The sequence below is a fragment of the Perognathus longimembris genome, chromosome 2 (assembly GCF_023159225.1).
Source record: "Perognathus longimembris pacificus isolate PPM17 chromosome 2, ASM2315922v1, whole genome shotgun sequence".
Taxonomy (NCBI): domain Eukaryota; kingdom Metazoa; phylum Chordata; class Mammalia; order Rodentia; family Heteromyidae; genus Perognathus; species Perognathus longimembris.
The window spans coordinates 46,785,256-47,294,976 of record NC_063162.1 but is presented as its reverse complement, the minus strand read 5'-3'; the positions used below and the strand labels follow the sequence as shown (position 1 = coordinate 47,294,976).

Here is a 509,721-nt window from a genome sequence, read left to right as displayed (position 1 = left end):
AAACCCACATCTTGCCAAGCCCTGGGACTGCCCTTACTGGCGGCCCCAGGCCTCCTTGGTCCCATGGGTGCTGGGAGAGAGAGATGCAAGTTAGGGTAGGTTGGCTTGGAGAAAAATCATTGTGCCTGAGAGACCACTCAGAGGGTTGGAGGAGGATGGAGAAGGGGTGTGGCCTGGGGAGCTCTGGGAAGAGGGATCGGGGACACCAACCGCCCCCTAGTGGCCTGATGGGGCTGTGCAAACCTGTGGCAGGTGGTCACACATCCTTGCTCACTGGTGCCCCTGGTTTTAGTGTGCAGGCTCCACATTGGGTCTTTCATGAGTGAGCTCCATCCCATTCAACTTCACTCAAGTAGATGGGTGGGGCCCGCCCGTACAAACGCAGGTACCCTCATTTCTCCAAAGTGTTCCCTGCACCCCTTGCAGAGAACAAATGGCTGACCTCTGACACCCAGGTGATTGTGGGGCTGGAGGGGGGTGGGTCCCATGAAAGAAACTGGGGGTGCAGAAGACGACTGGACACATCCCAAGGAAGCCCACGCAGAGCACACTGCTTCGTCCCTGCGGCCTCAAGTGCGTGATGCGCAGTAACTGAGCTTTAGAGTTAAGAATCGTGTTCAAGTGCTTGGATTTCCGTCCGTAGTTTTAAGTGCTGAAATCGTATCTCTCAGTCATTTTAGATGTTGTTTAAAAAATTTCAAAAAAAACAAAGTGTTAGACCTGTGTGTGCATTGATGGGCACTCAAGTGTCCCCTGGATCACCCCGCCCTCCCTCCCACACCCCACCCCCTCACTCCTCACCTCCCTCCTCTCCCCTCCACCCTACTTCCACTTGGGGACCCTGCCTCGTCTTGTCTTTATCTGCCTATTACTCAGCCTAAGGAAGCAAGTACACTCTACACATGCATAAAGGAAATCAAATGTTATTTTTAAGAAAATGGAAAATAAAAAAACTTTATAAACACCACCTGCTAGCAAATCTCTGATTCTTGCTTCTCCTGGTGTTTTCATTGAAATGAAGTTTACAAAGGAGTCCTCAAGGTGCTCTTCTTCAGTGTCATATCTGAGACCTTAGAGAAGGTGGGTGGAGTGGACAGGCCAGATTCCCTCAGGATGGCCCGGGAACTTGAAAATCTGTTTGATATTATCCCATATATATGCATACTATTCCACAACACTGGTGCACTCCAATGAATTCAATCATGTCCTATTTCTTTAAAAATTTAGGATGTTTCCAATTTCTTGATATAAATAGTGAGGTAGCTGGCTGCCAGTGACTCACACCTGTAATCTGTAAGTAGCCTGTAGCTACTCCAGAGGCTGGGATCTGAGGACTGTGCTTTGAAGCTCACCAGGCCAGACAATGCTGTGACCAGCAAAAAGCTGGAGTGAAGGTAGAATGAAGGCTCATGTGGTAGAATGCCAACCTTGAGGGAAACAGCTAAGCAGGAGCATGAGGCCCTGATCTCAAGCCCCAGGGTCACCCCATGACCCACCCCCCAAATCCCACAATCTATCTAGGTAATGTTAAGTAAGGGTTAAAGAGGCTGCAGACTTTTATGGGCTGTGCTGTAGGCAGAGAGCGGACTTAGAGGCAGGGGAAGTCACCACAGGGGACTAAGTAAGTTCTGCAATGGAGCAGGTGCAGAGCTGTTGCAAGCACAGAGCTGTCCAATGCAGTTCTGGGAGCAGCCATTTTCAGTGTCAGTTAAAAGTGACCAGCTGGAGCTGGGTCTGGGGACAGAGGCATAGGTCTGAAGAGCTCCCCAGGTGAAGCCAGGCAGGGCAAACAGAAGTTGGGAGGGAACAGGCTGTGCAGGAGGCCGGGGCAGGACAGAGCCTGCGCTGAGGGAGGCGTGGCCGTCACCTCTAGGTGGGCAACTCCTGCCACGGTCAGGTGGGGTGCTTCCGCTCTGCCATAGCCTCGGCCTCTTGTCTCTCACCAGCCCAGGGGCGGCCTGCTGGCTGCACATGGTTTTCTGGCCAGCTCGAAGGAGGGGGCGCCCATCCACCCAGGGGATCCCTCGGCACCAGCAGGCCCCAACACTCAAGACATTCAGCTTTGGCATGAGGCAGATCCACATTTGCTTGGGTGACACAAAGAACAAGAGGCAGGCAGGGAGGGCCCTGGCGTCTGGACAGCACATCCATTCTCGCCATAGACCAACAACCTGCTTTCCCAGCGTCCCTTGGACTAGCAGCAAACAGCGTGTTGCTGGGGACCAGCCAAGTGATGACAAAGACAGGGCTGCGGACATTTATAAAGCCATCTGCAGGGACCCAGCTGCCCGGGCACCACTGCTGGCCCTTCCTGACATGGCCCCCTTTCAGCCAGCCTCCCACCCCAACGTCCCCCTCCTCCCCAGCATCTTGCTCTCCCCTAGTATTTACCCTTCTGGGAACAGAGACTACAGACTGATCCCTCTCAGGTTCGTGACAGAGATTCAAGAACAAAGTTAACAATGAAGGCACAAATCCTCATATTAGCCTTCCCTGCCACCTGCCACCAGAGCCCAGCACCCAGGTTTGTATTCCACACACCTTTGGGGACCCCAAGAAGGGTGTGCTTGATTAATCTGAGCAAACCCCTAACTATGAGACAGAACATTTCATGGGTGGGTGATCATCCTTGTGCAGGTTGTGTTAATCTTCTCTGTACCCTAAGTTAGTCTGTACTATAGCAGCCAGCACACACACACACACACACACACACACACTCCCTTCTTCCTTCCTTTCATCTTTCTCTCCCTCTTTTCCTCTTTCTTTCTTTCCTCCCTTCCTTCCTTCTTTCTTCTTCCTTCCTCCCATCTTCCTTCCTTCCTTCCTTCCTTCCTTCCTTCCTTCCTTCCTCTCTTTCTCTCTCTTTCTTTCTTTCTTTTTTCTCTTTCTTTCTTTCCCTTTTACATTTTGAGCTTCAGAGGAGTAAAGGAGGGAAAATGCATGCTTGTGGGCTGCGTCTGTAGCTCAGTTGTAAAGTACTTGCCTAGATTGTGCAAGTCTCAAATTCGATCCTCAGCACCTCAGCAAATGTCTCCACAGTCCCTCCAACATCCTGCATCCTCTGCCCAGCTCCAGACAGCAGGTGTTGCTAGTCAGCCCATCTTTGCCATAACCGCTATGGCTCCGAGGTGATTGTTTTCCTTTACATAAAATAATAATTCCCTATTACCCAGAGGTTTAATATTCACCAGGCCTGCTGGGCACTGGGGGCTCACACTATAATCCTAATTATTCAGGAGGCTGAGATCTGAGGATCACAGTTCCTGCCCAGGCAGGAAAGCCCACGAGATAATTATCTGTAATCAACTACCAGAAAACTGCAGTGGACTGTGGCTCAACAGCAGCGCTACCCTTGAGCAAAAGAGCTTAAGTACAGCTCCCAGGCCCTGAATTCAAGCCCCTATTATATACATATATGTATATATACACATATTATATATGTATATATAGTATATATATATGTATACACACACACGACTTTTAAAAGCCTGATGATTGGCTTCTCAACTTTCTCACTAGCCTCATCTTCATCCTCATTCCCATTTTGTCAAGGCTTTTCATAGGCTGTGCTCCTTGCTTGAAAATACTCACCATTTCCTTCCTTTATTTGGTAAACTCCTACATATCCTTCAAAGCCTAGCTCAAGTGTCATGTCTCTCCTCCAGTGTATGCTTCCTAAGGTGGAGAGGACCAAGCTGCTTCCATTGCTCTCTGGCCTTATACAGGCCTCTTTTTGTTCTGAGAACCACTGAGCACAAAAGCTCAGTCAGGGACAGTGCCCAGGACTGGCACAAAATAAAATCAAATCTGTGATCTCTTCTCTCCTAGTGCTGCTATCACCATCAGAGATTTGTAAACAATCACAAAAATTTCAGCATTTCATATGAGTTACTGAAAATGTTAAACAAAGCTTGGTAATTTTGTGCATCCACTTAAGTGTAGATACTTGGGTGAATTCGCCAGTTTTCTTATTCTTGAATTCCTAGCTTATATTTCCAAAAGAACTTTAACTCAAAGAAATGTCTCTCTTTGAGAATGCATGTGACCAAAGTATCTCAGAGAAGTTGTTTGTCGTTGTTGTTGTGTATGTTCTGGTACTAGGGTATGAACTTAAGGCATGGGCATTGCCCCTAGCCTTTTCTGCTCAAAGCTGGCACTCTACCAGTTGATCCACACATCCACTTCTGATGTTTTGCTAGTTAATTGGAGATAAGGATCTCACAGGCTTCCAACCACGATCCTCAGATCTCAGCCTCCTGAGTAGCTAGGATTACAGGTGTGAATTATTACTATGTGGCCATCAAAGAGTTTTTTTATTTGTTATCTTCTCTGCACCATGGGCTTTAACTTGGAGTCACTCTCCTGTGTTTCCAGCATCACCTAAGGGCACCCAGGGGCTCACCAGGAAGCCCACAGAGGTGACCACCAGAGCAGGAAGCAGATCTACTGGCATGGGCTTCCTGTTTGGCAAGGCTGGGGTTTAGAAGCACATAACCAGCCAGGATCTCATTCTCTCTGTTCCCAGTGGGCCGCTCCAGCACTTTACCAGCAGAGGGCATTACTGCACCCAAAGTCCACCCATCAATCACTGGGAAGGTCTCTGGGCCCTTTCTGCAGCCCTGTGGATGAGATGCTGTGATTGCTCAGGCCTGGATTTTGTTCCCACCCTGCAGCCCAGGGGAAGAGATGGGGAAGCTTTTTTGAAAAGAGGTGATCAAGTGTGGAGTAGTTTGGCTTGAAGAGCCACCCTCTCATTCTGCAAGGTCAGGAGTAACTTAGGAACCCAAAGGTTTTACAAGAGTTGGCTATTTCACAGTTGAACTCCAACCTGCTGACACCACCCAGACTTCAGAGCAGAGGACTTTTTTCGGGAAGTAGAAAGAGTAGGAATTCTTAGGGACTATATATTAGATCTGATGGCTACCTTAAAATATAACCATAGACCAGGCAGATGTTTAAACAACAGATATGCCAAGTGCTGGTGGCTCATACCTGTAATCCTATTCAGGAGGCTGAGAGCAAGAGAATTGTAGTTACATAAGTTCATGAGACCCCATCGCAACAGGAGAGCTGGGGATAGTAGTGCATGCCTATTATCACAGCTACTGGGAGATATAAATGGGACTGTAGTCTAGATCAGACTGGGTAAAAAGCTAGACCCCATTTCAAAAATAACGAGAGCAAAAAGGATTGGATGTGTGGCTCAAGAGGGTAGATAACCTTCAGAGCAAGTGCAAAGCCCTGGATTCAAGCCCCACTACTGAAAACAAGGCAAAACATCTATCTTCTTTCAGCTCTGGAGGCAGACAGTCTGAAATCCAGGTGTTAGCCACTTCTGGAGGCTGGCAGGGAGAGGCCACCCCTGCTTCTGTCCGGGCTTTGGGGCTGTAGCTGTCCCTGCTGTCCCTTGGCTTGGGTACATTCTAGTCTGTCACTGTTTTCATACAGCATTATCCTCTGTGCCTTTCCATGTCCCGCCTCTACGAAGAGCACAGCAGTCATTGGAGTTTGGTCCACTTGACATCCAGGATGACTACCTTGAGATTCTTAACTAATTACATCTGCAAAGCTCCTGTTTCCAGACAAGGAATCTCAAGGGTCCAAGAAGAAGCATATACTTGCAGAAGGACACATATGACCTCTGAAATGTGTGAGGCTCTGTGCAGGACAAATTGCACACCAACCAAGGGCTCCAGGAGTAGCCTGACTGGTGACTCAACAGCATTGGCTTCAGCCCTGGCTGTGAGAAGATCTCTTTCCAAAGAAGCCAGAAACCTGGATAGTCAGGTAAAATATCCAGATTTTGTTGTTGTTGGCAGTGGTGGTTGTGGGGCTTGAACTCAGGGCCTGTGCACTGTCCCTGAGCTCTTTTGCTCAAGGCCAGTGTTCTATCGCTTGGAGCCACAGGACTACTTCAGATTTCTTGGTGGCTAATTGGAGATCAGAGTCTCATGGATTTTCCTTTCTGGGCAGGCATTGAACTGCTATTCTCAGATCTCAGCTTCCTTAGTAGCTAGGATTACAGGTGTGAGCCACCAGCGCGCGGCATATATCCAGATATTTAAACTATTGGCAGCACATTAAAAACATTTTACAGCCTGTATACACATTTATAGAAAATGTATAGAAATGTTATATCATATTTGGTCCACGGAGCTACAATTTGAGATCTGTAGTGGAAATTTAACACGACTTCTGTGAGCCCAGGGAAGAGCACAGGCTTATGCAGATCTGCTAGAGGCCACCAGAGGGCGCGTGCCAGTCATTGCAATAAGCCCAGCTTCTGGCAGCCAGGTCTGGAAGGTACCTGCATGCTGAGATCTAGCTGGTTAGGGGTGAGGGATTTATAACTCTATAGGTAGAGGTAGGGCAGGATTAAACCAATGGCCACATTTTGTTTTGAATGTACTTGGGGAAGGGGTGCTGGGTTTCTAACCCAGGGCCTTGCACATGTCAGATTAGCAGAACCACTCAGCCCTTGAATTTTCTTTTAATCTTTCCTGTCTGGTATCTAAGCTACTGAGTAGCTAAGGAGTACATGCCCCCTTTGCAGACAAAACACATTCAAAAGGAGCCAAGAGAGTCAGGCATGATGGCTCATGTCTGTAATCTCAGCTACTTTGGAGGCAGAGATTGGGAGGATTGTGGTTATTAAGACTTCATCTCAACCAAAAAAGGCCAGCATGGTGCTATGTGCCTGCCATCCAGCTATGTGAGAGGACAAAAGTTGAAGGATTGTGGTCTGAGGCCAGTCCCAGACAAAAGCATGAGACTGGGCTGGGGATATGGCCTAGTGGCAAAGAGTGCTTGCCTCGTATACATGAAGCCCTGGGTTCGATTCCCCAGCACTACATATATAGAAAATGGTCAGAAGTGGCGCTGTGGCTCAAGTGGCAGAGTGCTAGCCTTGAGCAAAAAGAAGCCAAGGACACTGCTCAGGCCTGAGTCCAAGCCCCAAGACTTGCAAAAAAAAAAAAAGCATGAGACTCTACCAGAAAAATAACGAGGTTAAAAAAGGAGGGGCTATAACGTTTTAGGGGGCTGGGGATATAGCCTAGTGGCAAGAGTGCCTGCCTCGGATACATGAGGCCCTAGGTTCGATTCCCCAGTACCACATATACAGAAAACGGCCAGAAGCGGTGCTGTGGCTCAAGTGGCAGAGTGCTAGCCTTGAGCGGGAAGAAGCCAGGGACAGTGCTCAGGCCCTGAGTCCAAGGCCCAGGACTGGCCAAAAAAAAAAATAGGAGGGGCTGGGGCTGGGGATATAGCCTTGTGGCAAGAGTGCCTGCCTCGGATACGCAAGGCCCTAGGTTCGATTCCCCAGCACCACATACACAGAAAACGGCCAGAAGCGGCACTGTGGCTCAAGTGGCAGAGTGCTAGCCTTGAGTGGGAAGAAGCCAGGGACAGTGCTCAGGCCCTGAGTCCAAGGCCCAGGACTGGCCAAAAAAAAAAAAAAAAAAGGAGGGGCTGGAGGTGTGGCTCAAGTGGTCTAGCAAGCATTACTGTTCCCTGCAGGCCATGTGTTTTCCAACACCTCATTGCTCCTGAAACCAGGCATCGATCGAGATTACTTTCTGTAGTTGCATGTGTTTATTAGAATATGTGTTTGTGTGTGTGTGTGTGCATACCTGCGTGTGTCGATACTGGGGCTTGAACTCAGAACCTTATGCTCTTGCTTAACTTTTTCACTTAAGGTTGGCACTCTACCACTTGGGCCACATGACCAAGTCCAACTTTGTTTTGTTTTTTGCCAGTTGTGGGGCTTGAACTCTGGACCTAGGTACTGTCCCTGGACTCCTTTTTGCTCAAGACTAGCAGTTGACCATCTTCTGGTCCAGGGGCTTGAACTTAGGGCCCAGGTGCTGTCCCTAAGCCTTTGTGCTCAAGGAGAACGCTCTACCACTTGAGCCACAGCTCCACTTCTGGCTTTTTGTAGTGAATTGGAGATAAGGGTCTCACAGACTTTTCTGCCTGAGCTGGCTTAAAACCAAGATCCTCTGATCTCAGCCTCTGAAGTAGCTAGGATTACAGCTGTGAACCACCAGTGCCAGGCTTGACTCTTTCTTTCTTTCTTTCTTTCTTTCTTTCTTTCTTTCTTTCTTTCTTTCTTTCTTTCTTTCTTTCTTTCTTTCTTTCTTTTTTTTTTGTTGGACATGGGACTTGAACTCTGGGCCTGGATGCTGTCCCTGAACTCTTCAGCTCAAGGCCAGTGCTCTACCACTTGAACTACAGAGCACTTCTGGTTTTCTGGTGGTTTATTGGAGATAAGAGACTTTCCTGCCCTGGCTGGCTTTGAACCATGATCCTCAGATCTCAGTCTTCTGAGTAACTAGGATTACAGGTGTGAGCCACCAGTGTCAGGCTGGACTCTTAATAAGACCTATAAAAACACAATTACAAAAATGTGAAAGGAAAATAAGAACCTCTCCGTTAGACCTGACCCCAGCCATGGCTCGGAGAGGGCCAGGGACCACCTCACCACAGTAAGGGTTATTTAGGAACAAGGGCTGACGGCAGCTTCCAGGCAGTGGCCAGGATGTCAATGGCGCCTGTAATACAGGCTGCGGCAACCCGGCTGTGGCTGCCAGTCAGAGGAGGAGCAGTGATTTATGTTGTGGGCAGAGCAATAACAGGCACTGTGTGTTCAGTCCTAGAGCCAGGACCAGGCGGGGCTGAGGAGGGCAGCGATGGTGGGAGAGGCAGGGTCCCGACGGCCTCCCGGACAAGCAGGCGGCTGGACACAGCTGGCTTTGGGGTCTGTGCACTGGCTGCAGGCTTCCGGTCTACAAAGTGAGCCCTTTAGCTGCGGGCTGAGGCCTGGCCGGCAGAGACTCCAGGCTGCCATGGAGGTGGGCAGGTCCAGACACAAACAGTCAGGAGAGAAAGGGGCCTTTATGGACAGTGGAGGACGGCTGTGGACCGACTCACAAGAGGTGCCAGGGCTGTGTGGCTGGGAAGGAGCTGGCAGGTGCTTCTCGAAGCCTCCCTGGCACGGCCTGAGGAGGGGCTTGGGGATGGCTGCTAAGCGTGTTCCAACTGGGGCTGGGGTCGCAGAGCATTTCCTTCCTTCTTCCTTCCCCCTGCCCTCTCTCCCTTCCCTTGCCTGCCTTCATTCTTCCCTTCCTTCATTCCCCTTCCCTTCCTTCATCTCCCTTTTTCCTCCTTTCGCTTGCCTCTCTCCCTTTTTCCTTCTTCCCTCTCTTTTTCCTTCCTTCCCCTCTTCTTCCTTTCTTTCCTCTTCTTCCTTCTTTCCTTTCGTCTTTCTTTCTCCTTCCTTCCTCCCTCCCTCCTTTCCTTCTTTCTTTCTCCCTCCCTCCTTTCCTTCTTTCTTTCTCCCTCCCTCCTTTCCTCCTCCCTTCCTCCCTCCCTCCTTTCCTTCTTCCTTCCTTCCTGTCTGTCTGTATTTCCTCCTTCTTAGCTTCTCTTCCTTCCTTGCCTTCTTTCCCCTTTCTTTTCTTCCCACCTTCCCCCTCCCACCCTGTCAGCCTACCACTTTTTTCATTCTTATATTATTTTTCTTTTAAGAAATATTCCTTCTTTCTTTACTCCCCAACTCTACTCCTGAGACAGTCTCACCATGTAGCTCAGACTGTCCTCAAACTCACCACCCTCCTGCCTCAGCCTCCCTATAGTGCCGGGACTGCGGTTATGTGCCACCACACCCAGCTTCCATTATTAACCTTGCTGTTTCCCTGGTACATCCACAGTTAGAGAACTGCAGAGGGCCTTCCCTCCCTCCCCTCCCTCTACACAAACAGCCTGGGGCACTCCCTCCACTGCCCCCCACGTATGCAGTCCCCAAGCAAGACAGGCACCTGTCACATGGGGGAGGGGCTGCTCTTTCCTAAGGAGCTGATTCTCAACTTTGGCTGATGGGAGAAGGACAGGAGAGGACTGTCACTCATCACCACCAGGAGTGCGACACACACCTCTAGGGTTGTCTCTGCCCTGTACCCAGTGTTGCTTAGAAGGCTTTTGTCCCCACAGGGCCCAGCCCTCTCCAGGGCCTCCTGGCACAGCTGGTGTGGAGTCTGCCCCGCAGTCCAGCCATCCAGGGACAGGAAAAGTGTGCTTGCAGCCAGCCCTGCCCTGCGTGCTTCTGTGGGTCCTCTCCACTCATCAGTTTCACCGTCTGCCTGCAGGGGGCGCTTGTCTGAGAGTCTGCTGCCTTGTCACCAGCCTGCCTGCCACCATCTGTCTCTTCCCTGAAGAGGCCTGGGCGGCTGAGCTGTGTGTATGACAGAGCCTGGCCTCCGGTGAAGGACCTCAGAACTGCCCTGGCCCTGCTGTGACTCATGGGCAGGCCTTTGGCCCTCTCTGGACCTTTCTAGACTAATAGCAGAATTCTCTACAAGGGAGCTGAGAATTCTGGGGATCAGACAACACAGAGGCTGATAGTGGCCCATGCTGTGAAGGGGAAACAGAGCAAGTCCGCATGAATGCCACCAGAGATGGCCTCAGGTGCCAGCTGTCTATCTGCTGTCCTCGCTCTGAACAGATAAATGTCTTATTTCTGGAGGTCCTGGGGTTTGAACTCAGGGTCTGGAGCTTGTGAGGCAGGCAGCCTACTACTTCAACAAACAAACTGGGGCAAAGTGAGGGGGGGGGGGGTCTCTCCAATAGCAGCCAGCGCTAAATGGAGAGACGCTAGGGGATACAGACAGACCTTCAAAGGCATCTGTGTGACTTTGGCCAGCTTCACAGATTCCCGCTGTGTGTACCTACAAATATAGGCACACACCTGGGCAATTCCCATGTGAGAAGCTCTTCAAACTCAATACCAACCTTACCCCCTGTCTGCAGATATAGGGGAGACAGAAGTGGGGGTGAGGGAGCCTGAAAGCCAGGCAGCCTCCAACTCTGAAAAACCCAACCAGGTCACTGAGGAGAAAAACAAACAAACAAACACAAAAAAACAAGCCCAGGCCATTTCCTGACCGGGTACTGAATACTGACACCAACTCTTTTGCTCTGTAAATAAATTTCATATTTAAATAAATATGGAACAAGGTACCATTTTCTCCCCCTTCTTCTGGAAGAGAAAAATAAAGCATTTATCCATCTCCAAAGCCCCATTCCTCCTTTCCAGCTTCCTTGTGATGCAGCCCCGAGGAGCACGGGAGGAATTTTCCCTTCTGAAATGGTTCTGTGCTGTCCCTGCATGGCTGGGCAGCCACGGGTGGGCCTTGGGCCTCACCTCTCCCCATGGTCACTGCTGAGAACTCAGCACTGAGAACTCGGAAGCCATAGGTTCCCAGGCTAGACCAGCAGCCCATGGTCAAGGCTGGAGGGAAAGGGAGGGGCTTTAGAATCTGCTTTTGTCCCAGTTGGGTGGGAGGTAACCCGTTGTCCGCTTCTGGAGGCCACTCTCCCAGGGCTGGCACCTCTGCTCATCCTGGGGTATCTTTTTCAAGGATATTTGAATCGTAGCACATGGCCTTGGAAGATACAGAGAGCTCTCTTCCTCCAGGGAAGAGAGCAGAACTGCTTGGGGATAATAAAGGCACTGTCCCTCCAGAGTAAGGGGACAAGGTGGCCAAAAGCCTTCTGCCAGTGCCCATCCAGGTGACATGAGTGGCCTAGACGTAAACAAGGCACCTTCCCAGTTCTCTGGTGGCTGGACTGTCAAGTCTAGCCTTGGAACTTGTACCTTGTGTCAGTGAGGATGAGCTGCTAAGGCGAGCTACCTCCTGTGGGAGTTAATAAATGAGGCAACCACTTTATAATTGGAGGCTCATACCTGTAATCCTAGCTACTCAGGAGGCTGAGACATGAGGTCACAGGTCAAAGCCAGCCTAGGCCAAAAAGTCTGTGAGACTCTTATTTCAGATTAGCCACCAAACGAGCCAGAAGTGGAGCTGTGGCTTAGGTGGTAGAGCTCCAGCCTTGAGCTCAGAAAGCTCAAGGGGATTTGACCCAGGTCTCATGTGTATAAGACAGGCTTGGGACTCAAACTCAGGCCTGCCACCAGGAGTTTCTGGATCAATCAAGAATTATGGACCTGGGGCTGAGAATGTGACTCAGTGGTAGAGTGCTTGCCTAGCATGCATGAAGGCCCTGGGTTCAATTCCTCAGCACCACATAAACGGAAAAAGCCAGAAGTGATGCTGTGGCTCAAGTGGTAGAGTGCTAGCCTTAAGTAAAAAGAAGCCTGGGGACAGTGACGACTAGGCCCTGAGTTCAAGCCCCAGGACTGGAAAACAAAAACAAAAACAATTAAGGACCTCCTTAGAGATTCTAACAAAATTCGAGAGCCTTCTAACTAGAAAAGGGCTCATACACTATGCAGCTGGCCCCACGTGTCTATGCTTTATACAATACCATGCACGCACCCACGTGCACTACAATTTTGCAAATAACTTAAGTGTCTAGGAATCCACGAGGCTATACACAGACTCCCTTTTTGCTCATGACAGATGTTCTATAACTTGAGTCATTCCTCCAGTCCAGCTTTTTGCTAATTAATTGGAGATAAGAGTCTCCCCACCTGACCAGCCAGCCCAGCCCAGCCTCCCTATTTCAATAAATGCCAGCACACAGGGATGCAGGAGAGAAAGCCAGAGGGAGAAACCAAGTGCATCCAGGGTAGACAAGCATTGGGGAGGTTTTAGAAGGCTTTCTGGTGGTTGTTTTCCAAGAAGTGAGGGAAAGAATATTGACTTTAGTGTTTTCTTCAGTCACTGACAGACTGCCCAACAAAGCCCAGACTGAGGAGGGCTGTGGCCAGCTGCTACACACTTGAGAGCAGTCAGGACTGCACCTCTGGTCCATGAGCACCCCTGGCTGTCTCCTCTCCTACCACCCTGCCTCCAGGAGAGGCCTTGGCCCCCCACTGATATAGGCCTCACGCAGCTGTGTCTTACACACTGGGCCAGCTGGGGCCCCCAGCCCAGCTCAGCTCCATCCACACCCTTTCACACCCTCCCTCCCTGCACGCATAAAGCCTTTTGGTTTGGAGGGGTGGTAAGGGGGCTTGGCGCCTCCTTCCCAATTCTAATTCTGGAGGAATGATTGCTCATTTGGCTTAATAGAATAGTTGTGGGAAGTGGGTGGAGTGGGAATTCAGGCAGCAGCTTCCTTCTCATTCACTTCTTTCTAAGCTTTGCAGTCTAAGGCTCCCCTCCACCCTTCCTGGGGTCCCCCTGGCCAGCACCAGCTCCTCTTCTTTGTCTGGGGTCACCAGAACCCAACACCCGTCTGGGCGTTCCCAAGTCTGGGAGTTCCCAAGCAGAGGCGCTGCAACATCTCTAGATCAAACAGAGGATGAAGACTGGCCTGTATTCTGCTACCCTGCCGCTGCCGCCGTGCGTGTGTGTGTGTGTGTGTGTGTGTGTGTGTGTGTGTGTGCAGCCTGCATTTGTCCAGTGACACAATCTTTTATTTGTTTTTGGTTGTAGGGCATAAATGCAGGGCCTGGGCACTGTCCCTGTCTTTTGCTCAAGGCTAGTGCTCTGCAACTTGGAGCCATGGTGAGCCACTTCTGGTTTTCTGATGCTTAGAGCCTCACAGATTTTCCTGCCTAGGCTGGCTTTGAACTGTGGTCCTCAGATCTCAGCCTCCTGAGCTAGGATTACAGACATGAGCCACCAGAGCCCAGCAATGTCCCTCAAGAGAACTTCTCTCATGTCTAGAAAATCACTAGTCCACACAACCCTTGTGTAGAGAGGGCCCTGGGAAGGACAGAATCAAAGAGCAGGTGGGCACACGCAGGGGCTGCTGGCAACATCACAAGGTGTCCCCTCTGGGGGCGTTCACTGCCACCCCTGGACACATATGTCTCTCCCCACCTCCCACCCCCCTTTGTGCCCTGATCTTCCCTTGGGAATGAGCTCCTCTCCCCTTTCCCTTCTGGCTCTTAGCTGTCCGTGTTCCTACTGGCCGTGCCACCCGCTTCCTTTCCCCTTGGCTTTTCCAAAGTCTGTTGGTCTCAGGCGGTGTCTTGAATTGATGAAAATCAGCCAGCCCTGCTTTGGAAGCCGATGCTCCCCAGCATATGAGGTGGTCAGGACTGAAGAGAAGAAACCAAGTCACAGTTTCTTCTTAGGCTTCCCAGCAAATGCTCTTGGGACAATCTCTGCTCTGCCTCTCTCCTCAAATCAAACATTTGCTTACGCGTTTTTGTACACTCCGTCGTCTCATTCTGGGGCCAGCAGACCTGTTTTGCTGGGCTGTTTCTCCCAAGCCTCTGCAGATTGAGGGGAGGACCATGCCCATGGGGCCTGGGCAAGTATGGGCTGAGGCATTGTGGGAAGTGGGAGGGCAATGCCCACTTTGTGGAGCAGAGCTGGCCTGCACTGCTCTCTGCGTGAGCAGTGGAGGTGGGCAAGGATGCAGGCCTTTCTCCTTTCTTATTGAAATGTTAAACTAATGGTCACAATAATTAGAGCAATAAAAAGATCAACTATGGTGTGAGGCATTATGCCAGCAAATTGGTGTATACAGTTGCATGAGGAGGCTTTGGCTCAACCAAAGATGGGACTGGGCTTTGAACCCAGGTAGCCTGGCTCAGGAAGCTACGCTCTGAACTACTATGAGGTGGAAACTTATTATTTATTGGATATTTGTTATTTATTATTATTGTTGTTATTTTTATTATAATATTATTTTTTGGTACCAGTACTGGGGCTTGAACTCAGGGCTTGTGTACTGTCCCTTAGCTTTTTTGCCCAAGGCTGGTACTCTACCACTTGAGCCACATCTCCAATTCCAGCTTTTTGGTGGTGAATTAGAGATTAGAGTCTCTTGGACTGTCCTGCCAGAACAGAGATCCTCAGATCTCAGCCTCCTGAGTAACAAGGATCGCAGGCTTGTGGCATTGATGCCCAGCAATGTGGAGAGAGTTGGAGACTAGTATACTGGGGCGGGGGGGGTGGGAAGGCATAGTACCAATGGCCGCTTGTTTGGAATGTCCATGCATTCACGCTAATTTGTACTTCTGGGGAGAAAAGCCATGAGCGCCCCTCATCCTCCCTTCTGATCTACCTCAGGCTGGTACACATCATAGCACTAGCATATGTCAGCCCTTACTGTGTGCTTGACCATTTCCATGTTGTCTGTACCCTATCCTTACAGTGACCCCAGGAAGTAGATATCATCCTTGCCCCCATTTTGCAGGTGAGGAAACTGTGGCAAAGACAGGCTGTGGCACATGGCCCAAGGCCATGCCGCGAGGAACTGGGCAGGCTCAGGACCTGGGAGCAGGCGGGGGCTGCAGGCCTCTCCTGCATCTTCCATTCACCATAAATGCAGCATTGGGAAAGATGCTGGCTTGTCCCTGCTATATAGGAAAAATATCCACTGTCACTTCCATTTTGCCCCCATTTGCCTTCTGGGAGGGCACACATGGCACTGTCCCACATGCACAAGCAGCTTCATGGCTTCCATGCCTGAGATAAAAGTCACTGTGTGGCTTTCCTGGGCCTCTTCAAGGTGACCCTCAAGGAGCTGTTGCTGAAGTAGGGATGGAGTGACTATGAAGCCAAGGACAGGATGGAGCTGGTTAGTGCACTTGACCTAGCAAGATACATCCCACTTCACACCTCATAGCCTGTCAGTCGTGCAAGGGAAGGGACCTGCAGAAACCAGTCTGGGGTCTGACAGGGAGCTTTGTTCCTCCCTGTGTGGGAATCTATTTGTACAGATGATGATAAACTAAGTTATGTTGACACTGCAGATGAATTTTCCTTACTGGGAAGTGTGAAAGTATGTCATCCTGAGTCGGCCTGAAGCTGACGTGGGTGGCCTGCCACCAGGCAGAGGCCCGCTGGGAGCCTCAGGAGCCAGGGACCATGTCCCTTCCATCTCTCTCCTTTCAACCAACATCTGTGGAGCTACTTGATGCTTCTATCTTAGTACCAGGGGATGGAACAGTTCTGGAACCAGAAAGAGCGAATGATTGTACATTGTGAGTGGATTAAACATCATTAAAGTATTATTTCATGTCATGTGTCTTATATCATAATAAAAAATATGAGAGACTGAGAATGTGACTTAGTGGTAGAGTGCTTGCCTGGAAAGCATGAAGCCCTGGGTTTGATTCCTCAGCACCACATAAACAGAAAAGGCCAGAAGGGGTGCTGTGGTTCAAGTGGTAGAGTGGTAGCCTTGAGCAAAAGGAACCTCAGGGACAGTGCCCAGGCCCCAAGTTCAAGCACTAGTACTGGCAACAAAGAAAAGAAAAGAAAATGACCAGGTAACAGTGGTTCATACCAGCAATCCTAGCTACTCAGGGGGCTGAGATCAAAGGATTGCAGTTCCAAGCCAGCTGAGGCAAGAAAGCCCATGAGACTCTCATCTACAATAAACTACCTTCAAAAACCCCAAAGAAGAGCTCTGGCTCAAGTGGTAGAGAAAAAAAGTCTCAGGGACAGTGCCCAGGCCCTGAAATCAAACCCAGGCCTAGCATGCACACACACACACAATGACCTGAGCTCGTGTTCCACCACAGCAGCAGAGGAGGGAAAGACATTCGCTGCTTTTCCTGATACCCATTTCAGTGTCAGGAGAAATCCAGGACTTAATAGACAGTGGCTCACACCTGTAACCCTAGCTATCCAGAAGGCTGAGAGCTGAGGATCCTGTTTTGAAGCCAACTGGAACACATCTGAGAGATTCTTATCTCTCACAAACAGCAAGAAGCCAGAAGTGGAGGTGTGGCTCAAGTGGTAGAGTTCTAGCCTTGAGCAAAAAAAAAAAAGCCAAGTGAGAGTGTGAGGAGTTGAGTTCAAATCCCAGTACCAGTACACACACACACACACACACACACACACACACACACACACACACACACACAAAGAGAAATCCAAGTGTCTGTTGAGGGACAGCAGTGGGCAGCTTAAGTTCTTTGGTGTTGGGAAAAGCCAGTCAGGTGGCATGAGTAGGCTCCAGATGGATCAACTCCATCTGAGGCAAACATTAAGAATCTGTGGGCATTGTCAGAAAAGCAGTCCACACCTGAGCCCCCCACCAGGACTCCAAGCCAGTGGTACCACAAATGGTGAGGCAGCTGTGGCTTTCCACATTGGACAGCCCTGAACTCACGCCCTCCTCTTGTTACACGGGCTATGAGCATTGATCCAGCCATGTCACCACAGTACAGTTACTGTCAGGCCCTGCCCCATCCCTGTGCTCTGGAAGCTTCCATGGCTTGTATCCTTGCTCCTGGGTTGGATGGCAATTTCCAAAATTCTGGAATACTGTTCTGCTGGAAGCGGTGCTGGGGAATGTACACTCCCTACCTGCCACCTCCGGCCAAGTCTGCCAGCTTGGTGGTTGGCAATGCTGTAGGCTCCCTTGCTCTACCCCTTGGGTGGGGTCATCCTAGGACGTGAGCTTCAGCTCCCTTCTGGAGAATTCACCATTTCCCCATCTGGCTTAGCAGCACACACTTCCTTCCCTGTCTCCTTTTTCTTCCCTGGTCTGAAGCTCCCAAATAAACCATCTCCTCCAGTCCTGGGTGTTGCTTGTGGTACAACTCAAATAAGGATGCCCCATGTCCACTTTGAAGCAGAAACCAGATTTTTATATAAAAACCTCTTAATTTTTAAGAGTTGGTTTCTAATGCCGATGGTTGAAAACAAAAACAAACAGTGTGGCTCATACATCTAGGAGGTGGATGTGGCTTTGTGATCAGTGGTAGTGGTATGCAAGAGTGTGTGTGTGCCTGGATGTGGGAGCGCCCTAAATTCTTCGGCCCAAAGTCAAAATGCATACTGGCTGTGGCTGTCCTCACGGGTGCGCCTCACAGCAACTTGGCCATCTTTCTTGTCTGCTTTGGCATAGGAGTAAACACACTGCACCCTTTAAATTCTCCCTTCTTCCCTCCCTCTCTCCCTCTTCCTCCCCCACTCCTTCCTTCCTTCCTTCCTTCCTTCCTTCCTTCCTTCCTTCCTTCCTTCCTTCCTTCCTTCCTTCCTTCCGTTCCTTCCTTTTCCCCCTCCTGCCTTTCTTGGGCAGGCCTCTCCTGCTGACTATTACCTGCTTATTCATTTTTCCCATGAATCCCACTGCAGCAGGCAGCACAGGGGGCAGCTCAAGGACCTCACCCCTGCTGGGGACCTATTAGCTGTTGGTGTGCAGCTGCTGTAGAAGGCTCTTTGGGGATGCTCTTCTGTTCTAGTTTCCCTGAAAAATAGTACCCTGTGTATTGGGTGTTTATGCTAGCCTGGTTCACAGAGTTCCCCCTCTGGATCAGTCCCCACAATACGTGTTGAGGTGACGAGCCAAGAAGGAAGGTTTCAAGAGGTTGAAATGGCGGTATGGATTTAGGGGCCTGAACTGACCCAAAGTTGCTACAATGGGTCACAGCCTCCTCTTGCCTCCTGGCCTGTCGCTGGGGAAGAATGGCATGAAGGTGAATGGCAACCCTTAAATTCACCAGGTTTTTTTTCTCCCCTGCCACCTCATCTACTTTCTGGTCTGCTTATTGCAGCCCGCAGAATTAAATGCTTCTATTCGCAAGCTTTCAGTAGCTATAGACTGTTCTGTAGAATGCCAGAGTCTTGAAAATACTGCTACAGGGATTCCACCCATAAAAATGATTGTTTCTGTGAAGGAATCTTGAATGCAGTCAAAGGGAAGGTGGGCCTTCTCCGAGCCTTTGACAAGTGATGAGCACAGTGACTTCCTAAGAACACTGATGACCTCTGCATCTCTGACATACACGGGAATACTTGACAGCTGGCTCCAGGCTGGACCCAGGCTGTCCCTCCAGGCCCCAGGCCATGACTGCTCAAGCTGCTTCCTCTATGGGTACAGAGAGTCTGTCTCCATTTCCCATGGTGCACTTGGCTTTGGTGAGGGTGGGATTAAGTTCGAGTATAGAGAGGAAAAGCCAGGAGCCCTCAGGGGTATGGGAGGAGGAAGCAGGTGTCCAGGCCTCTCTTCTCTGTGATTAGACCCATTTGCAGCAGGAAACCCAGCCTAGAGGTTAAGCTATGACCCAGTTCTCAGGTCAGGGGAGACAAAAGACAGACATTGACTGGGACGGGAGGCTCAGGCTGGATGATACTGTGTAGACTCAAATGTGGAGGGTTTGACTTTCCAGGACAGGGACTGTTGAGATGGCAGATTCATGATTGAGCTCTGAGAGGGGCAAGCCCATCCCTCCTACATATGTCACTATGCCCTCCCTCCTCTCTTGGGGCGCCACTGCATCCAGGGCTCAGTTCTCTGCCTCTCCATGGTGCTGCCACTGGGCAGCCTCCAGACTCACAAGGCTCTACCAGGTGTTTTCCTGTATTTCAAAATGCACTTTTTTGTTTCTTCTTGGGGAAATGCCCATTCCCTCCATGTAGTTCTATATGGTTTGGACCTAGATGGTCCACAGAGGCCCATGCATTGAAGGCTTATTCCCCAAAGTGGTGCCATTTGTAGAACCTTAAGGAGGGAGGGCTTAGTGGGAGGTCTTTAGATCACTGGGAGAATGCCCTTGAAGGAGGACCATGGGACCACAGCCCCTGCCTCTACCCTATATCCTAGCCATGTTGCCACATACTCCTAAGAGGATGTGCTATTCCCTCCACCACACCCCCTACCACTATAGTACTAAAAGTTCTGTCCAATCATGACCTGAAACTTCTAAAACTCAGCCAAAAGAAATGCTTTATCTTTTTGTTTTGTGCTACATGAGACTTGAACTCCAGGGCCTCATGCTCTCACTTGGCTTTTCCCACTTATAGCTGGCACCCTACCACTTGAGCCACACCTCTAGTTCCAGCTTTTTGCTAGTTAATTGGAGAGAAGAATCTCATGGATTTCCCTACCCAGCGGCTTTGAACTTCAATTGTCATATCTCAGCCTCGTGAATAGCTAAGACTATTGGCTCCTGGATAAATCCTTTAGAAGCTAGTATTTGTTACAACAGAAAGCTAACACAGGGCTGCAATCTTAATTCACACTTTAGTTATGTCTGATAGAGCACCATAATTGTTTTCTTAGCTGAAAGGGTGCTTGTAGCAATCTTCATAGGTGGTTTCTGAGCATCTGCTGAAGGCCGAGGGAATCTCAAGCAGTATTTCATCATGAGAAGATCAGCACACACATAGGCGTTGTTTGACAGAGGGTTGCTTACTCTTTCATCTGAGTCTTGAATCCCTAAAGGGCCTTTGTGAGATAGCGGTTATCAACTACTTAGGATTCCACTGGAAAGTGAGGCCCAGATAAGAGAAGTGACTTCCCCAAAGTTGCATGACCAGATAGTGGTAGAGCTGGGACTTGCCCCCAGGACCCAGGAGGCCTAGCCTAATGCCTCTGTCCTTGCCCCAAGATACCTGGTGTGTCTCCCTCACATTTCTTTCTTATAGCTGGCTCCTCCAAGCAAAGTCACTGCCAGCTCTGCCATCCTGGATCATAAAGAACATTCTCCATGTTCCCAACACTTACCCACACTCCCCCATGTCCATCTCCTTCTGGAAAGGGCAAGGAAGCCTTCCTGCTGGAAGTCCCATCTTTCCTAAAAGGACGAATGCTTTTCCCTGTCATCTAGCTAGCTTGTTTTTTGTGTTTTTTTTTTTTTTTTTTGCCAGTCCTGGGCCTTAGACTCAGGGCCTGAGCACTGTCCCTGGCTTCTTTTTGCTCAAGGCTAGCACTCTGCCACTTGAGCCACAGCGCCACTTCTGGCCGTTTTCCATATATGTGGTACTGGGGAATTGAACCCAGGGCTTCATGTATACGAGGCAGGCTCTCTTGCCACTAGGCTATATTCCCAGCCCAGCTTGTTTTTTTTTTTGTCTTGTTACATAGTCCAGGTTGGACTTGAACTCAGGATGCTCCTACCTTCACCTCTGGCCTGTTAAGTTTTTATGATTCAACTGCTGTCGAAAACAAATACAAAAGACACCGAATTTGCTCACTGCATATTTTAATTTTTAATTAAATAAGTCAAGTAAGGCCACTAGACATGGGGTTCACATTCTATTCCACAAAGCAGACTCTGAGAGCTGGGCCGGGGGGGCGGGCTTCAGCTCTCTGCGAGGGCAGCCCTGGCATTGCTAGGAGATGGACGGAAGATTGTCTGTGGCTGTGGTAAGGACATGTAGGACAAGAAGCTGCAAAGGACAAGGAGGGGTGTGGGGCAGCACCAGAGGCAGAGCGGGGTGCCCCCCCCCCAGTGAGGACGCGGACATGTACATGCAGTATGACCACAGAGGGCATGTCCCACACCTGTGGCCATGAGGCATGATATATGAACCAGGTATGGCACAAAAGCATTTGTAGGAGCCAGGAGGGAGCAAGGCCAGGCTCAACGGGCCTAGACTATACATCACAGAGTGTCCAGTTCACGTCCAAGCTAGAGGGAAGTGGGCTACACCGGTCTTTCTGTACCCTACAAGCTCTAACAGATGGGGGAGCGTCTTTCTGCCAAAGGCCATTTGGATACTCATAATGTCACTCATGGGTCCTATAAAATTAGCAGTATAGGCACAGGGCTGCCAGCAGCCAATAAGAAGCATTTGGGAAGCCTATTTGTCCTTTCAGGTACCAAATGATCTCTTGGACCTTATATGGCCCACAGATCCAATGTTCCCCAACCTAGGCAGTGAGGATGGCACCATGTTTGTGTTATGAAAAACACATAAGGTAATGGGTGCTAAAGAACACCAGATCATTGGACCTGGAACTCTTGGGACATCGGAAGTTCTGCTTTGAGCTTTTGAGCAATTGCAGTCAGGGAGGCTGCATCCAGGAGACCCTGGACTCTTCCCTCCTATCCAGCTGGGCCATGGTCCCCTGACCATCACAAACCCAACAGCTCAGGGTCTTGATTTTAAGCCATATTTCTTCCCATGGTTTTAGTGGTCAGCAAGACCCATTTAACTTATACCTCTTCTCCTTTGACACCTGCCATCATTGTTATCCTTTGAGGTGGGGTGAGGGTGGGGGGAGACAGGCCTTGGGGACACAGTCTCTTAGGCTTCTGCTCCTCCTTCAAAGTCTAGGGCCTCTAAGGGACAGGTTCCATAGGTTCTCCCATGAGAGGACTGAATTGGGACCAGGTCCTTCCCCTAGGACAAGGAGCCTAGAACATTCTACTGGGGCTCCTTCCACTGCTGGACAGACAGTAGTGATGGTAGGAGAGAATGTATTGTGATGGACTGCCTGGCCACTCTGGACTCTTTGGGGTTCAGTCAGCAGCCACTCCATTCCAGCAACTGGGACCATCTTTATCCCATCTCCATGCAGAAAACCAGAAATGCATGATTTGAGCCACACCCACGAAGTGGAAAGCCAGCCGTTACCACCACACTGTCCTTCCCCAAACCCATGGGTGGCTGAGGCACCGCCCAGTGCCAAGCAGATACAGTTCAAAGTCACCCACTGAATCTGCCCTGTAGCAGACACTGGTGTAAAGGTGACCCAGAGCAAGTGCCTTGTAGCATCTTCAGATCAACAAGAGAAGACCCTCTTTACACAGAACCACCCGGGGGCTGCCGTGGGCTGGGACTGTTTGTCCCCTTCTTGCCTTGGGACTAGTCTTCTTCTGGTGTCTGGTACAGAAGGCATATGAATGGTTCCCTAGTTTTATTTTGAATCAACTTGCTTGATTTAGGTACAGTTTGAGTCCTGGCAAATAATACTCTCTATCTCTTCTCACAAAATAAATAAATAAAATCAATTTGCAGTGTACACATTGTCCTGAGAAATCACAAAGGCCCATGCTCGGTAGTGTCCTTAGAGAGCAGAGAGATGAAGGCCACCATCCCAGGGGCAGGGAGGAAGGAAAAAGTGCTGTCTGCCCAGGAGGGTCCCTAAGAAGTGCCCCCATGGAATGCCTTGAAGGTGGGTGTCCCCAACAAGCCCCTCTTCACCCCACATGGGGAAGAGAGCAGGGGGCAGGATGGGGGCTGAGAAGGGGGCCAGCACTCCTGGGCCTGCTGGAAACATTCAGAAGGAAGACTGCTGGCTAGCATCGTCATCTTTCCACACAGCACCTTCCTGCAGGGACCCACCGCCCCCCTCCACAACACCACTGCCCTCCCAGGCAAACACACTGCTGATGGCTGAGATTGCAAGGAAGCCTTGCAGCACCAACAGTGACTGCGAGAGCACAGGATGTCCTAGAAAACAGAAATGAGGTGGGGCCAGCCTGGCCATCCACCCTAGCTTCCAGCAAGCTCTAAGGCTGGAGCAAGTTCTATTGCTGGGCTTGGGGGTGGGAGTGGGAAAGGGCTTCTACTCGGGGCTTACTTGCTGCCTAGTCACAAGGCCCCTGGCTCCCCAGATCATATGCTCTGGCCTCTTCTTTGGGACTGGTGTGGGCTACTCAGCAAGAACAGTGATGGTCTCTGGGAGCTGTTACACACGATTTCACACTGGACAGAAAATAAAGCCCAATGGCATGGCCACCGAGGTCTCCGTCCTCTTGAGGAAGGCTCCCTGCTGGCCTCCCCAGCCCTTACTCCAGGCCCTCAAGCCCTGGTTTTTCTGAGGAGAGCTCCTGCAGTCATTATACCTAAAACTTAGCCACCAAACAACAGCATAACCAGGGCATAAATAACTTCAAAACCCCTAAATAAAACAGCCTGCCCATTCTGGGTTAAGCAATACTCTTTCTAGAACCCTAAATTAGGAGTTCCTTCAGATCCTAGTAGTCATGGTGACCACACTGGCTGACCTCTGTCCATCAGCAGGAAGGAGGCAAGGCTGCTGGGGAAGGGGTATGTCCTGACGTGCTCTCTCTCCCCAGAGCACATGAACCTCTTGACCCTGTCCTATGAGGCCTGGCTGGAAATGGTAGTGCTTGTCCCTTTTGCCTCTTGCGACTAGGGCCCAAAGCTGCCCAAGGCAGCTTTTAAATACAGACGTGCTCCCTGGGAGGCTGAGTGGGGGACTAAACTAGATTGTAGCTCCCTTTGGGCTGTAGATATGTGACAGTTGGCCACATCATCTTAAAATATCCTGCCTACCAGCCCTGGGATGTAGATGGGTCACAGGAGGTAGCCATGAGAATCCCAGATGGACAGAAGATGAGACTTGGCAGTTTGTAACCTCAACTCTGGCCAGGGAAGACACTGTTCTAGAATGTTTCCCTCCAAGCTCCTCTGAAGAACCCTGAAAATGCAAATAAAGGCTCCCCTTTTTAGATGTGTGATACGGAAAAGCCCATGGGCATGCAGTCATGGTGAGCTATTCTGTGGAAATGAGCAAGAATTTGTGATTTATATTCTCAAGGTGCTTTTCTGTCTCTGTTGTGCCATGAATGTTTTTTTGTTTGTTTGTTGTCAGTTTTGCTTTGTGCAGGTACTGGGGCTTGAACCCAGGGCCTGGGCACTGTCTCTTAGCTTTCTCACTCAAGGCTAGCTAGCACTCTACCACTTGAGCCACAGTTCCACTTCGGGTTTTTTGGTGGTTAGTTGGAGATACGTCTCTCAGACTTTTCTGCCCAAGGTGTGATCCTCAGATCTCAGCCTCCCAAGTAACTAGGGTTATGGATAAGAGCCACTGACATCTAGAACAGATAGGTTTTGTTTTGTGGTGCTGGGGGTTAAAAACCAGGGTCTTAAGCATGCTGGGAAAGACCTCTACTACTGAGCCACGCCCAGCCACATCTGTATGTTATTCTACACTGGCAATATTCATCAGCACCAGTGCAACATCAGTTTATTAAAACATGGGTCATTTTGTGCTGGTTGGAAAACAGCCATTGTCACCTACCCACTGGGTATCAAATGCTACCTCCTTACTCTGGGCTGCCCTATTCTCTTCCCCAAGGACCTGTTCAGATCGCAGGGGTCTCTGTATTACAGAGAGGGAAAGAAAAGGTTAACATTGAGTCTGGCAGGTCTGAGTGTCTGGTGCCTCCACCCCTTCAGGCTGTTAAATACTTGGACTCTGGCCCACTTAGCCTTCAGCCTTTCTTCCTGTGTATTTCATGTGAGAGAGGGGAGGAAGAGAGTATGAAAGAGGGAGAGAGAGAGATAGAGAAAAAGGGAGAGAAGAAGATGGAGGGAGGGCGAGAGAGGGAGAAAAAGGGAGAGAGAAGGAGAGATAGAGATGGCGGGAGTCCTTGGCTTGCTGGGGCCAGTCCCTCAAGGTGACTGGGCACCATCCTGATCTCAAAGGAACCTCAGGGCCAGAGCGGTGCTAGGGAAGCTAGCTGGCTGGCTAGAGGCCTAGGACTACAGGCAGTGCACAGCTTCCCATTGCTCTCTGCCAAAGCTGCATCACACCAGCAGCCTGTGTGTGAGAAAGGCAGGGTGGGCCTTTCATCAGGAAGGGAGGGGACGGAATCCATGGTGACCCGGGGCCCTCTATGTGACCCAGAAGGTGCCGCGCTCCTCCAGCAGGCTGATGGAGCGGTTGGTGAGAGAGGCAGCATCCTTGGCCAGTTTGTAGCCAAAGAGGTGCATGGCGGGGCCGCAGGCGGCCTGCACCACCTGGGCCAGCTTGAAGGGTATGCTGAAGCGCCACTTCTCGAACTGCTCCGAGGAGTTCTTCTGCGTGGAATAGATGCCGCTGCCGTCGCGGGCCGCCTGGGTGTTCTTCTGAATCCAGTCCTCCACCTGCGGCGTCAGCGGGATGCCTGCGAAGCGGTACATCTCTCGCGCCTTCTGCAGGGGCCTGCGCGCCACATCCTCATAGCGCACCAGCATGTAGCGGCCGCGCAGCCAGGCAGGCTGCTGCAGCCCCAGCTCGGCCGACAGCCGGATGCTCTCACAGTTGCCCCGCAGCCGTTGCACCTCGTCTTCTTGCAGCTGGTCGTCCTGCCCCTCCGTGAGCCACTTCTTCCAGGTCTCATACTTGCCTGCAAAGGCCACCATGCGCGAGGCCAGCACGGCCCGGGGGTCCCGCACCAGCTGGATGACGCGCAGGTCCAGCCGGGGGTCCTCAGCCAGCGGCTGCAGGAACTCCAGCTGCCGGATGCGCACGGCCTTGAGGGCCATGTGCTCCTTGCGGCGGCAGGCCTCGGCGGCCAGCGTGACGTTCAGGGGCCCGCAGCGCCGGTTCTTGCAGTGATACTTCTCGAAGACCTTCTTGACGAAGGGCGTGCACACGGGGTCCTCGCACAGGGAGCGGCTGGAGCCGCGGCGGAACATGAACTGGGTCAGGTGGTCCTCGGGCAGGGGGCTGATGAAGTGCTCCAGCACGTACAGGTCGCACAGGAACAGCTGCTTGAGCACATCGCGGTACACCAGTGCCGAGCCCGCCGCGCTGGCGCCGCCCGGCTCGAAGGACACCGTGCGCTCGATGTGCCACAGCGGCTCGAAGAGGTAGAAGATGTTGCCCTGCTGATTGAAGAACTCGCCCACGAAGGAGGAGCCCGTGCGCGTGGTGGCCATGAGGAGCACATGGCGCCGGTTCCCAGCCCTGGCAAGCCGGGCCCGCCCCTCCTCCTCCTCTTCCTCCTCCTCTTCTTCCTCTTCCTCCTCCCCTGCCGCCTTCTCTGCGGCTGGCTCCACGCCCAGCTGCAGGCTGAGGTTGTGCAGGCGGCTCCGCAGCTGCGCGAAGGCTGAATCAAGCTCGCTCAGCGACAGCAGGGACGCATTCTCCACCAGGATCAGGGCTGGGTCGGTGCTGTTGGCATCTGCCAGTGTTTGGGGGATCTGCTTCAGCTTGTCCGCCACTCTGTGGAGGAACAAAAGGAGACCAGGATTGGTGATTTGAGGACCATCAAAGCAAAGCCTTCCAGGCTGATCACGCAGAGTGTGCCCTCGCTGGTTCTCCCCAGAGGCTGACAGTGGCTGGGGTGTGAGTGCTAGCAGTTGATGTGGGGCCCTGATGGCAGGAAGGTCGGGGTAGGGAGGGAGGGAGGCAAGGGAGGAAAAGCAGTCCATAAGGGCAGCTGTAAAGGAGTGGATCACCTCTGTGGGCACAAGAGGCTCAGAGACACATGCTCCCAGGTATGTCTGGCTTGCTAGTATGCAGGTGCGACAAGAGCCTTTGTAGTAGATATGAAATACCAACAGGGCCTGCTCCTCAGCTGGGGCCTTAACCTACCAACCTTGGTTGAGACTTTCAGGCAGGGTTTGGGCCTAGGAAGACAAGTCTAAGAAAACATTCTGTGTCAGGTGCCAGTGGCTCACACCTGTAATCCTAGCTACTCGGGGAGGCTGTGATCTGAGGATCACAATTTGAAGCCAGCCTGGGCAGGAAAGTCCATAAGACTCTTACCTTCAGTTAACCACCCAAAAACCAAAAGTAGAGCTGTGGCCCCAAATGGTAAGGTGCTATCCTTGAGTGAAAAGGCTCAGGGACAGCGCCCAGGCCCTGAATTCAAGCCCCACGATCAGAAACAACAACAACAACAAAGGCCAACCTGGGCAGCTAAGTCCAAGAGACTCTGATCTTCAGTTAACCAGCAAAAAGCTGGAAGTAGAGGTGTGGCTCAAGTAATAGAGAGCCAGACTTGAGGGAAATAAAGAAGCAAAAGTGGGAGACTCTGAGAATAAAAAGGTAAGAATGAAACAGAACAAATCACTGAGTCTAGCAGGCTCACTGCACACAGTACTATGTTGCCAACTCAAAAGGCCTGTGGATATTCCCAGAATAGCCTGAGGGATATTCCCTAGAGCTGAGCATGACACGCCTGGGGAACTGCACCTAGCAGCCTTGCTCACCAGAGACTCTCTTCCATGGCCTTGCCTTCCCTGGGGCTCCCCCTCACTCATGACATCCAGATGTGTACAGGGGATGTGCTGCCGATGGGAGCTGCCACTCTAAGCCAGGAAGTAAGAAAATGATTCGCAGTCATGGGCAGCAAACACCAGGCATCGACTATGGGCCAGGCTCTGGGCTAAATGCCCCCTCTCCCTTTTCTTTTCTTTATTTTTATTTTTATTGTCAAACTGATATACAGAGTGGTTACAGTTTCATACGTTAGGCATTGGATACATTTCTTGTACTGTTTGTTACCTCTTCCCTCATTCCCCCCTCCCCCCTCCTCCTCCCTTTTCTTTTCTTAACATTTTCTCATTTAATCATCCCAACAATGCCAGTTCTAGACACTTGTCACATTTTACAGAAGAGGAACCTAAGACCCAGAAAAGTTATGACTCTTGCCTAGGTTTTCCTAGCAGGGGTGTGCCAGTGTAGGATGCCTGGGGCTGGAACTAGAGTCTCACCACTGGAGACAGGAGAGGTGTACAGGAACTTTAGCCTGACACAGGAGGGACATGGCACCTAAGTGTTGAAGGGATGTACTTGCTGCTCTACAGAGATGTCTGCAGTCACTTTTCTTTTCCTTTTGCCAATTCCAGGGCTTGAACTTAGGGCCTAAGCGCTGTTCCTGAGCTTCTTTTGCTCAAGGCTAGCACTCTACTACTTGAGCCACAGAGACACTTCTGGATTTTTCTGTGTATGTGGTGCTGAGGAATTGAACCCAGGGCTTCATTCATGCTAGGCAAGCACTCTACCACTAAGCCACATTCCCAGCCACCGTTTTTGGTCTATCATGGGGCTTGAACTCAGGGCCCAGGTGCTGTCCCTGAGTTCTTTTGCTTATTAAGGCTAGCACTCTACCACTTTGAGCCACAGCACCACTTCTGGTTTTCTGGTTAACTGGAGATAAGAGTCTCATGGACTTTCCAGCCTGGGCTGGCTTTGAACCATGATCCTCAGATTTCAGCCTCCTGAGTAGCTAGGATTACAGGCATGAGCCAACAGTGCCCAGCTTGCAGTCACTTCTGTTCCCCCAAGCAAAGGGACACTTGTGCTTGAGTCTCTCACCTCGATATGATTTTATTTTCCTTTTCAATGAAGACAAAAACTACCACCACAAATGCCAAAAACAGAGCATATTTGCTTTTCATCCTCAGACTATGCAGGAAGTCCCGGCAGTCCTGGGGCAAAGTGAAACTTTTCTCCATGGAGAAGGAGGGAGCCATGGGGCACTTTGGGAGGTAGGCCCTCAGCTCAGGGGCATCGCTCAGAATCTTGCTTGTTGTCTTCAGGTGAGTGACACCCTTGTCCTGTGGAGAGACAGGAAGTCAGGATGGAGAACACTAAGATGCCCCCCGACTTCTGAAGATCCACGCCCATGCTAACAGTCAGGTTCACAGACAGACTGTGCCTCCTGAGACTTGAGGTCAGGCAGTCGGTCTAATCTCTCTCTAGTACTAAGGTTTGCTTAGAACTAAGCAGCTGCCAGCCCCGGAACTCTCCTTAATGAGTCATTTTCAATGCTAATAACCCTGTTCATCTTTTCACTTCCCTGTCCTCATAGGTCCAAGACCTATACAGTCATGTACCACACAGGATATTTAAGTGACAGATTGACTATAAATCATGGTCACATTATACTGGAGCTGGGGGCATGGCTGCTACATACCCCAGCATGCACAAGGTCCTGGGTTCAATTCCCACTACTGCTAAAGAGGGAAAAAAATAAAAGGAGCCAAGTAAAGTAACTGATACATATCATCCAGGCTTGTGTAAGAACACGCTCAATAACAAACTTGCTTTACGGCTGCTCAGAATATATTCTTAAGTGACACATGAATGCACATGGGAAAGAATGTTCCTTGAAGCACTTGTTTATAAATAACAAAAGACTACAAATGCTGGGCTGGGAATGTGGCTTAGCGGTAGAGTGCTTGTCTCGTATGCATGAAGTCCTGGGCTCGATTCCTCAGTACCACATAAACAGAATACGCTGGAAGTGGCACCATGGCTCAAGTGGTTGAGTGCTAGTCTTGAGCAAAAGAAGCTCAGGGACAGTGCCCAGGCCCGGAGTTCAAGCCCCAGTACTAGCACCAAAAAAAAAAAAGGAAAAAAATTGATGGGATCAGGAGGCTGAAATCTGAAGATCATGGTTCAAAGCCAGCCTGAACAGGAAAGTCCATGAGACTCTTATCTCCAATTAACTACAAAAAAACCTGGGAAGTAGAGTTATAGAGTGCTAGTTTAAAGTGAAAATGCTAAGAGACAGCACTTAGGCCCTAATTTTGTAAGGGCTAACCTGAGAACTTGAGTGACTAAATGTAGGTTTTAGTGTTAAAATTATAACAGCTTCGAAACCCTGGTGATGACTCTAGGCTAGAGGGCTGCACCCCCACCCGTGAGACTAGTTTTTTTGTAGTTTGACATTTAAAAATATAGGAAGCCCTTGTTCTCCTCTGTACCTAGGTAGCAACCATGGTAATGGATAGTAAAAAATGATCATAGTCATAGACTATAGAAATAACCATAATAATAGTAGAAATGCCATGGTACTGTTGGGTTGGTTTACTTATGATTGAGTACTGGATTGTTTTAGCCCGTTCAAGCTTGCTTAGTGGTAATGGGAAAACAGGGTACGAATTGTTAAAATAAAGTTGGTACTAGGTCAGCCTGACTGCAGAATTCTGTTTCTGTAAACAGCTTGCTTAACCCATTTGTGACTTGCTCTACCCCCTGCCTTAACCCCCTGCATCAGTGCTATGTGACCACCTGCTCTCAGTTCCTAATACCAAGGCCAGTTCCCATTATCAAAGCCAAAATAGATAACTGAAAGGGTAGGTAGCCAATAGAAACAGGACAAGACTTGCTTGCTAACTGCCATCCAATCAAGTATCTGCCAAGTTGGAAATAACCTGCCCCTGTTGTAATCACAATAAAAACCTTGCCTATCTGAGGGTCTGGGTTCTCAATCCAGATCCGCTGCGTCGGTGACGGTTGAGAGTCCAGGCTCGAGCTTGCAATAAAGACTCTCGTGAGTTTGCATCGGAATTGGCTCCTTGATGGTCATTGCGGACCCGAAATCTGGGCATAACAAATTCAAGCCCTGGTACTGGCACCAAAACATACATAGATAAAATAAAATTTAAAAAGCATCTTGGGTTCTAGTCCTTCCTTGAGTCTCTACCATGCTGTGTCATCCTTATGTGAGTGAGTTCACCTGTTTGGACCTCAGTTTCTTCCCTTGCAACATAAAACGGGCAACCCCCTACTGGATAAGGTTGTTGTGAGGAACTCACTTGGTGCTTAATAAGTGCTCATTAGGTAGCAGAATGGAGACAAGCTGTAGTGGAGTTGGGGGAGTGGCCCAGCTCCCTTTTCCCTCCTGAGTCAAGCATCTCAGGAAGGTCTGAAAGCTGCATTGCTTCAGTGACTAGCTCTGGAACCCCCTTTCCCCTCTCTTCTAGAGGGTACTTCTATTTTTGAGTAGTGATCGCAGCCCCCCTCACCCTAGAACAATGCAGGTTGCCTAAGATCCTTCCCAGCGTTGCCCTAAAAGGCAGGGAAGCCATGCGGAGAGCTTTGGCGGACAGGCTGGCCGGCTGGCTGTTTCACCTGGGGAGCACATGGGGCAGGTAGCCATGGGGCAGAGGGAAGTGTGGCAGTTCTAGGAAGAGGCATGAAAACCCCAGAGCCAGAAGGTGGGAAAGGCACACAGTGCTGAGTTCTTCCACGGGGCCATGAGGGAGGCTTGGCCACACTGGAGGTGCAGGCCTGCAGGAGGCCTTCTACCTCTGTGCCCACTCCCTGATGCCCAGCTAGCTCTGCCTCTCTTCCCTAGCTTGAAAAGACCAAGGCCCCTCTCCGTCCCTCATACTTGATGGCCCTCATCCCCTCGTGTTCTCAGAAATGACACCACAGTCCTTCTGCCTGCTGCCAGTGGAGGCCACACTTGCAGGGTGCCTAGGCCAGTGGGGAAGACAGCCAGACTTGGTGCCTGCCCGGTGCAGCTACACAGTGAGGCAGCTCCCCTGGCCCAGCTGGGCCAGCGGCGTGCTTGATGGGGGTAAACACCAGCGATGGGAGAGAAGGCAAGTGCTGACTTCTTCCATAGCAGCCGCTATCGGGAATGTGTGCACTGTGCGCCAGGCCCTGGCAGATGTGGGCAGTCACTCCAGGGAGCAGTGCCCAGCCCAGCCCTCCGGGAGCCAGCAAGGCTCAGACACGTTCTCACTCACCACCCATAACTCTCCTATGGTTTCCTTTCCCCCTTCTTATGCTGGTATTGGGGCTTAAACACAGTGCCTGGGCACTGTCCCTGAGCTTTTTCACTGAAGGCTGACGTTCTACCACTTCAGCCACAGCTCCACTTGTACCTTTTTGCTGGTTAATGGGAGAAAAGAGTCTCATAGACTTTTCTTCCACAGGTTGGCTTTAAACTGTGATTCTCAGAGACTGAGGCCCCTGAGTATCTAGGATGATAGAGATGAGGCACTGGAGCCAGGCTTCTCCTAGGACTCTCAAAGGCATTGTCCTCCCTCAGTTCTCTATTACCTCTTGCCTGGCCTGGCTCTACATCTGGCTTGGCCCTCCCTCTCCTGTGCAACGCCCTCATTTGGGGCTGTACTGCCCACGGGCTCCCTTCCCTTTGGGATCTTGTGTGAGTCCATCTTCTGTCAGTCCGTTCCCTCTCGGTAGGCAAGTGGCAGTCCTTGCTCCACCCCTCCCTAACCACCTGGCCCATCTTTCCTTGTCCTTTGTCAGCGCAGCTTTATCTTTCCACTTACCTTTCTGTCCCAATGCTTCCTACCTCAACACACATCCCCCACAAGCACCTGACTGCAGCTTGCTGGCAGCCAGCTCCTCAGCCAGGTGGAAGTTTCTCAAATGCACACCCTGTATCTATAGCGCGGCTCCTGCTGCTGAAACCCCCCAGAGCATGACTCAGAGCAGAACACAAATCCTGCAAGGCCCTCAGGACTGGAGCCTACTACCTCTCCCTCCTCTTCTTCACCCCAGCCCCTGTTCTTTTATTATATCTTGGCCCGACCCTTCCAGCTACTCTCCACCTGGAGTTTCTGCATAGCTGGTCCCTTGACAGCAGCCTCTAAACCTTCTATGGCTCACTCCTAACACATAGATCTCAGCTCACGCCCCTTCCTTCCAGATTCTTCCCTGACCATGGGCCTCATGTTGATCCCACCCATCATATTCCCTCTCTCTCCCTCCTGCTTTATTCCTGGACAGAAACATTGTTGCAGCCCTCTTCATTCAATGATCCCTCTGTATCCAGAGAGCATGGCTGCCTGCCCTTCCCATTCCCAGTGACCAGTACTGGATGTCGGGTCACTCTAGGTGGTTAAAACAGTCATTCCCATAGGTGAGTGAATTATGTGTACACATGGTGAGCTACATGCTGGTTGGTGTATGCTGTAGGCATGGATTAAAAGCACTGCTGCCAGGTGCTGGTGGTTTATGCCTGTAATCCTAGCTACTCAAGAGGCTAAGATCTGAGGATCGCAGTTCAAAGCCAGCTTGGGCAGAAAAGTCCATGAGACTCTTATCTCCAATAAATTACTCAGAAAAAGCTGGAAGTGGTGCTGTGGCTCAAGTGGTAAAGTGCTAGCCTTGAGCACAAAGAGGCTCAGGGACAGTACCCAGGCCCTGAGTTCAAGCCCCAGAACTGGCAAAAAACAAAGCAAAGAAAAACAACAACAAAAAAACCCACTGCTGTGGATGTATTCAGTGAGTGTATACTATGGGCAAAACTTCACATACTTCAGTGTCTGGAATTCACACATTAATCTGGTGACTTGCAGCTCAAACTTCACAGCTGCTCACATAGAAGGGAGGATGGAAAATCGCCCGAGGCAGAGACAGTGGGAAGGGGGTCCACCGGGGAGCTCCAGTGGGCAGGACTCAGCTTCCCTTCCTCCCCTCTCTCCCTCCCTGCAGGGGCCTTTCTGCTCGGGCCTCCCTCCATGACTTGGCAAGGGACTGCAGTTGAGAAGGTTTTCCACTTGGATGAGCTCCAGCCAGGCCCTTCCACTGAGGCCCCAAATGGACTGCAGCCAGGCCCTGCCTTCCCCTTGGGAAGGTGGGGTCCCAGCAAGGCAGCTGGGAAGGGACCTCTGATAAGAGACTGCACCTTGCCAAACATTGCATCAGGCAACAAAACTCCAATTCCCTCTGCAGGGGCCGGGAGGGCAGAGGGTCTGCGGTGCAGCTGTTGCAGGTCAGTGCACACTGCCTTTCCCAGGCAGGGGAAGGGCCGGAGGGCAAGAGTAGCAGAAGAGAAGGGTCTGTGGACAGAGGTGGTAACACTAAGCCCACCACAGAGAGCTTTAAGCCCATCCATGGAGGCTGGAGGCCATGTCCAGCACCTGGGAGGTGTGTGTGTGTGTGTGTGTGTGTGTGTGTGTGTGTGTGTGTGTGTGTGTGTGTGTGAGAATTCCTCCCTCAATTGTGGACCAGGAAGGAGAAGTGGAGTCAGGAAAGTTCCCAGGCCACCAGCAGATCTGAGAATGAGTGGCCTGTTTCATATGAGAAGGGCCTGTCCATCCGGTGACCTGGTCAGGTTGGGCATTGTTTCCCAAGAGATATGGGAGATGTTGGGGAAGGACACACCCCTCCCCACTCCACCCCTCACTTCTGATAGGAGGATTAGGGAGTAGCGGTAACCTAGCCAGGACTGGCTTACGAGAGTACTTGGTAGCATGACAAGCCAGTTGCGCCCCACCAGGCTGTCCTTCAGTCCCATTATCCATTTGTGGCTCTGGACCTTACCCCCCATGAGTCTGTGGACATCCACTCAGGTGACACATACCTTTTGCTTCCGCTGCTTCTGTCTTGGCTTAGGCTATACAGTGGCCCATTGAGTAACAGGAAGAAGAGAAGGAATGAAGGAAAAGGAAGTAAAGGGAGGCCTGGCTGGTGCTGCTCCAACATCTCAGCATCCTGGCATCTTGGGGTTCCCATTTTCTCCCCCAAGAGCGAACAGATCTCTAACTTCTTCATGGCCATCCTCATTGAAGACAGACACAAGTAGAAGCAGCCAAGGGCTGAGGGACAGTTGTCATTCATTTTCCTATGAGGATAGAGAACCAGAACCACAAAGTGGATGGTGGGGCTGACAGCCAGCAGGAAGGGGACAGAGTGATGATACAGATGCTCCACCCTGGCCAGGATGTTCTGTGGCTATCCCTCAGGGCCACAGAGGACAGAAGGCACTTCCTGTACCTCTCACACTCCACCTGAGGCCCAGCTTCCTGTCCTTGCCCAGCCGGGGCTGCGCGAAGGTGATGTCCAGGATTCATCTCCATGCAACAGGCGGCCCAGTGAGGAGTCTGCTGTCTATAAGAATTGATGGTGGGCTGGGAATGTGACTTAATGGGAGAGTGCTTGCCTCATGTACATGAAGCTCTGGGTTCGATTGCTCAATACCATATAAACCGGAAAAGCCAGAAGTGGCTCTGTGGCTCAAGTGGTAGAGCATTAGCCTTGAACACAGTGAGGCTCAGGGACAATGCCCAGGCCCTGAGTTCAAGCCCCAGGACTGGCAAAAAAGAAAAAAAAAGGGAGGAGGAGGAGGAGGAAGAGAAGGAGGTGAAAATGGTAAGTTGGGTGCTGGTGGGTCAGGCCTGTAATCCTAGCTACTCAGGAGGCTGAAATCTGAGGATTGCGGTTCAGAGCCAGCCAGGGCAGGAAAGTCTGTGAGACTCTTTTTTTTTTTTTTTTGGCCCAGTCCTGGGCCTTGGACTCAGGACCTGAGCACTGTCCCTGGCTTCCTGTTTGCTCAAGGCTAGCACTCTGCCACTAGAGCCACAGCGCCACTTCTGGCCATTTTCTGTATATGTGGTGCTGGGGAATCGAACCCAGGGCCTCATGTATACGAGGCAAGCTCTCTCGCCACTAGGCCATATCCCCAGCCCTGTGAGACTCTTATCTCCAATTAACCACCAGAAAATTAGACATGGTGCTGTGGCTCAAAGTGGTAGAGTACAAAAGATCAGCCCTGAGTTTAAGCCCTATGACCAACACCTTCCCCTCTCCAAAAAAAGATGATATAACTGAGTGTAGTGATGCACACCTGTTGTCCCAGCTACTCAGGAGGCTGAGTCTCAGTTTGGGGAGATGAAAGGAGTTCTAGAAATGGAAGGTGGTAATGATTCTACAACCACATGAATGTATTTAATACCACTGAACTGAGCATTACTTACAATGCTTCTTTTAAAGTGGTAGAGCGCTAGCCTTGAGCACAAAGAGGTTCAGGGACAGTGCCTAGGCCCTGAGTCCAAGCTCTAGAATCAGCAAAAGGCTTTTTTGTTTGTTTTGTTTTGTTTTTTTTGCTAGTCCTGGGGCTTGGACTCAGGGCCTGAATCCAAGCTCAGTCCAAGCACTGTCCTTGGCTTCTTTTTTCTCAAAGCTAGCACTCTACCACTTGAGCCACAGCACCACTTCTGGCTTTTTCTATATATGTGGTGCTGAGGAATCGAACCCAGGGCTTCATGTATGCGAGGCAAGCATTCTACCACTATGCCACATTCCCAGCCTCGCTTTTTGTTTTGTTTTGCTTTTTGACAGTATCAGGGCCTTGATACCTCAGGGCTCGTGCTTGCTAAACAAGCATTCCACCACTGAGCCATGCCTCCAACCCTCTTCTGCAATGATTATTTTGAAATAGGATCCTCCTTCCTGCCCACGTCCATGCCTGGATCACAAGACCTGCCTATTTTAAGCTTCTCACCTTAACTAGGATAACAGGTATATGCCACTATGCCAAGCTCTTAGTAGAGTAGGAGGTTTTGCAAACTTTTCTGTCCAGGCTGGTTCTGAACGCTGATCCTCACAGTCTCAGCTTCCCAAGTAGCTAGGATTATGGGTGTGAACCACCAGTGCTCCACTTAAAATGGAAGGGTCTTTGATTCTTGCCTCAAATGGTGGTTTTATTCTCTGCCCCCACAGCACTTGGCATAGGAGTGGCACATGGCAGGGTTCAATAGGTAGCTGGGAAGTGAATAAATGGATTTATGCGCTGTCCTGAAGGGCTAGTGGTTTTTGTAGGTTGGTCGATGCTATTGGGCACAGGTAGGTTGCTGACAGGAGAATGTCGACATGATGTCACTGCCCAGAAAAACACTCATTCTAAGATGCTACCCAACAACTACAGTGAACAGGACAGAATAGTAGCTATAGTGCAGTCCTTGAGTGTGGGAAGTGGTCCCTCAGTAGGAGCTCCTGACCCCAGTGTGTGTGTGTGTGTGTGTGTGTGTGTATGCGCATGCATCATACTCTTGCTTAGCTTTTTTCACTCAAGGCTGGCATTCTATTACTTGAGTTATACCTCTACTTCTGGCCGTTTGCTGGTTCGTGGGAAATAAGAGTCACATTTGTCTGCCAGTTACATTAGCCTGGCTTTGACCTGGGATCCTCAGATCTCAGCCTCCTGAATAGCTAGGTTTACAGACATGAGCCACGAGTACCTGGCACGGCCCCTGCTTTTACAGAAGCAGTGAACAGTGGTGTGCACAGTGATAGTGAGTGTCGGATGGGGGTAAAACAAAGTGCAAATGATAGAACCTGACCTGGCCTCCAGCTGCAAATATCCCTCAGGCAGAGCTCCCACCCGGTCATCTGCTAGATGGCACAGGCCTATAGACGTCTCATCCTGCCTCTCAACTTGATACTGCAGTGCAGTGGCCCCGAACTGTTCCAAATGGTAGCCTGTGGGTCCTGACTCAGTGGGCCTCTGAGCTGTCAAGCTGAGAACAAACTGAATGCTAGGGCTCTGGTCCCCAGGACAGAATCATGGTGTTAATGGTGACTCAGGCCTCAACCAGCACAGCTCAGCTGTCCCAGGGCGAGCGGCTCTCAGATGAATGCTTGAGACCAGAAGTGTTTTGGAATGTTTGCATGTACATCATGAGAGATCTTGGAGATGGGACCCACATTTAAAAATAGGAAGTGCTCACTCAACTATAGTCCTAGTGCAATATGCAATATATTTTTTTAACAACTCTGTGTGTGGAACCAAGTTTCATGCTGTGGAATTTTCCACTTGTGTCACAAAAGTTTCAAATTGTGTCCAAAAGTTTCAGATTTTTGGAGCATTTCAGATTTCAGGTTTGGGGATCAGGGATGAATCACTTGTATTTCTCTACAATATACAATCTGGAGAGAGGAATGTTTCTTTCCAGAGGGTTCAAGAAAAACCTGTTCTATATGCCATCCCATCAATCATGAGAAAACTGGCTCTTATCCTAAGGCTGCAGAATGTCAGGACTAGGAAGGGCTTGGGAGTTTTTCCTGTCTACTCTCCTTCATTTTTCATTTCTACAAACTCAGGTTCAGAGGAGAAGTGCTTCCACCACTGAGCATTCCTGTGCCTGGAGCAGACATGACTAATCAATCTCCATCCTCCTTTCAGCTGAGACTGGATCAGACCACACATGCCTTCTGGATTCAGGTCACTCCATTAGAGCTGGCATGGGAAACAAAACCCATTTGCCCTTTCTGCCATAAAAGATCCCCTCTGTAGACAATAAAACACCTCACCATCTTTTTTTTTTAGAGTTACACCCTGTGACATTCCACAATGCCAGCCCAAATTCCAGCTTCCCTTACTTCCTTCCATAAACTGCCCATCCAATCACACATACCTTAAAAGTACAAGCATCGAACCTTCAAGTCCTTAGCCAATACGACCTTTTTACAGAAACAAACACCATGATCACATTAACATTAAAGGGAGTTAAGGCTTCCTAGTTTGCAAACATTTTGCTTTTTGAAAAGAATAGCGATGGACATCAGGCTTTCCTCACCTCTTCTCCACCTTGGTCTCTCGCTTGCCTTGTGCTTTTCTGAGCAGGAGAGGAGGTGGAGAGCAGTGAGCCTAGGAACTGGCAGAGAAAACTTCTACCAATCCATTCTACACCACAGCTGGCAAAGATCTTCACACAGCTAATTTTATATTATTACTCACGTGCCTTTATATGTTATCGTGAATAACAGCCAAGATTTTAAGTGTGTGGGCTTCCCCACAAAAGGTTTTGGGGTTTGGGGGAAAGTTTGGGCGAGGCCACTGGGGTGTGCCTTGAGTGTGAACAAAACCTGCTACGGGTATTACAGCAGAGAACAGTGGGCAGCCATTACTGAGGACAGCACAGGCATGCAGATGGGAGCTGGACATGAGGCCACTTATACACAGATTCAATTGGCAAAGAGCAAGATATTTTAGAAAAATATTGTTGTCGGTGAAGTTCTGGGGGACCAAGTGGCAGAGCTCATCAGTTGCCCATGTGTTCTTCCAACATGGCCCAGCCTCTTTTGTGGTCAAGTTGAGGCCATGTGACTAGCTCTGGTCAGTGGGATGTGGGTGAAAGTGATGGATATAAGCCACTTCAAAGTCTAGCCCTTAAAATGATTGCAGACATTCTTCTGGGGCTCTCTTCCTTGCCAAACACATGCTCCAACTGCTGAGTTCAATATGGGATCAGCTGAATACAGGACGTTGCTTGGAGAGCCACCCAAACGACACCAGATGTTATGCAAGAGAAGCATTAGGCTTGGCTATAAGCATTAAGTCATTGAGATTTGGGGTCTAATTGTCTCTGCAGCAGAGCCTGTCCTGTCCTGAGTAGTACATAAGAAAGACTCCTATAAACTAATGGAGGGTTTCCTTTTTTGAAGGCCATTTGGCATCATGATTTTATGATGACAATGACCGTAACTGCTATTTTAGTTTCTTGAGTCAAGGTCTCACTTTGTAACTCAGGCTTGTCTCAAACTCCATACTTCTTTTAAAATTGGGTTTAAATTACTATATATATTTCACAGTACACATTTTAACCTTCCCAACAATGAAAATGATCATCCTACTCTACATAGCTTACAAAGTCTATGAACTTTCACATTAAAATGATTTCCTCCATTTCAGGTAATATATACATTACTTTCCTTTTGTTTAGTAACATCTGTTCCCTCTTTCACTCATTCCCTCCCTCCCATCCTCACCCATGAGTAGCTTAGTTCACTCTCATCAATGTCTGATGTAGCTGATGGTCTCCTCTGCTGTATTATTATTATTGTTGTTATCAGTTTCACCCACCTTCCACTCATTCTGTGCCCTCCTCCCAGCTTCCCTAGGGTGTGCTCCCATATGTGAGGTAGGGAATATAGAGTCATCTAAAACTCATAGGACGTTTTCAGATGAAGACCTTTCTTTCCTTATCTTTGGGGTTCTAAAAGGTGCTTGGTCTTGCTATTTGGCGCTTTTTCTCCCACACTTGTCCATTTTTGCTCTCACTGTATTTTGGTATCTTGAGTCCTGTTTACTTTGTTGTATCTCACTGCGTTTTAAATCTAACACCTGCATATCAGGGAGACCATACACTGTTTGTCTCTCTGCCCTTGGCTTATCTCGCTCAACATGATTTGTTCTAGTTCCATCCATTTTCCAGTGAATGCCATTATTTTATCCTTTCTAATGGCAGTGTAAAATTCCATTGTATATAGGTACTACGTTTTTAAAATCCATTCATCTGTAGTGGGGCATCTGGATTGTCAAACTCCATACTTTTAAACATGCATACTTTACAATAGTCTGAAGTTTGTGTCCCTTCAAAATCTCAAATCCTCAATGAGCTGGTGCTAGGAGGCAGGGCCTAAGTGGGTAGAGAGACACATGCCTATGATCACAGCTACTTGGCAGGCAGAAGCAAGAGGATCACAAGTTCAAGGTCAGCCTGAGCAAAGTTAGTGAGGCCTTAGCTTCAAAATAGAAGGGCTGGAGGTATAGCTCAAGTGACACAGAACTTCCATAACAAGTATGAGACCCTGGCTTTAATGCCTAGCACTAAAGAGAAAAAAAAAGGCAAAGAAAAAGTCCTGGAAAAGTGATTAGATTGTGAGTGTGGAGCCCTTGTGAATGAGATTATTTGTTGAGGAGGCCCAGGGCAGCTCATTGTGCCTTTCATCTTGTGAAGAGGTGGCAAGGAGGCATCCTCAACCTAGACTGGCCTTCCCCACCACTGAATCTGCTGGTGCCTTGATTTGGGACTTTGCAGCCACCAGAACAGTGCACAAGAAGGGCCTGTCATTTCTAAATTTCCCAGCCTATAGTAGTTTGTGACAATGGCCCCAACAAACTAAGATACCCTTTCTCCAGCAATGCCACATGTCTAGGTATTAATCTTGCAGGTGTACTTGCACAGATAATAGTCAAGACACACAACAGGAAACTGTATATAATTAAAAGACTGACCATGACCTTGATACATGTAAATAGGCCCACCAAAAAAATTGATAAATGGTAGATTTTTTTTTATCATTACAATACTTTGTAATAATTAAAAAGAAAGAGGCCGGTCTGTATGGGTGACAGGAGATGTCCTTCAAGATACCAGCGGTGAACTCCAGGTCTGAGCCGTGGTGGCTCCCCACCAACTGTGTGAAAAATGAGTGACACACTGATGTTGGCTCTGGCTTACAGTATCCAGACAAGGGAAACAAGTTGGCAAAGTTGAGTGAACTGGGCGGTGGGGCTAAGAACTGGAACCCATTCAAATTTTGCACCTTGTGTTGCTTGAATGTACTGGCATGTTTGCTTATTACCTTTTTCAACATAAAAGGAAGGGGCCATAAAACAAAGTAAATTTTAATCATGCATAGAGTTATTTCGCCATCTGCTAACCCGCACACCCTCGAGCGCCCTCGCATGTCTGTTTGGGTCATGCTCATGACTGCAAAATGTACTCCTTTGTGGATTTTGGAGCTCTTGTTAATTTTATTGATTAGCGAACTTTCAATCAGAAAGGGGTTCATGAATGTATCCATGCAGGGGGTGCCTGGCAAAAGGAAGCCCTGGAAACTGGAGCGGACCATGAGCTGGCTTTCAGTATGGGTCCATGTACAGCTTTTTGTTGTTCTCCTTTGTGATATCCTCTGTGAAAAGTAACTCCATTACAGGATTTCTGAGGAGACTAGGTAGGAAAGAAAACTCCTAACACCTTAGGCCAGCATTCCTACTTAATTACCGGCCTTTGTACAAAGACTTGGGGCCTTTGGAATACCAAGTAAACCAGGATAGAGGGGAATTTCCTGTGCTCCTTGTTTTCTCTCAACTCTGCTTTTGAGTGTTTTCCCCTGACTTCAATGCTGAGGACATAACTGTACCTTTTGGAGAGGCCTGCATCCCACGACTTCCCCGGAAGCCCCAGGTAAGAGTCAGGCTGACAAACAGAGTATAACTAACTGCTGTTATACAAAGAGGAATCCCATTCCAGCCTCTCTTCCTTCTCACTCAAGTTCTACCCACCATCCTATCCCCCACCCAGGATCTGTGGAAGAGAAGAAGGAGGGGCTTGCTGTCAGTCATTGGACCTGATCAATGGCCACACAGTGATTCATCTATACCCAGCCAGAGAGATTGTGTCTTGAGGGTAGAGGTGGGGGTCCTGGTGGTCACATGTCTAACTGCTGTCAATACTGGACAGAGGACCTTGGACTTGGAATCAAACTTGAATTGGGTCCTCCAGACCTTCCCCTTATTCTCTGGTGACACTGAACAAGGCATGAAACTTCTTTGAGGCTTGGTTGGCCACACAGGGTTACCAAGATCATGACCAAAGTATTTGAGGCTCTGAGAAAAGGGAAGACTGCAAACCAGTGAGTCATTGCTGGTTTGAACAAATGCCAGCCAAGGCCTATTCATGCCACGGACACCGTTAGGCATCTCTCCCTGATGGCCCGCAAGCTGTTTCAGAGAATAGACACTAGCTGCCTCCTGATTTTCTACAGACTAGTCAACCTTGACTGCTCTGGAACTGCTTCTGGTCAAAGATAACTTTTCTAGCCCTAGAACACATCACCCAACATGCAAGGTCTTAAGCTCGGACAGAACTAGACACATGCACAGCCCTAGCCAAGCAACTGAGAGCTTCTACTGTAGGAGGGCAAGTCAATTTCAACTCCTCACCAAGACTGATAGATTGGAAGGCCTGAAGTGTGTATTTGGTGGATCCCACCAGGAAAAGGCGCTCAGATTGTTTAATAATGTCTGCCCCAGGTAGGAAGGAGAGTAGCACTGCAGTTGTGTACCTAGTTGCTGGGTCTGCTTTGGAGCCCCAGTTTTCAATCCTGATAGCATGTGAGAATTAACCAGGGAACTTTAAACATCTCTGAGGCCCAGATCCTCCCTCCCAAGATGATGACTATATTAATCTGGGATTAGTCAAGGCATCAGGATTGTTTAAAGCTCACCTAGATAGTATAGGTTGAGAGCTGCTATTTGAAGCACTCAACCTCATTACCCCAGGGCATCTCAGGAGTTGGCACACTGTTGGTGTGGCAGAGGGTGCCAGGTCTCATGCTGTCCAGGCATGGACGCCAGGAAAAGGGTCTGTGGCCCTTGCTTGACTCAGGACACAAGTGTTCAATGTGATTCTGGGACTACATGTGAGAAATCCACTTAAAACCAGCTCCCTGGGCTGGGAATATGGCCTAGTTGTAAAGTGCTTGCCTTGTGAAGCCCTGGGTTCTAGTTCTCAGCACAATATATATAGAAAAAGCTCGAAGTGGCGCTGTAGCTCAAGTGGTAGAGTGCTATCCTTGAGCAAAAAGAAACCAGGGACAGTGCATAGGCCCTGAGTTCAAGCCCCAGGACTGGCAAAAACAAAACCAAACAAAAAAGCCAGCTCCCTAGCTGAGCACAGTGGTGCATGCCTGTAGTTCCAGCTAACCAGAAAAACTGAGGCAGAAAGATCACCAGAACCCAGGAGCTGGAAGCCAGCATTAGCAACCTCCTGACACATTGCCTCAAAACTAATATAAATAAAGAACAATAAATAAAATAAGCTATCCTATACCAGGAACTACTCAGCAACATAGAAGAAACTTTAGTGCTGGTGGGCATGGTCATCTCTGCTACCTAGGAGACTGAGATCAGGAGGCTTATAGTTGGAAGCCCACCTGGGCAAAGGTTATCGAGAACCATCTCAACCAAGAAGCTGAATGTGGTGGTGCTCAGATACTCAGGAGGCTGTAGGGAGGAGGATTAAGGTCTGAGACTGGCCCTGGGCAAAAAGTCCAGATCCTATGAAAGGAAATAAAAAGACTGTGACTCAAAAATGGTAGAGCACCCATCTAGCAGGTCCAAGGTCCTGAGTCCAAACCCTAGTACAAAAAGGAGAACAAGAAGAGGAGGAAGAGCAAGAGGAGGGAGCGTGGAAAGATTGATACAACAATTGATGGATATTACTTGGGTCTTGGATGAGTTTTGAAGGTGTTATATTGAGAAATAAAAGCCAATTTCAACCAGCGATTTCAGGTGCAACTGGAGTCAATTGCAGCCACCGGTTTCTAGCAACCTTTTTTGTTTGTTTGTTTGTTTCCAGAATGGTTTTATTAAAGTTCCATGCTGTATATAAACATACATGTGATGAGAAAACAGTAACTTGAAACATGCACTTATCTGGCATTCTCTAAAATACCATTATACAAGTTTTCATTGACTTAGAAAAATACCCACTAAAACAATCACAGTTATTTTGAAATATTTTTTTAAAAATGTATTGGCCAGAAGAAAGTTCAGGAGAATAAACAAGATTGATTCTAAATTATATGTCAAAAAACTGTACAAGATTGCACATAAAACTATAGTTTACAAAAACCTTGGGTATAGTAAGAATACTGAAGTAAGATTTCCAAGTTCTATTATCAATATCTATTAAAAAAATCCTTATGAGGGCTGGGGATATGGCCTAGTGGCAAGAGTGCCTGCCTCGGATACATGAGGCCCTAGGTTCGATTCCCCAGCACCACATATACAGAAAATGGCCAGAAGCGGCGCTGTGGCTCAAGTGGCAGAGTGCTAGCCTTGAGCGGGAAGAAGCCAGGGACAGTGCTCAGGCCCTGAGTCCAAGGCCCAGGACTGGCCAAAAACAAACAAACAAAAAAAAATCCTTATGAAATAATTGACTTAGAAAAAGTGAGATGGTCATGATTTCCATGAGTATAGAAAATAGTAAATATCACTAAATACCACTTTCTGAAATAAAGTGTACTCAAAACAGTACAATGTATAGTCTCAAATCAAACGTTCTGTCATTCATTTAAACTTTGCTTCTATTTCTAGCAACCTTTATTTACAGTTTTAAGAATTGGCTGGGAATGTGGCTTAGTGATAGAGTGCATGCCTAGCATGCATGAAGCCCTGGGTTCGATTCCTTAGTACCACATAAACAGAAAAGGCCAGAAGTGGTGCTGTGGCTCAAGTGGTAGAGTGCTAGCCTTGAGCACAGGACTGGCAAAAACAAAAACAAAAAGAATCATTGAGGGCCTTCAGAAAAGAAGGAGCCAGGCACTGATGGCCCATGTCTGTGATCCTAGCTACTCAGGAGGCTCAGATCCAAAGGATTAGAGTTCTAAGCCAGCCTAGGTAGAAAGTCTTGAGACTCATCTCCAAAATACGTAGCAAAAAGCCAATCTGGATTCATGGCTTAATTGGTAGAACACCAGCTAATCAAGCAAGCCAAGCAAGTGTAAGACCTATAGTTCAAATTTTTTTTTGCCAGTCCTGAACTCAGGGCCTGAGCACTGTCCCTGGCTTCTTTGTGCTCAAGGCTAGCACTCTACCACTTGAGCCACAGTGCCACTTCTGGCTTTTTCTATATATATGATGCTGAGGAATCGAACCCAAGGCTTCGTGTATATGAGGCGAGCACGCTACCACTAGGCTATATTCCTGCCCTAGAGTTCAAATTTTATACCACAAAAAAATTTGCAGGGCTGGGAATGTGGCTTAGCAGTGGAATGCTTGTCTGGCAAATACAAAGCCCTGAGTTCGATTCCTCAGCACCACATACACACAAAAAGCCAGAAGTGGTGATGTGGCTAAAAAGGTAGAGTGCTAGCCTTGAGCAAAATGAAGTCAGGGACAGTGCTCAGGCCTTGAGTCCAAGCCCCAGGTCTGCCAAAAAAAATTGCAAAAGGTTACATGCTATAAATAATTCCATTTACAGAGTTTGTGAAATGAGAAACACATAGGAAGAGAGAACAAATTAGAATCATCAAGAGTTAAGGAGGGATGGGAAGTGAAGCTAAAAAAGGGCAATATCAGGATCAATATATCTAGACTGGTCAAGGTCAAGATCTTGGTTGCAATATTGAATTTGGGTCCCGCAAGAGGTTACTGCTGGGTGAAATTAACAAGTTCCTGATTAGATCTTAAAATTGTATGCGCATCTATCATTAGATTCCTTCTGTATTAGTTCTTAAAATTTCCTGTGAATGTACTATTGCTTCAAAAATTTTAAAGTATAATTAAAAGACTGAAGGTATAGCTCAGAAGTAAGAGTGTGTGTTAGTAGGCACAGGTCCTGGGTTAGATCCCCTGCATCTTCCCATGATGCGTTATTCTGACATGCCTCTTTTTTTTTTTTTTGCCAGTCCTGGTGCTTGGACTCAGGGCCTGAGCACTGTCCCTGGCTTCTTCTTGCTCAAGGCTAGCACTCTGCCACTTGAGCCACAGCACCACTTCTGGCCATTTTCTGTATATGTGGTGCTGGGGAATCGAACCTAGGGCCTCATGTATATGAGGCAAGCACTCTAGCCACTAGGCCATATCCCCAGCCCCTCTGACATGCCTCTATGGTAGTCACATTGCCTTCTCCTCCATCTTATAAATAAATAACACTTGTGATTGTATTTATGGTCACCCAGACAATCAGGAATAGTCCCTCATCTCAAAATCCTTGATTACATCTGCAAATTCCCCTATAACATGTAAGGTGACGTGTGCCTGGGATCCATGGACATAACATATGGACATCTTTGGGGGCTACAACTCAGCCTCCCACAAACTCTTGCCTCATTACATGGGGGTGTAAATGAAAAGTTAGCACAGTACTGTTAGGTGGTCAGGGGCATGTATTTAATCCCAGCTCGTGGTGAGATTCACTTTGTGTCCTAGAGAGTCATTCTGCAGAGAGGCCCACCCATGGGGACTTTTCTCTGGGAATGCTGAGCAGTAGGGTTTGTGGCGTGTTGTGTTAAAGAAAAGCACTGAATTCATGTTTGCAGCTACTCTCGTTATACCACATAGCTCTTTAGCTACAAGCCTCATGCCCAAGCGTTGCTCAATGCACGCTTGTTGGGTTGGACTGAACCAGAGCTCTGCAGGGCCCCTGGGATAGGTGGAAGGGCTGGGGGGAGTGGAGGGTGCAGCATCAGCACCTCAAGAATGAGGAAGAAAGAGGTTCTGTGGACTGACAGAGGCTGAGGCCTCCAAGTGAACCTCACACCCAGAAACCAGAAACGGCTGCAGGGGGCTGAAATCCTTTCTCCTCCTCACAGTCCAATAGAGGGGCCCAGAATCTAACTCATCAAGGGGCCATTGTTACTGGAACAGAGGGGCTCTGTGCCCATCAACACCCTCCTCCCTGCTCCCAGCTGAGCAGGCTTCTGGAGGGCTGCAGGCTAGTGAGGGGCCAAGGAGGACCAGAGGTGGGGGGGGGGCGGTGAGAGCCCCCAAGATGGGGAGGCAGAGGCAGTTGTTATAGGCCAGTCTCTGAGATCTGCAGGCGGCAATGCCAGGAAAGGGGGCAGCTGGGAACCAGCGACAGCCAGTGAACCCTAGCGGACCCCAGCCAGAGCCAGAGGGAATGTCTTCCCCATGGGGCAGGCACGCCTGACCTCCCTTCTCCCCCTTAGAAAAACAGTAAGGTGAAATCGCTTGGTAAATGGCGCCTTTCATTGCTGTTAGAACAGGGTTTGCAGTGGGCTGGGAGAGTTTTATGTTCTGTGGGTTTGGGATTTGAGAGGCAGGTAATTCAACCAGGGCTAGGCATAAATGTCCCTCTGCTTAGCTGGCCTTTTCTGCATTCAGTACTTTGCATGAATACTGTGAGCCAGATTGTAGGAGAGTGGTGTTAAAGGTCTCAGAACAGTTCTTGGCCAGCAGCCTCCAAATTCTCTGAGATGTCCCATTCTTGTGCTAGCTGTCACCCATTGTCATCTGTTTGGCAAAGCAAATGCCCTGATAGACTTTGCAAGGAGAGCTTGCTGCCTTACAAACAAGCTGAAGCATTGGTAGCTCATGCCTGTAATACTAGCTATGTTGGGGACTGAGATCTGAGATCTGCAGTTTGAAGTCAGCTCAGATAGGAAAGTCAGAGACTTTTTTTTGCCAGTCCTGGGGCTTGGACTCGGGGCCTGAGCACTGTCCCTGGCTTCTTTTTGCTCAAGGCCAGCACTCTGCCACTGGGCCACAGCCCCACTTCTGGCCGTTTTCTGTATATGTGGTACTGGGGAGTTGAACCCAGGGCTTCATGTATACGAGGCAAGCACTCATGCCACTAGGTCATATTCCCAGCCCTCAGAGACTTTTATTTCCAATTAACCAGTAAAAATAAAAGCCCGAAGCAGAGATGTAGCTCAAGTGGTAGAGTGCTAGCTTCAAGTAAAAAAGCCAAGTTAGGAGTGCCAAGCCCTGAGTTCAAGCTCCAGTATCAGCACAAAACAAAACACCCACAATCCCTAAGTGGGGTCCTCAGGCTGCCAGCAACACCAGCTTTCACCTGGGAACTTGGTAGAAATATAAATATTCAGGCCACCCCAGATCCAGCATGTACATTCTCAGGCCACCTGTAGGGCAGAGACCCAGCAAGCTGCTTCAGCGAGCTCTGTTGTCCGAGGAGTGCCAAAGATTGGAAACCACGTGATCAAGAGATTTCCTCCCGACCCCCTCTCCTGAACTGAAACGCTGTGCAACCAATTTGGTAGGTCAGGCAATAGAACAGCATTGTGTAGAATTGAAAATGTTACAGTGCCTCATGTGTAATGAGGACAAAAGTGGGGGTTCATACAAGTTGTTTCAGTTGTGTGTGTCTATCTGTAGTTCTGGTCAAAAATGTTTCAAAATCAGTGTTTTTGAGCTCAATGTACTCATTGAGACTGGGTCTCTGAATGGCTCTGCACAGTGCTCTGGCACCAAGCATCCTCACGGGCAGCAGTAAATGCTAGAGAAGGCTGGCTTTCAGGACGCACAGCTCCTTACCATGCTGGCCTGCAGTTAAATGCTGTGTGTTCAGCCAAGCGTAGTAGCACTTGGGAAGCTGAGGCAAGAGGATGGTGATTTTGAGACCAGCATGGACTATGTAGCAAGTTCCAGGACAGTCACAGTTCCACAGCAAGACTCTGTCTTCCAAAACTTAAAAAATGAAACCAACAAACAAAACACCCCTGCACTTTCCCCACATGTACAAAACTTTCATGTCTATAATCCTAGCTACTTAAATAAAGCCAGTTCAGGCAGAAAAGTTGGTGAGACTCCTATCTCCAATTAACCAACAAAAAGCTGGAAATGAAAGTGTGGCTCAAGTGGTAGAGCACCAGCCTGATGTTAAAAAGCTAAGGGTGAGGCAACTTTCTTTCTATCCACTGTCCACCCCCTGCCCTGTGTATACGTGTCCAGTAAGGTGTTCACAAGGAGGCAAACCAAATAAAAATCCAGTTCCATCTAGAAGGGTACTGGGGGGAATCTGTTGTTTTCTTCTCTAACCATTGTATTTGAATTTTGTAGCTATCTATTATTTTTGTTGTTGTTGGTGGTGGTGGTTATGGGTTGTGGTGCTTGAACTCTGGGTCTGGGTTCTGTCACTGAGCTTATCAGTTCAAGGCTGGCACCTGAGCCACCTGAGCCACAGCACCACTTCTGGTTTTCTGGTGGTTAATCAGAGATAAGAGTCTCATGGACTTTCCTGCCAGGGCTGGCTTTGAACCATGATCCTCAGATCTCAGCCTCCTGAGTAGCTAGGATTACAGGTGTGAGCCACCAGCACCCAGCTTCTATTGTTATTTTGAAACAATAAAGTCATTGCTTTAACAACATTCAAAGTTGAGGGTCTGTGTGGGCAAAGCTGCAGATGAAGGAAGGCTGTTCCCCCAAAACAGGGCAGGTGGCCATTAGCCCAGGGTGGGTGCTACCCAAATTCCACCAGCCCTTAAGGTTGAGCCCAAACCTCACACATCCATCCTTTATCCTGCCCCCCACCCCACTGCCATAGTCCACCCCCGGGGGATTAATGCTAATTCCTCCCTGGCCCATACCCCATCACCTGGTGAGACAGCCCCTTCTGCGTCTCTCAATTCCACAGCCCTCCCCTGGATTATGTGATGAGAAACAGGCTCAGAAAGGTAAGTGACCTGCCCAAGGTCACCCAGCTGGAGATTCCAGTTCAGGCCACAAAGGACAGAGCCTCCCAACCACACATGCCTTTCTAGACGTGGGTCACCCCTATGTCACACCATTCGTATCATTTTCACCTTGTGTTAGATGGAACTTCAAGTCACTACTAAGTAAGGAAGGGTGAAAAGGAAGAAGAAGGATGTATAGAGGCTAGGAGGCAAAGGATGGCAGTGAGTATGTGCCTTGACACTGGGCCCCAAGATCAGGCATGGAAAGGCAGCTTGCAGAGGGTCTACGCATCACTCTATGCCTTGATTTGGGCCCGAGCTGTGCTAGGCAGTTGGCCCTCTGATATCGGAAGAGCTCTATGGACTGTCCTATGCTGGTAATCCTAGCTACTAAGGAGGCTGAGATACAGAGGTTCAAGGTTCAAAGTCAGCTTGGGTCGGGGGGGGGGGGGGAGGGGAACCTATGAAACTCCAGTTCCAATGAACTAGCAAAAAGCCAGGCTGAAGGTTGGAGGCATGGCTTAAGTGGTAGAGTGCCAATCAAGCAAGCAAAGCCAAGTGAGACTGCAAGGCCCTGAGTTCAAACCTAGTGTGTGGGGTAGGGAGGTATTAGGCAAGCCTTCCACCCAGGACTAATGATGGCTCTGTGTGTGTGTGTGTGTGTGTGTGTGTGTGTGTGTGTGTGTGTGTGTGTGATAAAAGGTGTGGCCGCTCTGTGTATCAGTCTTGTGATTAGAGGAGCTATGGGCACAGCGTGATCACGCTGAGGAGGAAGTGAGCTAACCAGGCTGAGCCCCAGGCACCCTGCAGGGAAACTCTCGGCAGTTCTGGGCTCCCATCCTGTGGTTGAAGCTGAGGTGTGTGGAATTTCCCTCTGGCTGGGCCACTTTCTACCCCATGGCTGCACGCCTGTGGACTTCCCTGCTTCCCTTCTCCTTTACCAAGTGGGGACAGCTGCGCAGGGACAGCATTCATAGGGAGGAGAGGTGTGTGGATTTCCCTTTTCAATAAGTGCCTTAGAACCAGTCCATGGATAAGGACTTGGATTTACTTTAATCAACCTTAGAGAACTCAGGCCCCTGCCCTGCTTGACAGAGAAGAGGCAGCTGGGAGCACAGGGCTGACCAGGAGCCTGGACAGTTCCAGCTCGGCTTAGCACAGCTATCACTAGCACGCACGGCTCTGATTGGAGGTGGAATGACAGGTTACAGTTGGCTCCCAGGAGCTTCAGGAAAAGGGGTGGGAGATGGTGCCTCCATTTGCCTGTGCAGGTGGAGTCAAAGGAGATTTCTGAGGGCCCTGGGAAGCCCACTTAGCGAGATCATGGGCAATTATCATAATCACAGTCCTGGACAGTGCTGGACTTTAAAGGTCCCTGGCTCCCTCTCCCTGGCTATTTCCAGACCTGCTGTTTTTCAGGTGGTGTCTCAGTTTCCCTAACAGTAGAACAAGAAGCCCAACAGAGCAGGATTTTAATTGCCTCCTGATGGACAAGGCTGAAGACTTAGCTCAGTGGTAGAGGGCTTGCCTAACATGCATTAATAAGGTCCTGGATTTGACCCCCCACCACCCCACCCCAACACTGCAAAAAATGAAATAAATGTACAATAAAAATATAGCTGAACAATCTAAGAGCATAAAGTTTTAGGCCAATGATATAAATGTTTTATTAACACTATAAAACAAAAATAGATCATAAACCTATCAAATATACAACTATTAGCAATCAAGGAAATGAAACATAAAGATGGAACTATTCATCTGCAGAATGGAAAATTTGGAATTTCAGTGTTTTGAAGATAATGTCCAACATTACCTATCATAAGCGGGTAGTGATGGAAACAGGTGTAACTTGACCACATCATTTAAAGACATGAATATACATTTGTTTTATTTATTTATTTGGCCAGTCCTGAGGTTTGAACTCAGGGCCTGGGCACTATCCCTGAGCTTTTGCTCAAGGTTAACACTCTACAACTTGAGCCACAGTGCCACTTCCGGCTTTTTCTGTTACTGAGGAATTGAACCCAGGGCTTCATGCACGCAAGGCCAGCACTCTACCACTAAGCCACATCCCCAACCCTGAGAACATACAATTTTAACACACATAACATTGGCATTGCTAGTTGCTTGTGTGGAAGGTTCTGAGTGAGCCAGGCATTGGAGAGAGGCTTCCCTGTGTGTTTTGGGGGTACCTTTTTAACTTTGTTCCTTGAACATGTGTTATTTATTGTTAAGACTTAATCAAATGAAGAATAAGACAAAAGCAGGTAGTAGTTTCTACCTGTCCAGAAAGTGACAAAGTTCTTTTGAGAACTATGTTAGGAAAAGTCAATTGCATAGGCCTTTGAATTTAAGCAAAGGGAAAAATCCTCAACCAGACCTGCAGACCTCTGGGCGAGCAAACATCTATTCATAGGTGCAAGGGCAGGTGCTGCACGCTGAGTCATCAACCACCAGGCTGTTTGTTACCAGGTCCCACTGCAGAAGTTTGGCATGGCAAGGGAGGTGCTCCATGGACAGTGTGGGGCGGGGGGGGGGGGGGACTGCCCCTTGAAGCCTGGAGAGGGCCCCTAGGGTTTCAAAGTGTGCCAGGAAAAATTGGTGACTCATGGCTCAAGGGAAATGAGAGGTGTTTCTCTTTCCCCAGAAGGTCATTTGCCTCAAATACAGGCACCCAATAACTGCAGAATGAATCAGAAATACAAGGGCCTGGCACCTTGCCTTTCCCCAGAAAGAAATGCTCTCCATCACTCAGTCTATAATCCTAGCCACTCAGGAGGCTGCGATAGGAGGTTTGCATTCAAAGTCAGCCTGGGCAGGAAAGTCCTTGAGACTCTTATCTCCAGTAGAAGCCAGAAAGGGAGATGTGGCTCAAGTGGTAAAGCACCAGCCTTGAGCAGAAAAGGTGAAGGCAGGGGGCCCTGACCTTGACTTCAAGCCTTAGTACTGACAGAAAAGGGAGGGAGGGAGAGAAGAAACTTGGGAAGGGAGGGAGGGAGGACTCTCTGGCCCTCTCTCTGTAGAAAGAGGACTTCCTTCAGGTCCCTCTTCCTCTGTTCAGCTGAGGTAATTCAGGCCTCCCTTGGTGTCATCTGGAAAGTGGGGTGAGCTGGAGTGGAGGGTGTGAGGGCGGTCATGGGCCCCCGCCTCCCTGCTGCTGGCTAGGGGTAGCAGGAGCTGAGAGTTGTGAGTGGTGGCAGCAGCTGCAGCAGCCTGGCATCCTGTGCCTGTAAACTGGGCCGAGGAAATTGGCATTTGGCCCCTGCTTGACTCACACTCCTTTTCTAAGTCTGTCCTACCAATTCCAGGGACAAACGTCTCCTCTGAGTCCTCAAGATCCTTCCAGAAAGGAGGGTCAGCAGGGGTTTAAAAAAACTTCTCAGCCCACACAGCCACATCCGCAGAGTTTATATGGCCAAGAAAGCCAGGAGCTCAGTGCCACCACCTACACAGATCCACAGTCTCCAGGAAGCTCTGGGTAGGGACCCACCCAAGCTAGAAACTGTGGTGGCACTTTCTGTCTGCAATGCCCCATGTACTGGTGGCTTCATTTGGGGCTCGACGGGAGATAAGGGAGATCTGAAGCTAGAGGGTGGTGGGTTTGAATTCTGGCCATGGAATTATGAACATCATTACTGAGATCTGCAAAATAGGACTCATTTATATGTCGGATTGATGCAAATAGAGCACTTGACCCAAGGATGCTTAATCCAAAAAGCTCTCAAACAGGAGAGGGAGGCCTGAACCTCCTCTAGGACATGCAAAGTGCTGGGCACATATCTCAACTGGCTTCCTTCCTTCCCTCCCCTCCTTCTTTTATGCTAGTCCTGGGGCTTGAACTCAGGGTCTAGATGCTGCCCCTGAGCTTTTGTGTCCATTCCAGCCACACCTCCACTTCTGGCCTTTTGGTAGTTACTTAGAAAAAAGAATCTCATCAACTTCCCTGCCTTGGCTGGCTTTGAACTTTGACTTTCAGCTCCCAGCCTCCTGGGAAGCTAAAAGTACAGGCATGAACCCCTTTGTCCACGTCCACCCCCACCCCCATGCACTCTAGACTCACCTTATAAAAATCCATTCCAACATGAACACAGGCAGTATTCTCAAAGGAAAAGTAATGCCACAATCTCGACCAGGCCCTGAGCTTCCCCATCTGGGCCCAGAATTCCAATCCAGGGCCTGACACAGAGATCTTTTCTGGCAGCCTGTCCGCCTATGACTGCTTCCAGCTGTTTCTGCTCCAGCCGTGGGAGCAACACTGAGAAGAATGGTGGGAAGGTGGGAGACAGCAGCTGGGGAGGGGAACCCAGGGCAAGAAGTGAGCACTGAGGTCACCAGGAGACCAGAGTTCAGACTGGCAGGTGGGTGGCAGACAGAGAGACTCCGTTAGTTCATATTTTTCCAAAATGACTCAATGGCTCACCCTGGCTATGAATGGCAAGCTGTGTGCTATGGCCTCCAGGCTGTCTTGCCCTTCAGGATGGCCTGGCATCTCTCCTGTGTCACCTCTCATCCTCCCTGCCCCAGGAACCTACTGCTACAACATCTATGCCCTGTTCCTGGCAGTGGCCCCAATCCTAGGCATAACCTCATGTTGCCTCCACTACTGCTCCAATGGCCACTGTGAGGGAAGACCCAAGTGCAGACATCCAAGTGCAGACAGACCTGGGTGTCATGTCGCCTGAGTGCCCCTGGTGAGGGGTCTTCGGCAGCCTATTCTGCCTCTCTAGGTTTCAGTTCCCAGATACAGTGTGGGGCACCAGTGAGTGGCTCACGCCTGTAATCCCAGTGACTCAGGAGGCTGTGATCTGAGGATCTGAGGTTTGAAGCCGGGCAGGCAGGAAGGTCTGGGAGATTCTTATCTCCAATTAGCCACCAAAAATCTGGAAGTAGAGCTGTGGCTCAACACACACACACACACACACACACACACACACACACACACACACACACACGGTCTTACACATATATACATAATCAAACTGAACAAAGTACGGTATATGCAGGTGGTGGGTTCCTATGGTGTAACTCCTTTGATTGACAATTAACTGGCCAGGTGTAGTGGTGCACATCTATAATCCCAGCTGTGCCAGAAGGGGACGTGAGAGAATCACTACCAAAAGCTAGGACCAGGCAAAAGCCCTTCCTGAAAAAAAATAAAGCAAAAAGGATGGAGCCATGGCTCAAGTGCTAGAGCACATGTCTAGCAAGCTCAAAGTCCTGAGCTCAAGCCTCAGTACCACCAAATGTATCTATACTGACTTTCATCCCCAGTTCTAAAAAGAGCATACCCTTCTTGTTACAGTGTCTAGGCACTGCTCCATGCACTCACACACAGAAACATTTTATTCTCATATCACCTTTATCATCTCACATGCCAGTAGGGAGAACACGGGCACAGAGAGGTGTAACAACTTGGCCATGGTAACCTAGCCAGTGAGGGGAAGTAGAGTTTCCCATGCAGGCAGAGCAACTCCAGAGGCTTCAGGTGTAACTACAACTCCATCATGCTGCATTTCTCCCTTTTTCACACACCCAACAAAGACTACAATTCTATCCATCTGGACTAACCCATCTCTGTGCCTCGGGCCAGCCTTCCCCATCTTCACCTCTGTGCATCAGCACAGCTGGATTTAAGGCTAGTCACTGGAGCCCATCTCCTTTCCAGCAGAAAAGGACCCTCTGTTATCCCCAGCCAACTTTGTACAGTGTTGGGTGGGCATATAGTACCTTTCCCAGGAGCTGCCTAGGAATCCAGCCCATAGAGTCCACACCTCCGGGAAGACAGACTGAGGCCTGCTGCTGGAATTGGAGCAGCTCTTCCCACCATGGGGTGATAGCTGCAGGGGAACTTCCTCCCTCCTCCCTGCTCAGGGAAACACCTCACCTGAGGAGGCCAGTATTGCCTGAGCACCAGGACTGGACCTGTGGGTGTCCCTGGGACCATTTCTCTTCTGGGCAAAGCCTTAGCAGGACACACACACACACGCACGCACGCGCGCGCGTGCGCACTTGTGTACACACAAGAAGGAAAGAAAAAGAGAGGGAAGAAGGAAGGAAGGAAGGAAGGAAGAAAGGAAGGAAGGAAGGAAAAGAAAAGAGAACCCGTATCTCTTAGAATAAAAACAAGCCAGGGCGCTGGGAAGGTGGCTTAGTGGTAGAGTGCTTGCCTAGCATGTATGAAGCCCTGGGTTCAATTCCTCAGCACACCACATAAACAGAAAAGGCCAGAAGTGGCATTGTGGCTCAAGTTGTAAAGTGCAAAAAGAAGCCAGGGATGGTACTCAGGCCATGAATTCAAGCCCCAGGACTGGCAAAAACAAAACAAAATAAAACAAAAACAAGCCAGGCTTTCTTACCTTGTGGACAGGGGAGTTTCTATTCTGTCCTAGGAGGAGGGGTGGGGGGAAGAGGAGGAGGGGGAAGAGGAGGGGGAGGAGGAGAAGGAGTCTTCTAACACACAGGTTCTAGGTTCTGATCTAGGGCCCCTAAGGACGGTTGCATCTGTCCTTAACCCTGAAGGCCAGGTGCTTGGGCATTTCCATTGCCCTGACCAGCCCCTAGCTGTCCCCAGAGGATAGTGAGACACCCACAACGCCGCCCAACCACCAGCCACTCGTGTGATCAGAGTTGGGAAATTCCTTGGAGAAACAGTGAAGTGATAGCCAGGGAACAACCTCGTTTGTTTTCAAAATATTTCTTCAGATAGCACTGCTTTGGTTCCAACACGTTAGCACTTTCCAGAATCCTGCAGATGGTGAGGCAGCTGGAGAAGAAGGGAGATGACAGGGAGTGGGGAGGACATGAGGGGCCTCACCCCTTGCAGGTAGGGAGTGGGCTAGCACATGCACCATCGGTGTAGCATGTGTGAACAGGAGTGAGCACAAGGAGGACAGAAGCCCATTGACCTGCAGGTTTTCCCAGTAAACATCTACGCTCTGGGGTTCTTATAAGCCAGACCTCCTCTCAGAAGCCAAACAGATACATGGGAAGGGGCCTACAGTCTCCCTGGTCTCGCCTCAGAGAGTTCCTCCAGCTTTGAAAACCCCGCTGCTGCTGCTGAAGTTCTTGTAACTCTTAGGAGGGTACCAAACTGTTTCAAAATAATGAGCTTCCTGAGGAAAAGATGAGGTTGTGTTCAGAAATACCTAATTAGGGTCCAGCATCAGGAGTGCTACGCCATGTCACAGGTTCTGGAAACCTGGAGCTCAAAAAGTATAGTGAAGCCAGGTGCTGGGGGCTCATGCCTGTAATCTTAGCTACTCAGGAGGCTGAGATCTGAGGATTGTGGTTTGAAGCCAGCCCCGGCAGGACAGTCTGTCAGAATCTTATCTCCACTAAACTAACAAAAAAGCCAGAAGTAGAGATGTGGCTCAAGTGGAAGAGCGGCGGCAGCCTTGAGTGAAGAGATGGCCCTGAGTTCAGGGCCTAGTACACACACACACACACACACACACACACACACACACACACACACACACACACACACCTGTGGAGTAACTAGTCTCATTCTCAAACATACTGCTGGGTGGTCCCCAGATGCCTTGCACACTCAGAACTGCAAACAGCTAGGGTGGAGGGTGTATAATCACACACACATTCTCCCACTATGTATACTACTAAACTCCTTTCCTGTTTAAACTCACCATAGGGAGCTACTGTCCCCATGGCTCTTACAGGCTGGGAAGCTAAGGCCTAGAGAGGCTAAGCAGCTCACCAGAGGCCACGAGCCCCTAAGTAGGTATTCTGGTTTTTGAATCTGTGCTTTAACCTCTGCATTTGCCCCTTACATGAATGTGTCCTTATGTTTGTGAATCTAGATATGTGTGTAAATGCTTGTGTCCATGCCTGGGAATGTTTCAGTGTATGTCTGGCTGTTTAATATTTTGTGTGGAGAGGACTATATGATTGTGCGTGTGTGTGCACCTGTGTGTGTGCGTGTGTGTGTTTGCCCAGGATGGAAGGCCAAAGATGCAGGATGGGGCTGGGGATGTGGGATACTCAGCCACTCACAGCATGGGAAGTGGGGGAAGATGTGGGAAGCTCCCCCACAATTCCCTTTTCTGGCAGCCTGGTAGCAGCAGGACAACGTGACAAGGCCTCAGAGCCCTTGAGCAGTGACCTCTCCCAGCCCCAGCCCAGGAGAACCACACAGAAGAGGACCCCTGGGCCACTCGCTTGCTGTGAAGTGGGATTCCTGAGATGCTGACCCCACTAGGGAGCTGTCTTCCCTTTTTCATCATGAGCTTAAGTTTCCGCCAGCAAGCAAATTGCAGTTACAAAGTGATAGAATTTGTTTCAAAGACAAACAGTGCTGGAATTCATGGTGGACTCCATGGGTGTGACCTCACACCTACCACCCCAGCCAGGCCTAGGTGGCTAAGACTCCAGCCCAAAGAAAGAAGCTTAATGCTTTGTTAGTCTGGGAAGCTACAACAGAGCTGAGGTCCTGAGGGTTTCTTCACAGGGGGCCCCATTTCAGAGGGAAATGACCAGATTAACATTGGTCCATGGATTCTAAAGCAATGCTTAAGGTGTCATGAGCTGGAGAGAAGCCCCACCAAGCTCCACCATCCAAGTCAAACTCACCAACCAACGGCCTTCCCAGAGCGAGGACTCACCCAGTTGCAGCTGGGCAGGGAGCCCTGGGGTCCTGTTTTCTCCACATGTTCTCCCAAACTCAGGACACCAGCTTGACCAGTGGAGGATGTCCTCCCTGACTTTTGAGTCTCCCGGAGTCAAAGAGGTGGAGCCTGGGAGGGAGGGGCAGGGCCTGGGCGTGGGGAGGGTGTAACCATCCAGGCCAAATAAGACAGTCCTCCCAGACTGGCTGGGAAAGGTAGATGTTTACTTGAGGCATTCAGGAGAGTCTGAGTTGGGAATTGGCTTGTTGATTTTCCACATTTCCTTCAAAATTTTTTTTTCATGAAGTCCTCTCTGGCCCCAGTGATAAATTTCCCAAGGCCCAAAGAAAGCCCAGATCCCCCAGTACACAGGCATCTTTGTGAGGAGATGGGGGTGGGGAGGGGAGATACAGGAGAGGAAGCAGGAACTAGACACAAGAAGTTACCTGGCTCTGGGGCTTCTATGACCTGCCCCCTCCTTTCACATTGGCCAGAGATCAGGAGCAAGCAGTCAGATTTGAGATGATGGAGACAGAAAGTGGAACATCAAACTGTCTGGGCCTGCCAGGAGCTACCCCACACCCAGCTGTGGAATTCACGTGCTTAGAGCCCCACAGGCAGCTCCCATCATCCCTTTAGACCATAAGGGGAAAAAAAGTGATAAACATCATTTCTGTCTAAGGAATGAAGAGGCACACTGCTTCCTTTTCCTGCTGTATGACTTCATGAAGCCAGAAACCTCTGTCTCTGGATCTGTCAGCCAAGTCGGTCCCTAGCTTCTCCACCATGTGACTTCTCAGCAATGGTCCTCACAGCCCCTCCTGGGCTTCACTGTGCACCTGACAACATTCCCAAGCCCCTCTCAGGTGCCCTTCGCTCCAGTGGGGCAGCTTCTCCCTGCACCCAATCTCCCAAAGTTATCCAGGAAACCCCACTAGGGCCCTGGGATCCCTGTAGCTTTACACTGAGGAACTCACCCCAGAGGGCCTATTCAAGTTCCTCACTTCCTTGTGTGTGTGTGTGTGTGTGTGCACGCGCATGTGTGACTGTGTGTGTGCTTGTGCATGTGCATGTGTATGTGCTTGTGTGTATGTTGGTATGGGGGCTTGAATTCAGGACCAGGTCACTTTTCCTTAGCTTTCTTGTGCAAGACTAGTGCTCTGCTGCTTGAGCTACAGTTCCATTGCCAGCTTTTTGCTGGTTAATTGGAGATAAGACCGTCCCGACTGGCTTTGAACTGCTATCCTCAGGTCTCAGCCTCCTGAGTAGCTGGGATTACACGTGTGGACCCGGCATCTTGTGCAAGCTTGTCTTGTACTACAGACACATCAGAGGCTCTGCAGCAGATGAGGTGGACTGGGATGGGCCAGGAGGACCTGCCCCAGCAGGGGTAACAAACAGTTCACAGCCCTTGGAGGTTAGAATACCAGCAAGAATGAAAGCATGGACCCTCAAGAGGGAGCTCCCAGCTTTGTGATCTGGACACCGATTGCCACTATGGAGCCTCGTTCTCTCCTGGGTACTGCATGGCTAATGAATGACAGGCCCTCTGAGGTGTATGTGCACAAGCACACTGGGAACCAGGCGAGCTGCAGTTTCCTCCCTGGGCTACCCTGGCTACGGCCAAGGAGTCCAGCTCTGTAGGAGACACAGTGGGGTAGAGAACAGCTGTAATAGGTCTCCTTCTATTCACCAAGGAAGTGACAACCATGGCAAGTAAAGGCTGATTTCCCACATGACAGATTACACAGTGAGTGCCAAAAGGCATCCTGACCCACTGGAGGATTTTGTCATCTCCTATGTCCATCCTCCCTGCCTAAAGTATGGCTACAAGTGGAAGCTCTGTCTCTGCTTCTCACTGGAATCCTCGTGACATCTCTCTGCATGCACCCCCAAATTTCATCTGTTCCCTAACTTCAGGTCCACATGGAATGCTCCAGAAGCCTGGCAGCACCCAGGCCTTGATACCCATGGCTGACAGGATAACTGGGCAGACTATGTGGAAAAAAGAGAGATATGCAGCCGGAACCCTCAGCACCTGGCTAGAAAATAGTACTAGGTGTTGTTTCCTTGTTGCCATGAAGACCTACTAGGGCACTTAACAGACAGCCTGGATGGTAGAGAAAGTAGGATTCTAGAGTCAGACTTTCCAGGTACCAATAGTGGCTATGTGATTCTAAAAAAGTTACTGCTGATCTGTAAAAGAAGATGAAATAAAAATAAACCTTACAGGAATATAATTGTTTCGTGAGATTGTCTAAAAAACCTGATTCCCAGAAAAGTATAATAAAGGGGAAAGGTGATGCTAGAAGGACTGGCTGCTGTGTTCCACCTGAAAATCAGATTGATTGCCAAGCCCAGACTACCCACCCTTTCTGCTGGGGCCATAGTCCTAGGCATTGCCCAATTCTCTGCTAATTCCAATATTTAAAAGTTTGGGGGCTGAGAATGTGGCTTAGTGGTAGAGTGCTTGGCTAGCATGCATGAAGCCCTGGGTTCGATTCCTCAGCATCACATAAACAGAAAAGGCCAGAAGTGGTGCTGTGGCTCAAGCCTTAAGCAAAAGGAAGCCCTAGGACTAGCAAAAGAAAATAAAAAAATAGGAAAAGTTTGGGTAGCCTGGTGTCAGTGGCTCACGCCTGTAATCCTAGCTACTCAGGAGGCTGAGATCTGAAGATCAACGTTCATAGCCAGCCTGGACAGGAAAGTCCATGAGACTCTTACCTCCAATTAACCACCAGAAAACCAGAAGTGGCTCTGTGGCCCAATTGGTAGAGCTCAGGGACAAGGCGGGGCCAGGCCCAGAGTTCAACCCCCAAGACCAACAGTAAAAATTAAAAAAGTTTGGGTGGGGCCAAGAGCCAATGTCTCATGCTTGTAATCCTAGTTACTAAGGAGGCTAAGATCTGAGAATCATAGTTCAAAGCCAGTCTGTGAGCCTCTTATCTCTAATAAACTAAGGAAAAGATGGAAGTGGTGCAGTGGCTCAAAGTGGTAGAACATTAGCCTTGAGCACAAATAGGCTCAGGGATAGGACCCACGCCCCAGGACTGGCACACCCACAAAAAAGTTTGAGTGGATTATGTACTACTGTTCCTAGTCAGAGTTCATCAGGAACAAGAGTGGAGACTGACACATTTTTTCCCCTATGCCATGTCCTGGCCGCCCCCACATCTTTGCACTTGTTCACACCCTCCCTCCCAAATGCCAACAATCTCAGTTCCAAGAACATAGAATGTTTCTGCTCCTTTGGGAATCCCACTAGTTGACACAGAAAAACTGACACTAATACTTGTAAAAGACTGCCCCTCCACTTGCCGCCCACCAAGAAGCTAAGCCTATGTTGCAGGACACATCTCCTAGACCCTCTGTGTGAACCATCACTCCTAGCCAGGCCAGCAGGAGCCAATGGAAAGAATAGATTGCTCTCTCTCTCTCTCTCTCTCTCGCTCGCTCTCGCTCTCTCTCTCTCTCTCTCTCTCTCTCTCTCTCTCTCTCTCTCTTTCTCTCTCTTTCCACAGTCTCTACCCCAGCACATGTCCAGAGCCAGGCCAGTGGCTTTCTCCTCCCATACCCTCTCTCCCCTACAGCAGGGGAAGGCTGATGCGACCCACTCATACTCTGCTGATCTGGTTATTCTGAGACCAAACGTTACATAGTGCATCATGGTTACATAGTGCATCATCTTCATCCCCAGCCTAACCAGAAGCAGAAACATTTACCCTGAGGGGAAGGATGGGGCAAGGAGAAGGTTCAAGGCCCCAGTACCAGCCAAGGGCAAAGCAACACGTGTTTGCTATGTTTTGCTTGGGCTGCTTGCTTCCCCAAACACAGGTCTTCCTCTTCAGGAAGACCAATTCCAAGCCAGCTGGGGCCCAGTGGCCTGAGCTCCCTGAGGTCCAGCTACATCTCAATGGCTACATCTCTACCACTAAGTAACACCCACTGAGTATGCATTATAAGGGGACCCAGAGAAATTCAGGAACATTCTTGGATCATCCTCAAGCCCAGGAAACCACATGCCAGAAACCAAACAGAACTTCAGGTGCAAGGAAAATAAGTCCTTCTGACAGTTCTGGCTTCTCCCAACCTTAAGAGTCTTAAATAATCCACCACCCCAACTAGATCCAGCTAGACACATATACAAGAGGGCTTGGCTCTCTGTCCCCTCTGAAGTCCCACTGAGGAAACACATCCGCTGTGGGGGTGGGGGTGGTCTCTGCTTCCTCTCCCCCCCCCCCAGCTGTTCAGTGCAGTACCTGCCCAGAGCCTCTCCCGGCATGCCAAAAGTCCAAGCAAGGCAGTTTGAGGGGTTTATGAATCACTCTCCATCTCCAGGCCTCGCCTCAGGAAGATTTGCACACAACCAGACAACGAGTTTCCACAGCAAATCCGCTCCTCCCGGGCCCGGAGAACCCACTGCATGCCGGCTTGCTTTCCCACTCCCGGGCCTCGGTATGTCTGTCACCACTTTCCCAAGTCCGGGCAGCTTGTTCCCTGTCCTGGAGCTTTGGTGTCTTCCTTTCGGGGACTGCAGACAAAGACGTGGGTTTAATCGAACTGCACGAAGACCAGCCTGGTTTTAAAGCCCAAAGTCCCGCGCTCCCGGGAAGGCGCGTTGGGTTTGTGGCTGGTGCCCGGGGTGGCGCGGTGACTCCGGGGCGCGCAGTCGGTGGCTGGCGCGGCGAGGAGGTGTGTGCGTACCTGGCACGTGCGCATCGGGGCGTATGGGGTTCCCTCTCCCGCCCTCGGCTCACTCCCTTCTACTTCCAAAAGTTTGGCGCGTGCCTGGACGTGGAAAGCGGGAGAGGGGGCGCACGCAGCCCGACCCGGCCCAGCCCGGGAGGCGGTTCCGGGACGCCAGCCGGCGCCCCACTTACCCAGGCCACCGAGGCTCCTCCAGCGCCGGCGGATGCGACTCGCCCCGCCTGAGGTCCAGCCTGAGCAGCATCTGCTCGCTACTTCGCCCTCCTCCCGGCAGATCCCGGTGGAAGCTGCCCGGCGACCCCAGACTCCGCGCCCCTCCGCGAGCGGCGCGGCGCGGCGCGGCGGGAGCAAGGAAGGGGGGCGCGGCCCCGCCGTCCGCTCCCCGGGCAGGAAGCGGCGCCAGGCGGGCGCCGAGCGGCGCAGCGGGCGGGCGATCCAGCGGTCCTGCCGGCCCGCTCCCTCCCCGATCCCGCCGAGCCGGCGAGCGGCCGCGGCGGCAGCGGATTCCTGAACCGCAGCCAAGGCGCCCGGGGAGCCCTGGTCTCCACCACCAATTCTTCTTCTTCTCCCCCCTCCTCCTCCTCTCTCCCCTCCTCCCCCCTCCCTCTTTCTCCTCTCCCTCACCCCACCCAGATCCCACCCCTGCGCGCCCGGCAACTTGGGAACCGTAGGCGAAGTTGCGCTTCGGCCCGGCCTCTGGGGGGGGGGGGGGAGGACGGAGACGAGAGGAGGAGCTGCGGAGCGGGAGGAGGGAGCCCGCCCCCTGGGAGCCGCGCTCTCCGGGACCCCTCTGTGGGCCTTTGTTCCGGGGACTGCACCCCGGTTGCGCGTCCCTGGGTACCTGGATACCCACTGAGCCTGGAAAGTTCTCCAGCCAATGAATGCAGTGGGGGCGGGTGGAGGGGGGGGGAGGCTGCGTGGAGACCCCCGATCCTCCACCCCACCACTATGTCGTTTACCCCCTCCCCCAGATCCTTATGGGATTTCTGCCTGTGGGTGCGTCCCCCCCCCCCCGGGGTAAGGGAGAGTTAAGTGGCCAGTTTCTAAAGACCACCGCACCCGCTTACTGGACTCAACTCGTCGTCACCCACCCACCCTTCTGCCGTTATTGCAGCTGGCAGCCAATCCAGGGTCCCTCCTCCCCGCCCCCCCCCCCAACTCCAGGCCCTGAGGAACATCCTCTCTGGACTCTTGGCATTATCTCTGGACCCTCCGGGACAGCAGGGAACCCTCCCTGGCCTGACCCCAGTGGCCTTCTGAACACGGCGACAGTGACTAGATCTTGGGTAGTGACAGGTCTTGGACACAAAGATCAGTTTGATGAGCCACATGGTATAAAGTTGGACAGCAACGCGCGCGGAACCTCTGGTGCTTGTTGGAATGCTGGTGAATCCCATTTAGGGCTTCTAGTTGGTGGGGCTTTCCTCCTGCACATTTAGCATTTAGCCTGCCTGAGCCAATTCAGGTCTCCCTGACACTAGTCCTGACATTGAATGACATCTACAGGGGTTAGACATTAAAAGTTCTTTCCCTTTAAAGGGGAAATGAGAAAATCACAAAAGGGTGAAATCTAGACATTTGTACTTGGGCTTCTTCTGCCTTTTTTTGTGCCAGTCCTGAGACTTGAACTTAGATCCTGGGCACTGTCTTGGAGCTTTCTTTTTTCTTTTTTCTTTTTCTTTTTAATTTTTTGCTCAAGGCTAATGCTCTACCACTTGAGTCATAGCTCCACTTCTGGCTTCACTTTCCTTTTTGGTGATCAATTAAAACATCTCAGGGACTTTCCTGCCCCAGCTGGCTTCATATTTGATCCTCAGATCTCAGCCTCCTGAGTAGCTGGGATTACAGGTGTGAGCCACTGGCACCTGCTCCTCTGTCATTTTCAACATTTATAAAGAGAAAAGAGTCCACTGACACGTTCAGGCAGGAGATGCAGAACCAGGATGTAGGTTTGGTAAAACTGACCAAACCTCATCCAGTGTTTCGTGGCATTGTTACAGTGCTGGGGCCTGTTCTAGGGGCCAGACCATTAGTAAAAATTCCAACTACCCATCATCAGCTTGGACACCACCCCTAGAGTCTCTTTTGAGCTCTGACTTCATCCTTCTTCCTGGGACTCCCATCTGTCAGCTCTCCAGCAAGTGTGGAGCAAGCACAGCATGGCACAGTGGTTCTTCTAGATTCCACTATTTCTTCTTCAATAGAAGATTGCCCTGTCAGCTCACAGATCTGCCCCCACTGAACTGCACCTGCTGGCCTCAGCCAGGAGTCTTTCCCACAAGGGACATGAGTAGTCTTGGGTTCTGTCACCAGAAGTTTGTGATGTATTGCAGGGAAGACAGACAAGCTAGAATGGCCTCATCAATAGATCTTAGGTCTCTGCTGCTATTGAGGATAGAGAGTAAGAGTTGTGCTGAGAAATCCCTTGTGAGCACATATTGGAAGCTGGGGCCCAGAAAAGTAAGTAGCCAAGTCTTAGTTCTACCTTCTGTTTGGAGAAGATAGCTATCTATCTAGACAAATACTCATGACATAGTGTGAGGTGTAAAGTGGGGCTGGGAAGGGTTTCTCATAGATGTGCTCAGTCCAGGGGGTATCAGACATAGGGGATTTGATGTGATTTTAGAACTGCGCAATGCTGCAGCCCTGTTCTTGGAGCTGAAGCCTCCAGCCTGGGCTTGGCAGTAGAGCTGGTGTCTGTAGATGGACAGGAAGCAGAGGCCTGAGAGGACGTTCATATCTGGGCTGTGGATCGTCAGATAGTCTGTCCTTGGGCCTGTGGTAAGGGCATTTTGTGTGCCATTGAGAGGTAGATGGTAAAGGTTTAAGCCAGGACATTGAAAATGTTCATCCTAAAAGAGCCTTCAGGTTCAATTTTTACCACAATGCTCAGCCAAAGGGAACTGGGCGGATCTTTTTTGTTGTTGATTTTAACTTTGAAAAACAAAAAGAAGCACCAGTGGTTCACATCTGTAATCCTAGCTACTCAGGAGGCTGAGATCTGAGGATTGCAGTGCTAAGCCAGCCCGAGTAAGAAAGTTTGTGAGAGTCTTACCTCCAATTAACCAATAAAAAAACAGAAGTAGAGCTGTGGCTCAAATGGTAGAGTGCTAGCCTTGAGCACAAAAGCTCTGGGACAGCACACAGGCCCTGAGTTCAAGCCCCAGGACTGGCACAAAAAAAATTAAAATAGAGATTAAAAAATTTACAATACAATGCCTCTTAAGTTTCCTTTCTTTTTCCTCAGTCTTTTTTAATGCCAGTCCTGGGGCTTGAACTCAGGGTCTGGGCACTGTCTCAGCTTCTTTTTCTCAAGGCTAGCATTCTACCACTTGAGCCACAGAGCCACTTCTGGCTTTTTCTGTTGATGTGGTACTGAGGAATTGAATTCAGGGCTTTATGCATGCTAGGCAAGTACTCTTCCACTAAGCCACATTCCCAACCTTTCCTCGATATTTTAAAAATCTATATTTTTTGGTTCTCTTCTTTTGTTTTCTTTGTAATTTTTATATAGTTGATTGACATTGAAAATGTTTCCTCTTTTGCCTGTAGATTTTCCCATAGTCTGGATTATGTCCTAGGGTGTCATTTAACTATGTATCTGATTTCCCCTTCTCTTTCTCTTCTCCTCCTCCTCCTTCTCCTCCCTTTCCAGCTCAATGAGTCACACCTGGATCAGACTCAGCCACCCATCTGTATGTACCAGTTAAATAGTTAAGCAGGTTGTACTGGTGATGGTGGAGAGGTTCAGGAAGGCCAGGAAGTCAGGCAAAGGGATCCAGTGAGGCCAAGAGGCTCTTGGGTTTATGTAGGAAAGAAGTTGGGGACAGGGCCAAAGGCCTACATGGCTATGTGATAAACGCATGATCCAGTTGTTCTTGATCCCAAGAAGGTTACACCCTTTATCACAAAAACTATTCACTGATCTGTCTTTCCTGGAGTTTCAAGGTGACTGTGTATGTGTGTGCAGGGGGAGGGGTGACTCAGTTCAAAAGAGTTAAAGCAGCAGGAAGACAAAATGGAGTTAGACCAGTCACACCTAGGTTAGAATGACTCTTAAGACCACACAAAAGCCTGGCACTGATGGCTTATGTTTGTAAGCGTAGCTACTCAGGAGGCTGAGAGCTGAGGATCACAGTTCAAAGACCAGGCAGGAAAGTCCATGAGACTCCTATCTCCAATTAACCAGCAAAAAACTTCAAGTGTTTTGATAGGCACATATGCTTTAAAAACGCAATTAGCATGTATTAGTTATATGGGGGGTTTCATTGTGGTATTTCCATGTATACATAAAATATATGATCAAACTCACCCCTTCAATCACAATTGTTCTTCCACTTCTTAAAACAATTAGTTGGGTGCAATTATGTCCTTAATGGGACAGTTGGATATGTGGGATCTGAGACTCAGAACAGAGCTGGACTTTTTGGTTTGTTTGGCCACCCTTACAAGTTAGAAATGGGGGCTGGGGATATGGCCTAGTGGTAGAGTGCTCGCTTCATATACATGAAGCTCTCTCTGGGTTCTATTCCCCAGCACCACATATATAGAAAATGGCCAGAAGTGGCGCTGTAGCTCAAGGGTAGAAGTGCTAGCCTTGAGCAAAAAGAAGCCAGGGACAGTGCTCAGGCCCTGAGTCCAAGCCCCAGGACTGGCAAAAAAAAAAAGTTAGAAATGGGTGGTCACTGAGGAATGAGTTCCTGTCCTGGATGCATTTCCTGGTGATTTTTGCCAGCCACCAGTAAAAGCATTCCGGAGGTAGTATGAGAGTGATCTCCAACAATCCTCAACCTGAGGAGGAAAAAGGAACTATTTGCTGTCTTGGTCCATTGTCACCCTTATAAGTGAATGTTTGAGACTAGGTACTTGGTGATGAGTACAGATGGATTAGCTCACAGTACTGAAGGCTAAGACGGCTACAGTGGAGGACCTGACATCTGGTGAGGCCTTCTTTTTTTTTTTTTTTTTTTTTTTTGGCCAGTCCTGGGCCTTGGACTCAGGGCCTGAGCACTGTCCCTGGCTTCTTTTTGCTCAAGGCTAGCACTCTGCTACTTGAGCCACAGCGCCACTTCTGGCCATTTTCTGTATATGTGGTGCTGGGGAATCGAACCCAGGGCCTCATGTATATGAAGCAGGCACTCTTGCCACTAGGCCATATCCCCAACCCCTGGTGAGGCCTTCTTGATGTGCCATCTCATGGCAGACACAAATAGAGAGCGAGAAAGAGACTCAACTCAAACTCAAGCAAGTTGTCTTTCAGTAGGTGAATGGATAAAATGGGAGCACATCCAGATAATGGAATATTACATGGTGCTCAAAACAAATGAGCTCCAGAGCCATGAAAAGACATGGAACAAAATGAAATGCATACTATTAAGAATTAGAAGCCCATCTGAAAAGTCTGCACCCAACTATTCAAACTGTGATTTCCACCCTAGGATAGTCTATACAAGACAAGACATGGAGACAGTGAAAACGTAAGTGGATGCCTGGGCTAGTGGCATAGGAAAGATAAGTAGGAAGAAGTGGACACTATTTTGTGTGACACTATGGACATATTATTGCACAAATGATCAACATCAGCAGTGAACTAACTATTGCAGATGATGGAGTGACAAAAGTAGGTTCCTCAGTTGTAGCATGTATTATTTCGTGGGGTGTTGGTAATGGGGAAGGCTGTGTACATGAGGGGTGAGGTGTGTGTGTGTGTGTGTGTGTGTGTGTGTTAGTGTGTGTGTGTAATAGATAGCAAATCTTTGTTTCTTTCTATCTACTGTGACTAAAGTGCTCTAAACAGTTTTTCACTAACATTTTTATTGTCATACATTAGTTGTGCAAAAAGGACTTCATTGTGATATTTCTGTACTTGCATGTTAATGTACCCCATTGAGTCCCCTTCTCATTCAATCTTCCTTATCCCTCTTCCATTTTGATTAAATAATTTCAACATGTTTTATTGTTGTTTTCAAATATGAATATAAAGTACATTGATCACACACAAAAACAAGAAGTGGAGGTATGGCTCAAGTGGGAGAATATCAGTTTTGAGCCCAGGCCCCGAGATCAGTGGGGAAAAACCAGGAATGATGAGTTCCCCAGGCTGGGACAAAAATTTTACTTCCTTGGAGAAAAGAAGTCAAATGTTATACTGGATAGCATGGAGGTGTGTGTGTGTGGGGGGGAAATGAGACTCTATAGCTAATATTAAAGAGCCTGTGGGAGGCATGGTAGCTGTGAAGGAGTGAATCAGCTGATTTATGGTCACACCTTAGGTCCAGGTAGACCACATCTTTCTTCAGGCCAGGAGAGAAGAGGAAAGCACAAGAGATGAGAGGTCTGTGTGAAATGAAGTTTTAGACCCCAGGCCCCATGTCTAGGCATCCCAACTTAGGTCTGGCACTTGCCTCCCACTGCCAAATACAGAAGTGCAGTGAAGGGAGAGAAAGGAGATTTATTACACAGCAGCCACATGAAGACAGCATTTCAGTATATCTTCAGCTATTGTCAGAGGTACACAGGTGAAGTAGGTGTGTATGGGTGGCAGAGGGTGATTAAAGAATGAATAGTTAAAATAATCCCAAATCACAGGCGTGGTCTGTTTGAGCATTAGCTCAGTCTTTGTCCCAGGAGGAATTCTGGAAAGGTTATCACGTTATTCCTGGAACAGAACAAGAACAGGTGGTCTCCTGAATATGGTGCTGTTTGTTTCCAGATAATAAGAAGACCTTGCTTATATGAGGGGAAGTTTGCCTCCCACACAAGATTGCCTATCTGAGGGTCTTTTTTTTTTTTTTTTTGAGCCCAAGGTGATTGCAAAACTGACTACTATAGAGAAGAACTAAGATCAAAGGGTTCAGATTTCAAAGTTGGGGAATTTTAGCTAATTTACAGGAGCCAAAGCATCTCTTAAATTGCCTCTTACATGAGGACACCCAAAGAAATCCTCCTTAGCTAGGCACTAGTGGCTCATACCTATAATCCTAGCTACTCAGGAGACTGAGATCCGAGGGTCATAGTTCGAAGACAGCCTGGGCAGAAATGTCTGTGAGACTCTAATTTCCATTGAACTACCAAAAATCCAGAAGTGGTACTGTGGCTCAAATGGTAGAGTGCTAGCCTTGAGTGATAAAAACGAAGGGACAGAGCCTAGGCTCTGAGTTCAAGCAGCAGTACTGGCACAAACATATCAAAGAAACCCTTTCTTATGGGATTCGAGGGAGGGGAGTCTCCATCCCTCCAAACGCCCACCACTCAGAGACAGTCTGAAGCAAAAAGATAGGTTTATTGGGGAAGCATATAAAGCGACTGACCAGCCAGGGACACAGCACAGACTCAGGAGCTGAACTGCGACAGTGAAAAGTAGGCTGACCGGCCAGGGACACAGTACAGACTTGGGAGCTGCCACCGTGACCCGAGCAGTCCTCAAATTGGGGTTTATAAAGGTAAAAGCGTACCACAGATGTAGGGGCTTGACACAGGGGGTAGAGCAAGCAACAAACAAGTTAAGCAAGCCATTTACAGAAGCAGAATTTTGGGGTCAGGTGGACCTGATAATCAAGATGGAGTCAGCTCTACTCCCCCCAACATTTCCTACCATGTTTCCCTAGTCAAGATAAAGTCAGCTGTACTCCCTACAACACCTTCTTGTCTGTTTTTGTTTTGTTTTGTTTTGTTTGCCAGTCCTGATGCTTGAACTCAGGGCCTGGGCACTGTCCCTTAGCTGTTTTTGCTTAAGGCTAGCACTCTACCACTTCAGCCACAGCACCACTTCTGGCCTTTTCTGTTTATGTGGTACTAAGGAATTGAACCCAGGGTATTGTGCATGCTAGGCAAGCGCTCTACCACCAAGCCACATTCCCAGTCCCCCTACCCCCTTCCTTACTTCCTTGTCTTAAAGATGGTGAATATACTCTGGGTGATGTCACTTGACAACCTAGTCCCTTAAAAAGAAAATGTTGATACTTTTCTGTACTTAAGCATGGCTAGAGTACTAACTCAGATGGAGAGTGGAGGGTATCAGAGAGGGGAGAATCAACTACATGGTCAGAGGTATTAAATACACAAGCCCTCTTGTCTTGACCTCCTTGCCTCCCCAACAGGATCCTAAACCTTGGTGTTCTTCCCTCCTCCCACTAAGACAGCAAAGCCTGAGTGATGGGGGGAATTCAATTAGAGTGAACCATGAGTTCTCCTTACAAGATTTGAAGTAGATTAAGATTCACTGAGGGAGAGTTCAAAGGTCAATTTAATATGCTAATATAAATCTGAGTTCCCTGTTAAAGTGTTTTTGTTTTTGTTTTCTGTTAGTGTGTCTTGAACTCTAGGCCTGGGTGCTGTCCCTGAGATCTTCAGCTCAAGGCTAGTACTGTACCACTTGAGCCACAGCGCCACTTCTGGTTTTCTAAGTGGTTTATTGGAGATAAGAGTCTCATGGACTTTTCTGCCCAGGCTAGCTTTGAACTGCGATCCTCAGATCTCAGCCTCCTGAGTAGCTAGGATTACAAGTGTGAGCCACCAGGGCTGGCTCAAGGTTGTTTAAAAAATATTTTGCTCCTGGATGACCTGTGTTTGTTTAAAAATAGAGCTTCTAGCCAGGGCTGGTGGCTCATTCCTGTAATACTTAGCTACTCTGGAGGCTGAGATCTAAGGATTGAGTTTTGTAGCCAGCCCCAGCAAGAAAATCCATGAGACTCTTATCTCCAATTAACCACCCAAATAAATACATAAATAAATAAATTCGGAAGTGAAGCTGTGGTACAAGTTGTAAAGTGCTAGCCTTGAGAACAAAAGCTCAGGGACAGTGCTCAGGCCCCAAGTTCATGCCCCAGGACCAACACAAAAATAACTAACTAACCAAATAAATAAATAAATAAATAAATAAATAAATAAATAGGTTCTGTTTGTCCTTTATATTCTTATGTATGTTTAGCCTGATCAGGACATTCTAGATGATGCCCAGTCCTTTTCTGATCTACTCTGCCACTTCAGAAAGCCATGTGGTTTCTTTCATCCATCTTTATAGGACTAGCCTGTTGGTTGCTAGACAAAAAGTAGCTCATGATCTGTTTCTAGGGAGATCTTCTCCATGTTTGAGATTTAAAAAAAATAGTTTTTTTCCCAGTGGATCCTCTCCTTGTCTTATTGCTGTAACTCTCTGGACAGACTTTACTGTTTCCCTCTCTGCCCAGAGGAGAAAAGTGTTCAGTTGGTCTTTGTGCTGCTGATGAAAGCCCAGGCAGATATGTCTTATCTTATTCTTCAAAAAAAAAACACCTAGCTCTCCCTAGATTGGGAGAGCCCCTTATCTCCATTCCATCCTGAGGGCCCACACAAAAGACGGGAAATTCCAGTGTGTCAGTTCGGAGTGTGCTGTGCTCCCTGCTGACCCCACTCTCCCCAGGCCTGCCCACACATCTGTGCCTTCACCGGGGCCTCTGACCTTGGCTGCATAAGATGTGAAGACGGGAGGAAGCATAGGCACAAAGACACAGAAGCATTCCTTTATTCATTTGCCATTTGGGGCTGGCAGCATAATTTAGTATGGCTGCGTAAAAATAATAAGAATATGAGTATGCTTACTCACAAATGATTAAGAACTGCAAGACAACAGCAGAATGTAAAAACTGAGAGCAGGGTTCTTCTCGCGCCAGGGCCTATACGGTCACACAGGTTGCATGCTTACAAAGCTAATAGCAGATGGCTTTCTCCCTATGCCAAGCCCAGGACACAGGAAGCTGTTAAAGTGTGAAACTAGGAGCAGAGGGGCAGGAGGAGCCTGGATTGGAGATGGCAGGGAGGATGACCAGGGAGACTTTCTGGAGAGACTCAGGCTAGAGCCTGGGCAAGGCCAGGCAGATAAGAGGAGAGGACACCTGTTGTTTAAGTTGACAAATGGCCAGCCAGGATTAGAGACCAAAAGGAAGGGTGGCCGCATGAAACTCTGCAGACCTGACTCTGGTTCGCCCTCTGATCTGTGGAAGCCTTGGGTGATCATTAATCCGCTAGGCCTCAGTTTCTCTTTCCACAGGTCAACAAGTGCGTACCACAGCCCAGACCTGGAGCCAAGCTGCCTGCTCCTGGCTCCAGTGCTGCTCCAGCATCCTCGTGACATCTCACACGTGCTGGTGGCTGCATTTGGAGGAAGCCTACATCTTCCCAGGCTCTCCAGGCATTTCTGGAACCATCCCAGCAGCATTCCTCATGAGCTGGCTGTCCAGCAGATGGAGCTGGGCAGGTAGCTGAGACTTTCTCCCACTTTGCTGATTGGGTGCCTTATTCCTGCAGCGTCAGGGCCTGGAGGTCATGTCCTTCTTCAGCAGCAGCTGCAGCTTGTGTGGGGTATGTGACATCTCCAGCACCCTGGGGTTGGGCCAGCTCTGAGCTGGGACTTGCTGGATCTAGCACCAAGCTCTTCACAAAGCCCCAGCCCCTCCTCCACCCAGGGAGGGAGTAAGTAATCCTGATCCAGTCTACACTTAACTCCAGACCTTTTCAGTCCTGCCATGCCTGGGCAGTAGCTTTCTGTCTAGGCCTCAGTTCCCCCAATCTGGACAGCAAAGACATTAGACCACCCAATGTCCCAGGTCTCCTGTGTCCAGCCCTGAGCTCTCTCACTGGTCCCAACCTGACATTTGCTTCTTGCCTGGGTCCTGACCAGAAACTAGGTCAACTCCACCACCCTGGAGACCCCAGAGTGCTCTGAGCCTGACTCAAAGGCCAGCTGGGCAGTAGGAGCTTTGGGACAATGGATGCTAGCTACAATGTCACCAGAGGAAAGATGCATGGAAAGCTGGTTTCCATGGTGACCAGAATGCTGCCAAGCTTGGTGAGAAAGATGTGGGTCCATCTTTCTGGGATTATAGGCCTGACAAGCGATGTCTGCCTTTCTCCAGGCAGGTGGCACTTCCTTCCTTGGCAGTGAAGGGGGATTCCTCAAGGGGTGGCCATGCTAGTGAACCCCCACCCTACTGGAGGTCTTTGATTGACATGCTCAGAAATACCCCATGTGTCCTCCATTCTCTAATTGCTTTGCTTAAACTTCCCAGACAAGAAGTGGGAGACAGCCAGGTACCAGTGGCTCATGTCTATAATCCTAGTCTCTCAGGAGGCTGAGATCTGAGGATCTTGTTTCAAAGCCAGCCCAGGAAGAAAAATCCAGGAGACTCATCTCCAATACACACACACACACACACACACACACACACACACACACACAGACACATACATAGACAGACACATACACACAGACACAGACAGACAGACAGACAGACACACACACACACACACACACACACACACACACACTGCAGAAGGAGGAGGAAGAGGAGGAGAAGAGAGAGCAGAGAGGAGGAGGAGGAGGCAGGAACATGAATGGCCAGTAGGCCCCTTCACAGGTCCTCTACTATGGACCACACCAGGACAGCCTAGAAGTGAGAGCCTGGGTTCAAGTCCCTGAGCTCAGGAGCCTCCATCATGGACCTCTTAGTGTCTGCTAGGGAGTTATAGTATGGGGGTGTCCAGGCTCCCAAATTACAGGTCTCTGTCAGTCTAAACAGTTATTAAAATGGATAAAAGTAATCTGTAGCTGAAGCTAGGAGTTGAGAGGCGGCATCTCCATTTGAAGAACCAGGGCAGTTATAGACTTCCTGCAGACATGGCCTTCACAAGACATGGGTGGCAGGGCCACCCTTCCTGGGTGGCCAGGCTGGACAGGCTGCTGCAAGGCCACGCCTGTTCCTCACATTGTCATCTGAGAGCTACTTGTAGCAGGGACAAGCTGGACAAAAAGATAGAAAATCAAAACTAACTGTCAGAGCTGGGTGCCTGTGGCTCCTACCTGTCATTCTAGATACTCAGGAGGCTAAGATCTGAGGATCACAGTCCAAGGCCAGCTTAGGCAGGAAAGTCTGTGAGACTCTGATCTCCAATTAACCATAAATAAATAAATGCTGGAAGTGGAGGTATGACTCAAGTGTGAGCGCTCTCACCTTGAGTGATACAGCTAGGTAGCTTTTTCAAGCCCAGTACTGAAGTAGGAGGATGGCAGGCTCAGTGTCAGTTTGGACTACCATGGCAAGCAATTACATTAACTCCTAAATGTTGCCAAGCACTGTATTCTATCCAGTGGCAAACATTTTTATCACCCCCAGAAAAAACAAAAGCTCCCCAGCCCTAGCAAGCAATGGTACACATCTGGCCCATGGATTTGCTTATTCTGGATACTTTACATAAACACTGGCACACCATGTGTCACCTTTAGTGTCTGGCTTCTTTCACTAAGCATCATGATCCCTCCTCATTGTACTGAGTACTAGTACTTCACCCTTTTTAATGACTGCATAATGCTACAACTATATTGGCCTCCTTCAGTTTTAGAGGACACCAAAGCTTTTCCCACCTCCACACCTTGCACATATTACCTAAAACTCTCCTTCCAGATGAGCATGGTCATGCATGCCTGTAATTCCAGCACTCAGGAGGTGGAGGCAAGAGGATTGTAAGTTTCAGGCTAGCCTAAGCTACATAGCAAGGTGCTGTTTTCATTTACTCCTTCTGGATTCCCATCCTAAGTGAGACTCCATTATGGGGTGCCCTTGGAGCATGGGATGCCCTTGGAGCACCAGGTACCCCCTCATCACAGCCTCTAACTAGGCCATTCTCCACCTTAGATTAGAAGTGCTGCATGGGCAGGACCTGGCCCCTCTTGCCCAGTGTACCTCGTAGGATTAGAGCTACAACTGACACTTTGCAGGTATACAAGCCACTTCCTTTCATTTGATTCATGTGTATTAGTGATGAAAAGTTTTATATTTGGGGGGGGAATTGGGGAGAAAAATGAGGGAGGAGGTAACAAGTTTTACAAGAAAGGTACTCAATGCCTTACATATGTAACTGTAACCCCTCTGTATATCACCTGGACAATAAAATTTATTTATTTATATTTTGGCCAGTCCTGGAGATTGGACTCAGGGCCTGAGCATGGTCTTTGGATTCTTTTTGCACAAGGCTAGCACTCTGCCACTTGAGCCACAGCGCCACTTCTAGCTTTTTCTATATATGTGGTGCTGGGGGATTGAACCCAGGGCTTCATGTATATGAGGCAAGCACTCTTGCCACTAGGCCATATTCCCAGCCCCACAATAAAAAATTTTTATATAAAGGTTTTATATTTGTTAAGCGTTCCTGAGCCAAACACAGAGACGACATTCAATAACTTGCTGCCCTCTGCGTCCTCCTCAGTCTCTGTGGGGTCAGAGGCCAGGGCTCCTTAGGGCTGGGGTCACCTCTAAGCCTGTGAGCGGGGCCACTTAGTGTGATTTCTCCTGTTCAAAGTAAATCTCCCTTGGCCCCCGCCCCAGTCCTGGGCACCAGGCTGGTCCAGGCTGTCTGAGAGCCAGCATGGAGACTAGGACCTGGGTCCATATGCACACAGTAACTGTTATGTTCTTCTGTCATCTTGTGGTCAGTCTCAGGATAGCAAGTGACCACATCTGCACCTCCCTGCTGTTATTCTCAAGGTGGCCGCCAGGGGGAAATCTCAACACTCCCCAATCCATTCCCTGCAAGGTTTTAAAAAGTAGATTAGGAACCATGAGCCTGTGGTTTATGCCTATAATCCTACTCAGAAGGCTAAAATTTAAGAATAATGATTCAAAGGCAGCTTGGGCAGGGAAATCTGTGAATTTTTTTCTCAAGCAACTACCAAAAAGCTGGAAGTGGAGGTATGGCTCAAGTGGTAGAGTGCTAGTCTTGAGTGAAAAAGGCTAAAGGACAGTGCCCAGGCCTTGAGTTCAAGCACTAATATTGGCACACAAAAAAGTAGTTTGTGGCCACAGATGTACGTGGCTCCTTTGTGGGAGAACGTCTGTCTGAGAAATACCCAAATCTCCGTACTCTAATGTGTGTGTGTTGTCCTTTCTTGCAGCAAGAGCATGGCTCCCGGGACAGAGGCCAGTTTGGCTCTGACACTAACCACAGTGTTCATGGACGACTTCTGACTTGTGACTCATGTGCGACTTGTCACCCAGAACATCCATGAATATCCCAGAATATCTGGCTCTGCTTCAAAGAAAGTTATTGTTCATACTGCTTTACTGAAGACACTGGCTTGGGTGTTTGGTTTTGGTTTTTTTTTTTTTTTTTGGCCAGTCCTGGGGCTTGGACTCAGGGCCTGAGCACTGTCCCTGGCTTCTTCCCGCTCAAGGCTAGCACTCCGCCACTTGAGCCACAGCGCCGCTTCTGGCCGTTTTCTGTATATGTGGTGCTGGGGAATCGAACCTAGGGCCTCTTGTATCCGAGGCAGGCACTCTTGCCACTAGGCTATATCCCCAGCCCCTGGTTTTGGTTTTTTAAAAATCATTTTTAGTTAAAAAAAAAGTTGTTGGCCTGGGAATATGGCCTAGTGGCAAGAGTGCTTGCCTCCCATACATGAAGCCCTGGGTTCAATTCCCCAGCACCGCATATATAGAAAATGGCCAGAAGTGGTGCTGTGGCTCAGTGACTGAGTGCTACCCTTAGCAAAAAGAAGCCAGGGACAGTGCTCAGGCCCTGAGTCCAAGGCCCAGGACTGGCAAAAACAAACAAACAACAAAACAAAACAAAAAAATCTGTTATCATGTATTAGTAATACTGAGGGGAATTTCATTGTGACATAACTTCCCACGCCTGTTTACAATATATTCTGATCAAGTTCTCCTCTATACCACTCTCCCTGATTCTTTCCCTCCTTCCTAAAACATTTCAAAGGGTTTTGTAACTATATTTGTGTGTATGCGCAGTTATGGGGCTTGAACTCGGAGCTTCTCTCTCTTACTTGGCTTCCCCCCCCCCAAGGCTAGAGCTCTATCAGTTGAGCCACAGGAGCACTTTTGGCTTTATTGGTAGTTAATTGGAGATAAGAGTCTCATGAGTCTCATAGACTTTACTGCCTAGGCTGGCTTTGGACCACAATCTTCAGAGCTCAGCCTCCTGAGTAGCTAGGATTATAGACATAAGCCACTGGTGCCTGGCAGGGTGGTAGTTCCTGATTGGCCTCACATGGAGTACATTCTTGTGGCTGCTGGTCCCCCTGGCATCTGGCCTGCCCCAAGTCCTGTCTGACTCCTGAGCCCTCTTCCCTCCTGCCTTCCCGGACCTGACCATCCCTGTGGCTGCTACTCGTTCTTTCTATAGGCAGCTCTTTCTCTGACCTTGGACTCCCTGCTTCCCATTCCTAGGAACCCCACTTCTTCTAGATTCTCAGGATGGGGTACTTCACCCACTGAGGTGGGCCAGGGGAGCTAGTAACACCGTGTGTGTGTGTGTGTGTGTGTGTGTGTGTGTACTTAAACTCAGGGCCAGCATGCTATCCCTTGGCTTTTTCACTCAAGGCTGGTGTTCCATTATTGGAGCCACAGTTATACTTCAAAATTTTTGGTGTTTACTTAGAGATAACAGTCTCCCACATTTTCCTACATGGTCTGGCTTCAAATCATGGTCCTCAGTTCTCAGCCTCCTGAGTAGCTAGGATTGCAGACCTGAGTCACCGCAGTGCCTGGCATAGTGCCATTTCTTCCTATATGTGGTGCCAAGGTTGGAACCCAGGGCCTCACACATCCTGGGCAAGTGTTCTGCCACTTGCCTTGCCCAAAGCTGCTTACTTAAAATTTTTTTAAATTGTTATCATAAAGGTGATCTACAGAGGGGTTACAGTTGCATAAGTCAAGTAAGGAATACATTTCTTTTTGGACAGTGTCACTCCCTTCTTTCACTCTCCCTGCTTGCTTTTAATGTTTTTTTTTTTGTGTGTGTGTGTGTGTGTGTGGCCAGTCCTGGGCCTTGAACTCAGGACCTGGGCACTGTCCCTGGCTTCCTTTTGCTCAAGGCTAGCACTCTGCCACTTGAGCCACAGTGCCACTTCTGGCCATTTTCTATATATGTGGTGCTGGGGAATTGAACCCAGGGCTTCATGTATACGAGGCAAACGCTCTTGCCACTAGGCCATATTCCCAGCCCCTTGCTTTTAATGTTGTCATGTACAGTATTAATATTCAACCTCTGAGCATCTTGGCCCCTTCACTTTGAGGCAACAGGAAGGACGACCCAGTCTGTAGTAGCAAGGACTACTAAGAGCTGGGAGGGGCAGAACTCAGTCCTCCAGACTTCTTCTTGTCTCAGGAGCAGGTGACAGGAGAGTGGCTGTGCTGTTCTCCGCTGTCTATTGTGGCCTCAGTTTACCAACAAAAGGACCAGAGCAGCTGGAAGAGAGGTAACTTGGAAGAGCCAGCAGGAAGCAGCTGGCTTGGACCATAGAGGCAAACCAGGAGAAGCTCTGGAGAAGGCTGCGGGGGTGAGCTGAAGCAGGTGGCCTACAAAGGGGTGGGAGATCCCAGAACAGGAGGACAAGGGTGCAACCTTATAATCAGTCACCTTGGAAGGGGACAGAGTGATGGCTAAGCCTTCCAGCTGCCTTTTGCTAATTGGACTGCCAGTGTCCCCTGTCCCCAGGGACCACACGGTGCTTCTAGGAGTCCCTAGGTGGTCTGGTAGGTGTGGACATACACATGGGGTCCTGGGGTCCGGCTCTAGCCCTATAGCTGCTGCTCCCCAGTCCCTCCTCCCCCAGAACAGGCTCCCTGACCCCGGTTTCCCATCCTCTTTCATTTCCCTTTCCCCAGAAGTCTGAAACTTGCATAAAAAGCATTTCAAAAGCAGATGAGGCCTGCACAGTGTGCCCAGGAGTCAGAGGGGCCCAGAGAGCCTTGTGCAACGGAGGTGGGGTGGGGTGAGGGGGCTGTCTGCAGAGGCTGGACAGTCCTAGATGCTTCCCCAAGCCTGCACCACTCAAGCTCAGCTGACTCACAGTTAAAAATGCAATCAGCAGGGTGCCAGTGGTTCAAGCTTTCCTGAAATCCCAGCTACTCAGGAGGCTGAGATCTAAGGATAATGAGTCAAAGTTAGCCTGGGCAGACAAGTCCATGAGACTCTTGTCTCCAATTAGTGACCAAAAAGCTGAAAATGGAGATGTTGCCCAAGTGGTAGAGTGCCAACCTTGAGTGAAAAAGCTAAGAGACGGTGCTCAGGTACTGGGTCCAAGCCCTAGTACCAAGTACCTAGTGCTAGCATACACTTATACATGCACACGCACATGTGCGTGCACATACACAGTTTAAAAATATAACAACAAGCTGGGCACTGATGGCTCACACCTGTAATCCTAGCTACCCAGGAGACTGCGATCTGAGGATTGAGGTTCAAAGCCAGCCCGGGCAGGAAAGTCCTTGAGACTCTTATCTCTAATTAACCACCGGAAAACTGGAAGAGGAGCTGTGGCTCAAAGTGGTAGAGTGGTAGCCTTGAGCTGAAGAGCTCAGGGACAGTGTTCAGGCCCAGAGTTCAAGCACCACAAATGACAAACAACAACAACAATATGAGAGCCAGAAAGAGGAAAAGGGAGGAGGAAGAAGAGGCAAGAGGAGGAGGAGGAGGAAGAAAGCAGCAGTAGCAGCAGCAACACATAAAAGAACACATTCCAACTGGCAAGATACACAACTAAATAGTTTGACTTTTTTTTTTTTTTTGGCCAGTCCTGGGGCTTGGACTCAGGGCCTGAGCACTGTCCCTGGCTTCTTCTTGCTCAAGGCTGGCACTCTGCCACTTGAGGTACAGCGCCACATCTGGCCATTTTCTGTATATGTGGTGCTGGGGAATCGAACCCAGGGCCTCATGTATACGAGGCAAGCACTCTTGCCACTAGGCCATATCCCCAGCCCCATTATAGTTTGACATTTTTAAACAAAGGTGAAGGGTTGTTTCTGTGTCCTGGAGGGAGCTTGGGGTTTGGTGCTCAGTGTATGGTACATGGCAGGTGCTCAAGGTGTTTACTGAACCAGTACCAGTGGTGGGGGAGCCATTTGTCCATGAAGTGTTCATTGAAGAGCTACCCTGTGCCTGGAGCTCGGAAGCAGGGATGAAGGGGCTCCCGGGCTGGCAGGAAGGAGGCAGGCACAGGCACTGGCCAGATGATGCTGCTGGGACCCCCTGCCGGCCTGTCCCGCAGCCTGAAGGCCACACTCATTCGTGGGATGCAGGGGCATGATGCTGGGGAAGAAGGATGTGCAAGAGCCCTTTGCTGGGGTTCAGGAGCCTGCTGGAAAACGCTAGCCCAGCCTGGTTTGGCTCTCAGGGATGTGCAGACAGAGCTCAGGTGGGGGAAAGGTCAATGTGCTGGCCTGAGAGACTCCACTGGCCATGCCAGGCCAGACTCAGACTCACACTATGTGGTGTCTTGCAGAACTCAGGGTTCAGGGGGCTTGAGGGGCTGAGGATCATAGACTCAGAGACAGTGTTGTCAGCAGATTGGATCTCAGCCTCCTGAGTAGCTAGGATTATAGGTGTGAGCAATCAGCACCTGGCTTCAGTCTCCAATTCTTTTTAAAATTTTTTGTGCCAGTACTGGGGCTTGGACTCCAGGACTTGTGAACACTCTCATTTAGTTTGAACTCAGGGCTTCGTACACACTCTTACTTTGTTTTTCTTGCTCTAGCTAGAGCTCTACTATTTGAGTTCCACTTCTAGCTTTTTGCTAGTTAATAAGAGTCTTTGATTTGTTTGCCCAGGCTGGCATCAAACGTTGAACCTCAGATCTCATCCTCCTGAATAGCTATGATTACTTGTTTGACCACTGGTGCTTGACTTGGTCTACAATTAGTATGTGTGTGTGTGATACACCAGAACTGAGGCTGAGGCACAGTCCTTTAGCTTTTTTTGCTTAAGGCTAGCACTACTTGAGCGACAGCTCTACTTCCGGCTTTTTGGAAGTTAGTCTCACAAATTTCCCTGCCTAGGCTGGCTTCCAATCATTATTCAGATCTTAGCCTCCTGTCAGTCTTCTGTTCTGGTAAAACCTGTGAGCTGGAGCCATGTGAGCTGCAGGTGACGTCCCAGGACTGGGACTTGGTGCCTTTTCTCATCAGGGATGACACCCTGAGTGCCATGGGTCCTTCAGCTTCCTAATTTCCACCCAGAACATAGTCCTTGGGGTCGGGAATATGGCCTAGTGGTAGAATGCTTGCCTCGTATACATGAAGCTCTGGGTTCGATTCCTTAGCACCACATAAATAGAAAATGGCCAGAAGTGGCGCTGTGGCTCAAATGGCAGAGTGCTAGCCTTGAGCAAAAAAAGAAGCCAAGGACGGGGCTGGGGATATAGCCTAGTGGCAAGAGTGCCTGCCTCGGATACACGAGGCCCTAGGTTCGATTCCCCAGCACCACATATACAGAAAAAACGGCCAGAAGCGGCGCTGTGGCTCACGTGGCAGAGTGCTAGCCTTGAGCGGGAAGAAGCCAGGGACAGTGCTCAGGCCCTGAGTCCAAACAAACAAAAAACTACAGTCCTCGCAATCCACGACAAAAAAGTATTTCTAAGAGTTTTACAACAAGGAAAATATCACACGGTGGAAGTTTAATAAGGATTTATTTAGCGAAACAGAGTAGAGTAGGAAGAAATAGGGAAGCAGAGAGACATTTCCTGTTTGTTAATGTAGAGGTTAGGACAGAATAGCTCAAAAAGGTGGTCACACAGGAGTCTGGTGGCTTACACTTGTACTGCTAGCTACTCAGAAGGCAGAGACCTGAGGATCAAGTTTGGAGGCCACCCTGGGGAAGGAAAGTCTGAGACTATTTTTTAGTTTTGCTTTGTCAGTCACAGGGCTTGAACTCAGGGCCTGGGCACTGTCCCTGAGCTTTTTCATTAAAGGCTAGCACTCTACCACTTTGAACTACAGTACCATTTCCAGTTTTCTGGTGGTTAATTGGAAATAAGAGTCTCACAGACCTTCCTGCCCAGGCTGGCTTTAAACTGCAATCCTAAAATCTCAGCCTCCTGAATAGAGCTAGGATTACAGGTCTGAGACTGTTACCTCCAAGTAACCACCAAGAAAGCTGGAAGTGAAGTCGGGTACTGGTGGCTCCTAGTGCACATGCACAGACACAGACACACATGTTTTTTGTTTGTTTGTTTTTGTCAGTGGTGGGGTTTGAACTCAAAGTCTGGGCGCAGTCCATGAGCCTCTTTTGCTCAAGGCTAGCAATCAACCACTTGAGCCACAGCGCCACTTCTGCCTTTTTCTGTTTATGTGGTAGAACCTAGGGCTTCATGCATGCTAAGCAAGCACTCTACCACTAAGCCACAGTCCCAGCCCCACACATACTTTTTGAGAAAATACCAGGTTGTAGTCCTGAGTCCCCCGAAAAGTGCGTGCTGGGCCCTCGCATGTCTGTCAAAATGAAACCTCCAGAAACACAAGCCACTACTTGCCCGGAACCAGGGTGCAAGGTTTGAATTTCCAGTCCTGCAGTATCAAGGTATCTAAAATCCCCACAACAAAGTTTCACATTCTTTCCTCCTCTTTCCTGGGGCAAAGCTCCTTAGACCTCTGAAATTAAGTGAAATTCCAAATTCACTTTTAAGCAGATTATCTCCAGTACAAAAGATCAGGGCAGAAAACCTGAAGCCACTTCCAGTTCTGGCCTTATGCCGGATGACCTTGGATAAGTCTCCTGCCTCCTCTGAGCCTGGAGTTTCCTTTTTGCTGAAAGAAAGCCATTGGAGCAGGGGTGGTGGTGGTGGTGCAGTACTCTGGGTCTGTAATCCCTTCTGAGGCAGGAGGATGGCGGGTAAGGCTATTGGTATATGAGAAATGCAATGAGACCCTGTCCCATCCCCCAAACCCACCCTGCAGAGACCACCAGCTCTGAGGGACTGAAACTGCTGCTTTCGCTGTATTTCTACATGAGGGCCAGGCTCTCCACAGCCCTACCTGGTCTATCACCCCAGGCCCACAGCCACTTGCCCCCCCCCCCCCCCGCCTTTTTTTGTGTGCTGCTAATAGGGCTTGTCCTCATAGCCACTGCTTTTTTGGCTTTTTAATTTTATTTTTGCCAGTCCTGGGGCTTGAACTCAGAGCCTGGGCATTGTCCTTGAACTTTACTCAAGGCTAGCCCTCTACCACTTGAACCACAGTGGCATGTCCAGCTTTTCCCTGAGTAGTTTATTGGAGATGAGTCTCATATGGACTTTCTGCCCAGCTGACTTCCAACAGTGATCTGCAGATCTCAGTCTCTGAAGTAGCTAGGATTATGAGTGTGAGGCACAGGCACCCCTCTTTTTCTGGCTTTTTTGCTCAAGGCTGGTGCTCTATCGCTTGAGCCACACTTGTACTTGTAGCTGTTTGCTGCTTATTTGAGGATAAAGAGTCTCACAGATTTCTGCCCTGGCTGGCGTTGGGCTGTGCTGCAGTCCTGAGATTTTAGCCTCCTGCGTAGATGGGATTATAAGTGTAAGCCACCAGTGCTCAGCTCTCTTCCCTATTTTCTGAGTCATGTGGAGGTTGAGCATGTGATCCTGCTGATTCACATAGCTTCCAGGAGCCTCAGCAGGCCAGAGGTTTTGCAGACATCCCCACAGGCCTATGACAGACAGCTTGAGGCTGTGGCTTCCTCAAGGCTGAGCCCCCAGGCTGGGCTCTGGGCTCTGGGCTCTGGGTGGCAGGGAAAGAAGCTGTGGATGGTAGGGAGGGAGTGGCAGTATCTGCTTTGGGGCTTCTCTTGCTGAGAGCCAAGGAAGGCCTTGCTTTTTCTACTGTTACCTTTTAGTGGTCCAGTGGTCAGAAGATGACATATTGAATCCACAAGTTCCCAGCCAATATCCTGAATATGTTACCAGAAATGTAGGGCAGCTCAGCTGACCACTGTCTTTGCATGTGATAGGAGAAGAATTTAGACAAGATGAGAACATAAGTAAAGGCAATTAGAAAGTATATTAGAAAAGAAATATGGAGCCGGGAGTCAGAGGTTTACTCCTGTAATCCTAGCTACTCAGGAGGCTGAGATCTGAGGATCACAGTTTGAAGTCAGCCCAGGCAGGAAAGTATGTGAGACTCTTATTTCCAATAAAACAACTAAAAAAAAAAAAGTGGCGGAAGTAGCACTGTGGCTCAAGTGGTAGAGCACTAGCCTTGGGCAAAGGAAACTCAGGGATAGTGCCCAGGCCCAGAGTTTAAGCCCCAGGATTGACCAAAAGAAAAAATACAATAGAAAAGAAAAAGAAATATGGCCTAGAATGAGCTCACATGACAGTGAAGCCATGGGAGACAGCCCTCAGCCCATTTCAGCCAAGAAAAGAACTGAAGTTCTTGAAAAAAAATTACTGTCCTTTTTTTTTTTCCTTCCAGCTCTAATACTGGGGGCTTGAACTCAGGGCCTGGGTACTCTTTTATCGCTTAATGCTGGTACTCTACCACTTGAGCCACAACTCCACTTCTAGCACTATGCTGGTTGGTTGGAGAGAAGTGTCTCTACGGACTTCTCTGTCCTGGCTGGCTTTGGATTGTGATTGGCCTATCTCTGCCTCCAGAGTAGCTAGGATTATAGGCATGAGCCACTGACTTTGATCTTGTCCCTTCCTTATTTCCTTGTTCTTCTGACTTCTACTTCCTCATTCTTTTATCTCCTGGTCTGGCTGGTGTGAGTTCCTCAGCTCCTCAAGCTAGCTCTCTGGAAGCTGTCTAGGCCACAAGATCCTGACTGCTCTTCTGCTAACTTGCATCACTCCAAGACTACAAGGCCATGGGAAGGAGGGTTTGTAAAGCTTTCTTCCTTTCCCTTTCTTCCTCTTGCTTTCCCATACTTTCTTGATTAGAGAAAAAAAAAATCAGTGAGCAGTCCTCAAATTGGGGTTTATAAAGGTAAAAGTGTAGCACAGATGCAGGGGCTTTACGTAGGGGCTTGATGCAGAGGGTAGAGCAAGCAACAAACAAGTTAAACAAGCATGACACAGATGTAGGAGCTTGATGCAGGGGGTAGAGCAAGCAAAAAACAAGTTAAGCAAGCCATTTACAGAAGCAGAATTTTTGGGGTCAAGTTGACCTAATAATCAAGATGGAGTCAGCTCTACTCCCCTCAACATTTCCTACCATGTTTCCCTAGTCAAGATGGAATCAGCTCTACAACAAAAACAACCATGTGGTTACTTGTTGTCAACCCTGTTCCTGAGAGCATTAAGAACCCTTAGGTTCAGGCGAGGAGTCTGAGAAAGAGCCCAGTTCTGGCTGAGTCACAGCTGGTCCAGCCCATCATTTACTGTGTTCTTGGGCTGTGTGTCTCTCAGACTTTCCTACCTGGCTGGCTTCAAACCGTGATCCTCAGTCCCCTCTGAGCCCCAGGTTCAGTTAACCCTGCTGTGTATCTCATACCAGACAGGTACTGTTCTAATTACTTCCCATGGATTAATTCAATCACTCAAAATAACTACATAAGGAAAGTAATATTACCTGGATATGGTGACCCATGCCTGTAAACCCAGCATTCTGGAGACTGAGGCCTGGAGGTTGCAAACTTGAAGCAAAGCCTGGGCTATATCATGACTTATAGGCTATCCTGAGGATTAGGGAGACCTTGCCTGAGAAAGGAGGAGGAAAAGAAAAGGGGAGGGAGAAGAAAGGTAACTATTCTTGGCCTTTTCAGATGAGAAAACAGGTCTTATAGATGAGCCAGGCTATCTGTCCTGGGAGGTCCTACCTATCACTGTCTGGAGCTCAGGCTCATCAGCTTGCAAAGTTTGAATGCCATGAAGTTTGGAGAAGGCCCAAAGCCCAGCCTTCTCTCCTGCCTGCCCGGGTCAGCACCACCTGAGTAACTGCAACATCAAAGACACCCACTAGTTGGTGGCTCATGCCTGTAATCCTAGTTACTCAAGAGGCTAACCTCTGAGGATCATGGCTCAAAGGCAGCGTAAGCAAGAATGGGTGTGAAACACTTCTCTACAATTAACCACCAAACAACAAAAAAACAAACTAGAAATGGACCTGTGGCTCCAAGTGGTAGAGCACCTATCTTGAGTGCAAAGGCTAACGGACAGAGCCCAGGCCCTGAGTTCAAGTCCATGTTGGCACACACACACACACACACATACACACACACACACACACACACACACGCACATACACACTACCCACTACTCAGGAACATCGGACTCCAGGGCCATCATGTCGCATAGGGGTCAGAGCTGTGTGGGACCTGCCCTTCTCCCCGGCTCATCGGTGAGGAGCTGGTGAGGTGTGGTGCTGAGCCCAGGTTGTTCAGTTCAGAGATGACCAGGGGTCAGGAGCCAGGTGGGAGTCCTGTCAGAACCTAGCCATGGACTCCTAGCTAGGAAGAGCCTCCTTGGGGACCTGGGAATGGGCTCTGCCATCTTATGTGTTGATGTCATGGGTCCTGGGCAGGCTGTGGGGTGGGAGAGGGAGGGGCTGGAAGACCTTCTAAAACCCCTGGGACTTGTGGCAGAACAGAGGAAGCAAGAGCCCAGCTGGCAGGGCTCAGGGCTGGCTCCTTAGCAGCTGGAGTGGGCGGTCGGTGGCTGGGGCTGGGGCTGGGGCTGGGGCTGGGGCCTCTCCCCTTCCTTGAGTACTGCGTGAGGGTGTTGTAACTGCACACTGCGGCTGCAGGGTGGTTATGTCCGCAAGGCAGACAGGTGAAGTGGTGACTCTACATTGTCTGGGGGGTAGTGGAGAATGTGTCAGCTGTCATCTGAGTTAAACTCTGGGCCAGTTTCCTGCTTTTTGTCTCCACTTCCCACCCTATCATGGTGTGTGTGTGTGTGTGTGTGTGTGTGTGTGTGTGTGTGTGTGTGTATGTGTGTGTAGTACTATAAAAGACAACTTAAAAGACATTTTGGCTGGGTCTTGTGAATTAACTAAAAGTCCCCAAACTTCGAATCTGTGCCCTTTGTTTTTTTGTTCCTATCCTGGGGCTTGAACTCAAGGCCTGGGCACTGTCCCTAAGTTTTGTGCTCAAGGCTGGCACTCTACTACTTGAGCCACAGCTCCACTTCTAACATTTTGTTTTTTTTTTTTTTTTGGCCAGTCCTGGGCCTTGGACTCAGGGCCTGAGCACTGTCCCTGGCTTCTTCCCGCTCAAGGCTAGCACTCTGCCACTTGAGCCACAGCGCCCCTTCTGGCCGTTTTCTGTATATGTGGTGCTGGGGAATCAAACCTAGGGCCTCGTGTATCCGAGGCAGGCACTCTTGCCACTAGGCTATATCCCCAGCCCCCACTTCTAACATTTTGGTAGTTCATTGGAGATCAGAGTTTCGTGGACTTTCCTGTCTGGGCTGGTTTCAAACCATGATCTTTGCCTCCTGTGTAGCTAGGATTACAAGTGTCCTTTGTTGTTCTGAGTTATTCTATGTGATGGTCAACTTTGCAATCACTTTGGGTTTCTAGAAAGACAGGGTTCACTAAGCAAAATGAACTCCAAGAGATGGAAACAGGATTTTATTGTTGTTGTTATGTTTATTGTACTAGGTAAGTTTCCTTTGGCGTACCCCCTGTGGTCACTGTATATGATTTTGGTACACTGGATATTGTATATATGCTTATCTGAACTAGGGAAGGGAAAGAAAAATGAGGGAGGGTGTAACAAATAAGACAAGAAATGTACTCGCTACCTTATTATGTAACTGTACCCTCTCTGTACATCACCTTGTCAATAAACTTTAATTAAAAAAAAAGAAAAAGAAAGACAGAGTTCATGAATCACCAATTGTGTATGGAAGACAAAATGCTCCTCAAACAAGCAATGCCTTCTTCTTTTTATCTTAATGCAAACAGACCACAAAAAAAACTTCAGGTGACCATTATGTTCTTGATTCTAGTAATAAAGTGATGACAACTTCTCCAAAATGCCTCCAGAGACAAACAGTTAAATGGTTAACCAGGCTACACCTGTGGATGGGAACTGTTGTAACCATATATACCTTAACACTCCTTGTCCCCCAATTCTCCCTATTTAACTTGAAGCCACTGTCTATGCCTTACAAAATGGCTGATGTACTTTAGTGCTGTCTTCCCATGGCTGTAATGTAATAAATCTCCTTTCTCTTCCCTTCACCATATCTTCTTATTTGGCTTTTGGAGGTGAGTGGCCAGACCTAACTTGGGATGCCTAAACTTTGGGCCTGGGGCTTAAAATCCAAGTTTCAGTGCTGGGGCTTGACTCAAGGCCTTGTGCTTGCTAGGCAGATGCTATGCCACTTGAGCCATACCTTCAGTACTGTTTGCCCTTTTACTTTGCTTTTTGTAAGGTTTATTAAAGTAGGTAACGGATGAAGGAAAAAACTATGCAGAATTCAGGCAGGAGAGAAAAGTTTATTCCTGAACTGCTGGCCTGTAACTAAGATGATGCATAGCCAGAGAGAAGGGCTGAACCACTGCCAGGCCCTGCCTTATATAGGGTAGGGTGGGAGGTATGGCCAGGTGGATTGGATGTGACCTCAGAGAAGGGGGAGGTAACTGCCTCCAGGTGTGCCAGTTACCTAGGTAACACAGGCACTGGGCAGAGACTTAAACAGGTGGGGGTATCTGCATGGAGCCCTCCTGGGGGTGGACCTTACCCTTTTCAGATATTGTTTTGCTAACTTTGCCTGGTGGCTTCAAGCCACATTCTTCCTATCTGTGGTTCCCAGTAGCTGGGATTATAGGTGTTCGCCACCATTCTCAGCTCCATTTATTCTTTTTTTTTTTTTTTTTTTTTTTTTTTTTTGCCAGTCCTGGGGCGTGGACTCAGGGCCTGAGCACTATCCCTGGCTTCTTTTTGCTCAAAGCTAGCACTCTACCACTGAGCCATAGCGATACTTCTGGCTTTTTCTACATATGTGGTGCTGAGGAATCAAACCCAGGGCTTCAAGTATACGAGGCAAGCGTTCTACCACTAGACCATATTCCCAGCCCCATTTATTCTCTTTATATACATATATATTTTTTTTCTGGAGGTACTGGAGTTTCCATCTAGAGATTCTTACTGTTAGGTTTTTAGAGGACCTAACACTTACATGCTAGGCAAGTTCTCTACCAAAAGTGCATTTGTAATGTATAAAAGAGAAGCAAAAGCCCCATTCCACAGTGGCCTATGACCTCTTTGATCCTGTGACCTCCTGGTTCCTGTTTACCAAGTGCTGACTTCAGTGTAGCAGGCCCTGAGGAGGGCATAGGTAGCTCCCTGCAGTAGCCAGTTGAATAGCAGTTGAAGCCATCCTAGGAAAAAGCAATTATTCTGGTTTTTGGAGGATACTGAGGCTGGATCACATGCCAGAACCTCACAGTTCCAACAGCAAGGGACAGAGCTGGGACTGGAATCCTTACACGTCTTCCTCTGAACACTGTTTAAAGAAAATAATGTCTTGTATCTATTAATCTTTTTATTTTTTGCGGTTCTTGGGGCTTGAACTCTGGGCATGGGCATTGTCCCTGAGCTTTTTGCTCAATAATAACACTCTACCACTTGAGCTCCACTTCTGGCTTTTTCTGTGATGAATTGGAGATAAGAGTCTCATGGACTTTCCTACCCAGGCAGCTTTGAACCTCCATCTTCAGATCTCAGCCTCCTGAGTAGCTTGGATTATAAGCACGAGCCCTTGGTGCCTGGCTCTTGTATCTTTTTTTCTTTCTTTCTTTCTTTTTTTTTTAACCAGTCCTGGGGCTTGAACTCAGGGCATGAGCACTGTCCCTGGCTTCTTTTTGCTCAAAGCTAGCACTTGAGCCACAGCGCCACTTCCAGCTTTTTCTGTTTATGTGGTACTGAGGAATTGTAGGGCCTATTATTTCCTGTGTAGTTCCCTTTCACCCTCCAGCTTCCCGCAGGCGGCAAAGCTGGAGTGAGGGCTATGTGCAAGCCTTGGGCGAGTGTGGCCGTGAGACGCCCCTCCCCCCCTCACTCGCTAAGAATAAGGAGGCAGGACATGCAGACTGTCTAGGGGAAAACTTCTGGGAAATCCACCGGTTTACTCAGGGGAGGGGTTTATATGACAGTAAGGATTCCAATCCCAGCTCTGTCCCTTGCTGTTGGAACTGTGAGGTTCTGGCATGTGATCCAGCCTCAGTATCCTCCAAAAACCAGAATAATTGCTTTTTCCTAGGATGGCTTCAACTGCTATTCAACTGGCTACTGCAGGGAGCTACCTATGCCCTCCTCAGGGCCTGCTACACTGAAGTCAGCACTTGGTAAACAGGAACCAGGAGGTCACAGGATCAAAGAGGTCATAGGCCACTGTGGAATGGGGCTTTTGCTTCTCTTTTATACATTACAAATGCACTTTTGGTAGAGAACTTGCCTAGCATGTAAGAATCTCTAGATGGAAACTCCAGTACATACATATGCCAGTACTGGAGCTTGAACGCAGCACCTTGCATCCTCACTTGGCTTTTTCTCTCCAGGTTGGTGGGTAGTCTATCACTTGAACCACAATTCCTCTTCCAGATTTTTGCTGGCTAAATTTGGAGATAAGTTGGGTGTTGGTGGCTTAATACCTAAAATCCTAGCTACTCAGGAAGCTGAGATCTGAAGATTGAGTTTCAAAGCAGAGGGCCATGTTTTCTGTGCTGATGGAGACACAGGAAGGAGGTGAAGGGCCCTAGAGGTTCCACAGCCAGCCAGAGGCAGGCCTAGCAGGAGGCTGGATCACTGACCTCAAAGCTGGTCTTGAGGAGCCTGAGCAGCCGGTGCACCTCTATATCATAGCTGAAGCTTCCTGGAATAACTGCAGAGCATGTCAGTATGAATCCTGAACAAAATGCATTCTAAAATAATCAAGGTAGCCAGAGAGACATCATTTGATCAGAAGTGTTAAAGTTAGGATGCTTTAGCCATTGTTTGAAAGACACTTCATTGCCTTGATAATTGTGCTGTGTACTGGAATATCAGCAGATAAATATTTGAAGTGCCAGGTGCTCCATCAGGCAATCAAACCCCTGACAAGTTACTGCCCCAATAAATAACTAATGTATACATAGCAGGAGGAGACTGGTGCCGAAAGTCCCTTGCAGCACCCCCTCCACTAACAGTCCCAAGGTAGATAATAGGTGAAGGCTGACCCCAGATGACTTTTGCAAACTTTGACTGAATAGATAACAAACTAAAGGTTAACCAATTGCATGTCTTTTTAACTGGGAATCCCCTAGACTTGTTTACTATAAAAAACCCAGTGTAATCTGTGCTTGCGGCCTTCGTCCATCTTGGCTATGTCCTTGTGGGTGTAAGTCTGAGCTCGAAGCTCGAGCTTGCTAAGAAATGACTCTTTGCTTTTGCATCGGAATTGGCTTCTCAGTGGTCTTTGAGGGGGTCTCGAATTTTGGGCATTTCAGTCTGTCTTTCAAAGCCAGGCTTCCTGGTTTGAGGTCTGGTGACCTTTCTGGGTTAGGTCGTCTGAACTCAGGAGGTCTCAAACTCCCAACAGAATAAAGAAATTCTGGAAACAGAAAACACATTATGATGAAAATCCCCAGATTTCTAGAAGCCCTTGTTCCCACCTCAGTTGTTTCCAAGAATATTTAAGGCACACACTTCCTGTCCCAGCTGAGCAATATTTACTGCTCACTGCCCTGAACATGGAGATAGGTAACATTACATAGATGGCTGGAGCCCTGTGGTCATTCATGTTCAAAGTCACCACCTTGGTAAAATTACTGCCATTTAGAGTCAGGTCTACCTAGCAGGGTGAGAAGTTTACTATTTCCAGGGTCCAGAGTTGATGAGACTCATTTGCAAACTTACAAGAATCTAATACAAGCCAGGTGTGGTCGTACATACCTGTAATCCCAGCATTCAGGAAGATCAAGAATTGGAGGCTAGTTTAGATTGCATAATGAGATTCTATCCTCTGTTTCCCCCAAAAGGAATCTTACATCAACCAGATGAATAGCCCTTTATCACAAGGAACAGCCCTGTCACCTGAACAGACTTACCTGGTTAGATGATGGCACTTTCTCCCGGTGGTAACCAGTATCAGCCAGCATAGCTCTAGGGGAGACCCCTGACACACAGAGGCAGCTTAATGGCGTGAAAACACAGAGGCCCTCTGTCTCTGATGTCTGCCTTCCCTGGGCATTAAAGTTAGTCTCCCAGCCAAATCACTCCCTGAGCTATTCTCAATGGAAAGCAGGGTAGTACACACATCAGCCTCAACCTACTGGGGCTGGAATCCTGTTTGTGCTAGAATCTGGGATATTCCAGGCAAGACGGCCTATGGAGACTCAGTTATCTATAATTTCCTCCTCCTCCTTTTCTCTTCTTCCTCTTCTCTTTCTCCTTCTTCTTCTATTGGTTTGAACTCAGGGCCTTGAAATTGCTAGGCAGGTGCTCTACCATGAATCATGCCTCTATCTCCTTATGTGTAAAATAGTGACAATCAAACTTTGCTTTAAAGACTGATGATCCTATACAAGAAGTGCTTGGCATATTAGTAGTCAATGCCAGTCATTATTGATAATATAAAATCAAAGGACAAGATTATAGTAATTTTGCTGAAGATCTTAATTGGCTGTGTGTGTGTGTGTGTGTGTGTGTGTGTGTGTGTGTGTGTGTTCTGGTCCTGAGGCTTGAACTCTGGGGTTGGCACTGTCTGAGCTTCTTTTGCTCAAGGTGAGTGCTCTAGCAGTTGAACCACCACCATACCACTTCCAGCTTTTTTTTTTTTTTTCTTTTTGAGTAGTTTATTGGAGATAAGAGTCTCACAGTTTCCTGCCTGGGCTGGCTTCGAATCATGATCCTTAGATCTCAGCCTCCTGAACAGCTAGGATTACTGGTGTGAGCCACTGGCACCTGGCTTGGCTTTCCGCCCCCCCCCCCCCCCAATTAATTGAAGATAAGAGTCTCATACACTTTCCTGCCTAGGCTGGCTTTGAATCACAATCCTCAGATCTCAGCCTCCTGAGTAGCTAGAGTAACAGATGTGAGTCACTGGCACCTGGCTTGTAACTGACTTCTTTAGCCCCCAGTGTCTTTGTAAGTAGAATTAAAAATCATGCTTATTCCTTTTTGTTGTAGTTGTTGTCATAATGGTGGGTTATAGTAATACAAATCAGGTAAAGAGTTTATTTCTTTTTGGACAACGTTACCCTTTCTCTTGTTCCTTCTGTTTTTCCCTCTTTTATTCCTTAAAAAAATAAAGTAAAAAGAAATTCCTGACAAATGAAAAAAAACAAAACAAAACCAGAATGAAACAATCACAACAAAAAAGCAACCCAAAGAAGTGAAAGATCCCTGTGGTGGGAGGTGGGCTGGGTTTAGTAGGGAGAGGAGAGGAAGGTGAGGATGTAGGTGGAGGGGAGGTGAAGCTTTGTGGTAAGTGTAGATGAGAGGGAAGGAGAGCCTGGGGCATTTACGTTCTGAGGGAAAAGTCAATGATTAGAGGAGCCTGAGGTAGAAAGGAGGTAAGACAATGGACAGAGCCTGCGTGGAGGGAATGCTACCTACCCTTGGGTCTGTGGGTGATGGGGCAACTACCACCACATAGATAGAGGACCTTTTCTGCCCTAGAGGCCCCCAGAGCTGTTAGCAAGGCCACGGGAGGGCTGGGGGCTGTACTCCTGGGAAGAGCCCAGAGTCTCACAGAGGAAGAGGGGCACTCCTCAGAAGGGAGGGCAGGTGTTTAAGAAAGCGGCTTCATAGCCAGGCCTCTGAGGGTTGTAGAAAGGAGCTGGATAGGAACAGAAAACTGAAGAGAAGAAAAACTGAGTCTGTTTACATAATGAAAGCAGCTGGCAACTTAGAGCTATTAGAATCATCAGAATCCAGGCTGCTTTTTCTCCAATTTATACTTTCTGAGACTACTTTTTGTGGGGGGCAGAATTGGGGGTTGAACTTGCAAGGCACTCTCTCTACCACTTGAGCCCCAGTTCTTTGGCTTTGGATTCTCTCTCTCTCTCTCTCCCCTCTCTCTCTCTCTCTCTCTCTCTCTCTCTCTCTCTCTCTCTCTGTTGGTACTGGGGCTTGAACTCAGGGCCTTGTGCCCTTGTTTGGTTTTATTTCTTCCTCCACAAAGCTAGCATTCTACCACTTGAGCCATAGCTTCACATCTGGTTTTTTGGTGATTAATTGTAGATAACAATCTCATGGATTTTTCTGCCCTGGATGGCTTCAAACCGCAGTCCTCAGATCTCAGCCTCTGGAGGTAGGTAGGGTTACAAGTATAGGCCACTAGCACCTGGTTTAGTTTGTTTCTCAGGTAGGGTCTCATGCTTTTGCTCAAGGCCTGGTTTCAGTCCCTTTCAATCCCGAGTATCTGAGATTCCAAGTGTGTTTCATTATGTCTGGCTAACTTCAGCCTCTTGGCTTCAGCAGTCTTCCTGCCTGCAGAGCAGCAGGGACAGGTTTCTGTTTTCTTGCTTTGTCATACTCAACCAGGCCCCTACTCTATCTCCTGCTCCCGAAAGGATATTTGAGCTCCTGCCATTATGTCTGTAATGTAGCCTGTATGAAAAGGAAATGAGATGGTAGCCAGGATTGATATTGAGCTGTCCCCATCAGCTAGCAAATAGCTTCTGGCTCCCTGGTGCCCACTCTCCCCAAGCTGGCTCATGCCCTAGAGGCACTTACCCTTCAAGTCAGCAACGTGGCTCGCTGAAGCGTTCTAGCCATTTCCCCATCACTTTGGCCTGTGTACTGGCTAGAACAATTGTTAAATATTTGAATATTTGCATTGGGTATATCCCTTTCTATTAAGAACAATACCTAGAAGTCACAAAATAGGAAATTTGTTCCTTGATGTTGCCTGAATGTGGTTGTATGGCTCTGAGGGACAGTAGAAAATGCTTTTTTTGTGTGAGCGCTCACATGAGCGTGTGCTGGTACTGAGGCTTGAGCTCAGGGCCTGGGTGCTGTCCCTTAAGGCCTTTACTGTTCTAAGATGGCATTCTACCACCTGAACCACAGTTCCACTTCCAGCCTTTTTTTTTTAATATATTAACATATATTATCTTTTATTTCCACATATTGCTGTTTTCTTAACTCTTTTCTGAATATGTGGTGCTGGGGAATTGAACCCAGGGCTTCATGTATTGGAGGCAAGCATTCTTGCCACTAGGCCCCTCCAGCTTTTTTTTTTTTTATGGTTAGTTGAAGATTACAGTCTCAGGGACTTTCCTGCCTCAACTGGCTTGGAACTGCCAACCATCAGATCTCAGCTTCCTGTGTAGCTAGGTGGTTAAAGCCATCTCATTCCCCAAGAATTTTGAGGCCAGCTGGGAGTAGGGATGGATTACTGTCAAGGTCAAGGAGCGGGGATGAAAGACATTAGACGAGTGTGGCAGTCCTGCCATAGGGAGGCTAGAGGTGCAGAGGGGTCAAAGGCTGGTGAGCCTGGCTGCACTGTTGGTGCCCCATCAACCTAGGTGGGTGAAGGTATGGGAGAAGTCAGGAGGGGGCTTCCCAAAGTTTGACGGGGGGCTGGGAATATGGCCTAGTGGTAAAGTGCTTGCCTCGTATACATGAAGCCCTGGGTTTGATTCCTCAGCACCACATATATAGAAAAAAAGCCAGAAGTGGAGCTGTGGCTCAAGTGGTTGAGTGCTTACCTTGAGCAAAAAGCCAGGGATAGTGCTCAGGCCCTGAGTTCAAGCCCCAGGACTGGCAAAAAATAAAACCAAAAACATAAAACAAAACAACCCCAAAGTTTGATGGGGAGAGGTGTCCTTAAGAGAGGTGAGGTCTCCAGACTATACACAGAGGCAATCACATCAGGAGAGGCCCAGGACAGGGGATCCGTGAACAGCATGCAGGAGGAACAGAGTCTGTCATTGTTGGAGATACAGTGAGGGAGACCTTTCAACACGATTGGGTTCCTGGTGGCTTTTTGGGGGAGCTCAACAGGAACTCTGGGGGTCATTGTGTGCCACTGTGGCCCAGGATCATCCTGGAACGTGTAAAGCAGTTCTGTAGGCCTTGAGGGAGGGGTGAGGGGGTCTATAGGGAGGTCCTGCAGGTAGGGGTCAGGTGCTAAGCTTGGCCCTTGGATCTGAAAAAATCACTGGATCTGCGCCTGCCGGAGAGAACCCCATATCTAAGGTAAAAAAAAAAGTCGTCGCACTTTCCTAAGCCACTTGAGTTCACAGTGGCTGTGGGGATGGGGAAGTAGAGGGAATTTTCTTTTCTTTCCATTTCCCTATACATATTAACATTTTCTTTAATCATCATAAGGTAATGTGGACAATTTTGTGTGTATGTGTACTGGTTTGGGGCTTGAACTCAGAGTCTGGGCATTGTCTCTGAGCTTTTTTTATTATTGCTGTTATTGGTCGTGGGGCTTGAACTCTAGGCCTGGGTGCTGTCCCTGAGCTCTTCAGCTCAAGGATAGTGTTTTACCACTTGAGCCACAGGCCACTTCTGGTTTTTTGAATGGTTTGTTGGAGATAAAGAGTCTCATGAACTTTTCTGCCTGGTCTGGCTTTGAACTGTGATCCTCAGATCTCAGCCTCCTAAGTAGCTAGGATTACAGGCATGAGCCACCAACTCCTGAGCATTTCTTACTCAAGGCTAACACTCTACCACTTGAGCCACTTCTGGCTCTTTTGGTAGTTAATTGAAGAGTCTCAGGGACTTACCTGCCTGGGCCAGCTTTGAACTTGATCCTCAGATTTTAGCCTCCTGAGTACCTAGGGTAACAGGTGTGGGCTATGAGCACCTGGCTAATAATGTGGATATTTTAGTGAATAAGACATTAAAAAGTAAGTTAACAGATAGGCATTGGTGGCTCATGCATGTAATCCTAGCTACTCAGGAGGCTGTGCTCTGAGGATCACGGTTCAAAGCCAACCAGGACAGGAAAGTCTGTGATTTTCTTATCTCTAATAAACCACCAGAAAACTGAGAATGGTGTTGTAGCTCAAGGTGGTAGAGCACTAGTTTTGAGTGAAAAAGCTCATGGATGGTGTCCAGGTTCAAAGTTCAAGCCCTATGACCCTCCCTACCCCCCAAAGAAGTAAGTTAGAACAATGTCAGCAGACTCTCTGCCTCTACTTCTCTTTTCCTCTTCAGAGGAAAGGACAGGAGCACATCCTGGCTCCAGTCCTGCCTTACTGCAGGACTGGGGGTCCTGACCATCTACCCCCACCAACTCTGCTGTCGCTCTGGGAAGTCTGGGGCAGGGCTTTGGCCGGGGAGATGGGCCTCTGACACTCCAGGAAGCTGAGGCAGAAGGATCAAGACTTCAAGGCCAGTCTGGGCTACATAGTGTCACTCTGCTAAAAAAAAAAAAAAAAAGGCTTTGAGCCTGCTTGGCCTGCATTTCTGGGAACCCACATCTCTGCTGGGCTGGTACACATTGGCCTCACTGGTTCTGCCTCTTGCTTCAGGACAGCCTGGTTTCCTTTGCCAGCCCAGCATTATCTGCCATTTGGGATCCTTCCAGGTTCCATCAGTGGTTATAAAGGGCCTTTCTGTGAGCACTCAAGACAAAATATACCCCTCCCTAGGCAAGACCAGAAAGCTTCCCAAGTGCTTTTTGCCTGCACATGATCCAAGAGGGCATTTGATGGGGATTAAGCATCTATTGAGTTATTGAAAAATTGTAGTAATCTGCTTGCTGGTAATTCACTCATATATGAGCCCTACACCTTGAGTTCAAGCCCCAGTATTGGTATGGAAGCTCTCCCTTAGTTTTTTTGCTCAAGGCTGGCACTCTACTACTTGAGCCACAACTCCACTTCTGGCTTTTGCTGGTTAAAATTGGAGATAACAGGCTTAGGGCCTTTCCTGGCCTGCATGGCTTCAAACCTCGATCCCCAGATCTCAGCCTCCAGAGTAGTTTAAAACATTGTCCTCATTGGTTCAGTGGGAGAAAGTAGATGTGACACCAGAGTGACTGGTGGGGCATGAAGGGGCTCAAAAGTTGACCTCAGGGCTGGGAATGTGGTCTAGTGGTAGAGTGCTTGTCTAGTATACATGAAGTCTTGGGTTTGATTCCTTAGCACCACATATACAGAAAAAGCCAGAAGTGGTGCTGTGGCTTAAAGTGGTAGAGTGCTAGCTTTGAGCAAAAAGAAGCCAGGGACAGTGCTCAGGCCCTGATTTCAAGCCCCAGGACTGGCAAAAAAAAGAAAGAAAGAAAGAAAGAAAAGAAAAAAAGAAAAGTTCACCTTAAAGCACTGAGTGTTCCCCTAGCTATAAAGGAAGCACTGGCCCTGTTCTCCCTGCTCCACCGAACTTGGTGTGTCAGTCTTTTCACTTTCAAAGGATTCAAATTCACTACCATGACTTCTGAAGAAGGAAAACTCTTTGTGGGAGGACTGAACTTTAACACCGATGAGCAGGCACTTGAAGACCACTTCAGTAGCTTCTGGCCTATTTCTGAAGTGGTTGTCAAGGATAGGGAGACTCAATGGTCCCGAGGTTTTGGCTTCATCACCTTCACCAACCCAGAACATGCCTCAGATGCCATGAGAGCCATGAATGGAGAGTCCCTGGATGGTCGCCAGATCTAAGTGGACCATGCAGACAAGTGTGCCCGGGGCACCAGAGGGGGTGCTTTTGGGGGCCATGGACGTGGTCGCAGCTACTCTAGAGGTGGCGGGGACCAGGGATATGGGAGTGGCAGATATGACAGTCGGCCTGGAGGATATGGATATGGATATGGACGCTCCAGAGATTACAGTGGCAGAAGCCACTCGGGAAGAAATTACAGAGACAATTATGACAACTGATGAGACATGCGCACATATGTAGATACACAAGGAATAACACTTCTGATCCAGGATCGTCCTTCCAAATTGCTGTATTTATAAAGATTTTTGGAGCTGCGTTGAAACATCTGTTTTAGTACATCAAGTTATATTTTTTAATTGAGCTCCCAAGGTAGCCTGTTAAATACCTTTCAGAAAGTTCCATATGTTTTTTTCCCATTTAGAATCCAGGTATTTTTTTTTTTTTTTTTTTTTTTTTTTGCCAGTCCTGGGCCTTGGACTCAGGGCCTGAGCACTGTCCCTGGCTCCCTTTTGCTCAAGGCTAGCACTCTGCCACTTGAGCCACAGCGCCACTTCTGGCCGTTTTCTATATATGTGGTGCTGGGGAATTGAACCCAGGGCTTCATGTATGGGAGGCAAGCACTCTTGCCACTAGGCCATATCCCCAGCCCGAATCCAGGTATTTTTATCTTTTTTTTTTTTTTTGGCCAGTCCTGGGCCTTGAACTCAGGGCCTGAGCACTGTCCCTGGCTTCTTTTTTGCTCAAGGCTAGCACTCTGCCACTTGAGCCACAGCGCCAATTCTGGCCATTTTCTGTATATGTGTTGCTGAGGAATCAAACCCAGGGCCTCATGTATACGAGGCAAGCACTCTTGCCACCAGGCAATATTCCCAGCCCCCAGGTATTTTTACCTTTTTATCAGGTTTTTTGTTAGAGCTCTCAGGATTATTCCTTCTGACCAAAAAGATTGGCCAGACTGATTTTTAAAACTAAAAATGATGTGTATTTAGGGACGTTTTTAAAATCTGTATACAATGTTTACCATGGCCAGAAAGTGATTTCTAAATGTATCTATAAGCAGTCTGCATCAAGAACGTAATTAGCTTACAGATTTTTTAAATTCAAGATCACCACCTTGATTATATAGGAAAGCTCCTTAAAAATGTTTGTGAATGTCATTTTTTAATACTGGAAGAAAAAGATATTCTGTTGTGTCTCATGTAGTGCTTCATGATGTCCTTCATGGAGTTGATTAAAAGATGAAACCTGAATACAAAAAAATAAATAAATAAAAAGGGAAGCACTGGGAAAGAGGCCTGGCTGACTTAGGCCCTTTGACTCCAACCCTGAGATCTCAAAAACTATCCCCAAGTGAGGGGCTGATCCTGAGATCTCTAAGCTTTTGGATCCCAGTTTTGCAGCCTTTACACCAATGCCTAGATGCTTTGTTCCTCTGACAGAATGAGCCCAGCATTTACCACTGGTGCCCAGTGTTTGGAAACTGTTCCCGAGATGGGTCAGCCATGATGTGTCTCTCTCTCTCTCTCTACTCTGGCCCCATCAGGCATATAGTTTGCCTCTTGCTCTTGTCCTAACTCTACTGGGTCACTTGATGTGCTCTCCTAGCATGCATTATTCACTAGGCTCCCCAAAGGAAGTGGGAGCTGTAGTGGCTTTGTGGCAGAGGATGAAGGGAGGGCTCCAAGGCCAGTATCTGTTCCTCAATTGGACATCATATTGTAGGGCCAAGGCAGGGAGTGTGGGTTTTTCCCTTTGAAGTCAGGAGACCTGGTTCCAGATGACTGTCCCCATCTGCTGCTAAGTGAGCTTCTAAGAAAGTCTTTCTCTCCTGGCCTTAGTTCCCCTCTCTCCAAACAATAGAATGAAGCCGAATGACCTCCTCTCCTGCCCCCACTCACTATGGACATGTTCCAGTGGGCTCAGATTTCCCTCCTTCCCTGAGATGGGTAGATACTAGTACGTGTGTGTGTGTGTGTGTGTGTGTGTGTGTGTGTTGGTATGTGTGGCATTCCTCTGCTCAGGAACCCAGAATTAGCCAGGAGACAAGACCATGGTTTGTTGGACCCCTCAGGCTTTTCTTTCTCACACTGTAATTGGGTGAGGAGTGAGAGTTGGGCAGGGTGGAGTTGCTTCCTTCTCTAGATAAGTTTGAAATTTTTCTAGCTTCCTATTCTCCAGTGATTGTGTTACTTCCTGTTTTCTCTCCCCTCCCTCCCTCCCTCTCTCCCTCCCTCCCGCTCTCTCCCTCTCTTTCTCTGCCAGTCCTGGGGCTTGAACTCGGCCTGAGTACTGGTCCCTGGCTTCTTTTTGCTCAAGGCTAGCACTCTACCACTTGGGCAACAGCGCCACTTGTGGCCTTTTCTGTTTATGTAGTGCTGAGGGATTGAACCCAGGGCTTCATGCATGCTAGGCAAGCACTCTATCCCTAAGCCACATTCATAGCCCCATCATGCTATTTCTTATGGACAGTTTTATTAAACATATACATTCTTGTCTTTATCTTCTGTCACTCATGCTTCCCTGTTATACTGCATCTGTCTTCTCCATTCAGTAGAAGTTCCCTGCAAAGAAATGTTTTACTTTTGATTGATTACGTTTTTTTTTTTAAATTTTTGTTTTTGCTGGTACTAGAGGGCTTGAAGTTGGCCTCATGTTCTCACATGTTTTTTTCACTCAAGGTTGACTCACTACGATTTGAGCCACTGCTCTACTTCTGGCTGGTTGGTGATTAATCAGAGATAAGAGTCTCATGGACTTTAATGCTTAGGTTGACATCAGAGATTCTCATATTTCAGCCTTCTGAATAGCTAGGATTAAAAGTATGAGCCACCTGCACCCTGCTTAGAATTGTGTGTGTGAGTGAGTATTGGGGTTTGAAGTCAGGGCCTCATGCTCTCATTTGTCTTTTTGCTCTATCACTGAGCTACTTCCCTGATTACAGTTTTAAATTCCCACTTCCCTGCCTTCTTTGGAACACTGCAGAGGTCTGAGACTCTATCTTCCAAATTGCAATTCCCAAAGTCCTTTCTTTGCCAGTTTCTGAGTTTGGATGAATGGACAGAGTATTTATAGGCAGTGATTTGGAATCCTGACTGTAATAACTTGGATAATGGAGAAAAAGCAATAGAAGAGGTTTAATCTGACTAAATTATAATAAATGCATGTGTGAATTACAATAAAATAAAACAAACATTTAGAGGAGGGAAAGAGAACTTGGATAAATCCTTAACTGGTTTGTTATTAATTCTTTTCTCACCTGCAAAATGAGACATATTAAATCGACTTCAGGTGAAAATGTGAGCCAGGACATCATCTTCTGGGTCCAAAGTCCAAATTCCCACTGCCAAGCGGCTAAAGAACTCCACACTAAAACCAGGTTAAATGTACACTGTTGGGTTTGCTGCACATAAATATAATAAGGCTGCGGATATAACTCATTGGCAGAGCACAAGGAATGGCAAGGCCCTGGGTTCAATGTCTAGACCTCAAAAAAATTCCTTCAGGAGGCCGTGACAGGAATAAAGTGAGTTCTAGGCCAGTTCCCTGTCAAAATAACAAGATGTTGGCCAGTGAATTCATAGCAAGACCCTGTCTCAAAAACCCCAAAAAAGTCCTTCAACTTCGACAATAAAGAAAAGGTGAGCCTTATAAAAGGTAGAACAGGGCCAGGGGAAACAGCTGAGGGGCAGATCATTTGCCTAGTATTTGAGAGGCCTGGGCCAGAATTTTCACCACTGCATACAATAAACAAACAAGTAAACAAACAAATAGAAATGTTACCTACGTCTCTGATTTGGCCGATTGAAAGGATCTTTCTCTTAGAGTTTACCCCCTTCCTTCCAAGCCCAGGGTTCCTCCTCACTCCTAGAGGCCCCTCTCTCAAGCCCCTCCCCCACTGCTCCTCCCGTGGACTCCTCCCTTTTCCTCTCTCCCGCTGGCGCTCTGCTCAGCGCTGAGTCAGGCCGCGCCCGGTTAGGGCGTGGCCGGCGCATGCGCACAGACGTTTGCGTCAGGGTGGGGGGTAGGTTTATATGCGCCGGGGTCAGCTGACACTCTGCATTGCAGACAGTCGAGTCTAGCGGCGCCATGTACGCTCTCCTTCTCCTTGCCGGCCTCCTAGGCACTGGTGAGACTGGGACCCTCGCTCTGGGGAAGGGGTACCCCACAGCGTCCACCTGTCCCCGCCTGGGCTGTGCTGGGTCTTGCGAGCCTCGCCCCGCTTCTCCAGTCGCCCACTCGGGCGAGGGGCACACGCACTGCGCAGGCGCCGACTGGGGCCTGTACCTGCGGCCGCGGCCCGGGAGGCTGTGGAGAGCCGAGGCGAGGGCGAGGAGGGCGCGGGGTGAGGCGGGTGGGACCCGGTCCGTGGTCCCTGCGCGGACTGGGAGGCCAAGCCTCCCCGGAGGCCTTCCTTAAGGCCGCCCTTCCCGCTGTGGGGGGGTGGGCCCCACGGGGTGGCCCCTCCCTCGGCCGTGTTGTGACTCTGCGGGGCGCACGTGATCCGCGTGGCCCTGAGCCTAGGGGACCAGGACAGAATCGGGCTGTCCCAGTTTGTACTGGGGTGCCATCCACCTTGATGTTTCCCTTTTCAGTTATACCCCACCCGCCACGGGAATTGTGGCCCTCATTGTATTGCAGTGAGCTCTGCCTCACCTGCGTTCCAGGCCCTTCCCTGGCGACTGTACTTATTATTTGAGCTGGTTGTATAGGTTTGTGAGGGCTGTGCACAGAGCGTCGCACCTATTGTTTTAAAAATAGTCCCAAGGATTGTTAGAAATCATTGTAGGGCCACCTGATATTAGGCTAAGCTCCTCCCCTACCCCCAATGTCTCGTGACTTTTCTTTTCCCCTTAACTCTTGGCATTCACATCTTATTTAAAACGTCATGATTAAGAGAAAAGGAGTGAGGTTAAGTATCAAGCTTCTACCAGATTTTAATCCCTGTAGTGAAGATCCAGGTGTACCCAAAGACAATAAGCTAACTTCTGTGCCCATTTCTTAGTACCTGTGCCATTTAGGGGCTTTTTGTTTTGTTGTTTTTAATGTGCTGGTTCTGGGGCTTTGACTCAGAGCCAGGGCATTTTCCCTGAGCTTTTAATTTTTTTTCCCTTCAAGGCTAATGCTCTACCACTTTTCGCCATAGCTCCACTTCTGGCTTTTTGGTGATTTCGGCTTTGTTTGAATCACTTTTCAGCCTTCTTCACAGCTAAGCATGAGGCACAGGCCTTCTGTTTCTTTTGAGATGGGATCTCACTACATAGCCCAGTCTGGCTTGAACTGTTGATTTTTCTGTCTCAGCTTCCTGAGTGCTGGTATTCCAAGTGTGCACTAGACTAGCTCTAAACACCATTCTGCCACTGTATTTCCCCCCCCCCCCTTGGTCCTGGGGTTTGAACTCAGGGCCTGGGTGCTGTTCCTGAGCCTCTTTTATGCTCAAGGCTAGCACTCTGCCACTTGAGCCACAGCGCCACTTCTGGCTGTTTTCTGTATATTTGGTGCTGGGGAATTGAACCCAGGGCCTCATGTATACGAGGCAAGCACTCTTGCCACTAGGCCATATCCCCAGCCCAGAGTCTCATGCACTTTTGCTGGGGCTGGCTTCAAACCATAATCCTCATATCTCAGCTTCCTGTGTAGCCAGGATTATAGGCATGAGCCACTGGAGCCCCACCTGCCACTCTAATTTTAATAAATGGTAACAAAGTTACTGTTGCTGGTAATCAAATAGTTTATAGATTAATATATTATTTTCTCATGATAGCTTTTAGCATCTCAAAAATGTGTCTAGGCCTACTCAGAGCTCTCAAATTTATTTTTAATATTTGTAGACTGTGAAAGTTGATTTTGCTTAGATAGAATTGGCTGGGCATGGTGGTGCTTGCCTGATAATCTTCACACTTGGAGGCTGACTGGGGCAGGAGAATTAAAAGGTCAAGGCCATTTTGGGCTGCACAGTGAGATCTTGATGCAAAAACAACCAAAAGAATTAGTTTCATTGACATTGAGTTGGTACTTGTGAGACCCTATGGGTACAGATTCACTGAGATCAGAAATAAAGGGACTTGTTTATTTATTTTGCCAGTCCTGGGGCTTGAACTCAGGGCCTGGGTACTGTCCCTGAGCTTCTTTTGCTCAAGGTCAGCACTGTACTTGAGCCATAGCTCCACTTATTTTCTTCCTGGGCTGACTTGGAACTTCGGGTAGCTAGGGTTACAGGCATGAGCCATGAGTGCCCAACCTTGTGCAGGAGATTGAAGTTGGAACATAGAGTCTGAATCACACCCCCCACCCCCAGTCTTTAATTGCTCCTTTGGGAATGTGAAACCCATTTCTAGTATTGATGGCTATGTGTTTAATCAGATTCTGGCTGTGAAGTGCCCCTCTTCCCTGAGCACTTTGATAAGTGGACTGTGTTAACATGAATGACCTTGGTTTAAGTGTGCTGCCAGGCCCTTAGATTATGCCAAGGTCACTCTGATAAGCTATATGAATGGTAGTTTGTCTTTTTGTTTTGTTTCTTTGCCAGTCCTGGGGCTTGAACTCAGAGCCCGGGCACTGTTACTTGAGCCTCTATTTGCTCAAGGCTAGCACTCTACCACTTGAGCCACAGGGTCACTTCCAGCTTTTTCTGTTTATGTTGTGCGGAGGAATTGAACCCAGGGCTTCATGCATGCAAGGCAAGCACTCCACTGCTAAGCTATAGTCCCAGCCTCCTGACTGTAGTTCTTTATGTCGATTGAGATGTAGAAGTTTGACATAGAATTACTGACACTTAACTGTATGACCTTGAGCAATTTACTTAACCTCTTGATTTCCTCATGTGTAAAATGGCATTAATTGTTACTGACATACTGAGTTGCTGTGAGGCTTTAATAAAATAGTGCATGAGATGGCTTAGTAAAATGCCATGTTTGTTGCCGTGAACTAATAAATAGAAGTTGCCAGTGCCCTTGTGCCACCAGCCTTGTGATCCTCCTCTGCCCCTGACTTTGGGATTTCCCTGGCACCTTTCATTTTAAAGGATGCTGTGAGTTAACAGCAAATCAAGAATGTATGTGCTAGCTGGGTGTTGGTGGCTCACTCTGGAGGCTAAAATCTGAGGATCAAGTTTCAAAGTCAGCCAGGGCAGGAACATCCACAAGACTTATCTCTAACCATTAGGAAATTGGTAGTTCTCTGGCTCGAAGTGGTAGATTGCTAACCTTGAGCAAAAAGAGCTCAAGGACAGAGTTCAGGCTCAGAGTTCAAGCTCCCGGACTGATGACAAAAAAAAAAAAAAGCATGTGCTTATATAGGTGGCCCTAGCCTGTAATCCTAGCTACACTTGGAGGCTGAGATCTGCACATTGATTTTCAAAGCCAGCCAAGTTTAAAGCTGGAAGTAGGTCAAGTGGTAGAGTGCTAGTTGGGAGTGAAAAAGCCAAGTAAGAGTTTGAGACCTTAGGTTCAAGCCCTGCTACTGGCACGCATGCAAGCACACAAAAAACAAAGGAAAACAAGCCTATATTTTGGACATAATTACTGAGTCAGGAAAACAACCAGCTTAGGAGTGAGCTGAGAGTTCATGCTCTAGGGAGCTGAGTTAAGCTTAGCTATTGGCTTGGCCTTGATATGCCAACAGCCTAAGGGGATCCCGGCTGGTTCTTGGTAAACAGTCACTAACTCTTGAGACTTGGTTGGGTTTAAGCCCCAGCCTGTTTTCCCCATCCATAAGTGGATTCGTGCACTAGCCTCCTCTCATAGATAGTCACCTTTCTGACTTAGGTGTTGCTACTCCGCTGCAGGCCTCTACATTTGATATTTCCTCACCCTGCAGAATATTGTCTTGGATGTTTTCACTGTTTTCCAGATGTTGTTTATGTTCTTAGGTTTACCCCGTCACAGGTATCTGGGCCTATTTCATTCAGTGTCACTGTGATATTCAACTGTGTCATTCTTTTATCCTATCAATAGACATTCAGGTTGTTTGGAATATATATATATATATATATATATATTCCAAACAATATATATATATATTGCCAGTCCTAGAGCTTGAACTCAGGGCCTGAGCACTGTCCCTGGCTTCTTTTTGCTCAAGGCTAGCACTCTGCTACTTGAGCCACAGCACCACTTCTGGCCTTTTTAATATATGTGGTGCTGAGGAATTGAACCCAGGGCTTCATGTATATGAGGCAAGCACTCTTACCACTAGGCCATATTCCCAGCCTGGAATATTTTGTGTTCAAACTTTTTATAGACATCAAGTGCACACATCTTGTGCATATGGATTATTATTGAGTCTTGTTGATACCTTGATATCTTGAGTCTATACATACCTAAGAACAGAGTTGCAGAAATTACAGAATTGTTCTCCAAGTGAGTTTGGTAGCTTGTACTCTGGTGTGTTCAATCTCAAATTATTGTATATCTGCTTTCATATTTGTTGATGTTAAAACCTAAAGTCTTTTTCCTCTCACTATATATAATATATAAATGTTTTACCATGGTAATTCATATGCATGCTATATATGTGCATATATACACATATATGCATGTATATATACATATGTGTGTATATATATATATGGAGAGAGAGAGAGAGAGAGAGAGAGAGAGAGAGAGAGAAAGAGAGAGAGAGAGAGAAAGTCTGGGCCACAGAATCTGAATCCAGGGTTTTGCCCATGCCAGGCAAGCAGTTTTCTTCTTAAGCCTGTACCCAGTTTCTCTTGCTTTTAGTTTACATTTATGTTTTGAAATAAAAAATACAAACTAACATTTGTGTGTGTGTGTGTGTGTGTGCGCGCGTGCGCGCGCGCGCATGCGTGTGTGTGCGCATGTGCCAGTCCTGGGGCTTGAACTCAGGGCCTGGTCATTGTCCCTAAGGTTTTTTGCTCTACCACTTGAACCACAGTTCTGCTTTTGACTTTTTGGTTAATTGGAGATAAGAGACTCATGGGCTTTCTTGCCTGGGCTATCCTTGAACTGTGATCCATAGATTTCAACCTCCTGAGTAGCCAGGATTATAGGTGAGGGCTGCCTGCACCAGATCTCAGCACATACATCCCTTTATTTCTTTTCTGGTCAGTTTTGGGGCTCAGAAGCTGGGGAGCCTGGCTAAAATAACATTTCTTAAAATAGACACTTTAAAACACCATTACATACTATTTTTACTTAGGAAAGGTGGATAGATCTAGTCAAAACAAATTAATAGTTATAAATGTGAGTTCCTTTCTTTGAGCAAGAAGCTCCTATAACTTGTCAAATTGAGAGCCAGAGAGATAGGAAGTCAGAAATGTACAACATGTAGGTGAAGGAGGAAGTTTGCTTGGACTTATTCCTTTTTATTTTTATTTTTTTTTGCCAGTCCTGGGCTTGGCCTCAGGGCCTGAGCACTGTCCCTGGCTTCTTTTTGCTCAAGGCTAGCACTCTTCCACTTGAGCCACAGTGCCACTTCTGGCCGTTTTCTATATATGTGGTGCTGGGGAATCGAACCCAGGGCTTCGTGTATATGAGGCAAGCACTCTTGCCACTAGGCCATATTCCCAGCCCTACTTATTCCTTTTTAAAGTTAAAACAAAAACCTTTGAGATAGTCTCATTGCTATCTTTGCCCAGGTGCTGCATCTCTAGTGGCAGGCAGTACAGTCATGTATTACTACATCTGGCTGAACTTACCATATTGATAGTAAAACTGCGTTTCTTCTTTTTTTCCTTTGGTTGGTCTTGGGCACTGTACCTGAGCTTTTTGCTCAAGACAAGTAAGTACTTTATCACTTGAGCCCCAGCATCACTTCTGGCTTTTTCTGTTTATGTGGTACTGAGGAATCAAACCCAGGGCTTCATGCATTCTAGGCAAGCACTCTTACCACTAAGCCACATTCCCAGCCCTAGTTAGTCAAATCTTTTCTTCTTCTGTGTGTGTGTGTGTGTGTGTGTGTGTGTGTGTGTGTGTGAGAGAGAGAGAGAGAGAGAGACAGAGACAGAGACAGAGACAGAGAGAGAGACAGAGAGACATGGGGCTTGAACTCTGGGCCTGGCTACTTACTGCCCCTGAGCTCTTCAGCAGAAGGTTAGCACTCTCACTTGAGCCACAGCACCACTTCCAGTTTTCTGGTGGTTAATAGGAGATGAGAGTTGTATGGACTTTCATGCCCTGGCTGGCAGGCTGGCTTTGCACTGCAGTCCTCAGATTTCAGCCTCCTCAGTAGCTAGGATTATAGCAGTGAGCCACCCTGACACCTGACAAATCTTTTGAACTTTTTTTTTTGCCAGTCCTGGAGCTTGAACTCAGGGCCTGAGCACTGTCCCTGGCGTCTTTTTGCTCAAGGCTAGCACTCTACCACTTTAGCCATAGTACCACTTCTGACTTTTTCTATATATGTGGTGCTGAGGAATCCATCCCAGGGCTTCATTGAAGTATGTGAGGCAAGCATTCTACCAGTAGGCCATATTCCTAGCCCCCTTATTAGCACATATTAGTAGCACAAAGGGAGGATTCATTGTGATATTTGGATAAAATGTACCAAATCAAACTCCACTTCCATCTCTTATTCCACTTCTCTGCTTCTTAAAACAATTTCAACAGGTTTCTTTGTTCTATTTTCATACACGTATATAAAGAGATTAGGTTATGTTCACCTTCATTAACCTTTGCTGTTGGTTCTCCCCATCCACTAGTACCCATCTCCCAATATAGGCAATTTTGCTTTCCTGTCATTTTTTTTCATTTTGTGTTGTTTTTTAATGTTTTACTACGGTAATTCACACATGTATATGTTACAATTAAGTCAGATTAAGCTCTTCTATTACCCTTTTTTTCCCTTGAGATAGAACTATTTAAGAAATACTTTAATTCTGGTAATTCTACATTTACAAAAAAAGTTACAAAGTACAGTGTTTGAGGTTTTTTCTTTCCTCAGTCCTGGGACTTGAACTCTGGTCCTAGTCACTGTTCCTGAGCTACTTTTGTTCAAGATTAGCATTCTATCACTCCTTGAGCCACAGCACCACTTCCAGCTTTTTCTGTGATTAATGGAGATAAGAGTCTCATGAACTTTCTTAAAGCCTGGGCTGACTTCAAACTGCCATCCTCACATCTTAGTAACTCACATCCTGAGTAACTAGGATTACATGGGCCACTGGCACCCAGCTTTTAATTTTTTATTATAAAGGTAGTGTATAGAGGGGTTACAGTTACATAAACTGAGTAATGAGTACTTTTTTGTGGTTTATTTTTTTGGCTAATGTTACCCTTTCCTTTGCTCTCTCCCAGTTTTTCCCTCCTGTCCCCACTCACAAGTTGCATAGTTCATTTTTAATAGTGTCTAGTGAGTTCTACTGCTGCATTTGTTCACCTTTTGTCCCTCCAGTGGGTTTTTATAATACCTTCAGTCACCCAGTTTTCATCACTGTTTCTGTTTTGTTTTTGAAGTACTGAGGTTTGAATTAAGGGCCTTTACTTGCTAGACAGGTACTATGCCCTCTTAAGCCTCCCAAATAGCTGGGATTACATGTCAACATGCCCTGCTTTTTTTTTCTTCCACTTTTCTGAAGTTAACATTAAGAAATTGTTTCTAGGCATTGACAGATTTGACTTTGGGCTCACATGTAATGTTGACCTATAGTTTGTGTCCAGGGGAAAGGGCTATTGCTCTCACCAGCTTGTTGTAGTTTATGTAGGCAGCAGGACATGGGAGCTACCATACCTTCGATGGTCCTGGTGCCTTGATTAAGTCTGAAAAGGGAACCAGCTTTAATATGAGGAAGTGATTTCCTTTGTGGGTCCAGCAGTGGGATGTTCTCTAAATGCTAAAAGATCCCTATATTCTCCCTAGTAGGGGTTGGCATGTAATATTTTCTACAGGTGTGCAGAGACCAACACAGCCTGTGAGCCCAGATGCAAGGGGAAAGACAGTGCCCACTTGTATGGCTGAGTGTCCATTTCTGTGCAGTCCACTGGGTCTGCAACAGGATGTCGTCAGGGAGGATGTAAGACCATTGTCCACTGGGGACCACTGCCTGTGTCTGCTGTCTACTCACCTGACTGGAACCTGCCTCCTGGCAGTGGCTCTGCCTCCTGACTAGGAATTGCAGCACTGTGGTTACCATCTCCTGATGAAGAGCCTTTTGTTTTGAAGACTTCTGTTGGCAAGAGTTTTGTTTTTTTTAATTGGAGTGCAATACTCGAGAGTTTGTCCCTGAGGTTGTGTCACTCTTTAGCTTTGTATACTTGTCCCCCAATATCTAAATCATCACTGCACAAGGTAATTTACCTGAGGGTCCTTGCCTTATTCATGTAGATTTCTCCCCCTTCCCCCCAACAATACTGGTGTTTTAATTCAGAGCCTAATGATTTTATTAGGCAGGCCTCTATCACTTGAGCCACATCCCCTAAACCTTCTGCCTTTGTTACTTTTATCAAATAGTCTTGCTTTTTGCCCAGGCTGTTCTGGACTACAATCCTCCAACTTACATTTTCTTTGTAGCTTGGCAGGCATGTATGTACCACTATACTTAGCAAACATATGTATTTGTTTATTTGAACTCATGGCCTGGGTGGTGCTGTCCCTGAGCTTTTTTTTCTTTCTTTTTTTTTCCTGGTACTGGGCCTTGAACTCAGAGCCTGGGCTCTGTCCCTGAGCTCTTTTGCTCAAGATTAGAACTCTACCACCTGAGCCACAGCTCCATGTCCAGTTTTTTGGTAGTTAATTAGAGATGTGAGTCTCTGCACTTTCCTGTCCAGACTGGCTTTTGAATTATTATCCTCAGATCTTATCCTCCTGAATAGCTAAGATTACAGGTGTGAACCATCAATGCCTAAATCTGTCTCTCTTTTTTGCCACTACCAGTGCTTGAACTCAAAGTCTTATGTTCTCCCATGGCTTTTTGATTATGGCTTTACCATTTGAGTTCCACTTCTGGCTTTTTGGTGATTGGAAATAAGAGTCTCACAGACTTTCCTGTCCCAACTGACTTGAAAATACGACCTAGGATCTCAGCCTCTTGAGTAGCTAGGATTACAGGCATCAGTAACTGGTGCTCAGCCTTATACTTAGCTTTTTATTGGTTGAAATTGGGAATGGGGATGTTTTGCGAGCTTTTTTCCCAGGCTGGTCTCAGCTGCAGTCCTCCTGATTTCTGCCTCCCAAGTAGCTAGGATTACAGGTGCCAGCCATCATTCTGGGCTGCTTTCTTTACTATGCCATTCTGAGGACTCAGTCCAGGGCCTCAGATGCATTAGGCCAACACTTTATTCTTATCTCAATCTCCTCAAGCCTAGCATTGTAGGTGGTAGAATGATTTGGCTTGTGTGTAAAGTCAATGAAGCAGTGGTAGGGAGGGGAGAAGAATGAAGAAAGAACCTTTGTCTTAAGTAGCCATTAGTGTGTCTGATCTGGGCCAGAGGGCATGGGACATCAGCCAAACCAGTATATAGGCTTACTTGCTACTGATTTTTTTACGTGACCTAAGGAACTTTAGGCATTACTTTCTCAAGATCAAGGTAGGTTATGTCCAAGTACACATTATTCTAAAAGGTTAATGGGAAATATTTTTTACAGTTTTGTGCAGAATGTTTTGTAAAAGTAGGATCTAGAAAGAAGAGATAAGTACTAATGTACCTTTATCTGGTGTAGTCAGTGTTGAGAGCATTGTATAACTTAAGTTCCAAATCTAAGTGCATGGATTCTCTAAATGTGAAGCCAGAGGACCTGAGGTAGATGCTGTCTCTTTTGGGAATTATTCTCTCGTTTCCCAGCAACCTGCTTGTTGTCATGGGGACACATCACCGAGGTAGCAGATGCAGTAAGCTTTGGAATGTATGCTTTGCTTGTGAGTGCTGGGAGGCTCCATGTATTTTCTTTATCTTTTGGTAGCTATAAATCTTAACTGTATTTAACACATTGTCTGATAGATGATTTCTCAAGTGGATCATGGGTTCACATTTTAGGAAAGCCTGTCCCTCTCTGTGAGACCATTTGTAAGAATTGCTGGTAACTGCATCATATATGTGGCTCTTCAATACCCTCCATGGTAGTAAGCCTTTATAAAATGACTTGACATTTGGAGAGTATTCCGCTGAACTGCAAACAACAGGCCTGGTGTAGTAATGGCTTAAATCTGATAGTTTAAGTGCCATAGAACAGTTGCTATCACAGAAAACTGAGCCAGGTAGTTCAGGAGGGGCTACTCCAGACTGCTCCCAGACACAGGCTTTTCTAGCTCTGTTCTTCATCCTTCATGCCTTAATCTAAAGGAAAGTGTGATGACTTCTGCTGACATTCTGTCAGCCGGGGTGTAATTGTATGGTCAGACCTTGTGCTCCTTGGCACATTTGTTTGGCATCCTTGTGTTTACTGGAATCTAGTTTTATTCCTGTGAAGGAAGAGAGAATGGATATAGGGGAGTGGCTTTCAGTCACTGTCATTGGGCAGTAACTGTTTGCCCTAACAGATCATAAGGTTTAATTCTATTCTTAAAGGTTACATGAGAAAAAAATTAATGCTGAGATGAAAATTAGAATGTCACCTTTTATCCTCTTGAACCGGCATTTAGCAATTAGTTGCACTGTTCACCAAGAAGTTACCAGGCATCAGGGGCTCTCCTAAGTGCATTCTCTTCACACTGTTCCTGAGAAAGTTTTGTATTTTTCATGGATTATTGGTATGAGCAAGTTGTCTGTCTGAGGCCAGTAACATGTTGATACCTGTCTCCTCACCATACCAGAAAGGGAGAGGTACTGGAGTTTACATTCAGGGCCTTGCACTTGTGCAGGTTGTTTGCTCCATTGGTGCTCTACCACTTGAGCCATGCCTCTAGTCCCCCCCTCTCCTTTTTACTTTGAAACATTTTTTTTTCATTTCTTTTCTTTTTGGTGGTACTGGGCCTTGAATGTAGGCAGGCTCTTGAGCTTGCTATACAAGTTCTGTGCCACTGGCCCACACTTCAAGCTGAGACTTTTTTTTTTGTTTTGTTTGTGTTGTTTTGTTTTTTTCCTGTATGAGGGCAATTAAAACTTAAGGCCCAGATGCTGGGAATGTGGCTTAGTAGTAGAGTGCTTGCCTAGCATGCATGAAGCTCTGGGTTTAGTTCCTCAGCGCCATGTAAATAGAGAAAGTCAGAAGTGGCTCAAGAGGTAGAGTGCTAGCCTTGAGCAAAAAGAAGTCAGGAACAGTGCTCAGGCCCTGAGTCCCAAGCCCCAGGACTGACAAAACAAAACACAAACTTAAAGGATTACATTCTTGCTGCTTTTTTTTTTTTTTTCCTACTCAAAGCCAGTGCTCTACCACTCAAACCACACCCCTCTTTCCAGCTTTTTTTTCTGGTTAATTGGAGGCAAGACTCTTAGACTTTTCTGCCTCTGCTGTCATCAAACAAGATTCTCAGATCTCAACCTTCTTAGTAGCTAGGATTTTAGATGTTAGCCACCTGTGCCAGGCTTTGAGACTGAGGTATTTATTTATTTATTTATTTATTTATTTTGTTGGTCATGGGGCTTGAACTCTGGCTGGGCCTGGGCACTTACCCTGAGCTCTTCAGCTGTACCACTTTGAGCCACTTCTGGTTTTCTGGTGGTTACTTGGAGATAAGAGTCTCACAGACTTTCCAGCCCGGGCTGGCTTTGAATCTCCATCCTCAGACCTCAGCCTCCTGAGTGGCTAGGATTACAGGCATGAGACATGATTGCCCAGCTTGAGACAGTTTTAATCCCTGGCCCAGTCTGATCTTAATCTTCTTGAACATTATAATCATGTACCACCATGCTCAGCTTTGATGGGTTCCAGATATACTTTGCACAATGATAGCTTGGATTGACGGTCCCTGGAGGGTAACCATTGGTGTGTCACTATGGCTTATTTCATGAGTCACTGAAGGCACTGTGGTATTTGTGCCTTGCTGAGTTATCTCTTTCTCACCAATGCCAACCTTTTTTTTTTTTTTGCCAGTCATGGGGCTTGGACTCCAGGCCTGAGCACTGTCCTTGGCTTCTTTTTGCTCAAGGCTAGCACTTTACCGCTTGAGCCACAGCGCCGCTTCTGGATTTTCCTATATATGTGGTGCCGAGGAATTGAACCCAGGGCTTCATGTATGCAAGACAAGCACTCTACCATATTCCCAGCCCCCCCAGACTTCTTGTTTAGCCTTTAGAGACCCAAGATCACTGTTTTGGCTCTTGGCAATATGGCTTGGGGTCAGTAGTTGCTGGCCTCTGAGGTTGTTGGAGTGCAACTTTACAGGTTTTTGAGCTAGCAGGTAATTATTACCTGATAAAAGTTGAATGAGCAGAGCCAGGCCCTGACCCAGCTGTTGGGATATCCTTGTTCAGGGCAGGGGCATAGGTCACTAGGAGGTCCCCTACTGTTAAAACTACAGACAACACTGGCACTGTGTGCACTGTTTTGGTGCCGGCACCATATCATATATTTTTCAAACATGAATTCTGTGACAGGCCTTTGGAGCAAATACTAGTAATAAGCCCAACTTCCAGACATGAAGACTGAGGTTTCCAGGACACATGACTGGAAGTGGAGGAACTGGCATCTGAGTGAGCTCAGTCCAGGTTGGTAGGAGAGAGGAGGAGCAAATTATAATCCCAGAGAGGGTGAAGGGTGGGGAGGTTATGTGTGTGTGTAGCCAGTTGAAGTGTTTTATGTGTGATTAAATCATCTTCAGTCCACTGATATAAATAAGTGGCTCCCTCTTCAATTTACAGATAAAAAAAAACAAGCTCAGAAGGACAGTGACTTGCCAAAGCTATTTGGACAGGGAGTGGCAGAGGCAGTTTGTGTGCTCTGTCCTATGCTATGTCTAATTCACCTTTTTGCAAGGAAAACAGATTTCAAACTGTGCCTTTAAAAAAGGCATGTCTGTTGGAAGTGTTGCTTTGGCACAAGTGGTAGAGGGCTAGCCTTGAGCTGAAGAGCTCAGGGATAGCACCCAGTCCCAGAGTTCAAGCCCCAAGACTGGGGGGGCGGGGAGGGGAAGGCATGTCTCCATCAGGTTCTTGGGGCTTATGCCTGTAATCCTAGCTGCTCAGGAGACTGAGATCAGAAGATTGCAGTTCAAAGTCAGCCCAGGTAGCCAAATCTGGGAGACTCTTATGTAAGAATTGAGTTCAAGCCCCAGTATCTACACACAAATTTTAAAAAAGATATGACTCTGGCTTCTGTTTGTGCCAGGTCCTTGAGTTAAGAAGTGCAGGGCTTGACTGGGCCCAAAGTGCTGTTCATGTCTGTATTGAAACATCCAATCTGAAATCTGCAGAGACCCAGGCAAAAATACTCTTTAAGAAATTTCTTAGAGGTCAGCATACTGCCTCAGAGAGAGAAGTTGGTATGTGAGGTCAGGGGATGGGATATGAGGATGAGAATAGAGGTTAAAGCTTGGCTGGGAACATTTTGAGAACTCACCAGAAAGGGGTTTGGGGTGGTTTTTATACTGGGTATCTATAAATAGAAACACCAGCATCAGCCTTGTTGTGAGTGAGGTGTCTCGTCCTTGAGAGATCTTTCTGTCCAACTCCACACTCACAGGGCCCTTCTTCCTGGAGCCCACAGGTAGAGGGCTTTGTTTTCTTGGTTGTCCCCACTGTTGAGAGGTCCTCACCTGACCTCCCCTCTTCTTGAATCAATTTTAACAGGTTTTGTTCTGTTTTCATAATGTATACTTCACCACATTCATCTTCATTTACCTTCTCCATTTATCTTCCCTGCCTCCCTCTCAGCTAGGCCTCAACAGAGCCTGAATAGGTTGTCATTCGTGTGTGTGTGTGTGTGTGTGTGTGTACGTGTGTACGTGTACACAGTACCGGGCTCAGGTCGCCTCCCCTGGCGCGGGGATTCAGGCTCAGCTATGCTTCTAACAGCTCCCTTTCTCACCCTCTCCCCTGGTCACCCGACCCGCAGGTAAGGCCAGGGTGGGTGGGGGGCCCAGGAAAGACCTCAGATGCACGCGGTCGTACGAGATCGCTTTACCTCCCTCCTTACCCGTGAAGAAAGCCAGGCGAACGGGGACCTCGGAGACGCTTCATGAGCAATCTGATTTATTAGGGCGGGGGCAAGGGCTAATGGTAGGAATGGACGAGAGAGGGCGGATTGGCCAGGGCGCTGATAGGCTACGAGCTTGCCATATGACCCCCTCATGAGCTAACGTCACTCGGAAAGCGCCAGGCCAGGGGGAGACTGGGGGCGCATGGGCTGGGGAGAAAGTTTGGGGGCTGTTCGCAAAGCCAGTTCTTCTGGTCCCGGACCCAGAGAATTGTGGCCTGCTTCCGCGTTCCCCAGGGCTGGGGGAAGGGCGGCGTCTGGGACGCGCTCCCAATGCCCACCCCCCGTCAAGTCCAAAGGCTGGGCCCCAACACACAGTGTGACAGTCCTGGGGTTTGAACTCAGGGCCTGAGCACTGTCCCTGAGTTCTTCAACTCAAGGCTAGTGCTCTACCACTTTGAGCCACAGAGCCACTTCTGGTTTTCTGGTTGTTAGTTGGGGATAAGAGTCTCACAAACTTTTCTGCCTGGGCTGGCTTTGACCTGTAATCCTCAGATCTCATCTTCCTAAGTAGCTAGGATTACAGGTGTGAGCCACAGGCTTAGCTGTTGTACCTCTTGAGCCAAAGTCTACTTCCAGTTTTTTGTTGGTTAACTGGAGATAAGAGTCTCACAGTCTTTCCTACCTGGGCTGGTTTTGAACTGTGGTCCTGAGATCTCAGCCTCCTGAGTAGCTAGGATTACAGGCCTGAGCCACCAGCACTCTTTTCTTTTCCTTCCTTTTCTTTCCCCTTTCCCTCCCCCCTTTCCCTCCCTCCCTTTCCCTCCTTCCCTCCCTTGGACTAGTGCTCTACCACTTAGCCTCTGCTTCACTTCTGGCTTTTTACTAACTAGCAGAAAGCAAACTTTCCCGTTGTAATTTTCTTGGTTGGGATGGCTTCAAACAGTGATTCTAGATCTCAGTCTCCTGAGTAGGATTACAAGTGTGGGCCACCAGTACTGGCTTCCTTCTATTTTAAAGTAGTTGAAGAGAATAGAATGAAGCGGACCAATGACCCCACTAGTCCTTTGACTTAACAGCCAGCCAAGCAGTGATGTAGTTTCTGCTTCATAGGCTGGAGAGAGCCAAGTGTCTAGCATCAGGCTGGAGCTGTCCTTGACCCTAGGGAAGTAATGTAGGCCATTTTGTGGGAAAATGGGCCACCTCCTCACATTGGTTTTCCTTTTATAGCTCTTACTGGCCCTATCCCCGACCCGAGAACATGCTCTGGGGGCTCAGCAGTGCTGTGCCAGGACTTGAAGACTGCGGTGGACTGTGGGGCTGTGAAGCACTGCCAGCAGATGGTCTGGAGCAAGCCCACTGTGGTGAGCACCCCTCCCGGGCCCTCCAAGCCCCTCCCTGGCTTCCCTAGACTTCTCTAGGTTCCCGTTACTCCTATTTCATGAAGCTCATCTCTTGCTTGCTGGTCTTTGTCCCCCTTGGTGACCTTGTATGAAAAGCAAGGTCTGCCATTGGATGTGCTCAATTCACCACAAAGTAAATGAAGAGAGAAGGCAAGAACCCTTTCCCTTAGGCTGTTGGTCTCTTGGTGGCAGATAGGATGAGGACCTCTGTATTTGCTGCTATGTATGGCTCACACTGCTTCCCCAACCTTCATCTGGATCCCCTTCCTACCTAGATGTAGGCCAGTGGGTCTGCACTGTGGGCACCTGGGCACAGCCCAGCCTTTGTCACTCAGTGCACAAAGTAGTATATGCTAAACTTTTTAAGTCTTAATATTTATTGTTTTTCCTCACCCCTCTCAACAGGCAAATCCTGAGCTTAATAGCTATAAGCACCCTGAGAAAGATACCACTGGTTTTCATCTAAAAGATGATAAATACAGCATGTTAATTTGTGAACCTGGGAAACAGTATGAGAGGATAACCTTGCATGCATTCTTTGTGCATCTTGACTTCCATGGAGACCCATCTTTGCTGCCTGCACCAGCAGAAAGCACAAGCCTATTCCTAGCTCACCCTGGGATATGCTGGCTGTCATATGGGACAGGCTGTTTTTGACAGGTTGGGGTTTTATTCTAAGCTTGTTGGTGACCTCTAGCATACCTTTAGTAAGAGAAAAGTTGGTTAAATAGTACTACTTTTAGAAATAGATTCTGAATTACTCACTGGGAAAATGGTTCGGTGGCCAAATCAACTTTGAAATTTAGGTTTTAATTTTCTTTTGGAATACTGCTTCCCTTTTCCAAGTTCAGTGTGTGCTGAGTGAGGACTTAGGGCTTCATTGATTTGGCGGTCTCAGGGCTGCCTGGGTCTCTTAAGTCAGTTCCCATGCATAGGATTACCTTGACATGGTCTAAGGGCTTGAATGGCTTTCTTGGAGTTCATTTGTGGATTCACAGCTGCCCCTACTCTCATCCAGACATATTAGCTCTTATCCATAGATCAAGAAGGGAGCCTAGGTGCATCTCCCAAAGAACTTTGAGAATCGACTAGAATTCCTGTGGTTTCTGACCCAAGTTTGTGTGCATTCACAGGGCATGGTTGGGAGCAGAGTGCCAGTGGGCGCTGTTGGAGCCCACTTACTGTTTGCTCATGGCTGCAGAGGCACTCACCTGGAATTGATTGCTACCATAGGCGCTGAGCACGTACCCCTTGCTCACCACCCCTGTCCTTCCTTGTGTTGTCTGCTAATGAGGCACCAGACTGTGACAGTGACCTCCTCCCTTCAGAGCAGGGAAAGGGCTTTTGGGGTTTGTAGCTATGTGGGGTGTGAATTGGATCCTTCGAATCCAGTTCTGTACCTGTCATGTCTTTTCCTTCTAGAAATCTCTTCCATGCAGCATATGCATTCAGGTCATCACCGCAGCTGACAATATGTTGAAAGAAAATACCACTGAGGTGAGCTTCTGGGGGCTGGTCGGGGCAGCCCAGGCTTTGCTTCCACAGAACTGTGGCCCTGGAGGGTCCACATAGGGCTAGCTTATCCTCAGGGGGTGGCAAATTTCTGAAAAGGGCCAAGTGGGAAGTATTTCAGGCCACTTACCATCTTCCACAGCTGTTTGTTTGAATTTGAGAAAAGATCTCATTGTGCAGCCGAGGCTGGCCTCAAGTTCACAGTCCTCCTTATTCAGCCTCCTGAGTGTTGATACTATAGGTGTGCACCACTGTGCCTGGCCACAGTCATTTTTATTTAAGAACACTTAAAAATGTAAAAGTTATTCTCATTCCAGGCTGTATAAGAAATAGCCTGGAGGCCCTAGTTTCCTTACCTCTGGACTAAATATTAAATACAGCTGAGATTTCATCTACTTTAGTGTGTGGCTATCAGTTTGGAAATTTCAGAATTCTGTGTGCCTTAGACTGGGTGAAAGGAGAATCTGCTTTTACTTGTTGAGCTGGTGGAGCCATAGGGAAGTGCTGGGTCCCTCCCATCCTTTTCCCCAAGGGTTAGCTGTTTTCAGGCTTCCCTATTCTGGAGTTACTAAGGGCTTCTTGCCTCTAATTCTGAACTTTGCTTTTTACTCTCTCACAGGAGGATATCCTTGGTTACCTGGAGAAGATGTGTGACTGGCTTCGCAACCCCAACTTCTCATCTAAGTGCAAGGAGACAGTTGACTCTTACCTCCCTGTCATCTTGGACATGATTAAACAGGAAATAGTAAGGATGGATCAGGGGAAACAGGCTCTTCCCTCTCAGTGCCTCCACCCCAAAGCAGGATGAGTGAAATGCAAAGTGTGTTCATGGCGGATGACGCTTGTCAAATCTTTAACTGATGCTTTGAGCACGCATAGAGTTTGATTTCTGTGTTGAATTAAGGAGTAACTCAGGGAATGTATTGAGGGATCCTTTTATAAAAAGCTCATTTTTTATTCACTAAATATGTATTATACCCAATCTATGTGCTAAAGTGTTTTCAGCAGTGAATGAAGAGCCAACTTGAAAGGCCCCCGAGGAAGGGGAGTGTTTGAGAAACTGTCCCAAGACAGGACCAAGGTTTGGTGAGGAAAGCCTGTCATACAAGTCCTCCTGGGCCAGGCTGAAGGGTTGTAAGTGCAGCTGGAGCCCTTAGAACACATGGCAAAGAGCAGAATGTCATGCTCAGAGGTGCTTTTCTACAGGGAGCTGTGGTGGAGACATAGCGGGTGGCCCAGAAGGTTGTGAAGTTGTTTGAAGGTATGGTGGGTGTGGTGGACATGGAGGGTGAATGCACTGACCTTGCTTGTAGAGAGGAGGTAGAGAATTTTGGAAATGTCTTCCAGGTCTCTGGGAAGATGGTGGTGGAATCATTTGTGCAAGTTGAAATGGAGGGTGGGTGGAGTAGCATTAGGATGAAGTTGGAGATGTCTGTGAGTCACTGTACAGTGTGACACCTTGTGCACCTCATGGAAGGTCCCTGGCACCAGTGGACAGCATTAACTTGTTGGGTGATTTGGCTGTGGCTCAGAACCCTTGGCCCTTCTCCACCCCCACCTTGAAGGAAGCGCTCATGATGAGCAGAGGTGACATTCAGGGGGCTGCTGTGTGTTGTGGCTGGGCACAGGGATTAGTGTTTTTTATACTGTTCTAGGTATATTGAGCAGTTTGAAGTTAGACAGCAAAGTTGCACTTTGTTTTGGTCAGTCATGGGGCTTGAACTCTGGGCCTGGGCGCTGTCCCTGAGCTCTTCAGCTCAAAGATAGCCCTCTACCACTTGGAGCTACTGCATCACTTCAGATTTTCTGGTGATTAATTGGAGATAAGAGTTTCATGGACTTGCCTGCCCGGGCTGGCTGTGAACCTCATTCCTCAGATCTCAGCCTCCTGAGTAGCTAGGATTACAGGTGTCAGCCACTGGCGTGGCGCCTGGCGAAGTTGCACAGTTCTTTTTAAGGGATTTCAGGACAGGGATTGCTCAGAAGCACCTTGTGGTCTCTTTTGTCACCTGTGAAGAGGGGAGTCTCAGCTGGCTTTTTTCCTTCACCAGGACAATCCTGGGACGGTGTGCTCTGCGCTCAACTTCTGCCAGTCTCTGCAGAAGCACCTGGCAGAACTGAACCACCAGAAGCAACTTGAGGCCAACAAGATTCCAGAAGTAGATTTGGCTGGAATGGTGCCTCCCTTCATGGCCAACATCCCACTCCTTCTGTACCCTCAGGATGGTGCCCACAGCCAGCCCCAGCCAAAGGTGAGTGAGTGAATGAGAGGGATGTGTGCATGACTGGAGGAGGAAAGGCAGTATACACTTCTGAACAGAAAAATTGAAATTAGTCAGTTCCCAGACTTAGCAGTTTATGAGCTAGCCCCCCTCCCCCCATCACCCCCAAGTGCTAAACACAAACTCTACCATAGGGCTAAAATCCATCCTCCCTCTGTCCATATTACCATAATGAATTCTTAGGAGACTGGAAGCCTAGCCTGGAGAGCTGCGGCCCTAGTGGGTAGGTGCCTTCTCAGGAGCCCAAGCCCTGGTCTTGGCACAGCTGCATCCTAACTGCCTTCTCCATAGTCTAGCGGAGATGTCTGCCAGGACTGCGTGCATATGGTGACTGACATCCAGACGGCTGTGAGGACCAACTCCACCTTTGTCCAGGGCTTGGTGGAGCATGCCAGGGAGCAGTGTGACCGCCTAGGGCCTGGCATGGCTGACATGGTGAGTGGAGTGGGCTTTGAAGATAGCAGGGGTAGGGGAGCCAAGAAAGAATGACCTTTTATTCCTGTGGTGCATGTGAAGCTCTAGCCAGCAGCTCAGAGGAAGGATTCATTCAGAGATTCCTTTCCAGGCTGCTCTAAGTGGGGACTTGGAAGTACTTTGTCAGTTGAATCTGGATGTCACAAAACTCTTGGGACAAAATAGTAGCAGACAATTGTCACCATATGTGTTAGAAGCATACTAGAACCACTTACAAGCTATCTCTTTAAAAGTGCGGCTGAAGCTGGGTGCTAGTGGCTCACGCCTGTAATCCTAGCTACTCAGGAGGCTGAGATCTGAGGATTGCAGTTCAAAGCCAGCCTGGGCAGGAAAGTCCATGAGACGCTTACCTTCAATTAACAACCAGAAAACCAAAAGTGGCACTGTGGCTCAAAGTGGTAGAGCACTAACTAGCCTTGGGATAAAGAGCTCAGGGACAGTGCCCAGGCCTAGAGTTCAAGCCCCATGACCGACAAAATAGAGGAGGATGAGATCTGAGAATCATGGTTCAAGCCAGCCTGTGCTGATAAATCTTTTTTCTCCAGTTATCCAGCAAAAAGCTGGAAGTAGAGGTCTGGCTTAAGTGGTAAGAGTACCAACCATAAGTGAGAAAGCCTGGTGAGAGCATGAGGCCTGGAGTTCAGTTCCCAGTACCAGTACAAAAACAAAACAAAACAAGTTGGCCGGGTGCTGGTGGCCCATGCCCATAATCCTAGCTACTCAGAAGGCTGAGATATGAGGACCACTCTTTGAACCCTGCTGGGGCAGGAAAGTCCCTGAGACTCCTATCTCCACTTAGCCAAAAGCTGAAAATGGAGCTATGGCTCAAGAGGTAGCGCACTAGGCTTGAGAGAAAAAAGCTAAGGTAAAGTGCCCAAGTCTGAGTTCAAGCATGGCTGATGTTGTCTATGTGTCTCACAATTCTAAGTGTGCTTCCACAAGAAAGGGGTTTCCAGGAGAGCTGGGTTGCACAATATTTACTGGGAAGCCTCCCTCAGTTGTATGGGCTCAGAAGCCCACTTTGTTAGCCCCTTACGTGGTTTCACTTTAAACCTTGTTCTCAGTACTAACCATGCTCATGAAAGGGATTTACTAAGCTGAAATGACAGTGCCTGGCCATGTGAAAAACCTGCCTGACTAGCATGCCAGGAAGACAGTTGAAATAAGCCTGTATTGTGGGCTGGGCAGCCTTCCTGGGTGGGAAGGGCTGGCCCTGGGGGAGAAACCCTGAGGGTTTCTCTCTATATCCACTTACTTTCTTTAGGGCTGGCAGTTGGTCACCAGTCATTTATCTTATACCAAGAAAGTTTGGGAAACTTGTAGCTCATTGAAGTATATTTGCTGTTGCTATTTTAATTATTTCATCAGACCTCTTGATTTTTCTCTTCAAGGAAGCATCAATTAGTGACAGGTGCAGTTCCTTGAGGGTTTACTGGAAATACCTAACTTAATTCAAACTTAATTCTACTGGACTTAAGTTTTATAACTCTCTCTGAGAATGAATAACTGGGCTTGAAATTAATCTAGGATTCCTAAGCAGCCTATCTTGTAGCTATATTCTCTAAATTGCTATAGAGGGAATTGCTGAATGACGTTGGGGCAAGTATAGGCCATAAATTGAGACAGAAAATCTAACATCCTTGTGTTTTCAAACACTTTCTTCACACAGTTCTTGTGGATGATAGGATAACCAAATCACTATTTTATCTTATTAAAACACATACCCATTCTACCCTAGGGCATTTGCTTGACAGTCACTGACTGGTCTTGTTGAAAATGGCTGGTTTAGGGGCTGGGAATATGGCCTAGTGGCAAGAGTGCTTGCCTTGTATACACGAAGCCTTAGGCTCGATTCCCTAGCACCACATATATAGAAAATGGCCAGAAGTGGCGCTGTGGCTCAAGTGGCCGACTGCTGTCCTTGAGCAAAAAGAAGCCAGGGACCTTGCTCAGGCCCTGAGTTCAGGGCCCAGGACTGGTGAAAAAAGAAAGAAAGAAAATGGCTGGTTTAGAGCTTGGTTGTAATAATGAGCTTAACTAAAACTGTTTCTGTCCTTCCAGTGCAAGAACTATGTCAATCAGTACTCTGAAATTGCTATCCAGATGATGATGCATATGGTAGGTGGTGGGGAAGAACCTTGCTAGCATTTGGGTTTGAAATGTTTCTAGGTGTTTACAAATTTATACATTTTAGCTTCCCCTTTTTACTTTAAGAGCATTTAATTGGGCCAAACTCTCTGGTTAGGAGACTTGGTTAGGAGACTACCTTGTGGTCTCAGTCTCCACACACACCCCCTCCCAGCTGATCCTAGGACTGCCCTGTGGTGGCCTGGAGTCTGTTTGCCTGTGCACGTGCCATCCATCAGATCGCTAGTGTCTGGCTATAATGCTAGGACCTGTAGAAGTAGTGTGCCCTGTCACCATGCCAGGCGGGGAATTGCTGTGGGGCAGCCTGTGTTTGGGATGGGGAGAGAAGGATCCAGCCTGACAAAGCTGGCCCTGTGCCCTGTTAGCAGGGTCAGCTGTAGTTGCTGTTTCAGCTCCAGGTCATGACATCTGATTGGGAGTATGGGTCCCAGGAGATGGAACTAGCTGGTCAGCAGGCACTGGCCTCCTCAGATCTAGTCTACAGGACCAGAGCTGGTCTCAGGTGCTGACTAGCTGCACTGACATTGATGGGTCGTGCTTGAGTCAGTCTTTCATACAGGGGTTTGCAAAGCCTACTACCTACATGCTTTGTAGATAGTTTTGTTGGAACCCACTGACCCTCACTTTGTGCTTCATCAGCAACCTAGACCTGATGGCTTGCAGAGCCTGGCAGAGTTACCTCTGCCTGCTCTACTAGCCTTTCCAGGAATAGTGGTTTATTTGGGACTATTGCTCATGCTCTGCCTTGTAAAAACATGTAAAGTCTGTTAACAAAGACATGTACCTGAAGCAGGTAGAAGGAGGCCTTTGGTGTGAAGTGACCTAGTGAAGTGCTTCCTCTAACTTAAACATTTTTCCTCTAAATTAAAACTTTCTCATGGGCTGGGAATATGGCCTAGTGGCAAGAGTGCTTGACCAGTATACATGAAGCCCTGGGTTCAATTCCCCAGCACCACATAAATAGAAAATGGCCAGAAGTGGCGCTGTGGCTCAAGTGGCAGAATGCTAGCCTTGAGCAAAGAGAAGCCAGGGACAGTGCTAAGGCCCTGAGTCCAAGGCCCAGGACTGGCAAAAAAAACAAAAAACAAAAAAAACCTTTCTCATGATAAATACTGTATGGCAGTTTTTTGATAACTACTGATAATATGTCCTACTTCAAAAATCATTTGAATTTCAAAAGCCCATCACTGGGGACCTTTATTGATATGAGTTTGTACTTTAATTGCCTATTCCCTTAAAGTTCTTTTGTCCACAAGTATGGAATGCGATCAGTCCCCTGTGTCTTAGTGTTGGTGTTGTTTCCAGGTTTGCCCTTGGAGTGACGAATGTCCTCATAGCCACTTACCTAGATCTGTGCCCATCCCCGACTTCCCTTAGTGATGCTCACTGAAGTTGCAGTTCCTAATAGAAACACAAGATGGAGGGCAGTGCTGCGGCAGCCCCACTATTGTGCTTTGGGAAGGCCGGGTAGGATTAGGCTTCGAGGCTGGTGTCGTCTGGGCCCTCACTGCAGTTTTTGATCATGGTTTAGTACCGGATTTAGAGATAGTGCACACACTAGATGGGCAGTGGGGTCTACCTACCCCTTGAGGACCCAAGTGGCTTTTGGGGTACTGCAGGGTGGTAGGAGCAAGGTAGGTTGCTGCCAGCAAACTGCCAGGGTGTCCCTTAGACGTTGTGACATCTGTGCACCTGGTTAACTGCCTGTTTTTAATTTTTCTTAACTGTTGTGTCCTTTCCTTTCTCTTATTTTCACCTCCGATTTCCTGTTTTTTTGTTGAACAGCAGGATCAGGTATGTGACAGAGAATTTGCTTGTAGTGATTTGCTGCTTCTAGTTACCTGCTTCTTTTTTTTTTGGCATGGCATGGTCAGCTCTGACAGATACAAGGAATGGTTGTGAAAGGCAAGGGTTGGTCTAGGCATCCTTCCCTTGAGATCTAGCACTTGAGGTATTGGGGGCCCATTTCCTCTTTTGAGGGCTGCAAAAAGAAGCCAGTGGAGTCTTGTACTCCGCTCACATGGCAAGCCTGTCTGTGGGCACCGTGAGAATGGGGAACTCAGTGGCCCTGAGGCAGCTCAGCTTCCTCCAGTGGAAGCCTGGCTCTCAGTGTGACACCTTGTGTCTGTCATAATGTGTATGGGCAGTGCATGACTTCATTGCTGGGTTTGTAACTCCAGAAATGCTTCTGCTGCATGAGCAAACTGGATGCAGACAGCCTGCAGATTGTGACTGCTGATCCAGAGAATTGGAAACAGTCTCTTGATTGGAGCTTCCGCTGTCTGGGTGGTGGCTCCTTTGGGATCTGGCACTCTGTGGACTGCACCTCAGTCCATACTGGCGGAGCCAGCAGAGTTGTCTTGAGCTCCTTTTGGGTTAGCATCTATCTCTGGGTTTACAGTTATAGATGTTTGAAGGCATTTTGAGGTCTCATGGGAGAAGACTTGAAATGTCTGATTTTTTTTTTTTAAACCTAGGCCACTTCAGGGAGTCAGAATAAAGCCTCCTGAATCCTTGGCATCTTTTTCTAAGAATCTTGCTGTATCTTCAGCCTCATTCTAATTCTCCATATCTTAAAGTGTGCCAAAGACAGAATGTCCCTTTCCCAGCACCCCAGTCTTAACTAGTCTAGCCTTCTTGGATGGTACAGGTGGACACTGCCACTGTCTAGCTTGCCTGCCTCCACAGGCCTGCCATAGTCCTGTTTCTGCCCCTGGCAAGCACAGTGGATGGAGGCAGACTGCCAGGCTTGCATTCATACTATGCACATGTCCCAACTATCATCCTCTATGATGGGCTGCCTGGACAGCAGAAGGCGTTAGTCTGAAGACCTTGTGAATTGAGATGATTCATGAGTTGGGGGTTGGATTTGCATGTGTATACTTGTGAACACTGAACTATGGCTTATAGAAAAAAAAGCCAGCATTTTATTTTCTCTTTAATGCATCATTTTAAATGGTTTTGCCACCGAAAGATCTGATTTGGTTTTATTTCTAATGCCTTGGGCTTTCTGTTTGTGTACATTGTAGTTCCCCTTAAGAGTTTACTTTTACTGAGAATGAGTTGAGCATTCAGGGGTGGGGAGGCGGCAGGGGGATTAAAGGGTGCTGGGAGACTGTTCTTGGTTACAGCAGCCAAGGCCATGCTTGGCTCTGACTGAAGGCTACCTCCAGATGGAACTGGCACATGTGATCTGCTTTTAGACATGGGCCCTTTGAAGTTGAATCTAGAGTCCCTGCCAGTGGGTGGGAGGAGACAGCTTTGGCACTGGTCAGGGAGCTCTGTACCCTGATTTTGATGTCTAGCCAGAGGTCTGAGGCGGTGGGAGCAAGCTGTGTGTCTGATGATGGTTCTGTGCTCTCTTCAGCAACCCAAGGAGATTTGTGTACTGGTTGGCTTCTGTGATGAGGTCAAGGCAGTGCCCATGCAGACTTTGATCCCCGCCAAAGTGGCTCCTGAGAATGTCCTTCCTGCCCTGGAACTGGTGGAGCCTGTTGAGGTACGTGTGCCACTGTGTGCTGGCCGGGACTGTGTGACCCTCTGCTTGCCACTCTTTGTTGAACCATATCCTGGGCTCACAAATTTGAGTTTGAGATTACTCTAGGTATGGAATGTATCTCTCATGGTAATGATGCAGCCCCTCCCCCAGCTGTTTTACAGTTAGAAATCCTAGTACTGAGGGGAGCAAGCTTCTGGTTGTTCAGCCGTTCACATTTCAGTGCCTGGCTCCAACCTCACCTTTTCCCTTTCTGGAGTCCTTCAGCTTCTCTAGCTACAGGACAGACCCCCGATTCTCTCCCAGGGCTGAAGTCTCATTGGGCATGTGGATTTGTTTTCTAAGCACCTTTTGGGAAAGATCTACCTCATCCTGCAATGGACCTGTGTTCTGTCCAGCACCTCTTTGGGCTGACACTGTCTAGGGTTGTGGGGAGTAAATGGTGGCCTGTGTTCATGGATTGGCATTCTGCCTTCTCAGGGCCCTGGCTACCTGACACTACACATGAAACTCACATGCTTGATGTTCAAGAATGTCCTTTCCATCTGGCTACCAGTTGTCTCCCTGTGGTTGCTCCTCTGCTTAGTATATGAGCATATGTGGCCACAGGAAGGGTTGGGTGCCTAGAGTCAGGAAGCAGGCCTCCTCCCCACAGGAGGTGCCACCCCACTCATCCAATTCATGGCTCTACTTCTTAGTCATGTGTGACTGCGTCAGTTAAAGTTAAGCAGTATTAAAACTTGAGATCTTTGTTGACACAGCCATATTTCAAGTGCTTGTTGGGCACATGGTGCTGGACCTGTTGTGCTGGTTAGTGGAGGTTGAGAATACTTGGCTTCTCACAGAAAGTCTTCTCCAACACTGTTGCTTTTATTTTTTATTTTTTAATTTTTTTTTCAAATTTTTATTATCAAAACACTGTTGCTTTTATTAAGGGAGCAGCAATCTCAGATGTTAATGAGACTTTAGAAAGTCAAGAGCAAACCTCTGACTTAAAAAAGTAGGTACTGAGCTGGAGATGTGGCTCAAGTGGTAGAATACCAGCCTAGCAAGCTCCAGGCACTGAGTTCAAGCAAACAAAAAAGAATAGAAGTAAAAAAGTAGGTAGATACTTAATTTCTCATTTTGGTTCTGGTCCTGCTCCACTGCCTACCTTCCCAATTCCAACATAGAGTGGAATGACCAAATGATTACATTGAATGCATATGATCAGCCTTTCATGGTAGGGAGGGCCTGAGGGTAGGAATCCCCCCCCCCCCAATTTGGGTGGGAGGGGCAAGAGATAGAAGTGGTGGTAATGGAGGACTGGAAAAAGGGATGGACCCTCCATTGTATAATGAAGTTGGAAATCACACCTGGAGGAAGCTGCACATGGTTGTGAATTCAGTGGGCAGTGGCCCTTAGCCCATGAGGACACCCAGTCCCAGTATTAAAGTGCCCCACCCCACTCTTCACAGGAGGAGCTGATCCAGGCCCAGGCTGGTGTTTTCTGCAAGGCTTGTGAATTCATTGTGAAGCAGATGGACAAGTTGGTTGATAACAACCATACTGAGGTATGTGGTCCTCAGAGGAAAGCCTGCCATCCCCCTCCCCTCTCCAACACTCAGATCCCAGCAGGGGAATACTGTGGAGGTGGGAGGGCTGGCATGGCCCTTGCTGCTTTTTCTTTTTGGGTAAGTTGGGGATTGAAACCATGTGCTAGGCAAGTGCTCTACCACCTAGCAATGTCCCAGACCTCCCCTGATTTTCAGCTATGTGTAGAGTGAGTGGATGGTTTCCTGCTCTTTTCAGAGTCCCCATCCCTGCTTACCCTCCCAGCTTACATGTTCTTTTGTCTTGTGTTTCAGGAGGAGATCCTCAACAGTTTGAATGTTGTGTGCTCCCTGTTGCCTGCTACTGTGTCCAGTATGTGCCATGAGATAGTGGACACGTATGGTCCTGCTGCCTTGTCAATCCTTGAACATGAGATAGAACCTGAGGTGGTGTGCCAGGAACTCAGCCTCTGTTCCTCCGACAAGGAGCAGATGGGGAAGATTGGTCGGCTTGGGCTGCGCCAGCCTCCCGTACTGCCCAAACTGTCTGCATTGCCTGGTGAGCCCAGGGCATAATAAGGGGCAGCCTTCTTGGGCCCCTGCCAGTACTGAGCCCTGTGCCCTCTTTTATAGCGCGTGTGACTCCACTGAAGAAAGGTGGCTTCTGTGAGGTGTGCAAGAAGCTGGTCAGCTATTTGGAGCACAACCTGGAGAAAAACAGCACCAAGGAGGAGATCCTGGCCGCACTGGAGAAGGGCTGCAGCTTCCTGCCTGACCCCTACAAGAACCAGGTATGGGTTGGAGTTGCCACACTGCTGTGCCCAGTGCGACACAGGGAGGACCAATGGCTGCTTCTGCCCCGGAGTCAGCGTTTGCCTTGAGGTGATGTGGCTCACAGGGAGCCACGGAAGGAAAAGAACCTGGGCTAGTGGGGCCATGTGGGTGGGAGGATATCTGGGAGTGCAGCCAGGGCTCCCTGGTGGGGAAGAGGAGTATGCTGGGCACCTGCTGGCCTTGTGTGGCTGTGCCCATGTCCTGACCTGTGTCCCATGTTCACTCGCAGTGTGATGAGTTCGTGACCGAGTATGAACCTGTGCTGGTGGAGATCCTTGTGGAGGTCATGGATCCATCCTTCGTGTGCACAGTAAGCCTTTCTGGGCGGCCTGGCTCCCCCAGGCAGCAGTAACCTGGGGGGTCTGCATGGACCAGAAGGTTCTTCCCACACTTGGCAGAGTTGGGACAGAGTAGCAGGCCTCTGAGTGCCATTGTTTGAACCCTAGTGGTCAGGGCACTGATTGCCACCTGCTTCTGGAAGCCCTCACTGTCCTCACAGGGACTGGCTGGGCAGCCCTACTTGACTCCTTCATTAATCTGTATTCTCTTCCATACAGAAAGTCGGAGCCTGCCCCTCTGCCCGGAAACTTCTCTTAGGGACTGAGAAATGTGTCTGGGGCCCTGGCTACTGGTGCCAGAACATGGAGACGGCGGCCCAGTGCAATGTAAGTAACTGTGCACCGGCTGCAGCCCGCCCTCAGCAGGGAGCTTGCTCAGGGCCCTGTCTTGTAGAGACCTCAGTGGTCAGCTCTCTGCCTGCTTACATGGGATAAAAACCTAGAGAGGCAGGTGGGTCCTCAGGGTTGCTCAGACAGGGCTATGTTCTGTGTGTGCATGTGCATGCCAGATCTGAGGTGTGAACTTTGCACCTTGGCACACTGTCTCTGAGTTTTTTGTGCTCATGGCTAACACTATGCTACTTTGAGCCACAGTTCTATTTCTGGCTTCTTGTTAGTTGGAGATAAGCATCTTACTGGCTGGCTTTAAACTGCAATCCTGAGAGTTCAGCCTCCTGAGTAGGTAAAATTACAGGTGTGAGCCACTGGCATGCTCTGGTCTCAGTACTTTGTTGTTGTTACGAGTCATGGGACTTGAACTCTGGGCCTGGGCACTGTCCCTGAGCTCTTTTTCTCAAGGCTAGCACTCTACCACATTGAGCCACTGCGCAATTTCCTCCATTTTTTTTTTTTTAAACTGAGGATTGAACTCAGGGCCAGGCAAAGGACCCCCTCATCTGGAGAGAGGAGGTGAAGGGTATTCTTCAATGTGAAGCTTTTCTGCTCTTGTCCTATTATGATGGTGAGGTATAGACAAGGCGCCTGTGGGACTTACTGCCCAGACCGTTGCTGTTTCTTATGCCCTAGCGACACGTTTGCCCTGTGGCCTAGAAATTGGAGTAGTCCTGGCCCAGCTGTCCCAGGCAGGGGCTATGGCTCTGTCCTTGGTGGCAGCTGCCAGTAGGCTAGCCATGCTGCTTCACTGAATGGGGGTGCTGGGCCTGACCTCATTGCTCAGTGCTCCTTTGTGCAGTTTTCTCTTCCTCCCTGGAGCTCTTGTGACCATGTTGGATGTTAATTGGCCATCGTGGGCCACTTGCAGGGAGGGGGAGAGGGAGGTCCCCACTCTGGCCTGGCTCCTTCCGCCAGCCTAACCTCATTACCCCCATCCTGCAGTGGGCCAGCACTGGAACTGGTTGCTGCTGCTGAGTAAATGTGCTCATGGAGCGAAGCTTTTGTAGGCCCATGCTCGAGCCAGGGCATGGGCCCGAGCCCTACTGCAGCATTCATCTGCCAGAGGGTAAAGGGCTTTTACCTGTGCTGCTTTGGGCTCTTTAAGAGGCCTCAAAGATGTAATGGTCACAGGTTCTTTTTTGGTAATACTGGAGATTGATCCTACGACTCACATGCTGGGCAAGTACTCTATGAAGCAAGCACTCTTGCCACTAGACCATATTCCCGGCCCCTGGGAAAGTACTCTAGATCCCACTTGAGGTAGGCTTTCTGCCCTCCTCTCCTGCCCCATCCTCCCCCCTCTTTTTGGAGAGTTTCACCATATAGCCTGGCTGGCTTTGAGCTCTCATCTGATCCTCTTGCCTCCCAAGTGCTAGGGTTATGGTATGTACTTCTACACCCTACCCCTAAGTGGGATATTGTCTTGGGTACTCAAGAAGATACTGGGTCCCACTTTAGGTGCTAATGGGCCAGGAATAGAGCTTGTGTGGAGCCTAACCACTTTTCTCTCTCCTCTCAGGCTGTGGACCATTGCAAACGCCATGTGTGGAACTAAGATTTTTCCATCTCACAGAAACCGTAACCTTTTCTACATGTGTGTGTTGGGGGGCGGGGGTAGTGAACGCACAGATATCTATTTGACTTTGTTACAAAAAAAAAAGCCCTACCCCCACCCCATCCTCCCTTGTAGCATTGCTGTCACGTGGGAAGTGCCGGTTGCCCACCAGCAGCCGCTTCGTGTCCCTGCCTGCCAGAAGGATGGGATCCTGGGTCCTAAGCCCTCTCACTGCCCTTGCATGCACCTGCTGGGAGGAGGGAGGGGTGTTGCCAGTGCTGGTGAGAGCCAGCAGAGCAGGCAGTCTTTAAGACAATAGCATTGATCCCAACTGTATTCTGGAAGCACCCTTGAGCCTGCTTTTTCCTGCCCATGCCTTGTTTGGGGTTCTGTGAGAAGTGTCCCTGAATGTAATCTGGCTGTCATGTGGGAGGCCAATCCCTGGTGGCTGCCGCCTGCGTGCCTGTCCAGATGCTGCTGTCCTGCTTGTTTTTTTGGCCCTTTCCAGCCAGTGTGGCCAACACGCAGAGGGTCACTGCAGGGTGTGTGGAGTGGCACTGTTGGGCTTCTTGCCTGCCACCACTGATTGCCAGGAGACTGCAAGCTGAGCCACAAAGATGGCCATTTGCTGTTAAGTAGACTTAGTGATTTTCATTTGTCTTGCACTACTAAAGTTTCTGTGATTTAACAATAAAGTTCTGTTAACAGATTTGGGTCTTAGGTTTCTGTGTTCTCAGGAATCAGTGTGGGCTCTGAGCCCCAAAGCAGGAAGTCCAGTGGGTAAAAAGCCCACCTAACTCTTCCCTCACAGGAGAGTGGGTTGGGAGCACCTGCCTATCCTCACCCTCAGTGGTCCCTGTGTCACCCCAGTATATACATGGAAATTCTCCAGAGCCAGTGTATTTCCGGTTCCTTGTGAGTTCTTTTTTTAAACAGACCATTCCAGAAACTTCCAGTGAGAACCAGTTAAACAAAACCAGGGGAAACCATGAGGGAATAACTTAATTTGGAAAAGGAGCACACAAAAACACTCTACATTCAAAACCTGTGACGTTTCCATCAGTCATGTATCTCAGTTGGGCACATGGGGGAAGCCAGTGAAATGGAATGTTGACATTGACCTTGTCTGTGGAGGGCAGGGGTCAGTGCCTCCACCTGGGTGTTCGGACAGGTGACAACATAGCAGGCCTCAGGTAAAGTCATTGGTTGGCCATCAGGGATGCCAGCCTGGGCCCTGCTCCTGTGCTGGGGTCCTGCCTGGTGGTGGTTGGGACTTGCTGGGTAGGGCGGAGTGGGAGGAGGAACAAGGGCCTGCTTGCCCTCTAGTCCAGCAGCTGGTCCTCAGCCTCCTGAGCCCCAGTGGACCCTCCTTACCTCATCCTTAGATGCTTAGTATTTTGTTTGGTTTTCTTAAAAAAATAACAAATCTTATGAAGGTAGAGATCAGATGCTGAATGAGCGTCTGGCAAAAGTAGAATCTCAACAGCTATGCAGGCTGCCAGGGCTGACTCAAGGTGGTCTGTGCAGAGCTGGCTTGTCCTGGCTCCCGCCCTGGGTTCAAGCTCCCCCAGCCAGTGCGGCACCCATGGGTCACAGCTCCGTGATCTCCAGGGGGCTCTCCATGATCACGTCTCGGAGCTTGTGCAGAGGTGTGGATTTGGCAGACTCTGTGCGGGCATTGCGCTCGAAGGCAGTGGCCTCGGCAGCCGTCAGTGTCTCCAGCGAACGGCCCAGGCCCTTCTGGTCATCCTCGGGTAGGCTGTTGAGGTCAGTAGCCAGCAGTGTGCCGGTGCTGCCGTGTACCACATGAATGCCGTCTGGCCCCTTGAGCTCCATGGGTGGCTTGTGGCGGAAGCGCAGGCTGCCCTGGCCTGGGCTGCGGTCCCCAGGCTCCTCCTCCAGGTCAGTCTGAATCAGCTGCAAGAGGCCAGGAACCCCTATGGCCCAGGACATCCCCTGTCCCCCAGCTCAGGCCATGCCCCAGGTATGAGCAGATGGATGGCCCAAGAGTCCCAGCGGTTAGGTGCCCATTATTGACACATAAGGAACCTGCTCGGCAGACAGCCTTTTAAGGTTCTGAAGAGGGATTTGAGGGGCCATGGACATTTAAGGTGCTATTGTGACCTCAGGAACATGCATATCCGTGAAGAAAGGGCTGTCACCAAGTTGACTTAAGTTTGGGGTTTGAGCTCATGCCCCAGCCCTATGAATAACTTAGTTCCAGCCAGGTGGAGATAAATAGGGTGTGGAAATGACTTGTGCCCTATTGGGCAGTTCCAGTTGGCATTGTGTATCCAGAGGGTATTAAGGTTTTGGTGGGATTTTTTTGTCAGTTGTGGGACTTGAACTCAGGCCCTGGGCCCTTTTCTGCTCAAGGCTAGTGCTCTATCATTTTGAGCCACAGCACCACTTCTGCTATTTTTGGTGGTTAACTGGAAATAAGAGTCTCCTGGCTTTCTGGCCTGGGCTGGCTTTGAACTACAGTCCTTACGTCTCAGCTTCCTGAGTAGCTAGGATTATAGGTGTGAGCCACAGGCGCCCAGCTCAGGAAATCAGTTTTTAAGTCACTGTGTAAATGTTGACACAACTGCCTTGGGTACACATATAGGCCCGATTCTTTACCACTTCCTTAAAAGTGAAGAATTCCTCAAAGATATCTTGGAGTTGGTGGGCTCTGAGCAGCACTGCCTTGGGGCCCACTCATCCCTGGGGAAGACCCTGATCAGGGCCAGCAGTCAGACCTGCCCCCTCATGTTGGCTTTAGCCTTTAGCTCCAGAGACAAAGAAGGGTGGCAGAGTAACAGCACCCCCAGGAGTGGGGCACGGCACACAGCTCCCGCCCACCCCCGGCTACCTCGCTACCTCGGAGATGGAAGAGTGGCAGGAGGAGGCTTTTTGCACCATCCGCTGTGCAAAGAGCTTTTTGAGCCGCAGGTAATCCTCCAGGACCACCTTCAGCAGCGATCCCTGGAGGAGGGAGAGGGTTAGCCCCCCCGAGGCTGCCCCTGGCCCACCCTCACTCTCTGTGGGAGTCAGGTGCAGTGTCTAGTCCTACTGCAGAGTCTGGGAGCCGAAACCCATGTGGGCTCATTCCCGAACTGATGGCAGGCCACCTCAGGTTAAAATCCTTCACCCTGGTGCTCTCCCCCCATGGAGGGCGGATCTAACAGCCTGGAGCTTGTACCTCGCTGCATATACAAGTAGGGTCCAGCTCCAGCCAGGGTCTGGGTGTAGGAGACTGGGAAGGGCTTACCTTGATGGGTCCTTCTCGAATGATCTGGCCCAGCTTGGCAATGTTGTCATACTCTTGGATGGCTGCCCGCAGGTACCTGTCATCGTCAGGCTTGACTGCTGCTGGCTCACGCCCAAAGGTTCCCTGGGGAAAGGGACATAAACGGAAACAGTGCTACACATGATGTATTCAGCACAGGGTAGGAGACAACAGAGAACCCAGCTCTTTAGCCACAGGGGCGCTTACACCTCCGTCCCTCAGTTTACCCACTGCCCTGGGCTCACATGGGTGCGGGTGGGGCTGTTCCACAAGTCTGCGATCTCGCTCAGGTTCTCGGGCAGGTCATCCTCGTGTTCAGCCTGGGCGGCCAACTCCAGGTTCCGGCAGAAGGGGTCCAGCCACACAGGGTTGGCTCTGCAGTTGGGAAGGTGAACAGGTGAGAGATCCCAGCTCAGCAACGCAGTTTCCAAGGGGTGGTGGTGGTAGATAACCCACCAGGGGGCGCTCACACCCCAGGCTACAAGGAGTTCTCTCCTAGGTGGATCCACTAATGAGATGAGCAGGGCCCCACTCACCCATCAAAGGAGTACTTATTGGTGTTGGGCATATCCATAATATCAATGAAGCCACGGTTCCCTGCAGGGAGAGTGTAAAGGTGGGGTGGGAGGAGCCCCTGCCCTCTGCTTTCCTGGTCCACCCTTACCCTCACTCACCTGCTGAGCCAGCCACAATGGCCTTCAGCTTCCTTTTATGTCTGCAGAGAAAAAGAGACCTCCATGAGGGAGGCTGGGCTTGAATCATAGGCCTTTAGCCCTAAAATCTCCCCCTCCCCCCAAGCATCCAGGAGTAGGGTGGTCAGCCAGCTCCCAGCAAGAGTGGGCATACTCACACGGTCCTGTAATACCAGTTCATGAGGATGAAGAGCATGGCTGCCAGGAAGAGGAGGATGGCCAGGATGATGATCGCCATCTGCAAGGAAAAGAGGCCAGGCCTAAGCAGATGGGCTCTGCGCCTGCCTGGGCTATGGGGGTAGGTGGTTGGGGGCACTGCTGATACCTGCAGGGCAGACATGTCATCTGGCAGCCGCACTGAGATGGCGGGCTGCACATCCAGGACGTTGTAGTTCCGGAAAAGGTTCCGCAGCTGTTCTTTGTTCTCATCAATCATCTGGATCACTCTGGGAGTGGTGGTGGGGGAATGGGGGCTTGGCTCTCTGGCTCAGCCACAGCCACCCCCCTAAGAGCGGCCCCCAACATAGCCTGCTGTGTTCTAGTCTCCAGCCCCTAGGTTCGCCGTCTGTCCTAAGGCCTTGCAAGAGGAAAGCCTGCCTGGCTAGGAGAGCATAGCACCTCACCTGGCCCCAGGCCTGCACCAGGGGCCTGGGCTAGCTCACAACAGGTGGCAAATACCATTTTAGAGACCAGAGAGCAAGGTCCAGAGTACCCAACATGGCCCCCACCAAGTTCTCTTCCCCAGCCCTGCCTGCCTTTTAAGGGGAGCTCCCACACAGTGGGCCTCATGTTGCTCCTTATGCCTCTGGATCCCAGGATAGGTGGGGAGGGAGACAAGATGGGGCACCGAGCCCCCACCTACCGGTCCACATCCAGGATACGGTTCGTGTCACGGTTCACCACGTGAATGAGCAGCTCTGTCTGGGCAAAGTTTACCCGGCCCTTCTGGTCCACGTGGAACTAGATGAGAGGAGGCTTTGTGGGGTGTGGTCACTACAGCAGGGGTGGGGAGGGGAGGAGCAGCTTCTTCCAGGAGCCCTTCTGCCCTACCTTGAAATGGACCTATCACCACCAGATATCACTAAGGCCCACGCATAGTGCCAATCGCATCGCCCAACAGGGGCAGGTGTGACCATTATTAGTCCCATTTTATTTAAGGGGAGACAGGCCCAGAGATCTGGAGGAACTTTCCTCAAGGCCATGCTGCTAGGACAGAATGGCCCAGGAGGCACACAGCCCCTTTTCAAGGGCTTGTTCCATCAGGCTTTTACTCCCTCTGTCCCTAGCCCAAGGTGGGTCCCCGGGCACCTGCACATCGTCTGTGTTGACGATGGCTCCTGTGATATTGGAGAGCAGGCGGATGAACTCCTCCTCGAAGCCACGCACACGGTCAGGGATTTCATTGATGACGATCTTGACGCGCTGGTCATCCCTCAGGATGTAGATGCCAATGATGGCTGTATCATTGTGGCCTGCCAGGTCTCGGGCCACAATGTCTACCACGAAGTAGCCTGGACTGTAAGCCATGAAGAGGTCGAAGGTACGCAAGATCCCATCCACACTCCCTATGGGAAGAGCCAAGGTTGAGGCCCAGCCCGGACACTGCTCAGCACTCCTGAGCCCCCCCTCCCCTGCCCCCAGGAGGGGGAGTAGGGCCTGGGGCCACCAGAGGAGGCCACACAGATGCCCCACAGGGAGCAAAGGTAAGAGTTGGGTGCACTTGTCCATTTGAAGGGAAGCCATGCAGGTCTTGGCTGCTAACTTGTCCCCCTCCACAACCTGCTTTTCCTAGAGAAGCAGGGTGTTTCTATTCTTAGGAGAATCCTTTAAAAAAAAAAACCACCAAAAAACAAAAAAAAAAGACTCCAAATTGAAACAATCTGCTTATTAAATAAAACTGTGGGTTGAACTGGCTCAGAGATGCTAAGTATGCCACTCGAACATCCTACGCTGGTGCCACAGATGTATCTGAGCTCCCTTAGTGTCCTGCTCATGTACTGGATACAAGTAGTTCGGATTCCTACAAATATAGTAGAGACATGACTGGAGGCACACAGCAGACATCTCTAAAAAGACAGCAGACCTGGATTCCAGATGTGATGCTTTTAGCCATGGGTGGCTTTCAGCCAAGCTACTCAGCCTCTGGACTTTGGTTTATTGGTGTAAGTGCAGACTGGAGGAGGCAGCACATGGACTAGGCCTTGAAGGATGGAGAGGGAGGGCAGATGAAGACAGAGAGGGGAGATCTGGGAAGGGAGGGGTCAGAGGCCCAGGGATGAGTGGGAGACATCTGGCCCAGCATATAGAAGGCTGTTCAGACCGGCTGGACATGGGACCTTAAGAGGAGCAGGGGGAAGGTGGGCACTGTTGGCTCACACCTGTAATTCCAGCTACTCAGGAGGCTGAGATCTGAGGATCACAGTTCCAAGCCAGCTTGTGCAGGAAAGTCCATGAGACACTCATCTCCATGAGAAAACCAGAAGTGGAGCTATGCCTTTGAGCTTTGAGTGAAAATGCTCAGGGACAGCCCTATGACCAATTGGGAAAAAAGAAAAAAAAAGGGGCAGGAGGCTGAGGAGCTGGCTCAGAACTACAAGATCCGAGAGGCCAGTGAGTCCCTCTGCCATTCTAGCCTGGCACACAGGAGATGGTAGAGAGAGAAGGAGGAGATGGTAGAGAGAGAAGAAGGAGATGATAATGGGACAGAGGAGCCTTCTAGATCCTGCCCCTGAGGCTCAGTGAGGCACATGGCAAATGGTTGAGCAAAAGTACATATGCCTAAGTGTAAGTGCTCCTTGAATTCCAGCTCACAGTGCCTAGCACCATGCCTGACACATAGGCATCAGAAATATGGAGAGGACAGTAGAAAGTGGAGAAGATAGGTGGATGAATGAATCCTGATTACTCAGGAGGACTGAAGTTCAAAGCCAGCCTGAGTGGAAATATCTCCAGCCCAGGTACCATATCTTCGATTAACTAGCTAAAAAGCTGGGCTGAGCCAGGTGCTGGTGGTTCATTCATTGCCTGTAATCCTAGCTACTCAGGAGGCTGATATCTGAGGATTGTGGTTCAAAGGCAGACAGGGCAGGAAAGTCTGTGAGACTCTTATCTCCAATTAACCACCACAAAACAGGAAGTGGAGCTATGTGTGGCTCCAATTAGTAGAGCACTAGCCCAGGCCCTGAGTTCAGCTCTCACGACAAAAAAAGCCGGACTAGAGGCATGGCTCAGATGGCACAGCACCAGCTGAAAAGGCTGAGTGAGAACTAAATAAAGTAAATAAGTTAGCAGGTGGGTAGATGTAGAATTTGGGGAATGGAAGATGGATCAGTGGGTGAGCAGGAGGGCTCACACCAGCCCTGGGACTCCCATATCCTCAGACAACAGTCCCTACAGTGCAGAGGTCTTGGCAGGAAGCCACCTGTGTGTGGCCAGGTTCCTACCCATGGTGAAGACTTGGCCCACATCCTCAGAGTCATTGGCGAGGGCCTGGAAGTAGTGGATGGCCAGAATACCATAGAAGACCAGGCTGTTGTTGCCGATGTCTGCGTCCAGGGCCAGCACCTGGATCAACTCTGAGCCCACCTTGGCATCTGTGGCCACCCCTGTGGGAGCAAGGGAGGTTGTAGGAGCAAGGCGGGGAAGGGGCGGCTCACACCCCAAGCCCGGGCCCCTGGCCCGCACCTGCGGTGTACTCAGCTTTGGTGAAGCGGGGCGGTTGGTCGTTGATATCCTCCAGCACCACGCGCACCTCCTGCAGCGTGAGGTCGGTCGCCAGGTCGAGGGCCGCGGAGGGGCCTCGTGGCGGCGTCCAGCTGCGGTTGCTGGAGGCCTTGACAATGAAGGAGAAAACGGCTTCCCGCTCCCGGTCCAGGTCCCGCAGGACCAGCAGGCGCCCGTCAGGCTGCAGATGGAAGTTCTTCTCCTCGTTACCAGCTGTGGGACCGGGCACAGGGTGAGAGGCAGGGCAGGTGGGGCCCATGTGGGCCCTCTCCGGCCCCTGGGCTGGGAAGGGGAGCTGGCTGTGTCAGGCCCCACCTGCTATGAAGTAGTACACAATAGCGTTGGAGCCCTCGTCTGCATCCACGGCCCCGGTCACGTTGCCCACGAGGGTGCCACGGGGCGAGTGCTCAGGCACAGTCAGCAGCTGGTACTGGGGGCTGCCTTTCTGCAGAGGGAGCAGATTGTGACAGGAGGCGGGGCTTCCAACCTAGCCAAGGGGACCCCTTGGGATGTCCTTGTGGGTGCAGAGGATCTTATTGTCAATTCCTCATAGGCAGCGTGTGTGTGTGTGTGTGTGTGTGTGTGTGTGTGTGTGTGTGTGTGTGTGCAGGTACTGAGGCTAGAACTCACAGCCTGGCTGCTGTCTCTTAGCTTTTTTGCTCACTGGTCCATTTCCAGCTTTTGGGGGGTTAAATTGAAGAGTCTCAGTGACTTTCCTGCTTGGCTGGCTTCAAACTGTGACCCTCAGATCTCAGCCTCCTGAGTAGCTAGGATTTAGGGCATGAGCTCCCCGCTAAGTAGAATGTCTTAATTGAGCTCCATGCCTGGGGAAATGTCACCCGGGGATGCCCTCCATGAACACAGGACAGCTTGGTGTTGGTTCAGAACACATGGATATTTCACTGAGGGAAAGTCTGAATGAGTGTGTTTCTAGGATCATCTCTAGGGGACATCCCACCCCTGGGTGAATGCCACAGGGTCCACCCAGTGACCCTCAGCCTTGTCATTTCTGTCTCTATTCCAATTCGATCACAGTTAATTTTCATTTTTTATGTGTGTGTCGACATGCATGTCCACACGGATGCAAGAATACTGGGTGTTTTGTCTGCTTTTATGATCACTGGGTGGTACCTGGAAATAGTGCTCAGTACTGTGTACCATAGCTGTTCCTGTGTGAAGATGTGGTGTGTGTATGTGGGGTGTGTGTGTGTGTGTGTGTGTACTTAAAACTCAGGGCCTTGTGCTCAAGGCTGGATTCCACCACTTGAGCCACCCCTTCTCTTGGGCATTTTGCTGGTTTGTTGGAGATAAGAGTCTCTTGGACTTGTCTTCCCAGGTTGCTTTTGAACCAAGAGTCTCAGATCTCAGCCTCCTGTATGGCCAGGATTACAGGTGTGAGCCGTTGGCACCTGCTCTGACAGATGTTTTCCACACAGTAACCAGATGTGGGTCAGGGCACAGATGCATGGAGCGCGCCCGGGTAAGCTGGCAGGCAATGATGCCTGTGTGGGTGTGATGGGTGCAGGGGGTGGAGAGCTCACCTGAGGCCTCACGAAGAGGGGCTCGTTGTCATCAATGTCCTCCAAGGCCACCTGCAGGGGCTGCATGGTCTCATATGGCACGGGCTGGCCCAGGTCACTGGCCACCAAGATGAGCTGGAGGCAGAAGGGGTCAGGGGAAAGGTTGGGGAGGTATTCAGGACCCACGACATGCTTTCCTCACAGTCCTCCAGGGGTGGTCCTGGAGCCGAGCCCAGTGGCCTCTCCAGGCATCCCGGTGCTTACACTGTACACCGCCTGCTTCTCGCGGTCGAGGCGCTGTGCGGTCTGGATGAGGCCGCTGACCGGGTCGATGGTGAAGTACTCCCAGTCCCGGTTGCCGGCTGTCTTCAGGAAGCTGTAGCGCACTGCCCCGTTCAGGCCTTCGTCCTTGTCTGTGGCGTAGACCTCATACACATTGGAGCGCAGTGGGATCTCCTAGGGAGGCCGAGGGGAGGAGGTGTCCATCCGGACCCCTGAGGGAATCCAGGCTCTCATAGAGCTCTTGCCCTCTCTCCTGCCGTCGTGGGACGTGCCCCCTTCTGGGCCATGAGGGACGGCCTGCCTGTGTGGCTGGACCCTGAGTGCCTGATGTTTTCTCCCCTTCTCCCCAAACCAAGTAATAGTGCTCCCACCACCCTTTAGGGCCACTGCATGTGGGGGCTTAGGGAACCTCAAAACTCCCCCCCCCCACACACACACTTGGTCCCATGTCTTCCTTGTTCTCTCTGCTATTACTACCCAATCCTAGCCACTCTGACCATGTCCACCCAGCACCATGGAGCCAACAGGGCTCCAAGATGGGGGACACAGGCCTTGCCTGGGTCCACCTGGCTCCAGTTATCAATTCACTGTGGAACTTGGACGTGCCACTTGACTGCCATGAGCCCCAACCTCTCCCCTTCCTCTGACTTAAGTCTAAAGATACAAAAACCTAAGTGAGTCAGCCAGCAGCTCACGCAAAGGCTGCCTAGGACGAGGGAACTCCAGCATGCTTCTTCCCTTCTACAAGAAAAATCCCTGGCTCAGCATGGCTCCATTGTTTATCTCATTGATCATGACACTCGGGAGCGCCAAAGAGCAGGTACATCCAATTAATAAAAAGTGAGATGACAAATAGATAATTACTTTGAAAATGCAGGCTGTTCCAGAGACATGAATCTTCCTGGATACAGAGCCCTTGAAGGGAAAACTTAGTAAACGGGGCCTTTGGTGTGGAAAGGAACTAGATGATTATTAATTTATACTGTCCCCTTCCATAGAAAAGATCCGAAGCAGCTGACAAACATTATGAATTACAATAAGATTGAGCAAGCTAGATTTAAGGTAAAGGATAAGAGGTGGTTGGCAGGCATATAGGAGTTGAAGGCAGAGCACACATCCTGTGTTCTGCAGGGCTGGTCAAGGGGGCTGAGTACCTAGCTCTGTAGCAAGCAGAGGCCCACTCAGACACCACTGACACCTCACCAGGGACAAGGTTTTTGAAGCCAGGTGCAAATGGTTAATGCCTGTAACTCTAGTTACCCAGGAGGCTGAGACAGGAGGATCAAGGTTTGAAACCAGTCAGGGCAAGGAAATCCTTGAGACTCTTATCACTAATTAACCACCAAAACAAGCCCAAAGTAGAGCTGTAGATCAAGTGGTAGAGTGCTAGACTTGAGTAAAAAAGATCAGTGACTGCCCAGGCCTTGAGTTCAAGCCCCAATATTGGTATGTGTGTGCATGCATGCATGCATACACACACACACACACACACACACACACACACACACACATGAGTCAGTCCTGGGAGAATTCTCTTCAGATTGGAGCATTGACATTCTGAGAAGGGGAGACTTGCTGAAGTTTGGGGGAGGCAAAGAACAAGTCAGATACCCCAAGTGCACCACCAAGGAACATTTGCACCCTGGGGGCTTAGGAGAAAGAGAATTAGAGGAAGGAACACTTCCTCTGTCTTTAAACAGCCACTCAGGCCAAGGAAGGGAAGACTTGGAGCGACTCCAGTGCTTTGGCCCATCCTCGGCTGTCTAGATGCTTATCCCCAGCCTGGGCTGCCCACATTTCAGCATCAGCAGGAACACCAGCCAGACAGAAGGACCTGGGTTTATTCTGAGATCAGCGTGGAGGAAGTAGGTAATGGGGAGACGGGTCCTTGGTAGACATCTAGGAGCAAGAGATTACTTGTCCCATGTGTAGCTGGGAGACATACTCAGGGAAGTCGCTTGCTCAAGATCACTGCAGTGATACACTTGAACTCCAGAGCAGTTGCCCCCTCTGCTAACCATCATGTGGTTCTGCTCTGTGCGGTCCCAGGGTAGTTTGTTCCTCTGCCTGGCCTCCGTATCCACTCCTGACAATGGGTCCTCTTCCCCCACTCTCCTGGGCCATGACTGCAGAAGGCGGGTTGGTCACAGAGGGTGGATGCTGGGGGGCAGAAGTACCTCTCGTACGTGGAGAATTGTTCCATTGGGTGGCCGCACGAAGACCGGACGGTTGTCATTGACATCGATGACCTCCACCAGGAGCATGGTTGTGCCCCAGAGCGGGGGCTGTCCACCGTCCGTGGCCACCACGGTCAGGTTGAACCTCTCGTAGGATTGCAGGGGGCGCTGTGTGCTCACGAGGCCGGAATCCATGTCCACGTGGAAGGCCTCTGGCAGGGGCAGAGGAGGGCGGGAGGTCAGGCTCTGGCTGAGCCATCCTTCCTGTCCATCCTTCCTTCCCCTTCCTCCTGGCCTGAGGTGGGGGTGGGGTGGGGGATAAGAGGTGTTGGGGGGTACTGCAGGCATGACAACCTGCCACTACTTTTAAGCCATTGCGGCATCGAGGACAGGCTACATACCCATGCCAGGACCCTCGAGGGAGTAGGTGAGCTGGCCATTGGAGCCCTCATCCTGGTCAGTGGCCATCATGGTGATGACTGAGGTGCCGGCTGGCTCGTTCTCATATACACTTGTACTGAACTGGGGCTTGGAGAACTGTGGTCGGCAGTCATTGACATCGAGCACTTGGATCACCACCTGGGGGTGTGTGTGTCAAGGTCAAGGGTCAGGACCATGATGGAGGTTGTCTCTGGGGAGGGTTCAGGGACCACCCTGGGAGGGAGGTCTTCAAACACACTGGCGTCTGGACTCAGGGAATTTATTCAATCTCCGAGCCTCCAGTTTCCATAAGTGTGCCAATGGGACAGAAATAGCTTTTCTCAGAGTCCTTGTGAGGCTGGCGCATGACGTCACCAGCTAGATCTCACTAGTGTTGTTCAAGCAAACGCCTACAATGAGGAGTTTCGGGTACCAGACCCAGAAGAGGAGGCTTGGCTTTTCTCCTCCTCCCGTGTTACCTTCACAGGGGCTCTGGAAGTCTGGCTTTACTTTCCAGAACTTCATGCTGGAGCGGGGTTCCTCCACTCCCTAAAACCCTTTTTTTTTTTTTTTTTTTGTCAGTCATGGGGCTTGAACTCTGGGCCTGGGCTCTGTTCCTGAGCTCTTCAGCTCAAGCCTAGCATTCTACCACTTGAGCCACAGCTCCGCTTCTGGTTTTCTGGTGATTAATTGGAGGTGAGAGTCTCGGGGACTTTCCTACCAGGGCTGGCTTTGAACTGCGATCATCAGATCTCAGCCTTCTGAGTAGCTAGGTTTACAGGTGTAAGCCCTCAGCACCCGGCTTATTACTATTTTTGAGAGAGGATCTTGCTCTGTAGCCCAGGTCAGCCTCGAACTCACCTCCTCCTGCCTCTGCACTTCCAAGTGCTGGGATTACAGTTTTGTGCTGCCACACTCAGCCCTCGCGCCCCTGTTGATTGGGATTTGTGCTGTGTCCAGGGACCAGGTTCCTCTGCCGACCCCCACGAAGCCTCCCTTTAGCAGCTGAAGCCATGCTGAGTGCACCAGAGCCCAGCATAGCAAAGCAGGCTCAGGCCTTCTCACCGCCCTGTTTCCTAGGGCCACATCCACAGACAGATGATTGTGGCCAGAGAGGCCCACCAACAAATGCACAGGGCTCAGTTCCAGAACCTTAGTCTTCCACCCCATGGGCCATGCTTTTCCCAGCCTGGTGTATGCATGTGAAATAGTGTATGTGTGAGTGCTCCCAGAAATGTCCCTCTCCCTGAAAAAGAGAACCTGGAGTCAGTTGCTGGTGGCTCAGACCTATAATCCTAGCTACTCAGGAGGCTGAAATCAGGATCCTAGTTCGAAGCCAACGCCAAGTCTGTGAGGCTCTTATCGCTGATGAACCAGCAAAGAAAGGTGAAAGTGGAGGCTTGACTCAAGTGTTGCAGTGCCAGCCTTGAGTGAGAAAGCCAAGTAGGAGCCAGAGGCTCTGTTCAAGCCACACTACTGGCATGCATATGTGTGTGTGTGTGTGTGTGTGTGTGTGTGTGTGTGTGTATGTATGCGTGCACGAATCTAGGCCTCTTTGGCTTCTCATCCTCCATTCATTCAGCAGTTTCCTTTGTGTAATCATGGGGAACAGAAGCAGCAAAATATTGGGACTTGGGATAGAAAAAGAGACAAAGAGCTAAGAAGGGTATAGTTGTGAACCATGCGCTGGCACAAGCCTATAATCCCAGCTATTTGAGAGGTGGAGACAAGAGCATCATGAGTTCCAGGTCAGCCTGGCAACGTTAGCCAGGATCTTATTTCAAAAACAACATACAAACAAAAGGGCTGCAGTTTGTGGCGATCATCGAGGCCCTGGGTTTAAGCTTCAGTGTGGGAGGGAAAGTGTAAGAGATAAAGCCTCAGAATAACACCAGAGCCCAGAGGGGAAGGATGCTGCACATCTGATCACTCAACAGTTAAGAGTCATACTCAGAAATGGAGGGACAACGGGTGAAAAAATGTAGCAATGGTACTCACTAGACCCTGTGTTAAAAATGAACTATATAATTTGCAGGTGGAGGATGGGAGGGAAAAACAGAGAGTGCCAGGGGAAGAGGGAGGTGGGGGAACATTGTTCAAAAAGAAGTGTACTCTTTACCTGACTTATGTAACTGTAACCCTCCTGTACATTACCTTTATAATAAATTAGTGTTTTTTAAAAAGTCATAAACAGGTTTGGCATGACAATACAGGTCTGTCATCCCTGAATGTGAAACGTAAGGATCACAAGTTGAAATGGGCCACATAGTAAGATTTTTGTCTCAAACAAAAGGGGGTGGGGTGGGAGGGTGGGGGAGGAGGTCATAAATAAGATGATTAGTTCCTCCTTAGGCTGGGTTGCTGGCCTGCTTGGCATGGCCACACCCAGGTGTGCCCAGCTGTCCCAGGAGCAGTGTGACACAGGAGATGTCCCCAGCCATTGGAAGTCAGGAGGCAACCTCTTGCCTTTTCCTGTCTGCAACCATGTTTGAAGGGACTAGGGGCCCTGTCTCCCTGCTTTCAGACTTCATTTACTGACCTCATTGGCCCACCCCCACCCTCACATCTGCTGTCCCCTGCTCAGGTTGGTCCTCTTACCTGCACCGAGTTTTCTCGACGGTTGCTGGCTATATCCCCAGGGTTGTCCTTGGCCAAGGCAGTCAGGATATAGTGATCCTTCTTCTCCCGGTCCAGCGTGCTCAGGATGTAGATGTCCCCCTAGTCAGGGGAAAGGCCTTTCAAGTCCTTCATTCAACAGGCATGGATGGGGCATCTGGAGGTATGGCACTGAACAAAAGCCTGGTCCCTGAGATCCTAGTGACTATTTGTGCTCTCCCTACCCCTGAGAACACCAGCCCAGACTGACCCGAGCCTGACAGAGATTCTAGCTGCATCCAGGCCAGGAGCTATGTCTAGCTATCAGATGGAACAAGAGTGAGCCCCACTGATGGGCAAAGAGCTGGGGGACCGGCAGAGAGGGGCAGTGGGAGGCAAAGTCCTGTGCCAGCTCTAGTAACAGGAAAGGTTCTGCTCACCAAATACTTCCTGGCCATTTGACTCTCTCACATATTGAAAATAGCAGCTCTGAACCAATGAGCCGACATGTGAATTCATGACCTATGTTTTCTTCCAAAGTTTTAGTCTCCCACAGGTCTGAGATGGCTGGGAACATGGACATCTGACCCTTAAGGTTTTTTCCTTCCATCCACACTGAACATAAAGCCATGCATACAGTAGGTACTCAAACACTGTGCCTACTTTCCGTGTGTGTGTATGTGTGTGTGTACTGGGGCTTGAACTCAGGGCCTGGTCACTGTCCTTGAACTTTTGTACTCAAGGCTAGTGCTCTACCACTTTGAGCCACAGTGCCACTTCCAGTTTTTTGGAAGTTAGATAAGAGTCTCACAGACTTTCCTGCCTGGGCTGGCTTTGAACCTTGATCATTATACCTCAGCCTTCTGAGTAGCTAGGATTACAGGTGTGAGCCATTGTTGCCTGGTTTTTGGTAGTCCTCAAAAGCAGTCCCATGGACCTTCACATCTAAGAAGTTCCTGTTCCACAAAGGGTCACTTCCTAAGGACTGTAGTTACTTCCTTCTGCACAAGCTGGGCATAGGTCGTAGGCAGTGCATGCGCGCGCGCGTGTGTGTGTGTGTGTGTGTGTGTGTGTGTAACTGAGTTTTCCAACTGCATTAAAAGACCTCAGAGGTTGCTGATGTCCAAGCGGCAGGGCCCAGAAACAACAGAACAAATGTAAATCTGGGTGGCTTTCCAGCTTGGAATCCTGGGACTTCCCACTTCCAGCCCTAGCCCACTGTGGCCCGCTTACCGTGGTGGGGTTGATGGCAAACTTGCCCTCCCCATCACCCAGGCTGTACTCAATAACAGCAAAATTTCCCGAGTCTGCATCAGTAGCAGTGACGGTCAGGATGACAGTGCCCACAGGTACATCCTCCAAGACGGCCTCCTGCAGAGAGTGGACCAAGCTCTGGAGTTCATACCTTGTCCAAAATACTCACAGTCTCTGCACTGGCATATGGGACAAAAGCTATACCAACCCTGTTGGGGCATCGGCTTGGCAGGTCCTGAGAGACCGCCCCTTTCTCCCGCCCTGGGGCTGCGTGGCTGTTATCCACTCCTACCCACTTCCGGGTTGGAACCGGAAGAGGCCCAAACCAGCCCTGCCTCTCGTCTTGGAGCACGCACGTGTGTGTGTCAAAATGGCGCTGGCTGGAGCCCAGGGGGCGGTCCTGTGGGCTGTGATCTCCGCCTCTGGGGGAAGTTCCGTGACATCACTGTGATGGATAGCTCATCAACCTATTGCTAGTTGTGGGGCTCAAATTCCCCGTCCCTCCTCTTTTCCCGAGGAGATGCCAAATCCCAAATTATGAAAGACACTCGGCTCTGCTTCTCCCGCCAGCAGGAGGGGCAGAGCGTGTCTTTATCGGGCTGAGCTGAGGTAGGATGCTGAAACCTCCCCCCCCCCCCGTTCCCCTCACGTATCAGGAGCAGATGCAGGACAGAGATTTTTGGGGAGCCAGTTCGATGGTCCACCAGTCACAAAGAACTTTAATCAGGGAGGGGTTTATATAACAGTAATGGCAGGCAGGAAGAGGAGGGACTAACTGAATATTAACGATTGGCTAATGGGCTGTCCATCAGGTGATGTCACGGAACTTCCTCTATAGGCGGAGACCCCCCCCCCCCAGGACCAGGTCTCCGCCATTACACACGTGGCCGAGCCGAGAGGCGGGGGCTGCTTTGCTTCTCTTCCGGTTGAGCCCGGAAGGTGGGAAGGGCCACCTTCCACACCTTCCACACTGCCCCAGGGCTGGGGGAAGGGCAGCGTCTCGGGAGCTCTAGTTGCCCTTCCCCCTTTAAGGCCAAGCTGAATCCCCAACAGCTAGAATCCAGTTAGTCCCTCCCCTTCCTGCCGCCATTACTGTCATATAAACACCTCCCCTGAGTAAAAGGATGGACTTCCCAGAAGTTTTCCCCGAGACAGCCTGCATGTCCTGCCTCCTTATTCTTAGCGAGTGGGGGGGCGCCCCATCTTGCGGCCACACATGCCAAGGCTTGCATGTAACCCTCACTCCAGCTTTGCCGTCTGCGGGACTGGCGGCTTACTTTTGAGGGTGAAAGGGGACTACACAGGAGGTAATAAGGCCCGACAAACCCTGGGCACAGGTCTTGCCTAATCTGTCGGCCTGACCACCAACCTGGTAGGAGGGCTGGTCGAAGATGGGGTTGTTGTCGTTGATGTCCACGATCTCCAGGTAGACGGGGATCTCAGCTGCCCGGGGTGGGGACCCGTTGTCCGAGGCCCTCACTGTGAAGTTGAGCCAGTGTACCTCCTCGTAGTCTACTGTCCGGTTGGCAATGACCTTCCCTGAGACACAGAGACACCCATGGGTCAGGGCCACTCCTCACTTGTAGCAGCTCTCTGGACCTGAGATGGGCCTGGGGCTCTGAGGGGCAGGCGTGCCCCTTGAAGGAGGGTAGGCAGGCAACACTGCTCTTTGAAAAGGCCAGAGGGCTAAGAAGACTTGACATTGGGCTGTCCTTCCTGGAGCACTGATAAGGACCTTGAGGAACCCAGGCCCTCCTTGGAGAGCCCTCCCCCTGGGCAACACTAATTGTTACAGGAAGGTGGATGATGAAGATAGATTCCAGCAGACAACTGGGGCTCCCATCCCAACCAGGACCAGGTACCTCTGTCTTTTTCTCTACTCCAAGCATCCAGAAGTGAATAATAGGATGTCTGCCATACTGGATCTGGCCCAGCCCATTGCAGGGCTGAGGTGGCCCTCCCCTGCTCCACCCAGCCCTCCACCAGTGGGTGAGAAGCCGTCCATGGTCCTGCTTGGAGGCTGGTGGGTGTAACACCTCTGTCCCCGTCATCTCCAGATTTCCCACCTACCAGCTGAGGAGTCTTCCAGCTGGACATAGCCTGGGGGTGTGAGGTGGAGCAGAGTGTAGGTGATTAGCCCATTGAGACCCTTGTCAGGATCCACAGCTGCCACAGCAATGAGTGTAGTGCCTGGGGTGGCCCCCTCAAGGATCCGCTCTGTGTAGTAGGTGATCCCAAAGGGCTTGAACTGTGGTGTATTGTCATTGACGTCCAGGATGTTGACTGTCAGCTTGGCTAGAGTAGAGGTAGGGTTTGCAGAAAGGAAAAAAGGAAGAAAGGAGGAGAGGAGGAGGAGAGGAGGGGAGGCATAAAGATGGTTAGCCAGGCCTTCAGAAGCCTCATCCAAGCCCAAAGGATGGCAGCCTGTCACAGCCTTCCTGGGACTTCTCGCATCATATCCTCTGGCCTGGTCATTGCCCTTCTGCCAGGGGAAGGACTTGGGTTGTACACAGTGGCTAAGTGGCCTTGGTAGAGTCCCTGGCTCTTCCTGAACCTAAGCTGGCCAGTGAGATAGGATGATCTATCTCTGAGACCTTCCCTAATAAATTTTCTCTTTGAGTCCATTCTCTAATCTCAGAACTTGTGCCCTTACTTTGGAAAAACTTAAGAAGCAGTCAGTGCCTATCAGGCCCCACTCCTCACCCCAGCCATTGTCCTCACCCCAGTGCTCCACTCTGTCCCTGCCTACTCCATCCAACATCCAGCAGCCCCCACCTCGTAGCCCAGGCTGCGGACAAATGGCAGCAGCTGGCCCTCCTCTTCCATCATCATGCTCAGTGTGGTGTCTGTGGCCTTGAGTCACCTCCTTTTCCTCTGTGCAAATGCCATGGCTTCCACAGGCAGCCCTGTGGCTAAGTCCTGAGGCTCACTCCCTCTTTGGGTCAGGCTTGTACCTGCTGCTGGTTCTCTGCCCGAACCTGGCCCCACCCACACTGGCTCTGAGGGACCAATAAGAGAAACTGGCAAGGGAAAGCTTACCATTTGGCACGCTGACAGAACGCTCTGGTAGGTCGCTGGCATTGTCAGTCACTGACAGAGTGACCTCATAGGTGGCAACCAGCTCCCGGTTCAGTGGAGACTTCACCATTACAGACCCTGTGGACCAGACCAGGTCAGGTTCAGCTCCGGGGGAGGGAATCTACAATCTGGGCCTCCCAGGGGGAGCTCCTGGCCTACCTCCCAGTCCCTGCAGGGGGCAGTCATATGTCTCATGGCTGTGCAGCTCACACAGCCACTTGCATAGATGGAGGCACACCAGCCAGTGTTTACTGGCTGTGTGTGCCTTGCGCAAGTTGTCTAACCTCTCTGTGCTTCTGTTTGCTCATTTATTAAAGTGTGTGTGGGGAGAGTGGGGGGGGGGATATTACAGTACCTATTGCACAGGACTCTTCTGATTAGAAAAATTAAATGTGATTCCATTTTCCAAGTACTTAGAACATTTGCCAGGCACATAGGGAGGGTGGTGTGATTTTGTTTAAAAACTGCTTGTATTCTATAACCAAGTGGATGTGTTTAAATTGATACATCATTGTAAAAAATATCACAATTTTGAAAATGCTATATTCTAAGGAGATCAAGAATAAAGGAAGGTCATACAACTGGGTACTATGGGGGGCTACTGTGCTTAAGGGACCAGCTGGGAGTCCCAGGTGTCATGTACTGTCTTGTGGGGCACGGTTCCGGGTTCCCTGCAGGAGGGACTGGGAATGTGTACCTATGGCCCCCGCAGTCTCTGTGTGTTCCCTGAGTCAGAAAGGAATGCTTCAGAAGCTTGGGTCAGGTTGGACAGACCTACTGGCTGATTGTAGAATTGACTGTGCTGGGGTCTTTTCTTCCTCCTGCTTGCCCTAGGCCTGGCGGCTCCAAATCACAACTCCTCCTTTACCCTACAAGGAGACCTCCTGTCCCTCTCAGGCACTTGGGATCTCAGGATGTGTTTCCCCTCAACAGACCCCCTGCTGGGCTGCTGTCCTCCACGGGTCCCCAGGCATGGGCAGTCACTTACCCTGGGCCTCTGCCTCCTCCTCCTCCTCCTCTTCCTACTCTCGCTCCCCGTCCCCCAGGCTGGGGAGCGAGGATGGGGAGAGGGCAGCTGCGTTCAGTCTGCAAAGGCTGGGCACGGCCTGGACCGGCCCCACAGGGCAGGAAGGGTGGGGGGGGTGTGGGCATGGAGGAAGGCAATGGGGTGAAGCAGAGAGGAGATGAGGTGGGAGGTGACAGAAACAGAGCTCAAACCTGCGGGCCTGCCAGCCATGAGGAAGAGAGAAGAGGATTAACTTTGGTTAGTTCACGGTGCAGCAGGGAAGAACAGAGCAGGGTGTGGGGTCAGAGGTGGCCAGGGCAGGAGGGGTGAGGAGGGGGAGGGGAACAGGCAAAGGGAGAGGATGTGGGATCAGCAAGTGGGAGCCCAGTTTATAGAGTGGAAAGCTCAGGGGCTGAGGCTCTGGCAAGAAAAGGGAGGGAAGGTAAGAAGGGTAGGAGAGAACGAGGGAGAGGAAGAAAAAAGACACTGGAAAGAAAAAAAAAGAGAAGAGAGTCAGTAGGAAGCTAAAAGAACAGAAAAGAAAAATTAAGTGATGAAGGTTTGGGCGCCACTTCCTGGCCAGGTAGCAGGGTGCAGAGCAGCTCTCCATGGTCCTGACCAACCAGCACGGCCAGGAACTGTAACCCAAGAGGGGCCGATTCTACCCCAACCTCTCCAAAGCTCAGGGATTTTGTTTCCTCAGGCTCTGAATGCAGACAGAGTTAATGTGACTTTGTTTTATTGCATGTTGTGGTAATTGATGTTTTGCCTTTTATTCCCTTCTATTTCCTTATTCCTCCCCTTTACTTCTCTCAGGCAATCAGTTAACATTTCCTTATTCTTCCCCCTTATTTCCCTCAGGCATTAAAGAGCATTTTTTTGAGGGGGGGAAGCAGTCCTTAGGTTTGAGCTCCAGTCTTTTTTTTTTTTTTTGCCAGTCCTGGGGCTTGAACTCAGGGCCTGAGCACTGTCCCTGAGCTTCTTTTTGCTCAAGGCTAGTACTCTGCCACTTGAGCCACAGCACCACTTCTGGCTTTTTCTATATATGTGGTGCTGAGGAATCGAACCCAGGGCTTCATGTATACGAGGCAAGCACTTTTGCCACTAGGCCATATTCCCAGCCCTGAACTCACGGCTTGACTTGCTACACAGGTGCATGTATTGCTGGGACACACATTCGGCCCTGATTTATCCTCCTCAATTTTGAGATACAGTCTCGACTCCTGCCTGGGCACAATTCACTGAGGCCAGGCTTCTGTGAAGCTAGGATAATGGCCATGTATCACTGCCTCTGGTTCCTCCTTGAGCATCTCATAAACTATTTTTTGACCAGGCTGTCCTGGAGCTGTGACCCTAATAATCTCAATCTCCTAAATAGCTGGGATCCCAGGCATGTACCACTTGTATCTACCTTAAAGAATATTTTGTGTATGTGCTGGTACCAGAGCTTGAACTTGGGGTTCTGTTCTTGATTGGGTTTCTCACTCATAGTTGATTCTCTGCCTCTTGAGCCACGCCTCCAGCTCTGGCTTTTGGTTAACTGGAGATAAGTGTCTTTTGGCTTTGTCTGCCCAGGCTGGCTTTGAACCACAATTCTTAAGATCCCAGCCTTGTGAGTAGCTAGGATTACATGTATAACTTGCTGGCATTCAGTTCTGCAAATAGTATTGTGGTATCCATTTCTTGTACTTTTCAGTAAGTCCTTTATTGTAAGGTTGACCTACCTTGTTGTCTGTGTCTCCTCTATGGCTTTCAATTGCTGCCTTGTGTACACCTTGTACGTGTGTGTGTGTGTGTGTGTGTGTGTGTGTGTGTGTGCTGGCCCCAGGGCTTGAATTCAGGGCCTGGTACTGTCACTGAGCTTTTTTTGGCTCAAGGTTAGTGCCCTACTACTGGAGCCACAGCTCTACTTCATTTCTGGTAGTTAACTGGAGATAAATCTCACAGAATTTCTGGTGCCAGCTGGCTTTGAACCTTGATCCTCATACCTCAGCCTCCATGGTAACTAGGATTAGAGGCACAAGCCACTACTTTTTTTGGGGGGGGCAGTCCTGGGGCTTGGACTCAGGGTCTGAGTGCTGTCCCTGGCTTCTCTTTGCTCAAGGCTAGCACTCTGCCACTTGAGCCACACCGCCACTTCTGGCCATTTTCTGTATATGTGGTGCTGGGGAATTGAACCCAGGGCCTCATGTATACGAGGCAAGCACTCTTGCCACTAGGCCATATCCCCAGCCCCAAGCCACTACTTTTTAATGTCTAATCTTGTGGGTGTGCACTGTCACAGGAAGTGCTGAGGCAGCCCCATCTCATGCTGGGAAGTGCTTTGGGACATGTAGGAAAAAGAACTGTGGGGCCATGAGGCCTGAGTGTAATGTATGCTGGGCTGCTGGCTGATGACAGAATGATCTTAACTCCTACATGTAGTGCTTGAGAGACCCAGTGCTCGCATGGTGCCACCAGTGCCAACATCGTCCAGCACTCTGTCAGACACATACAGAAAGCTCATGTACTTTTCTCTAACAATGGTTTGGTGGTAGATGGTGTGTGTCTATAATCTCAGCACTCAGGTGATGGGGTGACAGAGGCAGAATAGAGTTCAAAGCTAGCCTGGGCTACATAGGGAGGCCTTATCAAACAAAACAAAACTGATCAATGATTGTTTAGCACTTTTGCCAGAGCGATGGTAATTCTTGTCATCCCCTGGGCTTTCCATGGCTTTTCCCTAAATCAAAACACTGAACTTTTGGGGGAAAAATAGAACATCAAAATACAATCAACAGCATAAATTGTGAAAGACAAGCCATGGACTGCTCCCTTTGTGTTATGAAAATCATAGTTACAAAAAAATTAAGGGTATGATAAAAGTAAACAATTTAAATGGGTGGTATAGTCATGAAGGAAGTGTTTGGTTGACTGTAGTTATTAAAGCAATGCATTATTAAAACAAGGTGTTATTTTGCTTTATTTACTATTATAAACATGAAAACTATAATACAGAATGCTGGCCTGGGTGTGGCAAGATGGGCACTTGTGCAATCTGTAGAGCAGAAGAGCCAGAAAACTCAGAGGCACTGGTCAAGGGAGGAGGAAGAGAGAGGAAAGAGGGAGGAAGCAGGGGAGAGAAGGAAAAGGGGGGTGGATGTTGTTAGAAGGGAGTACCAAAGGAGCAGGAGAGAAGGGAGAGGGAAGGAAGGGAGAGGGAAGGGGAAAAAGAGGAAGGAAAGGAGAGAGAGAGGGAAGGAGGAAAGGAGAGAGAAGGAGGAAAGGAAAGGGAGGGAGGAAAGGAGAGGGAGGGAGGGGTGTTGGGCAGCAGCAGGCCCTTGTACCTGTGTTAATATTCACAGCAAAGGCATCCTCCTGGTTAGGCACCAGACGGTCAGTGTCGTCTTTGGCCACGATGCTGATAATGTGATACTCCAGCTTTGGGTTGAGGTCGAGGTCGATGGCGGTGACATTGGCAATGACAGTGCCCGGCTCTGCAGATTCTAGCACGCTTACCGTCTGGATGGGGTTGAGGAACTCAGGGCGAGAGTCATTGATGTCATCAATCAATATGGTGACTATCGCTGTGCCTGAGAGGGGCACAGTGCCCCGGTCGGTGGCCACCACTGTCAGCCTGTAGGACTCTTGTTCCTCCCGGTCAATGGTCACATCGCCAACACTGATGACGCCGGTGACTGGATGGATGAGGAAGCGGTCCTGAGCCCCAGCTTCTATTCGGTAGGTCAGCTCCCCATTGAGACCACTGTCCTCATCGGTGGCTGTGACTTGAAGAACCGAGAATCCTGTGGGGCAGGGGTGGGGAACAGCTGAGTACCCAGGCTTTGTCCAGAAAGCCCATACCAAGAAAGGTCTCTTCCTACTGTAGTCTCAATGGCATTTATCTTTTGAGAATTTATGTAGCTGAATGCTGGTGGCTCATGCCTATAATCCTAGCTACTCAGGAGGCTGAGAGCCGAGGATCTAGGTTTGAAGGCAGTCTTGGCAGATAAACCTAGGAGACTCTTATTCTCCAAGTAACTACCTTAGAAATGGAGGTGTGGCTCAAGTGGTAGAGCTCCAGCCTTGAACAAAAAGAGCCAAGCAAGAGAGAGGCCCCAATTTCAAGCCCTGGTGCCAGGAAAAGTAAGTCTGCAACTTAACAGGAAAAATTTAAAAAGTTCTTTGATTAAATAATGTTCTGTAATTTAATGGCAAGTTATTGCTTGTTTTGCCTACTTTCCTATCAATTTATACAATTTACTGTATAATTATGACCAGTATGGTTTGGGTAAAGGCCCAGTTATTAAAGACTTGGTCCACAATGCTTTTTGTAGGTCCTGGTTGAAAGACACCATAGGATATAGGGTAGCTTGTCTTTCAAGGAGGCACTGGGATCTTGCCCTCCCCCTTCTTTCTTTCCAGCCCCTTATAAGGTGAGCAGTTTGCTCCACTCTGAGTTCCCACCAGGAAATTCTGCCTCACCACAGCCCAAAGCATTTCAACATGGACTGAAACCTCCACAGGTAAGAGCCAGGAGAACCCTTTCCTCTTAAACTTGATTATCTCAGGTATTTTGGCAAGAGATCTTTTCCTCAGTTTGTGGTTTGATCTTTCAGTATTAGTTTTAATTCTTTTGAGGGGTTGGGGATGAATGCTAAACTTATGCTCTACCACTGAGATAAAACAACATGTGTGTGCTTACTGGGGCTCATGCTTTTGCTTGCCTTTTTTGCTCATGGCTGGTGCTCTACTGTTTGAACTATGCCTCCAGTTCTGACTTTTTGCTGATAAACTAGAAATAAGTGGTTTTTCAGATTTGTCTTATTGGGCTAGTATTGATTTTAGCCTCTTGAGTAGGATTACAGGTGTGAACCAATGTCCCAGCTAGAAGTTCTAATTTTTATGTACTAAAACTTGGCTTTTTTTTTTGCCAGTCCTGGGGCTTGAACTCAGGGCCTGAGCACTGTCCCTGGCTTCCTTTTGCTCAAGGCTAGTACTCTACCACTTGAGCCACAGCATCACTTCTGGCTTTTTCTATATATGTGGTGCTGAGGAATCGAACCCAGGGCTTCATGTATTTGAGGCAAGCACTCTACCACTAGGCCATATTCCTAGCCCCTGAAATTTAGCATTTTATGAGTTATTCTTCTTATGTATAGAACCTTCTTATTCAGAATTAAATATTCTCCTCATATTATTCTTTTATTTTCCAGTATTTTCTGTTCTTACATTTTCTTTTTTTTTTTCTTTTGGCCAGTCCTGGGCTGTGAACTCAGGGCCTGAGCACTGTCCCTGACTTCTTTTGTGCTCAAGGCTAGCACTCTGCCACTTGAGCCACAGTGCCACTTCTGGCCATTTTCTGTATATGTGGTGCTGAGGAATCGAACCCAGGGCCTCATGTATACGAGGCAAGCACTCTTGACACTAGGCCATATTCCCAGCCCAAAATATCTATTTTTGTTTTTGGCCAGTCCTGGGGCTTGGACTCAGGGCCTGAGCACTGTCCCTGGCTTCTTTTTACTCAAGGCTAGCACTCTGCCACTTGAGCCACAGCACCACTTCTGGCCATTTTCTGTATATGTGGTGCTGGGGAATTGAACCGAGGGCCTCATGTGTACGAGGCAAGCACTCTTGCCACTAGGCCATATCCCAAGCCCTTACATTTTCTTTAGATGTCCCCAAATTTTATTTTGGTGTCTGACATGGGCTGAGAATCTATACCAAGTATTTATTTGATCTGTATGTAATCTACTTATATAACCTAACATAATAGATACCAGGAATTTTTTTATACTTTTGCTTAATGTTTTTGTAGAATTTTTGCTTTCCATATTCTTTGATTTGCCAGTATAGGTTTCCAGACTACTTGTGTTCATACTGTATCACTTGTTTTAAATACCTAGCTTTGTAGTGTGCTTCTATTACTTACAACAAGGAATCCAGGTTTGTTTCAATTATTGTTCCAATAATTGTTTGAGACAGGGTCTTCCTGTGTATCCCAGGCTGACCTCAAAACTTATGATCCTCCTGCTCCAGCCTTCCAAGTGCTGGGATTATAAGCATGTACTACCATACCTGGCTTTATTTTGTCCAAAAAAATTTTTTTTTCTGGTTAGCCTTTTGAGCTACCCCTACCCCTAAATTTTGATTAGGTTGGGAATCACAGTGGTCTTATTTTGATTAAAACAGACAGTCTTTGCATCCAGGGACCTGGATAGAAGGTGCTTGCTCATCTTCTTTTGCACACAGTACAAGGGTGAGAGAAAGAAGCAGGCAGGAGGGGCACGAAGTGCTCCAGTGCTCTCCCCAGTCATAGAACTACCTAATTGTCCCTGGTAGAGAATCCACTAATTCTCAGTGGGTGTGGAGGGCATGGCCTAGAGCCTGGCGCTTCCTACCTGGTGGACAATTCTCCAGCAAGTGGGCGGTGAGGACGGCAGGGCTGAAGGTGGGCCAGTTGTCATTGTCATCCAAGATGGTGACAAGCAGTTGGGCGGTGCCATTGAGCAGCCCGATGTCCTCGGCCAGCAGCAGCAGCTCCAGGATGGGGGGCGAGAAGGCCTCCCGGTCAATGATGATACCCGACCTCACGGTCACCATGCCTGGTACCCCACGCCACCGGACAGGGAGATAGCAGGGGAAGAAGGTGGACAAGCCAGTGAGGATCAACAGGTTGGAGACAGAAGAGGGGGAGGGATGGAAACGGAACACAAAGGTGCACCAGGAGTATCACAATGACTTTCTTCCCCAAAGGCCTGACCACCCACGGGTCTTGGTGGCCCCTCCACAAAGTGTCCAGTCCTGCCTGTGAAGAGTGACCTGCTCCATGGGATGGACATTTCTGTCGGTACTTGTCACCAGATCCGCCCTCTGTCTAGAACCAGACTGATGTGACATGGCTCCCAGGGCGGACAAGGACCTGACAGTGTGGCCTGAGCTTGGGAGATGATAGGAGTCGGCTGGGACTCGCAGCTGAAGAGGAGAGTCTGGGTATCAACAGGTGATTGGATTATCTCCAAGCTACTTCCTGGGGCCCCTGTCTGCCCTAATCCAGCTGCAGTGTGGGAATGGGGACTCTGAGAACTGAGGTTCCCATGAAAGCCTGGACCCCAGACTGAGGAGGAACCTTTGACAAGACAGTGGGGCCCCGGCCTGCCCCAGAGCCAGGCTAGAGTAGAGGCCTTACCCGTGCTGTTGTGGATGTCAAAGAGGCCACTGTGGGTACCCAGCAGTTGGTAGGTGACCACGGCATACACATCCTCGTCTGCATCCAGAGCCAGGATGGGCCCATTGAGTACCGTGAGGGGAGTCCCTGGGCCAGGGGGAGAGGAGTCACCACAGGCCAACCTGGCCCCTGCCCTCCCCCCTCCCTGTCCCTGTCCCAGTGAGCCATGGCTGAGGATGGATGAGAGGGAAAGGAGGTGAGGTGGGTGGGTGGGCAGGAGAGGGAGGCCCCGGGGCGGGCCTGCGGCAGCCTTGGCAGACTGAACGCAGATGCCTGGGAGCGGCCTCAAAGCCCTGCTGGGGAGAAAACACAAGAGTGGTGAACAAGCCCTGATGGCCCGCCTGGAGCCACACCTGCTTCCCAGCAGCCTTTGAGGCTGGCCACTCCTCAGGAGGGTCTGGGGGCTCCTTGGTATCCCTGCCCCCCCATGTTGGCCCATCTGTCCACATGTGTGTAATGCAATGTACTATCTTCGGTCTGACCACACATGGCTAGGAACCATGCGTGGGCTTGTGTGTGTCCATCCTCCTGTACATGAGGGAATACACACAATCCAGTAGTTCTCCTTGTCATGTTTGTCTGCCTCTGCAGGAAGTAGGCCACAAGTGCTAAGAGAGCACCAAGTGGGTACACAGGGCCCATTGTACCTAGGCACAAGCATAATCCCACACTGTGGACATGCACAGGTATGGGCATAGGCAAGTAGGGGAGGGGCTGCCCTGCCAGTGAGCCATGGTCTTAGCTCATTCTTTTGTACTTAGAATCTGAGCTTGGGGCTGGGGAGGTTGGGGATCAGGGCATGGAAGGACTGAATTGAAGGGCAGGTACCATCCCTTTGAAGAGAGACAAAGCTGATCAGTACATAATAGCTACCCAGAAACCCCACTTCCTTCTCTGATTACAGAGGCTCCAAGAGCTCCCACCCAATGGGTTGGGTGAACATGGAGGGAGGAGTGGGCTGTCCCTCCTGGGTAGTCCTTTTGCCTTGAATGACCTATTTATTCATTTATTTATGCCAATACTGGGGCTTGAACTCAGGGCCTGGGCACTGTCCTTGAGCCTCTTTGTGCTAATGTTCTACCACTTGAGCAACAGCACCACTTCTGGCCTTTTCTGTTTATGTGGTACTGAGGAATCGAACCTAGGGCTTCATGCAGACTAGGCAAGCACTCTACCACTAAGCCACATTCCCAGTCCTGTGTTCCTTAGCTTTTTATTTATTTTTTTGTTCAAGGCTGGTGCTCTATCACTTGAGCCACAATTCTACTTCTAGCTTTTTGGTGGTTAGAGATGTAAAAGTCTCACAGACTTCCCTGCCCAGGCTGGCTTTGAACCAGCCTGAGCCTTCTGAGCAGCTAGGATTACAGGCATGAGCTACTGATGCTTGGCTTGAATACCCTCTTGAGGGCATTGGGTTGCTCTCTCCTCCCTGGGGACCGGTGACCATAATGATCTCATCCAGACCTGCCACCTTGTTAGTGGTCCCTCAGGTGCCACAGCACACCCACTGGGGGCTATGCTTCCAGGTTCACAGGCCATCCTGATGCCCAAGGCTCCAGCAGGGCCTGGCCATAGCAGGAGCCCCTTGGTGGGCACAGTACCTACCTGCGGGAGAATTCTCCATCACCTCTGCCTGGTAGGTGCCCTCTGTGAAGAGGGGATGGTTGTCATTCTCATCCGAGAGAGAGACCCACAGCAAGTCAAAGTCCTATGAGGGGCAGGGAGAGACAGGTTGTAAGCAGAGCTCTAGCCAAGGACCCCAATAGGAGGGATGAAAAGTGGGACTCAGAGAACAGGCAGATGATTTAAACAAAAGGGGGGGGGTGGAAATCCAGAGATGTGGATTCAAATCCCTCTGGTAGCAGCTCACTGGGTGACCTTAGGCAATAACCCCATCTGGGTCTCGATTTTCCAGTCTGAAAAATGGCTTTCTTTACAGTGGTGTGGATGAAGCTCATGGCTTTGTGCATGCTAGGCAAGAATTCTACCATGGCATGGCATAAGCCAGGAACAAATGGGGACTTTCAATTCCTTCAGGAGGTGTGTAAAGATAACAGAGGCGGTGTTTCACTTGCTGCACCTTCTGGTAAGGTATTCAGGAGTGTGTGTGAATTCAGGAAGGCAAGTTCGTGTGTGTGTGTGTGTGTGTGTGTGTGTGTGTGTGTGTCTAGGATTGCATTCATGGTCTGGGTGCTGTCCCTGAGCTTAAAGCTGGTGCTCTATCACTTGAACCACAGCTCAAGCTTCCAGCATTTTGATGGTTATTTGAAGATGAGAGTCTCATGTGTTGGGCTCGTTAGCCTCTCCCAGCTCGGGTACTTACTTCTTTCTTTCCACACTCCCTTTCGCGCCCTCTCCCCTAGTCATCCGACCCGCAGATAAGCTAGGGTGAAGCGGGGAAGTCAGCACCGACCTGTCACGCACGAGGCCTGGCCGAGAATGTATGCCCGTCTCCTTACCCATAGACGAAAGTCTGATGTACACATGCCTCGGGGTTAGCTTCTTAGAGCGAACTAACTTTATTGAGACAAAGACAACGGGAGATGATTCCAAGGGGAGGGGTTTGGCCAGGATGCCAATAGGCTGAGAGGTATCACCTGGTCCCCGTGAGCTATCGTCACTCGAGAGCGCCGAGCCAGGGCGGGGTGGGTAGGCGCTGGGCTGGCTAGGCTGGGTTGGGGGCTGGGTGCAAGGGCGGACCCAGAGAGGGCAGCTTGCAACCGCATTCCCCAGGGCTGGGGGAGGGGCATCAAGCCCCTTCCATCAAGGTGAAAGACCAATTCCAACACTCATGGATGAACTTTGCTGCACAGGTTGGTTTTGGACTTGGATCCTCAGATCTCAACCTCCTGAGGAGCTAGGATCACGGGTATGGGCCACTGAGGCGCCACCTAAATTATCTTTTTTTTTTTTTGTCTGTGGTCAGTACTGATGTTTGAACTCAGAGCCTTGCACTTTGTGAAGCAGGTGCTATAATGCTTGAGCCACACACTCAGCCTACAGATCCTGCCTGACACCCATCAGAGTCCACCCAAACACACAGCGCTTTCCTTCTCACTGCCTGTGGCTCCTGGATGAGAGGAGCCCCATTTCACAGATGCGGGAATGAAGTGTGGGGAGCAGGAGTGACCAGAGTTCTCAGCCATGGGGCAAGTCAGTTCCCAGCCTCCTTGTTCCTACCACTCAGTGCTGCCTCCTTCCAGGGTGACCTAGCTCCCCAAAGCATTGGCCTGGGGAAGGTGTGTGTGGGGGGGTGACAGGGAGGAGGGAGGAAGCTGAGGAGCACTGAGTGAGGGAGGCCACAGCATGACACCTGTAGTCTGAAGGAGGCTATCGATGAGGAAACAGAGGCCCCGAGAGAGCAGTGTTTGGACTGAGCCACTTATGTAGCGTTGAGGGGAGCAGGCCCAGGGACTCCTGGGCAGGGCTTTGCACCGTGACCTCATGCCTACCCTAGCCAGGAAGGGAATTTTGCCAGATAACACCTATTGCCTTTCAGTTAAGCTCTCTTGGCTGGTCTTTCCAGGACAATGCAGTCCTTATAGGACCTGCCAGTGCAGTGTGGTTGTAAAGCAGGCACCGCTGGGCACATGTCCAGGTGCCCACGATTTCGGGAGAAAAGAAAGCAATAGCTGTTTTCATGGAGCACTTGCCACAGGCCAGGCACTGGGCCAAGGATGGTACATATATGGCTTCTATGTGCTTCACAAGTCTGCGTGGGTGCAGTCATTTTGCAGAAGAGAAAAATGGAAGCTTACTTTGCCAAAGCCACACACCTAAAAGACAGTTAGAACTGGGATTTGAACCCAGCACTTGCTGGGTGCAAAGCCTGTGCATGTAAGCCCTGGGCTTGCTGCCCTGGGGAGGGGTGGCATCCACAGGACCCTCTGGGCTTACCCTCCTGGCTATGCGGGGGTTCTCCGGGTTGTCCTTCACAGAAATGGTCAGCTTGTAGTCTGGGATCCGCTCGCGGTCCAGGGGCCGGTTCACCCTGACCACCCCTGTCTGGGATGAGCAGGGCTAGTGAGCCAAGCGGCAGCTGTTCCCCACTTTGGGCCCTGGCCCCATGCTCAGCCTGCAGCTCCAGAGTAGCTGTGGGTTCCCTCCCCAAATCACCTGAGAGATGAGGGTTACGGGGGGGTGGGGAGTAGCAAAGTCTTGCCAGGGGAGGGTGGTTGATGCCAGCTCTGGCTGTCCCAAAGGATGGGGCAAACCAACACGGACACTTCAAGAGGCCAGAGGAGGGCTTTGATGCAACCCAAATGACCCCAGAGGCTCTGGACTCATCTCTGCCCATAAAACCTCAAGTGGGGTGGTGCAGGGACCTCTGTGTGGATATGTTTAAGCTACCATGGATTTGGGCTACGTGTAGACCAACACACCTCTCTTTCAACCACTGTAATCAACTGTAGGAGGTCCTGTTGACAGTTAACTAATTAAGCTATAATCAGCTGACTGATTGACTAAGCTGTAGTCAATTAAGTTGTTTTTCTGTCTCATTTGTTTAATTACTGCTCATGAGTCAAGTTGATGGTAGGCCTCTAGAGCCCGCCCAGTTTGTGATTTCTCTCTCTTTTTTTTTTTAAGGCAAGGTCTGGTTTTATAACCCACTCAGGCCTGGAGCTCAAGTTCCTCTTGTTCTTCAAGAGATGCTTTACTATGTCCGGCTGTTTGGCACTTGTTACATTTTTCTTCAAACTCTACTTGTGATTATTAGTCTAAGGAATTCTCTAACCTAGCTCACTGGGGGAAACTCCAAGATTTCATGCCTAGCACTGAGGATTTCCTCATCCCAATCAAGGAACTAGACCTAGGAATTTCAAACCACAGGAGTTGAAAACCTTCCAGGGAAGCTGGGTGTGGTTGTACAGGCCTATAATCCTGGTTCCTGGGAGGCTGAGGCCAGCCTGAGCTACAGAACAAGGGTCCTCTCCTTGTAGGGAGAGAGCCTGGGGTCGGCCGGGCACGGCCTACCGTGGCGTTGATGGAGAAGGCCCGCTCCCGGTTGCCTGCGGTGATGTTGAAGGTGAGGAGCGCATTGCAGCCACTGTCAGCGTCGCTGGCTAGGACGTGAGCAACGAAACTGGAGACTGGGCTGTTCTCGCTGATGGTGACGTTCAGGGGCAGGTTCAGCAGCACCGGGTCGTTGTCATTGATGTCCAGTACCCGAATTCCCACCAGCATCTGGGGTTAGCCAGAGGAGGTAGGGGAGAAACAGGAGGGGGAACAGAGAGGAAGAGGAAGAGCCACAGGGGAGATAGAAAAGGGCAGAAAAGGCATGGAAGGAGGGAAGGCCGAGGTGGTTGTGGAAAAATAGGCAAGGAAAAACATCAAAGGAAGGAAAGCAGAAGAGAAAACATGGAGGACGGAGCGTGGCACTGGTAGGGGTGGAAGGAGAGGGCTGGGGCTGGCGCAGAGGCCTGGTGGGAAGGGCTTATGTGGAGGGTGCTGTTGGGGGAGTGCTTTGAGGAGCCATGGCTGCCAGGCCCATGTCCAGCCTTCATCAAGGAGTCTGAGAGGCAGCCGGTGGCCTCTCCGGGCTGGGGGGTGGGGACAGTGTTTCCAGGACTCACCGTGGAGCTGAGTGGGGGCACCCCCCTGTCTCGAGCACAGATGGTCAGGTTGTAGAAGGCAGTGGTCTCCCGGTCCAGCTCCACATCTCTGCGGACCCGCAGCACCCCCTCCACGGGTGAGATCACGAACTCCCCTGGGAGCCATCAGGACATAGGACAGTCAGGAATGGAGGAGACTGGTGAAACCAGCCTCCCCATTCCTCCAGCCAGTGAGGTGACCTCACTGGGGCTGGGGATAACTGAGATATGAGCCTTCCGTGCCCCCAGCTACTCTCTCCAAGGGCAATACCAGAGTGCAGGCATGCCCCCATGTGCCTGCAATGTTGCTCCCCAGGCCACGGGGCAGGCCTAGGTCTGACACCTGGTACATCCTTGTATTGAAAGTGCCCCACCCCCGCCATGAGTACATGCTTTTAATCACTGGGAACCAGAACTTAACAGTGGCGGCAGATGCTTCATGTAAGGTGCCAACTCTCCTACATGTTGTTTCCCTAATGCCAGGTGCCAGTGGCTCACACCTATAATCCTAGCTACTCAGGAGGCTGGGGTCTGAGGATGATGTTCAAAGCCAGCCCAGGCAGGAAAGTCTGTGAGACTCTTTATCTCCAATAAACAACCAAAAAAGCTGGAGGTGGAGGCGTGGCTCAAGCGGTAGCCTTGCGTTCAAGCCCTAGGATCAATACACACAAACACAAAGCCTAATGCAGAGGAATGGCACTCTATAGTGAGCTACAGGCCCCAGGTGACGACGGGTGCTTGTTCAGCCCACCCCAGTATGGAACTGTCCTTCCTCTGAGCTTGCCCTTCCTTCCTTCCTTCCTTCCTCCCTTCCTTCCTTCCTTCCTTCCTTCCTTCCTTCCTTCCTTCCTTCCTTCCTTCCTTCCTTCCTTCCTTCCTTCCTTCCTTCGTCTGTCTTCTCTCTCTTTCTGCCAATAGTAGGGCTTGAACTCAGGACCTCATGTTCTTTGTTTTTTTAAGAAAAAAAAAAAAACCTCGAGGCTGGCCTTCCACCACTTGAGTCACATCTCCACTTTCCCTGCTCTTTGGCTGGTTAATTGGAGATAAGAGACTCATGGATTTGTCTGCCTGGGCTGGCTTAGTAACTTCAGATTTCAGCCTCCTAAATAGCTAGGATTATAGGTATGAGCCCTCAGTACCCAGCTTCTCTGAGGTTTCTGAGTGTTCCTACCTTGTTTCTGGGCTCAGCCCTCATCTGCACCTGACTAAGAGGTTGGATTACAGTGTCTTCAGCTGAAGCTGTCTGTCCTTTAGAATAGAAGACAGAGCCAGATGCAGAGGAAGATGACTGCTTGCCCACACTTCCTTAGCAAGTTTAACAATAAAACTGAGATTTGGGCCCTGGGCCTCACCCAGTGCATCTCACAGGACTGGAGTTTTTCCTAGACATCACTTCTCTTATGGGGTACAAATAAGGAGTGAAATAAACCGGGGTGGCGGGGAGGGGAGGTGAGAGCCCAGCTGGAGCAGGGAGGATGGGGCTGGGGATGAGTGAAGGTATAAAAGGGAGAACAAGTTCCCTCTGTGAACCCCCAGGAACTGAACTGGGGAGAAAGTTACTTCTTTCTCTTTTCCTTTTGTCATTCAGAGGACAGTCCCAGAGCGTGGCATTAACTTGCTCGTGGACACACAGCCCATAGACTGAGCAAGGACAACCCAACAATCTTCTCTGCCTGGCACTTCCCCTGCACCACTCTCTGCCTCCAGAGCCTACAGCTCCCTGACCACACCAAAACAGCCCCTCCATTCTCTATCCACAGCTGGGCTTTCCCACCCACTTTTCCGCTCCCAGCCTGCTTCCAGCCTGGAGGGGCGGAAGCTGCCCTGCGCAGGATTTCCTGAGCCCCTAACCCTGCTGCTCCAAGTTCTCCAAAGATCTGGGGATTCCCTTTCTAGACATTTCCCAGCCTAGTGCAGGCCCTCTGGGGGCCAGTAGGTGGCCTTCCATCCTCCCAGGCCAGGGGAGATGCAATCACCTCCCTTGGGAGGTTTAGGGAAGCAGGCCACAGGGGCAGGAGGGTGTGTGTGTGGTGGTGGTGGTGGTGGGGGAACGCAGCTGGCTCAAGCTGGACCGCTGCAAGGTCAGCTGGGGGATTGGGAGTAGGTGGCCAGAGGCCCACACAGTGCAAACCAGCCTTCCATCCAGTCTTGCCCAAGTCTGTGGGCAGATTGGGCATCGGCCGTGCCTTGTTCCCATCGGGAAAATGGGCCCCTGTGGCAAGGCTGCTGGACAAGGCCTTGTTCACCACTCTTACTATGGCAGGGGTTCCTAGAGAACCTGACAGCTCTGTAGGGGAGCCTGGAGAGTTGAGGGAGGAGGGGAGGGTACAGGAAAGGGGCCCAGAAGTGAGCTGGGACAGATGGGGCAGCTGAACTCCTGAGGAGGGCAGACAGCAGAGGCTCAGTGTGTGTGGCCATGGGTGCTTGCAAGAGCCCATCTGGAAGTGGGGTGTTTTCAGTTTTTTTTTTTTCCTTTCAGGTCCTTAATTGTTGGCTAGCCCAGGTTTTATGCTTGGTTCTGGGCCTTCCGTATTTCCCCTGGGGGCTCTTATGACTTTCACTCTCTCTATGCTGACCTCTGCCCCTGTTTCCAGTCTAGACCTATCTCTGGCACTCCACGCTTTCTAAACAACCCCCTACCTCCGTCTCCACCTGAGCTCTCACACCTGCTCTGGATGCCCTCTCCAGCGTAAAGCCATCTTCACCCTGCTCAGGCCCAACCCTGATTTCCTCTCTCATACAATCAGCCAGCACATCCCATTGCACCCACCTTTGAAATATGCCAGAGTTGTCCCCTTCTTTCTTATCACCTTCACTGCCTCCAAGCTGGTCCCAGCTTCCCATTCCCAGCCGGAATGTTTGCACCAGACTCCTAGATAGCACTGCTCCCCACTTCCCCACTCCTGTTCCTTTCTCCCCATGGTCTGCTCCAAGCCCAGGAACCAGAGGGGTAAAACCATGTCCCTTCCCTGTGGTGTCCCCTCGCTGAGTAAAAGTCAAATCTTCCCAAAGAAGCCTCAATACTGGACACTAATCCACCCACTTCATCTCTTCCTCCTCATCCTCTTTCTCAGTTTAATTCTAGATACAGGGTGGTTTTGTTTATTTAAGAGCTTACAGGCCCACTCTGATCTCGGGGCCTTTGCACTTGCAGTTGCCTCTGTCTGGGATACTCTTCCTCTGATGTCCAGGTCTTTGTTCACCTATCACCTCATTGGACAGGGCACCTTATCTGAAATCCCTAATCACTCTGGCACTCCATATCCCACTCCTTGGTTTGATTTTACCCGTCTCCACAGCACCTAGTATCTCCCTGCATACAAAACCGTCTACTTAATCAGTTAGCTCCCTGACATTCTACATAGTGGGATGGGTGTCTGTTCTGTGTCCCCTGGCCAGCACAGGTAGCTGTTGAAGGATCAATCAAACATCAGGATGGTACCCAAAAGATTCCCTTTGTTTTGTTTGGGATCTGCATGATGTGAGCTGTGGTTGTCACAGTCCCCACTATGCCCTCCTGTCATTCCAGTTGCTGGCCCCTTGCCCCTGACTCTCCAGGCCTTCGGGATGTCCACTCCATGGGGAAGGGCAAGAGTGACCTGGGAAAGCCTAGTCCAGGCCAGGCACATGCACTCCGCCCTCTGACTGAGATGCGCCCAGCACATGTGCACTGGGGGCCAAGGACGAGTCATTTCCTCTGCCCTGGGCCTTTCCTCCTGCTTCCCACAGGGCTCCATAACTCTCTAAGACTACCAGTCTCAGCCCCACACCTCACAGTGTGCTCTTTACTTCCTGTGAAAAAAGAGGTGGGAGATTCTCCCCAGTAATTCAGTATGGACCGAGACGGAGGCCTAGAGAAGGCTAGATCAGACAACCTCGGGACCCACTACCTGGAGCCCTGCTCCCCTGCTTCTGGGTGGGGGAGAGAGGCCCTTCAGTGGCCAGTCCCTGCCTGCCAGCCCCCCCCCCCCCAGTGCAGATCACACTCACCCAGAGGGTCGCCATTCACGATGCTGTATTCCACCTGCCCATTGGGGCCTGAGTCCCGGTCATGGGCCAGGAAGGTCCACACTCTGGGCCCTGGCTGGCCCTCGGTGACGTCAAATGGCCCCTCATAATCCCGGGGAAACGTGGGCACGTTGTCATTGATGTCATTCACGTTTACAAGCACCTGAGATGATGGACAGGCTTAGCAGGGGCATCCCTAGGCCGGGCCCAGTCACTAGGCCTGATAACATTGTTCCATGGGGCTCATATAAGAATTAAATGGGAGTCACAGATGTAGGAGGGCAGTGTGTGGTGTGTGTGTGTGTGCGTGTGTGCACACACCTGCAGCAGCAGCAGCAGTACTGGGCTTTAACTCAGGGCCTCTCAATTTCATTTGGCTTTTGTTTTCTTTAAAAATTATCTTTAAGGGGCTGGGGATATGGCCTAGTGGTAGAGTGCTTGCCCTGCATACATGAAGCGCTGGGTTCGATTCCTCAGCACCACATATATAGAAAAAGCCAGACGTGGTGCTGTGGCTCAAGTGGTAGAGTGCTAGCCTTGAGAAAAAAAAAGCCAGGGACAGTGCTCAGGCCCTGAGTCCAAGCGCCAGGACTGGCAAAAAATAATAATAATAATAAGTAATTGTACAAAGGGGTCACCTTTCTCTCACTTGGCTTTTTCACCCAAGGCTGGCACTCTACAGTTGAGCCACGACTCCACTTCTAGCTTTTTTTCTGGTTAAGTGGAGCTAAGAGTCTCCTAAGACTTTGCTGCCGAGGCTGGCTTTGAACATCTATCCTCAAATCTCAGCTTCCTGAGTAGCTAGGATTATAGTTGTAAGTCACCAGTGCCCATCCAGGAGGACCCACCCACATACATGCCTACCCACACGCGTATAACAGCACACATATAATAGCACACGCATAACAGAGGCTTGAATTCAGGGCCCTAAACTAACTTATTTTTTTTGTTGGTCATGGGTCTTGAACTCTGGGCCTGGGCGCTGTCATTGAGCTCTTCAGCTCAAGGCTAGCACTCTACCACTTGAGCTACAGCACCACTTCCTAAACTCATATTTTTAATTCACAGCTGGCATTCTACCATTTGAGTCAGGCCTCCAATCTGTTTTTGTTGGCCAATTGGAAAGTCTTGAGGACTTTCCTGCCTGGGCTGGCTTTGAACCTCAATCCTCAGAACTCAGCATCCTGAATAGCTAGGATTACAGATATGTCACTGGTGCTAGGTCAGGAGGCCATTTTAAGAATGCATGTGGGCCGGGTGCTGGTGGCTCACACCTATAATCCTAGCTACTTAGGAGGCTGAGATCTGAGGATGGTGGTTCAAAGCCAGCTGGGGCTGGAAAGTTGATGAGACTCTTATCTCCAATTAACTAACAGAAAACTGGAAGTGTAGCTGTGGCTCAAAGTGGTAGAGCACTAGCCTTGAGCAAAAAAGCCCATGGTCAGCACCCAGGCCCTGCGTTCAAGCCCCACGGCCAACAAAGAATACCTATGGAGGAGTTACTGCTAAAAAATCTTCCATGAACATAAGTTTGATAATACACTGAACCACTTCTTGTTATCCCCTCAAAGCCACACTGCCACTCCAGGTGAGCTGCTGAGATCACAGACCTTCTGCATTAATCATTTCCCTCCTCTCTCCCACTGGGACCTTCTGAGTCTTCCACACTGAGGTTGAGTCCCACCTACCGTGGTGGTAGAGGTGAGGCGGTGGGACAAGATGGGGCACTGGTCGGTGGCAGTCACGATCAGGGTGTAGCGGCCATGGCTGATCTCATAGTCTAGCTCCTTGACAGCCCTAATGACACCCTGGGGAGGTGGGGGAACAGAGGATAAACGAAGGTGTTGATAGGTGAGAGGTCTGGGGTACCCCATAGCCTGCCTGGGGGGCAACCCCTGACATCCTTGGGACCTCACACACATCAGAGGAGGCCCTGCCCACATAAGCTGTTCACTCCTTAGGTTCCTCCCAGGCTCCATCTTTGCTCCTCACCAACCCCTCACAGAAGCGTCACCCTCCTCCTGGACCCTCCTGCCAGCTGCTGACCGTGTGCCTGTTGATCTGGAAGGTGTTGATGATGTTGCCCGCAATAATGGCATAGCTGATGGTGCCATTGGGACCCTCGTCCAAGTCCAAAGCCTGGATGGTGATGAGACTGGCGTTGACAGTAGCGGGGCCCTCATCTAGCACCACCTCATAATGAGGCTGCTGGAACACGGGAGCATTGTCGTTCTCATCCACGATGGTCACATACACATGAGTGGTCGCCTGGAGAGAAAAGCATGGTTAATACCTTGGTCAAGGGGCTAGAGGGAGGGGGTCCCCAGATAGCTGTTCTCTTGGGCTGAATTCACTCAGTGTGAGCTAACACAGGGTGGCAAAGGGAGAATTCATGGGGGATGGAAAGTCACAGGCTGGCTGAGGAAGAAAGCACAGAGACTTCATCAAAACCAAAGTAGGTAACTGCTTCTACCACCACTGCTCTTGTCTATACCCATGACAGATATCACTAATCAACCATGGCACTGCTGAGACCAGATACAAGCTTGGAATTCTTGACTGTATAGTGATTTAGTGACTAAAACTGGCATATGAGATGAACTTCAATGGTCACCCTAACCCAGAGCTTTTCTGGCCCAGGGAACTTAGTGAATTTTTGGGTCTCCTAGATTGTAAGATGCAAGAATAGGAGGCACTCAGTCTGACACAGTATTTAAAATTCATCCATTGTTTATGTAAATGAAAATAGAATATTTCCAGCTTTTTAAAGAGGCAGGACATTGGGTTTGAGCCATTTCATGGGCAGTTTGTTGAGCTGTGAAAAAAAAAAACCTACTGAAAATGACCTTCCTTATAAGAAGTTTTTGTAAGCCTGTAATTGGCCACCTCTAGAGATGCTTGAGCCAACTGGAGGGTAAGTAACATTCAGCCAATCAGAACTCAGCAATCAACACTTAAGAACCAACTAGAGAAGGATGATATGGCTCTCTGTAAACTAAGTTGGCCACATGCTGGCTTTCCTGGTCCCTTGCTCTACCTTCCTCTCCATCCTTTCCTACAGATCACCTTGCATGGGCTGCCTTGCTTTCTGCTTCGGGGTGGGGGAGGAGCAGCGACTGGCCAATGGGAGAAAATGGCAAAGATCAGGAGTAGGAGAGGACACTTCCCTCTGATTCTCACTGAAGTTCAGCTGGGGTTGCATTTTTTCTGCCACTTTCTACAGCTCTCCCTGGGCTCTGGTCACCTTACCGCCTCTTCTTTCCCATTGGACATGTGGTGGTAATAGTGTGGCTATTGTGTGTGTGTGTGTGTGTGTGTGTGTGTGTGTCCTGAACTCAGTGCCTGGGCACTCTTAACTTTTTGGCTCAAGGCTAGCACTCTACCACTTGAGCTCTACGTCTAGCTTTTTGGGGGTTAACTGGATATAAAAGTGTCAGGGACTTTCCTGCCAAAGCTGGTTTTGAACTGTGATCCTCAGACCTCAGCTTCCTGAATAGGATTATGGGCATGTGCCACTGGCACCTAGCTCTTACTGTGGTTACTCATCTCTGGGTGTTCAACCAGCCCTCTCTAAACAGTCCCCTCTACGAAACCCATTTCAGTCAAGTCATTAATGAGCCTTGGGAGCAAACTACTTGCTATGGTTGGAACATAAACTGTTCCCAACAGGTTGATGTGATGATAACTTGGTCCACAGCTGGTAGAACTAGTTTGGCAGGTGGTGGAAACTTTGGGAGGGGTGTTTAGCTGGAGGAAGTGGTTACACCTTGGTCCCTGGACACTTCTTTTCTCCTCCTGTCCACCATGAAGAGAGGAGCCCCTCTCCCCTACCACCATGTAGTTCTCTGCTCAAGTGCATGGAACCAAGTGATCCTGGAAAGACCATGAACCAAAATAAGTCTTTCCTCCATTCATTTGTTCCCTGAGGTGTTTTGGTCACAGCTCTGCAAAAGTAACCAATGCATTGCCATTATTAGTGAACAATTTGAACTAGGTTATACACGTTGCAGAACTTTAGATGGAAAACAGGGGTGTAAAGAGCAGAATCCAGACAACATGCATATGACATTTTCTTTGGCTTTGTCTGTTTCTGGGACCATCAAGGGAGGGATGGACAGATGGGCAGCAAGAAGGCTGTACTGACCCTGAGTGTATGGTGATTCCTGGAATCTACATGTAGCTCTGTCTCAGTCTTCAGGAACCAGTGTTGGATGCCTGTTTCCAAAGTAGGCAGGATTGGCAGCCTTGAAATGGAGCTGTGTGGCCTTAGACACATTACAAACCCTCTTTGGACTATTTCTGTCTGTTAATAAAGGGTCTGCTATGACCTCTAAAGTCTCTGCTAATTTAGACATTCTGGGGTTGTGGTCTGCTGTCTGTATCACCCAGACTGACTCACCATTAGGAATACAGTCCTTTGGATCTTACAGTTTCTAGGAATCTCTCTTAAAATAGTAAGCATACCAGGAGGGAAAATGAATTATTTCAATATTTCTCAAACTTTCTCACCCAGTATAGAGAGGTAACTAAGTCTGAGGATCTGTTTGAAATATTTTATTTTTATTTTTTAGTGCTAGTCATGGGGCTTGAATTCAAGGCCTGGGCACTGTCCCTTAGTTTTATTGCTCAAGACTCTCTACCACTTGAGCCACAGCTCCACTTCCAGCTTTTTGGTGGTTAAGTGGAAATAAGACATTCTTACTCTGGCTAACTTTGAACTATGATCCTCAGATCTCAACCTCCTGTGTGGCTAGGATTATAAGGCGTGAGTTGCTAGCACCCAGCTCAGCCTGAACTTTCGTCGCAAGGATGAAATATCCTGGAAATCTGTCATGTGTTCTGTCAATTGATGTGACTTCCCATCATTCCCTATAATGGATTTATTTCTGAGTGATGGATGTCAAACACAGCCACCATATTCCACTTGTCCTTTGCATAGTTCTGGCTGCAACTGTGAGCACTCAGTACCTAGAAGGAACCCAGACTGAATCCTGCTGTGCCTGGTGTCACCGGAGGGACATACCTGCAGTGCCATACCTGCAGGCTTCCTCATGGCCCACCATCTCAGATAACAAAGACTCTCTCAAAGTGAGTCGAGGTGTCATGCAAACTGCCAGGGCTTGGAGTAGGGATTCCAACAGAGTTGCCCCTTGCATCCTTCCTGCCAGGAGATCAGGCCTGGGCATGGGTGGGGACAGTGGTCTGACCTCCTCTGATCTGGTCTTTGAGCCAGGAGGAAGTCAGGCTTAATGATCTTTTTCCTGCCCTAATCTCTTCCTGCTTTGCCCCAAGTTGGGGAAAGAGGCCCTGAGGTTGCTACTTCAGGACCACAGCTTGGGCAATGTCCGTGTCTCACCCTGATGCAACCCCAGGAGGCTCAGTGTTGGGCAGTGCGGCAGGAGGAAGGAAGTGAAAGGGATGGGGGAGGTGTTTAGAGTCTCGGGCTGGAGGGAGTCCATTTCACTTCTGTGGAGGACGGCGGGGGTGGGCTTGTGTATGCCTGATCTTTTTGGCTTGGCCCCTTTCCTAGTTAGAAGAGATCACACGCTATCCCGTGGTTGGACTCTGTCCGCTGTTCTTCAGCTGGAAGTCACCTGTAGATCCCTGAGGTGCCACAGACATCCCGGGCAGCTTCAGCTGGAGGACAACAGGCATAGCGGTGATACCTCCCTCTCCTGCCACCTGAGTCCCTACTCTAGTCATGGCCCTTGCTCCACTCAGGAGCCCATGCTCTCGCTCTCTCTGACTTGTCACACAGATGAGTACAGTGGTTAGTCTTTCCACACTTGGTCTGCATCAGTGACTCAGAATCATGGCAAGAGGAGGCCACTCTCCTACAAAACAAGCCTGGGAGGGCAGAAGATCCTCCAGGCAATGAACCAATTGTTGATACCTCAGACTTGGTATGATGGCCAAGTGGGGGGGGGGTGTGTGTGACAGAAAGAACTGGACGGGCCTCTAGGGAGGCCAGGCATGCTGTAAGAGAAGACTGGAATGGAGCCCTGAGGAATGACAAGAATTCAGATGAGAGCAGAGGAGAGAGCCCTAGTGGAGCCACCATGCTGATGGAAAGGCCTTAGAAGTGGGTGGGTGGAAGGGTGGGTGCTGTAGTTCAGTGGCAGAGGGTTCCATCCCCAGTCCTACCACCCCTCCCACCCCACAGGAGGGGATGGAAGAGAAGGAGGAGGAGGAAAGGGGAGAGGAGGAGGTGGAAGAGGAGGAGGGGGAGAAGAGTTTGCAAATATTCAGGCACCAGGGAGGCAGAGTGGGCAGAACTGTGTATGTCCTGGTGTGGGGATGTGTCCAGCCTGTTGTGTGTCACGCACATGTGCATGTGTGCACTTGTTTAGCTCGTTACCACTCTTGGAATTCATTACTGGATCCGTGCATTTGTTCATTACACAGCCTGAGCTAAGCCATGCAAGGCTGCAGGATATAGGGTAAAAATTCTCACTCACTGACTACTCAAAGGCAAGTGGGTGGGGGCTGACACAAGCTACGATAATGACACAACAGGCTAAGTTAGCTGTAGATGGGACTCCTTGGGTCATGCAACCACAGCAATCTCCAAAAAAGCAGAGATGGTTTTACACCAGCCCTGGAGGGCAGCTGACCCTGGACTAGGGAGGGCATGCTCCCTGGTTTGCACGGAGAGGGCCGTAGAGATGCAGTACCGCCCCCGACCCCCCGAGGGCGCTGCGGGGGTCCCCTGGAGCCGCCGCCCGCCCGCCCACAGCGCTGGCGCCCGGCTCCGCACTCGCTCCTGGTGGCCAAGTCCAGCTGGCTCACTGCGCTCCTGCTCCGGGGTCCCCCAGCGCTCTGGGTCTCCTCCACCTCACCGTGCCAGACAGCGCGGGGCCCGACGGCGACATGAACGTCCCGATCTCCGTCCTGGAGGCCCGAGGCCGGCGCTGGGGACCTCTGCTCCTCACCTTTTTCCTGGCGGCGTCCCGAGGTAAGTTCCGGAGAAAGTGGATGAAGGTGGATGGGCGAGGGGCGCAGGGAGAGCGCAAGGAGAGCGCAAGGAGGGCAGGGCGGGATGGGGACCCCGGACACACCAGGGAGGGAACATCCTGATCATCCCTCGGTCTGCCCCCATCTCTCTCCCACCCCTGGGATCGCGGGGCAGTGAGGGGGGAGGGGGGTGTTAAGAGGCTCATTTGCCAGGTGTACTTAAGCTATTGGGCACAGCTGACAGCTGCTCAGCAGTAGGCACAACTGGCCCCTGGGGCTCTGCCTGTTGGACCCTTCCCAGCCCAGGGCACAAGTTGCCCCTGTAAGGCAGGAGAGGGACAGGCTGTAGCAGGCAGCTATCTCAACTTGATGTGAAAGTGTCAGTCATGGAAGGAGTCAGAGGGTGGCAGGACCAAGGTTGGAAGGCTTAGCCCAGGCAGGGGTCCAGCAGCCAGGTCAGAAAGAACAGGAGGGGGAAAGTGAGGTAAGAGGGAGGCAGGGAGTCTGTAAGCAGTGTGTTATCTCTGCACTGAAGGTGGGCCTGGAACTCTGATAAGGAGGAGGGGTCCACACCCTGTTCATGGAGCCCTGGCTTGGATGTCCCTAAGATGACACCCAAAGGGAGGAAGAGCAGAAGAGGAGGGTGGCGGTCCCTGTGCCGAGAGGATGACTTTTGGCAGGGCATGGCTTCCAGGAACTGGGGACAGCAGCAGGCAGGAAGGCCCGTGTCCCATCCATCTCAGGCCACCTGCTGTCCTCTTCCAGGTGACCCCACGAGGCCCTTTCTGGTTTCTTGCTCCTTTTCTGACCTCACTTAGGCAAGGCTACTCTCTGTTCAGCAGTCTCAGTTTGGGAAATGGAGTCCTGGAGACCCATGGCACAGGGACCTAGCTCATGGAGCATCCCGAAACAAACCGTCTTCAGTACCCTTACCCTAGCTGTCTATGTAGCCAAGAGCATCTATTCGCAGATTCGACTGCTCATACTCCTTGCTTGGTTTGCTAAAGGGCTGCCTTCTAGTCCAGCTCAGGGAACCAATTAGGGCTTGCTGCAACTTTCACCAAAGGAGTCAGGAGAATCCTTCGCCTGGAGCTGTTTTGGCCCCACTCCTGTCACCTAGGTGCCCTTGCTAATGGACACTCCTTCTATTTGGTGCACTGAGTCACCGAGTCTGGAAGCTGAGAATGCTCACCAGTTTGCTGAGGTTCTGGACCACTTGTCCCTGGGCAGGAGTGCCAAGGAGAGAGGCTGGGGTGGCCCTAAAGAGAATGGCATTGATACGTCAAGGTGTTGGGAGCCTAAGGCATTTGAAAGACACCATTTTCCTTACACAGGCTGGGGATAGAGGAGGGTGCCAGGACACAGTAGATCCAAGGGACTGTGGGAGTTACTGCCCTTTCCTGTTCTAAGCTGACTTCAGGAGTATTAAACCTGGGGCATCACACTTGAACTTACAAAGGTGCACTGGGGGTGGGGGAGGTGTGACACCCTCCCCCCCATCTTCCCATTCATAGTAAACAAGACTGCAAAGGCTTGTTGAGTAACGCAGGGCCCCAAGCTTCCCCAGTGGTGGTCAGCTCTTGGGAAATCTATAACCTCTGCCTGATGGCCAGAGGAGAGAGAGGAACAGCCCGGGGCCAGGCTCCCATGGCACTGTGTCCACTGCACCAGCACACTGACACCACTTTACTGATACGAGAGGCCTATGCTCAGGGGCCTGAGATGCCGGGGAGTTCCTGGTCCAGCTGGTTACTCCTGTTTGTCCTGAGCAGGGCAGAGGTCCCCTGTGCCTGACAGAAGACAGCCTAGTCAGGGGTGCTCAGCTGGGAAGCTCAGGCCCCACCTCTTTAATTGCAGGATATGAGATCTTAGTCCTGAGCAGAAGAGAGGGAAGGATGATCCTGAGGTCCCATCTGCCCTGGCAGTCATCACTGAGGCCTGTCCACTGAACTTGATGCCCCAGATTCTAGGGTGACCATTGTCCTAGGATCAGTCAGATAGTACCAGAGATCACCACTGACTTCCAATGCCTACAAATCATGGCCAGAAAAGCAAGGGGCTTGGGGTGCCCTGTGTGTAGCATTTTTTTTTTTTACAAGTTTGGTTTTGAGAGGTGGAAAACCTATCTATGCTTGAGTTCCAAACTGGTCTTCTATTGCTCTGTGACATGGGTGGGATCCACAGCATACCTGAGCAAGTCCCCCATTTCTTAGTTGGGAGTGACTGCCCCTCCCTCAAGGCAGCTGTGCAGAGCCAATCAGGGCCTGGTCCTCAAGAATGCTGTGCACTAGGGCTGGGGATGTCGCCTATTGGTAGAGTGCTTGCCTCACATGCATGAAGCCCAGGGCTCGATTCGTCAGCACCACATATACAGAAAAGGCCAGAAGTGGCACTGGGGCTCAAGTGGTAGAGTGCTAGCCTTGAGCAAAAAGAAGCCAGGGACAGTGCTCAGGCCCTGAGTTCAAGCCCCATGACAGGCAAAAAAAAACCCACAAAAACAAAAACAAAAAGAATGCTGTGTACTATATGATTTCCTGTCTACTTCCCCCTCTCCCCAGGGTCCACTTGTCAATGGCCCTCCATCTAAGCTCCTTGCTGCTACTGGGACTTGTGGCATACCCAGGGCATGGGATGGTGTGACTTCTGTCACTGGGACTGGCCTCTCCAGACTCCTAGAGTCTGCAGGTTGGGTTCAGCTCCACCCCTGCTCCCATCCTGGTACTCTAGGTATGTAGAGTACCATGAAGGGTCCTGCAGGTTGTCCTCCTAAATCCCTCCAGAAATGGGTCATTACAGCTTCAAGACCAGCCTGGCCCAGGGGGTCCTGTGTCTGTGGGTTCTTTTCCTGAATGTGATCTCCACGCTCAGCATATTTGCTTTGGCTGACCATCTCCAAAGAGAAAGTTGATGGCCACTAGCTTGCCCACTGGTAATGATGTTACTTTGCTACTGGCCAAGCCCAGTTCCTTTATCCTTTTTCTATAGGCTCTCATCTTCCATGGGCCTGCCTGGGTCTATTTCTGCCTTTGTTGCTCATTCATTATGGGGTCCCAAACACATACACACTTCTCCTGTGTGGTGTGTAAGCTGTGTGGTGTGTATCTCTGTGAGATAGATTGCTCTTGGAAGGGTAATTTCAGGATGGTGTTTTCTGGGCTCCTTCACTAGTCACCTTTATGTAGTATCTGCCTGATAGCCATTTAAGTGTGTGTGTGTGTGTGTGTGTGTGTGTGTGTGTGTGTGTATGTGTGTGTGCTGGGGTAGACACTCAGGGCCTAGGTTTGTCCCTGAGATTTTTTGGCTCAGGGCTGGCACTCTACCACTTGAGCCACACCACAACCACTTTTTTTTTTGGTGGTTAATTGAAGACAAGAGTCTCACAGACTTTGCTGCCTGGACTGGCTTTGAACTGCGATCCTCAGATCTCAGCCTCCCAAGTAACCAGAATTATAGACTTACTTTTTCTTTAATGTCCTCATTATTTTGTTTAAGTAGGTTTTAAAAGGAAATTTTATACTGCTGTCATAAGTGGAAAACCAGAATCGCCTGCCATAAATAGAACAGAACCATAAAAGCACAGCATAGGAAAACCAAATAAGGGCATTAAATTCTAGTTGGAAACTTTAGCTTGGAGGAAGACTCTAAGTCTTGGGTATGCTGCTGGGTCTTGCTGAAATAAGTAAGGTAAATAAAAAGAAAAGATTAGCAAGTAGCAGAAAGATGTTTTGGAGACAGAGTACTATCAAATATGACATTCTCTTTGATGTAATCAGGACTGGGAGAAAACTGAAAAGAGAATAACCTCTCTAGATGATTCAATGTTATTTATTATTGTAAAACCAAAAGTAAAACTACCTAAATTATCAATGCTACCAGGCACACCAGGCCCTCATTAGTCAGGGCAGCTGTCCATCTGTGGGAAGGAGGTGGTGCTTCCAGTCAGTTCCTGACTGTGTCTAGTTTCTAGAGAGTAGTCAGCAGGTATCAGGCTCTTGGAAGACTGGGTTCAAATCCCAACTTGCTATTTACTCTCTGTAAGGCTCTGAATGGGCTCTTGAAGCTCTCTGCACTATGAGTCCACATCTGTGAGACAATCTACTAACCTCCCAGGGTAGGAGATTTACCAGCTAATCTATATACAAGGACTTAGAACCACACTCATCACAAAGTAGCTACTGTTGTCACCACTGAGGCCCTGTGTGTCAGCCTGGTGGAGAACAGGAGATGGGACTTGAAATGAGTATCCTGCTGCCATCCTCTCTGGCAGGCCTGGGTCCAGGCAGGAGTCCTACAGAGAAGCCCCCCCCCCCCCTGCCAGGGTCCTGGCCTGCTGCCCAGGCCCTCCCCGCGAGGCACGCTGGCTGGAGTCTTGAGCCCTGGACACAGGGACACTTTCCCAAAGAGCTGGAAGTGCAGCTTCCTCCCATAGAGGCCAGCTTCCCTTTCCCGGACTGTGAATGGACACTTCCTGCTGGTGCAGGTATCAATAAACACTTCAGATGCCTTTTGTCCTAGCTGGTCAGAGAGCCCCAGGGGCAAACTTGCTGGCCATAGCCCTCAGGCTTTACCCTGGGGTACTTCCTTTTGCTGGAGCTTGAGCCCTGGCTCTGTTTCCCTCTGTGTTCTGCATCCAGATGAAGACAGAGCCCAGCCTTTTCCTCTGGTCCCCATGGGCCATGTTGGGGGACAGGGCCTGGCAAGGAGCTGGGGTCAGTTCCCATGTCGGTGAGGCCAGAGATCCGTGTCGGTGAGGCCAGGGATGAGGTCTCTTCCATCTAGCATGCAGCCAGCAAGAACAGACAGCTAATAACTGTTTACTTGGCAAGCCTAGTGGCTGGATAGAGTTCAGAATTTGGGTGGGGCCTCCTGAGCCTGACTAATCAAGCTGGGGAGCCACCTCCAAAGGCCAAGGCATTGCCTTGGCAACTGTGAGTAAAGCTCATGCCTGTCAGGGAAAATACAAAAGCTGGTCCACACCCACCCCCTTCCCCATCCCTTGCGCCCCTACAGGGGCTCACCTGGGGCCTGGTGGGTGGAAAGAGGTGGCTGTCACCAAAAGTAGCTCACTGTGCCTAGTTACTCTGATCTCAGGATCACAGTTCAAAGCCAGCTGGGGCAGGAAAGTCCATGAGATTCTTATTTCCAATTAACTACCAGAGAAGCTGAAAGTGGAGCTGTGCCTCCAGTGGTAGAGTGCCAGCATTGAGTAAAGAAACTCAGGGGCAGCATTGAGGTCCTGAGTGCAAGCCCTAGGACCAGCATACACACACACACACACATACACACACACACACACACACACACACACACACACACACACGGCATACTGAATGTGTGGAGACAGAGTCACCTTCCCCTGTAGCATGCATGGATGGAAACTCAGCCCCCTCAACCCCCCTCAATCCCCCCGTGCCCCCACCACCTGGTGCCCCCCCAGCCAGAAAGTTCAAAAGCTGGAGGAATTCCAATCCCGGAGCTCCTCAGCCTGTGTACGGGTCTGGCTCATGTGAGGTCCTTACTATGTGTGGAATGAAGGAATGTTTTCAGCTGGAGTCAGTGGCAGAGTAAGGACAGGGCAAGCACACAGGGGTCGAAGTGGGGTCAGTTCCTTCCCTTTGAATAGATGGAAGATGATATAGGGGACCCACCCACCCGAAGGTGGGGGACTCTTCCTGCCAGCGGGGCTGGTATAGCCAAGGTGTGGATCTCAGCCACATAGGAACAAGTCACTTGACTTCTCTTGAAAACAGAGATGGTAAAACCCACATCAGGAGGTGTAGGGAGAATTAAATGAGACAAGTGTAAGTTGTCAGCAAGTCCATAATATATAATCAGACATAAGACAGCTCCTCCACCCCCGGCCATTGCTCCCAGGATTTCAGAGCTTGAGAGAGAAAGATGGGATCTGACAAAGGCCCTACAGCCAGGCCCCAGTTACATGGGCACCGGGGGCCAGGGCTCTTGCTGCCCAAGCTAGAGTTGTAATTCTGATGCCTGGGTTTTCCCTACTTTTTTCCATCACCCTTCCTCTGGATGCTCCTGTGTGGTCTTGCTCAGTGGCAGGGAGGGGCGGCCAGGCCCTAAGCCCAATGCAGAGTCTGAATGTCCCCTTCTGGCGCATGCACAGCCCCTTCCTAGGGCACTTTCCTGTCCCACAAGCTCCTGGCCACCCTGGAGCCAGGGCCCTTCCTCCCCACCCACTTTCCCCGGTCTCTGACAATGACCCAGGTGTCTGAAAGAATCTGCGGCTGACAATAAACAACATCCTCCTGCATGTGATTATAATTGCAGCCGTGCTGCGTGTCTCCACCGCCCCAACCCCCCGCCCCCCCCCAGCTCCCTGTGGGTGCTGCACAGGCGCAGAGCCCAAGCTCGTGCAGGCCTCCACACTTGTCTACTACATGGTCCCTGCCCTGTATCCTGGATGACAGCCTAGGGACAGGCTACTCTGGGCCTCAGGCACAACAAACTGGTGACCTTTGATCCACTCCTCTCAGGTCTTTTGCCTTAAAACTGAGCACCCTTCCTTGTCCCTAGGCCCCAATCCCGGGCAGCTTCTTGTTTTGTTTTGTCTTAAATAAAAGGGGAAGCGGTCCTGTGGGAACTGATGGGGTAGGTGGCATGTAAGGGGCAGGGTGAGCATTGAGCAATTCCCTCTTCTGTTGTTTTCATGTCCTGCTGTCTCTGTGGGCTTTCACGGAAGAGGCCTCAGCCAGAAACCCTTCCCTCTGCTGAGTGCAGTCCTGAGTCATGAACATCACTGGTTGGTCTCCAAGGCTCTCTGCCTGGGAACTGGCCAGACTGTGCCTCAAGCTCACACCTAGACCCCACCCTATCGTGCCTCTGTCCGCATAGTGCCCTCTTCCCTGCTGTCCCCTTCCTCCCAGGCCTGCAAGCTCCAGCCTCTGTGGTGCCCAGCCTCCTGACAGCTGCCAGGGCAGTGATGTGCACAAGTCAGACACCAGTGCTGGATCTGAATTTGGTTCCAAGCCCCAAGGTGGCTCTGGGTTTGGAGATGATCTTTGGCAATGGGAAGTGGACCAGTGGCCACATGGCTGCTGGAAAAGGGGCAGCATAGGGTAGAGACACCAGGGTCCACTTGGGTGGGTTTGATTCTTTCTAGTAGCCCTGGCACAAGCCTTTTCACTAGGCATGGCTCTCCTCCTGTTTCTGGCCTGGTCATAGTTTGGCAGTCAGATCCGGTCCACACAGGCCTGTGAGAAGATGGCCACACTGGCATGGAGAAGACCACTGGCACTGCTGACTGTCTGGGACTCCTTTTGCCCCATACAGGGGGTCAGGGCAGTGGGTTGGCTAATGCCTGCTCTGCAAGCCTTCCACTGAGGTTGCTGAGAGGATCATCTCTGAGCCTGAGGACTTCATTTGTCCTAAGAACGATGGATGGACTTGGGCAGTGGAGTCCCCATCGTGGCTGGTCCAAGGCCCTACACCCCGTTTCACAAGTCAAAGGTTCACAGAGGCTAGCAAGTGGGATGAGAGCATGAAGCCAGGGAAGGCATTAGGGAGCTGTGAAGACAGGGAGGGGTACGCTGGTATGCTGGAAGCCTTAGGGGATACTGGCTATTATTTAGATCCAGCCTCCAGTTGCCTTGTGGGAGAGCTAGATGGGTGTTACTCCTGATCTTCAAAGAGAAACTAGGAGCCTGAATGTTCATACCTAATCCTTAGCAACCTAAGGGGGGAAAAAGAAAAAGCATGTGGGGCAAATAAAAGGCTTGAAGTTGAATGTGGCTGAGGGCTCCCAGCTTCTGAACTTTCTCTCCCAGCATGACCACCAAGTGCCCACGTTTTATTCTGGCTCTAGTGCTCGATTATGGGCTATGTGACGGTCAGTAGTTACTGAGGGTCCACAAGCACTTTGGTTTTCTCATCAGCAAAACGGGATTAAAGGTGGCAGCTACTGCACAGGGTGGCTGGGTATGTATACATCCCTTAGCTTAGCACACAGCTGATGCTAGTTCTCACTGGATCCTGCTTTACTTGAAGCCCTTCCCAGCCCTCCCCTGCCCCAGCAACTTGAGGCACCCAGAACTGCAGGAAAATGCTTCTCTACTTCCTGGGCTGCTACACAGCCATTCAAAAAGGAGCCCAGTATCTTTCCAAAGAAGTTCTGAAGTCTCTGCCCATCTTGGCAATGCCCTTACAAAAACCTGGGATTCCCAGATAGGACTTCATCTCCTCTATGGACAGGGCAAGTGTGGGCTTAGAGTGTGTCTGCCTGCCTTGCCTCATTCACTCTTCCAGTCAGTGCTGAAGCTAATTCTCTTCCATTGCACAGATGAGGAAACTGAGGCTCACACAGCTAAAGAGGAGAGCAGAGACCACCTGTTTTGTTCTCAGAAGTCAGTGCTTTGGACTGGGAAAAAGAGAACCAGGGATTGCACCGTCTGTTCATTGCAAACAAACCAAAGAGAACTAGAAGGGGATTGTTTGGTTGGGAGGGAGGCAGCACATGGAAGGAGCCGACACCCTCCCACAGTCCCCGTCCCTATCCTTCGGGGGCCTCAGGCCTCCACTTCTCCACCACGGTGCCTAGGGCACTCTCCACTTCCTCCATCCTATGTGTCCAAACCTATCTAGTCCAAAGGTCCTTTTGCCTCCTGGAAGGTCCCCGGCCATGTCTGGAAGGCTGTCTCCTTTCTTCCCTAAGTCCCAAAGCAAAATGACTCTACTCAGGAGTTCTGACATCGTGAACAGTCTTGTCTATCTAGCTGGATCATCAGTACCCCCTCTCCTACCTGGGGGCTCCCAGCACTGGCCTGCATCTGAGGAGAGGACGAGAGGAAGGGAAGAGGGTGTTGATGGCTCCTCAAAGGGTGGCCAAAGACAAAAGGGCTGCTGCTCAAACAGCTGTTCTGCTCTGTACTCTGCCTGCTACTCTGGAAGCCACTGTGCAGGTCATCAATGGACCTGCAGGAAAGGTCACAGGGGGAGTTGGAGCCAGGATGCACACCAGACCCACGACAGGCCCACTCTGGCAAGCCAGTTTTCTGTCTGCCTCAGAGGCTCAGAGAGCAGCTGACCTTCCCAGGGCCTGCGGCTGGGGAGCAGCTGAGGCCACCCGATCTCAGGTGTGAGGGGGCAACCATCACCCAGACAGGTGACAGGGACTTCCTTTCTCTCTCTGAGCAGGTCTGGTGGCAGCCTTCAAGGTGGCTACGCCATACTCCCTGTACGTGTGTCCCGAGGGGGAGACCATCACTCTGGCCTGCCAGCTCCTGGGCCCCATGCCCAAAGGGCATGAGATGAACTTCTACAAGACGTGGTTCCGCAGTTCACGGGGCGAGGTGCAGGTGTGCTCAGAGCACTGGCCTATCCGCAATGTCAACTTCCGGAAACTTCACCCCTACCATGGAGGCCACCAGGTCTCCAACACCAGCCAGAATCTGCTCCTGAGTCATGGGCTGGAGACGGCCTCTGACCACCATGGCAACTTCTCCATCACCATGCGGAACCTGACCGTGCAAGATGGCGGCCTTTATTGCTGCCTGGTAATGGAGATGAGGCATCACCACCCAGAACATCAGGTCCACGCGGCCATGGAGCTGCAGGTGAAGAAAGGTGAGGCCTCCTGTCCAAAGGCTGCAGCATGGGACTATGCGACACCCACTACATGGGGCATGGGAGACATGGCCTCTAGTGTGTCTGCAGTGTCCATGGTGTGTGTGTGTGTGTGTGTGTGTGTGTGTGTGTGTGTGTGTGTGTGAGAGAGAGAGAGAGAGAGAGAGAGAGAGAGAGAGAGAGAGAGAAGGAAAGATCCTGAGTGGGGTGTGGGCATGTGGCTAGCTGGAGTGATGGAAGGGTTGTATGAATGTGGCTATTTGTGACAGTGGGATTCTTTCTTCCTTCCTGATTTTTTCTGGCTGTTTCATTAATTTGTGCCAGTTCCAGGGTTTGAGCACAAGGCCTGGGCATTTGCCTTGAGTTTTTGTGCTCAGAGCTAGCGTTCTGTTTTCAGCTTTTTGGTGGTTAACTGGAGATACGAGTCTCAGACTTTACTGCCCAGCCAGGCTTTGAACCATGATCCTCAGATCTTAGCCTTCTGAGTAGCTAGGATTACAGGGTGGCTGGGATTACAGCAGTGCTCACCTGGGACTTTTTTCCTTTCGTGTGAGAGAAAGGGAGTGTGGGTGCTCATGGGAACACCAAAGCTGTGAGTGTGTAGACAACAGTGTGACTGGAATGTGCCTGGCTGTGAGTTGGTGGATGTCTGGTTAGCTATGTGGAGGTGTGTGTGTGTGTGTGTGTGTGTGTGTGTGTCTGTGTGTGTGTGTGTCTGTGTGTGTGTGTGTGTGTGTGTGTCCTTTCTGTCTTGCTGAAAACAGAGGGACAGAGGGGAAGACATTGCAGGTAGCCATTTGCCCATGGGGATGATGTAAGAATGAGCAGAGTGAGAACATGTGTATGGTGCAGGTACATGTGTGTGGTGCACGTGTGTGTGTGGTGCACGTGTGTGTGTGTGTGTGTCCATGTATTCAGTCTCCAGCTGGGCCAGGCTAAGCAGGCACTACTGTGTGCTCCTGTGACAGGAGGAGGTAGCAGCCTCCTGGGTCTGACACCCTCCTAATGGCCCTGTCTTTCCTCCCACAGGCAAAGACGCTCCTTCCAAATGCATCACATACCCATCCTCCCCAGAGGAGAGTGACAGTAAGGCCACCCTCGGTGACTTCTGAGGGCTCTGTTCCATCCTCATCTTCCTCTTGAGGCCTGTTCTGAACTCTCACCTCATCCCCCCTGTCCTGGGCCTCCCCTGTCTCCTCTGTTGCTCTGTTCTTTTGCTTCCTCTATGGTTGCAGTGGTATGGGATCCCCAAGGAGCGGAGTACTCTGGGAGGTGGGCACCACCATCTTCACTATGTTAACTGGGAAATGGGCCCAGAGGGGTGGTGTACTCTGCCCAAACTCACACAGCCCAGGGACAGCTGGACACTCAGAGGTTGGGTAAGGATGCCCAGTGGCCTGGAAACAGTAGGCTCAGGTCACATGTCTTGGAGGTGCCCTACTCTCCTAAGGGGCCCAGTATTTATCAGACACTCAGTGTGGACCAGCCCTGGCCTCAAAGACACAGAGGGAAACTGTGTTTTTGGCTTTTAGCAGAACATGCATGAGGGCTTAAGCCAGAATAGCTCAACTACAGCACAAAGCCAAACCCCAACTCAAAGGCCATGTGGCTTTTGCAAAATATCCCCACCCCCTTTTTTTTTTTTTGGCCAGTCCTGGGCCTTGGGCCTGAGCACTGTCCCTGGCTTCTTCCCGCTCAAGGCTAGCACTCTGCCTCTTGAGCCACAGCGCCGCTTCTGGCCGTTTTCTGTATATGTGGTGCTGGGGAATAGAACCTAGGGCCTCGTGTATCCGAGGCAGGCACTCTTGCCACTAGGCTATATCCCCAGCCCCACCCCCCTTTTTTTTTTTTTTTGCCAGTCCTAAGGCATGAACTCAGGGTCTGGGCACTGTTCCTGGCTCAAGGCTAGCACTCCACCACTTGAGCCACAGTGCCACAGTGCCAGTTCCGGCTTTTTACTGTTTATATAGTACTGAAGAACCCAGGGCTTCATGCATGGTAGGTAAGCACTCTGCCACTAAGCTCCATTCCCAGCCCTCCTATTTGTTTTTAAACAAATGTGCATTTTAAACAAAATGTGCATTTTGGTCTGAGTTGGATCTTTGTGGAACTCAGAGGCTGTTGGCCCAAGCCCCTGTGTGGGCACCGGAGTTCCAATGTCGCTTCAGTGCCAAGCCCCTGCCATTGTCCTGACTTTCCCAGCATTGCCCCTTCTTGCCCATGCAGCAGCTCTGTGTGCACACGCATGCGTGGGTCCAGGCAGCCCACCTGATGGGGAATGAAGGACATTCACTTCCCCACTGCAACTCCACTCTGAGTAAAACCCCAGCCCTGCTTCTTCCTTTGAAAACTCTTACAGAGCTGCTGAGATACTGCACGCTGTGCCCTCCACTTCTGCTCCAAGTCACCAAAGTTCAGGCAGGTGGCCTCTCAGAACCAGCAACAAGAGAGGCGTCGGAGCCCTGTGACTCCCTGAGCGCACACCTGCCTAAGAGGGCCAGCCTGCCCCCATCAACTTTCTGAAAATGAGCCATGGGCACATGGTGGGGCACTCCTATAATCCCAGCATGTGGGAGGCTGAAGCAGGAGGATCTTGAGTTCAAGGTCAGCCTCTGTCTCAATAACAAAACAAAATGGTGGCAACTAAGTAAAAAAAACCAAAACCAAAACAAAGATGCTGCAGGCTATGACTGCAACATTAGTAGTGAAAAGCAGTGTGGCAGAGTGGTTGGGAGCTCAGACTCAGAAATCAGCCAAGATGTTTGACTTCTCCGTGCATGAGAACAGTGCTTCCTTTTCAGAGTTGTCACATGGGTAAGGGGAGGCACCGGATGTGAAGTGCTAAGAACCATGCTCACTGTCACTTGTAGACCCAACTTTCCAGTTCAACTCATGCATCCTATGTGCTGAGACAGGATGGCAGGCAGACAGTAGTAGATACTGGACCTGAGCCTGTTTCCTAACAGCTTCTAGAGCCATTTGTTGGTGACCTGTGTCACCATCCCAACCCCTGCTCCTTGTCAGACTAGAGACCCAGCACCTGGTCCGTTCAGGATGCTTCCAGCCAAGCTCTTTATGCTTTCCTGTTCTAACTACATCTCAAGTACCTACATGTTACCCTTGGGATGTGAGAGAGGCTCTGGACTAAGAACTAAGTGAAAGTCTAAATCAGCCTCCAGAGGGAAAGGCAGGTAAGGTGGAGCAAAAACACATCCCTTTCCTGGTGTGGCACTGCCTGAGGGGCTGTGAATTCTCCCTGATCCTCGAGTCTGGGAATGGAGTGGCAGTCTGTTTGTTCTCCTCACTCCAACACATCAGGGTGTGTTATCTGCTTTCCTCCAGCCTCCACCCTCTTTCCTCAGCACATACCCACAGGCACCTGGCAGGTACCCTAAGCATTCAGGCTAAGCAGGCAGCACCCTCCCATCTCATGTGCTGTGCAAGGGGCCTGGCGCACACCCTAGTGTGATGTTGGCAACTGCCTCTGCCAGCACCTAATCACCTTCCCAGAAGGATCCTGGCTTTGGGTGTGAACATGATCACCACTCCTCCCCAGAGGGCAGTAGCCCAGGCCCTGCGCACATTCAGGATGGTGAACTGTGTCCAGGTTGAATCTAGAGAGACATATCCACAGCCTCCAAGGGCAGCTGGGCCCACAGGTCTGTCCACATTCCAGCCTCAACTTGCAATCCAGCTTCTAAGACAACCTCGGGCTCTGCAAGAGAAATCCTGATCCTTTAGAGGGGCCACTGAAGAAGAACCGCCACTGTGGTCAAGAGGCAGGCAGGGAGATCAAGCCAAGCTGCTCAGACAGACCAAATTACTGAACACCTGGCAAACCATATCAAGATGAAGCGTTGCTTAGTAACAGCCAGAGGAGGTGTGCTTTCAGGACCAGCAAAGAGTACTCTGCAGCCAGCCTCTCCGATTCGGCCCACTGGGAAGTCCTTTGAGGGGGCTTAGAAATACCCAACTGCCTGAGTTACTGGATGCTTTCACGTCCAATATTCTGCGTTACCATGCGGCCACACTAAAAATCTGCGGGGAACCTGCTTTAATGAGCAGCTGAACTTGCTTTGTAATTAGTCCAGCAACTGTTCCCTGTACCGATGGGTACTTCTAAAGTACCTGAAAACCATTTGTTCTCTTTTTACAGTGCAAACAACTCCTCCATCCCCCACCACCAGCTTATTTACCCCACCCTGTTGTTTATAGCCATTCGGTAAGATAAAAGTGGCCTTTATTCCCACACAAAGTGCGAAGGCAACATTTCCACTACAGCACTTCCTCCTGCCCAAAGCTCTCAGTGACAAGGGATCCCAGCCATCTTTTAGCCGAGGGAAGGGCTCGAATTGGGAAGGAAATGGGCTTACGCTGGTTGCGGTTCCAACTGGCTCGTCTGTTCCCAGCTAAACTCCCGGAGTCAGCAGATGGACTAAAATGAATCAAACCAACCCATGCTGTCAGGATGGCAAAGCAGCACAGTCTTTCCGGAGGGCAATTTAACAAGAGGCTAAGAGCTAACTTGAAGACTGGGCTCTTCAGTTCAGTGTTTGGAGTCTACGAATTTACATCCAGATGTTACATGCCCAAGTGAGCAGAGCCCCAACCACAAGAGCCTCCCTGGCTACAGAACAAGCTATGTTGAAAACAGAAGCATACACAGGGTCTACCAGGAGGGAGAGGGCTCAAAGAATTTGGGGTGACCTGTGTGACAGAGTCAAAGAAGAATGAGGTGGGCCTCTGGGGGAGCACAGAGATGTGCAGGTTTCACTCAGCAACTGTCCTCTGAGTCCACATGACAAGAAAATCTAGGTGGATAGTCCAAGCACAGGGATGGTGGCAGGCTCCTTGGAGGGGCCCTGGTCAAGGAGAAGGAGGATTGGGGGGGGGCCGGTTGTAGGGAACTCTGGGCCTGGGCACTGTCCCTGAGCTCTTCAGCTCAAGGCTAGCGCTCTACCATTTGAGCCACAGCACCACTTCTGGTTTTCTGGGGGTTAATTGGAGATAAGAGTCTCACAGACTTTCCTGCCCGGGGCTGGCCTTGAACCACAATCTTCAGATCTCAGCCTCCTGAGAAGCTAAGATTACAGGTGTGAGCCACCTGTGCCCGGATGAGAATGTTTTTAAGAATTTTCTTAACTTGTAATTTTGTACTTTAAAAGTTAAAATTCGAAAATGTTAGACAAGGATGAACTTCTCTCTTTCTCTCTATTCAGGACCATGCTAAGAAAGCATCCCTTCACTTGAACCACATCCCCAGTCCTTTTGTTTATACTTTATTATTTGTTTCTTTCTGTTAGTGTGACTTTATTTTATTATTTTTACTTTTTTTTTTGTGCTAGTCCTGGGGCTTGAACTCAGGGCCTGGGCACTGTCCCTGAACTTCTTTTGCTCAATACTAGTGCTCTACTACTTGAGTCACACAGCTCCACTTCTGGCTTTGTTGTGATTAGAGATAAGCGTCTCATAGACTTCTCTGCCTTGGTTGGCTTAGAACCTCTACCCCCAGATCTCAAACTCCTAAGTAGTCAGAATTACAGGCATGAATCATTGGTGCCAGCTGTATTTTATTTAATTTTTGCCAGTCCTGGGGCTTGGACTCAGGGCCTGAGCACTGTCCCTGGCTTCTTTTTGCTCAAGGCTAACACTCTACCACTTGAGCCACAGCACCACTTCCAGCTTTTTTTCTGTATATGTGGTTCTGAGGAGTTGAACCCAGGCCTTCATGTATACTAGGTAAGCACTCTACCACTAGGGCATATTCCCAAGCCCCTGTATTTTATTTTTGAGATAGGATCTCTCTAGCTTTGCCAGTCTGACCTTGAATGTGCAATCTTTTTCTGCCTCTCAAATTGCTGGCTACTCGGTTTGACTTTTCTAGTTCTTATCCCAAGATTCTTCCCCCAGGTGTGGGACTAAGAGGTAGAAGACTGCTCTAGAGCCTAAGGGATCCCTCCTAGAGTAGATGGACACTAGTGTTCCACCTTTAAGTGTGTGATCCCATGACATGCATCTGGATAACACTGAGAATTCGTCCAGAGTGCCAGTGTTGTTACGTGGCATTACCACCATCTATTTGTAGAATTTTCTTCTCACTTAGGTTCCCTTTGATCTTGAACTCTGTGGCATGGGGGTCTGGGAGGGGGTCAGCTTCCCTTTTATGGGTAACCTGGGGCCCAGGATGGTCCAGCTGTTCTTGGTGGGTAGATGTTCTCTCTCCCTGGAGCTGTGTCCACTGTGGGTTTCAGGTCTTATTTCTCTGGGCCCTGCTGGGAGAGCATGGAGCTGACTTTGAAAGGGGATTGCCAGACTTACCATGCCTCTGCAGGGTACGGAAGGTCTGACTGTGGGGTTCTGCTGCTCAGCCTCCTTTTCCTGGGCCTCAATTTCCCCTTGAGAGCAGCAGTGGGAATAGGGCCTCAAGCTGGCTGCCTCTTGCCCTAACAGACATCACAGCCGCAGCCCTGGCCACGGGCGCCTGCATCGTGGGCATCCTCTGCCTCCCGCTCATCTTGCTGCTGGTCTACAAGCAGAGGCAGGTGGCCTCGCACCGCCGTGAGTACCTGCTTCTGGGTGCGGGCGCTCGGGTCAGTGATGGCATGAGACATGCACTAAGAGTGTTCTCTCCACTCCTTGCTAGAACCCCTGAAGGGAGACAGAGGTGGGGGGGGGCAGGGAGGCATCCAGGAACACCTTTTCTGGGGCCTTAGTGCCTGCCAGCTGCTTTGGTTCTGGGTTGGCACTGAACAAAAATGATCTGTTGAGTGAGTGAGTAATCACATAGAGTTGTAGGAATAGCTCACATTGGTTTATAAGAATTTCACCACTCGGAGATCTTTGGGAAGCTGCTTTAGCTGACATAGGGAAGGTGTGCTTTGTAATTAGTTGTGATACTAGGGTAGAAATGACTTCTGGGTATGGGAAGAGGGAGGGGGCCTTAGAGATTACTTAGTTTGGCCCTTTTATGGATGAGAAGCCCTGGATCCAGGAGTTAAATGGCTATATTACTAAATGTTAGCTGGGCAGCTCACACTTGTAATCCTAGGTACTCAAGAGGCTGAGCTCTGAATAGCAAAGGTCGAAGCCAGCCTGGACAGGAAAATTCTATCTCTAATGAATCAACAACAACAACAACAACAAAAAGAAAGTAGAGCTATGGCTCAAGGGGTAGAAGGCCAGCCTTGAGTGAAAAAGCTAAGTCTAGGCCCTGAATTCAAGTCCCAGTACTGGCACGAAAAACAAAAAGCAAAATGTTGCAACAATAAAACACAAATATTAGGTAACAGCCCAGATCTGGGAGTCAACAAGAGCTTTTCACCTTTATTCTACCCTGGGAGTATAATTCTACCATATAACAAAAATGCTCATTTGCATGTGCACCACACCCTACAGTCCCTAATGGATAGGGCACAGTGCCAAGCTTGTCAAACACTCCCTCACTTAGTCCTTGTAACAACCCCAAGAACTCTGTATGATCTTGGTTCCTGTCTTGCAGAAGGGCGGGCCGAGGCTCAGAGAGATTCTTGTCTTGCCTAAGAAACCACACAACAAATAAGTGGCCAAACCAGGCTTCACGTTCATGGCCACAAACACCTGTCACACCCCTTTGCTGAGCCTTGCCCTTGAGTCTTGAATCTGTGAGTGCAGGAGGGAGCATCCTTTGCTCCTGGCAGCCCTTTCCAGCCTCTTCCCTGGACTGAAGAAGGTAACTGAAGGGAAGAGGATGCTGTCATGAGCTCCCACTTGATTTCCTGCATCCCTATCAATGTAAGCTCCTCCCTGCCCTCACTCCCAGAGGCCCAGCCTGGGGCTCCACCATAAGACCACCTCACCCTTCCACTGAGCACTGCCCTGTTCTTTCAGAACCCCACCACAGCCTGCCAGTAGGACTCCTCAAGGTAGGCAGGGAGGCTGGTAACAGGATTAGAGCAGAAGAAGAACCAGGGGCTCAGCTTGGGAGAGACAATGAGTGAAGGTTCCTGTAGGCAGGGAGGGGATAGGGTAGGTGCCACTTGTCCCCTTCATCCCTGACTGCAGTGCTTCTTTGTCATGTGGTCAGAAGTGGGAACAGGAACTAGAGAACAAAGAAGTTTGGGGTGGAAGAGTGGAGGATGCTGTGTGAGCCGTGAGGTGGGGTGGAGTGGGGGGCTATTCGCCTGCTTTGGTTGGGCCCAGCCTTTTTGACAGAGATCCTGCTGTGCCCATGGGATGGAAATGGCCTCCGGAGTGAAAATTAGAGAGGGGGTCGCATAAGGCCAGAATGCTGTGGGTGTCCTGAGGACCTGGGCCTGGGAGCCTCTTGCCTCACATACCATGACACCCTCAGTCTTAGTGCTGACGCTGGAGCTTCCTAGGAGGGTCCCAAGCTGTCCCAGGATGGCCCAGGTGAACTGGACTGGGAGAGGGGTGTGTGAGGACAGAGGGCCTGCTAGGGGCGCCCTGTCCCATGCTGAGTAGCTCCCCGGAGGCTGTAAATGAGCCCTCTTCTGTGGCAGACAGCCTTCTACCACAGCTTACTCTAGACACACCATGTTTAATCACAAAAGGGGAACAAGAATTCATCTCCGGACAAAACCACACCAGAGGCCCGACCCTTCTCACCCTTCAAAAAAAAAGAGAAAAAAAAAAGTCATATGACTTTAGAGGACATGGCAGAAGACATGGTGCTTGGGAGACCGAGAGGGAGCAGATGTTGTGTGGGGGGGTGGTCATTGCCCTTGGATGTGGACTGCTCTGTGGGGGGGTACAGATGGAAGTTCCAGGATGCAGGCCTTTGCCTGGCCACGCTGGCCAGCGTGGGCAGCAGGTGTGTGTATGGAGGGGGGGGGACAGGAAGCTCCAGAACCCCAGCTTGGAGGAGGTGCTCATGAATGGGCCACACTCAGCATAAAAGATAAAAGGGCTGGTGCGAGTGGCAGAAGGCAGTTTGCTGGGTATGGATACAGCTCCAGCTTTTAGACTGTGACTCTGTTTCCCCAGTTCCAACATGGGACTGGCATCCTTTCCTTGGTGGGCAAGGAAGTGGGTGGGCTGAGGGAGGAACACACTCCTGCACACCCCTGTGAGGCCTTCCAGTGTCTCCCCTTGTGCAGGAGCCAGGAACTTTCATGTAACTTCCTCCTGTTGGTTCTGTGGTGGCACCCCTCCCCCAATCTGGCCAGTTTCCCCATGTCAGCAGCAGCAGCAGCCAAGATCCTTAATTGGAGAAGGATCTGTGGGAGGGGGTGGGGAGTTGCAGAAAGAGGGAAGTTGGGGGCCCTGTATCTGGTTGGTAGCCAATTTACAGGGTAGGGAACCCCAACAATGGGACAAGGCCGCAGCTGCTTGGATGAGGAGCAGAAAATGGTGTGGAAAGCTGGGAAGTGATGGCTTGGTCAGATCTAGGGCTCTCTATTAGGTAATGAGGAGGATGGGCCCTGTGATTGGGAACCAACCTCAAACACGCCTCCCAGGAAGTCATGCCTGAAGACTAGAATGGGGCAAATGGCCAAGCCCGCAGCCACAGCTAGCAAATGCAGCAGTCAGCCCTTTGGTTGACACCTCAGTCCTGAAGGAGTGACACTGTGGCAAGCCAGGTCTAGGGGGAAAGTTTCCTGGTGGCAAATGTCCTAGGAAAATAATTTCACTTATCAACAGTTACGAATGGGTGGCTCCTAGGGGCCCACTTGCTGGACACACCTCTACAGCATCCCCTGGGGCCTCCGGAAGGAACAGAATGGATTCCAGGGCTGGACAGAGTCCTGAGGGTCCCTGAGGGGAGCTGCCAGCTGGGGAATAAGGGTTGTTGTACTAGAAAGCCTTCCTGACTATCACCGGCTTCTCTCTCTGTCCCTAGGTGCCCAGGAGTTGGTGCGAATGGACAGGTAAGGCCCACAGAGACCTAGAGAAAGCTTCCTTGGGCCAGCTCATAAGGAAGGGACATTTCTGTGTAGTTGGCCTCTGTTTATACAGGCCCGTTGTTTAGAAAAACTCCTTCCTCTTGCTGTTAGATCCCACTCATCTGTGCTTATTGGCTGGTCTCCCTGCTGCCCCTCGCCCAGCAAGCACTACCCTACCCACCCAACTTTGGGTCTTAGTGGTCAGCCTGACCTAGGGTGGGCAGGGGGAAACAGTTGACTGAGGTTAGAAGCTGAAAATGTAGAGCTCACATCTGGAGTGGGGTGGGACTCTGCCCTGCAAGGGATTCCCAGGAGAAAGCTGTTAGGCTGCAAGGGTGGGAGGTGGCTACAGAGAGGCGTCAGGGTGGACAGCAGGTGAAGGAAGGTGAGTTGGCGACTGGGCATTTGAGTTTGGGGCAGGGAGCTTGTATTCAGCATGGCCCCCAGACTAGGCCCAGGAAGGAGCCTCACTCGGAAGCTTGGCCTCTGTCCTGCAACACTAAATCCAGAGCTCCATTCCAAGACAGATACAGGACCTCAGAGGTAGAGGGGCCTCCCTAGATGATCCCTTTCCCAAGGGAGAAGAGAGAGCCCCTCCCCTCAGCTTAAACAGGCTTGGGAGACAGTCAATCCTTGTCCCCAAACTCTAGAGGCCAGTATTTTATGATTAATATCAACTGTCCTGATGGTCAGGCTGCAGGCTGTGTGGCCATTGTGGTGGCTGCCTGTGCCCTTGGCTCATGGAAGGTGAGATAAGTTCAGTCCAGCCTTGACCTCTCATTGGGCTGGGGCTCCTCCTCCCTGTTGCAGAGGCCTTGTGAGGAGAGGGAGGCAGGCAGGACAGCAGCTTCACTCCAGAGAAGCTTCACTCCAGAGAGCATTGCTGACCTTCTGGTCTGTTTCTCCAGCAGCAACCCCCAAGGAATTGAAAACCCTGGCTTTGAGGCCCCTCCACCCTCCCAGGGGATGTCTGAGGCCAAGGTCAGGCCCCCACTGTCCTACGTGGCCCAGCGACAGCCTTCAGAGTCTGGGCGGCACCTCCTCTCAGAGCCCAACACTCCTCTGTCTCCTCCAGGCCCCGGGGACGTCTTCTTTCCATCCCTAGGTGAGTACTCCCTGGCCTTCATAGCACCTTGACCTGCCAAGGTCAAGCAGGCCCCCCTCCCTCAGTTCTCACTGCCTCAGGTGTGGAGTGGGGGTGAAGAACGAGGAGCTCCCCATTCACTTTCTCTCTCTTCTCCTTTGCAGATCCAGTTCCTGATTCCCCAAACTCTGAGTTCAACTAGACCAGCTGAAGGACAGTGTGGGCAGGGATATGCTAGGTCTGGGGCAGGTGCATTTGAGCCAAGGCTGGCCTCCTTGGTCCCTTCCTTCCTGCTCTGAGCCTATATTCTGCCTTCCCCCTCTGAGGCCCAGGCAGGCCTCTCATCCTTCTAAATGATGAGGATGGGAGAAGATGCTGGGTCACTCATACTGTTCTCAAGGATACTGGGATGCTGGATCCTCCCTAGAGACTTGAAACTCACCAGCTACAGATGCCAAATGACCTACAACCTAAGAAGTCCCAGAATTCCCAGCCCTGCAGTAGCCTCCCTACCTGGGATAAGAGTCTTGGGCCCTAGCAGCACTGATGAAGTGACATAGGCACTGGGCAGGACTCCCCAGTGCCACCTCACAGACAAGAGACACAAGACAAAATGGAGAGGGACTTCTGCCTGCTGTTGGCTGACCTGGATCCACTGTTTGGCCCGAGGCTGCTCTTCTGTTAGCCTCACTGCAAACCTGAGCTCCCCAGCAGGGGTCTGTCTGTCTCCCACCACAGGGCTTCCCCACTGTTTTCTATCATCAATCTGAGGATTTATTAATGGGCTAAGCAAATTTGGGGTTCCTATCACCTGTATTCTGTTTTCCAGGGTTCAGCGGCCAGAGGCATAGGAAGTGCCTATTGGGGCCCCGTGGTCACTGTGAGCCAACAGATGTCTTGAGCAATCTGAGGCCAGGCTTGAGGCAAGAGGTTGTGCCACCTGTTATGGATGGCAGAGGAGGGTGGAGGGCAGAGAGCCCCTTCCTGCCCTCTCACCCCACGACTCCACTGCCTAGGGTGGGTAACAATATGTGGAACTGCCATTCAAGGATTTTAAAAGCATGGGAGAAGAGGGGGTGGCCACTGTGAAGAAGAAACAGGACCAGTGGGGAATGGCACTTGAGAGTGTAGAGGGCAAGGCTGGACACAATGGCCTCTAGCTTCCAGCAGGACAGGAGCCTGGCACACAGAGGTCAGAGTTTCCATGAGGACATCGAGTTTCCTGGCACTGCTAAACTGACCTTATGTGTTGGAAACAGCACTGTATCTTGGACTGTAGCAGGCCAGAGTCCACCAGTACCTGGAGATGGGATGGGGGAGGGCAGGGAAAGGGTCTGGGCACTGTGGCCTCCTGCTGTGTCTGGGGTGGCAGATGGAGCCTTCTAGAATTAATACCCACTTCTCCATAGGAATGATACCTCCAAGTGGCCAGGACACCCACACCCTGGCTCCTGCTTTGTCTCTAGGGGCCCCCTCTTCTAAGCCACCTGCTGCCATGGCCACTCCAGTGGTTCTCCCAGCCTGAGGAGGGCCCCTGGGCAGGAGTAGAGGGGTGGAGTAGGGGGGTGGCAGCTGTTGTGTGGCAGGATTGTACCACCCCCAGGGTTGAACAACAAACCCCACATGCTAGACCCAGGAAGTAGTGTGGCTTGTCCCCTGGGAGACGACCCTGAGCCCAGCCCTCAGCTTTGGACTTTGATGCAGAGACAACTTCTAAGAATGTGGCTACCAGCACTGTCCCCCACCTTCCCCCCAAAGCCTCTCTGCTGCTGCGGGGAGAGGGGAGGAGGCCCTAGCGGAACAGCCACCCCACTTCCTGCCGGGCTTCCTGGTGCACTGCGTGTCATGGCTTTCCTCTTCTGTGGACCCTGCAAGTAAGCGAGGCTCATTTCGTGGTTTCCTGTTTTCAGTGAAATTTACTGTGAGCTCCCGCCTCCATCTATCCTGGTCTGCTTGAAGCAGCCCCACAGATGTCCCTGCTGCTACCGCCATGGAGGGGCAGAGTTCTGGAACAGCCCCTGAGGCTGCCTGGGATGGTGTTGTCCCTGGGGGCTGTGACAAGCTGGGGACAGGCATGAATAGGGAGCAGCAGGTGCCCAGAGCCTTGAAGCAGCAGCTTGCTCCTGGCACTGGTGGAGGCCCAGGAGGGAAGTCTCTACTTTCATCTGTCTCCAGATTTTCACATTTTGAAAAGCTTTCCAAGGGAAAGCTAGGATCGAAGCTCCACAAGGAGAAGTTTCTGACATCAGGGCTGGTCTGACAGGCCAGGAGGCCACTGGTGGCTGCTGTTGGTCACCCTAGATGCTGTGGTGACAGGCGCTCTGATGGGCTTGCAAAGTTCCCTGAACTTCCTTCTTAAAAAAACAAACAAACAAAAAAACAAAATGGCCCTGAGACTGCTCTTACTCCTGTCTACCCACGGCTTCCCTGCCTGCCACAGCGCAGGGCTGGGGCATAGGGAAGTACGCTGCGGAGATGGGACTCCAAGGAGGCAGTGAGGCTAGGGGCTGCAGGACCGATCAACCCCACCGTCTGTCTCTGAGAAATGTGCTTCCTACAGGTGCCAGCGGAGCCACCTCTGGGCTGGCCTGGATGGGCTGAGGGCTGAGATTTGCTCAGGGGACCGCAATACGTGAAAAGAGGAACCAGGATGGCCAGCCAGGATGCGGGGGGCAAAGCTCTACTTGAAAAAACTCAGACCAGCTGAGTGCCTGTCCCAGTCTAGAGAGCACTGGCTCTCTGGCCTCTCCACCGAGCAGTCCCTACTTTGCATTGTCTCTTCTCTTTCCCCAGGACCATGGTGCCTCCTTAACTATTCTGTGAGTCCCGAGGGCAGGGTGTACGTGTGTGTGTGGCAGAGCTGACTAGCTGATACACAGCCATTGGTAAAGGCTTGAACAGGATGTCATGTTTTCTGGGCCACTCCACCAGCTTCTGGGTCTTTGACAGCAATCATGCCTGAGTGTGTGCAGACCAGGGGGACTGACTTCACAACTCTCATTCTACTGGTATGGCTTCCTGGAACAGATGATGAGAAGGATCCTGGTATATTAACTAGCTCAGTGAGAAAGTGCTAGCAGTGCCTGCCCTGGGTAGACAAAAGGATGTGGCAGTATATGTGTTGTATCTGTACTTTTTCTGTGAACATATTTTTTTAAATTTCAAAAGCACTTCTACCTGTGTCACTGTTTATTTGAGTCCCTCCTCACCCCATCCTGAGAAGCTGTTCTGTTCCCATTTGATGCACAGGGAAACTGAGGTTCTGAAAGACTTGTATTTTGAGACAAGTGAATGGTGGGAATCACGCGTGGGTCCCCTGCTGCTTCCCAGACCTGTGTTCCTCCCTCCACTGAACGGAATGGCATGAGACACCTGGGCCTGGTGGGACCCTCAAGTTGAACTTGCCTGTTCCATATAGTAGGGTACTGAAGGAAACTTCACAGATTAGTCCATGGTTCTACCTCCTACCACACCAAAAATGTTCCTATCTGTGCTCAACCTGCCTTAGCCTTCTCATGGGTTTAGAGCTCCTGCAGCTACTGTGAAGGTTCCTTCTACCCCCGGTTCCTGTGATTCCTTCCTGCCTGGTAACCATGAAACTGCAGGACTCCTGGGAAGTGCAGCAGCCCATGTACACCCTCACTTGTGTTAGGGGTCAGAGGAGGGACGTACTCTCTGTTGGTCACTGAGCCCCAAGGTCTCTGGAAGTACTTAGCCAGTGGCATGCTCAGCATCTGAGCAGCTCTAGAAGGTTCTTTAGGAGGAAAAGGGAAGGGAGGGGCTTGGAGTAGTCCTGCTGGGCTGGTATGGGTACAGGGGTAGGACCTGGCTGCGGTCCTGAGCCCAGCCACAGAGGTCAGGAGTGAAAAACAGGAGGAGTCCTCCACCCTAAAAATGTGGCAAGCGACCCAGGCCTCATATGTCACTGTAGGGTCACAGCTGGGGCCTTGTAAGCCAGAAGTAGACGTTAGAAATTTAGTTTCCTATTCCAGCTGGTCCTCTGCATCTCCTCAGCAGCCTGAGAAGTCAGGGTTTGTTATCTGGAACTATTTCCTGCTGGCTGCAATTCATGTGGCAGGCCTTCTGTCCCAGCTTCTTCACCTCCTGCCAAGGGTACTTCTGGGGCTTGGCCAGGGCTCAGCTCCTGACCTCCACTTGCCTTCCATCCTTCTTCCCTGGGCCCATCCCTTCCTCTTGCAGGCCCGACCCTTCCTGATGGCCATTAAGGCCTTTCCCCAGTCCAGGGCTCCCTATCTGTGTCCTGGAGCTCACACAAGGCTGACTGTGCAATGACTTCCTTTGGTGTGGTGGCACACCATTGTGTGGCAGGCCTGGGGCTGGCCCAGAGGCCTCTTGCAGCCCAGCTGTTCCTAGCCTGGGAGGTGCAGGCTAAAGTCTGGGAGGAGATGGCCTCTGCCGTCTGTAGGAAGGCACAGCTCTGGGGAACTGGCCAGGGAGAAAAGTAGGAAGGAGGGAGCTCTGGTATAAAATGTCTCCGAGATTTGGGAAAGTTCTTGGCAGCTGACTCCCAGGATCTGGGCCTAGAGACTCTGGCTCTTTACAGGGATGTGAATGAAAGCCTTCTGGCTTTTAGAGTACCTTTCTCTGATCATTTCCTTTTCAGGTCTGTCTTTGGGGACCCCTATCACCCTGAGGATGCATCAGCCCAGAGATTTGGTCAGAGGATGCAAACCTAGGAATCTAGTGTTCCTTAGAAGCAAATGCCAGTCACAGCAGGCATGGTGGCTTCAGGGCCTTAGTTTGCCAGCTCTGCTCCTTCTCACTTTCAACTAGGACAGACAGAGCAAAGGGCTCTTGGGAAGGCAGTGGGACCAGCCCGTGGTCTACAGATGGTGCAGTGCTGCTGAATGCTACCCCAGCTGACCCTTCTATAGCTCCCACACCAGGACTATCGTTCATCCTTAGCCTGCGTCCCCCTGGGCTGGAATGTATTTCCTATTTCCCCCTCAGCTGTGTCACCATGCCTGACAGATGGAGAATATACACTGGTGCTACTTCCTCCAGGAACCTTCTCTAAGCTCTTTCCAGTGTATAATCCACCTGGTGGCCCCTAATACTCCTTGCTTCCCTTATTCAACTATCCTTCAGGCTGGGACTCCAGTGTCTTTCTCTCTATTGACAGTGCCTGACACTGGGCCTTCAAGGATCATTAGCTGTTCACTGGCTGAGTGAGTGAATGGATGGATGGATGGATGAATGGATGGATGAATGGTGTTACTTTTTTTTTTTTTTAATTTTTTGGTCAATTGTGGGGCTTGAACTCTGGGCCTGAGCGCTGTCCCTGAGCTCTTCAGCTCAAGGCTAGTGCTCTACCACTTGAGCCACAGCGCCACTTTCGGTTTTCTGGTGATTAATTGGAGATGAGTCTCAGGGACTTCCCTGCCCGGGCTGGCTTTGAACCGTGATCCTCAGATCTCAGCCTGCTGAGTAGCTAGGATTACAGGCATGTGCCTCCGGTGCCCAGCTCAATGTTACTTTTTAAGACTGTGTCCATGAGCCACTTCAGTGTCTGCTCCAAAGCTCAAGTAACAGAGGCCTTTCCAAACCGGAGGAAGTAGGGGAAGCCTCAAAATGCCATCCCTGATCCTGGTCACCTGAGGCTACTTTATGGGGTCTTGGGAAATAGAACTGGTGGTGGTCAGGGTGGGGAACATAACTGCTGCCCAACTTTCCACACCCACACCAGGGAGCGGATGGGCTGAGCCTTGCTTCAAGGGCACTGAGTGGGTGAAGAGGGTGTTTTATGGCTCCTATAGGGTGGGGCTGAGTCTCTGAAGAAGCTGTGGCCAACACCTAGAAACGCTGGCTATGGGGACCAATCCAAAGTTTTGCAAGAACTGTTTGGGTTGTGGCTACCATCCTGAGTGGCTAATTGTATCTCAAATGATTTCCCATTTCTTTAAGTCTTGTTTTGCTAGGAACCAAAAGGAAGCCTGACTTGGTCTCTGAACCTCAGGGTCTTAGAATGCTTCTAATGTCTGCACCCTCCCCTGCAAACTGTGTGTGTGTGTGTGTGTGTGTGTGTGTGTGTGTGTGTGTGTGTGTGTGTGTTGGGGACAGCTGTGCCTTTAAGAGGGACAGCTGGCTTTAGCCCGTCCTCTTCTGCCTTCGACAGGAAAAGAAGCCCCCATCCCTGGACACAAGCACGTGTCTGATGGCCAGGGACCCCAGAACCCAGTCCTTAGGGGCCTGTGGTCTCTGCCCATAAAGGAAGTCCCCTGACATCACTTGAGGGACAGCCCTTGTGGCCAACCAGTGGCCCCTCTCCTGTGCCCACCTTTGGGGGTATATCTGTTGGCTCCTCATTTGAATAAATCAGAACGCCCCAGAGGCTTTCTCCAGGACTCCCACGCGCCTGTGTCTTTCCTTGGGCTGGCGGGCATGGGGTCTCGCAACCACACGCGAACCGAGGCTGCCTTGGGACCCCGCTTCAACAATTAATCTCTACTGGCCAGGAGACGTGAGAGAGCGAGAATGGATCCCACACGGAAGAGGCAGACAAGCCCAGGACCGCCCCCCCCACATGGATGGGGGGGGGTAGGGTGAAGCCCGGCATGTGTGTACAGACTTGCCTACATCAGAATGGGAACGGGCAGTGTGGGAAATGCTGGCACTCTAAATCTATCCTCTATCCTCTATCTCTTTCTCACCAATAGAGCTCTGTTTTGGTTTAGGGCAATGACATACCTGGACCCCCAGAAATAAGCCAGTCATGACAATCTTTTCTCTCATGTCTTCCAACCTGCCTTGTTGCTAGTTGTGTTCATGTGACCAGCTTCTGGCCAAAATATAGCAGAGCTCCAGAGGCCACTTCAAAGAAACCTTTTTCCAGATAAAGGATCAGAGTGGCTGGCACAGCAACTGGTCTTTTGGTCACCTATCTGCCTTGAATGCTGACATGATGGCTCTAGCTATAGCAGCTGACATAACCACGAGAGAAAGTCCAAGAAACATGACCTCTGACATGATTAAGGGTGAAGTCAACATTTGTAATTCTCCCCAGAGATTTGATATGAGGAAATACCCTCTGACTTACGAACTCATCGTTAAGGGTCTTCTGCGGATAGCCAGATACACCTCTAAATGGTTTGGTAAGGACAATCATGATGGCTCATCCTGATCCCAAAGAGAGGTCCAGTGGGGGAAAGGGTTATGTCAAAACTGAGTTCTTCTACATCACTATAATAACTGATATCTGCTTCGCTCCAGCCTCCAGTAAGTTCCATGTGTCTCTGTTTAGCCCCCTGTGTGTGAACAGCTGAATCAGTGGTGACATGGGCCTCCAGTGGGACTGAAGGAGCCTGAGTACCCAGAGCAAGCCCTGCTTCCTGGGCTCCTCACAATATGGGTAAAAAACCCCACTTGAACCACACCTCCATGTCTGGCTTTTGCTGGTTAATTGGAAACATGGACTTTTCTTTCTTAGCTGGCTTTGAGCCTCAATCCTCACATCTCAGCCTTCTGAGTTGCTAGGAGTGCCTGGCCCCTCATAGTGTGGTGTGTGTGTTGGGGGGGATGCTGGGAGAATTCCTACCTGCTCCCCAGAGACCCCAGTCAATCCTGCTCTGGCCCCTCCTCCACAAGGCCATTGCCAAGAGGAGCACCTAACGTCACTTGTGGGCAGATGGACTGCCACAAAGGGTCAAACTTTGGTCCGTCACTGCACCCACATTGTGGCCCTTGCAATTTATTACCTCAAACTTTTGGGTTTGTTTTTCTGTATCTTGATTCTTCACTGGCCTTTGACTTGCTTTGACCAAGAGAATGTTGCAGAAGGGACCCTGTGCCAGCGTGCAGCCTGGTTCTCAAGAGGCCTTGCCCATTTCTGGCACTTAAGCTTCTTGTGCTCTGTGAACAGTGGGAGGATTTGCCCCCATCACCCCCCATGGATGGCCAGCCAGCCCCCAGAAGCCCAGGCACCGTCTGACACTCAGCAGCCGGTGCAGGGTGAAGGGAGCCTGGATAAGCCAGTGGGACACAGAGGTTGAGCCTGGTCTAAATGCCCAGCCTGCAGTATCAGCCGAATAAAAGAATGTCCTTCCATATTGCATGCAGCAGTGTCACTCTGTAGTTACGTGGTATGCTCCATTGTAATTGTAGCAACAGATCACTGATGCGATCCTCTTCCTCTTTCTCATGGTTTACCAAGTACTTCCACAGACATGAGCTAATTTGGTGTCCCCAAAACAACTCTGCAATAGATCTTGTCTGCCTTCTGAACAGTTCTGATCAGCTCCTTAGCACACAGCCAGCATACAATGTTCTAACTCCCTGCTTGCAAATCACAGATGTTCCACTGACCACAGCCCAGGGTGGATGGTCACGGCCAGCCTGAGGCCCAATGCCTCCTCCCCTAGCTGTGGGATATGTCTGTGGGCAGTTGCTCTGCTCATCCAAGCATTAGACTGAACCATAGACACCAGTACTTCCACTCTGACGCTTAGCAATGTCACCCTACCCCAGTGCAAGCAGACGGCTGCCTGTCTATAAGGTACCATGTACAGGTCAGTGTGGCCCTGTGGCATGTAGCGTGGCTCAACCAATACCACAGCACAGACACCATGAACATGGCATGGAGGCCAGGAGTGGCTGGGGACTCGAGTGGATCAGCTTTCCTCACACATAGCTCCCAGCAATACTCCAAGAAGACCCTCCGCTGTGGCCTAAAGGTGCACTGGAGGGTTTATTCTGGGGTTCACCCACTGTGTGGATTCCACCCCACCCACCTGGCTGCCTTCACAGGAGGCAGAGAGCTTGGGCCATGCTCACCGACAGCGTGGGGGTGCCCTCGTCCTCCACAGTGACCACCAGGTGGTAGAAGCTCTGGCGCTCGCGGTCAGGCGGGGCGGGCCGTGTGGCGATCTCACCGCTGATGCGGTCCATGCGGAATGTCATGTCCTCGTTGCCCTCCGTGATGTAATAGGACAGGATGCTGTTGATCCCTATGTCACGGTCTGTGGCTCTCACCTGCACCACGGCGGTGCCCCCACCCACGTTCTAGGAGGAGAGGAGGAAGTGGTCAGTCCAGGCAGGAAGTCTGTTCCCTGCTCTCCCAGGTGTCTCCCCTGGAGGAGGAGGATGACAAGGATACTGCTGGAGAATGTTCTGTGGGCACCTACGACATGCTGAGAATGTCAAGTTCATTTACAGATGAGCAAACATAGTTAAATTAAATAATATTATTTATTTTGTACCAATATTGGGGCTTGAACTTAGGGCCTGGGTGCTATCCCTTAGCATTTCCTCTTAAGATTAGCACCTGACCACTTGAGCAACAGCTCCACTTCTGGCTTTATCTATGTGCGTATGTATGTGTAGTTTATTGAAGATAAGAGTCTCATGGGCTTTCCTGCCTGTGTTTCAAACTGTAATCTTTAGACCCCAGCTGTCTGAGTAGCTGGGATTACAGGCATGTGCCACTGGTGCCCAGCTAATATGGAAGCCTGTGCACACGTGTGTGTATGTGCGCGCACATGCACGCATGCACATGTGTGCATGTATGGGGCTTGAACTCAGGGCCTGGGTGCTGACCCTTAGCTTTTTTGCTCAAGGCTTGCACTTCACCATTTGATCTACAACTCTACTTCTGGCTTTTTGCTGGTTAATTAGAGACAAGAGACTCTTGGAGTTTCCTGTTGAGCTGGTTTCAAACTGTGATCCTCACAGATCTCAGCCTCCAGAGTAGCTAGGGTTACAGATGCCTGGCTAAAATGCAGTTTTTAAATAGGTACCTCTCCTTGAGTAAACCTCAGCATCTTGTAGGGCACAAGGACACTATCTTTTATCTATCTATCTATCTATCTATCTATCTATCTATCTATCTATCTATCTAGTGATGGTCCTCGGGCTTGAACTCAGGGCTTTTATGCTCAAGGCTAGTACTCTACCATTGAGCCACAGTTCCATTTCTGGCTTTTGGTGGTTAACTAGAGATAAGAGTCTCATGGACTTTCCTGCCTGGGCTGGCTTTGAACCATAATCCTTAGATCTCAGCCTCTTGAATGGCCAGGATTACAGGAATGAGCCACTAACATCCAACACTTTCTTCTTTCTCTCTTCTCTCCTCTCCTTTCCTGATCCAAACAGATACCCAGGCTAGGTGTTAGGGGTAGAATTATGGAAAAGCCAGTCCCAGATGAGGTCTGAGAGGGCAGTGGTCCAGGAAGATGTTTAAACAAACACTTGGTGGTCAGTTCTTGCTCACAGTCCACCCTAAATAGCCAGCAATACATGCCGTGAAGCTGCCCTTACCTCGTTCACGCTGACATTGTATCCGAAGGGGCTCTCGATCACTGGAGGGTTGTCATTGACGTCCAGGATGGTCACCTGCAGGATGTGGTCCTTCTTCCGTGGAGGAGTGCCACGGTCTGAGGCTACAACCTGAGAGAAAGAGGAGGAGGCAGAGGAGGCATGGGGTCAGGACTAAAGGGTAAGGATCACAAAGCCTGTGATCCCACAATTCTGAAATAGAACTGTCCTCCTGGTGAGAAAAGCTGGCAGAGGGATTTGATGGCATTCCTGACCCCCAACATGACCTGGCCATGTCTGGACCCTATAGCTTTCCCCTTCTGCCTCACACTACAGACACTTCTTGCTCGTCTGCCAAGACTCATTTAGAACTGGATTCCAGTGTGTCCAAGCCATCCCCTCCCCCGCTCCACTCGTGCCTGTGCTCCCCAACCAGCCAGCCCTTGACCATGACCCCTGGGCCTGTGGTTAGACTCAAGGTGGGCCTTTTGCTTCTAAAGCCTCAGCCCTGTGCACTGTGATCTGGTCCCTGGCAAATGGGGATGGAGCCTGGAATACGCCTTTCCAATGAGCCGGATTCCTGATCATGGGCTGAGCCGGACCCTGGGGGTCTTGGTACTGCTCTGATGATTACCAGGCAGCTGTCAGTGCTCCGGAGCTTAGGCTCGCCAGAGGCACAGCAGGGGGCTACGCAGACAGTCCTCAGTGCATGGCCAATTGGCACCTCAGTGGATATCCAGGCCATCATGGCTCCTTACACCTGTACTTGAATGGCATCCCAGCAGAACAGGCCAGGTGAGGGCTCCTTTGCTCTTTGCACAGGGGAGAAACTGAGGCCCAGAAGAACAAAAAAACCTGCCCCAGGGGCTGGGGATATGGCCTAGTGGCAAGCGTGCCTGCCTCATATACATGAGGCCCTGGGTTCAATTCCCCAGCACCACATATACAGAAAATGGCCAGAAGTGGCGCTGTGGCTCAAGTGGCAGAGTGCTAGACTTGAGCAAAAGAAGCCAGGGACAGTGCTCAGGCCCTGAGTCGAAGCCCCAGGACTGGCCAAAAAAAAAAAAAACAACAAAAAAAAAACCAAACCTGCCCCAGGTCATGCTGTGTGTCTGGCAGAGTCAGGGGTCTACCTGATCTAGCAGGCTCTCTCTCCTGCTGGCTCTGATGGTGGGGACAAACCCCTCAGCTGCTTGGGCCCAGAACTGGGGACAGCTCCACGTCCACCTCCCCTGCGCTCCCTTGGCCCTGAGAGGCCTGCCACAGGTCACTGGGTGACAGCAGGGGAAGAGATCACCAGAGCCTAGTGCCTTCGGGGGCAGTCAGGAGGGACTCGAAGCCCTCAGGGCCAGTCCCTACCTTAAGGATGTAGTGGTCCAGTTCTTCTCGGTCCAGTGGCCTCGCCACAAACACTTCACCGATGGAGTCGTTGGTGGTAACGATCTCAAAGGCCCCAGCAATGTTGCCAGAAGCCAGGGAGAAGACCACCTGTTGGAGAGAGCCAGTGAGGGGTAAGGAGTGGTAAGGAGAGGTCCCAGGCTGGGCCAAGGAGGACTGCCTGGCCTCCTCTAACACACGTGGGCTTCTGTCCAGCAAGGTCACAAGTATTGTGGGACCTCAAAAGCAGGGATGGTAGGCCAGCTGGGGAGGTATGCACCTGGAATCCTAGTTATTCAGGAAGTAGAGGTCAGAGGGATTGTAATTTGAGGTCCATCTGAAGTTAAGAGACTCAACCAATAAGTAGGATGAGGTGGCCCATGTTAGTCACCTCAGATATTGAGAGGTAAATAGGAGGATGATAGTTCAGGCTGGTTCCAGAAAAAAAAAAATGTGAGGCTGAGCTGGGCACCGGTGGCTCATGCCTGCAATCCTAGCTACTCAAGAAGTGGAGATCTGAGGATCAGCCCAGATAGGAAAGTCCATGTGACTCTTACCTCCAGTTAACCATCAAAAAGTCAGAAGTGGAGCTATGGCTAATGTGGTAGCCTTAAAAAAAAAAAAAAAGCTAAGGCCCTGAGTTCAAGCCTCAGTACTGGTATGAGTGCACATGTATACACACATACACACACACACACACACACACACACACAGACAAAGTGAGATCCTATATGAAATATGAAACAGAATTACAGCAAAAGAGCTAAAGCTGGAGGTGTGGCTCAACTATTAGAGCACTTGCCTGGCAAGTTCAAGACCCTGAGTTCAAGACTCAGTACTAAAAAAACAAGGGTGTCTGTGGCTCCAGTGATAGAACTCAATCCCCAGTGTTGTAAAAAGTGGGAGGAAGGGAGGGAGAGGAAGGAAGAGGAGGCAGGCCTGTTGAAGCAGTGTGGGCTTGGACAGATTCTTGACCCCGGGTGCCAGCACAGCGGCCTGAGGGATGAAGAGCAGTGTAAGCCTGGCCCTTGAGCTGCTTGGTGATGGGAATGGCTTAGATAATCACTGAGGGATGAAAGCGCCCCTGCTGGTAGAGCAGACTCTGGCTATATAATTTAGTGCCCACCTGCCCATTGCTGCCGGCATCAGGGTCCCGGGCTTTGACGGTCGCTACACGCTGGCCTACAGGGCAGTCCTCGGGCACGCTGACCATGGAGTCAGAGGTGAAGTCGAAGCGGGGGCTGTTGTCATTCTCATCCAGCACAGTGATGTAAACCTGGGGTGGGGAGGTGGACATGGTCAGACGCCTATAGCGTTCTTCTCTGTCCTAGCCATGAACAGGGGGTCCCGCTGTACATGAAGCCCAGGCTAGGCCTCTGATCAGTCCTGGACTCCCAGGACCGGTCCTAGTGGGCCCAGAACTCGCCTGTTCTCCATGTGGGGATCGGGAAAGGAGGGGAGGGCTCCCAGATGGTGGGGACTCTAAAGTGGTGGGGACAGAGGCAGCTGGAAAGTCAGGTGGCCCTGGCTACACAGGGCCAAGATGGCACTGGTATAGCCTTCTGTTCTTTCAAGAAAACAGGAATCCAAGTTTTTAAGTGGGTTTAGGTGATGAGTCACATGCATGCGCAAGAGGGAAGTCATAGGAGGGCTGGTCAGGACTCATCTGCTGGCCAGGCTCTTTACAGCAGCCTCTGGATTGAAGGGGGAAGGGAGATGGGGCCCAGGAGCAGCGCCTGCCCGGGTGGGGGTGGGGCGGAGCACGGGGCCCCAGTGGAGTGGCAGCAGGCAGGCAAGGGAGGCGAATTTCTTAACTGTCAGATAAAAACCAGCCACGTGTAAATTGCCAAGACCACATTTTTCTTCGCCTGTACATTCCAGGTTTCTTGTGGAATGCCGGATGTGGGTTGGGCCCAGCGTGGGAGTGATGTCTGCTCCCCAAAAGATTGCATATGACAGAGGGCAGGCAGGGTTAGCTGTGGTCCCTGTGTTCTGTGCTGAGGGGCGGGCGAGGAGGCAACTGCAGTTTTAGGACTCTGAGCCAGGCCTCTTCCTGTTGCTCTGCCCCAGACAGAGCTGTCCAGGCCCCAGGCCTGCCCTATGTGCACTGAATCTGCCGACACTCCACTGAGCCCTTCCACAACACCCCACCCTCCAGAGCAGGCCCTGATTCTTGCTTCCAGCCTGGCTCTAGTCTCTGGTTAGCAGTGAGGCCCACAGGGAGCCCAGGCTTTACAGCTGCATCACTCCTACTGTTAACTAACTGTGGGACTTTGGAAATAGTTACTCAACCTCTCTGATTTTTTTAATTTCTCAGAACACTAGCCAGCTGGGAGGTTGGGAGAGATAAGTGAGCAGATGAAAACATGAAGGGAGTGGACCTGATGTAACAGGCCCTTTGCCTTCTTCCTGTCTAGTAAACTACAAAATCGTCCCAAATCATAAACTATAGCTATAGTATTTTATTCCCTGAAGTCTTTGAGCCCCAGTCTGATGATTTGAGAAATGGGAATAACAACTGGACTCCCTCCCTACGCCTTCACTGGAGTTAAGGTCTTATTCAAACTTGTCATGCTTCCTCATGCCAAGGGGCCTTTGCACACGCTGTTCCCTCTGCCTGAGCTGCCATTTCATCTTGGCGGTGTTAACTCCTGTGTGTTCATCAGAGCTCATTTGAGCCCCTCCTGGATCTCTCTGACACCCCACGGGGCACACATCTGTTGGTAGGATGGCCTGACCCATGGGCTTTCCTGAACGCCATCTTCCACGTGTGCAGACAAGGAGTGTGTCTATATTTGGTCTCCTAACTGAACCTCGAGTCCAGGGAGACCTCTGCCCTGCCTGCTACACTGATCATGGTGGAGGCGGAGTGGGGTGGCAGGCTGCTGAAGGATGACAGGGGCCTCTGAGCTCAGCCTCCCTGCCCATCCCCCAGGCTGTGGATTGCAGCTTCTATGGCAGAGCCCCCGCCCCCTTCCTGTGGGTTCTTCCTGGGGCTGGGGGCAGGGAGGAGTCAGGTGGAGGTGAGCTGTGGTTTGGCTTCTGGCCTGGGGAGGAAATGGTGCCATCTTTAAAGGGCCCCTCCTGTGCCCCCGCCCGGCTGCCTGAGCAGTGTTTGGAGTAGCTCAGTGAGTATCTAGGGCATCAGTGGGATGCCCTTAGAGGAAGCCAGCAGAGGGGGCGTAGGGGCTGGGCCCTGCTTCCCACAGGGGGTCCTGGCCATGACAGGAAGGCAGCAGAAGGCTTATTGGAAGCTCTCATCTGCCAGGGGACAGGATAGAGGTCAGTGCCGCCCCTGGGCCCGGTCACTAGGTCACTCTTGCAGCCTCAATTCCCTGACTTATTATGGCCACGGAGGACTGGGGTCCAGCTGGGCCTCCATGTGGGTAAAGATGCAAATTCAGAAGGCCCTGTTTTCTCTCCATACACCTCAGACCCTCTCCCTCGGAGCTGGAGGACATGTGGTACATACCCACTGCCACCCCGAGAACCACGATCTCTGGCTGCTCTCTGAGACTTTGCCAGGGTGGCTGCAGCTGGGCACCATGGTGACCAAGCCTCCCTGCCCCCTGCCCCGCAGCCATGCATGGCTCTTAGCCAGGTCACTGGATGCGCTCTGTCCCTCAAGCCACATCAAAGTAACTCTGTGGGGCAACAGTGTGGTTGTCACCAAGGTTGGTGAGGTGCTGGGTGCTCGCAGGGCCTCCTAAGGGTCAGACCTGCTCAGGGATGAGTTCTGTCATTCCTGGGGTGCCTGCCACCCTGGGGCTCCTCAGGTGGCCTCCCCTCCTCAGCCTGGGCGGCTGAGCTCCCTGCTGGCTTGCTCCAGCCAGCCAAGGGCCTGTGTGTCCCCTCTACCTCAGTGCCCTCCTCCCCGTTGCCCAGCACAGGCCTAGCCGTCCCTCCCTCCAGTCGAGGGTAGGAGCTCGCCCATGGCCACCGCTGCTGTCCTGGTGCTCCCAGGCCTGGCCCTCTGTACCCTATTTCACATTCTCCTTAGTATCACACCAACCCCTAATGGGATGAGGGGGTCCCCTCTACGGGGGCTCTAGGTGGGGCATAACACCTCCTCTGGGACAGACATCAAAGGGCTTCCTCCATGAGATGTCCAGCCAGCTTGTGCCCCCTCTGCGGAGGGCAGGGCTGCTGCTGCAAACTCACTTGGACTCACAGGAGGGAAGCACAGAGGGGTTAAGCAGTCTGTCTGGGCCACACAGCCAATTAGGAGCATGGCTGGGGCAAGACCTCACAATCCCTTCTGATGCCTGTCCCAGTGACTCCTTTCCTAATTAGTGTGCTCCATCCCAGGACCCCACAGGGTCTGGGAGAATGTGGAGGGCAGAGCTCAGAAGAGGGCACCTGGCTTCTGAGTGCAAGAGTGGAGAGACTAGGGAGGCCGTGGAGGGTCTGAGAGGAAGGTCAGCGACAGGTCCATCCATATTCTCTCTCCAGGGGAGGCAGGGAGGTTTGGGGCCATGAGGGGTGCTAGGAAGGAGGAGCCAGTAACCATGCTACTCACCTTCTGTAGTCAGCACAGGCGGGGGACGCAGGAGAGAAAGGCAGATGTAGATGGTTAGTGGCTGGGTCTGTGGGTCCTGATGCCCCACCCCCCCCGGCCTGGGCCTGTCTGCAGCCTCAGCCCTGATGCCCCCTACCTGTCTGCAGTCTCAGCCCTGATGCCCCCCACACCTGTCTGCAGTCTCAGCCCTGATGCCTCCCACACCTGTCTGCAGTCTCCACCCTGATTACGCACTCTGTTCCCCCCCCCCCCCCCGCCTGTCTGCAGTCTCTGCCCGGATGCCCCCTACCTGTCTGCAGTCTTCGCCCTGATGCCCCCGCCTATCTGCAATCTCAGCCCTGATGCCCCCCAACCTGTCTGCAGTCTCCGCCCTGATTACCCGCCCCCCCCACCTGTCTGCAATCTCTGCCCTGATGCCCCCCCGTCTGTCTGCAGCCTCAGCCCTGATGCCCCCCCCCGTCTGTCTGCAGTCCCTGCCCTGATTACCACCCCCTCCCCCGCCTGTCTGCAATCTCAGCCCTGATGTCCCCACACCTGTCTGCAGTCTCAGTGCTGATGCCCCCTGCCTGTCTGCAATCTCAACCCTGATGCCCCCCCGCCTGTCTGCAATCTCAGCCCTGATGCCCCCCCAACACCTATTTGCAGTCTCAGCGCTGGCCCAGGTGCCCACCTACCCCAATGCGGTCTTGCAGAGTGGTCCCATGGCTCTTGTGACCTGGCCCTTGCCCCCCTGGCCCAACCTGTGTGTTGGGGGCACTGGGAAAGGCTAGGGTTGGGAAGGCTGCTGCCATGGGGGACTCTCTGGGACACTCACCACAGTGGAGTCCACCTTGGGGCCACCATCATCGGCCACCACTGTCAGAGTGTAGAAATCACCCTTCTCCCGGTCCACCAGACCCTTGACTGTAATCACACCCTAGAGGGGGGAGGCCAGAGGGCAAGTGACAACCTCACACCACCAGCCAGAGCCCACCCTGCCCACCCCCAAGAGTCTGGGCTCCAGCCAGACCAGGCTGTGCCACCTCCCACCTGCATGCCACTCCCCTGCCTGGCCTAAGTGCCCCACACGAGAGGCCGGCCACTGCCGGGCTTCCACTGCCCTGAGACTCCCACAAAGCCTGTCCCATGTAGGCTCCCTGCTCCCCGGCCAAGTGGGACAGCTCCCTCAGTGGGCCCCAGATGTGGGCCCCTCCACCTCTATTAGAGTTCTTCTCCCATCTCCCTAGCGGTATCTGCCTCACTGATTATTCTCACGCCTACTCCAAGCCTGGAAACTCTTTGAGAGGCTTGGTAATCTGGTAAGTGGAATAATTTGCACTTTGCTTATTTTCAAAGAAGGGATTCTGATTTTTTTAAAAAAAGATACACTAAGGCAAAGATGAAGTTGTAGGAGGCAGACAATAGATGGGAGGTAACTCTAGCCAAGAATTCACTTGTAATAAAATATAAAATTTATATCTGAGCTTCCTAACAGCCAATGTCAAAACGGAGACATGATAGTTTGCATAGCTTTCTGTGATATCCTGTGAAATATATGTGTGGTCTTTTCCCTAGCCCCACCGAGCTTCAAAAACTCTTGTAGTTTACTAAGCAACAGGAATGTCAGAGAATTTCCTATTCTAGTAGTTGGTTTTAGGCACCCAGACAGAGTTCTGAATACTTGGAATTTCCTGGATCATATAAGAACATGGGACAGACCTGGACACTGGGTTTTAACTATGACCCAAGCAAGGTGGCTCACACCTGTAATCTGTAGCTCCTCAGGAAGACTGGGTAAAATTAGCCTGTCTGGGCAAAAGTGTGAGACCCTTTCTGAAAAACAACTCAAGTGAACGGGCTAGGGGAGTGGCTCAATTGGTAGTATGCCTGCCTAACAAGCAAAAGCCCTGAGTTCAAACCCTAGTCCTGTAAAACAAAACAAAACAACTTATCAGGTGCTACCCAGAAAGCTGATATCTGAGGGTCGTGGTTCGAAGCCAGTGCAGCCAGACTCTTATTTCCAATTAACCATTAAAACACTGGAAATGGAGCTATGGCTCAAGTGGTAGCATGGTAGTCTTGAACAAACATGATGTTAAGGGACAGTGGCCTGGGCCCTGAGTTCAAGTCCCAGTATTGGCATCCAGCACAAAAGTAAAACAAAATAATCTACTCTGAAATACTAGAAGAAAATGACTGCAGAGACTTATCTCAAGTACGTTTTTAAGGAGACCAGTGTTGTGCACACTGAAGGAGCTCAGTAAGTGGTCATGTGGGAAGAGCCTTTCCATGGCCGTCCCAGTGCCTCACCGTGTTGGTGTCTATCTTGAAGAGGGCTTTGGCCTGGGTGCTGGTATAGGCATCGAAGCGGTAGGTGATCTGGTTGAGGTTGTCAATGGAGTAGGCCTGGACCCGCACGATCTCTGTGCCCAGAGCCAGATTCTCCATGATGGTCACCTCGTAGGAGGCATTAGAGAACTGCACGGCCTCGTCTAGCTCATTGAGCAGGGTGACATAGACGCTGCAGAAGCCTTGGTTGTAGGGGGGCGCCTGGTCAGTGGCGGACACATTCATCAGGTAGCTGGTCTTGGTTTCGTAGTCCAGGTAGTCCACAGTGATGATAAGCCCGGTGCTCTCGTCGACCTCAAACTTCCCCTCTGCACCCGACAGGATGCGGTAGTTCACCAGGCCACCGTCCCCTGAGGAGGACACAGGCTGTGCAGTTGCAGACAGGGGTGGGGCTGCTTGGTGGCTTCTGAAATTGCCCATGCCAGGGGCTGTTCCCTGGGGCACAAGGCTAAGGCCTTGGCTGGCCCACCCAGCACATGCTGCCCCCAAGAGATATAGCAAAGGAGCCTCGGAATTCAAGTTCAAGACCCTGCCTTGGCTGTCTGTGCAGTCTCTTGGCTTTGATCTAGAAACCGTGAGGTGGCCAGATTTCTGCTTGGTTATTCAGATGGAAGGTTCTAAGTGGCAAGGACACAGTCCCTGTTCCCTGTGGGGGAGAGGGGGTTGGGCCTGCCTTCAGGGCAGATCAAAGCCATGCATGCAGACCAGAGGAAGGAATGGCACTGGCAAAGCCTGAGTACCAGGCCCTGAGCTAGGAGAGCAGGCCCTAGCCAGTTTTCTGGCAAAGCCCCTTTATTTTTCCAAGTCCTATGCAAGTCCATGACCAAAGGCTAACAGGGAGCTGTCAGGCCCCAGCATGGACAATCTGGACTTTGTAAGTTCATGGCCTCTCCTCTGTCTACCTAGGGGTGGGGACAAGTCCTCTGGCTTCATCTGCTCAGGCCTCAGCATCTGTAGGGAGTAGCTACGACCATCGTAGGAGTGCCTCCCTGACCCGGAGGAGGCTCAATTGTGGGGAGCCTGAGGGTGACAGGGCCTGCCGGGAGTGGGCCAGGTGAGCCAGAAGGGTCACTCTGAACAGTTGGGCTTCCTGTGCACCCCCCCCCCCCCGCCTGCCTCACCAGTGTCCCGGTCTGTAGCTTGAACGACAATGACGGATGTGCCAATGCCTGCGGTCTCTCTTAGCCCCAGGCGGCTGTACTGTTGCTGTGTGAACACCGGGGCCTCGTCATTCACGTCCTCCACGTACACAATCACCTGTGGGGGCCAGGCCAGGGGTGCAATGTTAGGGTGGGGCAGAGACTGGGAGCACCCTCTAGCGGGCCTGGCCACTGTGCCCACCTCCTCATGGCCTCAAGACCCATCTAGCACATGGCTGGTGCTCAGCTTCCATCCTACCCTGGGTTCTGCTTCCAACCCGGGGGGTGGACCTGTGAGTAACTAATGACTTTTTCCTTTTGTGCTGGTCCTGGGTCTTAAACTCAGCGCCTGGGCACTGTCCCTGAGCTTTTTGCTCAAGGCTAGTTTCTACCACTTGAGATACAGCTCTACTTCTGATGTTTTTTCTTTTCTTTTCTTTTTTTTTCTTTTTAGTAGTTTATTGGAGATAAGAGTTTTACAGACTTTTCTGACAGGCCTGGCTTCCAACTGTGATCCTCCAATCACAATCTCCTGAGTAGATCCTCCTGGTGTCAACCTCCTGGTGTGAGCCACCAGCTCACACCTTGCTGTAACTAGTGGCTTTTTTGTGTGCATGTATACCAGTACTGGGGTTTGAACTTAGGGCCTGGGTGTTGTCCAATAGTTTTATTTGCTGAAGGCTGATACTCTACCATTGGAGTCATACCTCCCCTATTCCTGCCTCTTTGGTGGCTAAATGGAAATCAGAGTCTCATGGACTTTGCTGTCCAGTTTGGATTTTAACTGTGGTCCTCAGATCTCAGCCTTCTGAGCAGCTAGGGTGGCAGGCGTGACTCTGGGACTGTCAACTTTCTCCACAAGGAAAGGGTAAGAGTATCATTGCATTGCAATCTCCATGCTGCTCCTAAGGCATGAGCAAGACAGAATGAGCCAGGGCTGCCCAACATGCTGGACATGGAGTCCTTTTTCAAGTATCAAAATGCTTGTCGGAAGGCAGTGCTGGTGGCCAGAGTGGAGGATGCTGGTAATGGAATCCATTTATGATTTTCAAGCGCCTCTGCCAGCCAGTAGTGAGCACTGCGGAGGATGGAGGGCAGAGGATCAGCCCTACATTGGGCAACTGGATGGCTGGGAACCAACACCCACAGGACAGAATGGCTGAGGACTTGCTGCCTAGATACAAACCCCTGACTTCCTGAGCCCTGTTTGGGGCAGTGAGGTGGTTCTCAGTGGAGCCATCATTGGCATGCCATCCCATTGGGATGGCCAACCTGGACTTTGCAAGCTTGTGGCTGCTCCTCTGTCCACCCAGAGGTCGAGACAAGTTCCCTGACTTCAGTCTGCCTACAGCAGTCCACTTCTCTGGTTTCTTCCTTCCTGGTGCCCTAAGCCCTCCCACTTTCCCCAGGGAGAAGTTTCTGACTCATGACTTCATCTCAGAGTTGCTTCTGGGGAGCCCACACAAGACAGCGGTCATTGCTAAATTATGGAATGAGGTCTAATTCCCCTCATTGCTCATCTGTATGTGCTAAGTTCTCTTTAATGAATGCCTATGACATGAGTGGAAAAATAACTGTTTAGAGGATGTCATGGGACAGCGGTATTATGGTAGAGATCACGGCAGCCCTGTGCTTCTCTCTGCCATCCCTTCCCATCCCCTGGGGCACCAGTGGGGAAGAAAGTAGAATATACAGAGGTGCCTTGGGAGCTGGAGGGAGGCAAGGGCTTCTCACCCCTTTCAGAGATGGTGGGGACAGGCCAGGGGAGCGGAAGCGGCTTGCCTGAGATCTCACAGGAATAAGGGGACTTGGGAGAAGACAGGAATCTCCAGGTTCTCAACCACCAGTTCTTCGGCTCCTTGATCTGTTCTGGGGTGAGCCAGTTCCAGGAAGAGGGAGACCCCAGCCTTGCAGCCCACCAGGGCCAAGGCAACAAGATTCTGTGAGGTGGGTACTGTTGGCTCACGCCTATAAGCCTAGCTACTCAGGAGCCGGCGATCTGAGGACCATGGTTCAAAGGCAGCCATGTAGGAAAGTCTGTGAGACTCTTATCTCCAATGAACTACCAAAAAGCTGAATGTGGAGCTGTGGCTCAAGTGGTAGAGCTCTAGCCTTGAGCATAAAAGCTCTGGGACAGCGTCCATGCCCAGAGCGCAAGCCCTAGTACTGGCCTGAAAAAGAGGAGAAAGTAGACAGAAGAGAAGAAAGAGGAGAGACTGAGAGAGGAAAGAGAGACTCCATGAAGCTGTGATGTGACTGGCAGCAGGATGGTGGGGTCGAAGCTGTATATCCTCATATATTTGGCTCCTGATTGATCACTGCCTCTAGGATTGGCTCTGGCCTTACCTGGAAGTTTGCTTTTCTGGTTGTTGTGAGCAGAACAGGTCATCCTGACTAGCGTTGGGGTCTGGGAAGGGGTAGGGTACAGGGCAAAGGGAGGAGAGGCCCCACGCAGCACAAAGGGAGCTCTCCACATTGCTGATATCATGGACATTGGGTGAACTTAGTTTTCACATCCAGATACTGAGAAACCACTTATGCAAACTAAAGCACTCAGTCCTCAGCACAGCTGTTTGCAGGCTGGAATCTTCTAGATTTGGCTTTGCTTAGAAGTTGGCCAGAGAGATCCTGGGTGGGGTGGGTGTGGGGGAATTTGCATGGATGAATTTCGGGAACTCTCTTTCTGTAAACAAAAACCAACTATCCATCTTTCCAGAACTGTGAGCCTTCCCTTTCCGGAGTCCTAACAATTATATAAGCAACAGCCTAAGGGGAAGAAGCAGAGCAAGAGGAAGAGAAGGGAGGTGGTGGGGAGCCTGGCTGCACACACCCTGCTGTTAATGGTTTCAGCCTTGTGTGGAGCAGCAGTGACAAGGCAAGGTGGTGTGTGGTTTGCAAACCTGAGAGATGCAGCTGTACAGGAAACAGGCTTGCTGAGGTCTGACAGCATGGCAGAGAACTATCCAGAGTCTCTCAGAACCATCAGCTTTCTCTCCAGGACTGCACCCTCCAATGGGGACAGGACAGTAGAGGGGTCAGTCCCTATCGGCACCCTCCATGCTGCCTGGCCCTTGCCAGAGTAGTCTCTAGTCCTTAAAGTAGGATCTGGGGTGTGTTCACAGTCCCTGTAGCAACTCAGATGCATCTGGGAAACTGACCCAGGGCAAAGCTGCAGCCCTGGTAGTCACCAGGAAGGCGCCCTTCCCCCCATTTTCCTGTGGCTCATTGGACCATCAGCGGCCACCAAGCCCCCATCCTAGGAGTCAGTCCCCAAATTCTCATCCTTAATTTACTTTCTGGGGACTAGGGAGCAGGTTCTGACTGCTCTGGAATGCCTTCTGTGGCAGGGTGGTGCTGGGGTTAGCCCAGTGTAGCCATTAAGAGAACAGATCTGAGGATTGCAGTTCAAAGCTGACCCCAGGCAGAAAAAAATCTGTGAGACTTTTATAACCAGCAAAAAGCTGGAAATGGAGCTATGTCTCTAGTGGTAGAGCACCAGCCTTGAGCGGAAAACGTGCTAGGCCCTGAGTTCATGCCACAAATCTGATGGGGAGGGAGAGGGGGAGGGAGGGCAGAAGGGAGGGAGAGATGGGTGAGGAAAGGGAGGGAGCTGGGGTTCCATGTTTCCCTCCCCCAAGGCAAAGTGGTTGGACATTTAAGGAGCCAGCCAGGCCCAGGTTGAGTCACCTACCCTAGCTGTCCCCCAGAGTGAAGAGTGAGGAGTGACAAGTGGGCCAGGTGGTTTCTGCTCATTGTTTCCAGCCTGGGGAAACAGCCCTGGAGATGGACTGATAAGAGTAGCTGATTCTGCTCCACTCCGCCCCTTTCCCCATCCTCTCCCACTCATGAGTGGCAGTGATGTCTGACTCACTTCCCACTGCTCAGTGGGGGAAGGGCTGTGGGCTGCTGAGTGTGCTGTGGGGTAGGGGTGGGGAAGAGTAGCTTTCAGGTATTATTGTTGTTGGTGGTGGTGGTGGTGATGGTGGTGGTGGTGGTGTGTGTGTGTGTGTGTGTGTGTGTGTGTGTGTGTGTGTTATGGGGTTTGAGCTCTGTACTTGCTTGGTGGGTGCCCTATCACTTGAGCCACAGCCCCCAGCTTTCTCCCCAGTCCTCTCTCTGCTGGCAGGAATGTGCATACATCAATCACCCTAGCAAGAGCTCATCTCTGAATACATGTAGCCACTCAGGAAGGCCAAAGTAGTTTTAGGTGCAGAATGAGAGAAGGAAAAAGTTCTGATCATTGCACTTTGGGTACATGTGTTAAAATGTCACATGGCATCCCATAAATATGTATAATTATTGTGCATTAATTAAAAATTAAAATATAAGCTGAGCACCTGTGGCTTACACCTATGATCCTAGTTACTCAGGAGGCTGAAAGGCAGAAGATATGAGTTTGAGGCCATCCCAGGAAGAAAAGTCCTAGACACTACATCTCCAAAATAACCAGAAAGGATGAATGAAGAAAGGAGGGGGAGAGAGAATACAGTCATAAAGCTCAATGCATATCCTACAGAATTCAAAGTTGTGGAGAGGAGCAGGGTTAGGAGGGATGGGGGAGAATGTTGAAAGAAGTGACATTGATCAAGACACATTGCAGAGCTGGGTGCCGGTGGCTCACGCCTGTAATCCTAGTTACTCAGGAGGCTGAGATCTGAGGATAAGGGTTTAAAGCCAGCCTGGGCAGGAATGAGCATGAGACTCTTATCTGCAGCTAACTACCAGAGAACTGGAAGTGGCACTGTGGCTCAAAGTGATAAAGCATTACTTGAGTGAAAAATTTCAGGGTCCAAGACACCCCCCCCCCCAAAAAAAACCCCTAGATGCATTGTATTCATAAATTGCTTTGTTGAATGGTAACTCCTTTGTTCAACTACATAAAATAAAATATAATTAAAACACACTAGAACACAATAAGTTAGTTATATAGGACTCTAGGCATTCACACACAGTGAGACCTCTTAGGAGAGGAACACAAAGGTGCAATACCTATGTGCCTCTGATCATATAAAATAATATTTATCAAATGAACTCCAGGAAATAAAAACAAGAAGGTTTTTTTCTTTGTTGCTGTTTTTGTTTTCTTTTCTTTTTGTCTTGTTTGTTCATTTATCTGTCTTTGAGAGGCACAGAAATAGAGGGACAAAAAAATAAACAAATGCAGCGGTGGTACTCACTAGACATGATGTTGAAAATGAACTATACACCTTGTGGATGGAACAGAAGGGAAAAACTGAGAAAGAGCGAGGAAAGGGTATCATTATCCAAAGAGAAATGCACTCTTTACTTATATAACTGTAACCCCTCTGCACATCATCTTTATAGTAACAATGAAAAATATAAATAAAAAACTCAGAAATAAACAGGTTTTGAGGCATGGCTCTGTTGTAACAGAGTGACAATCTAGTTAAGTGTAAGGCTCCCAGTTCAAACCCTAGTGCCACTAAATCCAAACCAAGCCAAAACAATAACAAAACCCAAAACTGTTCATGCAGCTTTGGGGAATGCAATATATCAGAAATAATTTTAGAAGAAAAAGCATTGAGCTTGGACCCAAAAGGACATGGGCTCAAGTCCTGATGCTATCACTAGAGATTTTTCAGTTTCCCTATATGTAAAGCAAAGTTGGCATCTATACTGCCAAAGCCATCTCTGGAGAAACTGAGGCTCACAGCAAAAGAAAAAAAAAGTTCCTATTTTGGGAGATTCCCAGCTGAGTTGGCCCTGTCCTCCCACCAATTCCTATCCTCAGATATCAGTCAGCATCAAAACCAGTAATAGCCCTGCCCCCCCCCCCCACTCAGGCCCTAACTGCTGGCCACCTCTGGTCCAGCTGTGGCCTCAGCCCAGCCTGCCTCTGGCCTCACCCTCACGGAGCTCCTCATGGGGCCCAGGTCATGGTTGTAGGCCTCCACCATCAGCACGTGGGATGAGTTCCGCTCTCGATCCAGGGGTCGGGGACCTCGCATGAGGAGCCCATTGCTGACGTGGATTCGGAAGTTGTTGCCATGGTTGCCTGTGTGGAAGGATGCACAAGACTTAGCCTGGGGCCAGATACTTGGGGGGGGGGGCAAGGGTTCAGACCTCCCTGGAATGTTAATCCTGTCCAAAGATCTCAGGAACTTGGTGAAACCCACTATGACAAGAAGGCCTCTGTGTCATAATGTCCTGACCTGGCAGGTCTGGCCATGGTGGGGTGGGGGACGGGGCGGGGGGGGGGGGGCAGAAGTCTACCGGCATCTTTTTTTTTTTTTTGGCAGTCCTGGGGCTTGAACTCAGGGCCTGAGCACTGTCCCTGGCTTCTTTTTGCTCAAGGCTAGCACTCTGCCACTTGAGCCACAGCGCCCCTGCTGGCTGTTTTCTATATATGTGGTGCTGAGGAATCAAACCCTGGGCTTGATGTATATGAGCCACTAGGCCATATTCCCAGCCCCCTTTCCCCCTCCCCCCACATCCTTCTTATAGGAAGCCTAGGAGTGTCTCTTGACCCACACAGCTATAGGTGTGGGTGGTGTGAGGCCTTCTAAAATTTTCAGAAGAACTATAATGAGCAGGGGGCTCTGTGGGTGGTTGAATGCAGGCTTTGGCAGGCATCTCTGAGCTGGGCTGGTGTGCTGCCGCTGATTTTCTTTTGGGGCTCGTTCTCCTCAGCCATTGTAGTTTATATAAGGTGACTTTATCCTGGGTTCCAGAAGTGGGCTGATCAGCAGATTCCTCTCTGTGGCCAAAGTGACTGGCAGGGAACCTGATTTTTTGCTGGAACATGAGAGTATACCCCTGAATCCCTGTGGAGCTTCCTTGGACTCCAAGATCTTCTGTGTTGGGGTGTCAGCTTTGGAAAGCACTGTGGTACATGGGGGACTTTGGGTGCAAAACCATCAAATGTAGCACCCCTTCTGGGAAATCAGAGAATTCCCCTTTCCTCCTTCAGGCCCCAGTGGTGTGTACAAGCACTAGGCATTTCCTTAGCTTTATCTCTGGATTCCAAGCAGCTAGAGAAGCAGTGCTCCCCCCACCCCATCCCCAGGGCAGTAGGCCAGGATCACCCCATCCTAAGGGAGCCCACTCACCATGGAGGATCCGGTACCACACACGCCCGAACTCGCCCTCATCTGCATCTGTGGCTTTCAACTGAGAGGAGAGACGCTGGAATTATTCCCAACCCTCCCCCCGCAGCTTGCCCAAACCTGTGCTTTTCTATAGAGACTGGCTGGGAAGCGAGCTGGAAGTGGCTCGTGCTGCCCTGTCCAGGGACAATTTTGCCCCTGCCCCTGCCCCACCTCCAGGTTCTTAGGGGAGCAGGAAATGGGGAGCAGGTGAATGATGGCACCCTAACTTTCTGGATCCAGGCTGGAAGAGATCATTTCACACTTCTGTGATTTCCTACCCATGATCCTTTGGAGATCATGGGAGACTTATTTTCTCTTAAGCCCCTTGTACCACATTGGATTTATTTCAGGTGTGTGTGTGTGTGTGTGTGTGTGTGTGTGTTTGTGTTGGCCCTGAGGCTTGAACTCGGGGCCTGGGTATTGTCCCTGAGCTTCTTTTGCTCAAAGCCAGTGTTCCACCATTTGCACCACAGCTCCAGTAGCTCAGATTACAGGGGTGAGTCACCAGCTGGCTAGTTCAGGTTCTTAGAAACTGCTTTTGCTAAAAAAAACAAAATATAAAACAAAAAAAAACAATACTCCCTCCCCCCCAAAAAACACCAACTCCTCAAATGAGCCCACACTAATAGCAAGACAAAAGCCTAGTATCTCTTCCTTCATTTGGTATCTATTTCCTTGGTTTTACAATGTTGGGCAAGACTCTTGCTTACCTCTAATTTTAAAGCCAATCTAAAAACTATCTAAAAACCAGTGGTACCTAACCTACCTCATTCCTTCCAAAGATTAAAAAGAGAGCCAGGTGTGCCGGTGGTACATGCCTGTAATCCTACTCAGGAAGCTGAGATCTGAGGATCATGGTTTCAAGCCAGCTTGGACAGGTAAGTCACTGAGACTCTTATCTTCAACATCCACCAAAAAGCCAGAAGTTGAACTGTGGCTCAAGTAGTAAAGCACTAGCCTTGAGCACAAAAGCTCAGAGACAACACATAGGCACCGTGTTCAAGGCCCAGGATTAGTATGCACACACACACACACACACACACACACACACAGAGCAGGAGGGAAATGCACATGCACACACACACACACACACACACACACACACACAGCAGGAGGGAAGAGCCAAAATCTAATCACTGGATCTTTAAAAGTTGGAGTGGCACCAGAACAGGTCTCAGACACAGCCATGACTCCTCCCATGCTGTTTCCTGGGAGCCAGGAGGCCCCTGGTGGGGAGAGGCCTAAGCAAGCTTCGGGTTGCCAGGGAAGTTTTGGCTTCTGGGAAGAGAGGAGGTTGGGGAGGTGGGACAGGGGTGGGGGTGTGGGGCAGGGGTGGGGGTGGGGACAGAAGAGCACGCACATGTGTGTGTGTGTGTGTGTGTGTGTGTGTGTGTGTGTGTGTACCACTCAACCTGTAAGCAGCATGGCCCTGGCTGTCCCTCAGTCCTCAGCTTTTGTAGGGAAAACACTCTTCTAAGCCTGGAAGGTCAGGGCACAGGGAGGGGGCCTTGGGGACCGCCAGGGCCATCACTCTGCCTGTTCCCTCCCACTGCCCCTCTGTGTGTAGCCCCTCTCCCTGGTAACCTGGGGGCTGGCAGACACTGAATAGCAACCTGTTGGCTGCCCTGGCCATGCTGATCACACCATTCAAACTTCCAAGGGGGAAGATGAGTGTCTCCACCAGGCCTGGGAGGTGGTTAAAGACCTTGCCTGCGTCCCTGAGAGGGCTCCAGGGAGATGGGCTGGAGCGAGGCAGAGGGCTCCCCTTTTCTCCCACCAGTTGCCATCCCTACCCTCCCAGCTGTCCCCTCCCCCAAGGCAGGCCCTGACTCTCCCAGTGTCCAACTGGTGAGCAGGGGACAGGCCCCTTTCTGCAAGCCTGGCTGGATGAGGGCACAGCACTGTGGAGCCCAGGGTGGGCTTGGCTGCAAGTCTCTTGGTCCTCCACGTGCCTCCTTGGACAACTGAGACTCGTCTCTGCTGTGCTCATGTGGCCCTGAGGTCAGTGTGGGGGACTGCAGGGAGAGCCTGGCAAGGGCTGTGGGTGGGACCCTTGCTGGGGGCTTGGGGATGACAGGAGATTGTGCTTGGTGGTCTCTCTGGCTTGCGGAGAGTGGCAACAAGCCAGTGAAGGGCAGTAACCGGACTGCGGGCTTCTCTGCTCTCCCAGACCCTGCTCTGTGGAACTCTAAGGGAAACAAGAATGTTCTAGATGGAGCTTGCAGATATGCATCCAGGGAGAAAGCTGCTTCCCCTGCTCGAAAGACTGTCCCCAGCTTGGCCTTAAGGCGCTGTGTTTCTGGGACCCAGCAGCCCTGGTTGGGGGTGGGGGGTGGGGGGCTCTACCAGCTAGGCCCACCTTGAGCTCTGGGGGAGGTGACTGGTTCTGACAAGAACTTTAGAGTCCCTGGCTGCCACAGGAACTGCTCAGGTGCCATCACAGCCCCACCTAGGTTCTTCCTAAAGCAAGATGCAAGGCCTGCAGACAGGAGCCTCTCTGCCACTTTTCCAGCCCATTTGCAGGCTCTGCACGAGTAGGGTACAGTGTCTCCTAACTCCTTCCTCACTTGGGCCAAGCATCGGCCATGGAGGCCGGAAAGAGGCTGCTCTTCTTCCCCTGGGAGCGGGGCGTGGGCCACACCCCATCCCTCCTCCTGCTTAGACTCCAGGAAAGGCTGACACGTAGGCTGCCCAGCCAGAGTGCACTCTGGGCCTGAAAGGCGGAAACCCTGGGCAGCTAGACGGGCATCAGAGTTTCCAGCCACAAGTGGCGAGGTGTCATTTTCTGTCTGGAGGGGCTGGGAGGGGTGGTAGTAGGGGATGGATGGCAGGCGGTAGGAAGCTCTGGATGCCCACAGTTGGCTGGGCACAGGAGCCGGGAGTTAGGTCGTACAGCTGCTGGTGAGTGCCAGGGTGGGGTGGGGGCTCCCCGGTAAAGGATTGAGTGATGGTGCTCCACTCACCACAGCCCCGTGCACAGCAGTGGCAGGACTGAGCCTCTTCAGCGGGGCTTCGGAGCTGAAATCTTGACTCCTGAACCGGGGCAAAAGCACACTGCCGGCCTGGTGGGCAGAAACTTCTCCCAGCCCTGCCCCCAACCGGTCTCACTCTTCAAGGTCCAAGAGGGAAGATGAGCTTTCTTTTTGGTGATATTGAGATTTGAACTCATGGCCTTAAGCCCTTTAAGCAGGAGCCCTACCACGGAGTGATGCCCCCAGGTATCAGGTTTAAGTTTCCTGTCCTAGGTTTGTAGAATTCAAAGACTACAGGTGCTAGTCTAACAAGCTGGATGGATGCTGCTCTGTGTGTGTGTGTGTGTGTGTGTGTGTGTGTGCGCGTGCGTGCGTGCACTCCAGCACCCAGTACTGCGTTTAATGTGTTTGTTTAAAAATATTTGAAAATTCATTTCAAATTGTTTTAGAATCATGTTTATATGGTCTTTGCAGGACCTGCCTCCTTTTCTTTCTTGCCTTAAATAAATTTGAATTAGATGTCGATATTTAAACATCAAGACTGTCTGCCTTGAAAGAAAAAAAAAAAGCCTAGGTTTCTGGATTCCCTTTGGGAAGCCAGAAGAGCCCAGTACAAAGGGCCTGCATGGCAGTATTGGGACCGTCGACCTGGGCTGCCCACCTGCCCCCTTGGATGGTTCAGTACCTGGCAGCCAGGCCTGGGTGTCAATCATCTGCCCCCTCCACCTGCTCCATCAAAAGCTTAGCCTGGTTTTCCATTTTTAGGGACTAGCTGCTGGAATGCTTTTTTTTTTTTTTTTTTTGGTGTGGGGGGGAGCTCACAGCTGGTGCTCTACCACTTGAGCCACACCTTCACATCTGGATTTTTGGTAGTTAATTGGAGATAAGAGTCACCTGTCCAGGCTGGCTTTGAATTGTGACGCTCAGATTTCTGCGTCAGCCATTACAAGTGTGAGCCATTCGTATTCATCTTGGGATGATCTTTAATGGTAATGGAAATGCTGGCAGGAAAATGATGTCCAACCCTGCCCTCCAACTCCTTATGGCCTTACTTCTTATCTGTCCTTGGAATAGCTCACTGAACTCAGAGAGAGGGTTGGAGGTCAGAGGTTTGGGAAGTATGTAGCTAAAAACTGAAGTCAGGAAATCTGGTTCTGGCATTTGCTTGACCATTAGCTCATAGGATAGCCTTGGGCTTGGCCTTCCCCTGTTTGAGACTCAGTTTCCTTGGAAGCAGGTTAGACTTGACCCACAGAGTCAACCGGCAACATAAGGTTGGACCTGTGGGGGGTGGGGGAGGAGTGTGGCACTCTGGGGACAGCTACTAGTACAAGGCAGGAACTCAGCCTAGTGTGGCCAGTGGTAAAATTTAGAGATTTCAAGAAAATTCTCTTGATTTTGTTTTTGTTTAATATGTGTAGAAAGTAGTCACAGGCTGGGCTTTAGTAGCTCACACCTATAATCCTAGATACTCAGAAGGCTGAGATCTGAGGATCAGGACTGAAGCCAGCACAGGCAGAAAAGTCCATTGGACTCTTATCTATAATTAACTAGCAAAAAGCTACAAGTGGAGGTGTGGCTCAAGTGGTAGAGCACCAGCCTTGAGAGACAAAGTCAAGTGAGAGCATGATGCCCTGAGTTCAAACCCCAGTACTAGCACACACAAAAAGGTCACAATTAAGAACCCTTTTGGGGACAGGGGAGGGGAGGGAAAGTGGGAGAAAAACAAGGGAGGGGGTAACTATGTTCAACAAGAAATGCAATCATTGCCTTACATATGTACCCCCTCTGTACATCACCTTGACAATAAAATTAAGAACCCTGCAAGGACCCATTGAAACACACAGTTGGCCCTGGTTCCACAATATTAGCATTGGACCACAGGGAAGCCCCTGTCAGCTCACGAGAGCATCCACGAATCTACCACTTGCTTCTGGTCACAGAACAAGTTAGAAATGGATTGGGTCCTAGACCCTCTGTTTTCAGGCCCCAAGCTCTTGTATTCCAGGAGAACTGATCTTACAGGTGTTTGAAGGCACCAATTACTCTTTTGTTTCCTGCATGGTAGATGAGCAGGGAGTGGAGCAGAAAGCAGCTTGAGTTCAGGCCTATCTCTATCATGTGATCAGCACTTAGCTCTGGCAGCTCCCTGGGTCTACCATTCTCACCTGTAACAGGGCCACAGTGAGATCTAGTTTATCAGTGCCCTCTCACCTCAGTGTTCCCCAGGTATGTCTCTCCCTGCATTGGTCCAGCAGATTTGCCTGAGTCTCTGCCTCCTGTCTGTTGCAGGCATCATGAACACAGAGAGCCCCCGTGTCACCAGCCCCTCAGGTGCCAGCTCTCCAACCTTCCTCACGGCTCCGGCCACACCTGGGCCTCTGATGGAGATGGCAGGCCCCGTCCCTGTGCTCATCGCCCTGGCCTGCATCTTCCTGCTACTGACCTCTTGCCTGCTGTTCATGACACTCTGCAAACCTACCGCACTGGACCCGGGTCACCGGCAGGCACGAGAGTGCATGCCACACCACCCTGCCAGCCCCAGTGAGCCCCGGCTCAGGCTCTGGAAGCGCCTGGGCTCTCTGCGCCGCTCTCTGCACAGCTTTGGGCATAGCCGGCCAGCTGCCCCACCACGTCCTCTGTCAGGCCAGGAGGATAACCAAGGTGCCAGTGACCGCATGGAATCCACCAAGATGTGACAGGTGTCCACACACAGGCCCTGGATGGAGTCCAGCATCACAGGCTGCAGCAGGACAGAGGGCCCAGAACCCTGAACCCCACTCCCACCCTCTAGGGTTTCCCTGTGTGCCCACCCTGTGTCCTTTCTCAGAGGTGCCAGAGGAGAGGACTTCTTCTCTGCCAGAACCCTGCTGCTGGCGAACAGATTCCTGGAACAAGGGAAGAGCACCCAGAGCCACTGAGACCTTGGCCTAAGGTCTCCTTCTGGAAGCCAGGCCCCACCATTACTAGGAGCAGCAAGCTGGGCTTCTGCCCTCTTTCCAGGGATAAAGTCCAGCTCCCAGGAGAGGATGAATGGCCAGAGGCTGTCCCATCCCTTTCCCTTCTAAGTAGGATGCTCACCCACACTGGGGTGGGGTGCTGCCCTGGGCCTATGCCAACTCAGTGCCCCAGGCAGACAGACTCTAAGGATTCCTCTCCTTGGACTTCTGGCCCGCTGGTCCAGGAGCAGCCAGCACCCTCCTGTTGGACCAGCTGCCTGGCTGCAGAAGGAAGGAGGGGCAAATATGCAATGAACCTTGTGATCCTGGCAGCCATCTTGGCCTTATTAGACTTATTAGATCTGGACATGGAAGTATAAGGCCTCTGGTTTTTCTTTTTCTGTGTAATGAGGCTTTAACTCTGGGTCTGGATGCTGTCGTTTAGCTTATTTTGCTCAAGCCTGGTACTATACCACTTGAGCCATAGCTCTATTTCTGGTTCTTTGGTGGTTATTTGGGAATAAGAGTCTCCTGGACTTTCCTGTCCAAGGCTAGCTTTGAACCATGGCCCTCAGACAGCAGTCTCCTGAGCAGCTAGGATTATAGGTGTGTGCCACCAGCACCTGGCAAAGACTCTTGCAGCAGGAGTTTGCTGGGAGCCTGTACTGCCCAGGGCTCCTCCCTGGGACCCCACCCTTCCCCCAAGGAAGGCTTCTGTCTAAGCAGGCCTGGTGGGGCACCACTGTGGCTGTCTGAGCTGGAAGAGGAGGTCTAGCTTTGCAGGATGCTTCTTGCAGGGTTGGGGAGAAGGCCCTGAGACCCTGAACCACTCCCTGAGAAGCAGAGAGGGGCAGGGGAGCCCTATATCACTGAGGGACTCCAGGATTTCAGTCTGAGTAGTGCCACATGAATAGAAACTAGTTCTGCGTGGGTCATGGAGAGGGCAGCTCTCCTCCCCAAGAGCTGCTTCTCCTTCCCTTCGTGTTTAGCTGAATGCAGTCAGCTGGTCACTTACTATTGTCCCCTGGCCAGCAGGCTATTCTCTTCCTAGGGGGTGGGGGTGCTGGAGGGTGCAGGGAGGTTGCTGGAGGTGGGGTGAAGGGGGCTCTCGAAGGCCTCTGCATTCCTAGGATGGGTGAGCTCTGGGTCCTGATGTCTGTCAGTGAGCTAGGGCTACAGACCACAGATCCTGAGGCCAGAAGGAAGAACTCTTTTAGAACCAGAGTTTTGTGCATGTCTGTGTTCCCAGAGCCTCCATCTCCTGCCCGTCAGCCCCTCTGGGTCCCAGCACAGGGAAGCAGGTGACCTCCTGGCCTCCAGCGCTTCCTCTGCTCCCAGCCCGGGAGCCAGCCCCGGTGGGCAAGCCTGGCTCTGCTGTATTTGGCTCGGTTGATGATGGAGTGGAAAGCTCCTGTAGCTGGTGAAGAGAGCAATTCATTCCATGCTCCCTTCCCACCTAGCAACCGAGGCCTGGGGCAGGAGAGTTAGGTTTGCAGGCTCCTCCTCCCCTGCTTGCCCTGAACCCCAAGCTGTGGCTCCTTTCTTCTTCCTCCAGCTTTCTTCCCAGAGGGGAGCCTTGGCCAAGAGGCTGTGAAAGCCGCTCTGTTCTGGCCTCGCTGGGTCCTGGCCCTCTCTCCCCAGGTCCTTTCCAGGAAAGTATAACCTCCCCTTCTTCCTGCTCTGAAAGGCCTTCTGGGGGTGGCAAGGGCTGGGGGAGGGAGGCCAAGGCCTTTCCTGTTTTCTGGGGAGACAAGGTCTGTCCTCAGCTAACACAGCCTGGGGGTTCACTCTCCCTGGGAGTTGGGGAATCCTGATCCCTCTTTTCCCATGAGACACAGTCATGTGCCTGTCCCCCTCCCGCTCCTGTCCACCCTGTCCTGGGGGGGCCCCGGGCCACCTGCCTGCACGATGCTGTGGCCCTCGGGGATGTCCTCTGGGACGCTGGCCTCATAGCTGCTCTGCAGAAAGATGGGCCGGTTGTCGTTCACATCCAGGACAGTGACAAACACGGTGGCTGTGCCTGTGTGGCGCTTGCCTACAGGGCCATTGTCTGTGGGAAAGAAGAACAGGGGTCAGCCGCTGCCCAAGGGGTAGACTTCCTAGGCTCTGTATGCTCTGGGGCACCAGAGATGGGGCCTGCACCCCCTAGCCTCTGTAAGGGGGGGGACCCAATTATCCAGATTAGCAGTGACACTAACAAGAGCTAATGCTTACAGACAGTCTTCTAACTCGTGTCATCCCTATACTAACCCTGTAAAACAGGCAGTCCCCAGCAGTGCCACTCAGGATGGAGAGCCCTGGGAACCTGTGCATGTGAATTTATTTGGAGAAAATTTTGTATCTTTGAAGATATAATTAAACCTCTTGAGAGCCAACCATTCTGGACCATACACTTAATGATGAGTGTCCTTCGAAGGGAAGGCATGCCGGGTGCGGTGGTACATGTCTGTAGTCTAGGCTTCTTGGGAGGCTGAGGCAGGAACATCATGGGAGCCAGCTTGAGACTAGTTCAACAGGGTGAGAGCTTGTCCCAAAGAGAGGGAAGGAGTGAGAGATGGAGAGGGAAAGACACATAGATATACACGTGGAAGACTAGGGTTGGGAGAGACAAGGAATGCTTCCCCCACCAAGAGCTGAGGGTCAAGGAAGAATCCCCCTTTGCTGGGCTGTGGGCCTGCTGAAAGAACCAGGAGAGAACCAATTCCTGTTGTTTTAAACCACCAAGGTTGCAGTAATTTGTCCCAACAAACCTAGGACCCAGATGCAGGTGGTGAGAGCATCCTACTCACTAGCTGTTGGCAGGGCCAGGGTTAGGGGCCCTGGAGAAACACCTGGGTAGGTCCATCTCAAGAGCCCCTGTCCTCTATTCTGATCACAGGTAATGGGCAGAGTGCAGACAGAACCACAAGAACTTCTGATGTCTCAAGAGAATGGCTGGGCTGGGAAGGTGGCTTAGTGGTAGAGTGCTTGCCTAACATGCATGAAGCCCTGAGTTCCATTCCTTAGCACCACGTTAGCAAAAATAAATAAATAAATAAATAAATAAATAAATAAATAAATAAATAAAATAAAGCCAGAAGTCGCGCTGTGGCTCAAGTGGTAGAGTACTAGCCTTGAACAAAAAGAAGCCAGGGACAGTGCTCAGGCCCTGAGTTCAAGCCCCAGGGCTGGCAAAAAGAAAAAGAAAGAAAAGAAAAGAAAAAGAAATAGCTGGGCACCAGTGGCTCATGCTTGTAATTAATCCTAGCTTCTCAGGAGGCTGAGATCTGAGGAACATGGTTTGAAACAAGCCAGGGCAGGGAAATTCATGCATGAGACATCAAAAAGCCAGAAGTGGAGCTATGGTAGAGTGCTAGCCTTGTGAGAAAAGCTCAGGGCAGTGCACTTAGGACCAGGAAGGAGGGTGGAGGAAGGGAGAGAGAGAGAGAGAGAGAGAGAGAGAGAGAGAGAGAGAGAGAGAGAGAGAGAGAGAGAGAGAGAGAGAGAGAGAGAGAGACATCTGATCTTTGGAATAAAAGCTCCAGGGTCTTAAATGTGAACACCTAATTGCTCCTCACAACGGGGGTCTACAGATGACTTGGCTGAGGTCCCTCAGTGTTCAGGGACACAGGCCCTTCTTAGCTTCTAGACCTAAGCCCTGCAGGGGTTCTGCAGGAATGCCCCAGACCCAGGGAGCTGGTGAGGACAAGCCAAGGTCCAGCTGTTGGGCTGTGCCCCTAACAAGAATGAGCTATGCCCAGAGCTGGATGTCTCGGCCAGGGTCACCCGGTGGAGGAACAGGGAGGCTGGGGGTGGCTGGGAACCACAAGTGACCCCATCCTTCTTCCCTAGGCCAGCTGGCCACAAATTGGGGTGCAGTCACCTGTCCCAGAGTGGCTCCCGTTGTCCAGTCTCCCAGCCTTCTGTCTGCCCCCGCTGAGCGCTTGCTGATTTTTCCCAGTTAGGAAGCCCTCTACAAGGTTAGGGGCTGAGACCACTGCTACTGCCAGGTGATGCCTGAGGCCAGGGCTGGACTTGGGTGACAGCTCTCTAGAGGCAAGATGGCCACTCAGCATGGGGAGAGCTGGGCAGAGGTATCGGGGATGGCTGGTTGGAAAGAGAGGAATGGCTCATTCCCTTTATACCTAGTACCCTCCACAAGCACTGAAGTGCGCATCCTTAGGAGGACCAGGGGTCCCGGGGGGACCAGGGGTTCCGGGGGCGGGGGGACACGGACTTCATCACACTTTTCTCTCCCTCTAGAGGCCCCATAGGCACACTGTGGCCTGGAGACCAAAGACAAACTTCTAGGCATATACAACCCAGCCCTATATGCCTGCCTTCCTCAGTGCAGACAGCAGACAAGCAGACAGATAGATGGATGGACAGACAGACAGGCACACGTGTGTGCGCACACACACACACACACACACACACACACACACACACATTGCCAACAGAAGCCAACCGGAGGGCTTGTGCTGGGAGTCTAGGAAAAAATAAACAAGTCTCCCCAGGTGCCGCCCTTGAACTTGGGAAGATGGAAAGGTAGAGACACATGGGGCCTCCAAAGGGGGCAGAGCAGGGAGCCAACACACAGAGACAGTCAGAGTAGAGAGCTGAAGTCCTGATGCTAACTCCAGTCATGCCTATAGTGGGTAGATTGGACCTATGAGCCTTATTGCCAAGGCCATGTTTTCAAGTTTGCAACCCAGAGAGTCTTGCCTCAAAGGTGGCCTTAGGACACTTCCTCCAGGAAGCCTTCCTGGACTCTTCCTGCCACATTTCTGCCACCCTTTGTGCCTGATGCTCTTCTGCTATTCCCTCCACCCTCCCTTCCTGCTCGTTTTGCCTGATGTACAGTGATTGTTCCACTTGCCCATCTCCACTTTCCATCCCAGCTTCTCATATGCAACATGGTGCACAAACCTCACCGCTTGTTCATGCTCACTGACACTGGGTGGACATCCGTGACCTTTCCTCCCCCGGCCTCCGGGCAGAGGTCAACCTCTAGCTTCCAGCTAAGCCCATGGAAGCCCCCCTTTGTTCCCGTGTGAGCTCTAAAGGGAACAAGCAGGTTGGCAGCACGCAGGGCACTGGCACGCACCGATGGCCTCCAGGACGAGTGTGTACGCGGCCGTGGTCTCTCGGTCCAGACCCACCACCGTCCTCACCACAGCATCGCGGTAGCCCACGCTGAACTTCCCATCCACGTTCCCCCCTGCAGGCAGGAGAGAAGGGAGCTGTGGCTCAGGTGGCAGAGCTCTGGGCTGGGGGGAAGGGAGGTGCACCCCAACTCTCCTCCTGAGTCAGGAAATGCCCTGTGAGGGCACATGACAAACCCCTTTTACCAATGGAGAAACTGAGGTCCAAGAGCTGTGCCCAGCCCAGCATGAGCCCAGAGGTTCTGATGCGGGTGTAGCCTGCCTGGGCTGATGTGTCCAACATTTATGGAGCACCTACTGTATACCAGATGCTCTATGAGGACCAGTTTGTTTGGCCCCCACACGAGGCAGGGGATGGGGGAACTCTTTGATGAGCTTCCATGTGCTGCCCTGAGGCTGGGTCTGTCCTCTCCCGCCTGTCCTGAGGAAGTGGCTGAGCAGGCCGGGCCTTTTCTATGAGGCCAAGGACTTTGGGGTCAGCTGAGCATCCCCCAGACCTTGGGACGGGGAATGGGCTCTCTAGGTGGGGATTCATGCAGGCACCGAGGATGGAGATAAGGAACAGGTGGATAGAAACAGGTTTGTCTGTCCTCCTGGGTGACCGGAGCCAGGGAGGGGCCTCCTTGGGGCTCCCGTGGGAGACTCCTCCCCTGAGAGCTGGCAGCAGTGCACTATTCTGTCAGCAGAGGGTGCTGCCACATTAGGTTTGGGACCAGGGCTTGCTGAGGTCCTTGCACAAAGTGACTGAAAGCTGGTCTCTAGGGGTACAGAGGAACACCTGATCCAGTCACAGGGCCCTGGGAAGTCCAGGAGCAAATCCTTGATGGGGGAAACCTCTGAACCTCTTTCTCATGCTTTACCCCCTCTGGAAGGAGTGGGGCAGACCTAGGAGGTGGCACCTGTGATGAAGTAGCTGAGCTCCGCATTGAGGCCCACATCGTTGTCTGTACAGTTCAGCCAGACCACCCGGAACTCGCGTGGCACATCCTCAGACACAGACACATTATACACGGCTGGGAAGAAGGTAGGTGTCTCATCGTTCACATCCAGCACTGCAGGCAGAAGGGGATACGGGCTAGGCCTGACTCCTGCTTTAGACATCCAGGACCCCCAAGAAAAGGGATTTCCAAGGAGGGGTGGGGGTTCACTGGTTCCAAGTGGCATCCATGCTAATGCCTCCTACATGAGTACAGAGTTCCTTCTGCCTGATGGGGCCAGGGCTAGGCTGGCCAGAGGTCCAGGACCTCCCATAGGCCCTCCTCATGCTATCAAAGGGTGGATAGAAAATTCTAGAGCCCCTTTCCCCTGTGTAGCCTAACAAGAGCAATGATGATTATAATAATGACAGTGTTGGAGACCATATCTAAGCTCTTCCACACACTGAGCCCACACTAAATACTTCCTATCCAGGACCACATGCACCCCTCCCCATGAGGTAGTTGTCATCTGATGTGCTACAGGTAGATAGGTAGATAGCCCAGGAGTGGCTGAGCAACTTGCCCAAAATCACACAGCAACAAGTGGAAAGGCTATGGTCTCCCCAGTGTGTGAAGGGGTCCCAAGGAAGGGACTGGTTTTCCTCAAAGCCCCAAGGTTTAATTTCCATGAACGATAATGTTTTTCTGCTGAGTGTTGGTGACTCATGTCTGTAATCCTAGCTCCTCAGTAAGTCTGAGATCTGAGGATCACAGTTTGAAGCCTGGGTAGAAAAGCCCATGACAGTCTTACTTCTAATTAACAACCAAACAAGCCAGAAGTGGAGCTGTAGCTCAAGTGGTAGAGAGCTAGCCTTGAGTGCAAAAGCTCAGGGATAGTACTCAGGCCCTGGGATCAAGCCCCAGGACCAGACCCCCGCCCCCCACTTTTTCCAGCTATGCAGGTGAGGCTTAGTCTGATCTGTGAGCTCCACAGTGAACTGGCCCCACCCATTGGGCTGTGGCATCACCAGGAGACAAGATAGGCTCACTGATGGTGTCTTCTGCTGAACCTTGGAGAGAAGCCCTCTAAGGGTCCCCTCTTAAAGGCTAGATTTACTCCCTGTCAATCACTGGGAAAGAAGTGGGTCCTACCCAAACTGTACCTGGTAACTACAGGTGATCCTGGGACTCATAGGAAAGAGGCCAGAGGCTCCCTGACCTGCACTGCCTCTGGGGTCCACTGGGAAGGGCCAGAGTTTGTGCCTGCACCAGGCCAGAATGGCCAGGACAGACCTAGAGCGTGCCCCTGACTCCCTGGGGCTAACCTTGGCCCCATGGATACATCCTCTGTCACCAAGCACTACAGACACTCTTCCAAGTGGATGATAATTACACCCCTGGCTTTGTAGCAGGGTAAGGAATCTGGGGCTGGGGGTCCTCTCGCAGGCAGTGCTGCCTGGGGATTCCACACCCACAGGGCTGGCAGAGGTCTGGCTTACAGCCCAGGGAAAACCCCTGGCTTTCCTAAGAGCATGGGCTCCACACTTTGCTGGTTGCTCGGGCCTCTGGGGGTCAGCACCCACCTAGGCCTTCTGCGGATGCGAGGATCGGGGGCTAGGAGGGGTGGGGGCCTTGGTAGGCAGTGGGGCCTACAGAGATAGCCGGGAGGGGGACCAGGCTTGGCTGGCGTGGTGAGGTCAGGCACGTCATGAATTTGGATGCTCCCATTGGAGAGGGCACCGCCGTATCCAGTGTAAAGCCCCAGTGGGTATGGATCCCACCCCATGGCACCAGACTGGGCCTGGCAGTGGGCGGGAGGCGGCCCTCACCGCGGACAGTGAGTGTGCTAGTGGAGCTCTTGGTGGGGGTCCCCGCATCGCTGGCCACCACCCGCAGCTGGTACTCGGCGATGCGCTCCCGGTCCAGCTCGGCGGTGGTGAGCACCACACCACTGGTGCTGTTGATGACAAAGTCCATGCGGGGCCTGCCCACCTGCATGCGGTAGGACACTAGCCCGTTCAGGCCCTCATCCAGGTCGATGGCCACCACCTGAGGAAGAGGAGTGGGGGCGTGAGGGCTAGGGACATTGGGACTAATGCTTCTCCCCTGGGAACACACCCGTTCAACCTCCAACCTGGACCCTGTCCCCAGAGCCTTCGAAGGGACAGCCTGTCAGAACTGAGGGGTGCCCGGTCCAGCTCTGCTTCAGAGGCACAAAGTGGGAACCAGGAGTGCGGAGGGGGAGGAGGAACTTTCTAGGCCCCAAAGCCTTCTCCTCCAAGCCCTGCTCTCTACTTAGGAAGCCCTCCCTAGTTCATTCCAACAGGTCCTGTGTCTTCTAGTGGGCTCAGCAGTCTAGAAAAACCCTTTTCTTTTGGTCTTGTAACACTGATTGGTGGTACTGCTTCAGCTTGGAGACGCCTTCTGGTATTATGGTCAGATCTTGGCCTCCTGGGCTGCCCTTGACAGGCTTGGAGTAGGGATGTCAAGATTAGCTTTTAAGTCATTTGAGGATGTGGGGTGCTGGTGAGGCACGCCTCTACTTCCAGCTACTCAGGAGGCTGAGATCTGAGGACCAGGGATTAAAGCCAGCTCGTGAAGGAAAGTTTATGAGCATCTTATCGCCAACTAACCACCCCAAAGCTGGAAACAGAGCTGTGGCTCAAGTGGTAGAGTGCTAGCCTTGGGCACAAAAGCTCAGTGACAGTGTCCAGGCCCTGAGTTCAAGACCCATGACTAGCACAAACAAAATAGCTACTTGAGGATGCTCGGCGTCAATGGTTCACATCAGTAATCCTACTCAAGAGGCTGAGATCCGAGGATTGCAGTTCAAAAACAGTCCAGTCAGAAAGGTCCATGAGACTTGTATCTCCAATTAACTAGCAAAAAGTCAGAAGTGAAGCTGTAGTTCAAGTGGCAGAGTGCAAGTCTTGAGAAAAAAAAACCAACTGAACAAAACAAAGTGAAGGGACAGCAGGGTGCTGTGGCTCATGCTTGTAATCCTAGCTACTCAGGAGGCTAAGATCTGAGGATCTCAGTTCAAAGCCAGCCAGGGGAAGGAAAGTCTGTGAGACTCTTATCTCCAATCAAACTACTAAAAAGCCAGAAGTGATGCTGTGGTTCAAAGTGGAAGAGCATGAGCTTTGAGCAAAAGAGCTCAGGGACAGTGCCCAGACTCTGAGTTCAAGCTCCAGGAGTGGCAAAAAAAAAAAAAAAGCAAAGGGACAGTGTCCAGGCCTTGAGATCATTGGGTTCTAAGAACAGATGACGCTCTTTCCAATACAAGAATTGTTTTCAACCAGTCCTGACCAGAGCTACACAGTTGATCATAACTTTGGAGTAAGCTTGGCTCTCTCCACGGGAAGAAATGCACAATGTACGAGCGGTGCTTTGGTGCAGTTTGCCCCACCTCCAGGGTGGGAGCTCACTATGTCCATTTTCTTTGCACATAGCTCTAATTCCCAGGAAAGTTCCCTTGCAAATCCAGCAACAATCTTATTGGCTGAGGCCCGGGATGGACAGGGGCCGCTGCTCTGGGAGGACTGTCCTCACAGCCGTTTTCCAAGTCCTGCCCCAGCCTCCTCGTGAGGCTCAGCTGCTTCCCCCAGGAACCAAGAGGGGCACTGGCCCGTGTCTCTTTCCCCTGCCATCTCTGAGTTTGGGGTTCATTTGCCCTCACCCCACACTTCTTGTTTGGGAACTCCTCCCTGGGGACTGGCAGCCGTCCTGAGGTTGGGGTTCTCCCTGCTGGAGCCTGGGAGAGGGTTCTGAGGGAGAGACTGTTTCCGGGAGGCAAAGCTCTCTGTGTACCTCTTACAGGTGAAGAGACTGAGCCATGGTGGGTAGGAGCAGGCTACGAGGGCCACCCACTTTTTCATCCTGACGAACAGCTGTGCCTTTGGGTAAGAACAGGCTATCCCAACACAAGCTGTGCCACAGCTCCACGGCTCCTGAGCACTTCCTGCATCCCACGTGCCAGGCTGAGTGCCCTCTGCACTGCCAGGCAGTCTGCTGTTATCTCCAGTCCTCGGGTGAGAAAGCAGGAGGCTCTGAGAGGCTGAGCAGTATACTCCAAGGCACACAGCACCCCACTGGTAGAACTGGAGTATGTATCTAACATTGGTCAGACTCCAAGGTCTTTCTTCTTCTTCTGGTGGCACTGGGGATAGAACCCAGGGACTCACTCATGTCAGGCAGGGGTCTACCACTGAGCCACACAACATCTTCCAGAATGTCTGACTGGCTCTGGCTGAGGATGCCTCTCCCTGAATTGACACCTTCAGGGCCTCTGACTAGGATGATGGAGGACGAGGCATAGGGTTCAGATGGCCCAGCCTCCCCTGGGCTACAAGGACATAGGTGAAGCTTTGTAAAGCCCCTGGACCAGTAGGGCCAGTCCTCCCCTGAGTGGAGCTTCCTTGGCACTTACGGGGGAGCAGAGGAGAGGTGGGACACCTATGCAGGAACCTGGAGCCTGTGTGCCAGACCCTCTGTGGTTTTGGTAGTCTTGGCCAGCCTTCCACCATCTGACCTGTGAGACTCTCAGACTGGGCCTCCGAGGTTTTTTTTTAGTTTTTGGTCGTGGGGCTTGAACTCGGTGCCTGGGCTCTGTCTCTGAGCTCTTTTTGCTCAAGGCTAAAGCTCTACTACTTTTGAGCCACAAATCCTCAGATCTCAGATGGATTACAGGTGTGAGCCACCAGCACCCAGCTTCCTTCCAGATTTTTGTCTCTGCCTCCCTCCCTTGTTCTGTTTCTGCCTCCCCCTCCCTTGGGGAGCCTCCTCCCCTTCTGCAATCCACTTTCCCCTGGACCCAGTGTGGCCCTCCACCCCAGGGGGCCTCTAGGTCACCAAGATCATTGCCAGTCCCTCCTGGCTCCTGCTCCAAGCCTGTGTGCTCTGCATGACCTCTAGGGGTCATGCTAGCAGAGACGAGGTGAGGGACACTCGCCTGGTAGATGGAGACCCCCGCAGGGGTGCCTTCCAGCACCTCAGCTACAAAAGGCAGGTTCTGAAAGGTGGGGTCATTGTCATTGAGGTCCAAGAGGTTCACGAACACCGTGGCACTGCTGGTGGCCCTCAGGGGGGGTATGCCACCTAGGGAGAGGAGGTGAAGGGGGCCAAGGAGAGGGAGGAGGGATGCAAAAGACAAGAGACAGAGAAAGGTGAGTGGGGAGAGGGCGGTGAGTGTGGCCCCAACCCTCCCCCAGCCTGGGCGTCATTTGGTAGTGGGCACCACTCTGCTTGTAGCACTCCACACTGCCCTCCTGGGTGAACCCCAGGACCCCAGAGGACATCTCCAGGCTCCTGAGGGTCAAGGGTCAAGTGGGGGAGGGCAGGGACGTACAGTCGGTGACGGAGATGATGATCTTGCGCATGAGCTCCGCCTCCACGGGGTCGGGGTTCTCTCGGTCCAGCATGACGTGGGTGGTGCGGATCTTGCCCGTGGTGCTGTTGAGGCTGTAGAACTTGTTGGGGGGCTGGATGCTATACACCAGGGTGCCATTCTCCCCCAGGTCAGGGTCCACAGCCACCACCTGCCGGGGACAGGAACAGACGGCTTGCTGCACCCCTGCCTGGCAGCGGGGAGCATCTTCTGTACCCAGTCGTGCTGACCTCGGGCAATGGGGCGCCCACGGGGAGGGATTCCGAGAGCCCTCCCAGAGGGCACCTGGTGTCACTAAGGCCCCAGGTCCTCTCCATGCACTGCCCACAGCCTTAAGGGCCAGTCTCATGTCACAGTGAGGCTCTGAAAGTCTTTTCTGGTCTCAAGGAAGGTCCTCGGAGGCCATTGCGGATCCAGAGCCCATGCTAGGGGCCAGCGGGCATGGTGTGCGCCTTTCCTCTCCAGACATTCAGAGAGATGTGTCCCAATCTCTCTCTTCCCTCTCCTCTTTCCTCTCTCTGTCCTGTCCTCTCTCTTGTCCCCCCTTCTTTTCTCTCCTCCTTCTCCTTCCTCTTCATCTCTCTTTCCTTTCTCCTCTCCTCTCCTTCCTCTTCCTCCTCCTCTTCCTCTCTCTCTGTCTCATATCAGTCCTGGGGCTTGGACTCAGGGCCTGAGCACTGTTTCTTTGCTCAAGGCTAGCACTCTACCTCTTGAGCCACAGCGCCACTTCTGTTTTTTTCTGTATATGTGGTGCTGAGGAACCAAATCCAGGGCTTCATGCATAGTAGGCAAGCACTCCACCACTAGGCCACATTCCCAGCCTTTGTCCTTGAACTTTTTAAACTCAACGCTAGCATTCTACTACTTGAGCCACCAATCCACTCCCAGCTTTCTAGTGGTTAATTGGAGATAAGATCCTCACTTTCCTGCCTGGGCTGGCTTTGAACAGCGATCCTCAGATCTCAGCCTCCTGAGTAGCTCGGATTACAGGTGTGAGCCACTGTGCCTGGCTCTAAACCCTCTCTTTGGTCCTTTACAGCTCGTAGTTATGAGGGCCTCTGTGACGCCGGAGGTGACAGACGTGAACATGGCACCATGGCCCAGACCTCAGTTTAGAAAAGGGAAACAGCAGAGTCCAGAGAAGCACATACCAGACTCAAGGCCACACAGCACCAACCCAAGGCCCCCCAGGTCCGTCCTGGAGGCCTCGGAGTCTACAGTAGCTTGGAGCCACTGCCATAGCTGAGCTCCCAGTCTCCCCAGCCCCAGTCCACGCTGCAGAAGTCACCATGGCACCCGAGGTGAATAGGAGCACTGTGGGCGGGGCTGCCTCAGCAGTGTCATTCTCAATGCCAGGATACCTGGCAACTACAGCCAGCTCTCATCAGCACCTTCCTCTCCCTTGATGGGGTCTTTGTGCTTGGGCAGCAGAATTTGTCCCTGCTCTGGCTTCATCCCCAGCCAAAATGTATCTGGGGCCACTGGACCAGAACAGATGGATGGGCTGTGGTGGCCCAGGGCTCCGCCTGTCCCTGTCCCTGCTTCTGAGAGGCCAGAAAGACAGGCTAGGGCAGGGCGGGACCTCTGAGACAGAGGCCAGCTTACATCAGAGCTCCCATGCATCTTCCTCCCCAGCCTGTGGCACTGGAGGGTGAGGAGGGTCCCCCTCTTCCTGCTAAGGAGCCCTCGTGGTGCCACATTACACATGTCCCCGGCCTCCACAACAGGGACCCAGCAAGGCTCTTAGGGACTCCAGGCATAACTGGGGTCAGGCCGTGTAGTGTCACCAGGGGGCACAGGAGGCCACAGTCCCTTGCCTCTCTGCAGATCTCTCTACAGTTAGAGCTGGGAGAGTTTTAAAAATCCCCATTTTTCTGGATTGGGAGACTGGAGCTCACAGCAAAATGACTTGTCTTCGGCCAGTGGCTGAAAGGGGCTCTCTCTCACACTGAGGACACCTTCGGAGCTGCCTCCAGGTCCCCTGCTTGTGGGTGGGCACGGATGGGGCCTCTGGGCCCCACCACGGGGGAGGACAGGGCAGTGACCCCGCCCGCAGGCTCCCCACTGGCAGCCTGGGTTCTCACCTCACCACTTCCCTCATTTATTTCCCATTTCACGCCCATCATTTTTCTCCTGGCCTGACGGGGAATAATTCTCTCTCTCTCCCTCTTCTTTATTTTGCTGGAGGGCTTTGAAAGGCTCTAAATCAATGCCCATCAGCCGGGTCCTTGAAGGAGGCTGCAGGAGCCAGCAGATGGAGTGGGGCCGAAGCTCGCTGCAGAGAAGGGGTGGGTGCGAGGGGTACGGCCACTTTGCAGCACATGCTTGGCAGAGGCATGCCCTAGAGGCTGGGGGCCCATGCACACAGACACAGGCACCCCGCCAACGTCAAGAACACCGCCAAATGCACCCAGCAAAGGCACTGAGGGGTGCACACTTGGCTGGCATACATAGCTCTGAAAAATCCCAGGGCTCCATCACTCCCAATCCTGGATACCTGGCCAATGACCCTGCAAGGGGGTCCATCAGGAGGGCCCTGGGTCACACCCCAATCTTTCAGAGGAGGAAGAGCCTTCCCCAGCCTGCACAGCTGCGGGCTGAGTAGGCTGGGCGGAACAAGGCCTTCAACAAGCACATTGAAGTACACAAGCCCACAATGCACCCGGCACTGGGTAGGGCTCACCTGTGAACAAACGAGCAAGATTCCAACAGGAGAGCCACCATTGACTGAATGCTCACCACGGCCTGTGCATTGTGCATCCTGGCTTACAAAGTTCCGAGCACCATACTCTGCTTGGGGCTCTCTAGGTGAGAGACTAGAGAGCACAGAGAAGTTCAGTGCCCTGCACATGATCACACAGCTGGTACACAGTACAGCTGAGACATAACTGGGCACTTTGCTACCTGGGGCTGCCCACCTAGCGCTGAGCTAGCTCCTTCTTGGTAAGCAGGCAACTGCTCTGAGAGCATCAGGCTAAAGGGGGGCAGAGGTACCACATGGGGCACTGAGTCCAATCCCACCTAGTATCACCTCCTTGTCACCTGACCCTTCGGGGAAGCTTCCTTCCCCACCCACAGCCCTTGCTCTACCTGGCAGAATCACAGTGAGGCCTTACACAAATATATATGTATATATGTATACATATATATATATATGTTTTCATGACTATAAAATACAAAGAATTTTTATGACAATTCCTCTTGAAATTATTTCACTATGATCAATCTGACTGAAGATTAAAGGTCTAGTAAAATAACCTTCTCTTCCCTCTCCCCTCCTCCTCCAGCATTTTTGAGACAGGGTCTTGCTGTATAGCCCGGTCCTGGAACTCACATCCTGCCTCAGCCCCTAAAGTGCGGGAATGATAGGAATTCCTCATCATGTCCCACCAAGCTTCTTGATTTCTGATTTTTCTGGCAATCATTATACATAATTCTGGAATCATCTTAAGAATTCTAAAAAAAAAAAATCCAGCCTAGACCATTTCCTCCCATATAATGAAAGTTCCACAAACATGACATTTCCTAATTACCAAAGTTGCCAAATTACACTTGGTGGATGTTTAATGTAACAACTTTTCGTCTTATTTTGTCCTTTTCTGTTTTTTGACCTTTGGGGCCCTGTGCTACCCTGTGTGGAGGTTTGGGGCCCTTCCCTCACTGTCTGCAGGAGCATGAGCCCATTTGTTCAAGAAAAGCATGGGGTAGTCCTGGGGGCTGCAGAAGGGTGATACAAGGTTCCCCAACAGCAAGGCAGGGCTTTGTGCTTCTGTACCCCATCTGCTGAACGCACGGCCAGCGCACAGTTGGTACCCACTGAAGGCTCACAGTGGTTCCCAGAGGGCGAGTAGGCCCTGGGCAGCAGGCCTGAGGCCTATCATCTGCACCTGCTCCTGGCTCAGGATGTGCTGGAGACTCAGAGAAGGCCACTGTGGTCCAGACTGGGATAGGCCTCAGCTCAGTACAGTCCCCGCTCCCCTGATGGTATCCTATGCAGCCAGTGTGTGCTACAGCCACCTCTTACCTGCCCCACAGGTGGCCATCCAGGGGTCCCTGGCAAAGCCCAGGTGTGGTGCTTGAGCTGGTTATCAGCTGTCCACAAGGTGGCAGCAGAGAGCTCCCTCTGGATCTGGAGCCCTAGAGAGCTCCGCAAACAGGCCTGGGTAGTGGTTTCCAAACCTGGCCCCTGACTGTTAGAAATCTTCTGTTTCAAGCTTTAAAAATTTCATAGATTCTTCAATCCTCTGCCCCTGACTCACTGCCTTTGATTCTCTGGTAGAGGCCACCAAGCTTGAGCGGAGGAGTACTCAGATCTTGGACATGTGGACAGGAGGGCAGGGCAAGTAATTGCCAGCCCCCCCATCCCCCTCTCTTTCCTTTCAGGTTTTCATCACCTCTCATCTGGGTCCAGGGTGGCTTTGTCACTACAGCCGTGGTAATGTGAGATAAGGCTGAGATTACTCATCCCAGCCCCAACGGTCCTTAGGTGTGGGTAGGGCGGCCTTACTGGAGAGCCTGATACAAAAAGTTATAGCCTCTTCCCCATCCCACTCCTTAATCCCCCAGTTTCTTAGACTTTGGAACACCTTATAGGTACCTATTTAGAGGAATATGGGATAGGCAAGGTGGTCTCTAACTCCTTGTTTCTAAGTCAGACTTGGGCTCGAACCTCATACCGCTACCTATTAGCTTGCACAAACTCCTTCAGCTCTAAGTTTCAGTTTCCCCCACAGTAAATGGGAGCAATACTCCCAGGTGCCTCAGGGAGGGGGTCTTGTGAAGACAAGAGGACCTAGGAGCAGCCCTCAGCATGGCGGGTACCTAGTTCCCAGGAGCTAAGTAATCAGGTTGCTACGAGCTTTCAGAGTTTGTGTCCATCACAGGCTCACTGGGAAACAGTGGGGCTGGATGAATGGGGACCAGCCTACCCAACTGAGTCCAAATGGAGCCCAAAGGTGGGGGGAGGAAGAGCCCACAAATGTGAATCTCACAGCAGAGGAGAGAAGAGTGTGGGGGGCTCGGTCCTTCCTTTCCTCACCTGCCTCTGATGCCAAGCTCCATTAAGGGGGCCCAGTGGCTTTGGCTATGTCTCCCCTCCCTATCTCAGGTCAGCCCAGCCATAGGTACCCGCATGTAGGCCCTGATATGATTTCAAGGCCGCAGTTGGGGCAGCCCTGGGGGCAAGTGTGGGCCAGAAGGTGACCAAGCTGAGGGTCCCACACAGACCGAAGTTGATATGGGGGGGGAGTTGCTCCCTACCTCTGACCATCTTTCCTCACAAAAAAGAGCATGGATAACTTCAGATGGATCAAAACAACGGGTCTGTGAGTCCCATGTGGTAGGCCACAGAGATCACAGTGGGAACACGTCCACCCAGCCGCCGGGCAGTTCCACTGTCCCCTACACCTACCGTGGTCACATCAGAGTCTGGGGGCGTCATCTCCACCAAGTTGATGTAGTAGGGGGCATCCTTCCAGATGGGGTGGTTGTCATTGATGTCTAGGAGGGTAACATTCACCTGTGGAGCCACAAGGGGGCGCTGTGAGCTGCTCCAGCTGTGCAGGGCAAGGGCAGGGCCCAGAGGGGCACCGTTGCCAAAAGGCCTTCCTGGCTCTAATTCCACCAGACCCCCACCCCTCAGCCACCCTGAGAGCCTTAAGCAAGTGTTTTTTGAGGGCAGCGGGGGACCCAGGTCCCTTTGGAAGGAGAAGGTTTGGGAACTGTCCATCAGGAAGCAGAGACTGGACGAGACCCCTGATAGCCTTGATGTGGTCCAGGGCATCGTCTACCCACCCACATCCTGTGGAAGGTAACTGACAGGTGAAGGATCTGAGAGAATCCCTTGAGCTACCCTGTCTCAGCTACAAGCCAAGCAATTTCCCTGCTCACCTGCCACCAGGTAAATAATTTAGAGGGCTCTGCTTCCTATTAGCAAGGCTTCCCAGACGGGAGGAGGGCACTGTGGGTTTTTCTTCTACCTCCTGGGCTGAGCAATGTCAGCTCCAGCTCTAGATTCTCTGGCTGGGTTAGAATGGGTCAGAGACTGCTGGTGGGTGGGGACCATGGTATGAGTTGGGGGTGGGTAGGAAGTGGTCCCCAGAGAGAGCCCAAGGTAGCTCTGGGGAATGAGAAACTGGGGTGGCTGGATGGCTTATTATGGCTGTCTTCTTCCTCCCTCCCTTGCGGAGGATTTTCTGCAAGGGCCCCCTTCTCCTGTTCTCTCCTCTGTGCGGCTCCTTGATGGAGTGGCAAGGCCTTGCTTGGGGCTCTGGGCCTTTACTGCTGGCGCATGGTAGAGAGAGCCAGGCATCGCTTCTCAACTTCACAAGGGCTGGGGCAGTGTGGTGACAGTCCCCAGGCCCTGCTTCTTAGAAGACTGTCCAACAGGACCTCGTCAGCAGGGATTCTGGAGGGGCACAGGAGGCAGGCACTTACAGTGGCAATGCCGGTTTTCTGGTTGTGGCCCACACCCCCGTCCACGGCACGCACGATGAGGATGTATTCAGACTTGGTTTCTCGATCGAGCAGAGATGTGGTGGTGATTTCACCTGCCAGACAGAGGGGTGAGTATGTGAGGGGGGGTTGGGTGGGCCAGGTGAGGGGGGACAAGGAGAGAAAGAGGTGTGCAAGGGGGGTCCTTGCAAGCTCTGGCAATGGTCATGTGTATCTGTGTCTAAGTGTTGGGGTTCAGCTTTGGCCTTGAGGGGGTAAGGGCAAAGGAGAGCTATCCTGAGACTCGGCCCTTCCCCCAGCCCTGGGGCAGTGCGGAAGCAGGCCACACCTCTCTGGGTCCAGAACCAGAAGGGCTGGCCTTGCGACCAGCCCCCCAACCTCTCGCCAGCTAGCACATATGTCCCCCCCCATTTTCGAGGGCTTTGCCCATGGGGTGGTGCTATGCAAGTGACGTTAGCCCATGAGGGGGTCTTAAGACAAGCTCGCCAGCCTATCGCCAGCTCTTGGTAGTTCACCCCTTTTCTCGTCACCATTACTATATTAGCTGTTAGCCACTCCCTTATTAAATCAGATTTGCTCTTGAAGCTGTCTCTGAGACTCCACGTACGCCTGGCTTCCTTCGTGGGTAAGGAGGGAGGAAAAGGGATCTCATTCGGCCACATGCACCTGAGGTCTTCCCTAGCCCCCCACTCCACCCTGGCCTTGCCTGCGGGTCAGGTGACCAGGGGAGAGGGTGAGAAAGGGAGCATAGAGAATAGAGTAAGCCTGGCATCCCTGCGCCAGGGGAGGCGAACCTAGCCCAGCATCTAAGTGCTGGGGGAGTGGGGGAGTGCTCGCAGGAGCCAGCACGCAGGCTTTGGAGCCAGGACCCCAGAACCAGGCAGCAGCACCCTGTAACAAGAAGATAGCCACAAACATGGGAACCCTTATCTTACTAGCTTTACCACCTGGAATGGATTCCGCGGATCCTCTCTGCTTCAGTTTCCTCCTGTGGTCAAAAAGAGGACAATGCACCAGGGCTGGGAATATGGCCTAGTGGCAAGAGTGCTTGCCTTGTATACATGAAGCCCTGGGTTCGATTCCTCAGTACCACATATATAGAAAAGACCAGAAGTGGCGCTGTGGCTCAAGTTGGCAGAGTGCTAGCCTTGAGCAAAAAGAAGCCAGGGGAAGTGCTCTGGCCCTGAGTTCAAGCCCCAGGACTGGCAAAAAAAAAAAAAAGAAAAAGAAAGAAAGAAAAAGAGGACAATACACCACAGGACTATAAGATAAGGCTGCTGTGGGATTCAGTTATGGCCATGGAAATCTTACAAGCATACACAGGTAGTGTCTTCCTTTAGTCCTGGTAGACAGCTGGAAGAGGAAACCCTCAGCATTTCCCCAGGAGCATGTGACTCAGGCCTGGGCATGGGAACTGAGAGGGCATGGAAGGCTGGTAGCTACAAAATCATGTCCTGATTATCCCCTTTATAGCCTAATTATCTTGCCTTGACTTCCTTCGGTGTGTAAACAAGTTACTCTGTTAAGCAGAAACATTTACATTATGGCCATTTTTTTGTCAGCTGTTGCTGCCTGTCTGCATTTTAGTATAACTCAACTACAGAAATCATCTTGGGAATGGCTTACTGGCAAATGTTTGACAGTTGGTTCCATCACAAGTCGAAAGGCAGTGGCTGACTTTGGTGGTGGGAATAGTCCCACTAGGGCCCCATTTCAAGCTGCTGACTTGACAGCATTGACCATAGAGCTCACTTGGCTGGCGGGGGCCAGCAAGAGGGCCTCATCCACTCCCCATGTATGGCCAACCCATCTACCAGCTCACACAGCTGAAGGCTATACTTTCTGCTTTTCTCTCCCCCCATATATATAATTTGGAAAAATTATTATAAAGGTGATGTACAGAGGGGTTACAGTTACATAAGTCAGGTCGTGAGTACCTTTCTTTTTGGACAATGTCACCCCTTCCTTCACTCTCTCCCCGTTTTTCCATCTTATCCCTGCCCACAAATTGTACAGTTCATTTTCAACATAGTGTCTAGTGAGTAGCACTGCTGCATTCATTCACTCTTTGTTCTAGTCTCCACATTGAGAACAGATTTGAATAGAGATTCTGACCCTTTCCACATGTTCAGCTTTGGTTTTCTCTTTTGCTTTCTGGCAGCACTGCAGTTTGAACTCAGGGTCTTGTATTGGCGCTCTACCTCTTGAGCTACCTTTCCAGCTCTTTTTGTTTTTTAGCCTTTTCTTTCTGGAAATAGAATTTCCTGGACTTTTCTGCCTGGCCTGGCCTGGCCTTGAGCCTCAGTCCTTTAGATCTCAGCTTCCTGAGTAGTTAGATTGCAGGTATGAGCCACCAGCACTGGGCAGATGCTCAGCCTTGGAAAAGATACTTCATTTCTTTAAGCTTCAGTTTGTTTGTCTGCAAACTGGACATCAATATGCCTTCCCAGTAGCCATGTAAAAGTGAAATAACCTGAGGTGAAGAAAATGACCACTCTGTTCCAATGGACTCTGAAAGCTCCCAGGGACTGGGTACTTCCCACCCTTTTATTCCCATTGCCTGAGCTTTGTGACCTGGAACAACTTGTTTAACTTCTCTGTGTTTGATTTCTTCTACTATAAAACAATGTCGCTGAGGTGGTTTGTTCCAGGTGCCATTTAAACTCTGCCATTTTCCTCCTTGGCACTCTGGTCTGTTCTCTGGCTGGCAGAGGACTGAGCAGGGAGCCAAGGATGAGGGACAAGGCAGCCAAGATACCAAGGCAGGAACCAAAGTCTGGCCAAGGTCTTCCCACTGGGCCATGCACCCCACCAGTGTGGTGTCAATTAATTGGTAGGGCATGGAAGAAATTAATCTCTAAAAAGTTTTAAACATGAAATTGTCAGCATGATTGATGGCCTCTCCTGTCTGAGAAATTAGATCCAATTAAGGCCACCTTTGTGCAGTGGGCCTGGGTAATATGAGAAAGGAGCTTGGAGGAACAGGCTCCAGGGTAAGAGAAAAATGTCTGCGCTGTTGTGAGGGTGTCCCTGAAACAAGGCCAGGGTAGCGGGCTGCTGAGATGCCCTACTGCATTGGGATGGCAGGAGAGACCCTACTGTGGCTTCACAGACCACATCAGCATTTGGGCTCTGGGGCCACGATGTCAGTCAGACTCTGTGCTTCCTTAGTCACGTTCATAACCTTTCCTGTGCCCCAGTTTCCTCATCTGGAGGGGGAACCGAGATGGGGCCAATCTCAGAATGAGGAGCAGGGCTGGGCACGTGGTTCATAGTAATGAATGATATTGAGGTCTCTATATCTACAGACTCTACATATGTAGATTCAACTGTCCAGGGATGGAAAAGTCTCATTAAATGACCACGTCTAGACTGAGCATGTACAGATTTTCGTACATACTTGTTGTGCATTCCCTAAACAGCATAGTACAGCAACCTCTTGCCTTGTATTTACACCATATTGGGTGTTGTAAGTAACAGGGAGAGATGGTTTGGGGATGCCTGGTGATGTCCGCAGGTTATATGCAAATGGGACATTTGTACATAAGGGGCTGGAGCATTTTGGTGTCTATAAGGGGTTGTGAACCAAGACCTGATGTTGAGGTCTATTACTCTAAGCTTTCTGGGGGTGGGGGCTCACTTCTGAAAGCAAGAAGGCCTTTGTGCTTTCAGAGGTGGAAGAAGAGGCTCATAAGGGCCCTGGGGCCCTTCTCTTCCATCCGTCCACTCCCTGAGCCTCCTAGATAGAAGGCAATGAAGACCAACTTCACTCAGGAAGTGTGGGTAACAGGAAGGCTTGATGCCCTCGTGGGCCACTGACACCTGTGGCAGGGAGCGAAGCATCCTTGGGGGTTTTTGCTCACTTCCCAGAGTAGAAATGTTGCTACAAGGTGACTGACAGGTAGTGTCTCCATTCCTAAGCTTTCTGGCATGGAGGCGGGACCACTGCCTGGTCTGGCCAATGGGCTATGGGCAGGAGTGACATAAGTCAATTCGAGGCCTGGCCTATCAACTTCCTCAACACAATACCCCATAGGGAGCAGCAGAACCAGAAGGAACCTGGGTGCAGAATCATGGTGTAGAACATCCTGGATGGCTATGTACTTCTGTCCTCAAGACGCTGAGAGTCAGGCTTCACCTGAAGGCATCCCACACAGAAATGAGGGCTGGGGAAGCTGGTGCTTTGCCAGCCTACCAGGCTGACCTGGCTCTTACTCCTCCTGCCCCAGCACCTAACACAGTACCTGGCTCAGCCCCCACTGACCTCTGAGTGACCTTGAGGACCTCAGATTCCCTCTAGGTCTAGCTAAACTGTCTGAGGTATCTTGTTGCTTTTTCCTTCCCTCCAGCTTTAAGGAGGGAAAGCTAGAGGGAGGCATATAAAGTGATGAAGAAAGACAAAGTTACACAAGTTGAGCAGGAAGATGGGAATCGAGTGTGCTAGATGAAGAAATAAAAGAAAATAATGATATTAATTTTGTTCAGCCCTAGTCTGAGTATGTTCCCTATAGTCTCTCATTTAACCCAGGCACACAGGTGTATACGAGGAAGAGCCAGGATTCGAGAATGAAGTCGGCTGAGGGAGGGACCCTGAGATGTGAGTACATGTGTCCCAGAGGTGCCACATGTCAGCCAGCTGTTGGGGGAAAGGGAGAGTCTGCCCTTGTGAATAGATTCACAAAGAGATGGTTTAGAGGTAAGATCAGGAACCACATCCGAATGACTAGTTTAAGGATAAAGCCAAGCTTAGCATAGCAAGCTTGTGCCAAACCAGAAAGGAGGGGATCGAGCCCCGAGACTGTCTGGGTTGTGGGGGGGGGGGGATGCCAGGCCTGGGCACTCACCAGAGCGGGCATTGATCCGGAACTGGGAGGAGCCTTCCAAGGAGTAGATGATGGACTCCTGGCCGTACTCCCGAGAGCGGTCCAGGTCCGTAGCATTCAGAAACAGCACCGTGGCTCCTTCAGGGTGACAAGGGGGCAGGGGTGCGACTCAGTCCCTGGGACCAGACCTCAGGGAAGTGAGCAGCCTGCCTGCATGGGCATCCCAGGCATGAGTGGGCTCCACCACTGAGTGTGGCCCGGGCTCCTGGGCAGGTAGGGTATGGCCCTGTGGATGGGTGAGGCCAGCCTGGGGCGGGTTAGGCCACCCCCCGTCCCTCTGTGCTCCCCACCCCTACCTGGCTTGCCCCACAGATTGACCAGTTTTTACTTTGAGTCAAATAGAAATGAAGCTCCATATTAAATGATTCTACATTTACTGCATCCAATTTTGGTTCTGTTTTTATCTGTTCACAGGGGAATTTATATGGGGTTTTTATTTTCTCATTAATGTCCAGTTTAAGGCCTTCACCTTCATTTCCAGCTACATGAGGTCCTGGGTTGGGGACTGTTTTTTTCTTACAGCTCTGACCAGACCCCGTGGTGTGTGGTAGTTGCTTGCTGAGGCTGTGCCCACCTGGCTTTGGCCTGAAGCCCCTCCTGCCACCCCACCCCCCCGCCAGCTGCGATGGAGCAGGAGGAGGTATAATGTTTGGGCTACAGAGTCTTTACCCCTAGCTGGCAGCCTGTGGTTCCCTGGCCAGGGCATCTGGTTCTCATCCTCTGTAGATGAACCTAGCAGGATGTCTATGGGGGGGGGGGGACTGGGAGGCTCCTTGGTTGCAACAAGCAGATGCCCTGGGCCGATAACCAGGGCTGCCACTGTACTGAGCACCCACAATTCCTGGGAAGGGCAGGCTGGGTGCCTTTCTGGAGCCTCAGTTCAGACTCTGCATCCTGCCTGATCAGAAGCACACACAACTAGATGTACAGAAAGGCCCCTCCTTGTGAGAGGCCCTAGTAGGGTGGGGAGGGCTGGGGACACCTGGTCAGGACAGGAATAGGTCAGCGGGGTACAGGCTGGCACTAGATAGCTCTAGGCTATCTAGTGCTCTAGGCTCTAGGCTCTCACTAGAAGGCTAGTGGTACATGGAAGCCCACCCCTAATTCCGGTTGTCTTCGGCTCCAACTGTCTTCTAGATCCATCTGTCTCTGACTCCCCTCCTGATGGAGTGCACTCTGGGAATTCAGTGAGATACTCAGTTGCTCTGAGATGGAGGGGGTGTCCTAGAACCTGGGTGTGGAGCTGGTGGGGTAGCTGCAAGCCTTGTCCAGGGAAGGGCCTCTGGTTCTCATCCTCACCCAGGAACCTGCTGCAAGGCCGCCTTTCAGGGCCACTCTATCGTAAGTCATGGCTCCTGGGGTGGACCTCGTTACACTACAGTCTCAAAGCTTTGCTCTCTAGAATATTTATCTGGATTGTTTAATGAAGGGTGGATTGTTATTCTCTTCTGACTAGACTAGCTACAGGAGGGCAGGGACCCACTGCCCAGCAGGGTGTCGACTCCTAGTGCTCTGGCATGTAACTAGATGTCTCCAGAGCTCCTCTTGACTTGTGAGATTCTATGCTTGGGTGACAGAGAAGGCCGTGGGCCTCCTTGAAGCTGGGGTCTATACAAAGCAGGTGCCTGTGCCCGCTGGCTGCCCACCTTCAGCCCCCCAACCCACTGCCCTGTCATACCTGCCATGATGTTCTCTACCACTGAGACAAAGTAGGCGGGCTTGCTGAAGGTGGGAGGGTTGTCATTTTCATCCTGAAAATAAAACAGCACATAGGTTACAGGTGCCAGCTGGCCAGTTGGTCTGGGCAGGTGCCGTGGTACAGACTGTGCTGGCCCCGGGGAGCTCTGGCCCCTGTGCAGAGTCATGAGAATCAGCTGCCCCTTGAGTAGGATATACTCAGGGGTAGAACAGGACTGGGAACCAAAAGCTGGCTTGCCTACAACTCTCAGCATTCCTGTTCCTGCCCAGTCCTCCTTCCCTTGAGCTGTCTACTCTACCTTCCCGTCCAGCTCAGCTAAGATGGAAGAAGATTCTAGGAGACCCACAGAAGGAAGGAGAAAGAAACACATCACCAAAAAAGATACTGAAGTATGCAGTGGCAGGACAGATCATTCCCAGAGCTGGGATACCTGCCCTGGGCTGGCTGCAAGTGGGCACAGCTAGATGCACATGTATGTACCTACACACACACAGAGCCTGGCACTGCCAATCCTGTAGTGCTCTCTCCTGTGGCCCAGCCTGCACCAGGCCAGGGGGCACTTGGCTGAGGGGTTGATCCAGGCTGGAGTGGGGGCTGCCTTAGGGAACCAGCAGCAGCTACAGTCTCTCTCCTTCACACCCTCCCTTATCGCTTCTCTTGAGGAGCTTTCCTGATTCTGAGACTCTTGTCCTAATCACGGCTTTTGTCACCACTGGTCAAGAATTCCTTCCTGCTCACTCTTGGAGGAAGCTCCTTTGGGTAACTTGGCTCTGACCACCTCCCCCAATCCCACCCTGTGCCCCAAGAGCAATGTTCAGACCTCGGCATTGGGTGAGGCTCCCCCCTCCCCCCTCCCCCGCCACCATAAGAGTCTTGCATCCTGCTCTTTGGGATCCTTGAGGGGAAAGATCTTTTTTCCTTTGTTTATTAATTTACTTAAATTTGATTTGCTGGTCCTGGGGCTTGAACTCAGGGCCTGGACACTGTCCCTAAACTGTTGTGCTCAAGGCTAGTGCTCTACCACTTGAGCCACAGCTCCATTTCTGGCTTTTTGCAGTTCATTGGAGATAAGAGCTTCACGGACTTTGCTGCCTGAGCTGGCTTTGAACCTCAATCCTCCGATCTCAGCCACTTGAGTAGATAGGATTACAGGCATGAGCCACTACCTCTCAGCTAGAAGCATCCCTCTTACTGGCCTCATTTCTAGCTATGCACACAGGAGAGACAAGGCCATGCTACTGCGTCGGCCACACTGCAGGACCTTAACGCACCCCAGCTGCTCTGCTCCCATAATCCCCAAGTCTGCCCCCTTGCTGGCTCATGCTGATGGGTCCCTCTTGCTAGGGAATTTGGTGGCCTCAGAGTTCCCTGGATATCTGATGCCTGTGCTGGTACACTAAGACCTCTCCCTCGCCTCTGTGAGGGCACGAGTGTGTGTCCACACAGTCACACAGAGCTTCTGCTTGGCTGCACGAAACACTGCCGCGAATGTCAGTGACGGAGCGTGAGGCAGAAACTTATTAGCGATGATATTTCTCCGGATCCTGGCGCTGAGTTCGCTATTAGTTCTAATTCAACAGCTCCCTCTATAAAAAGCTTATTGTCCCCTAATGGGAAATCTACAAACCGAGTTTGACTTCTTTATTAAAAACCAACAAGCAGTGGATGAAAAGGAATCACCCGGTCCCTCTCACCTGCTCCTCCTCGGAGCCCCCAGGCTCTGATCCGCCTCTCCCCAACCCTGGCTCGCTACTCCATCCCGTCCAGCTGGGTTTTCCTTTTCTTTTCCTTTTTTCTTTTCAATTGAGAGCAAATCCTTCTTGGTGGAGGGAGGAGGTAGCTTAGCCTAGTGACAGCCACTTAAAAACCACCCACGTGCAAAATCAGCCCGAAGGCGGTGACCTTTTCAAGTGTGGTCCTTAGACACAAGTGACTGTGCTGTGTAAAAGCCCCGCTCCAAAGACCAAGACGGAATGGAGGCGCCTGTCTTTGTTGCCAGTGCCTCCTGCTGCCAGGGGGCTGGGGTAGATGTGAGGCAAATACTAAGACCCTGCGGACTCCTCTGGCAGCACCAGAGGGGGAGCAGATATGTGCAAATAAGGCCCCTCCCAGGGTGCACCTGGCTTGCCTAGAGGAGAACCAAGATGGAGCCTCAAGCACATGGAGGGGTGGGTTCCACAGTCATTTGCAGTGCATAAAGGACTCGCTCAGTCCCCAGCGTTCCCAGTGTTCTTCTCCTTGTTTGGTCCCCTGGAGAGACCCAGCCTGGTCCCTTACCTCCCAACCTAGACTTGGTTTCCCAGACTTGCCCCCAGCCCCCAGACTGCAGGGTGGGAAGTACCTGGGTGTAGGGTAGTCCCTGGGGGCAGGCTTTAAAGGTCTCACTCCTCTTTATGTGGTGCCCTGACTATGGTTGCCCATTGTCAATGGCACAGGCTCCAGAGGATGCTGAGCTCCTGTCCCACCTCAGTACCAGGAGCCAAGAATCCCAGGGAACCCCTTGGTGCACAGGGGCACCTCAGGGGCACACAGTCAGGGATGGCCCAGGCTCCAGCCTGTGATCACAGTGGGATGTCAGCCTGAGTCCCTCAGGAATGGGTTCAAGTCCCAGCTCTGCTCCTAACCAGCAGTACCACCGGTGCTTTGGGCCAGCTATGTTTGCCCTTGACTTTGTCTTTCCCTTCTGCAAAACAAGACTGTAAAGACCATATAGAGAAGCCCCTGGCACACTGTGAAGCTCAGGATGGTTTTTATTTGTTTGTTTTTGCACTGGGGCTTGAACTCAGGGCACTCTCACTTGGCTTTTGAACTCAAGGATGGCCCTCTACCACTTGAGTCACATCTCCACTTCCAGCTTTTTTTTTTTTTACCACTTCGGTAAATATTATTTTATACGAGCTGGGGCGCAAAGGCATTATGCCTGTTTCTCTACTAAAAGTATCCTCCTTTGGTCTCACTGTATGTGAATGCCCAGAGTACTGTACAATTTGTCACATTACAGTGTATTTTATTTATTTATTTTTTTGCCAGTCCTGGGGCTTGAACTCAGGGCCTGGGCACTGTCCATGAGCTTCATTTTGCTCAAGGCTAGCACTCTACCTCTTGAGCCACAGTGCCACTTCTGGCTTTTTCTGTTTATGTGGTGCTGAGGAATTGAATCCAAGGTTTCACGCATGCTAGGCGAGCACTCTACTGCTAAGCCACATTCCCAGCCCTCCATTGTATTTTAGATATATCTTCCATATCATCTCTCTGAGCCTGGCTTAACTCACTTAACATGGATTGTTCTAGGCCCATCCCATGTCTAAGTTTTGGTTGGTTATTTGGAAATAAGAGTCTCATGAATTTTCCGGCCCAGGCTGGCTTTGAACTGTGTGTGATCCTCAGATCTCTCAGCCTCCTGAGTAGCCAGGATTACAGGTGGGAGTCCCGCGTACCCAGCATGTTTGAATTTCCATTTGGCCCTGGGTAGGAGCAGCACAACCACTTCAACTTGCCAGCTGGACTCCCTAAACTTTCCTTCCTCTCTTCATCCCCAAGCCCGCCTTCCTAGAGCCTCAGGGAGAGGGGGCGCTCTGCCCCGGCCAGCTCTCCAGAGCTCCCGTTTGCACTAGAGTAGAGCTGGGTACAGCTGCTGCTGGTGAGGCCCACAGATGCAAGAATTGCCAACATAACAGGGACCAGGTGCCACCTGCATGGTCTCATGCTATCCTCCCAGCACCATGCCAGGCAGGTGCCACCATCACTCCCGTTTCAAAAAAGACAAGAAAACACCCAACCACCAGCAGGGAGTGAAGCCAGCTTCAGATCCATTTGATCTGTGCCTCCTGGGGCGGTGAAGCTGGCAGCCCTCTCCCTCCATCCCCTGCCCCTGCACCTCCTCTATCCCCCAGGTGAAGCCACTGCTCACACAGGCACAGCTAGAGATGGTTGAGAGGAAGGGCTGGGTTGACCAGATGATACATGAAAAGGATTGGGGGAGGAGAGGATCTAGGAACTGTAATCAAAACCTGGAAGCCAAGGCCAGGTTGGGAGATACAGTCAGGGTCAGGCCACATGGTGGAGAACACCTGGACTCAGTCATGATGCAGGGAATGACTTCGGGCTCTGTCACCCTAGGCAGACTAAGACAGGAGGCTATGGGTTTAAAAGACAGAGTATTTGGGGGGAGCCTCTTCCAGTGCGGTCACTCCCTGTTGTGGTCTGGAGCAAGGGCTCCAGAAGCAGGGCCCGGAATCTTTGTACCTCCCTCTTGTCCCTGCCTGTGCCTAGCCTGAGTCTACCCTCCCCCCATGTCCACCTGGAAGGCTCCCCCAGGCATCGCTTCCTTTTCCCATCACCCAAGCTCCTCACCCAAGGGACATAAGGAGGGCCTCTGACCCCAGCTAGGACCTTCCCACTTGGGAGGTGGCCCTGGGGCTTTGGTCCATGCCTGAGGCTACTGGGAAAGCAGGCTGTGACAGGAAAGGCCACCCAGCCAGCCGGCTCAGGGCGAGACTTTCTTGAGCTTATGTCAAATCTCTGCGTATCTTCTAGCTGACATCTGATTTAATCCTCGGGATCTGATAATGCACTAACTCCCATCGATGTGCTCACCCTTCCTTTAGATGTGAGGGGGGAGGGGGACATGCTTGTGCTTGATCAGGTGTGTGAGGGTCTCGGGGGGGAGAGGCCCAGAAGCCTCGCTGTCCGGCTTGCTCTGCATCCCCGGGATGGTTAGGGGAGCCGCACAAGGGCAAATGAGCCAGCTGTGGAGATGGATTGAGGGACTGATAATTTCAGACAGGGACACACTAAGGTGTGCTTGACATTCATGTCAGACAAGCAGTGCTTTGCTTTCTGTTCCCTTTAGGTCTTTAAAGGAGTGGGAAGAGATAAGAGAAAAGAAAACGAGGGACACAGGAGAGACTAGAGAGAGGGGAATAGAAGAGAGAGGGGTGGGGGAGGGGTGACCTTCTGGATATCCCAGAGGGCTTTGAAGCAAGTGGCCCACAATGAAGGAACCCTACACCATTTCCTCCTTGTTGTCCTCAGCTCCTGCTCCCCTAATGTCTGTCTTGAAGCTCCCCCACATGGAGTCAGAGCAGGGGCAGCCTCTGAGTTTCCGGGCTGTGCATGTCCCTATTTGCACTGGCTACAGCAATGGAGAGGTATGCTGGGGGCAGACTCTGGGACATTCTGAGCTGTGGGGACAGGCAAGGATGTGAGGGACATGGCTGTACACCATGGGGTTTGGGTAGGCTCTCTGATACTTACAAACACCTCGATGGTGACGGGGACGGTGCTGTTGAGAGGGGGGTTGCCGGCATCCTTGGCCATGACTGTCAAGTATATCAGCCCATTGGGAATCTGCTCATAATCCAGGGGGCGGCTCACACTGATCACTGAAATGACAGGAACAGGGTCCCAGACCCCCTGTAAGCAGACTTCAGACATCCCCAAAGCCAGGGTTTCCCTCAGGCAGAGAAGGCAGATGGAAACACCAAGCTCAGAGCGGGCAAGGCCATGGCTATAAAGGCTGAGAGGGTAGCACGGGACCATGGCAGGAGGCTCAGCCACCAAGCCCTGACCATGGATCTCCACAGGCAGTTTGAGTGTGTCCCCCCCCCCCCCCCCCGCCAACTTAGTTCTGGAAAAGTCAGGCTTCCAGCTTGCCTGTAGGCCTGGACATGAACCTAAGCCCCAGAGGAAGACCTGACAGATGTGGCCCGGAGGCTGGCCCTAGGGAAGCATACAGTCTCCAGCGTGCTGTTCCAGCTGACAGGAGGCTGGCAGCTCCCTGAGTACCAGGGGCACTGGGAAACAGAAGGTCACCGTCTCCCTCTGGAGAAGGCCAGGAGTGCTAGCACCATGTCACTCACCTCCATAGCCCTCGTACACACTGATGTCGAAGTAGCTGCCAAAGGCGGAGGCATTGACGATGCTGTAGGTGATCTGGTTGTTGGGAGGGGAGTCTTCATCTGTGGCCTGGAAGGAGGAGGGCAGGTAAAGCCCCAGGGGCCTACAGAAGGCTGGGGAACCAGACAAGGACTTTCCTTTGTCTTTCAGCTAGAACCCACTCTCTAACTCTTGGAACATACCCTGCTCTTCTCCATGTTCTGGGCACAGTAGCGGTCTGAGCAATCAAGAGGGAAGGTTGGGGGCTAGAAAGAGGTATCAGGCTATATCCCTCCTCCTGTCCCAGCTCCAACATCCCAGCCCACAGATACATCCCATGACCTGGAGACCAAGGTAGGACAGACTATGATTTGGGTACAACTTGTACCCCAAGGGTCCAGCCACTGATGGTTTAGTCCTTGATGTGGGAGTATTAAGAGGAGGTGGAATCCTAGTGGGAGATGGTTATGTCATTGGGGCTCCACAAGTTTCTTCTGGTGATTTGCTATTTTAAAAAAAGCAAGGCTGGGGCTGGGGATATAGCCTAGTGGCAAGAGTGCCTGCTTCGGATACTCGAGGCCCTAGGTTCGATTCCCCAGCACCACATATACAGAAAACGGCCAGAAGCGGCGCTGTGGCTCAAGTGGCAGAGTGCTATCCTTGAGCGGGAAGAAGCCAGGGACAGTGCTCAGGCCCTGAGTTCAAGGCCCAGGACTGGCCAAAAAAAAAAAAAAAAAAGCAAGGCTGGGGCTGAGAATGTGGCCTAGTGGTAGAGTGCTTGCCTAGCATACATGAAGCCCTGGGTTCAATTCCTCAGCCACCACATAAACAGAAAAAGCCAAAAGTGGTGCTGTGTGTCAAAAGGTAGAGTGCTAGCCTTGAGCAAAAAGAAGCCAGGGACAGTGCTCAGGCTGAGTCCAAGTCCCAAGACTGGCAAAAGAAAAAAAGAAAGCTTGGCACCTGAATCTCGGGTTTTCTATCTGGTTTCCATGTGATCTTTTCTCACACATGCTCCCATCCTGATGCCATCTGCCATGCTGTGATACAGCTAAGGGGGCCTTCACCAGAGGCCAAATCAATGGGAACACCAAACCTTAAGCTTTCAGCCTCCAAAACTGTGTGTTGCACAAACCTCTTTTCTGTATAAAATATCCAATCAAGGGTGTTTTGTCACAGCAATAGACAACAGAACAGGAGTGCTGTGTGTCTCCATCAGTCCTCTCCCACCCACTATAATGTCTTATTCAATTGCTGTCCACCCTCCTTAGTCCATCAGCCCCGGGGAAAACATTAGGATTGTGTTTCTTGATGTCAGCAGCATACTAGAACCCAGCACAGTATATGGCACACAGCAGGTATCTAATAAATGCGTGGGATAGCAAAGCAAAGAGAAGAAGATGCTTGGAAGGTAGGTTTTCCGTTCCTTGAATGCCTGGCTAAATAGCTTATTTCAAGATTGTTCCCGGGGCTAGAAGCCTCTGGCATTTCCCAGTCTCTGGTGTACCTAGAGTCCAGTGGGGAGGAGAGGGCGGGGTCCAATGGGGAACTGTGGCCATGCCGGGTGGCACATGACCCTCCTTCTCTCTGTATCCTCCTATGTGTACCCCTCCTCCCTTGCCTTCAGAAATACGCTCTGAAGGAAGACCTGGGTGGGTAGTGCAGCGCAGGGATCTGGGGACATTGAGAAGGGGTCTGGAGTATGGCTGGGACTCTGCAGGAGGGTACTGAGAGACAAGAGCCTCTGTTCCAGAGCTGGCTCTGCCTCTCTATGGTTGCCCTGTCCCTCCTCTTCTATAAAATGAGGTGTTGGGGGCCTTGCACAAAGAACTGCTGCCCACTCCATGGGAGATGGGGCTTCTCTGTACTCAGTGGTGACAAGCTGAGCCAGACACTATGAACACAGTCACAGGGGAAAGGAGGTGCTGCTCAGGGAAGAATGTGAACCCCCTCTTTTGTGGATGGGAGAGGCGCACCTTCCTCCTCTCAGAAGGTGGTCAGAAAAACGCATGGGGTGAGGACAAGAAGAAAAGTTACAATCCAAGTTCCCCGGGCCCTTACCCGGAGCCGCACCAGCTGGGTGACAGAGGGCTCGTTCTCCCTCAGGGCACCCACATAGGCATCCTTCTGGAAGGTGGGCACGTTGTCATTGACATCCAGTACATTGATTCTGACCCGGCCTGTGGTCTCCTCGCCGCCCCCATCCCGAGCAATGACTGTCAAGGTGAAGCGCTGAATGAGTTCATAGTCTAGCCGGGCAATCAGCACAATCAGCCCACTGTCCTTGTCCAGGGAGAACCTGAATCAGGTAGGAAGAAGGGAGAGAAAACACGCCCTGTTCAAGCCGGCTTGGGTATGAGCACCTATAGGTGCTACAGGGAGGAACCTGGGGTGGAAGGACCTTGCTGCTGTGAGCAGGACCTCCCACAAACTGGAGATGTTTTATATGGTGGAGAACCATAGGGCACCATTTCTGCCACCCTAGTAAGTTCTGCTGCACCAAAAATGCTCTAAAAAGGCAGCAGAATGTCCCACAAGGGGAAGGGTGCTGGTCCTCTCTCAGAAAATAACCCTGTTGTGACCAGCAAAGAGGCTGGCGCATGTCCTCTGGGGGCAGCAATGGCTTCCTCTGATGTCTCCTCCAGAGGCTCTGCTGAGCCATCATTGGGCATGCATGGGCTCTGTCTGCTCGACAGCTGCCAGCCAACCAAGCCTGGAAGGTCCCAGCTCAAGGACAAGGCAAGTTCCAGACCCATAGCATGAGAAACGATGAGAAACCCCAGAAGTCAGGCCCGGGCTCCATGAACACGAGTATCCAGGGCCAGGCTGCCCCATGCACTCAGCCCATGTAGGTGTTTTTGTCTCCTCCACAGAGGCCTCTGTCTCAGAGTGGCTGGGGATGCCAATGACACAGCTAGATGTCTCAGGCTCTTCTTGATCATTCACACAGATAGTCAGGGCCGGCAATTGGAGCTGACAGCCACTGATGTTCTCCTTCTGTTGGGCTTCCAAATACATCAGACTCTTTGGCTTTAGCAACAGACCTGCTCTCTCCGTTCAACCTGGCCTTTGATCATGTTAAAACAAGATGGCGTCCTCTTGGCTCCAATTAACTTTAGACAAGGATAAGAGGTGGCCCAGAGCTATTTCAGGACCATGTCGATGGGCAAGGGTGGCCCAGGTCAGGTGGTGAAGGAATTATCTCACTTGTTAAAGAGCCTCCTCTTAGGTGCTGGTGGCTCACACCTGTAATTCTAGCTACTTGGGAGGCTGAGATCTGAGAATCACAGTTCGAAGCCAGCCCATACAGATAAATCTGTGAGACTCTTATTTCCAATGAACCAGCAAAAAGCCAGAAGTGGAGGTGTGGCTCAAGTTGTAGAATGCCAGGCTTGAGTGAAAAAGCCAAGCAACATTATGAAGCCCTAAGTTCAAGCCCCAGTACTAGGAGGGGGCCTGAGGGGTGGGGTGGAGAGGGAGAGGGAGAAAGTAAGAGATAGGAAAAAGAAGGAAGAAAGGAAGGAAGAAAAACTCCCTTCTGTCTGCTAGAAGCTATGTCCTAGTGTGAAGACCACACACCAGAGGTCAATCCCTGGTGTCTACCTGCTGTGTGAATTTGAGTAACTGCCTTAGTCTCTCTGACCTGCAGTAGAGTGAAAATGGTAATTGAGTTCTTTTAGCCTTCAGTTGTGAGGGAGATGCCTGTAACATGTCAGTTGCCGCTGCCGGTGGTGTCAGGTTGGTTGTGTTGTACACACCACAGACACACAGTTACAGACCACAATCTTCTCCAGTCCCAAAGCTACAGGCTGACCTTTGAGGGTCTCAGAAACCACATCCCAGAGGGCTTAGGGGCCTGACCACTCAGAGGGGCTGGGGCAGCAGCTCACCTGTCAGGGTCATCACTGAAGAAGTAATTGACTTCTCCGAAAGTGCCCACGTCGTTGTCTGTTGCCTGTGGGGTGAGAACAAGTTGTTCCTTCTTAGCTACTCAAGAAGCAGAGATCTAAGGATGGTGGCTCAAAGACAGCCTGGGCAGGAAAGTCTGTGAGACTCTTATCTCCATGGACAAGCCAGAAGTGGAGCTGTGCCTCACATGGTTAAATGCAAAAAGCTCAGGGATAACACCCAGGCTCTGAGTTCAAGCCCCAGGATGGGAACACAAATAAAACATAAACATAAAATGTAAGTTGTAACTGCTGGACCAGCAGAGGCTCCTGCCTTACCAGGAAAGGCTCCAGGCAATTTGTGTGTTTCTCATACAACTCTGGTGACACTGCCCGATTTCCTAGAGCCAAACTACAATCCTGTGGTTCTGTTACACAGGTAACCACACTTCCAGAGGCTGTATCTTTCAGGACCCCTCACCTGTGTGGCTCTGCCTTCCTGCTTCAGGCCAGGCTTGGTGCCTTCATTCTCTGGAGATTCTCAGGAGGCCTGGGGGTGGAACTCTGGACCTGTGGCTGTGTTGTGGCCTATAGATTGGCAGTGTCACACACGAAGGTGTGCCTTTGACCCAAACAGAGCCCTTCACCTGCCTCGCAACTGCCAAACTTCAGGCCTGTCTCCACCCATCTTCTCCAGCACCTCTGCTCACTGGCTCAGGCAGGGTGACTTCCAGCTGCCTACCCTGCCCCCAGCCCAGGGCCTGGCTCAGGAGAGACCACCCCTGGGTCAGCACAGTCCTCCCTGTGATTGTCCATCCTTACTGCTGCTGGAGTTGGAACTTTCCTCTAGTGAGTGGAGCTGAGACGAGGTGAACTGGAAATTGCCAGGGATTTGGGGAGGACAGAGTTATATGGAGAGGAGCTGGGAAGGAGCAGGGCAGAACCTGGTGGCTTAGGGTCCTGAGTGTAAGGTCCCTTGCCTCCTGCAGACTGGTTTGGGAGTCAGGACCTGTCAGGACCTTTTGCCCAGGCTAGACCAAAGCTGAGTATATGTGGCTAGGGGAGACAGGTCACATCTGCAGGTGACACAGCAGGGTGGAGACATGGGCGGTGGGCACTGCTATCCTGTTTCTTTTCTTTCTTTCTTTCTTTTTTTTTTTTTTTTTTGCCAGTCCTGGCCCTTGGACTCAGGGCCTGAGCACTGTCCCTGGCTTCTTTTTGCTCAAGGCTAGCACTCTGCCACTTGAGCCACAGCGCCACTTCTGGCCGTTTTCTACATATGTGGTGCTGGGGTATCGAACCCAGGGCTTCATGTATATGAAGCAAGCACTCTTGCCACTAGGCCATATTCCCAGCCCAGCTATCCTGTTTCTTATCCTTTCAGTGCACTGTGAGTTCTCTTCAGCACCCACATAACCAGGAAGACAGGACACCGTCAACCTCCTGCACATCACAAAACAGGCCTGTACTCATGAGGTATCAGGGTCCTGCTGCTGCTCTGGGTGGTGAGTGGAGTTGGGGGGGCTCCCCCATCCCTACCTGATGCCCTGTCTTTGGGGTCCCTCCTCATCTCCCCTTTCCTCAAGGGGATGGTGATAGTTCTGGAGGGCTGGCTTTTGTGGCTGGAACTGCTAGCTTCTCTTTCATTTTTCATATGGCTGTTGTCCACACTGAAGGCTAAACAGGACACCTCCTTCTTTCCTTCCCTTCCTCCCTTTCTCCCTTCTTCTCTCCCTCTCTTTCTTCCTCCCCCCTTCTCTTCCTCTCCTCCCTTCCTTCTCCCTTCTTTTCTTCTTCTCTCCCTCTCTTCCTTTCTTCTTTTCTCTCTCCCTCCCTCTTGCTTCCTTCCCTTTCCTTCCTTCTCTTCCTCCCTCTATTCCTCTCTTCTTCTCTCTCTTCCTTCCTTTCTCCTTAGTCACTTCCTCTCTTCCTTTCTTTCTCCCCCCCCCACACCCCGCCTCTGTCCTGTCACTGCTCATTAAACACATACTTCACCCCCGGCACTGCTGTAGATGGGCCTGTGTTCCAGACCCAGGGCCCTGTCCTGGAGCTGCAAGAGAAGCCCTTGGGGTCACTTCCATCCGCCTGACACGCAAGTCTTCTCTGAAAGACAGTACCTGGACAAAGGCCCCATGGCTAAAAATATATTTTAATACCTTTCTTCTACTCTGTATTTTCTGAGGTCCCCTTGAAAGCAAGCTCCTAGATTCTACAAAATCTATTAAATTCTATGTTCTCTATAATAAACCTGAATTTTCATGAGAAAGTTAATTCGCGTTCAGTATATTCAGTTCCGGAAGGCGGATCTGTGAATAATATCTTTCTATCCCAAATGAATGAAATGAAAAATATGTTTATACTCAAAGAATTAAGATCTTAGTTAACCAGAAAATGTGGCAATTCATAAAGGTGCCATTTCTAGGGCTCTGCCTCCTGTACATGCCCGACTGCCCTTCTCACCCCCAGCCTGGCCAGGCTCAGTCATCCTGGCTTATGGGGGGCAGGTTGGGTCAGTGGGATTGATGCAGCCCACCGCTAGCCCCTGGCAGGCTTCCCCTGACCCAGCTACTCCCACAACAACTGCACTTTGCCATATATGAGCACTGTGTACATACTATTTCCCCATCCTCACCCCAGCCCCGGAGGGGGGGAGCTGTTGTGTAGACCACCTCTCTACTTACAGACAGGGAAACTGAGACAGTGAGGGGCCACAGTTAGAAAGGGATCAGAGCTGACTTGAGCCCAGGCTGCCTACTGTGGTGTTTGGCTTCTAAACCATGGTGAGGAGCCTGGGTATTCCAGGGGAGGGAAGACCTTTTCTTCTTCTCCTCATCCAGGGTTCAGACAGGAAGGGGGAAAGAACCCCAGGCTTGGGTTCTACAGACAGAGCACACATGGCATCAGGATGTAACAACTGTGACTTGGACTGGAGGAAGAGCCCACAACTGCCACATTGTGCTTTCAGGGTGTGGAGCCAGCCTTGGGTACAGATCCCAGTTCCAGGCCATTGTCACCAGCCAGGCCACTGTGTGAGCACAAGCAGAGGCCCTCAGGCCTCTGTGTCCTTCTCTGTCAAAGGGAAGGGCTGGGGAAGTTCAAGGGCAGAGTGGCCACCTGCTGGGCTGCTGCTGGGCAGAGATAGTGCCTGGCACAGAGTAGATGCTCCCTCAATCCCTGAAAAAGAGAGGAATGAGTGAAGAGTGTGTGGGGAGGGGAAATGAAGTGACACAAAGACAAGGAAGAGAGGATTCTGAAGGAGGGGAGGAGGGGCTAGGGCACAGGTAGGGAACTAGCCATACACAGGGTCCCTGCCCTTCATAGTTGGCCTCCCCACAGACTGCCAGGGCAGGAAGGACCCCTGAGAGTTCCCAGAAGTCCCCTTTATTCTGAGGCTCAGTGGTACCTGAGACCTAGGCCCTCAAGATCCAGGTGGCTAGCCACTGGGGGACTGTTTTAGAGCTGATGCTCTCTTCTCCTGTTCCCCCCTCCCCAATGCTTGCCTTCCCTTCTCCAGGATGGCCGTGCCCAGCCACGGCTCTACCACATGCCCTGTCCCTGGGAGCTTCTCACTGCCCATTCAGGGAAGATTTGTGAGTCCTTAAGTGCCACCAGCTAATGACCACATGAAATATGTACGCCCGTAACAAGGAGCCAGGGAGCTTTCATTTCTCAAGTGCACCAGGCAGAAGAAGGCGAGTTAAGCTGACTCCGTGCCTGGTGTGGGGGTGGGCAACGGATGTGGACAGCCGGAGGCTGAGCTAGGCAGGCTGGGCAGAAGATGAGGCATCAGATCTGCCCTCAAGAGACAGCCCCTTCCCCTGCTCATGCCTTCTTGGACTCTGTGGTTATCCCCAGTCTCACCCTGGGTCCAGACCTAGACAATGCACTATGCCCAGGACAGCTTTGACCACACAGCTTTGCTTCTGTGAATCCTGGTTCCCTCTGCTGCCTGGTTGACCCCCCTCATGACTTCTGAGCTGGGTTAGGGCTCTACCCTGTACATACTGAATAGTAACTTTAGCCCCTCTGGGCTGGGAGTTAAGGCTAGGTTGAGAACTCAAAAGCTAGTAAAGGGAATGTCCAGGCACTGCATAGGCCCTCCACATCTGCATTTGCACCCATGTCTGCATGACTGATAGGTGCTCAGAGCAATACCACAGATGTAGCCCACCCAACCACTCCACAGCCCACCTGCCACCCTGCCCATCCTGGTGGCAGTGCCCAGACTCCATCCTGGGCAGACCCTGCTTGTTATGACATCTTGTGAACAATTTCTTTCCCTCAACTTGCTTATGGCAGCCACCTGAAAGTCCCACACCCACGCAGAGCAATAGACAGACAGACAGACAGAGACCCACGTGAGGTGGGTAATAATGAGTGGTCAAGAACCCGTGACTAGGGCTGGGGATATAGCCTAGTGGCAAGAGTGCCTGCCTCGGATACAGGAGGCCCTAGGTTCGATTCCCCAGCACCACATATACAGAAAACGGCCAGAAGCGGCGCTGTGGTTCAAGTGGCAGAGTGCAAGCCTTGAGCGGGAAGAAGCCAGGGACAGTGCTCAGGCCCTGAGTCCAAGGCCCAGGACTGGCAAAAAAAAAAAAAAAAAAAAAAAAAAAAAAACCGTGACTAGAGAGCAAATGCCTTCTTCATGCCACCAACGCCTTCTTCATGCCCTTGCCCAACTATGCGCAGGTGATGAGCTCCTGTGTCCCTGCAGGGACTCCTGGAGTCTCATAGGCCAGACAGATGGAGGAAAGGATGTCCAGTTGGCCATGTTGGGTGGTTTGTATCGAACTCAATAACTCTAAGAAATGTCAAATCAGGGTTCCCGGCAAACATCTCAACTGTGCTCAGGTGCCTGCTCCTGGAGCTTGCATCTGCCACTATTCCACCCTGGCTGCCTCGGGCTTTGCGCTGGTACCTACAGGTGCTCTTCACCCATCATCAAAGTTCTCATAAGAGGCCCAGGGACAAGAAGTCAAAACCAATGGCGGATGTGATTGTCCTCCCCTGTTCAAAAGGTTTTCAATGGCAGCCAGGCACTGGTGGCTCACACCTGTAATCAATCCTACCTGTTCCAGAGGCTGAGAGCTAAAGGATCAAGGTTCAAAGCCAGCTTGGGCAGAAAAGTCTTAAAATTCCACCTCTAATTAGCGAGTAAAATTTGGACTGGAGGAGTGGCTGGAGTGATCAAGTAAACAAGATCAGGAAGGCCTTGAGATCAAGGTCTGCTACCAGAAAACAAACTAAAAACAACACCCCCCCCCCCCCCCCCCCGCATAGCTCCACATTACTGCTGGATTAATTCAGACTGAGACCATGGTGTCAAGCCTTTGTATTTTTTGGTTTTTATTTGTTTGCTCCGAAACTGGGACTTGAACTAGGCACCTTATGCTTTCGCTTATTGGCTAGTGCTCTACCAACTGAGCCATGTCTCCAACCCCAGGCCTTTGTGTTCTTGCACCCACTTTTTCCGTATGTTCTTCAACCTGCTGTCCCATTGCTGGTTATCCCACCGCTGTCCAAATTCTGACCACAGCCCCAAACACCCCCTTCCTGAGGCGGCTCCTTGACTGTTCACTCGTCCATGACCTGAGAGTTCCTGACCACACAGTTGGGGTTCATGAAGACTGCTGTATGCTCCCCACTTCCCTCTTGCTGAGTAAGGAGTCTGTCCAACTCATGTTTGTGTCCTCACAGGCTTTTCTTTTTGGTGTGCCAGTACTGAGGCCTGAACTGGGGTCCTCAAACTCTTGTTTGGCTTTTTCATTCAAGGCTGGTGCTCTACCACTAGAGCTATGGTTCTGTTTAGGGCTTTTTGCTGGCTAATTGGAGATAAGAGCTTGGTGGGACTTTCCTGCCTGAGCTGGCTTTGAACATCAATCTTCAGATCCCAGCCTCCTGTGAGCCACCAGTGCCTGGCAAGACTCACAATCTTTACCAAACTGAGCAAAATCTATGATTTGCACTACTAGCTGACATGGAAGAGGCCAGCATGGCCTTCTTCATGTGGGGCTGCCACCATCAGCAGATGCTGTGGTGGGTATCAAACAGCTAGTGGGACATGTGGGCAGCTCATGGGGCCAGCTGGGGCTCTGACCTTGGCTAGAGCACTGCTGGCCCAAAGCTGGAGAAAGGAGGAGGATCTTACCTGGGGGCCCTAGGAGGAGAAGAGTACAGGATAATGGAGGGGCAGGTGGAAGACACCTGCCATACCTGAAAGCTCCCTTCCTGACAGAGACCTGACCACTCTTGCTCCTTTACAGATTCAATGGTTATCTTTAGAGCTTTTCTAATGTGCCAGCTAATGGACCAGGCACCAAAGTGATCACCATAAGCATGACAAATCGTTCCTGGCAGATGACCTATTCACTGGAACAGGGGAGCCAGACAATGGTGGAGAGAGACAGAGGAGAGGAGAGGAGAGGAGAGGAGAGGAGAGGAGAGGAGAAGGGAGGGGAGGGGAGAGAGAGAGAGAGAGAGAGAGAGAGAGAGAGAGAGAGAGAGAGAGAGAGCTAAATAACAACTTAGACTGTGGCAGTAGTGAGAGTCACAGAAAGATGAAGCAGAAGACAAACTTGAAGGTGGCTGGGCTGCCAGTCTAGGTTGATTGGACCTGGGCAAGGCTCTTTGGCAAAAGGTGTCTGTCTACAGAACAGTCACTGCTGGGGCCCAGGGTACCTCTGCCTCCCCAGCCCGAGGACTGGTACTGCTGAGGCCTTATTTATAAGGCTTCCCTCTGATGGCCCAATGCTGGCATTACCAGAAAAACAAGGTCCCTCATATGGACTTTGTAATTGTGTCCACAGTGCTTATTTCTGTGATAGACAATGCCTGCAGAAGTGTAATTTTCTTCTGCTGATGGAAAGGGAAAAAAAATACACATGGGGAGAAAATTCCAAAGGTTAGGACAAGGTGACAGCCATGCCTGTGGTGAGGGAACGGCCCTGTCCCCAGATTGGCCAGGCTCAAGCAAAATGGCCAACCTCTCGGCAGACTAGGGGGAGCGGGAGGTAAGAGTGTGCCCCTTGCTTTTTTGTTTCAGAGAAATTCACTGTGGGCCACAAATGTTGCTTTGTTTCTCTCTATCCTCTCAATAGCCACATCTGTATTATCTCTACAGGTGAAAAAGGGAATTGGGGCTCAGAGAGGTCAATCAGACACAGTGCTGGGACATAAGCCCAATTTGTCCTCTTAACTCTTCCCTTCCTGTGCTCTGTCTGTGGATGGGGCTGGGGGATGGGTTTTCCTGAAGTTTTAGAGCTCAGTTATGGGCTGTGGGGTGCTCTTAGCCTGGAGAAGCTGGAATGGTTTCCAAGAGCAAGAAGTCTTTTTGTTTTCCCCATGTCTCTGCCTTCACCTTCTTCTAGGAAAGGGTGGGGCTCCCAGCAACTGGCAGAACCATTCAGCACACAATGAGGGGGTATTTCCAGGATATAGCCCCTGGGCTCTCTAACATCCAAATGGGTGCCTTCCACAGACACTTCCCCCCAAAAAACAAAGGTCCCTACACCCTTCCCATGCTTGGCCTTGGTCTGTGTGTCTGCTGAAGGTCTGGGCAGGCCAGTTAGCTGCCACTATCTTCCCACCTATCTGGGGTGAATTACCCAGCATCTAAGGGTCCAGGTCTGACTACATCTTTTGGACTGGACCCAGGCACTGCCTGGCCCAGCTCCTGCTCTCTGACGCTTGTGTCAGCATCCATGCCTACTCCCAGGGACCTACCATGCCAACAAGGTTCAGATCCTCCCATTTCAGTCCCCTTCTGATGAGCTTCCTCTTGCCCAGCTGGTTTTTGCCATGAACAGTCGCCATCTCCCATGCCCTCCCATTCATCTGCTCCTAAAATATCTGACTGCATGCCTGTCCCTGGACTTCCCTGTGCCCTCCATCTTGGCTTTGTGAACTCCATCTGCTGATGCTGGGCCCCACTGACTCTGGCCTCCTCATATAGGCCTCAGACCCCCTGTCTTCTCCTGGTCTTTCTCCCAAGCAACCCCTCTGGATGCTGCTGTGTGTGGATGGATGACCCCTTCCCCACTGGGCAAGAAGTCCTGCTCTTTCACTAAGTCAGGATACCTACATTCTTGGAGCCTGACAGATTTGTCCTGTGCCTTCTCCCTTCCTGTAACCTTACCCACTCCTGCCTCTTCAGATATGTACCCTTTCTCTGTGTATCTGACACAGCCCCCCAATGCCCTTGTACCCCATCTCCTCCTCCTCCTCACACGTCCTTCCTTCCTTTTTCTCTGTCTGGCTCAGGCAGGTTCCACTCAGAGGTCCTCCCATCATATACATATCACACACACACACACACACACACACACACACACACACACACACACACACAATGCAGTCCCCTCCCCACTATACCTTCTAGCCACCTGAGTGTCTCTCCCATAGGAAAAGCAGGCTGGCAGGCACATGCTCAGTCACTTCTTGCCAGCATTGGCACCTTGGTCATGCATGCTTTCCCAAACACCCTGTGCACAGGAGCTTCTGCTCTGAAGCAAGGCAGGCCCAGCTGCCCAGCTGCTTCCGCTTGCCCCAGCCGCGCTGGGTCCCAGCAATGTGGCAGGCGGCGGGCACCAGCAAGCAGTTCTGCTCCTATGCACAAATCTGTAGAGAAGGGCATACAGCACAATTTGTTCAGGAAACAATAGCAATGTTTGACATGTCATAAGGATTGATGGAGCAGAAATTTACATGGAAGAATGCATTTTTAAACAGCTCCACGGAGCCCCGGTGCAGCGTGGGAAATGCTTTCCACATTTATCATCACAGAGCCCCTCTGAGTAACTGCTGAAACTGCATGAGAGTCATGGTACACGTGTAACATGGGGGTTGGGGGCAGGCCAGCCAGTGGAAAGCAGGGAGGACGTGGCCAGAGGGCCCTGGTAGCCCAGAGAGCTTCTGTGTTCTACCACTCACCATGGTGTGTGTACAACTGAAGCTTCCCTCTGGGACACAAGGTTGAAGCCAGGGCCCACAAAATACCCAGGCTTCCCACACTTTTCTGCCTGTTGCATGGAGGCAAATCTCCCCTCAACACAGAAGAAAGCTAGGGTGGAGGGTAGGAAACATGGTGGACATTACTGGAACTAAGGCCAAGTGTGGCAGGCTGTTGCTTCTCTGAGTGCTTTCACAAGAGTTCCTGGGGGTGGCCATGCTCCTGGGAGAAGAGTAGCTTGTGGTGGTGGCTTTGTTCAAGGGAAGAAAGGTGGGTGATTTGGATGGCAAGGGTACCAGGAAGTGAGCATAGGGTATAGGAGAAATGATGGGAGACTGTGGAGGCTGGGGAAAGAGCCTCATTCAGGTTTTCCTTAGCAGGTCTGGGGCTTCTAAGCATGCGGAGGTCTTCCACTGGGAAGTCCATTATTAGAGGTTCAGAGGACAAGGTAGAAAGCAGGAGTCAAGTGAGATAGTAGTTAGGAAAATGGGACCCAGCTGGCAGTGGGGGATGCAGAGAAGAAGAAAGGAGCCTTTCTTCCTTTTTGGCCCAATGAGAACCTGGGATGGACAGCTACTAACCCACATCATAATCTGTGCCCATGGCAGACATTACTAATCAATCATAGAACCGAGCACAGAGAAAGCCTCTAGGTCTCTTTCTGTCCAGTCTTCCTGGCAGCTTCTGATAACCAAACGCATGAAGAACTCATGTTCAAGTATCTATGCTATCCTTGCTGTACTCTCTCTGGGTGAGAAATAGTCTCTCTGAGGTCCAGTGCAAGAGTAGGCACACGGGCCTCAAAAAGGATTTTGTGGCTCTGGGTAAAGTCACAAAGATATTACTGCAGAAAGACCCAGGTTGTGGACCAACCTTTGTCCTCAGCACCTACTTATAGATTTGGGTCCAACATGAGCCAGGGGGCTGTGTGCTGCTCAGCTTTCTGAACCATCTTCCTGCTTCTGTCCTGCCTGGTGCTAGCAGTCAACCTTCCAGTCGATACTGTCCTCTCCTGCATGACCTCATTCTCTACTCAGTCCTCAGTTCCTCCAAGGTCAAGCTGGGTGCTGGTTTCTCATCTTGGCTCTAGCAGTGCCTACTGCTGGGAGGACCCTTCTCCAGCCCGCTGGCTGGGATCAGGCTGACCAGGAAGTGGCTGGATTCTGGAGAGCTGGAAGTTCTTGGCAATGGGCAAATATGGTGGGAGAAAGTCATGGTTCTGGCAGAAGAAACTGATGTTGCTTGGTCCTTGTTCCCTAAGGAGATAAATGGAGCCTGCATTCTCCCCAGGGTCTCCAGTATGCTTCTGGTATCTGGCAGGCAAATGGCCTTCCACAAACACCAGCTGAGTGAATGGAAGAAGTGAGGTTGTAAGTGATGGTTAGGCAGTCCCTTTGCTCAGAGAGAAGCCAGGATGTCTCAAATCCAGAGTGGATGAGCTACTCAGGAGGAAAGGAAGTCAAAGGGGTAATAGGTAGAGGAAAGGGACAGAATAAGGCAAAGGAGGGGATCAATAAGTGAGACTATAATCCTAGCTGCTCAGAAGGCTGAGATCTGAGGGTTAAGGTAAGAAGCAAGCCGGGGCAAGAATATCTGTGAGCCTCTTATCTCCAATTAATCATCAAAAAGAGAGAAATAAAGCCAGGTGCTGGTGGCTCATACCTGTAATCCTACCTACTTAGGAGGCAGATCTGAGGATCACTGCTCAAAGCCAGCCTGGGTAGGAAAGTCCATGAGACTCTTATCTCAAATTTACCACCAGAAAACCAGAAGTGGATCTATAGCTCAAAGTGGTAAAGTGCTAGTCTTGAGGAAAAAGGCTCAAGAACAGCACCCAGGTTCTGAGTTCAAGCTCCACCACTGACAAAAAAAAAATGCTAGAAGTGGAGCTGTGGCTTAAATGATAGAGCACCAGCCTTGAGTGAAAAAGCTAAGAGACAGTAACCAGGCTCCAGTAGTGGTGCACATGCATGCATAGAAAGACAGAGAGAGAGAGAGAGAGACAGAGACAGAGACAGAGACAGAGACAGAGACAGAGAGAGACAGAGAGACAGAGAGACAGAGAGACAGAGAGACAGAGAGAGACAGAGAGAGAGAGAGAGAGAGAGAGAGAGAACCACTATAGTAACATCCACACTGAGTCTCATTTTTCCCTATCTGTAAAACAAAACCATCAGCCACCACTACCTTATGAGCTGCTGCACCATTGGGATGTCCTGATCCAACATCGAGGTCGTAAACCCCATTTTCGATATGGACTCTTTAATGGTCAGTGCTCTACACCTGTGCCTAGTACCTAGGAGCCACTTCAAGGCAAGCAAGTCCTGGTTCCTGTTCCCACCATGCTCCCACCGAGGGCTCTGGCCCAGCGCCTCCCCTTCTATCAGCTTGGGCTGTGGCAGCAGTGGCCAGGTCAAGGTGAAGGGGAGGAGTACACCCTGCAGGAGCAGGAGCCGGCCCAGCCCCCTTTATTAACATGTCAGTCTTGCAGCAGGGAAGAGGTGGGAGGCTGGCAGGTGCTCACAGGGCACAGGGTCCCAGCTCCTTTGTTTTTGTGGATAGAGTGTTGTTCTTGGGCGCCTGTATCCCCTTTTCTTTACTTCCCTTTATTTTATTTTAAAACCTGGAAATAAAAATTGATGGGGAGCAAATTGCTCTGGCCAGCAGCTCCGTGCTTAAAGGAGTTGTAGAGGGGAAGCAATTACGCCATGTCAAAGACTGTCAGGGTGGACAGGAGCAGCCTGGGAGTCCCCAGGGCCTCTTACCTTGCTGGAGTGAGGGCTGGGGGAAGGCACGGGGCAGCCTCAGAGGCAGGGGATAATGAATCCACACCCTTGCAGGGCTATCTGTGGCTGTGACACTATGCATGGCACCTATCTTGACCTTAATCTTTAAAATAATCAACAAGACAAGGGTCACATTGCCTCTCATAGATGAGAACCTTCTGGCTGCCAATAACTGCAGTATTAGTAATAGTGCTACACTCTCTGGGGACAGGCACTATTCTGAGAAAGGTCCCTAGAATGACCCATGGAACCACTCCTCTCCAAGATAGAAACAAATGCAATTCTCATTTTATTGAAGAGGCAGGGGAGGCTCAGAGATGTTAAGCAACGGACTTACAACCAAACAGTGGTCCTGAGATTCTGCTATTGGCCAGACGTGAAAGTAGATATGAGAAATGTGGACTTTTTTGCCTAAGGTGTTCTACTTTTTGTTGTTGTGGGTATTTATTTAGTTATTCATTTGGTTGTGGGGCTTGAATTCAGGGCCTAGGTGCAGTCCTTTTCAGCCCAAGGCTAGCTAGTAATCTACATGACTTGGAGCCACAGTGCCACTTCTGGTTTTGGGGTAGTTAGTTGGAGGTAAGAGTCTTAAAGACTTTCCTGCCCACACTGGCCTTGAACTGTGGTCTCTGATCTCAGCCTCTTGAGTAGGTAGGATTACAGGCATGAGCCACCAGTGTCCGGTGGTTTATTTATTTTTTAAGGGTGCTGGGGCTAACTAATGATCACCAGCTTCCCCCATACCAAAAATTATATTGATTCTACAGGAAGAGCAATAAAGCTGCCTGATGTGTGTCCTTCAGGTCAGAAGCCCTTATCTTATCAACTTTTTATTTTTCGGTCTGCTTTTTAAAGTAAGCATATTGGTGTTTTTCACCAAATGGTTTAATATCTGTACATTAGGTATGCCCTAGTGAACATATTACTTCATTTCTTCCCTGTATCAACTCTACACTGGTATGCCCCATTTTCAGATGAGGAACTGAGGCCCAGAGAGTTCCAGTAAGGTGTAAACATCACTAACCTGAAGTCAACAGAGTCAGGATTTGAACTCAGGTCTGATTCCAAAGCTGAAGTTCTTAAGCCTATAGCTAGGCTGGGAAGAGGGAGGGGGGGGACTAGGATGATAGCTGGCAATGTGGCTTGACTACGTCACTCCCTGACTCTGTGCCTCAGTTTCCCTAACTGTATGAGTAATGGGCTGTACCTCTGCCTGGGAGGCCTATGGTTCTGCTGAGTAATCAAGGCAGCCTCCCAGGTATTTCTTGAGTATCAGCCACACATGCCAAGTAAGGTAGCTGGGAAGCACCAGAGGCAGCTTGGGTCCTACGAAGCTCCCAGCCCCACTGGGAAACAGTCGCACACAGGGCAAGGAAAAGGGCTTGCCCAGCCCAGCCCTCTGGATAAGGGCCGGAGAACGACACAGTAGACCCTGGTATCTGTAGATCTATTGTTCACAGAGGACCAATGTTGAGGGAAAACCATGCGAGCTCTGGGCATGCAGAGTCCAGTGCTGCATTGTGGCGGCTCTGATTCATTTCTCATTCAACACCACCCAACTTCAACAAAGGCTAGACAGTCTGCCTTTCTACAGATCTCAAGTTTTCAGCTGATCACTTAAACTAAGCACATTTTGTGGTCTTTTTTGGCTTGGGAAGATGATGGAAACTTTCACCTTACTTTTGGAGGTCATCATTTGCTTTGGGGGGAAGGCATATTTTCACAGAATGCAGGGCAGGGAAACACCGGGTAAATCGCACAAACATATAAATACAAACTGAGCTGTGTCGGAAGTGGGGCTATGGCTCAAAGTGGTAGAGCACTAGCCTTGAGCACAAAAGCTCAGGGACTGCACTCAAGCCCTAAGTTCAAGCCCCACCACCAACAAATAAAACAGAGCTCACAAAGAAACTGAGCTGTGTGATGTATATGAGGGAATTCACAATTTTTGTTTTTGAAAATTCCTGTGTGTGTATTTGTGTGTGTACTGGGGCTTGAACTAAGGGCCTGGACACTGTTGCTTAGCTTTTTCCTCTCAAGGCTAGCCCTCTACCACTTGAATCACATTTCTGCTTCTGGCTTTTTGCTAGTTAATTGGAGGTAAGAGTCACAGATTTTTCTTCGCTGGGCTGGCTTCAAACAGTCATCTTCAGATTTTACCCTCCTGAATAGCTAAGATTACAGGTGTGAGTCATGAGCATCTGGCTGAAATTTCTTTTGATTTAAAAGAAAGAATTTATTATTGTTCTCTATGATTAGTCAAAACTTCATGTTTTTGACAAGCCCACAAATAAGGTGAGGCCATCTCTAGATGAGCCCCAGATGGGCTGCTTTACTGAGAGGACCCTGTGTCTCTCTGCCTTTGTCTTGGAGAAGCAGCTGGAATGATGGGAATCTACCCTGTTGTTGGGGTCCAGGCATCAGAACCCCAGTCTCCTCACTCTCAACCTTCCAGATGACCCTACCCAATGGAACTGAGCTCATCCTTTTTTTTTTTTTTTTTTTTTAACCCACAATGCTGCTAAGCTTCACAGTGTCTCCTGCCCCCTCTCTGCCATGTGTGTTTCTGGGATCAACTGTTCAGCAAACTCCTCCCCTCCAGTCCTAAGGTTCTGTTTCTGGGAGAGGCAGACACAGCCTCCAGGCTACAGATGAGGGACACATGCCTGCTTTTCAGAGCCCATGGTTACCAGGGGCTGAGGATCTCACAATCAGTGACTGGTAACTACAGGTATGCACATATGCACGTGTGTGCGTGTATGTGTTTATGTGCCTGTGTGCACATGTACACACATACACATACACAGCAAAGACAGAAAAACAAAACCCCATTCCAACCCTTCTACCCTCTCCTTTTCTCATGCCCTTGGGCTGACAGAAGACTCCATTGAATGCCTTTTTTTTTTTTTTTAAATCACATCTGATCATCACTAAGCAAAGCAAACTGGAGATGCCAAAAACCATTTTCTTAAGGATATGGAAGGAGGGAGTGTGGCTGCCTGGGAGTGAGCTAGACATGCACAATCAGGACTTAGGGGCCCCTCTGGGCCAGTTATCAAGCTGGGTTACAGCAGAGGAGGCGGAGGGGAGGCTGCTAGATCTGTGGGGATGGACACGTGTCTCAAGTCCAGTTAAGTGGGACCTTCTATGCCCAGGAGATAGGAAGAAGACAGTACAATCAACCCCCTGGGGGTGCATCCATGACAGGGCGGGGGAATACCTCCCCCCACCCCACCCCCACTGTTGCAGCTGCACATTGTTCCCCTTCTCCCATCCGATCAGGGTGGTCCAGGCTTTGCCTCTCCTGGATGGTGAGGAAGGGGGCTATAGAAGTGACAGACAGCTACAAGTCTAGTTGGGGGAAGGGAGCTGGTCACAGCCCATGCTCCTGGGATATGCCCTCACTCCAAGGTGACTTGGTATCTGGGTAGCATGCCCCTCCCACCTACTGTCATTGGTGGGCTCTGATTGGGCCCCCGTGCTGCTCGCTAATGAACCGTATTGATTCCACATTCTCTTGTTGTCTCCCTAAATGGCAAGCCACACATCTGATAGATTAAATACCCACACGATTGCCCGCTTGACATCTCCATCACTCCACCCGAGGGTCCCTAATGAATTTTACAGCCCCACATGACAGAAGAAATTAAGGTCAAAGTCTGTTGCAGGAAGTATAAATCACCCATGATCTCTGAGCCCAGCAAAGGGCTGCAGCCCCAGCCCTGCTAACCCAGGTCCTGCAGCCCAGGGCCACTTGGGCTAAGAGTCCACTGTGACTGGAAGGATGGAGAAAAGCCTCAACCAGTGCCCTGACTTCAGGTCCCCCTGTATTCTGACTATCCCATTGCCAGCAGTCACAGTGTCCTCACAGACTAGAACTCTTGTTTGATTTCTAAATTCATTGTCCTCACTGTGCCCAACAAGTGAAGGTGGGGGTGAGGGGTCAGAGGCTTGCAGAGAAAAGGGGGCCTAGTACCAATCAGTGAGCTACGCATCTCCATTGCTTTTTTAAGTTAGTTGTGGGGCTTGAACTCAGGTCCTGGGCAATGTCCCTCAGCTCTTTTGCTCAAGGCTAGCACTCTACCACTTGGAGCCAGAGCTCCACTACTGGTTTTCTGATGATTAATGGGAGATAAGAGTCTTACAGACTCTGCCCAGCTGCCCAGGCTGCCCAAGCTGGCTTTGAACCACAATCCTAGATCTCAACCTTCTGAGTAGTTAGGATTACGGGCGTGAGCCACTGGCACTTGACAATCTTCATTTCTTCACTCTTATTTTGTAGCTCTTTATTACAGTGGGAGCCCACAGGGGTCTTTTTCCTAGTTTCTCTTCTAGATGGGGAGCTAGATGTCGGCACCCTTGCAGGTGACTGGTCAGCCAAAGGGAGCATGGATGTGGGGTCAGCTGGAAAGTTGGCTGAGTGCTGTCTTGTATCTCTGTCTTACCAGATGCCATTGTCATACTGCGGGCCCACAGCTTTGCCAGGCTTGCAGGGAGAGGTTTGGTCTCCACCAGGAGGCTATGTTGCTTCATTCACAGAAAGAACACTGGCATCTTGGAGACAGGGGCTCTGGCCCTGCTACTGGTGTGTCATCTGGTACCCAGCTGTTTTCTCTGAATTTCATCTATAAAATACCCAGGCTCATTGGGACCTTACCAGGTTGTCATTGTGATTCAACGAGATAACACATACAGAAAATGCTTAACACTGAATGTCAGTGCCTGTCATTGTTTAGTACTTCCTGGGTCAGGCACAATGCTAAGTACTTTACATGTATTGTCTCATTGAATTCCCATAACAAATCTATAAGAAGACGTCATCACCACTCTCCAGGAGAGGAAACTGCAGCACACCGGCAGAAACTGATTCTCCCCCTCTCTCCTTCAAATTAATAGAAACTCATCATCTTTAAGTGAGTACAAAGCCACTTGGCCAAAATACTACATTTCCCAGTCTCCTTTGCAATTAAGCCTGGCCACAAGACCAGGTTCTGGCCAATAAGAGGAAAGGAGACATTCGTAAGGCACTTTCAGGATATCACCTTTAAAGGAAAGGGAAAGACCTTTCCCTTTCCTTTCTTTTATCCTGTAGCTTGAAATATGGGTGTAATAGCTAGGGTTTTAGCAAGCATTTTAGATGATAAGAATGAAGACAGGGGGCTGGGAATATGGCCTAGTGGCAAGAGTGCTTGACTTGTATACATGAAGCCCTGGGTTCGATTCCCCAGCACCACATATACAGAAAATGGCCAGAAGTGGCGCTGTGGCTCAAGTGGCAGAGTGCTAGCCTTGAGCAAAAAGAAGCCAAGGACAGTGCTCAAGCCCTGAGTCCAAGCCCCAGGATTGGAAAAAAAAAAAAAAGGATGAAGACAGCATATCAGGGGAAGAGAGAAAGGAGCCAGGCTCTTTGTTGTTGTTGTTTTGCCTTTGGCTCAAGGCTAATGCTCTATCATTTGAGCCCCAACTGGAGATAAGAGTTTACTGGAGATAAGAGTCTCACTGACTTTCCTACCCAGGTTGACCTCCAACTCTGATTCTCACATCTCAGCCTCACACTTCTTATTTGCACAACTTTTTTTGTTGCTGTTGTTGTTTTTTGGGATGGGGAGGTGTGTCTCTGCTGCTGACATCTGTTCTAGTCATTGCTAATATAAGTGACCTCTGTTCAAAGTCATACAGGTGAGAAATGACTGAGTCTTGATAAACCTGGGTGGTCCAAACCTGAAGCCTGGCTAAGGTCTTTGCCATGTAGTGGGTTCTTATAGTGGACACTTGAGAAATATTAGCTGATACACCATCACCACCAGCATCAGCACAATTGTCATCTTGGTCACATGGCAAAGAAGACAGCTCCCAGTCGCTGTCTATGGACTCTAGTGAGTCATGAGTAGTATTTTCTGGTAAAAGGAAATCCAATAGGGAAAAAAAGGAAAATAATAGGAAATATTACTGCATGTAGGTAGGAAGGATATTTTTTTGTTCCAGATATATGTGGGTTTATGTATGAGGCTATCTCAGGGGAATCATGAAATTAAATGTAGGCTTTACTATGGTTTATGGTGGGTTTTTTGTTGTTTTAGTTTAGTTTTTTTTTTTTTAATTTGAAAGCCTGGTGCTCCTAGCTACTCAGGAGGCTGAGATTTGAGGATCCCAGTTGGAAGCCAGCTTAGGAAGGAAAATCTGTGAGACTCATCTCCAGTTAACCATCAAAACAGAACAGCTGCAAGCAAAGCTATGGCTCAAGTGGTAGAGTGTCAGTTTTAAGCAAAAAGCTAAGGGGCAGCATTTAGGCCGTAAGTTCAAACCCCAATACTGTCACTATAAAACAACAACAACAAAAACAACAACAACTTTGAAAGACACCAAATAAACAGATAGGCATGTAAGAACCTCAGCTCCCAAGCTGTCCTGCAGGGACTGCATAGTCAGGTTAGGCCACAGGTCAGTTTCTCTGAAACCCCTGTGGGCTTTTTATCAGCCCTGCAGCTTTTCCTCCAGCTCTTCCATGTACAAACTGAGGCCGAGGTCCTCGTGGCTACTTCTGGCCCTCACTCCCCCATTATCCCAGTCTCCATTGGTACAGGTGGCTTTTGTACAGGCCTGTGGTTTGCAGCATTTATGAACTCACTGTGGCCCTGGACACTCATACAGCTACCCATTGTCCCCTTGCCCAAGGGTTCTATTTTCTTTGCTCTGGCGTCCTCTGAGCAATTGCCTGAGCAGAGCAATCAGCAGCTAACCTACGGAAGGGTGACTTCTGACAGGCTGGAAATACAGGGAGTCACTGCTCTCAGCACAGGAGGGGGCTGTCTGGGGGCAGGTGGTCACATGTTGTTAGCACAGGGGGCCCAGGAGAGCATCCAGCACAATCCTTTCATTTATCAGATGAGGACACTGAGGGAGAGCTCTGGAGCCTGGACCTGCTCAAGGTCACCTTGGCTTGCTGGACTCTGGTTCATAACTGATTCCATCAGGAGTCCTGAGTTTTGCCTGGTTGGGAATCTAGCTTTCCACGATCAGAGCAGGTTGGGACAGGGCAGGGGCTTGGTGTCAAGACAGATTGGGTTGGAATTCCGGCTTGGTCACTCTGTAGCTGGCTGGGCCTGGGTAGGTTAGTGACTTTCCTGTACTTATTACTTCTTTGCAGTGAGCACAGATGAGATCTGCACCATACTATGAAGTGCCCAAGGCTTCCTGTGCTCCCTATGCCCCCCTCTCGATGTTACCAAGGGTCCTCTTGCTTTTGCAAAGGGCAGAGGTCAGCAACACACACAGCCTCCCCTCATCAGGCTTGGTGGATTCCAGGACACTAATGACAGAGGCTGTGGAGCGCTTCAAAGCCCCACAGCAATGGGGCTTTTGATCTCAATTTGCCAAAAATCAGTGAGTTGAAAGCTCTCAGACCTTACACAAGGACCAGGACAATCTGTTTCCAGGCAGAGATGTTCAGCATCCATTTGCAGGCCTGAGATCTGCCCAGGCCCCTTTGGCTGCCGGCTTCTTCCATCCCCTGCCCCAAGTCCCCCACCCCCACCCCACCCCCGGAACCTGAGTTGCTCCTTCCAGAAGCAGTCTAAGAAGTAGCTTCAGCACCTGTCCTGCCTCTCGTTCCATCCCATTTCAACTTTACGGATTGATATTTAGATTAAGGAGATCAACACTGGTGAGAGCACTGAGGCCTGACAGACAGAGGAACTCTGACCTGTCAATCACTGTCAACAGCTCAGCCTCCCCCTACCCCTGAACCCCAGCCCATCAGACCAGAGATGAGTCCAAAGCAGACTTAAGAGCCCCACAAGGAGCTTCAAGTACCCCCAAATGAAGGAAGCTGTGTTCACAAAGACCTTCCAGGAAGGCTTAGGAACAGGATTGGGTGACCTGCTATTTACTATCCAACCCCAACCTCCTTTCTCTCTCTCTCTCCTTCCTCTTTCCTTTCCTCCCTCCCTCTCCCCCCTCTTCTTCCCTGGCTGCAGATAAAGAATTCAATTTTCTTTTAAACGGTGGGGAAATTGGAAGAGATTTTGTTCTGTTTAAGCACAGCTGGAGTCTCAGGTCTCAAGGGGTTTGAGAACAATGAGATCAATTAAGATGCCAGCGGTGAGAAGTGTCAGGAGGGGTGGAGAGAGAGGGCAGGTGGGGGTGGGGAATCAGGAGGGAGGAGAGGAGCCCCTCCGGCTGTGGCTAGTCCAGTTTCTGGTGGTCTTAGCCCAAGCAACTGCCCCATTGCCCTCTGTTGGGTAGCTGAAGTATCCAGATGGGGCCTACCCATTGGGCCGTGTTATCATCTCTCAGGTTCACTAATAATTCATATTGGCAATTTCTGCCACCAGCTTTACACAATGGTAGAAGCAACGGCATCGGAACTGGAAGAGGCAGGACTGTTCTGGAAAGCCATGGACAGCCTTGGAGGCCTGGCACAGAGACGCTGGTACCACTTTTCCCAAAGTGGTACTTGCTGTCTGCCAGCCCTGGACGGTGACCTTGATCTCTGTCATGCCACAGCACTGTGAGATAGGGATCCTGCTAACCACTCTACAGAGGAGGAAACCCAAGCCACCTGCTCAAGACTAGCCTGTATATAGAAGAGAGACAGGACTCCAGCCCAGACTGTGGGCCCTTGGCTGGCCCTTTCCGCTTGGCATGACTGTGGACAATATGCCAATGGTGGTCCATTTTCAAGATAAGACATCTGACCCTGAGTGAAAAGTTGCTTACATGATGACTTAACATCTTACTGACTAATGGGACCACCATAAAGTCCCTAGATAAACAGAGTAGGCAAATAGGACAGCAGAAGGTAGTTTAACTATCAGGGGACGCAAAAGAGCATTCCTGCCACAGGAGAACCAAGTAGGGGGGTGGGGGAGAGAGAAAAGACCCTCTTCTAAAATTCAACCAACCCTCAAAGGTGAAACTCTTAAAATTACCTAATAAACTGAGAAAGGGGAATTTCAAGCTGGGGAATAAATTGTTTGGTAGAGAACCTCTTTGAGTGTTTTTGCCCACCAAACAACCACTCTTATACATTAATTACCATTAATTATCTCAACTGTCACTTCTGTTCTACTTGGTGTCTCCAAGTCTCTTCCTTCCTTCCTTCCTTCCTTCCTTCCTTCCTTCCTTCCTTCCTTCCTTCCTTCCCTCACCCTTCCCTCCCTCTGTCCCTCCCTCCCTCCCTTCCTTCCTTCCTTTCTCAAACATGGGCCTTGAACTCAGGGCTTAGATGTGGTCCCTGAGCTTTTTCGCTCAAGACTAGCACTCTACCTCAGAGCCACAGCTCCAGTTCCAGTTTTCCAGTGGTTAACTGGAGATAAGGGTCTCATAGACTTTCCTGTCCTGGGTGGCTTGAACTGCAATCCTTAGATCTCAGCCTCCAGAGTAGGTACGATTAAAGGAGTGAGCCACCAGGCGCCCAGCAAGTCCAGTCTTTGAGTTTGGGCAGGTGACTGTTTCTCAAAGTTAAGGCACTGGGCTATCTGGTCAGTTAGTCAGGTGGGGAATACAGATGATGAACTTTGCTGACCTGGGAGATCAGTAAAACTATGCCCTTGGCCTGTGTCCAGGCCTTAGCATGGGCTTGGGAAGTAGAACAGGGTGGGATGGGGGGGACCTAGGCTCTTTCTCTTCTCTCCCACCTCCCAGGGAGTAGCCTTGCCCCTCACTTGACACCTCCCTAGTCCCTCAGCTGCTCTTCCAGTGTCCACTTGGCGTCTTCCAGACCCCTCCTCTTGAGCTGTTCCTTATGGAGAAATCATGTGATTCCTGTGCCTATGATTCTTGATCTCCTGTGCCCCTCTCCTGTCCTCTGAGGGCCCACCTGCCAGATCCTTGACCTTGATCCTTGCTCCTCTTTCTGGGATATATATAACTCTGTGTGGGAGACCTGGCCACCATAACTTTGATACAATGTCTTAGCACCCCATCCCCTACCAACTTCAGTTTCCCCATGTCACGTAATGACCTCCATATGACAGAGTCTGACTTCCTGTCTTGTGTCTCCAGTCCCAGTACTGTCACTCGAGGCTCTTGCTAGCTACAAAAGGAGGTGCCCTTTTCTTTAAACAGCATAGAATCTTGCTCTGGAAGGGAAAGGAACAACTTAATCTCTGGGGCCACAGAGGCTTGAAAACACCCAGGAAAGCCCAAGGCCAGTCCTCCCTAGCAGCCTTCTGTAACGAAGAGGCCATACCTACTAGCTGGCCTGCAGGGCCAGCCTTGTCCTTGCAACCAGGCCTCCAGGATTAGGGCCAGGATCCTGGGAGAATCCTAAAATCTGGTGATCTTGGTTTCTGGGTCTGAAGCTCTGGAGCCTGCCTGAGTGGGGCGGTCTCAGAAGGCAGCTGGGAGACCTTCTGACCCTGAGGCTGAACTCCAGACAGGGTGAGAGGGCTCCCAGAGCACACAGGAAGTCAGTGGCTGGGGGCCTAGGCCTTGCTCCACTGTGCCAAGCACCCCGTGATGGAGGGGCAGTAAAACCACCCTGTCCCCCATCCCTTTCCTGTTCCTGACCACTGGATCTATGAGTAGGGAAATGTGGTTTTGTGCTGCTAAATTTAGGTGCTTTTTGTCCAGCAATGGGCATGGAAATGAACTCTCTGTAGGGACAAAGGGCCTGGTCCTGTGTTCAGAACTAGCACGAACCATAAAAACCACAGACAGAGTCTCTTTGAGCCAAGAATTATAAACAGACCAAAGCTAGGGCAAGCTACAAGATCAGAAGAACCCAGAACAACAGACACACAAGTGGCTCCTTGCTTAAAAACACAGCACAAATTTCAGGTGGTGGCCACAGAGCACCAGAGATATTATGTCCAGGTCCCTGGGCAATGACTCATTGCCCACACCAGGCAGCTAGCTCCTGCTGTCTACCTCTTTCTGGAGAGTCCTGCTTCTCTCCTGCAGTCACCATGCCCTTCCCTGTGCTCTGTGACCCTCCTGGAGCCACAGCCTGGGTGTTGGCTCCCAGGGCTGGGCACAGGCCAGCTCACAGCCACTGTGCCAAGAGAGAACGGAGTCAGGAATGGGATGTGGGGGTGGGGAAGTTGCTCTGGCCCCCCAAGTGGGACGGAACAGACTCTGTGATGAGTGAGCATGACAATCATGGTGCCAGCAATCACAGCTGTCACTTACCCAGTGCCCTCCATGCACGCCATTCTTTAAATGCCCATCTCTCTGGAGCACAGGTAAGTCTTTATTATTGCCATCACCCCCACAGCAAAAGCTGGAGCCGCTGTGTGTGCATGCTCATGGCCAGCCAGCCCCAGAAGCAAGGCTTGAAGCTGGGTGTCCCTGGTAGAAGTCCCATTGATTATATAGAACTTCCTGTGCTTTTGTGGAGTCAGAAACAACCTAAGGGTGGGGGTAAGAGAGTACCCCTGGGACTGAAGCAAAGTTGGCTTGTTCAGATCACCCTGGCTGCAGTCCAAGTGTGTTTTCTTGGGTTCTAAGAGCATGAGATGGAACAGCCTGCAAGCTGGAGATCCCTGGCAGACTCAGAGCCAGAAGCCAGGGCCTGCGGCCTGAAAGCTGATAGAAGAGCTGCATTTGAAGTCTTCCCTTAGAGTTCATGGAGAGGATTGAAGCTGGCCTCCATCGGGGCCAGCCCCGGGCAATGACATCACACCACCCCCTTTCTCTTTGGTGTTAGTGGTGTTTTCTGTCTGTGGGGGAGGGGAGAGGGGACACACAGCGCCCAGGTGAGCAGGAGACCAGGAAGAAGAAAAGCCATTCGGCACGAGTGAGTGAACATTAGGAACTCTTTCCTAAACATCTAGAAGGGCTGGAGAAACAGGGTAGGCAAAGGGATCCAGGGGTCAGTGGGTATGGGTGGGGTCCTTGGAGGGAGGGAGGCATCAGGTAAGGTCTATGGGGGGGGTGAAGGGGGTAGCTAGGATGCTATTTCCCTCACTGTCCTCTGGAACACAGGGAAGAAATGGGAAGGCAGCCCCAGGCATGGTTATCACCCTGGGGCTTAGGCCCTGTGCTGCTGGATCAGGGGCAGTAAAGGCAGTGTCTCTGCCCCCTCCCTCTCCCCTGGTGGTGCTGTGAGGGCTGGCATGGCCAGCTGACATTTCTGATGTGTTCCTGGCAGGATCTGAGTAGAGTGTCCTCCTGAGCCACTCAACGCAATTTTGACAACAATCCTGCCAGGCAGGATTCTAGTAGGGTACTTCCCTGGGGCCACAGAGGTAGAAACTGAGGCCCAGTGGCTCTCCAAGGGCCCACGTGGTAGACCTGAGCTTGCCCTTGACTAGCAGGGTGGAGGGCAGTCAGACAGGGACCCTGGCAGGGTGTCCCCCACCCAGGGGAAAGCCCCCACTGTTCTAGCCCTAGACATGTAAATTCACCTGACAGCCAGAAGGGTACAGCTTGGCACAGGGTCAGTGCCAGTCCCCTGGGATCTACAGAGAGTCCTTCCCAGCTACTCTGTCCTCACCATAGCCCAACACAGTCTAACCCAGAGCTTCCCAGTGCAAAGTTCATGGTGAAGGTCAGGGGGTCTTTGGGCATATTCCATCAACCTGCCCTGGGGGGGCCCCAGGAGAGTTGTTTAACCTCTCTAAACCTCTGCTTCTTCACCTGAACAGTGAGAATGTGACTAGTACCTTTTTAATAGGGCAGAAAGGCAGCATGAGAGATGGGAAGTTACAGCAAATGCAAGACAAAGGTGCCATCTCCTGCCCCCCCCGCCCCTCGTGTGAGGGTTCTAGATATGAGGTCTCAAGACAGTCAAAGGCACATTCCAAGCTACCTTCCTTGTTGTACTGTGGGGTGCAGAGAAGAGAACCAGTCCTGCAGGACTGACCCAAGAAGCAACCAGGAGTGGCTCCAGGTCCCTCTCTTTCCTCTCTCCTGATGGCAACTCACCTGGGAATAACTGAGGGCCGGAGAGGCCTCCAGACCTAGGTTGGGGTCGTCTTGGGTGCAGGGAGGTGAGCCTGGTGCCCCCAGCCCAACTGGGATTCTCGGACTGGCAACTATAGCCAGTGATTCCTAGACACTGTGATAATATCCTGTCCCCCAGGACAGGTGACTAGCCAAAGGGCAGGCAGTGCCCAGGTTGGGGGGGGGGTGGAAGGCCCCTTGAAGGAGGCGCTGCCCAGCCTTTACTGCAAATTAAAACAGCTTCCTCTTCTTCATAATTTTTTCTGACAAAACTGCCCATGAAACATTTAAATAACATCACAGAAAAGGTCAGGGAGGAGGAATTTTCACAGTCCCTGCGCAGGCAGCGTCAACTCCAACACCCTCTTGCAGCAAAGGTGGCTGGAACATGGAGCTGACCCCAGCTCTAGGCAAAGGAAGGCTGAGACAGGGGGAGGGCAATCTGGGGGGCTAGGACCTGGAGGTCAGGGTCAGGCTGGGGGCTCAGGTGGCTGGAAGCCAGGGGTGGAGGCTGGAGGCCAGGAGTGGGGCCAGGAAACAGGCCACCTGCCAGGAGCTCAGGCAGCACCTGGGGGAGGTGGGCAGGTGACCGTGGGGTGGAAGTTGCGTAGCGATGTGGCTGTATTCTTTACAGCAACGTGGGGAGATCTTCTTCTTCTTCTTCTTTTTTTAAAATGAGGAAATGAAATAAAAGCTGGGAGCACAGGGCAAAGGACGGGGATGGCAGACACAGTGCCCACCAGAACTTGCCACAGCGCCCCCAGCCCTTGCACCTTCAAGGTCCCAGCAACCTGGCACTGGGGGCTGGGAGAAAGGTAGCAGAGCTGGGTGGAGGAAGCCCGCAACCAGAGGCTGGCAGCATCTGGCAGCTCCAGAGGAGGCTAAGCTTGCTAAGATGCTCTGGGAGGATGCAGGGCCAGAGTGAGCAGGACCAGAGACAGGGCCAGGTGGGACCCCCACCATCCTGAGGGGCTCCTCTCAGCCTGCTGCCCAGGGCCAGCCCCTGGTTGGTGTCTCTGTTCACACTTCGACCTCACCCCTGCTCTGCAAATGTCCCCAGCCCTTCTCCCCATGATAAGAACGAGACTGTAAAGTAAGAACTCCAGGCAAGAGTCTCTTGATACCCACCAAGGCTGGACCCCAGCCGCACAGCCCTTAGCCTCCAGGGACCTTCCATCCCCTGCCAAACTTCTGAGGCTCAGGCTATTCAGATGGCCCTTCTCCTAACCCTCACTCAGTTCAGGGCTGTATGTGCTCCTGGAGTGCCTGTCACGCGCCCTCCGCTGGGCTCAGGGAAGGGGGAGGAGGGTCCCAGGCCCCAGGCAGCAGGTGATTGATATATTGCTGGGGCACCTTGGAGAAGGCTGGGGGACTCCCCCACCGCCCCCCGGCTGGGAAGCAGGGGGTGGAAAGAACAGACGCAGCCAACTCGCTGTTTACATCTGACGGCCTGACTAGCTAAACATCTGTTTGAAATATTAATAACTGTCAGGCGAGAAGGGCCTGGGGGCACAGCAGAGTGCCACGCCATCTGTCTGCAAGAGTAAACACACTTCCAAGTGGGGGGACCCAGTGTGGCAGGCAATGTCAGCTTGGAGCCAGAAGTGGAGGTAGCAAGGACTCTGCAGGCCTCCTGTGGACAAGGAGGGGGCTGTGGCGAGTTAAATTCCACAGAGATTTATTGAGCAACTTCTATACAAGCTCAGATTTCATCCAACTCAGATTTCATAATGCACTCTCCTTCCCTATTTTCGGCTTGACTCCTAACTCCTGACTTCCCCAACACCAGAATCGTGATGACTAATTGTAGAGTGGTGAAAAAAGTAGAGACTCAGTTCTGGGACATTGGCTGGACTACGGAAAGGGAAGTCCCTGCCCCCAACACACTAGGGTTGGTAAACTAGTTTTTTAAAAAACACAAAAACAAACAAACAAAACTACACCTGGATGTGCTCATGTTCCTCTCAGCTACTACAAAAAAGCAGGCAGGTGCTAGAGACCACTCCTGTTGAACTGAGCACCTGGATGAAGACATGCCTGAAATCCCTGAACCACTTCTTGATTTCTGTATCTTCCAAGCAAGAGCACTAACTAATATAAAAGGACACCAAGAGGGATCCAAGCCAAGCAAAGCTCAGGCTGCCTGAACACCTTCACGGACCTACAGTGCTCAATTAGGAAGGGTTGCCCTCCTCAGAAATGGCACCTGATCGGTAGATCATTAGAGTTGGGTCATCTGGCCAACCCAGAACCAGCCCCTGTCAGGTATAAGGAAGAAAAACCGAAGTGACCTGAGTCTAATCCCATCATCCTTTGGGCAGGTTCTCTCTCCACATTGCAGTTCCAGCCAGGGAGCCTCACCCTGGAGGGTCCAGTCACTTTCACACCCCAACAAACACCATCTCTAGGTACGTGGAGCACTCCTCCCCAACTGCTCTGCAGAGTATACCTCTGCCTGCCTGCCCAGATCTTCCCTGCTAGTTTGGTGGCTTGAGGACACACAGACTCACCAAGACTGTGAGCACCGAGGTCCCCACGGTGACGTTCTCGTACAGGCTGACGTTGTACAGTGGCTGGCTGAAGATGGGCCGATTGTCATTCTCGTTGATGAGGGTGATCTTCACCTTGGCGTAGCCCACATGGTCTAGCACGCTCTCATTGGCAAAGAGCTGGGGGAGCAGAGCAGGGGCTGGGTGAGGTGAGCTGGCCTCTCCTTTGTTCCCTCTGCCCTGCAAGACCTCCTTGCTCCTTGGCTGGTCCCAACGACAGCAGTGCCTGTTGAAGCCACTGCCAGGAACGTACTGTGAATGCCTCCATCATAGGTACATGGGGCCAGGGATGGCCACTGCTTCTGCTCTGGAGGGAGGGGCGGTGGGGGTAGGGCTGAAAGCTATCGGGGTGTGTGTGTGCGCATGTATGCATGTGTGTGCGTGCGCACGTGCGTGCATGTGCGTGCCAGTATTGGGGCTTAAACTCAGGCCTTGGGCACTGTCCCTTAGCCTTTTTACTCAAGGCTAGCACTCTACCACTTGAGTTACAGGTCTGTTTCCAGCTTTTTGGTAGAAAACTGGAGATAAGGAATCTCGTGAACTTTCTTGTCCTGGATGGCTTCAAACTGTGATCCTCAGCTCTCAGCCTCTGAGTAGCTAGGATTACAGGTTTGGCTGATGGAGGCTTTTGAGGGGGGCTTCTGAGGCTGTACTGAGCCTGGTGAGACTGCCCCCAACTCCCAGACATATGCTTGTCCTTCTGTCTCTCAGTGGTTTCTCTGGGAGGCAGGACTTGAAGGGTGGTGCTCTGCCCCTCTCCCTGTGTCCCCTGAACCCTCACAACCCGACAAGGGAGGGGTGCCGTGGGCAAGGCTCACATCAAAGTCGTAGCGGTCCACGGTCTCGTAGTCCAGGGGGATGGCCACGCGGATGCGGATGTCTGCTTTCCCTTGCACAGAGGTGGGGGAGATGATGAAATGGTGGGAATTGTTGCCCACCAGGTATACCTCAAACATGCTGTTCAGGCCCTGGGGTGAGGATGGAGAAGAAGCCAGTCAGGAAGTGTACAGCAAGCTAAGGCCCTGGGAGCAGTGTGGATGGAACGGCAGAGGACACTGGAGGGAGAGGCAGTGGGACTGCCTTGTGGGAGCATGGCACAGGAGGAGGACTGGAGGCTGGAGAAGACATGCCTGCCCCCTTGCCCAGGCCCTGGCTGGGCTGGAGAGATGCTGGCCTGGCCCCCAGTCCCCACCTCCTGCCAGTGCCTAGGCCTCAGGGGCACTCTTCTAGTTCTTTCTTCCACAATGTCCTTCCCATGCTTGGCTGTGCCCTTCCTTAGTTAGCCTCGGGAACTCCAGCTGGGGAGAGGGACCTGCCAGCACAACACCCGAGGGGACATAGGGGGAGAATGGGAGGAGTAGAAGGAGGGGATGCAACGAAGTGGGTTGGGACAGGATAACAGGACATGAACAGGGGGTAACATCTCTCCCTCTGGACACATCACTCAGGAAGAACATGGCTTTGCTTACATGTTATAGAAGACAGGTGGCAGAGCCCAGAAGGACAATGGATCCTGGCTCAGTCAGCATGGCCATGCTCCTACGAGCTCTGGGGCTCCCAGAGGGCTGCTTTGGGGCTGAGGATCCATCTCCCTCTTACTCAGTGATTCTGAGTGTTTTGCCTAGGCTACAGCCCAAGAAGCCCTCAGAGGCCACCTGACTCTAGCCACATAAAGCACAATTTGTGACAGTCCCTTGTTTCTGAGGACCCCAGCATGGCTGCTGATGCCTAGAGTCTAGCCTGCCTGAAAAGTGCTAGTTCCTTTTCTGTCCTGTGGGGAGATCACCCACAGATCCCCCCCTCTAAGAGGGTGGGACCTGGGGGGTGCCCAGTCAGGACCTTCCTCCTGGTCCTTGCTGTAAATGCCCAGTAATCCACCTGCCCAGTGCCTGGCTAAGGTGAACACTGCCTTTCTGCTGTGGAATACATAGCCACAACACAGGTGTGGGCTCTTCCTGGCTGTCTAGGGGAGGTTGGGGGTCGGGGAGATGGGGGAAGGGTCCCGTCTGGAAGCTATTTGTGGTGGGAGTGGGCAGCAGGGCTACCCAGACCTTGAAAGCTTTCACATGTGGGGCTCCTCCCACTTGCAGATGGAAGGAACTATGTTTCTCTGGGCCTGTCAGGCTGTGGGGATTTCAGTTCTCTCTGGTGTGGGGGTCCATCCTGTCAGATGGAGGGGATCAATTAAATGCCCGAAGGGACACTAATAGCCAAAGGCAGTGGAGTATGTTACCAACACCAGTGGCTCTCCCCCCCCCCCCGCCCCCAGAACCAGGAGGCCCAGGAGGGTGGGCGTCTGACCTGTGCCCTCATGGACCAAGAAATGCCCCCTGCTAGCCTCCTCTCCATGTTACCCAGCACTTCCCCACCCCCAGCCCAGAGGCTGGGCAAGGCTCACTTACCAAGGTCTGTCAGTGGGAGTCAGTCAGCCAGAGAAGATGAAGACAAGGAAGAGGGAGCCGGAGAGAAGGAGCCGGACAGATGTGGAGGAGAAAGGAAGCCGAGAGAAAAGGTGGTGAGCCCTGGGTCAGGATAGCAAGAGGGCCGAGGAGGACCCCAAAGCCTTGCCCTGCACTATGGGTCTTGGGATTAGAGGAGGGCTAAGCATGGGAGCAGGGGTAGGGTGGGTTCTCCTTACTCTCCCCCTCCCATTGGCACCAGTAGGAAGAGGGAGGGGAGGGGCTGGGTCACCACATTCTTCCTCCCAGAAGCCTGGATACAACCCAACAGGACTTTCATGTTTTCCTCTTTTCTTTTGCTTCCCCCTTCCCTTTCTTTCTTTTATTTTTACCAGTCCTGGGGCTTGAACTCAGGGCCTGGGCACTGTCCCTGAGCTTTTGTGCTCAAGGCTAGTGCTCTACCATGGAATCACAGCTCCATGTCTGGCTTTTTGTGGTTACTTAGAGATAAGACTCTCAAGGACTTGCCTGGGGCTGGCTTCAAACCATGATCCTCAGATTTCAGCCTCCCGAGTAGCTAGGATTACAGATGTGAGCCATAAGCACCATCTTTTTTTTCTTTTCTCCCTCTTGGTACTGGAATGTGAACTCAGGGCTTCACACTTACTAGGCAGGTGCTTTTCTACTTCAGACACACCTCCAGGCTTAGTTTGCTCTGGTATGTTTTGAGATAGGGTCTTGCTTTCTTTTGCCTGTGTTAGCCTGACCCTCAATCCTCTCATTTATGCCTCCTGCTATGGTTGTGGCAGCCCCAGCTTTCCTGGTTGAGATGGAGCCTCATGAACTTTATGGCCTCTTCCTAAAATCTTCTGACCTTAGCTTTCTAAGGAGATGGATATCTCTATAAGCACTAAATGCTCAGCTATGTGTTAATTTTCTTACCATTAAAAGTGTCAGAAATTTGATAAGCAGACACGGGAATAATCTTTCAATAGTTCAAATGTACAAAAGGTAAGCCAAGTGCTGGTGGCTCGTGCCTGCCATTCTAGCTATTCAGGAGGCTGAAATTGGGAGGATTATAGTTCTAGCCAGCCTGAGAAGAAAGTTCCTGAGACCTCTTCTCAACCAGTAGCTGGGTGCCGTGGTGTGTACCTGCCATCACAGCTAGGGTGAAAGTGAAACATATGTGGTTCATGGTCTAAGCCAGGTACCTGAGTAGGAAGTGAGACCCTATCTCAAAAACAACCAGAGCCTTGTGTGTTGCTGCCCTGAGAACCACCCCCACCCAAGCCCCAGGCTCACTTTCTGGGCAGTCCCCTCACATGCTCAGCCTGCTTGTACAACTAAACCGGAGGGCTGGCACGTGCTTGCCCATGGTGTGTGGCTGCCAGCCCTAGGGATGGAGGTGTGTGCCACTGATGTCCTGTTAGGTGAAGGGGTGCAAATTCCCTTAACCACACTCCTAACTAGGGGTTCTCTTAATCCAACAGCTCCCACTCAACAACCACAAGTCTGTGTGCCACAGTCACCAGACTTCAGCCTGGCCCAATGGCATCAATGCCAACCCAGCCCTCCTACAGAGAGGAAACAGAAGCCACCTGGTAACCATTCAAGATTTCCAGCTGCAAGGGCAGGATTCGCATGTGGGCCCATCCTGCCTTCTCTAGAACCTGCACACACATTTCTCCCACTGTGTGTGGGGGGGGTGGGGGGTCTGTCTCTGTAGCCTAGGCTGCCCTCAAACTCCATCTTCCCTCAGCGGCTTCCTGAGTGTTGGAATCTCAGGTGTGTGCTACCCTGCCTAGTCTGAGCTCTTAACCCTGGGCCTCCAGTCTTCCCATGGCAATGCCTTGTCCAGAACTGGTCCAGAGATCACTGCTCCCCTGTCCCCATGTCACAGGCAAGGGGCAAGCTCTGAGTTCTGAGAGGCAAGGCTGGGCCAGGGAGGGTGCCCTTGAACCACTGGGGGCCTGTTGTGGCAGAGTGGGAGGGAGGCGTGGGGGAGGCAGGAGGCTCTCTGGGAGCTGTGGAGGTGCGATTTTGTTGGAAAGGGAGATAAGGAGGACATCAAAAGGAGCCTCAGTGTGTGTTGGAGAGGAGGCTGCTGGATTAAATTCTCCTCCAGCTGGGAGAGACGATGAGAAGGCAGATTGGTGGCAGCCTCCGGTCTCTGAGCCGAGGCTGAGTGGCGGCAGGCTGGGGAGCCGCCGGCTGCTTGCAGGGAGACCTGGACCGGCTCAGCTTTATTTATTTATTGGGAGGGGGGGGTCACACATATGAAATCACTGCTGGATCCCCCACCATCCAGCCCAGATTGCTGCTGGTGGCTGCGTCCTGCTGGCCCCCCGCAGACGGCAGCCCCTTATCAGCCAGCTGCCAGAAAGGGCTGCCTCCCCCTCCCTAACCTTGCCCCTACCTGTCTGGGTCCTGGAGGTGGAGGACAACTTGGGGAGGCGTCCCCCCCTTGAGAGTCCCTCCTCAGCCCTGGAGGGGCCTTTTCTAGTCCTGGACACAGGTTAAGGCTGGCCTGATCTCTCTCTGAGCATGGCTGCCCTGGTTGCCACCCAATGGCTCTTCCCTCTGCAGATGACCAAAGGGAGGGAGGCCGGCCCCACCCTACAAGCTCCATGCCTGCATCAGAGGCGCCTCAGCCCCTGTCTCCTCAACCTTCTCTTCACCCACAACACACATGGTCCCGCTGTGTGGCAAAGGTGTCTGTAACCTGCCTGGCCTCTTCCCAGCATGCCCTGGGCAAGTCCCTTCCACTCCTGGCTCAGTTTCTTCATCTGTGAGAGGGGAGGTGAAAGGTCCTCCCATGCCTCGTGAACATGTGGACTGTGTTCTCCCACCTCCCTGAAGGTAGTAGGGTCTTGAATTTTCTTTCCTCTGCCCTTCAAATGCCAGAGACCTTCATTCCACTGAGACCTACAACATGCCCTCTGAGGTGACCTTAATTCCTCTCAACAGAAAGGACCAAACTCATGTGTGTTGGGGATTCATCTTGGCCTTAAGGGGAGAAGGGCGAGGAGAGCGCTCCTGAGACGCCGCCCTTCCCCCAGCCCTGGGGCAGTGTGGAAGTGAGCCACACCTATCTCCTTCTGCATCCAGAACCAGAAAGGGTAGCTTTGAGACCATCCCCCACCTTGCGCCAGCGAGCACATGTGCTCTCTTTTCGCGGGCTTTGCCCAGAGGGCGGTACTATGGGAAGTGACGTTAGCCCATGAGGGAGGTCCTTGGGAGCTGCTCTTGGATGGACAAGCTTGCCAGCCTATCGCCAGCTCATGCTCAATCCTCGTCATCACTACTATATTACTGTAAGCCCCTCCCGATTAAATCAGATTGCTCTCTGAAGCGTCTCCGAGATCTGTCTACGCCTGGCTTCCTTGGTGGGTAAGGAGGGAGGAAAAGAGGATCTCATTGGGCTGCATGCACTTTAGGCTTTCCTGTGTTCCTTTGCTCCACCTTAGCCACCCGCAGGTCGGGTGCCCAGGGAGAGGGTGAAAAGGGGAGCACTGATAAAGGAGTAAGCTTAGCATCCCCGCACCAGGGGAGGTAAATCTAGCCCGGCACATGTGAATTAGAGATGGCATACAGAAGGAAAGCAAGGATCAAGGATATCTTTACTTTTCCTTTTTTCAGAACTGGGATTTGAACTCACAGCCTTGTGTTTACTGAATAGGTGCTGTACCACTTGAGCCATACACACAGCCCTGTTCAGCTTTAGGTACTTCTCAGATAACTTTTGGGACACCATCCTTCTGTCTCTGCCCCCAGAGTAGCTGTGATTACAGGTACACACCACTGCACTTGGCCCCCCCAGGCCATCTTTAGGTTGAGGTAGTAGGGCTGCTGAACGCCGTGATCGAGACTTAGCGGGGTCCTTACGAGGTTCTTGGGGGAGCTCTGTGGGCTGGTGGGAGCCCTTCAGCCCAAGCTGGGAAGGGGGCCAGGGTCCTGGAGTACAGAGAAAGGACCCAAAGCCAGTGCTGCCCTTCTAGAAATGCTATCCAGACTCCAGCCTGCCAGAGAAGGGGCCCTGACCAAGGTCACAGAGGGGAAGCAGTGGAGGCTGGAACAGCGCTGTAAGTCACAGCTAGGCTCAGAATCAAGCCCAGCCTGGAACAGAATAAGTGCTCAATCAAGAAGAGCATGGTCATCGTTCTAGACGAATATGGGGTCCGGGACCCATTTCAAGACCCTGGCCAGGGATGAGAGGGGCGGGCAGCAGAGACTTGAGGCTGGGATATGGGCAGGGGCAAAGGGACGACCACCCGACCTGGGCAGGGACTGAGATCTCCTTCCCCTCCCCCAGTAGGCTGATCCATGCTATCGAGTGGTAGAAAATCGAAGTCCACGAAGATGTATTCTGTATCACCCATTTGTCCATCCTTTCGCTTAATTAACCTCAATCAGACAGCAAAGCAGTCCTTAGCAGGCAGGAGGTTTGCCTCCCCTCACCTGCCCTTCAAAGCCAGTGGCTTCTCCCTCCTGCCCCTGCCTTCCTAGGCCTCTGCCCTTGGTCCACTGAACCCAAGCCTCCCTGAGTCCTGAGGTCACTAGGAGGACCCTGTGAAGGTCACTGTCTCTGTTCCCAGCTCTACCTGAGGCTCCAGTGAAACCTGCTGTGCACGGTTGGCAGCCCGGTGCTGTTGTCCCTCTCTCCTGCATTCCAGGCTCCCATCTCTGCCTTGGGAGTAGTCAACACTCGGGCTGCACAGGGCACCCTCAGATATCCTTCCCTCCTCCCTGGTTTGGGCTTGAGCAGCTCAGGTCTGAGGGCAGGAACTTGTCTTCTCTGGAGCTGTCACCCTTGCTGGGCCACTAGGGGAGGCCCTTGTCTCCTGCCTCGATGTCCCAACCTGCAACATGGGAAGCACACCCTTAGCCATGTGCAGGCACAGTGACAGGATGACTGTCCAGGTAGTTGTCTCTCTAGATGAGGAAACTATTAGTGCCTTCATCCTGGACGTTTCAGCCTCCTACAGGAGGTAAACCGTTCCCGTGGTGCCAGGAGCCCATGGCTTACTCCTTAACTACTAAGGAGGCTGAGATCTGAGGACTGTGATTTAAAGCACGCTGGGCAGGAAAGTCTGTGATGAGACTTTTATCTTCAATTAACCATCAAAAAGCTGGAAGTGGAATTTTGGCTCAAGTGGTAGAACAACAGCCTTGAACAAAAAAGCTCAGGGACAATGCTCAGGCCTCAAGTTCAAGCTCCAATACTGGCGCGCGGGCACACACACACACACACACACACACACACACACACACACACACGAGTTCCTGCTGTTATAAGCCCCCCAGTGCATGGAACAGTGGCCCCTCGGCCCCTCCTCTCTCCTTCCATACTTCCCTACATTCCCCCTTCCATATTCTCTTCAGTACTTCACCCTCTTTACCTTCCTCCCCACTCCCAAGTTATCTGTTGAATTCCACGCACGCCTGCACAGACGGGATCAATCCGAGGCTGCCTTGCCTTCAGCTTATCTCTGCTCCAAATGATTGATTTTCCCTCTTTAAGAGTAATTTGCTGGCGAATTCCGTGTACTGCAAAAAAACCCCCTGTGAAATCTAATTCAATCCGATTGGCAGCTGGCACTCCAGGGGTCAAATGCAAGGGGACGATGGGTCTCACCCTGGATGTGTGGATTCTCCCTGGGTAGGAGAGGGGTGCAGGCAGCAGGTGCTTCTCACTGGCATATGCATGCCAGCTCCCTTCAGAGGAGGTACCGGCAGAGCCGGCCCCAGCTCTTCTGGGAAATGAATTATCATGTGCACTGGACACTTAACACGAAGGCAAATGAGAGACAGGTGTTTCTGAATTCATTTTTTCCTCATTTGTAACCCATGACCCCAGTGCGTTGTGGGAGTCCTATACTTCCAAAGCCTAGTTACACCTGACCATCTGTCCATCTCCTTCTGTCCCTGTTCTCTCTACCTTTCTATTCCTGGGTACAGAGTCCCACCTCCTTTGTGACCTCACTGTCCTAGGGGGATTACTGTTAAAAACAAAGAGGAAGATCCCACTGCCAGAGGCGTCCCATTGCTGGGACTCCAACCCCCACCCCCATCCTCACCCACTACACCAAAGCTGCTGCATCACCCCCTGCCTTTCCTGCAGTCCACACATTCAAGCATGTTTGACTCATGACCTGGTCCCTGCCCCGGGTGCTCTCAACCACTGCCTTCGGTCCCTATTCTCATTCTCCACGCATCCAAATGAACCAACCGAAAAGCATAGCTCTGAGGATCTCACTCACCCTCAAGAACCATCAGTGGTTCCCAGATTCCTGCTGAATTAGGCTCACACTCCTGGTGACATTTAAAGCCACCCAGCCTACTTTTCTGGCTGTTTTAGAGGGTGTGCTACAATAGTTGATTTATAACAGTGTCAAGTGGGTTGGTGCTGTTTACTCTTTTAGAAGTTTCCTCTGGTGCCGATGCCTCATTTCCATGTTTGATGCTAGAGAGATCTTCAATACTTCAAACTGCGTGTGCACATGCGTATGTGTGTGTGTGTGTGTGTGAGAGAGAGAGAGAGAGAGAGAGGTTGAGAGCGTGAACACGTGTGCATTCTCCCACGCCAGTCCTGAGCATGAACTCAGGGTCTAGGCTCTGCCCCTAATGTTTTGTGCTTAAAGCTAGCATTCTAGCATTTGAACCACTTCTGGCTTTTGGGTGGTTAATTAGACATTAGTCCCATGGACTTTCTTATCTGGCTTCAAACAGAGATCTTCAGATCTCAGCTCCCTGAGTAATTAGGATTACAGGTATGAGTCACTGGCACCTGGCTCATACCCTACTTTTTTAAAGTTAGCATGCAGGAAAAAAAAGTCAATATTTGGGAAATCTTCTGAGAATCTTAGCATGCGCAGATTTCTCCATACCCACCCCTACTGCCAGGACACAAAGCTGTTGCACCACCCCAAAACTGCTCTGTCTTGCAGCCACTCCCTCAACCCCTGGCCACCACTGGCCTGGCTCTCTCTGCTCCTGGCTTTTTGAGAACTTTCTGGAGTGACACAGTGAATAGCATTTGGGACCGGCTTCCTTCACTCAGCTTAATGCCCTTGAGATCCATCTGGCTGTCACCTCATCCTGGCAGCGTCTGAAGCGCAGTCCCACCGCCAGCCCTCCCTAAAGCCCAGGGAGACTGGAGGCAGAAAGGGGCCAAGTGGAAAAAAATAAAGAAAAAAAGCCAGCTAGTTGCTGCTCAGTGAAAGCTGATGGACAGGTTTGGGCATCTCCTAATGAGGCCAATTAAAACCGAAAACAGCAAAGTAAACACAGACGGAAATGCTAATTAGTGTCCATTGATAGGAGCCCTTCTTAGCCCTGCCTCTCTCCCCACCCACCAATCACGGCACTCAAAGCTGCCTTTTAATCTTGGTTCAGCCTCCTCTCCCCGACCCAGGGCAGCTGCTGCTTCCCTTCTGCCTTCTCCCCACTCCTCAGGGCCACACACTCACCCTTCTCTCAGCTGGGAATACTTTCCTACTGAACATCCTTACTTCACAGGTCTCCATCAACCTATCAAAGATCCTTACCGGTGGACCTCCTCCCCTCCCTGGACCCCCCAACCTCCTCACACAGCTTGCCTTTTCTCCACCTGCCCCAGTGTGTTTCTTTAGTTTCTCCCCATGGAGTAATCATTTTTTCAAGATGGGCAGGTTCAACCACTAAGAAACAGGAAGTTTCTTAGGGAAGACCCATGCATACTTCTTAAGTGAAATTTTAATTCATAATAATATGTTATAATATATAGCAATGATATATAGCTACATATATAATGTCAATTTTATGTGTACATATATCACTATCTATTACATTACATAAGTATATTATATTTATGTAATATATTAATTATATCACTAATTATATATTAATTATAATTATATAATCATAATTATATAGATATATCTATCTATTACAATATACTGTATTTTATATACTATACATTAAGTCATATGTGATATGATAGAGTATGTACTGTATAGAAATATGCAACATAAAGGGCAAAAGGCTGGCTTTACTGTGTTCACTGAAGGGCAGGTTTTTGACAAATACCAGTTAGGTAGTGAGGGAATGAACAAATCCTTCCTCCCCTCCATGAGAGGCTACAGGGCACCTCTCTTCTTCCTGCCCCAGGTCCGTGGGTGCCGCTGTCCTGCCTGCCCAGCTAGCTTTCGAAGGCCTCTTGGGATCTCTCCTGGAAGCCTTTCTCACCTAGCTGTGCTCAGGGGCAAGGAGCGGAGCTATCTTCTGCTTGGGAAGTGGGGACCCATGCTTAGCACCCTTGCCCCATGACACAAACATGTGATGCCCTTTTTCATTAATTTCTTTCTAATAGACAGAGAGAAACTGCATCCTGGAATGGGGCCAGGCTGTCTGACCTAAGCCTTTGTGAATGAATCACAAAGCTGTGACAGTTAGCTTGCCCATTGCTGGGCAGTGTCTTGACCCCCTGCCCTGGTTCTGACCCATCCCCACTTCAGCCTCCCTTTAGGGGACAGTTAGCAGGACAGCAGGAAAGCAGAACTGGAGTGGCTCTAGGAGCCGGCTCCGGTCCCTCTTTGGGGCCCACCCTCACTGTACCTGCCCAGTGGGACTCCAGGTTCTGTAGCTTGTTGAGGACATTTCACAGCCCATGACCCACGCCGTGATCCATGCAGATGGGTGACACTGGCAAGGCAAGCAGAGCTGTTCCTACCCCACCTCTAAGATGGGGAGAGACAGCTAGCACTGTGGAGGGTGTGGGAGGCAGGGGAAATATAGAAGAGGCCATGGTCTAGTGTGAACAGGGTACCTGCAGAGGTGGGCGCTAAGGTGTCATGAACCACCCAGGGATGGTGGAGAGAGGAAGAGGGTGTATGTGTGGGGCGTGAGGTTTGTCAGTTCTGTTTCTGATCCGTCCCTGTGGGGGTGTTCAAGACAGCCAGCCATGCTTTTAGAGGGTGACTCCTCAGATAAAACAGATCCCACCACTTCCTTACCCAGCCATTCCTGCTCCGGAGCCTGTGTGGAGGGCTGGGAACTACAAGAACTGGGCAGAGAGGGGCCGAGGGAGGGATGTTGGCATTGGAGCTGCCAAACAGGCCAGGGTGTCACACCCCTGCAAGGTCTGGGGCCTCTGCAAATAGCATGCTAATTGCACTTAGGATGAGGCTAAATTAGGAGGTGTCTGAATCACACCACGGACACCCTCTGGTCCTTGGGGAAGATGGAGCATGGGGCGCCAGGAGGAATTACACCATGGGACTCAGCCATGGACAGAAAATCCTAATCATCACCACGGTGGCAATAAGAGCTGCAGTGAAGGCAACTGGGGAGAAATTAATGGGAAAACGCACAGATGGGGCTGTCCTGCTCCCTTCCTGTCCTCAGCGAATTGGCTTTGAACGCAGCTTATATTTTCCTGGGGAGCCTCAATCTTGGGGAGGGGGAGGATGGGGGAGAGTGACAGAAGCTTTACAAACAAACCCCCTGTCCACTGGAGAGAGATCATTCAGGCGCCAGGAAGTCTGGGGACTTCTGTGAGCACACAGGTTGTACAAAACCTGTAAGCCCTGCTAGGGGACAGAAGCACAAGAGAACATTCTAGAAATAAGAGCAACTGGGACGGGCACCTTGGCCTAGAGAATGGGCAAGGGCTGTGCTGGCTTCTTCATGTGCCTGGCCTCTGTTGCTCCCTGGACAAGAGCGCTCTCTCTCTCTCTCTCTCTCTCTCTCTCTCTCTCTCTCTCTCTCTCTCTCTGCAAACCCCCTCCCAGTGCCTCTCTGAACTACTTCATGAGTAAAGTTAGGTCTGGGGTGGGGCTTTTCCTCTACCTTCCCTGGGGGCTATTCAGTGCAAAAATGGGTGATTTCCACCCATATCCTAATTACCTGTGTGGCTAAAGGGAGAGAAAGGTTGGGATGGATAATGGAGTGTCCAGAATCTTCCATCTGCCCCCTATGGGTGCTAGCAGCCACGCCCACCTCTCTCTGACCCTTATCACTGCTTTCTAGTGCTTAGTGTCTGGTCCAATTGCTAAGGACAGCTAGATGTGGAGATCTACAGGCTGGGCAACATCAGTGAGGAGAGAGAGTTCAGAGCATCTGTGATCACTTTCCAGAGGGGCAGGGAGGCAGCATTCCTGTCTCCACACAAAGCAGACCCCTAGCTACAGATGCACAGGGAAACTGGTCCTGTCTCCGCTCTACATCCTCCATCCTACCCGGACCGGTAACTGAGGATGCCAACTCAAGGGAGCTCTGGGGTAGGGGGTCCTCATCAATGAGGATAGATAGGGACTCAAGAGAGGGGGTAGTGACTTTTTATGCCAAGGACTCCTCCAGCAGTTTGCTGAAGTCCACAGACCTCCTTCTCAGAATGCTTTCAACTGTATAATATAAAGTAAAAGAAAATAGCCCAAATTGCTGAGGGCCAGTGGCTCACACCTAAAATCCTAGCTACTCAGGAGGCTGAGATCGGAGGATCACTGTTTGAAGCCAGCCTAGGCAGGGAAGTCCATGAGATTCTTATCTCCAATTAGCAACCAAAAGGCCAGGATGTGGAGCTCTATGGCTCAACTCATAGAGTACAAATGCTCAGAGACAGCATCCAGGCCCTGAACTCAAGCCCCAGGATGGGCACAAAATAAAATAAACTAAAAAAATAAATAAATAAGAAAATGAGGGTCAACGTCCACTAGCTATTCTGAAATACAGTTATCCAAGTGTTTGAAAAGCTATCTGTAGTTGTGCCCCTGTTTTGGAATGCCTGAAATAATGAGATTCAGCAGTGGATCTGACGTCTCATGTAATTTCAGGGTGAGGCAGGCACATAGGGTGTTCTGAGATTCTTGTCACATGAAAGGATCACGTGGGAGATTGCTTCTTGGGGTCAACATCCCAGCCAGCCACCTGCGCTATACTGGAGTGGCGGCTGGATCTACATCTGTAAGTCAGGGAGGGCCCTGCAGGAGCAGCACGACCTTTGGGGAGCTGTTGTGGGGAGGAGCACAGTGACACAGCAACCTGGACAAACTAACAGGAACAAATGTGAAAATAAATTTAAATAACTACAAGGTTGTGGTGGTGGCTCCTGACAGGCTCGGAACACACGTGGAATGGAAAATGAGGGTGATGGATAAAAATAAAGACTGGGATTAGCAGGGGAACCAAAATGATCACTGCTCCTCCCCCTCGACAAAGCCAGCATTCCGGACCATGGCGCCTCTAGATCCCACCTCTCTCTCTCTCTCTCTCTCTCTCTCTCTCTCTCTCTCTCTCTCTCTCTCTCTCCCTCATTTGCTTGCTTTCATTTACTGGTGATGTCTTCTCCTTGGGGAGGTAGGTAATTCTGATCTCCCCCCCCAGCCCCCTGTCCCTCCAATAAATAAATCCTGTCATCTGCCTGAAAGAGAAACAGGCTGGTGGCAGATGTGACTCTGATCATGTCTGTGGTTCAGGTCCAGGTTACCTCCCCTCCTTCCTGCTGGCCACACCGAGGCTGGGAAGGGGGGACCCAATCTTTATGTGGGTCTCCTAGTGGGACCAAAGCCTCTGTGCATTCGCAGGGTTGGGGGCACCCCCTTGGAGGCCCGGGCCTCTTGCAGAAGCAGGCTGGCCTTTGCCCACACGGGCAGAGGATCTCGCTTCTTTCTGATGGCCCCAAAAGAGCCACTATCTTGCATTTTTCAGCAGTTCTATCTGGCTGTGTCTGCCCCTATCTGTGCCTTATGATCTCAGCAGAGAAGTGGAAGGGAAAATCAATAGGGTTTGGAAAACAGATGGGAGAGATTGGAGGAGCTGTACCTGCAAATGAGGAGCCCTCTGGCATATGCACGAAGCCGCCCAGGACTGAGATTCAAGGCCAATCTCCATGATCCACTAGCTGTGTGATCTTATTCAAACCTCTTAACTTCTCTGAACCTTCTTGGCTCTCTGACAAGGGCAAAATAGCATCTATTTTCCAGGACTGGTGATACTAGTCCTAAGCATTAATATATCCAGAGTGCTTTGGATGAGGCAGGCCTAGTTCTAAACACACAAACATGCACACACTCCTACCTCACAGCAGTTCTGGGCAGTAGCTGTGGCCACTGTCTATTTTACAGATAAGAAAACAGAATCACAGCACAAATACGTCCCCTGAGGTCCCACAGAGCCAAAGTGGCAGAGCCAAGGTTGCAACCCAGGCAGCCTGGCTTCAAAGCCCTCATGTCTATTTTTAAACCAGCAGTCTCTCTTATCCTGGACTGTGAGGGCTGTTCTGGGTAGATGTGTGGGCATCTGGGGAAGTGTGGATGAGATGAGGACCTGGACCGTGTGCCTGGGGCAGAGCTCTGGAAGGGAGGCTGTGCCAGTGCAGGTCAGGCCTGCCCTGGGATATACCAGGACACAACCAACACCTTGCTCTCCCCGCCTGGGCCCTCTCAGAGGGAAACCAACTTGATATGTTGTCATAAAGACTGCCTGGCCCCACACATGGTTTTCCAGTGGTGGATACCAGGCTCAGAGGGCACAGGACTTGACAGGGCAGAGCTGGGCTGAGAACCCAGTGGGTGCTCTTCCTGCCACCTTCCCTGCGTGGTCCAGGCAGGTCTAGTAGTGAAGTGTCAGAGTCAGCGTTCAAACTCCCGGGCCCCCTTCAGATAAGGTCTCAAATATGTAGCTCAAGCTGACCTTGAACTTGAGATCCTCTTACTGCAGGCTTCCAAATGCTGGGATTAAAGCTGTGACCTACCACAACTAGTCTTTTGTTGTGTTGTTTTGGTTTGGTTGTGGATCAAATTCAGGGCATAGCATGTGCCACCAGTGCCCCTGGGACCACTTTGAATGTGACAGCCTATATCACAAAGACAGGAGTGCTCAGGGTTCACCTGAGAAGAGTTCTTTTTGAGGTACTGGGGTTTGAATTCGCAGTCTTCCTGTTTGCTAAGCTGGTGTCTACAGTACCCTAGCTGCATCCCCAGATTTCCTCTGCAAGAATTCTGAAGGGCACTGGCCTTGGACTTTCAGGCATATGGTGTACAGGTTGGGATTCCTTGGTTTCTTGTAAATATTGTGCATGGAAGATGGCAAACCTGCAGAGAGCCTCCAGCTGGTCCTGCATAGCTCTGCTGATGGGGAAAGGTGCAGGGACAGCATTCCTGATAGCTGCAGGCAGGACTGGCTATTTTCAGCCATTTAGCCCAATGGGGTGGGGTCCTATTCCAGGCACAGAGCACTGAAAACAACTCCCTCCCTCCCTGGTATTTGTGAAACAGCTGAGGCAGGGCCAGTCTCCCTTAGAGGGGCAGGCACATCAACAATCTACTGGTGTCTGGGTAGGCCAACTGCACAAAACCCCTCAGCCATCCCAAGGAAGTCTCCAATATAGAGAGGAAACCAGGCTTCCTGAGGCTCAGGGGCCTGTGAAGAAGTAGGCTGGTGGCTGCAGAGGCAGGCCAGGAGAGGCCGAGAGAAAGCACAGGGGCAGGCAGAGGGCAAAAGCATAGGTAAGGGTGGGTGAGAGACAAGGGGATGAACACATAGCTTATGTGCCACGGATCTACAGAACTACAGGGAAATTGAAATCTCAGGGCAGGCGATGGGTAGGTAGGGGGGAGTGACGCTGCTGAGCCTGTAATTTGAAACTTGGAGATGAGTTCCCACCCAGGCTGACTTTGGGGGCTTTTGCATCTGCATTACAACCATCTATTTGCATCTCAACTGTCACTCGGTATAAATGAACTGTTGTTAGGTGCAGCCCACCCCACTCCTCCTTTCTTCCCAGGCCCTCAGTGAAATTCTATGGCCAGACAAAGGAGGAGAAGAAATTACTCCTTGAGATTTGACAATGAATGCAGTGGAGTCCTTGGGAGACAGCAGCAACCTCCTCATTGCATTTCTGCTGTTGCCAAGGGGCCTGGGGGAGTCTGAGATCCAGTATGATGCTGTGCAGGGTCTCAGATGAGGGGGTACAGACATCCTTTAGGTGTTGTGAGTTGTCAGCCTCCTGTGTAGGACCCATGGCCACAAAGCCCCTACTGAGAGTTTCAGCTGCTTCTTCCTTCCCTTCCTGGGTACCACCGCCACCCTTTACTGTCCCATAGTGGACTCTTGGGATCATGGTTCCTACCCAGCCTGGGACTCCGCTGTGTCATGGTGGTCCAACAACAACCATCATCAATGTGTTTCCCTTGCAGAGCAAGCCCACCTGCTGCTGGGCTGGCATGTGGACCCTTCAGTGCCATAAGGAGACATAGATCAAGGATTTCACACACTCACTTTGTCAGACCACAACCACAGGGACAGCCAGCGACTGCCCCCTTGGTGCTGCAGAGCCCAGGACCAAGGGATCTGGTCTCTGCTTGCTTTCTTCCACAGGCCAAATCTGAGCCAGACCAGTCACCACAAACCTAGCCACAAATCCCAACAGATAGGTTCTCCCCTCAGAAAAGGGATGAGGTCTTGTGGTTTTAGGTCTCTTCAATAGTTGTTTCACTGCCTTTTCCCCAGATCTCAGATGCTGGGCCAGGCCAACAGCCTGCATCTGGCTCTCCTGTCCCAAAGAGGCTGAGTCCTGAACCTTGGCATGCCTTCCCCCAGTCTTCCCTGAGCCCGAATCCCTCTGAGTTCTGCTGATGGCAGAAAAAAGAGGCACTAAGTAGCACAGATGAGACACAAGGCATATGAGACTTTCTTCCTCTTATTGAGGGTGGAGCCAAGGCTGATGAGGATGGAGGATTGGGGTACAGCCCTACTGTACTGGATGTGGGACTGGATGAGGCCTGATGTTTTCAGGACCCACAGTCAAGGTCTGTGGGTGACTTCTCCCTGTTTGTCAGTGTTCTTCTCTGCACCTCCATGGAGAGGAGGCTGAGCCTCCACAGTGAGACTCCGGGCCATGGGCTGGGGACCAACAGCCACGGAGCCAATGAGCGGTCCTTGTAGGTTCTGAGGTCTCTAGTAGCTGTGCTATCTAGGCAGTGTGCATCAGAGGTTGTACCCCTGTAAGTTCCTGGAGACACTGCAGACAGGTTCCCAGTAAAGGAAGCCTGAGAGAAAACTAGAGGTAAGGTTAGGACGGCCTTGACCTCTGTAGCCAGCCCTGGGAAGTAGGGCCTGCTGGATACTCACAGGACCCAGCTGGAGTGGGAAGCTGCAGCTGGCAAACAGTGAAGATGGCAACGGTTTTTCTATGCCAAGCCCTGAGTATGACTCCATCCCTTTCTTCCTCTCCCATATCTCTGGCTCATGCCCTCTGGTGCAGAGTTTTTTCCCATTGGCCCCAGCCTGCAGCTATGAGAAGTCACAAGGCCAGCTGGTGCGATGAAGTACTAAAGACCTGGCACTCAGCCCCCAGCTGTCTCTCTTCCTTCTGCAGTGACACATTGAACTGCACACTATGCCCTAGAGTGACCACAAGTGACCACATAGAGCAGGCTCCCTGCTGGCCCCTGCTGGACAAATAGCCCAAGTCAGAAATGAGCTTGTGCCTTGAGGGGTTAACTTATTACTGCTGCAGAAGTGGACAGGTACATTCTCCTTTTCATTTGTTCTGGAACACATGCACAGAGCGAGGCTCAGACAGGGTCATTCATTTATCTGAAGTCACAGAGCTGGTAAATGGCACACTGGACTTAAGCACAGGCTCCATGTGCATACACACAGCTCCTGCTGCCTCCCTGCTGGGTTGCCTCTGAGATCAAGTGCAAGTGCCCAGGCTGGGTCTCAGTCCACTTGCCCATGGCTTGATCCCTGCGTTGTTCCTGTGCATTACTTCTGGGTCCACCACTAATTGCAGGTTTCTGCCTTCTGGCCTCTATGGGCCCCAGGCGTGGCCACCAGTCTCCCTGCACATTCCAGGGCTCAGCCAGAGCCCCGCCCCCCCAACCAGCTGATCTGGTCCTCCCAGCTCATGGATCACCCTCAGCTGAATCTACACGTCCCAGACTATGAGTCCCACCCTGGCACCATAGTTTCCCTTCCCATGGCTCTTATTCTGTAAAACCAAGAATGAACTGTGTTCTGAGATTCTCACTCACACAACTGTCTCTAAAATGGGGGTTCTGGCATACTATGGTAGGGGTAGCAACATGACCTGATGTTGTATGAGAAAATATTAGAACTTCAGCTGGGTGCTGGTGGCGCACGCCTGCAAAACTAGCTACTCAGGAGGTTGAGATCTGAGGATTGAGGTTCTAAGACAGCCTGGACAGAAAAAGTCCGTGAGACTGATCTTTAATTCATCACAGAAAAAGCTGGGAATAGAGCTGTGGCTCAAGTGGTAGAGTACAAGCTTAGAGCACAAAAGCTCAGGGACAGAGCCCAGGCCCAGAGTTCAAGCCCCAAGAGTGGCAAAACAATCCACCACCAACAACAACAAAAAACCAAACTCTGCCCAAACCTTATTTCCTTATCTCTACTTTTAGGAAGTTCTGCATTGGTATAGCTGTTTTAAGATGTTCAAAATCAAATTAAATGAGCACACTGTTATTTCCTTAGGACAAGGACCGTAGGTTATAGTTGATGTTCCCAAGGGGCCAAGTCTAATTCAATACACACTTTAGTTACCCCAGATGGGCAGGCATGAGGTGACCAGGCCACAGATGGAGATATGTATGCTTAAGCCCTTGGGGGTGGAGGATTGTTGGGGTTCAGCTTTGGCCTTGAGGGGGAAGGGCAGAGGAGAGCGCTCCCGAGACGCCGCCCTTTCCCCAGCCCTGGGGGAATGCGGAAGCAGGCCACAATTCTCTGGGTCCGGAACCAGAAGAACTGGCTTTGCGACCAGCCCCCCAACTTTCTCGCCGGCCCATGTGCTCTCCATTCTCGCGGGCTTTGCCCCTGGGGTGGTCCTATCCAGGTGACGTTAGCTCATGAGGGGGTCTTATGACAAGCTCGCCAGCCTATCACCAGCTTTTGGTCAATCACCCCTTTTCTCGTCACCCCTACTATATCAACTGTTAGCCACTCCCTTATTAAATCAGATTTGCTCTTGAAGTGTCTCTGAGACCCGTCTGTGCCTGGCTTCCTTCGAGGGTAAGGAGGGAGGACAAGGGATCTTGTACGGCTGCGTGCACCTGAGGTCTTTCCTGAGCCCCCCACTCCACTCTAGCCTTACCTGCGGGTAGGGTGACCAGGGAGAGGGTGAGAAAGGGAGTGATTAGAGTAGAGCCTGACCCCCCCCGTGCCAGGGGAGGCGACCTGAGCCCGGCATTTTGGCGGCCCAACGTGGGGCACAGAACCCACTCAAGGAAGTCCGTGGCTCCCGTTAGACCCTCAGGGAAATTGGAATGGAAACTCCGGGACATGCGGTCCTCCCATCCGGGTCATCAGAGACGATGGGACAGATTCAAAGCAGGCAAAGTAATTCGCCCCTTAAAATCCTGAGGTTCACCCTCCAAAACGTGGGGATGAGTATTTCAGAACCCTGTGCTATACGAATTTGGGAGGAGTTGACCCATAGGGTCCCGTGGTTCGCTGAGGCCAACCCACTCTTGTGGGAAACTTGGGACCGGCTAGAGCAGGAGCTAGAGAAGACGGAATGGGGAGAAGAACTCCCACTCTTGGCCCTGCAAGCTATTAAGACCCTCAAGGCTTGCTTCTCCTCAGACCCAGGGGAGAGTCCCTGGACTCAGGAGAGGGCAGCCGGAGGGAATTTTGGTCCGGAGGGGGCCCCCGATGCCCCACTCCAAGAGGCCCAGGGACGAGCGCGAGCTTGATCCCCGGGACCCCAATCCAGACGCCGCTCCCGCGGCAGCCGAAAGGCACACATCGCTGCCGGCTCGCTATCCCTCCCCCACCGGAGGCCGGGCTCGGCTCCATACATATGCAGATTCAAGGAGCCCGGCTGAGGGGCAGCAGCAGCCCAATGGCTGCAACAGCAGGCATTCACTGAGCTGGGACGACTCAGCAAATCTCAACCTGGTAGCCATCTCAGCCTCATGGCGGCCCCAGGAGATACAAGATTTCAGAGAATTTAGGAGAATAGTTCTTGAGGGAGGGGGAGCGAACACCCGCTGGGGGGAGAGCCTACTCGAGGGCATGGCCCACCGGTTTTCTACCACTCAGGAGTGGAGAAACCTGGCCCGGTCACTGCTTGATAGAACAATGTATGAGGAGTGGTGTTCCCTTTTCAGATATGAGTGCTATGCTCAGGCAGAGAAGACAGATAATGGACCTTACTTCACCAGTAAGCCTTTACAGGCCTTTTTCCAAATGTGGAATATTAAACATACCACTGGAATACCATACAACCCAAAGGGTCAGGCCATAATTGAGAGGCATAATAAGACCCTGAAGGATCAATTATTAAAACAAAAAGGGGGGGAAGCCCCCATGACCAGCTGAGGACAGAGATGTTTACATTGAATATTTTAAATTTTTCTAAGGACCAACCTCTGTCGGCTTTCCAGAGACACTGGTCAAGCCAAACACCCTACTTAAAGGTGGAAGTCCGTTGAAAGGACCCCCTCACAGGGGCATGGCGAGGCCCAGACCCACTTATCAGTGCGGGAAGGGGCTTCGCATGCGTTTTCCCAACTGGGGAACCGAATCCAATCTGGATACCAGCTAGAGACTTAAAATATTGTTCATCAGAATGACTACCCAAGGGCACTTGCCCTTGAGGGATGTCTCTCCTTGTTTCCTCTCAGGAAAGCAAAGACCATGGTGGATTTTTCTATGGAGAAACGGGAAAGCCTGCCTGTACCGGCGATGGACCCAGTGTCGGCCCTGTTTCTTCCCTGGACCTTGCCTGGCGCCCTTTGGAGTAATGTTTGCTGTGGCAGCGTGGCCCACAGCCTTGCACAAGAACCAAAGGGAAATTTTGCACACTGTTGTTCCTCCCTTCGCTCCCCGCTTTGCCGCTTATCTTAGGGGCCCCCATTGGAGGGAAATAGGAGCTAAAGGATTTGGACACCTTAATGTCTTATGATAAATGTTTACAATAAGCAAGGGATTGGCACCTTGCTGCAATGCTTACTATAAAGTGTTTACTAACCTCAATTGTTAAGTTACCAGCACCCTGGCTGCCAAATCGCCAGGACCTGAACCTACCTCTACCTCACCATCGAGGAAAGGGAGAGCCATCTGCACTACCTTGAGTGACACCAGAATAGACTAGGATTCCTCTATTTCCTATGGACTAAGCCAGATAAGAGACCCTCCACTGCTTTGTGCCCGTGTTGCAATTGATCATGTGTTACAGTTGCTCATGTTTGCATTTGCCTTGTATTACGATAGCTTATGCTCATGTCTGCTTTATGCTCCCATTTACATTATGTTTACATTGCCCTGTGCTAGACACATGGGTCTCTTATATTGTAAAGCGATAGGCCAGAGCTGTCTAGATAACAAGTGGCCTTTGGCCTTTTAGCCATCTAGGAACCCCATGAGGCTCGTCACACGACCATTAGGACCTGCTGCTCACTGAGGTCCACTGGCATGAGAGAAAAATTATCAGGGCTTTCTTTCAAGTGCCAATCCCACTCTCCCTGACTTCACTCAGGGAGAGTTCACTGGCCAGCCTGGCAGGCAGGTTAGCCTGAAGAGCAAGGGCGTTAGCCCAGGACGGGTAAGACCCCCCATGTGGGGGGCAACCTAAGACATGGTGCGCCCTCGAGTAGGGCGCCTCCTGCTGTTCAAAGAAAAAATAAAAAATAAAAGTAAAAGGGGCAGATGTTGGGGTTCAGCTTTGGCCTTGAGGGGGAAGGGCAGAGGAGAGCGCTCCCGAGAGGCTGCCCTTTCCCCAGCCCTGGGGGAATGCGGAAGCAGGCCACAATTCTCTGGGTCCGGAACCAGAAGAACTGGCTTTTCGACCAGCCCCCCAACTTTCTCACCGGCCCATGTGCTCTCCATTCTTGCGGGCTTTGCCCCTGGGGTGGTGCTATCCAGGTGACGTTAGCCCATAAGGGGGGTCTTATGACAAGCTCGTCAGCCTATCGCCAGCTCTTGGTCAATCACCCCTTTTCTCATCACCCCTACTATGTCAACTGTTAGCCACTCCCTTATTAAATCAGATTTGCTCTTGAAGCTGTCTCTGAGACTCCGCATACACCTGGCTTCCTTCATGGGTAAGGAGGGAGGATAAGCGATCTCGTATGGCCGCGTGCACCTGAGGTCTTTCCTGAGCCCCCCACTCCACTCTGGCCTTACCTGCGGGTCGGGTGACCAGGGTGACCAGAGGGTGAGAAAGGGAGCGATTAGAGTAGAGTAGAGCCTGACCCCCTGTGCCAGGGGAGGCGACCCGAGCCCGGCAGAAGATGGCTGGGGAGGCTGGGTGGCAGGGAGCAGCCCATAGGAGCTGACTGGGCACAGAGAGGAGAGGGGCTCCTGAGGGGGCAGCCCAGCCAGCAGCAAGGCCAGCAGAGGCCAGAGAGGATCAAGTGAAGGAAGCCCAGGCTGGGAAACCTGAGGAATTTCTGAGTAGGGAAGGCAAAGCCAGGTCATAGATGGAGTCCTGCATCTCATTAACACAGCAGCTTTGGCTTTGAGGGGCCAGAGCTGGGACACAAGGCTGGCAGCAGGGTGGGTCTTGAGGGGCAGATGCCATTCCCATACAGGCCTGGCCCTTCCTCCCTCCTCATTCTTCCTCTTTCCCTCTCTCCCTTCCTCTGATGACATGGGGTGTGGCAGGGCTGCAAGGGGGGGGGCAAGGTGACACAATTGTCCTGCAGCCTTCTGGGTACTAATTCCCCCACCCCCAGAAAACACTCATGTCCTTTCAGTGAGCACCTTGCATGAAAAACAGGACCTACATTGTGCTTGAATCAAGAATTGGGCTTCCTGTTTAAGATGTGGCTTATCTAGAAGCCTCTAGTCTTGGTAATGACGCAAGGGTGGGGAGTACACTTGGAGTCTGTCATAATTTTGGTTGTTGTTGTTGGCTGCACTGGGGTTTGAGCTCAGTGCTTGCTTTGGAGGTGCTCTACCACCGTGCCACACTCCAGTTCTTTTCGCTCTCATTATTCTCTTGAACAAGGTCTTGCTTGCCTTCCCTGGGCTGGCCCAGATTGTTATCTTCCTATTTACACTTCCTGCGTGGCTGGGGTGATAGAGGTACATCACCACACTCAGCTTCTTATTGTTTGAGATAGAGTCTCTGGAACAATTGTGTCCTTTTTAGCCTTGAACCACATGCTGGTCCCAAGCTCAGCCTCCCAGCTAGCTAGGATTACAGGCATGAGCCACCACACCTGGCCTGACTTTCTAAAATTGCGACTTTCGTGCATGCTTTTTAATGCATACAGATGGTTAGCATGAAGACCATATCATATGCCTCCTAGGTAAATGCCTGCCTATGGCAAGTGTGGGCTCAGAGTGGAGCTGGCACGTTGCAATAGTTTAACTTCTTGTGGCACTATTTATCCACAGAACATAGCAGGAAGATGGTACAGGCTTGTTTCTATTTGCTCACGAAGGTTCTGGAAGAGCCTTAGCCATCCCTCCCAGGGCTGCACAGCGCAGGTAGGGGCAGTGAGTCTGGACAGGGCCCAGTGTTCCGGGGGCTCACCTCGTCCTTGTCCACCACCTGGATGAAGAGGGGGAGGGCGAAGCCGACCTGCGCCAGCTCCGTGATGGCCACACTGTACTCGGAGCTGTTGAACTCCGGGGCGTTGTCATTGATGTCAATGACTAGGATGTTGAATGTTGTGGTGACTGTGGCATCGGACGGGGTGCGGTCATCGTTCAGCTCTGTGCCCTGCAGACAGAGGACATTTACCCCGGGGTGAAGATGGCCACAATCACAACCACAACTAGCTTCTATGGGAGACTTTGTGGCTGTTAGACATTGCTGGTCAAATCAAACTGTCCCATCTAATCCCTACCATGGCCCCAAGAGGAAGATCTCGTTGCATTATTAACATGTCAGGAAACAGAGGCTCAGAGAGGTTAAGTAGCTTGTACAAGGACACACGGCACGAGTAGGTTCAAAACTCAGGCAATGAAATTCCAGAACTGACAAGGAGATGAGCTGGGAGGGCAAGAGAGCTCTGAGGGCTCATCAAGGGAGGGAGGGAGAGGGGCCAGTCTATTCAATTTGGCAGCTTATAAAACTAAGGCCCTGTGCTTAGTGGTTAATGAAGACTTACTTGAGGGCTCCAGGCATGGCTCAAGTGGTAGGTAGAATACTTTCCTAACCAGAGCCAAGCCCTGAGTTCAAGCCCCAGTGCTGCCAGGTCATATAGCTTATGCCTCTCTAATCTAAACTCTTTAGGAGGCTGAGATGCAAGGGATGGTGGTTAAAAAACACCCTAGGCCGAAAAGTCTTCACAGCCCCAAAAATAATCAGCAAAAGGCAGAGCTAGAGAAGTGGCTCAAGTGGCAGAACTCCAGCTGAGCAAGTGGAGGCTCTGAATTTAAATCCTAAGCCCCCACCTCAACTCACTTGAGCACTTGCAAACACTACTCAGACAGAAAAATGGAATAATCTAGACTGTTAGGCATCTAGACTCTATCCTGAGCCCTAAGCCCCAAAGGATCTGTTCCCAGATCTGACCTCAAGCCTTAGCACCCATCTGTCTGAATGAGGCTCTGGAAGAGATGGCTCTCACTTGCCCCCAGGGAATTGGAGGCCCTGCCCCATGTGAGAGATCCTTGCTACACTCTTTATATAAAGGCAGGGCACGGGGCCCTGTGGTGAGGTGGTGGCAGTACCAGGACCAGGGAGGGGCTCTTATTCTGGCTTTGGTTGGGGGAGGGGGCAGTACAGGAGGGAGCCTGGGAGGGGCCCTGTTGCTGAGAGGAGAAAGGCTGTGTTGCTGCATCCTCTGGGCTGATTCAGACCTGCAGACAGTGTGAAGAAGGGGCAGTGAGCAGCCAGGGCCAAAGGCCATCACTGACACAAGCCCTCAAGCCCAAGGGAGCAGTGAAGGGCCAGCCGGCTACCCGTCCTCCCAGGAGCACACACAGCAGGGGCCCCCTTCCCCCGGACCCTTGCTCTGCTCTCTCCTCACTCGTTTGTGGCAGGTCTCTTGTGGCCCAGGTACCATCCAGCCCCTGAAATGAGCTTCCTAGAAGCCAGGTATGAGCGGGGAGTGGCTGCAGGGGTGGGGGGCTGTGGGCCATAGCACTTTCCTGGTGGGGACCCCAGCAGCTTCTGCACCTTCCCCGGTCTATCCTTGCTACTTCCTCATCTAGGGGAAGTCAGACACAAATGGGCCCAAATCCCAGGCAAGGGGCAAAGTCCAGAATTCAAGGGGACCATAACTGAGAACCGACACCCACAGACAAAGGGAAGGAGCACCTGAAATCCTCCCTCAGGCCTAGGGTGGGACTGGAAGTTCAGCCTGGGTGAGTGGTGGTGGTGGACATGAAGAGACCAGCAGTCCTGCCCTGATGACCTCTGTCCCCTGCCCCTGTGACTCTGCATGCAGTCGCTGGTTCGGTACCGGGCAGAGCCTGGGTGCAGTGCCCAGCAGCTGGGCCCTCACCTTCACAGTCAGGATGAAGCCGTGGCTGTACAGGGGGTTCTCCCGATCCAGCAGGCCGTTCAAGGTTAGTGCCCCGCTGATGTAGTCCAGGGCAAAGATGCTGTTGGTGTTTCCTGCAAGAGAGAGGCATGGGGGTGACGTGGAGTTGGGGCGGGTGGGCCTGGAGCCAGGTGATGGCAAGAGAGCAGAACCTCTGTGGGCACTGGCTTAGGGGAAATGGAAGGCACTGGCCAGCAGGGGTCCATGCGAAGTAGTTAAGGGCAGAGAGAGAGTCAGTGATAAGGACCTCCAGGGGCTCTTTCACAGCTTATAGTTGTGTGTTTTCCTTTTTAATACAGAGAGCAAACTTCAGGCTCAGCCTTCCAAAGGGACAGAGACCAGCCAGGACCCCAGCAACCGAGTTCTGTTTCCCTTGTGCTTATTTTTGTGGTTCCCCTATTCTATTCTAGCCCATTCTTCTATGCATTCATTCCATTCTAACTTTCTATTTGTGGCAATAGTTTCATGAAGTTTTAAATGAGAAATGGTGGACACACACACATTTTAATTATTAAAGTTAAAAGCACATATTTAAAGTCCTGGCAAGGGGTCGGTGGTGGTGCTCAGGTCGTACAGCACCTGCCCAGCATGTGCAAGGCCCTGGGTTCAGGGCCCAGTACTGCAAGAATCATACACAAGTGACAGCAGCCTCAAACCAAGGCACTTGAACCCCCCCACTCCCAGCTTTCCCAATCTTCTCCCTCTGGGTCTCCTCTGCTTCCCAACCTGTTTTCAGCCAGCCTCTCCTCTTCTTCTTTCTCCTCCGACCCCCCTTCCTCCCCTTCCTCCTCCTCCTCCTCCTCCTTGGCCACCCAGCTGACCCCTGTGTTCCCTCAGTTGCTGTGTGTGTGACCCTGATCTTTATGCCAGGCTTAAGTTCCCTGAAGATGGCAACTGTGTTGTGAGGACAGCTATTTCCCAGTCACCTGTCTCTCCTGCCTCCAACTCCCTGTACCAGGCTGAGAATGTACTGGAAACTTTACTCAGTCTGCTCGTTCATTCACAAATCCAGGAGTCCCAGGTAGGTTGTCCTGTGGCCAGGTCCCCATGTGGCACTGTGGATGCTGATGTCCACGTCCCAGGAGTTTTGATGCTATCTAGATGGGCAGCTGCAGCCCGGACCCAGCACATGGGGGATGCTGGTGTCACTGAGGTCCAGCAGGGGGCACTGTTCATAGGTGTGAATGCTTACTTGCTGTGTGGCCCTGGGCAACTTAGCTAACCCCTCTGTTCCTTGCTTTCCTCATCTGTAGGACAAAGCTAACGATGGCCTCTACCTCATAGATGTGTGAGGATAGAATGAAGAGAAAGTATGCAAACTCTGGCTTGAAAGTACTTTGTGCTCTTAGGGGACAGGCAGAAATAGGGACAAGGAAGGATAGACCAATTTCATGAGGGAAAATTAACATTGGAGCCTTCAGCACCCAGAGCCCAGGATTGTGCCTCCTTCCTCATCCTCCCTGGTCCCAGCAACAAAGGAATCAGCATACAGTAAAATTAACAAGGAACTATTTTAGGCTGCACAGCGGGGGCTGTCCACAACCACCCCATGCTGAGCTGTCTGCCTGGGCTGGCCAGCCAGGCTTTCATGGGGTGGGGTGGGCGCTCGGGGTCTCCCCTCCTCCCAGCCTCTACAGGAATGTCGCTCAGACTACAGGCTCTGGGGGTGGGGGTGGGGGGTGCTGTCTCTGATTTAGTATCCTGCCACCTTCTTCCTGGTTGGGAATGGCTGTGCTTGTCAAGTGGGGAGGACAGGGTGGGGGGGGCGGTACAAGAGAATGATGATGAGAGTGTCTATAGCTAGGAGAAAAGGGACTGTTCCATTCATTCATTCATTCATTCATTCATTCATTCATTCATTCAGCAGTTACAATGTTTCTGCTGTAAGCCAGGAACACACTGCAGTCGGGAGCCAGCTCTCAGTCTTCCTAGCTCAGGCAAGCCGAGGCTGAGGTGGGACACAGCAAGGGTGGGCTGGGGGCGGGGGGACGGCTCTAAGTCCTGAGGCTGCTCCCCCACACCCAGGTTGGCCCTCCTTCCCAGGCTCCACAGCCCGCACCCCATCATGCCAAGTTTCCATATAAATTTATCCTTTTCAATAAAGGAGCCTATCAAATGTTTAACTAAATGTGATTTAATTTTTTATCTTTGTGAGATTTTTTTCTCCTATAAATCATTCACAAACCAGAAGGCTCCTGCTGAATGATGTGCTCTTGTGTTTAGTTGGAAAAAAATGGAGCTCTCAACCCTGGCACACTCGTTGTGTCTCTCTACTTCGCACCTGCACACTGTCCACTCCCAACCCGGAATCTGTCCCCAACACATACACACCCCTTATACTCGGCTAGGCAAATGACTTACTGGCAAGTACCCCCAACTGGTACATAGCCAAACAGACTTGGTACCTTCCCACATGCATGTGTGCACAAGAGTTTTCCACTGTTCTATCTCTGTGCTTATCTAGAGGGTGTTCTAGACTCCTGCCAGACACAAATGGCAAACTTCCAGGGCCAGCAGGCAGAACAGGCTACATCCAGGCCTGTGGATGAGGCCCTGGCTTGGATGCTGCTGTCACCATGGCAACAAAAGCACTCATCAGGATGCCGTTGGGCAGGGGCAGGGGGCAGAGAAGGGCCTTATGCCCTAAGCTGAGAAGGCCAATGGCATGTCTCATTCAAAGATTCTCTGGCTAGCTCATTCTTCTTTCCTTCAAGTTCATGGTGAGCTCTCCGGTGTGTGCCAGGTGCCAGAGCATCAGCAGAGAAAAGAAGCAAAGTTCCTGCCTTCCCCTTCCCCTATGAGGTCAGCGTTGATGATAGCTCCACACTGCACAGAGCAAAAGCATTTGCTGAGCCCAGAGCCCCAAAGAAAAGCAATAGCACAAGGGACAGTTTCAGATTCTGCCTTTGGAAGGCAGACTGCATGGGTTCAGTTAGATTCGGTTACTGAATGTGTGTCTGGGTTCCAGATCTGGGCCTCTGGAAAAAGATGCTATGACTTAAGACAGTGCCTGGCATGCCGCAAGCTCTCAACAAATGCAGGTATGACTGGAATAAGGTCACAACGTGGCGGTCCCCTCCATCCCCCAAATCATGCCTGAGCCTCTAGCCATGGGGACACTGGGGACACTCCTCCCATCCAAGCCCATGTTCACAAGTTGGCTGCAGGAAGGCCAAGGCCTTCCTTCAGTCCCGTGGGAATGGTACTCACCAGACTGACTTCTACCTCTTGCCATCACTCACCTTGGGGCAGGTCCCCATGCCCTGCCTGCCTTGCTCCTCTTTTCTGGGAGCAAGGGGCCCAGCTAACACACACACACACACACACACACACACACACACACACACACACAGCCTTTCTGCTGCTCTGGAAACTGATCCTACCCTGTCAGCCCTCTGTGCCCAAGTCCCACAGGGCCTGGGGAGGCTCATGGGGGCGAGGTGGGAGGGACGCTTTTCACCTGTTCCATCTCACATTGAGTAGAAGGACAGCTGCTTCCCTTGGGGAGACAGGTGCTATCCAGAGTGGGGGTGTGTGCTTGGGAGGGGAGAGGCTCCTGGGGTAGAGGGACCAGTGTCTTTAGTGCTCTGGGTACTGGTGACAGGTCACTGGAAGCAGCACTGTGGAGAAACTCATTACTGATCCTGTTGGGTCTCCTGGCCACAGCCATCTATGGGCCCCCCTTCCATTTTCAAGAGAGAGGAGGGAAGGATGCAGATGGGATCTGTACAGGCTGTACAGGAAAGGCTGGCGGGGGGCTAACCTTCCTCCCCTCACAGCTTATGTGTCAGGCCCTGGGCTGAGCTGTACAATCAACCTGGTAAGAAGACATCCCGTTTTCTGTGAGAGGAAGTAGGCTCTGGTGTTAAACTTCCTAAGGTCACATGACCCATGAGGATCATTTGCCCTGTGCCATGGGGTAGGGCATGTGCTGAGGCCAACAAGAGGTCCTCCTCCCTCCTAGAGTGTCACGTGCTGCTGAGGGTTAAAAACCCTGTGCAGATGTTTCTCAAAAACCACCAGTGGGTGGAAAACTGCTCCATGTCACTAACAATCAGGGGGATGCAAATCAAAGCCACAGTGAGACGCCATTTTCCCCACCAAAATGGCTGGTAGGAAGGAAAGGGCAGTAATGCTGGGGAGGAGGTAGAGAAGGGCAGTTCCCACACATGGTTGGTGGGGATGTCAACTAGCAAATTGTTAGGGAAAACAGCATGGAGGGTCCTCCCCAAAACCTAAAAGAAGACTATCCATGTATCCAGTCTGGCTCTTCCACTGCCCGGCATACCTCCAAGGAAGTGAAATCAGTGCTTCAAGGAGACCTCTGCACTCTGTGTTCACTGCGGTACTATCCACAATAGCCAAGATAGAGGATCACTCCAGGTACTGATACCTACATGTGGCATGGAATACTAGTCAGCCACAAAAAGAGAGAAACCCATCACCTGCAATAGGAATGTACCTGGAGGTTGGCTCCAGAGGTACAGTTAGGTAGGAAGACAGTAAAATGTATCTAAGTTGCCAGGTGCTGGTGGCTCATGCCTGTAATCCTAGCTAATCAGAAGGCTGAGTTCAAAGCCAGCCAGGGCAGGAAAGTCCATGAGACTCTTCTCTCCAATTAATCACCAGAAAATCGGAAGTAGAGCAGTGGCTCCAAGTAGCAGAGCACTAGCCTTGAGCAAAAGACCTCAGGGACAGCACCCAGACCCTGAGTTCAAGCCCCACAACTGATTTTTTTTAAATGTATTGAAGTCAACCAAAATGTATTGTATATTTCAAAAGAGCAGGAAAGAGGGAATTTCAGTGTTCTTGCCACAAAGAAATGTATATGTTTGAGGAGATACACATGCCAATTATCCTGATTTAATGATCCGTATGTAAAATATAAAGGTTGGACCCCCATAATATGTGTAATTAAATACATTTAAAGGGAATTCCAGGTGAAAACCATCAAACATTCTGCAAAGCTCTGGCTAACCTCCTCCATGACTGGGTTTTCTCAGCAGCTGAAAGCCCACGTGGTGATGTCGTCCAGGTGACTGGAGAGGCGGCCTGCAGATGAGAAGGGCAAGGCAGGGCCAGAGATGCCTGCCTGTGCAGTGGTGCTGTGATATACCTGGGGCACACCTAGGGCACCGGGCAATGATGGCTGAGGCCAGGCTGGGCTCTGTAGCAGCCCTGGGTTCCCACTGGGGACAAGCAGGGACATAAGAGGCAGCCAAGGAGACAGAACAACCATGGTCCCTGACACCAGAGGACAAGCAGTCTAGTGCCAAGCACCAGGAGGCAAGGGAGGCAGTCCTGACATATAGAATGGCTCAGGAGGATCCAGCCAAGGCCACTGGCTGGGGCTTCAGGTGTTTGCAGAGTCCTGACTTGAAGATACAGAGGGCAGGTGAGGAGGGGGCGGGGGGGGGGGTGGAAAGGGCAGGGAGAACGGGTGCTGCTGCCTGGGTGGTGTGAAGAGCCAGGCAGAGGTGGAATGGCACTAGAGGGCGCTAGAGAGCCAAGCAAGGACCTGGGTGGGTTCCTAGACCAGGAAAGGCAGAGTGCGGAGTGGGGAGGGAAGGGAATGGGATGGTTGTTGAGGGGTGTACAGGCCAGACTTGGGGGTTCTCTTTGGGCTGTGGAAGCCCAAGGAGAGCCAGGGCCCCAGACTCCCTCCTCTTGTTCCTGCTGGGGTAGTGGGGTCTCCCCTTTCCCGTCCCTTCTACCTGCCTCCAGATCTCACCACCCCCCACACCGTGTCCCCTTGTTATCTCATCCTGACCCGCGCTGCTGGGCCTGGGCAGAAAGCAGTTTAGTGCGCGGCTGATGGTGCGTGTGGGAACACAGGCTGATGACTTTCAATTGCTTTGTCTGCTCGGCTGGGCTAACAGCCTTGCGTCCTGTCCTGCCCCAGCTCTCCTATACATCCTCACCGGCTTAGAGTTAAAGGAAAACCGGGTGCTCCCTGCTCCCTGACTTTGCCTGCTGGTTGGATCAGTGTCCCCTGTCTGCAACAGGAAGCCCATCCTTATAGTGGCCAGAGGCTCTGCTGCCCCTTGCTCCTCTTGAGCCCCCAGAGGTGGCCACCCTATGCTGGGATCTTCCCTGGTTCTCAGGGTCCCCAGTGTGGCCTAGAGGATGAAGGGTGGGCACTCAAAAGTCAAAAGTGATGCTCGCTTCATACTTGTTAGTTGGGGTCTGAAGGCCCGTCCTCCCTCAGCAGCAATCGGGAAGGGCAAACAGAGAGGTGGGCAGGGTGCATCCCTGGGGCCAAGCCCTGCACTGGGCTGTGGCCCCTTCATTGTCCAGTCCAAAATGGAGGCAGGAGGCTGGAGATCACCATGAGGCCTGACCCCTTCCTGGCCTCTGGCAGGTCCAGAGTAAGGAGCCCCACTCAGGGAAACGAGTGCAACTGGGACCTGTGCTCCCCTCCCTCCGCTTTCTCTTTTCGTCTCTGTATATGTCGGCCTGGGGGTCTGTGATGTCGGCACCTAGATAGAAACCCCTGCTGAGCATCCAGTTACAGGACAGAAAAAGACCAAGGTGCCAATAGCAGCTCTGCCACCTCCCAGCTGCAAGGGCTTAGCAAACCAAGCTGAGCACACAGAATCCTGGGGAGTATGGCTCATAGCTCCCAGCTTTCAGGCCCAGTGTGGTGTTGGAGGAATAACACCCAGCAGGGTGCCTGGCACATGCAATCAGGAGGCAAACTGGGATGTCTCAGTACTCTGCTCACCTTGGCAGAGTTTGTATGGTGGCTCTTCCCACAGTGGCTACCACATCCTCGTGCCAGGCACTGGGCAAAGGGTTTCATGTGGGTTTCGTCCCTTTTCCAGCCTGTATGACACCCCACTGAGACAGCTACTGTGGCCCTCACTTGGATAGGATAGGCAGGGAAACTAATGCCCAGAAGGGCTAACAGGCCCTAGGTCCTCTAAGTGGTGAGGAGGGGACAAGGGTGAAGATGCTCTCACAAAATAGAAGAGTTCATGCTGCATCCAAGGACCTCTGACATGCCAGGCTCCCTGGCCAGGTGTAGCCCATTAAGCAACCCCATGAGCAGCCTCTACTCCTGGGGCCTGGGCAGGGCCCCCAGGCCTGCTTCTGTGAAGTGAAGCTGCATCATACCAAGTGGCATAGAAATTTCTCTGTCTAATGAAAATTAGGCATCATTCTGAGATGTGTGCTTTGGGCAAAAGAGCTTATGAATTAAAAATTGTTACTCAGCTGCATGTTGACAAGAGGAGCCCGCATCCGGGGCCGCACCTGGGCCGGGCCCCAGTTACCAGCTCTGTGAACAGCATATGGCAACCAGCGGTGTGCATTACCCTGGTTTTCTACCTGAGAGGGGTAGGCTGAGGCTGAGAGCATGCTGCCCCTCTTGGAGACCCCAAGGGAGTTGGACCAGCCTCTCCCACCCCCAAAGCACCTTCTGAGGACACCTGGAAGCCTCTTCCTGCAGCTCTTTGCTGGATGCCTGATCTGTACTCAGGACTCAGCTCAAATGCCTTCCCAGAAAAGCCCTCCTAGTGGTTTTTTTGTTTGTTTGTTTGTTTTTTGGTTTGTTGTGGGGCTTGAACTCAGGGCCTGTGTACTGTCCCTAAACTCTTTTTCTCAAGTCTAGCACTCTACCACCTTGAGCCACAGCTCCTCTTCTGGCTTTCTGATGGATAATTAGAGATATGAGTCTCATGGACTTTCCCGCCTGCACTGGCTTCGAACCTCAATCCTCAGATCTCAGCCTCCTGGAGTAGCTAGGATTACAGGTGTGAGTCACTGACACCTTGCTGATGTATTAATTTTTGAATGAGTAAATGGGTCCAAACTGGGGAATCTGGGAACCATGCTGGGGTAACTCATGGTGTTACATCTTATAAAGATACCATGACTGCAACCGAGCAGGACCAGCCAGCTAGTTATTCCTGCCTTCCAATGCGGTTGCTGGAGCTGAGCGGACTCATTCCATGTCCCCCTGTCCAGCCAGGAAAAGGCAGCCTTGGGGTCCCTCTGTCAGCTTGAAGTGGACTACTGGTCTACAGGTGTTTCACACAAGGACAGACTTCATAAGCTCACTTAAACCAACAAGTGATTACTGCCCTAATAAGACTACAAACCACACTCGGATTCATTTGCTAATAACGGCTTCCAATTTATGAAACATTAACCTGAGTAGCCAAGGATGGCCAAGCTTATTATGTCAGCATTGCTGTGGGTAGGGCCGTGCTCTTTCATCCACAGCAGACTTCTCTGTCCGCACCCTGTATTTGGGGAGCCCCACTGGGCAGGCCTGCCCCCCACCCTGAGGACACTTAGAGGGAACCAAAAAGACACCCCTCAGGGACCATGGCTGAAACTGGAATGGTCCTGCTCCCTGGGGAAGCTTTCCTTTATAACAAAGGAACTGCTCTAAGAGGAGCAAGTATGGATGCCCACAACCAGGACAACCTGGTGTCCAATGGTGGGGGATGGATTCAATCATTTACAATACAAAATTCAGTTAGCTGAATAAAAAGTTGTGAGAGAAGTGTGTGACTTGGAAAAGTAGATGGTTTAAGACTTGTTCAAAAAGGGACTTAGCATGATGAAGCCTTCTTGTACCATTAATGGACACTAATAGAAAATAGGAGAGTCATAAAATAGCATGGTTATACAAGACTTGGGGAGGGCAAGAGTTAAAAAACAAATGCATAAATTAGAAAGGAAATGTCTGGATGCTGTCAGAACACCTGTCTCTGAGGCATGGTGCTCAGCTGTTCTGATGAGCTGAGCTGGAGCCCTGTAGAGGGTGCTGTCCTGTGTGCCAGAAGAGTCCAAAATGGTACTCATTCCCCAGGAGAGACAGACAAGTCCCTGGGGGCACACATTGTCCCTGGGGGCAAAATCCCTCCTGATTGGGCAACACTATGTTTAGAGTAGCCTCAACTTTTCCTCCCTCCCTTTCTCCCTTCCTTCCTTCCTTCCTTCCTTCCTTCCTTCCTTCCTTCCTTCCTTCCTTCCTTCCTTCCTTCCTTCCTTCCTTCCTTCCGTGTGTGTGCACGCGTGTGCCAGTACTGGGTTTGAACTCAGGTCTGTGAGCTTTTTTTTGCTCTAGGCTGGTGCTCTACCACTTGATCCACATCTCTACTTCTGGCATTTTACTGGTCAATTTTTAAGGAGGTAAGAGTCCCATAGAGTGTCCTGACTAGGTTGGTTTCAAACCAAGATCCTCAATCAGCTTCCTGATGAACTAGGATTAAAGGAATAGACAATGTTTTGCTTTTGATTTACTTGAATTACATACGGCTGGCAAAATAACTCACACTAGTAAGTCTAGCTACTTTGGGAGGCTGAGATCTGAGGATTATGGCTCAAAGCCTGGGCAGAAAAGTCTATGAGGTTCTTCAATTAACCAACCAGAAAAACCAGACAGCTGTGACTCAAGTAGTAGAGTGCTAGCCTTGAGCAAGAAAATACAAGCTCCAGGACTGGCACACACACACACACACACACACACACACACACACACACACACTCACATCAATACACATTCTTAGAAAAAAAATCCTTTGAGTTCTGCCAGTAAATAGTTAAATGTTTGTCTAACACCAGGCCTGCAACTAAGGTTTCTGAATTGCAAACTTTAGAATGGTAACTTCTATGTTATATGCATTCTACCACAAAAGGAAAAAATCCCACTCTTTGGTGGAGAGCCAGTGAGTCCTAGGTTGGTGTTAGATGCAAGACTACTCCATGAACTGACTCAGGAGATTCACAGTTCTTCTCCTGCCTGCTTTCCCATGTTCTTGACTCTTGGAATGCAGGACCCTCTCTGCCTTGGTCCCTGGCCCAGCAGCCAGGATGAAGGAGATGCTGACATGGTGCGGCGCAGGTGTGCAGAGGTGAGGCCTCTGCCTCCTCACAATAATGTGCGGCCTGGAGGAGGGTCAGGACCAGGACCTGTGGAGGGCAGTGCACTGGGCCCCGGGAATAGGAGTTCCTGCAATAGACCATGGGGACCAGCACTGGGCATAGAGAAAGTGTGCATCCTGCATTCCAGAGGAATCATAGGAGCAAGGGGGTGGGGGAACCCTTGCTTCTCAGTGGAGCCAAGAGAGGCAGAGAACCTCAGGAGAGTTGGGTGCCAGGGCCAGCAGGCTCAGATACCAGGTTTTCAGAGTTTGTGTCTGGCAGCAACAAGTCTGGAAGGGGTAGACTGGAGGCCCACTGTGCACAGGGTAAGGATCTGAGCATCTGTACTAGACAATCACTCTTTTTTCCTTCTCCTCTTCCTCCTCCTCCTCCTCCTCTTCTTCTTCTTCTTCCTCCTCCTCCTCCTCCTCCTCCTCCTCCTCCTCCTCCTCCTCCTCCTCCTCCTCTTCTTCCTCTTCCTCTTCCTCCTCCTCCTCCTCCTCCTCCTCCTCCTCCTCCTCCTCCTCCTCCTCCTCCTCCTCCTCCTCCTCCTCCTCCTCCTCCTCCTCCTCCTCCTCCTCCTCCTCCTCCTCTTCTTTGTGGCAATGCTGGGGACTGAACCCAGGACCTTGTGGACATTAGATAAAGTGCTCTACCACTAAGCTACATCCCCAGCCCTTGATGTTTTCAGAGTGGATCTCACTGTGTAGTCCAAGCTGGTTTTGAACTCTCAATCCTTCAGCCTCCTGAAGGCTGGGATTACAGGCATGCATGTACCACCATGCCTAGCTGTCAATCATTCTTAGGGTTACTCTAGGTGGGGGCTTCATTGTCTTTATCATTGTCATTATTCTCATTATTTACAGTTACTCTTGTTTTGGAAGATAGAGACAGAGAGATTAAGTGATTTGTCTAAAGTCCCCTGGCAGCAGTGAGCAGCAGAGTCTGGAGAGGTGTGGGGGCAGAGCTGAGACTCAAGGCCAGGCTGCCTGCAGCTATGTGCTCACACCAGCCTGCCCTGAGAGACAGGAGACATGACCTTCTGCCTGTTGACAGCGCTTGCATGCTGGTTCACACACACATGGCCTCTCTGTGAGGCCAGCACCACTAACCCACTTGTCAGACAAGGAAACAGAGGCTTGGCCAGGTGCTGGCTGTGTAGGGCACACTGGGATGCAGTGGTCCTCTGGGTCTTCTGGCTGCCCCTGTCCTGTGTTCTCCTTGGCCACAGGAACCAGGTAAGGAGGAGTCTCTGGGACACAGGTGGACAGAGCACCTGTGTCCACCCTCAGCTGGGGCCCTCCCTGGGCCGAGGTGGGAGCCCAGGTGCCCAGAGGCTGTCTGTTCTGCACTCTGCTGCCCGCTGGCACCCATAACTCTACAGTGGCTTGGCACATGGGACAGGTTGGGCCGCAGGGAGATTTATGGCTCCGATAAAGCCATCTCAGTCCTCACATGAGCAGTACTTGATATTTGATGATCTGAAAGGCCTTGTCCCAGAGGGGAGGGCAGGGGAGGAGGGGGGGAGGGAAGACACTTAAGAAAACAAAGAGGGCCGTGATCAGACGCCCAAGGAGAAGGAGGCCTGAGAGGGAGGGTACAGCACCTGCAGTCTATCATCCTAGTGGTGGACCCCCCCCTCCCCTGTCCTGCACCAGCCCTGCGAAGGCACCTGGGAAAGACAGGCCCTTGAGCAGGCTTCTGGAAAGTGGGGGGGAGGGCATCAGAGTTCCTGATGCTGGGCCTCAGCACTAGGCAGCGAATGAAGGGGGGACAGAGACTGTCCCCCCCAGGGGAAACCCCACTGAAGAACTGATAAATGGCTGGATATAGTGTTCTGAGTCAGGATCTCTCTGTGGCTTGTGGACCTCTCTGAGCCTCAGTTTCCTCCTGGGGAAGGGTTGGGGATTATCTGCGTCTCACACTGCTATTTGGAGGTTCTATGAGATAAGGAAAGCCCTGAGCGGTGTCAGGTAGTGTTAAGGGTGGTGGGCCAGGTGCTGAGGTAGGCATAGTTAGGCAGTGTTTGGAGCAGGATGGTGTTAGACAGGCCTGTGGTGAGGCTGGTGGGAGGGGTACTTGAGATTTAGGAGACAATGAGGCTTGTGCCTTTCCATTCCTATTTCCCAGCGTCCATTTTTTCCTGTAGTGAGCATCTATTCCATACACACATTGCCACTGTCAAAACCATGCAGAGCCAGGTACAGGTAGCCTGTAATCCTAGCTACTTAGGCGGCTGAGATCTGAGGATTCCAATTCAAAGCCAGCACGGGCAGAAAAGTCCAAGAGACTCTCTTACCCAACTAACCAGCAAAAAATCAGAAGTGAAGGTCTGGGAATGTGGCTTAGTGGTAGAGTGCTTGCCTAGCATGCATGAAGCCCTGGCCTTGATTCCTCAGCACCACATAAACAGAAAGGCTTGAAGTGACACTGTGGCTCAAGTGGTAGAGTGCTAGCCTTGAGCAAAAAGAAGCCGGGGACAGTACTCAAACCCCGAGTCCAAGCCACAGGGCTGGCAAAAAAAAATCAGAAGTGGAGCTATGGCTCAAGTGGTAGAACACCAGTCCTGAGAGAAAAAGTGAAGTGAGTGCTCAAGGCCCTGAGTTCACACTCCAGTACAATAACAAACAAGCTCATGGAAGCAGTGTTCGGCAGGCTCTGAGTGTGTGCCTTAGTATCACTAATTATAGGAGGTACCTCACCTCTGAGCCTCAGTTTCTCCACCTGCCCATTAGGCACGGCACTAGCACTGGCTGGTGGGCTGCTGGGAGCCTCCCTGAGCCCTACCTACTGTTCTTGTATTTTTCCTCCTAGCAGGCTGTGCGGCCCCTCCGGCCCGAGCCTGCAAGTTTCACAGCGAATGACTTTCAGACGTGTAGAAGGAGAGCCCATCACACACACCTTGAGCTGAGTAATTTATGAATCAAATTGTGCTCCGTCAGGGCTCTGTGGCCCAGAAATAGATGTGGTCAGACGAGGTTCAGGGAGCCGGCCTCAGACCCAGTAATCTTCATAGAGCCTGGCCACCCACTGGCAGGACTGGCCAGGAGCACCTGACCTTGAGGGGCTGAAGGCACTCTGGGACTGCAGAGCCTCAGTCTGGCTCCTGCTCTGAGGCATGGAGAGAGGACAGAACTTGGTCTTGTGGCTGGAAGGACAACTGGTGACCCAAGTGAGTTACATGGCTTCTTTGGACTTCAAGGTTTCCCTTGTTTTAAAAAGAGAGGCACTCATATGCTCTGGGCCATTTGAATGTCCATTGCATTATAAGATTCTTTTTTTCTTTTTGTCGGCTGCGGGGCTTGAACTCAGGACTTGGGTACTGTCCCTGAGCTTTTGTGCTTAAGGCTAGTGTTCTACCACTTTGAGCCATAGCTCCACTTCCAGTTTTCTGGTGGTGAATTGGAGTTAAGAGTCTCATGGATTTTCCTGCCTGGGCTGGCTTTGAACTGTGATCCTCAGATCTCAGCCTCCTGAATGCTAGGATGACAGGCATGAGCCACCAGCATTCTGCCTCAGTGTAAGATTCTTTTATTAACAACCCCAGTATATGAAAGGAGCAAGACCAGCCCTGCTGTTCTTGCTCCCAGCCTTCCTGTCTGTCTGAGGAGGGGTGAGAGGCAGATTGGGGAGGAACGCTGTGGCTTGCCAGAATAGACATGATGACAGGGCCATTCTAACGTACCTGGCCACACAGGCCTTTACTAAGTCCAGAAGCTGCCAAAGAGATCAGAGGTCAAAGGGCCTGTGCCCATGGCCCCCTCCAGTGGGATCTCTGGGCACACAAGTGTGTCAAGTGCCAGGTGAGTGGGAGAGGACAGGTCCTTGGAACCCATCAGGCACACTTCCTTGTGCCCATGGAGAGTTTAGGACCAGAGATGGGAAGTAATCTGGCCAACAGCACACAGCAAGGTAGAGGGAATGCTGGGCTGCGGATGTGGCTCACAAAGGGTTCAGGGGAAGACCTTTGCACCCATGGCCCCGATTCAATAAGCATCAAGATGTGCCACTCAATGATTTCAAAATCACTACAGCCTCCCCTCCCCAAGCACTATGTTATAGTATCGCAGGAGCAAATTCCAGGCTGTCTCTATACACTGTGCAGACTTCCCACAAAGACATTTCAGTGGGACCAGCTTCACATCAAACAAAACAAGCACCTCCCCTTTTTCTCCAGGACCCATTGTTGATGTCAGAGCCTGCTTAAGCATCAGAGGCCTCGCCCCTTCAATCCCCAGAGGCCTCTGAGGTCATTAAAAAAGAACAAAAAGAGAAGGAAGCATCAGAAGTTCATATGGCAAGATGTCCATCCATCTCCTGGGTGGCTCTCCCCCCACCCGCCCCCGCCCCTGTGCCATGTCTGAGCCTGCCTCCCTGACTGGACAGGAGGTGGTCTAGAGTGGATGGGGCCGGCTGGTCTCTGCAGACCTGTCCCACAGTGGCAGCCTGTCCCCCCTCCCCCCGCAGGTCACATCCTGCCTCTGCCCCCTGGCCTGGTGCCCCACAGTGCAGCCCAGGAGGAGGCCTCAGGGACATGCTTGATGAAGGAGTGAAGTCAGGCAGGGAGGGGTGTCCCAAGATGCTCCCTCTGTCCCCTGGCTCTCCCAGCGGGTCCTTCTGCTGAGCCAGCAGGACGCCGTAGGGAAGAGGGACGGCCGTCCTTGCCGTTTTGGCCAGAAATGAAGCTCAGCAACTAAGGTTTTTCTAAAGCTGCTGACCACTCTTTTGAAACCAAGGAGCCCTGGGGCTGTGGTCAGGGCTTTCCACAGTCTCTGGATGTGTGGGCTGGGGTCCTCCTTAGTCCCCAGAGGACCCAAGCCTATGTTTGAAAGGAAAACAATGTGGAAGGAGCTTCCACCCAGAGAGAGGGTCCTGCTATACCCTGCTCCAAACTCTACGGAATCTCCCCGGGAGTGGGGGAGGAACAGACAAACAACCCTGCTGGAGACAGTTGGTAGCTTTTGGGGTGCTTTGCAGACTCTAGACACTCAGTGCCCACAGCTAGGAGGAAATCAGTCCTTGCTTTGGAGGAAGCCCCAGGCATGACACTCCGGCACCAGGCAGATAGTTAGGCCCAAGTAGCTCCCAGAAAGGAGGGCTGGCTCTGAACTCCAGCTGCCTCCCACTAACCTCTGCCCAGATGTGCCCACTTCCCCACCACACTGAGCTCTAGGCAGCGCCAGCTGCTGCTTCTTGGCCCTGCAGGTCCTGTCAGAGGGTGAATGATAGCTTCCATTACTGAGGGTGGAGGGTGGAGGGTGGAGGGTGGAGGGTGGAGGGCCGAGGGCAGGGCAGGGCCGGGTGGAAGCCCCACCTACCACACTAGGACCTGGAGAGCAGAGGATGGCGAGCTTTCCAGGATGGTCCTGGTGCCCACCGGCTGCCCGGCACTCTGCACTGTGATGAGGCTATCCCTTCCCTCTGGGTGCCGATGGCCTGGCCCACACTGCTCCCAGCCTGGTTCCCCCTGCCCCCAACTGCTTTGTCCTGGGAGATATATAGGGGGTGCACTAGGCCTGGGGGCCAAGTGAGGGCCTCTTCTTGGTAGAATAGGGTACCTGAAACAGGTGGAGGGGCGGGGGACAAAGGAGTGCATGGAGCTTGTGATCACCCCTCCCCCTCTCCGGGCCATCTGGGAAGCCTCTCGGTTGCCCTCCCCACCTCTCCTGCTCACTTCAGCCCATTATCCACCCAGCAGATCTTTCTGGGATCTTTTAAATTCCCTGCCTATGCTGGGTACCAGTGGCTCCAAGCCAGCCCCGGGGGGGAAAGTCCAGGAGACTCTTATCTCCAATTAACCACAAAATAAAGGAAATAAAGAAAAGAAAAAAAAAAGCTGGAAGTGGAGCTGTGGTTCAAGTGGTAGAGCACTAGCTTAGCACACAAAAGCTCAGGGGCAGAGCCTAAGCCCAGAGTTCAGTCCCAGGACTGGCAAAAAAACAACAAAATCCTCCCAAAATAAACAAACAAAACACTGTACCCAGGTTCAAGGTCCTCCACTGTAAAGTCTTCCTGGCACAGGTAGAATAAAATCCCAACCCCTCCACCGAGTCTGCAAGACCTCATATCACCAGACCCCATCCATACAGCTCTCAACCTCCTTTTGACTTCCGGCTACACTCCGGTTTCATCAAACGTGTTTAATTTTCTGTGTCTAGCTCACTCCTGCCTCAGGGCCTTTGCACACACTGTTTCTCCTGGTCCTGCATGGTGGCATCCTCAAATGTCACTGTGTCACAGAAGCCATTGGCCGGCCCCAGCTAAGCAGCCCTAGCTCAGCTATTCTCCACCCCTCCCTCCCCCTCCCCTCCCCTCCTACATTTAATTTCCCATCAGGCAATTGCCACTATCTACAACGATCTCAAGTGTTAATTGGCGTGATTATATTTCCATCATCCTCCCTAGGCTGTAAGTTTGTGAAGGCAACCTTGCCTGCAAAGTCACTGGCCACATTGCCAGCAGCCCACACGAGAGGTGCCTGATAAATATCTATGAATAATCAAGTTAGTTAAATTCCTGGTGTTTCCAAGATGGTCCATGAGGGCCTCCCCCTACCCTCCACCCCTATGCACCCATCAAACTACTGACAGAACTAGCTAGACCAGAAACAAGCACCCTGGCCTCTGGGGCCAGCCCTGTCAAACTTGTTCTCCTCCCCACTGGAAAGAGACTCTGGGGAGCATGCTCCAAGGGCCCTGGGTCTTGAGGGGTCCCCACAGGGTAACCTATCCAATGGCAGCTGAGGGCAGAGTAGGTGGAAGAGGGAGCGAAAGTAAAGGAGAGCTGGCTGGACGGGGCAGCTGGCAGCGCCAGCCTGGGCAGGACATTACTCCTGTGCTTTCCTGGCATCTGTCTTCTCCTCGATGACTTAGGGGGTGGGCTCGATGGTAACTGGTTGGGAGGGAGCTGGGGATGGGCCAAGGGCTGAGAAGAGCCTCCCCCCACGTCTGCCTGCTTCTTCCCTCTCTCCTATCCAGCTGCCCAGGCGCTCCCTCATCAATTCCCACCTGTGGTGGTGGTGGTGGGGGGGTCCCTGAAATGAACTTGCCAGTGGCTGAGGCCTGGGGTCTAGCAAGTCACTCACTTTGCCTGGGAGATGAAAGATGGGCAGGCAGAACTCCTGGGACGAGGCGATCTCCATAAATCTGCCAGAATGTGCTGGATTACTTTGTGGGATTAATTATCTGTCCTTCAAACAAAGACCTGACCTCAGCCACGGAATGTCCCTAACCTGGGAGGGAAGGAGGGAAGGAGGGGAGGGAGGAAGGGGGAGGCAGGGTTGGGTTGGGGTGGGAGGCAGGCTCAGGAAGGCTGCACTGGCTGGCATTGTAAGACACAGGGCCCTCCTCCATCCTTCCTCTAGGACCCCACATAGCTGCCACTTGCCATGCACATCGAGTTGGCCTGGCTTCTGATACCTTCTGAACTTTGGTCCTTTTCTCTCACCCAATCACTAGGCCACCCACCTGCTTCTTGTGCTAACCAAGGGCAACCCTTTCTCCCTCCCCTTCTCCTCCCTCACCCCTCCCCTCCCTTCTTCTCTCCTTTCCTGTTACCCTCCCACTGCCTGAGTCCTGGAGTGGACTGGAAGGGCCATCCTGATGGGTAGAATGGAGACTCAGTGTCCACCACTTCACCAACCGTATGACCTTGAGTGGACAGGGTTCTAATGACTCAGGTTGGCCATCCACAAAACGGAAGCCACAGGGGCACAGTCTGTACGTAGCAGGATGTCTGACATTCCCATGAGACAGGGTGGCATTCTAGAAACTGCACAAGCCTCCGGATCCCACTGACATAGGTTTGAATCCTGGTGCTGCTACTTCTGGGCCTCTTACCACCCCACACCTGATGGAGCTTTTTTGAAGTATAAGATAGAACACTCGCCGAGGGCCTGCCTGGCACCGTGTGTGAGTCCGCTGACCTCCTTACACCTGCACGAGAAGTGAGGTACAGGGGGCTTTCTGCCCCCACCCCAGGCTGCTCACTTTTCCTGGTGGAGTCTCTCTCCTGTGTGTGAAGCTCCCACCTCCCCAGATTCCCCCTGGAGGCCCCAGGGCGTCACAGAGGGCTGCCACAGCCCAGTCCTCACCAGCCAAGCTTGCCACAGAGGACAGCTGGCCCTGTGCTCTACCATGAGAGCCTGGCTGGATAAAGATTTTTAGATTCTTGTCAAACTTTCTTCATTCTTTCTGTCTTACAGAAGTGGTATCATGTGTTCCCATCCGACTTCTTTTATGAATATGAAATATTTATCTGTTTGGTTGTCGGTAGATCTATTTATTAAGTCAAACTATATGAAATAGCGGGCATTGGACCATTTGACCTACCAACGTGGTGATTTTATGGGATACAGCCTCATGGCAGGTGGTTTCTCGTGGATATGAAAGTCTTCAGTGGGGTGATCAGTAAGCTTTGTCTGTAAAAGGCCACAGACTTTGCAGGCCAAGAGGCAAAACTAAAGCCAATACCTTAGTGCTACTTTAATAAGAAGGAAATATTTCCAAGAAGTTTTAATACATTTGAAATATAATAACATATTATCATGTACATTATATAATACAGATATATTAGACTGTATGAGATTAAATATAATGAGGTGGGTTTTTTTTTTTTTTTTTGCCTAACCTGGGGTTTGAACTCAGGGCCTGTTGATGAGATGTTTTGCTCAAGGCTACTGCTCTACCATTTGAGCCATAGTTCCACTACCAGCCTTGGGTAGTTAATTGGAGTCTCACAGACCTTCCTGCCTAGAAAAGTCTTTTCCTGGGCTGGTTTTGAACCTTGCTCCTCAGAGTTCAGCCTCCTGAGCTAGGATGACAGGTGTGAGCCACTGCCCAGCATGTGGTTGTAATTGTTGCAGAAATCTCCCACCTGTCACCTGCTGATGACCTCTGCCAATGCTGTCTTCACATTCCTGGTGCACTAGACACACTGACATCCATCATGTGCCCACCAGCTCTTTGGACATGAAGAAGTCCTTTTCCCACTACAAGGTCATGAAGATATGCCCGCCTTTCCTTTTAAGAGCCTTAAATTTTACCTTTCACACTTGGGGTTTCAATACATCTGGCATCATCTTTGGCCTATGGCTATGGTAGAGATCTGGCTTTATTTTTCTCCAGTTAGTCAGCTAGTCTCTCTCCAACTGCAGCCACTAAACAAGTCATCTTTTCCTTGCTGATTTGTGGTGCCATGTAGACTGTATATCAAGTTCCCATGTTCACACCCAGGTCTGGTTCTTTGAGCTCTGTTCTGTCTTATTGGTCTACCTGTATGCCTGTTTTTAAAACTCTCAGATGTAGTTGAGGCCCGGATTCACTCTTCTGTACCTGCTGCCCAGGAAATACCACCTTATGCTTGTGGTCACTGCTTGTGAGGCGGAGCTGGTCCATCTCCCCACTCTGGGAAGTTCAGAATTGAAACACTAAAGAGATGGTTGATAACCAAAATGACAATTCAAGAGGAGCCACAGAGGAGACAAAGTTGTGTGGCCATGATGGATTGGGGAGACCCTTGCATCAGACCTGAGAAAGACCCTGTGGTGATCTGGATAATACAAAAGCCCCCACCCCCCAGGTCCGAATCTCTGGAGCCATTGAAAGTCACCCACATGGCCAAAAGGACTTTGCAGATGTGAGCTGGCTAAACGATCTCAGGGAGGGGGAATTCTTGTGGATTATCTGTGAGCTAACTGTGATCACAAGTGTCTTTCTGACAGGGAGGCGAAGCAGACACAGTGAACAGGAGAGAGAGCAGGCATGGGTTGGGGAGGGGGACATGAGCCACGGGTGCAGGGCTGGGAGAGCCAGGAGGGATACTCCCCTGCGCCTCTAGGGAGCAGCACACTCGCTACACCTGGCTCTCCCCCTCCCCCCACCCCCTAAGGTAAGACTCATTCCATACATCTAAGCTCCAGAACGATGGGAAGAAGTTTCTGTTATGCCAGCCATGACTCTGTGGGTAGTTTGTTAAGGCAGCAACAGGAAATGAATATAGATGGTGTAAGGAAGACTTGCCATTTGAGCTTGGTGTCATGTTCCTGGTCCCAGGAGGTCTGATCAGGACAGTCTGTTCTGGCTACAATGGAACCCTGGCGCCTCCCGGAAAGCACCTGGCTGAGCTCCCAGAGGCTCTCTGATCCTTCTAGCCCCAGATGCTTGGACTAGAACAGTCCTCACTCAAGACCCTTCTGATCACCTCCCACTCTTGTCTTCTGCAGGCCCGATGGTTTGTCCCTCACCCTTAGTTTTTCCTCTAAGCCCTTTGCCAGCACTCTCCTGCCTGGGCCACTCTCCTCACTGCCCCATCAGCCTGTCCTTCAGACAGTTTTGAACCTGCATCACTGCTTCATGGGGGCTACTGCCTGTCACACTCATCGCAGATGGGCCAGACACACCACAGGTCTCCATCCAGGAGACCCTCCCAGCCCTCCAGAGCCCCACAATCATGAGGACAAGCCAAGCACAGAGACTTAGCTCCCCGAGACCTCGGTAAATGTCGTGGAGTCACTCACAGGCAACTCACCTGTTCCTACAGATTTCGTAAAGGGAAGAGAAGCACCCCAAGGCCTCAAGTCCTCACTTGAAAAAGTGCTCTTGTAAGTGTCCATGAATGGCTTGTGCTGACATTTAAGAGAAAAGCTAGTCTCCAGGCCCTTTAAAACAACTCATGGTCCACTGGACGTGGTGAAGCTTCCTTCAGCCTGAGATCACGGTTCGATCGAAGGTGCATCAGGACTCTGATTCTGCTGACCCACGTGGCTGGCATCTCGGGGCTCAGGAAGGGTGAGAGGGCTGGGGAGCTGCACAGTGGGGGGCCCATCTCCCCCACATCCCCTCCCCACCAAGCAGAGTTTTCTGGAGGCTAGGCAGGAGCCCAGCCCAGCAGCATGCAGATGTTGAGAGATAAATTTGTTCTTTAGGACAATGTTTGTTCGCTTCAATCAATGTCTGGAAATATCTGCTCTGGAATCTCAGTTTCCAGACATTGGTCAAATATTTGAATGGGGAACAGCCAGTTAATGGACTCAGGCAGAACACTTGACAGGAAGGGCTCAGGCTACAGAGCAGTGGATGGGTCCTAGAGCTAGCCTACTCTGCTCAATGCCCAGTTCTGCCACTCACAAATTCTGTGACCTTGGGTGCCTGAGCCTCAGTGTTCTTATCGATAAAATGGGGACAACACCAACAACATTGCCTTATGGGATACTGGGAGGATAGATGAAAAGGTTGGCACAGGCAGTGTTTAGACTGTACTTATTATGCACACAAGAAACTAGCTATCACTGCTCCACTGTCATTAGTGTTTAGTTTGCACTGGAGGCTCTGCCAGGGTGAATCCCGATCCACAGGAGAGTGCTGGGGCGGAAGGAAGGTGCCCCGAATGGGTGTCCCTAGCATGGGCACACCCCACGTCTTTCTTCTTGGCTGCTCCTCATATTCTGAGGACTTCCTCTCCTGACCTTCAGTGTTGCTTTTGCAGATGTCATACTGCAGTTTTGCACAATTGACTTTTGCTGCTGGTCTTTCTTGGGGTCTTTCCTGTGCTACCACTAAACTAGCATTGTGGCCAAAGGAGAAGATTTCTTTTCCTTTCCTTGAACTTCCCTCCCTCCATTCCTCCCTCCCTCTCTCCCTGCACTAACTGCTTTAAAGCACATGCTTGTTGGGAAAGATGGGGTATGTGGTTGGGGGGGCGGGGAAGGCCTGGGTGACCCTTCACAGGACAGTATTGCAAGCTGTTCATGTGGGGGGGGGACATAGTCACAGGGCACAGATCTCAAGGGTACCACAGAGGCTCCAGGGAGGCCAGGCCACCCCTGTGGCTGAGGTGTGACTGCACGGTGGTGAGTCTCCAGGCTCTGTGCAGGGGACATGGGACAGTCAGAAAGCACACAGGAGTTCCCCTGTCAACAGGTGCCCCTGTCAGGTTACATAGGTGGGGTGCGACGAGAAGGGTCTGGAGTCTATGAAGCATGAATTATGAGGATCTACAAGCTGAGGAACTCAAAGTATTGTTTCTGATCTGGCCATCAGCCAGATTCAAACCACCAGAAATAACAGATCATATTTCCTGAGTGCCTACTATGTGTCAGGCACACACTGTGTGTATGTGGAGAGCTTTCCCTGAGTTATCTATCTATCTATCTATCCATCTATCTATCTATCTATCTATCTATCTATCTATCTATCTATCTATCTATCTATCTATCTATCTATCTATCTATCTATCTATTTATGCCAGTGCTGGGGCTTGAACTCAAGGTCTGGGTCCTATCTGTCCTTTAGCTTTTTTACTCAAAGCTGGTATTCTACCACTTGAGCCACACCTCCAATTTCTGGCTTTTTGGTGTTTAATTGAAGGTAAGAGTCTCATAGACTTTCTTGCCTGGGTTGGCACTGACTCAGATTTCAGCTTTTTGAGGAGCTAGGATTACGGGTAGGAGCCATCACACCCAGATCATTTATTTCACTCTAGTGACATTATTAACATTAACATTAACATTCCCATTTTACAGATAAGGAAACGGAGGCACAGACCTTGGAGTGACCTGCTCAAGGTCATGGGACCTGGCTTTCTCTCCTTTATCTCTGTGGGGTGCCTGTCCCCCAGCAGGCACATAATAAATGCTGCTGACACAAATGCACTGGCATGTACAAAGGGGCAGATGTCAAGGCCTTTCATCCCCGGGGAAGCCATGAATCAGAGTTGCGTGGTGTGGGAGGTGGCGGATGGGCTGAGTGACTACAACTCCATCTGGTGACTTACCCTCTCTGCAGGGCACCCCGCGGGGTCCCCACTTGCCACCCCTTCTTATCCTCTCCTCCTCCAGCTAAGCCCAACTCAGAGAGAGAGAGAGAGGGAGAGAGAGAGAGAGAGAGGGAACACAGCAATGTGGGGGCTGTGGGTGACTTCAGGCTTAATATCTTTGTAACCATATTGCAAAAGGGCATGACTAAGACAGAGCCTTACGCTTAATCTTTCTCTTTTATTGCTTTTTCTCTTGTATGATTTAACCTTGCACTAGGTATCAAGCTAGATAAATAAAAACTTTTATTTCAGATTAGCCCCAGCTGGGGGCTGCCTTGAAGGCTAAGCAATCCTCTGAGGCATCCCAGGAAAAGGGAGTTGAGATCTCAGCCCCCTAGTGAGGTTGGTCTCGAGTTCAAAGTCCACCTCTCCCCTCCTGGAAGGATATTGGAGACCTTTTCTGAGGTGGGAGCTACCTGTGTGCCTCCTGCGGTGCCCACAGCCTGGGGAGCAGTCCAGCCTTCTGGACTCCCTTCCTAAATCTTCTCTCACCCATCGCTGCTCCTCACCCTACCCACTAGGAACACTGCCTGTGCTGATGCCTTTATTGCCCCTCTTCTCTACTACAGTGGGGGCTCCACATAGCTTCAGTGTGGCTTCTGCAGGTGGTCTCCAGGGCTGAGTACCGAACCTGGCACATGGTAACCACTCAATTCATATGCTCTGGTTCACTACTGAATGATCAAATGGATGGATCTTAATATTCCAGCCCCACACATAGACCCTTGGGCTTGCCTGGTGGGTGTTGGAAGCAGGAAGACCTAGAGTTGAGTCATGGAACATCACGCATGGGCCTGAGTAGGTTTCAAGCATCGTGCAATGTAGTGTCCTCCTCTGTAAGAGGGTTCTAGCCAGCCACCTTCTGGGCCCGAGGGTGAGGGTGGAAAGCCAGGTCTGTAGCCCAGGGCAAAGTCTTGCACACATTTAGAAAGAGGCAGACCAGGCTGTTCAAGCTTTACATTCATCAACAGGGAAACAGACTAACTGGTGTTTTGGCATGCTGGAGTGCCTGTTAAAAATAAGAAAAGTGATAGGACACCTAGACCAAATATGGTTGGTGGATCCCAGAAACTGCGAAGAAAGTGTGTATCCCAGGAGACTTTGTATAACATGATGCTTTAGAGAATAATATTCAAAGACAACTAGGTCCAAGCAATTTGTGCTCTGCATTCATGTGACAAGATAGCTTCCTGAAGCAAAGGAATGACAGCATGGGGGTTCAAAGGTGTGGGTGTGGGCTCTGGGGATGGGAATGGGATGGATGGGGCCACATAGGCAGACCGAAGTGCTGGCGGTGGCTTTAGTTCTCAGGGAGTTTATGGTGTGTGTAGGGGGGAGTGGTTCTTGGGTGTCCACAGCATTATTAAAGTTAAGAAGGAAATCAGAGGGGCTGGGGATATAGCCTAGTGGCAAGAGTGCCTGCCTCGGATACACGAGGCCCTAGGTTCGATTCCCAAGCACCACATATGCAGAAAACAGCCAGAAGCGGCGCTGTGGCTCAAGTGGCAGAGTGCTAGCCTTGAGTGGGAAGAAGCCAGGGACAGTGCTCAGGCCCTGAGTCCAAGGCCCAGGACTGGCAAAAAAAAAAAAAAAAAAAAAAAAGAAGGAAATCAGAGAGCCACTTGTGGACCAATGTCAATTGGAAGCCAAGAATTACACTTAAATCAAGACCTGAGGTGTGCAGAGTCAAGAAAGAACACAAAGTACATGGCGGCTAATTTTATAATCCTCTAAAGACCTCAAAGCTCTTGGAAGTCAACCCGAAGTATTATATTACAGATGAGGACAAGGAGAAAAGAGCCAAAAAAGAAGAAGAAGATGATGAAGAAGAAAACAAAAGGAAACTTGATTAGAATGTCTCCCACCCTTAACACCCGAATCAACCAGGCACTCGAACCCCCAACCCCGCTGCCAAAGCCACCTTAACCACACTTTTGCCCACGTGTGTATGTGTTGATTAGATGTAGAAAGGGAAAGACTCGGAGTGTGTCGCCTGCAGCTGTCCTCTTTTGTAGTGCTTCCTGCTCCTGGAAAGAGCATAAATCTTCCCAGGAGCCAGTGGACTCCTCAGCTTCCCAGCCACCCCAGAGCTCATTTCTTTTGCTTTATGTACTCAGCACAGTTCCTCTCACTTCTCTCTGATCTGTCCTCAACACCTCCATGGCCAGTCCACCAGTGCCCAGTCAGAGGGCAGACCTGAAGTTCGGGGGTCTCCAGACACCCACCAGACAACCCTGAGTCTGCGGCTGGGGGGCCTGCCATTCTGACTTCCAAAGAAACTCTGCTTCTCCCACGTTTCCACTCCTCAGAGGAAGGAAAATGCCAAGCAGCCCAACCACAAGGTCTTTGGTGTGTGTGGTACAGTAGACTCCCACCATAGCTGCCCCTGCCAGGGACTCATGGTCTGATTGTCCCCAGTTTTCTCCTTCCCAGCCTTCCCGTCCAAGTGCTCAATGGACTTTTCAAAGAATCTCTTCACTTGGGGGCACTGAGATAAAACCCAGAGCAAGGGAGGGGTGGGTCCTGGGAGTGTGTGTGTGTGTGTGTGTGTGTGTGTGTGTGTGTGTGTGTGTGTGTTCTAGTACTTTGCATCTATTCTTTAGTCTCTACCAGCAGTTCTCCATCTTCTTTTCATCATCCACCCCTCCCAAGTGTATTTGGACATTTGTTCCCCATTACCCCTTCCTCCATGAAATTTCAGTATTACAGATACAATGTGTATCTGTAGGTGTATCTGGTGGGTGAGATATACATAAATGAGTGAACATAAATAGACATATCAAAATATATACACACAGTTCACATAAAATAGTGATCTAGTTTTCACTCTCCCAAGTACCTTTCATACCATACCCCCCCTTCCCTTTGGGGGCTCATTTGACTCCATGACAGCACGTCCATTTCTCGCCCATTCAGAATGCAGACCAGGCAGCCCCAGTGTCGCCTGACTCTCCTCCCTGCCCACTGCCCGCCGAGCCTCTAATTCATAGGTATGGGGTGGGATGCAAACTTTTGCATTTCTAAACAACTTCCAGGAAATATTGCTAGTCCACGGACCATACATTGAGACCTGCTGTCATCATGGAAGCTGGATGTGTTCTGGAGTCTGAGAGACCAGGGTTCAAATCCCTGCCCGGCTGCTGAGCAGCTGTGACCCTTGCCCAATGGAGAGAAGCTCTCATAGCCTTGCTTTCTTTGTCTACAAATGGAGTTGTGTTCTCTGCCTCTCAGATGGCTGGGGGGTAACTTGGGTGCAGCCTGGGTCAGGCACACACCTGGTCAGTGGGGTGCCTTCCCCTCATTGGGAGAGAGGGCAGAAGGCAGCAGATGGGGAAAGAAGTGTGGCCTCTTCATCCTGGGGAGGGAACTATGGAGCAGCCTAGGTGGAAGAGACTATCTTTTGACAGCAAGAGCTCTAGGGTGGGCTCCAAATCAACACACCCCAGGAGGCCTGGCGCTTCTGACACACGAGAGAAGGAACTATCAGAACCCACCAGTGTGGAAGAGCGAGAAGTGGACATGCTGTTGTGGAGCCGAGGATTGGGACGGCCCCAGACTCTAACCACTGGGGGACAGACAGGTGCTTTCCAGGTCACTGGGCCCCCAATTACCCAGTGCATGTCTATGTCTGCTTTATTTCACTTCATGCGTTATCCTCTAAGCTCACCTATGTTGTCACAAGATTGCATTTTTCCTTTGTTCTGGTACAGGGCTTGGACTTAGGGCCTGGGCATTGTCTGTTAGCTTTTTATGCTTAAGGCTGGTGCTCTACCACTTGAGTCATACCTCTACTTCTGGCTTTTTGCTGGTTAATTGGGTATGTCTTGAGGACTTCAGATTGTGATCCTCAGATCTTGGCCTCCTGAGTAGCTAGGATTACAGAGGTGAGCCAGTGGCACTTGGTTTAGGACTGCGTTCTTTTGAGAGATTGAGTAATATTTCTGTGTTTATGTCTATGACATGGCCATGTGTTGCTTAACGACAGGAATATGTCCCAAGACATGGGTTGTTAGACTATTTTGTCACTGTTGGGACATATGGAATGCTCTTACACAGAGGATGACAGCTTCTATGTCACAGGCAGTGTGGCCCCCTGGAGAATCTTCTGTCGATGTGCAGTATGTGACTGTCACTACGTATTGCTTGATGCTATGTTTGCCTATGATGACCAGTGCTACAAGGAACCCAAGGCATTTACCTCTGTCTTCACAATGCTTAGAGAGAGATCCCATGGAACCTGGTGAATAGATTGGACTGTGAGAGGGAAAGACTCCCCAGGGGTCTCAGCCTCTGTGGAGGAAGTCATGCTTGCGAATAAAATGAAGCATGTCTCTGTCCATGAGGTGCCTAGAGGTGTCTTAATCGTGTGCCTCAGGACCAGGGGAAAAGATGGAGTGTGGTTCACTGGTAGAGAACATGCCTAGCATGTTCTAGGTCCACCACCACCACCAAAAAGAAAACTAACAACAACAACAACAACAACAAAAAACCACATTAGGCCCAGGGCTTTTCCTACCTCTTCTCCCTCTCACACCACCTGGCCCATCGGTCACTGTGACGACGCAGCCTTCCTCCCTCCTGACGCTCTGGCTGGCTCTTCTGCACTGCAGTCAGTGGAGGCCTCCACCACCCTCTCTGTGGGATGCTACTACATCCCCGCTTCAGGCATGCTATCCCCACAAACCACTAGCTCCTTACCAGCTTGTGCCTGCCTATCACGCTTCCTACTAAGGTGCAGGTGCCTCAACAGATCTGACCTCTGACCTTGGCAATGTCCTCCTACCCACATTGCTGGGCCAGGGACAGTCCATAGATTCCTTCTCACATACTACTGTGGATGTTTTCAAACACAAATGAGGGAAAGTAGAGAGAACAGTTGAAGGGACCCCTCAGGAGCTGTCAGTCCATGTCAACATCTGCCCAAGAGGGCTCTAAACATGCATTTGAGGCCAAGAATAGCCCAGTCTCCTCCTTCCATTGCTGACACTACCCACCCCATTAGTTATCTCTTCACACCATCCCAAACCGCAGGTTTCTGAGGCAGAGGTGGCACCTGGTCCCCCTAACCTCAGGACCTCAAAGCATTGTTTCTGGTCCAGAGAAGCCCCTCACCTGCTGCGGTGGATAGGAAGGGCTTGCTCTAGAACTCTCCTGACTGCTCACCTGGCTTGCTTGATCCTCACAGTGCCCCCACCAGGCTGAATGACAGTGGCTGTCATCTCCATCTCATAGAGAAGGAGCTAACAGCTGGCCAGTGGTGGGAGCTGAGACCAGGAGCCTCAGGATAGAATAGGGGCTCCACAAGCAGAACCAGCACATATGCAACGGAAAAACCTTCTAGTGGCAACAAAAAGTAAAGCAATAAGGAAATCTGGGGAAAATGTCACCATTGCCACATGTCACCAGTATAAAATGTCTTTTTTTTGTGTGGTGCAGAGATTTGAACTAAGAGACTTCCTTATGGCTACGCACCTGCCCTGCTACATCCCAACCCTCAATAAAACATTACTTTTTGTTTTTTTTTTTACCAGTCCTGAGGCTTGAACTCAGGGTCTGAGCACTGTCCCTGAGTTTCTTTTTCCTCAAGGCTAGCACTCTACCACTTGAGCCACAGCGCCACTTTTGGCTTTTTCTATATATGTGGTGCTGAGGAATTGAACCCAAGGCTTCATGTATATGAGGCGAGTATTTTACCACTAGGCCATATTCCCAGCCTCAATACAACATTACTAATGACACAGCTCACAATCCTCATTGCAAAGTATGTCTTCAAAATCACACAGGTAATATTAACAGCACGTGTCATTCAGGGCAAGCACGTATCAAGGGGTGGCAGCCATATGGGCCAGCACAGATGAAGGCTACCACCATGGGTAGTGGCCCAGAGCCTGTATCCAACATGCAGATGGGTGAGGAGGAAATGAACCAAGAGTGCCAAGACCCTTGGTTCTTCGTTTTTTTTTCCCCTTGACGATCACTAATCTTTTGTTTCATGGCCTTTTTGAGTTTCTGAAAGCAGCATCTGGCCCACGTGGGATTCTGAATCCCGTTCAAAAGATGAGGCCCATGGTGGCTAAAGACATCAAATATCTCACTTGGACACACTGCTGGGCAGTAGCAGGGAGGGACCTCAAATTTACAACTTTGGACTCCAGCTCCAGTGCTCCTTAAGGGATACACAGCTGCCCCTTGAAACAGGACTTTCTGTCTGCCCACACTGCAGCTGTACCAGTGATAGGACAGGAGCTGCTGGGCCCTGGAGGCAGTAACACCCCCTGAGTGTGTGGCAGGATGGGCCCAGGCTGAACAAGTGGATGGGGGGCCGTGCCAAGTCCTCAGTGGGAAAGAACCTTGTCATTCCTCAGTCTCAGCTTGGCCACAAGGGGCTGAGAACAAATTGATGGCAATGGAGCCATAACTTACTGCTGAAGGCCTCTTTGTTCTTGGCAAAACAGAGAAGCCATTAGTAATGGGAAAGCACTGGTGCACAGATATAAATCCCCATGCTGCAGAGCTGATAAACATCCTGGAGGGGACCGGGCTTTGGGGAGCAGGGAAGGTTAATCTCAGGCCATGGATCACTGGTGGGCAGTGTCCACCTGCATGGGTCAGGTGGGGCTCACCCATGTAAAGGAGGAGTCACTACCAACCTAGGCTGCGGAGTTTATAGATCCAGGTTACTACACCAGCAACCCTCAGGACCCTCAGTTGGCCTCAGACCCAACCACCCAAGCACTCAGTTCTTTCTTTCAATAGAAAATGGGTCCCAAGCCCTGGTAGCCTCTCAATGGGTACCCAGGGGCCACCGGAAGTAGTCAGGTGTGAAGATGCTCTTGTGCCTGCTTCAAGCTAAATGGCACCAGTCAAGCCACCTAGGACAAGGCTGGAAGCAAATGACCCTGGGGAAGTAGGTGTGTGATGTGGACAATATTCATTCTAGCAGCATCTATGTGGACCAAGGGAAGTAGAGATGAGGTCAAATCCCAGCCTGCCATCCATCTACTCTATATGTATTCACCTTCCTTCCCATCCTACTCAGTCTCACGTGGAGGCCAGCTCTTAAATTGCCCATGCAGCCTGCCAGGGGACCAGGACAGACAGGAACAGGGTCAACCCATCTGGGCAGGGAAGAAACAGAATGGCCTAGCCCAAGCTGCTCACTGTCTGAGGGCTAGAGACAAACATTACAACCAAGGGCCAGGTCCAAGGATGTCACTGGTATACCAAACATTAGCCACAGGTGCTCCACCCTCCCACACCACTTCCTGTATCCACAGCAGGCTCTACCAATTGAATTACATACTCATTCATTTCACTGGGCCTGCCCAGCTTCACAATCCTCTTCAGCAAGCCATGACCAATCAATCAAGTTGGAGCATGAGAGGGAACCCATTTGTCATCTTTCTTAAAAGCCCTCAAGGTACATCTGTACTGGCAGTTGGACTCCTATAGAGCAATGAAAAGTGCTCCAGCTTTCTAGAAGTTTCTGCCTCCTGCCCTAGCTTTTGCACACATTTCTTCTCTGTGGTTCACATGCTGGTTCTCTTTTTCTTTTCTTTCTTTCTTGGGAACTGAGTCTCCAACTCTAAACTCCAGAGCAAGGCCCAGATACCAAAGACTTGTCAATCTAGCCCTCTAGCCTCCTACACCAAGGCTTGTGTGAAACAAGAGAGTTGTAAGGTCTAGGCTTGGCAGCCAGCACCCAGCAGGAACCTATAATGGGCTAGCATCCTGGAAGACAGTATCCTGGCATCACCAAGGAAGTTTCGACATCAGCTCCCTACCCCCTTATAAGCCATCCTGAGGCAGTGATGACAGATGGAGCCCCTTCTGCACCTAGGCCAAAGTCCCAGCCCCCATAGCCATTGCCTGTAGTGCTCTCAGAAGCTCCTAGGTCCCCAGCACCAACCCCTGGCCCTGGGAGACAGTCTGCTTCCTAACTTGCAGAAGTTGTAAAAGGGCTTGGCATCAGGATCTAATCCCTGGCCCCTGACACTTAGAGAAAGCTTCAGTCCTCCGTGGGCCCCTCTCTTCCTGAAGAATGGTGTCTTTCCAAAAACTGGCTCTCCCAGAATGACACTCATTTGCTCCACAGCTACATTTAGGGTTTACTGTGCCCTGTCATGTGGTGGGACACAGAATGAAGAAAAAGTGGGGAGTGCTGGTGGAGTACAGATGCCTAAGCCTGTGTTCCTGCTGCTCACTGCCTGGCTTGGGCTGTATCTGCACTGAGTGTTGGGGTACTGTGGGCTCAGAACAAAATGACAGTCATGTAAACAGCCACAGGTCACAAGGGGCCTGTGACACCAAGTTTCCTATGATCCCCTGGGTGCTAGAAGTGTGTCCCCCCCACAACTCCCCACTGGCCTTCCCCAGAATGATGAGCTGCCAGCAGTAACAACAAGAGGAAACACTTATCAAGTAGGTCTCACACATTTATTAAGCTCTTTACTTAAAGAATGTCATCCGACTCTTAAATCACCCCAGGTAAGAACTCACTGTTCCCAATTCATGGCAAACGAAGGCACAGAGACCTAGCCAGGACAATTCTGCTTTGGGCAGTCCCTCCTCTACCTTTCTTGATTTCCACACTTTACTGTCTTTTTAGGTCTGAGGAAAAAATTCTCCAACCACGTCTCTTCTATTCCGGGGTGGGTGGTTCCAGTGGTCGGGGCATAGGGTAGACACTGGCTGGTGCCTGACGTCCTTGCCAACCATCTAGTATTCCCGATGTATCAAGCTCACCCTTCAAAGACTACTAGGCTAATCAGAGAGGCCTTGTGCAGGGTGTGGACTGGGCTGGGCTCCTAGCCCAGTACAGACACGCTGAGCTGCCATTTGTCAATTAAAAAAAATGTTTTTGGTTGGTTGTGGGACTTGAACTCAGGGCCTGGGCACTGTCCCTGATGTCTTTTGCTCAAGGCTACCACTTTGTGACAGCTCCACTTGTGGTTTTCTGGTGGTTAGTTGGACATGAAAGTCTCAGGGACTTTCCTGCCCAGACTGGCTTCCAACCAAGATCCTCAGATCTCACCCTCCTCAGTAGCTAGGATTACAGGTGTGAGCCACCGGTGCCCTGTCCATGTTTGGGTGACACAGGCCGGGAATCCCCTCACCCAGAACTGTCTCTGCAGCCAGTCACCATTCTGCTCACCCAGGGACTGTGGCGGGGGTCTGTGGGGGTGGGGTGGGGGGTGGGGATGGGGAGGGACTGAGGGGCTTCCCCCTGCAGCACTCCAGATGTGACATGAGTTCCTGACGCTGCAGAGTGTGGGAAGAGTCTGAAACCAGATCAAGTGGCAGCTCTTTTTGTTCTAAAATGATGGCAAAATTACCAGCTTTTCATCAAGTAAGGGCAGAAATGCTGGAGCATGGAAGGAGGTTACAGGGGGGTCACCCATGTCAGATCAGCACCCCAAGTGTCAAATGCTCAGACCTTGGACAGTGGCCTACATTCCTGTCCCCTAGCTGTGCCTGGAACAATCACAGTGATTTTTCCCCCCTCACTCCCTTCTTCACCCCTTGGTCCCATCCGAGCATGTTGGTGCACACCATTCCCCCAAAGTAGATACCATACATGTACACATGTACACAGACTCCCCACAGGCTCCCAGAGCCCGAGAGCCCCACGGCAGCTCTGGGGTGGGCAGGTAGGGGAGAGTGAGGCCTTCTCCTTACCTGAAACGATGGTGTAGCCAATCCCCCGGGGCCGGCCTTTATCCTGATCGATGGCAGTGATCACTCGCACAGTTGTGCCCTGAGTGGAGAAATCAGGGACTGAGGTCAGTTGTCTGGCCCCAGGTTGCTGTCTTTCTTCATAGCTGTCCTGCCCCCTCCCCTGTCGGTTCCCTCTCATCATGAAGCAGGTGCCAGTGTTCAGGCTCCAGAGACTCCCCAAGCCCTCCAACACACACCCCAGGATCCTTTGTGTGGGAGGGAGGCCCGACCTTACTAATACCACTGCTACCCATGCCCTTCCCTCAAAGGCTTCTTTCCCATGAGCTATCCACGGAGGAGCCAGCACAGAAGCAAGAGGTCTGGCCTCTGTCAGAGCCACCCAGCAGATTACTGTGTGGCCTCAGGAAGAATGCCACACCTCTCTGGCCTCAGTTTGACCCACCGTTAGTATGATTAAGAGGAGACCTTTTCAGTGGGGGTACAAACAGATGCAAACATGATGGTTAATTATTCTAAGGGTAAATCCTGAAAGCAAGCATCTCTAAGAATAACCCCAGAGGCATGGGGGCCCTATGCACCTCGTTCTACACAGCTATTGGTGTTGCACCTATCAATGGCTGCTCTGTTCTTTCCTTGCACTGCTGGCAGAGGAGAAGGGGAGGGAAGGAACTGGGGTGACCAGGATGAGGAGCTGGGGGCTACACTCCCAGGGAGTAAGAAGTCAGGGATGCTGGCATACACATTCAGAGCTGTTGTGCACATTCAGAGAACTCAGATGGGAAAATGTACAAAAAAAGTACATACATCTACCAGGAGGAACTGGCAAAGCAGTATAGAGATGGGGGTATGTAGGGTGGGTTGTGAGGCATGAGTAGGAGTTTGCCAGAGAAAGAGAATGAAAAGGAAGGCCCTCCACAAAGAAGGCACTACACAGGCAAGGGCTTGGCAGAATAAACTGGGCTAGGAAGAGATCCTGGCAGATGATGAACTCATTCAAGTATCAATTGTTGGAGTGGGTGCTTGATTGAACAAATGAGTATACACATGAAGAGGGTGAACATTGCCATCAGCTCCACTCCGAGTCACCCTTTGCCCAGGTTCACCTGTCTACCCTGTGGCCGGGCAGCAGTTTCTCTGGGGCGATAGACAGCAGATAGGCCCCCTCTGTACCCTGGGGAATGGGAATAGCTGTCCTGCCATTTGCATGTGTAATGAATGGCTCTTGTGGCCTTGAGAACCTCTCATCCAGGCACCATTTGTCAGCCTCCCTGCCTCCTCTCACACAAGTGCTCCCCGCACCCCACCCCCTTTAGTCATTCTCCCCACAGAGGAGACTCCTCTTTGACATTCGGCTCTCGGCCCTCCCCCAGCTCCTCCTGGGGAATCAGCTGGGATCCTTGGGGATCTGCCACTATGCCCCTCTCCTGGGTACGGCAGCCCTTCCATATCGCCTGGCCAGGGGTGCAGAGCCAGAACCACTCCACAGTTGCTGAGGAAAGGTGTAAACATCTGCTGGACACAGCCCAGAGGGGAGGCCTTGCAGCCAGCAGGGCCAGCCCCTTCTCTCCTCCCTTCCTTGGGGTGGGAGTTTTAACCGGATCCCATGGGGCAAAACAGCCCTCATGAAGCCATAGAAACACTAGGCCCAGAGGCACTAGCAGGGCAGAGAGATGGGAACAAGGCAGAGAGATGAGATGCCATCTTGGGGCTTGCCCACCCTCATGCCCTGTGCTCCAACAGACAGTTCTGATTCGCTCATCCCACCCTCACCACTGCCCCAGGACATGGCTCCTTTTTGCAGATGAGGGCACAGAGGTCATGAGTTAAGTGGTGTTTCAGGTCCTGCAGCAAGGCCTGAGGATGAAGCCAGGCTTCTCATTGGGCACGTTGGCTCCAACGTCTTCCTGCCCATCAAGCAGCAGGTATTGGTTAGAGGACCTGCTAGATCATACAGAACGCCATGTATGAACATCCCTGCTCCGTGCCAGGTGTGATTCCAAGCCCTTCCCGACATGCAGTTCCATTGAACTGGGACAGGGCTGCAAGCCAGAGCTGCAGTGGGCTGTAGCATCCACATGGTAGAAACTTTCCACCTGCTCTCTGGGGATCTGTCCCTTCAACCCAGAATTTCCTTCACAGAGCCTGCCCCAAGGGTCCTGGAAAACATAGCATTAGGCTCCAAGGGTCTACTAATGTCCTTATTCCAGGGGGAATCTGCCCTTTTTTTTTTTTTTTGCCAGTCCTGGGGCTTGGGAGTTGGTGCCTGAGCACTGTCCCTGGCTGTTGTTTTCTCAAGGCTAACACTCTACCTCTTGAGCCACAGCACCACTTCCGGCTTTTTCTGTTTATGTGGTACTGAGGAATGGAATCCAGGGCTTCGTGCATGCTAGGTAAGCACTCTAGCACTAAGCCATGTTCCCAGCCCGGGGACCTGTCCATTTTAGGCTTACTCCTCACAGGAGTGGCCTGAGCCTGTCCCCAGCAGGAGATCCCGAGGGCAATGCTGGATGGACACAGAGACAGATCCCTCTGGGGCAGCTCCATCCTGCCAGGGTATCATCGTGCCATGCATGAGGCTCCTGGGGTTGTTCCTGGGGCACGGAAGTAGAACAGGTCTGCCAAATTAACAAGTTCCAGAGCCCAGCAAGTAAGGGGCCACTGCGTGTCCACCCCAGGGCAGGCCAGGCACAGCACGGCCTTGGACATCAAGCCTTAGGGAAGAGAATGAGACAGTAGTCCTGGCCTTCAAGAACTTAATGGGCCCTCACCTTCAGAGGCCTGAGATATCTCTCCCGTGGGCAGTCCTGCCTGAGTGGCCAGGGTCTTCTTGCCAGGAGGGCAGGCAGCCCACGTCCCAGCAGGAGTGGCACCCGAGATTCCACTGTGCCAGACGCCTAGCAAGGTTTGGGGTTTCATCTCTTTTTGGGTAAATAAATCCACTTTTAATAAAACCCTGAGCTTTTAATACAAGTGCAGACAGAAAGACTGGAAATGTTATGAGAAGGAATTAGCAGGGAGGCATGGGGGCTCCCGGGAGCCCATGGCTCTTGTTTCCCAGTCTCAGTGATTATATTTTCAATATATTGCAACTTATTTCCAAAGATGAATGAGTGAGAGAGTACAGCCTTGCCTGACCCAGAGCCAGGCCTCTATGGGGGGAGGGTGCACCTCGCTCCTTGGGGAGAGAAGCTAGTGGGGCTTGGCCAGGAGGGAGGGGGTGGAGACAGCACAGCTGGAGGGTTGGGGACAAGCCCAACTTAAGAAGGGCTTTCATCCCTCACAGGAACCCATGGGGCAGGGTTGGGGTGGGGGGGAGGGGGAAGAAGCCTCCAAGAATATAAGTGAGGCTTTCCCCAGACAGGCATCGGGCATGCTGCTGAAGGGTTCTAACTCCTTATAAGGAGAGGAGGAACCCAGGAAGATGGTTGAAGGTTCAAGTCTGGTGCCAGAGTGCCTGCATTGGAATACTCCTTAAGTTTTAGCTTCTGGCTGCCTTGTTTTCTTATCTGTAAAATAGGTCTCACTAACTTTGGCTGAGCTGGCCACTCCCATGCCTCCATCCTCTAAGCACCTGGGATGAGAGAAGTATACAACCATACCCGACAAAGTTGGGACTTTTCTTTCGAGAAGGTACCAAGGTATGATGGCTCAAACCTATAAGCCTTGGGAGGTAGGGATTAGGGAATGGTTGTCTGAGGCCAACCTAATCACCAAAGTTCAAGAGACTCCATCTCAACCCACAGCTGGGTGTGGTGGCAAGCACCTGCTATGCCAGCTATGGGGGAAGCACATGGCTTGGTGTAGCAGTGCATACCTATCAACCCCAGTGACACAGGGGAGCATAAGTAGGAGGCTGGAAGCCCAGGCTGGTCCAGGCATAAAGCTAGAGCCTTCCTTGGAAAAGGGGCTGGATGCATGGCTCAAGTGGTAGAGTGCCTTCCCGGTAAGTCCAAAGCCCTGAATTCAAACCCTAGCACTACAAAGACCATATTTATCCCTTCTATGGTCAGTCTCCTTTCAAGCCCTCAGCAACAGAGTGGCTGCTACAGGGCCAGGTTGAGCTATGCCCATTCTCTGGGACCACGGCCCAGCTCGTTCCTCACCAGCTCAGCCGGGATGTCTGCCCCCCACTCCCGCCTCCATTTCCACAGAGGGGATTAAGAACTTTGAAAGGTGATGTGCAGTTGGCTTGGGAAGTGGGAGGCACCTGGGTGGAGGGGGCTGGCGGGCAGGGGTGACGGGGACTTCCGACAAGAGCTGCCACAGCAGATTCTGAGGCAGAAAATCCTATTTCTCAGTCCTTAATTCCAGTCAATTCCAGTCAAAGGGCTGATAGGCATCGGCTAGCAGTAATTTGTGCAGTTTATCCGCTCTGTCCCCTTCTATCGGCCCTTCACTGACGGGCAGGCCGACATGCTGTTGCTCGAGTGAGGAAATTAAAATTTGATGCAATAATCCCAAATAAGAAGGATTTTATTAGGTAATATATACACTTTAGATGAGGCAGGCTAGCCTGATAACACTGATAGAGGAGACATACATGCTGGGAGCGACAGATAAAGAGGGGGAGCAGGGAGAGAGGGGAAGGGGCTGGACAGAGGCCCGTTTGGAGCAGCAGAGGCAAGGCCTGGAGTAGAGAATGCCTAGATCCTCCAGCCTGGGGTGTCTGAACAGGCTGTGATGTATCTCAGCTCCAGCCTGGCCAAGGAGTGATTGCATTACATCAGCGCTCCATACTATTTAAGGGCATGGGGACCTCGATCAAGGCACTGAAACCGATGAGAAAGCTGGAGAAACCAGGCCTGGGCTATGTGGAAACTGACTTGTAGGAGAAATGTTTGTTGGGGGGAGGAAGAGGTGCAATCCAGGAGAGTCCTTTCAAGTGTGGAGCCAGGAGAGGTGAAGGCATGTGGGCATGGAGCAGGATCTTTGCGGCTGTTGGGGGAACCCAGCCAGCACCCAGGTGAAACTAAATCTGCATTGTCTGTCTCTCCCGTCCTGGTTATAGACTCAAACCTGCTCCTCCCAGGATGGGGACCCAGAAGCTCCCCCAGCATTGACTTTGTGGGGGCAAATGGCTAACCTGGAAAGTCAAAGAGAATTGAGACCGATGCCAGGATACAGGGTAAGGAGCAGGTCTAAGGTGGGTGGGCACCTGGTATGTTCCATGGAATCATCCAGAAGGAAGAGGGTGTGGCTTAGTACCAGGCCCTGCACACACAGGGAGCTGAATAAATGACTGACGAATGAGGATGAGAATGAGGCATGGGATGAATGATGGACCCTCGGAAATCTATAGATCTGAAATGATCTGAAAAAACTCATGGTACTTTAAGGCAATGTTGATCTGTCAGATGGAAGGGGGCTAGAAAAAGACATGTTGAAAGGTCTCAGAGAAAGCTCACACCAAGGACACAGTCTAGCACTGTGTTACACAGACAGGAAGCTGCCGCTGGGAGGCCCAGTCCAACACAAATACCCTTATAATGAGCCAAAGACCCAGTCAGGAGCCACTGTGGTTTGATGTCTGCCAGAGGCTAGCACTGGCCTTATGATTTGCATGCTTATTCCCAACCTTGAAGACCCCGAGGTAAGAGAGGCCCTGCCATAGACATCATTAGCCCCATTTTCCCAGTGAGAAAGTGGTCGGGAGTTCATGGTGGGGTGGGAGAGTGAATGGTACTATAAGAACTTCTCAGAGTTTCCTCCAGTGACCTAGCTGCCACCATGTCCCACATGCCTGTCAAGTTGGCTTGGGGATCTTTTCCACCTTCTACCGTGGGCATGATGCCCTGGGAGACCCACAGGAAGCCTGAAGTGATGTACCAGAGACAAGAGCTCAAGGTGACTTGGTACCTACATGAACAGTACAGGTGAGAGTGTAATTAAGTGGTAAATTATGCAGCATAGAGGTCCATTGTGCCGGAGTGGAAGGAGCAGGACATTCATCTCTGGGACCCAAGGAGTAGAAGTTAGGTAAGAAAGGTGGTGAGTGATCTGGGAACTCATTGATGGACAGGTGGACTCTGGGTTGGTACAACAGCAAATGCCAGGGTGGTACTGGTGTCGGGATGGTAAAAATGCTAGTCTGACCAGACTGCATGTTCAATTCAACATTGAGCCATTCCACAGAGGCTTTCTGAGTGGTCCACTATAGCACCCCGTCCCTCCACTGGACCACACGTCCAGGTGAGCAGGCCAGCAGAGGCTGGGTGAGATGCCCAAGAGCCCTAAAATCTCACAGGGAGAAGTTCAGGAGCCAGGGACAGAGGTTAGGCCCCTCCTTGTCTGAAAAATAATAGCCAGATCTGACCCAAGCCTGAGATGTGGGTTTGGCAAAGCTGGGGTGAGGTGCTGAAAGGAAGCAGTATGGGGCAGTGCTGGGACACGGAGTGGGCTGAGCAAGGGCAGCCCTAGTGGAAAGCTGTCATTTCTACTCAGCCCAGAATGCCAAGAAAGAGGCCAGGAGTGGTGGGCGAAGCCTCGAGTCTCCCTCTATTCTCCTCCCCTCTATTCTTAAAGCAGCTTCACACACGTGGGGTAGAGGATAGAAACATCTTGCTTGTGAGACCCTCCACTCTACAGCTAACCCCAGAAAGAAGTGGGCAAATGCAGGCCCCACCTGGGGAGTCAAGAATGCCCAAGTTAGAACCGCCATGGTGTTCACACAGGGGCGGCTTCCCTGGTCTCTGCTGGCCTAGGCTCGTAGTCTGCACCCAGCAGAGGAAAGTCTACCTCTTGATTTGCTCAATGCCATGAGCTGTGCAGGTGGCAGCTGGAACCCTGAATATCTCCAGCCTCAGGTGGAGGCCCCACTTTGTTCTCAGAGCTGAGTCTTGGCTCTGAACATACCCAAGTCCCCTCAAAAGATGACGCATACTTTTCTTTCCACAGATGCTGCTCCCCAAGCTGTATGTCTTGGGGTTGCTTCTGGAGGGGGTACCCTGCTCTCAATCACCAGGCTATAGCAGCCATACCACTCAAGTGCAAACGTACAAAAGCCACTTGATGTCTGTCCTTGACAGCCAGGCCTAAGGATAGATAATGGTGTTTTGTTCTCTAAGACCCTCCCTTCTAGTCACAACTGATTGGGCCAGAGGTGGACATATGGCCCTAGAGGAGCCAATCAACAGGCTGGCTGGCATCTGATCACTTGTAAAATGGCACAAAATCAAGAGTTCCCCCTTGTCAAACCTTGAACTTGGAAAATGCAAAGACTGGGAAGGTAGATGGCAAGATGGCAAACTATGTAACTGTGGTTGGTGCCAACAATGGCACAAGAGCATGGGTGACCTTGTGGATGCTTGTTGGAGCCTGCATCCACATCTAATCTCCAGCATGGGCTGTAGCTCCTATGGACACCACCATCAGTCCCCCTAACATGCCCTAGCCAAACTTAGTTTTTGCCACTCAGAGTCCTCTGGAGATGATGAAGGGCAGGTGTAGAGAGCTGTATGGGGTTTCCAATGCCACCATGGGAGAAGGGCAGGGCATGGTCAGGAGGACCCCCATCCTGCCCCAGGGCCCAAGGGTCTTACCGGAGGAGAATGCTCATAGATGTTGGTACTATATGGCAGGTTGATAAAGATGGGGTCCATGTCCTGGATATCAGTGATGATGATGGCCAAGTTAGCCAGGGTAGAAAGAGGTCTGGTCTTGTCTTGATCCTTAGAGGACAGAGAGAGCACACAGCCTTGGGTTACATGATGCCGTGGATGCACATGCATATGTACATACACACACACACACACACACACTCACATGTACTGCTGTAGGGGAGGGCTTTGCATGAGTTAACTCCCAAGTACTAAGTGCGGTCTCTGAGCCAGGCAGTAACATATAAACAGGGCCTTCAATGCTTGTGATTCCAAAAGAAGGCCAGGGTAGAGACAGATCTCCCGGCCCCAACCTGGTTGTTCTGCCTGTGGGGTGGCTGGCATCCCTGGCTTGGGGTGGAGATGCTGTCTTCAGCCCCATCACTCGTATTCCTCCAAGGCCACTCTTCCTCCCTCCCCACCCAGGATGCAGGACACTGACTGGGATGGTGACTCTCCTTTGGCCCCACAGGTGTTTCCTCTGGGACCCATATCCCTTGCTCTGAGCTCTGCTGGTCAAGGGACTTTTTCAGTCAAACCAGCGGGAAGTGTTCCTGGCCGGTGACATCTGGGGATCCCCAGGAAGGAGCCCTAAGCAGGCAGTCCCCTTGTGGCCAAGTAGGCAATAGCAAACCATCATAATTACTTGGAAATTCAGTCTTGTAAAACCCACTGGGGCCCAGCAGCCTGTGTAACGGACCCTACAAGCACAGCCGAGGATGATAAACTAAGTAACCAGTGCTGTGGGGTGACAACAGCCCGCAGCAACACAACAGTGATGGAGTCAGGTCCTACACCAGGCACCCTGTGAGGCACAGCATGCTCTCATGTGGTTATTTTGTTTATCATTCAGATGAGTTAACAGAGACTTGGAGAGGGTCAGTGGTTTTCCAGAGTCACACAGCATAGCATAGGCAGGACTCAAACTCAGGTTGTTTTACACAAAAACCTGCCCTCAACTGTCTTGATCTGGGTCTCTGACATCATTTCAGTCTCCATCTTGCTGGGGATAGTGATCAGTAAGTTCTTGCCCCTCCTAGAACCTGAATGTTCCTCTTGAACAGTCAAACATTCAGTCAAATGAATGACCTGGATGGTCCTTGGGCTTGCAATTAGTCTGGCCTGGGATTAGAGGCACAACTCAACAGTCGCCAGATTATGCTTGCTTTGGTTTGTCTCAGGTGATATGTACAGTGCAGGGTCCCTCCCATGGTACAAGAAGCCTGGTGCTTGCTCCTGCCCTCTAGAGAGAACCCTGAAGAGCCTGGGAGGGAAGGGCAGGAGGAAGGGCAACCTTCTCCTCATCGTCCTTCAGGGTCCTCAGCATAGCAAAGAAGGGGTGGGAGGGTGTGCCCAAGGGAAGAGAAAATCTGGAAGTGGAAGGAGCTAAGTAAAGCGGCTGTGGTAGAGATGGGGCAGCCTCCCAGGCTCTATGGTCACACCAGCCATGGCCTAAGCAGTAACACTGCTCAGCCAGGGTCCTGTAGGACCACCAGGCACAGAGGTTAGGATGGGGAGACCCGGTAGGAAGCCCTGACCTTGAACAGAAGATGCCAGACTGATTCTGATCTGCCATTATTGGTGTTTGTGGACAGCTGGCTTTTATGTAGCCCGCCACCCCCATCCCGCACTTGTGTGGGTATGGGGACTCACCGTAGCGTTGACAGTGAGCTGGTAGGCCTGCGTGGTCTCGTAGTCCAGCTCCCGGATTACAGTGACAATGCCCCTGGCACTGTCAATGGTGAAGAACGGGGATGGGGGCTGGAAGGAGTAAAGGACGCTGCCGCCTGCACCCAGGTCGGGGTCTGTGGCATTCACAATGAAGATGGGCGTTCCCACTGGTGTGTTCTGTAATGAAAGCAAACCAATCAAAAGGGTCAGCAGCGGCCTTCATCAGCCATGACTCCCCAAAGCCCAGTTAACCATGTCGGCCAGCCAGCCAGACCACCAAGAGCCATCATTTCCACTCTAAAAGCGTTCCCAGGAGTTTAAAAATGCAACAGCTATTTCCTTTCTCTTGAGGGCCTCTTGGTGGCTGTAAGAACACCAGTTCCAAAGATTATCTGTTCATCCCAGAGTTCTGCATGAAGGGCCTCTCAGTCCCCAAAACCATTTCTTAGTGGCTTCACTTCCTGTGTCAGGGGCCCCCAGGATGCCCAAGCCAACGCAGCTGTTTCAAGGGGAGCTGGAGGTGGAGCTTCCAGCTTGGCAGGTCCTGAGGACACCACCAAGACGGTGTGGTGTTGCTAATACGTGTCTGTGGGCTCCCATCATAGGCACTGCAGACTGCTCAGTGCTCTCCCCCCACCCCCGCCACTTCCTGGGAGCCTTCCATGTCTTGCTGTGTTCTAAGGTGCCTGTAATGCTTTCCCCTTTCTGACTGAGGGTTTCTAGTTAAAGACCACTTCTTCATGGGGGCAGGCCCTGCTGTGTCAATCAACTCCAGCTGTGCTTACACACAGTGCTCAAAGGGCACCTCCTCTTCTGTGACTCCTAGGCCATGCACAGGGGCCTGAGGCTTCAGGGAGGCCTTGGGCTCTGGATTTGCTGTGCCTAGCACAGGGGCTGGCCCACTGCAGCTGTATGAACACACCCAATGGGTCTTTTATATTCCAAGAACCTGTGCACATCTCCTGCCCATCTGTGGCTGTCTGTTCTCAGCTCTGTACCACCACCGCAGTGCGACACTGTCACTCTGTTGAGTGAATTTAGCTACAATTTAGTGAGCTCTGGATACATCTAAGGAAAGGCAATGTACACAAGGCTTAAAGAAGGAGGAAGGGGAGGGAGAGGAGGAGGGAGAGGAGGAAGAGGAAAACAATTAGAAACAACTACTGACTGCTATGTGCCAAGTCCTGTGTTATATGGGCTGTATCTGCCAACTCTCTGACAAGTAGCTTTTGAATGACAGCTATTATCCTGCCTTAGAAAACAGAGAGGATGAGTAACTTGCCCCAAGTCACACAGCTAGGCCTCTAATTCAAGTACAGTCAGGTCTAAATGCAAGATCTCAAGCTCTATACCCAAAGGCTTCCTCCAAGGGTTGGTATCATTCTTTCAGGCCTGGCAAGGCCTCCAGAGAACACAGCCACGAAGCTGACACACATTCTTCTCAAGTCTGCCAGTTCTCCCCCATTGGAAACTGGTTTAGGGCTGAATGGACAGGCCCAAAGCCAGTGCAGTTCCCAGCCCTCTGCCTACTGGGGATAGGAGACAGACAGCAGGAGACCGTGCTGCGGCTCACTACCCGTGCTTCCCCACTGCCTCTGCTCAGGACACAGGCCAATGTGGACTGGCCTGGTCTCACCCGTCACACTTCATTTCGTGACAGTGTGCAGGCATTTGCACTTCCCAAACCCAGCAGGGCCCCTAATACCTTTGGGTGCCAGAAAAAGCTTTTCCTCCACTTGGTCTGCCCTCCCCGGCTCAGTTTCTTGGACAACAGATGTTCTTTCCCTCCAAAAAGAGAGTCAAGCTTGCAAGAAGCAGAGCCGACATGTGCCGAAGTCTCACACATGTACGGACCTTCTGTTGGAATCGCAGCCCTGCTGTGTGTCTTTGGATTAATAAGCTAATCTCTCTGAGCTTTAATCTCTCCCCTGTACTCATAGGGTTGATGTGAGGAGGACATAAGCATAGAAGTATAAACTTCCCAGCACATAAGTGTTGAGAAGATGAGAGCTATGTGTTTAATATCTAAATATGTGCTAAGTGGGTACAGCCAAGGGTACCTCCAAGGGTTGGGCTGGGAGATGTAAAAAAACACCAGGTGGATTGATGGGCCCAGGGTACCCTGTTCGGACCCACCTAGCCCCACATCTTCAGGCTCTCTTGCTAACAGCTTCCAGTTGGGGTCTACCAGCAGGAGGTCCTGATGCGAGTTCTGAGAGAGGGAAGAGAGAGCCTGGAGTAGAATTCCATGTTCTATCATCTCTGCCCTCGCCCATCTTCTCTCTGGTCTTGGCTTCCAATGGGCTCCAAAATACCATTTTTTCCTTTTCCTCTTTAGTTCTGTGAGTAGGAAGAACTTCCCTTTGTTGCTAGCCTCTATGAGCCTCAGCATCCCTTATTTTCCTCTGATCTTGTCTATCTGCTATGGTATAGATGTTAAGTGTCTCTTAAAGGACCATGTAATAGAGGCTTGATCCCCAGCCTATGGTGTTATTGGGAGGTGGTGGAACCTTTAAAAAGGTGGGGTCTAGTGAGAGGGAGTTATGTCATTGGGGGCGTGCTTTTGAAGGGAATATTGGGAACTTGACCTCTTTTTGTAATTGTTTGTCACTGGGCTTGAACTCAGGGCCCAGGCACTGTTCCTGAGCTTTTTCTCTCAAGGCTAGTACTCTACCTCTTTGAGCCACAGCACCACTTCTGGTTTTCTGGTAGTTAACTGGTGATAAGAGTCTCACAGACATTCCTGCCCAGGTTGGCTTTGAACTGTGATCCTCAGATCACAGCCTCCTGAGTAGTTAGGATTTCAGGCATGAGCCACCAGCACCGACCTGACTTTCTCTTTTCTCTCTCTTTGTGCTTCTTGGCCACAATGTGAGTAGCTTTGCTCTACCACATGCTACCATCATGATGTTCTGCTTTGCTGTACAGGCCCAAAGCAATGGGACCAAGCAACCACAGATGGAGACCTCTTAAACTAAACCATAAAAAATTTTTTTAAGTGAATTTCATGCTCAGGTATTTTATTGCAGCAACAGAAAGCTGACTAATACACTACCCTTCCATAAGTTGGCTCTTTATGGACATGCCTTTATTGAAACTGCCTGAGACAAATTCCTTCTGGCATGACCTTGATGGAGACAGTCAACTGCAAATCCACAGCCCCGGAGACCAAATCCCTGTGCCGAGATCAGAGAAACCAGCTTCCACTTTGATGTTCAAGTTGGCTCTGGCCTCTAGGAAGTCCTGCTGGGCGTCACAGCTATAGTAGTCTCTAAAGCATACACAGGTGTCAGAGCCAGCCCTCTGAATCCAGAACTAATGTTTCATGGTGATGCATAGTCTGGCCACAAGAAAGGATAGACACTTGGCTTCCCAGCCATCAGTTTCATAAGGCAGCTTGGGCAGCATTTGAAAGCACACGGCCAGTTAGCTCAACACACCCCACATGGAGTTAGTGTCCAGAGGAGAGGGATGATCCCACCAGAGGTCTGCTCTCCAGCTCCTGCCTCAGGATGATGAGGATATTTTACCCATTTACACCTCGTGGTCCAGGGAGAAAGCTCCCTGAGGACTTAGGAACAAGAACCAGCAAACAGTGAGAAAGGGAAAAGAGAAGCCACAGTCCTGAGGCTGACCTTCTTGGATTATGTTTCATGCCCTGCAGTGAGAACCCATTTCATTTTGGCATAACTTAGGACAGGTTTTTAAGGGGCTTGGCAAAGAGCCACTCACACTTAGAAGGGACAGACTATTGGAGAGAAAAGAATGCTGACTTTCTGCATTTCCAATCTTGGGCACTATGCTCTACCAGGAAACCGGGAGGAACAGCCGGCCAGCTGGGGGCTTTGTCCAGCCCAGCTGCTGCCCCATGGGAATGTACAGGTGTGCATCCATGTCTGGAGCTTGGGCACAAGCAAATTTCCTAGGGACCAGGGCCTGCCTGGCTTTCAGGGACCTGCAGGCAGCTAACTCTAGTGGCTCAGAGTAGAAACTCAGTGTCATATCCCCTAACTTTGAATCTAGATCTTCTTCCTGGGAGACCTTGGACATGGGCTGTGAAACCTCTTTGGTCTTGGTTTCCCCATCAGCAAATTGGAACTATTGGCAATACCACTTCCCTGGGTTGCTATGAGAAGGAATTATCTGAGATAAGGTGTGGGGAAATGAAACATTTCTCACTTGGTCCAGGTATTTGGCAATATGGAGTAATAGTCAATAAACAGTCATTGCAATTCTTATTCTAGTAATGAGATATCACAGGGCTGCAGGTATTGCTCAGTGGTACAGTGCTTGCCTAACATGCGTGAAGCCCTAAGTTCGATCCCTGGCACCACAGGGAAAAGATCTATCATCTCAGGCAGGGTGAGAAGAACATCATTTAGGAAGCAGAGAAGAAGTGGTACAAACAGCCAGTGGATCTCTTCACCATGGACGTGGACATGTGGGCCTCTTAAAATCCAGAAAGAGAACATATACAGGCTGCAGCAAGAAGGTGAGGTGGGAGAGCCTCAAGAAACCCTCTAGTGGGTGTGAGGTTGTAAGAGCCTGTAAGAGGAGGTTAGGGTGGGACCTATTGGGGGACCCCACCCACCAGGACAGTTCTAATGTTCTTCACTGTGGGATGGCTCAAATATAGGAGCTGGAAGGAACCTTGGGGATAATCCAGTCTAGCCTCCCTACTTTGCAGATGGAAAAGGTGATCCTAGAGAGCAGCCCTGCTTCAGAGATCCTGGAAGAGATAGAGCTATAAACCAGGTACTGACACTCATACAAATTTAGGCAGCCATGTTCATACTAAGCAACGTCAGACCTAGGACTCATCTGATTGATTCAAGGGTAACCACCTGACTCTTGCAGGCCAATCACATGGGGCCTTGGAAATTCTATCCATTTGCTGTGGGAGTCTGAACAGAAAGCTCTTTGCTAACTAGTTAGCCACTGAGGTTGTACCAGGACAGGCAGAGGAAGGCCATCTGCAATGGCACATGGAGGAAGAAGGGAGGAAGAGAGTCTTTCACCTGGGAAGGTCTTCACAAGACCCCTTTGGCCTTCCTTTCCTGCCTTCGGCTGTGGCATTAAACCCACCTATGCTTGCTTCCTGTGGTACCTCTTACTTACACTGGCCTCAATGGTTGTCTGTTCCTTGCCCTGCTTGCCCCTCTCAGTCTTCATTCCCATAGCTCTGTCTAGGCTCCCCCACCTCTTTCCTGCTCCTTTAACACTCATGGCCAGTCCACAGCAAGCAAAGCCCCAGGCCACTGTCCCTGGAGATAGAGATTATCAGCATACATGGGAGTGGGAGGGGGTGGATGCAGGTAGGGTGGGAAGGGGGCAGCCTGGCATGTTCTTGAACCCATCAGCCTGGATCACTGTGTTCAGGCACCCTTCTCTTCAAAGCCCATGTTCTCACCAGCTTGTCCCTCGTAGCCGGTGGCCCACACCACACAGGTCACAAGCAGGGCAGGGCCCCTGCCCCTCCCAGTTCCCATTTAAGCTCCCAAATCACTTGTGATGGACCTGCTGTAAATGGGCCACCCTGTGCAATTCAGAGACAAATAAATCTTTTTGCTACTCCTTGGGGTGACAAGGGAATAGACTCTGGGAAAGTTCTGCCTTGCGAGGGATCTTGTTCGTTAATAATAATGATGAATGGCTCGGTTCGCACATGCAGTGTGAGTTACATTCCACTCCTGGCTTTTCCAGAGGTGTAGAGTGCTCACTGGAACGGGGCAAGGGACCATGGGCAGCCAGGGAGACAGACAGAGGCAGACAGTGAGGGAGGCAGGGAGGAGAAAACAGATGGGGACAGTGGCAAAGGAAAGGGGAAGGGAGGAAAATGACAAGGGAGAAGGGAATATCAGAGTGTGACTAAGGAAACTGGGATGGGGACAGCAAAAGGGACAGAACTGGGGCCAAAGTGAAAAGGGAATGGGAAGGAAGATCCACAGGGGAAGAAAAGCAGGGCAGTTGGGGGCAGGAAAGCAGGGAGACAGAAAGTAATAGAAAGGGGAAGAAAAGAGCCATCACCCAGGAAAAGTCATAAATGGCAAAGCAGGAAGACAGGAGTGAGAGGGGAAGGAAACCAGGCATGCTCACAGGCGACCCTTCCCAATTAGATTAACTTTGTACCCTTGACCCAGTCTGCAAACCCCCTCTTAGGTGCCATCTCTAAAGGCATTATTAATATTTATGGAATGCTTGCTAGGTGCCACTACAGTCTTTAATATCTTATTATAGAGCCTGTTATAAAATGCATTAGTAATAAATTCCCGGCCGATGGAGTTCTGACAAGGTGCAGGCTCCTCAGTGGGTCAGAGTTGGGAACAGACCCTTCTGGAAGGTGAAGGCGTGTGTTCAGAGGCTGTCTGAGGTGAGATGGAGGAGAGAAAGGGGGATACTATGGGTGCAACCTGTTCCAGCCTTGCTTCCTTTTGCAAGGTAGAGGAAATGGAAGCTCAGAGAACTGAAGCAACTTGTCCAAAGTCACCCCGCTGGTCAGTGGTGAATTCATATTCAATTTCAGGGCACTTTTAAGATATCAGAGGTTCCAGAGCTAAGAATGAGGAGTGGGCTCAGGTTTTCTCCATGGCTGGCATTGATTTGTTCTCTTCCCACTATGGAAGGGCTGGCTGGCAAGAGGTGGGTTGGAGAGGGACATGCTGGGAAGGAAGGGGGCCCCTCAAAACTACATGTTCCCTGAGAGCTAGGAGATGGGTTCATAGTAAGAGGCACAGTAGAAGTCAGGAGTAAGTAAGATTCCTGGGCAGAGAAAACAGCTGCTTTCTGGGTTTGGTTGAATGCCAGGCAAGTGCCCCTTTGCCAGTCAGGAGGCCTGTAGGTGCTCAGGCAGGTGCTACTTCCTGGGTTCTGTGACCTTCCAGCTTATGGGAAGGCGGGGGGGGGGGGGCGGGCAGTGAAGGAGGATGGATGGGGTCTATAGGAGATATAGGCTGTGTTTTGCCTCAAATAGGCAGGAAGGCACGTGAGACCCCCATGGAGGGCAGGGGGTACGGCCCACACGAACAAGAGTATCCAGAGAACTGAGAGGCAGGGGACTAGCATCCATGGGACCTCAATGGGGTGTCTCGCCATTCTGATGGAGAGAGGGCACATTCACGTGTGTACATCTGCATCCCAGGAGCCCCTGCCTCAGCAAGATAATCAGGGAGAGCTCACTTCATGACATCTCTTCCCTCAATGTCTGTGAGCTCTCAGGTGATAGATAGGTGCTGCGCAGGCTCAGCCAGGGCTGGCTTCCAGGTGGGGGTGCCAGCTCAGCTTTCCCCATCACTGAGCTCCCTCTCCCCCAACCTTTGCAAACCCCCAGCAATGTACTCTCCATCTCAGATTCTAGAAGACATTGCCCAATGTGCTGAGTAATGGCCCGCCCGGCTCTGATTCCTGCCAGTGCTGACCTGCGGGAGTGGCCTTGGCTCCTCCTGGCCCCCAGATCTCCATTTTCCTGTCGTCTCTTCTCTTTGCTTTGGCCCCTCTCCACTCCCAGGACTGTCACTTGTCCACAGAAAGGTCTTTGATAGATGTTTTAAAAGAACCAGAGACTTTCCAGTAAACGTGGCAGACTGAACACATCCATTTCTTTCTGGTTGTGTACCAACTCCTCACCAAAATGACAAGGAAATTAAAAATGCATAAATCCACAAGGGCAGAGAGAACAGGAGAGCAGACAACAGCACACAAGAGGTGTCAACTCTGTGCTGGAAACAAATGGGCCTCAGTTTCCAGTTGTAAGTGCTTTAGGAGAAGGGAAAGTAGAGGCTCACCTGCCACGGGGCCTGGGTAAGCTCAGGACCTGCAGACACCAGGGTATGCTGCATGTGAGGTAGGGCTAAGGAAAGTGGGCTAAAGCTCATTCAACAGTGAGATTGGCAACTCTCTTCCCTAACTCTCAGCAGAGCAGAAGTTCCTTTCTGGACTCCAGGCTAGGGGCTATGCACAGGGGGCTTTCATGAACTGCATCTCCCCACCTCTCCTACCATAACAAGGCCTCTTTATTAACCTTTCAGCTTAAGAAGACTGACAGCCATGCAGAACTCAGGAAAACTAGCCCAAGGGAAAACTCAAATAGTAACATGTTGGAGTTTCTTCAGAGGAAAAGCTGGGTCTTCACCCCATCACCTCATAATGATGCCCAATGGTCAACAAGCACTCCCCACCCCACCTGCCCCAACCATACTCAGTGGTGAGCGAACCACTACTGAACATGCAAGTACCAGAAAGCTGACAGAAAACATAGTGTGTACGGTGCTTGGTATATAATGAGTCTTGTAATCTACCATAGTGCTCTGACCCCATGGGGCAGGGGAAAGGACTAGGATGGAAATGTCCAGACCCGAGTCTATAAACTGTAAAGCACTTTACAAACATCACTTCCAGTGGGAGGTCTGAAATTAGGTGGGATGGTTCCCAGCTCTGTGCTCTACAGACAAGAAAGGCCCAGAGAAGCTGATGGGTGCACCTCTATCCCAAAGGGGCTACGTGGCCCAGCCCCCACACTCATTCCCTTGAAGATGATGAGGCATGCTAAGCAACCTGAATATGGAGATCTCCTGGGGTGGGTCTTACATCCTTTGAAGCTGACACCAGTGAATGGATTCTGAATAAGGAGACAGCTCAAGCCCAGCACCTTCTCTCCTCCCTGCTGCCTCTAGCTCCTTCCAACCATGTGCCCCTATTGTCAGTGGTGTGTGCCAGGGGATACACAAAGGAGCTGGGCAGGAAGAAAATAGAAGTTTGTGCCTCTCCAACCCCTGAGCCTCCTGCTACTGGCCCTAAAGTCCCTGTGGCTTGATGAGTTGGGAAGGCTTTAAAGGAGCTTCTGAGCTGTGGAGTCCTGGTGGGGAGGGATTAGGAGGGCTGGGAGGTAGGGGGCTGCCTGGCTGAAGGGGAAACTGCAAGAACTTGGAGGAAGGTATTTTTAGGCTCTGAGTGTCAACTCTGGGGCCACTGTCTAGCCTCTGAATGCCCCATGTAGGACTTGGACAAGGAGCATGACGCTGGCCCAGTTCACTCACACTATAGACAGTAAACTGAGGCCTGAAGACTTGGCCTCAGTGACTCAGATGGCCACTACTGGCAGAGTTCTGGATGGCAGATATCCACCCTATTCTTATTCCCTGTACTCCCTACTCTGTCTACCTCTAGGTGACCTTGAGAAAGTAGCATAGCCTCCTAAGCCTCAGTTTCCTCATCTGTAAAATGGGACAAACCATCACTCTACTCCTGGGCCCTGGATGAAGAAAGCAATTGCTCTATAGCCTAGGCCTGGCTATGGCCTGTAATCAGCCTCATCACTGCCAGCAGCTTCATCCTCTTTGATTTGGACGAGAGGGGCCAGGGAGACCCCCCCTCATCTGCAAGAACATACCTGGGAGGGGGAGAGAACACAGCATGGTCTTCCTTGGGAACTGTCTCAGGACAGGGGCCATGAGTTCTACAGGCTGGTGCTAAACGGAGCCTCTGTCCTTGATTGTCTGGTGGGTGTGGAACAGGTGGGGCTTAGTGCCTTGCTCTGCGGTGCCTGTCAGACCAAGGTCCACCAAGCCCACCTCCGGCTTCAGACAGCTGGAAGTCCTGGCATACATACACAGGCCAGGAGACCTATCTCTAGAGATTTACCTCCAGAGATTATGGAGAACCAGAAGCCGAGATACACCGTGTGGAGGCAGTGCTGGGACAGCAATGACACAGGCGGCCTCTCTAGCCTCACAGAACCTTGAGAAGGTGCCTCCTTGCTGAACCAGGGTGATGCCCAATCAGAGCTGCAAGTTCCAAGTGCCTCCTCCTGCCAGCCCCAGGCCCACTGTCCTGGCCAGGCTCTGCAGTTTCTGGGGACCCATAGGCCTGGGCTTCCCTCAGGGAAGTGAGGGAGCAGAGGTAGGAATTGCAAGTGGCTTTCATTAAGCAGGGTGCTAACACATGAATTACAAATGAAACCCAGATGAAGAGGACCCTGGCAGCCTCACCTCCGTTTGATATTAATTGGGCGACACTTTGTTTTAATGGTACATTAATTAATGCGGAATTTCAACGGAAGTCCGCGTGACACTCACATTAATACAAATGAATTCATTACCATCGGTGTTATTACAAGAAATGACAAATAAATCTGTAACAGTGGGACCCTTCAAATAATAATCACGAATCATTAGCTTTGCTTCTCGTTTGCTCTGTGTCTTGCAAACATGAACATGTTTTGTGCCTTTGGATTGGTTTTAGCTGGGGGGAGGCTGTGGATGGGGGCTAGAACTCAAGCCTCTTCCAGACTTTTCTGCCTTTGCTCTTCCTCCTCTTCTCAGTACACACCTTCTGCCAGAGCCCTCCCCAAGGCATGTGGGGAGCACGGACATGAGGATGGTAGGAGGGGATAATGCGGGGAGTCCTGGGCTGGACCTGAGCTGCAGGGGATAGAAGGAGCCACTTATCTGGATAAGTTTCCCAGGGCCAGACTCGTTTTCATGCTTTACCTCAAGCTTCACAGCACCTTGGGAGAGAATTCCTGGGCCCAGTGCCCAGCCCTGTGCTAGGAATCTTACACTCTTCTCCTTTCTGCTCCCTAGGTTGCTAAAGCTGTATCCCCATCATAAACTGAGTGGCTTATCCACAGCCCTGCAGAGGTAGGGTGATGCTTGGGCCTCAGCTCCGTATTAGTGTAAAGTTCCTAGGGCAGCAAGACTTGCCTGCCCAGGACAGGTCAGCATCCTGGTGGTGGCAGGGATAGCTGGGCAAACCCGGAAGTTCGACCCAACTCTGCACCCCTGCTTTCTGCTTCATTCTGCAATCTCACAAAAGCAGGAAGGGACTTCAACAAGCTGGGGTCATAGTTAGCTTCCAGGTTTCCTCTCATGTTCTCAGTGGCCTGAGCCTTAAGTAAGGTCTCAAGTAATCACCCTGCAAGAAAATGTCAAGTCTGGTCTAATTGACTCAGATGGGTTTTATATTCTCTTTGGCGTGCATTCTGTCTCTCCCCTATACTGCACTCAGGGCAGACAGTGCCAATTGATCACAGAGCTCTCCCCAGATTCAGCCTCAGGATTCCTACCTCAACATACTAGGCCAATGGTATCAGTGGATTGGACTTGGTGGAAGATTTGAAAACTGTTTGCATTCTTTTTAGAATATCTTTCCCTAGAGAACTTTAAAATATGATCCTGTCTCTTCTGGTGGGGATCCTTGAGAGAAGTTCAGCTCATTGGCCAAGCGATCATTTCAGTCACCTCCCTGGGATTCCTCCAATCCAGAAGTCTGGAGTTCTGTGCCTCGACTGGACCATTCCTATCTTACAAGAAACAACTGGCCAGTCTGGTGTGTGACTTACCACAGCATCTGACCTTAGACAAACAGGTGAAGCTTTGTGGAAGCCACATCCAGGCCTGCCCTTGAGTATCTGCTAATGTGATCAATGCCACAGGCCCCATTCAATGGCCTGCCCCGGCCCAGGTCCCAGGGATTCTAGCTCTGAGGTCAATGCCATTTGGCTGCCAGCTGCTGCTCCAGAGGCCAGTTCCTGGCTCATTAGCAGTGGGCTGTGGCCCTCAGCTGGGTGTTTGGGGGTACTAGCCCCCCTCCTGCTCATATTCTCCCTCATTCACACTAGGGCTGAATGAACCAATTAATCACCTAACATTGTTAAGTGTACTAATTACACTCGCTCTTGAAACTTGTGGAACAATTATTTACTGTCTGCCTTGCAAGCTATCCATTACGGTGATTGTAGACAGCATGTCACTTCTCTGGAGCCAAGACAGAGGAGGCCAAGCCAGGCTCCCAGTTGGCTTCTCAAGAATTCTTGGAGGGCTTTGCCCAAGCTCAGGGTGCACCCAGTAGATGTGGCAAAGACAGTGGCCTCATTCTGGGGATAGGTATTGCCATCTAGTTTAGGGGAGAACAGCACTGAGCTTAAATAAAATCTTTTCCTGAAAATTGAAACTACTGAGTACTACCCTGTACTGTACTACTGTAATACTTCCTTTTTGCCTGTGTCTCTGGGACTGTGTATGGTGCCCTCCATCATCAGGTTTGGGGCATCACAACTTCAGAGATCTACGAAGAAGTTCCCCAAGTGTAGGGCTCTGATTGCCTGGGCCTCCTGCCCACTGCCATGCTAGTCCCACACCCTGTTCTCTTGGACCCTCTGCTTGGAAGAGAGCTAGTGCCTCTGACTAGGACTTCTGCTAAAAGAAAGCAAGCAAGGAGGTCATGACCAAGGGGAAGAAGGGTGAGCTCCGCCCATCTGCCTAGACCATATTCCTGTCCTCTGAGGCCACTGGTTTTAGATCACAGGCATGCTGCCTCTTCTCTGCCTTCCAGTCTCCGTCCCTGCAACTAGCTGCTAACAGTGTGTGATGCTGTCAGGTTAGCCAGTGTTTATTTAGACACACAGCAGGCCCAAGCAGGCTGGGGCTCCCTGTCCCCTGGGCTCCCGCCCCCATCTCAGCCCTCCTACCAACCCCAGTGCGCCTTTCCAAACATCAGAGCGGAAAGCACTTAGAGCTCACTGCTGAGCCCAAATCTATTACTGTGCAGAGAAACGCACTTCGTCACCACACAGATGACAGGCTCCAGGCTGGTGGGGGGGGGAGCATTGGAGGCCCCCACTGATCCTGGCCTGCCAGGCCTTTCTTCTTATGCTCCTGTAGGGAGAGGCAGGCAGGCTAAAATGCTCCTTAGTCCTGATCATAGTAGTCCGGGAGCCACCACCACCATGCAGGCACCCCAGATTCCACATTGGCCACTGCCCATTTGAGTGCTGATGGGGGGTCCCCAAAACACATTAGACTTGACACACCAAAAAACAAACCACAAATTTCACCCTCCATCCCACACCCCAGAAAAATGAGTCTCTGGCTCTGAGAATGGTAAGAAAACAGAGTCTGGTTTCCATATCAAATTACTTGCTCCTCTTCCTTTCTACTCACCACTTCTTGTATGGACCACCATCTCCCAGTAGGCACCCAATCCCCGCCCTCCCCCGCCCCGCATTAGTCTGGCTTTTGCTGCTACAACAGTATACCTGGTACTTATAAAGAAAAGATGAAGCTGGGCGCCGGTGGCTCAAGCCTGTAATCCTAGCTACTGAGGAGGCTGAGATCTGAGGATCATGGTTCAAAGCCAGGCTGGGCAGGAAAAGCCAATGAACCACCAGAAAATCATCAATGGAGCTGTGGCTTAAAATAGTCAAGTACTAGCTTTGAGCAAAAGAGAAGAGCTCAGTGACGGCACACAGGCCCTGAGCTTGAGCCCTATGACTGACCTCTTCCCCCTAAATGACTATTTAGCTCACAGTTTGGAGTCTGAAAATCCAAGATGGAATGGCCTCCACTAAGACCTATGGCTGGGTTCACAGTGTGATGGGCAAGTGAAAGAGAATCAGCCAAATGCAGAAGGGGCCATGCATGTGGGGTGAGCTCTTTTCATGACAACTGGGGACTTGTGAGAACTGGCTCCGAGGCCAGGATTAACCACTTCTGTGGGTGGTGCTTCCAGGGCCTAATTTCCCCCTTCCAGGAAGGGAAATGTTACCTCTTAAGAGCAGCATACTTCTCCATGGCCATGCTGTGGACCCAGCTTCCAGCAGGAACCCATAGGGACTCTTGAGTGTGTCTACCTCACAGCAGGTCCCTGCCTGGCAGACTCCCCAGCAGCTGGTCTGAGCTTTGTGACACACACCACAACCCTATCCACAGTTCCCCAGGGCTCCCTGCTGCTGCATGGTCACCAGTAGAGTCCCCTTCATGGCCTGACCTGCCAGCTTCCTGCACCTGCATGCCACACATACCTCTTGACCTCCCCTCAGTTTCCCTGGCCTCCTTCCACCCTTCATTCCAGATTCACCACCCTGAGGCACGGCCCCACCCATATACAGAATTCCCTCCTCACTGTCACCCTATCTGATGTCTACTTGACCTTCCAGGATCAACCATGCCTCATTTCCACTAGAATCCAGGCTGGGTCAGGCCCTTCACTCTCTGCCCAGAGCTCCTTGACTTTAGCTGGGCCTCCAATATTACTTTGTTATCACAGGGCTCTTTGAATGCCATATCTCCCCCACTGGACAGGGAAAGGTTTGAGTTAGAGTCATGTCTGTTTCTATTGTGTACCCAGAGCCCACATGGTACCCAGCATTAGGCAGATATCATGAGACCTCTGTTTTGAAGTAATGACATCCCTCTCCCCATTTCCATCTAATAAGATGGACAGGAAACACCAGCTCTCAAGTTACTCCTGTTAATCCATTCAACAAGTATTCACAGAACAGCTACAAATCCCTGATGCTACAAGGCAGGGGAGCCACAATGATACGCCCCTACTGTTGTGGACATGCTGTCCACACACCAGCTAGCAAGCCCCAGGGTAACGAGTGACAGGTGTGATGCTCCCCCGAGCTGAGAGGTGATCTGAAAGATGCCAAGCCTGAGTTCTAGCTCACAATTCCTCCAGTTCCTGACTTTTGGTCCTTTCTCCGTGCCTAGAACATTCCCTCATATTCACTCATCCAGCCATTCAGCCTTTCAGGAAAATGATAGCTGGTAGTGTATCCAAGGGCTGTTCTAGGTGTAGGAAACCTCCAGGCAGAGGCCACGCATGTCTCAGCTTGGCTATGATCTCCTCTAGGAAGCTGGAATCGCCCACCAGTTCCCTAAACCTGGGCCAGGGTCCGAAACTCTGCATGACTGCCTTACTGCATTTGCCATGTTGCATTCAGATTACATACATAACATTAAAATTCTGTGCTGCTGCTTCACACATAGCAGCACCCCAGGACCACTACATCCCTGCCTAGTACAGAGCAGGTTCCCCAAAATGCATTCTCAGCACTAACCAGTGCCTCTGTTGCTTTGACTGAGTCCCCACAAACTGACTGTACAGGGAAAGGGGGTGCACCTGGGGCAAAGGGAACGGGCTGAAATGAACACAGAGAAGGAGATCTGCCAGGCCATGTTGCACCAAGGACAAAAGGAGCTTTGGGAGACACTGTGGAGAGGGGACATGAAGCAGAAGACTGGGGTTTCCTGCCTGGGACCTGAGGGCACTGTGACCATCAGGTAGGAGGGCAAATGAGGTCACAGAACCAGAAGTCCTTAGCAAGGGAGTGGCTATACCATTACCCTGATCCCATTAGCACATTGTTTTTTTTTTCTCCCACCCCCCCCCATATTTTTACATTAGTTTTAGCACTAATTAATTTCATTTTGACATTGCCTAGGTATGCATAAAATAGGCCTTGATCAGCCTACCCCCTCCATCACTCTCCCTCATCCCCTCTCCACCTCTTTTTTTTTTTTTTTTTTGCCAGTCCTGGGCCTTGGACTCAGGGCCTGAGCACTGTCCCTGGCTTCTTCCCGCTCAAGGCTAGCACTCTGCCACTTGAGCCACAGCGCCGCTTCTGGCCGTTTTCTGTATATGTGGTGCTGGGGAATCGAACCTAGGGCCTCGTGTATCCGAGGCAGGCACTCTTGCCGCTAGGCTATATCCCCAGCCCCCCCCCCAACTCCACCTCTTAAACCAATCTCTGCAAGTTTCATTGTTCCATTTTCACCCATATTCACAAAGGATTTGAACCCTAGTCACACTCTTCTCTCCATTTTCCCCACACACTGCCATTTCACTAGAATCACTGGTATATCCTGGAACAGACATGTTTTACATCCTAGTCCTTCTTCTGTGTGTGTATGCACATGCATACATATATGCACACACGTACACCAGTACTGGGGCTTGAACTCAGGGCCTAGGCTGTCTTTTAGGGTTTTTTTTTGCTCAAGGATGGTGCTCTACCGTTTAAGCCACAGTTCCACTTCAGGCTTTTGATGGTAAATTGGATATAAGAGTCTCATAGACTTTCCTGCTCCTGCTGGCTTTGAGCCAGACTCAGATCTCAGCCTTCTTGGGCAGCTAGGATTAAAGCATGAGACACAGGCATCTGTCTTCACTCTTTAAATTTGTTCCAAGGGGTCTCACTGTGGATTTCACATCTGCATATGCTATACTTTCATCAGCTTGAGCCCCTTGCTTCTCCTCTTCGTTACACATTGTTAAACGTGTCTTAGAAATGCATCAATACTATGTGTCAATTGAAAAATATTATTAATAAAACAGCAAGTGTGGAGAGAAGCAACCTTGGAGACCCTGCTCTCCAGGACTCTGCAGCCCTCCATGTTTGGCCTTGCCCAGGTTTGGCTCGGATGTTTCCCTGGGGTTGGCCTCCTGGTGCTGCCCATCACTGACATCCATGTGCCACAGGGCACAGGATGGCCTTGGCAGTCACTTTGCCTCCTGCCTGGAGAGCTGTCACTCAAGATAATGTTTGCCATACTTCCTCAAGGTCTCTGGAGAGGCCTTCCTGCCTACGACACCGGTTCTCCCTAGGCCTGCTTTGCTCCTTTGTGTGGCCTGGTGGCCAGCACATATGGACTTAGGTGCAGCTTTATGTGTGCCCCGGATGAAGCTGCCAATGGCAGAGGCTCTGGGGGTTTGTCCAGCTCTGAGAACCGTGCCCTCCACACAGCAGGTCCTCAAGAACAATTTCTCAACTGGATAAATAAACAACTGAATGAGCAGGGACAACTAGAAGGTGGCCTGTGGAACCTAAAGGTTTCCAGGCTCAAAGGACAGCAAGCTTCTGAGGGGAGGGAGGACCTAAGATGGGGCTCCCTAAGGGAGCAAGGAGCAATCAGTATGTACAGCTGCTACAGGGGGGTAGAGCCATGCCCACTGGTGAGGACAGCCCAAAGATGAACTTTTCATAAAATCTAAGGGTAGATAAGAACCTCCTGATGGGTTTCCCACAGGCCAGGGGCTCTACCACCCCTCACCTTCACCCTTCTGCCCCTGCAGAGGCTCAGCCCCACCTTTCCCTCCATCGTCCCTCTTCCCTTCTCCCCTGCAGCAGGACTAAGGAGATGAAATGAGTAAGATCAGGAAGGTTTAACTGGATGTGACTTCTTCAAGTGCCTCAACTGCTGCTCCAAGGAGTGAGGGGCAGGTGCAAATCTCTCCAGCCACAGCACAGGGGGTGTATGTGGCTCCCCCCGCCTCCCACAACCCCTCCACGTTGCTGTAGCCCTGACCCTGGCCCGGACCCTAGTCCCAGGGTGAGCCCAGGTCACATACTGCACCAGCTATGAAAAGACCCTCGCCATGGGTCATCCCTAAGTCTAAAAATCTAGCCATAATGTAAGTCCCTAACTGTGGAGAAAGTGGAACATCACCAGATGGGCTCCTGGCTGGCTGAGAAGTCAAGTGCAATGATAGGACTCCTTTGAAGGCAGAGAGGGTTAGAGAAAGAGGCTCTATCTCCTCAGCCCAGGCAGCTGTGGCCAATGCGCTCTGCCTCACGTCTTACCCATGAGTGGCACTGGTGGGTGGCCCTTACTTTGTGCCTGACTATGGGATGGGGTACCTGAGGGTACAGTGCATCTCAGGGCCATGCATTTGGGGCCCTGGGCTGGGTGATCATGCCAGTGCTCTCCTTGGTGCTGGTCACTCATGGGTTAACCTCCCTTTCAGCCTCCCCACTCTTATAGCAGGAAGAACAGGAGAAGTGGGCGTGGGCTGCAGGCCTGATTGCCTGTCCAGCCCCAGCCTAAGCCTCCTCCACTCTGCCTCCCCCTGAAAAGCTGGGGGTGATTGGAACCCCTCGTGCTAGGACTGATTAGGCCTGATTTCACCAGCCTGCTCCCACCTCTGGAACCTTCCTCTGTTATTAAAGTTGTTTTCCGTCCACTCTCTCGGTCCACTGGATGAGGTGAGCTTATTCGATTTGATTTCTCCCTCCACTTCCCCCCCCCAACCTTTTTTTCCCTCCCTTCCTGTCTCCATCCACCTTACCCATGTCGCTGGCAAGGCCCAGAGCCCAGAGATCAGTAAAAACCAGGAAAATTAACTTTAAACCTCCGAGTAAAAATAGCTATAATAAAGCCTGTGCCTAATAAAAGCTTCATCTAATGTAACTTTGATTAAAAGCTGAGATCTGCCCCCTCCTCCTCCCCCAAGCCACAGGGGCAAGGCTGGCCCTTTAAAACTGTGGTGAAGGGGTGGGGGAATGGGGGTGGGTGAAACCAGCCTGCTCTCACTTCTAGTCCTCTTTTTCCCACCCTTTCTTCTTCCTCTCAGGCTTTGTTTTGCAAGTATGGGGCTCATACAGAGTCCCAAAGATGGGATGAGAATGTGGCCTAGTGGTAGAGTACTTACCTAACATGCATGAAGCCCTAGGTTCGATTCCTCAGCACCACATATATAGAAAAAGCCAGAAGTGGTGCTGTGGTTCAAGAGGTAGAGGTCTAGCCTTTAGCAAAAAGAAGCCAGGGACATTGCTCAGGCCCTGAGTCCCAAGCCCCAGGGCTGGCAAAAAAAAGAGTCTCAAACATCCACCTGCTCATCTTTACTCCTCTCTCCAGGATTCAGCCACGTTGGGAAGTAGCAGCTCCCAGCCTGTCTAAAGCCCACAATGCCACACAGGGGTATGGCTAGAAATGGGGTGCTACTGCACCCTGAGCCCTGAACCATCCTGGAACCTGAGGGGGTGATCAGAGCACCCAGGTGGGCTTCTGTTTTCCCATCTATCAAATAGAAAGACAGCTTACTTGCTCTTTCTTTTCTTCCCAACAAGGTCTTGCTTTGTAGCTGATGCTGGCCTTGAACTCACAATCCTCTTGCTTCATTCAGATCCTTCAATGTACGGATTATAGGCACATGCCACCTGACCTGGTCTGAGAACCTTTCTCCTTGCTAGAGTAGCTGGGAGAAGTATAAGGACTCGCGGTAAAGTTCAGGCAACAGATTGAAGGTGAGATGGTTGACTTCCTGTTTGCTCCCATGTCAAATTTCCTGTGTGGAACCAGGTACTGGAGTTAGTGGGGGACATCTCCTGGGCCTGGCGCAGGCAGCATCATTCTATACGATCCATCACAAGTCTACACTGGCCAATGACCCTAGAGATGGGACTCTGGGGAGGGCATTGCCACTCATACCTTCTGGACAGTGAGAATAGAGAGAAGACTGGGGCTGAGTTCCTGGCCTTGGTGCTCTGCCCTGTTGTGGGAGCTGCTGGCCACACATTTGCTGAGTCTGTATTACCGGGCTGTTCTTAGAAGCTTGCTTACCCTTGTGCTGCAAATAAACCCAAAGCCCTGCCAAGAAGCCGGCCTTGGACACCTCACTCTACACACCTACACACTACACCTACACCTACACACACACGCGCACCTCCCTTTCCCTAAACACCTCACTGTAAAACCACGGGGCTGCAGGCCCACTGCAGCTCCCTGCAAGCAGTCCTAGCAAGGGCTGGAGTGGAGCTTACAAAACCCTCTCTGCCTGAGCCTCCCCTTGGAGGGGGCGAGGGGAGCCGCAGTTTGGCAGCTTGAAGCCAGGCTCGGCTGCTGGCCAGCAAGGCTGGGTTTCATTCACCATTCCCAGCTTTTTCTCCCTCAGGGCACTGGGCTGTGGAGGAAGACGTCTAGTGCTTTTCAATTTCACGCCAGGTATCTGTGGCCGGGCCTTTGCTGGCCTTATCTCATCGGCCTCCTGCCCAGGTGGGCGCCCATGGAGCTCAGCTTTGATATAAAGCTCAGAGCAAGGCTGCCTCTGGGACAAGTCTTGTAGGTAGAGGGGGGCACTGGGACACTAACATCAGCAGGCTGGGCCAGAGTGCGGTGTAGAAGGCTAAGACTGGCCAGGCACATTGAGAGACTGAAGTTGGAGTTCAAGGGCTGAAGTTAATCACAGATAATTCCTGATGCTCAGAGATGGAGGATTTTTGGTGGCTATTTCTTCCTCAATCCATTCTTTTCCATTCAAGGAAAACCCAAGGCACAGGAGAAAGACAGCAGGTCACAAAGAGCCGCTGCACCTAGGATCCAGCCTCAGGCACAAGGCTTGGTTCTTATAACTACAAAGCTATACCACTTGTCTCTCTCTCCAAGTATGAGGCAAGTACTCTACCACTAGGCCATATTCCCAGCCTCTCTCTCCAATTATGCAGGAGCTCCCTAGAGGGTCTTCCCATGCTGAGATCCCCCCTTCCCCCTCCACCCCACCCATGACCAAAACACTTCCTTTGTGAGTTTTTGAGTCTGGAAAATGGGGAGGGGAATAGCTTATTGTTTGTTATGAATTGAAGTCAGGGATCAGAAAGCCATGATTGAACCAAAACCACACATCTTTGTTCAAACTACCTGCTCAAGATTTTTTAAAAAACATTTTTAGGGAAAAGATCAAAAGAACATTTCATGTCAAGTAAAAATGGCATAAATTCAAATGAAGCACCCATTACAGAACACTGGTTCACAGTGGAATTGCTCATTTGTATGCTGCCTGGGGTGGCATTTGTGGAGCTAGGAAGAGTCCCAGGGGAAAATGCAAGGTCCCACCTGCAACCCCTCCTGAAGTCCCCTCAGTGTCTGGTGTGAAGAGGTTTCTTTCTAGCAGTCTCAAGCTTTGGGGATCCACTTTCCACTGACTGTCCAGTTCCAGGCTTGCCTTCCCTAAGTCTCTGCTCCTACCCATGTCCTGCAGCTCACAGGTCCATGGGCTCCCTGCCCTGCTGGCCGTGGCTTGAGTGTGTTGTCAATAAGCAAGTGGCTATGTGGCAGGCGTGGGGCCGGAGGAGAGGAATCAGAGCGGGTAATTGCCGCATGAAAATGACAGCACAGCGATTTATCCACCCCAAACTGGGCTCTGGCATACCAAGAGGCAGCCTGCGGCCAGGAATCAATACCACCCCAGAGGAGGGATTATTAGGGAGAGAAGGGGCTTGGAAAGATCCATAACAGCCTGATGACTGTCTATTTCCAAGGGGACCATCAGCTGCATGAGAATTGCATGCTTGGAGCAGGGTTCTGCAGTTGGTGCCGGGGAGGCTGGTGGCAGGTGTGAGGCTTTTCCTTACCCTGTTCCTGACCATCTGATGAATGGGGTGAGGTGAAGCCTGCTCCAGCGGAAGCTAGGGGTCCCACAAGCCAGCCTTGGGGTATAATCAGTGATGGGAACAAACTGAAGACTTGGTTTCCAACCGTGTCACCAGCCTGGTTTGTTGTGTCTTGCTGGGAGCATCAAAGGGTCCCCTGCAAAACCCCAGGGAGTGGGAAGCTAGCTGGAGGTTGGGGGTTGTTGGAGGAGGTAGAAGGGGGCCCCACATTCTGAAAGGGCCTTTCCTGGCCAATCTCTGGGCCTTCTTCTCTTTTCTCTGTCCCAATGGGCCAGGAAGGGGTGATCACTGGCGCTTGATCTTAGGGGAATAAATGGAGAACTTCTTGGGGTGGTGGAGGCCACAGCAGGCCTTCACAAAGAGCACACACGGGGCCTGTGTAGGGACAAAGGGGCAGCCCTCACTCCAGTCAATCTCAAAGAGCAGCAGTTCTGGGCTGGGGAGGGAGTGTAGGCAGGATGTTCTGCTACCAGTTTCCAAATGCCTGCACCAGGACTGCTGTGAGCCTAGGGTGCAGCACTGTGAATCACCTTGTCAAGCACCCATTGACAAGTGGGATATGGGGAGGCAGAGGAACATGAGCTACTTCCTGGCCCCATCTAGTAGATGAAGGGGGTTCTCCTAATACAGGTGATGGGGGTACCAACAGGAGAGGGAGAAAAAGAAGCAGGGAGACAGATGGACCCTGAGGTCAAGAGAGTCAGAGACAGGAATGAACAAAAAAAGGAGAGAAAGAGACAAAAGGCACTGGTTGCTCACACTTGCAATCCAAGCTTCTCAAGAGGCTGAGATATGAGAATCGAGGTTCAAAGCCAGTTGATGCAGCAAAGGGAAGTCCATGAACCTCTTATCTCCAATCGACTACCAAAAAGCCAGACGTGGAGCTGTGGCTCAAGTGGCAGAGTACCAGTTCTTGGGCAAAAAAAAAAAAAAAAAGAAGCTCAGGGACAATGCCCAGGCCTCCAGTTCAAGCCCCAGTACCTGCACAAAACAAAAGAAAAAGAAAAAGAAAAGAAAGATAGAAAAGAGACCAAGAGGGGGAGAGGGGAGGGGGGGGAATAAATTTTTTTTTAAAGACCAAGAGAGATGTTGATGGAGAAGGAGAAAGAAGAGATGGGAGAGAGGGAGGGCAGAACAAAGGATGGAGGGCAAGAGGACTTGAACCTGTATGTTCCCCAGGCAGGAGCAAGGTGGGTTTGTAGCTCAGCCCTCAGGAGATGCAGAAGCAAACTGGATTTGGAAATGAAAGATAAAAAGAGCTATTAGACAGCCAGTTTTGCTTCATTTACTTCATCAAGGTTTGACATGTGTCTAACAACAAAGCCACAAGCAGGGAAAGAAAGAAAGAAAGATGAGACAGTAGGAATTTATTTCCTGCTCGAAGGAGCCAGGAGATGTGGGGTGCCTGGCCGTGAGCAGGCTGGGAGCTCAAGCAGTCTTTCCTATTCTGGGGGCACCTTATATGGAGGTTTCACTCTTGATTTCTGGCTGGGGGAACTCCAGGCATCTGCCCTGTGTGGGGCACTTTCCCCACTTCTTCCCAGACCAGGAAGAGAAATATGGAGCAGTGAGCAGGTAGGGATACAATGTGAAGAGACCCACCGGGCCCCTACTTTCCTGGAGCTTAGGTCTGGGCTGCAGGGGGCCAGCACTGGGAACTCTCTAGGAGTCAGGTGAACCATTTTTCCGGTCAAAGTCAAGCAAGTAGAGCCATCACCCTTGCTCTCTGATCCCAGCCCCTTAACCTTTAGCCTCAGTTTCCTTATTTTTCTATAGCTCTAAGAACACCTGCCCTGCTAACATTACAGGTTCTGGCAAGGACTTAGTAAAAACTGGGCAGGAAATGCATCTGGTCTACTTTGGGAATGAAAATGTGCTCATTTAAAGAAACATAAATAGCAATGATTGACTGCTGGCTCCCAGGAGTGGATGGCACATAGTACAGGCAAGAAGGCAGTTTTGTAGCTGCCTGTCATTTTCTAGAACGTTCTGGCCTCTGTATCAGACAGTCCTGATGTACTTGCCCTGTGTACTGTTTGCTAAAAATCAGATTAATCAAGAATCAAAAAACATTGGACAGGTTAAACAGAAAAGCAGGATGAAAAACAGTGGGGATCAATCATACACCCCAGAACACATAACTTTCCTTGGAAAGGCCCTTCAACTCTGAGTCAAGGTGCTGGAATTCTTAGAGGTCAGAGGAGATTGTGCTATAAACCCAGGACAGCCAGGTACCAGGCTGTCATAGCCCCTTGAGAGAGGTGGCAAGTTATTTAGTACCTGATATAGGCCATGTAGAGTTCACATCTTGGGGTTTGCCTTCAGCTTGTTTGAAAAACTGAAATTGCTTATCATTTTTTCCCATTGTTCTTTCCCAAACCACAGTGACATGGTGATGTAGTGCTGTCCCAGGGGTGAGAGGGGTAGGGAAGAGTGCTGACATGCCCCTCTTCTTTGCCTTGCTATGTAACTTGCCCTGATTCTGGGCAAGTGTGTAAGAGGTGTGTAAAACGGTCAGTGCTGGCTGTCTGATCACACCTGGGGAGAAGGGAATCCACATGGTTAGTGCATGTCGCTTTGTGTGTGGTTCCTATGGGAATGGGACACTCCCGGAGTTCAGTACTGGCTCTGCCCTAAGCTAGCTGCGGGGAAGGGAAGCCACATGCTTCACTTGTGATATATGATGATGAATCTCCACCACCTCATGAGCCAAGAGGTGCAATGGTGTTGAGAGTCCGGGTCATAGCAACGTGTTCCTACCACAGTTCCCACTGTGAGGTTTTAAGATGAAAAGGGAATAAATGAGAGAAGACCCAGGTTGGGTGTGGTTTGGAGGAGGGTTGGGGGAGAGGGAAACCTGAACTGATGGGATAGGCAGGCTGCACAGACAAAGCCCATGGGGGGTGGAAAGGGATACAGGGTTCGCCCACTAGTGGGCTCTTCTGGGACAGGCAGAGTGAGAAGGAATGGGATTGATTACTCTGAGTTTTTAAGGAAATACAAAGAGCCACTTGGAAGAGGCGAAGCCATTACCAGCTGCATTGTCCTCTGCATAACAATACTTGAGGAAAATCCCTCATATTAATGTGTTTTCTTGCATTTTGACTTTATTGGGGGGTGGTGGTGATGGTGGTGACATTCTGCTAGCTAAAGAAAATGCGAATGGGGGATGAGTGGCCCTCCCCGCTGGGTCGTCCATCAGACCCCTGACGGATCATCTCCCCAGCTCTCTGCTGTGTTTATTACTACTAATGACTTTCTCGTTATGACTTGGCTCTGAAACATAACCGATGGTCCTGAGAGAAATCGTATTATTTCCACACATTATTCAATTAGAGAACCAAGCTGCACTTCCACTGGTGGAAGGAGGGGCTGTGTACCCCAAAGGGCAGGCATGGGCCTCTTGCTCCATCTTCCCAATTGCCACTGCCTCCTCCCTCACCCCCAGCTGTGGGTGTAGTGGCAATTGGTAAGATGGAGGTAGAGGGATGGGTTGGGTGGTCCCAATGTTCAAGTCAAAGACAACTTGGCGCCCCTGACAGCAGCCACACAAACCAGTGCCCCAGTGATCTAAACTTATTCCTGTTCTGCATCCCAGGCCACTAGGGACCACAGATGGATGATCAGCAACACATCCTCTGCCTACAGTCTGCCCCTTTCTAACCTGAATCTAGCCCTACTGAAACCTGAGCTTCCATCCACAGCCCCGAAGCCCTGCCCACTCACATCCTATTTCCCTGATCGTCTTCCTCCCACCCATCTTACTGTGTCAGGCCATCACTCAAACTTCCACTGGCTCCTTCTTTCCACTGCAGCAAATGCAAACCATCTGCCTGCTTCCCGAGCCCTCCATTCCACCCTCCATGCCCAGTGCCTTCCCAGGTCCAGCCTTCTTGTGAGTCCACCTCTCAACCTCCTTCCCCCCAGCTGGCTGCTAAAACATACCCCTCCATTGCCTGCGCCCAGGTTCATGTGCACCTCAACCTCCCTCCAGGGAGACCTCCCTGCCCACACTCTGCACCCCATCATTCTGCATTCTGTGTCCCAAGAGGAGCCCACTCCTATGTCCCTGTCCCCATGATGTCCTACTGACTTCGAGGCCAAGCTGTCTTTCTTGTGGTGGGAAGGTGGCCCACAGAGGGCAAAGGCCATGCCAATGCCATGCTGGTGACATCCAGACTAACTGGGTAGAGACAGAGGACTGGCTGAGAGCATTTGACCCCTCCTCTGTGAGTCCCTGGATTGTCTCGGGATGACACATAACATGGTGTCCCAATTCAATGCCACTCCAGTCAGCACCGCAGACGGGGACAGCAGAATGGGGGTGTGTGACATCACTTGCCTGGTATAAATCATCACATTGAGGCCATATGGGGGATGGTGAGCTCTGGCAGTTCCCCAGGGACCAAGGTGCATCGGTGGCCTGTCCCCTCCAGTGGCCAGCCCAGGGCATAGGCCTTGAGGCCTGGGGAGCACTCACTACCCTACTCCTTGGCAGAACACAGCCAGATTTCCACCCCTAGAGCTCAGGGCAGTAAAATCCCATTCCAATGGCTTCTGTCCATTAATGATGGGTCCTTTCTGTCTCTTAAGATCCACTGTGGCCCCCCTGGAGGCAGCTGATGCCACAGGCTCCCACCCACATGTGAGCTATTGCTTGCCTATGTGCCAAAGGCTCCTAGCCCCTGGCACAAGCCTCAAGGAGGCAGGAAGGGCTGTCCCTGTGTGCTGGGGCTCTGAGCTCACCCTGCTCCCAAAGAAGACGGTGATCTAATCAAGAATGCAAAGTAGGGACAAAGGGAGACACGGGCCATAATTTGTACCGTGTCTTTGGGCTGGAGGTTATAAGTGCCACCCTCCCGCCCCCTTCAGCCTGCTCTTCCCTTAGTTCCATGCTGTCTTTCTCCTGCTCCATAAACCTCCAGCTCCAAGCCATAAAAAGTGCAATGAGCAGTCTGGAGAGAGGAGATTGGGCATGGAGCAGGCAGTCAGCCACGCTTCCCTGAAGAGCTGCGGAGGGCAAGGGCTGCACAGAGGAGTTGGGTCCTGAGAGCCCTCTCTTGGCAGCTGGTGTGGGATTGGGGGACCCGGGAGCCCCTGAGGCATCAGGCCAGGGCTGTGAGGATCTCTTTCCTTGACCTGTCTGAGCCAGGTGGAGCCTTGAGGACCCTGGAGTCTCCAGGCCTCATTTTCACTCACTGGTCCTAGATGAGACCTTAGAACTGAGGCTATATCCTCCTTGGTGCCTAGCACAGGTGACAGTTGCCACTTCAAAGCAGAACCACAGAGAGCAGAAGTCAGAGCAGCATAAAGAACCTTAAGACATCCATGGGGTCTGATGACCCAGGTCAGCTGCTCTCACCCCAAGGGACACTTCACTGTTGGTTCCTACGTGGCTGGTGGGGGAAGTTAAGTGTAGATGGAAATGGTCATGAGCCTGCTTGTCTATAGGCAGCCTTCTTCTGAACTTGAGGCATAAAAGGTAATTCAAGAAAGGACCAGGCTCAGAGAATTTTAAATAAAATAATTTCATTTCTGCATAAGCAACAAGAGGCTCAGATAGGTTAGAGAAGCAGCAAAAGACAGGTGCTGGGGGCCCTGCCACAGCAGGCCACAGAGCAATGGGCAGGCCCTCAATGGTCTCTAGGGGCAGTGGGTGTGGGAGACAGAGAGCAGCAGGAAACTGGCAGCCTGGAAAAGGACAGAGCAGGTAGCACTGAGGGCCTGCTCTGTAGGCTAGTTTGGGAGCCAGAGTGACCCAGATTCAGTCTGCAAGGATAATAAACTCGCTCCCCAATCTTATAGATGCGGGGTGGGCTGGTGATGTGCTGGCCACTTGACAGGAGCCAGGGGGAGGTGGGGACGGCCATGCGTGCGTGTGGGGTGGGGATGAGATTGGGACTCTTGGAGTGAAGGGACGCAACAGCGCCTCGAGGGACAGCCTGACACACTTAGGAAAGGCGTCAGAAAACATGGGGCTGTTTATCATAAAATCGGTAAAGAAAATAGAGTGGTTAAAATTCAGACCCTAGCTGGGAATGAGGCCGGATGGTGGGAATCTTGAAGGAGAGGCTTTCTGAAACCTCAGGAAAAAATAATGAAAGGAAGCAGAAAGTTGGACAAGTTGCCTTTTCTGAAACAAGGAGGTATAGAGTTAGACAACTGGTGGTGAGTGGGGCGAGAGTAGAGTATATTTAGATACTTGTCCTGGTCCACAGAGACAGGTCACCCACCCCCAATGGATACCTGAAACTGCAGATAGGACCAAAATATATACATATATATGTATATATACACATACATATACATATACATACACACATATATATTCCTATCAGTACCTACCTATGATAAACTTTGTAAACAATAAAACAGAACAATTACTAAACTAGGTAAACTTGAGATAGCCTGAGCAGAGGGCCAAGCCTCTGTGTCCTTTGGAGCTCATTACTGAGGCAGCTAAGTCACTGGCAGGAGGATAGGACATACCACGTGTATACTCAGTGAAGAAATCTGGTTCACATCCTACACTGACTTGAGCTCTCTCTGCTCCCTTGATGTTCTGGCTTTTCCTGGGTGGAATCCACAGGGTGGTGGTCCATGAATGGCTGGCATCCCTTTAAAATTTGGGTATTATGTAGCTCTGGAATTTTCCATTTGGTATTTTGCCCAGGCTGGCCTTGAACTCACCATTCTTCTATCTCAGCCTCCTGAGGGTTGGGATTACAGGTATGCAATATCACACCTGGCAAGAAAGGACTGATATCTTTTGTACGCATCATCCTGCTATCCCTTGCATCCTCTATAGCCATCACAGCCTTCTACCTTTCCACTGCCCAACCTCTGGCCTAGGGAGCTGGGGTTCCTGCCACACAGCTCATCAACAGAAGGGTTTCACTTAGGTTTCCCAACCAGTGCCTCCTGACCTTGGCAGCCCCAGCCAGCACTGCATGTGTTGGGTCCTGTCAACTATGGGTCACAATTCATGGGTTTCTACCACCATCTTCAGTAGACTAGAGGTTCTGGGGGTGGCAGGGAAGAGGCTGTGGTTCCTGTGTGTGATTTTTCCACATTTCAGGAACCTGTAAGTCTGCTGAATCTACTGCCCATACCCTCAAGGCTAAGTGCAGTTTGGTGGGGCCTGACCCCGGGAGAGGGAGCAAGAGGCATTCAGATCACCCCCGTTCAGAACAGAACACTGGAGTCTACATAGTAGGTGACCTGCAGCCACCTGACTGGTGATGGGGATGCCGAGGGCAGTGTGGTCCTAAAACACTCCACACACATCCGGCCTGCTGTCTATGAGTCAGAGAGCACCAGTCATCTACCTCTCTGTAGATACACCACAGAGGCCAGAGCACCAGGGAGAGAGAGTTTGTTCTAGTGAGTCAGTCCTTTTAGGCCGTCGTGTAAGGAAAGTTCAGGCTTGAGACTAAAATGGCCAGGCTGTCAGAGTCTCCATCCAGCCCCCAGGACTTAGCTAAGAGTGTCCTTTAGAGGGCCCCTGGCAGGCCTGCCACGTGGGGTGTTCTTGGCTGTGCCCCAGCTCCTAGATTTGAGAATCTCAAGGTTTCCTTATCACCCCTGTCTTAACACTGAGTTCCCCTAAGAAAGGACCAGCCATTCCCCTGACCTGGCTCTCTAAGAGCTCAGCAGGCCAAACCCAGCTGCCCTGTTTGCAGGCTCCTCTCTCAGCGGAGGGAGCTGGCTGGGAGCAGTGGAGAGAAGCAGATGGCCTGTAATGAACTGAAGACGTGACAGCTATAGGGAAACAAGTTCATCAATTAGAGCCTTCTTGCCGCAGGGCTTCTGGGAAGGGCTGTTGTGGGGGAAGGTCCTAATGCCTCAAGCTGACTCAAGGTTCCCAGGCCTCAAGTCCTTGGGGGAAGTCTGAGTTCTGCTTTTCCTGCTCCCCAGCAGTTTTTGTCTTGCTAGGAATACTGGCACTGCTCAGAGGGATGCCCTCTTCCTCAGAGGGGCTGCTGTGGCCTTTCCCTGGGACTAAGGGCCTTCTAATCTTAGTAAGAAATCTCAGTCTAGCCCCAAACTCTTCTGCTCCTCAGAAAAATAAATGAAGGGAAAGAATTAACACAGCTTCCCTTCTTCAGCTCTGAATCCACCTTCAGGGGCTCCAGGATGAAGGGAATCTTGGTCTGAAGAGGCTGGCCTTGATGTACCATGCTGTTGCAGCTGATCCAGGCAGAGTAGAGGAGTAAGAAGTGTTGGTACTTTCTGCCTGCGCAGGAAGTGTCAGATGTAAAGAAGATCCTGCTATCGGTAGTCCAATGCCTCTTTGTTCTCAGCTCCCCTTCTCTAACCCAGCTTGACCTTGTCCTTCAGATTGGCAGGAGTGAGTCATGCCCAATTCCCCCACGACAGGATGGACCAAGGGGCACAGAGCTGTCATCTGGGGAGCTGTGTGTGGTCACTACATATGTGAAAGACTTGGGAGTCACTCCAACAGGTCTCAGTTTCATATGTTTTAAGACAAGGGGCAAATTGGAGAAATACATTCATCCTGGAGACTCCATTGGAGTCTAGGAGCCTGCTGAGTCCTGAACAGAGGTTGCTGGGATGGTGACCTCAGTGAGAAGGGGCACGGATGGCTTGCCCTGGCAAAAACCTTGAGATGAAGCCCCGGGTCCACAGCCAGAATCCCTGAGGAAGGGATTATCTGCTCTTCATAAATCCTCAGAAGTCCATCACAAACAGATGACAGGTTCCACACACTGAGGCTATGGGCCCAAGGGGAGCTTTAGACCATGGCTTACGTGGCTAACAGACTGACCCTAATAAACCATTAGCAAGCTGGACTGATGGGTGCCATGGATAGCAAAAAGATATTCCATCTTGTCATAGGAAAGATTTTCTCCTCTCTCTCTCTCTCTCTCTCTCTCTCTCTTGCTTGTACCAGGGTTTGAACTCATCAGGGCTTCATGCTTGTCCAGCTTGCTTATGTAGCTAGAATCCTACCACTTAAGCCACAACTCCAGCATTGTGTTTCTGCTGGTTAATTAGAGGTGGAGTCTAGCAAACTTTTCTGCCTAGGCTGACAATAAAGGGAAAATAAATAAAGTGCAATCCTCCCCATCTCAGCTTCTTGAGTAACTAGCATTACAGGCATGAGCCACTGGTGCCTGGCTGGAAGAATGTTCTTAAAGTAGGGAGACACATGGGTTGGTCCTGGACAGCCCAAAGAGCACCATATCACAGCAATGTATGCAAACAGAAGCTCTACTTTGCTGTGCAAATTCGGGAGTACAATAGCTGGCTGCGTGACCCCTGACAGCCACCTAACATCTCTGGGCCTCTCCTTCCTTCTCTGCATGATGGAAGAGTGAACAAACCTCTTTCTCCAAGGATGAAAGGTGTCTAGAAAGTTCTCAGTTCAGTTCCAAACCCCTAGGACACATCACTAAGCAGCAGCTGTGCCTGTTCCTCTGTCTACTGGTGGAACAGAGTGAAAAGAAGGGAACAGCATCACCACAGTTCTCTGCAAGGGCACATAGCACATGGCACAGACCAAATAAGGGGCAAGGGTGTGTCAGCCTAAAGAGGCTGGTTGCCTGTCTTGTGGCCCTGCCTTTGGCTACTGAGAGGCCTCATTAGTCTATGGTACCAGCAGAGATGGAAGGCTAGGTTAGGTGAGGCTGGGCTGCCACGCAGATCCAGGAGAGCCTGGCCTCTCTGAGCTGCTCCTGGCATTTGTACCAAAAGTCCCAAGGAGGGCTGGTCATGTGCCAGTGGAGTCCCACATGAGGACAGCCTGGCAGGCAGAGATAAGGCAGCATCCCGGCACGGGCCCGGCTCCTCTGAGCTGCCAGAACACATATTAATGGGACCCATTCAGTTCAGCCTGTGCAGCAATTAATAACCGGCCAGGCAGAGCGATGGGGTACGTGCGCATGCGTGAGCTGGGGACCAAGTTAGGCTGGGTGGACTGGTGTTTCTTTTCTCAGGGACATCCCCTCCTGTGGAAGGCCTGTCCCCACTCCAGGTAGGGAAAGAGAGGTCTTCCTAGCCTAATCCCTTCAGTTCAGTTCTACTGGCAAGGAATGGGCAAGGGCAGGAAGGGGAAGGCTTCTTGGGCTGCCAGCTCAGGTGGGGTGGGGGTGGCAAAAGGGAGACACAGAGCATTCAAGTGTGGGGGCATGATGCCCTGCAGAGGGATGTAAGGTTGGGCAGCCTAACAGAGAGAGAAATGTGGGTACCAGAAGCATGCGTAGATGGATGGCTTAGGTATGAGGATCAGGATAGTCAGGTGTTTCTGTGCAAAATTAGACAAAGACACTGGTTTCAGAGGGGGCCCTTCCTAGTAAACACACAGTCCCTCTACAGCAAAGAAAACCGACTCCTTCTGCCAGGAAGTGCCAAGGTGCACAACTTCCTGAGTATTGCCAGGCCTGCATTTCACTGGTGCATGCCTGCTTGCTCAGTGCACTACCTGTACAACCACATGGAACAGCCCTGTTTGGACCAGGTTGGGGGGTGGGGCTCCCTCACAGCTGGGCCAATGTCCAGCATATGGGTTTCTCTAGAGCCTTAGTACTTACTCCATGTGAGGTGGGAAGACCCACAGAACTGGTGTCACTTTGGAGATTGGCAGAACTACAGAGCTTTAGGCTCCATCCTGGACTAGCTGAAGCAGGAGCCACAGGTTAACAAGGTGGCTGGGTTATCACCAGGGTGTTCCAAACCCAGCTGGAGGTGGAGGAGGGCAGAGGGGAGCCTCAGGAAGCAGAGACGCTGCTTTTGGAGTAGAGGGTGCTGACGGGTGGGGACACACAGATGAGGGTTTCCAGCTGTTCCCGGCTGTCAGTTCTCAGTTACAGAAGCTTGGCCTGACAGCTGGGAATCCCAGGGGAAGAAGCTGTAGGGCCGGCCTGAGTCCCAGGATGGGAAATGGGGACCCAGGGGCTCCCTGCTCCACTCCCAGCCCACCGACCTCATGTCCGCACAGGACTTTCATCAGGATTCTCAGGCTGGTGCAGAGGCCTCAATAGCTCCTACCCACCGGTCGCAGGAAGAGAATAGCTTTCAGCTCAATTACCCTTCACATTCCAATATCATAACGCTCCAATGGGGCTTTTTAACCAAAAACAAAAAAGCCGTGTCTGCTGCAGGCCAGCTCCAAGGCCAGCCGTGCAGAAGGGACAGGCCTGCCTGGCTGACATCCCCTACTGGACCCTGCAAGCAGCAGTGGGAGAAGGGATCCATGCCAAGGTACCAAGAGGACAGTAAAGTCCTAGGCCTCTGATGATCAATGTGTGCCCGTCGACTTCAGGCATGTGACTGACCCCTGACCTTCTTGGGGTAAGCACATTCAGACCCATGTCCCAGGAGGCTTGATGGAGCACCACACCCCAGTCTGGTCTTTCTTGTCTCAACACTGGCCCTGTCCTGTCCTCTTGGGAACAGGAATGCCACCCAGGCCCCCTCCCCCTCCCCTTGGTGCTACGCATTATCCAGCAGGGCCAGGATTCAGTGAGTTTGGCTTAGTTGGCTATCCTTTCCCACTCACTGGCTCACCGGCATCTGACTGTAACTTGACAGGCTGGGAAGCTGGCCACAGCCAAAGTTATCAACCCTGCTCCACAGAGGGGAAACAAGCCCACTGCGATGGAAGGCCCAGAGGCACACGGAGGAATCCCTTGGGCTACCAGGTAGGGTCCTTCCATCCTTCCTCACTTTACATCCTGGGTCTAAGCTCTCCATTTGCACTGCAGGTTTTTGTTTGTTTTTGGACTGTCCTTATTCCACAGACAGAAGCTAAATGACTGACCTGGCCAGGCTAAAATTCATCCCCAATCTGAGTCCTTGCTTTTCTGCTACCTTCTATGTGGACACCCCCAACACCCCAGGAGTGTGTGTGGAGGGGATCGTCCCTGGAAAGGCTCTTCTCCTGGGAGAGGCAGCACCCAGTGTCCAGGACATGTGGGACCCACGTTCCTTGTGGGCCCCTGTGCCCATCACACCCTAGAAGGCTCCACACAGTGTCCTAAGACGAGGCCAGCCACTCTCCAAATCAGCCCTGCTGTGTCTGCCCAGCCAGCTTGCTGCTAATGGCCTTGACGGTGGCGTCCCCTCCCTGCGTCTGCCTGGCCTCCCGCTGGCTGTAGCCGATTTGCTCATGATTTAGCACTCCGGGGCGCTGACCCGTGAGGGAGACACCGGGACAGAAGGAGGCAGGCAGACGTGCAGCCACTGTGCAAGCATGCGTGCTGTGCTGGCTCTCCAGGAACACGCTGCCAGCCAGGCTCTCTAGGACTGGGGGGTGAGGGGAGGAGAATCTGACAACCCCATCCTGTACTCTCTCTCTCCCGTGTTGGCCTAGGGAACTGGGGAACCCAGGAGGGCTGCAGGGACCTCAACTCAGGTATCCTGCCCTAGGAACCCAGCACCCTTCTTTTCCTGGCCATGTCCAAGGGTTAACAGACCCCGCACTCCCCTCCCCCCACCCCACCTGGGGTGGGGAGTCTTGCTTCCCTAAGGCCCAACCCCTATCCCACAGAAGCTATGTTTCAGCTCTGCTCTGCAACAGGAGGAAATGACTGAACCTCTCTGAGCTCAGGTTCCCTGTCTTACAAAGGGATCATCCCTAAACCTACTGCTATATGGTGGGGATGATAAATGCCCTAGGCCTGAATGCCAAAGGCCCGGTCCCCAGGGCAGTGCTACCAGGATGCGGTAGAGCCTCTAGCAGACGTGGCCAAGTGTCACATCCCTCAGTCATGGGGGTGGTGTTCTCAGAAGAGACAGGAGACCACACTCCTACTCTCCCTGCTCCTGATTCAAGATGTAACCACTTGTCCCCTCCCATCACTGCCTGCCAAAGGATGGCCCTCACCCAGCTGTGCGGTATGGTGGGGCACCAAGCTTCCCAACACTGCAAGAGGCTTGGGCCAGGGATCTCACTGCAGTAACAAAGCTGCCCAACACAGCAGGGTCCCCCAGGAGAGAATGGACGTTGAAGACAGCCTCCATTCCTGTCAAAGTATCACTACTGTCACACTGCCTTCCCTGAGCCCAGGACCTCTGGCCTCATGGACCCGAGAGAATTACAAGACACAGATACCAGCTTAATTCATGAATGAGTAAGGGTGCTTCTTAGGGGCCCACAGCATGGTGATGAAGGCAGGGAGCCAGGACAGGGAGGCATGGCAGGGGGAGGGAGGTAAGGCCCAGCTCCCCTGAGCTCCAGTCCTGGGATGAACGAAGCATCCTGCTTCTTGCTCACTGCAATCCCAAGAACCTATCTGTGGCTGGTGGCTACCCTGCTTTTGGGTCCTGGGCTTCCCATAGTGTTTAAAAGTGTATCCCTGTGAGTGATCAGGGGCCCAGGCAGGTCTCCTAGAGGCCCAGGACCATGTCTCTGTCACTGCTGTGCCCCCAGAAGCAAGGTTGAGTGAGTGATTAAAGGCAGACAGGCTGGGTATGTCCAAGTAGCAGCACCCTGGAAGCCCTGGGCTTCTCTATCTCCTGGCTTGTGGCCCACTGTCAAGAAGCCAGGGTGCCAGGGAGGGTCACCTCCTCTGCGTGTCCCAGCAGCATGAGCTGCCTGCTAGCTATGGCACACACTGGCTCCACTCACCACCTCCCCGCTGTCCCCTACTGACCCTGCAGCGCCCAGTTCTCCCCCACCCCTCCCGTCTCTGCCCTGTCCTTGGCTCCCAACAACCACCAGCCTAATACCCATGTCCTCCTGTCTGAAGGGGCCCTGAGAAGCAGTTTGTGGGTGCTGGTGTGTGGGGGGGTATTCTACAATGAGCATCCTGCTGCCTACCATGTCTTCTAAGCACCCCAAAGTCAGCTTTCTATGGCTGCCATTTAGGGGCCTAAAGCAGCACAAGCTTGTCCACCTTATAGCTCTAGAGGTCAGAGGTCCGAAGTCGGTCTTCATTGGGGGAAATACCAGTATGTCAGGGCCACAGGCTTCTGGGGAGAGCGTGTCTCCTCATTGCCCTTTCCTGCTGCCAGAGGCTGCCTGTGTCCCTTTGCTCCTTCCTGTCCACCTCCATCTTTAGAGACAGTATTCATTCATTTTTTTTTCATTCTCTTTTCCTCGCTCTCTCTTCCTCTCTCCCTTTCCCTTTTCTTCTCTCTGGATCTCCCCTCCCCCCATCCCATCTGCTTCCACCCTCATAGCTTCTACCCCATCTCTGGGGGATGGGGTCAGTGTTTTGGCCTCCCCATGCTATTGGACGCCACCCTCTCTTTCCCAAGCTCTGAGTGGCACACCCTCCTTCCTGGCTGCCCTGAAACTCTGGAAGACCAAGCAGGGAACCACTGTGGCACGCAGCCACTCCTGCATGGGGCTTTGGGAACAGTGCATCAAGCACAGGTGCACAGAGTCTCTCTTGAAGATGGGCTACAGGTGGGGAGGGCCCCTGAGGGCGAGGACTCACACAGCAGTGTTATCAAGTTCCCACAGGGTGCCAGGGAAGACGGCCCAGGGAGAAAGCCTCCTGTTCTCACAGAGCTCACAGTCACTTACGAGAAGCCAGCAGCCATCCAACAACCTCTGGATGGAGGTGAGTGATTACACCTCAAGATCAAAAGTATGGTGGCCCAAAGGCCCAGCACACAGAATCAGTTCTGCATAGGGAGGAGGGATCCGGCAGAATCTATGGTCTTAAAGGAAGACAGACGTTCACAATCAAGAAAGACAGTGACTGAGATGTGGGCCGGGGTGGGTGGGGGTGGGAGAGATGGAAAAGCTGTGCAAAGGCCCTGTGGTATAGTATCCTCAAGGACTGGAAAGAGCAAGAGGAGAAAGGTTTAGATGAGGTTGGAAAGGGAGCCAGGACCACACTCTCAGTGACAGCCCTGGGGATTCTGGCCATCGGTCTCGGAAGCACACAGAAAGGCTTTTATGATATCCTTCACACATCACAGGGACTCAGTGAATGAACAAGGAAGGCTCTGCCCCACACCAGTGACCTGCACCGTCCCCCCTCCCCCGTCTCCCGCGTGCGTGGCCTGCGCACTGTGTATTTATGTCCCGGCTGCAGCGCGGCTGTGGAAATGTCGGTAATCGTGGACACTTTAGGTATTACTTCCACACCATTTAGGGCCTTCCGCCCCAGCAGCTGCTGACGCACGGCCTCCATCTCCCTCTGGCTTGTGAGCTGTGTTAGGTGCAGTCTTTTTTTTTTAAGGGTTGGGAGTCCCTGAGTCTAAAGGACTTGATGAGTTGGGGGGGGGGGGGGGGGAGACAATGCTTTATAAGAATTTATTCTTCTGCTCTTGCCCTGCCCCAGTCCTGAACAGAAAAGGAAAGGGGTGGGGGTGGGGGGAAGGAAAATCCATTCTAGCTGCTAGAAAGCCTTTAAAGATTTTTGTGTTTTCTCCTGAAGACCTGAGATCAGGCAGCTGATACCACCCAACCCACAATGCGGTGGGAGGCCCAGGTCACCTCAGGAGAGCCCCCCTCCCATCCCTAGCCCTCCCCTCCCCTCCCCAGCTCTCCCCTCCCTCCCTCCTCTGTTTTTTTCTGGAACCAGTAGCCTATAGCACAGCCTCAGTCACTGTTTGGGGGGGGCAGCACAAAGACAGTAAGATCTGGCTGTGTGAACATGGACAAGTTCCTGAACCTCTCTGGCTTTATGTGCCCAGCTAAAGTCCTGAAGGACAATCCTACCTTCCTTAGCAACTTGAAGGAACATTCTGACATCAAAGTAGACAGATAGGGTATGAGACTTCCTTTTCCCCTTTCCTAGATGGAGATCTTGCCCTCTCCATTACCTTTCAGGGACACCCTTTCTTTTCCTGGTGTCCTAGGCTAGCAACACACCCCACGGGAGAGGTCACTGCTTGTCACTGCTCAGTGACAAGGGACATTAAGTTTCCCAGCAACACCCGGCTGAGACCAGAATTCACTTTGGGCCTGTGAACTCCAAGCTCAGACCCCATGTGGAGCCTCTTGGGGCAAGCTGGCTGTGGTCACAAAACCCTAAGGGGCCACACAGGCCAAAAGGACAAAGGCCAAAAGCAATGTAGAGTCAGAGAGGGGTGGGCTGGGGTTAAACCAGCACAGTGGCAGGCAGGTACAGCTCTGGGTGTGGGACAGGACAGGACAGGACAGACCCATGACTGACGCATGCTTGAGTCACACACTGACTCAGAAGCCAAGGCGTAAGAAAAAGGCAAAGCAAGCTCACTGAAGACTGTGGAGACGGCTAGAGGAAAGCCTCCTTAGTCAGCCTTCCACCAAGGTCTTCCTTTCCTGGGTCCCCACCGGATTGGTTTGGTTCTGGTCTAAGGTCAATACTTTTTTTTTGGGGGGGGGGGCGGTCAGTCTTGGGGCTTGAACTCAGAGCCTAGGCGCTGTCCCTGAGTTCTTTTGCTCAAGGCTAGCACTCTACCACTTTGAGCCATAGCTCCATTTCCAGTTTTCTGGTGGTTAATTGGAGATAAGAGTCTCATGGACTTTCCTACCTGGGCTGACTTGGAACCATAATCCTCATTTCTCAACCTCCTGAGTAGCTAGTATTGCAGACGTGAGCCACCAGCACCCAGTGGGTCAGTGCTTTTATTGTGGGCATATTCCTGAAGCCACACAAGGCCTCATATGGAGAGTCAGGGAGTTGGGGGGGGGGCATCTGTCTCCCTTATATGTAGCCACTAGACCTCAATCGTAAGGCTCCATCCTGATGACCTTATCCTACCTACCCTGTCTCCCAAGATCTCACCTCTCAATGCCGTAGTGAGATTAAATATCCTCTCTTAATTCCTCACAATGAGGAACTAACATGGTCCCTCTGTGGAGCCATGTTCCAATTGTACCCAGATGTCAGCCTCCACTGTAGAGTGGACAGGCCCAGGACAAACAAGCAAGCCCCTGTAGCAGAGGGGCAAACTGAGCCCTGGAGGAATAAAATTACTTGCTCAAGCCTCCTAGCCTCCTTGCTCGAGCTCCGTACTGGAACTCACTGAGCAGCCCCAGCTGGGCATGCTTAGCCAGGTGATCCTGACAGGTGGGGATGCCCGGGGCTCGGCAGCCTGCAGAAGACACCCAGAACAAAGTCAGAGGTAGAGCCTCCACCCAGAGCTACTGGCAGGATGGGCTGTGTAAAGAGCAACAGGAAGAGCAGTGACTTGTACCATAGATCTGGAGGAGGGAAGAGAGGGTAAGACAGAGGCTGGGGCCACTTCTGGCTGCCACATCTGAAAGAGGTTCCAAAGGCTGTGTCCTATTGTTCTGCTTATCTGTCAAATGGGTGGGGACTGGCCTCCCTGCCCTCTCCTGTGGGATCTTCCCAGGGAGGATGCGTTGGGAGTTGGCTAAGTGGTGGGAGGAAGCTGTATGGGGAAGGGTACAGCATGAACAAAGGCAGGAGAGTGACCTCTCATAGTACGACAGGGCTGAGGACAGGGAGGGCAGGCATGCCTCCATGTAAAGCTAGATGCCAGAATAGACTTCTGAAACAAGCTTGTGCTGGGCTATTGGGCAGTGGGGCTGGCTTGGAATGGGAGTTACAGAACAAGGAAAGGGTCAGTGGGAAGGGATCCCACACCATCTCCTGTCTCTCAGCACTGTGAGAAGGGACCAGTCTGCGTTTGTGCCCTCCTGGACAAGGATGCACTGGGCACGAGGCTCTTTGTGGTCCCTATGCCTGGGCTGGGGTGGGCTGGGCTGACCAATTGATGGTGAAGACAGTGATCGGAGCCGATTACATTGTACCTAGTGATTACACCCCGGGCGAAATCTCCCAGTGGCATTATCTCCTCCAGAGAGAAAAGTGAGCGGGTTTTTTAATAGATGGACAGGCAGTTTCCACTTAAGGTTATTATAAAGAGAGAGTGCCCAGCCCCTCACGGCTTCTAGCCAGCATCACTAAGTTGCAAAGTAATTAAGGGCTGCTAAGGAATCAGAGAAATGATAATAATTCCACCCACCAATAGTTCTGTCTCTTTCCTCTCTCTCTCATGTCCCCCTCCTGGTAGGAAACAAGGTGGGTCAGGCAGCCTGCAAACACATCAAAATAGCTATTGTGCACGGGGCTCAATGTCAGCAAGGTGGGAGGATGGAGAGAGGGACACTGGGGGCCTGTCCCCAAGCTGTTTTGACACTTCTTGAACTTGTTAGGATAGTGGAAGAGCTGAGACAAAGTCCCTACGCCACAGGAGGCAGGAAGAATGGCTGGTGGACCATGCAGCAGGCTCCAGGCTCCTGTGCCTGGGTCTTAAGGCATCAGAGTCCCCGGCTCACAGCCAGGGGACTGCAGGCATCTAGTGTCACCCAGGCTGTGGACAGGCAGCCCCCCTGGGAATGCAGCATGCTGCTAGTCAGGGGTGAGCTTCATGTCACAGGTTCTAGAAGTTTTCCTGAGACTTTTATCCTCCCCTGCTCCCCCTGTTCCCTCTGGCCTTCTGGTTAGTTAGACAGGCTAAGTGACCTTGGGCAGGTCTTCAGCCTCTCTGGACTGCCTCTAGAATGTGTGATCCAGCCAGGCTGTCCTGATGGTCCTTCTGTGTTGGCTTGGAGGAGTCCATGATCTACTGCTACTTGTTTCTTAAGGACTCTGTGTCCTTTTCTTTCCTTGTCTTCATATCATGTTTTCTGCAGGTTTCCTATCTGCCTATCTGGACTATTTTTTCTCACCATTGACCCCAATCAACACAGCAGCTCATGCATTGGTGCTTTCTCCTTCAGAGCTTTCGAGATGAGCAAGCCACCTGCTCGACCATGACAAGGGTCAGTGTCATCAGAGTAATCAGAATCATCACCCAAGTGATGCCCTGGTGCCTGGACATCACTGAACTTTTATAACCATACCTGGATCCCTATCTACGGATGCAGACACAGTGGCTCAGGGAGGACCCCAGATTGCAGCCTGAGCCCTGTGTGCCTGGCTCCAGGTGCCCCAGTAGGAATCCATCTAGACCCTGGGTCATGGGTGGGCACAAACACCGACAGGCCCAAGCTACTCCTAGCTGCAGGTGGAGACATCCTGATCCATCTAGTTCTTATGCCTGCCCCACCCAGGGTCCTGCACTACCACTCCCACTCCCTCCCCCCTCCCAGGCCCCACCATGGGGTAAGGAGATGGATAAGAAAAAGATGACAAAGAGACTTCAGGAAGAGGGTGGCAGGGCTGAGTCTAAATATGGAACAGAGTGGTAGCCAGCTACCTGCATTTTAAGGTGCTTTATTTAGTGGAGGAGAGAATAATAAAAAGTGTCCTGGCACATGCCAGAAAAAAAAATTACCTAGTATCCATGAGCTAGGCTCCACATAGCTCTGTTTCATATTGGTGGCAGAAGGTTCTGTGATCAGAGAGAGAGCATTGTATGAGCTTCCAAAGGCTCTCAGTTAGAATCATGGAGGAAACCTATGTAATTAAGAACATTATTACTATTATACTGCAACTTTAATGAGCTCTAGGTTCCCCTCTGTCTCTTTCTCCTAGCAGTCTTTCTGCTAAAAGGATGTGACCCACATCCCTGGTCACACCTCATAGGCATGAAGGAGGTATTACAAGGGTCATGGGGGAGGGTCCTCAATTCCACCCCACTGGGTAGGGGAGGAAACAAGGCTCCTGAAGGGTCCTGTTGCATGAGCTTCCGTCTGTCCCTCCCCAGCACTGAGAAGCAGAGAGAGGTAGCAAGAAGGTACTAAATCTTCCCTGCAGTCAGAGGGTAGATAGCAGCCTAGATGGGGGGCAGGGGAAGCAGGGTCACCCACTCTCACCAACAATGCTATGTACACATCTGATGACTTGGGTGACAGGAGCCCCTAGGGCATCTTAACCCTGAAAGCTCCCAGGCAGGGGTGTTATGGTAGGTAGCCTGGCCTGACTGGGGCTTCCTCCTTACAACCCATGGCAAAGCACAGTAGGTCTGGCAGGGTCCACAAAGAGGTTAAAAATGGGAGTATGAGGACAGGTGCTAGTGGCTCATGCCTGCAATCCTAGCTGCTTAGGAGGCTGAGATCTGAGGATCTCAAAGACAGCCTGGGCAGAAAAGTCCATGAGACTCTTTCTCCCATTAACCAGCAAAATGTCAGAACTACGGGTATGGCTCAAACGGTAAGGGGCCAGCCTTGAGTAGAAAAGATAAGGGACAGTACCCAATCGCTGAGTTCAAGCCCCAGTACCAGCACACACACACACACACACACACACACACACACACACACACACACACACACAATTGGGTATTAAAATCCAGGCATGGTGGTGCAGGTCTATAATCTCAGCACTCAGGAGGCTGAGGCAGGAGGATGTCGAGTTCAAAGCCAGCTTGGGTTAGATAGCCAGACTCTTGTCTTCAAAAACTAAAACAACAAAACAAAACAGCAACTGTTTCAGGAGGCTGGATTCTGTCTGAAGATGATGGCTATCGTGCTGGTAGACTTGGCCTTCTCCCACAAATAATGGCTCTCCCATAACTTGCGGAACTGCCCACAGGAGGAGAAATGAAAGAAAGGGAAGGCTGTGAGATCCTTTAAATATGTACCTGCTGGTCCACAGCTCTGGGCCTGAGCAGGCAATCGCTGCTGCCCGAGTGTGTGCCCTGCCACCACCATGAGTCTGCACATGACCTGGTTACCTGGCTCCTGCAGGCAGGTTTCTGCAGGCTGGATCACCTGCCTGCCTGCTGCGAGTGCAGAGTGTCTGTCCCAGATGTACACTACTGTGCTGACAGAGGAAGGAGAGCAGGGTGAGAGCCTTGAAGGAGCCCCAAGGGCCAGAGAGACATCATCCAGGACTGCCATCATCCAGGACTGCTGTATGGCAGCCCTGGTGCCATACGTATGGTGCAGCCAGCAGGAGCCCCTATCCCCAGATGATTTATGGGTTTCCCTCTCCTAGATCAATAGACCACTGGTTTTAAATGCAGAAGGGGCTGCAGGCCCTGTGGCCCCAAGGTGTAAATTAATATGGGCTGTCAAGGGGATGCCTTCCCTGGCACTCCCATGAGTGGAGGTGACACCCCCGGGGGCAAACAGCAGGCACAAGCCAGTGCACGGAAGGATATAGTTTATAAATCACTAGGCATCTGATGGACAAGTGACCCAAAGGGCAGCTGAAGCACTGCTGCCCACTCCTGGGACACTAAGTTGGATTCTTTGGCTAAGTCTACTTCCATGTGCCCTGAACCTCATTTGGCTAATGCTCCAGGGCTTCCATGTACCATGTAGAGGACAGAAGGGCTGAGATCAAGGAACTGGCAGGTGCCAGAGGGCACCTGCTCAGAGCGATGCCATTTATGGATGTCCTGGAGGAAACAAGGTGTGGGCAGGTGCCAGGCCTGTGGCTTCTCACCTCAATCTGGACTGAGTGCAATAAAGAGATTCCTGCTTGTGAAAACTATAGGACCTAACAAAGCTCTGTACCTACCTATTCTCTCCTTCACCACTACTCACAGCGGATGCACGGATCTGAGGAGCATGCCTTCAAGCCACACCCACCTAGCACTAGGCACATGCCAGGCTCTGAGCATCCCCAGTGACCACACCTGGTCTCTACTTGGCTGCTAGAGGCAGATGTGCAGGCAGCAATTATAAATAGCCACAGCTGAGTGCTTACTGGTCCTGTCTCTCACCCCTCACCTGTAGCATTGGGTGGGTCACACGCATGCTCTTGCATATATGGGTCCCCTCGGCAATGACTGTGGGGTACAGCTATGTATGTAGACTGTCCAGTCATGGCATGGTCCAGCCTGTTGCCAGGCCTTGACTGGTGGCAGACAAGCTGTTTACTTCTCTACCTCCTGTCCTGTCCACTTCTATAGAATGGACATGTGACCCCAAGGTGTGGTGAGGGCTGTGGTGAGATCTCCATGTGGACAGCACAGTCTGGGCTTGTAGGAAACACTAATAATAATAATAACACCAATTCAGTATTGTTACTGCCACAGAAATAAGTGACTTTATTTCATTGACAAGTGATCTTCAAGGACATGTCTCCTCCCACCATCCTGTCTCCGGCAGGAGGTCTAGAGGACAAATGACCTCCACGTGTCTTCATTAAGTGCCAGAGAGACCTAGGTCCAGCTGGCTTTGGTGCTGGCTCTGTCCCTGTCCCCAGCTTCATGTGAGGCTCAAGCCAGTGCCCTCAGACTCCTGTGGTCTCCTTCCAACTCAAGCCCATCCCTTTAAGCAGCCTTGTCTCCACCTCACAATTGATCATCAGAAGCCACAGATGATAAGGATCTATGGCAGACCTGGGCAGAGACCTAGCTTGTCTGCTTCCATGAAGTAGCAGTGGGACGTGCAAGGGACACACAGACACACAGCCGTGGTCCCTCAATGTGGTCTCTGATCAGGCTTAGAATTTACCTCCCTCCTTGGGAAACCTCAACATCAGAAAAGAGATCATGGAATCTTGAAAGTAGGTGATATTCAGAGATATCATGATCGCCTTCTCTAACAAACTTCTACTCATCCTATGAAGGCCGAAACACATAATCCTCATGTACAAAGCCTGGTGCTTCCATTCTGTAGACTGCACAAAGCTACCATGACATTTAATACATTGAGATGTAATTACACACACAGTCACTTCCTCCTCTCTTTGTAAAATTACCTTCCCTGAGAGTGAAGACCTGGGTTTGTTTGTTTATTTCTTTCAAAACTTACATGCTTTATTTATTTATTTTTATTGTCAAAGTGAAGTACCAAGGGGTTACAGTTTCATATGTAAGGCAAGTACATTACTTATCCAACTTGTTACTTCCTCCCTCATTTTCCCCCATTTCCCCCCTCCCCAGACCCCTCCCCTCAAGAAGTTGTATGGTTAGTTAACACCAATTGGTTTTGTAAGTAACACTTTTTCAGTGGTTTGTCTTTTTATCCTTTGTCTCTCATTTTTGGAGACCTGGGTTTTAAATACCAGCATTTTACTGAATATATACTCTGAGCTGCAACCGGACTCTACAGTATAAAGACTTTTCCTATCTACACTATTGTAGCTCTTCCAACAATCCTGAAAGACAGAAATTGTTGCTTATCTTCTAGATTAAAAAAAAATGAGGTCCAGAGAGATTAAGACATCTGTTTAAAGCCAGAAAGTGGTTATTATTATCATTATTATTATTTTGCATATCAAGTCAATTTAGAGCTTTGTTCTGGGTCTGTTTCTTGTGTTCTTATTTATTTATTTGTTTATTTATTTATTTATTTATTTATTTATGGTCAGTCATGGGGCTTGAACTCAGGGCCTGGGCACTGTCCAAACTCTTTTGTTCAAGGCTAGCACTCTACCACTTTGAGCCACAGCTCCACTTCCAGTTTTCTGGAGGGTAATTGGAAATAAAAGTCTCACAGACTTTCCTGTCAGGGCTGGCTTTGAACTGCTATCTTCTGATCTCAGCCTCCTAAGTAGTTAGGTTTACAGGTGTAAGCCACCAGTGCCTGGAGATTTATTTATTTATTTATTTTTTGGCCAGTCCTGGGCCTTGAACTCAGGGCCTGAGCACTGTCCCTGGCTTCCTTTTGCTCAAGGCTAGCACTCTGCCACTTGAGCCACAGCACCACTTCTGGCCGTTTTCTGTATATGTGGTGCTGGGGAATTGAACCCAGGGCCTCATGTATACGAGGCAAGCTCTCTTGCCACTAGGCCATATCCCCAGCCCTGGAGATTTATTTTTTAATGTGCATCAGAGCACGGTAGATCAGATCTGGGCCTTGAAGAATGAGCAGAGTTGAGTTAAACTTTAGAACTAGATAGAAAAAAAATACCAGTTTTTCTGTAACTAGATAGAAATGCAGACTGATAGGCACTATTGGGCAGATTCACAGGCCTAGAATGGGTCCTCTAGCCCACTAGAGAGTTCAGGCAGAAGAAAACTTAGAAGGTATCATCATCATAAGACGTGCTGGGACGGGCAAGATAATGCCAGATGGGTACAAGTGGCGACTGCCCAGGGTAGGAAGCTACACTTGTCACAATGTCAAGGGCATGGTGTCCCCAAACCCCCGGAGCCCCTTGATTCCTGGACCATGCACTGCCTAACCTCTCACCTCATAATCTCCCTCTTGCCCTAACACCTCAGCACCAGGGTCACCTCCCCAGGGGCCTGAGGGGTGGCCCCAAGAGGGGCAGGGAGGGGTGAGCTAGGGCCAGCTCTGAAGGTCAGCGAGGCTGGCACACACCCCTAACAGAGGTAGTGGAGCAGCACCGCTGGGCACAGACACAGGCAAACACGTTTGAGCAAATTGGCACACCATAAAAGTCTATTACAGCAAATCAAACAGCAGTCAGCATGACAGCCATTAGCCTGAAATGAATACACGGGCACTTAATGAGGTCTGTGGGGCTGGCTCAGTGAATTAAGTTGCCAATTCTAGCAGGATTTCCCTTTTCTTTACAGACTTGAAAGCATCCACACTGCCTCGTTAGGGCTTCGACAAGTGAATTGCAGGGCCTTTCACCCTGATAAAATGGATAATTACATGGAGAACCGCTTTAGTGAGTGGGAGAAGGGTGGGCAGGAAGGGGGCCAGAACAAACAAACCCAAACACACACCTGCTGGGGTGGCTTCTCCCAAAGCCAGAGCTAACTGAGTCGTGGGAGTGGAGCTGGGCCTGGGAGGCAGGAGGTGGGACTTGGCCATGAAGCCCCACCCACCCTTGTTATTTCTGGCTTCAGGACCTGAGGGAGACAGCTGTGAATGGTTGGAAGTCCTCAACCAAGACAACTGCCTTCAGCACTTCTGGAAACTCTGGGCGGTCACCTTGCTGTGCTCCTCCATCTTGGCTGGTGTCAGTGTCTCCAAAGGAGTTCATTTCAAAGGCAGATTCTAGGGGCCAGCCCTCCCTAGTCTATAGAGGAAGAAATGTAGCAGCCAGGAGTGGGTCTGGGACATTCTACCAGTGCCTCTATGAGACGCTCTGGTCCATTATGTCCTCTACATGCAGTGCGGGTAGCCCTCCTGCTTCTGCTTGCATGACTCCATGCATGGAGCGCTCAGCACAACCTCTGCAAGGCAGCAGGGGAGGGGTGGGTGACTATGTGCCCCTGTATGTGTGTGCATATGTGTCTGTCTCCTTGTTGTAAAGTTCTTCCCATTATACACCTGTATTACAGCCTGCTCCCTGTGCCTGTTTCCAGTTCTGGGCATACAGACAGATCCACGTATTATCAGGGTCCAGGCTGGGCTTATGGAGGTTAGGAAGGCGAGGAGGAGGAGGAGGTGATAGTGAGAGGTCCACGGGGAAGCCAATGGACAGATGCAAGGTGGCCCTAAGCCTCTCTGCCACACTTAGAGGATAATTTAGTCCTGACAGATAAGAAGGTGCCTTGCTGGGCTTTATCCTCAGATCCTGAATGCTGGCTTGTGGACAGCTACAGGGACCGAAGCCAGCAGAGGGACAGGGACAAACCTAAAGTTTTCCCCAGGCAGTCAGCTCTGGCAGGACTAGAACCCAGGTCTCTTGCTTCCATCACTCTTCCCACTCCTACCTCTTCCAGGTCTGCTAATAACCCCACCTCCTCCAGGAAGCCATTGGGATTTCTCTGGTCACTCGGGTCAAACAAGGTCATCAGTACCCTTCTCTATCCTGTTCTTTGGTCTACATGCTCATGTGGGTCACATTCAAAGGCCTTGTTCACTGAGTTTGCTTCTCCAGAGCAAGGGCTCGGAGTGCTCAGGAGGCCCTGGGCTCCATTCTCCAGCCAGGAGCCAGCAGGCCCTGTGCTGGTCCCCAACTGGGGCCTGACTCAGGTGACTACACCAGGCCAGAGCTGGGTCCTGCCAAGCCACCTCCAGTCATGAGTGGCCAGGCTGCCGTCCAGCTGACACCACATCCTGACTGGCCACACTGAACAGTTCTGAACCAGGCATCGAGTGTCAGGCCACTGAAGGGTGCAGGGAGTTTTCACACAAACAAGTAAACTGCAGGAGCCTTCCTCTAGAGATGGTGCGTCCTCTCCGCCTTTCCACTCCTCAGCATGGGGGCAGGCAGGGTACCTTATCCCATCTGCCCCATCTGCCCTTCCTGCTTTATAAGACAAGGAGGTCGATGGTGCAGAGAGGTAGAGCAACATCCCCTGCCAGATCCAGCAATCTGGGAGCCCAGCAACGGTTAGCCCTAGGATCCTTGAGTTGTGACCCTGTCACACCATACTCCTGAGGCATCCCAAATCTCGGTGGACTGTCTAGCCCACAGAAAACATTGAACAAGGGCTCTGTCCTTGGAGGCATTAAGAGAACCCCAGGGATTCCAACAGGGCTGGGTGCCGCCAGTCCCATCTCTGGAGGAGAGCGGGAAGCTGGCCCTGTGCCAGCAAGGCTGGGGAGGAGGGACATGACCCTGTGTCCTCTTACTGCCGGCACTGCCTGCTGCGCGCCGCCCCCCCCCTGCCTTGAGGGGAGACAGAGGGCAGCCATGCCTGCCAGGATGGCAGCTGAGCAATGGGCACAAGGCTCATTAACTCCCAGCCATGCCCTTGGTTTCTGAGCCCAGGCCTGAAATGCAGGCTGGCACATAGAGCCCCTTAATTAAATTAGGGAGACTTCCAAATGATCAAGAATGTGGAGTCAAGCTGCAGTCCTGGGGCATGGCCACCAGAGTACAGGGCACTAGGCTGCCATGTTTAGGACTGTAGATGACTCCTCTTAATGGCTGATGATAAGCAGGGAAGAGCCCTTGGTGCCTCAGGTATTGGTGCAGCCACATGTGTCCTCTGGCCTTCCACCTGGGAGGAGCACAGAACCTTTGAGGAATGAGGGCTACAAGATTGCTCCACTTTGGAGAAATGTCTGACATTTCCTGGGAATCAGGAGGCTCAAGGTCACAGCTGTGTGGTGCCTGTGGGATATTTTCTTAAAATTCTTTTGTGCCAGTGGCTTTTTGTATCACTAGCTACAGCCATCAGCTGCTGTGGTGAGGGACAGCAAGTAGCAGGAACCCTGGTGCCAACAGGAGTCGGGAGCCAGCTTATTAATGAACCGTTTGTAATGCAATAATTTGTACTTCTCAATTACCAGCAATGGCTTGATTTTACATGCATGCAAACATGCCCAGACCAGAAGCCAAGGGGATGTGGGCCCAAGCACAGGGGGGCACAGGACTGGTGAAAGTGTCTTCACAGAGCTATACTCTCCCCAAATTCTGCAGTCCTTCACTCTGGCCAGGAAGCCAGGGGCAAGGCCTGGGCACTCACCTGCCCCCCCCCAACCCCCGAGCCATGAACGGGATGAAAGGTCCACCAGCAGCCTCTCCTACCTTCTGTTCTGCTGTGGACTCCAGATGGAGGTGGGGTCTCTACAGAGCAAGCATTCCCTCATGGCTTCTGCTGTCCACTGACCCAACAACTATCCCCAGTCTCCATGCTGACCCCTATCCTCAGAGGCGCCAGTGTGACTACTGACTGTCCCAGAGTGAACATTGGGGAGGGGCAGCCTGCTCCCTGGCTGATCTCCAGATACCCTACTTTGTAGGTCTGGGGAGCAGCAGACCCCAGGACTCCCCCCAAGATGACACCCTGGGGGTTCCTACCTCAGGGATGCGCACGCTGTAGGGCTGGTTGTGAAATGTGGGCGCATTGTCATTCACATCTCCCACCTGGATGTTCACCTTCCGCGTGATCACCTATAAGAGAAGGGTGAGGACTTAGCTGCCACCTGCCTCTGTCTGGCCTCTTTCCACCCAAAGGGTCCTCTGGAAACACTCACCCCCTGGTGGTCACTGACAGAGAACTCCACTGTGAACTCTGATTTGGTCTGAAAGAAAAAATAAAATAAAATAAAATAAGAGAGGGAGAGAGGGCAGAGTTAGTGAGGAGTCTGAGGAGCTGCAGGCTGGATCTAGCCCTGGGGCACTGCCCTTTGCTTGGGGAAGGCATGCAGGATGTGGATTCTTCCTTAAAAGACAAGCAGGCTGCGTGCTAGTCTTGACTCTGCCTCTAAATGACTATGTGTTATTGAGCAAGTCACTAGACACTTCTGGTAGCCACTCTGGAAATGCAAGAGACAGCAAGGCATGGGGCCCTGTGCAAATCTTTCCTTAATTTGCTTAGAATCACTGTACCAGAAACTCCTGCCTCTCTAGAAATTTCCTTTTGCAGGACTGTTTGCTGGGGTATAGGTTGACTGCTGTCCTCCACAGAGCTCCATTCTACGTGGGATGACCCCCATGATCACGGTGGCTCTTGCCTATCCAGTGGTGCCCCTTTGCTTAGAGATCCCCAATCACCTCATCCCAACCCGAAGTGCAACCATCAGCATGCGTCCTCAAAGAAGGGCTACCACTCAGTCAGAAAGGTGCATCTGCAGAGTCAGAATGGGGTCTTAGAGAAAGCACTCCAAAAGATGATAAGCCCCACCCATGTCAGTATCTGTTCCACCTCCCCCAGGAAAGGGCTGGGGAAGGGTACAGGCAAGTCCTACCTCTCTGTCCAATGGCTGCCGGAGCCATACCACACCAGTGTCAGGCTCCACGGCAAAGAAGCGGGAAGCCTCCTCTCCAGACACGCCAAACACCAAGGGATCATTGTCCATATCTCGGGCCAGCAACTGGGTCACCGATGAACCTGGAATGGCCAGGCAAGAGAGCAGAGGATGAAGGGAGGTCAGGTCCACTCCTTACCATAGTGTTCAAGTGGCTGGACTCCCAGGACCAAGCACTCACTAACAGATCTCAGCAGGCTATGGATCATCTCAAGACCCTGTGCAGTTCAGGACTCTGTCCAAGGCTCTACTCTTCTATCCTGGCCCCCATGAAATCACCATTCACAATGTTTTGGGCATGTAAAGGAACGATGTAACTTCTATCTGTCCTCCTTTTTCTGAGTTTAATTTGGGAGATCTTCTCCAAGTATCTTCTCTTGCTCCTCACTTGGTCCCAAAATTGGGCAGGTAACTCAGACATAGCCAATCAGAGCATTCCCATCTCTCTGGATACAATGATTGGTCCAAGAATGAGCATGTAATCAAAACTAGCCAATCAAAGGCAATCCTGGAACTTTTGGAATTCCTGAACCAGCACTGTTAGCAGCCATCTTTGGTACCACAGAAGAGGACCCTATCTGAGAATGAGGATGAGGATGAAAACAGAGGCAACTAGTACCTTGGATAGGCTGATTCCTGACTGGTTGAGGCTATTTAGTGTGACTGATACTGGCTCCACCATCTGGACTCTGCGTTGTAGGAGTTAGCAAACACATCCTCTCCACTGTGTGTGTGTGTGTGTGTGTGTGTGTGTGTGTGTGTGTGTCCTACAGCTGTTGAGTTGAATTTCTCTTTTGCAAATAGAAGAACCCTTTCTAATTCAGAATATTTTGCAAAGCCTTCAGGCCCTCTATCAAGAATATCTATGTATTCTCTTGGGATAAGTACTAGAGTAGACAGAGATTAAGAACATGTGGCTTGGCCTTAAGACAGTCACTCCAGTCCTGTCCTCAGGAAGGGGATTGAAAGATTGGTGTCACCCCTTATTAAGACACAAAGCCCTGGTCCCCCTGGGCATCTGGATGCCTGGCCTGCAGCCTACCTCAGAGGCCCCTAACACTGCACATCTTTTCCTGAGACTCACAGGTTTCTCAGTGGCTTTCACACAGGGTGGTCAGGACTGAGGTGTTTCCTAGCACATATGACAAAGCCAGAAAGTTCCAGGGAGATGGTCACCTTAGCATCAGGGTCTCTAAATCCTCAGGACTGTTGCCAAAATGTCAGGAGTGTTCGGTGTGTGACATTCTAAAGGAAGGCCTATTGTTCCCATCTGGTTCTGAAATTGAGAGAGCAGTGCCATGACTGAGACAAAGCCCTTCTCTAAGGGTTCCGTTTACCCCTAGAAAATAGTACTGTCTCCTCCCCAAATACCAAGTATGCTATTTACCAGGGAAGATCAAGCCAGGGATGGAGAGGAGAATGTGAAGCACGGGGAATTTTCTCCAGGCTCATGAGCTTTGGCAATTGAACTTTCACACAGGACAGTTCTAACCTGACTGTGACAGCTAATGCATTTGAGCCCCGATAATAGGCAGTCGCTGAGCTAAGCACTGTCTGATGTTGTCCTTACCAGTATTGTCCCTGCTTCACAGATAAGGCAACCAAGAGTGATTATGTAATTTCCCACAACGTCACAGTTAGTGAAGGGCAAAGCTGGGATCTACAGTCCAGGCATCCAGGGCCTGCTGTCCACCTCTGTCTCTACACCTTGAACATTTCACATGTGAACTTATGCCCCCATTAGGACCTAACTAGATGCCCAGATCTCGAGAGTGGAAAATCCTGAGTATTCACCCAGCACTTCCAACACACCAGATACCCGATCCATTCACTTGTTCCATCCTCCCAGCAGCTCTACCTGGAAGCCATCATTGCCCCTGTCATACAGGTAGAGGGTTGAGGCTCAGGAAGGGAAAGGAGCCTTCCCAAGGTACAGCTCAGAACAGCAGCAGCAAGGTGATGGAAGGTAAGCAGAGAGAGGAGTTGTGAAACCATGAAACAGCTCAGAGCCCAACCTTCCAGAAGGAGAAGCCAAAGGCACTGAGCAAGCTGCTCATATAGAATGGTGAATGTCAAGTGGTACTCAAATCCAGGTCTTCAACACCCAGGCTCCTAGAATAAGGATTTTTTTCCTTTGTTGAGGGTGAAGGGAAGGAGTATGTGAAAGTCCCAGAGAAATTAAACACATCTAGATCTGCATTCCTAATGCCAAGGAATATAATGGGAGCAGGACATAGCATTTATTTTTGAGATATAAGGTAAAGCTGTCAGAGACTTTCCAGCCTCTCCATCATCAAGTTCAGGAAACACTGAGCTAATTCTCAGGCTATGGGCAGGAACCCCACAGTAAACTGAGGCCAATATGCACCCCACTCTTCTGCATTACAGGGATCCATGCCAATCTGTAACCCCTCAACCTCCCCCCCCCCCCCACCACAGACCTCACTTGCCAGCTTCCTTCCAGGTGGAGGGTATGAAGCCAAGCTGTGACTGGCCGAGGAGGATTCTGGGAAGGCCACATTGGCTCTCCAGCCAAGGTCCCGTGACTTGGCCCGATAATCCCAAATGGCTCTCTCAGGCCTGACACTTGGGTCCTCCCAAGAAGGGGGGCTTAGAACAGGATAGGGATGGGGCCATCAGCTGCTGTCACCCACCCTGTAATTTCCTGGACTTTTATCCATTTTCCCCTCAATTATGTGCTACTCAAAATGGTCCTTTTCGGCTTCCTCACAGGCTCTCGCCTGCTCATGCCTTCTTTGTGTCCTAGGTAATTGCTAGTGACCTTTTCTAAGTGTACTAATTAAAGGTGCCGATTTAATATTATATTTAAGACAAGATGCCCTGCAATTTTCCAGTTGGACACATACTCCCCCGCCCGGCATTGCTCGGCTGTTCAATCCCTCTGTAGAGGCTGGGCTGAGAAGCCAGGCTCACTTCCCCACTAGGAGAGGTGCCCGGATAGAGACCAACCCCACCTTTAGTTCTGGAATTGTAACCATTTTGTACAACTACTTAAAAATAAAACTTAAAAAATTTAAAACAAGCAACTCACCACAATTCACTCTGATGTTCCTATCAGGGACCTTTCATAGAAATATAATTGTATAATATGTGGCCTTTTGTGTCTGGTTTCTTTCATTTAGTATCATATCATGTTGTGGTGTGTATTACAACCTCTTTCCTTTACTGGCTGAATTGTATTCTACTGTGTGAATAAAACATAGCTTCTTTACCCAATCTTCAATAGGAGGACTTCTGAGTTGTCCTCACCTTTTGGCTATTGAGAACAATGCCTCTGTGAACATTTGTGTGCCCATTTCTGTTTGAATAATTATTTTTAATTTTCTGTTTATATACTTACAAGTACAATCGGGGCTGGGAATGTGGCTTCATGGTAGAATGCTTGCCTAGCATGCATTAAGCCCTGGGTTTGATTCCTCAGTACCACATAAACAGAAAAGGCTGGAAGTGGCGCTGTGGCTCAAAAGGTACAGTGCTAGTTTTGAGCAAAAGGAGTTCAGGGACAGTGGCCAGGCCCTGAGTTCAAGCCCCAGAACTGGCAAAAAAAAAAAAAAAAAGAAAAAATAAAAAAGAAAAAAAAGAGTAGACCAGCTGGGTCATCTGGTAGTTCTACGCTTAACTTATTGGGGGGGGGGGGGGTTGCCTCATGGTTTTCCACAGTGGTTGTACCAGTCCATGTTCCCACCAGCAACGGACAAGGACTGGAGATCTTTGCCATGGTAAAGAGGACCCCACCCCCAAAGATTCACAAGTGCCAGGGCCCCTAATGATGGCACAGAGGAGGCTGGGAAGGCATCCAGAGTGGATGCTGTAGTACCTTGTTCACTTCTTCCTCCCTTTCACTGCCAGCCCCCAGGGCCTTTGTCTGAAAGGCTCCGGCCATCACAGATAGCCCTGCCCCACACAGGCCAGAGCAGAGGGTCCAGGGAACAAATGCTCTCATTCAGTCAGTGAATGGCTGTTAGAAGTCTGGGGTTGGGGGGTGGGGTGGGGAGAGGCAGATAAAAAATCCAGCTTCCTTGTCTCTCAGGAGGTATTGCAGAAGCAAGTGCTCTACAATGGCTTGGGGAGCTCCCTAAGGATTAGTCTCCAGCTGCTACAGTGGTTGAGAGCTCAGTCTATGGTTTATATTCACCCTCCTCTACCCACCCTACCCAAAGTTCATATGGTGGAAACTTGATTTCCAGATTCATGCCTTATTGGCATTCTTGAGGTGAGACTTTGAGAGAAATTAGGATAAAATAAGACCATGAAGATGGAGCCCCATGATGGCATTCATGGCTCTATCAGAAGAGGAAGAGAGACCCAAGCTAGCAAGTTTACCCTGTCTTGTAATATGATAGCTTCCTCCATGTTCTGTTGCAGGGTGAAGGCCCTCCACAGATGCTGGAGCCACTTCCAGTGTCCAGAACCACATGCTCACTAAACTTCAGTTCTTTACAAATTACTCAGACCTGGGTATTCTGTCATAGCACAGAAAGCAAAGACAATTGTCAGTACATCTTCTTGGCCTTGCCTCTCTTGGTCTCCCTGTGCCCCTCCCCCCGCTTACTCCCTAGCAGTCACTTCTCTCCAGTAAAACTTCCTGCCCTTAGGTCCTCTTCACAATGTCTGCTTTTCTCCAGAACTCTAACAAGACACCATGAACACTGTGCCTTGGAACCACTGACAATGCTGATGGCTGAGCTAGCTACAGGGAGCCGAGAACTTTTTAGACAAGAGCAGCACTCTCTCTGCATGAACAAAAAGGTACAGTCCTAGTGCTGTTTATGACTGGGTGATATTCAAATATTTAACAATGGGAACCCACCAATGGGAAAGTCTGCAAGCCATAAACAACGGGCCGCAAGTACTGCCTGTAAGTCAGCATGCTTTATGGCTCTCCTTTAGATGCAGAGGCGAGCTCCTCCAGCCCCAGGATGATTTGAGGGCTCAGTCTTTGGGCTCTCAGCTCAATCAGTGTAGCCAGAGGAATCTTTACACTTGGTGTCCCCACCCTCATGGAGATGGGACACTTGCTGAGCCAATAAAGGCTGGCAGCTGGCCAAACCTCATGGGTGGTTAAATAATTTTTTTATTTCTTTTATTTTTTTTAATGTGCTGTACTGAAGCTTGAACTGAGTGAGGGCCTTGGTCCTGTCCTTGCGCTTTTTTTTTTTTTTCTCTCAAGGCTGATACTTTACTACTTGAGCCACAGCTCCACTTCTGGCTTTTCTACTGCCTAATTGGAGATAAAAGTGTCATGAACTTTTCTGCCGGGGCTGGCTTTGAACTGTGATCCTCAGATCTCAGCCTCCTGAGTAGCTAGAACTATAGGTATGAGCCACCATCCCCTGGCTGTTAAAAAACAAAACAAAACTTCTGAAAGAATTCAGATCTCTGCACAGCCACATTCACAATAGCCAATAGACAGAAACAGCCCAAGTGCACGGATAGATAGATGGATGGAGCACAGTCTGTATCCGATGGATTATTTAGTTCTAAAAAAGGAAGAAAATTCTAACATATGCCACTGTACAGATGAACCTTGAGACATAATGCTAAATGAAATAAGCCTATCACAAATAAAGACAAGTGCTGTGTGACATTCCTCTTACCAGGTACCTGGAAGAGTCATGCTCATAGTCTCAGGACACACAATGTTAGTTGCCAGGGCCTGGGGAGGGGGGTGGAGACTTATTGTGTAGTGGGTACAGAGTTTCAGTTTTCAAGATAAAGTCCCAGAGATACATTACACCACAGTGGGAATGTACTCGATGCTCCGCAACGGCAAACTGAAAGCTGGTTAAGAGGATAGATTTTGTCGTGCCTATTTAAACAAATAAAGCTTAAAAAAATAAAACAAAACATGCTACTCCAGGCCCTAGTGACCACATCCAAGATGACCCTTCCCGTACACACACCTCCCGCTGTATCACCTGGGCCCCTGGAGCTCAGCTCCTTAGGCACGTGATTCCCTGCTGCTCTGGAACAGACCCAGTTCACAGCTGGCTCAGAGCCTGGCCTTGCTTGTGGTTCTGCTGGGGATAGTTCTGCCCTGGTCACTACAAGCCAGTGCTCTCAGTGGTCACCCCTCAGGTATCGATCACCACCTTGGGGAGGCCCTCCTTACATACTTGAAGCATACAGCCTTTCCAAGGAGACACCTGTCTGCCCCCAACTGACTGTCCTCGCAGTCCTTCTCTGACCTGGGGTAGTTATTCCCATAGTTTGGGGCCACCTACCTCAACCCTCCAGCAGCCCCACAAGCACATTGGTGTCAGCCCCTTGGGAGCAGCTGCCTGGCTGCCACATTTCCTGTTGTGTCCCTGGGCCTGACACAGTGGCAGCAGCGGCAGCTTTGGAGTCACTCAATGAACAAAAGAGTGAGTCGTGCCAACTGCCAGAGGTGTTAGGGAAGGATGCCCCCCCCCCTGCCGCAAGCCATGTGGATCTCTGAGCCATGGCAAGAGAGAACAGAGTGAGTTAATTAATTATGTTCACTAACGGACAGGAGAAAGCAGGCTAATCAAACCTAATAAAGCCCAGACTAACAGCGCTTGGCTTTTGACACAGGTGAATCAGTGTTGGGTACTGCTGGGAATTTAAGTCTTCTGTTCTCTCCTGGGGGGCAGGGCTGTGTGATTTTTCCTGATAGCCAAGTACCTCCCATCCCAGGACAACGTACCTCATCCTGGAGGTAGGGGCCTTGGTAGACTGAGAATCTATTCAGCCATCCACTAAGATCCCTGAAAAATTTGGGGCTGGGTACACATGCTACACTGTAGCCTCAGCTGCCAGCAGCCAGCCACATCTGTCTTCTAGGTAAGGGCTAGACAATCACAGCTTCCCCAGTGGTCCTGCTGGGCCCATGCTGATGCTGAGATGACTGTTATTATTATTGTTGTTGCTATTTGCACGAGGGGTGAAGGCTGGGACTGGTATGTTCTGCCGTTGGCTTGTGCAGAACTTGTATTCTCTATTCTCTGGATGCTTGATGAGGGGAGGGCCAGAAACTGACAGGACAGAAGGAGGCTGTGCAAGGCTTAATATTTTACTTTTTTTCTGAACTGAAGAAGGCTAGTATCTATGTGTACTTTAAACCGTGAGGAGGGGGCTGTGAAATGAATGAGGGTGGAGGGAGGGCTCACTCAGCCTCGATACAGCAGCTTCATGGAGCATGCCTTTGATTTGCCATGCCCCCACGGACCCCAGCATCCCTCCCCCATCAAGCAAACCAAGTTCCTTCCTGCCCTGTCCAATGCCCTTCTCAGTACGGAGACAACCCCACCAATCACACTCCCATTGTATCAGGCCATGCTGCCAGTCTGCTGCCAGGCTTCAAGTACACCTGGGGTCTGGGGTACACCTATGCCTGTGCAGTTCCTTCTTTCATTCCCACTCAGATCCAGGCTAGCCTCCACACATGCTACACACACACACACACACACACACACACACACACACCCTCTGCTGTGAGGTTCTCTCTGTACACACACACACACACACACACACACACACACACACACACAGACCCTCTGCTGTGAGGTTCTCTCTGTGCTCCCAGATCTATCATTTGACCTCTGCACAACAGGCAGGAGGCCATCACCCCTTGAAGGTGGAGGCTGGGGTTCTGGGACCCACTTGGCAACCTCCCTTCTCTTCCTCACCCCTCTTCCTCTAACTACAGCTTTTCTAGGGGCCAAGGAGCTAGCCTCTCCCCACCTCTGCTCATACAGATATCCCAGACCCTATCTGCGGAGACTATAGTCCACTCCAGAATCCTTTACTACATTGGGTTCCATGCGGCTACTTTAGTTGATCCTAAAAAGGCACCTAAAAGCAGACCTCTTACACTCTGAGACTTGAAAGGACTTTATGCCTGCTGTGGTCTACTGTCTCTCCCCATCCAGGGGCTGAGGATCCAGTGCTCTGCCCCTCCCTGGCTCAAGGTATCCAGAAGAGACAGAATCAAGCACCAGGTCTATGGGCTGGTCCAGAATAGGCACTAGTTGTAGCCAACAGAGCAAAACAGGCAGGGGCCTCTCTCACCTTGCAGAGGGAGGGGTGAGGCTGGGAGAAGCTGGGCCAGAGAGACAGAGATGCAGCCCCAATTGCAAGGGCTCTCCTCTCCTGCAGCCCCTCACCTCACCATGGCCACCGGCCTACTACATCTCGGGGAAAGAACCCTGCCCACCTAGTCTGGACTGGGTCTCTGCCAGAGCCAGGGCTTCTGCCCCTCCTGTCCTAAGATGGCCCCCACCTCCCAAAGCTGGAGCTTCATTTTCCCTCCCAGGATGGTCCCCAGCACTGGCCTGGGCTCAGCCTGCAGTCTCATGGTCTTGCCTCTGGGATCCCACAGCCCCTTAAGAGTCTCGATTCCCAGGATAATCTCATTTGTCTCTGGTGTTCCTCCCTCCCTCTCGCCTTGTTCAGGTTCCTTCTCACTAATGCCCCAGATCCTGAACTTGGCATGACCCAAGTGGGGACTGACAATGGCTCCCCTCTCCTTCTAGGCAAGTGGCCTCCTACAGGCCAGGCAGAAACCCTTGCCCAGGTAAAGGGACAGGTCTCTGTCTGCAGACCCACACACAACCCTCCTGCAGCTCTGCTTGCTCAGAGCAGCCCACATGTCCCATCTTTACTCACAGGAGCCCTCCACAGAGGGGTCAGCATGCCTGTCTGAGAAAACTGAGACTTGGAGAAGTAAAGTGACCTACCCAAGGTCATATAGCCACAGATAGCAGAGCCAGGATTCAAACTCAAGTCTACTTAAATTAGATTCCATCAGTCCACCATATTTCCCACAGAATGTTTCCCTCCCTTCCTCCCTTCCTCTCTCCCTTCTTTCCTTCCTTCCTTCCTTCCTTCCTTCCTTCCTTCCTTCCTTCCTTCCTTCCTTCCTTCCTTCCTCCCTCCCTCCCTCCCTCTCTCCCTCCTTTCCTCTCTTCCTTCCTTTCTTTTTTTTTTTTTTGGCTTGATCTCAGAGTTTGGGTACTGTCCTGGAGCCTTTTTTACTCAAGGCTAGCACTCGACTACTTAACCCATAGCTCCACTTCTGGGTTTGTTTGGTTTTTTGTTGGGGTTCTTTTGGTGATTAATTGGAGACAAGACTCTCATGGACTTTCCTGCCTGGGCTGGCTTCAAACAATGATCTTTAGATCTCAACCTCCAGAGTACCTAGGATTACAGGTGTCAGCCACCAGTGCCCGTTTATACATTCAAATTCTTGATGGGACAGAGTCCTTTCTACAAAGGAGGAAGCAGGGCTGGGTGGCTCAGGATCAAGTCTACCATCCCCAGCTACACAGGTGGCTGGGCTGACACTTGATACCCAGTCTCCACCCTCTGGCCCTCCCTCCACACTTTGCAGTCACATCAGTTGGCATATCTATAATAATTACAGATCTGTTGGCTGTCCCTTACCGTGTGCAAGGCAGGCAGGTGCTGGACACTAGAGACTAGAAGGCTGTAGAGACTGGAGATTGGGCCCCATTTTACAGCTTGGTTGCCAAACTTGGGGAACAGCTGCCATAGAACTAGCATCCCAAGTCCAAGGAAGACTGTTTTGGTTTTTTTTTTTGTTTTTTGTTTTTTCCTGCATAGAAATAGGAGCCTGGACATGAAATGGCCATGAATAAGCAATGTTCTGTCTGACCTTCCTGAGTCCTTGCTGCAGCTCCCAGGCGTGTGTGTGTGTGTGTGTGTGTGTGTGTGTGTGTGTGTGTGTGTGTGTGTGTAGCTGAAGTCCTTTCTCAGGGCCTAGAGAGCCAAGCAGTAGTCACCAGATTTAATAACAGTGGTAATAGTGGGGTGGGTAGTTTTTCCCCTTTTCTGAAACTTTTCAATTCATTGAACTGTTCAATTAACTTTACAAAAGGAAATGTGGAAAAATGAAGGCAAATTGAACTTGACATTATCATTAAAATAAACAGAGCACTGCGGGTCGTTAGAAGCTGCCAAAGAGATAATCCAAACACTGACAGACCCAAGTGGGCGGCTTCCTGCTCAGAGGTGACCCTGCTGCTGCTGCTGCTGCTGCTGCTGCTGCTGCTGCTGCTGCTGCTGCCGCCGCCGCCCAGAGCTGCGGACCCAGCCTCCAGCCACACTGTGCATGCACCACCCACATACATAGCTCATCACCAAAGACCCCTGTGACAGGGTGTGTGTGGTGGGGGTGGGCATTCATCGGGGAAGGCATTGCAGGGCTAGAGGAGAGGCACTGAAGGCATTCTCATTACTGTCAAGGTGGCCCGTAGGTCTGGCTGCTTTCTGGGGTCCCTCAAGCTTCTGCTGGTATCTGAGAAACCGCCATGCAGGACAGTCTACCTGTCAGTGATCCTCATCCTCTCTGGCACCTTGGAATCACCTGAGTGTGTAAGCAGTGCCTGTGCCAGTGCCTCACACCTGATGTGTGTGGCTCACTGGTCTGGAGTCCAGTCTGGACCCTGGAGACATTTTCAAATCCCCCGGTATGTCTTCTACTTGAACACCAGTTTAGATGCCAATAGGGAAACTGGATTCTCAGGAGCCCCCACACCCTCAATCGTGGGGCTCAAGCTTCTGTAGGTGTCCCCAGGCACATTCAGCTTAGGCCAATCCCCGGGCAAGGCAATTTACATATGTTCATATTTCACGAATCATTAATTCCCTGGGAGGCTAACTGGCACTCCACGAGAAAGCGGTCCGTGGTCACATAGATGCAGACACATTACATTCAGAAGAACCAGACTTCCTCCCTGCAGGCTCCCTCAGAGCCTTAATGGTACTAATGGGCACTGCAAGGCCCCAGATGCCTCAGGGGCTGAGGAAAAGTCAGCTTTCCCCACACCGATTTATATACACTTGGTGTTCAAAACCGTCCAAATTCTTTTTGTGAACGTGTGTATATGCTGATTTGGGGCCTTGAACTTGGAGCTTTATGCTCAAGGCTGGCATTCTACCACTTGAGCCACAGCTCTACTTCTAGCTTCTTGGTGTTTAATAGGAGATAAGAGTCTCACAGCCGGGTGTTGGTGGCTCACGCCTGTAATCTTAGCTACTCAGGAGGCTGAGATCTAAGGATCGTGGTTCAAAGCCAGCCTGGGTAATAAAGACCATGAGACTCTTATCTCCAATAAACCACCAGAAAACTAGAAGTGGCTCAAAGTGGTAGAGCGCTAGCCTTGAGCTGAAGAGCTCAGGGACAGTGCCCAGGCCCAGAGTTCAAGCCCCATGACCGACAAAAAAAGAAAAAGAAAAAAGAAAAAGAAAGTCAGACTTTCCTGCCTGGGCTGACTTCAAAATTGTGATCCTCAGATCTCAACCTCCTGAGTAGCTAGGATTACAGGTGTGAGCCATTGATGCTGGGCTCCAAATTCATGTCTGTCTGTCTATGTATCCACCCATCAATCTATAGGAAGTTGACCTGATTTCTTGTTTAGTATGACCTGTGGAGTTTCTAAAAATTAGGGCTCTCAGGCCTCATGCATAAGGATCCTTATGAATTAACTAGTCCAGTGCAGGGTCTGGATGCCAGAATTGCATTAAATGCATCATTTGTTCTGATACACAGTAAAATTACAAACCCAGGGTTTGAGCAGCGATTCTCAAATTCCACTGCCTGTCTGGCAGAAGGAAGGGGTGTTCACAGTGAAGTATGGGGACCTCTCGGAGTTTCTAGCTGCATCTCTAACAAGCTCTCAACACATGCACATTTGCAAGCCACTGCCCTCATTGCATCCATTTAAAATTCTTCTTGAAGGTAATCTGGTTCTATGGAATTGGGGCCTTCATGTGTCACTTCAGAATCTCCTGGTCTCTGTACCTCCACTGTCTAGCTCTCAAGCAGAGACCCAGCTTGAATTCCTGTCACCTTTCCTCAGCAGGAGGAGAAAGGTGCAACCAAAGACAGGTGAGAAAGACACCTTCCCTAGTGTACCCTCCCTGCTCCCCCTGTGAAGGAGCCAGGAAAGGGCCTCCAGGGCCCACCTCCTCCCCAAGGAGGCTCATAATTACGCACAATGATCATCACACCATTCATTTTGCCCTAAAATTAATATATCATGTTGTGAATGATCTTGAACTAATTTATCACAAGATTTATGAAACTTGCACTTTTTCTAATGAGATTTATGCAAATGCCATTCTTGCTGCTGTTTGTGTGTATGTGTGTGTGTTTAAGTTTTGACAGGGAAGTGAGGGTCCAGCACAGCTGCCACCCAAATTCAGGGCCCTAAAGGACAGTGGTTCTGGCCAGTGGAAGACACTGGTAAGCAGGCAGCTTCAGCCTTCCCACACACTGGCTCCTATCATATTTCTCCTCAGTCACACCCTGTATTCAGCGATGCCAGGGTCTCTCATTGGGACCTATCTGCTGCTCAGGTAGGAGATGGTACAGGAGGGAGACTAGATGGTTCACCTAATCAGAGGCCTTCCTGGTGCTCAGTCTGTGTGCAACTACAGGATGACTCATCTTCCTAGGAGGTGAACAGGAGAAGTGCTCAGGCTGCAAGATGGAAGGCAGCATGCCTCTTAGCTGCTTCCCATATCTGCCCAAGCCTGGGAGCATCTCCTGAGCCTCTGGGCCTCGGTTCCTGCTTGCCTCATCATAATTGCATGCACAACTCATTTAGTATTTACCTCCAACATGTGAGGAAAGTATTTCCACACTCACTGAGGAGAGAGGGTCAGACAGGCTGATAAACTTCTCCAATGTCCCACAGGGGGCTGGGAATGTGGCTTAGTGGTAGAGTGCTTACCTTGCATGCACAAAGCCCTGGGTTTGATTCCTCAGCACCATATAAACAGAAGTGGTACAATGGCTCAAGTGGTAGAGTGCTAGCCTTGACTAAAAACAAAGAAGCTCAGGGACAGTGCCCAGCCCCGAGTTAAAGCCCTAAAACTGGCAAAAAAAATTTACAATGTCCCACAAGTAGAGTCAGAATTAGAATCCAGGACCGATGCCCTGAAACTATGTTCTTACCACTACAGGCAACAATGATTGACAGGTGCTGGGGCGTTGGTACATTCCATTCCTTATTCATACACATTTCTTATCCAAGAACACAGATGAAAAGCAGGCAATCAGTCCCAACAGCCTTTGAGTAGCCCAGTATACTGGCACAGAATACGTGTGCTAATACTCAAGTCCATGAGGAAAACAAGAAAGGTGCCAGGTCCTGCCTCTGCCTGTTTACTTTGACTCTGTAAACAATTATAGCGACTTTGCTTCTTTATCATTTTTAATCCCTAATAATTCTAAGATGGTACATGGACCACACTAGGAAATAAACCAACAACAGCATCTGCTGCCCACAAAAGGAAAAGCCCCCAAATCTGTAAAATGTAAGGACTTAAAATAATCTTAGTCCCTTCCTAGCTCCTGTCAGTGGCAATGCCTCATCACAGAATGCAGCTCAGGGTGATGTGTTCAGCCATGTGCCAAGAAAGGGCTGAATAATGAGTCACCCCTACGGAAGAAGGCAGGTACATAGATAATAGATCTTATGAATATTCCATACAAGTCATTATAATTAAAAAAAGGTTTCCTGCTTAAAGGAATGCTTCCCAAAGTGTATTTCACGAATCATTAATTCCCTGGGAGACTAACGGGCACTTCATGAAAAAGCAGTCCTTGGCCACAAATATACAGAGCTATTACATTAAGAAAAGAGTCTGGATAGACTTCTCACCTACAGGACCTCTCAGAGCCTTGATGACAGACACTAACGAACATAGTTAATGTTGGTCACTAACTGGGTTGGAAAAGATCAGCTTTCCCCAGAATGATTTGGTCAAAAAGCCCTTTCTTCCCACATCATATCAAAGGGCACCAATGGTTTAAGAAAGGAGAAGCAAGTAAGGAAGCACCGAGCCAGAAGCTTTTCTGCCTATTCTGATGTGAAGCACATCTTTTCTTGGGGTAGATGGATGGACAAGTGAATGGTGGGTGGGTGGGTACATGGATATATGGATGGGTGGATGGATGGATGGATGGGTGGATGGATGGATGGATGCGTGGATGGATGGATGGATGGATGGATGGATGGCTGAATGAGTGGATAGCTGGGTGGGCGAATGGGTAGATGAGTAAATGAGTGGATGGGTGAGTGGGTGGGTGGATGGGTGAGTGGGTGGGTAGATGTGTGGGTAAGTGGGTAGATGAGTAAATGAGTGGATGGGTGAGTGGGTGGGTAGATGAGTGGATGAGAGGATAGGTAGGTTAATGGGTGAACAAGTAGATAAGTAGTGGATGGTTGAATGGGTAAATAGGTAGCGGGATGAGTGAATGGTGAGTAGATGGATAGATGGGTGAATAGACAGGTGGATAGGTGGACCAGTGGACAGATAGGTTGACAGGTAGATGGGTGAATGATGGACCAGTGGATAGGCAAAGAGGAGATTTAAGGCAGCTTTTCCAGACAGTCCAAGCTGTCCAGATTGAATGAGGCCTGCTTTTACTTTTAATTAGGCAGAGGGCTGCCATCTGAAGTCCTTGTACATTGGACCATCTCTACCCTTCAAAGGAGCTGGAAGCACTCAGGCCTTACATCATAGAAATGGTGGTCATGATGGATGGAAGGCAGGATCAGGTAAGTGAAGGCCTGAAGGTGGGCTGCAGGGAAGGCTCTTTGCCACAGAGCCAAAGGACTGACAGCCCAGAGGTGGCCTGTCAACCTGTGTACCTGTGTGCGCCTTCCATGGAGCTCCATGCCCGTGCTCTCTGACCACGGGTCCTAGCTGCCAGGATGCTGGGCTTGTTCTACAACCCACAAAGTCCTCTAGATGTGGAGAAAGAAGTATAGAAGATGCATGCTTCACCCTCTCATCAGTCCTCTGTGGGTGGGGGTGGGATGGTGGTGTGGGGGGGGAGGGGGCTGGCCAGCCAGTACCCACAGTAACATTTCCCACCAAAAGCAGGCCCAGGCACATGGCAGGACAATCCTCTTTCCAGCTAGGCACAAGCTGGAAACACTGATGTATGCATTCCCTCTCCCCACGTGAGACACCAAGCCTGCCCCACCAGCTAGCTGTAAGCTCCTGGACTCCTGATCCTTTGGAACTGCGAGATATCAACTTCTTTGCTTTGTAAATTACCCAGTGTCAAGGAAAGCACTGTAACAACACAAAACAGATGGAGGCCAGTGAAGAAGTCTCAAGCCTGTAATTCTAGTTACTCAGGAGACTGAGATCCGAGGATCACTAGATGAAGCTAGCCAGGGCAGAAACTCTTATTTCCAGGTCAGAAACTCTCATCTCTAATTAACAGCTGAAAAAGCTGGAAGTGGGGTTGTGAGGCTCAAGGTAGAGTGCTATCCTGGAGCAAAACAGCTCAGAGACAGTGCCCAAGCCCAAACTTCTAGCCCTTGTTGAAACAAAAACTAAACAAAAGCAGTCTGAGTTAGTGAGTGACCTTAGACAAGTTACTGTACTACTCAGAGCCTTCATTTCCTCATCTGGAAAATGAGAATGAGTTTATCTCACAGGGAAGTTGTGGGATAGTTGGATGTTCTTAAAGCATTTAAAGTGTATGTCAACTGGGAGCAAGAGCTCACATCTATAATCATAGCTTTATAATCATAGCTACTTAGGAGGTTGATATTAGGAGGATTGCAGTTGGAGGCCCACCTGGACAATATATTCACAAGGCACCCATCTCAACCAGTGCTGGGTATGGTGGCACATAACTGTCACCCTCGATATGAAGTAAGCATAAACAGGAGGCTCGAGATTCAGGCAGGCCTAGGCAAAAAGACTATCTAAACAACAACAAAAAAATACTGACCAAAATGGGCAGGAGGCATGGATCAAGCAAACACAAATCTCCAAGTTAGAACCCCAGATCATAAAAAAAACCCAACACCACACTTTCCACATATTCCATGTTTGATAGATACCAGTTATTAATATCATTTCCCAAGTAATTCATAAAGATTTTTGGCTGCTAGCCCTGCCAGGGCCTGGCTTCCCTTAATGAGTCTCATTCACGGAGTCTTGGCACCACAATCAAGTTCTGGAGAGGGGTGGAAGTCACTTGGCTTCTTTGGGCCTTTGCGATATGACCGTCTTCTATTTTCTCAGCTAATCCTCTCATTATTCACTCCCTAAGTCACTCCTTTCTCAATTAACGTTTATGGGCCTGTCATGTGGCCTCGAGTGCATGTACCAGACACAAAGCCAAGATGGGAAGAACTGTAACATAAATAGCAAAAAATCTCTGCTCTCAGATAAGCTGCCGCTGAAATGGCAGTGATTTCTGATCCTGACAATATGATGTAGATACCTGGGTCCAGCCAACAGTGAAAGTAAACAACAATACCACAAAAGTATATAGAGACTTATTAAGCAGAGAAATAGGTTGATAAGAAAAACAAGGAACATTTAGGCCAAATATGAAGGGAAGGAAAAAACCTAAAGAGGATGGGCTGTTCACTGAACTCCATGAGCCTAAGTTTTCATTATTGCTGCCCTCAGGGCTCAGAAAAGAGGAGGAAAAGACCAGGGCCTGCTCCTGCACCAGCAGGGAAGGGGGCCCAGCAGAAAACACCATCACTTGAGTAGAGATTTCAAGGAATTATGCCCTTATTATAAGGGGGAAACTACAAACACATCCACATCCCTTTAGAAACTAGGAGGAGAGGGGAGAGAGAAGGAAGGGAAATGAGGGAAGGGGAGAGGAGGGGAGGAGAAGATGGGAAGGGAAGGGGAGGGGAGGGGAGATGAGGGGAGGGAAGAGAAGGGAAGGGAAGGGAAGGGAAGGGAAGGGAAGGGAAGGGAAGGGAAGGGAAGGGAAGGGAAGGGAAGGGAAGGGAAGGGAAGGGAAGGGAAGGGAAGGGAAAGGAAAGATTCCATCCAGAATTGTGGTGCTGAGTAGAGGAGAATAATGCTCTAAAGGATTCAGAAACCAAAGTGAAGTAGAATGGGGGTTCGCTACAATGAAATGGGGTTCCCCCCCACAAGGGAGGGGATTCCTGGTTCCCCCAAGAGTCCACCACACAGTCTCCAGCTACAAGATGACAAAAGGACAAATTTATTGGGGAAGTAAAAAGTGAACAACAAGTGAACCAACCAGCCTTGGTCCGAGCCCAGACTAGGGAGCCGAAACTGCCGACCACGTGTGCAGGATCAGGGCCCAGACTCGGGAGCTGGAACAGCCTGCACGTGAGCAGCGGGAGCTGGAACTGCGCGACCATGTGGCCTTCCAGCCTGGTTATAAGGCAAACATCACAGCCAAACTTACCATATGCAGGCAGCCAATGAGGATACAACACTTACAGAGCATGCAAGGCCGCACACAGGTGGCCAATAAAGTTACAGTCTGTCTCATAGTATCTATTTGAACCAACCTATCATTCTAATTAGAATTGCTACATGGATTTGGCGGGGCTCACATGATGCAGGTGAATACGCCTACTCATAGGAGGGCACGGGTTTAACCTTGAACGTTCCTTGAACTTTCCATGCTTCAGGTGGTCAAGCAGTTTACACAATCTTATCACAGCGAAGGGGAACTTCCCTGGATAGGGTGGGGGAGATCTTAGTGAAGATGGAGTTGGCTTCTGCTCTAATCTGACCTGGAGTCCATCTGATGCCCCTCCACAGTTAATGATGGCACTGGCCAGATCTGACCTCCCTATTACACAAAGATGGTCCATGTTTGCATTTGCAGCCCAAATTCACATTGTTGGAGTGAATGTGAAGAATTTAACTTAGAGTGGTTACAGACATAAACACAAATCTTCTCTAGAAGGATTCACCTTTACCTTAGGACACAACAACTTTCTCCATGCCCACCAGATGAGTAATTCAAAGCAAAGTTTACACACACACACACACACACACACACACACACACACACACACACAGAGAGAGAGAGAGAGAGAAAGAGAGAGAGAGGGGCAGAAAGAGAGGGAGCACATTAAAGAAAAAAGCAGAATCAGACCTTTTTAAATACAATTAAATAGTGGAAAGAATTTTTTATTTTATTTATTTATTGACAATTCTGGGGCTTGAACTCAGGGCATGAGCACTATCCCTGGCTTCTTTTTGCTCAAGGCTAGCACTCTACCTCTTGAGTCACAGTGCCGCTTCCGGCTTTTTCTGTTTATGTGGTGCTAAGGAATCGAACCCAGGACTTCGTGCATGCTAGGCAAGCATTGTACCACTAAGCCACATTCCCAGCCCCTGAAGAGATTTTTTAAAGGTACCAAATGGAGCTCCTAGAAATTAGAAACATGAGAATGAGAATTTCACATACATTGGTTTTTAGAAAAGAGTAGACATGGCTAAAAAGAGAACTGGGGGACTGAAAGACAAAACTAAAGAAACTATCCAGAATGCAACACAGATGAGTTGGAGACAGAAAGTATAACAGATTCTAAGAAGCAGAGGGCAAAATTATGAGGTTTAATTCACATTCTAGAAGCAAATATTGAGGTAGAAGCCATATTTGATGTTCCCATTCCGATCAAAACTCTACAGAGGGGCTGGGAATATGGCCTAGTGGGAAGAGTGCTTGCCTCCTACACATGAAGCTCTCGGTTCAATTCCCCAACACCACATATATGGAAAACGGCCAGAAGGGGCGCTGTGGCTCAGGTGGCAGAGTGCTAGCCTTGAGCGGGAAGAAGCCAGGGACGGTGCTCAGGCTCTGAGTCCAAGGCCCAGGACTGGCCAAGAAAAAAACAAAAACCTCTACAGATTCAGAGGCTCAACAAAACCCAAGCAGAAGAAATTTTTACCTACAACAGGTCATGGGGCAAATGCAGAAGACTAAAAAGGGGAAGAATGCAGCTGCTCACCTGCATAAGGTGGGGGGAGGAGATCAGCAGCCAGGCTGCCCATAGCAACACCAGCTCTTGTCCATCAGCATGTAGGCGCAGGTATCCACGGGGCCCCGCCTCTCTTCAGCAAGCATGCTTACCACAGGGCCACATGGGAAAAGGTGAGCTTAAGGCCCCACTAAAGACCATGCCATCCCTTTCCAATTTCTTTGTGTCTCTAACAATGATTTGATTCATCGAAATTTCATTACATTTCAGTTTACATCATTGGAAATTCAAATACAAAAGTCCTCCCTCCTTACTTTGTAAGAACTGCTGTTGGCAGATTTTTTTAAATACATCTTTCCAGAGATACATTTATGTCATGCATATACAAGCAAATATGTATACATATACACATATATACATATTTATATACGTGTTATCTCTTCTTTTGAAAAAAAAGCGGGGGGGGGGGGGGGGGCGGGGGCTGGCGGTTTCTCCTGTCTTGCCCTTAGCTATATCTCTGACAGCGGATTTCAGAGGTACAGGAATGACATGGGAACTTGGAAGATGAGCCTGCGTGTGGTGGGTAGGAGGGGAGAGAGGGCCATTCCAGCCCTTTGGGGTCCACCCCGGGGAGCTGATTGGGGCTGCATCTACCCACAGGGAAGGGCACAGAGCACATGTGCACCGAAGATCATGTCCTCAGAGGCAGCGTGAGCTCAATAAGTGGTTGGAAGGGTTTGTGACCTGGCCCCTGGCCTCAAGTGGGATACACCCCTCCCCCAGGCCTTCTAAGAAGACAACCTGAGAGTGCTTTCCCTGCCCCACAGTCCCCACCTTCTGCACAGCCTGTGTCCAAGATTTAAAAAAAAAGTGGGCCGCCACAGCAAGCATGCCAATTCCAGTCCAGCCACACACACCAACTGACTGGTGGTGACCGGAGCTCCATTTTCTCTGTCCAAAATGAGCACTGTCCTGTTTTGTAGGAAACCTTAGGAGACAGAGAGAGCAACTTAAACTACGTTACCTGAAGTAGAGTCACAGAGTTTGTTCCCAACACAAGCCTACCTCCCAGCCTCTGCTCTAGGCTGGGTGGGCTATAAAAGCATCATGCTCCTCCCTGCCTTCCATCTTTTCTCTCAGCTCAAGGCCTGCCTCTTCCAGAAAGCCTTTCCCTTCCTCTCCCTCCCTCTCCTCTATACTCTCAGAAGCACTTAGGAGTCTCTGGCAAATAACCTGTTAATTCAGTGAGTCACATCAAGACACCTGGGGGAAGGGGACTGTATCTCTGGAAGTAGAGGCCTAAAGATGCAGACCTCTAAGAGAAAGCCAATTCAAAGCCTAGGCTGAATAATTCCTTGTTTACCTGGTCATCCATTCATTCATTCACTCACTCAACTAGAGACTTTCATTGAGCATAGAAACAACAGTGACATGTCAGGTACGGCTCTGTTCTTCGGGGAGCTTTAGGGCTCAAGTGGACTTGTCTTAAATATTTATGTAAGTTCTATGTACATTCTATTCTGCAGTCATTATTTTGACATACATGTTCTTTCTTCATCTCATTGTCAAGTAAGACGGGACCTCCAGGAAGAGAAGTCACACTTGTCTGTGACCTCTTGGGTGCCAGGAATCCCAGCATGAGAAGGATGATGTCATTTCCTGTCACACACAACTTTGCCACTGGAGTCTGAGGACAGGAGGTCAGCTCCAGAGCCAAGGGCAACACTGGACTTACCACCCCTCCTCTACCTGGCTGCACTGCCAGACAGTCCCCCTTTAGTCAGAAAAGGTTCTTTGTCCCGTTCTGGCCCAAGGAGATGAATCCTGGTGGGGCTGAGGTGGCCCTTGCTGGTTGTGCCTACTGATTTGGTAAGAGTATCTCCTGAGAGCAGGTAGGAAAGGCCTGGACATTGTCCTGCACTGGATGATACAGCAGTGCTCCTGCTCCTGCACAGGTGGGCAGCTGAGGACAAAAGGTTAACATAAGAAGGACATCAAAAGGGAAGAGCCTGGGTCATCCATCCACTGAGCCAACCAATCCTCACAACCGCCAACCTACAGACCTCACCGCCCAGCCTGCATTGCCACCAGCCAGACTTCTGAACTTGCATCTTGGCTCTTCAGGGTAGGTATAGACTTTTGTGTGGATTATTCCTCCTGTCCTTCAATGGATACCAGGCCCCAGTGTACATGCCAGCAGTACCAGTGCCTGTGAGAGGGTGAACATTTGTCCAGAATAAAGCCTGGATTGCCAAGGCAGGCTCCTCAGGAATGGAGACACTTTAGATACAGCCTTGTTAAAATCAGAATCCAGATGTCATGACCTCTACCCTTGCTAAGCAGGTCCCCCAAGGTCATAGTCAGGAGGTAGCAGAGCAGGGCAGGCCTCTGACCTCCTGCCTTCCAGTCCTGCTCTACAGAGCTTATAGTCCCCTGAGGTAGCTACAGACATAATACAGAAGACCCACTGTGAGGTGCCACACAAGTCCTGGGCCCATGGAGAGCCAGGCTCCCATTGGTCATGTCCTCTCTGTCTGGAGAGTCCCCGCTTTCTCCTGCTCCCCTGGGAGGTAGAGGAGGAGAGAGGAAGACACCTGACAGGTGTCTTGCAAGCACCTTGGCCCCGTCTGCTTATCTGCGTCCCCACCACCTCGCCACGGCAAATTGCTTGTTGATAAATGAGGCTATTTAAGAGCGAGTGATGCTGGCGTTACAGTTATTAATGAGGACGACGTGGAGAGATGTTTAAGAGCGACCCGACTGTTCTCACTTCCTCCCACTGTGAATAATGCAGCTGCTGTGCCTCAGGCCCTCACCCCCCACCTCCAGGTCCAGGCTGCGGGGCACTGTGGTCACCAGAGGTGTGGGACAGCAGGAAGATTCCAGAACGGATTGTCACAGGAACACTCTGGCTGGAGGACAAGAGTCAGTGCCTTGCTCTGGGTGTTAAGGCAATAAGGACATAGAATATGCATGTATGGTCATATGTGTAAGGGAGTGTAAGTATGTGTGTATGTGTGTGTGTGCAGGACTTGAGTGTGCACACAGCCGTGTGTGTGTACACTGATGGAGTAATTTTTGCTGCACTCAGTCCCAGATTTAAACCCTAAATTCTTTCCATCCCAGCTTAAAACTGTAAAATGGGTGTGACAGATCCAGAAATTGTAAACAGCCAGTGCACAAACAGGGTTGCACCCAGAATTGTCTACAATCAAGGAATGATCCCAGAACAGGCAAATTTCCAGCTGTTAAGGTAACCATGCCAGAGGTGGGGAGAGAGGTACCCAAAGGAAGAGAGGTGCTACCTGCCTGCCTGCATTTCTGAGGGATGCTGGGAATAGAGCAGAGATTGATGGGAAGAGGAACAGGGCCAGGGGCAGGGTTGAGACTCTGCTGGGATGCCCCAGAACAGCCACCCTAGTTGCCAAAATGTTGAAACACCACCTATCATTGACAAATGTTGGGGACTCATGCTGCCCTTCAACCAGCCCTTGGGCAGTGTGGGAGGGAGCCCCTTCCACCTTCCGGCCTCAACCGGAAGAGAAGCGAGTGGTCCCTGCCTCCTGGCTTGGCCTCCCGGCTTGGCCACGTGTCTAACGGCGGAGGCCCTTCGGGGGCTGTAGTCCCCGCCCATAGAGGAAGTTTGTGACATCATCTTGATGGACATGGTCTTTAGCCTATGACTGGCCCTTTGGCCAGTCCCCCTCCTTTCCCGCCATTACCGTTATATAACCCCCCCGCCATTAAATCCTGTGAGACCCGTTCAACCATCAGGCTGTCACCCCGGAATTTTCTTCCTGCGTCGAACATGTGAGGGGGGCTGATGGGGAAGGGGATTTCGGCATTTCTCCTCAACTCAGCAAAGTCCACAAAGATACGCCTTATTACTGACTCCCTCCCTCCGCCTGGCATGAGGCCTGGGAAGGCTGGATAATCTGCTCGTTTTAAAGGAAACAAAAGGGTTGTTGGTGTTTTTTATTTGTCAATGTTCACTATTCAGAAGTTTAACTCTGAGTTTGTGGGCTAAATTCTAAACTTGGTTAACAGGTAAGAGAGATTCCAAATTTTCCCCGCCGCCTGCAGCTGGGCGGAGACTCAGACTAACAGACCTCCCTCCAGCGATTGCGCTGCAGCTAGGTGGGGTTGGAACCAGGAAAGTCTCAAATTATAAACTAAAACAAAATATTAAAAAGGGAAACAAAGGGTTTTGATACAGCAATAAGTAATTTGGTTGGATTTCCTATAATTACCAGTTCAATGATACAAAAATTGGAGGAGTTTTTCTGGATGGATGGAAGTTTGCTTATTTGGTGTGATTTGAAAAATTGTCATGTTGGGAGTTACAGATTTGTCTTGGGATTGGGTGACTAGGAGAGGTTTCCTTTTTGTTTTTTATTCAGCCACGTGGTTCTATTATGGGCAAATTAATACCATTTGCCACTGGAATTCCAGAAAACTTAAATGGCCAATCAGAAAAGCAATTTTAAGAGCGCTCAGGGTTCATATGTGTGTCTGTGTGTCTGTATGTCTGTCTGGTAAAATTTAAAAGCAAAACAAAATAGGTTTTCAACCCAATGTTTGGATGCAGGCAAATGTGTCTAAGAGAAACTCCGTAAGGTTCAAATATGCAGCATGTGGTATAAGTACAGTGATGTAAAACCAGTGTGTTATTCTTTATATTCAGTGTGTCAAAAGTCAAGTGTACATCTAGTCCTGACAATTCTTTGGCATAAATTAAGATTTTTCCTTCCCATTGTTCTCTCCTGTGTTCTCATAAACTCTCAAGATCAAGAAATTGGAATCGTTTCATACAAATTTGACTATTAACCTAAATTTTCCTGACCCAAAATTACACATTTTGCTTCCTAGGATGCAGGTACAACGCATGTGCTAGCTGTCTGTTCCCAAGCTGCCTGATTTCACTACTAACGATCCCTTGGTCTCTCTCTCTCTCTCTCTCTCTCGATCTCTCTCCCTCTCTCTCCCTCTCCCTTGCATTGGAAGCTGCTCGAACGATTTATGAGCCTTGTAAGGATGTGAATAGTCCTATCCTAACAGTTACTCCAGGTTAAATCACCATAGTTATGTTGGTGGCCACAGAGATAACCATGTGGATTGTGTGATTAAGAAAATCCTTTTACCCTGCTTAAACCAGAAGGGCATCAACCCACAAAAGCCAGAAATGCTGGAGAAGTTTCAAATATCAACAAGTCTGTATAGAAAGTTTCCAGCAGGAGGTGTGACAATCTAACCAGATTCTGAGAGATGCCACTGCAGCCTGCCCAGATACAACCCATCTCTCCTGCCTGCCTCCATCATACACGTCTAACAAAGCCTGCTGATTCGGGATGGAAGACACGGCCACTTCGGATCCTCGGAAGCTGAGACTTTTACATTGTCCTGATCCTTTGCCCTCTTAATTGTTATTCATTTGTGCTCTCTTCCACCTGCCAGTAAGGTTAAAATGATATGATTTGATTTGATGACACATAGATAAATCTCATGTTCTCTAAGTGTTACAGCAAAACCTTAATAAGTAGTTTTTGGTCAGCTCTCAACAAGTTACAAATGGATTATCTCTGTTGTTTTCCTTGTTGCTCCAATTGGAAATAAAAAGGGCTTTTATGTCTAAAACTCCTTGGATGCAGTTCAAAGCCAGCTCGGGCAAGAGAAAAATCTCTCTAAAACTCCACCTCCCGGTTAACCAGCAAAGAGCCAAATTGAGAGCTTGGCTCAAAAGAACCAGCAAAATGCTGAAAGCGGCACTGTGGCTCAAGTGGTAGAGCACTAGCCTCGAACAGAAGTGCTCAGGGACAGTGCTCAGGCCCCGAGTTCAGAACCCGTAAATGCGGATGGGAGCATGTCATCCCAGCAACAAGCTGGAAGTCCTGGGACTTAGCCAGTCCAGGAGACGAGAATGTGGAATGGAGTGAGAGGAGAATGGTATCATATCCTAAATGGAGCTGCCTTGTCTCGCCCTCTCAAAATGGATCAGAGCCTGGAAATAGAGAGAGGTAATACCTGTCCATTTTCCTTTTTTTTCTGCCAGTTGTATATATGTATGTATATATATATATATATATATATATATATATATATATATATATATATATATATATTTATTTTTTTTTTGCCTCTGACTGGCTATGCCAAACCGGTTTTCTATCACTAAACACTTGTTTTAGTCATTTCTCCTTACCTGTTCATTTTACAATTGGGTTTATGCTCCAAATGGAACTTTTCTGGCTTATGCCCAGGATATTTTATGTCATTCATGCCAACCAGCTCTGAGAACTTGTCAATACTTTGCATGACCTTTTCAAAAGTCTCTTTTAACAGAATAAAATCTCTTGCTGAGATCACCACCTGGGAATTTGCCATTCATAGCTCTCACCCTAACACAGACCTGAACCCTGGAGGCCCCAGCCCTGGAAACTTCTGGGTATGCCCGAGATATAGGACTTGGTCAGAGGAGAACATACCACTCTCTGGCCCTAGTGACCATTCTCGTGGTAATGATGGGAACTTTTGCCAGCCACACTGGACGGTGCCAGGCTGATTAGGGGCCCTTGATTACGTCACCCCCTTTCAGCAGGAAGTAGCTACAGAGGAAGAGACCTCCACCCATACTCCCTGCCTGGTGCCCGCCGGTGTCATAATTTTAAAAAACAAAAGAGGGGAGTAGCCCCCAGGATTAATTAAGGATAGTTATGCTTATATTAAATATCAAAAAATTTTAAATCATCCCAAATCAGTGTGGGATGGAGCCTTGCATATGCTTTTCCAGATTGAAAAATTAAACCCAGAGCACCTGCTCTGGAGAAATGTTTTCTTCTTGTTCTCTCCAGGAAAACAAGGACCATGTTGGACTCCTTCTGCTCTTCCATGGGAATATGGAAAGCCTGACTGCATACGGCAGGAGGCCGGTAGGAGACAACCAAGGTTCCTTTCCTTGTTTGCTTTCTAAACTCTTTCTTGAGCGTCTCTCGTGGTGCTGAGGGTTTTGACACTCAACCCCAATGTTTCATGATAGAAATGTTTTTAAAAAGTAAGAGCAAAGGTTTAGCACCTTCGCTTCAGTGTTTATAAAGAAAAAGAAATGTTTTACTAATCACGTATGTTTAAGTTATCAGCTACTGTGAACTACCATAGATGCCAGAACTTAAGCCTGCTTCTACTTCACCGCCAAAAGAGAAATGATGCCGGCATTATCTTGAATGGCACAGAAGCGCTAAGGACCCCAACTTCTCTGGACTAAATCACATGGATGGCCCCTTACCTACCCCTCACCTCTTTTGTGGAAGGGGCCCCACATATCCTATGTCAGCATTTGCCTCATGCCCACATATGCCATGTGTTTACAACACCCCCTGCTAATTTAAAAAACAAAAAAAGGGCAGATGTTGGGGATTCACGCTGCCCTTTAACCAGCCCTTGGGCAGTGAAGGGAGGGGCTCCCTCCCACCTTCTGACCTCAACCGGAAGAGAAGCCAGCGGTCCCTGCCTCCCGGCTTGGCCTCCCGGCTCGGCCATATGTCTAATGGCGGAGGCCCAGCCCTTGGGGGGCTGTAGTCCCTGCCCATAGAGGAAGTTCGCACCATGACGGACACAGTCTTTAGCCTATGACTGGCCCTTTGGCCAGTCCCCCTCCTTTCCCGCCATTACCGTTATATAACACACACACCCCATTAAATCCTGTGAGACCCGTTCAACCATCAGGCTGTCTCCCCGGAATTTTCTTCCTGCGTCGGACACGTGAGGGGGGCTGATGGGGAAGGAGCTTTCGGCATTTCTCCTCAACTCAGCAAAGTCCACAAAGATACGCCTTACTTCTTCTGCCAGTGGGAGGGGTAGGGCTGAGTGTCTTTCATAGTTTGGGTTCAGGCATTTCCCCCGGGAGACAGGGGAAAAGGGGGTCCAGAGCCCCCCAACAGACAAAAGAGTGACTGCCACACCAGGTGCCAGTGGCTTGTTCCTGTAATCCTAGCTACCCAGGAGGCTGAGATCTGAGGATTACTGTTTGAAGTCAGCCTAAACTGACAAGTCTGTATGATTCTTATCTCTAACTACCAAAAGTTGGAGCTGTGGCTCAAGTGGTAGAGGGCTAGCCTTGAAAACAAAAGCTCGAGAAGAGCATTCTAGGCCCTAAGTTCAACTCCCAGAATCAGCACACACAGACACAGACACATACACATACCAGATAGACTCTCCACACACACACCCCATACTCACTCCTGTGTCCAGCCTGCTTTCCAGACAGTGGAACCTTTCCAGCAGAGCATCTGTGAACCCTCTCTAGCTCCGGGTAAGTAAATCACATTAGCTGTGAGCTATGGACCTCCAACTTGATTCCAACACCTGGGCAATGCACAGCACGCAGGGCCAGTACCCCATTCTAAGGCTCCATGTGGAGGGAGCTCCCTGGCATACAGAGTCCAAGCCCTGCCTTTGCCCTGTGACAACCAGGTGGCTGCTGAGCAGTGCTTTAACGCCAGGTCCCTGCCCTGTCCACAGTCAGCACTAGGATCACAGCTGATGTCCTTGGTGATGAGCTCTGCTGGGTCACTTCCTGCCTGAACTGTGCTTCCTGGAAGGAAAACAGCCTCTGAAAATGAAAAAACCAGCCCTGTTGACTAGAGACACTTCTGCCTGGCTCCATTTTGGATTTAACTGTCAAAACCAAATATAACACACCAAAAATTAAGATCTGCTCACCTGGGAGGAGGAGGAGGAGAAAGGAAGGCAACCTGAAAGCATCTGGCACCAGGTAATCCCTCTGTGACTTCCAGACACATGGGGCCTTGTTTCTTCCCATGTCTCCAGAATTGCTAGGCTTCTCCCACTAAGCCCTCTTGGAGGTCAGACATTAAATACATAACTCACAAGGCCAGAACTCTTGATCCCTCACTGAGCTCCACAGCTTACCCACCAATGTCCCCTGGAGACAGTGTCCTTTAACTTGGTATGGGGAGGGTGGATATCCCCCCAGCCTCAGCTATCCATCATGGCCTGGAGGACAGGAGGCTTCCCAAGGGGCCAGGAACTTCTCAGCAATTTCAAAGCAGTCTTGAAGTGGGGAAAATCAACAGCGGTCTCTCTCTTGAGATAGAGGTCCCTGAAGGTGTGGAGGAGAGCTTCAAGGGATTCTGGGACTTATGAACTCTACTTCTGAGAGGGAAGAGAACCATGGGAAGGGAGAAAGGAAGGGAGGATAGGAAGAAAAGAGAGGGAAGGAGGAAGAGAGGGAGAAATTACAAGGAGGGCAGAGGAAAGGGAAGAAGGGAAGAACTTTGGCACCAGAAGTTTGATAGAGAGGAGACTATGGATGTAGGAGACACACAAAATGAGGACATGGTGCAATCTTCATTTCAAAGGCTCCATATCTGGCTCCTGCTCATCTACAGAGGGAGGGCAAGAAGATGACCCCACTAACACACTCTGCCCCTCCTCTCTGGGCAGGTCTCAGCACCAGGCTGACCTATGACAGCCCAGATGCCCTGCAGACCACTACTGGGGTCTGATGGATCCTTGCTCACTCTACCCAGGCACTCAGCACCAGGCTTGGGGCTAGGACTACCCCAAGAGCCATCATAGCTGCCTTGGGATGTTCCCCACTGTACAGGGCTGTGCAGAAACCCCAGAAGTCCTTTTCCCCATTCACCTCTCTAGCGAGCTTCTAACCTCAGGCCTTGGAAGTTCTTCTCCTGGTCCTGTTGTTTAGATAGAAACCGGTACTGTCCAAGCCATTGCTGAGTGGTACTCAAGCAGAGGGAGATGGCAGGCCAGGGCCTGGTTCAGTTGGTGACCCTGATCTATATAACCTAAATTCCTAAACTAAAAAACTGCCATCATTTGGCTATTCCCTCAAGCCCTGTTCCCTTTCCTTGGGACATGAGGGGCCTCTGCCCTTCCCAAACACCCCCTGTACCTTTTCAGTGTCTTGACTCCAGGGCTGGCCAAGAGTAGCATCCACCTATTCCAGTTAAGATCCCAAGTAATCCTTCCCTCCCCTTTCAGTAGTCCTGGCTGCTCTTAGCCTCAGGGGGGTGAGAAGAAAACACTGTCTCCTGAGATGTGCCTGTTCATCAAAATACTGTTCTGGGTGGTCCTCAGGCTGTTTGGAAGCCCTACTTTTACCCAGGAGAAGCCAGGAGAGCCAAACTCCAGGCCTTAATACTGAGAAACTGAAGTTGCCACCAGGACCACTGCTGGTTACCACGAGGCTTGGGATGGGCTCAAAGTCCCTTCTCCAACTTTTAGCCCTGCTCCTGGTTCCCAAACTGCTGAGCGCTTGCTCTCTCTCTCTCTATATATATATATCTATATATCTATATATCTATATATCTATATCTATATCTATACATGTATATAGATATAGATATCTCAGGCCCTGGGTGTTGTCCCTAGGGGATATATTTCAAAACTGAAAAGAGAAGTAAAATAAGAAATTTGAAAGGCAACAAAAGGGATGAGGGTGAGAAAACATGTCCTAATCGGCCTGGGGCTCCCATCCTGTCCCCTCAGACATATCAGTGGGTTTCTGTTTGTAGCTAAAGGATCTGTCCCTATTCAAAATCTTTCCAGAGAATCCTAAGAAGCAAATCAGAGCAGGGCTAGATCTCCCCCTCCCTCAGCTTCCTACCTGGCCCCCATCTGTGTGACCTTGAGCACACCCCTTCCTTCTCTTATCCAGGCAAGGAGAGGGTAGGTGGGATCAGTTCTTCCCTAGACAAGCCTCCCATTCTCCCAAATCAGCTGATCCAAAATGAAGAAAGAGTAAGGACATAAGTGTCGCCCATCTGTGTGCGTGTGTGTGTGTGTGCGCGTGTGTGTGTGTGTGTATTTATGCTGGTACTGGGGCTTGAACTCAGGGTTTCACACACTCTAACTTGCCTTTTCACTTAAGGCTACTGCTATACCACTTATGCCACAGATCCACTTTCTGCTCTTATGCTTGATAATTGGAAAAAAGAATCTTATGGACTTTTTTTGCTTGGGCTAGCTTCAAACAGAGATCCTCAAATCTCAGCCTCCTCAGGTAGCTAGGATTACAGGTGCAAGCCAGTGGTGCCCAGTGTGTGTTGTTTGTGTGGTGTTGGTGTAAGTATGTGCGCATGTGAGTATGTGTTTGTATATGTGTGAACCCTGCATTAAAGACTCGGCCACCAACCCTATCACCCACATCTTTGGAGGTTGGCTGGTGGCAGGAACACGCTGGCCACAGATCAATGCCCTGTTTCCACAGTCCCTCTACTGCTCCCGGTTTAGTTCATCCTTAAGGCAATGCGCAATCCCCACCAAGGGGTCACCCAAGGTCAAATATTGCTGGGGATGCTGGAGCTCCACACAAGTAGCCAGAAGGGTATGGGCCTTGGCTATCATTTCCAACTCACTCTCACTTCAAAGAATAGAAACTGAGGCCCAGAAAGCACCCCACCACACACACAGTAGAGTGACCTGGGCCAAAGCTCACTCCAGGCCTCCCTGGCATGGAGGCTGAGGTTCCTCCCTACGGCTCCATGCTTTTGGACTCTAGGTGTGGAACCTGGGCCTCTTCACCCACAGTCCAGCCTTCACTTGAAGTCTTTGCTAAGAGCCCCTTTTTTGCCATTCCCTACCTCCTGACACAAGCTTTCCCAACCTATTCCTTCTCATTCCCCACACCCCAACCCACCACACCTCCTCACCAAGCCAGACAGGGTGGGGACCCCGGTGACGGATGAACCTCATGCCGTTTTCGTTGTCACACGGGCATACAGAATGACAGACCTTGAGAACTGGGCATTAACACGAATGATTTATAGTCAAATCTGTCACGCCTGAAGGCACTTCCCCCAAACTTGGCTCAGCCTGAAGGTCGATTTTGCGAGGTGGTAAGTGCAAAAGAAGACGTCCTCGACACCCTCAGGGCCCTCCCTGCCGGGAGCCCAGGCCCAGGCAGCACATAGAAAGAGCGAAGGGGGGACAGGAGTTCTTCCCACGGGAGTCCAGATCACCCCACCTACTGATGATCTTGCAATCCTGGAATGGAAACACCGAGAGAGTCCTTAGGCTTAACAAGGCCAATGGCATCATTTTCCATACAGGGAAACTAAGGCTAAGACAGGCGATATCCAGGTTTCTTCACTTATCCAGGGCCTCCCTGACAATCGAGCCTGGCAGCCTGAGTTCTCCATCCACTGTGGGTTCTGAGCAATGCCCTGTGCTGGACACTGGGGCCAGGGTATGAGGCAGGGGACACAAGGACAAATGGGCTTCTCTCAGATAGAACAGAATCTAACAGATAATGAATGTGCAGACTTGTTCTGCCCTCCCAGTGCATATATGCTATTTTTCCCCAAGAGGAAACTGAGGCACAGGCCTACTAACTTGGAGCTATCAGAACCCAGGGCCCACCTGACCACCCTAGCCACACTTTTCCAAAGAGACCAGACCACAGAGCAAACAGTCATGAAGGGGCCTTGACAAACTGCAAGGCATTGAGCCAGTGAAATCTAGACTCTATCTGAAGAAAGGCCTCCATGAGCCAAGGTGGTCTCCAAGGGCTTCCTAGAGGAGGTGGCAGAGGCACCAGAATGGAGCCAGAACCTGAGAAGAATCAAGGTTCTAACAGGAAGTAAGCCTGCGGGCTGAGGCCCTGTTCCAAATCCATTCTGGGGATAGGAGGGCACATTTACCCCTCCCAGAGGAAGCCTTGCTGCCCAACCTGAGGGACTTCCTGGAAGTGAAGTCCACCGGCCCCTCTGCAGAGCCAAGTAGCATGAGCCAGGCTGAGCTGGCAGCTGGCGGTGGGGAGGAGGTAGGGCTGAGCGGTGACAGGTGCCAACATCCTGGACTCAGGAGCCCAGCCAGAGAGCGGTGCCATTCCTGGGTTATAGATGAACTAAATTAACTGTGACGCTCATTAGCGGCAGCTCCTAATTAGTGAAAATTAATATTGGCTTTGATAAAGACGTCGGCGCCAGCTCTCCAAGGCACAGGCATTATTGACCTTGTCAGCTAGCTCAGCTACTGGCTGGGTAAGTGGAGGTGCCGGGTTGGGGGAGTGGGGGGGGCGAGGAGTCACAGGACAGGGACGGCTCCCCCCAGCAGTTATTCTGCAGGGCCTCGCCCTCACTTGGGGTCCCCAGGCTGCCCCTGGAGTAATAATTACTGACAAGACTCAGCTCTTGTGCTCCAAGCAATCTGGCCAACATCTCACATGGACCCTGTTCCCAAGAATCCTGGAAATGGATGACTTTCAATCTCCATTTTACAGATAAGGAAAACTGAGACTCAGAGAAGTTGAATGACTTGTGCTGAGACAGCTGGGTGCCCGTGCCCTGGATGGAGTTCCACAGCACCCCAGCATCTGCTTCCGTGTCTGCACAAAGCAGGGTCTCAACAAATACAAAGGGGCAGACACAGACTCAACAGTGGTGTCTGAGTTCATCTTCTGGGGCACTCCTGTTTATTTACTCTCAGCAACTTCCTCCTTCACTTCTTCCTTTATTTTTACTTTTTTTTTTTTGTGTGTGTGTGTGTGTATGTGTGTGCGCGCACATGCACGCACACGCTGGTAGTGGGGCTTAGACTTAGGTCTTGAGCACTGTCCCTCAGCTTTTTCACTCAAGGCTGGTGCTCTACCACTTGAGCCACAGCTCTATTTCAAGATTTTTGATGGTTCATTAGAGATAGAGTCTCACAGACTTTCCTGCTTGTGCTGGCTTCAAACCATGATTCTCAGATCTCAGCCTCCTGAGTAGCTAGGATTACAGGCATGAGCAACCAACACACAGTCTTTCTTCATTTTCTTTCTTTCTTTTGTCAGTAATGGGGCTTGAACTCAGGGTCTGGGTGCTATAAATCCCTGAGCTCTTTTGCTTAAGGCCAGCATTCTACCATTGTGAGCCATGGCTCCACTTATGATTTTCTAGTGGTTAACTGGAGATAAGAGTCTCATGGGCTTTCTTGCTTGGGCTGGCTTTGAACCGAGATCCTTAGATCTCAGCCTCCTGAATAGCTAGGATTACAAGTGTGAGCTACTGGCACTTAGGTTCCTTCATTTCATAATGCTTTGGGGGAACCTGTAGTTCAGTATGGGGCCACTCTGAAATTGCCCAGAACAATGTCTCTAGACTATATTCTGTGACTGGGGGGTGCTTTGTAGCACCCCATCTTCCTAGGTGGTGATGGAGGCTTGGAACTGTACCCTTGCCTAGTGACCAGCTCCAAGGCTCAGGCCCTCGGGCTGCTTGGAAAGTGACAGGCAGATGTGGCTTCTCTCAGCCATTCCTTCTTCACCAGCCTGGAACCCCTAGCTCCCAGTCTGGGGTAATGAGAGGAAGTAACAGATACATCTATTTTTAATCTAAATAAAGGGAAAATGTTTGCCACCTCGGAGTTTATAAAAATAACAATGCATTATTCGGGCATTAATAACAATAAAGATGTCAAACTGTCAGATAAGAAGTTAATCTCATTCCAAGCACAATTAAAGATGCTATTATCCCACCACCTGGGGCCACTTGGCTTTTACCACTCAGCAGGCTTAATAGATAAAGGGGCCATGCACAGAGCTCAGGGAGTCCTTGGCACTGCCACCTGTCCAGCCTGCCACCTCCAGACTGCTCCCTCCGTGTCCCTGGCTCAAGGACTCCACCCCTCTTGGCTGCAGAGGCCTGGCAGGTCCTTAGATGCTAAAGGCTGAGCAAAGGCAGAACAAGTTGGGGCTTCCCAGTCTCATGGTGTGGCCCTCTGGGGGACAGATGATACCTGGGCCAGTACTCTGCACGCATGGGGGACTCTGCCCTGACATATGTTTGTGGTTCCAGCTAGGAAGACAGAGATACCATGAGTGCATGGTGGAGGGACTTCCAGGGGGAGGGGTACCCAGAGACTAGTGGCCACTGGAAGCCAGCTCTATGCTGAAAAGACACATAGCAAAGTAGGATTACCAAGAGCCAAGTACAACAGGGCCCTGGAGCTCCTACCCAGGAGAGATGCCTGGCCTCCCCCTTCCTCCCACCTCCAGAGCTATCATTGAATAATGCAGATGAAAACCAGCTGACCAAGGCACCTGAGGAAGAAGCACACCTGGAGGGTCTGGGTTTGAAGCCAGCCCAGGCAAAAAAGTCTACAGGTCTTTCCATCTCCAATTAACCAGCAAAAAGCCAGGCTGTAGACATGGTTCAAGTGCTAGCACACCATCCAAGGGGGCAAGAAGCTCTGAGCTCAAGCTCCAGTACCCCCAAAAAAGAAAAGAAAAATTAAAGTCTGCCAGAAATGGAGAGAGAAAATGGGGAGTTAGTTCTTCAGAGGTGCCGAATTTCTGTTTGGGATGATGGAAATGCTCTGGAACAGGTGGTGGTGGTAATGTGCAAACTTGGGACTAGGCTTAGTGCCACCCAACTGCACCCTTGAAAGGGGTGAGGTGGTAATTTTATGTTGGGAATATTGTACTGCACTTATTTTGCTGTTGTTGTCAGTCATGGGGCTTAAACTCTGGGTCTGGGTGCTCTTTGAGCTTTTTGGCTCAAGGCTCTACCACTTAAGCCAGAGTGCCACTTCCGGGTTTCTGGTGGTTAATTGGAGACAAGAGTCTCACAGACTTTCCCAGACTTTGCCCAGGCTAGCTTTGAATTGCAATCCTCAGATCTCAGCTTCTTGAGTAGCTAGGATTACAGGCGTGAGCCACCAGCGCCTGGCTTGTATTGCACTTTTTCTTTAAGACCTTCTGCTGGTGAGCAGAGCAACTGAGGTTCTCCACATTGTAGGTAGAAGTGTGAAGTGATGCAACCACTCTGAAATTAAAAAAGCAACCATCTGTAACTTCCTTAAGAGCTAAATGCCACCTAGGATTCTGTAACCCCAAGGCCTGCACATTTTCCCAAGAGAAACTAAACTGTCTGTGGGTGGAGAACACACAAATGTTCACAGCAGCACCATATGGAATGGCCTCAACCTGGAACAGCCTAAATGTCATTGGGCTTAGTGTCACACTCCTGTAACCCCAGCACTCAGGGAGACTGAGATAGGAGGATCATTGGAGAGACAAGTTCCAAAGAAAGTAAAGGAAAGTGGCAGAAGAATGGGTAAGAGGAGGAAGAACACAAACAAACATGGTTTGGGAAATGGCCGATTTTAATAACAGGGCCATTTGAGCTCAGAACAGGGCCAGGCATGGTGACAGTTACAGCCACTCCTCAAGGACAGCCCCTTCTGAAAAGTGGAATGACAGTGAGGGACTAATGACTGAACCCAAGGTGTCAAGTGTGAAACAAGGTGGCATAGACACAATCTAGATGCTCATACAGGAGCAGCCAATGCTACCTGAGAATGCTCAGTGATAACCCAGATGGGGTGGGTCTGAAAATGGAACAGGAGACACAGCAGTCCCCACAAGTTCTACCTCTGTGTGTTTGCCTGTCCTCTTCATTTCTGCTCAGTATCTACTGAAACTCAGCTTAAAAAAAAAATCCCTCCTCCTGTGAGAGCTGACCGGAGTGTGTGAATCCAAGGGCCTGGGCATGCACTCCTTGAGAAAGACCTCAGTTCTAGTGTGTTCCTGGGTTCCCAGGCTGACACACTGGGCAGGGATTTAGGACCAGCCTGACTATGGTATTGTGATGCTCCTTCTGGGCCCTCGCCCTGGAGGGGGGCCTTCTGTGCCCACCCCATTCCTCTTGGTTTTGCACTCATCCCAGCTCGTGTCCAGCCTGGATGGTCAGGCTGAGAAGTAAGTTCCTCCCACCCCAATAAGAATCCTAGCATGTGGGATGGTCAGATCTGCTGAACATCCTCAAGTCACCTGGCAGTGCCTCAGGAAAGACAGGCACAGAACAAAAAGCATTTCAGACGCTGACAGGGCTCACTGGGGTCCACGGGGTTGGCCTGGGATTCTGTTTCCCTGGGAAACAGATGGCCAAGGTGCATGTGCAAACTGGTGGACTGGAGAATCTTCTCAGACTTCTCTGTGTAGGGTGAGCAGAGGTTAGTGCCCACCTCACTGCTCCCCTGCTAGTCCATTGTGGTTCCACAGAAGTCCTATGGGGAGTAAGGCAGATCTCAGTGGCCACCAAGTGCTCTCCTGCCAGCTTCCTCTACTTCCTAGGAAGCTGCTGCTGCTGAGTGTATGTGTGTACATGGGTGTGTACCCTCATTGGCAAGTGTGTGCATCTATATCCCAGACTCTCCTCTTCCAGAAACACCTTAGTTCTCTGACTTGGTCCCCTGGTGCTAGGCTCCAGTTTTTTTGTTGTTGTTGTTGTTTTTTTGGCCAGTCCTGGGCCTTGGACTCAGGGCCTGAGCACTGTCCCTGGCTTCTTCCCACTCAAGGCTAGCACTCTGCCATTTGAGCCACAGCGCCGCTTCTGGCCGTTTTCTGTATATGTGGTGCTGGGGAATCGAACCTAGGGCCTCGTGTATCCGAGGCAGGCACTCTTGCCACTAGGCTATATCCCCAGCCCTAGGCTCCAGTTTTGAGTTTGACTTTAATGCACTGCAACCTCAGGAGCAGGCAGGGCTGGGGACTTGGTTGGCAGAGTGGGAGGGACAGGGTAACAACAAGAAGGCTGAGGCAGAGATCAGAGCCCAACCTATTGGGGGCTTGCTATATCCCTACTGTGTCACTCAGAAGACAGAAAAGGTCTCCTCAACTCCTGCACACTACCATGAAGGGTGGTTCAGAAATGACACACTGGGACAGGACACAGAGACATCCGGAAATTTGGGAGCCAAGAAAGAAGTTGATGGGTGGTGGGAGTAGTAGGGGGTGAAGCTCTGGCTGGATCAGGAGGACTGGGTACCCCTGCAATACCACATACCCCACTCAGTCTACACAAGCTCAATGTGAGTGCAACGCTGGCATCGGTCTTGGCCTGGAACACCATGCTAAGCTTTTTCTAAGTTTCCACAGGCTAGCCTTGGGTCACAGATATTTCATCTCCTCCCACACCACGGATACAATGGCCAGACACAGACAGGTTGAGCACCTGGCCTAAGGGCCACACAGCTGGTGGGTGGCAGAGTCAGGCCTTGAACCCCAGCATCAGCAGCCATGCTCCTGACAGCATGTGCTACTGGGGATTACTGAAGGGCTTGGTTGAAGGTGTGCCTCATCATTCTCAAAGCAGGATCATCATCTACAGGCTGGTGAGAAATGCAAATTCCTAGGCCCAACCTCATCCCTGCTGAGGTAGGAACCCAAGGGTGGTGCCCAGCCATTGGCCTTAGCCTTCTAGAACATTCCAATGCATGCCTAAGAACATATCCACCTCTAGACCATTGCCATTCAAGTTTACACATCTGTGTTTGTGCATTTAGTCTGCTGGGCATTGATGGGTACTCTGGGCCTCTGTGTCTCCACAGTGGCTCTCCAGGCCTCTCTACCTTGTGCACCCCCTGCCCTTCTCTGTAGAATAGAGAAGGCTAATAGCCTTCAAGTAATGATGACCCCTAAATGGTGCCTGGGACCCTGAGCCTGTCCTTTGGCTCTCCTCAGATTCCAGCCTTGTCATACACAGCAGCCTCCAAGGCTGTCTTCAGCTCCACAGGTGTATACACATGTATACACACAGGTATACATACACATACGTGCATACACACGTGTACACACAAACACACACACACAGCCTCAAATTGCCTTGGGCTGAGAAGCTTGGTGTGCATTATTCAAAGGAAGCAATGAATGAGTGCAAGGTGAAGCACAGGATCTTAAATGAAGGGAAGCACATTCATAAGCTGAGCTCCATCCCCCAGAAATACCCACGTGTGCACACACATAAGCAGACACACACACACACACACAAATGCAGCATACTCTCATGTGCACGCACACATATGACAGGGAGACAATACACGTGCGCACGCTCATGTATGCGCACGGAGGCAGAAGCCTTGCTCTCCAGCCTCTGACTGGCTGGCTCTGCCTCCCTCCCTGGGGCGTGGCTGCAGAGCTGACCTGCAAGGCAAGGCGGAGCCACCGCCTCCCACACAGCCTGTCCCACAGTCCCTGTCCCGGTCCCTGTCCCTCCACCCTCAGGAAGAAAATTATGACTTTTTTCTTCTTTGTGTTTTCCTCCCCCCACCTTCTTGTTCGGCACCCGGCACTAATTTATGACTATTTTTCCAACTGCACTGAAGTAAGAGGGTAATGGCTTTCAGCCGCTCGCTTTCTCACACCTGTCACTCACAGGCGGCTACCTGACGGGACTGCAGACAAGGTTCCAATCACAGGGCGGCGTTTCCCTGGGCAGCCAAGAATTCATAGTGGCCGTGGGGAGAGTTATTTCATCCCTGGATGGAACCGTGTCAGGTAAACAGCTGTAAAAATTCATAATCAGCAGGGCTGCCTCAGGCTGAGGGCGGACACATGTCCCTCAGCTGGCTTGGAGCCACCTGGCCAGGGGTCAAAGGCTGCGGGGGGAAGGTTGTCACTGGATGGCTAGGATCCCTCAGTTTCCATGGCCTGGACCACTCCAGCCTCTTGGCCTCGGGTAGGTCGCACTGCCTCTTTCCACTACAAGCACCTCAGTGGCTACTGGAGAGGACCATCGTCCATAGTCCTTGGGGTGGTGACAAGCAGGCCTAGAGAAGAGTGGGGAAGGGGGGCCCTCCAGGGGTTGGACTGACCCTGACTGGGTAACTGGTGAAATCACATCCTCTATGTTCCAGTTGTTAAAAGTGCCCAGTGGGATTTGCTGCCACAGTGGGCACTGTCTCTGTGCTGTCCAGTCCCCATAGAAAGAGAGAGTGAGTTGGACGGGGTTTGGGGGTGGGTTTGTTGTTTTTTTTGTTGTTGTGACTAGTTGGCTTTTTTGTCAGTCCATGGGGTCTGAACTCAGGGCCTGGGTGCTATCCCTCAACTCTCTTGCTCAAGGCTAGTGCTCTACCACTTTGAGCCACAGCACCACTTCTAGTTTTCTGGTAGTTTATTGGAGCTAAGAGTCTCACAGACTTCCCTGTCCAGGCTGGCCTTGAACCCTGATCCTCAGCACTCAGCCTCCAAAATAGCTAGGATTACAGGCATGAGTCATCAGCACCCAGATGACTAGTTGGCTTTTAAATAACCACATGTGGCTAATGGCAAATGGCTGCAGCTTGGATCTTGAATGTCTACCTTTCCTGTCCCCACCCCAGGCATGTGTATGTGTTCAAGGCTGACTCCCCAGCCAGGGGTGCTAGGAGAAGTCTATGGAGAGTTTAAAAGGTGGGGCCTGGTGGAAGATTTCAGAGTATGGGGGATGTCCCCTCGAAGGGATGGTGTAACACTAGCTCCTTCCTGTCCCCTCCATCATTGGCCACTGAGCAAGCAACTTTGCTCTACCCCACACTCCCCACCATGATGAGCTGCCCCATTGGGTAAGGGGACTCAGGAAGAGGTGATGTGAGAAGGGGAGCAAAGCATCTTGAAGGTGCTCAGCCAACAGAAGCTGGTGTAACTCCTGTCCTGACTGTTACTAGGTAACAATTGGATGGGTAGTAGTGCAGGACAGCTCTGGCTGAAACCCAGAAATACCTCCATTCACCAGCTATCTAATCCTGGGCAAATCACTTTTAAGTCTGCTTGCCTCCATTTCCCCATCTACAATGTGAGTACTATGCATTTTAGATGTTGAACTATCAGAAATGCTTAATAAAAATATTCCAGTGGGATCAGGCACTGGTGGCTCACACGTGTAATCCTAGCTACTCAAGAGACTGAGATCTGAGGACTGCAGTTCAAAGCCAACGTGAGCAAGAAAGTTCATGGGACTCTTATCTACAATTAATCACCAGAAAACTGGAAGTAGCACTGTGGCTCAAAGTGGTAGAGCACTAAACTTAAGCAAAAAAGCTCAGGGCCACTGTGCCCAGAGTTCAAGCTCCATTACCAACAAAAAATTAAAAATTAAAAAAATAATTCCACTGTGATCTACAAAGATAGGGTCATGGGTAGACCATACCTAGCCTTCCTCAAAAAGAGGTGGCCAAGTAAGAGGCTCTGTAGCATCTGGGTTTGATGTGCAGATGGCAGGAAACTACCCTGATGGCAGTGGTGAAATGGGACAGAGCTCTAGGTCTTAGTGTTTTGGCTGGGGTACCCTGGGGACTTCACATGCCCTGATGTTGGTAACAGGAGTCAACATGCTAATTTATGAAGGAGGAAACTGGCAGGAGCCCATGTAAGCAAACACTACGCTCCTCCATCTGCCATGAGCTATCCCTGCCACTCCCCTTGAAACTGTGCACCCAGAGTAGAAAAGCTAAGAAAGGAGCTTGCTAGGCATGGGGAAGGAGGGCAAGGCCCCATCCTTACCCCCGTGGGTCAGGGACAAGGCCTCCCCTCCTTCCTCACTCCCAGTATTTATACCTAGCACAGAACTGTGCAGGATATCATATCAGATTTCAAGAAAGAAAAAGGTGATGCTTCCTGCTACGCAGTGAGGGAGAGTGGAACGTACTATTTGTTGGTGTGCCAGGCTCTGTGTCCAGCACATGTCATATGTCATGTGCCATTGCCCTAAATGAGGACAGTGGGTTGGAGTAGAGCCAAGCCCCCACCCCCACCCCCCGGGGCTCCCAAGCAGCTTATCTTTTCCACACAAGCCCTGATCTAATTCTAGAACATTCCTCTTTATTACCACTTTTTGAATAGATTCACATATTTATATTTGAGTCTTAAAGAGCAGGGCCAGAATCCAGGCTGGTGTCACATTCCTGTGATCCCAGCACTTGAGAGGCCAAGCAGGAGAATGGTGAATTCCAAGCTAGCCAGAACTATAGAAGAAGTTCTGTCTTTAAAGGTCAGGCATCGGAGGTGCACGCCTGTAATCCTAGCTACTCAGGAAGCTGAGATCTGAGGAGGGTGGTTCAAAGCTAGCCAGGGCAGGAAAGTCTGTGAGACTCTCATCTCTAGTAGCCACCAAAATGCTGGAAGTGGAATTATGGCTCAAGTGGCACAGTATCATCATTGAGCAAAAAAATCTAAGGGACAGAGCTCAGGCCCTGAGTTCAAGTGCCTTTATGCCCCCCTTCCGCCCAAAAGCTAACCAATCAGACAAATTTTAAAATACAATAAAGAAGCAGTGCCAGTCTTCTCACTGAATGTTCCTAGTTGGTGATGTAGATAAGCAGATCCTGAACGTGTACACCCCCTGCCCTGGCATCCAGTGAGGTTATTCTCATTTAAATGGAGAAAATGAGGCAGCTAAGCATTGTAATTTTCCTGAACTCAATGGCAAAAAAAAGAGAGAGAGAGAGAGACTATTCACCTGGGATCCCAGGCTAGAGGTCTCTCTCAGTGCTGCTTCTCAAGGTGCCTCTTTCTCCTGCACACAGAGAAAGGGAGGGCCTGAGAGGCTCAGGTGGATGCAAAACTATCAACTTGTAGAAATCACCTGCACCAGCAAGGGTTGGGTGGGGTCTGCAAGTGGGTCAGGAACTCCAATCCCAACCACTGCAAAGTCACTTTAGAGAGAGAACATTGCCTCTGGGAATGACATGGCTGCCTGCCGTCTCACCTGGGAACATAATCAGGTTCAGGGCTTTTTACTCCCTGCCATGTGCTGACCTATGGCTTGGCTATAGACTTTAGTTTTGTTTTGTTGTGCCAGTACTGGGCTTGAACTCAGGCTAGTACCTCTGCCACTTGAGCCACAGCTACACTTCCAGTTTTTCGGGGTTTGTTTGTTTCTTTCTTTTGGTGGTTAATTGGAGATAAGAGTCTCACAGATTTTCCTGGCTCCCAACCATGATCCTCAGATCTCAGCCTCCTGAATAGCTAGGATAAAAGGTGTGAGTGACTGGCCCCGGCTGGCTATAGACTCTTAATAACAGGTGCTCCCTGGTTTCCGAAGCTACACTCCTCCTCTGTGACACCTCACTTCCACTTGAGCCATGGGGGTAGTGTATGTCCATGCAGGACTCCTCCTGGGCAGGTGGGGGCTGAAGAGGGAAGCAGCCTCCTTAATTGCCTATCAAGGACTCCAGAGCTTTTAATGACGGCTGGGCCGTCAGGACTGATTATGTCCTGCTGCTGTGCTGTGTGGCACTGTGTCAACACTGGAGGCGGATGGGGACCAAGCTGTGCTAGGCATCGCAGAGCGGCCTTCCTGGGGCCCATCTCAGCTCACACATCTGTTACCTGTGATGAGTCTCAGCTGAGGGGGAAAAAGCACACTGGCCAGGCAGGCAGGGAGGTGCCAGGAAGCCCAGCATGAAACCTCGAGGGCAGCACTGCCAGGGCTGAGAACTACCCCAGCAGAAGGGACAAGTTCATCCCCATTTGATGCACATTTCCGCATCTTCCCCAGTCGTGCTGCACTGGAGGTAGGAGGGTGGGGAGGGCTGCAACCCCATAGCAAGTCCTGGGGGGGGGGGTTTCAAGCCCTAGGGACAACTAGCTTGATGAGACATAGCTCAGGGCCCATTAGTGGTTTCAGGCTCTGTGGCCACCACCACATTCTGGCTTGGGATTGGCCAAGACACAGGGAAGAGCAAAGGTCAAAGGGTCTGTGCCCTTAAACAGTTCATAATTCTGTCCCCTCTCTGTTTCCACTTTCCGTGGTCACCTAGAATGCAGGGGTGGCAGAAAGGGTGACTAATTAGGAAAGTTATTCAGTGACCAGGGTAGAGCTGAGGTCATGTCCTGTGGGTCACACCCCCCTCTGACCTGCAGGGACCATGCCACCAGGCAGAAGTGGCGTCCTTCGCAGTCAGGCAGGGCCACCTTCGGTACATAGCTGTCAGACATAAGAGGTGTTTATAGGCTCTGCTCCTGGGGCCAGAAGCCACCAGCGACCCCCTGGTGCGTACCACAGTCCCCACTTCACATTCAGCATAAGCATAAGGTGGGAATTAGGGTGGAGAGGAACAGGACGAAGAGACAAAAATCACCCCACAAGAAAGCTGGAAGCTGCTCTCTGGCCCAGATGGGTAAGCAAGGGTGCCTCAGCTCTCTCGGGGCTGTGGGAGACAGATGCCTCCTGCCCGTCAAGCCTGAGTTATCCACGACATAGGTTTTCTCTCGAGAGCTCATAAAGCAGCCGACACGGCAGGGCAGATCCAGCACTTAATAATCCTCCATCTCACTCGGAGCTGCCGCCACCGTATTCATTCTAAGTTATTCTTTTCAAAGCCTCAATCAATTCTAGGAGCTCGGGCATCACTGGGCAAGGCCCTGCTGCCTGAGAGCCCAGGGAAGAGGCCCCTGGGTAGCACAGTAACACCTGACAGGCTTCCTCTATTCACCAAGGCTTGAGGCTCTTGTTCCTTGTCCACCATGGTGGTAGTCACAGGAAGTGGCCAGCCCATCAGCAGGTGGATGACAGTTGCAGGTAGTGAGATACAGAGCTGCCCACTACTGCGAGGGCCTCTGGTGGCAGGCAGCTATGACAGGGACCTGCTGCTTTGTCTGGGAGGTAGAACCAGGGGTTTCGGGCCTCTTCCACATGAAGAGTGAAGGTTTTCTAAGAAGAGGAATTCACAAACCACATGACACAGTTCTGCATCAGCAAGGGGGCTTTGGCTCTAGTGGCCTTCATTCCTATCCAAGCTGCTTCTTATCTAGCTGGGAAGAGTACTAACCCACCCCCACCAATAAAAAGAGAGCTGAGAATGATTTGCATCTAGCAGTACTTACTAGCCACATACTTCTAAATGCCCTACTTCCCCTCATTCAATCATTGCTCAGTTCTAGGAAGAGAGGGTGTAATCATCAACCCCATTTTCCAACCAAGTAAGCTGAGGTAAAATAGCTGGTGACACAGCTCACAATTGCTGAAAACAAACATACAAAAATACCCAAGAGGGCTGTTTGAAAGAGGAGGCACTTGAAGACAAACGATTCAACACAACCCACATCTGTCATCCGTAGATCAATTTCACATCCAAAGCTCTTTCCTGAGTGCCATGTGGACCAGGCTGGGCCAGTGTGATCATACCACTTCCGGAGAAGGAATAAAACAAGGAGGTGAAGGGCCTCACCTGTGGTCACATCCTTAGCAAGAGATAGGACTGGGGAAGGCACCAGTGACTCGTGCCTGTAATCCTAGCTACTCAGGAGGCTGAGATCTGAGGGCTATGTTGGTTGGTAGTGAGCCCCACCTAGCAACAACACCTGCGTTCTGGGCAACCTACAGGCTACAAGGGGGGTGTGGCTGTGGCCCCCCCGGGATCCCTAGGGGGTCTGCCCATCACCCCCTGTGGAGGGCTTATGCTGCCCTGGAGTAAAGCAGATGTGGCAAGGTTAGGGCAGCACCCAGGGTCCTTAAGTCCTGAAAGACACCCCTCCCCGAGTGAGGTCCTCCCAAGCTCCATCCATCTTCCCCATATCAGACCATGTGGCTGTGTGCTGTGGCACCCCATTGTCCCCACTGAACAGTAAGTCCTGGGAAGCCTATGGCAGGCCCCTGCCTCTTGGGGCTCAGTTTCCCCATATGTAAAGTGAGACCATTTTCCCAGAACAGTGGTCACCAGAATGTCCTAATGAGGTCCCAGGGGTCGACTGGGGGGCCTTTCAATGGTTCTTTAAGTGGAGAGAAAGTGCTTCCGACTGCCCACCCTGGCCTTAACTTCCACCCAAGATAATTCTTCTCTCTTAGCATCATCTACTCTGCAGCCCCTACTCCTCAGCTCCCTTCCCTTAAAAAACACCTGTAGGGCAAGGATTGGTTAGTACCTGTGAGAGTGCCTAACACATAGGAGACACCCACTGAGATGTGTGAGTAAACAAATGGCAATAAGTGTGTGTGTGTGTGTGTGTGTGTGTGCGTGCACGCGCGCATGTGTGTATGAGACTTCTGGGGGCGATTACATTTGCCCAAACAGTTCCACAGCTAAAACAGAAATTAAAAACTCATCTTGGCTGCAGGAAAAGACGGAAAGCTCTTTCGGCGGGGAAGGAAACTGCTGAAATTTGAATAAGCTTGATCATTAATAGCATTGAACTAATGGTATTTTCCTGCTTTCTGTAATTTTATGGTTGCACAAGACATCAACATAAGAGAAGCTGGGTGAGGGGAAAGAACTCTTTCTACTATTTTGGCAACTTTCTGGGAAGCCTAAAATTATTTCAGAGTAAAAAATGAAAGGAGGGCTGGGAATATAGCCTAGTGGTAGAGTACTTACCTCATATACATGAAGTCTTGGGTTCAATTCCAGGCACCACATATATAGAAAAAGCAAGAAGTGGCGCTGTAGCTCAAGTGATAGAGTGCTAGCCTTGAGCAAAAAGAAGCCAGGGACAGTGCTCAGGCCCTGAGTTCAAGCCTCAGGACTGGCCAAAAAAAAAAAAAAGTGAAAGGAAAGCAAGCAAGAAAGAAAAGTTACTCTCAGGCATAGATGGAGGCTCCCTACCTGTGTTAAGGTTCCAGGAACCCTGTGGATTGAAGAACTCTTTTTCTAACTTTAAGAGGCATGTATTTACTGCTGTTATTACAATGACAGACGGCTCATCCCTCTAGGGACTGCACACCCATGCTGTGCGATGTGTTGTCTGTGTCTCCTGATTTTGGAGGCTTTCCTTTAGACCTAGCCTGCCCCACCCCCTGGTGATGCCCTTGGGGCTGGTGAGGAAGAGTGTGAATGTGGGGAACCCAGGCTGTTGCCCCCCACCCCTATGCTGTCCAACTCTGTCCTTCATATCAGCCAATGAGGGCTGCTTCTCCTTGGCTCTCATTACCAACCAGCACCCTGGACTCACAGGTTCACCTACCTGTGTGCAGAGAGTACCTACACCAATGACACTCAGCAATGGCCAGACACCCCCCCCACGCCCTACCCCCGTATCCATGCTGACTAGCTCTGACTCCTGTAGTTGTATCAGCAGCCCTACAAAAGCACTGCCCTAGCATACCAAGATCCCCTCCTGCCCACATCAGTCCCAAGGAATTCTCTGGAGCAGAGAAACATGATTCTCTCCCTGTGGTCCTCCATCTTCTGAGAGGAGGAGGGAGGTAGAGAACTTTTCTTCATTTAAAGAACCAAGAGGGGTTGAGCACAGAAGTACATGCCTATAATCCCAGCTATTTAGGAGAAATAGATAAGTGGATCCTGGTTCAAGTCTGGTCCTGGGAAAAAACTTGAGACTCAGAAGAACAATCTAAAGAAAATAAAAAATGGCTAGGGACAGCACTCAAGTAGTAGAGTGCCTGCCCTTGCTAAGCATTCTATTTTGTGGTTCAAACCCCAGTACCACAAAAATTGTTTTTAAAAATTAAAGAAAGAAAAGAGCCAAGGAAGAGAGGTCCAGAGGAGGGGTGGGGACTGCTCCTCTGGGTCACTAGGGGTGAGGCTATCCCCAGAGGCGCAAACTTTTTCGGATGCCTCTCTTCCATCTCCCTTTTTGGGTACTTGCCGCACCCCCCTTCCCAGTCCTTCTCCCCTCCCACCTCCAAGTCCCTGCTTCGCCACCTTGTTCCTGCCATCCCTGACTCCACTCCCAGCCGCCCTCCCTCATCTCCACAGCTCCTCATAGCACACAGCAACTCCATCTGCTGCGACCACTGACTCGGGGGTCAGCCCACCTGAAAATTGCTCTCCCTGGGTCCAAACGAAACAGCTGGGCATTGATGGAGTTTGCAGAGAAATTAATCAGCCCGGCTGGCAGCAGTGCCAGCCGCTGTCTGGGCCCGATCCATCCTAATGGCTCCTGACAAGACTAATTTACTCGTGTAGGTGATTAGCATGGGCATTATCACCTTAATGGTGGCTGGAGACACTTTGGGGTGCTGAGGAGCCACAGGAAGGAAACCAGCAGTGTATTTGCCATCCATTCATTCACTCATTCATCGTCCACTCCTTCACAAACAAGCATCCGAGGGGACCACGGTGTGCCAAGCCCCGTGCCTGGCACAGAGGACCTGGGCTCAGGTTGCCCGGCTGTGGGCTGTAGATAACCCTCCTGTGTTGGAGGGCCATTTTGTCCACAGGAACCTGGTGGCTAAAGAGCTCAAAGGGGCCCCGCAGAAGGCAGCAGTCAATAAAACATGACTCCAGCTCTTCTGCACAAATACTAAAATGATCATTAATTGTAATGTTGATATTCATAAAATTAATATTTCAAAATTAATAGTCCCACAAGGAGTTACATTCAAGTAACCACAGCAGAAATACCAGCTGCTTTCACGGAGCCAGCGACAAAGCTGATGGGTGGGAGCAGGGAGGCTGGCAGCGGCTTTGAGAGTCACACCTAGAAAGGTGAACAGGTTTCTACAGGCAGAAAAGAGAAAGGGGTGCTCTAAGCCAAGGGACCAGCCCAGGGACACCAAACGTGAGGCTCTGAGGTACAGAGCAAGCAGTGTGACAGGGAAAAAGGTGTTTGTGAGGAGGAGGGGTGGCAGGCTGGGATAGACAGGTTTACTCCTTCCTGTGGGTGTTCAGAACAGGGATGGAGCCCTGCCCCCTTTGTGGGCTGAGGCCTCAGGGTGGTGGCTGAGGTAGATGGTGTGTGTCCTCTAGGACCCCACTGGGAACTGAGTCAGCTCAGCATCTCCAAGCCAGGCTTCCTGCTGCTCTCCATTCCTCCCCAGGGGGACCGCCAGCACTCAGTGCCTCAAGAGCCCAAGCAAATATGCTGCCTGAACTGGGAAAGCAGTTGTGATGATAACAAATGCCACCTTCCCAAGGCACGGGCCTCACTGTTGACACACTCAGACACGTACAGCATCTGTGCCATCTGGGGGGATGCTCTCCTGGGGCCACTTCTCAAGTAGCCATCCCCAGGGTTAGGTACCCAGCATTTCCTCCTGACACACCCTGGCAAGGAAAGCCCCTGGGCTGACCTCCAAGAGGGACAGCAGGTGGCATGGAGTCAGCCACAATCCCTGCCCTGAAAGATTCCCCTACATGCTCACAGACTTCAGGCAACTCCTTCAAGCACCCCAAGTTGCAGGCAAAGGGTTGGATTCTGGGCACTGGAAAGTGCCCAGTCCATCAGGAAGACTCACCATTCAAGGGAGATGGATGAGCAACTAACAACCAACCATGCCAGGCACTAAGGGTTGAACTCAGGCTCTGAGCTCTCCTCCTTAGTTTTTTCACTCAAGGCTGGCCCTCTACCACTTGAGTCAAAGCTCCATTTTTTGCTTTTTTCCTAGTAAGTTGGAGATAAAGAGTCTTAGGACTTTGCTGCTCAGGCTGGCTTTGAACCTGATCGGCATTGAGCCATGGATGGTTGGCTGATGGGCAGCTTTTATGCCATGTAAGAAAACTCACTGCCACAAGGGAGAGGGTGACAGTGTCCAAAAAGAAATGTACTCATTAGGCTGGGAATGTGGTGTTGCGGTAGAGTGCTTGCCTAGCATGCATAAAGCCCTGGGTTCGATTCCTCAGCACCACATAAACAGAAAATGCCGGAAGCCGTGCTGTGGTTCAAGTGGCAGAGTGCTAGCCTTGAGCAAAAGAAGCCAGTGACAGTGCTCAGACCCTAAGTTCAAGCCCCAGGACTGGCAAAAAGAAAAAGAAAAAGAAAAAGAAAAAGAAAGAAATGTACTCATTATCTGACTTATAAACATATACGCGTGTGTGTGTGTGTGTGTGTGTGTGTGTGTGTGTGTGTGTGTGTAGTAAGGTCCACCTGGTACCTACATTACCTAGGTAACTGGCACACCTGGAGGCAGTTACCACCCCCTTTTCCCAGGTCAGATTTGAATCCACCTGGCCACACCTCTCCTCCCCTGCCCTACATAAGGCATGGCCCAGCAGTGGTTCAGCCTTTCTCCAGCCATGTATGATCTTGGCCACAGGCCAGCAGTTTGGAAATAAAATTTTCTCTCCTGCCTGAATAGCCTGTGGTGTTCTCGTTTATCAGTTACCTACTTTAATAAACCTTACATATATCACCTTTATAACAACAATTTTCAAAAAGAAAAGAAAGCTCACAGCCACTGAGAGGAGACAAGCTTGCAACAGGGAGGCCACCAATCCCTATGGAACTATGGTGATGAGTAAGAAGATTCTTAACCTATTTTGAACATGAAGCCAAGAGGAGTTCCTGATGGGCTGGGTGTGGGGGAAGGGAGAAAGAGGAGGTGGGGTAGACCTGCAGTTGACCAGGATGTACAGGCTGAGGGGGAAGCAGGTGTTGGGGGTTGGGTGTGAGCTCAAGTTCAGCTGTGGGCCTGTGGAGTTAAAGATGTCCTATAACACTGAGGTGGAAAGGCTGTACAGAAAGGTGGCCATGATGGCATCTAGAGTCTCCTTAGAAGAGTGTGGCCCAGGCAGGAGGTTGAGTCCCAGGAGTTGGAGCCCTATTGGTGGGATGTTGAGAATCAGCTCAGGAGGCAAGCTTAGATACAATGCCCCCACAGTCCTGCCCCTCACTTTGCATATGTCCTGTGGTCATCCACAGTGATAGCTTGGCCAAGTTCAGATAACATTCATCAGCCTGCCCAGGGGCTGCTCTTTCCTGCCCTGCCCTGCCCTGCCTTGCCCTGTCCTGTCTTGCCCTGCCCAGGCTCTGCTGCCTAAGACTAATGCTCAATCTAGAACAAGATACATGGGAATGAGGAGCCCTGTTGGGCAAAGCAGGGCTACATCAACAGGTTGAGAGAAGGCAGAGCTACTTTATGACTTCATCTGGCTTCTCCAGCTAGATGGTCTTCAAAAAGAACATCATCTTGTAATCCTAGCTACTCAGGAGGCTGAGATCTGAGGATTGCGGTTCAAAGCTGGCCCAGGCAAGAAAATGAGACTCCAATCAATTATTTTATTTTATTTCCAATAAACTACTCAGAAAAGGCTGGAAGTGGCACTGTGGCTGAAGTGGTAGAGTGTCAGCCTTGAGCAAAATGAAGCTCAGGGACAGCAGTCAGGCTCAGAGATCAAGCCCCAGGGCTGGCAAAAACAAAAAAACAAAAAAATCACCTTGTAATCCTAGCTACTCAGGGATCTGAGATCTAAGGACTGAGGTTCCACGAAAGAAAGTCTATGAGACCCTTATCTCCAATTAGCTACCAGAAAACTGGAAGAAGAGCTGTGGCTCAAAGTGACAGAGAGCTAACCTTGAGCAAAAGAGCTCAGGGACAGCACACAGGTCCTGAGTTCAAGCCCAACAACCAGGAAAAACAAAACAAAACAACAACAACAACAAAGAGAACTAGAGCCCACGATGGCGAGGAGTTAGCAAGGGACTGCACAATGTTCTTGAGGGACTTCAGATGGCCAGGATGTGCCCTCCCAGTCTACTCCCCCAGGCTGGGAATTGAGGCTGGAGCATAACAAATGGGAAGGGCAATGGTCTAATTCCCAACCATGCAGAGCATGCTCACAGAAATGACTGTACACAGAGAGAGCCTGTGGCCAAACTACCTCTGGTTCTCAAAGGGAATTCACATGATGATTTAATACATTAAAAACACTCATGACACTGTCTTAAGCATTCCATTTATGCACTGCTTTAACACTGTATTATACATGTGTGACCATATATAGCATATTATCATTGTTATTCTGCAGTTAGACCTAGACCAGTGGGCAGGCATTACTGGGAGCCAGACGACTTCTGGCCTCCAGTGAGCTGACAGCCGGGCTTAGGATCTGTCACTAGCTATTGGCATTGAGCATCATGCTAGCCCCGGCTTCTTTGTGTGCTTGGCTGGTCCCATGTGAGCCTGTGGCTGGCTGCCACCCCTGGGTTCTCCTTCATTAACCATAGAACATTGGCAGCTTTGGAAATCAGTGCATTTGATATAAATTGCCCCAGCAGCCCAGTGAGGAGAATTAGCCTGGTTTTGCAGACTGGAACACTGAGATTCAGAGGGCAAATAGCCAGTAGGAGTCAAGCGTCAAAGTCAAGCCTCTCGACTAACCCCTCCCCCATCACACAGCAAGCAAAGGGCTAGTCCTCTGATTAAGCTGTTTCAATTGTCACCCTTACCTGGCCACTACTGGTCACAGGCCAGAGCCAACATCCACCCAGGGCCACATGGATGCCAGCCCACATGGGATCTCCTGAGAGCCTGAAACTCTGCCTGCCTGGGCTAGTCAAAGCCGCCTCAGCCAAAGCTACAGAGGACAGTTTTCCCTCTCTTTGATGAGATGGGAAAAGTAATGAGCCAGAGAGGTTTAGCACTGTGCCCAAGGTCACACAGGAAGAAGACAAACTTGACTCTTGTCTTTCAAGCTAGAGTTGTGCTGTCCCATCCTAATACAAAAGGAAGAGAAGACAGGTGAGTCCTGGGCCAGCACCCAGCCCTCCTCAAAGGGAGGAGCAGAGCTGTCTGCCGCTTCCTGAGGCTGGCTCCATCCTGTGGCCCCCTGGAGCCAGGGATCAATTCCCATATCACTAAAGAGAGGCTCCCACTGGGACAGCCAAGTGCGGCATTCACAAGCTGTAGTCTTGGAGCTGCTCTGGCTGGGGAGGGCAATCCATGCTGATGTTTGCAAAACAGAAGCCAGAGGCTCCAGAAACAAAGTGAACAGGGGCAGGGCCTAGGGGGGCAGGGAGGGGGACTCCTCAGTGGGCACCCAGCCTGAAGTTTGTCACAATCAATACTGGCCAAGCCCTTAGCTTCCCCAACCCTCCCTCCCCCATCTATCACCTTCCCCTGCAGCCTCTTTGCATCCCCATCAACTATGGCCACGTGGGGCCCCAGGCAAGGCACAGCTGGCCTTGTTCACACCAGAGGGGCCTTCCCCTTGGTGGCTGGCCACACATATACCTCAGGTGTCTACCTGCTCCAGTCCATGCCCTTTACCACCAAGGACTCTCTCACAAGATGGGTAGAAACCGACAGCTATCAATGCCAGGGAGTGTGAAGCCTAGGGAAGGGTCACCTACAGGACCCTGCTGAGTGACCACATCTTCCACCTCCCTCCCACCTTCCTCACCCTCAAAGATGGCCTCTGTTCCCTCCTGACATCTGGTCACTCAAGACACCAATTTCTGCATCCATCTGTCTGACGTCCCTCTGGGAGTTACAGTGCTGGGGCTAGCACCGAGGGGGTGGCCCATGGGTATCTAACAATATATCTGGCAGTATAATCCACTTAGCCACCAGTTCATTCTTTTCCTGACCATAGGTACTGGCTGGCCATAGGTACTACTGACCATAGGTACTCTGCTGGCCTGGGCCTGGGCCAGCCCCTGCAGGATCTGTGTGGGGATGGAGCCACTAAAAGCCACCAACACAACACAGCAAGTTACAAATCCAGAGCCCTGCATGCAGCCCCAGCCCAGCCTAGAGCAACAAGCAGCCCAGCAGAGCCCCCAAGGGACTTACAGGTCCACTTTCCACCCCACAAGAAGGGTGACCTAAGCCTTTGCAAGAGCATTTCAGAGGCAGGCATCCCCCGCATCAAGCCCCCAGATCACCAAATCTCAGGCCCCGAGCCCCTCCTTAAGGATGGGCGCTGCTGTCACCAAAGGATGGGTCATTTTTCTCTGAGGCCTCCCACAGTACTATGCCCAGCACACTCTCCAGTGGCAGGGCAGGGACAGCAGAGCTGCCCCAGGCCACCACTTGAGTTTTGCAGACACATATACCCACTCTGCCACATGCCCACATTGGGTTTACCTGAGAGATGGCTTTTTAAAAAGGGAGGGGGTGGGCATTTTGGTGGAAACTCCACACCCTTCCTCTCTCCAAGATAACCTGACTCATTTGCAAGGATGACAGACAGGAACACGGAAAGATGTCTCACACTGACCTCTGACCTACTTGACCCTGAGGTGCACACACTGCCTCTTCCCTCTCACCACAGAGCAGGCTGCCTTGAGGGTAAGCAAGCCCAGATTACAGGTACCATCCCTAGAGTGGTCCGAGGAGAGTGAGAGAACAGAGGGTTAGAGTGTGGGTGGGTGCTGTCCCTCTCATGCTCCTGGGCATGGCTCCTGCCCCTCACACAGTAGAGCTGGGATCCCGCAATCCAATCTCATTTCTGAGGGGTTCTGGGTCCCCAATGCTGAGCTGCACTGCGGGACAGGGAACCAGACAGGTGAACAGACCTATGGCGACAAGACTGGAGGAGACAAGAGTGGTTCCAAGTGTTCACATCACCTCCCTAGTGACCGAAGGTGGCAAACTCAGCTCGGAAAACTGAATCATCAGTTGAAGAGACAAGAGCCGTTCGGGGGGGGGGGGGGGGGGGGAACTAGTTCCAGAAATGAAATAAAGTACCAGGATGTAATGTGACAACTATCTGCTATTTCCAGCTTCCATCTGCTCCAATGGGTCACAGTGAGAGGAAGTAAGTGCTCTGTTCCTGGGGGGCATTCAAGCAGGGGCAGGATGACACCATGGGATTGATCCCAGTAATGATGCTCTTGACCTCTAAGATCCCCTTCACTTGTGGAAAGTATGATCTTTCCATGCCCCCCCCCAATCCCACCCCACATCCTTGCCAGCCCCAGCATCAACTCACCCACAGGCGTGTCCTCGCTGATCAGCAAGTATGTATCAAAGAAGTGATTGATGAAGAAAGGCAGCCGGTTCACCTGGCCTGGAAGTCAAAGGAAAAGAGCATTAGCTGAGGACCCCCGACAGGTTTGTGCATTCTTCAAGGAAACGACAGCGCGGGGTCTGTGCGCCTGCAGTGCTGTCAACTTCCCAGGACCCTGAATTTCACTGTCCGGTGTAGAGTCACAGGTGACCACTGAGTGCTGGCCCCATTGAGCCATGGACACAGAATGCACACAGAGATTTGGAAACTGCAAAAATAAATGAGTGTAAAATACCTCCTTACACTTTTACATTGATCATACACTGAACTAATGCTATTTGGGATAATAGGTTAAGTAACATATTACTAAAAGTGTTTTTTTTTAATGTTTCTTAAGTGGGTGCTGAAATTTTTGAGCTCATGCCCATGGGCTGTGTGGTAATTCTATTGGGTAGCATTGCTTGGAATATAACCTGAGCTTTGCAGGGTCCAGGGCTCAGCTGAAGACAGTAACCCCAGTGTGCAGGCCTGAAATTAGAAAGCCCTTGGTACATATCTGTCCTGTGAATGATCCCCTAGAATAAAGGCTGATCACTGTGTTACAGCTGCCACCTGTGGAACAGCTTACACCATGCTAACACAGCCACCTACATGACCTTAACCCAATACCAGCCAGCAGGTAGGCGCTCTCCCGTGCTGCCGCACTGTGGGAAGCCAGGACTAGAGTCACAAGTGATCATCAGCTCCAGTTCCCTTGCACAGCTGGCAAGTGGCATGGGCCACCACCACCCAGGCCTGGAAGGGCACCCTGTCAACCAGTGCACCCAGTGCCCCTGCTGGCCTTGCAGAGTCTGGAAGGGATCAGGTGATACCCACATGGGTGAGGAGCCCTGCCTACCCCAACTCTGCACACATGCCTCCCCAGGGCTGGCTTCACCTCTCCCCCTGCCGTCCCCACCTCGGTTGCTGTGGGCCTATGTGCACAGGGGCTCCTGCTGGGTCCCCCAGGGGCCCTGGATATGGCAGGGGCAGCTCTTCTCTGTCCTCTTCTCTGCTGACCTTGGGTACCCTCCGTATCTCTTCTCCTTCTCCATTGTTCAGGTAGCCAGGCTGCAGCTGCTTCTGGTCCCCATAACACTTTGGCCAGGATTTCTGGGCTTTCTGCTTTCAGGCTAAGCTTCTCTTCATTCATTACCACTTCTTCTTCATTTCCCTTCCTTCCAGAAGCCTTCCCTTACTACCCTGAATATGTGTGAGTCCCTCTGCCCTCTGGGAGGCTAGTGGTCAAGGCCTCACTTTCTTTACACCTTCCCTGTGCCTCTTTCTAGCCACACCATCTTGCCATGCCTCGATTTACTCTGGTGCAAAATCCCCATAATAATGGGACTTATTTTGCAGCTGACCTGAGGAAGTGAATGAGACTACATACATAAAGTACTTACTGCCATGACCCTGGCACACAGAAAGCACTCCATAAATGGTAGCTGTTATTAATACCGGCATTACTAAAGGTGCTGCCTTCAAAGCTGGGGGCTTTGGGCTCCCAAGAAAGGGTAGCAGGGAGGCACTGAGCAGAGACAGCCTCAGGCACCCAGAGAATTCAATAGCAGACTGTGGGGTTTGAGCGGCAAACGAGGGAGAAAAATACGACTTGGTTCATTTCTGAATTTCCTTTCCTAGGACCTGCCAATAATCAGTGCTGTGAGCTCTTCACAGGCAGCTGGTCAGACTTGGGGAGTGTATGTGTGTCAGCTGCCATGCACCAGGCAGGTCTTGAATTCCCAAACATGCCTGCCCTCCCACCCCCAGAGGTGCTGGCCTTAGGCTGCTATTTTGGGCACTGCCTGATTCTGTCCAATGACAAGTGTTGTTCCTAGGGCATGGTGGGTGGCGGCTGGCCTTGGGGGCTGAAGGACAAGTTGCTTCCAAAGCCATTTTCCCATGCAGCCCATCCTTCTAGGATCCGTTCCCAGACCCCAAATACAAGGACCCTCACCCGTGTTCCTGGCTGAGCCCCATTCTGTCATTGGAGGTCAGAGCTAGTTTGGTCTCAGGGACAAGCCTTCCATGATGTCAACACTCCTCCCCTGTGAACCTGCCAGCCCTCTGACTCCTTCCTCCCTCTTCCCCTGGCTTCCAGGTGCCTCTCAGGCCTAAGGAGGAAGGAGTTGTAGGCCTAAGGAGCTTCTGCTCTGCTCTGTGCCTGTCTGTGGGCTGAGAGCATCCTGCTGAATTCTACTGGTTATCCAGCTACTAGACATGAGAACACCTTGACCACAGGGCTGCTGGCTTCCCCCACTGAGGCCAGGGTGGCAGGCTCTGGCCACTGGGGTGTGGTGGTCGCACGGTAGCCCCTATACAGCCATCTCTGGTAGCGTGGCAGGGCCTTCTCCCCATCTTGAGAAGCCCAAGAGACAGAGGAATGTACCAGGGTCAACACTTGGTGTTCCCTGGGCAGACCTCATTTCTCTTTGTTAACGAGGGGAAGGGAAAGAGCTCCCTGTCACAGGAGCATCCCAGCAAGGATGCCTCCTAACACAGTGGCAAGAGAGAGGACCTTCTTCTCTGGCTGCAGAATGCTAATGACACTCAGGCAAAGTTGAGGCTGCTGCTTCCTCCAGAGGCTCCTCCAGCTCCTGGGAGTGGCGGAGGGGCCTGTGTCGCCAGGCACGCTGTGCCCACAGCTCTTCCTTGGGGACACCTCGGCCCTGGGGGACCTGGTGTATGACATGCCTGCAGTCCCAGTCTTCCTTCAGTACAGCCAGAGCTGCCTTGCTCCTTGCCACTCACTGTCCTGGGGCAAAGGAGAATGGGGACACAAGTGGCCCTCCTGGCCTCCCCTGAGGGCACCTGAGTAGCTCTTAGAGGGAGAGCCACTGCAGAAAGAGTGGCCACATCTTGCTTGGCTGTTTCCCTCCTGGATGCCTTATCCCTCTTCTCCCTGTCTAAAGTGGTATTCATTCTTCAAAGGTCAGATGGAAAGCTTTCCCCGCTGGCCAGGTTTATCCTGCTGCGGTCCAAGGGCTCCCACCTTCTGAGAGACTTCTCAGGAATGTGGGCATCTCTAGGACCACGCTATTCATCCACTCATGCATTGCAGTAGAGCTGGTATGTGGCTTGCTCCACTAGATCCTTAGACCCTTTAATGAGTGATACCTCCCCCTGCCACAAAGGTGGGCACCATGCACACAGGGTATCACATAGTACTCACTGAAAAGACAGCAGAGAAACTGAGCCTACCTAGCCTAGAACCCCAAGGAAAGGGAAGTTCATGGTCATAGATCAGAGCTGAAGTATTTCTTGAAGCTCCTCCCATCCCTGTGTGTCTAGGGGCCCTGGGGATAGCTGGGTATTTTCAGCCCTGTGTGAGCTGCAGCTGAGGCCCAGAGAGGGAAATGCATCTTTAGTCACATAGCAAGGCAGGTCTCTGGATCCCACAGCACCAAACCACATCAATGGTCCAGGGATCTCTAGCCCGGCCTCCCAGGCCGAGGCTGGGAAAGAAGAGACAGAGATGGCTAGACTTACCCCAACATCCAGAGATCAACACCAGAAACCAGATCACGAGGAAGCGAGCAGCCACGTGGTACCTCATGGCTCCTGGAGGCACAAAGAAGAAAAGGATGAGATACTCCTTTCTACTATGCTACTTATGGCCTCCCTACTCCTAGAGCCCCTACTTCTGCAGCCCCAGAGAGGATCTGGTCTGCAAAGGGGAGAAGGATCAGCTCCCATGAAGGAAGGGCAGGAAGAGGAGGGAGGATCTGTGTCATCCAACCCAATGGTGTGGCCTGGTCCTCTTTGTCCTTTGGGATGAGGGATGGCAGGCTCAGATGTGTTTGGAGTCTCTTCTGGGCTCAGTGGGTAGAGGGATGTGATGCTGCTGCATCTTGAGACCATATCTCCCAAGCATCACAGCCTAGGGATTGGGGACAGGGTTAAGGGATGGTGCTGACCAAGAAGACAGAGTTAGTGTAGCCTAGTGAGCCCAGCAAGCCAACACCTGGTGACCAGTGCATCTCTTCCTGTTTTTATATCTGTTACATTATCTAATGACCTTGGAGATGAAGCAGTAGGTCACAGTGTCCAAAGAGGCACAGAGTGATGAGAGAGCTGCCCAGGGACCCCACAGCAAATATGTGGGAGGCTGACGCTGAATGCAGGGGAGCTCAGAGCTAAGGTATGGAAAGATTTGGGGCACAGCTGATGGAGCTCAGTAAAGCCAGGTCCCATCTAGAAGGGAGGCTGGGAGGTGACTGCATCCTCACATTGGATCCTGGCCCCAAGGCTGTAAGGAGATGCCACAAAGAAACATCAGAGGTTCAAGCTCATTGTCTGGGGACCCCACTTTTCCTAGGACAGTCAGCCTGTGGACACAGCTCTATCCATCATCCTTCAGTGAGCACCCACTGGTCATTTTGCTGGGGATACCACTCCTTGAAGCAGGGTCTAGAGGCCGGTAGCCATGAAACGACTTGTTTAAAGACCCTACCAGCAGTGGTGGAGGAACATCTGGACCTAAGGTGATGTGCCACCTCCTGGGCAATGAGTGACCAGAAGAGACCCAGGGAAGAGAATGGAAGTGGAACCGTGGAAGGACCTGGTGGATGGACTTTCACACTGCCATCCTTGAGGCAAGAGATTCAGAAAGGATGAAGGGCTCATCCCAACCCCTCTTTACTATGCTGGGGCTGGGGCTTGAACTCAGGGCCCAGAGCACTGTATCTTAGCTTAAGGCTGGTGCTCTACCACTTAAGCCATACCTCCACTTCTGGCTTTTTTATGTTTAATTGAAAAGAAAAAGAGTCTCATGGCCTTCCCTCTCAGGCTGGCTTCAAACTCCAATCCTCAGATCTCAGAACTCCTGAGTAGCTGGGATTACAGGTGTGAGCCACCTGTGCCTGGCTTCAGGCCCCTTGATTTGGACTTGAGAACATGGAGCTCACATCCTGAGTGGACAGGAGTGACCCTGTGGATGGCTCCTGACCTGTGACAATGGCTCCTTTGTTTCCTTTCTGAACTAGAAATGATTCTTAAGAGTGAACTTGCTAGGATCATGAAAAGATTCTACTGTTTATTTGAATAACAAAGGACAAATCCCTGCAGAGTTTGCAAATGTAGGGAGCCCAGCTTGGAGGTTTGCAAACTATAGGGGCCAGTTAAAGAGCAGAAGGGTGCTTACAGGATTCAGCCACCCAAGGGCCACATGCACTGGGTGAAAGTAGCATCTGCTGATATGTTTCAGTCCCGAGAGAATGTGGACCCAATAGCTGGGACCTTCTGATTTTCTCTCAATGGGATTTGGGAAATTGGGCTAGTCTATAAATTGAACCTTTCTTTTAGGCAGTACTGGGGTTTGCTTGTCAGGCAGTTCTACCACTTGAGATATATTCCGACTCCTTTTTTGCTTTTTAAAAAATATTTTATTGTAAAGGTGATGTACAGAGGCCTTACAGTTATGTAAGTCAGGTAATGAGTACAGTTCTTTGTGAACAGTGTCACCCTCTCCCTCATTTTCTCCCAGTTTTTGTCCCTTACGACCCCTTCCTGTTTTTGCTTTAGTTATATTTTAGGTAGGGTCTTAAGTCTTAGCCTTTGGCGCTTAGCCTTAGGCCAGAGTCCTCCTGTCTATGCTGCTTCTGGGTAGCTGAGATTACAGGTGTGAGTCACTATGCTCAGCCTGAATTCAACTTTTAAACACTGACAAATAATGTAATTTACAAGTAGTACTTTGTAATCCAGGCACAACCCATCTGGCAGTTAGAAGTTAGAGAGGGCAGGCTGGCCTGGTATGCCTCCTACCAGGCCTTTCTCTGTACCTCAGTATGCCTCCCATTATACACATGCATATGCGTGTACGTGTGTGCGCTCACACACACACTCTCTCTCTCTCTTATTGATGTTCTTAGTCTCTCTCACATACAAACAACTTGTGATCTGGGCGGGGGGAGTGGCTGAATGGTAGAGCACTTTCTAAACATGCACGTGGTCTGGGTTCCATCCTCAGCACTTACACACACACACACACACACACACACACACACACACACACACACACACACTGCTTTTCTCATGTCATGATATCCATAGACAACCCTCAAGGCCAACACAGTGTAGAACAGCCACCTTCTCTTCAAGAGCTAGTAACAATTCACAGTTGGGATATTTCATAATGAAGCTCACCAGCCCCTCCTGTGGGTATGTGGCTCCTGCCACCATGGGCCATGCACCAGAAGCTCTCTGCAGATGACTGTATAGAAACTTTGCTCTTCAATTAAATACAATGCATGGCACGTATGCCAGCTCTCCTCAGATGTGGCCAGATGGCCCTCTGGGAAAGTGGGGGGGGGGGGGCAGCAACTTATAGCCCCTCCACAGTGTGTTGGAGGCCCATGGACCATCCACAGTGATTCCTCTTTCAAATGGCTGCCAATCAGATGCAAGAAAAATGCTGCAGCCTTGTTGCTTTAATTTGCATCTCCCTAACTATACCTGAGCTTAGGCAAGAGGCCTGTTTCTAAACGTTCCAAACATTTTCCACCTGTTGGCACATGCTCTCCTTTCCTACCCTGTAACGTAATGAACCAGGGTCCCTGAGTGCTAGTCCTGATTTACAAGTGGAGAAACTAAGGCACAGAGCAATTAAGTTACAATCTGATATCTCCTGGGTGAGTGTCTTTAAAAAAAAATTCCAGCCCTCTGCCTTGCTAAACCAGATGTTAGGAAAATTAAACATCTGCTAAGAACATCACCCACAAGTAGCTGGGAGAGGGATGCACGCCATTCTGCTGGGCAGTACAGGAAGTCTGCAGCCCAGGGAAGGAGGAAGAAGGAAGGAAGGAAGGAAGGAAGGGAACACTTGCTAGACCCTCTGGGCCAGGGATTTGCATGGGTATTATTTTTACTCAATTTTCCAAAACATCTCTGTGAAGTAGATATTCTTGTCCCCAATGCATAGGAAAGAAAACCGAGGCCTGAAAAGGCCAATCTGAAGTTGGGAGTCTAACCCTGAAGCCCAGAGATCTGCTGTCTGTTTCCTTATATATGAAAAGGGAAGGCCTGGCTGCCCTCCTTGCAGTGCACAAACACCCACAATAAGCAAGGGTGGTCTCTGATGGGAACAGCACCCATATCTGCATCCCATGCCACCCCACAGCCATGATAGCATACTAGGCTCCCACCTCTCTCCTTAGACATCCATTTCCTGCCAGGGACCAGTGGCTCATGCCTGTAGTCCTAGCTGCTTAGGAAGTTGAGATCTGAAAATCACAGGAAAGTCTATGAGACTCTTTTATCTCTAATAAAAACTACCAAAAGGCCCAAGTGGAGCTGTAGCTCAAGTGTTAGAGCACTAACATTGAGCACAAAAGCTCAGAGACAGTGCCCAGGCCATGTGTACAAGACCCAAGAATGGCACACACCAGAAGTCCATCTCCTTCCCCTTCAGGAGCCATCAATCTGCCAGCCAGTCAAAGTGGCCATACACAACCTACAAAGGAGAGCCTTAGCTTGCTCTGACCTGGGCAATAGTTGTTCCCAGCCTCCTGTTCCTGCCTCCCATCCTACCCCAGCCCAGGGACTTCCTCCACCATAGGAAGATGTAGCTCCCTGGGGACTGCGCCTGCACCCCAGCCAATATGGCTCTCCCTACAGGCCAGGAAAGAGACACACCCTAAAGAGCAGGCTTCCTGTCATGGCCTGAGATACACTAGAACGCTTCTGCAGAGCAACAATCAGGGTCAGCCAGCTGCAACTAAATCTTTCAGGTGGCTGGCTTGGAGTCCCCTCCTGTAGGAAATGTTCTTGAAACCTCTCAAAAATCCCCACTAGGTGCCACACAGCCAGGCCCCCAAGCCCTTAGAATATCTATTCCCAGCATCCATCTTGCCAGACACCCCCCCCCCCCACCTCACACTAAACCCTATAGGAGACACAAAACTGTGACAATGGCCATGGCATATTCCAGGTGTCAAATATGTGATACAGATTACCACTTCTCAGGGCCATCAGAAGACAGAAATCTCAAGACTCAGAGCCACATGGATGTCAAAGACTTTATTTGGGGGGGGGGGCACACGCTGGTCCTGGGGCTAGAACTCCAAACTTGGGCATTGTCCCCTTAGCTTTTATGCTCAAGGTTAGTGCTCTACCAATAGAGCCACAGCTCCATTTCTAGACGTTTGCTAGTTCATTGGAGATAAGTGTCTCATGGACTTTCTTGCTGAGCTGGCTTTGAACTGTTATCCTCAGATCTCAGCCTCCTGAGTAGTAAGGATTACAGGCGTGAGCCATTGGTGCCCAGCCTCAATGATTCTTGATGCTAATGTTTATTCAGTATAGGCTGTATGCTAGGCACTCCATTCTGAGACTCAGAAATGTGTAACTAAGGTCACACCACTAACTACTGGTCAAGTCGGAGGTCAGCCCCCACATCTGCATGGCCATCCTAATTAGGCTCCAGCCTCTACCCCATCTGTGCTGAGCTCAGACATACACCCAGGAGGAGGGCCCAGCAGGAGATTGTGAGGAGGCCTTGTGCAAGATCCTGCATCTGCTCAGAGACTGTAAACTGGACCTAGATGTCAATTGCAATCCCCTCAAGTTGTGGTATGTTGAGATCAACAGGCAGAGGGGACCAGTTGCCACTGCCTAGAAGAGGGCTCAGCCAGGGCTGAGTAGCAGGCTCCTATTTCTGCTGCTCTCTGGATGGCTGGCACCTCATAGACACTATCCGTTGACCTAATGCCAATAAGACAACTCGTGCATCACAGGGGTGATCATCATCACCCTACCACCTCCCTCCCCTAGAGGTGGGCATCCCAGCCCGGGGCAGGGGCTGAGTGTGAATACTCTTGCACATTGTTCCCACTCCCAGTTATCAACCCAGAAGGACCTCTACTCAGAAGTGGGGTAACCACAGAAGCTCCAGGAAGCCATACTGTTACAGATTCCACAAAGTCAACCCCATGTAGGAAGCACTGGCCCCTAAAACATCAAGTCGAAGCCCCCATTTGTACACCAGTGAGCCAAAGAGATGCAAGTACAGGCTTCTGGTAGGGGAGGGAAGAAGGCACATGGCAGGGATGACCACACTGTTCATATCTGCTCTGACACGACCTACTGTGCACCCGGCAGAGTGCTGGACCCTGAGAGACAGATCAACATGAGGGGAAAGTACTGCAGGCAGAGATGATGATCTGTGCAAAGGCCCCTAGGCAGGAGTGAGCCTAGTGTACTTGAGAGCATGAGGGGCCAGCAAGGCCAAGCAGCATTGGGGGACTGCTGTGTGGAGGATGCACTGGGGGGCCAGGATGTAGGGGAAGCAGAGCGGCTGGTGTACAGGAAACTGCAGTGACACAGAGCAGAGAAGATGGGGAGCTCCAGTAGCGAATGGGGAGGGGTGCATGGGGTCGGCCACATCCTGAGCATATTTCAGCGCAGAGCTGAGAGGGCTTCAGGGTGGAGAGGACATGAAGAGAGAAGGGAGGCCCAAAGCTGGGTCCACACACCTGAACAGTGGCACTCCATTAACCAGGATAGGAAAGGCTGCCGAGACAGACACTGAGAGGTAAGAGCAAAGCTCAGTGGGGACATGGCCACTTTGGGTCTGAACAAAAAGGTAGCATGTGGCCCTACAGGTCCATCCACAGACCATAGCTGAGGAAACACCTCTGACTAAGCACCACACATCACTGCTGGGACAGTTAGACTAGGGAAAAAAACACCCAGGAAGCCATCGGGGGCTGGATCTGTCATGGATGAACCCAGGGAAGGACAGTGCATGCATGTGCACGCATGCACACATACACACACACACACACACACACACACACACACACACACACACACAGAGCACTGGTGTGATGCACAGTGTCACCAGAGTGGCCCGGTTCCTGCAGCTATACATTCCTCTCTACCCATCTCCTGCATTTCCCACAGTTTCTTGAATAAACCCCCAGTTTGTGCAATCAGCAGCCTACCTTCTGTCCATCCTACCAAACCTCCCCACAGCCATGAACAAGACTGCCAAAGAAGAAAAATCCCTCCTGGCTTCCCACAGCCCCAGGACTGCCTGCCAGGGCCCTTAGCCACCCTCTAGTTACTCACTCCCTGTCCGCTCGCTGGACACGTAGCGCAGCCTGCCTCTCCAGCTGTCCTCTGTGCTCCCCGAACCTTGAGCAGGACAGAGGTGGACTCCCCCGCCACCCCCAGGCAACAGCTAAAATGCCAGCCTGGAAGATGAGGCCAGGTCTGCTGTTCCCACAGTGAAGACAATAGCTGGAAGGAAAAGTTTGTGCCCAGGTGTACATGCTCACACACACTTGCACACAAATGCATCATGCATGCACACATGCACTTAATAATGCCCACACACACCTGCACAGACACATGTGAGCACATGCATGCACACTCACACACGTACATGTGCACACACACACAAACCCAGCTTTGAGCCCTCCTCTGGCAGATGCACAAGATGCTCGGCCCAATCAGAGCCTCTGGCCCTACTCTGGAGGAATATCCCCCCTCCTTCCTGCTCCACCTCTGTCTACACTGGAGGAAGCCAGGTTGCTTGCAAATCTATAGGAGATTCAGATACCCGTGGTCCCCCAAAACCATAAGAGGAAGCCTGCTACAGCCTAGTTCCTTACACGGAGGGCTGTTCTTTTCTCTGTGGGAGTCAAGCACCCCCTCTTCTGGGCCTTCCTCTGCCACAGCCATTAATGCCTGTGGCTCCCTGTGGCAGGGCAAGTATGTGGGGAAAGAGGGGCACCAGCTGCTGGACATGTCCTCCAACCCAGCCAGCCGGGGACAAGGAATAGAGGAGGGGGAAGGGACAGGGCAGGAAGGGACATCTGAGTGGCGTTTCGGTTTCCCGGGAGTGAGAGATTTTCGCAGCAGGGTGCCACGATTTCGTTTTGAACCGCTATGAATTCCCATAAAAATCAGATGCACTCGGCTTTGAATAGGAATGCAGAAATACACCGCAGAAATCAAATACAATTTGGGGATTATTCACCACCACTAAACACAGAGAGGTTTGTGCGTACCAGGTACCTGCTGGCGACACTATTAGGCCACCGATGTCTGCCCTTGAAAGCCCAAAGCCCATGCATGCTAGCCAGGCTGCTGGCATGGAAAAGAGGGGCTGGTCTGTTCCTGCCCCTTCCCCATCCTGCCCCAAAGCACCTACTAAGTGATCGACAGCCAGGATGGCAGAGGAGCAGGCAGGGCTGGAAGGGAGAGCGGTGTGTAATAACTCAGCATCAGCTACAGGAGGGCGGGTGACCAAGTCCCCCAGCCCATACTTTTCTTTAAAAAATTACTGAGCAAACTGTATTTTATTTTATTCTTCTTAGAAGCAAGTTGCAAAAAGTGTACGATGGCTGTACACCAGGGGCTTGAGCTTGTAATCCTAGCTAGCTATGCAGGAGGCTTAGATCTGAAGATCACGGTTCGAAGCCAACCTGGGCAGGAAAGTCCGGAGATGCTTATCTCCAGTTAACCACTAAAAAGCCAGAAGTGGAGGAGTGACTCAAATGACAGCAAACAAGCTTTGAGCAAAAAAGCTCAATAGACAGTGCCCAGATCCAGAGTTCAAGCTCTAGGACTGGAACTAAAATAAACTAAAATAAAGAAACAGGTTCACAGCAAGAAGTAAGCCTCCCTTCTCCTCATCCCACACCCCCTCCTTGAGGAGACCCTGGAGGATCCTTCCAGAAGGGCACAAGATTCTGGTCCCTCCCTCTCTTAAAAAATAATCCACATGAATGTTCATACTATTCAAGTTCAGGCTTCACTCAGTCAGTCTATCTATCCTATCCACATTAATCCTCATCCACAGTATCTTTTTCTTTTTTAGTTTTTCTGGTCCTGGGGCTTGAACTGTGGGCTTGGGCACTGTCCCTGAGCTTCTTTTGCTCAAGGCTGATGTAACTCTACCACCTGAGCCATAGCACCTTCTGATTTTTTTGAATAGTTTACTAGTGATAAAAGTCTCACAGTTTCCTGCCGGAACTGGATTCAAACCTTGATCCTCAGATCTCAGCCTCCTGAGTGGCTAGGATTACAGGTATGAGCTACTGGTGCCTGGCTTTGTCATCCACAGAATCTTGGGGATCAGGTGCGACCCCAAAACCCTGTAGTGGTTGGGCCCCAGTAGAACCCATTGAATTTGAAATGAGCCCAGGTGCTTACCCTGTGCCACACTCCGGATCACTACTGTCTGGGAGGGGCCTTCTCCATTCATTTTGCAGGAGAATCAGGCTAAACCTCAGTCACCGGCAAAGGTCTCAGAGAAGACAGCAGTGAAAGTTGGATTCAAACCCCCATAGGCTATGGCTCCCGGGCCTGAGCTTATCCCACAGCCATACCTTTGCCTGAGGCCAGGAGTGGCCAAACTGAGAAACTCAGTCCCATGACTCTCTCTTCCACAAAGACTTAACTTCTAGGTGCCACATGGCAGATCCAGAGAACCACACACCAGATTGGAGAGAACTATTGCTGGCTCCTTCTCTAACGGTCTACACCACAGCATCCTCCCTCATGGACCTGCAACCTGTGCTTGTTTACCTCCAGTGACAGGAAGCTCACCTTCTACTTAGAACACATCCCAATCTTTGGATGCCTTGTTTAATAAGATGTCCTTCTTCTAAATGAATCAAAGGCCTCTTTTAAAGACTCCTGGCTCATTCTATCCACAGCTTCACCCACATAGCCCCTCACACACTTATACCTCTCAATGTCCACTACCCCAGGTTCCCTCTCTCCCCTCTCTCTCTCTCTATCTTCTCTCTTTCTCTTCTGCTCTCTACCTCCCTCCCCCCCACTACCTCTGCAGTATGAATTTAAACTTAGGACCTAACACTTGTTCAGGTGGTTTGCTCAGCTGGCACTCTACCACTTGAGCCATACCTCCAATCCATTTTTTTCCTGGTTATTTTAGAGATGGAGTCTTGTATACTTTTCTGGCTGGGGTAGCCTCAGATTTCAGTCCTCCAGGTCTCAGCCTCCTGAGTAGCTAGGATTATAGGTGTGAATCACCAATGCTCAGACCTCAGCTTTTTTTTGTTCTGACCCTCATCGTTCTCCATTCTCTCTCCCTCTCTCTCTTCCTTCCTTGCCAGTAACCACATTCTAACCTTTACTAAAGACAAGGATATCTTTTTTTAAATACTCAATTTAAGAGAAAAAAACACTTCACATCTGTATGAGCAATACACAAATCATAATTCTTAAAAATAACAAATTGCAGGCCAGAGTAATCATAAGTAAATTGATATTGATAAATACACTTTTCTCCAGAGCAGTAGGTGGTTTATTTTAATCTAATGAGTTTTGTATTTTCCCAGCTTTCAGATTCCATGATGAAGGGCTGTCTACAATAGAATTACGACGCGCTCCGAAATATTGTAATTTAATGCCTCATTTTGTCAAGACTTTCTGGAAAATGAGATTTGTTCCCAGCGAGGAATTTCACTCGGCTCTTTCCCATGTGCCCCCCACACCTCCCCAGGCATCCAGGCTCTCCTTGGCCAGGCCAGGGTGAGGGGCAGACCAGAGTGGGGGGCAGAGGAGCAGGCCAGGGTGTATGGGGCTATTTCTGGCTGGGTGTGGCCTCGCTGTGTGATGGAGTGGTCCCTGCCATCCACTCTGTGTCTCTGTCTCTGTGCCACTGCCTCCTACAAGGAGGGAGGAGGACAGGCCGCAGCCTTCCTAAGGCACTAGAAGTGGGTCAAAAGGATTAGGACAAGGAGCCCCTAAGACAGAAGACCCACAGGCACAGAGAGCAGAACCTCACAATAGGAAGGAGGGAATCAAAGCTATTTGGGGGATTTTTTTCTGAATGCTTCCCGGCCTCAATGAGCGGCTGAGCACCTCCCCAGCCACCTTGGTGTGCTATAAGTATTCCACACCACCCCTGGGGAACCTTCTGGAAGGAAGTAGTACCAAGGAGGAGAGGAGTAGGAGGCCAAGAAAACAACCAGACCTGTTGGACAGTGGCTCAGGTGTGAGAGCCTGGGGAGACATGGCACGACACCATACCTCAGTTTCCCTAGACTCAGAGCTGGAGGTATTAACAGTACCTGCTCTGCAGGGTGATAAGGAGGACCTACTGCAGGGGTCCCTGCCTCCTCCTGGAGCACAGCCTCCCCCAGCGGCTCTCCACCAAAAGGCATCACTGCCATCACCATCCTCAGCTCCTGTGCTATGACGTTGGACGAAACCAGACACCAACCCGCTCTGGGAAGGAGGGTTCATGGATTGCCCAGGGGGGCTTTTGAATTTTCTTTTTTAGATTTTTAAAAATTGTTATCATAAAGATGATGTATAGAGGGGTTGCAGTTGCATAAGCCAGGTAAAGAGTACATGTTCTTTTGAACCTTACTTGCTATACAAAAATACTAGACAACTGCTGGGCACTGGCAGGTGACAGGGACCCTGCTAGCAGTGATGGCCTCACCATCACCACCCCGGGTATTCCAAACAGTTAAGGGAAAAAAAATTAGCAGGGGGGAGGTTGTTGGGATCCATTGTTTATGTGTGTGTTATGTGTGTAGAAATGCCACAATGAAACTCCCTTGTACAACTAGTATGTGACTAATTTTTTTTTAAAAGGAATATAAGTCTTACACAAACTCCTCCAGGAAAAAGCAAGTTGTATTATAAAGCCAGCAGAATTTGATGGTATACCTGAGGAAAATATGGTAAGACAGGAAAGTCAGTTATTTGAACTCACGTGGGAAGAGTATCGCACAATAGTAGCAAATCACAAGGGTCACACAAACTGCAGTCAAGCAGAAACTGCCCAAGCTACTGGAACAGTGGAAAAGGGACTTGGGGACAAAACTACGGCCCAGAATAGCTAGCTCTTGTCCAAGAATTCAAGATTGCTGATTGACCAGCTTTATTTATTCATTTATTTACTTACTTTAACAGCACTGAGAACAGAACCCAGGGTCTTGTGTATGCTAGATTAGGCAAATGCTCTGCCACTGAGATGCATCCTTGTTTAAATTTTTATCCAATTAAATTTAGCCTATTGTTAGAAGAAAGAAAAGATATTATATGATCTTGTCAATAGCTACAAGCATGCACCTGATAAAATTCCATACACACAATAAAAATTCTTAGCAAAAAGAAATCAAGGAGACATATAGAAAACCCGAAAAGCTAGTATCATATTCAGTGGAGAAAGAATTAAAATGTTTCCTCTAAGATCAGGAATGCAATAAGAAGTTTCACCTAAAGCAATTAGGCTGGAAAGAAAGAAAAGGCACTCAGGGTGATCTGGTGATGCGTGTGTGATCCCAAGTTACTTGAGATTGGGAGGATTACAGTTCCTGGCCAACTCAGGCACAAAGTTCACAAGACCCCCTCATCTCAACAAACAAACCAGGCATAGTGGTTTCACACCTATAATCCCAGCTCAATGGGAGGGATAGGTAAGAGGATTATGATCTGAGGCAAGCCCTAGCTAAAAGCATGAAACCCTATCTAAAAATTAACTAAAGGAAAAAGGGCTGGAGGTGTGGTTCAAGTAGTGGACAGCTTGACTAGTAAGCACAAAGGCTTAAGTTCAAACCCCAGTACTATTAAAAAAAAATACACATGGAAGAAGGGAGGGAGGAAAGGAAGAGGAGAAGAGGAGAGGAAGGGAGAGAAGGCGGGAGAGAGGAGGGAAGGAGAGAGAAAGAGAGAAGGCAAGAGGGAAAGAGAAGGGAGGGAGGGAGGGAGGGAGGGAGGGAGGGAGGAAGGAAGGAAGGAAGGAAGGAAGGAAGGAAGGAAGGAAGGAAGGAAGGAAGGAAGGAAGGAAGGAAGGAAGGAAGGAAATTGAAACTGAAAATGTCAAAATAAAATGATCTCTTCACAGATAATGTAAGGATCTTACACACACACACAGTCTAAAAATTTCACACACACAAAATCTGTTACAGCTAAAAAATTTAGCAGCAGGCTACAAAGTTAACACATAAAATCCAGTTGTATTTCTGTGCATTGACAATGAACAATCTGAAAGGGAAGTATGGCAGACAATTCTACTTACAATGGCATGTACAAGAACAAAATACTTAGGAATAAATGGAACCATGAAGGCTCATGCACTAAAAACTAGAAAATGCTGAAAAAAGGTAAAACCAGCAGGAAAATAACCCATTCACCCATTCACGTTCATGGATAAGAACTTAACTTTATCAAGATACGGCTAAGGTCAGATACAATACCACCCAAAGCCTTAAGCAGGTATAGTACAATCCTATATATAAAAAAAAAAACAAACACAAAACAATCCCAACAGGCTTTTCACAGAAATCAAAAAGAATTCCATCTGAAGAAATGCCATGTGAAATCTCAAAGCACCCCTGTGTAGCCAGAGATGAGGGAGGGAGGGGCAAAGCCAAAGGAGTCACATTTCCTCATTTCAAACTTACTACAAAGCTACAATCATGGGAAAATGTGGTGCTGACATAAAAACAGGTGTTGAGATGAATGGAATAGAACACAGAGTCCCGAGATAAACCATTGCGCTTGCACAGGCAATTGATTTTCCCAAAAGGTGTCAAGGAAGTTCAATGTGGAAAGGACAGTCCTGGCACCATTGATGTGGGGGGAAGTTGAAGGTGTGTGGGCATCAATCAAGAGGTAGAACAGCCGCCTAGCAAGTGCAGGCCAACACCTTGAGTTCAAACCCCAGCACCACCAAAAAATACATAAATATATATTGAACTTTTACCTTATACCATTTATAAAAATTAACTCAAAGTATATCAAAGATCTAAATATAGGAACTAAAATGAAACATTTCTTGGGGAATTCTTCATGATATCAGATACACAGATGATCAGATATACAAGGTGGCAGTAACAACAGAAAGTATATACAGGCTACATTAAAATTCAATGCCTTGTATATCAAAGGCAACAGTCTACAATGTGATAAAGCAACCCACAGGAAAAACAACAACAACAACAACTGCAACTACAACAACAAAACAACTCAGTTCAGAAACAGGCAAAGTCTCAGGCAGACATCCCTCTAAGGAAGATATGCAGATGGCCAGGACTACATGGAAAGATGCTCAATGTCCCTAGCAACTGGGGAGGTGCAGGTCAGATTCACAAGGACACCCCAGGCTCATTAAGATGGCCATGTCACAAGATAAGAGTGGTGTTGGCAAGGCCAGAGGAAAATCCTTGTACATTGCTGGAAAGAATATAAAATGGTGTAGCTGCTGTGGAAAATAATATGGTAGCTTAAATACAGAATTACCATATTAACCAGGTTTTCCATACTGAGATGTACACTCGGTAGGAGGGACTCAAACAGAAATAATTGCATATACCTACAATCATGGTGGCTCCATTCACAATAATAGTCTCCACAGAGACAGGAACAACCAACATGGCCACCAACAGATGAATAAAGATGGTATACATGTAGAATAGAACATTATTCAGCCATGAAAAGGAATAGTGTTCTTATCCAGACTATAACACATATGAACTTGGAAAGTGTTATGCTGACTGAAAAAAGTTACACATCAAAATCAAAACAACTCTGAGGTTCTATCTCACCCCAGTTACATTAACCAATGTGAATTTGGACAACAATTGCTAGTGGGAATGTGGGGAACAAAGACCCCTATTGCACTGTTGGTGAGAATGTAAAGGAATGGGCAGCTTTGTTTTACTGGGTGCAGTGTCTGTTAGGATGATGAAAATGATTTGGTGGTAGTGATGGTGGCAAACAGTGCTGTGTGACTGTATTTACTGTCCCTGAGCTATTTTCTTCCTGCTGTGTTTGGTGTTTTTGCCAATATTATTGGGGCTTGAATTCAGGGCCATGAGCTCTCACCTAGCTTTCTTCATTCAAGGCTAGTGCTCTGCCACTTAAGCCACAGATTTGCTTCTGGCTTTTTGCTACTTAGTTGGAAATAAGACTCTCATGCATTTTCCTGCCTGGGCTGACTTTGAACTGCTATCCTCAGATCTCAGCCTCTTTCATAGCTAAGATTACAGCCATGAGCCATTGGTGCCTAACTTATACTCCTTAAAGCAGTTTAAAATACAAGTTTGATATTCTATGTATCTTATTGTCATTTTGAAAAAAACAAAAATGATTAAAAGAAGCATTTCCTTATTTGATCAGTGGCCTAGAGCCAAAATCCCACTTGCAACAGTAAAACACCAAAAGCTTCTTCTGTAATATCAGAATCAAAATAAGGAAAGCCACTGTCAGCATTCAGTGTCATACAGGCAGTCTTGACCAAGGCAACAAAGCAAGAAAAATATAGAAAGGGCAGTACAAACACGGTGATACGGTAATATTTACAAGTAATCTAGAGATGATATTTTTAAAGGAAAGATAAAACTTCCTTCTTACAGTAAACAGGATCATCTATATGAAAATATTTAATTTTATAAACTTTCAGAACTAATAAATATACAAAGGTTGCAGAATACAAGTCAACTTTTTTTTTCCTTTGGCCAGTCCTGGGCCTTGGACTTGAGCACTGTCCTTGGCTTCTTTTTGCTCAAGGTTAGCACTCTTCCACTTGAGCCACTATGCCACTTCTGGCCATTTTCTATATATGTGGCGCTGGGGAATTGAACCCAGGGCTTCATGTATACGAGGCAAGCACTTTTGCCACTAGGCCATATTCCCAGCCACAAGTCAACATTTTTAACCTAATTTTGCTGGACATTAATGGCTCATGCCTGTCATCCTAGCTACTCAAGAGGCTGAGATTTGAGATTTGAAGATCCTAGTTTAAAACCAGCCTAGACAGGAAAGTCTCTGAAACTCTTATCTCCAGTTAACTACCCAAAAGCCAGAAGTAGAGCTATGGCTCAAGTGGTAGAGTGCTAGCCTTGAGTATTAAAGCTAAGGGATAGTACCCAGGGCCTGAGTTCAAGGCCCAGTATTGGCACCAAAAAAAAAGGGGGGGGGCTGGGAATATGGCTTAGTGGTAGAATGCTTGCCTTACATGCAGGAAGCCCTAGGTTCGATTCCTCAGCACTACACCAATAGAAAAAGCTGAAAGTGACGCTGCAGCTCAAGTGGTAGAGTGCTAGCCTTGAGCAAAAAGAAGCCAAGGACAGTGCTCAGGCCCTGAGTTCAAGCCCCAAGACTGGCAAAAAAAAAAAAAAAAGAAGAAAGGAAAGAAACAAAAAATAATTATTGCCTTTCTCTAGGCAATGTAAATGTTTTTTTATTTCTTTTTTTCTTGCCAGTCCTGGGGCTTGAACTCGGGGCCTGAGCACTGTCTTTGGCTTCTTTTTCCTTAAGGCTAGCACTCTACCACTTGAGCCATAGCACCACTTCTTGTAAATGTTTTTTGAGAATAAGAAAAAAACACATCAATTATACAACATACAAAAAAAATAAAATGAAAAATCAACACAGTGTGAGATTGCTTGCTAATAGACAGCTAAAGAGCACTCCTGGAAGGAATTTAGGAAGGCCTGCGCAAGTAAAAAGGACTATGATGTTCACGAATTGCTAAACTAGATATTGTAAAGGTGTCAACTTTCCTCACATTGATGGACCTACTTTTGACGCCATCTCAATCAAAATCTCAGTGGGGTTTTCATGGAATCTCAAAAGGTGATTCTAATATTTCTATGGAAATATTCAGAGACAAATGTAAACAAGTCTTAAAGAACGAAGCGGAGAATTAACTCTGCCTGAGATCCAGACGTCAAAGCCATAAGACTCTATTTTTGTCCAAGGACAACAAAATGCTGGACATTTACACGTAGGAACCTGTGTGCTACAGATAGATGCCACAAATGTCGACATCCCGTGAGGACCCCAAACTAGCGTTACTCGATGGCCCATCGACAGCAGGATGGGGAAAGTGAGGGACATCCACAGCGTGTGACACTCTGTGGGGAAGCACGTGTGACCCCCTAGGGTACCCTGGACTCAAGAGTGACCCTCACACCCCCGGGGAGCCACTCCATAGCTCAACGGGATGCACTTGCCCAGCACGTATGAGGCCTTGGGTTCCATCCTCAACACCTGTGTGGTAACAGACAGTTTGAGGGGACCAAGACAGAGAAATGACTTCTAGAAACTGCTGCTCCTTAGTCTGGGGGAAGGGGGTGATGGGTGACTTGGATGGAGGCCTGGCTTTATGAGAATTCAGGCTGCTCACCTGCCTCTGGTTCACTTATCTGTACATTACCCTCCAATTAAAAATCTGCCTCACCAAGTCCTGGGTTGCAGGCACCCGCGGCTCATGCCTGTACTCCTAGCTACTCAGGAGGCTGAGATTTCTGAGGATCATGGTTTGAAGACAGAGTGGGCAAGAGAGTTCATGAGATCCTTACCTCCAATGAGCCACCAAAAAAAAAAGCCAGAAGTGGAGCTGTAGCTCAAGTGGTAGAGTGCCAACCTTGAGCCAAAAAAAAAATTTTTTTTAAAGCTCAAGGACAGCACCCCCAGGCGCTGAGTTCAAGCTCCAGGACTGACATGCGTGCATGTGTGTGTGCACATGTGTACACACACACACACACACACACACACACACACTGGTTTAGAAGGCCAGGTCTGGGCAGGCTGGCCTCCCTGCCGCCCTTTGGCCTTCCCACTAGCGACACAGTGCTCCCAAGAAAGAGACAAACCTAGGCGAGGGCCTCCATGGCTCCTCTCACTGGTAAGATAGTTGCTTCTGGCTCCCCAGACAGCCTTGGAAAACATAGAAACAGAAAATAACAGTAACAGAATTATCAAATGATATTTGCTCACCATGTACTGGGTGACAACACTTCATCTTTTCTTGCCTTTCTTTCTTTCTTTCTTTCTTTCTTTCTTTCTTTCTTTCTTTCTTTCTTTCTTTCTTTCCTTCTCTCTCTCTCTCTTTCTTTTTTTCTTTCTTTCTATGGCATTGCTGGGGTTTGCACTCAGAACCTTAGGCTTACTAGACAGGCACTCTACTACTTGAGTTAGGCCTCCAGCCCTGTTTTGCCTGTATTATTTATTTCAGGTAAGGACTCAAGTTTTCCCCATTCCCCCACCAGCCTGGACCAACAACTCTTCCACTTATGCCCTCTGCACAGCCAGGACCACAGGCAAGCCCCACTAGGTATGAGTGCTTCTCCTAAGCATTTTGCATGCAATAACTCATTCAGCTCTTCCAAATATTCTCTGGCACTGAGCTTTCCATTTCCCAGGAGAAGAAAAGCACAGAGTGCTTAATTCTACTGTCTGAGATCACACAGCTCATAGGGGGACAGCTGGGATTTGCACCTGGGGTGTGTGGGGGGGGTGACCTTGTTTAGGGGTTGCATGCATGGATGAGCCCAGTGCCTAGATTCTGGGCACACCCTCCTGGGCCAGGCAGGTCCCCAAGTCTGCACAGAGCCCAGGTTCTGGGAGGTGTGCCACCCCTCAGAGCCCACTTCCTAATCTGGAGGCCAGTAGGCAGCCCTGGCTCCATCCTGCCAGGGCCCTGAGCCTAGGGGTGCAGGTGGAGATGCAGTTTGGATGGGGAGTCCCAGTTTAATCCTGGGGGTGAGGGTGGCAGAGCCCCTGCTGACACAACTTGGGACACACAAGGAAGTGGGGGCCAGGTACATCTGGTCCCATCCCAGACATGGCCAGGAGCCCTCTGTGACCCACACCACCAGGCCAGAATGGAAATGGTCCCCAAGGAGGAAGAGCCAGGCTCCAGGAGGGAATTCTCCCCTCTCAGTGCCCTCTACCTCACCCCACACTGCAGGTCCAGCTATACCTCTGTCCTTCTCCAGCTGCTGGCCCCAGCTGAGGTTTGTTTCTAAGCATGGAGTTCAAGCTAACTGCCCTTCAAGGGGGCCCTCATCTCTGCAGGTCTACAAAAGACCTGAAATCACACCTGATGGAGTCTCCAGGGCTCCATCGACAGACACTGGGGCAGTAGAGTTAAAGCCAGGTAGGTGTCCCTCACCTGCTCCATACACCTGTCAGGGCACAAAGCCTCAAAAGACACAGCAGGCTTGTTTCCCCCATGGTGACCGGAAATAGCCCAGAGAGGGGGCCACCTTGGCAAAGGTAACACAGTACCTGGGTGGCAGATTCCAGGATGGGCCTGACACCCAGTTCAGCAAGCAGGTCAGAAATGGAGCTGGGGCCAGGCCTGAGAGAAAGCCATCTATCTACTCAGCCCGTGCTCAAGGACAGACCCATGCACAGAAGAGCACACAGCCAGGCCTTGGGGTCAGCACCAAAGAGGAGAGGGAGCTGAAAGAGAAGCAGGGGAGAACAGGTGTCTCCACGGGGCCTTCCTCGTTCCCCTCTGTCCTTGCCTCTGACACCCAGGCCCTCCACAGGGACTCCAAGGAAGCTGCGAAACACACGGGTGCAACCAGGTCACCCAGTTAACAGCCTTCCCACCACTGTATTATTCATGGGCTCCCTCCTTCCGGCCCGAGCTCCGGTTTCTTGCAGCCCTCGAGTGTGGCGATCCTGGCTTGGCAGGTCAGTGACCGGCTGGTCCAGCCTGTAGCAACCCCAGGCTTCACGGCCCACACCCTTCTCTCACCCTTCCTGTCTGTGGCCACCCTGGTGCTAACCGCCCAAAGGGCAGTTCAGGTAATGGTGGAAACTTCGGGTTCAGTGAGGAAGGGCAGGAAAGAATAATCTTAGCTGAGTCAAACACAAGATTCTGAACTGTCCAAAGGAATCTTACAGCACTGGAGAGAGGGAGAGGGGGAGGGAAGGAAGGAAGGAGAGGGAGAGGGGGAGGGAAGGAAGGAGAGGGAGAGGGAAAGGGAGAGAGAGAGGGAGAGAGGGAGAGAGAGAGAGAGAGAGAGAGAGAGAGAGAGAGAGAGAGAGAGAGAGAGAGAGAGAGAGAGAGAGAGAGAACTGACTGTCCCAAATACAGAACTCTGAATAAATGTGAGGTTTGGTAGAAGACAGGACTGTGGCATGTCCATTTCTGTATCTCAATGTGCCTTGCACAGTGTTCCATAAACAGTAGTAGCTTAATAAGCACTTTCTGACCTATACATCTCCCCAAACTGACAGCTGTCTTATTGATGGATGAGCATAAGGAGTGGAATTGGCTTGGCCAGGCAGGGCAGCACACACCTATAATCTTGGCTAGTTGGAAAGCAGAATAAGGAGGACCAAAGTTCAAGGCCATGGATCAAAAAAATGTGGTACATATACACAATGGAATTCTATGCCTCTATCAGAAAGAATGATATTGCCCCATTTGTGTGGAAATGGAAGGAGTTGGAAAAAATTATACTAAGTGAAGTGAGCCAGACCCAAAGAAACATAGCCTCTATGGTTTTCCTCATTGGTAATAATTAGTACATGTCTAGAATAGTCCTAGCAGAAGATCACATAGTTCAGTAGTTATGTACATATGACACATAAGATGAAGCTAAGTGAAATGAACTCCAAGTTATAGAAATAAGTGGTTTATCATTGCTGTTGTTATTTTCAAGGTACCATGTGAAGTTATGCCATTTTCTTTTGTCTTTCTTCCCCAGGGTTTTACCCCTGATGTCACCGTTACTGATTTTGCTACACTGGGTATTATATACATGTTCACTGGAACTAGGGAAGGGAAGGGGAACATCAAAATGGAGAGACAAAGGATAAAAGATGAACCAATGCAACAGCAATACTTACTAAATTATATGCCGAAAGCCAATTGTACAACTCATGGGGGAGGATGGGGGAGGGAAATGGGGAGGGGAGAAGGAGGGAGAAAAATGAGGGAGGAGGTAACAGTTTGATAAGAAATGTACTCACTGCCTTACGTATGAAACTGTAACCCCTCTGTACATAACTCTGACAATAAATAAATTGTTGTTTTTTTTAAGTTCAAGGCCAGCCTGGATAAAAAGTTAGCGAGATTTCAGCTAAGTGTGGTGTTACATGCCTATGATCCCAGTTAGTGCAGTTCTTCCTGGTTCCAGGGAAGACCACACTCCAAAGCTAGCCTAGGGCAAAAAGTGAGAGACCCTAACTGAAAACTAACAGCAAAAGGGCAGAGTCATGACTCAAGTGGCAGAGCACTGACCTAACAAGTACAAAGACCTGAGTTGAACCCTCAGTACAGGAAAAGAAAAGCTGCCAGGTGTGGGCGGCTCACACTAGTAATCCTAGCTACTCAGGAGACTGAGATCTGAGGATTGTGATTCAAAGCCAGCCTGGGCAGTAAAGTCCATGAGACTCTTTATCTTCAATTAACTACCAGAAAGCCAGAAATGAAGCTATGGCTCAAAGTTGTAGAGGGCCTAGTGGCAAGAGTGCTTGCCTTGTATACATGAGGCCCTGGGTTCAATTCCCCAGCACCACATATACAGAAAACGGCCAGAAGTGGCGCTGTGGCTCAAGTGGCAGAGTGCTAGCCTTGAGCAAAAAAAAGAAGCCAGGGACAGTGCTCAGACCCTGAGTCCAAGCCCCAGGACTGGCCAAAAAAAAAAAGTTGTAGAGGGCCAGCCTTGAACACAAAAGCTTAAGGACAGTGCCCAGGACAGCACATACATACACATATATGTACATACATACATACATAAAGTAACCTCAAGTTATTTTAAAAAAGTATCATTTTGGGGGTTAGGAGATTGCCATTTATTAGAATATCTGTCTGTATCTTACATATCTATCTGTGTAAGGCCTATGTAGTTTAAGCAAGTGATACAGCAATAATTGAGAAAGATGAGATGGACGGATGCACAGACAGTAGACAGACAGATGGACAGACTGCCTCACTGTGTCCACACAGCCCATTCTTCACTGATCGGATCACCGATCACTGTCACGTGAGAGCTCCTGCCTGAAATCGTGTGGGCTGGCAGAGGGGTCTTTTTCCTGACAGAAGCACTAGGACCAGAACTCAGGTCTGCCGGCACTGGCCAGGCATGTTTTTTCTCCATTCATGGGCATCTCATTGTCCCAGATCACTGTGTGCACCTGCACCCGCACGACTGAACCACAGGACAGGGGTCTTCAGTGCTTTCCTCGCTCTGAGTCCCAAGGAGTCCATTCTGGGCGCAGGTGATCAGAAACAGTGCAGGGAGCGGCCCGGGGCAGATGACCTCCCTGTAGCTCCTGAGCTATGGTGTTATCCTGAGTTCCCTCTCTCTGATGCTCAAATCACCCCCAGCCCGGGCCTCTTTCAGCCCCTATGGAGGCCATTGACCCCTAAATGTTCCACCCAAGCCCAGGGTTGATTACAGGTGAACTCTAGGCAGCAATGAACACACCTGGAGGGGCTCGATGGAAAAGGGGGTGACCCCAATGCCAGCCTCAGGCCTGCCGTTGCCTCTGCATAACCTGAGGTGAGGCATTTGTCCTTTCTGAGCCATTTCTATCTGTGTAACTGAGGATCATCTGTGTAACCGCTTCTCCAAGTGTGGTAAAGGGCAATGATGATTAAGTTCAACTGCCGAGGCTCAATCCTGTCCCACCAGCTGCTTGCTGTGTGACTTCAGAGGCTCACCCTCTCTGCTTCAGAGCTCTCATCTGTAGATTACGGGATTCTCGTGTCCCAGGGCTGTGGTAAGGAGCAGGTCTAGTGCTTGGCCCACAGAAAGTATTTAATGAATGTTTCTCATTGTTACTGTTAGCAGGCACACTAAGTCCAGAACAGGACCAGGAGCTGGCCACTTTCAGGCCACATGTGATTGAAAGGTTTTCCCCCCTGTGATCCTCGCTCCCCAAGGGCGCGGCCACGTACGCAGGCAGGGCCTAGCACAGCGCCTGGCACGCCAGCAAGGGCTCAGTGAGTACATGCTAAATAAATGAGCAGCTTCCAGGTGCTGTTAGATATTTGAACTAGATACTGCTATTTGAAAGAAATAGATTTTATTGTATCTTTTTTTCCATTTTATTTTTTTTAATCTGTATTTCTGGATTCTTTCGAAGAATCAGACTGTCTGGTGAGTCTACAAGATGCTCTGTTGCCTGCCCTGCATCTGATGCAAAATGCTTGCTGGGGCACCCCGTTTCCACAGGGCACACATGCACAGCCACCTGAACCTGTTACTCTACCCCAACACCTGGGAGTCCACTCCTGACCCAAGGCCAAGCACATAAGGCTGCATGCACTTGGCCCCAGGCATCTGCCACAAGCACTTCTTCAGAGCCCTAAGACCCTATATCCAGGACACAAGACAGGCCTCCACTCCATGTGGGTTCTGGTCATCTGGAGAGACAGCATCATGGGAGGGGGGGCAGATTCCAGGCGCTGTGGGCATGGTAGGGTACCTGGGGGAAGGCTGTCTGGGCACATATCTCCCCCACTCCTTTTCCTGCCCAGACTCAGGTCCACAGGAATGGACCTCCTCCTCCTCCCATCCTTCATTGTCCCTGAATGCTGGTTTGCTCTGTAGCATCTGTGCAACTTGGGATTGCCTGACATGCACACTGTCAGCTCCCCAGGGGTTGGTGGCCACCAGTCAGTGGCAGCAAACACTTGCAGCCTGTTTCAGGGCTGTACAAATGGTTGCCACAGAACGCCAGCACTGGTGGAGTCCAAGCTGAGGTGAACTGGCAATGCAAAGTACACTCTGAATCCCCAAAACTTCACCCCAAAGGAGGAAGTAAAGTATCACTAATCTGCTCTACTGATGATGTGTCGAAATGGTGTACACAAGTAAATAAAATCGAGGTATCAAAAAAAAATGTCACCTGCATCTTTCATCCTATTTTCAGTGGCTACTAGAAAGGTAAGACCGCCTAGGGCCTTGCATGATTTTTCTGTGGGACAGTGCTGGCATGGATACCCAGAAGGGTGTGGATGCCTCAGATAGAAGACAGAAGCTGGTGGGTACTCAGAACTGGGGGACTGGATGACCACCTAGTGGTGGGTGGACATAGGAGGAGGAATGGGGGTGAAGCCCCCTCCCCCCCACCAAAGCCCAATATGTCCCATTGAGACAGAGCCTTGGGCCTGGCAGAGGCCCACAGAAAGGCCAGGCCCAGAATCCTGCACCCTGACAACAATCTCAGTCTGACTCTTGTCAGGTCTTAACACAACCCTGCAGGGGACCAGGGCAGCTCAGAACAGAAGGACATGGGAGCTGGAGGAGGTGGAGACCTGTAGAAAGAAGTCCAGGCACCATGGCCAGGAGCCTCTTTCTGTAGCCTAAGGGAAGAAGAAAAGCAGGGTGGGCCCAAGGACACCCCTTTGACTTGGGATCTGCCTAAGGAGGGATTTGGCCTAACACTAGAGAAATCAGGCAAAGCCCACATTAGTTAGGCTGAGCCTAAAGATAACAAAGGGAGATCCAGAGAGGGTTGCCCCTTTGTTTCTCCCTCCCCTCCCCCACCTCGTTCCTTCCTCCTCTCTCCCCTCCTTCTCACCAGCTCCCAAATTACAGCCTTCTCTGAGAAACAGACACAATCAAGGTGGTGCTCAGGCTCTGGTCACAAATGGCATCTCAGGTCCTCTCCTAATGGAAGATAGCCCTTAAGGAGGAAGGCAGTGAGACTAACTGGGGAGGGGGGGAGGTATCTCTTGCCCTCCCCTAGAGGATCATCTCAACAGGAAGCCAGGCCTGTTGGATAGGAGGAGCAGAGCTTTGCCTTGGATTTGGTACCACCCAGGCCCAGCCTTATCTGAAGGCCTTGAACTAGGTCCCTCCTGACCATGGGCCTCAGTTTCCCCACCTGTGAAATTCACAGGCCTAGCTTGTCCCCAAGCACTCTCTGGCTCTCAATATACAAATGGCCAAATGGTCCAGGAGAGGCTGGGCAAATGTAAAAATGGGGTGAAAGTGAGGTGACAGGTTTAGGTCAGCTCCTAGTGGTCACACACCCCACCACTCCCTAAGAGGGGCTGGGAGTCGACTCACAAGATGGGAGCCAGAGTTGCTTCTGGAGCTGAACAGGGTGGCCAGGAGGAGTGGGAGCCCACAAGCTGCGGGGAGGAAGGGTTGGCAGGTGGGAAATTGGCCCACACCACAGCCCTTGCTGTATGTATGGAATCCTCAATTAAAGAGTGTCTCATGAAAGGGAAGGAGCAGGTTATCTCAGCTCCAGCCATCAGCCAAAAAACACAGGCTCCAGAGAACCTGCTTTATCAGAGATGTCTGGATTTTAATGTGAAACTGATGTGTTTTCAATGTTGTCAGTGATTCCAAATTACTTAGTGTACACACACACACACACACACACACACACACACACACACACCACCTTTAAGCTGAGTTCAATTTATATAGATCATTGGGCTCTAAAAATCGGGAGAGGAGTCACCTCTTTCTAGAACAGAATGTGCCTCAGACATTAACTTCTGCAAAAGGGTTAATAGAAAGTTCCTACCCTTTGCATGTACACTGTATGACACAGTTTCTACATAAAGTGTATCTTAATGCCCAGGGAAAACATGAGACAATAGAGGAATATTCCCATTGAGCCGCTGGGAACGCTAAGGCCTCAGCAAGGCTACACACCTGATCCTAGGCTTCAGCACTTAAGAATGCAAGAACTGGTATTCAGTCCCAATTCTACCAGCCTCCAAGTTGCCTTGCAAAAATGGAGCATATAAACCACACTGTTGACACACACCTGTAATCCTAGCTACTCAGGAAACTGAGATCTGAGAATACTGGTTCAAAGCGGTCCAGGCGGGACAGTCTCAGACTCTTACCTCCAATTAACCACCATGAAGCCCAAAGTCGAGCCGTGATTCAAGTGGTAGAGCATTTGCCTTGAGCAAAGAGCAAAGGGACAGTGCCCAGGCCCTGAGTTCAAGCCCACCTGTCCCATACTGGCACACAAAAAAGCATGGATCCCCAGAGGCATGGCTCAGGTAGTGTAGTATCTGCTTAACAAGTGTGAGACCTTGAGTTCACACACCAGTACCAAATGTATACACATATATTATACATACATACACAAATACACCCACACACATAAACAGGGAGGGAATAAGTTGTGATCATGGTAATAGCTTACCCTCACATTGGGATTTTAGACTATATTTTAAAAAAAAAATTACTAATGCAAGATGTGAGCTGCTGTCCTCATCAGCCACACAGCCAATAGCCTGAGGCTGAGGACTGGCATTTATGTTCCTGCTCCCTAGGCCATATGCTAAGCCTGGCAGCTTTCCACTATCTGAGCAAGACCCGGTCCAACAACAGAGCCCAGACCTACCAAAGAGAGGGGAGGATAACGCTGCCCCCGCTCCCCCCAATAGGGCCAGATCAAATTCCATAGTGAAAGACTAGAAACCAGCTCCAGTGGCTACTTCTTAAATACGCCAGTTTCTCCCAGACAATGAGGTTGGTAAGAATGTGCATTTTCCGCCCAATGGGGCTCCACAAAGCTATTTTCATATTGAAGCCAAATAAATATGGCCCATAAATGTTTGCTAAACTGGCTCCTTTGCAAAAAATGACCATTTTGGCCCTGTAGCAAACATCTAGATCAACTTAAGAGATATTTCCAGCACCCTGAACCACCCCTCACGGCCCAGCCATGACACTCAGGGTAACCATTACTTAGATGTCAATGGCACAGATAGGTTTTGCCAACAGTAGTTGCCTCTTTCCTACCGGTTCTGTACCCTCCAATTCCCTAGTGTTTCATATGTGGCCCTGCTTTATACTCTTTAGTCTATATCCTGGTTCCTGGAAGCATGTGAGTTTGATATCTGGATTCCATATTGTGCTCAGAGCCCAGCATCCAGCAAGATGGAAGTAACTGGTTACAGGCAGAGCAGATGCTTGGTGTATCAATGGCCACTTCATGCTGAGACTAAAGGACAATAACCTGGCTGAGGCCCATGCATTTTAGAGCTTTTCCCTCACCCTACTCTTCCTGCTGGCCCCAGAGTCAGGCAGGCTTTGGGAGCCTCAGCAGCAGTATCCACCTCCCACCCCTCCCATCCAGAGAAGTACAGCCACTTTGGGAGTACAGAAGCCCCAATCCCACCTCTACTTCTCGTCTCCTGGAGGTAAAATACTCCCATCCTGAAATAACTGAGTCAGCAGGATCCAGTCTGGGAGAGACATTGCTCCCTAAGGCATGAGCAGGGCTGCCCTAGTGCCAAGAGTAGGCCAAATCAAGGATCAAAATAAAGCAGAATTAAAATTTTAAAGCAACTATGATTGAATAAGAAACCGAGTATTTCCATGGCAATTAATTTTTAAAACCGTCTTTATGCATTAGAACACAGGATTAAACCTGAAGGTTCAAGAAAACTGGAAGCCTTTATTAACCTAGACACAGTTGAACTTGCTGATTTCCAAATCAATGAAAGAGTGCATCACCTTGATGTCCTGCTTTGTAAAGTCATGACCAACACAAATCATCCCTGCCCATAGCAGCTAGACAGTGCTTCTGGCAGGGCTGGGGTACATGTGACATGAAATGACATTTCACCAGTATAGCATCAACTCACCAGGCCTCTGATCCCAAACTCATGTCAGCTTGGTGGCCTTGTGGTCAGCACTGTTTTCCAGAGACAAGGCGATGGGGGTGACCTACAACCTTCACAGCTTGATGCTGGGGGGGGTCTCCCAGGACCCCAGAACAGTATAATGGGATGTTCAGTCAAGGCTGAGATATCTTTAGTATCCTCCCCCCATCAGTTCCCCTCTGCCCAATTCCTGAAGCTTCTAAGAGGGGTTACCAGTAGACTAGTCTATCTAGAAGGGCAGGTTAGATAGAGGACAGTTGTCCAATGCATTCCACTTGGAGGATATCAGCCACACAACCACAGGCATCCTGGAGACCAAGCGAGGGAGCACATCTCACTCCTGGAAATCCATCCCTTTCTACCCACCTCCTCCTGGCCTGAATGCACACACAGCGCATTGACTGGATTAGTAATGCATTAGTGAATACAGATCCTGTGGGTGGGGTCTGGGATGGGGGACTCTTGGCTCCTGAAGGTACTTACAAATGGCCAGGTCACCCTCTGAGCAGCAAGGCTTTCACCACCCAGAACAAATCTGAGATCATCACTTCAAAAAGGTGTCCTTTAAAACACTAAGCTCAAAGAAATGAACCTCAAATGGTGAAGTGACAGGTACGGTAGCACGGGGGTGGAGGAGCAATTTGGGAGAAGACCAGGACCATCTGCCATCAGAGCTTCCACATGGAGCTGCTCCGTAAGCAGCTGTGTGCAGCTCAGGAAGGCCCAGGTACATGTGCTCCAGGCTGTGGCCCAGCCACTAGTTTGGGGCCTTCCACCCTCACTATTTCCCAGTTCACACCATGAATCTGTAGTGCCACCTTTCCAGCCCTCTGTGTTCTCTGTCTCTGCCATGCAGACTCAACCCTAGGAAAACCACACAAGACCCATATTCCCCCCAGCCAAGGTGCCCCTTCCCAGCCCCTCCTGGGAGGCAGAATGACATCTGGTCCACCACCCCGCATCCCCGTAGGTGCTGACTGCAGTGCGCCTACCCCTGCACCAGGAACCAAGCATTAATTCCAGCCAGCTCTCCCCACCACAGGCTGACTCATCACCACCTAGCACCTGGCCCCAACCACCCTGTTCAAGCCTTCCCCACCTTCTTCCCTCCATGAGGGTCTAACTCCACCCAGCATGCACAATCCTCTGGGGATTAGCCTTTCTTGGCTAATTTCCCCCCCATGGGCCTGACAGTGGCCAGGGCTGGGGTTGGGGCTGGCAGTGGGGGTGACAGACATTGGGAAGGCCCTGGATCACCACTAACCCTAAAAAGAAGGACCCAGCTCCAAAGTGCTGGTTCTCTGAGAAAGAAGGCAGTAAGTGTCCCCGCTGGCTGGCCCGCCACCTCCCCAGAAAGCACGGGATCTACAGGAACGCGTGGACTGACCAGCGCGGGAGAAGAGGGCGCAGCGGTTCCGTGGCAGCCCTCTGGGACGGCCAGCAGCATCGCGGCATTGGTTCCGTGGCCAGCTCCTGGGGATGGCCAGCATCGCGCGCCCCGCCGGCCCCTGGGCCAGGAGGCCAAGCGCCAGCAGCGCGAGCCTGCGAGCGCCCGGAGGGGCGCGTCTCCTCACACCCTGCGGACCGGGCTGGGGAGGTCGCAGGTGTCCTCTAGGGTCTCCGAGGGGCGTGGGAAGGTGATACAGGGAGGAGAGTGCTACGTGCTTTTATGTTCCCCCAGCGTGCTGCCCAACCTGGGGTGTAGGTGCGCCACACCCCACCACCAAATGGGGACCCAGAGCTCCGATGAGGGCAGGCTTCTCGATCCTACCCTCTCTACCCGCCGAGATTGTCCGCACCCAAGACCCGGAGCTTCTCTGATGCGCTGAAAGGAAAGCCCCCCAGCCCATGTTCGGGGTGCCAGGGACCTGGTTGGGGGAAGGGGGAGTAGGGACGTGTCCTCGCAAGGCCAACGTGCGGGGACCGGAGTTCCCGGGAATCAAAGTTGCCGCGCGTCCGGCTCCAAGCTGAGGAGCCCGGCGCGGGACCGCAGGAGACGCCGGGAGCCCGGCGCTGCCGACAGCCGAGCGGGGAACAAGTGTCTCCGCGGCTGCGGTTTCCACCCCGCGGCTTCAACTTTGCCGCCACCAGGCAGACAAGGGAGCGGGGAAGGCGAGGGAAGCGGGGAGGCGAGGAAAGGACGGGGCGCGCGGCTCTGGGTACCGTGTGAGGGTGAGGAGCGGCGCCGCGCCGCGCCCCGGGCTCCGCTCTCCTCTGGATCGGCCCCCGAGGGCCGCCGGCTCGGGTCCGGGCCCCCTCCGCGTCTCCCCGCCGGCGCGAAGGCTCATCCACCGCTCGCCGACCGTTCCGGGGTCCCCTCCGGCCGGCCGCTCGCCGCTCGCCGGTGGCAACTTCAGGCGCGCCGCGGGCTCGGACGAGGTGCACCCCAAGCGTCCCGAGCCCCGGCCCTCGCGCGCTCCATGCCGGGGCCGCCCCGCCCCGCCCCGCCCGGCTCAGCGCCCGGTCGCCGTCGGACGCGTCCCCGGGCTGCGCATCGCGCCCCTCTCTCCTCGGTGCCGCCGCCGCCGCTCAACTCCGCGATCAACTTTCCCTCGTTTCCCCCCGCCCCGCTCGGCCCCCGCCCCAGACCCCGCCCCCTGACGTGCCCGCCCGCCCGCACCTCCGCCGCCCGCCCCTCTCGTCCCCGCCCAGGGGCGCTCCGGGACCCTCGGCCCCCGTCCGGCCCCTCGGGAGCGGCGCGGAGCCCAGCGGAGCGCTCAGGGCATGAATATTTCAGTGCTGGCGAAGCTGCCCTCCGCCGATGTCATGGCACCGGCTGCTGTGGCAACTCGACGAATCCCCCAAAGGGGCCGGGAGGAAGAGGCCCCCGGTGGGAGCCGCCGCCGGGTTGGCGGGCCGCGGAACAGCCAAGGGGGCGCGCGAAGCGGTGGGAGCCCGCGGAGTGGTGGGGGCCCGGATGGCTTCCCGCTGGTCCCGGCTACGGCCGGCCAAGCCAGCGAGCGAGCCCGCGAACGGGGAGACGCTCCTGGGAAGCCCGGCGAGCGAGCCAGCCGGCAGGCGGATGCTCGGCCTAGGTGAGCCCGCCATCTGTTGGGTTTAAGCGCCCTCTCTCTGCTCCCCGGTCTCTGAGCGGTCCCCCAAGTCCTTGGGCAGCTCAGCAGGCGTTTGGCTCCAACCTGCTCCCTTAGCCCATCCCACCCCGGGGGCTTTCACCTGCGACTCCTCCAGCACTTTATTTCTGAACACCCCAAAGTGGAAACAGGGGGCCCCCAGGTGGGAAGTCTCATATGATCGACTAGGCACCCTGGCCCATGCAGCCGTATGAGCCATGGTCTGTCTCCAGATTGGTATTAGGATGGAGGCTTTCGGGCTTTTTGAAATAAGTGGTTTTCAGAAAGATCTCATTTCGGTAATGCCTAATTGAAAGCTTGGGCCCCTGCCCAACCTTTATCTTCATTTGGATTGCCTTTTCTTTCCTTATTTTCTTAACTTTCTCATGTACTTGGATTTCTGAAGCTGTCCCCATGCTAGTCTGCATATTAAAGTAGTTAGAACCAAGCTCTGGGCTGAGATTTTTCTGGGCCTCCAGTCACCGACACAGTCTTGCTGCTAGGTCCTGCGTTTGCCCCAGTGTCACAAGGAGAGAACAGGTGTGAGAGGTTAGCAACTTGCCCAGGTGGAAGAAATTGAAGCCAAATCTCTTTGTCTCCAGAGCTGCAGTCCTTTTATCATCCACCCGTCCATCCATCCACATTTGCGATTTGCTATTACGGGCCAGTTCACTGAATAAGGAGTATTGTCCTGTGCCTCAGGGAGCAACTCTAAAGACACCTACAGCATGTCGGTGAATTGGACCTGCAACTCCTGCCCTGGGAAGCTCACATTTCTTCAGACTATTGCAGTTGCACATTCTCTGGGAGATTAGGGACAAGAAGATAGGTTGGGAGGGGGTCGTTCAAGAAAGACATCCACCCTGGAGGTGGGGTGAGGTGGAAGCTCGTGGCAAGGAGATCCTTGCTTCCCTTTTGTGGGAGCAGCTGGAGGGAGTCTGTTTCCTGAGATGGAGGAGGCCACTCATCTCCACTGGGGACAAGGTAAGTGGGAGAGGCCTCTGCAGTGGCGGAGTGAAGATGGGTAGGAAATGGGATAAGTGAGTGGAGCAACAGTCCCCTGTGTCCCAGGTCATCACAGGTGTAGACAGGGTGATGGAGCCAGGGCAATGGAGATCTAGGCTCTGAGTTCTAGATCACCCAGAGGCAGTACATTTGACCTCTTGCTCCTCATTTATAAAATGAATGTACTGGAAGAAGACTTAGTTCTCTAGCCCTTAAGCCTTCTTTCTTTGAGGTTACTATTGCCTTTAAACTGTGACTCATCAAACAGTGTGTGACCATTTTAGAGATAAGCAAAGGAGCCCTGAGCTAGGGAGACCATCACCTCCCAGAGGTGGACATCATGCTTCTGTTCCCAGGGCCTCTGTGGCAAGCACTTTTATTCCCTGAGCAGTTGGCAAGTGCCTACTCTATGTCCAGCATTGTACTAGAAATTGGGGTGTCTGTCAAAGCCATTTAGCCAACAGAATCACTTTGAATCTATAACAGAGAACTGAAAAGAAACATTGGTCTCTGGGGATGGAAGAGCTGAGAATCTAAGGGAGGGGAGGGGCAGCCCTGAACTCAGCAACCCAAGAGCAGGGAGTCGGAGCTAGGAGGGGTGAGGAGAGGAAGCCTAGACCAGCAGATACTGGTGGGCCTGGCTGCCATCACAGGAGGTATTGCTGCTGCAAGATGGTGGAGTATGAAGAGGAGACACCCCAGCCTCCCTGTCCCCCCACCCCCCAACGTTTTTGTCTCTACCAGGTTGTCCCCATCAGAAGCCTGCCAGACTGGGAGCTTGGGAATTGTGGTCTACAGGTCAGGTAGAGGATGGATCGGAGGGAAAGGAAGGCAGGACCACATGCTTGGGACATCTTTGAAGCCCTCCCAGTTCCAGAGAGAGCTGATTCATAAATCAGTTATAATCCAGCAGGGAAGTATGGCAAAGGGGGCAGTAGTCCCAAAGTGAGAGACAGCTTCCAAGACATTGAGTCCAGTTGAGCATGGTGGTATACTCCTTTATTTAATCCCTGCACTCAGGCAGCAGAGGCAGAAAGATCACAAGTTTAAGGCCAGCTACAGAGTGAGATTGTCTCAACACCCCCCTCCCCCCCCCCAAAAAAAAACACCCAAACACACAGAAGCTGAGCCCAAAAGTCTGTGTGGTCAGAGGCCTTTTAAACCGAGTTTGTTGGGATAGCAGAAGCTGTCCAGGCAGCAAAAACAGAAGACATTCAGGTGGTGGGACTGGCACATGCAAACCCCCTGTGGGAGCCTTGGGGATTGTTGATCTGATCTGCATGGTGGATGTAGTCTTGTTCTCAGCATGAAGCTTCCAGGTACAGGAGGGGGACACTTGTGAGAGATTCTGATTAGGAGAAAAGAATTCATCCTCTGTCCTATGCACCTTAGACTTTCTAGCATTCTCATCCCTCGGAGATCAGTTCCTGGACCTTTCTCCCAAGTGGAGATTTCCCATTCATCCGTCTTGTCAGAACTCTTCTATCAACAGCTCCCCAAGTTTCCACCTTCTTTCCCTTTAGAAAGCTCCTGTCCTTGTCCCAAGCCTGTGGGGCCACCCAGGGAGGGGACCCCTTTGATACAGCTGCTCCTCCTGCCACCTTATGTGGTTTTGAATGCGGAATTTCTGTAGGCTTGGTTTCCAATTCTGCTAATGGAAGAAAATTGACTTGCCAGCCTGCTTCTCCGTAGAGGTCAACAGCACTGCCAGACACAAGACCCAGCTTCATGCTGAGCCCTCTGTCTGGAGGAGCACTCCAAGGCATAGAGTGAGGGCACCCCAAAAGGTCAGAGCTATGGCTTACGTCACACATACCCTTCCTTCTAACTCACCAAGGTCTCTGTGTTGAAGGCTTAGCCCCCAGTACATGTGCCAGTACTGGGAGGTGGTAGAAACTTTAGGTGTTGGGCCTAGTGAGAGAAATTAGGTCATTTTGTTCATTTAGCTTGCTGGTTCTCTCCATGGATGAAGAAAGAATGGAGAGAGTGAAGGAAGAGGGAAAGAGGGATGGAGGGGGCAGGAAAGAAGAAATCCAAATATTATTATTATTGCCAGCTCTGGGGCTTTGAACTCGGGGCCTGAGCATTGTCCCTGGCTTCATCTTGCTCAAGGCTAGCACTCTTGACACTTGAGCCACAGCGCCACTTCTGGCTTTTTCTATATATATGGTGATGAGGAATTGAACCCAGGGCTTCATGTATATGAGGCAAGCACTCTATCACTAGGCCATATTCCCAGCCCCCAAATCTTATTTTAAACACATTCTAGCCAGGTGCTGATGGCTCATACCTGTAGAGCTACTCAGGAGGCTGAAATCTGAGGACCACAGTTCAAAGCCAGCCAGGGCAAGAAAGACAGTGAGACTCTTAACTCCAGTCAACTACCAGAAAACCAGAAGTGGTGCTATGGCTGAAAGTGGTAGAGCACTAGCGTTGAGCAAGATTGCTCAGGGACAATGCTTAGGCCCTGAGTTCAAGCCCCACAACCGACACACACCATCCCCCCCCCCACACACACACACACAAAATTCTATTGACTTGCCTAGGATTAAATAGGACTCACCTTGGTATTGAAACCTCTAGGAGGCACTGTCTGTCCCTGCTGTACCCTTGGGTAACTGGGAGACACAAAGGACACCAGCACAAAGCTCGCTAGACTAAGATGTTGTGGACCCGGGATTTAGCCAACTAGCTCAAGCCTCAGTTTCTCCAACTGTCAGTGGGCACAAGTGCCCCCAGCCCTTCTGAATACCTCCCAAGACTGCCATTCAGGTAGAAAGAGAAAAACACATTAAAGTGTTTTACAAACTGTAAAAACAAAATAACACTCACAAGCAAGCCTCTCTTCCCCCATGAGGACTGGCTATTATTTTTAATGCACATAAACACCTCTCCTGTGGGTGTCCTCTGTCACAGCTTCCCTTTCCCACTTCACCAAGAGGCACCAGTCCCTGCTCCCAGATTCTTCCCACCCCTCTGCTGGCAAAAAGCTGTTGGCTGTTTCCTGTCGGCCCAGGGCCCAGCCCGTGCCCTCTCCTGGGGCAGCCCTGCACCATAAAGCAAGCACGTGCATTCCTGAGCCTGACTAGGAGCCCTGGGAGCCTTGGCACAGCTGTGGCAGCTCCATACTACTTGCAAAAGAGCTGAGCTGAGGCGGCTGATATGATGGGCTGGGGCCACCCGTCTGCAAGGGCAGAGGCCATAGCGAAGCCAGCAGGGGCATGGGGTTCCCTAGGCCCAGACCTAGAGGCTCCCCTGTCCCCCAGGTGGCCACGACAGTTGGGCTTCTTCCTGCACGTTCCTGCCCCACTCCCTGCTCCCCGGGTCTATCATTTATTTATAAGGTGTTCATAGCAAAATGAATGACAAAAAGTTCGAAGCTAATTAAAGCTGGCACAGATTGGCACACAAGGGCATGAATTATGCATTGGTGCAGAATGGCGCTCGGTGGTAAGGATTGGCACAGAGTGCCCTGGGCATTTCTAGGAAGTGGGCCTGGGGGCTTCTATCCCCCACCATACTGCCTCTGCAAGGAGCTCCCCACCCAGGGCCCCCACCTCTCTCAGGGACAGCAGGTGCCTTCATTCTCCCCCCCCCCCCCCGCCCTCCAGTGCACACCTCCCCTCTGTACCGCCTTGCATGCCTGCTGGGAGAGGCTTCGATGCCATAAGCACAGGCCTGACTCACCCACAGACAGGTCGCTGCTCTGCAAATGTGTGCCTGTGCTGGCCTCCATGTGAACAGGCAAGGCTGGGCTTTGGAAAGGACAAGGACAGATGGAAAAGGTCTCAGATCCAGCCTCTAACTATTGACAAGGGCATCAGAACCAAAAGACATTGCTCCAGATCATGCAGACCAAATCTCACCATAGACTCACAGATGGATAACTTGAGGCCCAGAGCAGGGTGAATTCTGTACCAGATAATAATGTTAGGTTCTACTGGAAGCAGGTTTTATGCCAGACACTGGGCATAAATTATCTCATTTAATACTCATTTGAAACCAGGGGTTGGTGGCTCTCGAGTATGGTTGGTCAAAGCTAGCAGGCAGAAAAAAACCCACACAAGTCCATCTCTAATTAACCAGCACAAAAAGGCAGGGCTGGAAGCATGACTCACATGACAGAGTGCCAGCTAAGTTAAGTTCAAGGCCATGAGTCCACCAAGAAGAAAACAAGAAAAAAAAAAGTTTTGTTTTTTTGGTTAGTCATGGAGCTTGATTCAAAACCTGGACAGTGTCCCTGAGCTTTTTTGCTCAAGATTAGTGCTCTACTACTTTGAGCCACTGTGCCATTTCCAGTTTCCTGATGGTTAACTGGAGATAAGAGTCTCACTGACTTTCTGCCTAGGCTGGCTTCAAACTGTGATCCTCAGATTTCAGGCTCCTGAGTAGCTAAGATTACAGGTGTGAGCCACTGGTGCCCGGCTACCTTTTTGAATTCTCACTGGGGAAAGAAACTGATTATCCACACAGACACACAGATGCAGTTGGAGACTGAGGCAACTGTGGAAGAAGCTTGCCCAAGGTCACAGAGCTCACGAAAGGCAGAGTCTGGATTAAACCAAACCCAGGCAGTGGGGTCCTGCTCCATGCTGGGAGCCGTAGCTTTTACTCATTGGTCCCATGGAGGAGCCTGGGAGTGGGGTGGCATGACAGCTCAGGCTACAGGTCTGTCAGTGGCAAGGGAAGCCCCCGTGGTGGGTGGAACTGGACTGCGAAAGTCACACAAGGGAGGTCTTGCTTTGGTCCTCTGACTCAGTCTCAACTCTGCAGCCTCCATTTCCTTATTGGGAGGAGGACACTGGGCTTAATTCGAACCCTGGCTCTGTCTCTTTGGCCAGTGGCCTAACTTCTTTGCATCTCAGTCTTCTCACCTGCAAAAGGGTAACAATGTGCAGGATACTGGTGGCTCACACCTGTAATCTCATCTTTTCAGGAGGCTAAGCTCTGAGGATTGTGCTTTGAAGCTAACCCAGGCAGGAAAGTCTTGGACACACTTATCTCCAGTTACCATTAAAAAAAAAAAAAAAAAAAAAGCAGGAAGGGGCTGGGGATGTGGCCTAGTGGCAAGAGCGCTTGCCTCGTATACATGAAGCCCTCGGTTCGATTCCCCAGCACCACATATACAGAAAATGGCCAGAAGTGGCGCTGCAGCTCAAGTAGCAGAGTGCTAGCCTTGAGCAAAAAGAAGCCAGGGACAGTGCTCAGGCCCTGAGTCCAAGGCCCAGGACTGGCAAAAAAAAAAAAAAAAAAAGCAGGAAGTGGAGTTGTGGCTCAAAAGGTAGAGTACCAGCCTTGAGCGAAAAAGCTAAGGGACAATGCCTTTGCCCTGAGTTCAAGCCCCAGTACCAGTGTGTATGCGTGTGTGTGTGTGTGTGTGTGTGTGTGTGTGCAGGCCTGTGTGACATTGTGAGTGGAGCAGTTATGAGCACCAGCTGAACTGATGAGTAAAAAGTGGTACCTGATGGTACAAGGTGACTACTGGTGAAGATGGAAGCAGTGATCATTAGCCATCTTGGGGCTGGGAACCTCACTTCACCTGACCCACAGGGCTACAGCCAGGAATTAATGAGAACATGACTGGCCAAGAGAGGCCTTGTGTGCTGTGGACACAAAGCCTGCGGGGCAGTAAAGACCAGGTCTCCAGGCGGCTGGCCAGACCCAAATCCTGTTTCTCTACACTCAGGGGACAGGAACACATTACCATGGCAAACACTGCCTACCACGTAGAAAAACCACTGTTCTCAATTCGCCGTGTTCCTTTCCAAGGAACGTTCTATGTACATATGGAAATAGCCAGTTTTTGGCTAGAAGCAGGGCTGGGAGAGAAAGAGAGACATCTATGACAGCAACTTCTGTACTTTTGACTTTTGAGCTATATGAATAGCCTGGATATAAATACTAAATACAAAGGCTAGGCTTCAGGCAGAAGGAAAGTGGTCCCAGATGGAAGCTTAGAGAGTCAGGAAGAAAACAAGAGCAATAGAAAAGAGAAATACGGGTAAATACAAATGATCCTGGTTGTATAAACCAATAAAGCTAATGCCGAAAAGAGAAAGAGAGCATTAAAAATCTGCATCACAATTACATGTGAGTAAGGAAGGGGCTGATGAGCTTGGAGGTTTGAAGGTCCTTGAATTGCCCAAGATGTGGGTAAAAATGTGAATCTGGGGTAAACATTAATAAATCAGGGACAGGCTCCATCTCCAGGCTTGCCCGAGAGGGATGGAAATTGTATGTGTCACTAGGCAGCCAGCAGAGGGGAGACGGAATAATGAAGTGGTGTGCATGTGTGTATGTGCTAAAATTTTAAAGAATTGTTGTTTATAAATAGAGGCGTGCTGCACATACTGTTCTATAACTTGTTCTTTTTTTTTTCTTCTCCTAAGATCTGTCCTGTGGCTCCTCCTCTGTTGGCACACAGAGGGTCTTGCTCTTGTGTCTCCTGGCATGTGTTCTGGACACTGACCATAATGACATTGCATCCGAGTGTCAGGCCCTCCACACACTGTGATGTGGTGACTGTACTGGGTGCATGTGCAGAGCTGGCCAGGCTGCAGGCTGTGTTGTCCGTGATGTGTTTACAGCCTAGACCTGGGCTGTACAAGACCAGTTCAATACAAGCTCTGAGCCCCCACCCTGGCCTCACTGACTGTGTATCATAAAACCCCAACATCTGTTAAAAAAAAAAAAAAAGAGGCCACCTTTGATCACCAGCCTTCTATCTCTGGGCTGTATTGCAGCAAACACAACTCAGAAAACAAACTGTACTTATTTTGGTCCCAGGATGCCCAGAACAGGGTTGCTATTTGGTAAGGTCTGCAAGCTACCTCCTGCCAGATGCAAGCCCTCTTCAGCCTACTCCCTAGAACTTCTGAATGAACAAAGTATTCCCTTTTCAATCTGGTCCCAGCTCTATTTATGCTAGTCTATCGTGTGTGTGTGTGTGTGTGTGTGTGTGTGTGTGTGTGTGTGTGTGTTTGGTGATGGGGGTGGGAGGGAGTACTGGAGCTTGAACTCAGGGCCTGGATGCTGTCCATTAGTTTTTTCTTCTCAGGGCTGGCACTCTACAACTTGAGCTACAGCTCTACTTCTGATTTTGTTGATCATCCTATCTGCCTCCTGAGCAGCTGGAATTTCAGGTGTGAGCCACCATGCCTGGCCCTGAAGCATATTCTTCAAGTGCTGCCACCTCCAGAAGACTTTTCGGCCCACCTCCCAGACCCCAGGTCCTTGGCCTCCTCTGACTCTCAGTCCTCACTAGCTAGATGGCCCCCCATATCTATGTGTAACATGGTGACCTTTGCATCTCCAATGACCTTTTCATAGTGTGTCCATCTTGGTTTCCATCCAGACTACAAGTTTTTAGAGTATAGGGACCGAGGTGGGTCATCAGGGACACCGGGCAAGGCTCAGATGTCCAGAGGCTCAGCCTGGTTCTGCTACACACTGCTTTGAGGACCCCAAATGAAGCTTGGGCTTCAATCTCTTCATCTAAACACGAGGGCCCTCCACGGCTCCAGGCTCCCTCCTGGTCCGAGAGCTTAAGATCATCCCATACTTTACTGTATCTTTACAGAGAATCACACTAAAAAGAGGTAGAGCACCTGCCTAGAAAGCAAGAGGTTGAGTTTAAATCCCAGTAGTCCAAAAAATTAAAGGAGTACATCTATCATCACAGTCCTCTCAACAACAATGCTGTGACCGTGACGTTGTTATTTCTGTCCCCATCTCACTGATGAAGTCACTGAGGCCCAGGGAGGGCAGATCACAAGAGACAAATGGGGCTGTACTGCAGGGAAGACAAGCCCCCAGGCCTCTGTGACAACAGAAGGTTGTGCCTACGCATTGCTCACCCACAGTGCAGTGCACATAGGCCAGCTCTCCTCCAGGCATAGCTGAGGAACCCGAAGTGCTTCATCTCAAAGCCACATAGCACAGCATGCATCCCTGTGGCTACATGCAGGTGACAGATCATGGCAGGAGAGTACGGAGGAACCCATAGGCTTCTGACTGCCTTAGAGCAGAGTTGCAACTGTTTCCTTCTCTCCCTCCCCCCACCCTCCTTTCCCTTCTTCCTTCCTTTCCCTCCCTCTTTCGTGTGTGTGTGTGTGTGTGTGTGTGTGTGTGTGTGTGTGTGTGTGTGTGTGTGTGTGTTGGTACTAGGGCTTGAACTCAGGGCACTGGTTGCTGTTCCTTAGCTTTCTAAGCTCAAGGCTGGCACTCTACACTTGAGGCACAGCTCCACTTCCAACTTTTTGCTGGTTAACTGGAAGTAAGAGTCTCACAGACTTTCCTGCCCAGGTGGGCCTCCAACTGTAATCCTCCAATTTCATCCTCCCAAGGAACCAGGTCACCCAATTCCCTGGGCAGAGCCATTGAGTCCCATGACACCCACCCAGCTACCCGGAAACTCCCGGAGGAGGTGGAAAGCACAAGGACCTGCAGCACAGACCCGCATGACATGACTAGGGCACCAGGAAATGGGGATCTGAACCCAGCTAGTGGAGCTGGGTGTCTTCCATGCAAACGCTGATGTGCGTATGGACTCCAGGGCAGTGTCAGGTACATGCAGGGGTGACAGAGGCCGACGGGGACTGGTAAACATGGCACTGTTGACTGGAACTAGGAGGGAAAACAGAAGAAACTGCAACCACTGACCTCCGTCCACGAGTGCCATCTGTTGAGCAGCTGCCATCAGGAGCTCTACAAATGTCCCACCTACCCTCCTGCTCTCCCGGAAAAGTGGAAAGAAACCCCTCCTACTCTTTAGAGAAGAAAGCAGAGATTCAGGGTAACCTGGGCAACCAGGTCAAAGGGCTGGAAGCTAGCTGGATGACCCCAGTCCCTCTGGAGTGGCCCCCCTGAGCTCTGACAGCCCTTTACTACCAAGGCCAGGCGAAAGTGACCTTGGGCGTGGCTGGGCTGTTGTCTAGGGGCACCCTGAAAACTCTTGAGGCTTTGTCGGTTGGGACAATTCTCACAGGCTCTCTTTCCGGGGGGAGTTCAGATCTGCAGTGAGGGGCGCCACCTGGAGGCTGAGCCTTGAATAGCACCTCACCCCTAGGGGCATGCTGAGCAGGGAGGCCCAGGGACATGGCTCATGGAAACCTGCACCCAAAGTACAGCAAATTGTCACCACCTGCCACCCCACTTCCAGTACCCCTGCTCCTAGCTACACCAGGTCTTCCCTTTGCCCTGTTTCTTCACAAATGGTAGTGGCGAACTTCCTCCTGGCCAGGTATTCTGATGAACTTACTCTGGAACTGGGAGTCTGGACTCTTAGGTTTCGTTTTCTAGTTACTAGCTGGCTGTGCAACCCTGGGAAAATCACTGCCCCTCTCTGGGTGTCATCTACTTCCCTGCTCAAATGCAGGGACAATTGTTATAAGTAGAGACAGAGGAGTAGGGACTGGAGTTGGGCAAACCCGAGTTGCATCCTAGTTGTGTGACCTCCTTGCTGTATGACCTTTTGGGCAACTTAATGCATCTTTGTGTGCCTCAGTTAATGCCTCTGTGAAATAGGTCCATGCCTTTCTAAAGAGGTTTTTTTAATGGACACTCAACTGCTGATTGTATGTGTAATATACCTATGAAATATCTAACTCAAGCCTTTCCTTAGCTTCCCCAAGTTGTAAAGCAAGGGCTCAGTCCCCAGGGCTTACCCACATTTCCCCTAAGAAAGGCCCAGATCAGCCTCTGAAGCATAATCCTAGATAGCAGGCACTGGTGGCTCATACCTGCAATCCTTGCTACTGATGAGGCTGAGATCTGAAGATTACTGTTCCAAGACAACCTATAGAGAGACAAATCTGAGAGAGACTTATTTCCAATTAACTAATAAAAAAAAAAAGCTGTAAGTGGAAGTGGTACTGTGGCTCAAAATGGTAGAGCACTAGCCTTGAGCAGAAAAACTCAGGGTCAGTGTTAATGCCTGGTGGTCAAGCCCTATGACTGACAAAAAAAAAAAAAAGCCAGAAGTAGAGCTGAGCCTCAAATAATAAAGTGCCAACATCTTGGGTCTAAGTTCAAGCCCCAAGGGGGAAAAATGGCCCAGATCCCTGCTTCCAGGAACTGGGCTCCTAACCCAGGCCAGCCAGCCCTCTTCCTCCCAGAGTCTCCTCCACCTTCACTGTGGGACTGACCTCAATGCTGCTGCAGGGCTTTATGGGGTAGCATAGATCTCCTGGAGTTTCTTCATTCAACCACAGCAGCAATCCACAGCTTCCTGGACATTGTGGTTCTCAGTATCTAAACCCAGGTGCCCTGGGATACCAGGAACAGCAAGAGGAAGGAGCAGCAGGCAGAATGGCTGGGGCCTTATAACTCTTGCAGAGACAGAGGCCTGTGGCTCTTGGAAGGCAATCCTCTCCTGATGCCATCGGATTGCAGAGAGGGAAGCTCCAGCTTTGGACACAGATAGCTGTGGACTGTGTTTGTTGCCCTGTGCCTCAGTTTCCTCATCTGTAAAATATAGCTGTAACCAACCATGTAGTTCTGGCCAGATGGATGGCATTCTACCCAAAGCCCCTCCCACGCATCCCCTAATCCATCGCTGGCCACACAGCTAGGTGGAGGGGATACCACTGGGGTTGTCATTGCAAACATGATGTCTGTCTTTTCCTCACTTGAATGCCTGGCCAGAGGACAATGGTGTAGGAAGGAACAGATGCCCTCCCTTCACCCACATCCCCTCCCAGAAGAGCCACTGCACACATACATCATGTCCGTAAACTCTGAGCCACATGCCCTCCTCCCCATCTTAAAGACTGAAAACCCAGCTCACGCCTATAATACAATCTACTTGGGAGACTGAAATCTGAGGATCACGGTCCAAAGCCAGACTGGGCAGAAAAGTCCTTGAGACTCTTATCTCCAGTAAGCCACTCAGAAAACTGGTGCTGAAAAGTGGCACTGTGCCTCAACTGGTAGAGTGCTAGAACTCAGGGACAGCGCCCAGGCTCAGATTTCAAGCCCCACGACTGCTAAAAAAAAAAAGACAAAACCAACCCTCAGAAAACTTAAGTGGAAAAAGCTGAATTCAAATCCAGATCTGTTGGAATCTTCTAGGAGAGCTAAGCTTTAAACAATACAGATACTAGTAAAGGCTTATTGAGTGGTTAAAGCTTTGCAGACTTCATTTGATTTAATCCCCCCAGCAGCCACATGAAGGAAGTGCATCACCCCACTTTACAGGTAAGGAAACTGAGCCCCAGAGAGGCTGAGGGAAGCTTCAGTCCTTCCCCTGCCATCCTGGCCGATGCCTTGGGATCCCAACAGATTACAGTAATCAGCTAATGCCAGTGTAGGGCTGGAAGATGAAAAGCTCTTATTGAAAGTGCTAAGTATGATGATTAAGTCGGAGGGTGGAATTAGCTGCACAGGGGGAGCGGCCGCAGCCATCAGGAGAGGATTAGTGACTTGCTGTGGGTTTAAGCAAATGCAGGTAGGGAGGGGAGAAACAGAACAGTTTGTGGCTCCCTGGTGCAGTGAGGAACTCTGGGACCTGCTGGGCAGCAGTCCTACTCTGTGGTGAAGGGATGAAATGGCACCCACAGCAGCATGGGCCCTGAGTTCCTCAGCCACTCATTCATCTACGCTGCTCCCAACAGGCACTTGCCCGCTGTGTCTCAGGCGCCGTGTGGGACGGGACACTCTGCTGTCCAGGAACAGCATAGGAAGTACTCAGAAAGCTCCCTGCCCAGTGGAGGGAAATAGATGTGTGGAAATAACCATATAGCCAAGAACTCATTTTTAAGTGTCCTGTCATTATTGGAGCTTAAACATTTTTAATGTTGAAGCCTGGGGCCAGTAGTTCACACCTATAATCGTAGATACTCAGGAGGCTGAGATCCGAGGACTGTGGTTCAAAACAAGCCTTGGCAGGAAAGTTATGAGACCCTTATCTCCAATTAACCAGCCAAAAACCAGACATGGAGGTGTGACTCAAGTGGTAGATTGTCAGTGTTAAGCAAAAAAAAAAAAAAAAAAAAAAAAAAAAAAAGCCAAGAGCTTCAGGGCCCAGAATAAACATACACACACACACACACACACACACACACACACACACACACACACACACACACACACTTTTAGAATAGTTTTAGGGTTATAGCAAAACTAAAACTGCAGTGATTTAACATACGTCCTGGCCCGCTACACAGTGTCCCCATTGTCAATCCCTCAGCACAGTAATATACTTGTCACACAGCTGAGCCAGCACCCCTCTTGTTCCATTAGTGGGCAAAGGTCATGTACAAGGGCTGTCATTGGCCCTCCTCACCCTGCAGGCCAAGCTATCTCTCAACAGACAGGAAGGTTCTATTTGTGTTGTTGTTCAATCCATTCATTTTTATTCCTTTATTTTACTTATCCTTTCTTTCACCTGTTCATTTGTTTTATTACTTCTCTTGGGTTTTTGCTGTGATACAGATGCAGTACAGGGCCTTGTACGTGCTAGTCGAGTGCTCTGTCACTGAGCTGCATCCTCAGACCTCTACGGTTTATTACTGTTTATCAAAGCATGTGATCGTGCTTTGATGATCACGTTTCCTCACGCCCAGTTAGGAGAGGGGGAAGGGCAGCCTCTTCTGGCATTGGCAGGTCATCTCCTTTTGCCTCCACACCTGTGCTCTGTCCCGCCCCTCACCAAGCTGTCCACTGCCTTGCCAAGTAACAACAGCGAAGCCCCTGGGCCCGGATTGGCTGTGCAGCTGGGCTCCCTCTTGATATGGCAGCCACTGGCCCATCTGAGTCATGGGAGACATCCGGAAGCAGCTTGGGAACCCTGTAACACTCTCCACTTCTATTTTTACCCCTTTCTAGCCCCTCTACCAGTTACAGAGGGCTCCATGCATGAAGCCCATTGCTTCTGATTTCTTCCCTCAGGTATGGGAGATGAAAATAAGAAAGTATTTACTTTTATTTTTTTTTTCTTGGCTAAAATTAGAGAATTCTTATTAGTGGGCTCTTAAAATTAAAAAAAGGAAAATTATTTAGGCTGTGACTTTGGTTTTCAGGCAAAGTTATGTTTTATTACTAAGGATTTAGACAGTCTTGTCCTGGATCTCATGTAAACTTGAATGATAATTGCTATATCCAAGAACCAAGTGCATCCGTCCCTTCCTTCCTTCCTTCCTTCCTTCCTTCCTTCCTTCCTTCCTTCCTTCCTTCCTTCCTTCCTTCCCTCCTTCCTCCCTCCCTCCTTCCCTCCTTCCCTCCCTCCCTCCCTCCCTCCCTCCCTTCTGCTTTTTAGGAGATGGGGACTCACTGTGTAGGCCAGGCTGGCCTCAGACTTGCTACATAACCCAAGTTGGCTTGGAATTCAGACTCTCCTGCCTCTGTCTCCCAAGTGCTGGAATTACAGGCATGCATCACCACATCTGATGCCACTTGTATTTTTTAACTGAATATTTTAAAATTCAGTTGCTTTACTTACATTTACTTTTTATAAAACATGTATATTATTACTTCAGTAGAGCACCTGCCACAACTAGAAAATACCTTAGAAAGAAATACAAATAAAAACATTGCTTTCACTGGGCACTGGTGGCTCACACCTATCTATCATCCTAGTCACTAAGGAGGCTGGAATCTGAAGGCCTGTGATTCAAAGCCAACTCAGGC

General features: G+C 50.8%; 5 protein-coding genes, 1 long non-coding RNA gene and 1 pseudogene across 12 annotated transcripts; 4 read left to right on the top strand and 3 right to left on the bottom strand.

Moving 5' to 3' along the window:
- Positions 1-25,026: 25,026 nt before the first annotated feature.
- Positions 25,027-63,452, bottom strand: Chst3 (carbohydrate sulfotransferase 3). Its single transcript, XM_048335816.1, has 3 exons — positions 63,293-63,452; positions 28,669-28,910; positions 25,027-26,568 (listed from the first exon to the last, which is right to left on the bottom strand). The coding sequence occupies exons 2-3, from the start codon at positions 28,824-28,826 to the stop codon at positions 25,254-25,256; spliced, it is 1,473 nt and encodes a 490-aa protein (XP_048191773.1). The 5' UTR covers positions 28,827-28,910; positions 63,293-63,452; the 3' UTR covers positions 25,027-25,253.
- A 35,677-nt stretch (positions 63,453-99,129) lies between these two features.
- On the top strand, positions 99,130-99,768 carry LOC125346432 (annotated as a pseudogene).
- Positions 99,769-103,387: 3,619 nt separating this feature from the next.
- Positions 103,388-134,047, top strand: LOC125346430 (prosaposin). 3 transcript variants are annotated; one of them, XM_048338972.1, is made up of 15 exons: positions 103,388-103,533; positions 118,602-118,735; positions 120,197-120,271; positions 120,906-121,031; positions 122,338-122,538; positions 122,860-123,003; positions 125,104-125,160; positions 126,979-126,984; positions 128,558-128,689; positions 130,144-130,239; positions 130,534-130,777; positions 130,852-131,009; positions 131,282-131,362; positions 131,610-131,717; positions 133,303-134,047. In XM_048338972.1, exons 1-15 carry the CDS (start codon positions 103,494-103,496, stop codon positions 133,336-133,338), a joined length of 1,638 nt encoding a protein of 545 aa, XP_048194929.1. In that variant the 5' UTR covers positions 103,388-103,493; the 3' UTR covers positions 133,339-134,047. The 3 variants fall into 3 exon arrangements, with proteins under 3 accessions (XP_048194929.1, XP_048194927.1, XP_048194930.1); XM_048338970.1 differs by having other exon boundaries at positions 126,976-126,984; XM_048338973.1 differs by lacking the exon at positions 126,979-126,984.
- LOC125346433 lies at positions 120,588-127,523 on the bottom strand. Its single transcript, XR_007209931.1, has 3 exons — positions 127,512-127,523; positions 125,801-125,803; positions 120,588-120,719 (listed from the first exon to the last, which is right to left on the bottom strand). It is a non-coding gene; the product is annotated as an uncharacterized LOC125346433 (long non-coding RNA).
- Cdh23 (cadherin related 23) lies at positions 133,911-494,515 on the bottom strand. Of its 4 annotated transcripts, XM_048338969.1 has the most exons (69): positions 494,183-494,515; positions 465,175-465,246; positions 461,629-461,706; positions 408,494-408,636; positions 407,780-407,827; positions 407,604-407,696; positions 359,190-359,384; positions 357,480-357,608; positions 349,942-350,020; positions 317,536-317,648; positions 315,615-315,803; positions 292,550-292,699; positions 291,693-291,851; positions 264,562-264,626; positions 262,733-262,970; positions 260,659-260,764; positions 260,054-260,181; positions 254,777-254,849; positions 253,060-253,176; positions 248,198-248,310; positions 247,173-247,280; positions 241,724-241,913; positions 241,328-241,473; positions 238,206-238,425; positions 236,359-236,511; positions 235,402-235,515; positions 232,217-232,365; positions 224,366-224,426; positions 223,163-223,311; positions 217,278-217,413; positions 216,118-216,506; positions 214,643-214,744; positions 213,829-213,831; positions 210,436-210,585; positions 209,292-209,420; positions 207,936-208,064; positions 206,454-206,681; positions 172,209-172,430; positions 171,851-171,970; positions 170,145-170,325; positions 166,137-166,270; positions 165,538-165,747; positions 164,461-164,568; positions 162,169-162,271; positions 160,525-160,650; positions 159,737-159,940; positions 156,683-157,141; positions 152,312-152,428; positions 151,343-151,567; positions 150,642-150,811; positions 149,252-149,389; positions 148,022-148,141; positions 145,405-145,582; positions 145,004-145,215; positions 142,809-143,000; positions 142,566-142,679; positions 141,340-141,469; positions 140,986-141,237; positions 140,745-140,906; positions 138,610-138,866; positions 138,164-138,261; positions 137,627-137,747; positions 137,460-137,539; positions 137,284-137,324; positions 137,146-137,206; positions 136,855-136,984; positions 136,592-136,714; positions 136,201-136,305; positions 133,911-135,255 (listed from the first exon to the last, which is right to left on the bottom strand). In XM_048338969.1, the coding sequence occupies exons 2-69, from the start codon at positions 465,239-465,241 to the stop codon at positions 134,929-134,931; spliced, it is 10,059 nt and encodes a 3,352-aa protein (XP_048194926.1). In that variant the 5' UTR covers positions 465,242-465,246; positions 494,183-494,515; the 3' UTR covers positions 133,911-134,928. The 4 variants fall into 4 exon arrangements, with proteins under 4 accessions (XP_048194926.1, XP_048194923.1, XP_048194924.1 ...); XM_048338966.1 differs by lacking the exon at positions 136,201-136,305; XM_048338967.1 differs by lacking the exons at positions 133,911-135,255; positions 136,201-136,305; positions 136,592-136,714; ... (6 more) ...; positions 138,610-138,866; positions 140,745-140,906 and having other exon boundaries at positions 141,153-141,205.
- On the top strand, positions 176,905-200,824 carry Vsir (V-set immunoregulatory receptor). Of its 2 annotated transcripts, none has more exons than XM_048338975.1 (7): positions 176,905-177,117; positions 186,270-186,698; positions 187,728-187,784; positions 193,149-193,256; positions 196,537-196,564; positions 197,491-197,684; positions 197,828-200,824. In XM_048338975.1, the coding sequence occupies exons 1-7, from the start codon at positions 177,033-177,035 to the stop codon at positions 197,863-197,865; spliced, it is 939 nt and encodes a 312-aa protein (XP_048194932.1). In that variant the 5' UTR covers positions 176,905-177,032; the 3' UTR covers positions 197,866-200,824. The 2 variants fall into 2 exon arrangements, with proteins under 2 accessions (XP_048194932.1, XP_048194931.1); XM_048338974.1 differs by having other exon boundaries at positions 197,488-197,684.
- C2H10orf105 (chromosome 2 C10orf105 homolog) lies at positions 226,990-230,075 on the top strand. The gene is made up of 2 exons (XM_048334340.1): positions 226,990-227,086; positions 229,669-230,075. The coding sequence occupies exons 1-2, from the start codon at positions 226,990-226,992 to the stop codon at positions 230,073-230,075; spliced, it is 504 nt and encodes a 167-aa protein (XP_048190297.1).
- Positions 494,516-509,721: the final 15,206 nt, after the last annotated feature.

Coding starts and splice junctions, on each gene's coding strand:
- Chst3 (XM_048335816.1), bottom strand. CDS start 28,826: ATGGCTCCCTCCTTCTCCATGGAGAAAAGTTTCACTTTGCCCCAGGAC. Junction 26,569..28,668: donor GAAAATAAAATCATATCGAG/GTGAGAGACTCA, acceptor GTTCCTCCACAG/AGTGGCGGACAAGCTGAAGC.
- LOC125346430 (XM_048338970.1), top strand. CDS start 103,494: ATGTACGCTCTCCTTCTCCTTGCCGGCCTCCTAGGCACTG. Junction 122,539..122,859: donor ACAGCCAGCCCCAGCCAAAG/GTGAGTGAGTGA, acceptor CCTTCTCCATAG/TCTAGCGGAGATGTCTGCCA. Junction 131,718..133,302: donor AGACGGCGGCCCAGTGCAAT/GTAAGTAACTGT, acceptor CTCTCCTCTCAG/GCTGTGGACCATTGCAAACG.
- Vsir (XM_048338974.1), top strand. CDS start 177,033: ATGAACGTCCCGATCTCCGTCCTGGAGGCCCGAGGCCGGCGCTGGGGA. Junction 186,699..187,727: donor GGAGCTGCAGGTGAAGAAAG/GTGAGGCCTCCT, acceptor TTCCTCCCACAG/GCAAAGACGCTCCTTCCAAA. Junction 187,785..193,148: donor CTCCCCAGAGGAGAGTGACA/GTAAGGCCACCC, acceptor TTGCCCTAACAG/ACATCACAGCCGCAGCCCTG.
- C2H10orf105 (XM_048334340.1), top strand. CDS start 226,990: ATGGAGGCCGGAAAGAGGCTGCTCTTCTTCCCCTGGGAGCGGGGCGTG. Junction 227,087..229,668: donor ACTCCAGGAAAGGCTGACAC/GTAGGCTGCCCA, acceptor TGTCTGTTGCAG/GCATCATGAACACAGAGAGC.
- Cdh23 (XM_048338969.1), bottom strand. CDS start 465,241: ATGAGGTACCACGTGGCTGCTCGCTTCCTCGTGATCTGGTTTCTGGTG. Junction 408,637..461,628: donor CAGCGAGGACACGCCTGTGG/GTGAGTTGATGC, acceptor TGGCCATTCCAG/GTTCATCGGTGACCCAGTTG. Junction 206,682..207,935: donor ACAATGTCAGCGTGAACGAG/GTAAGGGCAGCT, acceptor CTCTCCTCCTAG/AACGTGGGTGGGGGCACCGC.